Here is a 450392-nt window from a genome sequence, read left to right as displayed (position 1 = left end):
AGGCTACCTGTGCACTCTTGGGGTAAAAGCAGTCTCTAAATTCACACTTTGTGTTTCATACAGTAGTTTGAATGCATGAGACTGGGGATGCTGGCCACATGAATAAAGATACTGATCCAAGGCTGTTGTGACTTGCATAACTTCACTGAAGCCAGAAGTGCCACAGGAATTTATACCAGCTGGGAATATGGTCCGTTCTAACAAATTTAAGAGCTGTCTTGCTTAACAGAGCTGATGAACAAGCAGAAGCTTGATACATCCTTTCACATGCAAGCTCTGCGCAGCTCAAGTACTTCCACGCATGTTTCAGGATGAACAATGCACACTCTCTCTCTGTCTCTCTTACCCTGCAAGATTGCTCCAGTCCTTTGAAATGTTCAAATTCCCGAGGAAATGTGCTTCTCAGGCAATTTAAAAAAGAATAGTCCATGGAGGCAAGGAATTAATGCAGGATAGGTAACAAGACATTTCCCTGCAGCAGTCATAAGCAATGTAGATAGTTTCTCCTACTCTGAAACACCTTATGTCTTTTAGATTGATCCTGATTTACATTACAAATTAGTGGAAGACCAGTGGAAGACCTCCTGCAGTTATTCCGTGTCCCTCAGCTCAGTCTGTATCATGCGCTGGCTGGATACCTTCACGTGAAATAAAAGACAGCACATACAGGTTACTTGAAATTTATTCTGGTGACTCCCTACTCATGCCACAGAGGGCTTCAAGTATTAATATGCCTAGTTAAGTATTGTAACTCACACGCTGAGATTTTACGCATCTTAAAATGCATTGTTTGCTGCCAGCCATTTTACGTTCAGTTCGTGCTGCTGCTGAAGCCTAGCGACACCCCTGCTAGAGACACTGCGTCTCTTCTTTTTCTAATTTTGTTTTCTTCGGATGAAAATCATCATCATTGGCGTGTTCAGTGGCTCTTTGGGTATCATCTTCAGCAGCACTCTTCATCAGTAGAATCTGACGATTGCCTAAGTCCTGGTGTGGTGATTTGTAGTTGCAGTTTTGCCAGAGTAATGAGTGCCTCTGGTGGGCATTTGTACGAGACCGGTAGCTAACTCCCCAGCCGCAGGGTACACCATTCCAGATACCACATACTGGCTCCGTTCACCTCCAGAGCATCCTAGAGCAATGATTTTACACAGATGAGATGAATACACTTGATGATTGAATTTCTATCAAATTCGCCAAAGCACATCATATAGAGTTTATAGATTCTACGCTTTCTGCAGCAGGACAGCTTACGCCTCATCTGGCATAACATCTATCAAAAAAAAAAACCAACTTTCCCTCTCTCTGCCCCCAAAATTTAATAAGCTGAATCTGTACTGAATCAGCTCCGTTGTAGCTGGTGGCCACAGTGGTTTTGATCTGGTAGTAGCCAGCCTAAAACTGTCACATCGAATCCTGGCCCCAGGTGTATGCTTTGTGGTCAAGAGCACAGTACTGAAAACTGGGCTTCCTGCCTGGCTAGCTGAAGGCTAGGACACAAACACTGCTTCTGTCCGGAACGCCAGCTTCTAGGACAGTCAGAACCACAGCCAAGGAAAAGAAATACAGAGTGATCTGGAGTCATGTGTTGCCACTGTTTTGATTTTTTATTATTTTTATTTTATATATATATTTTTGTTGTTGTTGTTGTTCAACAGTTGCACCAGGCATTCCCAATAGGAAGAGTGGCTGCATACACAGAGGAGTGAGTATTTCCTTTTTAACTTTATAAGCCCCCTCGGAGGAGATTGAGAAACCCATTCTACAAGGGTTAGAAGTCGTGTAAGCGGTTCTGGCCTGCTACGTGGTACTGGAAAGGAGCGTGCCGCTTGTCCCTCTTGCAGGTGAAAAGGAATAAGAAGCTGTCTGAAGAGCCACTGATTGCTAGTGTCATCATTGCTGTGTTCGGAGGTGACCAAAAATCTTGTACAAGACTATGGATCTCTAAAAGTACTGCTATGGGCTGCTGTGGTGATGCATCGTGCAGCTGCAGCGTCCAAACTCATCCTCTCCCTACCCCTTGCAGGGTTGCTGAGACAGAGCCTGCCATGCAAGTTACACTGGGGTCTTGAGCACCGTGATCCTGAAGTTCTGAACCAAAAGGTACAAGCAGAGGTCTCAGATGCCCAGACACCATTACTTACAACATTTGCTGTAGAATTCAAGGACGTCAGCAGGAATTAACCAATAAAAGGGTTCTTCAGAAGGACTGCCTTCTTTTTTGCTGTTCCCTTTATCCTCACTGCAGAGCTGAATTAAATGTATGCCAAAAAGCCTACTGAAAAGGGAAGGAGGGACCAGTGGAAGACAATATCAAATTCAAGTACTTCTAAAAAAAGAGCTCTCAACTCTGATATGTGGCAGATCCCAAATGCTTTCTTTCAGAGTGGATTAATCTAAAGTGGAACGAGGCAGACTGATTCCAGAAAAGGTTTTCACACACGAGTTACTCTGCAATAGTTATTGCAATGTACGTGTACTCTGTCCTGGTCAGAATTAACTTTCAAGTGCAGACAAGCCTTTCCATTAGACTTGAAGGAATTGCGAAAACATTTAATAAAGGTAATTAGTTATAAAATCTGTTGTGGCATTCGTAGTTCATTTTGGTTTTGCTTTTCACAAACATTTTGTGAGCTGGCACTAAAGCCCCTGTATTTTCTGAGCAATAGGGAACCTTGTCAATTCTTCTGTGACAGCATCTACCCAAGTATTTATACCAGAACCTTTGATGTGCCTGATCCAAAAATTGTTCAGGAATCAGCAACTCAGGGAGCACTTGAAACTTAAATAATGAAATCTCTGTGAGCAGTACTCATAGTATTACAGATGTAAATTATTCCTGAGCAGCCTACTGGGTCAAACGAATGTTCACGACTTTCATAAAGGGAACATAACGAGCACTGGCAGACGCATAAGCCTACACATCCCCCTCTGCCCGGACTGTGGCCATCACTAGCTTCGTTACCACGGATTCATCCTGCAGGGCACGTTAGTGCTGATATCTAAAGCAACAGGAGAATGAAGTTCCCTGTGCATTTTGCGTCAAGTTTCAAATCAATGTTGAGCTTGTCATTGACATTTCAATGACGAGCACACCTCCCTATCAAAAGGATGAATTTTGTCACCGTCTCCTTTAGTTAATCCTTTTAAAAGTGCTTAAACATCAATGGTAGTATTTGGCTCTGCATGCATGATTTCTGGGCAACTACTCAAAACTTACTAAGCAATAATCTTTTTGTTTAATCATTCACTGCAAACATGTTACATAAAATGGACTGATAGAGTCACGAGACTTTTTTTCCACTGTTGGTGTACAAATGGTGAACCTTGAAAAATTTTTGAAAGCTAGGCAGTGCAAAATTAAATTTGCTGCTGCTGTGAGAAAAAAGAACTCTTTTCAAACCAGTGGTTACATCTCCTTAAGTCACTAGTGTGTCTCTCTGCCCACGTGAAGTAGATGATCTTTTGGAAAACCCAGGTACTGAAGGATTGGTGCATGTCGTTTGGTGCAGTAACAGGTGGGGCGAGGCAGATGCGATGCACCATTGGAAGCTGCGTAGGCTTTTATGGAGCCCAACCAAGAGGAAACGCTTGTCTACTGCCAAAAAACTTTGATCACTTCAAGAAAGCCGTCATTGTATACCCACTGGGAGAGACTCCTGGGTCTGATGTGAGGCAATGCTGCTGCTCTGAGGCCCTCTGCAAGTACATGCTATGGGCTGGATTGTAATACCTTCTACATGGGCATTAGCAGGAGAGACTTATGGAAATACACTGGCACTGCTACGTGCTCTCTCGGCTGGCAGAGATTTCTCCCATCTGCCCTTGTGTTGCGCATTTAAAAGGTGCTTAAAGTCATATGATTCTTCTGCTTCCTTGTTTTTATTTCCCGTTTGCCTCTTGCTTAAGACAGCCTGGTGCCCACGGGCTGGGATGTGTCACCAGCTTCTCCCTACGCAGTCTGCTCTTTGTGCCTATGGTTTGGTTGCCACGAGCCACCCCGCTCCAGCAGCCTGCTGCAAGCCGTGTTCAGCAGGAGCCAAAAGCAATGTTTGCTTTGCAAGGAGGTGTTGCAAATGAAGCGGTATTCATTTAGAGAGGGCAAAAAAATACAACAATAGAAAATGCAGGTGTGACTGGCCAACCACTCTGCAAGATATGAAGGCTGTATTTGGGCAAGCCTTTGGGTTGTTTATTGTGTAAGTATAAAGCACTTAATTGAATAGAAACCAGTCTGGAAAAACAGGAAAGAAAGAACAGACTGTCGTGAGGTAATTCATTCAGCAAGCGCAGGGGGCTCTTACCGGACATGCCAGACCTGCCACCTTTGGTTTTCGGCCCCTCAGCAATCGGCCCAGGAGCCTGCCTTGAAACAAGGCGGGAGGGCAGTCTACAAATTGACCGAGAGAAAGGGGATGAGGGAAGCCAGTTGTGCCCCTTTCTCCCCAGCTACTTTTTGGGGTTGTATGAGAGGAAAAGTGAGCAGAGAGATGGTTTTCTTCTAGGCAATTTTGGAGATACCATGTCTGTTGGTCAGTATTCCTGTAGGCACTGTAGTGTTCCTTCTAAATGCTGAAAAGGAGAGGTTTTGTTTTCAGAAAGCTGGGTAATTTGTGTGTATCACTGGTTTCGGACATCTGAGCAGCAGGATTTTGGGTGCCTGAACTCTGTGCAACCCCGAGCGTCAGTGCAGGTGGAGAGACTTACAGCCCCGGACCAGAGCAGCTCCACCTCAGGAAAGCTCAAGATCATGAACCTGGCTATTTTTGTTTACAGGCATTCTCTAGGCATTTAACGTTTCGAGGGTCTCTATGGCATTTTTGGTTGCAAGATTTTCCACAAGAGCTCATTTCTGATAGTATTAAACCTATAGGTAAACTGGGTTAATCCATTTAACATTTTTTGTGCAAAGATTTACTCAATTTGAAGAACAGCATGCAATGAAGACCTGGGCTCATAAGTGAGATTTTTAAATTTTTTTTTAGTTGATATAGTCCAGTTCTTAGAATCATAGAATCATAGAATGGTTTAGGTTGGAAGGGACCTTAAAGATCACCTAGTTCCAACCCCCCTGCCATGGGCAGGGACACCTTCCACTAGACCAGGCTGCTCAAAGCCCCATCCAGTCTGACCCTGAACACTTCCAGGGATGGGGCATCCGCAGCTTCTCTGGGCCTGTTCTGGTGCCTCACCACCTACGGAATGCCAAATTTCTTCCTGATATCTAATGTAAGTTCACCCTCTTCCAGTTTGAAGCCATCACTCCTCGTCCTGTCGCTACATGCCCTTCTAAAAAGTCCCTCTCCAGCTTTCTTACAGGCCTCCTTTAAGTCCTGAAAGGCCTCTATAAGGTCTCCTTATAACCTATAGGAACCTTTTCTTCAGGCTGAACAGCCTCAACTCTCTCAGCCTGTTGTCATAGGAGAGGTGCTCCAGCCCTCTTATCATCATCGTGGCCCTCCTCTGGACCTGTTCCAACAGGTCCACGTCCTTCTTGTGCTGAGGACTCCAGAGCTGGATGCAGTACTCCAGGCAGGGTCTCACCAGAGCAGAGCAGAGGGGCAGAATCACCTCCCTTGGCCTGCTGGCCACGCTTCTTTTGATGCAGCCCAGGATACGGTTGGCTTTCTGGGCTGCAAGCGCATGTTGCCAGCTCATGTTGAGCTTCTCATTCACTGACACACCCAGGTCCTTCTCCTCAGGGCTGTTCTCAAGCCATTCTCTGCCCAGCCTGGATTTGTGCTTGGGGTTGCCATGACTCAGGTGCTGGACCTTGAACTTGACCTGGTTGAACTTCCTGAGACTGGCACGGGACCACTTCTCAGGCCTGTCCAGGTGCTTCTGCACGGCATCTCTTTCCTCCAGCATGTTGACCGCACCACACAGCATGGTGGTGTCGACAAACTTGCTGAGGGTGCACTCAATTCATCAACAACACTTTTAAAGCTCTGCAGTTTTCAGGATTTGTACTTAGATGGTATTTCCTTTCTTTTCCAGCAGTGGCCTGCAGATAGCTTACTGCCTTTCCCTTTTCCTTGCTGCCTGTGGAAATACCTTTGCCCTTGGGAGCAGTATGCTGAAGTATTCTTAGACAGTTCATCTGCAATTACTAAATAAAATTTATTTTGTTCATCTCAAAAATATGTCAAGTAGGGATTCCTTCTGTTTCGCGTTACATTTATTGAACGTAAAGAGATTGCCTCACAGGTAAATTGCTTTGAAATGCGTCCGTATACATGCGTCTATATGTGTGCATATACAAAAAGATACCTACAGAGATATATATACACGCACCTCCATATGCATAACGTACGCGCACACAAAGTTTATACAGAGGGCAGTATTGTCAGCAGCTGGCAAACCTTTGAGGGACAAGGAGGAAGATGATGTTTAGTAACTTTACGAATGCTGGAAGACAAAATAAAGTGAACGGAAAATATATCTGGAGATGGGTACCCAGGGAGGTACCCATGGGAGGAGGGAATGCTTGCAATATGGAGTGCTCTCTTAGCACGCTTTCCAGGGTGCCCCATCCCCCTGCTCTCAAATCCAAAGATTTACAGTGTACGTTAGGTGTAGTAAAAAGAGAACAGGACCCTCGTGGGGATGCAGGGAGTTAGTAAACAGGGGCATGAAGGAAAAGTCTTCTGAACTTCATATGAAGCCACGTGCATTTGTAGGCAAATATCTTCACACTCTGCTCGCAGGTAACTCTGCAACATCTCCTGTGAAGCAGGAAGTAGCTTAACACACTTTAGACAAAAGAGTAAAGATACAGTCCTTAATTGTAGGTATTTGTCATATTTATACATCTATGCCAGAAAAAAAAAACTTTCTTAAAGCTAGCTTACACTGGAACTAATTTTTTAACAGTTTCACCACTTGCAACAGTGTCCTCATTCAGCTGTGAGTTAAGAAAGCAGCATTAAATGCCGTGATTATTTTTGTGTAGATGCAGAAGTTGGAAGGGAATCTGGCCCTGCCCCACAGAGACTTGTAGGTCTCATCTGCACTATAGTGCCCTTCTTCAAAGGTGAATGTGCGAAATATAGTCTGCTTTTAAAGTCTAATTTATTTATGATTTGTATGACCTGTGTCTTGCCTAATAGAGAGTAGAATAAAGCTAACTTCATTGGGAGCTGATTATAAGTACTGTGAACAGAAATCTTTGTTCTCAAGAGCAAGCCACTGGAGCGTGTGAGCAGCGCATTTTCCAGATGAACTCCTTTCCTGCCTTGTTTTGTGGCTAGAATGAAGAAACTAAGGAATGGCCAGCAAAAGCTTTCTTTTTGCTTAAAAGAAGTGCCCTGTGCCAGCTGAACATGTATTTGCAGATCTTTAAGCTCGCTGGGAGATGCTAGCCAGGCTGCTTGCTTCCCCGCTGCTCTCTGGTTGTGTCTCTTCATTGCTTCATGGTATTTCGCGTAATCGGTCAGTGACTTTGAACTTCACATTGTAGGGCTGTATATCCTGACAAAACCACACGCAAGTAGGGAATAAAATGAGGTAACTGCAAATAAGTAAATTGAGCTAGCTGTATTTCGTGACTTGCGGTCCTACATAATCGGGATTGTGCCTGATAAGGTGATTAACTTTTACAAACCATGACAAAGGTTATTACAGCTGCTTTTATACATGGAAGTAAATAGAGACATAAAGATGTTAAATCACTTGCTGAGCTGTGTAATGAATCAATAGCTAAGCTGAAGCCAGGAATCCTTTTCCAGGCTTTCACGCGACCACAAGCCTTTCTGCCTTGTTGATTAGGAAAGACTTTTAGCAACATTCAGTGCTGCACCAAAACACATTTCTTCATGTTCTTCCCCTTCCGCTTCCTTTTTTTTTTTTATTCCATATTGTTGTAAATGTATGTTATTGTGATGTTGGAGCTGTGTTTACCCTAACACACGCGAATGGCTGTGAGCAGAGGTGGGAGAAACTGGAGATTGTTTTGCTTAGTGCAGGTTGGTCTTCAGCTGTGAAGCTCAGTGAAGGCTTTAAACTTTTGGTGCTTTGCATCTAGGGTCTTCATTTAAGCCCAAATGTGTTTCCTTATGAAACATCAACATGAAGAGTCCTCCTGTGTAGACTACTGTGTAGACTACTCTCTCATGGCCTTTGTAAGATACCCACGTCTCTGGAAGTTGAAGCCTGCAGAGACGACACGACACCGTGCAGTCACACCAGCAGTCAGTGGGAAACGCAAAAACATAACTTGTCTTTTCCAATTCAGCTTTTCTGCTGAACCACAGGCACCAACGAAATCAAATATTCCAGGTGGGAAGATACAAATGCGTATGGGTAGCAGAGATAGGGAAATCCCGTCACAGCCATTTGGCCTTGTCTTCCCTTGCATAATCCTTCTGCCGGAGCAGGGCTGGCAGCGGCTCAGGCCAGGCCCAGGTTGAAAGGGGACACTACTAGAACACCTGCTCAAGCCACCGCTGAGAAACTCGGAAAATTAAACTCGCCTTTCTGCTGCTATAAGCTAATTTGCTCTGCTTGCAAGCATTACTCACTTGGGGTTTTTTTCTAAATTATTATATTAAAAAAAAACAACAAGGTAGATCAAACATGCGTATTTACAGTATGCTTATATGCATATACACAGTACATAACTGTACGGTATAATGAATAATCTTTCATTGACATCCCAGTTCCTTACTTTGTCTTCTCTAGTATATTACCGAATGCAACTTCTTTAACACTTTCTGGTTTTTTCAGCTCCTGGCTTAGAGTATCTGCAGCACTGGGAACTTAATGATCCAAGAGATACCCGTACAAATACTTGTGTCCCATTTTGCAAAAGACATTTAAAGACGTCTCCAAAATATTTTTCTGATGGGTGCTCTTGACTTCTTTTTCTGAGCTCTATTTTTGGCATGTTGGTGCTGAAAGCTGTGGTTTTAGACGAAGGTGTCCCAGACCCAGTCAGACATTTGACCCAGACTTTTGCCACATTAAATATGAAATTTTTATCTCTGCTTTATCATGTTTGGGTTTGGGTTTTTTTGAGCACAAATGTCTTGCAGATTGCAACAACATTTGTAAATTAAATGTTTCAGGCTTGTCCCTTGGTCCCCTTCTTTCAGCTCCCTTTTTTTACCAGGTGTTATCAGAGCTTGCTTCTTCTGGGTGCGTGTGTGGGAAACTTTTCCCCTCTGGACTTTGGTGTGTTGGGGCTGCCAGTTAGTTCGCAGCCACTGAGCTTAACAGCTGTGAAGATTATGACTGTATTAACTGATAAAACTGTGTTGTATGTCTAAGAAACGATATATCTAAAAAGCAAGAGACAAAATATAATACTCCCACATCATTCTTCTACTCAGTGTATTCCCGTGGCAATGTTTAATGGAGCTACGGCTGAAGCTTTTTTCCCCAGATGTGGACATGCGGCATGCTCCCTGGCAGTTTGGTGGTGCTGTGTTGACGTGGCAACTTTTGATCCCGATTCTTCTCCCCGGAACAGTGCTGGCTAAGGCGCAGCCTTCTGACTCTACACAAGTTCAGTCCTGCTTGCTTTTATGTAGGGGAATTAACTGGCCGTGAGTTCAGCCTGCTGCAGTGTCACTCTTCCATCAGTCTTTGCAGCAAGCACCGTCCTTTCTTTTTCCCTTGTTCTAACCAGTCTGTTTGCTTAAACACGCAATATAAAAGTGACTGAACCAGTGGTAAACTATGAGCATGCGATAAAATTACCCTCATTCAGCTTCCAGTAGGACGATGAGCTAGAGTGAAGCTAAAAGTAACTGACTCCAGCGTGTGATGCCCACTTGGGCTGGAGTCCTGCCTTTCCCTCACCCCACTGTCTCTTCCTCCTGCTGCATGTCCTGTGCAGGCTCAGGCCTCCTCCATGAGCCTGTTAATTAGCCTTGCAGAAAACTGATGGGGAAAAAAGCGTGGTCTCATTTTTTTCTGCAAGGCTAGTGAGTTGAGTTGGCTTACGGAGGTGTCTGATGAATGTCAGGGCTAGGGCAGAGGTTGAACCATATGGCTAAAAACCAGGAATTGCACAGCCAGGACAGGAGAGGTAGGAAGAAGAAAAAGGGAGACAGAGAGTTGGAAAGGGGGAAAAAGCCTCGCCTATTCAGTGGAGGGAATATATTTGATCAGTTCAGCTGACTGGAACTGCTCTCTCTGTGTTTAGCCTCAATTATTTCTGCTTCCACTCTCCCATCCTTTAGTCAGTCTCTTCTCATTAGTAAGCCCTTCACAGTAGGGACTGCGCATAGTCTTGAGGGTGGACGCTGAGATACTGCGGGAACATTAAGACTGATGTTGCAATAGTAATTCTAGTAGGTGCAGTTCATCTCCAGGTAACTCTTGGGTTGGTTCCTCCATTTAAATGATAGTGGGGGGTTTTTCAGTATGTATCATAGAAGTGGTAGCCTCTCTTTTTTAAAGAAAATAGAAGACTCAGTTGTTCTAGGTAACTCGCAGAACCAATAGGTAGAGAGCTGCCTGACTTGTGAAGAAGAAACTGGGTGAAAAACACTAGTAAATTGGAGAGATGGTTGTTCCACGTATTTCAAGCACGTGCAGAAGCAAGACACAGGTAGGGTAAAGGTAGAGGCACGGGCCCCTTGTGTTTATGAAGTTGTAATATTCACCTCCCCCGAGATTTAGGATAATTGGATTTTTTTCTTCCAGTTCTTTGACATGCATTTGAAAATTAAACATTAATGACCTGCCACAACAGTCGGTGCCATAGCATAGACTGGAGGGGCTGCGTGTGGTTGAGCTTAACCCTTCCAATAAATCATAGAATCATAGAATCACAGAATTGCTGAGGTTGGAAGGGACCTTTAAGATCATCGAGTCCAACCTTTAACCTACCCTGACAAAAACCACTTCTAAACCATGTCCCTAAGTGCCCCATCTACCCTTTTTTTAAACACCTCCAGGGATGGTGAATCCACCACCTCCCTGGGCAGCCTATTCCAATGTTTAATAACCCTTTCAGTGAAAAAATGTTTCCTAATATCCAATCTAAACCTCCCCTGACATAACTTGAACCCATTTCCTCTTGTCCTATCACTTGTCACCAGGGAGAAGAGGTCAGCCCCCATCTCTCTACAACCTCCTTTCAGGTAGTTGTAGAGGGTGATAAGGTCTCCTCTCAGCCTCCTTTTCTCCAGGCTAAACAACCCCAGCTCCCTCAGTCGTTCCTCATAAGGTTTGTCCTCCAGACCCCTCACCAGCTTTGTAGCCCTTCTCTGGACTCGCTCCAACACCTCAATGTCCCTCTTGTAGTGAGGGGCCCAAAACTGAATGCAGTACTCGAGGTGGGGCCTCACCAGTGCCGAGTACAGGGGGATGATCACTTCCCTCGTCCGGCTCACCACACTATTCCTGATCATGCATTTGCTTGCTGGGAAGCACACGCCGCTGCTGCTGCAGCACATGATGGATGAGGTACAATGTTAAGTAGCCCCACTCCATACAGAAATAACCCAAACCGTGCCTTTGGACACACACCAGACTGGGTCGACTTAGGCCTTTGTGTAGTTTCATGTTGGAAAAGCCTTGTGGCGTCCTTCCTGGTGCAGGGTCAGCAGAGGCTGAATTGTGGCAGCTGAGGTTACATCTGGTTCTGAAGCGTAAGAGCTGCCGACAGCTGAGGGCCATGTAGGGCCTCGGGGAACCACAGGCTAGCCAGTTCTGCTTCGGCATGGAGACAACCCCCAGCCAAAACTGAAGTTACTGCCCTCATCAAATAGGTGTTACTGAAGAATAAGATTAAAACAAAAAAAAACCCCAACTCTTTGTGGAGGACATCATAATTACAAATGAGAGATTTATTTTTATGGAAGAATTATTCAAAGATCATGAAACAGAAAATAAGCCAGCTTGAGGATGTTGGAAGATGTTACACCATCAATATTAATATAGCAAATTGTGGAAAACACAAAATTAGATAAGGTGCTCAATTTTCAGTCATATCAGTAGGATCATTAGCAGCAATCACAAAACAGCAGGACTTAGGGTATTAAAATTGAAGAGGAAATAAATTTTGGCTTTTTTTCTGAAGTACAAACCATTTGTAAAGCCCTCGGTGTCTTCCATAGCATAGAGTTGTGCATGTATTAAAAAAGGGACGCAGGGCTTGCGTGCTCTTGTTGAAATTTAACACTGAGAAGGAGGCAAGCCAGTCTCAAGTATGTGCAGCACAGATAGGCAGTGGCTGCAAAGTGGCCGCACATATGTTTTATGCAGCGGTCCTCTCATTTTAGTAATCACCTATCGAATGTTAGCACAGCCATCTATGTGTCAGGATCCCATGCAACTGGCACGCGACTCTTCACCACCACGGACAAAAAGTAACAGCACTGCTACAACAGGATCAGGCAGTAATTCCCACGGCTGCCAAAACAGCTAAAATCCATGGGAATGCAAGCTGGGCTGTCCCTGGGAACCTCATTTTGAGAGACCCTCAGGTTAAATTCCATCAGTGTGTCTGAAATGATATATACTCTACTTGCAAAATCATAAAATCTTACTCTCTCTATATAAATAGTTATCTACAAAAGCTGCTTTATCCATAGAAAATTAGGATCCAGATTCTTCATTTTCTTTGCACATGAAGTGAGAATGCCCTGCAGAAGCACTGAGTCGCTACACACACAGTGGTAGACTCTTGGTAGAGCATCGTTGACGTTAACAAAGCTACACCAATTTACATCAGCTGGGAATATGGTCCATAGGACCTAAGTTACACCGGAAGACAATAATGATTTCTCTCTCAAGCATTGTTTTGTGAATTCAGCCATTAAAACATGGGAAGTAATTAACATCTCAATATTACATATTGAAATTTAAAATATTGTAAAAATAGCATATTAAGCATATAATTTCAAACTTAAAAGGATTGGCATTTGCTTGTATGGTGGTTAAGCAATTCAGATTCTGTGTAATGTGGGTAAATCCACAGATTTCGCTGAGTTTGTGTACCTATGTCAAGCCTGCCATCAGCGCCCAGGTATTCGTGTATCACTTGTCCGTTCTGCCACATCTAGATTTCAAGCCACGCGGTGCAGTTCTCATGTATCTGAAAAGGTATTTTAAACTCCTACTGAAGCTAACAGGAATTCAGCCAGCGTATGGAAGGTAGGACTAGGCTTCAAACAGCTCCTAGGACCCGGACTATTGCACTCTTCACCTCAAAAGCAAGCCGGACACAAATTCAAACTGAATGAGGAAACTTTCCCTCTTCATGTTCTTATTCTTTTACTTGGCACTGAGCGTTTTTTAGAATAAAGCCCATTTTCTTGTCTGCAGGCAGCTCCATTCATATTGCCGATGCTTTCATTTGCACCTTCTGGCTGAGGACTCCCTTCAGTCGTCTGAAACAGAAATGAAGTGTCAGCGAAGGCACGAGCGTGTCTTCCAACAGGCAGCCACTGGACTTGCTTCCCATTAGGTAGCTCTGCCTGACTCTCCTCTTTTAGTGGCACAGCTTCTTAGCTTTGAAAGAAATTGAACTGAATGCATACAAATGTCTGTGAGAGGAGGCATGCACCCTAAATCTAGTATCACCTAGTCAGCCAATAATCCACGGGGTCTCTGCCTTAATTACTACAGCCCCAGACAGCTGAGATATCGCCTTCCCACCATTCGCAGCATCACTGGAAAACTCACCAAGAGACAGCTCGGTCAGCTTTCCTATAACACAGGGGTGACGTGTTTTTAAGGGTGTGAGAAATTATATATGATTTATCCAAAGCTGGGGCTGCAACCTAAGAAGTCCTAATTTGGATGCATGTCAGCCATTCATACTCAAAGAGCTACAGTGGAAACGAAATCCTGGGAACTCTCCGAAACCTTGGACACCTTCCAGGCTGAAGGCTTGCTTAGAAAGCCAAATATCCATCAGTAGCACACAATACCTAGAACTAGTAAAATTGTTGACTGCCAAGCACACAATTTTGAGCAGCCCAAAGTCTGGTCGGTCTTGTCTGCACAGGAGGCAAACAAAGTGAGGGGCTTGTCTATAATATGTTTCTCGCCGTAGGTCTGTATTACTCATCTCTTTTTAGATTTGCCCCAGTAACACAATCCTCTCAGGTTTCTAGTGGCGGGTTACGTTCTGAGCTCGGTTTCAAGGCACAGAACCACTCACACAACAAAAAATGAAGGCGTGCTCTACCAAAGTAACATATACTTGCTTTGCCAAACACCCATCTGAGTAAGAGTCCAAGAAAAATTCAAAACCTACTTTTCTTTTACACTGTGCATTTGTAGATGCATTATTTTCTGTCTTCATTCCAGTTGCCTCTTCCATTTCTAAAAAAAAGTAATAAAATAATTAAAAAGAACCAGGGGTAAGTGAGCACACAGTCAATTTAACAGCTGGCTGAAGTAAAAAATACCTAATCAGCTATTCCTCTGGGCATTTATCACACAGAAGAATAACTGAGGAATGATGAATACTTCCTAAAACATTTTTCTGAGGCAACGTGATTAATGTATCAGGACTGCGTGGCCTGGGGGTGTTTGGTGAAATTAACAGCCTGACTGTAGCACGGGGGTTCAGACAGACTTTTCAGAGCTGAATTCTGCCTTTTTCCAGCAGGTTTGTGCTAGTCCAACTCCAGTTGTTAGAATCTCAGGAGATGGGAGCGTTCAGCGTAGAATGGGCTTACAATAACAGTATACCTCACGTTGTTTTCCCCTGGACTGGTCCCCAGTTAGAAGATAAATAGAGCCTGGAAATCTTCAGGCTGAATTTGAGTGAGACAATCAAGTTCCAGTATGACAGTTAAAAAAAAAGAAAAGGAAAAAAAAAAAAAGAAGGTAGAGCACATTATGGAAAGTTTGACCACTGTTTCAGCAGTGTCTTTCAGGCCTGTGCTCAATTAACATGTTCGCTCCTTAACATATAGCATATGTGACCAGAAATGAGTAGCAACATTGAGTCTGTGAGAGAACGGATCAAGAGCAGGATTTTGCCTAAAAGTCTGGATGAAGTACACATGGGGCTTTTTACTTATTTATAATAATTGACATTAAGAACAGCAGTTTGGACAAGTGGTAAGAAATGTAACCGATTACTTTCCTTTGCATTTAATGGCCTAGATTATGGCGGATGGTGTTTCTAATGGGTCACCCGGAAAATGAATGAAGAAGAGTATTCCTTTGAGAATACATACCTGTGAGAAGTGCATCAATTGTCTCCACTACGTGTTTTGCATCTTCCATTGTGAAACACATTGGTGGTTTAAATTTCAGTATATTTCTGTGGGGTCCATCTGCACTAAGAAGGATATGATGCTCTTTCAGCCTGTGGAAAGAGGAAACATCTGCGCTAGAGGCAGGTATAGAACTATATTGTGTCCTGTCAGATCCTTCAGGCCGAGTTAGATTTTAAAACTTTGCTTTTCCCAGTATTATGTTATTGAAAGCTACACAAATTTAAACTGAAATTAAGGACTAACTGCTGGGGAACATTAGGAGGGTCTGATCACTGCACATAGTCTTTAAAAACCATTTACTTGTAAATAAGGTGAAGGGCTTCAGCTGTGGCTGGTGTTCGCTTTTGTTGATCTTTCACCAGATCCACTCCAACAAACAATCCAACACCCCTGGAACAGAGGAAAAAAAATACAGAGAAGTGAAATCCAGTGTCAACAACCCAAGCCTTCTCCTGCAAATGCAAAACCTGTTTCTAACAACTGCAATTCCCTTCCCTAGGGTGCAAGCAGGGAAGGAGCAGCAGGAAAGAGACGAGACTTTCTCTTTGGTCATATTTTGGCACTGGCTACTTCAGACAATCAAGTGGGATAACAGGTATTTCTAGATAAATAAATTTAGCTGGCTCATAAAGGCTACCTGGCCACTTAAGAGCGATAGAATAATTTTCTTTCTCTCTTATCTGGCAAACATCAAGCCAAGGAGCTGTGGAAGACAAACAACCAAAAACAAGAACTAAAAAAACCCCCTACAACCCAGCCCACCCCCAAAAACCCCTGAAGGCAGTTATCATGGCAGTAGCATAAGGAAAATCCACACGAACATCTCCAAATGAAATGGACCAGAGATTTGAACAAGGTCGCTATCATCCCAACAGTGTGCTGACAACTGGGCTATTGCACGCGGATGGCTCTTTCTACCACTCTCTCCCAGAAGTTTTCTAGTGGCTAGGCTTATACCTAACTAAGCAGTGGATGGACAACTTTTTTGAAAGATTTATTGCCTTACAATATCAGTTTTGGGTAGTCCATTTTAAAAAAGAGGTGTAGCACAGTCATGACATAATGTTTCTGAGTTCCCCTTACCCTAACTTGTTGATTTTTCTAGCACAGTTCTTTTTCTTCTCTGACATTGCTGTAAGGCACCCACCTTATATCTCCCACTAAGGGATGTTTCTCCTTTTGCTCAGCCAGCAGCTCCAGGAGATAATTTCCTACGCGTGTAGCATTTCCTTGGAGATCTTCTTTTTCTATCACCTCCAGCACGGCCAAACCAATAGCACAAGACACCGGATTGCCTCCAAACTGATAGTAAAGACAAATAGGAAAACCAAACTCATCAGAAAAAGTCATCTGTGTCTATCCATGTAGTTTTCACTTGCCCTCTCCTGCTTGGCATGCCACAAGGAAAGCTTGAAGAGGTGGGATTTTGTGGAGCACTGTCCCCCACACTTTGGGCCCTGTAAGAGGCCCAAGGGCGGGGCTCCCTCTTCCTCTGCTTCGGGTTTCAGTAATTTGAAGATTTCACAGCTGAAGTGTTCAAGATGCTCTCATGGTTTGCTGATTGCACGTGCAGGCAAAATGCTCCTGTGAAGAAGAGTGGGTGATAGATCTGGTATTCCTTGAGCCGGAGGGTATAAACTCCATTGAAAGCAGGGGAATCGTGGTAGCTGGGAAGAAGGCTCAGTCACAGGAGCAGAAAGAGGACTCAGTAAACAAGCTGCTTCTCTGTGGCACGCATGCAGCTCAAATGTTTCCTGGTGAAAAGGTCACTGTTTTGTTAGGTGACAACTGCAGAGCAAGGTCTGCCAGGGCACGAGCCCCACCAGCAGAGAGCCTATCCTACAGAATGAAAGTTTACATGATCAACATTTCAGAGGGGGCGGAGAGCGCGAGCAGTAAGGAAGAATTTATCTGTATGGATGTGAGCTGAGATGCATGACTTGCCAGAGAGCTGTGCTGGTCCCTATTAAGATATACCACTTGGTACAGAGCATATTTCAAAGCCTCTCCACTTGCTTTTAGATACTAGACTGTGGTTGACTCAAACTCTTAGTGATGTGTTACAGTGATGAACACAGACGTTAGCTGAATCACCTGAACAACTTCTAACCGCTAAATGCAGACTGAAAGACAAAAAGGCAAACCTTCACCTATGAACTTACTGTATTGAAATACTCCAGTCCAGAGGCACCAAAACCTTCAGCGATTTCCCTTGTTGTGACCACACAAGACATAGGGTGGCCATTGCCAATGGGCTTTCCCATGGTAACGATGTCAGGCACAAAATCTTCGCCTTGCAGCTGGAATGCCCAAAAATGCTTCCCCACTCTGCCAAAGCCAACCTGGACCTCATCAGCTATGAACACTCCACCTGCCGCACGCACGTACCTGAGAACAAACAGAGTATCTTGAATGACTAATGCTGCAGTACACGTCTCGGTTAGGCAATCTGGCACAAGGGAGTTCGTGTTACAAAAATTCTCCACTGTGAGACCAGGTTAGGGAAAAAAAGAAAGAACGTGGCTGCTGAGACACAGCTACAGCTATTTCAATTGATAAATTCTTTAGTTTGCTAAAGTTTTTGATGCAAAATAGGGTACTGCAGGGTATGCATACTGTAATGGTACTGCAGGGTTATGTCTATGATGGTTCAGCTTCATCTTCCATCAACATTATGGCCCGAGGATTAAAGACAGAAAAGGAAACACAATTATCCAGCTAAAAAAAATCAGTCAGCTCATGTTCCATTAAAAAAAAAAAAGAAGTGGAATCATACTCTTCAAAAAATAGAAAGGAAGCACACATAGACAAGAACAAGAGAGGGTGATAGCTGAATTGACTGGATAAGCCTATAGTGAAAACCCAGTTTCTTTGGTTAATTTTCAGTTATACCCTTTTGAAGTGATGTACGTACTCTGCCACTTTCTGGAAATAGCCCGCAGGTGGAATTACTTGGCCTCCACAGCTCTGCATGGATTCAGCTATGAAGGCAGCAATCTACAAAAAACAAACTCAGGTGAGAGCTGTGTTCACCTACTTGGCCTTTACACAAACATCTAACAGTCTAGAAACAAACGTTTAAAAGAGTGCCTTAATTTAATCACACAATGGGTTGGACAACCGAGGGCTCTTGAGAACAGCTATGGCTAAAGAATTTATTCATTTTGTAATCTGGGGTGCCCAAATTTGCAGTAGCCAGGGCCACCTTTGCAACCTGATGGGAATACAAGGACCTCCTTTAAGCCCCAGTCCTACAGCTGTTGAAGCGGAAAACACTGGTGTCAGCGGATGGTGGATCAGGCTCCTGGGAGCTCTGTAAATTTATTGACAAATTTCAATTTACAGGAGACACACAACGGTGTTGGCCATTTTCCCCAAGAGGTTAATAAAACTTGCTTAATGCCAAGGTTCTCCAGAAATGGGTATATGTGGTGATCAGCTTTTTTCTTCAGTCCTGAACACCAGGTAGAGGTGGGTAGAAGCTGAACTGTAAGATGACCTGAGGCTACGCTTTGGGCACCCCTGTCTAATGCAAAAAACTACACAAGTAAAATGTCAGCATGAGGCACTTGACAAAAGAGGAGAAAAATTCTACAGGTGAAATAATTCCAGTTGCTAGGAATGAAAAAGGAAGTTATTTCAAGTCAGGAAGGGTAAGAGCAGCGGATCAGATACACTGGAACATCAAAATTCGTTTCTTGTCAACAGCAGAGGTCTATGCAGCAGATATACGATATTACCCCAAAGTCTCAGCATAAGTCTGCTATTTAAGGGATTGCATCCCCACACCACTTGTGAACCCCTCCCTGAGCATCAAGAGGTCTCTCTGGGCTGGTGCGGTCTTCCTGGAAACAAGGCCGAGCAGTAACGTGTAAAGAACCTATATTTGAAGGTTCTATACTTGAACATTATATTTGAAGAGGCATGAAGAGGCATGCTACGGCCCAAGAGTACGAAGCTTCCCATAGCATGTGAGGCTTAGCCTTTAGCACAACTTGTCCTGCCACAGGTCTATGTCACCAAAACCTAAGAAATATGCAAAAGAAAGGAAACAAGGGAAGAAAAAAACAAAACTATCCGTTAGTAGAGAATAAAAAAAGAGTTGATGAAGAAACTAAAAGAAGAGTGATGTAAGTCCATTGGACTAGAAGGGAACGTGTTGTTCCAATCTCCACTGAAGTCCTCTGAGACTTCAGTGGGCTTTGGATCAAGCCCTACATGTCTTAAAACACTAATGTCATTATACAAAACATTACACACGTTTTAAGCAAACCTGTTCAGAAATTGACTGTTTTTATCAAGGTCACATTGTGTATGACTGAAAGGTTCACCTTCCTAGAGGACTCCAAAGTTATCTTGAGGTACTAGACTCATAAATGTAGTATCAAGATTTTATCTAGCATATTTTCTCCATGTCCTGCAGACTTTTACATATCCTTGCTAGAATTTGTGATGTATTTTCTCAGCTGACCTCAAAGCTTGCCCTGAGATATTTACAATCAGTAGATTCAATGCATAAAATAGGAAATTAAATGGCTTTTGTTGTATCTGCTTATTTACAACTGTATTATTGAGCCTTTCATTAATGCCTAGAAAAATTATGATCAGAGCATCAGGTAGAAAAATGGACCATTTCGAACACAGAACCCACCATCAAAAAATGAAGGGCAGGGGGAAGCAAGGGAAACTGAGTAAAGAAACATGTCCTTAGTTGCCTGTTTCATGCCCCCATGCCACACTTAACAGATGAAGCCTCAGCATTTCTAGAGCGCAAAACACACACCTTGCGTCCATTCTTCTGTGCTTCTTCAATAATCTTTTTCACCTCTTCAGCATAGGCACTTGCTGGATCTGGGTGGTCTTCCCTGTATTTCCCTCTGTAGATATCTGGAGAAGGAGCCTGAAAAAAAACATTTTTTTTTTTTTTTAAAGCCCATCCTTCTATGAAACATTTACTTTCTTTTCTATTGCTCTGCATTTTTGTCTTTCCATATTATCTATAATAGGAGTTAGTACTGCCTGAATTTCTGCATGGAATTGCAAAAATGCTTACAGGAGCTTAAACTCAATCCAGCCCCGTGATGTGTTCAACACTACTGGACACAACTGCTGAGCCATCATCTACCTCATCCACCTTTCAAGACCGTCCCTCCTCTCCCCAAAACACAATACTGAGTCCTCGTCCATCATCTTATTTCTGATTCTTGCAGAAAGATCCATTTCTGCAACTGGAGACTGGGGTTTTCCAGTGTGCCGCTTCCCTTCCCGCGTCCTAGTCGCGGTACAAATCTGTATGACCTTCAAGCCTCTACAAATGGTGCTGGGAGAGGTTCAGTAAATAAGAGGAAGGAAGCGGTATAAAAAGGTGGATACTACTTTGGCAGTGTGGTTAGCACAAAGAGGCCCAGATAGGAAAGACCTGCTTGGTGTACATCTCTGGGCTGAGAATGACTTTTGCCTTTGTAAGATATACAAGTTCAGGCTGAAAATCAGACCGTATCCCACTCAGTCGGACACCCATGAGCTCTGTACCCAGATCTGTGTGAACCTGCAGAGTCTGCCTTTCCAGTTTTTGGAAGTAGTCTCAAAAGTCCTGCGTATCTTTAGCCAAACCAACACAACAGCTATCGGCAAATTTCTTCAAACTGTGTAACTACACAGTGCAGTGTCCCAGCAGCACTACGAAGGAAATCAGCCTCACAGCTGAATACCCTCTTAGAGAACCAAAAGCAAATAATTCTGCCGTCTTTAATCCACTGACAAAGAGCAAAGTGTACGTACTTTAGCATCAGCATAACAGAATGAAAGTATATTCACACCAGAAGTGGGTAATTCAATATGCTGCATAACAGGCATCAAAATAACAAAAAGCAAAAAAACCACACTTACCACATGCACAAACTCCTTCTTGCTGTCCTTTCCCAGCTGATTAAATTTATAGGGACTGATGTCAATCAGAGATGTAACATGGCCATGGTAAGCACTGCATGAGTGTTAAATATTGAAGTCACTTTTCACCAAATTTACAGAAGACCTAAATTTACAACCTTGCCCATAAATAATCCAGAATAAGCAACTGTATCTGCAACACAGCAGCACTGTTTGTGAGGGGATATTGATTTAGTTTACTCATTCTTTCTCTCAAAGACAATATGAAATTGCTGTTGACTTTAATTCTCTAGCGAGACTGAAACCAGGTTGTTTTTTTTTCCTGCATGAAATCAACTGCCAGCACGGGGACAGACCCAGATGATATCCCCTGGACCGCACCGCCTCTAAGTTGGCTGCCCCGGCAGCCCAAGGTGGGTCCAGCTCCCTCATTTCCAACCTGTGGGCCCCACTCTGGCCAACCCAAGCTTTGCAAGCTAGACCCCGACACCACTGCAAAGACTCTCAAGAGCGTGCATTGCATCAGAAGGGGGGGACCTTCTGCAGCAGCAGCAGCAGCAGCACACCGCTACCTGCCCTGAAGGCCCTACAGGCTAGACTGTTTGGCAGAAGCCACTTTCAGGATAAGGTTGACTATTGTTTGAATATAAAAGCTTTATAATACAGAATATGCTCAAGATGGTTACCACCGAGGCCAATTTGATTTAGAAATGAGAAACACAGCCTTCTGAACCTAAAGCATGTAGCAGCTTCACTCAGGGAACAAACACTTTTGTTGAGCCATAAACCTGAAGCAAAGTGAACCTCAAAGCAAATCAAAGACCTGTTCATAATCTCATCATCGCACACACATAGGGTAGAGAGGATGTTTTTGCACTCCTTTGTCTTCTTTAAACCTTTCTACTAGCCAGTCAACAAAATCTGCCAATGGACACAGAGAAATGACAGAAAGCCCACCCTGACTGGGATGGCAGCTATGGCAAAAGCCTACAGAGCCTTGAGGTCTGGGCAAAGAAACATCCTGTGGTGTTCAGGAACAGAAGATGTTGCAGTGAAACAGTGGCAGAGCCTGCTCCGTCCTCAGCCTCTCCTGACGGAAGCTACTCTCAGTGGCTCCAAATCTTGGCCACATGAGTCAAGGAGGGCTAACAGGAATCGGAGCACAGCCAAGTCAAACAAGCTTTATGCCATTCAGACAGACACATGCTCTTGCAGTTGCTCTGGCTGGACTTTCTAATCACAGCCTGAGAAGAAGACCCAGCCCCACAGCAGCATAACCAGCCCTACAGCTGCGTCTAGGATAGGGAAACCCAGAGACGTGGCTGGACGCCTTCCCCACGGCTGGCGGCCTCTCAGTGCCTCCTGATTTTGGAGCTGCTTGGTTTTGTGTGTGTACTTGAGTTCACTGGAAGAGAGCGGAGCATCAGTGCAGCACCGCTGCAGAGCTACAGGATCTTTCCTCTTGACCACTGATTATTTATTTGTACAAAAAGAAACGTGTCTATCAGGGCATGACAAAAAGAAACCCCTTTTCCAGAGCAGCCCGGTGGCCAGACCACTCATTGGTGTTTCAACCCAATGTTCAAGTCTCTGGCTGGAATTGCTTGGGGAGTCTCTGTGGGAAATGCCCTGTAACAGGTGATTGACCTTCTGGGGTGACTGACAACCTTATTTTTCAGAGATCTTCAAAACTTGTGCTTATCCAAATGTGGAAAAGGGATTTCCTGACCTGTTCTAGTATGAAAGCAACAAAGCTTTTCTTTCAGGAGGCAGTGGAGTACAAACAGCGGGGGGTTGCTGCAAAGCCGCTTCTGAAGCAATGGCAGGAGGTGCTGGCTGCATTCACAGAAGCTACTCTATGGACTTACTTTTCAAGGGTGATCACATCTTGGTGCCCATGGTACTGCCGAGCCAGTCGTAAGGCAAGATCATTTGCTTCAGACCTGCACAATAACAGATACAGCCGCAAAATAGTGAGGAAGCGCTTCCAATTACAATGGTATTCTGACAGAGAAAAGCAGGCAAGGGACTGATGGATATAATAAATCAACACAGCAGGGTCTGTTGCTATACGGATTACAATGCTAATGTTGAGATTGGAAATGCCACGTAAGAGGGCACAGAAAAAAACCAGCTCTTTGTATAAACAGCAAACAAAGAGATGCCTTCTTTCCCTCCCCCAGTTTGCTTGTAGATATTTACATCCTCTTGGCACAAATGAGACTGCTTCGCAGCCGAGAGCGCAACGCAGCCGCACACCCTCGAAAAGCAACAGGGTGCCAGCCCCATCTCCCACCCTCCGCCACGGCTCCGTCCTCCCCAGCGCTTGCACCATCGGGCGGCAGAGAACCCAAATCTGCTCCCTGGGTGAAGCCTCAAACCCCCAGCCTGACCCGCAGCAGCCCCTCTGCTCCCAAGTGGTCTCTTCTGGCAATGTAAGTGATCACAGGCTAAAAGAAGCCTAAGAAGACCACTTGTTTCCAAGGCCATGTGTCTGTTTACAGCTAGCGTTCCCCAATCTGTACGTAACGTTCACCAATTTGCAGTCTGATTTGCTTTTCTTGCTTTTTTCCCCTCTCTTTTTGCATAGCGTTCAGCAGACTGGTCTGCTGTTTTGGCTCTCTTGCCCTGAGCCATCACGCTCAATGTGACAGCTGCAAATAGGAAGCATCCTTCCATCAGTACCGGAAATATTTTTGTTGCTTATTACTAAGTCCTACTTCTTAAGATTTGGACCAAACTCTTCTGAGCGTCCATCCCAAACAGGACCGAAATGGTCGTAATGGAAAAAAAAAAATAACTACTCAGACGTACCCAGAGTTAACAAAATAGCAAACAGAGAGTTTCTCGGGCAGGGTGGCTGTAAGACGCTGTGCGTACTGAACCAGGTTGTCATGCAGGAACCGGGAATTTGTATTGAGCAGCTCCATCTGTTTTGTTGCAGCCTTTATCACGTACGGATGACTGTGGCCAACTAAAGAAGAAAATAATTAGTTATTACTAGCAAGCAGTCAGTTACTGAACCACAGAAGGACATTCAGAGAAGCACTTTGAATATCACCACTTGGAAGAAGCGTCTGCGATCCCCATTAGGCATGAAGGAACAGAAGCAGTCTTACAAGCTGAACCTCTTACCATGTGCAACGTTGTTGATGCAGTCTAAGTATTTTTCTCCTTTCTCATCAAACATATATTGGCCCTGAGCACGCACTATCTTCAGAGGGTCCTTGGCAAAGAAAACTTTGCAGGAAGGCCTAAAAAAAATAAATTACAAAATAAGACCATTTTAGTTTTCTCAGTTGTTCCCCCTGCTTTGAGTGCTGAGGGGGCTGATGTTTTGCAGCTCTGGAGACAACTGCCTCCCTCTGCAAAGAGCCGGTGAGTGGTTCAGGCGGCAGAAAAAGCCGGGCTCTTGCTGAAAATAAAAACAGCCCCCGCACACCTCCCCAGGCACGGTGGGAATAGCATTAGGTCTTTAATAAGGGCGTTTTCGAAGCACGACCCTGTCTGCAAGTGGTTTCACAGGAGCATAGTGACTGCAAGTCGTTCCAGGTCCTTATATGTCCTGCTGCGTTTCTAGGCTGTCGCTCTGTTTATTTACATGCCTTATGAACATGTATGGCCAATTAACTCGCTGGGAATAAAACTAAGTTGTTGAGCACTGTTTTATACTACAGCCAAAAATTCATTACGCAATGGATGACTGTACCGTATAGAGGTCACATTCAAGAACAAAACACTAATGCCTTGCAGGCTTTATTTTCAGAGGTGCTGAACGGGTCCTAAAAATCTCAGTATCTCATCCTGACTGCTTTGGATAAAATCTTTAAAAGCAGCTTTTTATAAGCACCTAAATCACACTGGCTTCCAGCAAAACTCAGGCTCCTTGTAAAATTATCCAAAGTATTCTCTAAACGCGCTTCTTTTTTTTGTGTTCCCCCTCGCCGAGAACGTGCCACCAATATAATTATGTTGAATGATATCACTGAGCAGAAGGAAAGTCTTCTGAACTTTTCAAAATGTTTATATGGCCTCAGATAAACACAGTCGTTTCCAGGTAACTCAGACAGCACTGCTAATGCATCTCTACTGTCACGTATATTAAGAGGATGAACTCGTGAAGCCCAAATGTGACTCCTACGAAGTGAAGTTGTTCACGTTCTCATAGCTTCTAGCCCCATTGCATAGATCTTTTCTGACATCTTCAGCTATTCCTCTGGTACACTTTAAAATCAGTGCACATCATCATTGTCATTGGCCATTGCCTGACTACAGTTTTTTCTTCTGTTGTCAGTCCTTTCTGTGAAAGTTTCTTTTTGTTCACGTAACACAGCCCAACGCTATAATCCTTGCACTGGCAAGAGTCCCTTAACATTAAGCTGGCTCCTAAGGAGAAGTTTTTGTGCACGCTTTATGAAACCATAACTTTTACGACTCTTTAGTGAGCTTTTCATACATTCCACACATTTAGGATGTGATCAGCAAATAGCCAGTGCTGGTTCTAAACAAGCTGGACTTATTTTTCACTTGGCGACACCTCCTGAAGAAGGTGGAAATAATATAATATTGCAATACAGTGGGATCAGATATGTGCCCAGCCAGGACACAGCTCAGGTCTCGGCAGCAGGCAGCCTTCCTGAATTTCCCCCAGTTAGACTCGGCTTAAGAAACCTCCTCAGCTTCATTTGACAGAGGCGTCTGTTTCTCAGGAGCCTGCAGTTTGTTCACAGAAGCAGCCTGCACAGCAGCATTTTAGAAGTACGCCCGGGTACCACATTCTGGCTGCTGCCTTCCTTTGATCTCTTAAAAAAAGAGCCAAGTAGCGTCCGATGTGCTGTTGCTTTCATGAAGTGGCCCGAAGACGTGGCAAGCTGAAGGGCTGGCAGCTCCTCTCCTTCCCCCGCCGCCCCCGGCCGGGGGCACCTCTCGCCTGCCGGGGCTGTGTCGCCCCCCAACCCCGCTGCTCGCCCCCGGCCGGGCGCTGTCACCGCCGGGGCGGGGGCGGTGAAGCCACCGGAGACCTTCCTCATGGAACCATAGAATGGTTCGGGTTGAAAGGGACCTTAACGATCATCCAGTTCCAACCCCGCTGCCATGGGCAGGGACACCTCCCACCAGACCAGGCTGCTCAAAGCCCCATCCAGCCTGGCCTTGAACACTTCCAGGGATGGGGCATCATCCTTCTCCTCCTGCTCCTCATCCCCCTCCTCCTCCTCCTCCTCCCCGCACCGCTCCCGGCCCCGCCGCCGCCCCTACCCGATGTGCTTCCTCCGCAGGGCGATGGTCTCCGCCTTGCTGTACCGCTCCTCCATCCTCACGGCACGGCTCGCCACGGCTCGGCACGGCCGGGGTTCCCCCCCCTCCTCTTATGCCGGCGCCGGCCCCCGCCAAACCCCTCCTCCCTGCCGGCCTCCCGCCCCCCCGCCTTCCCCGGCGGGACGGCCCGGCCGTCATCTCCGCACCCCCACCCGGGGTTTTCTTTCGGGAGGCTCGTGTTTACTGTTTAGCTAAGGCTCAGACGCTACAGACATCCTCGGGGGGAAGGGGGGGGGCGGGGAGGGGCAAGCGGTCGATTTAATCAAAATTAGGGTCGTAACTGAAGGACCTTCACAGATCCTGATCTCCCAGAACCTGTCTGTAAATGTAGGTTGAGATGTATACGCCCATCAAAACCAGTATCCATAGTTCTTATACAGCAGCACAAATTAGTAAGAGCTATGGTTTTCTATGTTTTTATACACGTTAAGTAGAAAAGGGCTCCAGCCCTGGTGCTCAGATGCATTGGTACACCCTTTTTCAGTATAAACTGAAAGTATAACTGGTCCTATGATACCTTTCTGACCACAGCGCCCATATAGGAGCGATATGCTCGAATGTGGCATTCCTTCATGGCTACCCTTGATAACCATCTCACTGGACATCAAAGCCCATAAGAAAAAGAGTGGACAATTTCATGGGGAAGAAGGGCAGCATTCATGTCAAGAGGCATCGCGTTTCAACACAGCGAAGCTGCTGGAGGAGCACCTCAGCTTTACCTTCTCCCTGCCACGGATGCACCCTCTCCTCGCCTGGAGGCTGCTCCTGCGCAGGGGCAGCCAGCAGCAAAACCTGCGCCCACGTCCTGCTGCCCCATCTGTAGCTCGTCTGTGCCACCTGCAGCGCTGTGCTTGGAAGAGTTTTCACAGAGCATATGTAAAGCCACGCAATTTCCTGTGCTGATGATACTTGCCTTCCCTAGATCGGTATCCAGTAAGTCATCCCAAATTTTGCAGATGGAGGAAGCACACCTCCTGATTTTTACATCTCTGCCAGTAAGCCACCTTTCTGCTTCTCTAGTCAAGCATTTCTTTTCCTACAGGCGTTTTTCCTGAGCTGCTTCAGACAGCCTTAATTTTGAAGCTCCACAGCTTTGGCATTCCTGCTCCATCGGAAACTTTGCCTCACCAACCAACGGAACAGCCGTCAGCAGAAGTGGTAGGAGGCACCAGCAGCTACACCTCCATATCCCAGCAGAGATGGCAGCTGCCTGTCTTCAGTGCCTTGTCCAGGCAGAGGAAGGCATGGACTTAAAAGACATGAGGGATTTTTTCAGAGCTGTCGGCTAGGGCAAGCATTGTGCGGGCAGCGGTGAGATTCATTGATGGGTCTCAAGAAGAGAACAGGCGTTTAGATCTCCTGCCATCCAAGTTGAGCCTAGGCTAGAGCCTGCCAGGAATGCTGTCTGCAATGCTTTTCCATTTTGCCCGCACCTCTGAAAGCTGGGGAATGATACTTAGCACGGGGTAGATGTAATTCAAGGTGTACACATCATATACCGGACCTAATTGCAAGCCTTTTGTAACAGTAATGTAAAGGAAGGCTGGGGGCTGGGCAGTGAATGGCAACATGTGAGTCTGAGAGTCCGAAGGCATTTCAGGAGCGATGATTTTCCTGCATCCAGCTGGTGCCTGCCCTCTGCCGGTGCCGAGCACAGCCTTGTCCCTCCTCTGGAGCTGCTGGGAACGCTGACACGGGAAAATTTCAGCTGTTTATGCTGACCTGCCCGGTCTTGCTCACGCAGAAACCCTGGACCGCAGACAGATTTAAGGGATATGCAAGCTGCTCTGCTTCTACTCCTTTACAAGCATGTGTCAGCAGCCAGCCCTGCCTGTATCAGGCAGGGCATTTTGCTCCAGGTTTAGCAAAAGAAAGTTTGTTCACAGCTGGATCAGTAATTGCTTGAAGGAACACTAAACTTCATCAGGAAAGCTCAGAGTGGTAGGTGAAGCAGCTTGTTAGAGGGCGGGTTGCTTCTCTGTTCCTTCACAGCCATGGAAAGAGGCTTGGCCATCAAGAAAATATCCCTCCCTCTTGGCTCAGAGGTCTTGCACTCTTTTTTGATGTTATCAATCAGCAGGAGCAAGCCTGCCAAGTCTCATACGTGGAGCAGAGGAGGTCTTTCCCCATGATTAGCAAAGAGAGACCCTGCCCGAGACACAGTGCTTTCTAGCACCTTGTCACTTGGCTTTTTTAGACCTCTCCTGTTCCTTCTACTTGCCCTTATAATGCTGTGAAGTAAGTACTAGCAGCTGTTTCTCTGTGATTTAGAGAATTATTAAAACAGGGGTTTTTTCCAAATTTTGGTGTTTTGTGTTTTGTTTTTTTTTTTTTAAAAAAACCCTATACTGTTTTCTCCATCCTGCTCTGTTTGCTTCCTGAACATGTCAATTGATTTTTTTTTTTTTTCCCCTGCACTTATTTAAGGGCTTTGGCCTGGCAGGGTACCAGCCACTGGCAGCCTGGCTCCTTGTATGAATGATGAAAAGGAGTAAATATTTCTCAGAGCTATTCAAAATATCCAAGGAAGGTGGGTGCCTTCCTCTCCTTATTTAACTCTTAAAGGAGTCACTGGACCTCTGAAAAAAAGGACGTCTTGCTAGTACACCCTGAGAAGTGAACCCATTACAGATGGTCAGTGGAAAATGAGCTGCACTTAAGATCTGTTTCAGTACAGAAAGGTAAAGATGGAGAAACTGCGTACCCACCTGCACCTTCTCCGGGATAACCAGCTGCTTGGTATCGACTCTGGGAGGGGAATGGCCTTGCCCAGGAGTTGATGCAGTGATGGGTCCAGCAGGCCCCTGAGGCGGTTGAGGGCAGGGGGTGTTAATTGGGTACAAATAGGCCAAGGGGAAGGCAGGAAAGAGCAAGATTATGTTACTGGCTGAGCTTCATGGCAGCATCACTTTTCACAGCCATTTGCATGCTTGCTGGGGCCTGAATAATTTTTTGTCGAGAATCATTTCAGTGCTGAATGTACCAGTAGTGGTTGCAGTTCTGGACTTTTAAGTGGCAAATTTATTCTATACACATCTTTCTGACACAAGCTAATTGATAACTGAGAGATGACATTTTATATATATATTTTTATCCATTTGTTTTTATCAGTTTTAACTCAAGCAGAATCAATTACTTCACAACAATCTTAATATGCCCAAGAGAAGAGAGCTCCTAAAAGCTTGCGAAAAAGTTTCCAGGTAGTCGTTAGCTCCAGGAGGGAGCAGCCAGACAAAGGTGATGCCAGTGAGAGCTTGCGGCTGCACAGTTTAGGTGTTGGCACTTGGAAAACTCAGTCAAGCTGTAACCTGCATGGACAAAAATAATCAGGATATTTATTAGTTCTTGAGCATTCTGTCTTGGTATAAGCACATGCAAAAACCTGCATCTTGGTTGGTGTGACAGGAGCTGTGTCCATCTTTGATCTCACAGAAAAACTAAAGCAGCTTGAGCACAACCATACCAGCAGACTGACCTCTCCGAGGAGGTTTGTGTACAGTATTTTCCTGAATGCTACGGTTCGTGTGTGTGTGTGTATATATATTTGTATGCATGCATATATATATATATGTATCTATGCATGTATTTATATGTACGTGCATACAGACACATATTTACAAGCATATATATGGAGCATCCAAGCTCCAAGTTTTGAGCAAGAATCCAAACCCACTGCATTTTTCCACTGCAGCCAGGAGAGGAGAATGCCCTATGAGTACTCCGTCTGGAAATTAGCAGAAGACAAGAGAAGAGACGATAATTAGTAACCAAGGGAAGACAGAAAGACTCCGCTTGCAGGAACACGACTTAAATGTTTTGGCATTCCCTTGTTTTCTTTTAATACTTATTTGGGTGCAGCTGTTACTACTTGCTGGAACATGAATGCTCTGCCAGCCCCTCATTTTGTTTAGTTCTTTTTGTTTCTACACAATTGTATGTTGTTATTATAAATGAACCACTCAGTGAAGCTGTGTGGGATGACGATATAAAAAGCGACTTCTGTTGCATTTTTTTGACTTTTGTAGAATCTTTGTCACTAATGGGTAGGGATTAGCAAGTTTAGTAGGTCCGCAAAGCAGAGTTTGATGTCAGTAATGGCCTTTAAGTGTTTAATTAAAAGCGCAATTTAAAAAAAAAAAAATAGAGAGGGAGAAGCAGCAGGCATTTCACACACAACCCTGCGTGTGCTTTGGCATGTCGCAAAGTGATGAGGGAGGTATTGGGATAGGGGGGGAACGCCAGAGGAAAGTCGTGTCCCGTGAGTGCAGCAGGATGCGAAGGCTGTAGGACACTGGCTACCTGAGGGGTGGCTTTAGAGGGACCGCGGTACTGAAAAATACCTGAAAAATAGCAGGGAGGCAGTAAACGGACTGCATGGGAAAGGCACGGACAAGTAGCTGCAGCAGCAGCCGGAGCGCAGCGGCTGTCACCGTGCCGGCAAGGACACTACCCCAGACAGGCGCACCGCAGGCAGAGCGCTTGCGGCGGCTTGGCTAACACTGGAGTACCACCGAGGGGGGGGAACAAGCGGGAATTGTCCAGAACATACTTTGCGCTTGTTTCTCAGCGGGACAGCTGCAGCAGAACCACCTTCCCTCCCCTACCTAGAGGGGAAGAAAGGAGAGATCTGGAAGGAACGCAAGGCCAAGAGCGACCGCAGCAGCCCGGGGCCGGGCGTGCGGCCTGGCACAGCGGACGCTGGGCACCATAAACTGCAAGCACCTCATCTGGGAAAGGGAGCAAAGCTATTTTTACCCCCCCAAGAGCCTAAACCAGAGCTAGATAAGATTACCGGGCATTTGCGGAGATTACCAAGAGTTAAGAGTAGAGGTCAAAGCCCCGCGGTGCTCATTCTCATTCTCTCTCTGAGCCTGGAGCGGCTGCATTTTTGAGGTGAAGGAAGGGGAAAGGGGAAACAATGGGGAGTGTTTTGTTTCTCTGAAATATTTGGGGATTTAGAAAACCCAAACATTAAAATAATGCTTTGAAGAGATTACAGCCACTGCCCAATGTTTTATTTTTCAAAAAAGGCCCTTGGTTCAAGGAGCGTCCTGCAAAAATGTGTCGTCTTAGACCAGGGTGCTTGAAAACATACCATTTTGCAATAATTATTATGCTCCATCTTTTCTGAACAAACTGGACTTATGGTAAAAGGGACCTTCACATTTTCTAGCTTGTGCTGTTCCTCGTGACGCTGCCTGCACACATCTTTGTTTCTCAGCAGTTCAGGTTATTTTTCACCTTCGGTATTACAGAAAGGGGAGAACTGGTGGTTTTCAGCGTTATTTCTTTGGATCCTAGGGTGCCTGTGGACTTGCCTAAGAAATAGTTTCAACTTCTGGCTAATACATAGATCCCTGCAGCTTTTCCCGAGCGAGGAAAGGCGCCGAGGTTTGCAGCAAAGCTTCTTCCTTCCTTCCTTTTGTGGACGCCCGTAGCCCGTGCTGCCTGTCCAGAAAAGATGACTGAATGGACTTGACTTTGGAGGGAAAAGACATATTAAGAATAGGAAGAGCAAGGTGTTGGGTTTTTTTTTGTTTGTTTGTTTTTTTTATTGCACTCTGTAAGAAAACGGAACATGTGGCAAAGGCCCTGATTTTTGCGTGAATGTGAATACTGACCGACACAACCTGCGCTAGATTGCAAACTACAGATTGGCACAACGCAGCGCACGCCTTCTCCAACCCGCACACACTAGAACAATTTTTTTTTTTTTTTTGCACCAACACTAAGAACTTTATAACTATGCAAAATCAGCACCAATGGTTGGATTAATATTTTAATAATTACACACTTTTTACATTATGAAAATAAATCATAAATAGTGTAAAAATAATTCTGAAGATCAACTTCTCACAAGCAAGAAACAAAACCCGAAGTACAAAACTGAAAGAAAACAAAACAGTATTCAACTGAAAAACAAGGAGAAATTTTAATAATAAAAACAAAAGCATGCTGTTTGATTGGGTTCAATTAAGTCAGGACCAGAAGCCACAAGAAAGTGGTAATTAATAACAAATTAAAATGAGTGATTAAAACCTTGCCATTCTTTACACTACTCATCAAAAGAGGTCTCGTGACATATTTACAGTGCTAAGACACTCAAAATATTTCTAGTATTGATAATATGATACTGACCCATGTGTTTCCCCCCCCCCAAGCATTGTAATCCTTGCCAAATTACTTTCGTTGTATTTTTATCTCTTCTACTGCATTTATGAGACCATTTGCAATACAAAAATAACGGCACATATAGATGAACTTAAAAAAGTAAAAAATACAAATAAAAATATATAATATTTTCCAAAGGAAAAAAGTCAGATACATACATCTTAGTAACATTTTTAAAGTTGTGTGATATTTTCCCAAACATGTACAATAATATAAGAATATCCACATATATGTTAACAATATGTAAAACATTCTTCCACCAACCCAACTCTTCATAATACTTCAGAGAAGTGTGCAAGTACCAATGGTATCTGGGAAATTCATACAATTTCTTTTTTAAATAGAAACAAGTAAAACACTAACGGTCCCAGGTTAAGTTAAGGCCCCCTGTTTTCCAAAGAAAATTCAATTTCCAAGCAGCATTGATAATTGGATGCATTTAAAAACAAATGAAACAAAAACCACACTCCAAATCCTTTTTTTAAAATAGAAACTCTGCTTGTTTTGCGGAGTATCTTTTTCAAATTCTGTCAGAAATGATGGTGGCAGGCACTTGTTTCTAACAGCATTTAATGAATCCAACCACCATATAAAGTATTTCAATAACAGAGGGTGCAAGAAAATCTTCATTTGTACATTACAGCAACATTCAGATCTATAATAGCAAGTTGCAGAAAGGAAAAAAAAAAAAAAATCAATAGCAGGTGTTAGTTTTAATTCTGGTCACTGAACTTGACTAATTTTTTTGCAATGATTAAAAATTAGACTTACTTTTGACCACTGTCTTTGCAGATATTAGTGTTTTGTGTGACTCTCTAGTGTGAGAATTTAGGTCTCTCATTAGGTAAAATACAGAGACTTAAAAATGTAATTTAAGACGGTCAAGCAGCAGAGATCAGGAAATTTGAAAGGAAACGTCAACTTCTGCGTGCCTTGAACATCTTCCTCCCATTCAATAGAGTGGGAGTGTCTCTGCAGTTTGTACTCACCGAAGTGGTCCTGATTTAGGCAAAACCCCACCGTTGAGGCTGATAATATTCCCCGTGTCGCTAAGCACGGGCCCTGGGTCCTTCCTTCCACGTGTCGCAAAGCGCTTTGCGAGGGAAGGATGCGTCCCTCTCCCCGTTTCCCTTCATTGCTGGAGAAAGGGAGGCACAGCCCAGTGAAGAGCCTTCCATGGCTGAGCCCAGGTTTACAACCCCGGTTCTGCGGCGGTCAGTGGGACAACTCTCTCTCTAAACCCTGACGGGATCCAGGCTGCGAACCACATCTCCTGACGCGGCCCCCAGCCTCACGCAGCACCACCTTCCCACAAGGACCAGAGGTCTGCTCCTCTCATTTGGGGTTGCATCGTCTCTTCTGCTGGCGTAACTGAGTAACCGATGCTCACCTGTGCTCTTCCTCGAGCCTAACGCTCAGCGGGGCCAATGCTAACTTTCCGCACTGTACATCAATCTTAAGAATTATCCCTTTTTAAACTCTATACTTTACACATTTGTAGGTATGTGGATTTGACCATTCTGAAACTCATTCATACTACTTACACAGTAGACTAAAAGAATAGTTTTAAACAGCTTTAAATAGTTTTTTAAACAGCTGGATGAAGAGTGTCATTCTGCCTTGCTACACTATCAGAACGTGACATCAAAATCAGCAATAAATAAAAATATAAATCAAAAAAATACATTGTATCATTTTTCCATGAATTAACGTTTCATGCTTTACCTCAGGAAAAAATAAAAAGGTGTCCAAAGCATCCTGAAAGAAAGATTCCCCATAGCTAATCTATGAATATGAAGACAAGGACCACGTATGTCAGACATATTCCATACAGTGCTTAAAAGACTTGCTGCTTCTGTAGCAGGACTTCTGCACGACGCGGTTATAATACACTGGAGTAACAGATGATTACAAAACTTGGTATGAAACAATACTGAAAACTCTCAAAGAAACAAGAATAAATCATACCTGGAAAAGTCAGGAATATAGAAACTGCATAGACTAATACCACTACACATTTCCAACAACTGAAAAGACTGGTAGAGGAACTACTTTTCCTGTCACAAACTAAACAAAACAGATCATACCTATTTGGAGGAATGCTACTGAAAGATACAACACCACGCAGGTGGTTCAAACTGTAGCTTTGCCATCAAAAGAAAAAAGATATACTAGCACCAAAAATAGTTGGTTTTTTAAACAAAAGAAACATGTTGCAAGTCTTCACAGGGTGCTTTTCTTGATGAAATATTAAACCCAATTCTTTTCTTTCTTGTACTGAACATGCAACTTTTCTAGATACTGCTAGATTTTATTTCAAGTCAATCCTTGAGAAGCAAATATTAATGTCAAATCCATGTATGTAGTTTCGCCTCTCAAATTAAAACTGTTTATCTGCTGTTCACCCACGGTCATTGAAAAGGAACGAAGCTTTAATGCTATCAAACAATACAGAAGCTTTAAAAAGTTGTTAAATTATTTGGAAAAAAAAAAAATCCTACCTGCCGGGAGTTAAATAAAGAAATTACAAGACAGAAAAGAACGTGAATAAAGGTGCTTAAGTGTTTCCTCAGCAGGGTCTCAGTGTCAGGGAGTTAAGGGAAAACTGAGTTTTGACTAACGCATAACAGTAGTGCCTACAATTATGTCCTGAATGAAGACATCATGAACAAAGGTTCTGCCACCTTTGTAAATGCATATAGAAATGGATGCTATGAGGACATTTTAAAAGCATAGATATACGAGTTTTAAAAACATGAAAGAGCTAATGACAGCATGCGTTTAATAGCTCTTTATCTTGTTGCTATTGCTTAAATGAGTTGTGTTTGTGGACACTCTCGATATGGATTTGCTAAAACATCTAGCCAGATAATAAACATCCTAATTTATTTTGCATTTGAACACTCCGAGGGACATTTAAGAAATATTTCATCTTACTGCATGATTGCCAGTATTTGATATTTTATAAAAACAGTCAACTTCTAGTCTTCACATCTCTAATATACCTAGCCAAATGTGCCAAGTCAGGACATAGGCATAAAAGACGCTTTTCTGTTAGGTGGGCAGGTTGCTCCTCAGCCTGTTGGTTTTTGAGATAGTGCTTCTTAAACAAGCAGACTAAAACTGGCAAGTCGGAGGGCTTACATGGTGCTCCTCTTGTCCCCTTTTCTGGAAAGTCCCTCATTCACATTACTGCACTCTGATTATGAACACTTTATATTCAGTCTATGCCATGTGAAGGCTTTTACTATTGTAATCATGATTACTCAAATAGATCGATACTCGCATCTCTGAAAATTTAAGCAAAGAAAAACATTTTTCCTCAGATCTGTGAACACTTGTTTATTTCTTACTATTGGAAAGACGGAATTGAGTAGTAAATATATATATATATTCAGTATATATCTCTATATAGTGTTGGAATTGTGTTTTTATTAGTAAGGTACTACTAGGTGGAGGCCACTAAATTGATTTTTAGTCTTAAAAATCTATGGAAAATTTTCCCTCATGAAAAGCTTTTTTTGTCTCTGATATGCCAAAATGACAGTAAAGATTTAGCAAAGTGAAAGATGGCATTACAGTGGCATTTCCATCGATCTAGGATTGTGAAGCAATACGAAAAGTGCAACCACAGCAGGTCCCCACCTTCACACGATTTAGAACTGATGGAGCAAGGAAAAATGTGCATTCCAGGAAGGGCAAGGTGCCCGCATATGGATGGAGACAGGCTGTCTTCCTCAACTTTAGTTTTGGTCTACGTATGAAAGACAACTCTCAGAAAAGTAACTAAAAAAGTTTGTGATCATCCTGCTATACACCAGGAACGGAAGTGATATAAAAAGAATTTCCATCTGCCAAATATGGCACCATTTCTCATAAACTAGTCTCTCAAACTAACTACAGTGCACCATATGAAGACTCAAAACTGGAAAAAAAAAACCTCGTGGCAAAAACTACAAATGTGCACAAATTTAAGTATTTCTAGCAATAAAAAAAGTGGAGAAGCAAAACTTTGCCATTGTTTCTCTAGAAAGCTACTCATCTGAACAGAAATGGAGGAATATTGACACCTTTAACAGTGTAATGCGATGGCAAGTGTGCAGTGGTAATCACACAGACTTGTTTCTCTCCAATGTTTTTTGAGTAATAACGTCCACTAAGTTCACTGTAACAGCAGAAAAAGAGCAAGATGAATAAATCAGCCTGTGAAACACAAAAATAAAATTTTCTTTTTTAGACTTAAAGGCTTAAAGACTCTGAAATAGAAACTGTTAATACTGAAACAAGCTGAACGCATGGCTTGAAGTATTTTCTTCAATGCCATCATCACAAATGTTGAGTATATTATTGAAATGCATCCTTTATGGCAACAGTTATGGGAAAAGGAAACAAAATTAACCACAGCTTCCAAAATTCTGCACAGAAGTTCAGCTAGTTTTGTGTAATTTAAACTGAATCACATGAAAACCACACCATGGTACAGACGTCCCTGGTCAGTTCCATTATCCTCCTCCTCTGGAGGATGTTCCGATTCATCCCTGCCTCAAGAATGCTTTTTCCTCCAGCAGTCCCAACATACAACATGCAGAGCACATACTCTGTCCATCCTTGAGTAAGGTTGAGAAGCTTCTGGTCTCAGGCGGTGTCTGCCATCAAATGATCTCTGCAGCACCTCTGTAACCTTTTCAAACAACCCACAGAGAAGTCTGGTTTCTTCTTCAAACTTCTTTCCTTCTCGATTAAGGACTCGACAGGGCCTATCGTGAATGTCTTCACGACCGTGAGCAGTGCAAGGCAAACCGGTGCTGATTAACAGGCGGGACCCTCTTTGATCAAAGGGGCCAGGCGACTCGCAAGACTGGAAGCCATCCACCTGCAGCTGGAACGCTATCCCCCAAAAATTCAAGGCCTCTTTCTATCCTCCTCTGGTTTATCTCTTTTTAGCAATAAGCCATGGTGTGACTCCCTTGAGATGACAAAAGGAAACGATTCAGAAGCTGGAATCAAAGGTCACCGTGAGCAGCCATTTAGCACGTGACGTGATCACACAACAAGCAGGTTTGGCACACAAACTCATGCTTTTAGTCCATACAAGCAGATACGGTGGCATGAAACAGTGAAGTGTTTAAGATGGACATGGAAGCCAAGTCAGTAAACTCCAACGACAGCTGGTACAGTACATTTCATAGCATTTTGCTCTTATTTGGTCACAATTTGTTGTAAACTAGTTCATGGCACTCATTGTCCATGCAGGTCCACAAGCCAAAATATAAGAATTTACAGAAATAATCAGATTTCTATTATTGATCGTTGTATCAAGATCTCTCTCATTTGAGAGAGAATCTTTGCAGGTTTACCCTGCAGTTATATATCATCTAACTGCAGATGTAAGTGAAAAAAGGATGTACACATGGACTATTGCAAACAAGTAGAAGCAGCTACATGTAAACATATCTCAGACTTGTAAAATAAATTTTTCAGTTTTCAACTATAAATACAAAAAGTGGAGCACTATATACACAACTTCATGCTTGTAAGGTTAGATTCATCACTGCAGAGACAAAAAGAGGTACAGATTAATCAAATTAGTAAATCAATATTTCAGATTTCTATTCCAAATACATAGATACGGCAGAGTTGCAAATACAGACAGTTATTTCCCCAGCACCAGCTATTCTTCAGAGATAAATGCATCCAGGAGGTCACTTATGCTTTATGTTTTCTAATGTATTATACGCCAGTATCCCTCCACCTACATTATTCTGAATACTATGCTTTTAAATCTAGCACTGTCTAGGTTAAGTCTTCACTAAAATAATGTTGCCGGTTAAAATTAGCATACAACATAATAACCGGGAGAATGTATTGAAGAATAGAAAGGTAAGGGAAAGACAAGGGCAGGATGCACTGGTCTTCTAGATATCCCAGAAAAATAATATCATGATAGATCAGTATAAATACTTGATAAAAATGCCACATCCGTGAGCTTTTATAAAGAATGGGAAGCAGTGATCATGTGCAGAAACCAAAGGATGTATGACTTTTCATATGAAAGAGAAAAGTCTTGGACTTTCCAGAAATCTAACGCCAACTGTTACTACGACACTGCTTCAATGAGTTATTACTTCTACATATATTACAGCCTCGTCACACCAGCTACTGTCATGGAGAGGTCTTATTTTGTGTCGCTGCATATATCTGCCTAACAGGCTCTGAAGTATATCCCGATACTGTCCAGTATAGCTGTGACAGGCTTCTCTGTGTGCCAAGGACATACTGCCCCTGGAAAGAAAAAGCTCTGCCCATCTTACCTTTTGCCAACAGCCAGGCATTGGTAATCCATCGGGACCCTGTTTCAATGGGGAAGCGGAGGGGAAAGACATAGTTAAGTTTGACAGGATAGATATTCCATCAATATCTGTTAGAACAGCTGAAGCAGCTCTGACTTTTTATCTAATAAGTAGCAATCAGTGCCTAACTTATCTCCTCTCTCGGCCTCAGGGTTAAGGAAAAGCCAAAGGAGAGGTTTACAACGTGTGCTTTTCTGCCATAAAGATCTGTTTTTTCCTAAATCATTAGAACACCTTCATCAGTTTCTTACTGCCATTAAAGCTCAGGCTGCATATTATTTAAAATATAATCTGTTATTCACAACAATCTGTAGCTGAACGTACAAGATCAATGAGCAAAAAAATATTATCACTTTTATCTGGAGGGTATTGTGTTTTATGGGGCCCTAGTATAAAGTTAACCCAACGATAAGATGGCAACACTCAAATTTGAGTAGGATCTTTTCGGTTCACTTTCATTTTTAGCTTTTGAATGAAGCAGCAAAAGCTTAAGGCCTGAACATACCTCAAGTAGCACAGTGGAAGAAAACATCAGTGGTGGGAGCAGGGCAGTACAGCAGCACTGACTATATCATCACTTGGATAATACAGCTATCTAATTTCTTACATTAGTGGGAGTCACTCCGTTTCTTTTCTGTCACCACCCTACTTTCACGTATTTCCAGGCATCCAGTAAGATCACAGACAACTTTTCACCAGTCATAATGGTTTTCATGGAACTAATTCCAATTTACGTGGCTATACAGGGCTTAGCCAAAGAGTTATATGCTCACAATTAGGAGCACATATCATGTTACTAGACTATATATGAGAAGAAAAAAAGATCAGGCCTTGGCATTTTTTAGAATATAGAATAACGATGCTTATTATGTGAATTTACATGTGAAGATAGCGGTTAATGAGAATTTTTGAATGTAATCTGATGGGAATGGCTTGCTGCCTCAAGCTACAAACAGTGCTGTTTGCTTAGCAGCTTATTCTAGTAATGACCTACGAACAGAATATTTTTTCATCCATCAGTGATTGTTAGTGAATCTCCAGATATAAATGATAATACAGAGAAACATTTTTAAATTACAAAGGCATGCTTGATTATCCCCAACAAAATATGAGATATGGTTACCATTAATTGGAAGCAAACAAAATGGACTATGGAATAATCTTAATGGGCTACGTATTTAAGATTAAAATCCATTGAATTCAAATTAGAAGTGCTATAGTTGAAATAAAATCTACTTAATTTAACATTCATCTTAGAGAACCGTGCTTAACCACCAAACAATATCAGAACATGCAGATCAAATTTTACTGCGAACAATTAAAAAGAAAATCTTCCTTCTATCTTTAGGAAATGTGTTATGTACTGTTCCTTTTCTTTTTTTTTTAATTTATTTTTTAAATGGAGAAAAATTTAAACTTACTTTGCCATTAAGTAAAAATCACTGTTGCCAGATTGGTACAAGGGAGAGGGTCAACAAGTAGCATTTTAGTATAGGTGGGAACTTGAATTCATGCTAACATAGGGTGGGGAGTGTCGTGTGTATTCCAGGAAGGTAAGTTCCAAGGGTAAGACCATTAAATTGAAGACGTTAAATAACAAAGACAGTGAGGGTTTGGGCTGCAGACCGTTATCTTCTTACAAACCTCAGGTAAGCTTTTCATTTCCAGATCTGTTTGAATACCATTTGATGAACAGACCAGACACCCAAAATATTACTTGTTTAAGGTCTGGGAGATCGGGCTCCAGCTTGGCTTACTGGAAACCTATGACTTTATTTTTAGAAATAATATTTACATCATTCTGTACGTGACTCATTTTGGCCAAATCCTGAAAACATGCACCCAATACTGCATGGATTGTCCAGGGTGCAGATTAGCTCTGGGACAGGCTAGCGTGAAGAACTGAGCCAGTGCAGACAGAAGGCATCAGACTTGATTAGAAGTGGACATTGTGCTGGATTTCTACAAAGACTTGCGTTCAGGGTGAGTAAGGCAATAGGTATTTTTGTGAGGAAAATAACAAACAAACGATTCTCAGGGAAAATGTAGGAAGGACACAAACTTATAAATTGCCATGTGATGTGGGAGCAAACTGCTGAGAGTTAGGTTTGAGGTGTCAACAAAAACGTGTGTTCTCTCATTGCGGTTATGATCACTGAAGCAGCTGGTTTGTTCATGCACATGCACGTGTTACGTGAATAATGTAAAGTCAGCTCAAAACCCCATTACTTTACATTGAGAATGGCTGACTACAAACAAAGGAACCGCATGCAGGGTTGGTAGGAAAGAGAAATACTGTACCAATTGGCAAGGGGCATCCAGCCCATCCAGGCCAGGCTGGCCTGGCTCCCCTTTTTCCCCCTTAATTCCACGGAATCCCTGTTTGTAAAGATTAACTTGCAATGTTACTGTCAAGGAAATGCCTTCAGTATTGACTTAGCTGGAGTGAACAAATAACAGTGGAGAGGCAAGAGGAAGAAGCTGACCGCCATGGTGTGATTTCAACCTGTGGGGCACTGACTTTGGCACATCTCGAATTCAGTTCCTTTCAACATGCTCGGCAGAAAATAATGAAAAAAAAGGCCAACAAACGCCACAAATTTAGCTTGAAGGTCTTAAGTCTGGTGCTTTAAACCAAATTAGGAGGTTGACAAACAAAGTCTGCTCCAGAATTTGCCAGAACTTGAGATAAGGCTGCATTAACAAAGGGCAAAGGTGACACAGTAGCTGGTGCTTGTTCCTTTCCTCTCATTTCTTATTCCATCAGTCTACAGCAGGATGATCAATAGTCCAATACACAAGTGAGACGTACCAATGGGCAAGGTGCATCTAATCCAGGAGCACCCTGTTCTCCTTTCTCCCCTTTAGGCCCCTTTTTGCCTTTCTTTCCCTTTTCCCCCTGTGGATACAATGGTTTGGATAAAACAAGTTTCATTCTTTTGGAAAAAAAAATGAAGAAAGATTGGTTTAAAAGTTTGGGTTTTTCTTTTTTAAGCCAATGGAGAGCTGAAAGGACACTTACCACTGTGTTCTGGTTTGGATGGTGCATTATGTGGAAAAATAAATTATATGATCACAAGCAAGAACTGCAATCATTCAGTATTAGTTTGTGTTGGTATTTCATATCAGTATTATGGATATTTTGAATCCTAGAACAGGGCTTGAAATCACTGATTTCTTGAGACAGAGGCAAATCTGCAAATCCCCCCAATCCTCAGTCCAAAATACGAGGTCTCCTACTGTTCTAAGGGACAGTACTGAAGTGCACACACTCCCTAAGCTGAATTTGTCAGCTTGCCTAGAAGATTTGTCACTAGTCAGGTGTAACTTTGCGAGAGCAGAGTACACCAGCATAGTCTCTCTAAAAAAAGACCTGTGGCACAGATGCTTCACAGGGATGGCTGGTCTCTGGCTGAATTCTATCAACTTGCATGGTGTCATGTCAAGGGTGAACTTGGCCTGGTACGTCCTTTGCTGAACTGACCCTTTGCACTCTGGTAAGAGACTGGGACAAAGCCCATTCTCAGTGATGTCCACAGAAACCCACAGACATCACTGAGGGTGCACTCTGTTTCAAACCCTGTTACAGGAATCAAAACATCCAAACTGCTTGATGGAGAGGTGCTTTCAATGGTTTCATAATGTCTTGGTATCGTAAAGTAATCAGAAGTGATAGTTAGATTCTTTGTTTAAATATTACAACACTTAAATGTTCTCTCTACTGCAGGCAATGTTTCACCTACTTATTTTACCAAAATTCAGTCCTTTGATGTCACACTGAGTTTTCTTTTTAAATGTAAAACTCCCAATGCTTTAGTTACTCATGGAAATGAGTTGACTCCCCTCAACAAAGCGACCTGCAAAGATGACCTCACCTTCAAGCAGTGTAAGATGTTTAGGGAATTCATTTTATAATTGGTTTCACACCAGTTGATCACAATGGTAAATGAGTTTCAGGTTTGCTCTCAATTTCACAAAAATCAAAAAAGGTTCTGTTAAAAAAAATGAAACAAATTGGACTAGGATTGTAAAAAATGGGATAGGAAGGATGAGTAAATCAGGAATATCACAAAGAAATGGGAAAAATAGTCATAGGAAAATTAGTATGACATTGGAGAACCAGCAAGCGAGGTTGTGGCTATTGGGAGGATTTAATTTGTGAGGAAAAGGGTAAAAAAGACAGAGGAATTGCAAGGAATGAAGGTAGAAGGAGAAGGAAGGAATGCCCCTTTGGAAAGACAGACGGATTTTGCTGAAGCATAGTAAATAGACATTCAACTAGTTCCACACCAGTACAGAAAGACTTGATCCATTAACAAGAGAGAAAAAGCATTTTTACACAACTAAAAAATAATCAGCTACATCATATTTAAAAAAGGAAGGAAAGCACATTATTCATTTAATATCATAGCATACTTGACACATTCGAATGAAAAAAATCTTTTCCACGAACAAAACACTGCATTCATGACACGGTAGGAGCAAAAGTTTCTTGTCTATCTTTTCTGTGTGCCAAAAAGACTCAGGATAATATTACGGAAAACATCAACCCAACATTACCCTTTACCAAATTATAAGACTGTGATGTAAAAAAATCCCCACAGGTCCGGATATGTAAGTTGATTAAGTTTTCATCTTAAACCTACAAACCTGACAGCACAGCACAGAAGACCAACAGTTTCCGGGGTCAAATCTCATGTTATTTGTGCTCAATGTAACACCCATTTATTTGCTGTGAGTGTATGCAAGCAGAGAGCATGGACATACTCCAAAATTTTCTGTTACGAGTCAGCAGATAATTATTTAAACTTCCAGTTTTGCAGGGCAAACCTATGAGCTTATTCAAACCATTGCAGCAGTCATCTGTAGAGAATAGTCTGGATTTTACTACTTTTTCCGTGGACTGAGTTCTTGTCTCTTAATCTTTACTTCCTTACACTGAACTAGGGAGATCCACAGGAGATATGGAGAATCTACATCTGATGAAAATTTTTTTTTAAAAAAATCCTTCCTGCCCTTCCTAAGCGCCTAGAAAAATACAAATTTGGGGCACTTCTGTAACACCATTATGATTGGAACAATCTCCAGTCCTCACATGCACAGATTTTCATCAATGCAGAGTGTAGCGGGAAACGGATGATGGCTTTCCAGCCACTGTTGTGACACATCATACTCCTCTGTCAATATTTATAACAAGAGACACAACTGCACATTTGCGATCAGGGCCCTCCTTCCTTCCCTCTCCCCACAACACAGTATCTACCTTTTGTAAAAGGTTATTCCTTTTTAAAAGGATTTTTTTCCATTCATACAACTTGAAAATACAAAATAAATTGTACAAACCTTTTTTGTGCTGCATGCTCCTGGACTATAATTCTATGTAAGTAATTACAGCTAGAACACCTTTGAAAAGTATTTTTTTACAGCCAAGTTAAGCAGACATTCTAATGCAAACACTGACTTGCTTTCACTGTAGCAGAACTACTGACAGGCTAAAATAAAAATCATCAGTCTAGGACTCATTTCAAATTGAAGAAGCAAAGATTTATTCCTTGCCTATCATAGCAATTCTGTGAAAAAAACAAGTGTCACTGGTTCTCCACAGATTGTTAGTAATGATATATATTTTTGCAATACAATTTGAATTAAGTTTCTTAACTAGAAACTCACTAATCTCAGCTTGGGCGATGTGAGTCTAACAGCCAATACTGTAAGGAATATTTAAAAACCAAGAAATCAGAAGCTGTACCCTCAGCCTGTAAGCTGGTTTCTCTCTATTGAAATGGGTGCTGTTACACCAATTTGGTCATAGACAATTAGTAACTTACATAAGGAAAAACATCAGAACTGAGAAAATTTTTTATAATTAAAGCTTCTATTAATTGCATTTCTTTGTGTCTTTTGAGAGTCAGCCTTCCATTTGGAAAAGGAATTATTGATGCAACCAGGGTGGTTTTAGTGAAACCAGTTTATTTGCAAGATTTAAGTGTTCCCTCATTTCTGGAAAAAATGTGTCAGAACTGTGCAACACAAGTCCCTTTTCATAGAGGTCTCAACTGTATCTTCCCTGATTTTTCACTGAGAAAGACCTTCCTTTGCCTTCCAATTTCCTTTGAGCATTCTGAGAAATTTTAAGGCAGAGATTCCATCTCCATTTTCACTCTACAGACTTCCCGGCAATCCTCTTAGTCTGAAAGCCCATAAGACAACGTGGTTTCTGAAATATCTATCAGACTTGCTAAGTACTTTATCCCATGAATTCTCCTCCGGAAACAGATCTTGCCTTTTTCTGAATTTTTAGGGGGATGGAGGGCTAGAATTCCTAGGAGATGTGTCCTGTAGCCCAAGAGAACAAGGCTACGTGGGCAGCCTGAATTGCAACTGAACTCCAAAAAGGGCCTAACTGTGCCTTGTGGCCACACACAATTCCCACACACAACTTTCTTGCCCTCTTGCAACTGGAGGTCCTGTGTTTGAGCTATTTAGTCAGTCTCTGGGAATAATGAACTAATAGCCAAAAGCAGAATGCTGGACTCTAGGGCGTTAAGATAGTTTTACATCCTGAGTGCAAGAATCTCAGCTGTTCCATTTTCACATGATATCATATCTATATATAAGCCTGTCTTCCAGAGATCTTCTGGGTCTCTGGTGGCTGTATTTTGTCTGCCCATTTCTAGCTGTACATGGAAACACAAATTCAGAAGGTCTGGTTGGAAGGGACTTCTGGAGCTCACCTAGTCTAACCTTCCATCCTGAGCAGAATGATTACTGACCCTAGATCAGGTCAGGCAAGACCAGGTTGACTCACCTCTCTGGGAATACTGTCACAGTGACATGCTGCCCTCCTAGCGAACAAGGTTTTCCTAATGGCCCCTCTGAACCTCCCAGGAGCAGCTTGTGGTCTTGTGGTGTTTTCCCATTTGCCACTATGCAGAATAGTTTTGCTCCATCATCTTTGCATCTCCCCTTCAAGTAGTTTGGCCTCCTCTTTGTCAGACTAAGTTAAGTCCACCTTCAACCTATTCTATCAGGCCCTAGGCCCCTGCCAGCTTGGTAGCCCTCTGCTTCTCCAATTTCTCAAGATTCTCTTGAACTGGGAGGCTCCAAATACTATCTGCAGCATTCAAGCGGCCTCACCAGGACTGATTAGAGAGGGAAAAATCTTCTGGACACAACCCTTCTAATGTAACCCAGTATGAGAACATACTGTTAAGCTCATTCGATTTGGCACCTACTGTAACTCCCACTTAGCACAGGCTGGCCACTTTGCCAGTCACCTATCAGAGCTGGCAGTTATCAGTTACGCCTTTCCACTGATAACTGTTCTCAAAAAGAAAAGCTGTTTGCTTGTGACAGACAGATCTGAGGTCTTTGACAGCAAGCAAGAGCTCACCATTCATTGTGATTACTCTGCCAGGTCAGACACTGCCTTTATAATATTCATAGAGCACCTGCTTAAGCAACAGTTGTTCTGCAAACTCAGCACCTTACTGCTGATCTCTGAGCTCAAAAGGAGCAATATAACAAGGGACAGGAGGGAAGAATACATTTCGTAGTACCCTTATCAGAGCATTCTTGGGAAGTGTTTTGCCTGACAGAAAAGGAGATGAACTCATGTCGACATTTTAACCCTGCTTCTTGTTTAAGATACAGTGATGGGAAGTGGACCCTGTACACATCAGCTAGGCAAAAATAGTTGTCTTAACTAAAAAAATCACCTGCTCTGTGTATGAACTTTTATATTATGTGTCTTGGTGTGGTGCTAATTCAGCAGTTTTAGGAACCGGGCTCTGTGTTGGTTAGAAATAGGGACGGTTTGCTCATGAGCTTTCTCTGCACGCATTTAGTCCTAAATTGCTTTTTACTAAACATATTTCCAAGTCACTGTGTCTGGACAGTGAAAATGAAGTTAGGCTGTTTCTGTTAACTTCACTGTCTAGTTGGTTTACTAGAACGGTAGAGTATATGATTTAATTTCAATCCCCAAGTATCAAAGTACTTAATTGTAAGTAAGACATTGCCAAACATAAAAATTTTAACATTTCCTGTCCTTATGCATTTGGTGTGGGACAGGTAGTATGTACAGGCATGGTTCAACAGTTATGCTGCAAATACTGCCAAGGAACTGAGGTCTTCAGTATAAAATTATTACCACAATGACACATTTCAGTGGTCTGCATTAAAAATTCCAGGTTGGCAAGGATTTTCAACAAATGTTAAGATGGATTGGAGAAAAAGCCTAAAACCAACGTGTGCTTTAGGACATACTGATATTACTAGTTCTGTGCGTAAATTTTAGTGGGTTTTCATTATTTTGCCTATTATCTGTGACCTGCCTTTTGGCACACAGTAAAAACAAAGCTGTTATAACGGGACAATTTATAGCACAAAGACAGCAGAACTGACTAGGCTGAGGAATCAAGCAACAGTTAATAACACTGTGGTCACCTTTTCTCCCTTTTCTCCTATATCACCCTTTTCTCCTCGAGGACCAGGGAAACCCTATAAAAACAAAATGGACAAAGACAGGTCGACTTTTATTCACGTGCAGGTTAAGCTTTCAAATACTCTTGGAAAACATCAAAAAAGATGATTTCACTACATGCTTTGCATGTATATGTGTGTTAGGTGTGCACACATGCATGCACGGAAGAGCATGTGAGACAAGTAAGTCACAATGTTTGGTAGAGTCATTTTGCCAGCAATGGAAATTAATATCACTAAAAATGGCAATAGTTCATGCTATGTAGCATATGTATGTTCTGGAAAAGACTCCTCCAAGTTAGGGATTTCAATGTAGGGCTAGAGGAAAAGGCTTTCAGTAAGTCTTTTTAGCATGCCAAAGAAAGAGTCTGTATTTTGAAATGTATCACTTACAGGTTATGGGATTATTCTCTTTAATTAGGATAAATTTACTTAACCAAATGTTAGTGACTCATCGTTCTTCTACGACTGAGACAAGTCTATTTTCTTACCAAGTGCAATTTTTCAGCCTATTGACTTCCAAAGGCCCAACTACTTGTATTACTAAGCACTATCTGCGGTGGGGTCTGTCGATAAGGGGCTGTATATTGCATAGTCTTTGTCCTCTTTATCACAGAGAAAGAGCAAATGCAACATTTAGCACACTCTCTGTATGTACTGCATGCACACTACATGGAAACAAAGGTGTTACACGCAGTAAGCTACTTCTTGAAAGACGCTTACCTACCATTAAGAGTGCATTGGTCATACATATTACTTACATCAAGGCCAGGCTCGCCATCTTTGCCCTGCCAAAGAACCATATAAACTACATTAGCGTCCCTAAGCTGTGATGCCAACGGCTACCTTGATGCCCGACTTCTGTGCTGCCTTTATACAGCGGTACCCCACGCTGCTAAGGCTGTACACACAGCGTTGCCGTTAGTGAAGGGCATTTCTGTCAGTGTTTAACATTTCCAGGAACTGATAACTTGACTGTAAAATCTTGCTTGACTGTAAAATTTTGTTTGTACGCAGATTCCAGGAGCAAGCTAAAAATACATAAAAGCCTATCCTTTTTCACTTTTAGTTCACAGGAAGGGGAAACAGAAATTGGATTTTTTAAATTTAACTCACAGAAGTGACCCTCAGATAAACATGCACTGCAAGCAAAGTTAACACTCTGCGGAGTCTGAAAACTGTCTCTAGTCATTGACTCCTGATCCAAGTAAATGGATCCAATTAAACCATGAGTCTGCATTTCAGCTTAAATTAATTAATCAAATAGATTAGACTGGAGAGGGTATGGAAACACTGCAAGTCTCTTGCAGAGGCTGGTTGTGCCTGGCCAAGCACATTTACACGGCTTTTCTTGTGTCGAAGTACAGAACAGACATGTGTATATGTGCACACCTGACCCAGTCATCAGCAAAGTAAACAGAGTAAGTCAACTGATTTTATTGGGGCCATCCTCGTTAGGCCAAAGGAAATTCTAACTCATATTTTAGAGATGGATAATATAATTTAAATGGTTGATTTAAACCATACCATCTCCACCTATGAATGAACAATAATGAACTTCTCAAATGGCTTCTGAGCACCCGGCACAGAAATGAAAACAAAACTGGTCTCTGAAGTGTCAAACAAAACAAAAATATAATGGTGAATGCACGGAAATCCAAGCAACTTACTGACATTAAGAAAATCACAGCTTTCCACAGTTCATCCTGAACTCCTGCCACTCTCGCATGGTCCCCAGACAGCTGATGGCCACAGCTTGCAGAAACAAGAGCACTCACATTCTGGATTTCCCCTCTCTTGCTGGTTCATGTCAGGTCTGTTTCATTACTTTTGCATGACCGCATGCATGGGTAGGAATCTAAGTCTACGATACAGACCAGTGACCTTGCACTATCAGGGATTATTATCTTTCTTTGCCTTTTCTAACTAATTGTATTGCTAGGTGAAAAGCAGTCATAAAGCACACAAAGTTTAATCAAGGAGTGATGAAAAGCGCAATGTGTACAAACTGTGTAACTTACAGGCAAGCCGTATGGTCCTCTGGGTCCAGGTTCACCTACAGTTCCCTTTTCACCCTAAGAAAACATTACAGAACAGGCAAACAAAAACATTGTCTATCTTAGAAGTGATCTCTACCAAATGCTTTAGGTTAAAGTTTATGCGTTCCTAAATCTTTTGAGTGAAAAATATTTATTTTTATTAAATGATTAAGGGGGCAAAGAGAAGATGTGTATTACTTTCTAAGCAAAATGACTTTTCAAGCATGTGATATTACATTTGTTTTTAAATCCATTAGTAACTGAAAATATTTTTCAAGCTGAACTTGCACCGATTTCAATTTTAAGCTTGTAACAGCTGCAACATCATACAGCAAAAAAACGATGTTGTAATGAAAACGGCGGATATACCGCATCAAGCTCCATCACAGCAGCTGAGATGCGGCTCAGCAACAAGCAAAAATAATGTGTCAGTCAAAGCTTGTATTTAAGCAGGCAATGCTATTAACAGTGACATTGTGAAGATTATCCCATGCACTGTACTGTGTTGCTAACTGCTCTACTGGATTCTAGATTAGTGATGTAAATACCCTGGTTTATTAAATCAAATCTGTATTAATGTGCAAGACAAACAATATCATAGAATCATAGAATACCAGCTTGGAAGGGACCTCAAGGATCATCTGGTCCAACCTTTTTTGGCAAAAGCAGGGTCTAGACAAGATGGCCCAGCACCCTGTCCAGCTGAATATTAAAAGTGTGCAATGTTGGGGAATCCACCACTTCCCTGGGGACATTACTCCAATGGCTGATTGTTCTCCTTGTGAAAAATTTTCCTCTTGTGTTCAATTGGAACTTGTACCCATTATGCTTTGTCTTTTCCATGTGACTCCTTGTAAAAAGGGAGCCTCCACCTTCTTTGTAGCCACCCTTTAAATACTGGAACGTGGTGATAAGGTCTCCCCTAAGTCTTCTTTTCTCAAGGCTGAACAAACCCATTTCTCTCAGCTTTTCCCCGTATGGCAGGCTTCCCAGTCCTGCGACCATCTTTGTGGCCCTCCTCTGGACCCTCTCCAGCCTGTCCAAGATTAGTACAGAGATTACTCCAGAAGTTTGATCTCATTCTGCACTAAAATCCACAGAAAAATTATCAGTTTCCAGAGGGATGCTACCAAAATCATTTTGCAAGCTTAATATAGAGCAAACTTCCCCAAATGAAATGAAATTTTAAGACGACAAATTTCAGTAGTAATCATCTTTGCTCTCCAATTGTTCTTCATCAAGACTGATACGGAGTTAAACTTCCTGAGGCAGGCAATGTTAGCCCACGTAACTTCAAGCACAGCCTCTGTGAGCTTGTTATGGAGGCAGGGCTGGTCAGGAGTTGCAGGCAGCAGTCTTGTTTCAGACTGTGGTGCTCTTTCTTCTGAATGAAATCCAGCAGAAAAGCCATACGCTCTTGAGAGAGCTAAACTGCTCAAAGTGTTGATGAGATTAAAAAAAATGTCCCGACCACCTCCAGTTTTCAAAGCTCCTACTCTGGATTTGTTACGTAGGGTTATTTGGATCCTTTCTTCACCTCCTTTCCTTTAACATAATCTAATGCAAGGCTTTATGCAAGGCTCCTGGCATACAGAAGTGCTGTGTTTCATCCTAGCAATTGCTGCACTTAAGGCTTTTGAGATAATTCTGTGTACAAGATCCTCTAAAAATCTGGGTTATTTACTACTCACTATTAATTCATTAGTCTATTATTAAAAGCGCAAGACAGAGATGCATATGCGTGCCTAATTAATAGGCCAAGTCCCTTAGCAACACCTCTGAAAATGGGCTGCTAAGTCTCAATTTTATTGACTGGTTAATACAAAAAGCAGGCATCAGAATAAACCGAGTCCGAACGTGTTGTTGAATAATCACAGCAGTAAAGCGGTCTGTCAGAGTAACTGACATTTCATCAATTTTAGATACTTATATTTTTACATAAGTGGACGCTGTCTATGCTCACTTTAGTCTTGGGATGATTAGATGTGTAATGTGTGATCTTTCTGGATTCTACAAATCTCCAGCCATTTCTGAGCAGTGCTCAGGCTGCATGCCCTTGCAGAACAATAGGAGCTATTGGGAAGTAACAGCTGATTTTCAAAACAGTAAATCCTTGCAGTTTTAAAACTTTCTGCTGAGAAGAAACTAATGCACTAACCTATGTATATAACAGATACAAAACTGTTTGATCAATACTTGAAATAGGTCAAGACTAGTTAAGTATCTTTTTTTAAAACCTTCAACAGCAAAGATGACTGTACAAAGTCCTCTCAAGATAGGCCTATAACGTTGCTAAACATATGGTAGACATAGAGATACTGAATGTATCAGTCTAGGATATAATCTCATCTCTTATGTAAGAATATATTTAGAGAAATGTATCTCACAATTTTTTGCCTCCAATACAAAGCACATGCTAAAATGTGTTTGGAATATCAGATGAGGTCCTGAATGTTTATGGATTATGTAAGATTGATGGACTGTCAGGGGCATACTGCCCTCAGCCATCATGATAAAGCATTTCCTGCAGGGAAACAGACATTTGAAAACTTTAGGAAAGTTTTTAATATCTTTTGTAAGACAATTCATCAGTGCCCAAAGAAGAGAAACCACAGCCTTTGTTTTTGCCTCCTATTTCACTTCAGTCTCCTGAATATGAACTACCATTTGCACAAATGAAGCTGCATAATTGGTGTCTCCATTAAGATTGAAATGGAGATTTCACAACATTGCCATGGTGACAAACATTTTAACCAAAATTAAAGAGAATGCACTTTCCCTCCCAGTGCAGAAATTGCGTAGTGATGACAGTGTTGCGCAGGCTACACATCTGAGAGCCAAAACCAAGTTCAAAACCAGGTCTTTGCCATCAAGGCAAGAGTTTCAGAAAATTAGCATTTCATTAATTTTGTCTTTCAGGTTCTTTTAGGTGGACAAGAAAAGTTGGATACACATTTTGTCTATCATTACCCATCCGGCTTACATGTCCCCTTTCACTAGTAGTAGTTGAAGATGTTTATCTGTTTACCAATGTTCTCCATTTTCTCTCAAGACAATACATGAGATTAATAGGTACACAGCCAGATTCAGAGGCCTATCATGATCAACTCCTCCATTTAGTGAAGATGGTTTCAGTAAAAGCTCTCTAAGCATCTAGAAAAATGGTATTTTCAATAGCCAAAGAAATTATTAAGGACTGTAAGACACCTAATAAATTATATTAATTCATACTATTTATTACCATTTCTGTTTCTACCAAAAGAAATGCCCAAAACCACAGTATTGGAATGTTCACCAGTACCATACTTCAGGAAGTGTTAAATCCTGCGTTAGCTTTTAATAATCAATGAATAGCTTGAAGTTTAGAGAGAAAATTACATGGTTAAGCTCACACAGTGAGTTAATAGCGCATTTGTTTTCTGGTGATATGCACTATTTTCCTAGTCTACTTTCTCACCATCTAAATAAGTTTTGTATAAAGACTGTCAAATGTTTTCTACTTTAACTAAATCGCTAAATTGGAAACCAACCTACCCTAATTTGCACACCAGTCTGTTCTACCTAAGCAGAGTAATTCAGCATTGCATCAAATGCAGCCTATGCAAAAATGAATCCATGATTTCTATAAGAAGAAATCACTTCAGTTTGATTATATTTGCTTTCCTTAACTTTTAAGGACACATAAATATATAGTGACCAACATTTTACATGTATACTCTCAAAGTGAGATTGTCTTTCCAAATTTTAAATAATGTTGATTTAAGAACATGGTTTTGTTTCATGTTAGGAATCCCTGGTGCCCTTCTAGGTTAATATTGGCCCAAAGTTTTTCTTATCAGTATGGAAAAATGTGATCCTCTCCAGTGATAGCGAGCAGTGGCACTATGCAGCACTTTTAATTAAAAGCCAATGGCTGAAAACGGCGGGCAAAAATGTTTTCCTCCTACTTTCACATAAACAAGTTCAGCAGTTGAAAATGCAAGTTGCAAAACTGCATTAAAAACACATGATTTGCTATTTAGATAACGAGACATCAATGCCAGGTGTATGTTAGATAACTGTGCTACAAACGACTTCTCCTCCCAAAAAGTATTGAATAATTAAATGAACAATTACAGCAATAATCTTGCTGGTTGATTGAGTGGAGAAAAACCCCTTCTGTCTTTCTTGTGAACTTCCTCCAATTCATTTAGCTACACAGAAAATGGTGGGTGTGCAGGAATTTCTTGCACACCTTAGTTTCTCTATTTTTGCAAATCTGTCCCTCTGTGCTTATGCGATTATTGAACCGATTCACATCACAGCAGTTCCTGTCCCCTTTGTAACTACTGCTTGTCAACAGCCATGGTGGGGTTGATTCTAGACCCAGCTGTATGACTTCTTATGACCTTTTTTCATAAGAACAAAAAATTACAGTTACCTTCCATACATTAGAAGAGTAGTTTATATTATAGCACATTGGTTTTGGAAGAAATTTCAACCGATACTACAAACACATATCCTTCAAGATAAAAGCTCATAATGCAAGAACAAAATGTACGGTGTTTATATATGCATACATGTATATCTCATCTAAATTATTTTCTGAACTTCAGAAGATGATGTTCAACTATCTTTTCACAGAATTGATAGAAAAAAATGTTATGTCCTGGTTGAAAAAAAAAGACTTGAATCTGTAATCCCCTGGAAGAAAAAGACAAATATCCAAGTCCTTCAAACAGTTATCTAGCCTGAGTGGTAAGTACAGTCTACTGTTCCTATTTTGGACTATGCTGCATGTCTTGTATTTATTTCTCAATGCACAGCTCTGTAGAAATGAATCATCAAGTCATGCATACCTTTCTCAGATGTACTACTGTTAAAGCTAACTGGACCTGTGCCATACGGCTGCATCCTTAATACAGCAAGTCTGAAGCCATTTTAGCACAGCTGTTTTGTTATAGTGAGAAGTTCAGAAAGACAAAATTCTGGGCTGGCAGCTCCTTGGAGGCTTTAGTTAGCGTACAGTATCATCTTTTGTTTTGTTGTACAAGTTGATGGTTGTATTGTTGAAGATGACAGGCTCACAGGTAAAGATTAAGGTCCCTATCCTGCTTCGGTTGGGAAAAATGTACTGTGAATATTTCAAATCAAATAGGAGGGGTCCTATCTTCTAAGCTTAAATTAAAAAAAAAAAAAAGGAAGAAAAGCTTAAATTTTGTAGAGGTTAGGGATTTTTTTCAAGGTAAAAACATTTAAGTGCAAAGAGGTGAGAAATACTCATTTTTTTTGCCATTGCATACGTATATAATCAGATCACACTATCTTCTTTTTTCCCAGACTGTTCCCTCAATCCACTTACACAAAATAATGAAACCAACCAAAACTTTGCTTTGTGCAGCACCATGAACTTGAAAGTCCTGTAAGTTTCTTACTGTTTAGTCATTACAAAATACCAGCTCCTCTGAAGTTAATGAGTTACAAAATCAACTCTTAAACAGATAAACGTGTGTGTAACTAGAACATGTATACAGTTCTGGGCTGATTCTTAAACAGATGAGATACTGTTCTGTTTAGTAACATCCAGGCACACTCTAGGTAGCCATATGACGTTTTGCCATTGTGGCAGTCGCCTTGCAAAGAAAAGTACACGGAACTTATACTTACTCTGTCTCCTTTAGGACCTGCAGGGCCATGGGGACCAACTGGGCCATCTACACCCTACGAAAGGAAACCAAGAGGGTAAGAAAGAGGTCTTGTTCTTTACAAGTCTTTAGGTTTAATAGCTGTTTTCTAGCCAAGAGCTAACATGGAATCAGCCTTCACCAGCTGAGAATTCAGACTTAATTGTGATGGGACCTGGCCAAACAAATCCATTTGGCTTTCAAAACTCCCCCTATAAGCTCTCATGTTATGAGGTAACCCATCTTTCTTCTAGTTGGATTTTACTTTATTCATGGAAGTCATCAGATTTACAAAGATTTTAAATTTATGGAAAGAATAAGGGTCAAAGATATTTTTTTTTTTAAATTTTTATTTTTAAAATTGAAATGTCCACCTGGAAAGTGGACATACCTGTTGCAGTGATCAATGGGAGGCTTATAGAAGCCTTCGAATACATAACTCCACTCTTCTTTCACTTTATCAATTTCTTTATCATTATAAAAAGCAAAGAATTTAACATTTATGTTAAATTCAAGAACACAGGCAGTAGAAACCCAGCATGTCTGCTTCTGTTTCACTGATTCCATATTAGCATTAAACAAGGATGTTTTCCTCTGTAAACCAAATCCCTAACCTTACTCAGGAAAATAAGCACCCCAACTAAGGCAGTCATCCAACCAAAAAAATCAAAACCAAACTGCTTTTTTAAGATTCAGGGCTCCTTCTACAGAGAAGTACGTTCTCCTTCCCCGACACATTGCCCTAAGAATCTGCTGGAAGCATTTGGCCTTCCTTCCTCCCTCCATGCCATGTGTGAGTGCGGCTGGCAGAGCCGCTGGAGAAGACACAGACTCGGTAACGAAGAGCGACACAGAAAGACGAGGGACTCACCCGGGGTCCTGGCTTTCCGTCTAAGCCAGATGCTCCCTGTGTGGTTAGGTGGAAGCATGGATGACGGGTACAACACGAATGACAAGAACGTGAGATTAGTAAGTGATGCTGATGAATAAACATAATTCAAACGTACAGTACAAGTTGTGACTGGGTTCTGGAATGGGTGTCACATTACTACAGCATGTTAGTTAAAAATTCACATAAAACATCAAGAGCCTGACTCTGTTCTCACATTAGTCTAACTTCACTGACCCACCCCTGCCTTCACGTCACAGTATATCAGACCAGAATAATGTCAGGCCATAGGAGTGCTACAAACACCAGATGTTAAGGTGTTTTTGAGCCTTAATACACAAATATTTACTTTGTAATTTACTTGCATGCTTTCTAATTTGTAAATAATGACTATACTGAATACTGTATTACACAAAGAAAGAAAAAATGTATGCTAACCGTGATAGGAAGTATTTAAGTGCAAGAATACTGCATTATGCAGGCAACAAAATCTGGATCCTGACTATAATGGCCTCATTCATGTCCAAGAGCCCGGGAGACAATCACATTTCCTGTTTTCCCAATATACTCCCGGTTCAGAGCACAGTCACGGGCTGGAAGTGGGCAGCAGCCGGCATTGCGGGCTATTTGCTTCAGCATCCTTAGGGACAGGATGACCTCTGGTGGATTTTATGCGAATAACAGAGCAGCAGCAAAATATCTGCTCGACTGTCAGCACTGCTGGGGGGTAATGCTGGGGCTAGGGGGACCAAAACTATTTGGGACATAGGGAATAATGTGGGCCAAAAAAAAAAAACCATCCCAAAACAACCAACCACATAAAAACAAATAAAGAAAAAAAAACAAACAACCAAACCCCCTCAATTAATAGTGAAAATGAGCCATTTTTGGAAAGTCAAACACTTGGACTTTGCTCCTTAAAATGACATTTAGAAAAAGTAGTCAGCAGGAGTAAGAGAAGATCTATAAAAATTTTAAAAATTAATGGGATATTTTGCTCTGGGTTAGAACAAACATTTCTGGCAGAACTGAAACTTTCTTCTGCCTTTTAGCCATTTTAAGGGGGTTGTCTCAGATCTCCAAAGCTGCCTCTACATAGCTGTAACTGTCAACTTGAAAATGATCATTTTTTCAAAACATATTAAAACTCTCAGTGATGCTGGCCTTGTCCAGAGGCCCTGCACATCATTCTTGAACATATTAATCAGAGGGGTTTGTGTTCCTTTGGGTCAACTAAGTCTTTTTCCTCCATTTTACTATTAACAATGTAATCACATGGAGTTAATCTCATGTTAAAAAAACAAACAAACAAAAAACCAACAACAAAAAAAACCCCTCTTCTTGTGAGGAAAAAAATAAAATTAACTTTTCAGAGTGCTTTCAAACACGCGAAGTAAGCACACAAAGTATTTTCTCTTTTGCAACCTGAATTTTAAGAACCGTGATGTTCCACATGAAGATTTATTTTATAGGTCCTTCATTTCTTTCTAAAACAAAATTAAGGCCAAATATTCAGAACGGAAATTTTCTGAAGAACAAGGCAAAAGTTACAATCCACCACCCTTAATGAATGAGAGAAAAAATAATAAAATTCCCTAAACCGATTTTTAACTTTTCTCAGTTAGACCTCTCCAGTTTAGCTGCAGAAGTGCAGAGGAAGAATAACTGAAAAGATGGGGAGGGAAAGGAAGTTTCCTTTTTTAACGCAAACACCATACAACGCTTAAATAACAATATGACTAATGTAATGGGGGTGATGGAATCCTTGTCACACTGAACACTTTCAACTGACACATAACAAAAAAGCCCCTGACAGCACTGGGTGTTACAGGACACTACTTTAGATGATAGCACAGATTTGGGGTAAAACAAAACAAGACTGATGCTCTGCTCTAACATGGTATATTCTCTGTATGCTGGTGAGTAAACAGGAGTTGTTCATCAGGAGTAGAAAGAGAAGTCTGCGATTTGCACTGAGATTGAATAGTTGGGGTTATTTTACTTACTGGAAGACCAAGGGGCCCTCTGTCACCCTTTTGACCTGGTTCACCCTTCAATCCTTTAAGACCATTTAACCCTGGTTCACCCTAAACGTAAAAGTATAAATGCCAAATTTTTGGTGCTGTAATGGGTGTTTAAGCTGGGACAGAAGAAGCCAGTCTCAGAAATAGCTGCAAATTCCAGTTTGAAACAAGGCCACAAATTCAATCTTCTCGGCCTGCTGGCAATTTACATAATGGGCACTGGGCAAAAGCACTTGGGAGGTGTCTGCTGGAGATTTAAAATCTGTGCGAAAAAACCTACAGGAAACTTATGAGTCACAGATTCTTTTGAATCTTTTCCTAATAATTATTACTATAGTTAGATGGTTTGAGTTAAGTGTGAGTTTCAGGGGTTTTTGGAATTGCCTCAAATCCCATTAACTACCCTAGATAGATAATTCAAACTGAAAGAAAACTTTCAGAAAAATAAACCTCAAAACTGAAGGTTTCTCCAGTGGGATCTCCTGGAGAAAAGTACGTTTTGTAAGGAAGCAATATTTTTTTCTTATGGCAAACTGGAATTTGCAGCAAAACCTTGCATAAAGATATTTTAAACCTTTAAGCATACATAATTAAACAGTAACAAATTAAAAGAAGCAGTGTAGGTAATACAATGCCAAGCTATTTGGGAGGTCCATAGTTTCTGTGTTCATACAGAGAAGTTTAACCAACGTAAGAAATGGCACTTTTCTTCTTGTGATTGTTTAATTATGGATCATCTATTACATTAATCATTACTAAGCGGATAATGGTGGGCTTGGAACTGCCAATGAATCATTCTTGCATTGTGAAAAACTGCCTCAGCATAAGGCTTGCCCACTGAAAATGCATACTGACCATGCCCGCCTCTTTTGGGAAACAGAAATACATGGGTATTTCATCCAGGCTGCTCCCCATGGCCTTGTTCTGAGGTTTCCCTTTGATGTATTATGTTACCTTATATCATATTCGTATTTTTTTAAAAAAAAATCTGAATAGAATCTAGTCTGCTGCTTTAAGTAACTCCAGACCTCATCTGCCTGCTTTGCACCCTGCCCAAGTAGCCACTTCTTCATTCTTCTTCCATTTGACTCAATGTGACTTTCAGAGCGGTAGCACTGAAAACGCTGAAGTTTTGGAAACAGACCTGAGAAATCTCACAAAAGCCTGAGTCTCAGGCCAAAAGCCTGAGGTAAGGCAGGGCTGGTGCTAAGATTGAACAGACTTGACTTCAAAAAATGATTTATGACTCGGGCTTCTTGCGCCAAGGTATCACAAACAGCCTCATAATGATTCAAACCTGTGATTTTCTGCCTCACACCTTCAAAAAGCAAAACCAAACCCAAACCCCAAACTCTTCCTCTTACTTATTTTTTGAGAAAGGTGCAAGTAATTAGAGAGCCATAGTGATTAAAATGATCATGCCTGACAACACCACTGGCCCTAATGAATGTCACGCTATAGTGTCACGCTGAGTTTTAGTTTACTGGTGATTACTGACCTAAAGCACAAATTAAAATATCCCAACTCTGTCAAAACCTGCTTCCCCCCTCCTGAGCTGTTTTCATGGGCTTAGAGAGTCCCCACAGTGTATCTTCATGTAGTATGCTGTGGAAAATGGTCAAATACTATCGAAGACCTGCCTGATCAGGGAGTCCAGGTTGGGAAACATGAAAATACACACATCAGCTTATGATGGGGAACTTGCATAATGTGTGAAGGAAATGGCCAGCAAAGTACATGGCACCTAAGAAGGTGAAAGGCCATTCATACTAAACAAGTAGGAGATGCAAGAGAGCATAAATGAACAAGAGTTTATTTGACTCCATTTCTTGAGCGTATAACACACGTCTACGTGCAAAACTAATTCCAGTTGCAAGTGCAATGGTGAGTAGCTTGGCCGTAAACAAAAAACTAAATGACTTAGTGCCACATCACAAATATTAATAAAAAGATGGATTCAGCCAATGCTCAGGAGAAATACTACTCGGAAACAATCACAGAAAATTTAAAAAGCTTTTAAGCTATCTGTTAATATTAAAATCTGCTTTAAGGTTTAGGAATATCAGAAACATCTATTAAATGAGACATAAGACAAAACATAGCCGCATGCATTAAAGAACAAAACATGACACTGCACAGACATCAAGAACATGACCATTCAAGACAGCTATTAATTTACCTTTGGGCCAGGCAGTCCATGAGGTCCCTGAAAATAAAGATACCATTTTTCATAATGAAAATATGCCACAAATTTTTAAGAGTTTGTTGCTTTATAGGGGTGCAAGTTGCATCTGTATTTTTGTCTTCACAAATGAAATGCAGCTGCCGATACAGCAACTGTAAACACCCAGTGTTTATGAACCAGAGAATGAACCAGACTTAGGCACATGCGATTTTTTTCTCTACTTCCTATGATTTTTAAGACATGCAGAAAAGGTCCTAAACTACATCCCTCTCTAATGGTCACACACTCTCATAGCACTTCAATTAAGCAGGCATTAAAATGACAAGAGAGCTTAAGCCCTTTGTAGCCCCTCTCTTCCTCCCAAGCTTACCATAGGGCCTGGAGGACCATGTGGCCCTGGTGGTCCAGGTGGTCCTATCATCTACAGATAAAAAACAATGGCATTAAATCATGCAAAGAACTCCCTCACAAATACCAAAAGTCAGACAGACCCTTCTTCTCTTGGCAAGCACTTACAAACATAGCAATGCAATGGTGCGCATTGACAGCGTATCTAGAAAGGCTTTTAGGAATGGGAATTATTTTGATTCAAAAGACAGGGTACCTGAAGCGTAGATATGCCTGTGCCATATGGCAGCGTGCCTGTCTCCTGATTCTTACTCCTAGGGTCTAAGATACACTTTAAGACACTATAGGCAAAAGAATCTCTCTAGAACAAAATAGTATTGAGCAGCGATGCTTAAACTTCTAATATTTTATGGTATGTGCTTCTTAGTTGTCTCTATGCTACAGAATCTACAGAAACAGGAGAAGATGATGGGTGATTTTATTCCTCCCCAATACTGACGAATGGAAAAAGATACTAAATTCAAGCTAGTGTTTGGCATATTTTTGAAATTGCCCTTTGTCTCTCCTTTAATTTCACGTAGCCCACTTGTACGAAGAATTCCCTAAAGTCACTAAAAATTAGGCTGCTTAGTATCCAGCGCGTGCATATTCTGTGTTGGTTTTCTGTGTTCCTAACAAATCCATTGAAGAGAATTTAATGATGATATTTACAGTTTGATCATCTCTCTCTTCCTGGGTTTAATCCTAAAGGGCTATTATTGTAAGCTGCAAGCTGGCAGCAGGTCAGGAATTCCTAAATCAGGTCTCCACACTTATGGTCAACCCCTCTGCTACACTAGCTGTTGGCGATGGCAATAGCAGAACCAAATCAGTTTTGAAACGTAAGACACATCTGAAAACTGAAAGCCTTTTTTCAAGTGAAAAGAAGCAGAACAAGATGAATGAGTTGACGCCTCAGAGCTATGGCTCCAAATACCCAGGGCATGTCACCCCTGACAAGGTAGTTGTAGTTAACTTCTGCTCTGAGGTTTCCTAACTTACTGTGCTCTGATAATGTTAACACCCATAATCATAAAGGTACACTGTGTGGGGAGGGTGTTTTTGTTTGGTTTGGGGTGTGTTTTTTGTGTTTGGTTTTGTGGGGTTTTTTTACGCCTTGATAATGCTTTGACAAATCAGGAGACAAATCTGGTCCCATAAAACTAGTCTCTATCCTGGGTTACATGTCATTCATTATTCCTGACATCGCTGAAGTCAGTCTAGTCTGGTTCTTGCCAGACTTTCTGAGATCCCCAGAATACAAGGTGTTGAGAGAGATTTGGGTGGTTTCTTTCCATCAGTTTTATCTCTCTGTTTTATCTTGCAAAGCATTTATCTTTTGATACATTACAGAGCCAGAAGGCTTTCACTGAAGTGAGCAGGGCTGTTGTTCATAGTGAGAGAACAGAACTGAACAGAACAGGATTATATCTTTAGAATTTCTTAAAACAGTATTTAGGTCTACGACCAGAAGTCTGTTCATTCTCAAAAGGGCAAATAATTATTCAAAGAAGAAAAATATATTGAAAGTTCAACTGTAGGAACCATCAAGGATGTCAGGAAAGATCAGTCATGAATATGAAATATTGTTCAGAATTGAAAGCTGGAGAACCATTGCGGGACTACTACATTCACTGCAACACCACGATGAGACTTACTGAAGGACCTTGGGCACCAGGCAAACCAACGTCTCCTTTTTCGCCTTTCATACCATTGGCTCCCTACAAAATCATTACAAAACAGCACTTATAAAACAGCTTTAATCTTATTAGCAAACAATCTAGAAGTGATAATATTTCTTTGCAAGTAATTATAATTTTTTGAAAAGAATAATGCAGCAGATACATAATGGAATTCTTTTTTTAAAAAATTTTTTGGTATTCCTTTATTAATAACTGTTAACAAATGTAAAGGTATGCTTTTATTTGTCAGCTATCAATTGTAGCATGATATTTATGACAAGCTGGCACTCCTTTCATGATATATTGTACTTTGGATGTATTTCTGGAATTGTTTCTATTTCTACTGAGAAATTTCATTTGTACGTACATATGTATATAGGAATAGGGTGAATGCATCCCTCTCCCTGCTCAGTCTAAGTCATCTGAAATTCCTGATAAGTGTTCAAAACATAGCTCTTTTCTCCTACAAGCAACACTTGCCCAAACTGTGCCATACATTACAAGAGAGGTACAAATCTGATCAGCACGCCAATTAATGTCTTCCCAGAGCAATATTATGTTTGACCATAGCGGAATGAAAAGTTCTGACAATCTAACGCCTCCTCCTAGATTAGTTGCAGAACAATCTCAGAATTTTTCTCCCCAGTGCTTTCTGTCCCATTTGCAATTTATCAGCACTGTTGGAAATTCTTGATAGTGGAAGAGAGAAAAAATACAAGTATTTTAGCTAAGATGAATTCATTTTTCATACTCACTGGCAGGCCAGGCAGTCCAATTCCTCCCTTTTCCCCAGGCATTCCAGGATCACCTGTATCTCCTTTTGAGCCTTTAGGACCCTAAAACATGTACTTATTTAGGAAATCATGTAAAAAAAATAATAATAGAGACACCAACAGGATTCTGGCTTTGATCCTAATAAGCAGAATAAGTCATTCTCTATATTGACCTTGTTGTTGATATGTAGAAATGCAGCCATTACCAGACCACAGAGTACACAGCAACACAATAATGAGCTTTATTAATTATTATCATTGTATTATTATTTAGATTATGAAACCTAAGATACAACTTGAGATTACAGAAATAATCTCCTGAAATAACCTATGGTTGCTCACAAGACCCGCACTACATGATTTACACATAATGTACCTGCTCCCCGTCAACTCCTGGAGTTCCTGGGGATCCTGATTCACCCTGGAAAAGGTAAGATGGAATTGGATTATCCCAATTGTCCCAGACATCAGAGGAAAGAGGCAGTGCTAAATAAACTAAACTGATTAGTAATGTCTGAGATTGGTAAATTGACATAATTAACAACAACAAAACCAGAGAATATTCCATCACAAAGAACAGCATATATTACAATACCTTTATGCAACACGTTGAAGTAATAGCCCTGCTGATTAGGCCAGTACACAAACTTTGGGTTGTATAAAGGCCCGACAAGTGCGTAAGAAGAAAGAAAGAAGAAACCCCAAAAGCCTGGTGAAAAGACCCCAATCCAATGGAAACTTTGTCAGTTACTGTAATAAATACGGAACTGTGGCTCTTCAATATATGTAGAGTAGACAGGGAGTTAATTTTTTCTTTCCCTGACTAATATAAACCACCCAGTGAAGGAATTCACATTCACAACACTGCCCTGTGCACCAGTTCCTGAACAGCATTCTCCAAGGGAACAAGTTACATTGATGGGTATAGACTATGATATTAGAAACAAACTTCTGTAAGGTTGAATTCTGCTTTACGTCATTAAGTTTGGATGGGAATGCTCACCCACATGAAAGAACACAACCTCTTCTACTCTCCAACTCCTCTGTGTTTTACAACATACTCCGGGCTGCAGAAATGCTGGGTAGATCATAATGCAGAAGGCCATTTCTGCACATTTAACTGTGTATTCCATTATCAGTTTTCACATAGAAGAATGAATCTGGTTTCTCACAATTTATCAAAACAATGAACATGTATAATGTGATGTACTTCCATATGATACCTTGGATAAAGCCTAAAACTGAAATGTCTAGTATTGTTATTGAAGAAACATGTATTTTCTCTTGGAAAAGCTTAGAGTGACTGCTAGAAGGTACAATATATCCAGTATTTAAGAAATAGGAGAATTATCTCCAGTCATTTAAAACCAATTAAGGAGGGTCCACTAACTGCAACCCTTTTTTTTTTTTAAAGTTTAGGCAAATTTATTATTTAAATTTTATAGAACAGCGCAGCATATGGTATTCATTGTCTCTGTGTGGGCTGCTCACTAAGAGTTCTGGTACCATGCATAGCGCCAGCCAGGTGGGATTAGCAAACTTGGGTTTGCAGCCAGGCTCCTGCCCACATGTGCATGTGTTAATTTTTACTGACATTAGAAAATACTCTGTTTATTTGGGTGGGCACCACTGTAATATAAAGCTGCATTCACATGCACTCGTACTGTGGCCAGTGGTGCCTTGCACATATTTTTGTCTACCTCATTCCCACCCATCCAGAAGTGACGCACAGGAGCCACTCTCTGGTTGTGCAGCTACTTCGCAAAGTCCTAGGGAACAGCCTCAGGGCAGATCCACGGACAAGACGCTTCTGCCCTGTTTCAGTACCAATTAATTTTTCTGGTTCTCAGATGAGCATCTGTGTGTGGCAACCAAACAAAGCACCTATTCTGGAAAGCTACATTTCAAAAGGCTGGGACGCAAAGTTTGAAACATGCCATATTTGGTAAAATTACAGTTAAATATGCTGTACAGGAGAGCTCCGTATGCATGTGTGCACACATCAATTAAAAAAGCAGAAAATGCCTCCACCCTTAAGATAGAACGATGAAATAAGGAAGATCACCTTTGGCCCTTGCAGCCCTTGGGGTCCTGGTGGTCCTGGTGGCCCCTAAACAGAAACATACAAACCTCTCAGCTTTTAAATAAATTCCTACAGGACTTGCCATGTAAACACAGGCTGAACGTTAATATAGGTACCGTAACAAAATGGGTTAAATTTTTAACACAAGGGGAGCCAAGACTAGTTATGGACAAGTTGTTAATCTACGAAGACTCCCAACAAACAGAAGGGTACCACAAAAAAAAATTTTAAAATAACAGTGCAGTTAATTTTTTTTTAATAAAGTCCTGCTGCTCCCATTGATAAAATGGCAAAGCTCCTCTTAATGGCAGAGAGACCAAAACTCACCTCAGCCACCTTTGCCAGCGCTCACATCCTGATCCCAAACAATCCAAGGTCAGGAGAAACCTCCAACGGATTGCAAAAAGGATTCTGCTAAAAGATGTTAAGTGCATTTGGGGATACCCAGTGCTTTGTGAAATTGCCACGGAATAAGTTGTAATTATTTCTTTCGTTTCTACCTCAGATTGTGGACATAGTGTCACATATCAAACGTTGGTCTGGATGGTGCACAGTGGGGATGCTTTAAAAAATAATAATTTAAAAATCCCCTCCATTAATACAGAGAGACCATTTGTACAGACGGGAAAATAGGACTAACAGCAATCTCGCAGAGAAGAACTTGAAACAAAAAGAAGAATAAACTTATTTGCTTATATCAAGTCTGCAACTTTAGGGGAAGGCTGAACCTGCAGGACTATAAGCATCTCCTAGCCGGTGTCAGTATTCTCAGAAATTGTGTTTGGCCTGATGTGGCTAAACCTCCCACAGAAATTGGCTGGAGTAAGAGCACTGGAGCATTCAGTCATCCGCACATTCTGGGGACAGGGGCTGGGAAATTTATCTTTATTTCTGAGAGGTATAAGATGGTACAAAAGAATTCGTCATACTTGGGCTTTCTACTTAGCTTTACTTATTTATAGTTAACTGAGACAGGCCTTTGTCAGAAAATAATTTGCATCTGGTCTGGAAACTCTCAAATGATTCTTCACAAGCCAATTTGAAAGAACTGAATTTTGGCCCTGAAAATAAGATTGATCATAGAAAATTGTTTGGCACTCAAATCCTGCTTCGTGTTTTCTCTTGTCTCCCAGGTAGACACACACAGGTGGGAACATACACCAAAAAGTCCAAAGCAGCTATCTGCCTAGATGTGTACCTATAAAAGTACCAAGTTCTGTGTTTCCCCGATCTCTTACTTAAGTGAACTGAAGTTTTGCCATTAATTCAGCAGGAGCAGAACCGGTTCCGTTCTTGAATGGTTTGCAACAATGGGTTCTCTGTTACGGGAATGACGAGCAAATAAACAAACACATGCGATGATGACCAGGGTCGACATCCAAAGAAGACATGTCCTGAACTGGCAGAATTATGAATATGCTACGACACAAAGGACAAGTTCTACAACACACAGTAAGTCATGCGATAAGAATTACCGTGACAGTCAGGGTGGCAATCCTCTGTTGGCAAAATGTATTAACAAGAAACACCATTACCGGAATTGAACAAGGATATAAATTATTCTGCTTGCTATAATTATCATCTCCACAAAACCTATGCTGCATCTGGGAGAGATCATGCCTCCAAAAAATAAGAGTAACAACTATGTTATTTTTAACTCTCAGCGTTCCACTAGCCGCTTGGCTTCTATGCGTACTAGGATTTTACATAAGTGAAGACTGCAGGTTCTCATACAATTTAAGAGATCAAATGAATGATAAATAAATAGCAAAATCATAGCAAAAGTCTTCCAAAAGTTTTTTTAAACATTTTAAGAAAACACGATGAGTTGGTGTCTTAAGTTGAATAAAGAGCTTGCCGTAAGTTTTGCAATCTCTGCAGGTTTTGCACCAATGTTTAATTAACGAATACGATTCCTAGAGTGGAGATATAACATTGATTTTCATATAGAAATGCAGATGCACAGAATGGTTAAGTTCTAAATCCAAAACTGCTGGTCCACAAACTCAGTACTGTTATTGTATTGTATTGTATACTATAATTCTGCTCTAAATGTTTGGAAAGACAAAAGACATTTTTATCATGGAAGGAGGCAAAATATCTTGCTACTAATGCTACTATTATTTTGCCAAAGAAGAATCTAAAAGCAAGTGAAAAAGTGTTTAAAAGTCATTAAAATGCTTGCCTATATTTTTAAACAGAGTAAACCCCCCAAATACTGCTCCTTGCACACGCTTTGCTCTTGACTGTGAAGAACCTACTGGCCTACGTGGAACAAGAAATATTTAGCTTTTCTAGTTTTCCTATGTGCAAACAAATATTTTCAAATTTTCTGTTTTAAGCTTTAAAAGAATCTTCATTTGCCAGTGAAACAATATATACTGTTGTCAAGAATCTGGAACCTGCTTAATACAAAGTACTTGAAAAGAAAATGTTTTCTAACACATGGCTTTAACGTATTGATGTCTTTTGCATTTTAACATATTTGTAGAAATGTATCAAGAACTTTAAAAATACTGAAAAATTCGTTTGATCTAGACACAAAAACCTACAATAACCATTGCAATTTAATGTTTGCACATTCACACTAATGGGTTCCTTTTCAGCAGCATATTCAGATTTTAATATCTAATCCCGTAGTTCCTACAAAGGTTAAACTTTTGCAGCTACTGCCTTTTGCCTTAGGGAATTCTGCAGAACGGGTCTGAAGAGCAATTTCAATAGAGACAGGAATTTTGTATCTGGTCCTCCAAGCGAAAGCCACATGCAGTCAGCAGGGGTGTTGCTCGAACTAAGATGATAATTTTAAGATTGCAATTTTCAGTGCTGATGGACTAAGAGGTCTTATTCTCCACCAACACATGAGATTGAGTAGGAGGTACAAGGCAAAGTAACTAAATTGTTTGAAGCTTCTAGGCTGCTTGATGATTTATTACTAAATTCTAAAAAAGCTAACAGGCTTGCAGACTCTTGTCGACTTCTTAAATCAGCAGGCCAAATTCTGTGCAAGTTCACAGCTCAGTGCTGAGCACTGAAAGTTCTCATGTGGGAAAGCTGCACATCTCAGAGCCCCTAAGAATTTGGCACCAGGAGACTTAGGAATGGGTGCTTGCCATCTGAAAGGACTGGGACAGATTTGGCAAGGGTATTTTCGACTGATCCTGTATTATCTTACTTACACCATCCTTGCACAACCATTCCCATTAATATCAATTATTTGTTGCCCTGGATCAGAAGGTGATGACATATGAAATGATTTACAATGGGATAAGGGCCTCCTAATCTGTTTCAACCACTGCAATAGGCTTTAGTCCCTTCTTAAGACTTCTTTATGTGCTGCAGCTTTTCCGAGGAAGCTTAAAAGTAACATCGATGCCACAGTTAAGATACAAAGACAGAATACAAGAGATACAGAGGCTAAAGCCCTTGGTAAATCTGCGTCTGGTAATATGCTACATTAATTTCAGGGTACTTAGGCATCTAACTCAGAGAGTGATATAAAAGACTGGAAGTTGCGAGTTTGAATTCCCTTAAAAGTAAACCAAATAAGACAGATATAATGCAGAGCCTCACAACATGCCTATGCAGACTTCTCCATAGATACCACTCACAAGGAAAGAGTAGACTTAGCCTAAACGACATTCAGGCTTTTAGACTTTAGTAAAGGCAGTGAGATTTTTTTTTTTATTATTTTTCAAAAGAGTCTTGAAAACCAAATGACTGGCCAGACATCTGTCCACTCCCACTGAGTAAACGCAAGAAAAAAAGTTCAGCCGCTTCAGTGAGAAAACGATCAGACGCACAATGAGCCAAATTCAGTCTTGAGTTGCACATAAGCAAATCATTCACTTTGGTGGAGTTATACTGCACAGAATTTGCATCTGAGTATACTGCAATGTAAATCACCTTGACTGCAATGACATATGTCACCTTGGCACTTTGCTTTTATGCAAACGCTCATTCATTCTTTTTGTAACCCGACTTTAATCCTCCACACTTCTCTGCACACCAGTCAAAATAAGTTTTCTGGAAATGAATAAGCGGGAAGACTGGTGCTTGGTCTATTTAACATACTCAAGTTGCTGATTGAATCCACAGCTTGCTAATGGAACCACGTTACATGGTTTCCAAATCTCAAATATTCTGCTCTTTGCATTTTACAGGAAGAGGAGGAGGAAAAGGAGGAAAAAAAGAAATGTCAATATTATACTACATGAACTGAAAAGCAGACACTTCTGTTGAACCTATGTATGTGGTTTATTACATGAATTCAGCACTAAGCACCAGAGCCAGCAATGAATCAGCTTTATCCTCATTAGATGATGTCAATAGTCTCCAGGGGAAATGAAAGTAATTCACTCAGCTAAACTGTATCAAGGAAACAGTTTGTCTAACACCAATCAGCAAACCTGGTTTCCAAATATAGAAAGAGATTCCTGATTAATAAGCTCAGCAAATCTTCGCACACAAAATGTTTTCAAGGCCTACACAATAGCACAAAAGAGAAATACAATGATGTCAAACCGCTTTTCCTCAGACCAGATTAAGCCATTCCAGCCCTGTTATGTTTGCATACCTGCAGAGCTTCACGGATATTGCCATTATAATCAATTATCTCTGTTGCACCTTGATCACCTTTCTGTCCAGGTGGTCCCTGTAATATAATTTCCGTAAAAATTTTGAGACACCTGCCAAAGACTACTCTAGACACTTAACTACTGACACACGCTTTAACTTGATTATGTTGTGTTGGGATCTTGTTGTACTTACAATATGTTACGACAAACCACAGAAATTAACATTAAACTGAAGTTTGTTTCTAAAGCTATCATGGTTTAAAACCCAGCTGGCAACTAGGTCCATGCAGCTGTTCACTCGCTCCCCCCGCCCCCCAGCAGGGAAGGGAGAAGAGTGAGAAAAGGAGGGGGAAGAAAAAAAACCATGGGTTGAAATAAAGACAGTTTAATAGAACAGTAATGGAAGAGGAAGATAATAATAATAATGGTAAAAGAATATACAAAATAAAGTGATACAACACAAGTCGCTCTCACCACCCCATGATCGATTGCCCAACCCGTCTCAAGTACCAACTACAGATTCCTGCCCCTGGCCAACCCCCATTTATGTACTGAGCATGACATCTATGGTATGGAATATCCCCCTGGTCAGTTTGTCCTGTCTATGCCCCCTCTCAGCTTCTACGGGACGCTGAAAAAGTCCTTGACTAATATAAACATTACCTAGCAACAACTAAACCAATATGTGTTGTCAACATTCCTCAACATTATTTTCATACCAAATCCAAATCACAGCAGCTACTAGAAAGAAAATTAACTCCATCCCAGCTGAAACCAGGACAAAAGGAAAACAATTTTTTAAGAAAGATGAATATATACAAGCAAGTCAGTACACAGTGACTTGTGCTGCAGTGGGAAATATATGAAAGCTCTGTGGCTAAACATTTAAGCAGTCCCTATACTGTAGTTCCGTATTGGCTGTGAACAATGTCAGAACATCTGGCGTGTAACATCCTGCCCATGCACTGTTAACAGAAGACTGCTTCAAATAGTAGCAAGGGCTGTTATTCATATTAAAGACCAGTTAAGCAGCACACGTTCCACCAGAGTCAAGTGCCCAATTTCACCGGTTTAACTGGAGTTGCTGCTACAATTTCAACTCATAGTGTTGAATCAGCTGAATCTAAGTACAAAACAAAGAGCTGAAACATGAAGTAGACTTACCCGTGGACCTGCAGATCCTGTGTCACCTCGGTCACCTGTATCGCCCTATGTAAAAATGATATTTGAAAACAGGCATGCCATTTGACAATATATCATCTACTTCTTCCCTTTTAAATAGGTTTACCTTAAATAAACCAGTTTCAAAGGCTTCTCATCTAAAACAGAATGTGTATCTTAATTAATTAAAGGAAAAAATCCTTCAAAATCTGTGTATGGTAAAAGGGTTGTCAGAGTTGTAACATCCTTGCTGTGTATGGTAAAATTGTCAGGGTTGACAATGATGCACTTGGTTCTATGTGAATTGTTAAAAGTACTGTATTGGGTTGGAATAAGAAATCCCAAAGAACCAATAAAAGACAAATTACCAGTTAAGGAGTTTGTGTAACTTCCCTATTCTTAATAGCACTATTCTCAAAAGCTTTAAGAGAAAGCTAGAGAAATGAAATCACTCAGTCTGAAAACACTCAACAACTTCTTCAAAGGTGTGTTTCACAAGTGTATAAACTTTTCTTTCTGCAATCACGACTCCACTTTCTGAACTTCCCTGTTCTGAATTGTTGCCTCCCCTACAAACACAGCATTACTGTCAGCATGAGAGTTCCTTTACTCCCTTACTGCAACAGGCTTAAGATCTTTACCATCTTGCACACAGCTTTTTCTTCCTGGCTATTAGTCATATGTTTCAAGCGATGGAGGGAATTTCAAACGTGTATGCATTCATAACCCAACATCCAGTGACTATGATTCATTTCATTTCACGGTCACTTTCATAGCAAGCTTTTACATTTTTATATTACGTGAAATTGATTTGGGTAAGAACTGCAACTTTTGCTCCTGTTGAAATCTATAAAACTTTGGGACAAAAGTCAGGGAAGAGTGATTAATTCACCAGTGGTAACAGAAAACACAGAAAACAGCAAACTTCCACGGGGCTAATGAAGCAATATGGGGAGCAGGCTGCTGGCAGGACATAATCAAGGTTGTGCCATCTGCCTTTCCTTTCAGTGTTGCCTTGGCAGCAGCTAGTGAACGTGTCATTGGAGTTGCTCAAAAATGAATTTCCCAACCACTAAATTGTCTTTTGTGGGACAGATTTGCAAGACAGGTATGCAGGTAAAATGAAAACTGTATATCCTTTCTTGATAAAAAGGGAATTAAAGGGCATACCTTTATCTTTTTGGTACATTTGGGAGGTGCCCTGGTACTTTAGGCAAATGAGAGGCTGCTTTACTCTTCTACTCTCACCCTGATGCTTTAATCCCCTCATCAGCTCCCTCACTCTCCAATGTTTCTTTCTGGCAAGAATGAAAGAGGTTGTGGCATTTATTTAATCATAACCTTAAGCACTGCGAATGGGCAGCTCTTCGAGGACCTTACAAGTACTGCAAACAGTATCCGATCAGCCTACATTTTCTTATCATCTTTATTCTGACAGTAGACACTCAATAACCACCTAAACAAATATATTTTCATTTTTCTTTGACTCCATAATATAAGATGAAGGAGTCCAGTGAGCACAGTATTTGCACAGCAGATGAAGTAACAGAAAAGCATATATTTTATCTCTCTCTCTACATCTATGTGAACCGACTATATCTATACAGACATGGATTTATATATGTACAGATAGATAGATATAATCACAGTAGCTTTTTAAAGTAGGCAAAACAGTAATATAACCTAGAAGTCTTGCCTTTGTAGGACTACTGGCCATCATATCTCAGCCTGCAGAGTCCATCCGATACCGTTGGTTCCTAACTCACCAAGGTGTGGGTCCACAAAATTTTTCCTAAACCAATAGATCTCCACAGGCATAGTCAGGTGTTGGTTCCTGGGATGTGTGAGGACTAACCCACAGCACTTACACAGAGAGAAACCAAGTTGCATGAGGAAAACCAGAGCAGAGTGGAATAGATGTTATAACAGAAAAAGAACTAGAATCACAGTGTTTAAAACACACAGGCTTCAACTCTAATATCTAAAGCTGCAAGTCAGAAGAAGGTTTCACTTTCAAAGAACTTTTTAAAGAATTAGTGAAGTTTCTGTGAAATGTTACAAATAATTTATCCTAAAAATCATTGTGTTAATTACTCCACTAGAGACAGTTTCTTTACTACTAACCTTTGACCCTTTGGGGCCTCTAGATCCAGGTTCACCTGTTTTCCCCTGTTTGAAGGAAGATAGACAGGAGAAATATGACAGAGAAATGGGAGTGCAGAGAAAATGAAATTAGTAATGACTAACTATAGTATGGAACAGCAGAAACACTTCATTTCATATGAACAAGATAATGAATATGTAAAGACACTAAATTTATAGCACCCAGAGTGATATATTCTTTCACAGCAGCATGCAAAGGCCACGGATTCCTTCCTTCCAAAGGGAAAGTATGATTGGCATTAGTAAAGAGTAGTCATCATTAACAGCGGTTTGCAGGAATGACCTACGTCATTCCACAGCTCCTGAAAAAATGATAGCTAAAACATAGAGAAGGTAGTTAAAAATCCTAAAATAAGGATATTAAAATAAAGCGTTACCACAACGTTTTTTCCCAGTGGCTCAGGTGAATATAAACTAACTGGCCATGGAGCACAGAATCTGCCTTACTGTTTTCAGGACGTATTAGGAAAGGAAAACTTGATGGTATTGACACAGTGGAAAATATTAAGACAATGCTAAAATGTAGTTAGAATGATCTCTTTCTTAGAGAGTTAGAAAGCAGCATGCAAAATGGATTTTCTCTGCATTCAGTAGCTACAGTGGTTCAAACTTTGATGCTGATTGTTAGGGACCTGGAGGTCAGGACTTTAGCTGGAATGAATTAGGCCAACTCCATGACAGTGTATGTAGGTAGTGTCTTTACTTTGTAGACCGAATAAGAGTCTGTTCAGACTGCAATTCCACAGCTGTGGACACAAAACTGCCATTGTCTTGTGGACTGAAATGGATTATTTGACAGCATTTTCATTTAAAAGTTCACTCACCAAGTTTTTGTTCTATTTTTCAGCAGGAAAAGCTGTGTTCATAGATGTAAAACTAACAAAATACTTCCAATGCAAAAATCAGACTGACCTTTGGTCCGGGAACTCCAGGTTCACCTCGCTCGCCCTTCCCAATAGGGCCTGCCTCTCCTCTGTCACCCTATTGCAACAGAGACACGTACATCACAAAAAACTGGGCAGCCTCCAGCACACCACCAAAGAAACCAAACCATCAGAATAAAACATTTTTAAGTTCATCTATGACTTGTAATGTGTTGGGGAACTATCCTCTGAGTAAATAGTCTTCTCAAAGGCAAGAGAAGAGGACTTCAAAACGGAAATGTGATTTGTAAGGTATTTTTTTCCCCTATTCTGAAAGGACTGGAATAAAGATCCCCAGACTGTGAGGCTGTTCGTAGGATTCATAATATTCTAACTTTGCCATACAGTGTCTAAAAAGAAACCCATAAGAAGAAAGAAAAAAAATAATACACATTTAGTGGACTGTATTTTCAGTCCGATGTGTAGTATCAAAGTTCTAATACCTGCACACACTTTCAAGCTTTTTTTTTTTTTTTTTTAAAAAAAGAAATTATAGTCTCTTCATTCATGCATATTCTGCCTCTTGAACACATAACTTTTGGGATGCTAACGTGAACAAAGGCAATGGAAGAACTTAAGTTAAGAATGGATATAACACCTGCCTTCACATTGTTTGAGGGCATCAGTACAAAGACATATATATCATAGCACTGGTCCACGAACTATGACCTTCCACATTTCCAAGCACTGCATATACTGTATTTTAACCAGCACTTTAAAATTCCTGGCCATTTGCAAAAACAGATTCTGACTAAGCGTTTTACGTTTCTGGATAAAAGACTCTTACGTGGTTAGTACAGTCTCAGTCTCTGCTACGTGCTGAGGAAGTTGAATTTGACATTGGCTCTAAGGGCTTTGCACCAGAGTGTTGGCCAGTTACCCTTACCTTAGTTCCTGGCAGCCCTGGCAAGCCAGGTTCTCCTTGTGGACCAATGAAACCTGGTTCACCCTTTAAAAATACAATATAAGAGGAATGTTACATTATTTATCTAGCAGTATGTAATTACAGTAACACAAGTTTCTTTTGGGCAGTATTTTCCCTGTATTGCTTACAGCTCTCCAGCTGTGATGCTACAGTTAAACAGACAGACTTTTCATCATGGGTAACTTTCATCAGCACAAATTCTTGTAGCAAGCCATCACACCGCCTGTGAAGTGCAAATGAAGCAGAAGGTGTCAAACGTAGTTTTTTACGAGGTTAAGGACTGTTAATATGCAACCTGGACTATAACATAATATACCAAACCAATATTAAAGCGAGTCTGAAAGCAGGAGGGGAGCTCTGGGTGATTCCTAAATTTAAAAAGGGACAGTTAATTTCAGTCATGTGTTATGAGGTAGTTTTCTATTGCAGCATGTGAATGGATGGGCAAACAGGGTGAGGGTATGACAAATGGAGAGGCCAGATGGTACCGTTGTAATGTGTTTTCCAGGGAGGTACTTAGCTGCATCATCTCCAAAAAGGAGACCATAGAATCATTTAGGTTGGAAAAGACCTTTAAGATCATTGAGTCCAATCACTGAGTTGGATCAAAAGCAATCTCCTTTCAAGTCAGAGACTCCCAGCACTATGGTACTCTCCCTTCTCATTCTGACAGTAAAATACTTCAGTTCTCTGCACCCAGACAACTTCTCTGGCTGTGAACAGCTGGGAAAGAGCCACAGCTCTCCTCATTCCCTCTCTGTTCTGCCCACTTGCCCATTCATTTGTACAAACATAACAGACAAATAGCAGGGATCAAGCTGAGTTACAGCACAAGCAGTATTAAGCAGAGGAGTAAGGACATATTTTATTACCTATCTCCATGCCTGAAGGGGGATAAGGGAAGATTAATAAACCATATGTTTTCCTTCACAGACTCTCCTGAACAAGGTTTCCTGCTATTTAATCTTGCATTTTTTCACATAAATTTGAATCAAGAAGACATACCCACAAGCTACTGTAAATTTTAAAATCAGTAGTGTAATCAAATTAATAAAGATCTATTTCTTAGCCTTTTAACAATATCCCTGAACTTAATAACTAAAAATTACCCATCAAATGCCTCTTTAAATAGCTAAAAGACAGATGTGCCATAATCCTGTCTTGATATAATTACTGACAACATATAGAGACAATGAATATAAGCAGTTGGATAACATTTCTCTTCACCTCCACAGAAACACAGGTGTGCTGCATGGGGCAAGCAAATTAGGAAGCATTCTTGCACATTCATCCGCACTCTCATCAACAATCCATCATTAACAGTTCAAAGCAAAGAAGGTCTCTAGCAAACCTATAACCAGAGAAATTTTTCTGGTGGCTGTATTGAGGGCCATAGCAATTTCTCAGTGACCTCCATTTATATTATCAAAAAATACAATGAAATAATGAGTTTTCTCACACAAAGTTCTAGCTGGCCACGGTTCAAAATATGATAACAAAGGAATAAACTAAGACAAAGATGTCATAGAGAAGCACGGTATTTTTATGTCATAGGAAAAGAACCCTACAGCTTATGTAAGTCTTTGTATCAGTGCACACCATCAAGAGTAACATAAAGTGGTCATTGCAGATGGAAGCACTTTATGGTCAGTAAATGCAGCTTCCATCCCTTTGTTTTAGAATAAGAAGGTACTTGATAGCCCCGAATTATTTTAATACTGACTTTACCAGGGCTAATTTCTTGGCCAGCTAATTATGACTTCAAGGCAGAAGAAACACGCAGTGACTACATGATTCAATCTTTTCAGTGGTAAAGCTTAGAAGTGTCATTCAGAGGTTGATGCACAGCTTTTCAGTCAAATTCTCACACTTTGCTCAGGACTATACCAGTTGCCAAAGTCCAAAAAGAAGTCCCACCTTCCCACAAAATCTCTAAAGAGACAAGAAAAAGGTGCTTTGCAATAGCTAGTGGAATTGATAATGGAAGAAGCCAATGGCTTAATAAGCATAAGTAGAATACAGATCTTATATGACACAGCTTTAAAACATTATCAGATGTGGAGTGTAAGTGGTGTGTCAGTTGAGACTAGGAACTGACTGGCTGTGCAGCAGCTCTGCTGAGAAAGATGTGGTGGTTATGGTGGATGCCAAGCTGAACGTGATCCAACAGCGCACACTTATTGCACATGACACAAACTACAGCAGTTAAGACCTGGCTACATTTAGAAAAACATGCAACTCTCCCTCACTGCTAGTGAGGCGAAGTAGATTAAAAGACAGATCTGTTTTGCCATCTGAACTAAGCTTCTAAGTAAAATGACAACATATTTTGATGATTTGAAACTAAGCCGTGTCCTCTCTAATATTTCAAATCTCTTGAGTGTAACCACAGCATAAGGCATCAACTGAAATGCTTATTGGGTATACTTCTGCACCATTCAAATTGGAGGTAACAACTGGATCAGGTTTGTCTTAGAATTAGAATCTATCAAAATTAGCACTGTCAATGATGTGTGAAATGTAAAGAAAACAGTTTCTCTCAGCAAGGCATGCTGATATCCCTGTTATGCAAAGGCCATTCTGATTAGTCCATCACACAAACACAATGCCGGAGCCACAGAGGAATGTGGTTAGGAAATCAAGGACTAAGTGGTTTAGTTTTTTGTTTTAAATATGTGATACATCTGTGATTTAGCTGGCACATAGCTGCAGGAAAGCAAGAGTAAAGGATTGCTCCAGACTGCACTTTGATTTGACAACATTGCACCTCTGGGATTCACTGAAGCATCTCTCGATCTTTAGTCTCTTACTTAAATCAGATCAGAATTTGTTCCAAACTACCGCGAAAAGTGGTGTACAAGAAATCAGAGCAACCAAGATTTGGTTTTCTGAACTTTTCTAAACATCTCACTACAACTTCTTACAAAAAAACCAAAGTTTTGTCTAGTAAGAATCTACCACAAGCTTCTTTTCCTGCAAAAACAGGAACAGGGAACACAAAATCTGCAAAGAAAAGTTAAACAGGTAGGTTTTGAAAGAAAAGTTAAACAGGTAGGTTTTGAGAGAAAAGTAAGGAACTCCCCCATTTGAAATACTGTTTGGCAGCTGTGTAGAAAGCCACCAGCAAGTGATGACTCTTTGGGCATTTTAATTTAACCCTTTGGCATGGTTATGCCAAGTGCTTAGAAACCACCACATTGCACAGGAAGCCAACGAGATGAATTCCAGCATTCAAACTTCACCTACTGTTAGGGCTTGGAGTAACCACACAGGCAACTTGGTATTAAAAAAAATAAAAATCAACAAGCTTGTGAATTGCTTCCATTTTACAGGAGTGATTTGTTATCTTTTTAAGAATAATTTTTAATAGCTTGATATGTTAATGTTTTAAGAGACTAGGAGACTATCTCTATGCATACTCATTTTCACCCTCAAATGTCTCTGAACTGTAGGAATACTAGTGGGTCAGACAGCAAATGATATGCTACTTCTCACAAACCTCGTTAACGGTCATTTTCACCTCTTATCATAAAACATCTGAAACAGAAAAGGGGCCTATAATGGCATGCTGTACGCCTAGCATAATGTGAGCTCCATCACAATTTAATAGTAAAAAAGCTACCTTGTAATTTACTTCGGAGGATTGTCAAATTTTTATGAGGGTTATTATCTAGACATATTCATAACTGGTTTCCATGACGATCAAAGCTTTTATGGGCTGAAGCAGAGGCTGGCTGTGATATTAGAGGTTAACCATACGACACTCTGTTCGCTGTTGCCGTCTTCTTTTAACTTTTATAGAACCTGTAATTGGCTAAAACTTAGACTTTCACTTAAAAAAGGTGCAACAGTTGAAATCCTATTTGCAATGCTAATTGCTGTTTTAAACACCACCAATTTGGCAAACGTTTACTAACAAGGTAGTCAGTTAGAATTAGCGCTCACTGCAGAGCTGAGATACGCAGCAACACCATTATTTGAAACTTTGTTCTCACAGATGGGCCTCATCGAATTCCAGTGCCTGAAATACACAGCTCTATGCTGCCACAAGCAATCAATAGAGAACAGCAGTTGCTGGATACACTGTTTTCCCACAGAAGGATCTTCCTCTATATTATTCTTCTAATGAATGTAGCACAGATTTTCTCATCCAGATCAATGCTTGCCGAAAAAGAAAACATGTGCTGCAGAAAAGCGCCCAAACCAGCAACTTTTCTGTAACAATGAAATAAATTTGCTTCCATTTCTGAAATTACAGAAGCTATCCTACTTTGGTAAATAAAAATATCTGAAGTCACTGATAAAATACTTTATTGTTGCTAAAGCCATAAAACACACAGCCCAGTTATTCCCTTTATGGATATAACTGTGCTCTTAAATATTTTTTTAAGTCTCGTGGCCACCTTACTATTTTCCTTCTACATCAGCTTACTGCATTACTTTCTCTGTGCTGTAAAAATGAGGCCAAACCAACCTTTAGACCATGAATTTGCAAGGAACAATGTAATTTCAATCCTTATCTAGTGCTATGCACTAGAACTAGCCAGAGAAGTGTAAATGTCAAACTCCCACCTTTATTACACAGTTCATTGGTCCTGAGATATTTTATTCAGTGCCTGCCCCAGTGCTGGGGCCATGGCAGTCCTGTGCCTCCAGGGCCGACTGGCAGGTCTGCCACGGAGCCAGGACACAAGCACCTTTCCCTGGTGTCGACTTGCAAGACTGAACGTGCCAAGACCAGGACTCCTGCCTGCACACCTCTGGGCTGGAAAACCATGCCAAAGCATCCAGAATTTCTGTGGAGGATTCTGGTAATGTGGGTCCACCCCACAGTTTTCCTACACGGAAAAACCTAGCTGTGTGGGTCTGAGGAGAACCCTGACATGCTCCAACACACAACCTGGGGGCAGGCTCAGAGCTCACAAACTCCTGCCTGTAGGTCTAGCGGTTCTCCAAAAATTTCTGTGTCTGGCATGGGGCAGCCTGCAAACTTCTCAAGAGTCACAGACTTCGGGAGAGCCCAAAGTGTCCTTTCTGACAAGCACTGGCATGGAAGGGTCCTCATCAAGAGGCCAAGGTATGCTTGTCATAAATGTTACCCTGACTCACTCACAGGCATATTTAAAACAAAACCAGTATGATGGATGCCCTTGCCTTGCCTAACACTACTGAAAGAATCATGCAAAAGTGTAGATACGTAGAACAAGAGCTAGCAAAAACCCCCCAAACCCAGATGCAAGGTAATCTGTAAAAGAGCTATGAAGTGATAATAAATTGGATTTGGTTCACTGGTGCCTGTGCTGGTTTTCCAGAAATTGTCATCTGCTGCCCTCAGACTTTGTTTCCGAGACTGCCATCTAACCAAAATACTGCAACCTTTCTACTCTGGAGAGGAGTAAGGGCCAAATTCTAAGGAGTCTAGAACAGAGCAATCCAGAGCTTGCTCATGCCCTGCCTCCGTCTGCAGCTCTTAGTTCCAGTAAAGCGATTTCTCAGAAACTCAGCCGGCCTTAGACTACAGCAGTCAGAGAGAACGGCACCTTATACTTTCTCACTGTGAAGGGCATTAATGCAACTTTATATATAGCCTGATGTCCATGGGAATTTTGCTCTTGGGAGGACTACAGTATTCAGCTCATAAGAAGGAAATGAGCAAGGTAAAAGGAAATCTGATAAAAAAACCTAACCCCATTTTATAAGGTCTTTGTTAAGGCTTTTCATACCCTTTCAGAATTGGCTCCAGAAACGGCTAGTTAAAACAGGTTGTCTGGCTCACTCATCGCATTTGAAACAATATCTTCACTCCCTAATCAGTCTCTAAACTTAGAAAAACAATTCTGGTTTAGAATTTCCAAACGTATGTTTGGCCATTTAGAGAAGGAAAACCTTACAACCTGGACAACCTGGCTAAAACCCTGAAGGTTCACAACGAGCCCTACTTTGTACGACATTTATTGCTTTTTAGTGAGCCTAATTTTCTCATTACTTTTAAGTTCTGCCTGTTTAGAGGATATGCTGCTTTGGAAGGCTGCTAACAGAACCAGTAATAATTCTGATTAATTCTGCATGCATTGGTCATATCAAGGACTTCTTACTTAAAGGCTAATTATAATTCAAGTCAGCACGGTACCTACTTTTGAGGATTAGAATAAAAACACTTGTTGTAATGAGTGCCTCGGTTTTAATTCTTTGCAATGACTGAACTGCTAAATTATGAAGATTCTGGCCCCAAATTGTCTCCTTTAGAAAACAGATGACAAACCTAAGGAATTTTTGTCGCTACTCTGAAAGGTAAAGAACTTTATTGTGTGCACTGCTTTCTGACCATCTAAAATTGTGTATTTGAGGCACAGAGATACTTTCAGATTACTGATGTCAAGTCTTCTTTGTGGATGACAAAATACTCAATTTCTGAACACAGCAGAATATTGGACTCTCAGATTATTCAGCTGTTTTCAAAATTTTGGAATTGGATTGGTTTATTTATTTTTTAACAAAGAAAAAATAAACTATGCTATAAAACAGATGCTGTGAAATAGATCCTTATAAGCTCGGTCTTCCAACTAGTAATAGCTTTAGAGGAAACAACATCCTGTGTTTTAGTTACTTAAGTTTTAGCCTTTTCCAGGAAATAAAATGAGAGCTTTCAAGCTCTGGAGGATATAGTTTCTGATGGATTAATAAGAACTGCATATATCTTGAAGAACGCCCCAGTAAACACTCCTGACACGTGCATACCATCCAACGTTAATGATGATTTCATTTTCTGGCCTTGATTCTCAAAATTATTTCTGGGAAATTACACGTCTATCCTATGCAAGTGATTACTGCCATAACATATGGAAACCAGACAGCTAGGAATGAATGAACAAAGCTAGATATGTAACTAAATACATACAGCTATATGTTTGTATATATATTTCCACTCTGGAAACAGAATACTGAAAATTAATTGCACAGTTGTGTAATATTTTTTTTTTTATTTTATATTTTACCTGTCCATGCATAGAGCTACTTCTGAAAACTAGCCCTCCAAACTCAGGTACTAAAGTCCTGTTTCTTTAGATCAGTTCCCATTATCACCCAGAACATGCATCTTTATACTCTACTTTTCAGTATTTCACCTATACTACACTGCACGTTTTCCTCTGCTCAGACAGCTGACCCACTCTTCAGAACACTGTATGTGAGTGATGAAAGATTGGAAATTAGTTCAGACTTGAATATTTGACAATATAGATCAGCTAAGGCAAGTGCATACAGGGAGAAACCTCAGTTTGTATGAATCAGGGTTTGAAGCTGAATTCCCACAATTTCAATTGCTGCAATTAACATGTTCAGCACATCTCTGTATCCAGGATTTGGAGATGCTTGTCACAAAGTCAGCTGGCCCCTTCCAGCTCCCGAGTTCAGCCTAAAAAGAGTATGTGTATGGTGACCTATAGGATAAAGGTGAACTGAAGCCTGGGCAAGAGTATCTGAGTCCTGGTAAAAATGGAAAGAGAGAGATATAGGCCCTTCAGGTTTCTTGGTAACAGTCACTAACAAGGAAGAAAAACAGGAAGAAGAACGGAAATATGGAAAAGGAAAAATGCATTAGGAAAAGGTACTCAGCCTTCCTAAGAACTCCTGGGGGAAAAGGGGAGTTTGAAGAACTTTCCTATAGGTGGAGAATTGCATTGACTCCAAAATGAAATGCTTGGAACTACCATTTACTTCAGATTTCCTTTCATTTTGCTACCAGATGACAAGAGCAACACCTAAACGCATGAGCTTCAACAGCAGTCACTCTCTTTTAGAGAAGAGTTTAAATAGGAGACTAACTTCTACGCATCCAGCTTGAAAATTCTGCCTCTCATTTTCTCTGAAAGTTTTCTTTTGTAACAGAACTCACTGGATGTATCAACTGTATACTGTATACAGTGTAACTGTATACTGGAAGAGTATCAACTCTTCCAGAGCTAAAAAAAATAAGTTCTGTGGAGCAGTGAGTTTTTCAGTTTTTACATGGAATTAGGAAAGTCACAGGATAAGATCTTTGAGTATGAACAAAGAAATTTAAGTACAGAACAGATGAGAATTAGAACTACTTTTGCTTTCGTAAAAAGAAAAGGAAAATATCATGATTCAAATTCCCATATCCTTGTCCAGGTTTTTCTGAAACCTTACTCAGGCACGGTGCCAGGGAAGTCAATCCAAAGTAATTGTATAGAAAGATACAAGATGCTGCATACTGGCAAGTCTATTGAATCAGCCAGTTCCACTGGATTTGAAAACACAGAAAACTTTCTCTAGCTCCCAAAAGCAGAAGGGCTAAGCAGCCTTTCTTTTCTCATGCCAAATCATTCAACAGCAGTTTTCTTGAACACGATAGAATAAAAGCTTAGTTGCACTCACAAGCTTTGTTTCAGTATTTGTTTTAAAAGCAGAGGGAGGGAGAAATGCCAGAAATGGTAAAGAAAAGCCAGATCCTGCGTAAAGTGCTGCTACTGAGAAAAGGCCTGTGTTCTGTGAAGGCTTCCCACTGCAGCGATGAAGTTAAGGACTGTACTGCACAAATGCCAGAAAATGCAACACAATGGATTTGACAGATGTCTGACATTACAATGAATAAGGGTATGCATGATTTCCATTACAGTAAGCGCGTGCGGCTTTGTACGTATCATCCCACGAAAGTTATGAGATAAAACAGATATACAAAGTTTGTGTTTCATAGAAAATACTCTGGGTCTGCTTGGCATCAGATATCAGAGCGATGAGTTAATATTCTGTGTTTAGGTGCCTTACTCAATTCCTGAGTGACACAGGGGAACACATTCAGGGTCTCATTAAGTTTCCAGCCATTCCTAAACAGCAACAGGTGCTTGAGAAACGTTTCCCCAGCATGTCACAGACAGCTTCATCACTGTCTTGGAAATAACTGACTGCACTTGTGTTTCCTCCATGGCACCAACTGACAATGAGGAGAGAACGAAAAAGAACAGGAAGAACTCCCAAAACATCCGCATGTGCATAGTGAATGGGTCTAGAAAAGTAAGTAATAAAAGACCCTGCTGCATGCTCTGAATTCAGACACGATACTTGCATGTCTGTCCAATCTGTCCAATGTTGCTGTTCACTTAGACTCCAGTATCCTGTTCAACGAAGCTCTAACAGGTTCCAGGGAACATTGATTAATTAATTGGAATGGCATTAAAAGAAGCTGAAACTTTCTCAGCGATTAGTATTTATTAATCCTTTAAGTAGTTTGGCTACATGTCCAAGCATACTGGAGTGGATGCCTTGGGAAGCTTCTTCAACCTTGAGAAGAAAGATGAGATGTAGCTGCAAAGACATGGTCCACTGTCTGGCATGGCATTTATGTTTTCGTGGAGTGGTTTAGCATTTGTAAAGAGTGCTACGTATGCACACAGTTACCTAAAACATTTCATAATACAGCCTGCCACTGTGGAGAGAGTCATTCACAAGAAAGCAAATTCATCATTCAACTAACAGATTTAAAGAAAAGGAGACTTCAATTCCTTACACAATAGTCAAAGGGTAAATATTTAAGACCAGAAGAACTACATCCAAGAGTTTTCTATGTGTAGAACATCCCTGTATCTTGACCTTCTTTTCTTTATATGGAAATACTAGAAGATATAAAAGGAAATTCTTTTAAAATTAGGCAACATGGAGTCTTCTCTTGCCTCTTTCTTCTCATTTGCTTGAAGATGCCTGTATGTATCAGTCCATCAACATCCAACAATTCTAAAGCTGTTCAGAACATAAAAGCCCTGTAAACATGATCCTCAGACAACTAGTTTGTTCATCTAAAATCTCCTGCGTGATTTGAATTACTGTACATCAAATGTATATGAACTTTTGCTATTTACTTACCTAATTTCCAGAAAATACGTTCCTTGACTACTTGGCCAGTTGAACACAGGTTTAAGCTACCTCCATTCATCTACAGGAATTAACGCATTTCAGATGCACTTGCCTCCTAGAGCTAACCTTTCAAACCTGCTTGGGAAATGTGTTTTACCAATAACTCAGGGCAAAAGCCAGAAAACAAATACAATGTGTTGACTTCTAGAACATCATAGGAAGACACAAACTTGGAGAAAATTCTGTAATTCCAATTATATAAGAATGAAGAAAGATCAAAAAGTGTGGTGAGAACCCTAAAGCTTTTTAGCTACAAGGGACCTCAACAGAAATTTGTCTTCTTGTAGCAGACTTTTGAGTTCAAATGTGCGTGCCTGCGTAATGTAACAGAAACTGAAGAGAACAATACTACAGAAAACAAGAATAGTATCAAACCAAAACCAGCAATACAAGAATATATAGCTTTTCTTACTGGGAAAGAGATTAAATGGCCAGTGCCTTGTATCGAACCCTGTTACTCCTATGTGCCCCTGTTCGCGCTTTGCTTGAGTTGCCAGATGTCCATCTCTCAAAGTTTGCGAATAGCCTGCAAAATCTCTGCTGACAGCTACTGTGCTGGCACGCAAATGCACGAGAACTCTGTAATCCATTTAAGCATTAGGAAAAACTTCCCTTATGGAAATTTCTTACATGTTGTAAAAAGTTCCTAGATGTTGTAATGATATTGTGTGAGGTTTGTACTACGCCTGTTGCTTTATGACACCACCGCATATCACTATTAAGATAGAATAGCAAAGACATATCTTGGAGAGTTTTATAAGGTCCTGATGGGAACAGACCCCAGAAGCCCTGAAAAAAATGTAACAAACAACAAGGAACAATCAGAAAAGGAAAAAAAAAAAAAGTCATTGCTCCAAATAAGATTCCTTTCAATTTTGTGCAGTAACACCATGACAGCACCAACAGATTGCAAGTCCAGAAAACTGGGTTTTCTCCATGCTCAAGTTTCTCATCCCATCACTGTTATTTCAGAAGTAGCTTTCAATCAACATCAGTTCACTGGAAATTTGCTTCTCCATAAGGTATCACTGAGGTTGTTCTTGGAAATTGATGAGATGATTTTACCATGGTGGTCCATACATCTTTGCTAAAACAGAAGGGGAGAAAAGGGGCTAAACTGCTGCTTTTTCTTGGCTGATGAGTGCCCATATTCCTAACTCCAGCCATTCTCTGGTTTCTGCTACCACTTCTCATGCCACAGACATAGTCCCTGCGGCAGAAAAATCTATGCTTTTTTCTATAGACTCCTTAACTAAAAAGAGTTTACAAATGCCTTGAATCAAACAGCACCCATCCTGCAAGTCTGATGTGACCAGAGCTGCTGTGCGCTCTCCTATGCACGTTCTGCTAGCTTGCTTGTCACCACCTAGGGTGCGTCTAGCCACCTCAAGGCAGAATTGCACTAGACAGAATTTCTTCACTGAACCACCACTAGTTTCCCTCTGGCCTAGATTTTTAATAGAAGCTAGCATTCTCCTAAGGGATTAATATTTGAACAAATTATTCCATTTTATTCTGCAGGCAACAGTACTGTTTTTCCACTGTATCCACTGAAATCTGAAACAAATTTTCACTGGGCAAAACTCCCACACTTCGTCCATTTTTCTCTTCACATCTTGCCTTTCAGGTGAATCTGAAAGCTGCCCTTCTAAGCCATTCCAACCACCAACAAAGCAAGCTTAACAGCAATAATTTTCCCAGAGCAGGGACTCAAATTTTGACTTTTTTTATTTACTTGCTGATAATACGCACGGACATGCATGATCTGTGTGAACATGGAATCCCCAAACACCAGCTGTAACTCCAGCTGGTTTTGGCAAGTGCTCCCAGGATGCCGGCACTGACCTCCAACTGAGCTACCTCTGCTCACCATTAAAGTAAACAGAACAGGGACTTCTGTCAAAGGTCTGTATAAAAATAGAGTTTCATCACACAAAGGACTCTGCTCCTACATGATCGTCGCTAGTCAATATAGGGCTCATTCTCACAGAAAATTAACAACCTCCCTGGGAACTACATTTTCAGTTATTACAACATACAAACTTTAACATGCACATTCAATTCTTCCCATAATTCACTAGTAACATAGAAGGGACGTTATGCTTTGATGCTGCGGCAATTCACAGGTCCCTTGATAAAACCACTGCAAACGTTACATTCCATGAGATAAATCCTGGATCCTACCAAAATGGACAAGAGTTTGGCCTCTGGCTTATCCCCCTTGTTATTGGAGAAATAATATAAACTATCTCCTGAGGTATGCACAGGCCCACGCTGGAATGCAAAGAGTTTCAAAGAGGTTTTGTTTTCTGGAAGAACAGTCTTTGCCATGAAGGAGAAGCAACCACTCTAGTCTGCACTCACTCAGGATGTGTGAATCCAGTCGCTTTGTGCAGCGTTACACAGTCACAGCTCAAACTGCACGAGTGCCTGCAACTCCCAATGCAACCACTTATGCTAGAACTAAACCCACCACATGTCTTTTCTATCAACTTACCTAAAGATCCCAGACAAACTGGAAGCCAGGGACTAAACCAGGTATTAGGTCAGGGACTGTAGCTAATACTGAACAGAATCTTATTAAAACGTTTTGACTCGTCAGTGGAAATCACTGCTGTGTAATGGAGCACGGAGTATTTTTGTCGACAGAGCCAGTTCTCTACAGCCTGTGTGTAATTAATGCAGTTCTCTGACTGGAGGCTTGGTAAATTCAGTAGACTATTGCTACTGGAAAGCACCTATTGAAGTGGAAACCAAGTAAAACTTTGACGACAAGCCTCTTCCATTAAATAAAAATATTAAAAACTACTATACGAGATTATTTTTTTAAAGCACTAGAATGCAATGTTATACTTCACATTTTAATGTAAGATACACTGCTTCCTTACTCATACACACTTAACCAACTTTCCATGCGAATCCCTGGTTTCCAGAGTCTCAGAGACTCAGAAGAAGCTATAGCACAAGCACAGTAAGTCCATTTTAGCCACATTCTTGCATTCCCCCCTTTTTTTGTGGTGTCCCCCCAGTACAACAGAGACCACAGTTTATTTACCTTTATCCCAGGGAGTCCAGGAAGCCCAGGAAGACCTGGTTCACCCTATACAGGAAAATTACATAATATTACAGACATTATTCAGTTATGGTCACTGTCCAGTGAACACCCCTGTATATTCTGCAGTAAGATAAAAGAGCATAGATGGCTGCTATTCAGTTCAAGCAGAACTGATATTTTCAAAACGAGTGACTTAACATGACTCTTACTAATTGTACATTTAAGAACTTGAGTATCTTCTGGGAACCTTGGATATGAAGATGACACCCAGGCTCAAAATCTATGTCAGGAAAGCCAAAAATTAATTCACTTTAGCCTTCACCAAAAAGAGAAGAAAACAAGCAGCACTGGTTCATTTTGCACGCTGCCATTTCAGTTCTATACTTATGACAGATGTTTAATTCTGTTCCATTTTCAACATTCAGCTAGATATTGTGCTGTGTAACTGTCTGATTTAGCTACAAAGCAATTCAGAAAAGCTTGGTTTAAATTGTGCAATTCAAGCAGAACTGCCTAATTATAACTGGGCCATCATTTTTATCGAGCTATCCATAGCATCATTTCAGTGCTAGCTATTTATCTGCAAATATACATGGCGTCATGAAGGACAGTAGGAATGTAACCTTCTATTGCTTTACCCAGAAATGCCTTGCTTATTTAAAACTGAAATGAAAAGACTTATAGCACTGCATTTCCAAGGGTAATTTTGTAACAGGAATTGAAAACTGAATGTATTAATTTTGAAATGAAGTTGATATTAGTCTAAGATGAGAATGACAACATTCACACAAATGGTCATTTTGAGATATCAGCTAAATGGAAAGATGTTGTCTAGGGAAATATAGATGTTGAACAGGAAAAAAAAAGAAAGAGCAATAACATGTGAAGAAAACATTATTTTAAAGGCTGGAGATTTTATTTTAATACAGAGATGGATTCTAACCAGCACCTTGGATCTGAATATTCCCTGAACTTTCTGGAAGCTCAGGTCTGAACTCTGAAGCCAACTTTTACCTTCATAATGAGTTGAACTATGTTCCAGATTTTGTACACTCCTGAGCTTTATAGAAATCCAGATTTCAACTCTGTGGTTTGGGCTGATTCATACAGATTGTGCTATTAAAATTTTTTATGTGTTTGTGTACACACACACTTACATACATTCATACACTCACATATACATACACAAACATAAACACATGTATACACAATACAGATGTTCGTCAGACTACAGTACCCAAAGACACTTCTTTGAGGCAGTAATATTAAACAGACTTGAAGTGCTAATAAAAAAATTACATTCTGCCACAAACTGAAAAACACAATAGCGGGTTTGCAAATCGCTTTACCAAATGGAATGATTTCTAAGTGTTATAGAAGGATGTGATAATAGCTTCTTTGTCCATTTCAGTCACTCCAAAATTCTAACTATTCACATTGTCTAAAAGCACAGGAAAGATTCCAGTCTCAAAATATTAATATTAATGACAATAGAGGCTAGGATATAATTTTCAATAGACCCTACTATTTCTTGGTATGTCGCCTAACACTTCCTAAAGCGAAAAACGGGTTGTCACTCTTGCAAAAGAATAATCCTTTAAAAGACCTCCATTGCACTAATTCCTGACAAAATGCTAGCTCCAAAACTCTACTACTCTCTCTTTCACTTTCTTTACTTGAGGAGCCGTGCATACCGCATTAGTACTGTGACCGTGTCTCACCTGATTGTGGAAGCACTAAACTTCACTTCTAAGCACAGCATTGGAATAATTATAACTGATAATCTATTAGTATTGCTGCAGTAGGTCACTGTTTAGTCTTGGGACAGAGCTAACTTCCATAGACCCACATGTAACAAGCAGAAAGGATCCAGTAAAGCCAGTTCAGAGTCACAGTCATCTAAAACAATTAAAATGCCCCTCAAGGATACATTAAACAATGTGAAACACAATGAAATCACTAATGTTTCATTAGCATTAGTATTGTAGATAAATGCATAATATTTTATTTTCTGGACCTTTCCTGATGGAAAAGATCTGAGCATGCTTTATGAGAAGAATGATTTTTGAAGAATATATATATAATATATTCTATATTAACTCCATCTCATATACTATACTAACTCTATCTCATAATGCTCAGGTTGGCGGGGCAGGTCGTTCTCTCACCTCTGCAATACATCTGGCACACAACAGCCTTGTCAGGCCATTGAAATGCCATCACATTTCACTTCATGTAAATAATATTTAGGTGGGCGGCTCAATATTTAACTGTCCTTAGAAGATGGATAAGGGATAACTGGAAGAAGAGGAAGTAGTAAAATATAAGGAAGGAGGAAGATACAGGAAGGAAACAGGAATGGGACACAGCAGGGCAAAAAGTACCGAGATGATGTAGAGGGCAGACATGCCTCCAGTTGAAAAAAGGGCCCCCCCCAACCTCTGGTGGGGTGAACGAGTCCCTGTTAAGCAGGGAGTAGAACAGCAGACACAGAGTACCTGGCTAGAGCAAGGCACTCTGAGTGCGCACATTATGGGAGCTACTGGTTCAGGCTGGAGACACGAATGTGGCATACTGGAAGCTTGTGATGTGAAGTGGAAAGAACACATTAAGTCCCCTTTGGTGTGAACAACAAGCCGAAACTGTAGAAAGTCTGAACCGCGTACCTCTCGCTTATCTGGGTTACTTAAACAAGATGAAACCTAAGTGCCTGGGGACCAAGATCCACCCTGCTGATAAATCACTGCTAGTTTTGCCTCCATGGCAGCCAGCTAATGAGAGTATGAATCTCAATAGGCTCTTAAGTGCATTTTCTAGTTTATTACCCAAGCAGAGCATACACTGCAGAATGCGCACACTGAATGATTCTGTGGATTAGATAGCTTTAAACTACTTTGATTACCTCTCCTAATTAAAACTGCATTTTATTGAACTGTGTTTGCAACCATAATAGTCTTTGTTTAGTCTGTTATAATTGGTGACAGTTATAATTTCTCAAAAAAAAAAAAGCTTAACTTCTTATTTTATTTTATATTTACACAACTTTTGGGGGGTTGCTTAGTCACCAAATGACCTTGAGTATTATAAAATGGTTGTACTGCTATTCACTATATAGAATATTAGCTCTTGGCTGCCTGTCTGGAATACCTACTAACTCAAGTGGCACCTGGACTCTGCTCCACTCTGGCAGCAGTGGGTAATTTTCAATGTTACAAGCAGCAACAAGGGTGCTGAAGGCTCCTGAGGGAAACCAAGTACTGCACAGCGAAAATCTGTTTCCCTCCTCATCTCTTCTCTTTGCCCTTTCACCAGCTCTCCCAGCAGGACCTGCCTCCTATTCTCATGAAAGGCAGCTGAAGGCACAGCATTCACTGTGTTTGATGGATTCAAGGGGGCAATTCCCCAGCTTCAGAATACCCCATGCAGCACAGTCATTACAGTTCCTGCTGGACCTTCACTAGCAAAAGCAGCCTCAGCTCACAGCACCCAGGGGAATTTCTTCCCCCGGAAGGAAGAACAGGGCAGCATTAGCTGCTCTACATCCTTCCAAATGTGCCGCATGCCTCTGACAGTTTAATTCCCCTTAAAGGTATATGTGAAAGGGTTTCCAGTCAATATTTATTTTCTTCCTAATGAGATGTAATAAGGTACCATAGTCTGAAGGTTAATATTCAGTCAAACATGCAGGGTTAACTTGTGATCACTCAAGGAGCAGAGCCGTTCTTTGTCAGTCTCACCAGCTGCGATCGGGTAAGCTTTCAATGCAAGAAGTGCGCTGGGGCTAGAAGAGGAGGTGGGTTATTCTAATGTTGCTTCTCATGCTAATTAGTATCATCATTCCTGTGCTTTTTTAAAATACAAAATGATCATAACCAAATATGTGAGGCCTTGGGCTGTTAAATTGGGATCATCCTAGTATAGGTAAGTACCACTGGTAACATCTGCGTAACATCGTTTACCACAAATCCAACAGAGAGGACACGGAAAACTCAACATTTCCAACTCATACCTTTTGTCCAGGCCGTCCAGATTCACCGGGTTCACCCTAAAAGAAAAGAGATGAAAGACATGAGGTCTGAAAAAACGAATTAAAATGGAGCCAGGGAAAACCATTACATTAACAGTACTCAAAACGTCCATGACACTACAAAGTAACACAGACCAACCACCCCTCTTCTCCCTGTACAACTGCTTTAAAACTAAATTACCTTAATTCCTGCAGCAGAAGAACCAGGGTCACCCTGATACAAAATCCACAAGAAATAATCACATGTTACATATACAGTTTTTCAGGGAACAAACTTAACAAAACATGCAAGAGTATAGCAAGATTATATAGCAAAATAGCTATATAGCAAGATTACCTGTCCTCTGTGCTGCTACGTAGGAATTTACCCAATGAATAAGTCAGTGTGATGCAGAAAAGGAACAGTGTTGTTTTCAAGAACATGCAGAGAGATTTAATTTTGCTCATCCAAACAGCATAATAGTTAGCATCAAATTTCACAAATGAAAATGATTGCCGCGGAGACCAGCTTCAGGGCAGGTAAGACTGCGCTGGGGAAGGTATCTGCAGCGAAAAGGGCCTACAAAAAGCTCTTTTGGGGGCTTTTGGAAGCCGGCAAAAGCCCTTGGCCTGTGCTGAGGGCTGTCAGCTGGTGGGCGGGCTGCTGAGGGAGCCTGGGGGCAGAGACAGCACCTCCCCGGTGGATCAAGCCACCAGGTTATAAGAAGCCTCCGGGAGCAACCACAGAGCAACCAGTGCTCACCCCAACTGACTGTCGAGTCACAAGGTCTCGCTTGTGTGTAGAGATCCAGCCATGGTTGCTACCTGGTCGAAGGCTGCTGTTAAAAAAAACTGTGGGCACCCAGACAGAGACCCCACGCGAACATATGGGCGTCCAGGCCTCTGGCTGCAAAGAGTGCAAAATTATTCGTTGAAAGTAACAGGTTGCCACACAGTAGCAACTCCAAGCTCCCCAACAGCCTGCAAGTGATTTACATAGGTATCATAGGAGTACTGTAACCCACTTTGAAGATGTTTAAGGAGAGTATAGACATTTCATATTCTTTGCATTAAAATACAAACAGGGGATATCCATTCCTGATGGTCTGGCAAAGCTGCAGGAAGTTCTGTGAACGCCATAGTTTTAAAGTTGGTTTGGGTATGGGGTCTGTTGGGTAATAGTCTCATAAAATTAAATGCTACCAGATAACATGCTCACTGCTCTTTGAAGAACAGCAATAGATTTTCTCCACACAGTTACTGCAGCTCGCTCTTGTGTAAAGAAAAAATAAAAATCAGTTTTATGAAGGGTTGATTCATGTCTAGAAACCTGAGCTGCCTCATTTTGATAGACATGCATGAGTGATACTGCCCATATCCCTTACAAGCATGTACAACTGCAAAGCCTCAAGGACTTTTTATAGCTATAAAGTGGCAAAGCAACTGGTAAGAGACATTCACCAGTTAAACGTTTTAAAGGATAATGATGGATGTGGGGAAGATAAGACACAAAGTATTTATAATCCACCTTCATGCAAGAATGAAAATTAATATGGGATTAAAGAAAAAATTATGGTACAGCGTGTTCTCGGTTCTCTGGTGAGTCAGACAGTTTGAAAATGAAGAAACTTTAGCAGGAGAGCATGCACACAGCAGGAGGATACTTGGTAGTTCCTAGGGACCAAGGCTACAGTAGAAGAGTAGAAGCAAGAACTCAAGTCTGGCATTGATACTATCTTCAAAGGAGGACAATTAAACAAAGACCTTTTTTTCTTCTGTCACAGGTCAAAAAGTGGGCACCCAACTTCATATTTCTGAGAGCCACTAGGTACAGCAGTTCAGAAAACAAAGCTACATTAATTGCACAAACAGGAACTCGTTCCTAAACCAAGTCTGAAACTCTTGTCACCTGATCTCTCTCACCGTATAAATGAAAATTTAGTATTTATCTCACAGAAAGATTATTTAAGCATTTAAAGATATGTTTTTAAGTTTTGTGAACTATGAATTAAATCTCTTAAGCATATGTGTAGCATTATTACCTGGTGCAACGGTCTCTGCATTTATTTAGATAAAATTTACAGCTTGTTTACTGAGCAGGAAGGGTTTGTACATGCATGTGGTTGAACACGTGAGAACTGAATGGATAGTAGTCTTATCTCATCTCTGAACAATACATCCAGCAGCTCTCTTAAAAACAGTCTTTAAAAAACTGAGCCTTAATAAGTCTTACACTCACCCCCACAAGTGTTCAGCTGGCAAAAACTTTCAGAGCTCATCTGGTAGTGAAGTTCCATAATATAACACATGCCCCAAACTTTTCAGAGCTACCCAAATACAAGGAACAGACTGTGTCGTAGGGAAAAACTATAACAGACGATATCTATAAGCATAATGCATCAATAAGGCTGGCTGTTAGATTTGCTGGAACTCAATTTTGTCTGCTTCGTTTAAGACAACAGACATAGTTTTTTATGTTAATCTCCTACCCAAGAGAAAGCACCCAGTGGAAAACACAGAAGGAATGCTATGGAGCTACTCTGAAACCTTGCATTATAGCAGCGTTTATAGTCAAAGTAAGTTTAACTGCCTCCTCAAGATGATCATGACACCAGTAGAGAAAGTGCAGACACAATACACAAAAAAATATAAGTGAAAAAATATAGAAAAAAAGTCAAAGCTACTCTGTGAACATGTTAATTAGATGCGTCTGTAATAGTCATTCTGATTTCCTTTAACACTTATATGATTAGCGATTGCTGGGCAAATTCGTGCTGGAATTCTACATAATGATCATACAGTAACAACTTCCCCCTATGCTGAAGAGCAGGAAAGAATACAATCCTTGTTAAGTAGTACAAATGTAATGTAATTACACCAAGTTTAATGGTTGCTCCTAAATTATCTGTCAAAACACACCTTCCTAAGCTCCCTACAAAGTGCTGCTTGGGAGAGCTCTTTACCAGGAACTTCAAGCTGCAGCTGCCCTGTAAGATCTAGATCTTTCTTTCTGGGTGGCAGATTGTCTTGCAGGCAGGGAAAACGGAAGAAAAATAATGAAAGTCAACTAAGTCACAGTTCTGCTTACTCTGTTGTAAAAATTCATGCAGTGGATTCTAGCCTGTTTCAGTTAAAGCAAGGCACTCTACACAAACAGCATACATTCCCATGTCACCACCCCACCTCTGAAACTTAGTTGAAACCTGGAAGAGATGGGAGACTTCTGTATCAGGAAGTTCCACCAGTTTATTAAAATTTCTTCAGATACAGTGGTATAAGAAGTCTCCTGATGACTTATACTTTCCACAAGTTGATCCCAACTAGACTGCCAAACTGTTGAAAGCTCACACAGAAATGTTTAAAACGTTATACTTGTGGAGAAAGGATTTCCCACTGAAAGAGGGAGAGAACTTTTTCATTCCTTAAACAAGATCCCAAGCAGGACAATGTGCTCACTGAAGACCACAGTGCAGGATGGGCATTCTAGTGGGATGGAAGCTCCCTCTCACAGTTGACAAAGTAGAAAAGCAACAAGTGAAGCTGCACTAGGCTTCCCAGAGAGATCATTAACTTCCCATTTACTTGTTGCACAACTATCTCTCTGAAAAACAATCTCATACTTGCTATGAGATTATATTGTTGAATCACATAAAAGTGGATCAAGATGATGTTACCAGCATACATTGTGTAACTAACTAAATAAGGTTCTTAAGACTTTCATCTGGGTTGATAAGCCTGATTGCAGATGAAGTATTATTTAAATGAACTCTGGGAATCAAATAACTTGACTATTCTTAAACCTAATATCTACTTTTAATTGCTAATTTTAGAATATGCCCCATAAAATCCTTGTGCTCTTGAAAGCACAGCTTTACTTTATCCAAATTATAGGACCTGAGAGATTTGCATGCATTCCTTACCAGCTTGAGAAATCCATCATAAATTTCTCCTTACGCTAAACTGATGTGAGTTGGTTAAGCAATTACACATATAGGGGTACAAGAAGAAATTTTTATGCTTCTGCCCAAGTGTAGTCACTAAAATTAATATTTTTAGAAGCATAGGAGTTCCAAAATGACAGCCAGAAGAGACCATTATGACTGACTCTTCTTCCAGTGCAACACAGGCTTTGCTCTGACTGCTAAAGACTATGACTTGTGAAAGTAAAGCACATTTAAAAACTCAAACTCAATTTTTTTTCTTTTTTCTTCAGTGATACAGCATGAGTCCCACATAAAATAAATCAAAACCAAGTAAAATAAAATTTTGACAATGTCTTCTTTTTAGTGACTTCTACTACACGTTGGTACTTTGCAACAATGAACTAAAAAGGTATTAAGTGGGGTTATTGCTGATGTCACCTGGCAAAAAAATTTAAACCACAGTTTTTATCTTCAACTCTCAATTGTCCAGCTGGCAATCTGGAGGGAAGTTACCTATTACGATACCATATTTTTTGACCCATATTGGCTTGGTCCCGCTCTTTGAGGGGAACAGAGAAGGGGAAGCGTAAAAGGATATGTCAGAAATGACTATAACTCAGCAGACCTAGTTCCAACAGTCTGGCAGGTTGCGACCAAAGTTTCTATATGATGCAAATTTCAGCAGAGGAGTGCTAATTAGAGACATGCTGATGTATCCTGTACTAAAGCTGCTGCTATATATAAAGTCAGGAATTTTATGCTTAATTGGACAGAACCATGACTTTTTTCCTGCTGTTCATAAAAATTAACTCAGTCAAATCACTCAGCATCATTTAAAAAAAAAGTTTAAAATGCATTTTTTTTTTTTTTGATCAAATTACTATTTTCATTAGCTGGTTATACTGTAAGCATGCCTAAAACACGCATTTTCTTCTCTAGTGGTAAGTAGTGTACCTTTTCTCCTGTGTCACCCTTCGGTCCATTTTCTCCAGTATCCCCCTATAATTAAAATACATATTATATTTTAATGGTTTTATGTAAGCACACAGCATGCAGAGAATAGCCAGCAACCCATCATGATTAGCAAGCTAATTTTGTTAATCAGGTAGTCAATCTGTCTATGACATGGTCAGGAAGCACGGTTTATATAGCTGCTGTGTCTGTTGATTGATTATGTCTGTGAACATTACGGTCTTCACTATTACTATAATCCGTTTCACAGATCCTCAAAAAAACCCACAAACTATCAAATAACTATTTTCCTGTAGGTATAGTCTACAGACTTCCCCAAGCCACTGTGGTTTAGCAATGAAGGAATGATTTCATGATGATTCAGCATTTTAAATTGCCAGTATGTATGCATCTAATCAAATTCAGGTGACAGTTACACAATTCCAATACTTTTTATTAGGATTCTCAAGTAATTTATGGTATATGCTCTCTGAGTCTGAAGTCCTTTATGAATGATTCACAAACTAGGAAAAATTCACTGAATGCCACCCCTCCAAGGAGCCACCTTGGAGGCTGTTATCTCGGCATAAATACTACACATTGTTTATTGTCAAAAAAGTGATGTCCACATAACTTTTTCATGGCTGGGTAGACATTTTATGTTTTAAAAATAGCTTTGTAAAGAAACATTTTGCAAGATTTATCCATAAAAATATCCCATTTCCATGTATACTAATATAGCCATATAATAAGTCCAGACTACACCACACCATATAGCCTTCATTACAGATGAGACTGTTGGCCAAAAAGGTCTGTGGGACTTGAGGTTCATGTAAAGTGTGAGAAATATTTGAAATGCCAAAAATATTAACAAATGTTGAGTCTAAGTAAGCTAAAAAACTTTCTAGTAGGTCTTAGTCAGATAGCCATAGTAGTAATCAAATAACAATACTCAGTATGTGTCACATTGCTTTGAAAACCTTCAGGTAAAATTCCATTCAAAGGACTTAGAAGAGAGATAATTTTATATACCACTGACACAATGGGAACTAGCTAACAATCTAGCAGCACTTTCACTAAAAGCTTGGTGAAACATGGGAACATGAAACAGTAACTGTTAGGAATGTCGTTTGACATGATAAAGCATATTGAGGGCATTTATAATTACATTTTTTAGGAAAAGACAAAGGTTGATTATGGAAAAATATAATGATTTTAAGTAATGGAAATTCAGTATATGTTAACATCTTTAGTTATTCTTTTTGTGTCTGAAAACAAACAAATGATTACTGAAGTTCTCCAACGAATAAAATTTTAACTGAAGTAATGATTTAATAAAAAGAGATTCCCAACTACATACTTCTACAAGCGGGATATATGCTTTCAAGATTCCCCTGGATTATTTTTATGATATGCTTTTGAAAATGTGAAATAAATTGCCTTTGCAAAGCATGCTTGCAGCTGCTATTACATGGATTTACACAGATTTAGGAGTGAAATTCAATTGCAACTGCAAAGACATGGGCAGACATTCCTCAAGAGCAAATTGCACTTGAATTAAGCAACTTACTTTTAAAAAAATTTATCTCAGTGTGTTCACAGAAGATGAGTCTATGAACAGATTCCTACTCAAAATGAGGCTTACAGCATTTCTCAAACTTGCCTTGTACAGGTGTAGAAGCTTGACTCTCACTCAGTGTGTACTCTCACGTGGATGCTCCTACTGCCCACTCACCCTAGGAGAGCGGAATTACACCCACGTTTTGCTGTGTGGCGCTCATTCTGACCCTCGTCTTGTCTTGGCGTGACTGTGGGTGTCAGAGAAGTAACTCCTCACTAACTTACCGCCGATCTGGGCACCGTTAGTGTACCGTTTGTGCTGCCGGCACCTCTCCCAACAGTCTATAGTCTAAGATCATTGAGGCAAATTCTCTTGCTCTCACTTAAACTGCCTCAAGCAAGAACACAGGACTACACTTTTAGTACGTGGAGAATGGTTACCCATATATCATTTAGAGTCGATGTATTTATCACTCCGTTAACCTAATTGTTTTACTCCAGACAGGTGACAGAGCACTGAAACCAAGTTAGAAATGCGTGGATCTTTCCCTTATTCAGACGGGGTCATCTTCTCCTGAGAGCAATCATAGTTATTAATTGCACAGATGCTCAACTGTGCAGCCTTTAACACACGACCGCTGCTCTGTGTGACTAATTCCACTGCACTAATTGCAGATCAGTAATTTCCATTAGTAGGTATTATTTGACACTAGTAAAAGCTGCACAATGCTGCTCAAGTTCTAGGTAGTAGCTGCATTTATTTCTTTTTTAACTCTGAATCTGCGCACTGGCATTTCTCCAAGCAATTCTCAAAAACAAAACCACCACAAAGGAAGTGAAACATGTCTCACCTTTTCTCCTCTTTCTCCAGGGTCACCCTGATGAAAATAATTGTAGCAAAGAAGTTGTAAATTACTAACGCAAGCAAAAATCAAAGTGTTAGAATTACTATCATTAGTATGTCAATTACTAACAACTGTGTCGCTACTGATGACATTGCCTCAGATGATCCAACAAAAAAATCTTCAATAAACAATAAATTATGTAAATTTAATAGAATTCACACAGTAAGTACACCTTCAACATAATTTTAAAAGCCTAACGATTTGCATGTAAAGACTTTTTTCCCCCATTTTGTCTTAGATTAAACCCTGACAAACAGGCACACGCCTTTGTGAAGTGGCCTGCCAGCACCTAGGTGACTCCTACGTTTGGCTCTCCTTATTTTGGGAATGAATGAAATAAAAATCCAAAGGCTGAAAGTGAGGGGAACCATTCTGTTAATGGCTTAGAAGGTTCCTCAGAAGAGACAAAAAGCCTTAAGTGTCTTGAACTAATCCATAATTGATTCAGAGTAAAGAGCCCTTGGTGCTCTTTACATTCTCTGTAGCGAAAAGATGGCTTATAGACATTATTTTTAAAAATTATTACTTGCTTGAGAAACTGGCTCAATGGCTAATGCACTTTTGCACACCAGCCTGACCCTGACAACTCATCTCTGAACTTCTGGCTCAGAACTGCACTCTGCCTCATCTTTGCCCCTTCTGATGGCTGGCGGTCACTAGGCAACTCAAAGACTACAGCTGTGAATACGAATTAAGCATCAACTGCCATAATTTGGCTGCTTCTGTATACAAAGTAAGAAAAGGTCATGCTCCCAAATGGTTTGTTTTCATTCCTGATGGACAAGCAGCCAGTCAGTAAATGTAAAAAGCCTGCCCCGTGTGTCTGTCAGCAGCAGCGTGATGCACAGAATCAGCTGAGGAGCACATGTGCACCAAAGAAGCACGCTTGCAGCTGATGGGATTAGAATTTAGCATTACCCTTTCCAAGAGGCCCACAGCTCCTATCATCTCGAACGTGTCCAGCTTTCTTTTAAATGAAGTTATCATAAGCTTTCTGTTCTATTTCACTTGCTCAATATTAAAACAGCAGAAAAAAAATTATTTAACAATAAAATAAGTGCAAAGAGACATTCTAGTGTACCAAATACAGGCTGAGAGATGCTCCTAATGAGGCTTGTTGCTAACTTCCACAATAGCAAGATCAGCCCTCAAGACTTAACCCTGACATTCGTCAAAGAATTGACCACAGTAGTTCTTGAAAAGAAGCCTGAAACACATTGTAAGGAGCATAAACAAAGCCTTTCTAAAAAAGGTCCCCAAATTCCCAAACACTTGCAGGCATATTGCATTTACTTGGCAGCGGGTGCATGTGCGTCAGTGCCACTGACTGGAATTATACATGCACAGCAGAAGAATATGCTTCTTTACAGTGAAACGTGTAAAGCCTCTTACAGCGCTGATCGCTGGAGGGAGCAGATCATTAAAAGCCAGTCACAATATAAACCCAAGTTGGAAAGCATGACTGTCATCTATACACGCACTCACGTACTGTGTGCTTCTCTTTTTAATCTGTTTTCAATACCAACCTTAAGCCCTGCTGCTCCCTTCTCTCCCGCTATGCCAGGCAAACCAGGCTCCCCCTAAAGGCAAAGAAAACAAAAGATGTGGTTAAGAAAGACAAAATGAAATATATTAAGAGCATTTCATCTACTGTCTCATATTGTGTAAGTAATGATAAACAAAATTTTAAAAGACTCTGTGAATATGTACTCCACAGGTGGGCACTAAAATACCTTATTTCATCAGTTAGGGTGGATTAACTCTAACTCCTGTATAGATAAGAAATAATTCTACCGAAGGCACTGGAAATACACAGGTGTCAAACCAAACAGAAAACAGAACTGCGAGACTGATTCTGAAAAGCTGGCCAATTAACCTTGAGAGCATAGTCTTCCCAGCAAGACTGCCAATGCTTTCCTCTTCTCTACAACTTAGAAATACTGCAAGAAAGGTTTAACTTAAATTATTTTGACATTTGTGCTTCTGGTCTCATACGGAAGGCAGATAATGAAGAAAAATGAGAAGGGCCCATTCCAGAAATGGAAGAGTTTGGAGGAAAAGGCAGCTTTTCATTTTTTAAGTATACCTTACTCGTCCATCGTTCATATTCTTATACCACTGTCTGAAAAGTAGATTTAAAAGATTTAAAAATTTTTATCAGTGATCCAAATTTTGGGTATGTTTAATGGATAGCGTATATATTTTTCCACAGTTCAAGAAGTCATAACTAATTTTCATAAGTCAATCAACAAATAACAATTATTTACAAACTTCTTTTCTTCCTTCAAATTTAAAAACAAAAAACCCAATCAAACAAAAAAAATTCAAATCCCAAACAAACCCTTAAAGACATTTCCTAGTGTTTATTGCCCAGATTTATGGAAAAACCACAGATAATATTTATTTTAGGTAAAATAATAAAGTAATGGTTAGACTTTATTGTAAAACAACTAGGGGTGATGGCTAATTATGTAAAACCTTCTGCAGAAGTATGCCTCAGTTTCACAATACCTATCATCTTTCGTTACCCTCATGTGCACAACTGCACTGCACTTCTAGGGTGGCAAGGCATGATAAAAAAGATTTGAAAAAGCCTGCAACTAGGTTCTTCTAGGAGCCCTTTGCTATGTAAATGTATAAAAATGTGTAAAAGGTAAATACAATAACTAACATAGTAATCAAACTAGAAACAGCAATTCATATCAGAAACTCAGAGGAGAATTTTCATACAGTAATCAAACTAAGACATGACAAACCAACACGCTATTCAAAAGTTACAGAGAAGTTAAGACACAGGCTTGTTTCAAATGCAACAATATGTATGTTCCAATACTCCATAAAAGCCTTCCTTAAGAAAGGACTTTTCTCTTTCTTACTTCCACAGTCATATTTTAATCACAGACATATAAACTCCAGTTCTCCGTGAAAGAAGGCTCCATGCTATTTCTAAATTAGGTAACAGAATCATCAATTACATTTTAGTCTCATCAAGAGTTGGACTATTTCAAAATATAAACCAAAACCAACAAGGTTCTAGTGAAACTCTACTGAGGTATTTTCCAAGCCAGAGAAAAAGTGTTATGTACCATTAAACTCACAGGGAATTAAATAGCCCTTTGAGTCAGCCCCGTTTCAAGGCTCCTTTGTGCTACAGAAGCTCTAGGGCTGATACAGTAGCACAGGCATTTGATACATGAGTGGTCAGGATTTGAAGCTGTTGGAGATTAGGCTAAGTGTCCTAAAGGACTGACCTAACAGGCACTTGAAGAAAACTGCCAGTTGACAAAATGAAGCAGAAGGAACCAATGAATATGCACTTGTTTCTCCTCATCCCTACATCCCAAACAAGTTTGCTTCTGTCCCCTTCACTTTAAAACAGCTGCTGTCGGCTGACACTTTCAGGGGCTTAAATCTCTAATGAAAGGTTTGAAGTCCCAAGCTCGCACTTCCCTCCCAGGTTTACGTATCAGTGCCATGAATGCAGAGAGCTACTACTGTGACAAAAAGGTGACTGAAAAAATGGTACAAAAGAATTATCTTATTTTCTTTGGAAAAAAAGTGAAAACCTCAGGCTGTCACCTAGTCATAGCAAATCTCTATGCGTACCAACAGTCTAATTTCTGACCTATATGCGACTTTCCTATGCCCAACACTACACTTCTGGCACTGCAAGTACCAGGCAGAGGCATTAACACAGCAGAAATTAGCTCTGGGAGTGGGAAAGATTGAAGGCAAACCTAGAAGGACAGCACAGAAATGACATTGTGGCTTTATGCTCTTGAAGTGATTATCCTTCTGTTTCTAATGTGCAGAAGAACAGGGGCTAAAATAATTTTCTGTCATACCTATAATATTCCTTTCCCTATTTTAGAACCCTATTTTCTTGTCCATACAAGGAATCAGGGAGTTATAAGACAAAATAAAAACACACAGCACATAAGCTACTCTATATCCTGCCCCCGGTGAACTTTCCCAGTGCACAGCAAAACAAGCTTTGCGCCAGGAAGCCTCCCTTTTTCACACTGCGTGTCTTGTAGTCTGGCTTTAAGTATAGATATTTTAACAATTCCATTAAAGCCTAACATAAAAAACCCAACCAAACAACAACAACAAAAAAACCCGAACCACAAAAAAACCAATACCCCACCCCAAAGCAAACCCAAAAAAAGAGCAAAGCCTTGACAGACCCCCCATCAGTTAGGAAATTCCAAAAGCAGTCATGAAGCAAAATGGCAGCTAACATTTTGAAGGCGAACACATTGATAGCTCTTCCCTTGCTATACACTGAAATACCATGTTATTTTAGGAACATTGGTCCCAAAAGACCATTTGGATTCTTGGCATGAAAATAATTCAAACTACTACTGTTAGGAAGTATACTTAATTACTTTCCTTTCATGTAGATACTTTATTTATTTATTTATCAAAGCATTTGTTAAAACTGGAGTGCAAAACGCTGTATGAGTATGCTTCATCTCCACGGGTTAGTGTTTTGGAGGTTAACAAAAAGTATAGCTGCCCTTTAGAAGGCTGAAGACAGTTACACTTCTGTTCAAGGAGTGATGCATGCAAAGGAAACTAGACATTCAGCGATGTCATCTGATGCAATAATTTCAATCAGACTGCCTTTCAACTTGGTAAAATGAAAGAAGCTATAAAACTAGATCCTTAATCTCACATATTTTTTACATTCACCAGGCTGTGGCTAATGTCTTTCCTGACTCATTGCAGTCTCTCTTTAATAGCACTGACAGCAAAGGTATTGGGCTGCAGAAACAATTGTCTTCTGCACATCATCCAGCTTTCACATCAAGACAGCATGTTTGTTTGTTTTTTGGGTTTTTTTTTTTCCACAGACTGGTTGAGGTTGGAAGGCACCTCTGGAAATCATCTGGTCCAACTCTCCCTGCTCAAGCAGGGCCACCTAGAGCTGCATGCCCAGGACCATCTCTGGATGGCTTTTAAATATTGCTAAGGATATCTACAAGGATAACTCCAAGGATATCTACAGCCTCCCTGGGTAACCTGTGCCAGTGCTCAGTCACTGTCACAGTAAAAACAATGTTTCCTGCTGTTTCGGTTTGTGCCCATTGCCTCTGGTCCTGTCACTGGGCACCACTGAAAAGCGCTTGGCCCATCATCTCTGCACCTTCCCTTCAGGTGTTTGACCACATTGATGAGATTTCCCCCGAGCCTTCTCTAGACTAAACAGCCTCAGCTCTCTCAGCCTTTCCTCATAGGAGAGATGTTCCAGTCCTTACTCATCTTTGAGAAGCTTCGTTGGACTCTCTCCCGTATGTCCATGTCTCTCTTGTACTGAGGAGCCCACAGCCAGACACAGTACTCTACGAGTGGCCTCACTAGTGTTTTTTTCTCATTTAAAGAGTAAATTTGTCTATAGTACATCTGATTTTAGGTCACAGCTTGCCTTTCTGCAGTGATGAACTCCTGAGAAATCACCACTCAGGGACAGAGGGATTGGAATCACTAAACCACAACATGTTCTGAAATCTTCTAGTGCCTATGTAAAACACAACCCTTGATCCCAATTAAAATTATAATCAGGGCCACACACTGCCCCCTCACAGAAGAAAAAAATGCAAGGCCCAGAGAAACTGTGTGAAGCCACCCTAAAAGCATCCCTTTGGAACTTTTCCCTGAAAGGGACAGACTGTAGGGAAGATGCTGGAGGGAGGTGTGAAATGTCTCAGAACTCAGTTTAAAGGAATTGTCACTAGCCCTTTCTGCCCTTCTCCTGCATTCTTATTCCCAGCTTGACCACACCACAGAAGCTGCGCTGTGCAATGAACATCACGTGGGACAACCATGATATACCATAATAAAACCAAATTCTCCCTCCTGGCATTGAGATGGGCTATGATTTCCACATACTGCCTCAGCAGCGTGGGGCTTAACTGACACCGTGACTGACAGAGAAACAGTCTAGTGGGATGCTGTGGTACCAGCACCATCTTATTTGAATATACTGTCTACCAAGGTTTTGCTGCGTTCGTAAAAGCAGTAACAAAACTACCAGACGCACAAATGTCATGGCCCAAACTGGCAAACCTGCAAATATTGCATCAGAAATACTATTTAGGTAGCCTTTAACTTCTGTTTCATATAAAGTTATTTCCTCTTGCCTTTGGGTACCTGGGCCAACCCCCAAAGAAGGATTCTGTTTTCATGACAAGACCCACTACACAAATAGACTATAAATTTTAGAAAATGCTAGAAAAGCTGCGTTTGCCCAGATTTCCTGTAAAAACTATGTAGTACTAGAAAGTAATTCTCTAGCCTCTTGTCTGCTGCAGAAAAGGACACTGACACTAGAAGCTTTTTAAGTGCTTAAGTCCTCATTCATTCACCACCAGCATCCAAATTTATTTAGATCCAGTTTGCTGAATTCATAAACGGTCTCAAAATTGTGGAAATAAAAATTTCCAGCAAATGCGCTATTGTTCTTTCACTTACCCAAAATCAAGCAGCTTAACTCAGTGGGAGTGTAAATGTTCCAGTAAATTATTTGATGACCACTTACACAAAAGAATGCTGCAGACAGAGTGGGATTTTTTTGCTGTCATTTATATGCTATAGAGAAAATGCAGGGTCCACGTCAGTGGAATGATGACGGTGCATTTTCAAACAGATGCGTTGCAATGCTGTGTTTGCTGTCAGTAACAGGCAAGTCTTTAAAGTGTTACAGGAAGCCAACCTGGGAATGAGGAGCTGCCACTAACACTAACTGAGTTCCCCAAATGTTAACCCCAAATGCCCTAATGGGAGGGCAGGCACTTTGGTTCCTCAAAAGTAGCATCACTCTAACGAACTAAGTTGCTGCCACTACTGCAATGAACTAGAAAGATGACTGTTCCGTCAGCAAACTACAATGTCAAGGCATGACTGAGCAAGTTATGTAGAAGATCAGCTATTCAAAACCTTCTGATAATTTCACAGAATCACAATAATTTCCAGAACTGGTTTCAACAAAATGCTCCGAGACTCAGAAATGTTTGGATTTTTCTTCCAATTAATATCAATTACCAGGGCAAACATAGTGCTAACATGCCAAGAATACACCCAACCCAGAAACTCAATTCAGGAGCGTCAGGTAATTCAAAGACTAACCAGCAGGATGTTCCTTGAGACAGTACATCAGAACAGAACACCTTGGTTCAAGTCCTGTCACTCTCAAGCATATATCAACTGTATAACTGTATTAACATTGAGAGACTGTCTCTGTCTTTCCCATATTTGGGAAAAGAACAACTTTCAGCGCCCTGCCCAATAAATAGGTGTAGTAATTTCTTCAGATACACTCATTGTAGGGGTAGTCTTAATGCTTACAATGAAGTATAAGGGTAGCTACAAAGAAGATGGAGACTCCCTTTTTACAAGGAGTCACAAGGAAAAGAGGAGAGGCAATGGGTACAAGTCATTCCTGGGGAGATTCCGATTGGACAAAAGAGGAAAATTTTTCACAATGAGAACAATCAGCCATTGAAATAATGTCCCCAGGGAAGTGGTGGATTCCCCAACATTGGACATTTTTAAGATTCAGCTGGACAGGATGCTGGGCTATCTATCTTGTCTAAACCGTGCTTTTGCCAAGAAAGGTTGGACCAAGGATGATCCTTGAGGTCCCTTCCAACCTTGTATTCTATGATTCTATGAAGTGAATCTAAATTTGACTAGATTCAAAATGTGTAGAGCACTGCTTGGGCTCTGCTGCTAATACAAGAAAAATCTGTCAGTAGGAACTCATCAAATCTACTTCAGAACAGGTCTGAAAATGTATCACCTAGTAGAGTTCATATCAAAGGACTCAAGGCAGTTAAAAGCATGTTTCTCCTTACTGGAGTGCTCTGTGCCCTGGAGGCATATACCTTCATATCCAGAATTAATCAGCTAAAAATAACATGGCTGGAGGCCCCAGCTTTTCTTGTTTGCAACAGAAAAACAGCCTGGAGGCTGCTGTTCTGAAATAGGTTTGCTTTTGGTGAGATGCATAACTCTGTCTACACCAGCTGCTTGATGTCCACCTCGCCCTGAGAAGAAAGGCTGTCAGTATTGCTATATTTTTCAGTCACTAGAATGTAATCAATTTTAAGGATAAGGAAACACAAGAGGCCCCCAAACATAATCCAGTCTAATTTTACTCTAAAATACATAAACGAGGACAGAAGGGAAAAAAGTGGTTTCTCAGATATGTTACTGTGATTTCTATTTCAAACCAGGGTTGAATTACCTCCTTTCAACTTGCTTTTCACCCTCCTCAAAAGTAACTTAAAATTGTTTGTTTAAGGACTGGAAATCTCTCCTGGCCCACTCAGCAGCTGAAATAAAGTGGAAAGACTCTTCAACAAGACTCAGCTGGCCTGCAAACCTGTCTGAGAATTTGTGAACTACATTTAATGATGTTTCCTTCCTCTAAATTTCTTTCTTTGAAAAAATATTAGTACACACATATCCTTTCTCATTTCTCTAAACAAATGTGATAATACTACTTTCAAAATGTGTCCCTTACATAGTAAAATACTCGCTGATGGGGAAATAGATGTAAATTAGAGTAATAAGAAGCATGAAGAAAGCAATAAGAAATATGCACACCCAGACTCTAAGTCTACTGATAAGAAAGGGAATTCTTCTGAGGTTAATCAAATTGCCATTGTCAAACTACTGAAACAATTTGAAATGAAGTGATCTATCCTCACCACACACTCTATTCTCAATACACTCTTACCAAAAAAACCCCAGGTACTACATAAGAAAAAGCGTTCCACGGAAGGATAGAGTGAGGGATTTATGTACTCCAGACAAACTCCTATTCTAAACAAAGAAACTTAGCTGCACAGACTCCAGAAACTATGTTCCTTCAAGCCAAATGCAATCCTTACTTAGGGAACCTCCCATTTTTCTCCTTGTGTTGTTGCTGCACTCACTGGGAGTCCTTATCAAATCAGTACCACTTAACAAATACCAGAATATGTATTCTATACTTGCACAGTTGAAGTTCCCAAGAACCCCTCTGTGGCCATTTCAACATGATTACTGTAGGGATCTGGTATCCCTAGATGACTACAACCTCATATCTCCATGCAGGTATAATCCTTTTTCATACTATTCGAGGGTCTGAGGACCTCTTACCAGGGATCGAGAAAGGGAAGGTTATCTCCCATGGAGGCTTGCTAGGAAGCAACCTGCTATAGGTGGATTGCACAACAGTCTGCAAAGGAAACAGAGTACTCTGAAAGACCCTTCTTGCTATCTCAGAAGCTTTCTGTCTATCCCAGGGACAACACTCTCTCTAGCTGCAGGTATTACTAGACAGCTCCTTTCCAGTTACTGTTCTCAACTAGATAAAGCAGAGTGTGGCTACGGTTTGCCAAACGCAGGAAAAAAGAAAGAATATAAACGCCCTTGCAAGACTACCTGTAACGTTTCATTGGATTTAGCCTAAAAGAAAAAAATGTGTTAAGTTTTTATGGCAATGATTTTGCTACTGCTCTTAATACAAGAAAAATCTACCAGTTAACAGTCCTGCAAAAACACGTGGGCTGTGTAAAATTACACTTACTTTAATATCTAGAGATTGTCTAAGAGAAGTGGTTCATATGTTAAGGGATTAGAAGATCATTCAAAGTGCACTCAGAATTTATGATCTCATTCCCAGACCTATTGGTCAGACTTGTCAATCGTCTCCCAAAATCCACTATTTCAATTAAAGAAGAGGTGAAGGGAAAGGAAAAGGAAAATTACAGAGACACCAGAAGATTGAGATGACCTAACTCTGTATTACTCAACAGCTTAAGGAAAGAGCAAAGCTAATTCACTGCTGACATTCATCGGCTGAAAAATATTTCATTGTCCAGATGAGGAAAGCATTCACACACACACTTAATTTTAAGCATGTGCTTAACACTCACTGCCTTTTAAACTAAGAAAAAATATTAACTTGGAACTTAGAGTGAACTCACTGATTAAAAGGCTACCAAGACAGTAAGGCTTTTGTAAAGCCTTTTAACTACGTAACTTCTAAATAGGGGATGACTTGCATCACACATTCAAGTCGAGTTCAACTATTCTGCAAATCAACATGAATCTGTATGAGTAAAGCCAGGGATACCAGCACTCAGCTCATAGTAGAGCCCAACTCTTAAAATTACTACTCTGGTCTTCATTCAACAATATCTTCTGTGTCACACTGTACTGAGAATCTGTTTTTTCATGGAGTTTGGAAGAATGGACCTTTTGGTAGCAAAATTTTAGCATAGGAGTCCTAGACTGCACTATACTTTCTAACTTTAGATAAATACTGCTTCAGTTTTACTTTATTTCTACCACTACTTCCAAGCTAGCAGAATTTGTTATTTATTAAAAGAGATATGAACACTCAACTTTCATCTGTTTAGTGTTATATGAAAATAATACATTTTCTGCACATAAGGAATTGCTTCCTAGTCAATATCAATCAACAACTGTGAAAGAAAACAAAAGAATGTGACCACATTTCATTTTTATCTGTGTGGGTTTAGTCCTGGCATTTAAGATTTTAGTTTAGTAATTAATTTTTTTTTCTTGAAGGGCAGAAGTAAAATAGTCCAGCTACACTAAAAATATGTTGATAACTTTATTAAAGTGGTAATAACTTAAGAATGTCTTCAAAGGTTTAGATGCCATAAATATTGAAATAAATCAAATAAACAGAAAACCGTAAATATTGAAAATACTAGGAGCTGTTTTTAAAGCACAATTTGAAGTTGATAAGCAGCATTTAAAAATGTATTTGCATTTTCCCTCCATCAAAGGCAATTGCATATTTATTTTCTTCCCCATAAAACATGACTGCAGGTATGTCTCCTAAAAATAGACATACAACAACCTTGCCAATACCGTTTAAAAAAAATTTCCACATTTCCCAAAATGGCACTTTAATAATCAGGTAAGTTTCCCACATTTGACTTATTTCATCAACATTCATTTTTTTGTGCTCGTCTGAGTGAAGATTTCTGGCTAGAGTTTGTGTGATGATGCTATTGAAAGCTCAGCTCTTGGGTAAAGTATGAAATATCAGTTCTATTCTATTGAATATGATTTGCAACTTCACCCTGACCAGCCTTCTTGCATCTTCCTGCATATCCAAAGAAAATCATGCGACAAAGTGTGTCTTCACTGGCTTTTCACTCATACTTTGGTCACAAAAATTACTTGAATTACGTACAGCAACAGCACCTGTGTTGGCAAGTACCGCCTACCGTTCATGTTGCAATTGAATGCAGCTATAAAATACAAAGGAAAAAACCCCAGGTCTTAATGCAAATTTATTTCATAAGATTTTCTTATAATTCCCTGTGTGCTATATATAGCTAATTCTAAATAGTTTTTTCTTCTGTTGTTCCACAGTAGTCATAATACTCCGAATATTTTAAAAATAGATTCCTGGCATTATCGGTATTACTAAACTGAAATAACTGATTATTACATCATTTCTTACAACCACTGTCAAAACACAGGTCTAGTACTGTATGTTATTCTATGAGAAACAATACATCATTTTGTTAGGAAAGAGGAACTAAAATTAAATTGTTTCAAATATCTCACGGCTTTTATTCCTAGGACTTTTGGAGAGGGAGGCAGAAGAAGGGATTGTGTCATAGGATCCCCATACACTACCATCTATTGTTGCTTAAATGTGGTGAACAACTTCTGTCATACATTTTCCTTTTGGTATTTCCTGCAAGTGCTTTTGAAGTTCACTAGGAATATTAGTGCTTGCGAGAACAACAGATGGATAATACTGTTTACAGTCAGGGAGGAATATTATTTCAATGTCGCCACCCAGATTTGCCAACAAACCTTAGCAATGCTGTGAAAGAGCCCTGCTGCTTTACCACGACCCCTCCTTATGGAGGCCTGTTCTGAACTGAGTTAACTTGGTGATGGCACTGAAAGATGACACTGAGTTGTCTGAATTAGCATTTCCTCCTGGTTGTGTTCAAGAATATTTCTGTTTGATTTATTTCTCTGCATTTTCATCCCCAACTTCAATTTCACATTACTTTCCACCTGTGTTTCCAGTTGCTTTTTCTTCTCTATTTATAGGCTGTATTAACAATGTATACCCAGTATCAACAAAAGTGTTTGTATCATGGGACTGAGTTAACAAAAAGTAAAAAATAATCTCCATTTCTCTGAAACCTATCAGTCATCATCAAACCTGAACATCAGACTTTCAGCTTTATTAATTACATTTGCTGGCTGTTCAAGTAAAACTAGAAAAAATTACTTCGGAGCACAAACCAGATTCTATAGTCTTTTCCATGAAGCCAATTTGAAACCAGTCTCTGGCTGTAAGGTTGTATATTGCTCACATGAACAAGCCCTAAGTAGTTTTAATCAACTACATAAATAATGGCAGTGCTGACAAAGTCGGTGAACTCACCACTTGTCCGTCTCTCCCTGGAACACCAGGCACTCCAACAGAACCCTGGTGGGAAACAGACGCCGGTGTTTAGCAAATTAAACAGGTCATGAAACCTTTCATCTCTTAATACAGTACTTAGAAACGATGGTGAATGTTTGCTTATTGTAACAGCAATAAATTTTTCAAAAACTAATTTTTATCCAAGCTCTTTTCAGTTAACATTTTATACTAATTAGACATGTTCTCATGTTGTACGTTTTAATGACTCACTGTATTTCCTTTTCCAGAAACAAGCTCTAAGCTGATGGTTGCTTTGTAATATTGTGGATGCTTCGCAAGAAATGTAGGAATTAAAATACAATTCCATTTAATGCTCTCCACAAATTTGAGAACTGATCTACACAATTGAACATAGCACCTGAACAGAACCATTAATGCTTCAAGCTCAATAACTGGTTGTGCCGATCTGTTTTAAGGCTTTTAAGAGATAATCTGCAACAACTCAGCCTGAAAGTGCAAATTACAGATAAATCGCATCGGTATTACTGCAATCAAAATTTAAAAGCTAACACAGGCCAAACAGAAGGAGCAGACAAAAAGGAAAGCAAAATATTAGGATTGACTTGTGATATTGGAGAGATCTTTTTACAAAGCTCTCACACTATAAGTTTCTGTATGATGGACAAGTTTTTTTGAAGGAAGCTGAATAACTGTTGGTACAGATGTTCAATGAAAACCTGAAGTATGAGGAACGCAGGAAAACTGCATGGACTTATACAGCATTCTCCTCTTTTTATATAATAATGGTGCGCTCATCAAGGAAACTGAAAGCATTATTTTTATTTTTCATTTATAAGCACCTTAACAGCGTACAAAAATGTGATAGCTATTTGAAAGGCGGGCACTCTAAAAAGAGGCCGTGGGACTGGGAAAGGCAGAGGCTTTGTCAACACTAAAATGTGCAGTTTCCCAGAACCCTTAAAACAAACAAGCACCCTGTGAATCCCTTCATACCCTGCTTTCTCTCGGCATCCCAAGAATCAGTGCGTGACATTCCCCCCTCTATTCATATTGGTTAGAGGTTTCACTAGAAATGGTTTAGTCAAAGGGCACCAACACCCCAAGGGAATGCATCCAAAATGGATGCACATGTTTGTCAATTAATAGAGTTGAGAAATCCTGTGAAACAAGAAAAGGAAGCAACGCATGAAGGCCTCAAAAAACCTTGAACATTTGAATGCCCAGGAGGCTCCAGCTCATAGCAGAGCTGCAAATCAGTAAGAAATAATACACTGGCATCCCAGTGTATCTCCAAGACCCAGAATGCTCTCCACTTATGCCCAAAAGCTTCCACTCCAGCATTCTTGTTGCCTCTTCCTGCTGGATGCGTGGTCATGACTGCTAGCAACTGCAAAGGGGCTCCAGTGAACATTTTCGCTTCTTTGCATAATTTTTCCAAAAAACTAGAAGACAAAGCTCAGGAGGGCATTAAGCCATCAGTTTCAATAAACTATCCTATTCACAACAGTTTCTGCTCTCAGTGACAGTCTTCTATAGCTGCTGATTTTCCTTATGAGACATAGGACGTTAGGAAGTGTAAATAAAGATGATTATACCATACCAAGTAAAAGTTTATCAGATATGCCAAAGTTCATAAGCACATGGGTTTTGCTGATGCTGTACATGTAAAATACCCTCCTTCTCGAATCTTAGGGTATAATTTTAGAATGGCACCTTGGATATCGGTATAGCTTTACAATGTCGCATTCCTGCATTGCCAAATATGAAGGGTAGGTAGTTCTCTCCTTCAGCCTGCAAACTCTGTACAGCTCACAGCTGATAAAATTCCACCAATTTATATGCTTTGGGATTACATTTTTACAAATCAGCAGGTTTTTCTTTTGTTCAAAAAGTCCCATTTGAACAGATGCAAGCAAACTTTCCCCTTAAAGAATATTAGATGAGGAGAAAAAACATAGAGGTGGCATCCTTCTCACATATGTTACTACTCTTTATTCCTTTCCTCTTTCTTTTTTTCTTTATACAAATTAAGGTTGTTTTATTAAATATCGTCCATAGAACTGTTTGATTTTTTGAAATCAACTAGAAAATTACTTGCCTTGGTGGTGTGTGGGTGAGATGCTGGGAAAGTGCCACTTACTAGCTGTTATTGCTGATATATCTAGGACTGTTTTAATGGTATAATTCCATAAATCCTAAACTCACTCCATCAAACTGAGGCAGTCAGCTTTAATGAGCGTAAATAATGCTGAAAGCATTCCGAGGAAGTCAGGTCTCGGGTTACCGAAGGAACAGGAAGACACCAGCAGACCACCTGAACACCGCCAACCAAGCACCATTTATCAGCAACACCTATGTCCTTTGTTTCTACTGCTCAATTTTTTTAGTCATATGGCACTGATCTACTTGAGTAAGGACATGCATTTAATCAGAAACTCTATCTCCCCACCTTTCACAATGTTTTAACTTTGGTTTCCTAGTTGTACTACTGCACGAATAAGAAAATTATAGTGACCTTTTCACCTGAAAGTTAAGCAGACAGATTGAAAACAGTCTGCTCTGCGTTGCTTGAACTTCCTATGATGGGGGAAATGAGAAATCTGATGTCTCACATTATGTGGCTGTATTTCGCAAAAACAAAACTTAGAGCCTAAACTAACTGATTCAATGCGGTGTACAGTAGCTAATTCCATTCACCTTCTCTGATCGCAATTTGGCACCAGCAGGAATAATCGCTTTCGCAGTATTGTTGTTTATACTATACCTTTTGTCCTGGCGGCCCCTGAGGTCCCTGCAAAGGGAAAACAATTCAATTAACATCATAACTCTAGCCAATTTAAACTGAAATGACCAATTAAAACGGCCTTATTGTGTAAGCATTCTGACACTGGACTGAAACCAGCTGATGTTTTATACATCAAGGAAAAGTAAAACTTTATGCTCAAACTGCACAATGGATCATTTCTCTTCTCTTTTGGAACTGATCTAACTACTAACTGGAAGACTCAAATTTTCCCCCCTTCTAATCTTTTCTCTTCCAACCCATCTGTTTCTTCTAATACTGATAAATCTGTCAGTATTAAGATGACCGTTTCCTCTTTCTGATACCAGGTAACAGCCAGTTGTGCGTTCTCAGTAATATATCTGCTCAGCAGCATAAAAACAAGGTTTATGCAAACAAGTATTTTTAAGATAAGCCTCAAAATCTTCTCACCTTCTAGGTACCAGCATACGTGACTACATTTTACCCAACATGTGATCTGTGCCATAATTTGAAAGCTAAGAGAAAAATCATTAAGAATTAACTTCAGAAATTATTAAGAATGCTCCTGGGAAGTAAAGAATCACCATTTTTGTCCCCATGACCTGAGAAGGCAGGAAGAGATATCTCAGTTCAAGAAAGCTCAACTGCTTAAATTTAACAAGAGTCAAAGTCTCATTGACATTATCAGGACCCATTTCTCATCTGGCGTCTCTGAAATACCCAGTTGGTTTATGGCCACAGTGGAGAGGGGAGGCAGCAGGGAAATAGATCATCCAACCATGTCTTCGACGTTTTGGCAGTCTGTTTTGGTAAGAGCTAGACCATGTCCACCACAGTTCTTATGCATTCTTTCCTCTTGTTCCTACTATGGGTGCTGGTGCTATATCAAGCAAGGTGAATTCTGAGTCCATGAGGGTATAAAACAAAAAGCCCAAACTGGAGAATTCAAATGCTTCTGATGCGTGAAAGGAAATAGGATTTGATTGATATCAGAACTGCAATTATTCAGACATTCATCTTGAACAAAAGGATTGCTGCTTCGAAATGCAGGGCCAATTTTATTTTTAAGATAGTGTGAAGTTAGGCAGAATCCTCCACTGTTGGTCGATGCAGGGCTTGTTGGAATATTGCTCTGATGTAACTTTAAACTGTTAACACGGAAAAGCTCCAGTGGTGGTAATTCTGGTCCTGGATGCACTGATGTCGATTAAAACCTTGCCGTTTACATGTGTATTCGTTCATCTAATGTTGGGCATCAAACCTTGCAAAAGGTTTGCAAAGATCAGTGTTGCTTCTTGAAACTTTTGCCTGATTGTCTCAGCGGAACTAGGGTCTCACAAGCATCTCCTTTTGACTGTAGGGAAAGATTTTGTTTGTGGGAAGCCACCTGTGAAGTGCAGGCTGACAAATTTGTTTCCTTGTCTTCAAAAGGAAGCAAAAGTACCAAAGCACTCAGCACTTGTGATGATCAGAGCAGCAAGCAGAGCATTCATCTGCTTTTCCAGACTGGAGAAAAATCCTCCCACTGCATTTCAAAAAACCTACTGTTTAAGTCAGGCCCTTTTCATTAAGTGCCTGAATTCTAACCCTAATATTTGCTAGAGGCTGAGGACACCAGTAATACTGAATGTGGCAACTGAAGAACAGAGTATTTCTTAAGCATTGCTTGGAAACAGCCTCCAAAAAAACAAAAGATGGAGAAAAAAACTAGATAAAACAAATCAAGAGGATGTGGTAGGTGAGTGTGTCCTGCTGGGTAAGGAACATATTCCACAAACAATTTTTTTCCCTTTCTCCCAGAGAAGGAAGTAAGTTTCTTCCAGAGCATCCTCCTCTTCTGTGAGAAAGATGCAAATTTGGCTAACATGCTAAAAAATCCAAGAAATGAATGCTCAAACTAGAGCTTTTCTACATCAGTGTTCCCAAAATAGGCTCCAAATGTCTGCCCTGTGCATCAGTTATCTATTGACCTTTCGTATATTAACCAGTTGCATTTTGGGGATATTTCAGGTCTTGAGAAAAATCCCTCCATCAGTAGGCCAGACTGAATGACGGACAACTGAAGACTACCCTTCATATCTCATTCCTGTTACTTTCACGTCCATATTGCCTCTTCCATTTCTAACTACTTAACAAGCTAATAAAATCTTCTAAAGACATTCAGCTGTATCAAACCCTCAATACAAAGTTCCTATTTGAAGGTAAAATGACCATTCACTTTATTAATAACTATCCCCCAAAGTAAACTGTTAAATGTGCTGCTTTGTTGATCACTTTTTGCCTGGTGCTTTCAGTTGTCAGCCTGTAAGATGGATATAATTAAAGACATTGCAGATGTCTGCAGGAAAAGATCTTTCACTAGAATCTCCCCCTCGCTGTTGCCATCATTCCAGCTCTTCCAGAGGAGTTATTGGATAAGAAAATATTTACATAGCAGCATAGCGTTGCTCTTATTTTGCCTTGAAAATGAATCATTTGGAGAAAAGATGCAGCGGATATTTATCAATAAATATTTTATGCAATTAGCAGTTTTCCATTTCTGGTACTTAAGCCTTTACTCAGCCTGGAAATGGCTCTGGTGCCTCATGCCCATTGAGCTACCATGCCACTTGACGACAAGAACTGTCCTCAACACTACAGCTACCTTCCGCACTATGATTAGAAAACCAATTGCAATTAAAAGCTTACCTAAAGTGATACATTTCACAATTTACACATGATAACAAGTGCTTTTTATCCTTTTAATGTTCAGACTGTAAAACATAGCTGAATAGAAACAATTTTTCTTTAAAGCACTGCTCCCTAGCATTGGGAAAGAAAATCAAAGCCACTGGAAACTTAGCAGCTCGTCCATTGTCACCTCCCATCCCTCCCTACATAAGCCTGCCAGCAGCCACCTAAATAGAAAACCTGAAATTAAATTACTAACAGAAAATGACTTCAAAAAACTGCAAAATACTCTGGAATTGCTGTGAAGCACCTGTTTTCTGTGAGTTACCTGCATTCTCTGAGCAAGGCACAGAATTACACTGAAGAGACAGAAATAAGCAAGTAAATACAATCTGGGAGAAAGGGGGTAACCTGAAGGGATAAAATAAAAGCAAAACAAAACAAAACAAAAAAACACAACAAGACTTAAGTTCATGTTCAGATGTATAATTGATCGCTTCTAGAAGAATTTAGACAGGAAATTCAATATGGCTGTGTAGATTTTCTCCCCCTGATTATTCTACTGAAGTGGGAAGAGTGCTGTGTTGCCCACTTGAACAGACAGTAAGACCAGCAATCAAAACCTCTACGTAGGTCTTGAGACAGAAGCAGAAGGCAAGAAATACGTGTTTTGCAACCAACTCCTTAGGTTGTTTTGTTTTTTCTTTCTTTTTCTTCAACTGTTCTGTGTTCTGTAACAGCCTCAGTGGTATACGAGCCCTGCTGGTTGCTCCAGTACAAAGGGATGCTTTGCAAATACAGACTCAGCTAAACTTCACTTTTGGTGGCTCTTCTGCCATCAGGTCCAGGCAGCCCAGTGCAGACAGCTGCTACCACTGCTCCTCACCTAAATTCCCCTCAAGCCCAAAGCCTCTGCTCTGCAGTGACCAGACATATATGGAACACACAGTAGTCTTCACTAGTTGGAGGCTTGATCTACTACCACAGGTAATAAATATGTTGTCACTCGTTCTCTGACACTATCATCCCTGGGAACATGAAGGAGGTAAAACAAAAGTCTTTAAGACAAGGGCTACAGAATTCTTTCACTTCCTGGCTGTATATATATGATATCTATAACGATCAACAAATCACTCTATAATAGTCTAGGCAGATGATGTTGATAATAACTATTTGTCTTTTGCCTGTATCATTGGAAGCTGCCAGAGCTTCCATGTAGGGATGCTATGGTATGAGTCACCATACCACTGGTAACTAATATTAGAAAGCTCGTTTTCTAAAGAGCATCTAGGCTTCATAAACTCCAATGAACGTTCATGAAAGCTGTTTGGATGAGGTGACTGCTTAGCATTTTTGAAAATTACACTACTTTTCTTTAAATTGACACATCACTGAGAAACTTCAACTGAGAGGGCTGAAAAGTTGATTGTAAGAGTTGCCCAGAAGACAAAGATAACTAAATATAATAAAAATTAAAAATAGTTCTTACTGTTTCAGATGTCATGAATACTTCAGAAGAATTCTTTGCCATCATGTGGAATTGAGTAAACTAGCTAGGCAGCTATGACAAGCTATTGCAGGGCTTCACTGAATTAGGTTCTCATTCAAATAGCTCCTCAATAGGTGGATGGAAAAAGAAGATGCATTGCGCTGAAGAAATTCAACTGCTATCTGTGTTTCTCTGGAGATGGAGAATTATTTGATAGCTACCTAAGCACTTGGAAAACTGGGTAACCAAGGATAAATGAATGTTTATAAAAGTCTTCTATACAACTGCGTTTTTAAAAGATGAAATATTTCCACTATGAATGCCACTCTTCAATCACTGTTTTCCAAGATCAACAGACCTCCAGAGCTTGTATCATACCAAACCTTGGCATAATTTAAAGGATTGAATGAAGTTGGACACTTCAGTTAGGCCTTGACAAATAACTATCTGGAATAAATGAAAAAAAAAAAAAAATGAAAAGACTGTAGTAAATGTAAATGCAGTTAGAACAAATGTTCTGAGATGAGAATTCTTGCTAGAATTCCCTTCTAATGTTACGATCGTATTTTCCTTTTAAGCTTACTCTGTTCCTTGTGCTTTAGCAAGCTGCAAAGAAATAATTCTGTCCTGTATAGGTTAAAGTTGCAGTTTCAAAGCACAGGAATTCAGAGTGTGATACATTAGCAACAGCCTCTCAGGGTGTTTTTGTATTCAACTTCTAGTGACTCCATTGCTTAACATTTAAAGAAATATATCTGAACTAGAAAGTTTGGGCATTTTCAATTTGCCAGTCTGGGGCAGCAGTAATGATTTGTTTTACAAGGTATCAGAGTTCATGGAGAGTGAGAACAAACACCAAATGAAAATGCCTAACAAAAATATAATGAAATAGTGAATGCTTTTGTATACTGAAAAAGTTATACAGCAAAATACCTCACAATGGTGCAATGCACTGTCATACAATAAAATCTCTTATTCCAAAGCTCTGCAAATAAAAAATCAAAAATATTGGTTTTTTAAGCTTCCAAACTTCCTGTGTAAAGTGAAAGTTCTTTGTATCTAGAAGGTCTTTAGGAGGTACTGTGTCTATATGGGACAACAGAAGTTAGACTGTCCCTGAGAACAGATATTTCCCCTTTGGTGCCTGTAAGAATGATTAAAGACTTAGCATAGAATCATAGAATAATTTAGGTTGGAAAAGACCTTTAAGATCATCGACCCCAACTGTTGATCTAACACTGCCAAATCCACCACTAAACCGTGACTCTAAACACTGCATCTACGTGTCTTTTAAACACCTCCAGGGATGGTGACTCAATCGCTTCCCTGGGCAGCCTGTTCCAATGCTTGATAACCCTTTCAGTGAAGAAATTTTTCCAATCTAAACCTCCCCTGGCGTAACTTGAAGCCATTTCCTCTTGTCCTATCACTTGTTACTTGGGAGAAGAGACTGACTCCCACCTCTCTACAGCCTCCTTTCAGGTAGTTGTAGAGAACGATAAGGTCTCCCCTCAGCCTCCTGTTCTCCAGCATAAACAACCTCAGCTCCCTCAGCCGCTCCTCGTAAGACTTGTGCTCCAGACCCTTTACAAGTTTTGCTGCCCTTCTCTGGACCTGCTCCAGCACCTCAATGTCTTTCTTGTAGTGAGGGGCCCAAAACTGAACACAGTATTCGAGGTGGGGCCTCACCAGAGCTAAGCACGGGGGGACAATCACTTCCTTACTCCCACTAATCAATTTCTTAATGAGTCTGATGGCATAAAGAACTTGAAAAGGAAACCTGAACTAGCAGATGTACGTGAAGAGGAAAGCACGGGTTTTGTACAAAGTAGTCATCTGCATTTCAGTGGAGCCTGTGTTCTACCCACTGATAGTATTTTCTGTGCGTAATGGGCACACGATGTAATTCTGAAAACGTGTTCCTGCATGGTTGAGGAGTGTTTCATAAAGATTGCAATTTCTAGAGTACTAGTATTGAAATGTGCAATACTTTAGTATTGATCAATCACCTAGATAAAAGGACAACCAGCTAAGAAAACAGATTACGTATGATGGGAAACCTAATATAACTTTGGATTAAGCAGTGCTCCCCTCCAATGCTATCTACCTTAATTGACAAAAAGAGCAGCAATATCTATTAATTAGTGCTCAGGCAGAGCTTCTTATAATCATTCTCTTAGTCATTGTTGTGGCAGCCATTACTGAAGTAAAGAAGTTACAAAATGCCAAAGTCTATTTTTCCTGAGATTTCCTTCAAGTTAAGGCCAATGCAATTGTATTGGGGAAAAAAAGAATAGTTGCTGTGAGAGGCACAGGTAGAGATTTTCCATCTCATCTGGTAGTTCTTAATAAACTTTTGCAGCTAAACAGCTTAAGAACAACACCTTATAAAATTTATTATGAACATGCTACCAGAATGAAAAAAAAAAAGGCTGCTGCAGAACTCTGGCCATTGAAAACAAAATCACAATTAGTAGTTTCCCGGAGGAGCTATGAAGGTTCACACCAACTGAGGATCTGGCCTTGGCTGAATTGAAGCCAGCAGCACTTCCCAGTCAGTTCTGCCTGGTCCCTGTGAGTTCATTTTAACCTAAGATGAAAAATTAATATTAATTCATTTTAAAGATGTCACATTTTGCAGACTTAGCTGCAAGGTTACACTTTTCCACTGTCTTTCACAGAAATGGCAATATCCTTTGGAATAACATCCTCCTTATTCTGAATAACTAGTAAAAGCAGTAACGTTAGGCCTTATTTTCTTGAACAGATGCCCAGCAAGGCTGTATAAGCACAAAACTACTAGTTTGGAAAACAATATATCTTAAAGCAGAGGGATTTTGCATTTGGGTTAATCATTATAGTATACATTACTTTTGCAAAGAGACACCTTTACCTGAATTCTCTGGTTATTCTGGACTGTTCTGTTCATGCAAAACATCTGTAAAATCACTTATCTGTCTTTAAAGCCAATTTTGGGGGATAAAATAATATACAGGTTTTTTTCAGTGACAAGAAGTGGTTGATTCATACACTGAGCACGTTTAAATTTAATTCTTTTCCAAGGAGCTGAAAACATTGCAAATTTTGATCTTCCAAATGTTTAATACTATGCAGTAGTTTAAAACACTTTAAGCATAAATGCACCAAAAACTCTCCCACATGGAAATTAGAAACAAAACCACCCCATGTACACCTTCTGCCCTATTGCAGTTTATGAACCTGAAAATGTTGATCTATTAGTGTCATCCTTTGAGATTTCCCATCACTGACTCACTTTAAGTTCTCATGAATAGTCTGAAACCAGCAATCCTAGCTCTTGGGTACAAAAGAATCACAAATTCATTTATGATTCATTCTGAAAATGAGAAGATAAAACAGAAAAACTCTTGTATGGCATTTAAGAGTCATCACCAGGAAGAGCACACAAATGTCATGGGAAGAAGGATGAATTATGAGAGGCAGGACACAACTTTAACTGAAAATGTTGAAAAGCTAAGGAAACTACTGGCCTTCCCTCTTGCATAGTTCCACATAACACTTCCATTTTGCTAGTTCCACATAATATTTCAAAACTTAATCCCTTTGGTCGCCCCACTGCTTGGCCTCCCTCTGAATTCTCTTGATCCTTTCTACATAGAGGAATGAAACCTTCAACTCCCGTAGAAAGTAGATCTTCAGGGCTTTCGAGCGCCATGGAAACCAGGCACAAATTGCAACTATCTAGTCATTCTTACATGCCCTTCTAACATTAAAGATGCATACAGCCACACCTTTCTAACTTAAAACCTAAGCCTTCATCTCACCTAAAAAGAACTTGAGCTCTCTTCGTTCAAAGAGAAAACGTATTCTTCCTGACACAGCAACATACAGAGCCAAAAAAACCCTTGGAAACAGCTCTCCCCAACGTCTCAACTGCAAGGCTAGAAGAGCAATAGAAGCACACTGGCACTCCCATAATCTAGAAAGATTTTCAACAGGAAATGAGAGACCACTGTAAGGAACAACTAGCTTTCCTAAACCTCTCCTCTCCCCACCCTGGCCCAACCCACCCATTTACATTGGAAATGGGGAAAAAAAGCAGCCATTCCCTAGCTTCAGGGAAAATTTACCTTGTGCACCTAAGATAGGCTGAGCTCTCTTGTGTCAAAGAAGAACTCATGCCAGAGAACTCAAACTTTGTCATTCTCTGTATGTAGTCCAAGTAAATCTCCCCTGCCTGAGAGGGAGAAAAATTATTTTATGGGACCCATCAACTTCACAGTTTCAATTTCATCAGGGAAAAAAACCCAAACACACAGGAACCTGACTCCAACTTCAGACTTTTGGTGTGAAACAAAGGAAAGTCCTTCCAAAAGAATTCCTGCAGAATTAACCTAGAAGCTCCTCTGGGCAGAGATCTCTGTTTTCATTTACTTTGAAAATATAATACATGGAAAATGCAGAAAAAGAATCTCAGGTAGGCAAAGGCGCGTGTTCTCTCTCAGGCAGGCAAAGGCACGTGTTCTCCACAGCAAACTATACCTATTTTCTCTGACAACACAATTTTACAGCATACTTGTTGAGAAATCAGCCATTTCTGCAGTAGTTTCTCAATTTCCAACATGGAAATAGAGAGGTATGTGAGTGCAGTAATGCACTGATGGAAGATGTCAGAAGCAACTAGACAGCACCTGAATAATGGTAAGACTTTCCACAGGGAAGAGAGTTTGGAAATCTGTACTGGCATAAAGAGTATGTCAGAAGCACCAAGAAGAATAAAAAGAAATTAATTACCTTTCCCTGATACTCTGATGCTCTTTACTTGATCTATACACAACCTAATATTTAAGCCAGCAGACTGACTTTTAGAGCAGGCATTTGGAGCTGGAAATTTATGTAACATGGGATCTTTCTCTAAGTCAAGCTTGCTGTTTTCATTTTTAAAACACCTTTTCTCCCTATTTAAACACACCTGCATTTAGAAAAACAGATCAGTAGGAGTTCTTTAGTTCTTACACACAGATGGTTACTTTAAAGCAGTGGGAATCTTCTGAACATGGACACTAAAAGGTGACGGACTATGTTTTGCTTTAAAAGCCCTCAGGGTTTCTGTGACCCTGAAGATCTGGTCTTGAGTAGAAGGAAGACTTTGTTGCAGAATCTGAGTTTTGTCCAGAGGTCAAATAGGAGAATATTACAAATAAAAGAAAACAAAAAAAAACCCCTTTCCTTCCCACCTATTGCACCTATTATTACCAGGCCCTCAGAAACCAAAAGGACAGAACAAAAAAGAGCCCGGAAACATGCTAAAACACTAGGTGGTACCTTTGGGAGGCTTTGATTTTGGTTTTGTTAAACCATTATCTCAAAATGAAAAAGTACAGGACTTTAACTGGCTGATCACAGCAGGTCTTTCTGAGTTTCAGTATCTTATTTTTTTCTTCCAAAAGATATTGGATTTTGTCAATTCAAAACATTTTGCAATTTGTCAAGGTAAAATATCATCACACCTGTTTAAAACTTTATAAATTCAAACAGATAGCAATCATATCTCACTGACTGCTGAGCATATAATCTTCCTTCTCAGAAGCATTCAGGAATCAAAACCACACGCCACAGGCTACAATTCTGTCATCTCTCATAAAAATAAGAATGACCATGAGTGTTTAGGGAGATCTTAAGGGAAAAAAAAACCACCGCATGTTTCACAGTTCTGGGAATATGTGACAGGCAGAAACTTCTGATGCCTTACCCTGTGGCTGAAGCTGATTTACAACCAGTGGAACTTCAATTTGCTTCCAAATGAATAGGGTTAATTAGTTCCTGATGCAACAGAAAACATCTACTCCCATATCTGATTATTTGTAAAAAATGCATTCATTTGGCTGTTACATTCTCACACACACACAAGAAAAAACCAAACCCTCAGGAGAGGAAAATATTCTGAGAGTTTCAGTATGCTGTGCCATGTCTTCACTGTTCCATCAGGCAAAGGGCCAGAGCTATTGCCACAGAGACAGCTGGAATTTTGGCCCTTAAAACATGTAGATGGTTCTTGTGCTACTCAATGGTCTCAAGGTGGAAACAGCTTAATTTCAGAGACAGTGATAAGTGGACGCCAGCAACTGGGAACACCTGGCTTGGTTCTTTTTTGCTTTGCTGTGCACTTAGCTGTTTTATTTCCCTCTACTTCTGCAAGCTTAAAGAAGTTGGCCTTATATGACAGGCAGCTGTATGTAAAAAGAGGATGTTGTCTTTCTCATGTTTTCTTCACAAATGAGGCTTCAAATAGTCTGTGACAAAGGAAGGTTAGGAAATACACAGCTATAAAGCTTTCTGGAATTTCACATTTTAAAATGTGTATATGTCATGTATCTGTTACAGTTTCTTAGCAAACTAGAAGAACGGAGTACTTACTGACAATCCTTGTTCTCCTGGTTTTCCTGGCTCACCCTTAAAATAAAAAAATAAAAAGGAGTGAATAATTTCAGTAACACATCTTGAATTCATTTTTCTACCTAATAATAAAGTATCTTAAAAATTCCATTCTTAAACAGGTATGGCAGCTGACTGCACATTAAATATATTACTTCTTTGCTTTTTAAACTAGTAGGCCAAATCTCAGACATTTTAAGAGGCAAAGTACTGTTTCACAATCATGTAATGGTATAGTTCTCAAAGCAACAATTAAGTATTGGTGCCTTGACTCTGTCCCTTGATTCCGAACATAATCCATTCCAGTCAGTGGTGCTAAAGGACACAGAGAAAGGTTATTTTCACATATGTGCTGAATCCCACTGCTTACGTATTCCAAAACTACTGCTCTGTGTCATCACCTCAGACAGCAAGCATAACTTACCATTGCAAGTTGTCATGTTCCATAAAACCCATGAATATTGGTATTTTGAAGCCATGCAATAATTACTCAGCTGTTAAATACCTGGATTAGCTTTCAAAATGGTAACTCATCATTTTTGCAATGTATTCTCTTTCTGCAGGCACAGCTCTACATAAAATCAGAATCTATCTTCTCCCCTTTCTTCCCATATGAACACATACCACTGTCTGTAGAGACAGTAGAACATATCAATTGTACAATATGGGCTAAAAATACCCATCCAAAAACCAGAGTTCCTATCATTTCAGTGATCTGGTTTATAGATCGCTCCCCTGTAAACCCAACAGAGCACAGGGCAGTCCATGTTCTGTTGTATCAGCACAGGTGCGGGATCTTCTTTAGCAGCTTTGTCATAAAGAAAACCTGTCAAAAAACTGATGAGAACTGTTCTGACGTTCTTCTTGGCAACTAAAAAGAATTAGAACTGCTTCTTTGGGTATGTGCACATTGCATTCAGAACCAAACACGTAGCATCTGCAAACACACCTAGATACCCAGGAGACAGAAACCACGTAGACAGGTTTCTGACAGCTGATTTCCCAAGCTTGTTGGACTTTTCAGCTCACTCCGAAGCCTTGCTAACTTACGCATACAGCAATCACACAGCCTGAAGTTAGCGTCAAGATATCCTCATAAGTGCTTGGAAACGATGGTGAAATAATTTCAAGAGTTTGTATCATATTCTATTGTCTTATTACCAGCAATTAAAAAAAAAAAAAATCATTTGTCTTTTACCTCTTTTTGGAGGTGTTAAAGTTTCAAAGTCTTTGTGCTTGTGTCTGTGTGATGCAAAGGGAAGGCGCCTATTCTAGGTATCACTCTGTAGGAAGGCAAGTATGCTCTGAGAAACGAACACATTCGCATCTCTAGAAGCTTTAAGTATCTGTAACGGGACACACACTTCTAGGATGCAACAGGTGATGACACAGATGGAGACGTGGGGACAGATGGAGACGTGTGGGCAAACAGGCTGCTCCTCAACCCTGCTATACTGTGGAACAGAAGTAATGGAGGTTACTGCACATTAAATATATTACTTCTTTGCTTTTTAAACTAGTAGGCCAAATCTCAGACAGAGAGCTGCTGGAGTTGCTCCCTGTGCCATGCTTCCTTGGCTGCCTGACCTCAGGATACACAGCAAGTGTATGGGCATGGGGGAAAGCAAGGGCCAGAACATCATCTTATAGCTCTGGTGATTGTAAGGCCCCTTGTTTGAGAAGGACAGGCTGGAAGAGAAGCCCCTGTTTTGCCTAGTACCGCAAAAGAGGAAATGACTGCATTCTAATGGTGGTTGGCCGCTGTAAGGACCCTCCTATAGCTGTGTGATGCTGCATCGTCCTTACTCATAACACAGTGCGGCTATTGTTTTGTTGTTCAGCTCTGTAGCTCATAAGGCCACGCAAGCCTTTTAAAAATACAAAGCTGTCACTGCCTCTTGGCTAAGTTTTCCCTTTACATCTCTCCTGCTTGACTGTATATCACATAGCCATGGAGAAAACAAGCCTTTCGAGGATCAGCAACATTAACCTGAGGGTACAGACAGTAGGAAGGAGCAGGATGGTAATGACAGCCAACAGTCCGAATGGTTTCTCTCGGAGTGCTTGTTTGTATCTGATTCTAAAGCAGTATTATGAACTGATTTTCCATATTGCTATAGGGCTTAAGATAGCCACAGCTTAAAAAACTATAAAAAGAAACTCTCTCTTGCCATCTAAAGTCAAAATCACTACAGAACTATTATGAAATGGAATGATCTCATTGCATAAAATGCATTACTCTCCTCTTATGACAAACACTAATGTTCCCTTTGCTAAGAAGCACAAAAACCCAAGCGACACACAGTCACATTGTAATCAGCAACACCAGTTGATTCTCCTAGCCTCTTCTACGGGAATTATAAAAGTGGTATCGCTGCAGTCAGAAATGGGTGCTGGTTTCAGTCTCACCCTCACTACATCAAACCAGAAGCAACTCTGCTGACCGCAGTAAATTCTACCACATTAAAAGAACAGAAGGGAGGCCCAGATGACGCCCCGAAGCCTGATCCAGCCTTGAGCTAGAACTTATAAGGGCAATGGTGGCAAAAAAACTCTAAAACTACAAACAACAACAACAACAACAGCAACCCTAGAGTACTACAGGCCTTAATTGCCAGGCCTTGCTGGATTTTCACAGGAAATTTTAGCAGAGCGTTATTATTGTCATCATATTATGTTATATTTGTACAGTTAATACAATTTCAGATGAGGCAACCTGAATAGGGCCAGAACAGGAGCATAGATATTTTCTTTCTTGGTTTTATCTGAAAAGGCCCTGCAGGGAAGCCTTACGCCTTCCTGCCCTGGCCCCATATAATGGGCTACACTTTTCATTCAAAAAACCTGTTTCTGTATCCAGTGCTGGTCCTCACCTTGCTAGTTCCCTATGTGTCCTCTTGGCTGCGACCTTTACTTATCAAGGGTGGTGGTGGGGGGGTGCATCTGTACATGTGGCATGTCAGTTGTCACATCTCCTTCCTGCCTGTGATACCATTTCCAAACCGATAACACTGTGGCATTCATGATGAAAAGAGAGGTACTTCTTTCAAAAGAATGCAAATTAAGGAGGCTACAAAATATAAAACCAAAACCATACCCATATTTTGCTAAATAATGAAAAAAAAAAAAAGTACTGTGTTTATGCATCTGTTTAAAAAGTGTTTAATCATCGTGTCACGAAGCGCCAAAGGCAGTGGGTCTGATTCAGTGCCTAAAACAAACAAGAGGCAATATACTGGATTCTGCTGGTTGTTCTAACGAAATATGGGGGACGAGCCAAAGAAAATGGTACTGTTGTACTTGTGTAAAGATGGCAGAATCTGATTCCCAACTTCATCATACTTTGGGCAGCATTTAGCAGTTTCTGACTTTAATTCCATGATTTCTGAGGATAAATAAGAAGTGAGAAGTCAAGCCCAGCCATGCTACAACATCTCAAATTCAGCTTTATTCTCAAAGTCTGAGTAGAAACATTTGCCACTTGTGGAATGGGACAGACACTCCTCATGTAGCTATTAAACATGTGAGCAACTGAGAAACCTTAGAATGTGTGGGGAAACCATCAGGGGTGGGAGGCAAAGAACCTAGGTGTTACTCTTGGCCCTGCTAAGAATTTGCTCTGTGTGTGGGGGACTTCAGGTACACCATGAAATCTGCCTGTGGTTCTGCTTCCACACGTCTTACTTGCCAATCTTACCTCAGAAAACATCTCTGAAACTGAGCTGGCACACACTTGAGAGGAATTTGGACACTGTGACAGCAAGAGGCTAACTTACCGGAATGCCAGGCATCCCACGAGGACCATCTTTGCCAGTATCTCCTGGGGGACCTCTGGGTCCTGGTGGCCCTGGAGGCCCAGGGGGGCCAGCTTGTCCTTGGTCCCCCTATATTAATGAAAAAACTCATCAGAAGTTTGCTTTATAGGCATCAACCACACAAAAAGACATTGATTTACCCAGAAAGAGTGTAAGGCAGGCTGGAAGAAGCGGCCATGAGCTGGACACTGGCTTCTTCACCACTTATGGCAGAGACTGCACTTTGCCTTGAAGAGCAGTGGGTTGTGTCTATCCAGTGCAATCAGCCACAGAGCAGAAGGCTCAAATTCTAAACTGCTCGTCCTATTCACAGGACATAAGCCAAAATTTGGGGTAGCCTTGCAATATTTTACTCATCCAGATTTCCAAAGCAAGTAACTGTTTGCAACAAGCAGCTGTTTGCTTGACAATTGGCATAACCACAACAAAGCTGAGGTAAAAAAGAAAAGTCACATGTGAGAATATACAGTTTGCAGGACAATTTTCCAAGCCCATCAATGATGCATGGACAGATTTCAAAAATGAAGATGGAAAATAACTGCTTTTCCACAAAGTTGTACATAATTTTTCATCTGTTTCGGGGGGTTGTTTTATAGTGACAATTAGCTAACTCCCATAATGATTTAAACCTGTGAATTTGTAAAAGCCAATTTTCAAGAGAGCTGCCAAAACATATTACCTTCCCCTTTAAAAAAAAAGACACAAAAAAAAAGGTGCTGAAGTTATTTAATTTCCAGTACACCACTGCAAACCACTGGAAAAAAATGACTGCAGTTTAAACCTGGATCATTTAGCAAAGCTACCCATAGCCTTTTAATTGTTAATATCATTAACACCCGCTTCATTCCAAAACATTTTCAAATGAACAACCTGCTATAAGAAGGCATCTGATAAAAAGGTACAGCAAAGAGTAAACTGAATGTAAAGAAGAACCGGACTCCAGTGAGATGAAGCACTACCTTAATGAGGCGGCGTTTAATGAGCTGCTGATCAGCAGAGAGAAACCCATGATTGATTTTAGGGAACACCATCTGATCAGGCAGGTGAGGTCAAAGGTTGAAGATCAGAGATGAGAGAATTGAAGAATAGACATCAGAAGGCCCGAGAAAGAAATAAAGACATAGTCATTAGATTTGTAATAGCTAAAATAATATAAACCGGTGCTTCTGCCTGACAGAAACTGTGCGTTTTGAAGAAATTGACCTCTAATGTACAGGACATACCGCTTCAGGAATTAATCATATACAATGAATTAACTGCGTAACTTTTTTCTCCTCAGATTTCCTGTGAGAATTCTTCATTTGTATTAATTTTTTCATTACCCAGGCTCTAAAAATCAGTATTTTTATACACTGTTCTTTCAGCAAAGCTTCTAGAGACAAAGCACCAGTTCAATTTTCAGTCAGATTTTCTAACCAGCATATTGTGCCATGAAGAATGGTGTCATTTTAATGAGGACTGGAGTTCCAGCTTGACCAGATTGCTTCAATCCTTCCTGCTTAATTTGCAAATGCGCTTTGAAAAAATCTGTATGTACAGATTAAACCTCTGATATCTAACACAAATAGCTGACTCTATATGTAACCGGTATAGAGTTCACTGACATTTTCCACACTCCTCAGGGAGGCAGAGCTACAGACAAATCTAATCTGAAAATAAAATACTGACCAAGATCACACGGAATGTGGGTGCTGCTGGGGGTAACACCGTACACGGTTGTAGATTTGATCCCATGTTCTGTATCAGGAGTACGTATAGCAATGTAAAGGCAGTGAGGGTTGAATTAGGTCCACCACAAGGATTCACTGGCATCCCATGGCAAAAACAATTTTTCATGTGCACTTTTATGCTGATACAGAGAGACCTGACTGAACAGGTACGTGTCAGCCACAAACCTTGACGGTGAGGATCTGATTACTGTGCAGAGCAGCGACTGTGGGGAAGCCTGGCAGACCCTAGGGACACAGCATAACATGGTACCAAAACAGCACAACACAAACATCACAGAGACAATTTACTAACAGACAAACAGAACGAACACTATGTTTAGTGTACCCCACATGGCCTACTGACAGGAAACAGCCTCTCTGTCATATGGGAAACAGAGTTAGGTTTGCACTACGCTGCAGATGCAGGCTGTTATTTTACAAGAACATCAGGAGATTTTAGACGAAGAGGTCCCATAGAGGTGACTTTCCTTAAAATTACAATAAATTGTTATGATCATTTGACAGTCGTTAGACTATCAGCCAACGGATGACTGAGCCATTTTCAATTAAAATGTGCTACAGCACTTCAAGAGAGCTACGTAGAAAGCTTTGACTCCGGATTGCTGCAGAACTTGACAGCAGTGACAGTGCATTTTGAAGTGTTTTGTATAATTGTATACATAATCTGTATAATCCTGCTCCTCACGTTCTGTTTAACATATGACATTCAGCACATAAACTGGTAGTACATACACAGTTATAAACACTGAACAACAATCTACTGCTAGATCTTGGGTAGTCCAGAATGGCCAAGGTCAATGTTTTCAAGACATATAGCAGCATTTTCATATCCAGGGCAAAATTTTTCCCCTCAAGCGCTGTGTGCTGCATATGGTTTCTCATCTTCTACTCTATCAACATGTGCAGAACTTGTACTGTACTGGTAAAAATAAGAAGTGTGGCAATTGTGGCCTGCTGTGACAATACAAGGGGTGAATTTTGCTCTCAGTTCAACACCTTTCTAGTGCTGCCTTGTAGGGTGCGAATTAGACCTTCTGATAAAGCTGAAACCTTATACAGTTGAGCAATGAACTCCTAAAGAAGGAAATCCCCAAGTCCTCTCCTTGCCTTTAGCATAGCACCCTGTCTGAAGCAGAGGCTTGTTCAACGGCCAAGAGACATCAGGCTGAGGAACACAGAATAGAATACAGTCTGGTAGCTCTGAGCTCCCTATGTGCATGCATGCATACATGTCACCTCTGTGAGGTGGAGCTGGTGGCACAGGCCCTCTGTGAGGCCTAGAGTCTATGGCTGCAGGGTTGCAGCTTGGCACCTCCAAACGTGAAGGCACCTGGCTTTGGCTGCCGGACAAGGTGGCTTCCAAGATATCCTGCACGAAGGCTCTCCTGGGGCAACGCACATTGCCATGGTTCACGAGCCCGTTTCAGCCCAGCTGGCCTGGTGGAAAGCACCACCAGGCAACAGCAGCCTGCCAAGGTCTCTCAGCTGCAGCAGATTCTTTTAACATGGCAAATATTTGCTCTATTCATCTCCACATGCAATCACATCAGAGATCCACTGGATCACAAAGACCACTTTGGTCTTTACAAAAAATGGCAGAGTAACTTTCTGATGCATACATGTCCTTCACTAGCACCTTTGAGTTGCATGCAGCAGCTTTATTCCTGATATACACCCATGAGACAAGGAAGCGGAAACCCTATAAGTGGATCCCATAAAACCAGTGGCAGTTTTGCCAGCCTTCCCACTTCATTCTGATGAACCATGGTGTGGCTAACTGCATTGCTCGGTGACCCAAAATCTCCTCTTTAGAGACAAATAAAAAGAAAACAAAACCAAAAAAGGCTAAAACTCCAAACATTTAAAGACAGTCACTCCTGAGACACTGCTAAGACTGGAATGATACATAGTTTAGAAAACATATGTATCAAATTTGCATTTATCTTATTATGGAATATAAGCTAAAGTAAGTTATTAGATGGTAATGTGCCAGAATCTTTACATCTGTGACTCATTAGCCCTGCTGTGCACATGGTCCATTCCTCTTCTAGATAAAACTACAATACCCATGTAATGGCAATGAGTACAAATAAGAAACCTACAAAAGAACTAAAATCTGAGTAGCAAGCAATAAACTTTAAATCTCATTTATTAAAAAAAGGGATAAACAGAAAATCTTTTAACAACTTCATTTTTACTCATCAGCCTTTAAGATTACAGCACAGTAATTTTCAGTTGCCTCTAAATGTAGCATATTTGCAATTTGACATTTTACAAAATAGAAACTCAAAACTCATATTGGGTTTGATTTCATCTTGAACACAGAGAGCTGAGAATTAATTAAGAAAGGAGTTTAGTCAGAAAATGTACTGGTTTGCCATGAAAGACTTTTTTTTTTTCTTGAGAAGAAATGAAAGAATTTTGGAATTTTTGTGTAGCTCTACACAAAAACATTTACATAGAGCACTTCAAAGTCCAGCCCCAGCATTCTCAATGCTTCCCAACCCCACACAGCCAAGTTCAAGAGTAATTTATCAGTACTGCAGTTTTCTGCCTATATATACAACACACGAGAAAAGGGAACAACTCCATTCTTCCATCAGCAGCTTAGTAACTTCTTTCAGCTTGTTCCCAAGTAGGACAAAGCTTTCTTTCCTTTGCCCAAAGCAGGCGTAATCTCAGACCTAATGGTCAGAGACATGCAATGCCAGCTTGGACCTTGATCATCTCCCTGTAAGTAACACACATATTTGGAGAGAGCCAGAAACATGGGAATATTAAATGGAACCCAGCAAAGAAGCTATAATGGGTGCATAGTTTTTGTACGCGTGGGAGGCTTTAGAAGGCATCGCATCTTCTGGCATCCATGAAAGATAATGTTGGCACACAATGAGCTTCTAAAAAGGCATAAAAAGAGCTATCCTTCCCACAAAATGAGTTCTCTTCCTTTCCTGTCACTCTGCTATAAATATAGCCACAAATATCCCCTAGATCTGTTTTATTTTTTCTCTATCTAAAGCTGTTCTCAACGATGGATTCAAAGTTACTCAATTTTCTCTTTATTTGGTTTGATTCTTGAACCGCACATAGGAAGGGCTCTTCTTCTGCACCCTGGGAGGCCCTCACAGAATACAAAACAGTGATCAACAGCGACCACTGGCCCACTCAATTCCTCCGCTGACAGCAACTCAAGCTCACCCTGAACTGCTAGCTGGTTACAATTTCTAAATTAGCACATTTGTTGCATGCCTCACTGCAATTTTTGCCCAAATGCCAAGCAAAACATGATGCTTGGTGGGGGCTAACAAGCATGGGACCACATAATGCAGCATCCTGCTTACCTATCTGGAAATGTAGATAAAGCCTACTTGTCCCCATACAATGACTACTGAGAAACCAAAGGATGCCAGAACATCCTATCATACCCTCTGTCTGATTTTTCACTTAGATTAAATAGTTCTCCTGTTACATCCATCACAGCCTTCAAAGATGTAATTCCCACTAGCAGTCCTAGAGTTTTTCACAGTATATTCAGTGTATTCACAGTGCATTGGTCTACATGAGGTCAGTATTATAAGGTCATCATAACCTTGTCGTAAGGCAAGTATAATAACATTAAGTAACAGCATTACTGGTTTTACGCTATGCTACGTACACTCCATTTTGACTATTGCATTTGCTCAGTATAGTAAATGTCACAGTCCTCCTTAGGATTTTCCTTCTGACCTGCCAATAAATCCAAGCCGCGCAAGCTTACATGTTCCTGTGAAGACATGGTAAATGAGACAGGAATTACCACCTGCTGTTCACTTGCACTTCCTAAGGTTACAGCCAGCTGCTGCTATTTCACATCAAATCACACAGGCTTCAGGCCAGAGTGATCCTGACAGTCTTTATGGCTGCTTTACCTTCCCCCAACACCACCTCCAATTCTAATTAATCCCTCAGACTGAGTGCCAGTCCTGCAGCTAATTATTGTACCTGCCCTGGGGAATACAGTGTTCGGTATCACCCTGTACAGTGCCATGGACTCTCAGCAGGAGCTCTTTTATATAATCCCTTTTATCATAACTGCTGCTTTCTCCATCAGCAAATCTGCTAACTAAAACAGTGCACCACAACAAGACAAGGATCCAAGAATTTCTTTTCACTTAGGCAATCGTTCTGCAAAGAGTTTTAATTTGAATACACTATGTAATGATTCAGACTTTGTTTTAAACTAATAAAAGTGTAATGTTTAAGAACTAACACAAACAGGTAATTACAGAAGTGTTATTTTCTATAATGACCTCTGTATTTTCACAGTAAACTCTACCTGACACTGCACTCAATATGAACAAACCTGGAAAATGCCAGCACTTCTCTATTTTGGCCCTAGTATTAGATGAATTTTCAGTGAGGCCAATATCTTTTCCACACAACTCAGATACAATTTCTGATGAGTGATCACCACCTGACTTACACAAAATATCCTTCCTGAAGGCAAACCTATTACTCTCACTGAAACTGATTGTGGGCATCCAGTTAACTTCCAGATAGGTTGGTCGTCCCCAAAATCAAGATGGTTTCCACAACAAAAATGTTCCGTCCTGGTTTATGTTTCTCTTAAAATTTTATACCCAAAGTAAGTGGTTCAAGCCACTTCTACGACACTTATTAGGACTGGATGAAATATTTTTAAAGTGCTGTTTTCGATCAAATTGGTCCAACTCCAGTGTTCAATATTGTAGCACTTTTGTGGGACATCTGTGGTTTGAGATAAAACAGCTACACAATGTTTTCTCAGTCACAGGACAGGGCTGTAGAAAAAGGAACAGGATGTACAGAGACTTCCTTCCTCACCATTCCTCTGGCACTACTAAAAAGGGGCAAGATGCGAGCCAACTGGTGGTGAGTGAAGACACGCACTGCCTAGCTCTTAAGACAGGAATGACAACATCCTCGTCTTGGGAGCAGGTATGTGGCACTCTCTCCGGAGTGTCACAGCTGTTCTGCATTCCCCAGGGGAACCTCAGGAGCCGAACATCAAAGGCATAGCTTGGCCCTGGAGAGTCACCCAAAGCCAAAAGGACGCTCCTGTGAACTCTGAAAGGAGGTACATCTCAAGTCTGAGCGTCCCAACGCTTCAGCCAAAGTTGGCAGCCAGTACAATCCGAGTTCTTTCCTAACCTCTTCTAGTTACAGAACTCCCAGTTACCTTGCTCCAATTTCTTACCCTACTTTCAACTTAATGGAGCAAAACCGGGGAGCCACAACAGCCTAATACAAGTGAAGCAGAACAGATAATTAGTCTCAGGAATGGAGTAGGTAAATACCCCTGTTGCCTTTTGGCAGATAAGGAAACAAAATCTCAGAAGCTAAATTAACTGCTCACAGACTAATTGGCATTAAACCAGACATCCGGCAGTTTTCTCAATGATGCTGCTTTGGTGAAAGTTAATAGAAGGAATCATGAAAGTTTTTTTAGCCTTCTCATTGTGGCACACTAAGAGTACAGTTTGAAACATTGGTTAGATATAGTTTATAACTTGAACCATCATTTGCTTTACACAGGAGAATTAATAACAGAATAAACAACTATGTGGGTAGTCATACTGGTAAAGCATGAATTTAAAGCAGTACTGTGTGTGTACTGTATGTTTGAAGTAACACATAGTAAACCAGAAAATATGCACCTGTACACACATAAGAATATCACTTAAGATATCACCACCTCTGCTGCAGCTTTTGACAGCATATTCATATAAATGAAACCAATGAGTATTTGATCAGAAAAGAAAAAGCCGGACACAAGGCCAATTTATGCTACGGAAAGCTACACAGTCCTTCTATTAAAGGCAGATAAAATTCATGAGCAGTATTTATAGAAGAAATTAATAGAAACTTTAGTAAGATATAATCAAACATCAAGGACAGTCCTGGAAGAAATCCACAGAATGTGTTTAAATTATGTAAAATCATATTTAACATAATACCCCAACTATAATACCACACATTTTTGCTTGACAAGGGGTTGAATGAGGATAACAATTAGCAGCATGCACTGTTTGGGAACAAAGCTTCCTGTTACGTCACTGATTTACCTACATTTGCTACAGTTTGCAATGGCTCCAAAAAACGGAGTCTTCCTTTTGGTGAAGGCAAGAACCCAGATTAATTTATATACTAGTATCTATTTTGTGAAGCAAATCCGTTCCTTTCTCAAAAAAAAAAAAGTGCCAACCTTCGAATAAAACATAACACAAAATAAGATGGCTTTAAAAGAGGGTGAAAAGTTAATGATTGTGGCTTAATCATCACTCAGTACCTAGCATTTTCTGATTTATGAATGAGGTACTGACTCTAATGACTTGAATATAGGTTTTCGATTTATTGCCAGTAGGAGCAGGAAAAGGCCCAAAATATTTATTACATATTCCTTAGAAACATTTTAACTAATAACACACACATATTCAAACCAGGCTTTTAAAAATTTTCTTAAAAAACCATCAGGTCTAAATGTTTTGCTTGGATATGTTTAATTTCCCTTTGATATGGGACAGTTTATAAAAGTTGTGTCTATAATGTAACAAGTGAAGCAATACTTCAGTTCTAAACAGATAAGTTATATGTGTATATACATACATATTTGTATTTAGTTATTTCACTAAATAGACTGCTTCCAGGACCATTTCTGTCAATATTAGTTAATTTTAAAATAGTTTTCCAGCACAGAAGAGTAGAATCTGCAAAATTTCTATCGTAAAACAATGATTTCTCTCTAACTGGCATCAAATAAGTTGCAAATGTAGTAAAAGTAAGCAGGGAAGAGGAAAGGGTTAAATAGAAAAGAACTTTATATCACTACCCAAACCTAGCTCTTTTAACAGTACACATGGAATCTTTTTAATCTTCAAGTCAATAAAGGTTAACACAATAAAATAAACTTCTGAGTACCTTTCTTTTCTAGAACTTAATCTCTCCTGCTGAAGATGTTTTAGAGATGTTATCAGTTCTGTGCAGACCCAGCTCCTGGCAAAATTTACTCAAATGTACTGAAAGGAGAAAATAATTTTATGGAAATACTTAAGTATGGCTTCTGGGTGGTTTCTTATTGTACCTAGACCAAAACCAATTTAAAGGCAGCTGCTGGCTGGTGATTTCTAGACCTGATAAGCAGGGAATCTCTCATGTATCTGAACTAAAGGACAGAAGATATTTATTATGTCATTTACAGAAGGATGAGAACAGACTGATTAAGACACTCGGTACTAGCTGTTCCATTCACAAACATTCACCTCTGAAGATCTATTTCCATTAATCAGGGTACAATCTCTACTTGGACAATATATCCTTTGCAATCCTACTATTACGAAACCTTCAAAGGCTTTTTTTAAATTGGGGTAGAGCTGAGCAACTGGAACTGAGCAGTGGACTGACATCAGCATTTATTCTAATAGTCCACAGGCTAAACCCCATCATTTTTAATTTTGTCATGGCTCAGTACAGTAATGCGAATCTCCGTGGACATGTCATGAAGCCATGTCCTCTGCAAGAATAAAAGCATCCAAAAGATTTACTAGCATTACTGTTTCTTACGGTGGTACTGAGGAAAGCTAGTTCTGCATTTGACCTAAATGCTTAGTCTACCAGAACTTCGGACTAACAAGCAGAGATCTGATATAAGATATATAAAGAGATCAAAAAAGCATGTCTTCAAATAAGATCAGGACTTTCTCAAATGCATCCAGCACTGCCTTATCTGCAGTCCCATGTGACCAAAAGCTATATTAACCTGCTGCTCAAACTCAGGGCATGAATTTCGACATCATTCACACTACTGGAATGTTGTTTTGGCTCACATTTTCTACAGGCAGTATGGGCACAAGTAGATTAAGCCACATGGCATTATGAACTACAGCCCTTATGCCATCTCTGTATAATGAAGGAGACTGATCAACAGATTGCTTCTGAATATTTAAGGAAAAACCCACAGATTCTTTAAAGAAGAAGACCAAAAAAAATCAGACCAATTATTCTAAAAACAAGTGCCTGGCCCCTGGGCTGTATTTGCAGGTTTGGGTTCCTACTAAGGTATTGATCTATTAAAGATATCTTCAAAAAAACTGAACTTCAAAGTAGTTTAGGATATATTTAGCACGTCCAGTGAGTGTGAATAAGTTTCAAGATAACTGATTACTGGTTTTAGAGTTTTGAAATGATTTCAGAAAGAAGGATCTCTCAAAAGTCTCAAGGCCCAAGGTGAAAACTTGGGTGGGGACAGAAAGCAACAATATCTTGTTTTACAGGTATTTTTCTTTTAATTTTAGCAGGATTTTAAAAGTTTCAGGTCTCATCTTGATCTGGGCAGTCTTTACATTTTATTTTGGTTTCTTTTACTAATGAAAATGCCCAGAGGAGAGAAAGCAGATTTGTAAGGAAAAGGGTAATTTTGAAATTTCAGTGTTAAAAATGACTTGGAACAATAAAAATCTTCGCTAAGCTAAATGTTAGTTTCAAACCAGTATGTAAAAATATAAAAACAAAGAAACTTCAGGCTCCTTATCTATAAAAGATGAATTAGCTTTAAAACATCCATCACTTTTAGATAATATACCCAGACAGTCTGCAAACTTGCCAAAGCCAGTCACTTTCAGGTGAAAATCCAGTCACTTTCAGGTACAATATCCTTCTAAAATAATATGGTATGGTGGCATCTCCAAAAGCATTTATTTTATATAGGCAGTGTTGGAAAACTATGTGCAAAGGTAACCAACCAGGTTTAAATGGGTTTAGTTTCCTTTGGTGCATGACTGGCTTACATATATAATTTCCATTAATTATTTTGTAAATCCTCTGGCACAGCAAGTTGAGCAGATTCACCCTGACGACAGCAGAAGAGAGAACTGCTGTACCATGAAAAATAAAATGGTCAGAGGCATCGTAATACTTATTATTTGTGAAATACAAAGGGCAAAAAAGGAGAAGCTGCTATAGAACACATTCAAACACACTTCAAAATAGATAAAGGGAAAACCAACAAGACTGGGCAAATTATCTAAGTTATACTCATATATTTAAAAAAACCCCAAAAAACAGGTACTTTACTACAATACACATTGACTAAACAATCAGTGAAGGTTCAGCTAGTCCACAAGTCCTCTCTGCTGCTGACCTTATTCAATTTCTTTTCTATATTCAGATATAGAATTCAGCCTCAACTGCCAGCTGCTGCTGCAGAGATGACTTTGTGACATCCTTAAATGTGAATTCCTTAGCTTGGATATTTTTTGCTTTTTAGCTGCACTTGATTTACCAAAACCACAAAGTAGCCATAGCCATGATTTTTATGGTCCAGTAAGGACTCTACTGCCCTCCAGTAAAGGGAGCACGTCTTGGCAAACTGGGACACGACAGTCTCTCTGTAGCAGATACTCCACTGCAGCCCTTGTGGGTGTGCCGCCAACAAGGTAACACTGAACAAACTTGCACCTTCTTATTGGGTATTGCCAACGGTTCCAGTCCAGGGACTGAAAGCCACACACGCTTAACCATTTCTAGTTCTTACAACTCTCCAAAATTTTGCCAAGACTTCTGGACCACTGGAAGCTCTGGCACCTTTGCTTTCTCTCCAGAACTGTCCGCTGCTCTCCCATTTTATGCTGCCATGAGAATAACCAGTGCCATCACTCCCTTGTTTTGATACCACTTCATTTGTTTTTCTGTGTTCAGGCATCTGCGTGTTTCCCTGGAAACTTCTCCCAACACTCGTAATTCCAGATTTTTATCTTCAGCTATGTAATACTCTTCACAACATTGCTTTTCCCTCACTGATACCTCCATCAAATCTGCTCTCCTGGTCTGAACCGAACACAAGTTCTTCTGAATGTAAGGTGACATCGCAAGCACCTACGTGCCGAGCTCTGACTTAACGATTTCTGAACGGAGCATCCTCTCCTAAGCCACGGGCACTGCTCCACTCTCCTCCTCCGCCCTCCCCCCTTGTGTTCCCCATGGGGTTCTGTAGCACAGAACCAGCCAATACATACAGCCCAGCACAGCTTCTGAGATACTACATTTGCTTAAAAGTTAAAAGGAAATTTTTACATTATTCAGAACTTTCAGTCCATGTATTAGCTAACCTAGATAAAACATAACCTCACTTTGTTACTCTCTGCTTCCATTGTGTATCTTTAAACAGTCTTCCAATTCTTCTTTTTGAGTTTCAACTGAAATAATATTTTAGGCTGTTCACTAATAGATCTCTGTCTTTACAATGTGCACTCACATCACCAAGCATAACAGGACACCTAACTGAACCCTGTAGGAAATACAACACCAGTAGCACCAACACCAAATTCAACTATAAAAGCATGTTGTGACTTCAGATAATCTTACTGACTGCAAAAAATAAATAAAATAAAATAAAAAAATAGTAGAATAAAATAATAGAATAAAATACAATTGCAAATTCAAAATATTTAATATAGTTTTCAGAAAAAAAATACATCCATGGAACACGCTGTTATGGAAAAATTTATAAATGTGTAACCGAAGAGAGTCACTATATCATCAAAACAATGTAACCAAACGCTTTCTAATGAAGCACAGATGTAAAGAAGAATGAACTGGCACAGCCAATCTATCTGAACTTTCACTCTTGTATTCCTCTATTTCTCTGTTAAAATAAACACGGTACTTAAAAATTTAAAAGAACCTTTATATTTCCACAACTAAACCATGTTCTGTCTAATTGCGTGGATGTACTTACGAGGTGATAATATTGTTATTATTAAAAATATTAAATACACACGTGTCAGGAAAAAACGCTAATACGTGCATACACGATATTTGTTTACAATTCACTAAATACTAGATACACTTTACATGAAATCTAGAAGTACATTTATTAGAAACCCACCGGCCCTGTGCATTGTGGGAGCCCATGCAAGGCGTGAAAACATTGCTGGGGAGACTGAAAGGTTTGGTTAGGAAAGCCAGCTTTTACAGAGCAGAGCAAAATCACTGTGAAACCTGCTTCCACCCATAATGGAAACTGTATATTTTAACGCATTACTTACTATTGTTACTCAAGTCTTCCCAGACACTCTCTGGTCATGTTCAGTATTACTGTCCTGCAGACATTTACTTCAACATGCAGGGTAAATGCAGCTAATAAGCATAATTAGCTCAGACAGTGTATTTAATTTAGTTTTGCGCTAAGGACTAATTGCCTACTCAGCGAAGGGGAAGTGTAACATTTTTTTTAAGATGCTTACCCGAGGGCCCTGATCACCTTGATCTCCCTGCAAAGTGGAAAGATGAGATGATAGGTTTAACACAGCATCTGTGTGCTACCCAGCTCTCTTACATATTCTAACATTACACTGTGTCAATACAAACGGTCTCTTTAGTCCATGCTGGGAGGGCTTTCCATTCACCTTGCGAGTGTCACCCGAACATCAACTTACCTTCTCGCCTTTTGGACCAGGAGGGCCCTGAAAGAAACAGAAGCAAAGATGAATTACGATACTGCTGAAGTCCCGGCGCACGGCAAGAGAGAGGCCTGCGCCAACCTGCCACTTCTTCCTAACAAGGGATTTCCTTATCGTTTCTCATTCCAAATGCCAGGGCTACTCCAGAGACGACTTCTTCGCTGCAGTAATAATAGGCACTGTGCGGTTATTTCTTGAATAGTTTGCTCACCCCGTGTGTTGAATCCCACCACTTAGACAAGCAAAACTATGCCTGAAATGGCAAAATTTCTGTTGATTTCAGCAAGGGACAATAGTTTAGCTCCTATCAGATAATAAATGTTTTCTAAGACTGTAAAACTTCTTTGCAAGTGCAGCTAATAAATTCACAGGCATATAAATCTGCCATGTGTTTTGGCACCCTCCTTGGCTTAGATTGCCAAAGAAAAATGGATCGGGGAATCTAAAAGTAGTGTTTTCATTCCTATCTTTGGCAATGCTGAAGCTGATGTTTAGTCTCAAGCACACTGGTTTAGGCAAAATAAGCTCTTCGCATAACATGATTTTGCAGAAGTAATATTGTTACTTTGCACCAGACAAACAGTAAGGTGACAGAATCACAAAACAGCGAGGTCTTTTCCTATTCCATTTTTATTGACCACCTTCCAGAAAGCTACCAGCAGGTTTCTAAAACACTAGTTTTCAGGTTAGTGTCTTCTGAATAAAAAATGCTGGCCGTCTGCAGAGAACTGTCTGCTTACACAGTGCAGACTCTACCTCCAGCTTTCTGAAAGATACGCAGGTGTTTCATTACAAAGAAGGAGCTGAGGTACATATGAAAGCAGCTGGAAACAGAGGAGGAGCCATCCAAGCTAGCAAGGTCCACTGCTATAAGAGAAAGAGAATGCGTGTGTGTGTGTATGTGTGCACATGCGGCACAAGAAAAGGTTGCCACCAGCAACATAATTAGAAATAAAGCAGTGCAACAAAGTTGAGCTGAGCATGTCTGAACCATTTCAGAATTTACACCAATAAAAATTCATGTGGTTCACACAAATGCAAACGGAAGGAAGGTCAGTCTGCTGTCTATTAAAGATGTGATCAACCACATGCAAGTCTTTGAGAATCCCTATTGTAGCCAATTTTCTGCTTATTTTTAAGGGCTCCTGATGCATGCCAGAGAAGAGCATCTGCTGCTAAATCTTTCAAGGAGTTAAAGCATATGCCTCTCCTTCCATAGCCTGCCATCTCGTCCGTCTGCTGCAGAGGACATAGAAGCAAGTCTGCTACCCGACATCCCCGCATCTCCTTTGGAAAGGACAGTGCTCACTGCAAGCTGAGGGGAAACTCTCTGCTCAATTAACTATGACCCTTTCTCCACTTACCCTGCAAGAACCTGTCCTCTTTAAAAACAAATTAAACAAAATGACTTAATAAATGGATACAACCTTGCCGCGCTTTTAAGACTTCTCCAACTTTTTTTTTTAACCCTTTACCCCTTATTATCCCTTTCCAATGCACTGGAAACTACATGCAGCAATGTCTACTGTTAGCTACAGACTCCACATGTACTTACTTTGATGTGACATTACAGTAGAGCACGTTTTCAGCAGGCCCGTTTTAAAACCCGCATACATGCCATGAGCTTGTGAATTCCCAAACTCATACCGTCGGTAACACAGCAACTGCTGAACAGGAAGAACTAAAACCGCTCAATGCTGGCTGTTACTGCCTTCTTCCCAGTGAACACCGAGCACAAGCAAAGGGCTGTGCTCCTGTGTTCAGTCTCCTTGAATTATCAAGCCGTTACTGGCTCTGAACATCTTACTGGCTGCAAACCGCAAATAATATGACCCCTATCTGCTACAGTCAGAATCCTGTTTCTTGGGTCGTAGGGGTGAAATTACAGATAAACATGACATGACCAAGACTGCAGACAGATGTTGGCTTTTAGATCATGCCGCGATTGTGGGAGTTGTTCCTGCCTTCATCCAGATGCTCAACACTGTTCGTACGCCCGAGGGTAGCCCTGCTTCTGATGAGGTTTGGCTCACAACTTTTCCGAGGCGTGCCTGCCACAGCTCTGCCAGGTGGTACAAACTAAGATGGCAGAGACCGCACCAGCTGCCTGAGCGAAGCGCGCTCGCTGGAACAGAAACAAGCTAGAGCATGCTGACATGAGAGGTTCAGCCAGCAGGTCTGCGGGGCTATTAGAACATGTCCCTGGTACAACTGCTGGCAACATGCTCAGCTGTCTCCATTGGCAGAAGCGGCCCCCTGCCTCTCCCCTGCGTGTTTTCCTCCGTTAAGAGTTCTCTGAGAGCACAATCCATACCCAAACATGTTTTTTAAACAAGGCTGAAGGGCATATCTCAATTAAATCTTGTTCTCCTTTTCCTGGGCAGGGTTTTCTGAAAATTACCTGTCCACATCATATTCAGAAATCCAGAGGTTTTTTCATCGCTCTCTCTTGGGCAAAGCCAGCAATTATGACTGCTTGGTGTTTGCTCTCCCCGAGTGCCACACACCATTGTTTCTATTAAGTCATCCTTCCAGCATACAAATTTTTCATACAAAGCCTTCATCAATACCTGACAACTTGATTGTACCAGAAGTTAAAAACAGCTTTTCAAAAGGCCACAAGAGCATTTCTGGTGTGAACATTCTCACAGGTCTCTGCGCTTGTATTTGCAATGCTTTTGCTTTCCACCAAGAGTCTTGAAAAACAAACAAACAATTGCAAACAAAAATAGCTTTTTTGGATACTAGTGAAGAGAACCAGCAGGGTTTCATCAAAACGAAATTAATGCAATTCTTTCATGGCTTGTTCACCCATCTCCGGCTCTTCCCCCATTGTTTCAATTGTTCTCTATTGTTTTTGCAACTTTAGAAAGAAAATTCCTATCCTCAGCCTTTGACATCTTCTTTCCATTTGGGATGAGAAATTCTCCCAAGGTTTTTACTGCAGAATTTGTTAGTGTGTGTACACTGAGTGGAGGCAGGGAGGAAGAAAAATCTGAGGGAAAGTTGGCTTTGCGGGGGCGGGGTGTGATTAGGAGACAGATTTGTTTAAAGGAGGGCAAGGTTTCTTCTGTTTAAGGGTATAGACACAAAGAACAGAGTGAGTAAAATAACACTAGCTTTGTAGGCCACAGCATAGACATCCTGCTTTTTTCCCAGGGAGACTTCTGTGCTTTCGTTTATGAGATGGCAGAGATCAAGCCGCTAGCTGCTGCACAAATGTGAAAGCATTTTGTGTAAGTTATATGAAACGTCTGAGGTCAGAGCATTTCTGAAATAACTTTACAGTGTTTTCACTGGAAACAGAGGCTCTTTTCTCAAAGCGTAATTATCTACTCCAGACTACTATACATTTCCAAGGAGAGTTTATAGCCTGTTTCACATAAGCAAGGCCTTGTAAATCACAAACACATGCAAAATCTACATTCATAATTAGGCGACAAATACTACTGTTTTTAAAACAAGGTCTTCTAAAGCAGACTGAAAGGCCTCCAGGCACCTGCCAGCCAAGAACAAAGCTGAAATTAGGGTCAAATCCATTCAACAGCCATGTTCAGGATTACTGGCAGGTGACCTTTTTTTTTTTTCTTCCTTGGCTGAATATGATCTGTGTGATTTTTCACACAGCTGGCATTTTATAATTAATTCCCTGAAAGATGCTAATTTTGTATGCCACCCTTGCGGCCATTGCCACCTTTATAGTTTTGCAACAGTAACGTTCAGAGGACCTCTTACAAAGCCAGTATTTGATTTATATTTGTTTTAAAAACATTCTAAATTATCTGAACTCTCTTATAGATATATTGTCTCCATACTCCTATTGCTATAGACCCGCCTTTAACCGTAACACAGGCAGTTCTACCACGACCTCACCAAAAAGGTGAAGCATTGAGGGGAAAGTAGAACTGAAAATAGTAAGGGATTCTCAGGAAGGGGTTCCAAGAACCAGCAATGTTTCTAGGTTCTGTAGAAAGCTCCAAAATCAGGGCAGAGGAATCCAGATTTTTAGCGACTGTTAGATAACGCATATGATGCCACTGCAAAAAGGGCCTGCCGGTGCCCAGCGCCAGGTGGCAACAACCAGCCAAGCAGAATCAGTTGGACTGTGACAATCCCCGTGGGATCATTCACCTCCAAGGCTCCTAAGGAACCTGAGATGTCAAACTGAGCAGCTCCCACCAGACAGAGCCACCACAGATGACACGAGTAATAATAACCCTTTAGATACAGGCACTGCTTTCCTACATTGCAACCCCAACAGCCATAGGCTAAGGCAACGTTGCAGCAAGAGGACTGAATGTAGCTTGCAAGATTCAGCCTTCATTTTCATTTGGGACAAAAGAGCATAAAACACATTCACCCCTACCAGCAGTGTAAGGGAATAGCGGTCTTGTGGAGACAAACAGAAAAGCGAACCAGACAGTCCAATGTCGGGTAGACAAATTCAAAAAGGAAACCAATTTGCCAAATTAGTTTAATCATGTTTTCACAACTAAATGATGTGCCATACATTGCCTAAGTTAATTCAATTCCCGCAGTTTGAGAGCAAAAGGTGGTTCCAGCACATAACAACGAAGTATTAAATTACAAAAGTAAAAGTTTTTCTTTCTTCGAAATTTGTAATTTGTGGAAGTCATGAGCCAAGTTTCTGACTGGAAGAACGTTCCCCAGTCTAACCTACAGCTGCTGCAAAATATTAGGATCAGATATGCTGAATCATAAGATAAGAAGTTACACAGAATATTATGAAATACAATATTGTTTCAAAGTTCCTACGCTCCTTTTAGTCTTGCGTTCACTATGCGAGCCCTGAACTACTGAGCAATGTGGTTTTGGCATTTGCTAAACTTGGCCATGTTTGCAGCCAGTGTTTACATACACTAATTTACAATGCCAACATCTCACCTTGCATCAATTTTACAAGAATTTCCAGTGAATCTGAACAGCTTCTACCACCAAAATTATATTCCCTTTTCTTTTAAATATTTTATTCTCCCCCTGGGATATGTCTGACTTATGGTGAAAACTTTAAAGAAAAAAACCAACCCAGCACCAAAAGACTCTTACCAATCTTTCCTTTGCTCCCCTTATATCCTGAAGTTTTTGTTACAATATTCCAGAGCAGAGAAAAGGAAACCGGAATATTTGACAGAATAACCGTGCCTGACTTAATAAACATTATGTAAATGGATGTAACCTGAGAAACATAAAACTGATATATATATAACAATCTAGATAAACATCTCAGTTAACATTCACATCAACAAGTAAATTTTAAGTGAATCCTGCCATAAATTCATACAATTGCATTCAGAAGTCAGTGATTTATGCCAATACATAAATCAGACAAGTTCATAAACTGCAGGCAGAACACGATCTACCCAAAATGCATCACTAAACATTTAGACTGTAATTTAGACATAGATTCCCATTTCTCATGCAATGCTCTTGCTGGGATCAGGAGGGGGTGCTTTTTTGAACTTCATAATGTTGCTCAGGAAAATCACCAGATTGCATCACAAGCTGCAAAGGGGTCACTGCTGACTAATTCAGTTCCCAGGAAGAAGCATAACACTCGGTGTCCCAAGCAAGAACCTGCTACAGGAGGTCTCCCTTCCTTTCTCTGGCATACTTGCTTTCTTTCATTAATCAATAAGGCTGTCCTCTCCCCTTCTACAAACACTCACGATATTTTTCTTTGAAGATCTGCAAACCTCAACACAAATAGTCCTATAAAAATTAGTCCTATAGTCCTATACGGAAAGCATACGACTACGTACCCAGTGCCTGAGCATGAAAAAAATCAAGGATCGGCTTTACTATTGCCATAAATGAATTTAAGCAAACATTATAGTCTGAATGAACAGTTAAATTTCCTGTGAATTGAGTAGCTGCCGTACATGCCAGTAAGACCAAAGATACAGTGTCAGAAAAACTTGCCATATTATTAAAGATAAGAAAATGGCTTCTGATAAAGCCAAAGGCCTCCTGACTACAACTTACTGCTCAATGCGCTAATACCTGTATTTCCTGAACGTAAGCCCTCATTGCCTTGTCTACAGTGCACCTTCCCGTCCTCCTACTTGCTAGATAAACAGAAGTTCACTGATGATATTAGAGTTTTGATGCAATACTGTAAAAAAAAAAAAAAAACACCACAAAGGAAATCCCACTCTATTAAACTTGTAAAACAGCACGTAAAAACACAGATGAGAAAATCTAATATTGCTAAGTCTCTCGTTTTATAAGAAAACACCCAGAGTTTCTGTTTTCAATAACGCCATAGGTGCAAGGAAGTTACAAACGTATAATCTTGGTTACATCAAAAGGACAGAAACACACGAATTTTTGGCTGGCGCTCAGAACTGCAGGAAGATATTTGAAAACACAGCCTATGTGTGCCCTATTGAATCAAAATTCCTAAAACAGATTGAAGAGTGAGCTTTTTCTATTATTACTGTTACATTTGCTGTTTCCGAACCAGTCTCAGGATTTATTTTTTCACTTCAATCCATTATTTTAAAAATATTTTTAATGACAGTAAAACAAAAATACCAGTTTCAGTGTTCAATACTTGGTTTCTAAAACTTTCCAAAAATGAGACATGCTTTTGATACAGACCGGTTCAAGCTTCCTACTCTTCCACCAATCCTCCAGCAGATCCCTGTCTCATTACATGTCCGCCTGGGACTTGAAAAAGCATCACATGCTATCTTCTTATAGTATGAATGAGATTAACTACTCATTCTCCAATATCTACTCAATAGGAAGAAATTTTTTACTGTGAGGGTGGTGAGGCACTGGAATAGGTTGCCCAGGAAAGTTGTGGTTGCTCCATCCCTGGAAGTGTTCAAGGCCAGGCTGGATGGGGCTTTGAGCAGCCTGGTCTAGTGGGAGGTGTCCCTGCCCATGGCAGGGGGGTTGGAACTAGGTGGTCTTTAAGGTCCCTTCCAACCTGAACCGTTCTATGATTCTATGATCTCCAGCAGTCTGTTCTGCACTCCTTTACCTTCAGAGAGGCTCCCTTCTTCCTCCTCCTTTTCCTTTTGCTGCATTAAGAGACATGTGGAGTCCCACTCCATCCTATACTAGACTACTACGCAGCAGGTTATTTTGGTATCTCTGTTTTATCCTCTCCAATAGGAATATACGTTTGTGTGTGTGTCTTCAGGTGTATGTCTGCATGTGTGACCATGCTGGTGGTGGAATTTGAAAACAAGACTGCATTTCTATATCAGCATTCACTCAATAGTTGAGTGCTTACGTCACAAGTGACAGAAAAATTAATATATAGCATGGTAGATATGGAATAGGCAAAAAGGAGTCTGCTATCAATAGATGAAAATATTTATTATAAGTAATGGGCTTCTTGATAAGATTCGATAGTTTATAAGATTCAACAACAAGAGAAAGTACAGTTGACTGGAGCCTCGTACTTCATTAATAAATATTCACTGCAGTCAACAGAAATGATGGCACAGAATTCAAGGAGCAATGAATTAAACTATAAAAAAGCATATTGGTGGGACCGGAAGACAAAAGAAGGAGGAAAGGCTGCTTTCAAATTTTCAATAAAAAGAACTAGAGTGCAAGGAGTTTTCAAGGTAGATTGCTTCACCTTTTCCTCAGAAGAACTGCATTTATTGTCGTGTCAAACTAATGAAGCAAGAAAGAAGTTACAGCTCTTAACAGTTTTTATTGCCACAGACTTTTATTTCGCATTGAACATTAAAAGGGATATGAAACAAAGGAGAAAAAATAACTAGTAGTGCTTAACCTCTCAATTATCCCCATTTATTAGAATAACAATGGAATAGTACCATTCCAGAGGAGTTTTCTGCACTCGCCAGCGCAGTCTGTACCAGTAAGCAGCAAATAAGCGGACTGTACAAATAAAGAGCTATTTTGCTCAAAAAGCCTGACATCCTTCTGGCCCCCTGGTCTAAGCAGATGCATTAGGTATTGATGCCTTGAACCCAATCAAAACATTCTACTTTATGGAGGCAAATAATACGCTCTGAAACCAATAGAGAATTTAGGAAAACAATAATTAAAAAAAAAAAGCCTTAAAGGGAAGACCAATATAGTACAGTGGAATTTAAGGCTTATAAAACTGCAGGGATCGTGGAGGTACATTCTGGCTTTCTTTCCCAACACAACAGAAATTGAAAAGAAAGAGTTACACCTCCTGCCAATCAAACTCATTAAATGCTTTTTCCAGATCTTTGAGATAAAAAATACACCATTAAATATTTTTTATACTTCCTTTGGTAGATTTTTATCCAGAGGCCAGCTCTCTCATTTATTCCTAGAAGCTTAGTAAGAGAGCAGCTCCTCACAGGGAGTTAACAACTTCCTGTTATTTTCAGAAACAGTAGTTAACATTCTAATGTTTCAATCATTTTTTACCTAAAACTTGAACAGCAGCTTCTAAAATTCAAAGACCTCTGGGGCTTCCCTGATTGCTTAATGGCCTGAGAGATAATGCAGCTGAAATGACAGTGTCCTTTGGTCATTTGGTCTTTTTGTTTGACTTAAAAGAACCTTTTTGATGAGGATGACAGGCTGAACTTCAAGCATTTTGAAGAAAACAACGGAAGAAAGCAAGGGAAGGTGAGATTTTAGAGCAATGGAGATTCGCCACATTACCTGTAAGAGAAGTACCTGTGGTCATTGAAATATGTCTTCTAAGCACCCTGGCCTTCTGCATCTTTCAACTTTACTGCCTGTGTTACTACTGTGTAGAGAAATAGCATACAAATAATATCTACCAGGCAGGTCCTCCTTTGACTGGCAATTGGGTCAAGGAGACTAATGTACTTCATTAACAGATGCTGCACAGGGTACTGCTTGACAAGAAAAAAATCATAACCACAGAGAAACAAATGATTGAAATACCTGAAAAACTCTGTTACTCTCTGTTCATCTACTTGAAATAAGTACTACCTTAAAAACAGTGAAATGAAAGTAAGCTGATTCAAGGAAAAAAAAAAATCAACTTGATTGTTGTGACCTATACCCATTTCTTTCTGTTTTCATAGATTTTCCCACTTTCCTATCTCTCTCTTTGGAAGAAATTAAAAACAACCCCAAATTCCTTATTGAAAGCACTGAGATTAACTTCAAAGAATCTGCTACTAAAAGCCTGCCATCCTTTTTGAAGCATTTTGGCCCATACCTGTATATTTGCATTAAAGTAATAGAGGCTGAACTTGTGTAAATGAGCAAAACTGGATACCTCACATAGAAAAAGGTTTTTGCAATGTACATTTGCTGTATTTCAACACTAAACTTAATTTCAGCAAATGGATTTTAATACAGACTTTTAAACAGGGGAGATCAATTCCATTTTCCATTTACTGTGGTGAATCCAGACTTGTTTCAGCAGCGATGCCCTGAGTTTCATTCAGTATTTTGAAGGTATGTCATCCAGTACATAACTGGTTTTTCTTTTCCAAACTTTACTACTCAGTACAGGATGCATTTGCTCATTCAAGGTACTAGAATGACAAAGAAAGATTTAGATATTCTTTTAGCGTTGTCTACAAATGCTACTATAAAATGCTATTGTAAAAGAAGCGGCGTGTTAGATTACTTAAATCATGAATGGTTAAAAGAAAACACCAGTAAATTATTAGTATAAAACCACAGCCATGTAAAATATAGCCTAAGGGATAGAAAGGCTTCTGAGACTGCAGTATAACCTCCACAGCTTAAGAGCAATTAAATTATTTCACAACCTAGGTAACTTTTTTAACTTGAGGATATGTTAATGCTTGGGAGAAACATATTTTAATGAAACATCAACATATACTTCACTGAGGATCTTACCCTTCTTCCTTTCCTATGGCCCCCTTGCATATCCTGTAGTGCCTTAAATAGTTTCTGTGCATGCCAGGCTCCATCGGTACCCAAACAAGCCTTTTTACAAGAACTGTCTGACAAATGTAATGATAAAACCTACACCGCACAAATCCATCTGAGGCAACCTGTAAGCACTAGGTTACTGCAAATGTCTCCAAACCATCCCAGCTACAAGACATTTCTAAAAGAGGCAAAGGCTTGACACTAAGTCATAACTCCAGTCTTGATGGGGATGTGTCAACCCTTATTCACAGATTAATTTATTTGAAGACAATGAGTATACAGAAATAAAAGTGCATAAAAATAGTATATAAAATAATATATGTTTTACAACAAGACAAACAATAGAAGAACTCTTTCCCTTATCTTCCTCAATTTCCTCATCTACAACAGGGGAAAACTACAATGACATACTTCATACAGTTATTTTGAGAACTGTTCAGATTTGTAAAGTTTGAGTTGAAACACTGAATAAATGCAAAGGAATTTTTATATCAACTGCAAACATACATATACTTTTATCGATAGGCTTATATAAAAGTGAGACGGCTGAAGATATTTTTGTAACCTTTAAGGCTGGCAACATCTTTCTTTATACAGGAAGCAATTTAAGACAACATAAAGTTTATTAAAAACAAAACAGTTTTCTCCTCAAGACTAATAGTTTGGTCTACAAAATTCAGAACATCTTCAGGGGAAATTACACACATATGTATACGTATACTTAAATGGATATTCATTCTTTTTGGCAAATGATCACTAACAGACATACTGTGCAATATAACTGGATTGTATTTCTGAAAATACGTGATTCTCTTCTTATATGTTTCTCAGCAGCTCACAACTCTTGAACGTTACTGATGGATCTCAGCAAAAAAGATTATTAGGAACTCCTATGCTATTGCAGGGACAGCCAAAGCATTTTCCAAAAGTAGAATTCTGGATTAAAGCTCACAAACAGAATAGACCCTTCCATGCCATACTCATTAATAACATTATTGGCAGTACACAAAACACTCCAATGAAAGGAATTGCTGCATTTTCTATTTTTTCTCCTTCTTTCTGTCTCCCAAACTTGACTCGTACTTACAGGAAAGAATAGCACATCATCGGAGCTCTTCATGCCAGCACCAACTCAATATAAACAACCTGAAGTATTTCTGCTAACAAGTAAGGTTGCTCAAAGTCAAATTTCAATTGACAAAAGTGTCACTTTATAATGAAAAATACAGATTTTGAAGCTTCCATCTGGCAGCCTGAGATCCAAAGTTCCTAGGTCTACTCCAGTTTGCAGGACTTCCGAGCTTCTGGCACAGAAAGTCACCAGGGCTCTGGACCGATAATGAGTGATCAAGGAAATTCTGTTATTTTGAAAACCTTGTGAAAGAGCAAGGTCTTAGATATCCCAGCGTTACTTTAAGTCACCGTAAGCTCAATGTAATACACATTTTTATAACTCTTCATTTAATTTTTTATTTTTTTTTTAAAGCTAGTGAAACTACTGGGATCTGCAACAAATTGAACTGGAATTCAAAGCTGAAATATAGCATTAGGATCAGTAAAAACAATAAGCCAGTAGGAGTTTAATATTGAATTAAAAACATGTGCAGCAGGATAGTAAAATACTATATAATATTCTTGAACACAGTGCAATACTTTGCTTTGACATAAGTCCTAATAAAACACAGAACACATTAGTGTATTTCTGCCATCTGTAGAATAGGATGAAGAAAATACAAAGGTCATTTGATAACAAAATGATTTAGGAACACAAGAAACATTTCAGAGTTCTTAATTATATTTTGACAACTCTTTGTACATCTCATAATGGAGCCACAGTACTAGGCCTGCAACTGCTTTTTTCTGTACTCATATGTACTCTGTTAAACTAAACCAAGTTAAGGATTACAAGCAATTTTTGCTTCACATTTCTTCACTTGCTATTAGAAGATCTAGTCTGCCCTGGTGACAGCTGCAGCTTCTAGATGAATAGATGGAATGCTAACGTGTGATTCCCCACAACATTTATGCTAGCATACGTAATGCATGAATCAGGCTTTCATGTTTGTTTTATTAAAACAAAACAAATTATTTTCAGAAATCAATGATGCCACCATAGAGAAAAGTTGGTAGCATCCTACAACTAGAAAGCTCTCCTCCAAGTTTTCTTTCAGAGTTATATATATTAATTTTGTAATTTTCCTTTTATTCTAGGACTTGGTTTTTAACAGTACCAGGAACAGTCACTACGTGAACCACGAAATGAAGGGATCGACTTCTAAAAATTTTGGGACCAACAAGTTAAACTGTTCCAAGAATCTATCTTCCAAGCTTTCTTCATCTATTTCATGCAGCGACTCTGGAGGGAGATCTTCAGGTTTAGTAAAAGAAACTGCTTCATAACAACAGACCATATTTTTGAGGGCATCCAGAGCTGGCATTACTTTGCATGAAGAGCCCTTTACGCAGAATTCTGTGCAAGAAATACTCTTATTTTTATGTCTGTAGAAAATCAAAAGCTAGTTTGAAGGCATAATTGTTAAATTAACAGACTTCAATTCTGATATTTTTCTGAATAAACAAAACAGGTAAACAAATCAGAAATAATTACCAGTTCCTGGAAATGCTGTGGAACATTTGAACATCTTGCTATTGCAGCACAAGATTTCCAGATACAGTTACTGAAATTTTAACTCAAAAGCATGCCTATCAGAGTAGGTAAAAGAAGACAGTAGCACAGCTGGGGCCATCTGACATAGGATGAGCAGAACTCTAACAAGTCTGATTATCCCCAATTAAGTTCACTTAGCAGGGTATGGTAGGGAAGTCATTAATCTGCCATTAGAGGCTCCTTTGCAAATCCTCGCAAAAGGGTGGAAAAAGTCAAGTAAAAAAAACATGTTGGAAGCAGAGCAGTTTTCAATGCTACAAGAATTTTCCTTGTTGATGCCTGGAACTCACTCCTCTAGGCCTTTTTAAATTACATGTCGTGCTTCCTTCATCTTGGGACAACTGATAGTCCAGCATGATTTGCCTCTAAATCTCCAATTCTCTGCTCTCTTCACAAAGCAAAGAATCCTCTTATTTGCACTAATGCCATCTGCTTAGCTGAAGAGGCATTTAATGTTCACAGCTATCCTGGTTTACACACGTACATAAGCCTACCAGGAAAAACTGAAGAGGTTTATATTTTAAAAGTGCTTGCTGTTTTTGTCGATTCCTTTTAACAAAATTAACTTCTGCTTTATTACATACAAAGCTGAGAAACCAACACGCTTTAAAACAATTATATACATTAACTCATTCTGGGAAGATCTATTTCTTGCATTTTTTTCCTATCATAAACATCAGACAGTAAACAAAGTTCTGCGCAGGATTTCTCCTCCTCCATTCTCTGATGTGGTTCAAAATGACTGAGCTATATGGTTATAAACCTGATGGGAGACAAGAGCTAGATCCCTGCTTCTTATTTGGCAACTAACATAAAATGAAAAGCCATTATGATGGCATTTGATTCTTCAGGTTCACCAGTCAACATGGCCTGAGTGTTTCCTAAAAAGATCGCACAGTTTCAACAGTGTTCAGGAATTCTACTGCAGCTTTAGAAAGGAAGGAAAATGGTAAACAAGTGGTAAAGCTCTGCCTGCTAAATACACATGTGACTTAGTACAAGCTGCTTTATTTATTTGTGCTCTCGGTTAAGATTAATTTCTGATCTCAATATTGATAGCAAAATATTATTAGCAGCAATGGGATCAAGCATTTGGCCTTGTTATTGGTACAGATGCAAGTAAGAAACAGACTTATACGTACTGTGTTTGGCTGTCTTCCTGTGTCTACCTGGCCATTAGACGAGACTAATTTTTTAGAAGACACTACAATGACCTATTTCTGCTGCTGTATATAAGCCCAAGCTCTCAGGCTAAGCCTAAGCTTATTTTCATTTACACAGGTATAACTAATGAGCTTGGACTTGATGACAGTACTTGGGATGAAATGCGTGTATAAAAGCTTAAAAACTACAAATGTTTTAAACTCACTTAGTAAGAATTTCTTCAAAAGACAAATAAACCTGTTATTTATTCTCCTTCAGTACTTGTTCTTCTTTACCAAAGCCTAACAAACTCTTCATTCCCCTTTGAAAATGCATCTCCTCCTTGTCTCACAGTACCTGCCGTGACACGATGTGATGCTGAGGTTCTATTTTGCTGTATTCAACACCCACTGACATCAGTAACACCTAGCGCAGGACATGGGCAATGCAGTAGCTCTTCACACTGGTTACATGCTGGTGAAGACACTTCAGAAGAAACAAAAAACGGAACCCAAATCTTTAGATGCCAAATGGTATTTGGCTCCCTTTAAATGAAAGATCACACTAATAGGGTGCATCCCCCCGTGAGTTTACACCAACGTCTAACTCATATTCTGATTTCTATGTAAGTAATCACAGTTTTACATAAGGAATTAAGAAGAAACTAAGACACAAAGTTTATTGAAGGAATTTCATAACCTACAATGAAATAAGGGCCTGACATCTGAGAAAGTGTGTACACACACACATAAATATATAAAACAAGGATAACATCACTCCATATTTGCCTAGAAAACAAAAAAAACCTGAGCGACTGCACCTGTTCTTTTTTAACAAACTAATTGTTAAAGTTTGATAGCAAAATCTGACCTGCAACTCGTAACTCAGCCACCCCAGAACTGAACGGCATGTGCTAACTGAGGGAAATATCGCATAAATCTTGGAGTGCAGATGGCTATCCAAACTACCAAAACTGAAACTCGGCAGGACTTAAAATATTTTCTTTACACAACCCCCTTCCCATCCTTCCTGCTGCCAGATACTCAACCGTTCCTAAGGTCTAGGATTCTTCCTACCATCACAGTGTTCTCTAAGAAGTGACAGCCAAATCTCTCACATACGCTGCTGCCATCCGAAACAGCTCAAAACTATGGCCTATGTCCTGCTGGTTATTTTTCTCAGGCCTTGACAAAAACCAGAAAACAAAAAGTTAAAATGGTTCCAACTAGCTCCGTTGACAGCACAAGCCAGTAATAGCCTGTCTAACCATGAATCAGAATCTCTGCCATCAGAAATTAAAAATACTCCAGTCACATACCCTAAAGCTTGACGGTGAGAAAGACACATGCATACATTTGTCACCAGAATTGCTATGGTAACCCTTTATCATGCACACAACACTGGAAAATTTCAGACTGAAATAACATCACTTCCATAGACATTTCACATACAGGAAAACAAGAATCTCATGAAAACAAGTATCAATCATGAGTATTTTGTCCATTTCTAATGCAGATTTGAACGGCTGCCAAAGAGAAGGCAGAAGCATCTGTGGGACTGCTGTATCTCAAAGTCCCACGGAGGGAGTGATCATGGATGCTGACATGAGAGAGAAAGTATGCTGCACTAGAGACGGTCTAGGGAGAGGATATTGCCACGAGGAAGAAAACAGTTGGCTGCCTGAGACAAAGTCACACCGAAACACCACCCTGCCCTGCATTTATAGACGTTAACAGTTTTACTTCAGCAGGATCTTGTAAAGGATCACTTTGTCTTCCTTCACCACAATACTAAATGCACTGTTTTCTGATATTTATACGAACTTTACTTCTAAACAACAAAAAAAGTCTAAACAAGCCTTCTCTCTTTACCCAGTTAGTACATTCCTTATAGAATTAACTTTAGGCTAGAAGCTAAACTCTGTTTCTTTGACAAACATGAATACTTCCATTATGTTAAATAGGAGATGTACGTGCAGAATTTGGTTGTATAGATTTATTGGGAAAATAAACCTTTCTGGTACAAGCTAATCTACATACATATTTACATTCTAAAGAAGAAAAAGCAGGTATTCTTTGGGGTCACACAAAAGCCAGAATTTAAGTTTCAGCAAAAATATTAAAAATAATATTATTTGCTCTTCTACAAAGAAGCTCAGTTTACATGGTATTTGAAAAAGCTTCTTTTTTATTTTTTTTTAACAGGAATCCAAAATCATAAGAAGGTATTTTATTTTTTAGAGGTTATGCTACAAATTGTTTGGCTATTGACCATGGTCTCTGCCTTTCAGCGCTACAACAACACCATGAGCTTTTTCTGAAAAAACGCTTGTGGGTTGTAATAAAGCTTCTTTTCACTTAAAACAGAAAAACACAAAAAATATTATCATTTGTGGTGCATTTTTCAAGAAAAGCAGCAGTAAAAATTCAAAGATAAAAAGATAGGAGGTGTTACTGATCTGTTATGAATTTATATTTGTACCCAGTAATTATGTACGTGTTGGGTGAATTTACTGTGTACTTTTTGAAAATCACAGGAAAAAAGAATAGGTGTTAATAAAACACTGAGTGTAAAAAGGATTAGAATTTATCTTTGATCCTAGTGTAGACTTACATGGCTATGACATCAAAAATTTTCTAAGTGCTTCTTTTGTCAGCATAGCAATTCTGATCTTTGAAGCCACGAAGCCTTTACTTACTAACCAAACCAACCAATACCTTTCATTTCAGATTTCTCATGGACACGGTTCAGACTGGGGAAATTACTGACAATCACGGGTGGCTGAAATTTTTGCAAACTTTTTTTTTTTTTTTATGAGAAACTGAGTGGTTTTGACTTATTTTGTCTGCATGTGACCAGGTTCTGTTTTCTATTGATACTTTAATAACCATTTTTAAAAGTCTTGAGATTTTCAACCACAGCTTTCTACATTTTTAAAACGCTGCCTCATGAAATTACCTGGATCTGGGTTTCAGTTTAAGAGGAAAGACATCTATAAGGCAACTACATGTAGGCTGTACAAAGACACATAGATGTCAACATGGGCTAGACAGCAATTCAGCAGAATGGTTATTAGGTTCAGTAGCTGCCTGTAATCAGAATCTATAATTAAGAGGCATGAATGTACGCAACTAGTGTCATGTGAGAGGTTTTCCTAGGTACCCAAGACAGCTGCCCATCGCTGACAGATACGACAATGGTCCTACACAGACTCCAGTCCTTGTAGATACGACAGCCAGCGGCTAGGCTGGGGACCTTGGATCACCAACAAACACCTGTGTGCAAGGAATGTAACGGAGCCCTAGGAGTTTACAATGAGCTGAAGAGGTCTCTAGGTGCACTGAGTATTGACTCGACCTTCACTGACTACAAGGAGCATTTACACACTTCACATGTCAGCACCTACACACAAGGTTTAGGTGTCTTGATCTAGAGCTGAATCCTGCTCTGAACGCATTATGCCGTTATGACTTCCTCACCGGTGCCCTTGCAAGAATTACCCCTGGACTCAATCAACCAGTCAAAATGGCTGAGTATATACATATCCTCCTGCTACAATACGAGCACCTCGAGCTGAAAAGGAGGAAAGGGCAGTATACAGGAACAACAAGTAAGTGTTGCTCAGAGCAATGGCAACGGCACAGAGATGAGCATTTCCACTGGGAGGAACTACTGAAGTTAGGACGTAAGAATTCTCATCCTAAGTCTCGTGGGTCCTCGTACCTTGTACCTGTTTTCTATATAATCATTCAGGGCACAGAAAAGTTGATCAAATTGGGGGGCGGAAAGGAGGGTGAGATTTTTAGAGTGTTTTTCCAATGGTTTGCCCCTCACTTCTCTTGCGATTGTGACAAGATTTCTCTGCCTTTCTGCCCTTGAATCAGAGCTGAATGCTGCCTTCTCCATTGTGGTTCTTTGCCTACAGGGCATTTCATGTGGAGACGCAAGCTCCAAAGACTGAGAAGCTGTTTACAAGCATTAAGCAAGAGAGGCTTTCCAAGCAACTGAAATGTGGGAGGTAGGTGTTCAAACCCAGAGGGAAAAGACATGGGTGGCAGCACAAGTCAACATCAACTAGATGTTGATGAGGATACTCATTCAAATTGAGTGGGATGAGGGCTTGTAACACAAGCTGTCTTTCAGCAGAAAAGGATGATTAGAAACAAACAAACAAAAAATAATCTGAGGAAAATGCTTGCTTCTTGTAAAGAAAATCTTAACTTAAAAAAATTATTGGTCAATAAGGCTGTAACGTGCTAACTTTCAATTATGATTCTGAAATATAAACAGCCCCCACAGAAATTCTGGTTCAGGCAACTCACTTCTACTAAGATGGTCCTGCAGACCAGAGTTTACTTCCCATAACGCATCTCGAGTATGCAAAAAGGTAGAGGTTTTTCAACTGATTTCACTAAGTTTGGCTTTGGTATTGGCTTTTTTTCCCCCCTTATTTCCTTGCTCTCCCACATTTCTATACTGCTCCAACTCAAATAATTTACATTTAGTTTTTCCTGTACTTAATGTTTCCTTCTGCTGGTTGATTTCTACCTTAGGACTAAAGCTAGATCGCTAGAATTCCACATCTTCAATTACAGCTCACAAGACAAAGTTCTACTATTCTTAAATAAAGCAGAACTAATTCAAAGCAGTGTATATAATTAATCAAAATAGCTAGCAGTGCAATATTTAAAATAACTGAGGGCTGCCTGGATTATAGCAACATTATTAGCATGTGATTAATAAGCAGTTGAAGTCCTGCATTTGCTACCCATTTGCTGAGTTATTTTATCTTACTTTAAAGCTAGGCGGCAAAGTTTCAAGCCATAGTTAGGAGATTTGCTTTATTCAGTATTACGTTGTTAACCCCACCATCTGGTCAAACAGCTGAGGGAACTCAGACAACCATATGGGGGGGCCCATGTTTCTCTCTTGGGAAATATTTGCCTTACTGAATTATGCAATGGCTACCAGTTTCTAGCTTATTACAGTAGGATCAAAAAAACAAACAAAACACTTTGTAGATAACCTGAGTTTGGCGGGCCCTGTATTTAGCCTTAACTTACGTAGGAAAATAAGATAGCACTTACTTGAGGACCAGGCTGACCCTGAAAAACAAGAAAAAGATAAGGTTATTGAAAGTTATGACAGAGATTAACTCCTTAAATAGTAGCAAAGAGTTACAGTACTCTAATAAGGAGATAACAAAAAAGCCAGTAACTGTATTGAAGTCAGATGCCGGACTCTTAAGTCTATGTTGAATTTGAATGTTTTAATTCAAACTGATGAACTTTCTTGCAATTAGTTGATTCCAGAAATAGATTACAATAACATGTCATTGAATCTACATTTGAGAAACTTCATACTTTGGATAGTCAGAACAATACAATTTAGAAATTACAGAAAGACCTAATTTAATTGTTCTCAAAGGAGAAAGAATCCACAGAAGCTGAGCTGACTTAGCAATAGCTATTGGGTGCTTTTTCTCGATTATGGCTCATGCCCATGTTTCAAGGAGGTGCTAATTACTGCCTCTTGAATGAACAAAGTCTAAAAGCTGAAGGAACACATTGCTGGGCAAACAACAGTCTTTTTGCCATTGCTGCAAGCACCACAGTTTTAAGCAAGTATAAACCAATATTTAAACCAGCAAGCCAGCAGTAGATGAACCCTTTTCAGTCAGCCCAAGAGGCAGCTGGTACATTTCCTCTCCCTTATCTATCAACATCACCTTGGCACCACCCCTGGCCAAATGGAGAGGCACCCTCTGCACACTGAGGTGGTGCATGTATCTCTTGTTGCTTACGGAGCAGACTTCCCATCACTAAGCTCCCTAGCCTAGGAAAGCCAGTGAACGTCATCAGTTACTCTAGTCCGCTCGTTAAAAATCATTTGCATGAAGCAGAATTATAGTACAAAACAGTACAGTAGCTGTGACTATGAACTACAACCCCCCCAGACAATCAGCTCACACTGTAAAGCAGAGACAAATATTTATATATTTCTGCCTATAAAGAGAGAATTTCTTAAACTCCTAGGGCTAGCTTAGCTTCTAGTGTTTCACAACACTTTAATAATATTTCAGTTGAATTGAAACTACGTTTCCTTTTGCTGAAAGAAATTAAGTATGAAGACTTCTTTTAAGTCTTATAAAAACTCTTCACTTTATCTAGAAGAAACTGCTACACAGAGTTGAAACTTTTCCATCTGAATATGAGGAAACCCTCTTTTACTGCGAGGGTAACCAAGCACTGGCAAAGGTTGCTCAGGGAGATTGTGGCGTCTCCATCCTTGGAGATATTCAAAAGCCATCTGGACATGGTCCTGGGCAGCCTGGTCTAGATGGCCCTGCTTGAGCAGAGAGGTTAGACCAGACGACCTCCAGAGAGCTCTTCCAACTTCAACCATTCTGTGATTCCTTGTGATTTTAAAGGGTGCGGGGGCGTGGGGGGTGAGGGGGAGCATTTCAACTGGGAACTATTATTTACAAGAAAAGAAGCTGTAGAAAAATGCTTTTTTTAGTAACTAATAAGATTTTTTTCTGCTAAATTAAAACCAGGAAAACATATTTTATTTCACATGCAAGTTTTTAAAGTGGTTTTTTTTGTTTCTTTGGTTTTTTGTTTTGTTTTGTTTTTTTAAAGATAAGAAATATTAGAAATAACATTACAAGGGAATCGTGGTAAAACACAGAATTATTGTGGCTATCTAATCCTTACAATGAAGGCAGCCTAAAGCATTCCTTGTTATAGAGGCTGCAGTTTTGTATTAGTTCCTTACAACAACACTGCACTACAGAGGCTTTCAGACTAAAAAAGCACTGGCTCAGGTTTGCCAGTTCTAATATGAAGTAAAATTTTCTGAATTGGTCAGTTCTATGAAGTTACACGTCACACTGGGCTAATGAATACAACTGGTACTCCTCAGCACTCAGCCTTTGCCTCAATCTTCCCATCACAGCAGATTTTAAGATATTATATGCTATACCTGATCCTAAAATAATCAGGAACTGCTTACTGATGCAGCCTGTACAATAAATTTGTATAAATTAACTAAACTGAGACCTTTGCATGCAAACTTTTATCTACAAACTCACAATACATTTGTCTCACAAGTACATCTAACATTGCAATACACTTTGACCAAATCATTAAAGACTGTGTCCAAGATATATTTAAGAAAAACTTAAATGAAAGTCTGAAATTACCAAAATGCTTCAACAAAATGTTGATTTAAAACAGTAGAAAGCAAATAAACAGAATTTTTATTTTTTTTTAAACAAAAATATTTGAAAACTGACACTTTTTTTCTTCAATTTAACTTAGACATACAGGGTACTAAATGTCCCCATGGTACATGCTGTATGTATGATATAAGGGACATACACACATAACACAAACATACCCTGAACTGAACGTCAGGGATAGAATGATGCTCCCATGAAAGTGCTTTCTACTCTCAATATCACCAGCTTTATCAGTTTGCCTTTTTGTTATTGCACATTTATAATTACTCTTTTATTGTATCTGCAATACAGAGAGTGGAAAGTTGGAAACTGAATTTTTGTAGGATAACTGTTTTTCGTGGTGACATGGAACACCATGAGATAATGGAGAATGTAATAGTTGCATTAGTTCTAGTTTATATACGCTGTTAATATTGCAACTACGCTGCATTTAACTGTAAATGCAGATGCTGAATACAAAAGTATTCATAGCAGTATTTTTTTATCCTGTTGGCTATGAGCTCCTTGAACATGGAAGGAAATTTGCATTAGTGAAGGTAATTATTTTCTGTTTTTTTCAGTTGATCCCAATCCTTCAGTATTTTTGTATACTCTTAGGTAACAGCTAGTGCCATTACAGTATAATTTCCTCTTCTCACTAATGATGCAGTAAGTGACACTAACCAGAGGCTGCAGCAAGCATTATATTATGGAACTCATCAGCTGTGCTTACAAAGGTACAGGTAGAAAAAGACATCATAATACTGATCTTTTTGGATGTAAAGGTTCGTTGTCGCACAAGAACAATTCAAAAAGTCATAGACAAAAAAGGGGTTGTTCATTTTGCCTTCTCTCACTTTGGTATGTTGTGAAAGGGTCGGGGTCAGTAACTCTGTGAGTTACTTTTGTGTTCATTAAAAACCCCTCTAACATGAACACAATATAATACTGTAACTCATTTGAGCAAGCTCAATCTCAATTGATGTGCTTGTGTTTCCAAAACAGCTCCAAGATTGCTGAAATCAGTCTGGCTCACTGCTGAGTAAATTGGTCTCAATGCGTGTTACTTGTGGATTAAAATGTTTTTTAGCTGGAAGTATTTCTCTAAATTTTAGATAAAAAACAGGGTAAAAATATTCTTTGAGACTGAAAAGTCAGCATTACTCTTATTTTTTTCTAATGGGCATCTCTTTATACAAATGTGTTACTCTCAAATTGATTTTTGTAGCTACCAACTGACTGCTTTTCTTTGCATGCATATACAGATCAGTTCCACCACCAATAACTAATCAGGTGTGTTTTAGTGGCTGCTGCTTTGAACCTCTGGATCATCACTCATTCACTTGATTATCCAATACTGACTGCTGCTTTTTATTTATTTATTTATTTATTCTGTATGACTACAGTGGGTATGGCTCCATAATATTTTATGATTTCAGTAAAATCTTCAGAACAATTTTCCCTTCCATGTTCCTATTTACTGACTTAATACATTATTTTGCAGGAAAGGAAGGGGTGAGGTTTGGCAAACTATTCTAATTACCAGGATGGAAGGTCTTCTATGGTTGATAGTTAATCCCTTCCTAGCAATTTAACCTAATATTAGTGGCTGGTACGTGATACTATAAGAAAAAGAAAATATATGTGGTGTAGCCAGATCTAGCTGAGGTCAACAGGTAAGCTATCAATCTCCTAAAAGAGGAGATTAAAGAAAAAGCCTATTGACTAGAGGCTGCAAACATCGCAGAAAGGTTACTTAGCAGTACAAGGAGACATCAAGGAGCACAGGAAGAAGCCTTAAGAGAAGAAAACGGAAGCTGGTACTGCAAGTTATCAAGTTGAGCTTGCAGAGGAATCTGGGCTTGTAGCGAAAGAAAGGACAGAGAAGAAAAGATGTATTCAGGGTATCAAAGAAAAGGGCTGTCCTGGAAAAGGAGAAAGAGAGAGGGAACAAAAACAATAGCACGAGAAAGTGAAGAAACCGGATTTTCACAGCTTTCGCATGATTTTAATCTTTAAAGACCTGGGAACATAAACTTCTAGGCTCATACATCCAAATATACGGATATACAAATATATGCACAAATAAAAATATATTTAGAAATGCATTGTATAAAATTAAATGTTATTTCTAATTTAATTCAAGTAGCATCTCCCTGAAGATTATCTGGGATAGTATACATATGCATTTGAAATGAGACATGGGGCTGTTCAGATATAATCAGCCAACAAAATACAGGCAGAGAAATTAAAACACAGGAACGAAGAACCTATGGAAAAAGGAAACCAGCAAGAGCCACAGATACGTGGTCAGAAATAACATCCTGCTGTTTGAAAGGCACCACCAAACTACCCTTGTGAAGCATTCTCTGGACAGAGCACCCAAGCAGGAACATCCGTCTTCTAATCTAATTCAGATAGACAATGCTAAGGAAACAGGAGTAGCACGGCTGACCTCCATTTCCTTGGAGAGACACAAAAGACTGAAGTGGCTTTTCAGCACTCTGTTAAAATCTATGCTATTGAGGTTGAAATAAGTTATGCCGAACGAAGCTGATATGTGATTACTATACATTTCAGCATGAGCAATTAAAAAAGCAAAGAGGGAATATGTGCAAGACCTAAATTACACTGGTTTTGAACAAATCACCTACCAGCTTTCCATCCATACCAATCGGACCCTGGGATAATCAAAAGTCAAAACAAAATGGAACAGTTAAATCAAAGGAACACAGAAGATGAGGAAAAAACATACAGACTTGGGGAATACTGCAGGCTTTCGAAGATGAATAACTAACTATGTCAGCAGTCCAATGCAATAACTTAAAGATATTTTGAGAATGAAGGTACAGAAAAGAAACAAGAAAAGAAGCAGACCTAAGACAGAAGTAATGAAAACAGTATGGTGGAAAGTAGCCAGGCAATAGGTGATGTTTAACAAAGGAGAGGTTCAATATGCAATGAAGGAATTGTTAGTTTGGCAAATCACAGTGGCACAACATAACCAAACATATGAAATAATGCATCTGGATTGTGTATTTTTCTTTAAGTAACTGAGAAAACAGAATAGGTAGCCTATTTACTGAATGCTCTTATCACATGGTTGCAAGATGGAAAGAGCTAACACTTCAAATCTCATAACTAGTCTGTATTTAAATTAACATTATAATAATGGTGGTTAATAAGAAACTTCAACTCACACAGTTCACTGAAGTACTAAAAATTTCAGCCTATACTTTGGCCAATAAGTCCTCCTTGCTTTTTTTTTTCTCCCCTTGGGAAACATGGAATTAGCCCTGCTGATACTTTACAAGTTACTTATTTCCTCAGAGTCCAGAGGTTGATTCCAGTTATACGCATACAAACTCTAGAAAGGATGTGGATGTACGCTGTTGTACCTCAGAAGGTGGTTCTAAACTGCATGTTTAGGCGATCAGAGGAGAAAGAAGAGGGCTAAAGAAAGTTGGATTAACTTTAAATTTGATGCTTAATTGCTATGTCTTCTGACAAATGAACAGTCAAGTTACCTTTCACTGAGAATGGAATAAGAGGAGGCAGAAGTTGTTTCTGCCATTAAATTCCTCTGCTAGGCTGAAACGGTGAGCTTTCAGGTTTTTGTCCCATGTGAAAGGGATGCTAGTTTACATCTGCTGGAAAGAAATTTTCTCTTAAATGCTGGCACTCCAGCCAGACTTTCCCCTTGGAGCTGCACAGGCACTCCTAAGTATACGGACCCTTGGGGCTGATTGCTCACACACTGCTTGATTTGGATCACTGTTGCCGAGAAGACAGCACATTAACATATTTGCTGGGTTTATGTTGACCCATTTTATCCTTGCTGCCTTTTTTCCCCTTTCTGAGCACTACTTCACCTTGTGAGCAAAACTTGAAGTGTAATAGTTTAGTCTAAATCAGGTTTGCAGTGGTTCTGCTGACCCCTTCACCCAGGAGTACGTAATTCCTACCTTCTGCACTACTACTAATAGGCACTACAGTCACATGGAATGAGGCACTTCAACCAGCTATCAAGAAAGTAGCACTACTTAGAATGAAAGAGGACATCAGTTGAATGTACGCATTGTGAAACTCATGATTTTGGGCAAATTATTGGCTTTCTAAGAACCTTGTGCACTAACCTACTTGTCAGATCCAATAACAAGTTACTGTGTCTGGGCAGCCTTGCAGGAACAAAACCCCTCTTACCTCTCCTTCCCTCCAGCTCTTACTGTGGTTTGCTGTCACATCACGAGTAGATGACATGCTGACAGTGTACAGCAGGTCACCAGCATCTTGGTTATCTGCATGACTGCTACCTTTTTTATGTGCTGATGTCCTGGGAAAGTCTGGGACTGTTGGGATGACCTACCGTATGTTTCAAACGTTATCTCTGAGGCAGTTCTTCCCTGGTACCCAATAAAGAAAGCAATGCTTTCCAGTGCATTAACAGGACAGCTTTTATTATTGTGCTTCCTCAGTGCCTTTTGATCCCACATGTGCAGCGCACATACGGCACTTATTCATTTTCTCAGGGTTATTTAGCAAATTTCTAAATATGGTACTGTACACCCCAAAACCCAAGCCAAGTCTGCAAATTACTAGCTTTCCCAGATTTTTCTAGCACTGTACTACAGGATATTTATCTAGTAATATTTACATACGCAGCATGTTGCAGGTGCAAAAACGAAGGCTGAGCTGAACCTTGCCTATGAATACATTTACTTCTAGAAAGCAAACTACAGATATTACCAGTTAAAACACTCAACAGTAAGGTCATGGTAAGTATATAAAGTTCCCCAGAGGGCTGTGTGGGCCAGCAGCTAAAATTAACTGTTTGGTCTGCTGCAAGCTCAGCCCAAAAGATTTAATTATTCTTATGATGAATGAATAACAAAAAGAACTATACAAGTATTTGTAAAGAAGGAAAATTCATTGCAGGGTCAAACTGCTGGTTTAGAGGGACCAGACAACAGCCCTTGCAGTTGTAGAAGTGCTTGTATTTTGCATATAAACACTGTTTTCAGGGAATGTTTCTTTATCATAGAAAAAATAAATTCTATTTGTGCTCCCTTATAATGATAGGTATTTTAACTACTGTTAACTTTTTGGCTGCTCTTTATCCATGCTACACAGGTCTTGCACTTGAATTAAAGGACTATACGTAGCATCTTGAAGAGTCTCAGTAAAGAAGAATCAGAAATTCACAGTAGGCTGAAGAGAAGCACCTGCTCACAACTGAAAATAATAGGAATTTCCCTCATTATTCCCTTTTGCATCAGGACTGCTTGGTCTGAAGTCTGGGAAAGTCTTCTGGGATTTGCTTTATAGGACAGGAGAAGAAAAAGAAATTTGCTTGAGATATACTGCCCTACAGAGAAAAAAAAAACTGTCTCTGAAGATAAGAGGCCATTATTGTGAAAATGGATAATATTCTTTCATTATAAAAATACTAAACCTTTAACAGCAAAACATGGTAATTTCCTTCTTTCCTCAATTACTTATTTCTAGTGTTGGAAAGAGAGAGAAAACATGTTTCAAAAATGGAGTCAATCAGAATCTCCGCAACTGATACAGGCTGGGTGAGAAAGATGGCCTGAAATAGTACAAAAGGCTACTTCAGAATGCACTGAGAAAAATCCAGTGTATGACAATATTTATAGAAATTCACTACATGATTGCACTGGAAGTCTCAAAACCATTTTCATTTGTTTTGAAAGAAAGACTTCAAACTACAGTACATCTTCGACTTAAACTTGATTGTCTCCAGAGCTGCACACTATATCGTTCAAACTACTCTCTGCTTTGGTCTCTAAATAACTGCTTCTACAGATTAACACGTGATTTTTGACAAGAAGTACCAAAAACATGGTCTTCTATAACACAATCCCCATAAAACATTTTAGAAAACTAGGCAAGACAATGCATCACGAAAGAGAAGGGGATGAGCAGGTTTATACAACAGACACGTATGCTAACTGTTTGTTCACTTACTGTAGATACAACAGATGGTATTGAAAATTTTTCCTCTGGAAGGACTCTGTATTTCCTTTCTAGGTTTTCACACTTTAAAGTGCATGGTATTATTGGATATTTAGTTACGGTATTATGTAGACTTTTTTCCAAGATCCCCAATAGTAAAGATCTTTGTTCAGTAGATTTTTTTTTTTCCAAATACTACCCAACTATTTACTTAGCACTACCTACCTATCGAATAACCCCAATATGGACAGAGACAATACATGGGAGGAAGGGGAATATGAGTGCCATTTCGGTCTGGTTTTGTGAAAAGTAGCTTCCACTCCTCAAGAATACTGTAAATATAATATTTCTCAAAGAAAGATATTTTCAGTCAAATTTTGAATGCTACATAAAATCCGTTGTTTTCCGTTTAAGCAGTATCTTTTTACACATGGGTTACTCTGGAGCTAAATATTTTAAGGATTTGGGGGGTTATTGATAGAAACTGAATACATAAGCAAATGCATCAGAAACCTTTAGAGTGTTCCTATCAAAAAGATAGCCAGCAGTATTACTTTAGGCAGCTTTACTGCGATATTCGTTTCTTCGGAAAATTCTGAGGGAAAAGTGAAGATAAGAAACGATATCACATGTTGAAATCTACTATGTGATAAAAGAATCTTCCGAGGGAAGGAAAAGAGGAAGATTTGGATTATCTTCTTAACTTCTTCACTCATCCTTCAGTGATCTTTTTCATTTAAGGAATACTCTTCAGAAGACTGAGTTGTGAACCAGGAGATACATAATAAATAGAAACCAGACACCATTTCTTCTTTATAAAATGCAGACCACCCTCTATCTAAAGGAAGTTTTGGGTTCAGGTTGGTAACACTGCATAACTTTGGTAGGTTTATATTAATTTGAAGTATGCAGAGAAATATATTTGTTGCAAACACATTCTTTTGACATTGCAAATTACTCCAATTCTAGGTTCGTGTATTAAATTACAAACAGGCCAATTATTATGTCCAAAAGCATAATGATTTCCCAAACTTTGATGGCTCATTGTTTTTCCTGACTATTCGGTGTGAAATCAAGTGTTTTGGAAAAAATTCTCTCTCCCAATGCAGACCGTAGGTGTCTAAAATGCCCTTTACACACAAAGTTAATACAGAAACGTCTGCATGAATACAGAGCCATGAAAACAGGAAACTGACCAGAGCCCCAGTAACACCATGCTAGATTGCGTTTCAATTTACTGGAACTTCATGGCACAAATAAGTGGCCAAGGTTATTTCAACATTTCTGATGGCCAGTGTTGGCCCAACAAATAAAGCTAGTGAGACATAACAATGCCATAGCTGAAGTTGGCCAGCATACAAGTATTTTCTGGGCTCAGTTTGTAGTACACTGAATTAAAAGCGAGTTTTCACACTGACTTTAATAAGAGTGTGATTTGGCACTCAGTTGTCACCCAGAAAAAGAAAAAATGAAGAAAACAAAAATCTCATTTTAAGGTATCCCCCAGTCATTTTTTTAAAAAATCTTTTAGATCACACATTTGACAGTTTTAAGATATAGCCATTTAGAGTTTCACGGCAGCATTTCAGAATTCAGAAACTCTTATCTGATTAAAACATGTGAGTAAATTATTCCACATTTCTAAGCAGTCTACAGTAAACTTGTTTGTTGAACTGTTACTTGCAGCTGCCTGAAATCTCTTGTGTCGATAGATATACAAGAGGAGATTCAGAAGAAAGCAGCAATCTAATTTGACAGCAGCTGTATGAGCTGCATGCCAGGTACCATGTCAGACTGAGTTTAAAAATACCTATGCGGGGGGGGGGGGGCGGGGAAGAGAACCTGTCTCAACATCCCCACTAAGTTCAGGTGAGGTGAAAGATGACACATTACCTTTTCAAATCACCTATTTTAGTTCAAGATCGATAGAAGTTAAAAACCCCAAAACTGTCAGGTTTCCTCATCATGATACTGTTGGAATGATGGATCTCCATGCCTGCCTTTCTCTCTCCTTTGGTTAATTACAGGTTTATGAAGGCTGACTTTAATTAGATGTAATATAGTATTCCTAGCAAGAATATATAATTCTTAGCAAGTCTGATGAGATTTCTTTTCAGAGAAGTTTTGGTTTAGAGCTTATGTAGGTAATGCGTATAGTAAGTTCATCGGCTAGCTAAATTTCTCCTCCTGATGAAACATTATTGGTTCTTTTTCTGGAACTGACTGGAAGCGATTGCTGTTAAGAGCAATGTGAGAGAACAGCCCAGATACAGAAGTCACTTGTTCCAAGCCTGGGAAAAAAAAAAAGTGCACTAAATCAACCTGCAGCAAGTCTCTCTGGCCAGCAATTGGGACATTATTGAAAAAAAGCAAATAATCCAAATCATTTCCAGATCATTTGGGCAAGAGAAAACTTTACTGTGAAAAGAATGAATTACAAGAGTACAGGAAAGATGAGCCTGCTGTCTAAAACCCCATTACCCCAAAAAGCAAAATTACTGAGAAAGACAAATGAAGTACTACAATGCTCTTTTCAAAGAAGTCCATTTCAGAATTTCCTGAATTCTTCCCTCAAGCAGTTCGTATTAGCTACTACCTGAGGCATAAAACTCAGCTAGATGGATCATCACCTGGAGACTGGAAAATAAGTATCAATGTACTCCAAGGTAGGGATTTAGAGTTTTAAACGAAGGGGGTTTTACATAACAATTCACAGAATTCACAGAAACAGAATTCACAACACAGTTAGGCTGCTTGATCTTCACCCCTCCTCAATACAGCCCACTGTTTTTATTTCAATGTCAAAACTACATTCACTGAAGAAAACAAAAGAAAAAAAAAGAAAAAATTGCATTCTTCATTCCTCAATAGCCTCATCCTGTGATTCCAGGAATCTCTCATTTGGTTGCAAACCACGTATTAACTCTCCCATCAAAAACTCTTACAAAATTGCCTTTATCAAGCCAACAAGGATCTCAAAGCATACCCTGGAAGCACAGGAGAGACTCAGAAGCAAGGTCCTGATAAAACTTGGAGAATGAAAAATAGCAGCACCATGATTAATGCTCCAGACTACAGGTCCATCAGCCAGAAAAGCTGCACCATGCCTAGACTAGGCTCTCGGCACTGAGACTTCAGCTCATGAGCATAACGGTAATCAGAAGTTATTCTAATTTATATTTTAAACCACCTGTCAAGCGTAATGCCTCCAGTACAGAGCAACATGCAGCCAATGCTAATAGTAGGCTGCCAAGCAGAACTGGCAGGAATCTTACACGTATTTCGCTGTTCTTGTTACAGAAAAAAAATATTTGCATTTTTTCATACTTTTTAGTTTCTTTGAAGAAAGAAAAGGACACGCAACCTGAAGTTATGAATTTCATGAAGTGGCTCTAGTGTCCAGATTAGCCTAAATTAGATGATGGAAATCATCCACAATGGAACAAGATGGAAGATGCGGGACAGTTTCAAAGATTCCAAAATAAACCAGAAATGCCAGGTACAATCTTCAAAACTTTTCCTTGGAGCAACATCACTCTAGATTACAAGATTCCTAGCCGGGAGCCCTACATGCAGTCTGCATACTCTAATAGCTTCTTTGCAATTATAAGAGGCACTGGTTATGTCTAGAAGTAAGAAAAATTGTTCAGAGTTTGGCTAGTCAGAGAGTGGCTGAACTACAAAAAAAGCGCCGCATATGGTAACAATAAGGGAGTACAAAGAGTTCTATGCAAGAAAAATTATAGTCACAGCTTTTCAAAAGTATATTTCACAGCTGAAAAATAATTGCCAAGATACTTTTTATTTTTATAGTTTATGCAGGAAATCTGACAGGCAGTTTGTTGTGGTGCGCATGCATTTTTGAGTATCTGAGCACTACGACTGCTCTTCCTGCTGAAATGTATATGTAAAAAACCATGAGAAAGTACTGTACAGATCTAAGTCGGAATGAACTCTTCTAAAGGACCGTAGGTAGACATTCTTCTATTTATCATGGCCAACGCTGCACACATCACAAATACATAGGAAAAATGGGTCAAGTATGACTGTGAAACCCAAACTGTGAAGCACCTTTGTTGTCTTCATACATCACGCTAGCAAGAAGATTATTTCCAGGCAGACACTGTTTTTCTCCTTGTAGCCTATACATCTCCATCAACATCTGCAACATTTGTCCAGTCATATCTGTATGACAAATTACTGCAAAGGGAAACTACTGTTGACCCCAGAAAGAGTAAGAGCAACATAGTTCAAGCTATAGTAAAGAATGGAGTCACGCAGACTCTGTTTTTTGTTTTCGTTCATTTCAGACGGATTGTTTACCATTGACTAACATTCTTTATGCAGACTAAAACTCCAAGTATGAAATATACCTAACTGATACTCAGATACTTCTTCAGGAGAAATAAACAAACAAAAAAAGATAACGACTGGGGGATGAAGTGAGAGCAGCCCTGTGGAGAACTGGGGGATACCGGTAGGTGAAAAGTCAGGTTGGATGGGGCTTTGAGGAACCTAACCTAGTGAAAGATATTCCTGCCCATGGCAGAGGGATTGGACTAGATGATCTTTAAAGGTCCTTTCTAACCCAAACCATTCTATGATTCTATGAAAACTGTAAAATGAACCTGCCTAAGCTTGGCAAATCATACATGGTGCGGTGAGCTGAGAAACAGCACATTGTAACTGCCTGCTGTAAAAAATGAACTGTATTAAAATTGTGATCTTAAAGTGCTTACCCCCATATGCTTCACCCATCCATAAAAATAGTGTTGTGAAGGGTTGCAGAACTACATGTTTCCATAAAAATACTTCGTTACGCTACTGAATTCCAGCATAGCTTAACAAGTACTCAAACACGGGGAACATACACACAGACCTGAGAGAAAACTCCTACATTCTACCTAAAAGTTCTTGTTTCTCCTGAAGAAACTGAAACTCCTGTACCCGTAAATAGAAAGCACATGGCTAATTCATCAACGCCAACATCACTGTGTGAATATATTTGATGCGGTTGGTGCCATGTTGATGAGAAAACAATAAACTGTGAAAAATGTCACTTCTCAAAAATTAGCTGGCTAGCATTCAGCAGGAGATAGATTGTTGTAACAGCTGTGGCATGATGACTTTGATGAATTAGATTTTTGTTCTCCTGGAATAATTTTGAAGAATCTGTCTCCTCATGCTACCGTGGAAGTGAATCCATTTGCTCACTGAAGCCCTACTAAAGAACAATCATTCTTGTTATCTGTTTTTTGATGGCTTTACAGAATATGAAAGAAATCCATTTCACTTCTTTCAGTCAACCTCTTTTTTGGTTTCTACAAATCTTCTCTTTTCAGGGGGAATGACGTCTATTAAGGAAAAATAAAAATACAGTCTTTTGGTAAACAACACAATATCACAGAGAACTAACCTTCAGAGGCCAATTTTTGACCTTCCCTCAGTGGAACCTTCAGCTTCGGAAGATTAGCAAAACTCAAGAGCAGGTACATACATCATTTTTTTGCTCTGTTAGGGTAGAAGAATCTGACCATCGTGCTCCTTTTATTCTCCTATAGAGGCACATATTTTGAATGGGGCGCTCGGGGAATTAAGGAAAAGGTACGGCTGCATAGAGATACTTCCCTTTTGACTTACAAAAAAAGAAGATCAATCAGAATGGATACATAAAAGAGGAGAAGAGAACAGTTACAAATGGTTTAAAAGAGAACAAAACAAAAAAGCCAAGTTACTGAAGTGCTTATAACTAAACACATAGATAAAACTCCCAATTCTCTTTCAACTATCATGTGGTCAAAGAAAGCTTTGTTTGAACAATTCCAGGATAACCAAAATGCCAATGTTTGTACCTAGTCCTAGTCCATAAATGCAGTATTTCCATCTGGGATATAACATATGAAGAAAAAAAATAATGTGCAGATGCACCACGTTAAAACTTCAACATCAAAGCAGGTGCTTTCAGCTATGCACTGCCATATGTGCTCAAATACTGGAATATAAAATTCTGCACATGCAAGCCCATTCAGATACTCCTGTCATGTACCCACCAGATTTAAAAGGCACAAATATACATGCAGCTAGTTTAAAGACACTACCGTTGTCTTAAATACAGTATAACCTAAATCATCCGTTAAAAGTTGATGGTGCTGCATACAACTCTGTTCCCTCCAAAATGACTCAGAAACAGTAAATTCTCAAAAAACATAAGTCATTATGGAAAACTTACATGAAGCACACTTAAAAAGATTATTTCATGCCAGGAAATAAAGCAGTATTCAGGGATGCACTACAACTTTCTTCACTCTTTCTTCCTGAAATGTCTCCCCATACAGTTTTTAATGATGCACCACCTGTTCTATTTACCCAAATTAACACAAAAAAAGGGCTGTAACAATGAACGAATTTGTATTTTAAGAAAGGATTCTTTCCAGTCCTTGAAGAAAAATTTTCACATAAATCTTGCCATGATCAGTACCAAAATATGGTTTCCAGGAGACACGTCTATTACTGTGACTATGAAAACAAAACCATTAAGCATGTAATAACTAAGATTATAAAGAGCATAAAGTGCTCAGACAGGCATATGCCATCTTTATTTGCAAGTCTGTGCTTTTACTAGTTACATTATTCAACCTGGGGATGTGAATGCTACCTCATTTACTGTCTTAATGTCCTGTCCCACTGACCTCAGACCTCAGTCCTAACGGCCTTTCAAGCAAAACACTGGACACTGCAATTTCAACCAGAATTGTAACATTTGGAAGTTCACGACAAGGTTGAAAGTAGCAAGGCTGATCCATTCACAAGAGTGTGGCAGATGAGGGAGAGGAGCAAGAGGCAAAACTACATATTCTTTGTTGTAAGCCCAGGTGTAACTCTTGCTTGGAAGATGACAATGAATAGCATCTGAATAGGAGATAATGTTTGAGATGGGATAACCTTTCTATTGGTACCAGTAGTTTCATAAGAGATTATTGGGAAAACATAAGAACTTTCTGTTTCTCAGTATTTCACTCAAGAGCAAACATCAAAGGCGTTAAAGAGCGGGAAAATTCTGAGGCTTACATTAAAAAAAAAAAAAAAGTGTTATCAGAAGGAAGCAGATGCTTGAGAGTGTAAATGCAACACCATATTGGCTGCCAAAAAATTTGAGGGACCTAGAAACTATACTGCTGGGTAAGGAAATGGAGCAAAAGGCAGCAGAGGAAGAAAAGAAACTCAGTCAAGAATGAGTCGATACAATAAAGCAGCCTTGAAGGGGAAAGCCTGGAGCCATATGTTCACCAGCTAGATGGAATGTCTAAAGGGAATTTTGGTTTGCTTGTAACTGGCTCAACAGAGGCCACTGAGAGGATGCTGGAAGAATCTTGTCATTTAAATTCAGAGCCTCAGCAGCAATGCTGCTTGAAGTTACTTCTGCAGTTCTTTCTTTTTTTTATATAGGTGAAAGGATATACAGGCATGCCTTCCAAACAACTTCTGCCAATTCCTTTTCTTTTATGGCAAATTTCATTTATGCATTTTTGAAATTTATGTGAAAAGAAGCAGATATTTTGCTGTTTGGTTTTTTTTGGTTTTAGGGGGTTTTTACATTGCAGAACAAAAACCTCATCTCTACAAAATCTTCCTATTGATTGGTGCCTCAAGTTGTCTAGGAAAAGCTACTAAGTTTCTCCATACTCATACATCTGCTTTTTGAAGCTTGTCTATCTAGAAACAAATTCTGAGATTTTTCTACTTCGATTCTGAAATCCCCTTTTAACTCCACGTAGAGCCAGTGTCTCATTGCACAGTCAGAAAGAAGTCTTTCCTTCTTCCTTGACAACTGCTGCACAAACAGATACAAGCAAACTCAACCCACAAAACATTACTGAAATCAGATCAATTTACAGCATAGAGCATGGGCTACCCCCTAGCCGAGAAAACCTGCAAATCTGAGTATTTCATACCTGTGCCTTTCTGAGCCATAGTCCAGAAATTCATACACTCCTCGCACTTGTTTTCTAATTTCAGTCAAATTACGCAAGTTGAACTGAATTTCACCAGAGCTGAAGAAGTGAATCCAAAACTAGAATACAGTTCAGTGAAACAGCTTTTAAAATCCTAAATCATTTACCAATCTCTTTAGTACATTTAATCTCAAAATCTCTAGACTATTCTTTTAAGTTTTGTGGATCCACAAATGAATACATCCAAATAAAACATTTTCATGACTTCTTTTTTGACATAACTGGTTTTCAAGATTGTAAAAGGATTTTTGTAGAAGCTGGTGACAGCACAAAGAACAAAAATGTGCTTCTTTGCATTTCCATCTAGGGAGAAACAATTTGCATGTGATGGCAATACCAGATTACACTTTACATACCCTAAGGGCAGAGACCTAAGATGCGAGATCTCCTATCGTATGCTGAGTGGATTAAGAAAAATCATGATAATTGATCCACACAGCTGGAAGTGGAAACGTTGAGGTCATTTTCTCTTCAGAGTCTGGCTAATCAGTCAGACCACCTGAAGGAAAACCACAAGCCTCACTCAGGAGGAGTACTCCTCTTAAAAAAGGGGACCTGGACTTGCACTTCCACAATGACTAGGAATGCAAATACTACGTTGTGCATGACAAAAGTTACTGAACCGCTGTATGTAACTCTTGGTGCTTTTGCAGCACTTTCAGCGTTCACTCTCGCTTACGGAAAATGGCACCATTGTTAACATCACTTTCTGAGACTAACTGCAAGGGGCAAACTAAGATAATTCCAACTGCTGGAAGCCAAAAACTCAGTACACATGTCTAATACTACTGAACTAAAATATGAATTTGAATGGAAGCCTTAAACTCCAGTATAGCGATACAACTTTTTCCCCGAATATCTGAGTACTGAGAAATACAGAGCTTCCTTACCACCCACAATTTTTCTCCAAATTTCTTCTCCACATAGGTCCCAAATCCATTTTGCCCTCTCACAGTAAGTAGTACTTATTTTGGGAATTGCTTCTCTGAGTTCAGCATGAACAAAAGTAGAAGAATCTACCCTTACCTTTGCTAATCTTAGTTGCAATTGATCCAGTAAAACGAGAAATCTTTACAAGAAAGAATAGCGTGACTCTCTATAATTTCCACACTTTTCCTGGTTTTACTTCACTTGCTAAGAATTCCAGCCTTCCAAGCAGGAGTAAACAGCACTTTATTTTCATAAGGATATCATGTAGCAGCAAGAAACCAACTTCTACATTAAAAACTTATTATTCTTTTTAACTGATGAGTGCTCATGTGCATGGTTGCTTTTCATCATGCTCCTTTTGTGAGACAAACGGTTAAATTCTTCTCATTTATACTAGGAAAAGATACCATGAACGTGTATGAAATAATCCAAAAAAGAATTCTTAACTCAATGGTCCTCTGTCAGATTATCAGTACTATGCAGATCTCAATATTAGCAAAAATAATAAATGTTAATTGCTTTACCTTAAGCCAAAAAGGGAAAAAAACCCCACACTTTGTGAGGGTGATTTATGATCTGTATCCTACACAGCCACAGAAAATAATCTCCAACTGACATTCCACACTGCTTGTATAAATCCTTCCTACAAGACAAGTATGTTTGCTTTCAGAAACTGCTTTAACTAATCTTGATTTTGATATGCACACATGTAGCTGAGGAAACAAAAACAACGGTAGCCCAAACAACTATTTTCCTTGTGATGCAAGAGGCAAGACACACATTTAATGTACACATCCTAAAGATCCCCAGGAGTGGAGAAAAAGTACTTTAAGGCTTTGTTCTACCAACTAACTTCTGGCATTAAAGAAGAAACCCAAAAACATAGAGCTGAGAACCTTGATACAAGCCAGCCAAATCATTTCTGGTGCAATTACTGGATGGTGCAAAGCAGTGTGGGGCCCACGAAAGAACTTTTTGATTCCCCGTAGGGAAAAAGTTCCTCAATCAGCTTTATAAGAAGAATCGGTTCAGGTGCCTGCCTGCTCCAGATGTTCCCCTCCTCATATCACTGGTCTCATAAACGGGAACTGAACGCTGGCTGCAGGGTGAAGCAGGCATCCAAACAGCCTTCGAGAAAACACTTCCACCCTGCACCTTCTGGAAATCACAGAACCCAACCACCTAGACAACCCATTTAGGAACAAGTTTCTTCAGTGAAATTTTACACCCCTGAACCTCATCAAGGATTAACAATGCACTTAAACTCCCACATAGGAATATTCATCTGGGAGCTGTATGGGCAGCAATGTTTTACATATCTTTCAGCTATATCCTTAGTCCAAATGAAAAATCCAGTGTGAAAGAAAATGACCCATCATGTTTGCAATCCTCTCTTACGACAAGGGAATCAATGACTTAAGAATTCTTACAGGGTGGTTTGGGATTTCCCTTCCCATTTGTGACAGATATAAATAGTAATTAAACATGGGATTTCTACTGTAAGTGATTTAACATTTTCTTTGAATCTCAAAACTTCTTGTGAGGAAGTGACAGTTCAGGCGAATTGTAAGAGGCATTTTTAACTATCACTGGTTACTCGATCTACATCCACGTGCAAATGTCAAACACAAATTGAGAAATGACACCTAGAATCTATGCGTATACTGGGAAAACATTTGGAACACAACATTTTTCCCCAAAGTAGCTATTTCTGTTACACTGGAGAGTTACATCATGCATTGTGAGGAAATGACTGGGAAATTTCAAGTGGCGTGCCCTAAGAAAGGCAAGCATGGATGACCTTCAGCACAGTTCAAGCATTAATTATGTCTGCCAAAGCATAAATGTGAAAATCGTAACTGTAGCTTTCTGCGTGCCACCTGCTTAACCTGCCAAGCTGAACTCAGTGGAGTAGCCTAGAGAGACCAGAAATTTACGTGTACTGTCAAATAAATGACAAACAAGCTTAATTCCTTTCTCTACCTATACATGCTTTATTATGAAAGAGGGTAATTTTTAAATCTGCAGAGGAAAATACTGAAAAAATACAATTAATTTTTAAACGACGCCTACTCTATCTACCATCAGCTATAATCCTGTATTTATCTGACAGATATGTGGCATTGTATGATTTTTGAACTGACGTCAGCTGTGAGTCTAATCTACACTGATTCACGCCAGGCCACAGCACCCTCGCATATGCTAGCACTGTGTGCTCAGTTCTCATCACGCACCGACATCTACAAAACGCCTTGCAGAGATGTGGATTTTGCAATACAGGAGTTCTCTGTCCATGCATCTGAAATTGCTCGTTTAAACAGAGTCTGGCATATGGTAACAAAAGCATGTATTACTGATGATACATCGAGGTTATTTATTACAATTTTGTTTTATTATTCTACTAGTAGTTTTTTACATCCTTATTTCTAATGCTATGTAGAAACTGAACTAAAATAATTCAGAAGGTTTAGTGAGTTTGAACCAGAACATACTATATAGGCAGGCATTTATTGCAGCAAAAGTAAATTTCTTAAGCCACCTTGTGAAGTTTCTACTTTAGCTTATCTGTGGCAATTTCTTTTTATAATTGCAACTGAGGAAAAGGGTAGAAATATCTTCTTATGCTGCCTTTTGAGATGAGGCAGTTGTTACTTCACTATCACAGTCACAGATATGGAATAGCTTGGGGCACTCCGAGCATCCTCCAGGGAGCTGCAGGAATAAACACTGCCTTCTCTTATTTATGCACTCAGCATTACACGAATGTAACAGATGAAAGCATTCAGCCCATGGTTCATTCAAAATGAAAACTGGCTTATAAGAAGCTAATAAACATGTTCTGATGTGTGGCTGCAATTATCATCTGTGACAAATTAATAGAGCAACTGTAAGCTTAAGAGGTCTCAAACTTTTCTGTTCAAGACAACTTTTGTGATTACCTTCAATCACTGTAAAAAAATCAGCATAGAAAGAAATTAAACTGATGAATTGTATTATATATTATATATAGATCTGAAGGTAAAAAAGACCATTATGGTATTAATGTGTCTGACATCGTTACACAGGCCACAGCTATTACTCAGACAGCTATGTGAATTTAAGAGACTTTCCCACAATTTGTAAGAAAAACTGGAATTTTATTTGCTGATTATTAGTAGTATGTCCTCACCTCCAGTATTTTCCTAAAAAATTATGGCCTTCTTAGAGCCTTCCTCTGGTTCTCATGGCACAGAAATACTTAGTTAACCTGCTTACCGCCAAGTGTGTGGTAAGCCTGTTTAAACAGATACCAAGCGTGTGTTAAGCCTGTTGAAACTAAAGCATGTATTTGGGAACCGTGTAACTGTTGTGGATTCTGGTATTGTATTATTGATAAATTCCGATTCACTGTGTTGTGACTGTTAGGAAGATTTTTGAGGTGCCATTGGAGTTTTCTGGGAACAAACAATTCAACACGACTTGCCACTATAGGCCTATTAACCAGTTCTACAGGATGGCAACAACTGCAAGCAATAAAGGTGTAACTCACTGTTTTACAGAGTGGACTTTATCTCTTACATATCCAAATATTCACTGCCAGAATGTACTTCTTGATACTGCAGTTTAAAATCGCAATTAGGACCATGTCTGTGGTTTGATATCAAGGCAAAGTTCATACTTAAGCAAGTGACCCGCCTCTGGTTGACCTTTGTTCAAGGCTCAGATGACATAACACGGGTATGGCTTGAAGAAGGTCATACTGGTACCCATCACTTAGAGTGATCAATTCCAGCGGCTATAGCTACCATTGAGTGCTGGACTTGATGGATGTATCCATGGAAAAGACCGAAAGCATCCTTTGCCTACAGCTGTAGAAAGCTGGCTTAGCTTCACGTGCAAGAGTGGAACTAAATGCCGTTATCTCCCCAGCTCTTACTCCTGCCGTTGCTGGCCTGACTATCATAGAGAAGCCCGGCTCTTGTTGTAAGTTCTGTGCCAGCACTGTAGCACTCGTGTGCAGCACACAACGAAGTCTAGGGACTGGCTGTGACGGACTAGTATTACACTTCATGTGAGCTGAAGCATGTTCTTGGAAGACTAATAACTGGCTTGTATGCAGAGTTTTGGTGAACCATGGTAAGACTATTTGGAGTTCCCATTTGCTGTGGTGAATGTATTAATGGAAAGTGGTTATGTGAAGTAAGAAAAAAAGGATCTAAGATCTTAATTTAAGGATGATGACTCATCCTAACTAGTCAACTCATTTTCTGCTGAATCTAAAGCACTGGCATCAGCTGTCAACTTTATGGAACAATGGGCAAGGAGTACATGGTTATGAATAAAGAAATCTTTAAATCCAGTAATCTTTTGAGATGGACAGCTGACCAACTGTATCTCTTTGAGGAAAGCAGAGGATTCCCTCTGCTCCCTGAGAACAAGCAAGAAGTTTGAGGCATATGGATCAACTGAAAACCTCATGTCTTCCAAGCCAATCACCTCTGCCAGGACTAAAAATAAGGATAAAGTATATAGAACTGAGAAAACACATACTAAGATCACAGTACAAAGAAGCTTTTGAGATTCCAGATGTTTTGAATTTTCTATGTATTTAAAAATAATAATAATAAAAAAAAGTTAAAATCTGAAATAGTTATCAATGCTTCACTACCAAGCCTGAAATTTATTGCGAGTTTTGCTGGTATATGTTTAAGATGTTATGTTGGTCAAATGCCAAAAATAAAAGGTGGTCTGTGAAGACACCTGTTGAGAGAAATAAATGCTGTAGAATAGGAAACTTCTACAGGCTCACCAAGCCAAATCTTCAGGGTAAGGTCAGGAACTGACATAACCGCTCTTTGAGCTTAGACGTTTATATTTTACTACAACCTGCGAAAAAGAGGAGACCTGACCAGCTACTGGAAATACCACAGCTGTTGCAGAAGTGCTTAATACTGCCACAGGCTGTGCTTAATCACAGATGAAATGCTCTCAATCTTTGGTCATTTCTTCTCTTCCAATCATTCCAATTATCTTTGTTTTACAGCAACTGAGCTGCCATAGTATCTGAAGCTGAAAAGCTTGCAATTGGCTGGGGTTAATTTTACATACTATATGTATTATTTACACTAAAAAATAACAACAGAATAAAGACTGCTAGATACATCTGAACTGACACAAAAAGCCCAGCCGACACCTACCCCTTCTTTTGGTAGACTTTCACATCAGATCTGTTAAATGGGAGAAAATAAGTCTTGCCAAGCAATTCTTTTATTATTTTTTTTAGCAACACTGACAGAGAAGACATAAACTGGAAAAGCAGACATCCCACAGGCCACCCTAATGAGAAAACTTTATGCCTCAATTGTATTTCCTTTCTTCCGTTAAAAATTAATTTATGTCACTTAGTTTTAAAGAATATATAAAATACCTCCAAAATCAAACTGGTACTCCCCTAACTCTGTAGATGGCCTAGAATCTCCTAAGAAAACTCTCCCAGAAACAAGGTCAGTTCCAAAACTCAGTCATAGCCAAATTACTGAAACGTCATACACACAGCTCATACTTCCAGTCCTTGGCAGCTCTCGTGAAATATTGGTCCTCATGCATGGATGAGAAACATCCTCTGAGACTTGTGCTCTCCAGTGATGTGCACAGAACCGGAGGCAGAGACAAGAGGAAGAAAACCTCCAGGGTAATCTTCTCATGCAGCTAAGCCTCCTGCTGCTGACTCCCAGTGGCAATGGGTTTTCTCATTTTTAAACAGACAACACATACGTGATATACCTAAGAATATACAGTACCTTGTGAGAAGTTATTGCTGATACTGAATGCTTGCCCCAAGTACCCACAAGAGTATTTCTGTTTGGTTTTGCAAGTGCTTCATGCTTCTTAAAAACAAACAGGTGGAAGAAGAGCCAGATTTCATGGTTGCTTAATGGAGGCAAATCCAAAAGAGCCCTTAAACACAGCCTTGCCTTGTTGCTGCGCAGAACAAAGCTCAATGCTTTGCCCTACACAAAGATGCTCTTTCCAAACTGCACAGGAAATTTACCCCATATAATTACACCTGAGTTTCATGATACGAAAGGAAGGAGGGAGGAAGGAAGAGGGAGGGGTCCGTGCTACACTGCTTCTTAATACACGTTTGCCTACACAGCCCCAATCTCTAACTGGAGACCCAGCAAAGAATGAAATACGAAGCATTGTCAAAGACAAAGCAACACAGTAGGACAACAAAATGCCTATTTTTAATTTCTCACAACAGTAGTTTTCATATTGTTCCAAACCAGGCCTATTTCTTCAAACTCAAACTGCTCACAGCCCTGCTCTGTTCTACCTGGAATTCTCTTTGCCTTTAGTAACACAGGAACAGAAAGGGGGGTGAGGGGGAATCAGAGCCTTCTAACAGCAACCTGAAATTCTTTACAAATCTGGATATCAGCTTGTCTTATGGTATACCGGGGACACATTTTTACGGATGCAAAAATCAAAAGTGTGATGATAAAGACATTTTCTAAGATAGAAGGAATTAAAACAGACTAAAGAATAATTTAAATTCTCCTCCTGTAGTCCTAAGCTTTGTCAGTTTGTTATCTTCACCATTTCTCTTTCAAGAGTTAGAAAAATTCTAAATGAAATAACAGGTATGCAAAAGTGAAAATGCAAAGATCTACATTTCAGTTTTGAGCAAGTGATGATATTTTACAGTTGCAATAGAACAATCTCCAATTTAGACACACCCTTTTCTGCAAGAGAGGAATCCGTCTACATTGCTTGAAGATGAAACAAGGATGTTAGGAGAAATGGGATTTCATACCAGGCACGTCATCCTTCGGCGCAGCCATAACCCTCCACAGCCCTCAAGATCTTGTAAACACACCAGGTGGTCTGCAGAATGACATCATGGAAAGATGTAGGAGAAATTTCCCCAATACCCTCTTTTATGAAACATACTATATGGGCTTCTTCATATTCTGACACTTTATGCTGAAGATAGCGCAGCTTTACCACCATAGATGAAATAACTTCAAGCATATTGAGATTGATCTGTACCCCAACTTGGGAGAAGGAGTGGGAGAAATTTTTTCAGTCTGATTCAGTTTTTCAACGGAAAACAGTAAGTAAATTCTATCCATTCAACCAGCTTATAAGATTCTTTTTCCCCTGCAGAGCATCACATAGTTTGGCCCCTTCACTGCATTCACAAGCTGCTGGGTTGATTTTTTTGAGGGTTTTTTGTTGATTTTTTTTCCAAGTTCTAGCATTATTTCTCAAATGACGGTGTCATACAAATGCCTGTGCCTGCAACAACTGCCTATGTTCTCATTCTCCAAGGTTTGTGCACTCTGTTCTCATCTATTTAAGAAGACGTGATAGCCTATTTCAATTGTAAACTGAAGTTGGAAGAGTTACAACTCTGAATTTGGTCACTCTCTGTTATACAAAGCTCTTAATGAGGATAAAAGAGTTGTACCATTGTACATTTTTATAGTATTCATAGCGCCTTACATAATAACCAATTAATCATGGTCTTATAAACCCCTTAATAACTGTGTTACTTATTAGCAGTAATTCCAGCTTATTTTCTTGACTTTTGATACCATATCTTCCCAGGAACTTAGGTTTCTCACTGTAATTCCTTTTAATGTTATTATTCTTTCTTTAGGTACCTTTAAAATTAGAATGAACACAGACCATGAAAAATTAAGTCTTGGAGGAAACAGCCACTAGCTTTTGTGAGATCTCAATGCTGCGTTTTGGCGTACTGAGCAGCCAGCTTTTTTAGGTTATATGTGGCAGATATACCTCACTATCCTCACAGAATATCTTATAAAATCGAATAAAGATTAAAGCAATAACGTTTCTACAGGAGTTAAATAGGACTCTAGAGAAATAAATTTAAACACTAATAGCCTTTTCATAGAGCTCTACAGGGCTGTATAAGTACTTTTAATGGGCATTGCACTTGCTGTTACATATTTCCCATTCAAAGCAGGAGGATATGGCTGAAATTGAAGAGGTCAAAACAGCCAGCCAAGTGACAACTTTCAAGAACCAAAGCCAAATTCTATTCCCAGTCAAACAGGAAGAAGTGTTCAATCAGTGCTAAGCACTACTGAAGGCACACATTTGCCTGCGCATGCAAAGAAATGCATTCAGACTAAATTCTGCCCATAATAATGCCACTATTAGACCCAGCAATTTCAACCGCATGGCTTCCAAGAACCTTTATTGTCTTCAGATCCCATAACAAATCTCTTCAAGAAAATTGCTCTAAAGAAAATTGTATTTTTAAACTGTCCCTGTGGAGCCTTCAAAATATGCATGAGTCCATCACTAATACATTCACTCATTTTTCTCAACTTACATGTTAGGCCAAGAAGTTAAATCTGTGAGGCTTTTGCGCTTTGCACAACATAAGCTTTACCTTGTGCGTTAAGGTCATTAACTAGAATGAGGAATACCAAAGATACTTAATTTCCATGGAATTCGTGACTTAAGAGCCTAAAGGCTGGTTTGTTGTCACTGTGGGTCTCTCTTCTCCTAAATCCCAATCTTCGTATACAGACCTCACAGCTGGGTGATGACCAAAAAAGGGTTTTTAGCAAGCTTTTCACTCCGTCTTCTCTTCTGCACACTTGTGCACTCACCTACACAGATTAAGCACTATAAGTGAAATGGGAGTGTGTACTCTGAAACCTGAGAATGGTTTCAGTATATCCAAGCAGGTTTCTTGATACCGACGATTTATTCCTCACCAGCTGACTTTCAACTATTCATAATAGTAAAGACAGGCATTGGATGATGTTTCATTGGTAACGTTTCTCAGTAAACTCTGCAACTACAGAAGATGCCCAGAAAAAAATACTGAAATGGGCTGCATCAAAAGAAGCATGGAAGGTGATTCTGCCCCTCTACTCTGCTCTCATGAGACCCCACCTGGAGTACTGTGTCCAGCTCTGGGGCCCACAGCACAAGACGGAACCTGCTATAGCATGTCCAGAGGAGGGCCACAGAAACGATCAGAGGGCTGGAGCACCTCTCCTGCGAAGGCAGGCTGAGAGAGTTGGGGCTATTCTGCCTGGAGAAGAGAAGGCTCTGGGAAGACCTTATTGCGGCTTTACAATATATAAAGGGTGCTTATAAGAAAAACGGAGATTTTTTTTTTTTTCTTTTTACCAAGGCCTGTAGCGACAGGACAAGGGCAATGATTTTAAACTAAAAGAGGATAGGTTTAGATTGGACATAAGGAAGAAATTTTTTATTCTGAGGGTGATGAAGCACTGGAACAAGTTGCCCAGAGAAGTTTTGGCTGCCCCATCCCTGGAAGTGTTCAAGGCCAGGCTGGATGAGGCTTTGAGCAGCCTGGTCTAGTAGAAGGTGTCCATGCCCATGGCAGCGGGGTGGGAACTAGATGATCTATAAAGGTCCTTTCCAACACAAACCATTCTGAGATTCTGTGATTCTGTGAAATTGTTCTCTACCTGCAGGTGCAATTTGTATCTAGTAAGAGAAACATTTTTAAAATTCACTGAAAAATTAGGCATCTTTATATGAAATACATAGGCAAATCAGTATGGGAGGGCCCTCCATGCTATGCTATCAAGTGCTCAAAGTAAGATCATTATCATCCTTTAACAGTCACTATGTTCTGCACATGTACCATCTCTGAAATGCATCCACTAACACATTTTGTCACTTGGTTCCTAATCCACACATGACACTAGGCATGTACTTCTTTCCTTGAATGGAACACTGCAGTCAGCTTGCCTGACTACTTGAAAGAAATACATTCTTAATGGATTTTAGAAAGATGCATTATTTCATATATTATTTTTTTCAAGCAATAAATCCTAAAGATAGGAATTAAACTGACAGAAAAAAAAATATATTATCAGAAAATCACTCCATGATAGATAATGCAGCCAACTGCTAGAACCTCTGTAAGAGCATTTTACTTGGTTCAAAATGCATTGGATGGAGCAGTCAAGAGAAACAGGACACAGTTAAAAGAAAGGACTTAGAGATTCCATATGGCAACTGTACAGCTTTCTAATATGGAAAATTGAGATGCAGTATCCCACTAGAGAATTTTTTTAAATTAGAGTAAAAAAAAAAAAATCATTCTTTATGTAAGAATGAAGAAGCTCAACACAAAATATGTACGATGTCAAACAATAAGTGCATTGCATTTACGCATTGTAAACATTCAAGTTCTTTTAAAAACTTCCAGTGTTTTTTTGTCTTTTTTTTTTTTTAAAGTCCTACATTTTTTAGGCAGCTGAGAAACAGAAAAAAAGATCTTTTTGACAGTAATAAAGCAAAACCAAAATACAGCAACATGATTTTAGAGTAATATAAGCTATCATAAACATATGATGAGTTACCGGATAGCCATTTCGCCCTGGTAGACCCTGGTTGAATGAGATGAAATGGTATGACACACATTAACAACACAGTCATGACATATGACATAACAAACATGCAGAGTACATTACTGGCAAATTATAATTTGCTTATTTATTATTTTTGTATATGTGATGATATTACAAACCAACAAATATGAAATAGGTACTACACAATGAAGAAACGAGGCTTTGGCGATGGAACTTTTATGTTTTAACTTAAATAAACATTCTAATTAAAAGGCTACTGGCTACTTCGTATGCTTACTGGAATTCCTTTTGTTATGAAGAGCACTACACACGTAGACTGAGGGGCAATATGTGGTTAAATGAAAAAAAGTTTTGGAGCCTAGGCAGCAAAGTATCAGATATGTAGGCTACTGCTAGAACGTAGGTGCCAAAGAAGAAATTTGAGAATGTCGTAACAGATCATAAAAAAAAAAAAAATTGAAAGCCCCAGCCTTTGACTGTTATCACATGTGACACTCAGTAGTCATGTACAAGGAAAATAAACAGAGCACTGCAGTAGCCTTTGAAACCACAACATACACCTAATTCCATGCAGTGCTATGTGGGATACAGAAATATTTGCTATTTTAAATAAAACTGATTACCACAGTCTCCCAGGTGAAAATACTAATTGAGTTCACAATAGTTGCCCCTAGCCAGACTGTCTATGGAAACAAAAAAGTGAATTAAGAAGAGAAATTACATTTTTTTAATGCCTTGTAGCAACTTAAACCCTTACTGCCTGCCAGCAAGATGAAATCTTGTAAGTTTTGAATATGAAACTTGGAATGTTATGTCCGATAGTTCTCAAAAATATTCAGTCTTGGGAGCTATTTAAGATTTGTGTTAATATTGCCACAATCTAGACTTGACTTTTTTTTTTCTTTTGCCTTCAATGGACCTATACTAAAACAGTAGGGAGCTGAACTCAAAGACATTCATAATGAGGTACATAGTGAACTCTTGCCATGTTGTCTTGCTCCAGGAAAATCACTTGTATCATGATTTATGGTTGTGCTTTGTGTTTCATGGGAAGACTGCAAAAGAAATTGGGGAAGCCAGGGTTCCTTTCAAATAAACAGCACCATTATGCATTAAGCCTGGCTTTTCATTGATGGCTTGTTAAATGAATTTGCCGCTATGAACTGCTGAGCACATGGTCCGAACCTTTCAAGGATAAATAGTATCACTGCTCAGTATATATGGTTTACAGCAAAATCATTACATCACAGCAGAAATTCAACGTGTTAATTCACTATTCTCAAATATGCATGTAGCATACAATAGACAGATAATCTGGTCCTGAAAATATTGTGGAAATACTGTATCTATCAAAGAAAAAAAAATAGTTACAAGTCTGCAAACACTGTAAGAGAAATACTGTTTTAATGGTCACACTTTTACACCATATGGTGCACATGGATGGCATGACAAACACAGATGTTTGAGATATATGTGTTTAGTCCCGTTCTTTTGACCTACCCCAGGAATATACAACAAAGGAAAAAAAAAACCCAACCACCAAACAAGCAAAAAACCACAACCAAAACCCAAAATAAACATAAAACCCCAGAAGAGAAAAACTGTTTTATTACAAACAGGATTAGCATAAGATTCAACCCATTTACTAAACTGAATAGTATTATTTAATATTCATTTTACACGAGCACTTACTGGCTTCAGTACCAGTTACACTGCAATGAGCTGGACAGCCTGTACACCTCCAAAGAACAAGGAGCCTGTACCCCAAGAGTTTGTGATAACTTCAGGGGAAGTTATTACCCAGATAAAGGCAGTGACCGAGTCTGGACTTAAGCTAGCATACGCACACATTTTTACAGTGCAGTACAGTATCTGTTATCAAGTCTTAAGGAAAACAAACATAACATACTTACGTGGAATTGTGATCCAAACTGCTATCTGGAGTGCCGAGTATAAAGCTTTATTGTTTTAGAGGCTTTTTTCTTAAGGAACTTTCTGATTAAGTTATTCAGCTCCAAGACAATCAGTGAGTGTTTATACTGTAAAAGCATAAATACCAAAACTCCCTCTTGATGATACATGATCATTTTATCATGGTGATAATTTAACAGGATTTAACAGATTTCTCCCTGATTCTGGAAGAACCAACAATGTATCATTGTACTTACAGGAGGTCCTGTGGGGCGGGGGAGAGGGAAAGAGGGTAAAAAAAAAAAAAGAGAGAAAGAAAAAAAGAATATATAAGCTTATGAAGTTATTAAAGAAAGACACATATGTACGAAGCCACACGCGAGGCCTCAGGATTGTAAGTGAGCAACACTGCTAATTCACTGTACAGATTTTCCCATTCAAGTACTTTTTAGCTTTGGTTGTGCTTTGCATCTTTTAAATATGACTAATGGCTAAACGCATGCAAGTGCACCTTACCAATTCTCCAATTACACTCATGCAATCTTATTTATGCGAGTTGCTTCTCCATCCATTTCCATGCAATTTCACGCCAGTCCAAACATACCCACCATGGGCTACACTTCATTTTCTCAGACTCCACATAAAGCGTATGTAACCACATTACCAGTTTCAGCCAGCCACGCAGTTGGCATTTGACCACAGCTTGGCTGCAAGATTGCACAAAGTACCCTTGGCATTTAACCTTGGCGTCTCGTCAAGACATACGTGCACTGGCATCTTCCAGCCTTCCAACTTTGCCTGTGAGGGGAGGTTTCAGTGGCCACCTGACAGCGCTGAACTTTCTTTTCATCACCTTCCTTTCTCAAGGCACACATATAAAATGCTCCCTATTAAAATGTCACACTTCGTGAAGTGATATTTGCACATTTTTTCAATTATTTAGACTCAAAGACTTTTGTATAGCAGATCTTGGAAACATTATCAAAGGGCCACAAATCAAATCTACTATTTCAGTCTTATTAAGTTGAGCAGCTGCAGCTCCCAAATCAATGGCATTTCATTAAGCTTTTATGCCTCTCTCTAATTTCTGAATAAAGTGAAGTGCAAAAGGAGTATAAAACAGCAGCAGCTGTACTTTGAGATTGCTTTTAATATTGACAGCCTTTTGGTTTTTAACAATGAAATTTTATTGTCCAGTAACTAAGGCAATTTCTTTATCCTGGTAAACATTCTTAAACAGCATTTTAAGGTGCAGGTCTGTTTTTAAATGAGAGAGATCAATTTCCTTTGTTAATAGTTTAATATGTGTTTATTTGAGATGTAAAAGGAATCGACAGGTGTCCTGCAAAGTAATTTCCAGGATCATTTGTAAGACAATCTTCAACTACAGAATTTCCTTGTGTACCATAGCATTTTTCGCTGAAGTATATACTAATCCAGCACCGAATGGAAACACCAAGGTGATTTATATTAACCGTTGGCAGGGCTCAGCTTCAGTTTTGTGATGGAGGAAAACATGGAAATAATTTTTAAGAGCCAGATAAATGATCGTTTACAGAGATAGGAGAGGCTACATAAGATTTACAGAGGTCAAGTCGATTGGAAGATTTTCCTGACTGGCAGATGAGACGAGACAGCCAAGGCAACTAGAAATGCTCATTTTCTCTCGCATCGCCTCCAGAAAGTTCACCTTTATGAAAGGCTCAGTCCCACAAGGTAATCAACAGCTCCAGTTCCCGCGAATGTCAGCAGGAAGAGGTGCTCAGCATCTCATAACATTGTCTCAAATGAAATTTCAAGCTCCACACCAACAGCGGGATTCTCTCAACAGCAACCTCCCTGGTACAGGGTAACGAACCAACAAATGTTTTTCTTATTTCTGTAAGAACTTAATTGCTACTCATTTCTCGTAAACAACAATTTCTCCCACACAGAGTAATCTACTTATCACATTATTGCCCTGAGTACCGACATTCTTAACGCAAGTAATTTTATTTCCTTCTTTATTTCCTTATAAAATTGTTTGTCTCAAACCAAGGGTGCCTGACGCAACACTGACTTATAGTACTCCAACTACTGACTTACATGGAGTTACTCTAACTTGCGCATGTGTGAGAAGACACCAAAACGGTTTGGCAATTACCAATGGTACCATGTCAAGCATTATGAAGTGTGCCTACAAATTAATGATGACCAAGACTAGGAAACTATCTGGAAGGCCACCAGGCATATGCCAAGGGTCACACATTTTTACTAGAGAAGTTTCGGAAGTCTCTCCCAGAGCACACAAGCAATAAAACTAAAAATGAAGGCATGCTGGGTACGCATCCTCAGAAAAACACAGACATCAAATAATAATGGATCTTACGAAATAGAAAACTTACCAGTCTCTCCTCTTCTGCCCCGCTTACCTCTTTTCCCTGGAGGACCTAAAAAGAAGATGGTGGGTTGTAACTTTTTTCTTGAAATTATAAGTAGAATATCATTTGTGTTTGGATGTGAAGGCATTAAACAGATGCATTAAATGGAGTCCAGAGACTTTGGCTGAGCAGGGATAAAAGATAACCAGAATAAGATTCAAGAAGTTGAAGATAAAATTGACAGCTCCAAGCTCTCAGAGAAAAGGCTGGGAGAAACTTAAGAGGTCATCCAGTTCATCCCACTTTCTCAAGAGAAAAAAGACATCTAGATTATTACTGCAACTTCCACAGACATTTTTTCCCCAGTATTTCACAGTTCTGACAGGTGAAACATTTTTCTTTATGTGCACTTTGCGGCATTGAAGCCCATCAATTCTTGGGCTTCCGTGAACCATGAAACCCCAGAGAAGAAATTGTTTGTTTCCTTCCCTCAAAAAAAAGTCTTTGTATTTCTCAGTATTGCTACACCATTCCTTCAATCTTCTTAAACAAAACTTATCACGGGGGATTAAATTTCATTCAGTTATTCCTGTATTAAGCCCAAAGACTGCCTTTTATTTATAACAGCAAATCCTCCGGAAAAAGCATCCAGCCTCCATCTAAAAACATCCCAGAGATGAAGAAACCATCACCTGGCCATCCCCCAAACACTAACAATAGTATGTGTTGTTAGACACTGTCTAAGGTGCTCAGTCCCTGGGTGCTTTTTGCTAAGAAAGCCTTTACGACCCATTATCTTTTCTCCACAAATATTTACATACTATAGTCACTGTCTTCTACCACCTCTAAAGAAAAAACAAAATCATTTTTGTCCCTCATTTCTGCACTCCAGCCTTCAATGTCCTTTCTAAACTGCAGACATCAGAACAACATTCTTCCTCTCTTCTTGGTGACCTTGACATACTGCTCCTGAAAATGCAAGGAAAGCAGGCTTGCACTTCTTGTGTAGCTGGGAGGAGAGGCAGCAGCTGTGGTGGTGACACAGAGTGCTGAGCTGCTGCTGCTCTGAAGGGAGAAGCCCAGGTGGGACTCTCAAAGCTGCTGGAGAAAGGCAAGCGCACGGGTGGAATTTCCAAAAGCGGCGATGCATGCAGGAGCGCAAGTACCTCCGCTGTGGCTGTATCTCAGTGTTTGTAATAGATATTAGGCACAGAGGTGGTTTTGTGCCAATAGTTAAGCAACTGTCTGCTACTTTAAATGGCTACAAGATTTTACAAATCATCTGAACTATCATCCCACACCTTTAAATGCATATGAATGCCAGATCTTACTTTGCATTATTTATTTGCGGCAATCCGGCTTAAAAGACTAAGATGCTGAAAAGAAACATTAGTGATACAATTTCAAGCTCTTGCCTTGAAGGTAGACAGGTTTATTTCTACTAGAACATTATAAATCTCACTAAAATCCTTCTTTCTTGTTCTAATAATTACAGTAGTAGCATAATGCAACACAAGTTTAAGACAACAATATTATACAAAGCAAGAAAGGCATAGGATATTCATTATCAACAGCATACTTAACAAGACAAGAATATTTTGTTATTATATGCTGAAAAATAGCAAGAGTGTCACATCAGTGTACAGAACCTTGCAACTTTCTCCTGAAACACTCCAGCTTCTGCAAGAGGTATCTGTGGGAACTTCTTACACAGGTAACGGCGTGTTACAACACATAAGTTTCTATACACACATGCTTCCCCCCCCAAACTAACACTGAAGCTTATTAGAGTCCCTATGCTTGCACATACCTCTGCAGTAGTCCTCAGTGGAGATTTCCTGGGCTACCCCCAAGCTTACAACACAGCTCTGCAGCAACCTGGGTTGCTCACAAACATGGTGTGCAGGAGAAGATTGTAAGGTTCTTCACCAGGTAATGACCTGTCTTTCAGCATATAGTAAAAAAAAATATTCCCATCCTGTTTTGCAGAATATTATTTTATTAAACTTTAACTGTGTTATATGTGTGCACACACACGCACACAAACATGTCTACCACCAAGCTTCCTCTTGAGAAAACAACAGGACTTTGAAAGTAAAAAAACTTCAGCCACAGACCACTAGCAAAAGGCATTAAAGCCACTAACAGAAAACCCTGAAGGTAACTTCAAGCTACGAATTTTAGGAAGGAATGAATTTTGTCCAGCAAACCATATTTCCATAGAGCATTAAACCACCAGTTTAGCAGCTGTGTACAGTGATGGCAAAGAAGGGGCTCCAGTTCAGTTCTTTCCTCTGACATCAAGCACCGATCCCTTCTAAGTCCTTGTTCTGAGATTACTAGATTCAGATATATGTGTCCGTCACCAGAAAAATGCTTATTATTGTAATATTTCCAAAGTAACCACACCACCAAAGTTACTATAGGCAAATTACTCTGAATTTACACCAGCATTAATGAAATCATACCACCGCCCCGACCTTTGGCTCGTCAGGCCGGCAGTATTTAAGGGCCACTGAGTGACGTGAATCACTTCCCCCTCTCATTAAAAGCTTTTTCGGCACTACTCAGGCCTCTGTCAACATGGTAGCATTTGCAAACCTCTTAGAAATTGTAAGATGAGAGGTGAATCTTGCAAACTTCTGGGTTTTGTGGACTAATACAAAACAATTCATTTTAAACAGGTAATCACAGATGGTGCCAGTTCACAGAAATGCTAACTCTCACATTTAAGGTCATCACTAGATGACCTACTGCTTCAGAAACTACACAAGCTTTCACGTTTCCCTGAACAGGCTGCTTTCTCTAAATCTTAACTGCTAACATCATCTGTTGCTCCAAGAGTTTCTAGTTACCAAAACCCTGGGCATTTTGCTATAAATATTAATTTTCCATCTGTTTATAGTTCTACAACTTTGCACTGACTGCAGGATTTCGTGGGGACTCATTGCAGCAGAAGGCGCAGTGAATAAAGTTACACTAGGCACGTTGTCATCTTACGACAAGTCCACAGATCTGCACACAAGCTACTCAACGTATGACAACTATTCTGAACTTTCTTGCCCGGGGTGAAAAATCTCTCTAGAATAGTATCAGAAATGTCCACACTGAACTGAATTTAACCCAGAGTATTTAAGAAGTAGTTTGTTTTGAACATTAAAAATGTAAAACTGAGAAAGAAAAACAAAAGTTTGAATCTCAGTGGAGCGAGCTGGGTTAATAAAGATTAATGATACTGAGCAATAAGCAAAAGCTAGTTTATAGCACACAGTTTGCCAATACATTGTTTTCCTAAACTCACTAGATTCACTTACAGGTAGGGAGTATGAGTAAAGTGACAGAAGATAAGCTGGTTTTCATTTTTAACTTAGTTTAGCTTAAAAACATTTGAAACTATTTTATTCTTCCAAAAACATTTATGAATCTATTTTTTCATGAAGATAAAGTTTAGAAAGGGTTGGTTTTTCTTCATTGAAATGTCAAAAAAATTAATGCCATTGCTATTCCATAGCCACCAAGGGAATTTTGAAAAGCAAAGAAATTGCGGCAGGAGGGAATGTTATATTTCCAAAAACTGAGTCAATTACTTAACTGAATTTATCTTCACAAGCACTCGATGTCAGCTGTTCAAAAAGTTTCACCTTTCTTACCTACCCATGAGGAAATGGCAAACAAACAAAATAAATCCACAGACAAACAAAACCACCCCACTCCCCCCACACAACCAATGTCAACCAGATAACAGTTTTAGACTTTGACATTTGATATTTTAAAAGAAAATATCAAATATAAATATAATAATATAATATCAAATGTAAAAAAGAAAAATTCAATAATAAGGCTGTAACAATTTCTCCCCTCTCCTCCAAATTCCTCCAATAAACCTCAACATTCTTCTCAATCTCCAGTAGAAGTAGCTGTTGAAATAACTACCAATGAAGCACCACTGTAGAGACCATGTAGGAATAAGAATGTAACTACTAACAGGTTTTCCAAGACATTTTAAAAAATATTAAGCACCACTTCGGTGACATTCGCCTTCTAGTAATGGGTATTCTAATCTTTGCAATCAGAAATCTCAGATTATAATGATCCAAATCAGAAATAATTAGTACAGGTAGACTACAGTCAGATCATTGCTGTGGTCCTGGAGAGGTTGCCTCAATGCGCCTTATTTCTTTTTAATACTTTAATTATTTGTCCTCTATGTGCACAGCAGTGACAGAGGTCTGTGGCAGATTTACTATTTTTATACTGCTATATGGGAGACAGTTTTTACTGGAGGAAAGCAGATTAAAATTGTATGTACCCCACTATATGCCTTGCTATATATCAAAAACGGCCACATAAATCAGCCACGCACCTTAAGGGGTGGGAGCCAACATGCCATCTTCACACTACAGAAAGACTCAGCTATGCATTTAAGCTTTAACAGACAAGAGAATCTATCTTAATCTGGTTCTTAAGAACACCATAAATCTTAATTGTAGATCTATGCATATTTTTAAACCAGATACAAGAGATGAAAAACACGCTTTCTTAAAATTTATTTATTATTGTATTTTTCTAGTGCTTAGGTTTGAATCATGAGTTAAACTATGACATCATTAATTTATTGAAGACCCTAAAATGTAAAGATGATGTATATTTTTCACACATTAGACAGCAAAATTAGGATTTTCCTCAGTTCAGTTCTCCATCTACTTCCTAAAAAAGAACATTCCAAAAGCATGAACAGGTTCTCCTTGCTCCAAGGAAAAAAGGAGTGACCTATCAAAAGCCTAAAACAAGAATAATGTTTTCCTTCTCAGAGATACATTTTTAGCTATAGAAGAAAAAATAAACACTGTAATAACGCACATTTATGAGGCAGTGGAAAAACTGTTCTCAGGTTTTTAATTGGTATGAATCGGTGATGATGAGCAAGTTAACATTGCTTCACACCAGCTAAGAACTTTCAAAACAGAGGGACAGACAATGTACAATTTGCCTAAATCAAGCTTTGCCTCCGTAATTTTCTCGTAGTCTTCTAAAGACTAATCCTATGCTGTTAAGGAGACGGAGTTAATAATTAAGTGGCCCAAATTCTGAGAGGAAGTTATGCCATAACAGTCAGGTCTTTCAAAAAAAATCCACATCTTCACCTTTAGAAGGGTGGTTCTAGCATATTGTTACACTGGCGCCACCTGTATTCTTTCATTTATTGATATATTTACAGCAAACCAATTCTACTTTTCAAAGCAGCAGACTGGAGGAGAAAAAAAAAAAGAAAAAAAAAAAAAACACATTTGGTGGATGAGACCTAGAGTCCCTCTATCAGCACCTGCCAGGCACATCAAAATGCTTCCCCATTTGGTCATCAGCTGATCTAGAAAGTCAAGTTTTTCCTAATTTTGGGGAAAAGTACAGTGGCATTATCAAGTCAAAGGAAAAGGTTTCACCCACCTCCGGTTATACCAAACTCCAACAAATACTCACTGTCCCTCTAAGGAAGAGGTCCTACACCAAACCAGCACCAACCTAATGATAACAGAAGAGTTCAGAATCCTGTTCCCTGTTTTAATGATGCGCAGGATCTTGCTCGCATGTCACTTGACAGACACACGTAGCTGCTGTTAAATGTAATGAGTATTCCATATGTACATGAAAAGAAGAATATTTTCCTGGCCATTTCGAAGGACATCCATTTCACACGTAGTTTACAGCAACATAAGATTTTCCCTGTCAAGTCAGAAAAATGAATTGACCCAATTACATTTTCAGAGTAAACCCTGAGCAACTTTGCTGAAGTTAGTAGAGTTACTTCAGTATCACTAGGCATAAAACTGCCAACCTTGCTGAAATCATGTGATTAAAATATCTAGAAGTCAGCTGAACCAAACCAATCAAGCCACCCAAACTATCCTTTCCGATTCCTCTGTAACACTGGCAAAATAACTCCTGTTGCATTTCACAGAATCACAGAATGGTAGGGGTTGGAAGGGACCTCTGGAGATCATCTAGTCCAACCCCCCTGCCAGAGCAGGGTCACCCAGAGCAGGTTGCACAGGGACGCGTCCAGGTGGGTTTTGAATGTCTCCAGAGATGGAGACTCCACCACCTCTCTGGGCAGCCTGTTCCAGTGCTCTGACACCCTCAAAGTAAAGAAGCTCCTCCTCATGTTTAGGTGGAACTTCCTATGCTCAAGTTTGTGCCTATTACCTCTTGTCCTGTTGCCGGGCACCACTGAGAAGAGCCTGGGCCCATCCTTCTGACACCCACCCTTTAAGTATTTATAAGCATTGATAAGATCCCCCCTCAGTCGACTTTTTTCCAGACTGAAGAGACCCAAATCCCTCAGCCTTTCTTCATAAGGCAGGTGTTCCAGTCCCCCAGTCATCCTAATTTGACAATGGATTCAACTCTCTCCTTTCCATTTCCAGAGTACAACCCAGCTGCCATCATTTAAACCCGTTCCACATTTCTCCTTGTCAATCAAACTCAGGAAGGACTTGCAGTACTGCGCTGAACAGAGCCAACCCCTCGCTGCTCGGAGGGAAAGGACCACTTCCCCAGCAAACTGACACCTCGGTGTTTTTACAGCCATAGGACCACCAAGTGACAGTAGAGACCTGTGACGCAGGTAGGCAGCAGAGCGGCAGCCACTGAGCCTTTCACACCTCTTTATGGTGTGAAATACGCACATCACGAGCAGCACGGTGACTCTGGTTAATGCTGCCTGATTAACTGCCCCATCCTGCCACCCTCCTCCTCCTGGAATGGTCAGACTTCAGCGAACGGTACTGAGACGTCCCAACAGGCTGAGCTCTCACCCAGCAGATGTCTGGGCAACGTGAGAGTCAACATACGCATCCACGGTCCTTTCCCATAATACTGCCATCAGTTCCATCCCAAATGGGAAGATTTCTATCTCCAAAGCTGAGCATGTTCTTACAAACGCTGCATGGATCTATTCCAGCCTACTTCATCAGCCTTTTTGCTCTTCCCTCTTTTCTCAGCTTTTTTAGCTCACATAACACTTGGACTCTTCTTTCCTCCCACTCTGCATAATCATCCCACCTGGCGTGCCGATCTTCTGCTTTGTACCTCGGTCTGTCTGGGGCAGCCTGCCTGAACTTCCTGCCTCATAAAATTATCTACCTCATTTTGAGCCTCAGCTGGATAAATAACATTCATTGTTTTGCACACAGTACATCATCTTTTTGGCTCACCATGAAACATCATTGCATTGCAGGGCTTGGATACATGTCAGAGGCTATTATGCAACTTGGCTGAGAAAATGCCGAAATCAGTCTATCTGATCCACGGCAAAAGTCCTCGCTAAGTCAGATTATTTGTGCCACTTCTGTGCGTGCTAAATACCATCTGAGTAGAGGCATCTAGCCTAGCATTCACTAGTACCAGATACGACTGAGGGAGCTCAGAGAATCCCATGATCATCACTTGTAAGATAGGCAGAACTGTGAATACACCTACATATTCTCTCTCTTTCTTCTTTGGTACTTAAATATGCTTGAAGCATGAAAGGTTATATCCCTTCCAAAAATTTAAAATCATTCAGTATTATCATTCTAAATTAATTCTATAACTATACCAATGTCTACTCCTTTTTTCCCCTTAACCTTGTAAAATTGTTGGCCTAAGAAACCATGTGTGACAATAAGCCTCACAGTGTAAAAAATACCTCAATAAATATTTGTTTCTTTTTGTCAACAGTAAGTTTACTGTCTCATAAAATCACAGATGTCTCTTTCTACATTGTTATGAGACTGAGAAATTTACATTCCTTACCCAGCTTCTTGATACCACTGTGCTAAATAGCACACACATTTTTAAGATGTTTTCTTGCTTGCTTCCTTTGTAAGGTGAATACACCCTGTTTTTTCAATCTCTCCATCTGAATTTTCTCCATATCATAAATCACAAATATTACTACCTTTTCCTAAACTTTCTCTGATTCTGCAGTGAGTCTTTTAGCATGATAAGGCCAAAACATCTCATGCTTCGTCCACAGTCCTGAGCTCTCTCTCCCACGTGACTCTTAGAGGAGCAGCACTAATGCATGTCCAGCAGAGCTGCTCTATTCCAGGAGTCAGCAGCTGGCGAGGAACAGCCTGACACAGCCTTTCCTGCAGAGCCTGGCAAGAAGCATCTCTTGGCCCTTGGGTTCTCAAGCACTTTCCCAAGAGTAGGTCCTCCCTTCCAAGCACCGTCTGTACTCCAAACTTATTTTCATAATTTCTTTAAAGACAGATCGCTTCAAATCTGCAAGTTTCACTCTACTTCATCTTTCCCCCTAACAATACACTGGCTCAAAATGAAATCAAAGGCAGAAACTTCTTAAGCAAGACTTAACGTCTTCAACTATAAAGCAGAAGATAAGCCTTGACAAGCAAAATGTACATAAAATTCAATTCTTGGCTATGAGTAACCACTGGACACCCTTTCGTGTCTTCCATCTAACCTAGAAATCCCAAAATTCTTTCCTTCTGTAACAGCTGCAGTAGACAGTTCACAGCAACCCTGGGTTTTGAGTATTCCCTGAACACTGCGTAACTTCCACTTCGCTCTCCCTCCACCTACACTACTCACAAATACAGTTTTTTGGCATGAATGTACTTCACCTGTTTGGTCCTATTCAGACCAGGCACTGGGAGTGTTTGAAGTTGGGTTTTTCCTGCCCTGCCCAAGGATATTTCCTTGGGTTGAAGCTGCCTGAGAGCTTTGCACATGCTGCTGGTGCTGCTCCTGAGGCCAGATGCTTGAGCACTTAAAGGATAGTCCCCTTTTAAATTGTGCTGCTGGCTACCAGCTCCCAGCCCAATCTGAAAACTGGGTTCATTAAACACTACATAAAACATCAGGTTCAAGTATCTTCTCTTAATGACATGATATAAGGTGGGTTATCTACTTTCTACAGATACCACACACAACCTTATTAACACAGATAATAGGTGTGAGAGCAAGTTGTTCTGTCTACAAATCCTCCTCCCACCAGTTTGCATCTTTTTCTCTGTGTTTCTTTCATTATTGTTGTTCTCACGTTCTACGTGAGTGACCAGTGTTCTAGCAAAAATGGCAGCACTAGTTTACCTTACAGACCTACAGCATATTTTGCATTATTTTTCATCCTTATGTATGCTAACAATCTGGACATGCCCTTTGCCACAGGTGTAGCTTTAGGAGGGCCTTAACTGACCTATTCATACATATATCACAAACCTCTGCCAAATTACAGGAGACTTGTGATGCACTACAGTCCCAAAGTTTAATCATATTGACATTTTCTCTCTCTTTTCAGTAGGAGGAGGACTGGGGTAGGAAACACTGCTGCTTACGTGACCTCCTTTTAGGAAGACAATGCAGAACAAATAGGTTCTTGAACTTTGCATTTTTCACAGGTTACTGTATCACCAAAGTGCTGTGGCAGAACGTGTGTAACTGATGATATTTAAAATACTGTCAGAGGTGAAGTTTCGCATTTATAAGGCAATCAACAAAATTATTCACCTCAGATCACAGCTTTTGTTTCCAGCTACAAGCTAGAATTACAATCTATCTTGCTAAAGCAGTCTGAAATAGATACCAGTAGCCTGGGCTGGAACAGTCTGCTGGTTCTTACAGACTAAGTTTTAGTGGTGAGGCTGCTAAACTATTTTAATGAACATATAACACTCCAAGCACACATGGTCATCTTTGCAAACACAGAAATAGCTGCTATCACCTGGCTGACAAATCTTACTGAGGGACAGCTGAAGTATGTAGGGATAGCTATTCTACACTAGCAAGGCATGAAAGTCTTCTCATCATTTCAATTTTTCATTCCATTGTATTATTATCATGCCATATCAATAGTTGGCCCTATGATGCAGAAAGCATATGTCATATTGAGAAAAACTATTTAAGCTTCATTTAACTTTTTCAGATACTAACGTAGATGAAATAGGAAATAAGGTATCAGAATTAAATTCTTCTTCAGCCTCAACAGAATTTAAACTACCTTTAGGAACAGATTTAGACAGTTTTTGAGGACGTGCAGCCATACCAGATGGTTAAGTAGCTCTACAGTATGACTCCAGTTGTATAAAAGCAAAAGCTTCAGAATTAAAAGTTCTTAAAACCTAATCGTGCATCCACCTTTAGGATATCACGTTATATCTCAGTATCAAAGTCCTGCCACCAGGAAAAGGAAAAAGGACAACAACATAACAACAGTGGAAAGCACCTCATCTTTCTCAAGTGCAGTGCTTTGGACACACTAACTCTCAAGTGGAGGGTCTGTCGCGAGTCAACTTTCTCTAGTACCTACACAATAACGCAGGCTATAGCTCAGGACAGAGCATTTCAGGTAGTGCTGTTGAGAAACAGGGATTTTTTCCATCTCAGTCGATGCAGTCCCCCACCCCAGAAAATTGCAGGTACCTTTCCATGCACTAAGCAGACATCTGTCCTGGCTGTGGCATTCAACTTACTTGTGTTGAGTTACATTCTATCTAAGCAGTTTTTCACTGAAGCGCATGGTCTTGCATGTGCATAGGAGACTTTGGTCATTACTTTCTCTGACGGTTCCCTCTGACCTACAGAAACCTGTGACCTCAAAGCTTCCTCAAGCAAACAAAGGCGCCCACCTCTTCTCTCCTGAGGAAAAGAGGACACCTCTCCCATGTCACAGTGGGATGAACACAGGCTTAGATGTATGGGCTGAAACCCCTGCAGCATGTTAGAATCAAAATGGCCCTTTCTATTTACTGCCAAGTCCTACATCAATTTATTCCTTCTGCTATAACTTCCCACCAAGTTCCTCATGTTCTTTTCCCTTTGCATTTCATCAATCGGATATTTCTTTTTCTGTTTTTGGGTTGGTTTTTTTTGGTTCGTTGGTTTTGGTTTTTTGTTTGTTTGTTTTTAAAATGCATCCTTTCTCCTTGCTGGTCATATGGATCTCAGCTGCTAGGCCCAGTACAACAGCAACTAGGTGCAACAGCTGGAGAAAAGTCCTGCTCAAGCACCCATGTGTCAATTAGACACCCCCTCAGTACTCCTGGGAGATGTTACACAGGCCAGTGGTTTTGCTTTGGACCGCTTGGGATAGCTCACCTCAGTGCAAACATGAGCTGTGTTAAGCACATGAAAATGTTCAAGGCTTATAACTTTGTGAAACTGGAGTGTCATCTTCTCCCCCAACATGACAATAGCAGAAGGTCATATAAACCTGATAAAAATACCAGTCAAGGTTAAATCTCAATCTTTCACTCCAAATTATGGCTAAGTGAGGTTTTATTAAAAAAGAATAGGCAAAGCCAGAATATTTTTCCTTTAACAGCTGGCCCTGTTTAAAAAGAAACACCAACAGACTGCGGTTAATTTTTGGCAAAAACATAAGCCGCTGAAAACTGAGTCTCACAATAGCAAGGGAGAGGCAATGCTAATAATATGTCAGCTACTCACAAACCTTATCGCAGTCGGTCATGTTATTTTCACTGGCAGTAGTGAAAGTAAAAGTACCTAAGGATCAGTGATTCAGATTTCTCTGGATGCTCGTCATAGGTTGGGAGTTTTGCTCCCAAGTATTTTGCTTCAACAAGTATCAATTTCAATTAATACAAGTGCTTTTTAAAACCTCACCTAAAGTGCTTTCAAATAGATATTTCACTTTAAACACCACAAAACACTCTGAAGATAAAGTATGACACTCCAGCTTCACTTGTCACGCTGTTCTATTGCGGCACCTACAGAACTAGTCATTTCTTGAAAAGAGTACCACCTTTAAAAATAGATTTAACCCAACTTTTTTAATCTGACAATGCTTGTAATATTGCCTTAGACTTTATTGAGAGGGTATAAATGTACCATTTTGTATACTATGGATAGATACTGAGGTAGCTGCTATATGACCGAAGAGCAAAATATTTTTTAATCTGCATTTGAAATGAGCCTGTAAAAGCAAATGGCTTACCAATGGTTTACAAGCTGTAGCTGAACCGAATACACGCGTAAGTGATTGCAGTCTCTTGCAGTTTTAGTGCGTCTTGTAAACCTGCAGTGATCTACCTTAAGCTATTCATAAGCTACTCAACTTTTCCACATTTTCTGGTTTTTCTTCTCAGCTCAAGAGCAAGTGTAAAATCAAAAGTATTGACGCAAACAAGTAAAATTTCCATCAGTAATTTGCCACATCACTTTCATTTTATTCTAAAATTTTTCTTCTGCGAAGTCACTGAATAGCCTTTCTAGATTTTTAAAGATGTGGAACAACAACATCAATACCATATTCAGTTAAAACTGTACAACGCAAATGAAACAAATATTTAATATCCTAGACTATCTCCACTTACATTGTGGAGTCCAGGTGTCTCCTCTTACTACAGATTTGATCCGCATGCTTAACTTTTAAGCCATGATTGACAAGACTTTCGTGATTATGATGACAGATTAAAGTGTTCATTGAATTTAGAGGGTTTTTATTTCAGTTGTGACAGTAGTGTACTGGGAGACAATGAAATACAATACCACAGGATTAAAGGCAGCACATAACTAGTCATGCCCTGGTAGTGCAATCATCTTGGTCTAACCCACACGTGCTGATCACCCATTTAAACATAAAACCCTACCCTGAGCAGAGCATATTCCTTTCAAAGTCTTACTCACGTGCCTCCTCTCATTTCTAACATAATAAATATATCATCTGACGAGGAGCTTAGTGACAGCTGCACAAGGTAGTTCTAATTACAAAAAATAATATCTGGCTTTAAAAGGTTCAATAAGTCTCTATTGCATAACAGCACCAAAGCAGTACAATCACCGCTTACAAGTAAAAGTAAATAAAGAGTGTGCCAGGACTGTCTTGCTCCCAAACTCCAAATATCAGTTTCTTTTGGATAATCTATACAAGCATCCCCTCTGCTGATACACCTACAGAAAGGAAAAACAACAAACTGGACTCAAACACTTCAAAATATTTTTTCTAAATTATCACAGGAGGTACGCAACTGCAAAAGACCAGAAATAACAAAAAAGCAAGTGACTTGTTCGCTTTGGTTTACATCTTACAGCTGCCTGTGAACATTTGCAGTGATACTGGCTCTGGTGCCTAAGGAAACATATATTCAACCTGACAGTCAGCAGTAAAATATTTTTATTATCCTGGGCTACATCTTGCTCCTTAGTCTCAATTATTTCAAACAGCATACTTGCATCAAAAAACAGTCTTCAAATAAAGTACAATCTCCCATGCTTTAAACACTCTCGTGAGACTATGCTCGTGAAATATAGCAGTATGTCTTTGATCCACTGGACATCACTTCAGGTTGAGATGCGAGTGTACTGGATAAAAACAATAAAAGGAGACTTCAGCAGATGCCAAAGCAACCAGGACTTGGACCGTTCTTGCTATACAAGCCTCTTTCTTAATTTAAGACAACAACCAATGAAAGTTGTATTGGGTCAAGCTCAGAGTAAGATTAAAGAATTAATAGACGAAAGTTTGTTGTACTACTATAGTGACTTGTTTCACTATATGTTTTCAATTATTTTCAAAGTGTCAAAAAAATGTCTAATATAAATGTAAAGCTTTGTACATGTCCCACACATAGAGAGCTTGCAGAAAGCAGCACAAGAGAATAGATGCTCTCAGCTGCTTCTCTGTGACCAGCTGTATCTTCGGTAGCTTGGAAACCATCCAATGCTGTAACTTTGTCAGCCAGCTGTAACCCCATGATGAACTTCAAGAACTTAATCCACTCTATTATTGCCTTTTCACAGGTGGAACCTGTGCCCTTTTCTTTTATCAAGGTCTTTCTCGTGACATAATAGAGACTCCAAAAATCTAATGACTGTTCATATGAATTTATATAGATCATCCCTTACCCATACAAAGAAAATGGACTAGCAGTACAAACGAGTAAAAAGAAAAAAAGGCATCTTGAGAGATTTGGTTCAGTCTCAACGAAAAAAACAAAGCAATGGATATACTTCATAATATATTACAGTTACAAAAGTAACACACCTCACTCTCAACAGGGCAACCTACTTCGGCCTTCCATCTGCAAAACACAACTGTAGCTTTCCACAATCGGACAGCAGCAACAACATTCGGAGTGAAATTACAATAACAACAAACAAGCTTGCAAAACAGCAAGGTCTTGGCTTTTTACCCTACAAGTCAAGCTACAAAGAGCCTGGCATGTTCTGTGTGAAGAGCTTTTGAAAATGTGGCTCTGGGCATCACAATATAACCTTCAGGGAACTGACCATAGTGGAAGGCTATTCCTCGTACAGACGTTTGAGCAAGAGTTACATTATTAACCTGCCCAGATGTGACATATTCAAGGTGCCACAAATGGAATAAACCACTTTTTACAAACATCTTTCTTAGTGAAACCGGACAGTATGACTTAACACTGCCTCAAAAGAATGGGATGCTGAAAAGCACTAGGCTCTGCGTTACACCTGAAATGCTGTCCAGAGTTAATAAATTTATATGGTGCTGTACTTAAATATCCTGAAAGCAGAGTTTACAGGAAGTTAAACGTTAACACTTTGCTATGACTAAGTGTTGTGTTTTACTAGAGGCAGGGAAAAGCTATATTCATAATATAACGGGAAGTTATATTCATAACCCCCACTGAGGTTAAGCATTAATAAAAGAATCTTCTTTTAAAGTTTAATCTAGAATTCAAGGACTGTCCGAGTCAGGAAGTGAGACATCCTCCTACTCCCTTACAGTTACAACACTATCCTAGCAAGGGCCACAGACCTGCCGAAAGCGTCCAGCATTCTTCTTGTGAAAACAACACGCGTGCAGAGCTCTCGGGGCAGGGGGCGGGGAAGTCTACAGCTTTACTTAGATCCCAAAATCAGTGATATGAACTCATATGTTCCTGAAAAAAATAATAACTTGGCAACAACGTTTGGAACAAGCTATAGTTTGCACATAAACCTACTTGGCAAGCCAGACCACATGTTACTGGAATAATTTCTCTTGGATAAAGGCATAGACTAACTCCTTGGTGTCAGCCATGAACAGGCAACGCTGAGGTCTGGCAATATTTCTCAGATGTTAATATAGGGTCATGATCATCTGCTGAGTATAAAACCCCAACCACTTCTGAATTAAGACTACAATATCAACCCTAATAAAAGAGATACCAAGTGCAATCAGCAAAAGGCTATCCAAAAGATGCTGCAAAACCACCTGTTTACTGCTGCCCTGTCAAATACAGCCATAAACCCGACAGTGCTAGAAGTGCACAGGCATGCATGTTTGCATACATGTTTGTCTGTATGCAATACATACAAACACACGCAGAGAAGGAAGCAGGCTTTAGCAGACCTAAGAGAGGCAGCCCCTTTCTACGGGCCACACAATGCAAAATCTGAAAGTCTGCTGGGTCCTCAGATATGTCAAATGCAAATAAAAAACCACAAAGCAAATATTAACCATATTATTACAAAGTTCAACGATTTCACTATAACACAGTAAAAATTTCAGAGAAGAAAAGGAATTTTATTGTTATTTGCAACTCTTCTCTTATGTACAACCTGTTGGTGAGAGCAAACAATTCAAGTTGCCCAAGTTAACACTTAGAAGTTAATCAGGGAAAAACCCCACAAATTTCGTTAATAGTGAATGAGTCTCTACCAGAGACAAGCAGCCCGAACAAGTTTCATAAAATTAGATGACAGACAAATCGAGGTCATGTCATGAGACAACAAGTATATGAACAACTTAACATCAAGACAACATTCACATATTAAATAAAGGCAGACCTTTAACTATTAATCTATCTTTTTGAAAGACTGTATTAATTCTGGTGCAAAAGAAAATCTACTCAGATACTGGTGCGATGTCAGACGTACCATTAAAATCAATTTATAGCAGAATCAGAGACAAAGGAAGAACATCTAAAGAACTTAAGGGTATGTCAAAATCAATGGTGTTGAGAGCAGTACTAGGATTAAGCACTTTTGGATGAGGATAGATGGAAAGACAAAAATCTGCAACAGGGTCACTCAGATGCTCAAATGGAGTTCAATAGGGGCGTCCCATTCACTTGTATGCTCTTGAAACTGTTGCTCCATTCACCATGGAGAGAGCACTTTGACAGCCAGATACTGAGTCATGTAGCTATTACCTATTAAAAGAACCATTTGGAGGAGAATGGGAGGAGGGAGAAAAGCTTTCTGCCGTTTAGGTCTTGACTGCCTGCAGAAATGTCATCACCACCAGAAAATGTCCAGATTTCAGCTGTTCCCTTTTCATGGTACGTGATGTCATTACTGTTAATACGCTCAGCAGATTTCCATCTTCTCATTATCACAATAGTCAAAGAAAAAGATTGTTCCTTCACTTATGGAACAATCAGTAAATGCAACTAACACCCTATGATTGAACCCTGATTTTGGTTACTCATACATTCACAAAGATGCCACTGTTTTCCCCTCTTCTAACATATAAGAAGATATAACTAATGTTTTCTCTGAAAATAAAAAAAAAAAAAAAACAAAGACAAAAATCAGAAAACAAAGGTGTTGCTGGTTGGTTCAGAAGGTCTCTGAACCAAACATCTTTCTGATTCATACGCCCGGTACTCTCCTTGGCCTTTCCTAAAGCCTGTCTAAAATGACCTACAGGCAAGACATGCTCTCCATTGAGCCTCAGCTCCCCCAGTTTTGAAATATGGATAAGGTAACGAACATATGGGGTTGGTTAGGACTTGTTATGTCACATCTACTACCAGTTTATTCGTCAAAGGCTTTTTTTCAGTGAGATTCACAAAGTATAAGCCCCCCTTCCCAAGTCACAAACTTTCTAGCATCACACTACAAATATTTTACATTTAGTTTGCAGGCTATGATAATCTCCTCTGTAAAGCACTTGAGATCTACAGAAGAAAATGCCTAAGTAAGAGCCAGTTACTGTTAGTAGCACCATTACTATCAGTGCCACTGGTACGCTGTCCATCTTAATACTGAGTTAATCTTCCAGGGTACAATAATGTACCTTTCACCATTCAACACATAACAAAGTCTTGTAAGGTGAAAATACATACCTTGGATATACACAAGAAATACTGTCACCATAAATTCATAATAAGTAGTTGCCTCAGACTGTCATGCATAGCAAAAACTTCTGAATTCCTCTGCAGAGTTTGACTATAGATGTTATGGCTATTAAGTCACTGATTTCTGCTTCATAAGCTTAATCAGGAAGCGTGGATCCAAAAGTTTTACGTTAAAGTATGCAAGTGTATGCAATGTATGTCAATATTTGAGGAAAGACAGTTCAGAGTGGTGAAGCTATTTGAAATCAGGTTATTACTTCTGCATGAAAAAGCAGACTGAATACGGAAAACGGTTTGCTAGCACTAGTAAAATTGCAGGTGCTTTCTACCATGGAGCTTTTGGAAATCTTCATGTATTTATAATCTCTAGTTAATACAGATTTTTCACAGCAAGACCAGCAGGGGATTAATGAAATTACCTTCCAAAGTCTTCTTAATTGCACAAAGAATTCTAAGATTTTGTTCAATGCTGTCTTGGAGTTCTCTCAAACAATGACTCTATCATACGTAAAATAAAGTACCGAATTATCAACGGTGCCCAAGTCATTTGCCCAGCATGCAATGTAAAATCTTGACTGTTGAGTTTCTCATACGTCTTGGAGAACTGAAAATGACAGTCATGACTACAAAAGAGTCTTTTCCCCACTAAGAAATTTTGCACCACATGGACAGAACAGGGTAGAAAATACTAGACTGGAGTCGAAAGGGCTCATTCATTACAGTAAAGGTGGAAGCGCTTTTTCTGTTTCTGCCTCTTCCTGCAATCTAAACGGTCCTCCCAGCCTCCTGCATCCAGCACCAACCCCTGGTACTCAGGATCAGCCTCAATTTTCTGAATTACCTCATTCTTGCTTGCTACCCAGTGTAGAAGCATCTTCCAGCTATTTCTTTGCTTTCCATGAGACCTAAAGGTATTTGCATATATCTAGACATATAATACTAGTAGTTTTCAGAGCACGCATTCACAAAGAACAAAAATGCTAGCTGACCTTCCAAAGTATCTCAATACTTTTTCCTTGTAATGAGATTCTCAACACCTTACATAGCAGTGAAGCGCATAGGCATCACTATTTTTTTCATAATTAACTTTCCACATTCAGGATGCTGTCACATATAAAAATGACCAAAAAATCAGATTGAGAGTTGCAATCTTCTTAACCTGTGTTCACATTCTGTAGAACATCACAAGTAACCATCAATTTGCCTTATTAATTGCCATACCATATGTTGAAAACTTCCATCAATTAATACCTGCCTGAAGAACAGGAATTTTTGATGATAGGACATGATGCGTGCTGTTGGGAATTAGCAGTTCTTATTAATTTTTTTAATAAAATAATGAAAATCCAACAATCACACAACTATTATTTTTTTATCTTTGCATCAACACAAGGAATCGTTCTCAGGACTATACAAAACTCTTAAAGGAGTTTAAACTGCTTTCTCAGACAACACACAAACTAAGTTTCAAAGCCTAAATAGAATATGAATAAAAACGGTACTTAACTCAGAATCCTACTGTATGTGTGAATATTCTGAGGCTTCTCAGTATTTCTAATATCTTTGCACTGATTTGCTATATTCCTCCTATCAGGAGTGACTCGCTTTGATTTCTCTTGAGAACTCAGGCTCCCAGGAGCACATCATCACCGTATGAACTATAAAAATACAGAAACGAAAAACTAAAACTTGAATCACTCAGTATTTACAGTTGGTATACTTTGCACATGAACATAGTTTATTTACTGTCAATTCTTACAGTAACCATCCACAGTAAAGTCTTTGTCAAGTAACATTAAAAGGATCTAACCCACTTCCTATTTTTCAGTGCAGATTGACTCTACTCCCTCTAATATCAAAACTGTTACACGAGGGAAGAGAATAAACGTTCTGTATTCACAAATCACAATAGGCTGACTCTGAAATGTTTACTTACTAGGATTATTATGTATGAGAATAATATTACATTACTATGCTTATTACTGTTTCTGGGAGGCAAGATCAACACGTATGCATCTATAACGTTCACATGATTAATGTGCTACTCTAGGTTTCAAACCTGCAAATACTTATCTCCTCCTGGTATTGAGCGCGCCTCTACAAATTAAAATGTACGTTTTCTACCCTATCACAGCAGCCAATACAGCAGTGTCTAGTAAGGGTTTGAAGTCCAACTTCGCAATGATGGGATTAAGAAATATACTTGTATACTGATATTCAATGGATCTAAACAAACCCCTCAAAGTTAACAAAACAAAAAAGCAGTTTGTGCAGGATCATTGGTTTTCTTTCTTCAAAATTACAATCTCTTTAAAGACATTTCTCAATTATTTCAAGGTGAAGACTTACTTCTCAAAACTCACTACTGCTAACAAATCTAATCATTTACCAAGCAGGGCAAGATCTTTAAAAGGCCACATATAAACATCACATACGCCAGAGCAATAGTTTGTATCAGCCCAGATAGCTAGGGCATGTTTTCACATCAGCGACTTAACATTATCGCTACAGGAGGCCTAAATGTTTTCTTAATAGTAAGCTATCTTCTTCAGGAGTTCATGCCAACTCTGCAATAGCCACGTGCAAACTTGCAGACCGGGATTTTATTCCCGTCTAAAGCAATGAACTCTGAAGACATCTGCAGTCGGGCATAATGCCCATGCTGGTACAATTACAATGCTATCTCAGCTTCTCATTGTTTAAGGTGATGGATTTCAGATCTGGGCACGTTATCGTGCTGGAGTCAGTGGTATTTTTTTCTTGGAAGCAAGCTGGAACGGCACAGGACTGTGCCAATTTCAAAGCACTGTAATGTGTTTCTACAGCCTTTTTCATAGGTAACATTATATAGTGATTTCTGTTGTGTACCCTGCCAGCGCTTTATCCTGAACAGGTGCTCAACAAATTTTCAGACTATTACAGTGCAATGTATTTGAGAAAATCAAGATATGAACAGCCAACCCTCTCGACACAACAGTACCAGTAGCACGCAAGTAGACTGGCACATTAAGTTTAACAGCCCCCTCAACAGGATCCCACACCATTTATTAGATCCAGGATCACATGTTACATTGACAAGGGCAGAAAAGCTTTAAACTTTGAAACAACAGACAAAATTCGTTCTCAGCAATAGCTTCCAGTTGTATTCACAACTGAAGAGAAGCCTTTTTGGCTTCTGAATATCTTCTTGTTACTCAGCCACCACAGAACGCAGTGCGATCCAAGATATTTTCCCAAGGCTTACTCTTGTTAATTCAACACTAATAAAATACAATACCTTTGGTATCATGAATAAAATAAAACTGCCCATTTACATATTTGAACTTACGGTCTTTGAATAAAGGTTTGTAGTATTCTGTGCAACAGAAAAAAAAGACTGTGGATATTAAGTATCTGGTTGAAATGTATAGCATCTTGTCTGGTTCACGAAAACGGGAAAAAAACAGTACAGAGTGCTCCAGAATCCATGCTGGATAAAGAGCAAAAATTAATCCACCCTGTGCCTCCCACCCACCCCAACCAAAAACCTACTGCTTAAATATGATTCACTATGGGACACTTCATAAAGATTGAGACCATACCAGATGTACATTAGAGAGAAAAAATAGGTGCAGTCATTTAAAAAAAAACACACCAAACCAAAATTGCTTTATATAAATAACTTTTTTAGAAACGAAGATACAGCTTTTCACAAATACAACAAACTACAAGTATTTTTGAAACAGTTATTCCAAAAGTAAGCACATAAGAAGCTGCCAATATTTTGAAAAGCCATAAAGGGATAACTTCCCACTGCAGCCTCTCCCCACAGGGATGCACTGACAAGCATTAATATCACCTGAAAGGGTTCACAATGAGACAAGAGGCAGCTTGCTCTGCCTTTGCAAAGGCCTGCAGGGTGAAGCACCAACAAACCCTAAAAATTGGTAAGCGGAGTACCTTCACAAAGTCTTCACTGCAGATCATCTGTGAAATGTGCGCTTTTAGCATACACTGAGGCCAGAATATCCTGGAAGGAGACATTTCCAGATTCATAATTCATGTGTGCTATGTGATTTCTGGGCAGGTCGTAAAACCTCTCTGGGTCTCAGCGTTTCTCTGAATGAGACAAGTACAACCGCCCCAAACCCTGGATGATGCTGATAAATGCAATCTGTGCAAAGCAGCTTGCGATCACTGATCAACGTACTGTAAAAGAGCAAACTATTACTAGTTCTTCATCACCTGCGGCTCCATGCTTGGGAATCCAGTTTTAGCAAAACCAGATCACAGAGAAAATCACAGTACCTTCATGTACCTCTTAAGGAGCTAGTTAACAGTCCCACCAGAATTTCTCAGGCACCTACAGAGCATTATCCGAGTGCCACAAACAGATTCAATAACAGGTCCAGTGGCACAGTAAGTCGCATTGTGCTGGGCAGCAGGAGTCGAGGTAAGAAAAGGGTTATCAGACAGTGAGTAATGGAACACCTGCTGTCACCTATAGTCCGCTTTGAATCCATGCTATACAGTTTCATCACTGACAGCATCAGAGTGTGAGTAATGCTGCAGGCCAAACATGGACCTGTCTGTCAACCTCCCGGCGTTCGGACAAAATGTCCCGAGAAGCTGATGTAGTAGCGACATTCAAGAAATGCAGGAATCGTGGCTGGATCCCAGCCACCCAGCAACAGCATTAGTGATTCACGCTGTGGGCATTATCCCTAAATTCTATGAAATCTTTCGTTGTATGAGAGTCACATACATGGAGTCAATATGGCCCCTCAGGACTACTCAAAACCTCCCTCCCTTTTAAAGCTTTTCAGCACTGGAAAGAATTTGAACTGATATCTCTCCAAACTGAAGCGTGAGGGCAGACGAAAGTGCTGCCGAAGCATCCAGACGTGCTGCCTCGGTAATGCCGGCCTGATCCGCCGCCACGCGCTGACCCAGCGCTCCGCTCCCCATCCACCTCCCGGGATATCGTTTGCACAGGTGCAGGACGGGGACTCCAGACTTAAATGGAAACAACATAAGGGCTGCTCATTTGTCAGGCACAGGATATGTGGTTAAAGGCCTAGAGGCCCTCTTCTGTACTTTGCCTCCTCAACATCTCAAAGGGAAACATTTACACAGGCCTACAGAGAAGGATTACAGGAGCTGGATCCCACTAAAGTTAACAGGGTTGAATTTTCTCTCTTCCCGTACTACATCCCTGTACAGAAGGAAAAAAAAAAAAAAAATAGCCGTGACTCAGAGTTTCCCTCTGAATCTGAGTCAGCAATCCTGGCTCTTTCTAAAGTAGTCTTTATTCTAGGAAAGCTTCCACCAATTTTAAAGATACGTTTTCTTGCATACGACCTGCAGGATTGCTGGTACTTACTGCAGCGGTACATGCTGCAAAAAGGTCAAACAACTCTACACCTGTTCTCCAAATCATCATAGGTGTCAAAAACCTGAGAATCCGTAGAAATATATACAAACACTTCTTTATCATAGAATCATATAGTTACATATGTATACTGGGATTATAAATTACATTTATATTGGGTTAGGAAAAGGATATGCATACTGTGGTGTTCAGACCATTATTATACACTTAGAATTAAAGAAAGTCTCTGCCTATGAGCAAGAAGTTTCCTGAGATACTGACTTTATAAGTTGGCAGTACAGTGCTAGTCAGCTCCGAAAGACGGTCTTTTGCTTTCTAGAAAGGATTTCAGACAAGCGGTACTGAATCAATAACTACTGCTCTTCTCTGATGTTCTGTAGGTTCTTCAGCCAATTTAGAGTTGTTGCCTACCTACAAAGAACAACTTAAAATCATTTTTAAAACCTCCAAATTTATCCAAGTCACTGCAAAACACAAAACCAGCTTTTGGTGTTAGCCTCAAAGTAAAAGAATATCTTTTTAGGCACTCTTTCACCTTGCCAGAACTCAATCACTGGGGAAGTACTATATTTCAGGCAAAGACATTTGAGAAGAAAAAGCTTCTATAAATTGCCTTGGAAAATCCAATTTCTAATCACTCAATTACTTGAGCTCTGTGGCTCCCTTCCACATGAGGACAGAGAGGTTGGTGTGGAGGGGATGCAGAGATGAGAACCACATATGGGCAGTGCAGAGTACTCCTTTTATTACCGTAACTACAGGGCTCCTGTATCACCAAATATGTGGTTGCAAACAACACCTTACCGTGGGGCTGCCGTTAGCCTGTCGAGTTAAGGTTCTGCCCAGAATTCTCATTTTCGTAACACACAGCACGAGGTATAACCTACTCAAGGCACTGCTGAGATAAATGAGACTTGACTAAATCTGCCCAGCTCAAACTGACTAGATTAATCCAGCATGTGCCGGATAACAAAGGTAACATTTCTTATAACACATACAGGCAGGAGGCCAGAGGGTGACACAAACCACAGCAGCAGCAACCACTAATTACCCGCAGGGAAGGAGGGAGTCAGAGAGATTGGCCTGGGGCTATATAACTATGCCAATGATCTAATGTAGAGAGCAATAAATAGTTAAGACAATAGTCCCAGGGCAGGCAGAGGGGCTGGGGGGAGAAACGCAATACACGGATGTCGGATACCTTGTAGGAGCTGCAGCCTGATGAGAACAACTGCTACACATAGAAGGCAAGCTGTCATCCACACACCTTGCATGTCACCTGGTTGAATGCCATTCCCCCAGCACTGGACGGGTCTGAACTGTACGACTGAGCTCCGATTTGTGTGTGATACGCATGTGTGTGTAGAACAGGTATCTCTATTGACCCAGTCTTGCCCAATAAATACATTTTAGATCATACGTCAATATGGGGTGTGGTTCTCTTCCAGTGGCCACCTCACTCCATCTCCCATGACTACTTCTAAGTGTTCGTAGCAACTCAGAGCATTACTACAGTAATATGAAGACTCATAACTGTTTCAGAACAGTTTTTAGAAGAATTAAGATACCAGGAGGGAAAAAAAAAAATAGTATTTCAATGACCACATAAAAAAACCCAAGCAGACGAAGTTTGCAATGTAACACACATGTCACATTCTCTTTTGGAAAGGTTAATAAAAAAAAGTCTTAAAAGAAAATCCAAAGCCTCGTGCCTCACATCTGCAAACATGCCAGGTGTTTGCTCTTACAAACAAAAATTACCTTTAAATGACAGAAATCACTTGTGGAGAAAGTCAGAATGTTTTTAAACTAAATGATTTCTCTTGAACAAGGAAGTCTTTTTGCATTTATATAAAGCAAGTATTCTAGACAGACAAGGAAAGAGACACAGGAGTGTTGTCAAGCTTTTTCCAAGGTTTAGCCATTTGATAAAGCCTTTGATAATTTATTCATGAATGTTTAATCTGGGGCTTTAATCTTCAAACACCTTCCTAACTAACAGATTTGCTTTATTTCCCTTCCATATCCTGCCCCCACATAGTTATTTTTTAGTTTCACAAGTGATTTTCTGTATCGATTAGCCCAGCAAGGAACACGTCCATCATCCAAACTTAACTATGCTTATCACAAATTAGCAAAAACTAGCGGGGAAAAAACCCACTCATGTTGTTTACTCAGACTACATTAAAAGGTACATTTCTGGCATATGAGGCAACCACAAAAACATAGGCCTTTCCAGTACTGAAATGTAAATGAACACTTTCCTTCATCTCTAGTTTACTGCGTTACTGTAATGGTAATTTATTCCTAAGCATTACGAAGAAATACTTTCCACGTCACTTTCATTTCAAATACTAACACTTCAGTTTGAACGTCCAGAAGAATATACTAGATTGAAATTACACTTGAAAGTTTATTTTCTCAACCAGCATCATCGGATCTTATAAAAATAACAGCACTATGATGAGCGAAGTTACTTTGGGTTGAGTATGAGATACTGAGTGATGAAGGCAGAAGGCCACAGTCAGAGAACAGGACTTCCCGAGCTCATGAAAGACAATGCTTATGGCACTGTTTCTTGAAGAGTCGTTTATAAGGACAAAAAAAAACACATTAGCAAAAAAAAAAGAGTATAAATGCCTTCTATAACTGCGCGTGTAGACTCATTTTTTAATATTGTGAAAAAGGAAAAAAAAATATCTGTCAATAGCAGTGTACATTTATAATAGGCTTAGAAAGACATGAACAGCTTTCAAAAGCAGCTTCTGTCACTTCTGAGGTCAACAAATTATTTTAGGGTCAACTATGTCAACTTTTCACAGCCCAAGTATAATGTGTAGCAGAGCACTCCATTCACCTTTTGTAATAAATGATAATTCTGTAGCTAACACAGTCATTTAACCAATTTCTTTCTTTAGAAAAAGATGCAGTTGAAATCGTTCCAATCTGAAACAAGCTGATGCATTTCAATACTTATCTTGAATAGCCTGCTGCTGGGCTTGCATGTGCAAGCGAAGTAAAAGATTTTCCAAGGACAACACTCTGCTGTTGAATAGCTTAAGATCAGAAATGAGCCCCAAACCTGAACACTTGCTAACAGATTCACTGAAAGCTCATGAACCCCCAATAGTACTGAAAGCCATGGTATTTATTTAGGTGCCCAAAAAAGACTGAAGAACCTAATGTCTCAGATTATTACTGGCTAAAATACATCCCCTCGCCTGGATGTCAACAGCATATAAAAAGGAAATTTGGATATCAGTTACATTCCTGTACTTCAAAAACACCTCATTTGTCAATCTCTGTAAAAATCAAGAGTTAAATGTGAAGAAGAGATTAGGCACACGTTTGGAGAATTACAGAAACAAAAGTATATTTGGCAAACCAGTTGATAAGAAGGTGGTTCAGTTTAGGATAAAACCACAAAAACCAAAACTGCCATACCTAGAATATTTTTTTTTAATATAGAACAAAGTACCACATTTTATGAAAACAGATTTTTTTTCATTTTTATGATGCAAATGTCCTCTTACATATTACCATATCCTGAGTTCTAAGGAAATTTTTTTTTTTATTGATAAGACAATCCAGCTACCCAAATTGTTTTAGAGATTTTCATGTTATGAGTATTCAGTGTAGACTCCCATAGCCTGGACCTCAATTTTTTTCCCATTCCCGACAAAATGCAAAGATGATTGAAAGCTCTTAATACTAATGTTATCTATATATTCTGATTTTCCCTGGGTGTAAGGGGTCCAAAGCATTTGCTGGAATGAAAGGATTTGATAACTGCACAAAATAAAATGAATTCTATACCATTATAGTTCAACACAAACACCTATTCAGAGGTGAATTTAGTTATCTAGGAGAACTAGGTAAATTTCTAAAACCAGGATTGCACCTTCCCAATTTAGGTGGTAAACTGTCATTGAATTCCCTTCACCGTATGATCACATCTTACTGTTTGTCTTACTACTTAAAAAAACCTATTTTGATGTCAACCCATCACTTGACTAATTTCTTCTTTCACTACATCATTACAGAAAACTTTTTAGAGACACAGCTGGCATATCTCACAGAAACTAATCATATAAAATATGCAAAAAGCAGCAGACAGCTCAATAAACAAAAGAAAACCCACAAAATACTGAGGTACTAGCGCAAAACAGTCACCACATGAAGCACAAGAAAATAGCATGTGGTGGATTTATGATAAAACACTACCCATTCACATGGGAGAGAGATCCTCGATGACAACTGCCATGTTATTCACTTGCTGTATCACGGCTGAAGCAGGGTCTGCAAACCCTAGATGGAATTTTTTGGGCTTTGACAACCGTAACTGTATGAGTCTTTCTATATCTGCAGCCAATGCCAGTCACTATCACATGTACAACCTGGACAGAGGCCACTGCACAGAAGGTACGGCTGTTGCAAACGTGAATGTGTAGGGACCTCATAAAAGGCCTAATCTTCTCCTTCTTTGCTTTGGGGCAATTGAACAGCTTATTCCACCACCTTTGCAGCCTCCTCACTTTGAAAGGTTTCCCTTTCAATGCTTTGCTACAGCTGGCAGTCAGTCCCCAGAAGGAGAGAAGCTTTCAGAAATGGTTCCATGGTCAGCAAGGGATCCACCAAACTGCAGGTCCCTGGCGATACAGGCTATGGCCTCCTGAGAAACAACTTCCACACTCTTTGCAGACTTTTCTATTTATTACAAACATTCCTTTATTACTAACAAGATCTCCCCATCTGATTAAAAAAAAAAAAAAAAAAGCTGACAAAGTGCACCGCTACCAGAACAGGGAACCATTAATTCAGACAAAAGGTGCTTAGAATAGGCAATTTTACTCTTTCCCGAGTGCACTGTAGTCATTACAGAGATAAACTGTATTAAAAAACAGTCAATCTCTGAAGACGCGTCAGAGATGACTAGTACTGAAAAATGCAAAATAATTTAAATCAGCATTATATTACAGTCTAATTCAAAAAAACTGCATAATACACAACTTCCCATTTGTTACTCAGAAGTATCTCCTCAAAACTATGACCAAGGCCAGATTAGCCTTTTTCTTTTTTTTTTTCCTCAAGTAAAACCTAAGTGCCACCCAGCTCTTTGCTGGTTAGTGACATCCATCCTTCCTGATGTTCAAACAGTCCCCCAGATCACTGCTAATCACCCCGACTAGCAAATGTGATCTTCTTTTTATACAACTTGAAGATGACTCAGCAGACAGGCTACCTACAGCCTCCCAGCCAAAGAGCCAAACCAAAGCTTCGATGAGCTGCAGTGAAGCATCTGTGCAAGAGCATATTAACAAGTCTCGCCAGCACAGAGTGGGCAGAAACCCTGAGCTGGCATTATTGGGAAAAAGATAGTAGTCCAAGTTGTGGAAAGTGATGGCTCAGTCTGTATTCATACGGGCTTGTCCTTTACGCATAATACGTGATTTTTTTTTATGAAAAGGAAGTTATTTCCACTAAATCCTGCAAACAAATTACAGAATCACAGATATTCACTGCCAATAAAAAGTGTTTTTAATGGATGTGGAGACAGAGCAGATCGCACTTACACAGAATGTCCTGTGAGGGCTAAGAAAGCCTGGGAAGTTATTCTTCGAAAGTGTTTCTACATGGAAATAACCTGGCACCTAGCCTACAAAACAGATATCTTACAGTCTCACTAGTAGAGCTATTTTGGGAACTACAATGAGTTCTAGAAGCTTCACAATGACAGAAGAAATTTCTCCAGAGATGCTACTTTACATTGCATTTAACAGGGACTGTTTCTGACCTCAGCCAACACCCTTTCTCTCGCCTCTTCCTCTGTAAGGAATCATCTACTTACAGTGATTCAGCAGCAGAGGCTAAATTAAAGAAAAGTCACAAAAAACACTTGGGAAGAAGGCATGCACGCGAAGAAACAAAACGCACTCTGCATTTCAGGTCACTGGACAGGTCCAAGGACAACATACCTTCCTAGCCGTTCTGTGACAGCATCCACTTGTAGCCATGCATATGTTCTTAACTTGGAGACTTTCTAAGGCATCAGACACATTTCTCCATGAAACCCAATTTAACTTCAGCGTTCTATATGTCAGATTCTGCAAGGTGCCAATTTTGATGTTGGAAATGGATCCACCATTTCTTGGAAGCATCATTACAGAGAAACACTGAGTAATTAAAAATAATTTAAAAATTCAAATATTTGCATTTTAATATTCAATTCTTAGAATTTCTGTAACAGGCTTGTTGACCCACTAGCTAAAGAGGAGTTTCAAAAAAGGCTAAGGAGCATATATATATTTTATGCTTTGAAATATCTGTACCACTATTCTGATAGAACAAAGCTGCATGGTCAAAAAGGTTTGTAGAACCTAAATTTTATCCTACAGCATAAGAATATATTACAGATAAATCTTAAAAAAAAAAAAAAATAAAAATCTTTTCTTGCATTTGCTCATCATCTGTTTATCTTTTAAACACTCCGAGATATAAATATCCTTCAGTCAAGGAAAATGGGAGAAAAGATAAGTTATTTTTTCACCTTAAAGAAAAATTCATATAGCTTTGGATATAGCCTGACTTGTATCTGAGTGATTCTGGCAAGTTCCTTTTTGAACTTGCATTTATCCCTTTTTTTAAAACGTATTTATTTCATAGACTATTTATGTTTGCAGCTTAATTTCCTCCGTAATGGCATTTTAGGCATTCATAAAAAACCCATAAGAACGGATGGAAGCAAGTACTCATCTCTCCAAGTAGTTTTAGGAGGAAAAACTCTCAGGGTAGCTCTGCAGGCTGGGTGTCCCACTGTTTTCTAATCCTCTTGCTATTACTTGAGTCCATTTTCTAGAAGACTGTGCCCTTTATTTATTTTGTGTCAACACTGTGATTGCTATTACTTTTCTCCTTTATCAACTGCAGGCTTCTAGTTATCAGCTAGCATAGCTGAAGTTGGGTATTGAGCTGAAAACATTATTAGGTTGCACTGCTGGAAGAAAAGAAGGCACGACAGCATGTCTAGAGTCAAAGCACTGTAGCTAGAGAAAGAAAAAGTTTCAGAACAGATTACAGCTCTGAGTAAAGGCAGTCTGCAGCATACTTCAATAAAGGATAGATGCTTGTGACTTTAGACTTCACTGGGTAATATGAATTAAAAGCTTTTCTGGTTTTGCAAGCAATTATCCAAAGGTTATAAAAACTCCAGCTCCAATTCTCCTTTTATTTATACTTCATAGCGGGATTCATGTATCATGTTCTCAGATTTTATTACCTTACCTGTCAAGAAGTAAAGAAACAGCTATTTCAAACAAACTGTTCAGTTAACAAGCTCGAGTCTGTATGTTCAGCAACTGTTTGTTCAATGCATGAAAACTGTAGCTTGCCATACGCAGAGGCACCCCATAAGTTATATTCACATTTTTTTTCTGAATAGTTCATTGTAGTTACTGCAGGTTTGGTTATGTAACAAGCTAACACAGCTATCCCCCCCTTACAGGAATATATTCTTATTGTACTGATAACTGTTTAATACATAAATATAAACCAATCAGATTACGTAAGTGACAGACAATACCATACCTCATTTAAAGATATTTAGAAAAAAAGAGGTCCATATTGAGATCGCGCCAACTTCATAGAATTATAGAATCATTTAGGCTGGAGAAGACCTTTAAGATCATCGACTCCAACTGTTAACCTAGCAGTGCCAGTCCACCACTAAACCATGTCCCTGAGGGCCACATCTACACGTCTTTTAAACACTTCCAGGGATGGTGACTCAACCACTTCCCTGGGAAGCCTGATCCAATGCTTGATAATCCTTTTGATGAAGAAATTTTTCCTAACAGCCAGTCTAAACCTCCCCAAGCACAACTTGAGGCCATTTCCTCTCATCCTATCTACTTGTTACTTGGGAGAAGAGACTGACTCCCACCTCACCTCTCTACAACCTCCTTTCAGGCAGTTGTAGAGAGCAATAAGGTCTCCCCTCAGCCTCCTTTTCTCCAGACTTAACAGCCCCAGCTCCCTCAGCCGCTCCTCATAAGACTTGTGCTCCAGACCCCTCATCAGCTTTGTTGCCCTTCTTTGGACACCCTCCAGCACCTCAATGTCTTTCTTGTAGTGAGGGGCCCAAAACTGAATACAGTATTTGAGGTGTGGCCTCACCAGTGCTGAGTACAACGGGCACAATCACTTCCCCAGTCCTGCTGGATACACTATTTATGATACAAGCCAGGATGCTGTTGGCCTTCTTGGCCACCTGGGCACACTGCCAGCTTATGTTCAGCCATCATCCACTAAGCCATCAACCACTGCCTCCAGGTCATTTTCTGCCAGGCAGCTTACCAGCCCCTCTTCTCCAAACCAGTAGCGCTGCATGGGGTTGTTGTGACCCAAGTGCAGGACCCAGCACATGGCCTTGCTGAACCTCACACCACTGGCCTCAGCCCATCGATCCAGCCTGTCCAGATCCCTCTGTAGAGCCTTCCTACCCTCAAGCAGATCAACATTCCCACCCAACTTGGTGTCCTCTGCAAACTTACTGAGGGTGCACCTTCATCCAGATCATTAATAGAGATATAAAAGACAAAAGGCCCCACTAGCAAGCCCTGGGGAACACCACTTGTGACCAGCTGCCAACTGGATTTAACTCCATTCACCACAACTCTTTGGGCCCGGTCATCCAACCAGGTTTTTACCCAGCAAAGTGTATGTGTATCCAAGCCATGAGCAGCCAGTTTCTCCGGGAGAATGCAGTGGGAAGCAGTGTCAAAGGCTTTAGTAAAGTCCATGTAAACAACATTCACAACCTTTTCCTCATCCACTAAGCAGGCCATCTGAGGCTGGACCACTTATGTTCAGTATACTGCATTTCCATTATCTGTACATAGTACGGTAATACCAATCAATTGCCTGGTTTCTAAACTATTTTAACAGTATGTTTTTACAATTTTCCTTTACATGTATGGGAATCTTTTTTTATTTCTTACTGCTTACAAGAGAGTTTATCTTAATCCATATATGTACCTAGTGCATGATGTAAGGTTCACAGTTTGGTTCGCAGGTTGTCAGAGTTCAATTAAATAATTTACATCACACAGCTTTGGCAATACATCTCATGCCATCTGTTTGAAAAGTTTCGAGAGCTCAGAGATTAGTCAGACAGAAATATTAATTCTTACTCGGAATGCATATTGTGATACTTCATTTGCCAGGAAGCCGCAAGGGAAAGCAACCTTTGAAGTACTAATTCACTTCACAAAAAATTAAACTATTTGGTGGATCATCTATAGAGACAGGTGAACAAACTAGACAAAACCCAGAACTAACTTAAAACTATCAAGAGACCTTTTACAATTCAAGCCGTTTGGAGGAAGGGATAATAAATAAATGCTATTCAGCTTGGGTATTGTTGGCCATATGTAGAGGAGAGAACTTCAGAAGCAATTTTATTTTAGGTAAAGGCTCATGAGAAAACCCAGGTTGCATCAGCTATACAAAAACACCAAAGCTACTACCACAAAATAATCTCTAGGAAGAAAAATAAAGTCTTGTAAGTATTACTTTCTTTAAGGTTAATAATACTAAAATACTTCGACCTGGTTAAGAACAAAGCCTGGGCTCAAGCTAAACAGAGGGTTCTGAGCATGACAAAGCACTGAGCAGACCAAGGTGGAAATACGGGACTCAGCACCGTTCACACAGATAAAGCTTAAAAAAGGACATCCAGGACCCTAATGGTGGATGATTCTCTGCTGAAGGAAGCCAAAGTATTGCCTAAGAAGAGGAAATCAACTCATGCCTGATAAGAGCTCAACACCTACAAGGAAAATACAAAAAAAAAATGTCAGACTTTGATGACAAAAACGTTACAGTGGCTGATGAGTAAGTGTGATGGGCATAGGGGTTATTGTGTGGTAAGGGAAGAGACCATGGTACAGACAAGGTTTACATTTCTTTTCAGAAGTCTCTCAGCTAGTTTGTTTCCCGAGGGCAAGCACTTATTTTCAAGATCCAATGACTTCAATCAGAAATTCTCTCATTTTACTTCAAACAATACGTAGGGAAAATAATTTATTGATGAGTTATGATGTCACCTCCTTTCTAGGTATTCTTAGGCTTTATATAAGATATTCATTACTATTCATATTATTGCCAGTTCTGCACAGGAATTCACCGCAACAGCAGCAATATTTCACAGCATGGGGCTATTTCTTATCACACGGCTGCGGCTGGCAGCCCTAACAGTTGGAACTTCCTAAATCAATATTGTGTTATCCCAAGTAAATAAGAAATGCCATTCTTAAAGCAGTAAATGAAGTTCACTTGAAACAATGAGGAAACAACATCCGCAGAGGGACAGCTGGTCTATTGATTTTCCAAAGATCTCCTCTACGCAGTCCTACAACATCACTCTACAGAAGAGTGTATGCAAAGGCCTTCATTGCTTTGGACAGTAATTTATGGTCCTTCATCAAAATCACGTGCTTCCTGAAAATCTTCCTGGACTTACAGCATGCTGCTTTTATTTAAGCAGACCCACTGCTGCTACACTGCTTAAAGCTGACACTTGCTTTGCAAGACAAAAGCAATCGAGTATGTCTGTCTGCTCACAGAGAAAGGGGTCCTTGGTAGCTGAAGTGGAATGTGATGGTTTAACCCAGAGGAAGACTGTAGGAAATAAAAGGGGCGTTTGGATGCCCACAATTTTAAGAGACCTAGCTGCTAAAATGTATTCGCTTTTGCCAGCACTGTTCTCTCAAAACATCATATATATTGTAAGAGCCCACATATCCAAAGGTAATAACTTAGAAGACATGGGTAACCACCAGCTGTGCTCTAAGCTAGTGAAATGTTTTTTGATGTGCAAGCAAGTATGCTTGAATCTAATTTAATTACCTTAGGCATGCCAGAAGAGGTATCCTTTTCCATTTCTCTTTCTTTCAGAATAATAATTAAGCATTTTTTATCATAAGACTAGCTTTGATCCCAAATTTACACCAGCCGTCATCACCATCATTTGAAAGCACCCGTCGCTTCCACTTCTTTGTTTAACAAACTTGGAACACAGGCTAATCTCACTCAGATCGCTTCACCTGTTTGTAAGAAATTTAATACGTAGAGGGAGGGAGAGACAGAGACAGAGTGACACGATGCATCAAGCTACGTGTGCCAACAAGTTTTTTTTTCATGGAAACCACTATTTGGCAAAGGAACAAGCCAGATTGCTGAACAATGTGCCGCCCCCAGTATTTTGTCTACAGGGTATTATGTAACAGCTGCCCCACTGATAATACTTTCCCTTTCTGGGGGAACGTAGGCAGGCAGTAGAAAGCAGTTTCACTTTTAGCTCAAACAGTCTTATTCCCTGGCTGGGAAAGGTAAACCTAACAGGAGATTACCAGCTTATTGGATAGACAATGTTGACCTCATTCTAGAACTTCGGTGTTAGCATCAAGTGTTCAAATCCAATATTTTGATGTCTAGACAGAGGGATGCAATATTTTAGTGCTGTATATAGAGCCTTAAATAATGGAACAAGAGCAAGCTTTTCTTGCTTACAATAATTTCATAAAGGCAGTCATGCTAGTCTTCAGTAAGGATAATACTCCAGCTACATTTCTATACCACGCTTATGTATTACATCATATGTATAGTGAGAGAGAAATTCAGGAAGTTCCATACGAAACTGACAAAAATATGAAGTACAGCAGGAGCCGTTTTGAAGCAAAACCAGTGCTCAACTAATTCCATTCATCTCCGTGAAGGAGAAATATATAATTTTCCCCTCAATTCAAAGTAAGCTGTGTTTTATTCCACAACTTAACAGAGGCCTTAAGAAAACACACCGCTCCATTGATCCACTTGGCTTGCCTGTCACAGGCTACTCAGACTCATATGTCACAAAAGGCATATTGTTTAATGATCAAAGCCAAAGGACTGGGAATCAAGCCACCTGGCCTATCTTACAGAAAAAATACTACTAATAAAATGGATTAATTGATTAAGGATAAGTTGGGACTGTTACTTGCTCAGGTACTTACCAGAATAGGAGCTTAGATGGCCTTTGCACTTCTGCAGCAACACTAATAACTAGGCAGGATCTCAGCCTCCGCCTTCTCCCAATGCCAAGCCTATCTATGGCTAACACTTTGTAGTTAAACTATTACAAAGGTAACAGGGAGGATGAGGAAAGAAGTTCTCCTGGAGGGTGGCTAACTTGCCCTTAGCTTTGAGAGAAACAGAAATGCTAACAGAGACCTATCTTTGGAGTGACACTTACCTGCCTGCCATCAGCTGGATGGTCTCCAGTACACACAACTCCACAGCACGCTTGTGTCTAGACCTTTGCCTCCTGAAGGCCTGATTTTACATTTTCAGCCTTCACAAAATGCTCTAAATTCCTCGCACATTAGTCTTATGACTAGGAATAAGAAGCATATAGTGTAGGTTTAGATGAAGACACAGGTGCAGACCCTCCAAAAAAACACGTCACTAGTCAGACATAAGGCTTCTACAGCAGAGACAAGAGCTAGAGACTGTTCAGATGTGTCCTGTGGTAAAATCTGACACATTCCATGAATTCTGATTCATTAACATGGGAAATAAAACAACCTAAATAAAACCGCTTGTTTTTTGTTCACTACCTGTGAACAAATCAGATACCGAAAAACCACAATTGCTTCTAGAAATCTCATTAGAACAGAACACAAATTTCTAGAATTTGCCACCTTTGATCTCATTTGCCATGTTGCATGATAAAAGTCTGCAGTGATAATCTGGTGTTTGTTCATCCACGGAAATGTGTGAATCTGTACAGTGCTGCCGCTGAGATTCACAAGGTCTTCACATTTTGGAGACACTGCAGTTGACCAGCATCCAATCTTTCTGTTGGGCAGAACCACGCGGGACTTGCCCACTGGCGGGGGCTGCGATGCCTGTGCTCGCCTCACCAGGTGCCTCGTGTGCACACACTCCAGCACCGCAGTGTCAGAGCTGCAGAGCCCAGCCCCACTCGCCGAACTGGCATGGCAGCCATGGGTTGGTCTTGCCTCCACCCGCTGGCTCCTACAGGCTCCTTCGACTCCTTCCCACAGGCCCCTCTGGCACTCACTGCAGTGGGTTGAGAAGGGAACCAACGGGACCTTTGGCAACGTTCTCCCAGATGCCACCTCCTCCGGGGAAAGAGAGGGAATCTGGCCCTCCTACTGCCCATTACCAGATCGTGTGCCTTTCAGCGTCCCCATAAATGATAAATGCTATAAATAAATAAATGATCTCAGCAGGCATCAGGCAGTCTGTAAGCACCTACGGTAAATGAAACGATCAGCAGGAGGTTTGGAGTGCCTTATCAATGATGAAAAGGTAATAATGGCTTAAAATGCTGATACATTCAGATCCAGCATAAACAGCGTCCAATTAACAAAGCTTTTCTGAATTCCTTTTCTGAGCAGCTAGATAATTAGTCTCTCCTCCTAGGGATATTTTTTAGCCCAAATCTTCTTTACTTTTGTCAGCCAACACCAAAGACTATTCCCAATTCTCCTATCATTGTGTGAGACTACATCTTTTACTGCCGCCTTAGCACCAACAAAAGAAATATTAAACACATTCTGATACCTAACTTACTTTCTCCCTCCAGTTACAACTAGATGCTTCAGCTCACAAAGCAGCGAGATGCTGGCTTTTTTCCACTACCACCAAGCTCCATTTTCAGATCTCGCGCAATCACTCTTGAATTGTAGGAAGTTATTTCTATCTCTCATTCTTGATCTAAAACAGATGGAAGTGGAATTCCAGATTTTGACTCGTGTAAGTGAAGAATAATTTAAAATAATAAAGCTCAAGGGCCAGATTACATGCAAGGAAAGCGACTGTGGGAAGCCCTTGGAGGGCCTGAGATAGAAGGAAGGAACATACAAGAGAAGAGGCCAGATTACAGCAGTCTACATGAACATAAAGTTTTCTTCACTCTGTTTCCAAATAATTATACAGCGAGATCTTTTAGTATAAGCTTATACCTAAGCACAAAGAATTTGTACTAAGGCTTTTATTTCACACTTTTCATTGTGAAAGCACCGTCAGACAAGGATATGATCACCGTCTATGAGGCGACTTCATCTGTGAGCAAAGGCTCTGACTGCTAGTACTGCAATTCAAGAGGAGCTTCTGGTAGAAAACAAAATAAAACTGGAGATATCTGAATAATAACAAACTGTTCAGATTTTAATTAACCTTGTGCTAGTTCAAAAGAGCATTGTTTTTCTACAATAGTTATCTGAGAACAACAGTACAAGATGTTTAAATTTCAGCTGCTGCACAGTTCTAACACTTGATGCGAAGAAGCTTTTTCTCTAAGCTACTATTAAATCAATTCTTTGTTTCTGCAGTGAGCACAGGACTGTGAGGGCCTGACTCCAAACTAAGTACCCTACAATTTTATTGTAAGTTAAGGCAGGAAACATACAGCACCATGGAAAGATAGTCCCTAAGCAGGAAAGGAGAATATTTCATTTTGTCCCACTTGTACCACATCACAAGAACGTACAATTAGGGCATAAGACTTGGAAGATATCAGGCAGGAGTACATACTTTTATAGAACAATTTATTTTTATTTATATTCAACAGAGTAGGGACAGACCAAAATAGCTTTGTACACAAAGATGTCAAAGTAATATATGGAATATGTAAATGGGTAACCTTAGAAATGGACCAAAATAACACAGAGTCCAGAAGTACAGCTTTTTAAAATGTTCCCCTACTGTCTCCTTGAGTAATAAATGAATCACCATATTTAGCATTCTTGGTAGCTGTCCATATAGCACAATCTTCCCCGTACCACTCAGGCTAGTGGAAAGGTACTCTCTTTGCGAAGGGCAATTCCTTTCAGTCCTGAAGGACAATAACCTCGGTCTCAATTAACTTGACAGTTTTGAAACTCATATTTGAACTGGGAATCAGCCTAATATCACAGCTCATGACATCCCAAGAGACCTCAAAAACATCAACCAGTAGTGAAATGTTCTCTACTCTATTGTCCACGGCAATACAGTTGTTACCAAAACAACACCACCACAATGCCCATATTTTAACTTAATTCCTTTAGCACCAGGCTGGAGATGGATATTTCAGAACACAAATATTCAACAAAAAAGTGAAAACCACAACAATATCAGGAATAAAAGGCCACCTGGCCCTGAATATCTCCTTACTTTAGGATGGTGTTAATGCAGCCATCCTGTTTTCTCACAATATCCCACAATACTGCCTTTCTCTAGAAAGAAATCTAGGTGTCTCTTGAATTCTTTTATGCTTTTAGCTTCAAAATAGCTTCCCCATGATTTGTTCCGTATGTTTATCATCCTCTCATGAAACACCCCATAGCCTGAACAGAAATGGACAAAAGTTTCCCCACCAAGCTGACATCTGGCTGTCTCTGCTCCTCCTGGGCCTTCCCTGTGTACACACTAAGCTGACAGAGCTACTGATGGAGTTTTCTTTTCTCTCCCCAGTGAGAAATTCATAACCAGCAGCCCTCTGTGTCTCACCTTATTAAAAAAAACTCTGCTGAAATCACAAGACTTTTTTTTAAAAGGAATGACTTGAAACCTATCCCTTTTATACTATTAAAATATGTATTATTTCCTTCAACAATTAAATGCTATAGAAGCGCTGTTATCCAAGACCAATAAAGACCAATAATACAATCTCAGAAGCTCAAGTCTCACATACATTGAAGAAGAGCGTAAACAGGGCACATCCTGGCCCTTATAATTAAGTTTGCCAGACATACAGTTTCACATGACTCTTCTTTATACACCAGTACGAGGAAATTAATTCAAAATAATCCATTTAATGTTAATAGCATTAAGCTGTCCCAAGAAAAATGAGTTCAGTCTTGAATTTATCCCAGTACTTTGTCATTCAGAAGAATCATAGAAGTTGTACGATAATCTTTTGCCCACTCTACTTGCAAGGTGTCCTGTGAGGGTCAATGTTCTCTTCCACTCAGAGAAATGCTAGAGCTGGATCAACAAAGAAAATCCACAATATCTCAAAGTGCTATTCCTTCACTGCATTTTCTGATATAAACTAATTTGGCTACCTTATTTTCACTGAAACCTCAAAAGAAGTCTAGATAACATTAATAGCAGAAAACAGACGGAGAACAGTAGAATCCCCTGTTGGAACTTGGCTGCCAATTTTGTGATAACGCAGAACATTGCCCTTCCATGGCAGAGCCATCAGGGTGTGCAGATTCATGAAGAGCAAGTGCTACCATCTATGAACAGCTATTACATCAAGAGTATCTGGCCACTAAGAACAGATGTAATATAAATTCCTTATATTTGCAGCACATACATCCATGCAGGAGTTCTTATGACTGCAAGGAAACAGAAATCCTAAATTAAACCAGAACTTGACTTCTTTATTTTGCACATATACTTCAGAGCAGAAACAGAAGGAACCCACAGTATTATTTAATCACTGTCACACCGTCTCATAGTGTAGTTAACTCCATAGTAGAAGTTAACCTTCCACTTGACCCAAGTGTCACAGATTAAATTAACACTGGACAAATGAAGAGAACGTGGACATAAGAAATGATTTAATCTTAGACTTTGGAAAAAAAAAAGAAAAAGAAAAAGAAAAGAAAAAGATCAATTGGGTATATCTGCTTAAAGGAGAACTGCATCACCAGTGATTTCATTGAGGCAGAAGGCATGAATTATTTCTGTAGCTGATGACTGAGAAATAATTTCCCTTCTATTTTGCCACAATACATGACATTTTCTTTAAACACATCCCATTAAATATTGTTCTGAAAAATCCTTCAGTTACTGAAAGGGTTTCTAAGGAGCTCAGAGCACTGGAATTTCAAACCCCATAGGAGAATTTGGTTAGAAAGACAGATGTGGTCATATTCATGAAAGCTTGTTTTCCATATTCTTAATCACCTCCAGACATCGTAGAAGTCATATTGTGAAGGAAAGGTATAGTAACATATGCTTTGTTTGCTGCCTACAGTGTGTGTTACATTCCAAGTAAGGATTAAGTATCTGTTTGGGAATCAAACACAAACCTCATGCTTTATCAATAGCTGGAGAGTCACAAGATTGATAACATGACTAAATGTACTTGAGAATTAATTATTTTTCTTTTGCAGAGTGAAGAAGTTAATTATGTAATTTATAAACCACAAATTCTATTCTACAGACTTTTGACTACATTACCCATTTACCCATTTGGCAGTCTGGTGAAGTTCCCGCTGATTGGAAAAGGGGAAACATAACCCCCATTTTCAAAAAGGGAAAAAAAGATGACCCAGGGAACTACAGGGTGGTCAGTCTCACCGCTGTGTCTGGCAAGATCATAGAGCAGATCCTCCTGGAAACTCTGCTAAGACACATGAAAAATAAGGAGGTGATTTGTGACAGCCAACATGGCTTCACCAAAGGCAAATCGTGCCTGACAAACTGGTGGCCTTCTATGATGTTGCCACAGCATTGGTAGATAAGGGGAGAGCAACTGACGTCATCTACCTGGACTTATGGAAAGCGTTCGACACTGTCCCACACGACATCGTGGTCTCTAAATTGGAAAAGCATGGATTTGATCCATGGACCACTCGGTGGATAAGGAACTGGCTAGATGGCTGCACGCAAAGGGTTGCAGCCAATGTCTCAATGTCCACATGGAAACCGGTGACGAGTGGCATTCCTCAGGGGCCAGTACTGGGACCAGTGCTGTTTAACATCTTTGTTGGTGACATGGACAGTGAGATCGAGTGCACCCTCATCAAGTTTGATGATGACACCAAGCTGTATGGCATGGTAAACACGCTGGAGGGGAGGGATACCATCCAGAGGGACCTTGACAGGCTTGAGAGGTGGGCCTGTGCGAACCTCATGAAGTTCAACCAGGGCAAGTGCAAGGTCCTGCACCTGGGTCATGGCAATCCCAGGCACAAATGCAGGTTGGGTGGAGAATGGCTTGAGAGCAGCCCTGAGGAGAAGTACTTGGGGATGCTGGTGCACAAGAAGCTCAACATGAGCAGGCAATGCGCGCTTGCAGCCCAGAAAGCCAACCGCATCCTGGGCTGCATCAAAAGAAGCATGACCAGCAGATTGAGGGAGGTGATTCTGCCCCTCTACTCTGCTCTCATGAGACCTCACCTGGAGTACTGCATCCAGCTCTGGAGTCCTCAACACGAGAAGGACATGGAGCAGTTGGAGCGGGTCCAGTGGAGGGCCACAAAGATGATCCGAGGGCTGGAGCACTTATGCTATGAGGACAGGCTGAGAGAGTTGGGGTTGTTCAGCCTGGAGAAGAGAAGGCTCTGAGGAGACCTTATAGCAGCCTTCCAGTACCTAAAGGGGGCCTACAGGAAGGATGGGGAGGGACTCTTCATGATAGGACATGGGGTAACAGCCTCAAGTTGAGAGAGGGTAGATTTAGATTGGATATTAGGAAAAAATTCTTTACTGTGAGGGTAGTGAGGCACTGGAACAGGTTGCCCAGGGAAGTTGTGGATGCCCCATCCCTGGAAGTGTTCAAGGCCAGGCTGGATGAGGCTTGGAGCAGCCTGGTCTAGTGGGAGGCGTCCCTGCCCATGGCCCATGATGATCTTTAAGGTCCCTTCCAACCCGAACCACTCTGTGATTCTGTGAAAAGAAGATAGTCTGAATCTAGGATCAATATCAACAGAAGTCCACCTCAAAGGCAAAACAAAGTCAGGAATTAATTCCTGTTACAATGTACGTGAAGCACACAAAAAAGCGTCTCTTTCTGATGCTCAAACTGCATTAGTGAAAAGCTTAAAAACGAAAAAAATAAGCAAAGCCTTCTACCAAGCAGTTTTCCTGAAAAACTTTGTTAGCACATAGCATAAATAATACTTAATTCTTTCCTTTCTCTGATATTTTGAGACAATTGTTACCAACTGAATGGACACATCGATAAAGCTTGCTGTCAAAAAACAAATGAAGTCTGAGACTTACGGATGTTTTTATGGGGAAAGAATGATTAGCAGGTGAAGTTAAGTAGATACTGCCTCATTAAGCTGTCACATTACATTTCGTTATTGTCTTTCAGTTTCTAAGGAGATGAGAACACTAAATGTTTACTAAATTACCACTAAAAAAAAAAAAATTGCTCAAAATTATTCTATTAGCCAATGAAAATTCACTCCCATGACACAGAGCAAGAAAAGCAAAACCGATCTGCACATCTTTCCTTGCCTATTTTTTGAAGAACATAAATAAAGAATAATCACAATTGTTGGCACAAATGGTACAATTGTTGACAACTTAAGTCAACAAAAAGAAACAGCAAATGTTGATTATATCAACAAGTTGATTCCCTACAAAATAAAGACAACCATCAAAGTAATACTGCTATATTTCTAAAAACAAATTGCCAATTGGAAGTACGTTGTTAACAATTTTCACAAAAATAGCCACTACTCAGACTTTGTAATTGGAATGCTAGTCAAGTCTTTTTCTGCAAAATTCTAAGCCAGCACCTTTCAGCACCCACATATATTTCTAAGGAGAAGGCATGATAAATACACTGTTACTGCTTCACGAGGCAGTATCTTTAATGAAAAGAGATTTTCAACTTGTGTTCATAATCCTCTTCCTTTCTTACGTCATTTCATTAACCAAGAAGTGATAGCTCAGTCACCGAAACTGCAAGCAAAAGTAGGCTGAAGCAAACATTCAAGTTTTTGCAACTTTCTGATACTTAACTCTTGATTTGTTTTCCCATAGTATTGTTCCATAAACCCTTTCTTTCATTTTAACACCTCATAATGAATCCAGATAGCTTTTCTGTTATGGGTTGTTTGGTTTGGTTGTGGTGGAAAATTCTGTGTAGCTTTGATTTATACTGCATTCCACAGACAAATTTGAGGGAACAGGTCGTTCCAGATGCCGCACGTGACAGTTTTCTGCTCTTTTCCAGATGGGCATTATCTTTAAGATTTCAGTTTATTTTTATATTTTCCTGTATTTTACAGTGACTAGACACTGAAAGGTTTATGTGTGCAGTTAAAGACTAACTGGAAAATCAAATTATAGCTTGAGAGTCATTTAAAAATAGTATTTTAAAGAGGCTAAATTAAGACAGATTAAGCAAATGCAATTTTAAAAGATGCATAGAACATTTCTCTGGCAAGAAGAGATCTCTCAAACCACAGATATTTTATTCAAGTCCTTACTTACATTCATACCTGATCATTGAGGACTGTCATTCAACACCATTCTTTTGTCAAATGCGGTATTTCATCACCTGAAGTTGTCACAGCACTTGGTATGACTGCTAACTGTACCTCCAAGGTCAGCATAAGGAACAAACTGCAGGTTCCCAATTATTTTCCACCAACTTTATCACAAACTAAATTGCAGCACCTTGACACTCACTGCCTTTTACCCACACCAAAAAGCCCTGAAAGGCATGCATTAACAGAACTTTGTTCCACATTTCTTGGTCTTAATCTCCCATTGCTTTTTACTTCCCTGTGCTTTTCCCAAATAGAATTCCTCTAAGCCTTCTCTTCACAGACAATGGGTGGTTTAGCAATTATTGCAATCTCTTTTTGTACTGTTTATCCATTGCAAAGTGAATGTAGTGAAAAAGAGTCCACAGCTGGGATCATGCGTCTTCTGGGTTCTGGAAGTAATCAACCTGTTGCCTCAAAAGCTAGAAGTTACATTATACAAATTATTTGATGGTGTGCAAGTCTGAATGATTGCAGGAAAGCATAGACCTTCAGACACATTTGCCACTGAGCAGTAATGTGCTGAAAATGTTTTTCTTTAAACAAGGTGTTAATTTCACAGAAGTCTTCCATGGTCAGGATAAAGAGAAGCGACTCAGCTAGAGAGTAGATCCCCATGAGGCTCCACTTGCTGGTCTAAAGATCTAAGGATCTCCACGAGACACTTGCTGGTCTAAGGACTTCATCAGAGGAGATCGTTTCCCAAGTTAACACTTGAAAGGACTGGGGGGAAAGGAAAAAAGGCAGACTAAGAAGCTCCTTCTCGTTACAGCTCACTAAACTCTGGACTGGGTCTAGACAGCTTGGCAAGCAGAGGGCAAAAAGAGAGAAGCAAGAAAAATGAGACTCATCTTCAGCAAACCATGGATTGTACTGCCTCCTCTTCCTCTTGTGGACAGCAAGAACTACCAGCACAGGGTAAGGACTTCAAAGACAACCTCTCCTACCACCTGCAAAGGTAGCCCCAGGAGGGAGGGCTCTGCTGCCACTGTCACTGCCACACTAGCGGGCAGCCGGTGGAAAGGCGGGCATCCTGCCCACTCCCAGCAGACCTGGCCAGCTGAGGAGAGCTCAGCTGAACGCCATGGGACAGCCCGGGAAGCTTTCCCTGTGACTCTTTCAGCACTCGAGCCACGCCGTTCATCAGTATCCCATCTCTTTCCCAGGGAAAGACTAAGTGTTATAGAGAGAGCTACTGAGGTTTGGCTTTTTTTCTGGTGGTTGTTGGTTTGGGTTTGCTTTTTTTTTTCTGGGGAGAAGCATCACTGTTGCCTTGCATCAGTAAAACCCTATTCAAGCTATCAAAACAAGGAAAGTTAACTTGAATCCGCTTACCAGAGGCCAGTTCAGTCAGTGCAAGAACCAAAACAAAGAAGAATGAAGAATTATGTATGCTCTCAAATCAGCCTTCACTTCAAGCTTTTAATTCAGTTATTTTTCCCGTTGCTGTATAGCTGCATGTTTAATATTTCTAACTAAAAATAAAAAGGCGGTGAAATTCAATCTTATCTATTAAAATTCAAAAAGTAAGTATATTAGAATTAAATATACCTAAGTTCACTTCAGGTCTTATGAAAAGAAAAAGACAGTAACAAAAATTCTTATAATCTTTTAGGAGTTATTAATGATGATTATAAAATCTCTCCTAAGATATGAGTGCTCATTTTCTCAATTCCATCAAAGGCTAGGCGTACAGAAAGCTGTATAGCCCTCATGGTAACAGCTACGTAACAAAAACATTTTTCTAAAATAAAATTCCTTCATAGCTCTATGTGAGCAAGTCCGACAGCTGATGGCCCCATTCAGCTATCAATATCCACTCTCACTGCTTTCCCACACCCCTTGCATCAATTGGTTCTAATATCAAACTAAACCCAGCACTTTTTAAAAAAAATTTAAAAAAAATACTTGAAACTATTTGGCTTATTTATCAGCTCATTAAAACACCGTGATCACTTTCTCTAACTTATTAGATAGGTATAATTGATCTTGAATCTTATCTTCCTGTAAGAAATTACTCCTGAGAGTCTGTAGCCCTATAAATGAAGAAAATAAAAAAAAGGAAACTCTTTCAATTATTTTTTTTTTTAAAATGGAAACGGCAACCAGTGTAGTAAAAGACATCTAATCATTTAAATTACTAAAAGTTTCTTCTCCTAAAGTCCTGCAATGATATCAACTGCCAAACAGTGTTGCGGAGAATAGTCTTCTCTATGGTGAATTATTGCATCTGAATTACTGGGGCTGAAAGCGTATTCAAAATGCCAGAGGCTCTCCATTAAGATAACCACACTTCTAAAATGACTCGAAACTCTGGAGGCTACAGCACTTAGTCAAGACACACATGACAAGAAGTTTGTGTCTAAGTTGATGATTACATTAATCTACTAAATTCCCCGTTTCTTTCAGTCAAATGATTTCACAAGTTTACCTATTAATAAAAAACTACTCCTCGAGACAGGACAAATGAATGAGTTGACAAGATGACATCTGAAGTTCCATATTTTCTTAACGCTGGATGAACAGAGTAAAGAGAAAGACAGTGTTTTAAAAAGTAAATGTAATGGCAGTATTGGACAACTGTGAATAATCTCTTTCCTATGATGTATTTCCCTGAACAACTAAGGGTGGATAAAAGTTACCTTAACAGACCAGGAAGACAACTGCTCCTTTAACCCCCTGATGGCAGAAGTGAATTGTTTTGTAGCTATGGGGAGATATTTGCCAGGAATGGGCAGAACAGATCTCTCCCCCTTGATATGTACAGAGCTACAGCACCGCAGTTTCAGTGATCACAATTTTGATTCTCCTTGGCATGCTCCTTGGTGATATGAAGGTTTTTTACTTTATAAAAAGTATCTAATTATTGAATTGTCCTTTTCTGTTGGAAAAAAAAAACCCTACCCAACCTCTAAATGTTATGCATCTGTTTTTAAATTTAATTCCTTAGCCATATTAAAAAAAAAAAACCCTACTTTAAAAAAAAACGTGTTCTGATGTTAGACAAACTCCTTTTGAAACCATCAATATTACACAATGAAGATTATTTATTTTATATCTGTTACTATTTTCTCAAGTCTGTTTCCAAATTTCTACTTCTCAAAAGCACGTTCAGTAAAATCAACTCAACTGAGTGATTTCCTACTCAACACTAGGAATAAAGAACCTATAATCTGGTTTTAAATTATTGAAGTCTAAAAAGCATTTACAGTTGTAGCAGTTACAGCTACAATTAGGTTTTTACTACCGCGCATACATAAGCTTTATCATCACACACCCCCACCTCATCACATCTTACGTTTACTTACATTATGTATTTATTATGCCTGTGTTCTGTATGTATCCGTATAGGCTTTTTTTGGTTTGGGTTCTTATTTCCCCTTCAGCATGCATGTTTCAAGACAGGAGAGGAAGAATTAGAACAACTTTAGTATTCACAAGAATGCCAGAGACAGCTGAAAGCCCTGAAAGCTGCACTTATCCAAGTGACCAGCAAAGCACAGAAAGCTGAAAGATACAAGTCCCTCATATTTTTTGCTCTGGCTATGGCCTTTCTCTTGACATAACTAAAAGAAAGATGCTGTTTATGACAGCAAACTCCATCACAGACATCTTTGTCCAGTAGATACTGGCTTTAATCAGCTGATTGCTTCACACAGACATATGAAAGTATCAACGTATCAGTCACATTCTTCTGTGATTTGAGACATGTTAGTACTCAAAACCAAAATATGTAATGGAAAATTGGAAACACAGGAAATCTATTCCTTCATGGAAAGTTTATAGTGGAAATTATTATTTTGGCTTTGTCCATATCTTTAACTTTCTTTCTTCACCCACCTGGATAGATGAGACTGTCTAAGTATCCATATTTGTGGTACCTCAGGTATTTTTCCTCAGGAAAAATAAAACATGCTTCTTACAATATTAATGATTATTTCATCTTTAAGTAACAAGCTGAGGATATCTTAAAAAGTCTCTGATGAATCTGTCTTCAGATGCATTGTAATAATATTTTTCATTACCATACAAAGCAGCGTTTTTGACTGATTTGTTTTGCCAGAAGCTGTGCATCAAAGACAATGAGTCTGAGCACAGTTGTGTCTTCAGGCCCTTCAACTCTTGAATATGGTGTTCCACACAGGCTGGAATTCATCCTGATGCACAGGGCTGGAAAAAGGATTTATTTTAGTCCGAACAGGAATAATTTGAGTAATTTTTTTACATTTTTTTTTTGTTCTTTCCTCTTGCATGTGTTCATTGGGCACCATGGTATTTTAATTACGGTGATTTGTATGTGATGTAGTAACACCTCAGTTCGTTCTGAAACGTGAATGATAATTGCCACCTCTTACAGGTCCGAAAATTAAGAAATTTGGCAAAAAAACTATGACAGACAAGTGAGCATAATAAAAATCCAGTGTGTGAATCTTGTCTTTCCCCTGAAAGAGCATCAAACTGAGATGATTTTTGTGGTGGTGGCCAAGTAGGATATGCATCTACATGATGCAGGGGGGGCAGGGTAGAAAATTGTCATCATTGATAAAGAAGAAAGAGTGTCTAGGTCACCAGTAAAAGTGCTAATATCTGTATGTGCCTAAAAAAATACCTTGACACCTACAAGACCACCATGTGTGGAATAAGTCTGCTGAGACTAAACAATAAAGCAATTTACAAGACTGAAGGGCAGAGAGCTTTTCTTCGCCTTTTCACAGGCAAAATTAGAGCTTGAACAAGTGTCATTGGAATGGTGTTACGGAATGGGGAATATAACCTCCTACGTTAAACAAACATGGTAAGAGAAGAACATACTTCAGAAATAATCGCTTAACTATTTCATTACTAATTTACTTCCTCCATCCTCCCTCCGATAATCTGATAAAATAGATTATTACACCGCAGCAAGGACAGGAAGAAGCTACATGCCAAGGAACCTCCATTCTAAAGAGCGCTCTATATTAATTATGAATATGCCTTCCTTGGCATTGTACAGGGTATACAGACAGAAAGAAAGGAAACTATGACTCACATTTTCCACTGAATTTATACAAAGGCTTCCATTAACATACCAACAAGCAAATGCCTGCAGCAAGGAGAGCATAACCTCTTCACCAGTAAATGTAAACTATATGTCCACATGCACACACATCAAGAGGGTCTGATTACACCCAGTGTAATTAGAAACTCAAGTAGTTTGCGATATCTAAACCCAAGATGGATGCATAGTCTTCGGACCATATTCTATCCTTGGAAGGATCCTCACGGGTTGGATGGATTTCCACGTTTCATTGAAGCACTGCAGTAAAACAGATTCTGATAGTGGGTTTCATATTTCAGTAGCATTTGGCTCTAGCACATTGTAATGAAAATATAAGTTAGATTAAGCCTCATTGCGGAGCCCCAGATATTGACAAAATCAAATTCGAACACACCCTCTTCTATGCCTGCTCATAGAGGGGTCATCTAACTGCTGATCTGATTAATAAACAAATGGATGATTATCAACCCATTGCTGCTGATTCCTGACGTGATGCTTTATCTGTCTTTCAGGAAGCAATGATTTCTCAGCATTTCTCAACTTGCCCTACATTGTAAAAGCACCTCTTTCACAAACGCTACTGCGTATCTGGGAAGGTGTTGTTCACTGCCCTTCCCACTGTACATCTACAGACAGCAAAGAGTATGAAAATCTAACTCTTGATTCTAACAAGGATATGCTGGCATATCACCGAACAAAACTAGTGGTACTTCGCTCCTCAGCTTCAGTGTCAGACTCACCTAGAATAATCAAAACTACCTCATAAGAAAATATAGGGGAGAAGGGGAAAGCGATGAGACAAGACCACAGCCGTAAACTCAAGGTGGTATCTAATGGTCCTGACTTGGCTATTTGCAGCCTGAGGAGCAAGTAGATGAGCATGATGTGGCCCCACCTGCCCTGCAGCCAGTCAGACAGTGGCAGCACTGTGGCTCCTTGTTGCCCTTCGGTGATAGGAGCAGTATAGCATTTGTGGTTTGGATAAGGGATTAATCCTGTGTCAGGACACTACCTAACTCCCCGATTTCTTGGAGAGGGCATGTGGAAAAGCCGTAAGTAATTCTACAGAGAATACAGTTCTGCAGTAAGATCCATATGATAGTACACTACGTGCTCTCATGTCCCTTGAAGTGATGCGAAGCATTTTATATTTGTTAAGAACACGAGAACAACTTTCATACTGAAGCATGCAGGCTTTGCCTTGTGACAATTACCAATTAAAATCTGAATAAAATTTTCCAAATATTCTTACTCCATGCTACTACATTTATTTGGCTCTACAGATCTTATTATTCAAAAATAACAATGAAAACAATATTCAAGAACAGGGTGTTAAAAGTTGGCAGAAACACAACAAAGCACAAAGGAAAAGAGATGGTTCACTATTTCTTCCCTGTATTGCTGAAGTATCAAACCTTTAGAAGTAAACATTATCACTTAAACTACTACTATTTTGGCATGTAGTAGTCCAAGGACATCAGCCTTGGGTTACACATTAACAACAAAGAATAGCCATTTTATCCATAGAGTAAAAAGCCATCAATATGACGGGCGTGACTGCCAAAAGGGAAAGGTTCTTAGCAGAAAACCCTCCATCATCCAACCACCCTTACCAAAAGCTAGCAGAGTTAGTGAATTATTCTTATACTTCCCCCATTTTCCATTTCAAAATGCCCCTTTTCTTCTAGAAAAGGTATTTATGTAAGGGATTATTGTTTACCATTTACACTTGCACAATAGGTAATTTTTCAAGTGTTTCATATATACTTGTTTACCATTGAGCAGAGAAAGAAAATAATTTTACATGAAATAGCAGTAGTTTTCAAGATTCAGTGCAAATCCAGAGAATCAGGTGGCTCATAAAGAACTCCTATAAAAGCTTACATTTCAAGTGCGGTTCATGTAGCAAATCATCAGAACTATAGAAAAAGAGTAAGAAATCCTTGTGCAAATCAGATGTATTATTCTCTCCACTACTACTGCTCAGAACAAATAGTTCAATGATTACAGTTCAGACTATATTTAGGATAAAGTAAGCAAAAGACATCCTGTTGAGAACAAGAAAGAACGGGGGAAAAAAAAAGATGACCATACTTTCCGAGAAAAGCTTAAGTACAGTTGTTGATGGAAAGAGTTTTTCTTTTCCGTAAGGCATATCCAAGGGGTTTGTAAATTTAAGTTTTCCTTGCTTGCTCCTAGGCGGCGAGAAGGAAGAAAAACCAGATGACTATCCATTAGGAGAAAGACTTTGATGTGTCTGCCTGACTAATGAGCACACTGATAAAAATCCATCCCTGTAAACTTTATAATCTGTTTCACACGTACCTTATCCTCAGTGGACGGGAGCACAGTCCTTCAGGATGTAACCTCTGTCAGAAGAAATGTGGTACATAGCTGAGGATCAGAAAAAAGCGTTCATACCCAGTACGTGTTTTTCTGAACTTATACAGATGCTGCCACATAAAACTCAGTATTTCTGGGGAAACATGGTTTGCAGGACTTTTACAATTATTTTGAAAGCATGCTTTACTCAGACATATTACTCAGAAGCTGTTCACTGACTATATGCAGTTTCATTGTAAGTTAGCTTAGTTTGCCAAGTAGAAGCATTTTATTTTTTTATTTTCCTGTTTCTACAAATTTAGCTGTGTTTGAAAGGTAGTATTGTATCTCTTGCTCACCTACAACCTACCTGGAGGGGGGAAGTGGCAGGTGGAGGATGGGGAATGAGAGTCTTTGGCCATCCTTCTCTTTTACTCCAAAAAGACTAAGCCAGCACACCTCAGAAGTGCAAGATGCCAAATCTTCTTGAGGAAAGACCCAATTCACCAGCCAAAACTCAAATTAAAGCGCAAATAAAGCCAAGCCAACAGCTTCAGCCACTACGCACATCTCTGAACTCCCCAGCAGTTCTCCCCTCACCAGTATCACTTCAGGGGAACAGGCCTCAAACGATAGAAGCCAGTATTGTAATAAAGAATAACTATACTCTTCTACCAAGCCAGATTCGTTTTCTCCAGATGCAAGACACATATTTTAATATCCAAATCTTTCCTGGTCTAGCAAAATTAACACCAAATTTATTATAGCTCCAAAAATGCATAAGAAACATGCACATGCTCTTTCAAACACTGTAGGAAATACTACTTTCAGATTCATCTAGCCCTTCTCTACGCACATGCAGGTTGGTCTGGTCCAAAACATGTTTCTAAAAGCAACCATCCCCCACTACTACCTAAAGCCAGGAGGAAGGTCCCAGTCTGGTCCCAGGCGTAGGGATGGACCCCAGCTCCTCACTATACTGCTTACAGCTGGTCCTCTGACACCCCCAGCAGCACCTGGGCGTCTCAACCTCTTCATAATGGGCCACTCACAGCACCTGTGGCACCCATTTCCCCAGCTCACTCTGAAGGAAGGAAAATGCAGAACCCAATGCACAATCACTTACAACTCTTTTTAGGGTTAAACAGTGTAAATCAGTAAAATCCTATGCTTTCAGCTAATCAACACAGAAAACACTTCTGCTTCACCAAAATGTCAGTGTTTCACTTAGCCACATCTCGCTTGAGTCCCTGAGAGAGGATTCAAGTTTTCAGTAAAGAGACACTAGAAAAGGCAGTCATCTTCTAGTTCAGAGACTCAGTTTTGCACACAGGAGGTTTAGTACACTCACAAATAACAACAAAAAAAAAATTTGAAAAAATCATGGCTTCCATGCAAATTAAGGCGATGCATAGATCACTGCATCTATATCCAAAATTTGTTGATACTCTTGATGTTGGTGTTTCCCTGCCATTAGTTACATATTCTTCACTCCAGTTGTTCAGAGAAAAACAGGGAAATTCCATGACAACACAAACAAATCCCACAATAAAGATGAGGAGACAAACTCTGCTGGCTCTGGTTTTGGCCCTATAAATGGGGAGACAGACTTCCATACCTCAATCCTGCACAATGATTAAATTTGAACAAATAAATAAGTTTAGCTTTACCTTTTTCAGTTTCACTTTCCAACGGCTTCATGTTGGATGCTACTGCAACCAACAAATTAAAAGCACACAAATATTTCACGTAGATATTCCAATTTTGATCTACGTATATGTTTTGCTCACATGTATGTCCTTTTAAAGCCAGGCCACAGCATGTTAGTACCAGCAAGAATGTAAATCTTCAAACAATAAGGTATGCTGATACATAACATTTAATGCACAGCTGAATAAACACAGTAAGTGTTTGCTTCAATGTCATTACCACCTCTGCCCACACCGAGAATATCAAATACTGTGTAATCACAGTGCTATGACAATAACAGTTCCACAGAAGGCTGCCTGTGGGACCTACTAGTATCATAATGGCTCCGCAAAAACCTACTATGCTACCGGCTATAAAAAATAGCAGGTTTTGCAGAGTTATCCTCTGTGTGCATGCGTGTATTTGCACATGTGAATGTTTGCATATGTACATGTGTACAGGTGTGTACCTGCCCACTCTGCATCAATATTAAGCATTCAAAGAGATAAATTTTTAATAATCATAGAACATTTTAAAATAGATTTTAAAGGACTTAACATTGCATAAATGCCAGGAGAAACTTCTTATTCTCAAATTACAGCACAGGTTAGATCTTCAAAAGAGCCTAAGGGTCTAACGTACATGGTGGAGATACAGGAGCTAACTCCACGTGAACCCATAGCAGGTGTAGGACTCAATATCGCCCTGTTGGCATGGAGCTCTGTGCTTCTCAGCAGAGTAAATTATCACGCATAGACCTCCACATGGAAGCTGCTGAACTGCTTTTGCCATTGACTACAACAAGCTTCTCTAGAGCTGAGCACAAGCTCAGTGCGAAGAGAACCAGATCAATGCCAAAGCTTCTGAATATCCAGTATCAGGCATCTGGAAACTTCTTTTGCTGTTGCTGAACTTCATGCAGAACTGTTACCTGACAACTACAAAATCCTTTCAATTAGGAATGAGAATTTATCATTCTGGGGATTAGCCTTGTATTTCAGTTTGCATTAAATACAATAAAGGCTTCGGCTATCTCCCAAGCCTGATCGTTAGCAGGATTCCTCTTGCACCCTACTTGCTTAGATCACCCTCTTTCCAGCACTCCGGAGCGAGCTGAATCACTTTGTTAGCATTACTCAGCAGGGAGAGAGTACCTCAACTGTTATGACGTGGTTTCAGCTCTCAGCTACTGAGAACAAAGGGACTGAATCAACAACTGCATACCAGTTGGACCACTGCCAAATGCAAAGTCATGTCTTCAAGAACAAAGCCCAGGGACAGTGTTATGTGGGGGGGAACCTTATCATAGACAGCTATGAGTTCGAAGGGGCCTCCACAGTTGTGGCTGCTAACCAAGCAAAGAGGAGCATCTGCAGATGCTGCAGTTGAAGCAATACCAGCTTACGTATATAGTGAGGTAATGCTTGTACTTCATATAACATTAGTTAGATCATTACTGAAATTAGGTGGTCAGTACTAGTATCAATTTTAAAATGTGAATCTGACAACTTGGAAACGGTTCAGAGAACAACTAAATAGTATTATTCAGGGCTTGAAAATCGGCCTTAGAGTGAAAAGCTTAAGCACTTAATCTATTTATTTTATCAAAGAGAAGGTTAAGATGTGACCTGATTATGGTTTATAAGTAGCTACACATGAACAGACTCCTCAGATTAGACAGGCATTTGTTCTAGCAGAGAAATGCACAGCTAGACCCAGAGCTGGGAACCAGGTGAAGGTGTAGATTTTTAAGTGAGATGAATTAATTATGATGACCTATTAAAGGGTAAGATGGGTGGATTTTTTTTTCTTTTTTGGTGGTACATTTAGTCATAAAGCATTGTCTCAATAGGTGTTTACCAGATGAAATTATACGGCCTGTTATCCAAAGAAAAGAACTGTCCTTGCCACCGAAGGATGTACACAGCCTTCACATTACGGTGGCATTTTCACTTAAGGCTGTAAATCAATCAACACAACTACTGGGCAATTACACGCCAGTAAGGAGCTGTCAAAGAAAGAAGGCAACTACATTAGCTCATCTATATTCTGCCTAAAATCAATTCCACTTTGAAGCACTGACGCACAGATGTGGATATGCAAACTTGACTGTACATGCACACACACACACGCACAATAAGACACCTCAACAAAATGACAAGTTTTGTTTCCAGTCTTGAAATATTTTTACAATTAACTTTGCTCACTATGAAACTCACTGGTCTAAAGAACAATGTAACAGAGATATAAAAAGTGAACAGCAAGATCCTCAACATTTAAAGGCCCTGGCACCTTTTCTTTCCTTTCGGCAATATCAATTTAACACAACGATCATGGGGTAACCCAAAGCAGCATGACATTTCAGGATGCTGCACATTACAGTTCCTCTGTATGCCTTCATTAGAGTAGCAGCAAGAAAAACTATTTCACTCCTGAACTCTACTGCATCACTAAGATCTGCTTTGACTAAATAGCTCCATTGAATTCCCATTCCCCACTCAAAACAACTGCCTAAGAGGATATCAGAACATTAATAGCATAACACATTAAAAAAATAAAGACAATGGAATTGCTTTTGATCTGACTCTCATGCTAAAAATACACTGAGGAGTCTAAAGAAACACTGTAAACATTCTGAAACGTGAGATCCTGCTTGGCCCTATTTGTCTCCTTAGGATTCATACTTTTTTCTTATTTATGCAGGACACTATAAAAATGATGGTGAGATTTTACTGCATACAATTAATATTCTTAATCGTGTTTGGTAAAATATCATTTTTATATCTCTGTACAGCATTCAGCATTTCCTTCAGTTTTTTTCAATTGCAAACCAGTGAAAATTCAAGAGAGCGTTAGATTGTGACTGAAAATTTAAAATTGAGTGGTGTTGAGAAGTTGGTGTAAAACATGGAATTGAGGAAGAGAATCAACTGGCAGACTTAAGCGGCAGCAAAATGATGGAATTAAAATGCTGTGTTCTTCAAGGATACAATAATTCAATCCAGGAAATAACTACGACACAATGTACATCTCTTCAAGAGTAAGAAATTTTAAAAGATAGTAGGAAAGCATAAGAGAACTAACATTGTGTCTTTAGGCTTATAGATATACAGACAACACAGAACTAAGTTGGGACCTTCAGGACAGAGAACAATCAAATGACTATCATAGTGTATGGCATTTACTCCTTAGCTATTTATGGCTCATGAGAAAAATACAATGAGCAGGAGGAATTTGATGTTCATGAGGCACCAGGCAATGTCAGTGACACAGAGGTCAGCAGAAACTGATGAGAACTTACTTGGTGAAAACACAGGGAGGCATTCTATATCTATAACAACTTTTTGTCTACAAAGGTGGAATGTGCCCGAAATCAAACCCTTCTGTGGGCTATACCATGTCGGTTTTGGTTTGTGTTTTGTTCTTGGCTCTTGCATTTCCTGCCAGTATAGTTCTGCTTCAGCTTCAGGACTGTTCTCATCTACCACGTGCCTGTGTGAAATACGAATAAGCCAGTGACAGTACATTCCCAATATGATTTATGGTTCTTGCAGAAGTTCACTCTGCTGGTCTCCTCCTCTGTTACACAGACATATAATAATCTCCCCAAAAGGTACAGAGGAGGTGGTTCCATGGAATTTTCCTGTTTTGCAAGATGAAAATATTCCTTTTCATCCTTCCATCCACCAAGATATCTGACCAAGCCACAAAACCTTTTTAGGACTTATGGTAGGAAACTCAGGTATTTTTTTAAATTTTATTCCTGGTATTGATTTTTTGGAATGTGGTTAGTATATCTTTCCGTATAATAAATATACTTAGTGTGTAACAACATAGGTAGAAAGGCAGACTAAACTTGAGCCACTTCATTACCAAAAAAACTGATGTTTCCATAACGTATGGCTGTATTCAGGTGTTATTTTCCAGACGTATAAACTCAATGAAGAGGTACGACAAAAAGAAAGAGGAATTTACTCTCAGCAGCACAGCAAATCGAAAAAAAATTAAGAAAATATAAAAATAAAATACAAAAAAAATTAATAAAAGCAAATAAATAAAATAACACCATAAAAATCACAATAAAATAATTACATAATGATATAATATGCATAACAATAATAAATACAAAAAATACGAAAAACAAAAAAATAACAACTCAACATGAAGTAATGATAGGGATATAATCTTTGCACAAACCCCTCTACATCAGCGGTTTAAGGCCGATGACTGAGTAGCATCAGTAGACTCGTACACTCTCCTGTTGCTGATCCCATGGTGGGAACACTAACCTCCAGAGAGCGGAGAAATTAGGCAGCTCAAAATGGTAGTTGTAATTAATGTCTCTATATATGCCAGAGACATCCCTTGTTATCGTCCAAGGGAGCATCATCCCTATGAAAGCCCAAGTCAGAGTTTCATCGTCAGTTTAAATAAGACATAGCATTAACTTCACAACAATAATTGAACGTGGGTCTAAAATCCCTCAAATGCCTGTTATCTTACTTTCAGATGTGCAAGATTAAAAAAAAAAAAAGGAAGGATTAATATTAGAGTGGTCAGTAAGTACTTCTGAAGTCCAATTCTTGCTGCAGCAACAAAGTTCACGGCATATGTTTGCCCCTCTGACTTCATTCACCCTAAAGAAGAAACTGTTTCCCTGCATTCACTCTATTATACGGTTTCAGTTCCCCTGCTGTTCTCATCTAGCTGTTTACCAGCTTGTGACTACACGTACACTACTCAGAACAGGAGCCACAAAAAGTGCATGGCTCTGTCACGCTCCTCCCTTGGCACTTTCTCTGCCTGCCGGAAGGTGACGTAGCATGTTGCAGTTCAGATGGCAGGATTTTATGGAGGATGATACAGCATCATTAAAGGTGTGTTAAAAAAAATAGCCTCTTGGCTCCAAAATTGTGGTGTGCCTCACTCAATAAATCACAAGTGACAGGTCTTTCACTTGACTAACAGGCCTGTTGTGTTGCTTCACCGCCCCTGTGAAATTCAGTTTTACTTTAGAATGTTTGTGTTGTGGCTGCTTTTGGAGTTGCAGTAGGATTACGGGTAGCAGGATTAACCATGTTCATTTATAACAAGTCACAGGAGAAAGATATATAAATTAATGATGCCTACTAACTTTTTTATGAACCTCCAAAAGATAGCATCACAATGACAGGTGATGATTTGCTTACTGCATTTTGCATTCAGACCTCAAATTTATGCAAGAGACAGGAAATCTTCTATCAGGATGACAATGAGGTAACTGCTTCACCTTTGTTTCAGCAGAGACATGAAACATTCCATCTTCCTCATGCATTAGTTCTGAACAGAAACTGAGAACTGAAGTTACACGTGATATAAGTGACTATTAAATAGAGGATTAAAAATCCCAATTTCCTATCCTTTCTTACTTTTGGTTTTACTGCATAGAGATACTGCAATTGTGTCTTGGGTTGAAAGGAAGCTATGATGGAAGACAAACAGCAAAATTATTAATAGAACAATTACACATAGTGTGTTTCTAGAGTGTTAAAGCTATAGACTTACTTCCTATAACTCATCTTTGGATAAGTCCCTTTGCATAATCTACTTCTACACTGGGCGACATGTTCCACTACAACACGTTTTCCTGACATGCATCCAGTCATAGAAATATGACACTTGAAATAGAGATGTACTAATTCTCTTAAAAGTGTTAAGCTCCAATGTTTAATCATATTTTTTTATGCTTTATTTTTAGTTTTCTGTGATTTTAATTGTCATTGGCTCGTGTTCTTCCTTTCATGTCTACTAAAAAACCACCCAGTACACAACGTATTTTCTTCAAAGAAGACTTAGAATTATTAAGTTATAGACTTACCTTTTTTTGGCAAGTTAAAACATTTTCCTTTAGCAAAAGGCACAAGAATGTGTGAGAACAAAGGAAAGATGTTTCAATGTGTTTACTGATTGCTTGGTGTTCCATACAGCATCCAACTAAGATGGCTAAAACAGTTATGCTTAGAAAGGATGGTAAAGCATCACTCAAAACCACACACACGTACTCCTGTTACCTAGGCTGCCTCCCATTGTATCAGAAACTCATGTACCAATATAATAAAAAATATTTAGAAATGCTGTATCACTGTGAAGTTGATCCGATAACATCTCAGATGGAAGAACTGAGCAGTACTTCCATGTTCTGTCCTTAAATAGTGTCATTCAAGTTAATCACGATGCACTCCACTAGCAGAGCATACTCGTACCCAAGACTGCACTAAGATTTGGTGGGGAGAACTGCCGAGATAAACTGAATTGTCAAGTACCCACACACTGTCTATCTACATTTCTTAAGAATGTTAAAGCAAGGTCTGCTTAAACTCATCTTTACTTTTATCTGCATACATCTTGAACTTCGTAAGATCTTACCAGGAATATTCTAAGAAAGATACAATATCTGAGATATTTCTATCCTCTACTTCCTGGAAGAAAAAAAATAAATAAACCAACAATGGTCTATTTGTGAAGGGCGCTACTGCAGGGACACTATTGCCCTTTTTAGCTTTGATACTTGATGATCTATGACACCCCCTGCTTATCTCTGTCTAGCAAGGGCCAAAAGGGGAGAATAAGATTGCCTGTATTGACCTCCAAATGCTCATAACACTTCGCAGCACCCAGCGTGACTGAATCTCATGCTTCGGGGCTTCAGCCAGATGTTGGAGAGGTCAGGAACAAACGCTATTCTGCGACTGACTGTATTCGGGCAGGCCTTCCCATGGACCTTCAGAGACTAGCCACGGGTTCAAAGCAGATATGAGATGAAGCAACCCACTGTTCACAAATTGTAATCAGAATCTGTCTTTGAGATACCTGACTGGTATGTGACCGGTTCACATGGCCAAGGCATTACCCATCAGCAGACCACTCCAATATGAAGACTTTCCCTGTGTTAGATGAGCAAGGGCCTTTGCTTTCGTTCCTTATTCCCTCCTCCAGTAGAGAACACAGGCTTTCCCTGGGGCCACTGGGATTTATTTTATACAGCCTGGACAACACAGAGGGCTCAGATATTTACCAATACATTTGTCTCTTGCTTACTGCTTATGGCATGCTGTCTTCTGAGGAATAAAATATTTTCATTATGGTCTCTGGATAAAATTAATTGCCTGTGATAGACAGGAGGAGGTCAGCATAGGTTATCTAGAGGTCCTTTCCTGGCCTTACTATGAAACTTTGACATCAACTACCATATTTTTTTTTAAGGGGGTTAATTCCAGAGAATATTTTTGGCTACAATTGCAGAAAATGAAGTACCTTACTACTATAAACTGCTGATGTTTCCTTTATTAGCACCATATATGTGTACACCAATGTGTACATACACATGGATCTGTATATACATTGATATACAGTTGTATGCTCACATGCACTAATATATAAATGTAACTAAGCAGCATACACAACAACCTTCCCCCCCACCCCCCCCTTTTTTTTTTTTAAATGAATTGGTTTTCTTGTTCCTGGACCAGCTTAACCCAAAGGAAAAACATGAAGTAAATTGCCTGTGGGTTTGCTCTCAAACAGCTCTCTGTGCTGGACAGGAGGGTGAGACTATGAATCATCCCCTGGTCATCCACTCATCCCCAAACAATGATAGACAGCCTGAGAGCAGCGCCCGGCATCGCTGCTAGAGTTCAGGAACTGTGTGCCTATTAGGTGCCTCCGTTTTAAGGGGTTTAAGAAAATGGCATTAAGTGCACTTGCTTTAGGCCAAATTTGTGGTTGAAAGGAACCAATTCAGAAGGAAACATACTGAACAAATTAGCTCTCTTCCAGTATTCTACTTAACCATTTTAATTATTGTGAATGTTGGTAAGTGAAAAGTCAGCTAGTCGGGATTGTTTATTCTGAGCTTGGAACTTAACTGGAAGGGTCAATTACAGAACCATAAGCAAGAAAATATGTGCATGTGTGAAATGGTTCTTAATAGCTTAAAACTATTTTTTTAAGTGGTCCAATTCAAAGCATCATCACTGAATACTGTTTGCCTTTTACATTTTGAATGAAACTCGGTAACTGATTTCTCTATACCATTTCCTTGCTCAGGAGGTAAAAATCTCTAGGTTTTTACCAAGCTTGTGTGCAGCCTGCTCTAACAGAATGAGAAGTAGACAAGGTCGTTAAGACAGATCTTTCAAAGACAAAGGAATGAGTCATTTGCATTAAGAAAGCACAAAAGAGAGAGAATGAAAACAGGTGACAGAATACAATCCCCGTCCATTTTCCGTGGAACCATAAACTTATTTTCTCTGTTTGCACTTCAAATATCCACAAACCAGTTACTAGGACCATGTTTAAAAAATGAAGAATTCACACTGTATTCCCCTCAGAAGACTGGGTTTTTACATCTCCTATTTGTTATTTTCAGACTCCTTTTCCTTGTACTTATGAATATACACAACACAAAGCAGTTCAAGTTTCAGACCTTGATCTGCACAATAACATTCACAAGTTAACAGCACTTTTTACATATTTATTTCCAGGATCAGATCCTTCTCAATGATCTTGCCTTCAGTCAACAAGAACACTTGTTGTTAAGAGATTGTAAAAACAATACACAATAAAATTCATGAAAGTTACATATAAAATGTATATCTTCACCTTGACAGTTACTGAGATTAATGTTAATGTGAAGTCCTCATATCATTGCATACAATACTGTATTCTTTATTACATCTTGAGAAATATATTTAAAGTCACTTTGCTAAATATTACATAACAAGAAAATCCTTTTAGCCCTTGTTTGCAATCTACACTTCACTTAGACATCTTAAAATCACAAAAGCCATCTACAGAGAGAGATTTAAAAATCATTACCTTCAAATACTTGTTTAATAGAAAGTGATGGCTTAAATGCTACAATATGTTCCTTGAATATCTTCACATTAAATGGTAATTGAACAAAAAGCTGCCTGACCCTCTTCAAGGGCAAGTCCCACAAAGCTCCTCATTATCGTAATTTCCAATTTGGAAGCCAAACTAAATAACAAGAAGTAATTTGCCAATTAGAACTTCCTGCTCTTTTTCCCTTTATTCCTTAAACACCATTCAGGGGCTGAACCAGTCAAACACTTTTAGCTTCAAAACTGCAACTGAAAGAATTTAATTTGTGTCTCTCCACGGTGAACCTGTCAAGAGGCAGCAGTGATGCATACCATGTCCCGACACAACAGTTGCCCTTAAATACACAGAGAGTTCTCCACGTGCTTGCTCTGCCTAGCCTTTCTTTTTCTCATTTCCTTCATTTTCCCTTCCCGTAAAATGTACAAACACACTTTCCCAAGCTTAAAGGCTTCTCGTCAATGATTTCTGACATATGGAAATGTCCCACAGACAAAATTTGTCTTCTGTGTTTGAGAAGCGTTTAGAAAGTAAGAGGCACATAATGATAAAACCAACACAAAAGAGTGCTCAGAAGAAACAAGGTTCCATTCAGCCAGTGAAAGCCACAGAGCCCAGACCATTCCAGGGAGATTTACAGCTTCAAAAACAAGACCATGTATGAATTCTGCTACACGCTGTCCTGGGAATTCAAATCCTGACCAAAAATAATGAAATCAGTTTACTTTTCAGAAGCTCACATGAAGTGCTTCTTGCAAGGCCCAGTACAGGTGTACGGATGAATAGTACAGTGTAGCAGTGATGCTCAGATCTAAGGACTAGGACTTAGAGTACACTAGTGCCCTGTCACATAGGGCTTTGGCATTCCTGAAAGCCTTTCAAATTGGAATTTTTTTGTTGCTGTTTTTTTTTCCTGACCAAAGTGGTCAATGAGCTCATATGCTTTAATTTCAAAGGAGGCAGAAGACGCCTGGCAGAAATGGAAAATGCTTTAACAAACTTAAGCTATAAACTCTACCACTCGTAATGCCATGGCAGGTGTGGGGGGGAACTAATTAGTTAAGCACCGTGCTAATATAACTGCAGTCCTTTCAGTAGGTAAGCAAGGTCTTTGATAGTACGCTGCCATGCCTTTGTGCTATACTGCTCTGTGCCATGCCAAAAAACTCTCAACCTTGAGAAACATTCAGCAGCCACAATTACTTTTGAGGTCAATACGTATATTAGGCTGGAGATGCTTTATAATTGAGAAATTTGGAAAGTTCTGTTTTAATCCCTGTCTCTCACAATTTCAATTTCCAGTAACTAGCAGGAAATCAAAGGTTGGCCAAAAGTTTGAGGTAGGATAAAGAAAATTTATGTAACATGACATTCACCACTTAAACGTACCCAGGGTCATGACAGACAGCATATCACCAATGACACGAAAAATCCAACTGAGTTTTTTCCTAAAGGAAGAACCAGTTTGGGGAATTCCACAGACCTGTTTATAAACCAGTTCATACTAGCAGGTCATAATGAACCACCATAACTTAAGTCTATGCTTTTCAATGCACTGAAATTTCATTCAAATTAAAGCGAGCACAAATTCATGGACTGCTTGTAAAGCAATTTGAGACAATCAAAAAAAGGCATTTTCTTAGGTAACTGAAAATATTATATTGCTATGAAAGTCTGCCATGTATTTGCAAATATACTTTTTAAGAAGATATAGAAGCAGTAAAAAAGAACAGTTGATCTAGAGCAAGGATGTCTCTGCAGTTTTTATATGCTTATAGTTATACAAATGCTAGATACTAAAAAAAAAAAATAAAAATGTTTTTTAGAATACTTTTTCCCCTATACATATGCCCTCTTAATAAAAATCAGTGTGATTATTTACTTACAAGGAGGTATTTAGCTTTTTATTTATTTACAGACGGTTTTCCATTCACCTTTCAGATCAGCAGCTTGATCTAAAGAGAGTCTGCTATTTCCTGCAAGTCTTCTGTGTGAGAAGAATGAAAAGAAGGATCTCATAGCGCACAGATTAAACTGACGTTTAAGGAATCAGGGCTCTGGGGTCAGAATATCACGTTGCCACAACAGAGCCCATGGGGAAAAAAAGAAGTAGTATGTTATTTTGAAAGCAATAAAAAATTTAGAACTTCGTAAATTTGTGATTTTTAACATTTTTAATGTTCTTCTGCAATTGCCATGCCCAAAACATGGACTATTTAAACATATTTTTCTTTTGCTCAACTGTTTCTGGCTAAACTCTCCCTTTTTAAGGGGAAAAATTTCAAAATTTAAAAGCACAAGGATATGCTTACCTCATGCATACTGTGTGAATAACATGGGCTAGATTGTTCAGAAAAAGGCTCTTTTTGGCTTTTGTTATCCTGCCTGTGCAGCTATTTTGTGGCATAAGTGGAAGGCAAGATTTGAGGAAGGCTGAAACAGACAGAAATCAATCAAACCTAATCTAACTTATAAGACCCAGCTTGAGTAGCTGAACTGCGTTTGAGAGAGAGAGTAACAGATAGTATTTCTTGTTATAGATGATGCAGGAAAAAAGGTAGTAAGACACACATGTAGGTGGTATGTTTCCCGGTTAAAAAGGTCTACAAGGGATAACAACAAAAATGCAAACCTAAAGGGACCCATGCAACTCTGAGTACCCAGCAGTGACTGTGACTTATATTGATTTATCTAAGGCAGGTTTAAATCAGACAGCACAGAAGTACTTGTCACTCAGCCTGGGCAAAATGCCTCCATGGGAAGTTTGCACCTGATTGCCTTTGAGTCAAAGACTTTAAATTTGACTCAGGTATGCACCTGAGCAAAATACATCCTTCTTATGCTGAAGTACCAGCAGAATGCTATTTGAGAAGCTTTCCTCGTCCGTCCAAATTGCAAAAGACAAGGGGAAGACACGAGAGATAATAAACACCTCCATATACTGTTAAACTGAACATCACTAAGCTAGGGTGGACTTAAAAGCAAAGGTGCCTTAATAGCCCTAGGCCTTGATCATTTCACCATTAAAGTCCTCTCCAGCGTGAGACACTACTGTTTTCTAGGTACATGCCGCTTGCCTGACCAAACAGATTTTTTGGGTTTTTTTAACACTGAGCATGAAGTTCAGAATTTTTGCTGCACAGTCCAGTCAAAACATTCCTTCCCTCATTAACTCTTACAAAGTATAGCAGGCACGCGGATAACAAACTACTGCCTCGCAATCATACCTAATGCAAAAGTCTTTGCTATATATAATGAAATCTAAAATAGAGATACTGTAAGCCACTAGATAAAAGCTTTGTAATAAAGCACTACAACACTTTCAGAAAATTGCACCTCTCAGTCAAATTCTACATTCAGTCTGCTGGCAAGAGGCAAAACCAGAAAAGGAAGACAAAGAAAAAAAAAAGCAAAGCATGAACAAGAGCATTTAACTGGTCTATAAGATGATAAATATCATTAAATCACATCCTTTTAATGATATTCTATATATATCAGAATATAAATTGCAATTTCATTTATATATGAATTCTAGTGGGAAAGATGAAATATCTGGTCACCTCAAACTACAGCCTAATACAAAAAGCTGTGAAAAACAAAGGTTCATTCATAGACCATCAAGATAATATAACTATAGACTTCAAGATCAATCTTGCTGTGGATACTCTGAAAATTGGCTAACCCCAGTACAGTTCTAAAAATAAAAAAAAAATTGATAGGCATCTTGAATTTCAAAAGTCTTTGGCAGTTCTCCTCAACTCACTTAATCAAGTAATACCTCCTAAGGGTTCTTCTGAGACAACTGAAAATCCCATTTTCATAGTACTCAAGGAATTACGACCCAGTCTTTATGCGTGGGGTAAGACCCAGGAGTGAATCTATGAAACAGTATTTTGTTTAGCAAAAAGATAAATGTAGGTACTTGAAAAAACATCTTTGCAACTTTCTAATTTATTTTAACAGCATGCACCACAAATAATTTAATTCAAAAAGAAAATGAGCAAGGGAAATGGAATTAAATGTGAAAAAAAGAAAGAACTTTTGTAAGTCTACAGTAAACCTCCAAGGAACGACCTTCACAGTATGCAGAAGTCATAAACAAATATATAAATACTTATATTAATATTCATTAGAAACAACACACCATTATGCAGTATACATTACACCCAGAGATCTCAAAGCACGTTATCAACCATGGAGATAGCCCAGTTCCATGTGACATAGGCATTACTACACCAATTTTCGGGGTAGGTAAAATGAAGACAACACTGATTTTCTATTTCCTTCCTAAAGAAAAGTAATTCACTATGGCCTCACGTTTGGAAAAAAAAAAAAAAAAAAAAAAAAGTGTTTGCCGAGTGGCATATGGAGGACAGTAGTGGGCAAAGTCCCTTGAACAAGATTACTAGATTTGTAAACATGAAAGAACGAACTCAGTAATGGCTATTTTCCAGGCCACGTGCTGTTCAACTTCTTAACGGGTATCATTACTCTCACTTTTACATGACTTCACTCTCACGTAATTCAACATCATTCAAAATACTTTGTCATCTTCCTATCAGACAGCTATAGATTAATGAGACAGCACCAAAAGCTGTTCATAGCAATTTAGTCATCAACTAATTTAGTTTTTGAATGGAATTCTGCCAGGCTGTGAAATCCTTCTTACCTACAGAAACACGGGGAAGTTTTTTAAAAAAGCAAACACATTTTAATCTTCCACTCCTGCAACATACTTCATGTGGTCAACCATGACTTAGGCGCAAACGGCACAGCTATCTGAAGCCCACATCAGGACTCCTTCAAGGTCCCTCTACCATACCACAAGCGTGACAAGAATCCTCAAGGCACTATTTTTCTGACCCATGCCTGCAGTTCATTTGGCTGGTGTAAATTCAGAGTAATAATCTGGGTCCACAAGAGGGCTGTGAGACCAATTAAGAACACATTCAAAATACTGCAGCAATGAAGTTATAAAATTAAACAAACATTAGAGCACCATGCTATCAGATGTGAACGGGTTTATAGCACCAAGGGGCAAGGCCATGTGTTCTCAAATTCTGTCCTAAACCACAAGCCAGGCCATCCCTCATCCCATGCTTGGACAAAATGGAAGAATCTGAGGAAGAACGTGGCCACCAATGCACTGCCTCCCTTTGCTGAAACCTCACAGAAACATCTCTTTGGGTGGCCTGTATGCACCGGTCTTCATTTCTGGGAACGGTACGCACCAGGAAAACTCATGAGAGGAAACGGGAAGAAATAGGTTGCTACAAAATGGCTTTTCATAAGTATTGTGCATTCCTGGTATCAAAGCTACTTCTGCGGTGTGTTGAATGGGGAAAATTGCTCACAAACAGGAAGACTCTGTCACCCCAGTTCAGCCTTTTAGTTTTTACGCAGAATATATAGCCAACTCTAACAGTTTATTGTATCAATTAAAAACATTCTCTGGAAAACTCATAATACGGTGTATAAACACTAAAAATATATAGCCATACATTTACACATACAGCAATCAATACTTTGCTGTCCCTTACTGTGTCAAGTGATTTGGTGGTCCAATTCCTCAAGAACACCTGTTAGCCTCACAAAAACCATCATCGTAATTGGCAGTTTATTGGCAGCCTGAGCAGGGAGGCCGATGACCGGCATGAGGAATGAATTGCCCTGAGTCCTGGAAAGCGTCGTTCTCTGCAACGTGGCTGAGGCAGATTGGCAGGAGCTGCCTGCATTAAACCTGTGCTGCCAATAAACATTCCTATTTAGCAAAGGCCATTAAGCAAATACATAAATACAGCTCTGCTCAAGGAATCACGCAAGCACAAGGTAACCGGCTGTTGACTTCGGTAAACTTCAGCACACATGTCCAGGTCCTGTCATACCTCTTTTTTCTTCAATTTCAGTAAAGCCAAAGACATACTAGATGAAGAGACAGAGGGAGATGTTCTCAGAGGGCACCCACCTTAGTTATATTCACAGCTGCTCAGAAAATCCTCAGCCTGTAAAGCCCCACCGTCCGTTGCTGTTTTGCACGGCACAACTAGAACTGCCACTGGCTCCTGATGCTGCATGCAGCACCCACAGCTTCATCGATTCACTTTGTTTAATCCAAACACAGTGACAAGCTGATGAGATGGGATCTTCAGCATATTTACTTTAGGAGCCACAGAAAGTAGAAGTAGTTTTGCTGTTACTGCAGGCATTTTAATAAAAATATTGCCAGGTAGAGTATTGGAGCATCTATGACTCGAGACCAGATTCTGCTGGTGGTTGACACTGTTTTTGGAGGATGGTCTTAACTTTGTACTAAGTCATATTCAGGCCACGTTTTTAAAGCAATTTGGTTATTCAGCATTTAATCAGGAAATGTTTTACAAGGTAAGCTATTTTCTTCCACATACGATGCTTCTCTCCATTTAGCATTTAAAGATAATGGTCCATCCTTTCAAGCATGTTTGTTTTATAATATATAAAATGTTCACTATAAAGCATAATTACCATATACGTAATTAAGAAATAATTTTAATAATGAATTTAGGGGAAAATTCATTAGCCTCACAGTTTATTTTGGTAATATCCTAGAGATGATGTTCCACTGGGATAAAAGTTAAATTAGTTGTGACTCCATGAACTCCACAGACTTCACATTATACACTTAAGAGCAGAACAAAGAATCCCACTAGCTTCAGCAATACATGAATTAATAATGTAGGAGAACAGATCAAATACCATTTTGTAATAATTGATATCCCACTAATGTTACTATTAAAATATTGAAGCAACTAGTTTTAAACTCTGTAATTTAGTAAATCATTTAATTCTCCAATAAAGTGTTTCCGTCTCCAGCTGTACTTCCCAGTATTGGTATTTTAAGTAACACAGTCGTTAGAATTGGAAATACTTATTCATGATAAAGAAACTAAACTACACGACTGCTTCAAAACTCAACACAAATAAAACTGAGTCATTTGCAACAGCTAATTCACCTGAAATATTGGGTTTAATGTCCTAACATGTACAAATATATTTATCTAGGTATTTATCAACGGCTTCTCACTGCAGAACCTATGCATCAAGAATGACAGTGCCTCACTATTTATGCCCATTTGGCCTACAAAAAATGAAAGGTCACCCAGAAAAATGCAGCGTCCATCAAGAATTTTTTTTGAAGCAGAAATGTTTGCATTTGAAGGAATATTCAATATGCCTCATTAGGGTCTGAAAACTGACTTTGCCACTGCTGCTAGAGCAAGCTGAGAACAGGCTTGAAATAATCCTTCAGCAGTTTGGTGATGGTACCAATGGATGTGATAGTCTGCAACGTACAGACCTCCGCTTCCACGAGCACGTAGCCTGCCCCAGCTACCCGATAACTAGATCCACCACGGAAGGGCAGGATGCAGGGCTGGCTACCCATCCTCCACCGCAGGCTGATGCAGTTGTCCACAAGGAACTGCTCTAGTTGCCTGCCTCATCTGTGACTCTTATCTAAACACCTATCATTAAGGACTGAATCCAGAAGGACTACTTGGATACAGCTAAACAAGGAAAAAGCCACAGAATGCACTTTCATTACCAATGAAAATGGAAAAAGTCTAGCACTGGCACAATTTCTACAAGATTGGACAACACGTACTTAGAGAACCATCCTGCCTGAGAAAGACAGCACACAGGACAAACTTCTGAGGCTTTTCTGGTCTTTCATTCCTACAATCCCTAAACAGAAACTAACATACTATGATGACATTTAATAAAAACCTAAGACCACAGTTTGCAGTTTTGGTGATGCTATCGGAGGCAAAAGGCTGGGCAATTTACAATAGAAGTCCGTAATACCTGTAAAATTAAAATTTTTCCTGAAAAGTTCAGTAGCAAAAATTTTTACAAATTAAAAATTTGTACAAATAAAAATTGAAACAAAATGAAACAAACTAATCACAAATTTACACTAGAAAAAGATAACAGACCCTTGAAGCAATTTCTTAAGATGTTCTGAGACAACTGGCCTGTTTGCTTTTTGTTTTGTTTCAAACTAGAAGCACCGAGGCATTCTAAAGAAAAGGCAAGGTTGCCTGTACAGCATGTCTGACCTCCGCATCTAACCCTTAGCCTCCTGGGAAAAAGCAGCGCATTCCAAACCCCCATTTATCGCTTATCTTAACTGTCATAAATTACTTTCAGCACCATAAAACAACGGGTTATAATCTAGTAAAATATTAGGACTCCAGAAAGTTTATTCAGGCTTAGGTATCAATTTTAAACACCCCAGCACCCCACCAAATTTGCTTATTATAAGAGCTGCCTTCAACAGCTGTAATTCATAAGTGAGGTGACCTTGCTGCAGAGAAAAGCAAAGCAGCACTTGGTAGCAAAGTTTGATCCTACACGAACAATATTGTAAAGACTAACAGAATACATCTAAACAAAGCATTCCATTGACCCTGCCTGCTCTTCTGGACCCACCTATTTCATGCTGTTATTCTAGTTTTGTTAACATATTTTCAAGCATATGCTGAAGTACAAAAAGACCGTATGTATAAATTCCAGATTTAAATTCCACTCTTAGCTCTCCCTTTCCACACCCAGAGTAACTCCACTGGATTTGCATTAAAGCGATCCTGAAACTGCATAATAATTAGAGTGATGATTCTAGATCTCTTCAGCTAAGAGACATTAGTCTGATGTTTCACAGCCTACTATTAGTTTTGTTCACAAAATGCACTCATAATGCATTCTAAGCAATTCTGTTTAGGATGGCAGTATAATAGTAATGTAGGTAAAATAGGAAAAACGTGCAAGTATTCTTCTTCCTTATGAGTCCAAATGAAAGCATTTATAAGTTTCAGGGAACTATCCACTTGCCACCCCTTCCATTCTCTGTTTCTTTCTCTCTCACACACACACTCACCCATGGTCACCCCCCCAAATTTTATTAAAAAACCAAACATATTTTATATGGTCTCATCAAATGGACAAAAAAACCATTATATTTAAGGTAAGAAAACAGCCCATGGGCAAGTAAACACAAACACGTCTAGGGGATGCTTTGTCAGAGTAAGAAATTTTACAGGGATTACATTTCCAACCACCTGCCTGAAGAGGCAGGACTGAGCTGGTCCTGTCAACTGCCACTGCCACAGCTCAGAGTGTGCAAACTCCAATTTGACCCTTCTGGAAAAAAAATGCAATTAGAAACACATAAAAGGAAGCATTCAGACATTCTGTTTAGCACACTGACTAACCTAGTGTGTAGGTGTCAAGTGAAACAAAAAGATAAAGAAACTTTCTAAAGGGGTTTGTGTGTTGAAGATAAAAGCAGCGACCTTTAAAGACTCAGCTTTTGAAGTGGGCTTCCCAGGACTAAAACATGGAGAAGAGTAAAGCATATCTTCATTTCCACTGACTCTTCACCTCCCACCCCACTCCTTCCGCCCCCTTTCCTCCAAGGGAACACCAAAAACTCTAGAAAATAGAAACATGACCTGTAAGTACTGAAATCAACTGAAGCAACAAAAAATTGAAATCAACTGAAGAACAACCCAGTAAGGCATCTTCATGCATCTCTGATCCATCCCCAAGTGCACCTTGAAGCTGTACTTTATCACATTCATATTCTAACATGAAGTACCACAGCTTCACAAATAGCTTTAGACATATGCATGATAGAATCATAGAATGGTTAGAGTTGGAAGGGACCTTGAAGAGCATCTAGTTCCAACCCCCCTGCCATGGGCAGGGACACCTCCCACTAGACCAGGCTGCTCAAAACTCCATCCAACCTGGCCTTGAACACTTCCAGGGATTGGTTCAATTCGGTTTTCTGAAACAGCATCTTTGCCAGCAATGCCACACCAGTAACCAAATCATACAGATGCGTGAAGTTGGCCTACAAAAGACAAGACAGAATTTTGCACAGTATCCGTGTAACTGTAGACTGCATATTGTAACCAAGTAAAAGACCAAAAGAAAAAGAGCGTATAAAATTTCAGTTATACATCCTTTTAATCTGAGTCCTGACAGACAAGGGAAAACTGTTGCAATGAGAGAAGTTTGATATGACATTACCAGAATAGAGTATGGGCACAGCTCCTGAAGCAAGAGCTGACACATATTACACTGCAGACACGCAGTAGAAGCGTCGTTAAGGAGTTAGTATGATCTTTCCTAGCCCTAATTATTTTTTTTCAAAGTATTTTCAGTTCACCTTTTTGAATTATTTCCAATAATATTCTTACTACTATTAACATGACTACCAAGTGAAAGCACTGGACAGATGACGTCTTTCAAAAACCTACACAGATTACTTGATACAGTTCAGCAGTCAAAAACCATCTTCTTGACCTTCCAGTCAAATCCCCACTTGAAGAATTCGTTCATGTTTGCCACAGGGATTTAAGCACAGCTTTGTTTACAAAATCCTCTTTTTTAAAGGCTAACACTGATAAATCTAACATTAAAACTTCCTAGCTTTTCAGATACGAGCAAGACCGAGAACTCTGTGAAAATTATATAGTCACACAGCCTGAAAATTTTAGTAGCTAGGCCACCAATATCACAAAATAAATTACATTTCATTGGCCTCCTGGGGTGAAGTCTCCCGTAGCAACCCACTCAGGTTGTCCCCATTCTCAATGAATCCTTAAACACATGGATCTGTAGACAAGGCCGTAAAAGTCAAATCAATCAGATGCTAGGAGTTGTGATGACAACCATCTTCTGTTCTGTCCCTCCACACTGTAATTTTTCACCCACGTAATATTCAATACATGGTAGTGTGTATTAACCAATTGCACAAGCAATTGCAAGTCATTGTTTTCGCTCAGGTACAGAAAAGAGCTGTCATTTCCCTAGTGTTTTCTTTACCTTTGAAATAACATTAAATGATACAGTTCAAGAATGAATCTTCTAAGAATATTAAATAGCTAAGAATAATTAAATAGCTAAATTAACACAGTGATCTTTAAAGACGACAGAAGTTTACATTAAAAAAATACAAAATTCACATTTTAAAGACCATTTAAGAATACTAAAATTAAAAATTCTTACTAGTATCCTTTTCCGATAAATTGATTATGGCAAGAAGATACAATTTTACTTCAACAGTTGTATAGGATGTACTTGCTTCCAGTGATTATACATTAAACACTTTCTACAGTAGTTTTATGCCAATGTAATCCACTAGTGATCCCAACTGAGAACAGTTTATGTGATTAATGTAGTTTCAGGCATGGTATTAAGTAAGACAGTCTATATGAAATACCAAATACGTTATTTTCACAGAAAAGGTGAAGATATGCCCAATACTATTTGGGAGTTTTTCCAGTTTTAATTTTTGAGGTATGGATACCAAACCCAACATATAAAATAGACAAATAAGAGCAAACTCCCTCTCCCACCTTCACTAAGAAGATGCATAAAATTAAAGGACTGCTGGAGGTGGGGGGGAGTTAAACGGCACGCGTACATATTCGATGTTACGGTCTTTTTAACCATTATGGAAGTGTTACACAGGTCCTCCTCAATATCTGTTGAGCAGAGAACCAGCGCAAATACAGAGTTACTTCTTAGCTTGCTGTTTATTATTCTGCTATGGTGAAGTAAGAATCAAGCTCTTTCGTGATAATCCTTGGTACATCAGATTTGATGCATAAAGGGAGCCACTTTTGACTGAATAAAAGGCATTGTCAACTACTCTGAGCACACTGAGCCATTATTTCAGAAGGCATCTTCAGAAATCTATCATGAGACAAACAGCTCCTACAGGTTTTTCTAAAGATGAGGTAGGTAATTCTCTGCATCATTAGCCATTATTTAGGAACACTTCAAGCAAACAATAAAGCCCTGCCCATATCTTTTCTTGTCTTTACAACAAAAACATATAAACTGTCAGAAAAATATACAAAATGCCTCCTTTAAGGCATATATGCCTTTTTAGGTGATCAAATTAAGTGCTCTTAAACAGTTGCTGCGAAAAGGCTAGCTCTGAAAACAAGCCTCCTATTATATAACAATCTTCGGCAACCATTGAATTTCTGATGAACTCTGATGAATCTTACGGACTGCAGGTTTTTCCTTTTTCAACCCTTCCCCGATTGCTGTAATAATAGTAAATAATTTCCTATAGGAGTGGTACACACTGCAGTAGTATTCAAAGAAGTAAACCTGCTCCCAATTCCCAGATAAATCATGAATCTCTAATCCTCAATCTGTTCCTAGGTGTTGGCCAGCATCTATTTCTCCAGAAGCTGCTGTACCAGGATCTCAGAAATTCAGGGGTTTTTATTCCAAAGTTCACAGCTCTTCACTATGGTGGATTTTTGCTTTCACTAAAGCTGAAGCAGCCTTCAAATATTATACCTCTGGCTAGCACAAGATGAACATCCGGGCACAATTTAATCTCACAATCTCTTTTATAGAGTAAAGTATTGGTTTGATCAATCAGCAAACAAACTACAATAGATCATACATTCCACACTCTTAACTGAACTGCTGGTATTTCTCTAACCTTTTATTCTTACATCATCTTCTCTAACCTTTTATTCTTACATCATCAGTAATTCCATCTATCACAATCGTATCTATTCCACTCAAAGGGCTGCTATTATATGCACCAAATTACGAAGTTATGATTCTGCTCCTGTGACACCCAAGTTAGTCAACCGACATATTGTTTAACCTCTTATCATTGATTTCTGCTGACTTAAACGGTACAGAATCCCATGGCCGTGGTGGGAAAGGGTAGCCCTAGACTGCTGACGAAAAACCAGTCCAACAGGCATAGCAACGAGCAATACCACTCACTGCAAACACCAGGCAAGGTATCCAACACCCCCACATGAAAGGAAATGGGTTACCTAGAACTTAGCGCCACCCTCCCATCTGGCGTAAGGGTCAACATGAGTATCTGTCATTTAGCCTGTGTGTCTCAGTTCTCCTGCTCAGCAGTTCTGGCTCTTGTCTTTGGGCACTCGGGCCACTCTGCACAGCAGGAAGAAAATATCTGCTGTCAGGGGTGCACCTTCGGCATCCTCCTCCTCACCCTGCTGAGCAGCTGCATAACAAAGAGGTGAAGATGAGAGCACTGAGCACTGCTCCACCGCACAGGATTAAAGTGCTCATTTATCTTCCCCTTTGGTGTTCCTGCTCCTTAATAGGGTGCTTTAAACAGACAGGAAGAAACATAGTGTTGTTTCTGGTGTCTTAATCAGTGGGGATGATTGACTTCTCTGACTGCATTCGTGTACCCTCACACTGCTCTTTTTCCTGCGTCTGTTCTGCTTTTAGTATATCCAAAGAAAGCCCATTCTTTTCCTCCTCTATGAAACCCCAGACTTGATAACAAGTAGGTGTTTGGGGTTTATTCCATTTCAAAGCGGTGGTGTTTCTCATGCCACATCCCTGTTCTTAGGGCTGCAAGCAACGCTAGGGAAGATCTAAACAATTGTTATTTCTTTTTCTTACAGCTGACAAGGCATCAAAAGAAGCAGCTGCAAGTGAAAAGGGGAGACGCAACTACAAAGTTCGCAGTAGACCACCAGCAACCCACTAAGCAAAATTTGAGAGACAATGAAATAAAGATTATGTGTTAGAATTGATTACCTACTATTTCAATGACTATAAATTAACAATCTGATGTTATTACAGGTAGATGTTACTATAGAAGGTTATCTCCTCTACAGCGTGATTTTAAGGGTACAAGATCCATGCAAGACCTCTTAGAGAGCAGACAAAAAATTAAGGGAAATTAATGTCATTAGGGGAACTTCACCTGAACAAGGCAATTCCCATTGCAGATTTAAATGAAAATTATCAGCCTAAAACAAGCAAGTAACTACTTTTGCCATAGAAATCTTGACAAGTAATTGTCAGAGCTTGTTTCTCTTCCATTTTCAGCTATTGGTGGAAATCAGAAATGAACATGATTTTATTTCAGGTTGATGGGTAGGGAGTGTAATGAATATAAATCTCAGCTTCTTCTTCATAGGAGAGGCACAGCAGCATCGTTTGTATCAAGTGCCTCTGACATCAACAGCAAAAAACTCTGTTCAGCTTAAAGGAAGCAACATCAGGCCCATTGCTAACCAATTCCTTTTACGGAGACGTAAGCAGACTTTAAACACATCAAGGACCCTTGGTGTTATCATAGGAATGAAAAAGCAGCAGAAGTAAAAGTACGTATCTGTGATCGTGCTCTTCCTTCACGTGTACTGATATAAATCACGAAACTCAGTAGAGCTACTCAATCTAAATGAGATGAGAGAGAAACCATCTGTTAGAAGAAAAACTAAAAACCGATAGTATTCTTTATGAATTTGAAGAAATCTTAAGGATTTCAAGTTAGTTGCTTTGTTTTCATCCAGGGGCTTGAAATACTTCTTAAGTCACTCTTCAAATCAAAAAAGCGTCCTTTTTACTTCCTAAAGGTTGCAGAGAATGTAATACAGCTCCTCTTGAGAGACAACAAAAATAGAACACACATGCATATAATCTGCATGGACCAGAACCATGAACAAAGGTGACACTTTAAACCATGCACGATTAATCTCTCTACTTATTAAACTCTCATGTTCAGCTGACAGAACGTCATGCATTACCAAGAGGCTTTTTTACTGTGATGTTTGTAACACAGCGTTCATCCATATTATCAACAAATCTGCGAAACCCAAGCTTTACTACTCCAGCTGCCTTCTACATGCACAGCATGAGCAGTCATTGACACAAGAACGTATTGAGCTGGCACCAGGCACACAACCATGTAGCCAACACTGACATACACCGCGTTTAAATAGTGCCATACCATTCCCAACACTGTAGCGCCAGTATCAAAGGCATGGACATAATTGAAATGCCATAGTCTATGTCTCTAAAGCTTCTGAATACCTCTATATAAAATTACAGTTATGTTGACAAGCCACCTGTTAGGCTGAAGAAAAACTGCGTAACATTGTGCCCTTGTGAGGCCACCTTTTACTGCATGTCCTCATGACATTTTTCCTTTTCCCCAGCACACCAGCCCTGGTGTGTGAACCACCACGGCTGTGCGTTGGGGGCAGGGCAGAGCCGGGCGATGCCTGCTGGAACCCAGCAATGGTCCTGGCTGGAGAGGCACCTTGCCTTGCTTAGCTGGGCCATGGTCCCTGGGAACGCACGGGTCCTGCCATCCCTTCGAGCAGCACCGCGCGCTCTGCCACGAGCGCCGAATCTCACATTTGTTGCGATGGGACAAAATGATAGGGGGCAGGAAGAGAAGAGGTTCCTTACTGTAATGGGAGCTCTATGGGAAAAGAAGCTTCTCAAAAAATTCACAGGCCATATCTCACATTACTGAGTTGGAGAGGGGGGGCTGAGACAAAACTATTTCATTATCCATCTCTGAGACTAAGGATTTTAATTTTTAATTTTTCAGATTCTCATCTGTCAAAGACTCTCTCACCTATAGGCCGGGTCTGTATCTACTGAAAATATCCGTTTTTAATGTTCTGTACTTGCTTTTCAGTATGCTCAAATACCACTATAGCATTGCTCTCGTGGAAGGCTGGGATTGTGAAAAGTGATCTGGGAGACAATACTGGAGAACTACCACACAGGAGACAATTTCAAGGGACTTCCTTGATTATATTTTTTTAATTCATTGGCTTTTGAAAGTTTTAATAGCAATGTTGTAGAGCATCAAAGATCCATACATTGACAATGGGTGCTTTCTGATCTTTAGATACTTGGATTAGGCTGTCTTCTCACTGTTTCCTTTTTACAAAGGTAATTTAGAGATTCTGACACAGCCATCTTGGACACCATATTAAACGTTCTATCTCTCCTTACTTGCAGTTTAAGAAGAGAATGTAAGGACTGCAAACCTTATCATCTTGCCCACCAATAAACTTCAGTGCCAGTTTGGTGAAATCCTTTTCAAGTGCTGCAGGGCAGTTAAATCCTACAGCACCCCAGATTTTTGCTCGCACAGAAAGACTGCCAGCTAAGCTAACAATTGTAGTAGTAGCTTTTTTGCTGTGTGGACACCTGTTCACTACAAACTGAAGTAAGACAGGCTACTCGTTTCACATAAACCACCAGCTGTTAGATGGTACCAGGATTCAGTGACTACTGACCTGGGATAGATTTGAACTGGTGACCCAGGAGTGGAAGACCGTATATCCAATTACAAATCCACACTTAAAAAAAACTGAACTTGCACTTTTTAATTGCATTCTAATCGCAAAGATCTCCATTTTAACAAGCGGCCCTCATTTCAATGAAACGCAGGCATATCTAGGAACTTTGTTCTTTTCAATTTGTGGATTTAATCGCACACACACTTGACAGCATTATATTGTAAGAGTGTACTGGTAAATAGCTATAGTCTTGACTTCCTTGCTGTCTCTTGTACAAGTCTGGAAAAGACTGTGCCTAAAGCAGAATGGGGTTTACAATTTCTTTGCAGCATGAGTTACACTACAGAAGAAGGTATTTAAGCACAATTGAGGTGCACTCAGCAGTCCCAAGCAGCGGGAGGACATGGGATCTGATAATAAATATTAGCAGATGATTACCATTAAATACGCAGAACCAAAAAAAGACTACTACTCTTAAGAGCCAGGAACAAGTTGACCTGAAGAGCAGAGAGACATAACAGAGACTGGAAGAGATGGTAACATTCAAGAAGTCCTGGAGGGGCGTTCCTGTTCTCACTGTTTCTGCAGTAAAAGAAACACGGCAGCTGCACCGGGGAGGATGCCTGCTTATGGAAAAGGAGGGAGAAGAGGAAAACGAGAAGAGAATAGAGGGACGAGAAGGAAACGCAGACAGCTTTGCACTAGCAGTGAAGAACTAAAAATCGAGGGTATATTTATTTATTTATAACTGAAGCAGCACAGAGGCCCAGCATAGATCCCTTTACTCAGCTTGCTAGATTTTAAACTAGTTTGGCCATCTTTTGTGCAGCCCAGATATTACCTAAGCTTTATGTAAAATGTCGTGATTGCACTCTAACTTGGGTAGTTCCACTGGCAGAACAAAGGCAAAGACAGGAGACTTCAAGTCTGATTTTGAGTTCATAAGAATGTAGAAGTGAAAACACTCCTGTAAACACAGAACCCGTTCAGGAGTAAGAAAACTACAGACAGAATCTTAGACTGTAGAATTACAGGTTTACTGAACTTAGGGTCTTTGCAAGCAAAATATTTCTAAATAGGTGCAAATGTTACAAGTGGGAAACTTCTGAACAGACATTGCAGTACTACAGAAGCTGACTGGCAGTGAATGTGGTCAGGCAGGCCTGAGAACAATCTACAGGAAAAACAGCAGCATGAGAGAAGCTATAAGCAGCAGACTGTTAGAGTCAAAGCTATTTAACTAAAGATCTCAAAATAAAGCCCAAAGGAAAAAAAAAAAAGGCAAAATATATTATGCACAGGTAAAAGTAGTAGTCATTGGATTTCGATATTTTGGGGATGCAAAAAGTACTACCAGAAATATTTCATGACTTCTTGTAGAAAACACCAAAATTGCAGCAACTCAGGTCTAAGTAGATTTGGAATTTTGACTGATACACACCTGCAAAAGGAAGTTACGGGATTTCTCAGAGGGAAATGTTTCAGTTAGCCATTAACCACAAAGAAATCAGTCTGTGAAAAAACTTAAGGCACATTCCCCTTGATACTTTAAACACCCTTTATATTTACAGCATCCCGTGAATGCTAATGAGTGCCCTAAATCACAAGATTGATACTTGGCTTGAAAAAAAAAATCCCAGTATTGATCTGTATTCTGTCCTATTTGAACATAACTCCAAAGCCTGCTCTCTATCTTGAGTCAGATTATTGCCTCCTTAGGATAAACCCCAGCCTCTCCAGAATTTATTTCTTCTGTAGTGGGAGAAACGTGTTTTCCAATGTGCAGAAGCATTAGCTTTTTGGTAAAGCACGGATTAAGAATTCCCAGATAAGAGCCTGGGTCTAACCTATCTGCATAAAATTTGCATCACAAGACTACGCACAAATCGCTTCCACACACTCATTACACTCTCCTCCTGACTTGTGCTGGTTTCACTGGAGTAAAAATAGTACTAATTTGTTCTTGTCAGAGCCACAAACAGATGTGAAGTGAAAGCCAGTGAGGCCAGCTAGTAAACTCACTGAATTATGCGAGTATCTTTAAATGGTGTTATCAGAAGGAAGAGATAGATTATAATTCAAAAAGTAAGCTTGCAAGGTTGTTAAAAGATGAAAATACGCTGACTGATTCAAAAGCACATAAACGTATATAGATACTCAAATATACATACGCATACATACATCTTGGCAAATCTATTTTTCTGCGTCAAAGCACCCAATACCCCACATTGTCTGCAGCCTATTTTCCTGCTAGATGTATTTCCACCTTGCAGGGGCTGGCAAAGTAGACTACAGAAAAAAAGGCTTTAGAAGTTTCTCAAGGTAATGAAAGAAAGCTTAATCCACGCAGCTCCTTTCTGATAGGAAAATTCACATTTGAAATGACAACTTGCATCACACTGAGGCAATTTACAGGTGACAAGATACTGTATTAGCTCCCTGACGAGTATGATAAGTTAAACTGCAATTCAGTCTTAACCACCAGCCAGCTGCTGTAGAGGGAATAAAAGGAGAAGCCAAGTAAAAACAGCCCTGCACGCAACAGAGGAGTTGCGGGATCGGGATCAGCAGCACACGGTGCACCAGCGCTGGGAGCACGTGGCCAGCTCGAACTTCAGGTCTGAAGCGAGTCGTGTGTGGGACTGACCCTGTGACTGGGGGACCGTCAATCAATCGGTGGCAGAATTTGTGCTGCCCACCCACACATTGACAGCCCTTCTACTTAGACTCCCTCCTCCTCTACACGGCCACCACAGCACACTTCGCACAAGGCAGTAAGACGCAGTTTAGAATGCATTTCTAACACTGCCGTTTCAGGCTCCTACACGGCTTTGCTCAGGATTTGACCCTAGAAACTATGAATATTTGTTGGAAAGCTGCGTTCCTAGAACAAGATGATAGGCACGCATATGATTCAGGGAATTAGGGATCATCTAATCAACCCTGGGAAGATGACTCAAAATCTTGAGCTTCTTTTTCCTCCCACCATATGTTTCTATCAGTCAGAAGCTTATACAAAACCAACATGAAGTCATGCATCTCAAATACAAGTTCATAAACAACAGTATCTAGATTTCTTAGTATATTATTTACTCTTTGCTTATGCATCAATACTGTATGACTAATATCCTCTTTTAAGGTCTATTTCTGATACGAAGCACTGCTATAAAGATATCATGATGAATCATTTGATCATATAGATAGCACACATGTATATGTAAAACTAAGTATAGTTAATGCTGTGATTTAGCAAAGTTTTTAAGTGATTATACTTAAACCTCCAAGGGGTCAGAGTCTCAAAACAAACTAAAAAAAACCCCAACTATATGCAATCTAAATTGTTATGGGAGATTTTCTCTCTGTACCATGTTTATACCAAAGATGACGGGACTGACAAACAATGTGTCGTTCAGAGAACTCCAGGTTCATTCAGGTGAGAGTGAAACTCATTTAGCTCACATTGTTCTTTCAGCTTTTAACCACAGGCCCAGCCACCTCCTATACGTTCCTTTAAGTGTGAACCTTGTCCATCCGTACAAGCTTGCCACATTTCCTATAATTAGGAGAAGAGTGGCTGTTTGTTAACCCAATGTCAACTGACACACTGGGCCAGTAGTCAAGCAAGAGGAGACACGTGACCTTTCTGTTGACCTGAACGACTAGGTGATGACCTCTCTGGTCCAGCCTGTAAAGGAAAGGGAGCATTTTAAAATGGTCATTATGATTAATGGTTTTCCCAGGCTAGGCCAAATGAGTAATTGCTCAACAAAAAAACCCAAGCCCCAAATAGTTAGCTTTATTACCTGAAGATATCTTTTCAATTTCTAATCCTCTTTGCTGTAAATGGGAATTACATGGAACCATTTTTGATTTGTACTGTAGGAATTCAAATTAAGCTTCTCGGAATAAAAGTGTACATAATTAAAATACATTCCACCTGCAAAGCAAAGATGTCTTTCACAACTCCCAGCTAGTGAGCTCTGCTTGTAGCATCCCAGTATCACTTGCAAAAACTTGATTTCCAAGGAAGATGTTTCAGAAGAAGAGATAATTAACAAGATGAAATTGTTAGAAAATTAAGCATGTTTTTTCGAGTTCTTCTTGAGTGAGACAATTGTCTCTTATTGTTCTGAGCGCATTAGCAATCTGCTCTGTCAGCCCCAAAACATTTGCCATGCCAAAAACTGAACAATTCAGCATTATGAGTTACCAGCCTCTATTCTGACACAACACAGACGAAGTTACATATATTGTTGCTCACAAGTTCACAACACGAGAGAGCTGTCAGTAACTTCGTGACAGGGTATTGCCAATGTTTACCGTTAAGTGAAATGTTGTTGGCAAGACCACCCTATTCGCTTTCATAACCTCTCTAATCTGCAAAGGAATGGTAAATTTAAGAGATAAAGCCCTGAATATTCTACTAAAGCAGTGACTTTTCCTAGCCACCAAAAGTTAACTTATAAATTAAGGATTAAGGGACAGGCAAATATGAGGGACACTGTTGTGGGTGTTTATTACAGGCCACCTGATCAGGATTGGGAAGCTGATGAGGCCTTCTACAGACAACTGAAGGTAGCCTCGCAGTCGCAGGCCCTGGTTCTCATGGGGGACTTCAATCACCCCGATATCTGCTGGGAAGATCACACAGCCAGGCATGCACAGTCCAGGAGGCTCCTCCAGTGCATTGATGACAACTTTTTGACACAGGTGGTACAGGAGCCAACAAGGAGAGGAGCACTTCTAGACCTGGTACTGACAAACACAGAGGGACCGATGGAGGACATTAAGGTTGGGGGCACCCTAGGTTGTAGTGATCATGAAATGATAGAGTTCAGGATCATGGGTACTATGCACAAAACAACAAGAAGTAAAATTACAACCTTGGATTTCAGGAGGGCTAACTTTGACCTCTTCAAGAAACTGCCTGGAGAGATCCCGTGGGCTAGGGCTCTGGAAGGCAAAGGGGCTCAAGAAAGCTGGTTGATATTCAAAGACCATTTGCTCCAAGCTCAGGATCGGTGCATCCCTAAGAGAAAGAAATCAGCCAAGGGATGCAGGAGACCTGCATGGTTGAGCAGGGAGCTTCAGAAAAAGCTCAAGTGGAAGAAGGAAGTTTATAATAAGTGGAAGAAGGGACTGACCCCTTGGGAGGATTACAAGAATGCCACCAGAGCGTGCAGGGATGAAACAAGGAAAGCCAAGGCCGCCTTGGAATTAGACCTGGCTAGGGACATCAAGCACAACAAAAAGAGCTTCTACAAGTATATTGGAAGCAAAAGGAAGACCAGAGAAGTTGTAGGCCCACTGCTGAATGAGGCAGGAGTCATGGTGACGGAGGATGTGGAGAAGGCAGAGTTACTGAATGCCTTCTTTGCTTCCGTCTTTTCTGCTCGGCCCAGCCCTCAGGAGTCCCAGGCATTGAATAAAGTAACAGGGAAAGAAGAAGACTTCCCTTGGGTTGAGGAGGAGCGAGTGAGGGACCAATTAGATCATCTAGATATTCACAGGTCCATGGGCCCTGATGGGATGCACCCGAGAGTGCTGAGGGAGCTGGCAGAAGTCATTGCTGGGCCGCTCTCCATCATCTTTGAAAAGTCCTGGAGAACAGGCGAGGTGCCTGGGGACTGGAGGAAAGCCAATGTCACTCCAGTCTTCAAGAAAGGCAAAAAGGAAGAGCCGGGGAACTACAGGCCGGTCAGCCTCACCTCCATCCCTGGAAAGATGATGGAACAGCTCGTTCTGGGCATCATCTCAAGGCACGTGGAGGAAAGGAAAGCTATCAGAAGTACTCAACACGGATTCACCAAGGGGAAATCATGTCTGACTAATCTGATAGCCTTCTATGATGGCATGACTGGATGGATAGAGGAGGGGAGGGCAGCAGATGTGGTCTACCTTGACTTCAGCAAGGCGTTCGACACGGTCTCCCACAGCATCCTCATAGGGAAGCTTAGGAAGAGTGGGTTAGATGAATGGACAGTGGGGTGGATAGAAAACTGGTTGAAAGATAGAGCTCAGAGGGTTGTGATTAGGGGCACAGAGTCTAGTTGGGGGTCAGTGACGAGTGGTGCTCCCCAGGGGTCAGTACTGGGTCCAGTCCTCTTCAATATATTCATCAATGACCTGGATGAAGGGATAGAGTGCACCCTCAGCAAGTTTGCTGATGACACAAACCTGGGGGGAGTGGCTGACACACCGGAAGGCTGTGCCACCATACAGAGAGACCTGGACAGGTTGGAGATTTGGGCAGAGAGAAACCTTATGAAGTTCAACAAGGGCAAGTGTAGGGTGCTGCCCCTGGGGAGGAATAACCCCATGCACCAGTACAGGTTGGGGGCTGACCTGCTGGAGAGCAGCTCTGTGGAAAGAGACCAGGGAGTCCTGGTGGACAACAGGATGACCATGAGCCAGCAATGTGCCCTTGTGGCCAAGAAGGCCAATGGCATCCTGGGGTGCATCAAGAAGAGTGTGGCCAGCAGGTCGAGGGAGGTCATCTTCCCCCCTCTACTCTGCCTTGGTAAGGCCGCACCTGGAGTACTGTGTCCAGTTCTGGGCTCCCCGGTTCAAGAGGGACAGGGAACTGCTGGAAAGGGTGCAGCAGAGAGCTACAAAGATGATTAGGGGACTGGAACACCTCTCTTATGAGGAAAGGCTGAGGGATTTGGGTCTCTTCAGTCTGGAAAAAAGACATCTGAGGGGTGACCTTATCAACACTTACAAATACTTAAAGGGTGGGTGTCAGGAGGATGGGGCCAGGCTCTTTTCAGTGGTGCCCGGGGACAGGACAAGAGGTAACAGGCACAAACTTGAACATAGGAAGTTCCACCTAAACATGAGGAGGAACTTCTGTACTTTGAGGGTGGCAGAGCACTGGCACAGGCTGCCCAGAGAGGTGGTGGAGTCTCCAACTCTGCAGACATTCAAAACCCACCTGGACGTGTTCCTGTGTAACCTGCTCTATGTGACCCTGCTCTGGCAGGGGGGTTGGACTAGATGATCTCCAGAGGTCCCTTCCAACCCTATGATTCTATGATTCTATGAAATGACAGATACTTGTGCAATTAACTGCAGAATTCGTCTTGCGTGTTGGTGAACAGGAAGACACTCAGTTCTGAGATCTGAAATCCCTGGGCACTAACTTTGCAGGGGGGGGCCGTTCTTCACATCTGCTGGATGTCAGCGCAACTGCCTTCAGAATCAGGCCTGAAAAATTTTTGTTCCAAATTATTTCTTAAGCATCTCTTTCAGTATAGAGGGTGAGCAGAGCACCTGTTAGACTTAGGGGAGCTCCAGGTCACAGGATGATTGCACACTAAAAGGTTTCATGGCCTAGGACAAGGTCAGGGTCTCTGCCATTTATAAAACACAATAACTATTGTCAGAAAGCATAACCTATAACAAAAGTCCCAAAGACAACGTAACAACCATATGCAGATGCCTCCAAAATACCTTTCCATTGTTAGCAGTTCATCAGAAGGAATATATCCCTGAAGAACCAAAAAAAAAAAAAAAGTGTAAAAATCTGTTAGAACTCCAGAAGTACAGGACAGAAAATCTCTGGAACTGATGGAGAAATTACTGACTGGGCACCTGCTATTTGCTTGCCTAACACCACAAATATTTCATTTTATTTTACTTTAATTATTTTTTTTTAAAGTCAGAGAGGCCACCAGTAATACCCTTCTGCCTATTTCCATGGAGATGACAGCTCTGAGTTTGGAATTCCACAACTTACGATTAATTTAAAAAAGGTTACCTGTAGACTTTAATGGAGAATCCATACACTGCAATAGTGAGAACATGGAATCATGAAATACTGCAGTCAGTCCAAGAGTTCAGTATTTCATTTCCTATGAGGTCAGTGATTAAGTTCTCACAGAAAAATGCTAAGCAGTCGACAAAAGTAAAGGTTAACTGACCACTGAGACCTGGTTGGAACAAAGGTTGACAATGATATAGACTACATATTGTAGTTTATCTATTTCCTTTTTTATTTTTATTTAATCTTGAACAGTACGTACAGGTAATGTAAGGAGATATATCTTACAGTCTTCTAACTAAAAGCAGTAAATAACAGAAGTCGTCCTTGTATGTATTTCCTTGCTTTGGAAAGGAAAATGACATTTGGAAATCCGAACCCTTGAAATGCTAATGCAATTGTACTGTCTTTATGCATAATTACTCAAACTGAACATAAAAATATTAAAGTGCAAGTGTTTACTTGCTCTTACATGCAGGTAAAAATAGTCATTTCTTTCTTCTGAGAGAGATTTATTCATTATATGACTTTTTTTTTTTCCTTAAAATCAGCTTTTTATCTCTGGACTATCTTTGGGAAATCTTTGCTTAAAAGGTTGCCTTTCAAGATTGCTGCCCTTATCAACTGCTCTCTCTTCTTTGTCTTGTCAACCTTTATAAAAGTTTAAACTCCTGACATTTTCTGCTTCTTTTCTGCATCTGTAGTTCCTAACTTGTCTATGAGAATTGGCTCATCTACTGGATTAAAACTGCTCTATAAAAACTGGCTTCAGAGTGAAAAAGAATGTCAGAATTGGTTTCAACTGCTATGAGTCATTACTCAGTACTATCCTTTCAATTACCCGATTTCCTATTTTTGGTGGATTGAGCACCTACTCCCTGTTCCAAAGTGCTGAAAGCTTCTAAAATTCTCTCCTCTACAAAAAGGGCACAGCAGAAGGACTGGGAGGTCGCAGAAAACACATCTTCCTCTGCTTTCCCTAACATCGTAAACTAGTCTTCGTTTTTCTTAAAACATTGAATTATATGATGTTTTATTCCTCTTTCCCCTCTAACTTTTCCAGGTGAAGCATCTATTGTTGATTTTGTGAATTGGCTCAGCTGTAACCACATGGCAGCAGATACATTTAACTATTACCATGAAGGATGAATGCTGGCAGAATATGGCTATAAATCTGTACTTCCCTGTATCACATCTTTCCACCCCATCCCCCACCAAGTTTTACGGATAAAGCGTTCAAAGAACTGCTGACATGCAGACACTAGTAAGAGCTTGCAACCATCTAACCTGGCATCTGGCTGAAAGCACTCTCCCACCCTTTACGTTTTTACTTTTAGAGTAATAGAAATAACATCTCAAATGGAACTTCTCCAAGTTCTTATATCCTTCTGTCCTCCCAAGAGTGTTCTCAGTCACGTCCACCCAAATTCTTACAGCTCTGTAAGTTCATATAAACCTTAAGAAAGAAACATTTGTTTAATCACACTAGTGGCACTCACCATCGTTCTCTGTATCCCCTCCAATAACTGAGATCTCATTTTTAGTTTTGTATGTAATTGTTTCAAACTCACTTCCATTAGACAGCTCGAATAATGCTGAATGTGTTAGGCCTGCAGCGTTCCCATGATCTGGAGCCAACACAACATCCAGTTCTATGTTCACACAGTCATTTGACATGTCCTTTTGTTTAAAAAAAACGGTATTACCTTATATTTTGTTGCTAAGTAAATTCCAGAAAAAAATGAGATCATTTTTATTATTATAGAAATCCCGAGCCTATGTGCTCCTTTCACAGACATAAATGAGCAATCCAAAGCCCTAATCAGAAAATAAGCCCCTTCAAAGTAAAAATAAAGCCTAAGTAATATAAAGCTTTATTGCAGACTAGGCTCAGTTATACCTCTTGAAAGGTTTCAATCTACCTATTACTGATTTGTTTGGGCATAAGACCCATTCATATTCCTAAGGGATTTGTTTGAGAAAATACGTTGGTACCATTTTAATAGCCTTCAGTAGACAGATATTGTTGACAGCACTCCACATGAAACTTTACTTGCCGGATGATAGAGATGTGCAGCACTTAATCATGAGCTTTATCGATCCATTCAAATTCAACATATGTTTACCAACAGACAGAATTCACAGCTGCTTGGGCACATAGAATCCAACCGTGGAATAAGATTTTAAAAGCTTCTAAAACTACCATAATCATTGCTATTGTTTTGGTCCTGATTTTTACATTTTCACTAGAAATACCAGATGTAAACTACACGTCTCATAGCACTTTAAAAATTCAATCTATTATTAAAGAGCTGAAGTCAGATTTAAGTTATTTTACTACTTCCATTTGGTATATATTTTGTCTATGAAAAGAATAAGCAAATAGTATAGAAGAAAAAAAGACTTTCTCTTCCTTCCTGTCTCCTATTCCTCCCTCTCCAAAGCCCTGGAGACTGAGCATGTTCCTTAATTGGTTTCAGCCTGCTATATCCATCTTTGCAAATCACAGTGCACCAACCAGGAGTTAAATTCAAATTTAGGTGCAACAGTGATGAAATACAAGATCTGACAGCACTAGATTATTTACTCTCTTTAATCCTGTTCTGACTGGGGGAGCTGGAGGGGGGAGAAGACTTCTGCAAAATATAACAAAAAGATGTCTCTCTGTTGAAAAAGCAAAGCCTAACAAAAAGAACACAACAGAGTTGAAGCTTATATTGTGAGCTCTCTAGGACAACTACCACCTTCTTGAGCCATGTTCACATCATGCCCGACAGAGTGCTGCTAGCCTATGAACAGAGTTTCCAGGCACTTCTACAGTACAAAAAAAACTTATTATTGATAATCCACAAGTGGTGACTTTTTAACACTTTGAGAGAGAGCTTATGTGTCTGAATGCTCAATGAATATCTAATGCATATCCCTGAATCCAGTGCCTCCTCAGCCTGGATGCAGGAGTTATTAAATTTGACCATAATTCTTTATTAAAACATAATATGGGAATACGTGTGTATGCACAAATTGATGCAGAAGGGAGAAAAAAAAAGAATCAAAGAGAGTGAAATTGTTTCTTGGGAATGACTGTTGGCATAATTTTAAAATATACTTTATTTATATTAAGTTCCAAGCTGTGCTAAAGGGTTTCAGTAGCATATATTTTATTCCCTGTTGGTAACTAACGTGTTTCACTTGGCACCACTGCTATATCAATTGCTACAGCCTCCATCCATCCATCACTAGGTAATTTTCAAGACCTGAAAGATTTTCTTTTAAATACAGCTGTAACTCATTAGCTTCTTTTTGACAATCTAGTTGCAATGCACTTCTTCAGTTCCTTCCCCCCTCCGTGTCTCACTGAATGATAGCATCATTTTCATGCCTTGGTTTTGACTCTAAAAAATCAGTAAAATTAGAGTGTCACAAGTATGGTCAAATTAACTCTGTTATCCTTTCTGTTTCTGGCTCTCAGTTAAATTATTAAGCTCTATTTTACCAATATTTTTGTCTTCTTGAATTTATTTGGGTTGTGTGTACCACAGCAGGGACGGAAGTGGCTATCTAATCAGAGCAGAAATTGCAGGGGAAAGGGGAGGGGAAATGGGTACGGTCATCTCTCCCATCCAGTAATTCCTTCTCAACGTACATCTGACAACAGACCACACAGATTTATTATCAGCTCACCCCTTGGCTCTTAGCGCTACCAACCCTATGTTGACTAAGGGGTACATACCGTGTACCATCTACTGGGAAGCCCATCTAGGCAGAGACAAACATCAAAGACTCAGTTTACTGAACCTGTTCTACCTCTGTGGGAAAAACCTCAAACCAGGACAAGGTCTAAATGAAGCCTGAAAACAGGGAGCGTAAAGGCCCAGCCGCACATAGATACTCTCCTGGTAGGACACTGCCCTCAGCTACATTCACATTTCACAGACAGTCCACAGTAATTGCTTCGGCAGGGTTACAAAAAGCAGCAATGTTTTCTCTGCCTGACAAATCTACCACCACAGCAGAAGAGGGGGATGGTTACAAACTGTAGCTTCTTGAGGTGTGGACCACTGCTCACAGACCATAAACTATTCAAAATTTTAATCTATTGAAAGCGCAAGACTCTTGAGACCTGAGGAATCTTTAGTCCAGAGAAGTCAGTCTAGACTTCTTTGCCCTTTTCTTGAATTCATTTAGAAGTCATAGCCAGACACAAGAAATAGTCCCATTGCAATGTTTACAGTCTCCACAAAACATTCATGAAACACTGGAAGCTTTTGTAACATCTATGACGTACACAGAATGCCATGATATCATATAAAGGCTTAACGGACACTTGTCTAGAACTACAAACATGATTCACCCATTGTTCATGAAACCACAACAAGGTACATACAGTTAAATAATCTCTGAAACTCTTGTTAATAAAGCTTTTTGTATCTCTACCTCATGTGATTCTTCTCAATCTCTTTTTTCCCCATGGAGAGATATAGAACTGTACAGATGTAGACAGAGAACATGCAGGTCTATAGTGTGATGTGACTCAGGAGAGTTGCCTAAGATCATACTCTGTTGTAACCTTTTAGTTTATTGACACAACGAAAAGCAAGAATGAGTAGTAGAAAATTCACTGCTCTGCCTGCCAATGTTCCTACCTGGCAGGTTCCTGGTCTATAAAGGCTGTTCACCCTACTGGAGTAAGAGGAGATCAGAAGAATAAACACTTTCTTTATCTTCCAAAACCAGACCAGCTACGTGTTGCCCTTTGCTCAGTATCTACAGGAAAGCAAAAAGGAAGTCCATAAACCAGAGCTTTTTCAGAAACACACTGCCGCCTGAGCAATCATTCTCCACTGCAGACTTGTCTACAAAGTGCAGCTTAAATGGAAGGTGAGTGATTCTCAGAATGACGTTAATATTTCTTAAAGTTTTGTGCAGAGCATCTGGAGTGTTAGAAACGGCCTTGAGGAAATACCACCAAAAAAACCCAAGCAGAACAAAACGGTGAGCGTCTGCATGTCATTGTTTTCAGTCTTGTCAGTTCACACATGAGGGACTGTAAGACCACATAACTTGCTTAAGGTGAAACACTTCTCTTGAGTTATGAATCCTTCTGTCATTTGTAAAACAGAAAAGCGAAGAGTAATACAATGCCAAAACCATTTACTCTATCATACATCTACAGTAACAAAAACTCTCTCCACTCTGACACAAAACATTCTTCCTTCCCCTTCTATGACTTATCCACAAAATGAGTGTACACTAACAATAACAAAAAAAAGTACTGAAGACAAACAGCTTTATTCCCTACTGCATATTTCCTTCCAGTTTTTCAGAAGATAAGTGTAAGTGAATTACATAGAATTACGTGCTGATGCCCAGGGGGCTGGCAATGGGAGGATGCAGGGGTGGCCTCTGTGAGAAGAGGCCAAGGGCTGCCCCATGCCAGACACAGCCAGGTCTGGTGAACACCAACGGACCCACAACAGGGCACAGCTGAACTCCCCAGCCAAGCTGGTGGCACTTCTGAGAAAGGGCAAAAAATGCCACGCAGATAGAGGAGGATTAAAAAATAAAAAATAGTGAAAAGCAGCAAGGGCAACACCACAGACAATGTAAAAAGAGGAAGAGGTGCTCCAGGCATCAGAGCAGACATTTACACTGCAACCTGTGGAGGATCCCATGCCAGAATTTGTGGACGTTTCCTGAAGGAATGGTGGCACATGGAGAGGACCTGTGCTGGAGCAGGGGAAAAGCGTGAGGGAAGGAGCAGGACACAGGAACTGCTGTGTACTGACTATACCCCTCACAAATCCCACCTGGGGCAGGTAGAGGACTGTGGAGGAAAGGAGTGAAGTTGAATCGGGGGACAGGAAGGGAAGGTTAACATTTATTTGTTTCTTAGTGGCCAAACCAATTTTAATTGGCAGCAAGTTAATTTTCCCCAAGTCATGTTTTGCCCGCAACAGTAATTTATAAGCAACCTCCTGCCTTTATCTCAACCCACAAGTTTTCTCATTTCTGTTTTTTTCCTATTTTTCCCCTGTCCCACTGAAGAGCGAGGGAGAGAGAGTGGCTAGGTAAGCATTTCACCGCTATCTAAGGCTAAGCCACCACAATTAGTAACACAACTTCTACGGTTTTCCTTGAGATTATTCAATCACTTGATGCATTTGACAGAATATTAATTGCTCATCCTACATTTTCCATTTTCTTGTGTCATTCTTAGTCATATGCTCTGTTGGATATCTTCCACTTGTCCGTTAAGCAGCTGTTAGTCTTCTCTACATCGTATATTTGCCAACTAAGCGACCATGTTGAACACGTCATGTTTACAAGATATTCGTTTTACTTCAGAGTAAAACTTTCTCTCAGCATCTGAATTGTTCTTCTTGCACTTCTTCTCATTTACTAGCTATGACCAGAAGTTGCCCAGTGTACATCTGCAACACGTTTAGTGAACAGGCATTTTGCCTTCCCTGCTGATTGCCTGGCAGTGCAAGAGCCACCCTCCAAGAGGGTGTTTTGGGAGGAGAGGTGGGGTGGCTCATCTTAATTGTTGCCACTCTTGATGGACCACACAATATCAAGACTTCACAGCACATTTGCTTCTCATCATCGCTAGCTATTTTTAGTACTTTTCTGCATGTCTCTTCCAAAAGTATCTCCTCTTCCAGATTTCCCGCCTGTCATGGTTTAACCCCAGCCAGCAACTAGAAATCACTCAGCCGCTCACTCACTCCCCCCCTTTTAAAGGCTGAAACAGGGACACCTGCCTCAACTCTCTGCACAGCCTGAAACTCCAGTGTTTTAGGATTCTCCCCTTTCATTTAAATATATCTTTATTTTAGAATTCTCTCAATTGCCCCAAGTCAAGATGGATGAGCTTGTATTCTCTCAGATTGCTCTCTGATTCTTTCAAATATATTCCTATACAAGAACAGAAACTTTGTGCTAGAACACAGAATCATCACTTCATTTCACTTACCGTTACTTAGTATTAGTTTATCTTGTTCATATTAATGTGTTAAATATAAAATGCATATACAGACACACACATTTATCTAAATCTATAAATACTTAACACATAAGACTAAGCGGTAGCTGACTCCACTCATTGAATAGTGAAAGATACAAATTTGATTACCTCATTTAACACCAACTTAATTTGTTTTATCCTGAAGTAAAAACAAACACGTTCATATTTTAAAGTCATGACCAAGCAAAATATGTTTCGTAGGACTGAGACAACAGTTCATAATTTTCCAGAGAAAGAATACAGGAAATTAAACAAGCATTCTTGCATATATTTCCTGATGTTATTTTCATTATGGAGAAGTAAAATTACGTTTACTCCCTTGACAGCAAAGGTCATACGATCTGATAAAATGTAGTTAATGCACTGAGAATGATTGATGCTTAAATGAAAAAGTCATGTTATTTTATGTAGCAGAAAGTGTTCTCTCTTCTTTATTCTCTCCATATCTCTAATATAGTTATGCTTAATATAACAAAATGGTCTACAACCAAACTAGGGGTCAGAGGAGCCTTATGAATTATGTACTCACATATCCAATAAGGATTTAGCCATCCATGATGTTTTCATAATGATACCATACCTCCTTTGCTAAGTATTTATAGTTCAATCGCAATATTGGGTTTTAGCTTAATCCTTATCCTGTATGAGTACTCACAAACCTATTTTATAAATTTCATGTTTCTCTGAAAGAAGCAGCACTAGATGTTACCAGTAACCATATGTACAATAAGACAAATGCATCCATTCAACTCATAACATCTTACAGGATTTGATTTAAAACCCCTTGAAATAAATCCTGAACGTGTCTTTTTAGCCCCAAAGTACCGGTCACTCATTATTATAGGTAAGTGCATGCTGTCAGGTCTCTTCAAAATCCATACGTGTAAAAGAAAAAAAAAAAAAAAGTCTTCCATAGAGCATACAATTCATGTTGTGTTCAAGTAGAGTTACACTCTTCTGCTATAGAAGCATTTTACAGAGTTGCAGAACAGCTATCGGTGTTTATTGCGCATGAAGTTACCGCGATGTTCTAGAAAAACATTAAAAAATACTCCCCCGAAACACATCAAGAACACTACTCACTCCCCCCACTTGCTGAACAGTTGTTCGCTGCCTTGACCTAGTGATTCTCCTCCTAGACCTTAGAAGTAGGACAAAAAGCAGGATGATAAAAAATCCCCAAGGCCATACGATATTTTTTTCTGAAGTTGTTTGCTTGTTCATCTGGCAGCATTAATTTAATTTCATGGCAGCGGAGCTGTCATAGGTGATCAGTTGCTCAGGGGTTCCGTATAAAAATCACAAGGAGACAGACAGACCACATAAGCCAGACATTTAACAGTGCCATGTAACACAAATCTATGGCTTTAAATACATGCACCATTATATTAAGCTGGACTGACTGCACCAATATCCATGCAATCCTGTTTATGAGTGTTGTCTTTCAGGATAGCAATAGTTTACTACTTTCAAACCCAGTTATGATCAGCAATACCACATTTTCTGCTGTGGACACCTGATACAAGCTTTGCGCTGATATTTTGCTTTGAATTTTTCTCTTCCTATTGAAGTCCCACTTTGGTTTGGCAGCTCAGGTTTGAGGTTACCTCACACTGCCAAATCACCATTATGGAATTTTATTTTTTTCTCAGCTCAGGAAGATTGCCATTTGAAATAGTCTCTAGCAACCACTTGCAGTGTCTGAGAAGTGATGACTGTTCTCTACTCCAGGTACAGCAAAAGAAACATCTGAGGTATTACTGATCAGCAAAATATGAATACCGATTTTATTTTATTTTTTTTTTAGTATTACTATGTATACAGTTGCTCATTGGCACAAGAAACTAGACACAGCCTAGAATATTGTTGGGCTATACTGAATGTAAAGAGAAGTATGTGATTACCAAGTTGGCGTTTTCTTTGGTACCATTTTGTTTATTTACAGTATGATAATCAACAAAATGTTAAGCGACAGAAGCAAGCTTCGTGGGTGAGAAATTCAAGCCTAGTTTCCATCCTTTGCAAATGGCAAAGCCAGCCCCTTCCATGGATACACAGCCAGGCTGCTGGCTTGCTTTAGTCCTTTTCATTTTGCCTTCTGTGGTCTTTCTATCACCTTTGAATCAGTGACCTGCCTCCTACCTATTTAGGCCACCTCTGAAAAATATCTTGGCTTATTTGACACAGCTTCCACATTCTGCTGTGATTCTGATCAGGGTCCTGAAAAATATTTCTACAGCTTCTGATACTGCTATAGAAAAAAAGCATTTAATTGCTCCCTGTGTAACTTCAAATAAAGCTTAAGCAAAGTCCAGACAACAGACCAAAGATTCATTTGTGGGCAGCTGCCACAACTCTGCAACACAGAAATATTATTCGCTGAAGGAAAACAATGATTAAATTTCATGCTTGAATTCGCTGATAAAACATCAAGCTCTGTCAGAGTCAGCCATCAAACTTACATTAAGTCTCAGAGCTATTTGCAGGTGTAGCTTTACTAAATGGAATCTGAGTCAGGAAAAAAAAAAAAGGATGCGGTATTAAAAAAAATAAAATCTGGTCTTCACCATTTCTTTCAAAGCAGACCAAAATACCATGCAAAAGCAAAATTCTATTCTATAGTATTACACATCTTACACATAGACCATTCACTCGTTGCCCTTAAGACTCATTTTAGTTGAAAATCCTGGAGGTCTTGGGGACAGTAAACTCTGGGATGAAATCCTGATTTTCCCCCCTGCCCTTAAATTATTGTCAAAACCCTCTTGACTTCAAGATGACCAAAATTTCACCCTAGGTACTAAATGTATCAATATCCCTATGCAATCTTGCTGTTTGTTTCGTAGTTGAGATGCCTCTAATTTTCATGCAAATTAAAGTTAGACTTGGCTACTGAGCTCTTATTTCCTTGCCAAAAACAAACAAGAAAATGCTTGCTTTAGATAGAAGTTACAAAAATTAAAGGGATTTCTTTCAAATGTAAGCAATAAAAACACTAAGCAATCTCCTCCTAAGAAGGTTTAAATATCCTCTTCAATTCCAGAAAGTTATTTTAAGGAGGAATGAGGCACACGAAGCACAATTGACTTTTCTCCCCTGTAGTGCCGTATTCAGTCAATCAGCGACAGGTGCCTACATCTGTAAAGTTTGGACTGTTATTGCTCAGCAGTACATGGCAGCAAGTTCTCCTTTCTATTGCTTCGTATTCAAATGAGTAACGAAACCACCTTCTAACCACGTCCTTGCTCTTCAGCCTAACCCATCAATATGGAGCCGAGTTCCTTCAGGGCTAATGGAGTGGGTACCATCTGCTATCGATACTGTCCACACGCTCCCCAGTCGAGACTTGTTTCAGGCCAAGTTTCTCTTCTGAGTTAACAGGAGGTGACAAGCCTGGCAGTTCGCAAATTTTCCCTGCGTGACTGATTCAGCCCGGCTGACCAGATCCATGCTAATGAGAATGTGCCAGCTCACAACAAAACCATTTTTGAATAATTTAAAAGTTCAGAGCTTGGTGTGCCAGATAATACAATTCATTGTTTAATTATGGTGCCAGCAGAATCTACATACATCTACTACAAACGCTGTTGACTGCAAAATCGTCATTGGACATAACTTTACAAATAAGGCAAAGGGAAAAAAGCAGCAAGACTCCATAAAGACAACTTAAACTTAGTCAGCAGTACCTTTTACCTTTGAAAGAAAACCAAGTATTCACAGAAATACATGAAGCCTCAAAATGAAGAATATATGACACGTACTTAAAACATTATAGCTAGTGTCATCAGTCCTGCTGACACAGATGAAAACAAAGTTTTATGCCCTGAAATTTTTCAAAGACAATACTTAACCTTTTCTTGTTTTTGACTTGCTTGTGGAAGTGTATCACCGACACCATCCACCCACGAAGGCAGAAGTGAATCAAAGAGGTGCTTCAAAACAAGCAAAGAATAAAGATACCTAGGACACTGGCTTTTGTGATGGGTCACATCAAGCCACACTATGCCATTACTGCAAGCCCTTCAAACTATAGTTAGACTAGTCTAATTTGGAAGACCCCGCCATTAGCTGCCTTCCTATACAGGAGTACTTTTGACAAACCCATCCTTAACGGCAGGAGTTAAAGTCTGGTGACCCCAAATGCTGTTGAAAATCCAGTCATGAAATCGCATTTGTTTCAGTTTAAAACAACTGTTTAACCCAAGGGTGAGTTTGAGGTTGTTTTGTTTCATTTTTAAATATTTAATATACTGAACTTTTAGCAATTTTTAATTAAGGAATCCTTGCCAGACTTGAACAAAACCAGCCTGATTCTTCAGAACAGTTGGCACCAACAGAAGAACTGCTAAATTCAAAACCGGGGTAAACACTCAGCAGCTCTGAAGAAATGTTATTTAGATGCTTTGGAGTTGATGTAAATCCGTGATCCAACATAAATTGGGGATGTAGGCAAACTCTGAGCATCTCAATACTACCTGTTAAAATAGAATCAGTTTGACATATTTCCATGAATTAGTGCAAGCTTTGCAGTTTTTAATAGACACGGACAGGCAACTGTTAGAAGTTTTGTAACTACTCCAATCTTTCCACATGCCACAGAAGATTGGCACAGTGCTAGAGTAGGTAGTGTAATAAAAGCCCAGTTGGAGTAGCAAGAATCATCGTTGAATTAACATTCTATTAAAAGAAAAACACATGCACACACACCCCTAAAGGTCTGGGGTTGTCGATTGTTTTGGGGTTTTTTGTTGGTTTGGGTTTTTTTATTTTTATTTCTCTCTTCCACTATATGTTATGCTTTGAGAACTGACAGTGTGTTCAGAACTCCACAAGCTGTGAACTGGCCTTTGTTCTAGGAATCCTTCTGTCTTAATTTTGACAAGCCTTTGGACTTTTTTTTTTTTAATATGTTGCAGCATGATTAACTTCTTGCTTCCTTTAAAGATTTAGTTCATTTACATGAGAAAATTTTGTGTTTGACAACCCAAGGACGTGTTCTGCCACTCTCATACGAGCATGTTCTTGTCATTTCCTCATGCCTTGTTAGCACTTTCCGTTCATCGCAAGTTAGCATTCGCTACGCTGTGACCACCAAAGGCGACAGTCACCAGCTGTACCCTAGCAGCTTCATGGGCTGGGCAGCTGATCTTGGAATTCCTCCAAACTGGCAAAAACACATCGTCCACCACGTCACAGACTGCTTTCCATGCAACCTGCCGTGACTGGCCCCAGCTGCACCTGACACAACAACTGCTTGGACACCTCCAGCCAGTGCTGCTGATTTCAAAGCCCTGTACGGTTAAACTATGCATGCTGGTCTCATCCTGGTTACACCATGGTCATCCGAGACCTCTGATATGTTGTCACGATCCCAAACATTTGCTACATCTCCTTTGGACTTCAGAAACTAAATCCTGATTCAAACTTTCATATAACACCTTCCTGCTAGAACTTTTTCCCACACTTTCATATCACACTCTGATACTCTATTATGTAAGACTTGAGCTGCGAGGTGTCACATCTGCTGAAAACTGAAAAATAATTAAAAAAAATAAATCCTAAGGATTCGATACATTTCCCTTCTTATTCTTCCATCTCTTGCATCTCCTTAGCTAAGGTGCAAGAACAGCTGTGGGTAGGGCGGTGGGTTTAGACAAAACATTGGATTGTTGCTGTTACTGGTACTTCAAGAATTCAGAATCTTATCCTCTGAGTTAGGTGCTAGCCTCTGCTCCATCCACCATCTTTGGGGAGCCTACCAGCAGCTCTGAGCTAATTACGAAGGCTGTGCCCCTCCTTGCCCTTTCTATGCTCACATGGGGTTGGCCATCTTCTATATTAAAAGCATAACCCTTTTATGAAAGAAATGCAAAAGTAGGCTCCACTTCATTTTCTGACTCAATTTGTGTGTCTGGCTATTTCAGCATGAGAGTTCTACTGCAGAGATTAGGAAAAGCATGAGCTATTTAAAAGCAAATAAAAAAGCTGTCAGACTTTCTGGCTAATTAGTGAGTGCTCACAAATTAAGCAGTTTAGGCTAAATGCCGAGACAGTTTTTGTTGTACTAAGGGACAACAGATGAAGACTGCTGATAACAAGATGCCAAGAAAGCCCAACACCGCCATTCTTGCATTCCTGTCGGGCAAGGAATTTGTGGGCCCTGGCCCTGAGTTCTCATTTCCCAACTTATCAGTGAGGCCGGATTTTCCTGTGTCTCCATTTTCTTCCTTGTATCCCATTCCCACTTGAGCATTCACCTGCCTAGTGACCTCATCTCTAACAGATATGTGGGAGGCCCTATACAAGACCTCTATTTTCTCAGCTGCCAACCTTGCTGTGCCCTCACCATTATCCCATCAGAGGAACAAGAAGAGAGAGAAATTAAGGGTTTGACCCTAACAAACTCTGCGTCAACTTCATTGTACTGTGCTGAGTTTTCTGCCTGGATTTTGCTCCAATGACAATACCTTCCTTTAAAACAATGCAGGGTACAAACTACACGTGGGACAGTTGTTCCACATGCCTTTTTCACCAAGCGAAGATGCTGCTGAAACTGGTTCTTCAGGTCTTTATGGGTATAAGAAATTAGCTTTCTAAGACTAAAGGTGGCAAAATAATCGAACTGTTCTAAAAGGTGACCTTCAATGACCCCTTCCAGGCAGACCACAGCCAAGCCATGGCAAAACTGGAAGGATTAAGCTACCTCATCTCTGCAGCAGCCAGGATACAGTTGTTTTCACTGTCCCTCCCCTTTCAAACCCACCCCAGAAAGGGCAGGCTTTCTTGGCTTTTGGGGTCCTGTGACCAAGCAATTGGCTCTGTTCCAGATGTAAGACTTCAAGAAATATTGCTTGTAGGATCATTGTGAACTAACTATTAAGCAGATAATGCATTTTATTAGTTTAGGAATGTTGGTTTTATTTGGAAATTGCACTAACAGGTCCAGAATGCCTGTTGACATACTTCCTCTGTGCAAGTCAGGTGGTGCTTCCAGAAGTTTCTCAATACGACAGCCTAGGTTTTTTTCACTTAATTTTTGGCACTGGAATAAAATGGATGTACTGGCTTGTGGCCTGAGGACCACATCCCCATTCTAATGAGGTGTTACAAGGCTGAGCAGAAAATAATTCTCCTGCACAGGCCCTGGGTGTCTAGTACACAAGTGTAATACTGGTATTTTTATAACCAGAACCAGCCATGACTACTTAAAGCACAGACTGAACAGGCTTCAATGTTGTAGCTTTGGGAAAAAAAAATAAAGTTACTTGGAAAGCTTGATAGGATCAGGATATAGCAACTTCAGGGCCATACTCAGTAAAAGATGACTTCCCAAAGCAATGAGAAAAGAGAACAGGGATACTTCTGGGTATGATTTCTGGGTAGAGAGACCTCTTTCACCACAGGGTCCAACTAGGCACATGCTTACACTGTCATCTCCAAGTACGAGACACTGATTTCTACATTGTCTGGTCCTTTTACAAGCAAGCATCTGTTAAAGACATTGAGCTATATGAAGAGTAGCCAAACTGCACGAAGTCGAAGTCAAAGTCAGCGCTGAACATGGCCTTCTCTTCGCCCCCCTCCCTTTTTTTTTTTTTTTAAACCAGAATGAGATGTTAGTCAGCCCCAAGCTAAAAGGCAAGTTTGTGCCTTCCTATGATACTGAAATCTGTATACTCTTGGGAGCAAGTACTTTGAGAGCCTGAGGTTGACTGCCTTGTGTAAGTAGCAATAGGGGGAGCGCAATAGCAGTTTAGGGCTCTGAACTTTTGGAAGGGCTCTGTTCTGTCAGCTCCCCCAGGATACTAAAGCCAGAGCTAAGGTAGGACAGCAAGCTGCTACAAACCTTCAACAGGCCCAACACATGCCACTGCTGTAATGGCTTGCCCCACTGTGTTACTCCTACTTTGAAGGTACGTGGAGGAGGGAAACTGCAACCTGTGCACACACAACAGAGCTCCCTTGCAAATCCAATGGGTATAACTGCCCCTTCTGGGATAAAGTTTGGGTCTCGCTGCAGCTGCAAAAACAGCCGAAAGGTGCCAGAATGCCAACTCACATGTCAGAGTGTGGCTAGTGCCCCTAACCATACTCTGCCTGCGCCAAAAACAAGTCATAGCACATTTCATTTGTTTAGCAGCCAGGTAAGCAGATTCATTACAGGAAACACTACAGTACTATAAGGGGGGGGAACAAAAAAAACCCACAAACAAAACTTCCTCCTTCATAATATTGATCTTGTCCTCGTTATCTAGTGCCTTTACAAAATTCTCCATGCCAAAACAGTAATGTTGCAGTCTGAAGAGGCAATACTTGATCTCTGAAAAACATATCCAGAAGTACAAGAGCTTCATAACTAAAAATAATCCATGGTAACATTCACAAGTGGTAAAAACCCCAGTAATAGCAGTGGGATTTTTCATGGGCTTAGGTTTAGAAGTGTGATTAAGCACCCATTCCAATTGGGGCAAGCTGCTGAATTAGGCACCAAAGCGGGTAACTAATGACGTTTGATAACACAGGATTATATCAGCGCCAGTCTCTTTAAGACAGGCTCCTTGCCGAACAAAAAGCTGGTAGCAAATTCAAGAAAAATTAGATAAATGCTCATGTAAGTTAAAAAAATAAGGCACGCTTTATTGCTTTTAAATTTTGAAATTACCTTTTTTCTAGATTTCTACAGTGTATATTATTCATGTCTTCTCCAAAACATAAGCTTCTGAAAAAAATAACTGATTTTTGCTGACCAAACTCAAACTTATTGCTTGAAAGAGATTTTACAAACTTATCTAAACACAAGCCTGACTTCTGCTTTTTCCCATAGTTTAAACGCCTGTAAAAACATAGTGCCATTACACAGGAAAACCACAAGGGGCCATAACTCAAGCTCTACTCTAATATTTGCAGACCTTTTGAACCTATCCTCTCCACATAAATTTCCAGCTATTGTCAACAGAGCTCTACCCACTAGACCTACTGGACTTAATGATACGGAGAAATGCCACACTTTGCAATCTGGAAAGAACGTACTCCATACAGCTTCCAGCTCAAAGCCAGAATGAGCATAGTGGCCAGATACACCCTTGGTACAAATCACTGTCATCCCACTCCACCACTGGGACTTTTCCAACTAATGCCAGCTGAGGAGCCATTAAAATGTAGTGACATCTTTGCATCACAATAATTTACAAGTGGTAACAGCAGATAAGCTGTTATAGCAGGATAGATAATTAAATCTAGAAGGCGTTACAGGATTGCAGACCCTTTGCTTTATAGGGTTTTTGTAAAGCCCTTCTTCAGTATGCTGTCGTAAAACCTGTGAAGCTAGGCAATGAAGAATGCAGGTTGTGTCCATGCGGGTGCGTAGGAGAAGGTGACAACGTTGAGGGCAGGTGGACTCCTTGTGGTACACAACGCCAGAACCACTGTCACTTGTACCAAGGAACAAGAAGGACCTGTGTCATTGCTCTACCATCTACGATTATAATCAGCCAGTCAAACCATTCTGTCTACAACGTGCAGCTGCAAATTTGTGGTACTGGGCTTATTTAACTATCTGCAGCCATCACACAGGAAACCAAACCAACTTCCTTGCATGTATTCTGTAGTGGTGTAACAACTCCTGGCAATGAAAACTGGAGAAGTGTTGAAGAGCTCAGCCTCTCTGTAGGTCAACAGACTTATCAGGCTGAACAGAAATCACTTTTCAGGTTACTATTCACATGACCAGAGCAGATTTAGACCAAAGTTCACTGCAATACCCAATTATACATATGACCTTGTAGGCTGGCAGGAAGAACACCCTGTGGGAAACTCAGAAGAGAATCCTAGTTATCTGATTTGGGTGATGAACTTCAACAGCTGAGGCTATGAACCCCTATGTCTCTTCATTCTCACTCTGCCTCTCTCCCCCAGAGAGATTTTACTCATCACCCACAAGAAACAGAAAGAAGTGAACTTAAGCAGCTGTTCTGAAGAGGCCAAGTACTCACAACCTAGCAAGCAGACTCTGATGTTTCTCCAGTGCCCAAACTCTGAATCTGTTTTTTCCCTTTATAACCAACATAAAAACACTGTCCCAGACATAAAACAGTCTATCAGGACGAGCTCGGCAAAATACCTTACTCAAAGTTCCAGGAATTACAGCAATAGAGAGACGCAACTGGCACACCGCTGCCTTCCCCTGTAATATCAAGCTCCTATCTATTTGAAATGTTGGGAAATCCTTTACGCCCCAGAACAGGCAATTGCATTTCAGCAGAAGTAGTGACTTCCAGCCATCAGTTAAGGACATGGACTTGCAAACCGGCTTTCACTTGTGACCTTAGTCGGTTTTGCACTGAGGTCCACATAGGTAGATGGGAAAATCTGTGCTTTAATCTGACCTGATTAGACCACAAAATAGTCATCTTTGATTAGGATCAAATGCATCACATGAGAGGCTGATGGACCAACATTTTCACCCTACTTAAAAGTAAGTACTTATTTTGCTAAATAGAACGCCACTAAATAGAAAAGCGACATAGAATTCCCCCACAAACTGTCCTTTGTCCAAATAAAATTTGGGAAAAGTCAATATATATTTCAGAAACTAGAAAGCCAGAGCTCCCCTCTCTCTAGCAATTTTTGTCATCTCTCCGATCTTAGTCTATCTTTTTAAGACCTTGCCTTACAAAAAATTCCCCATAGATGCCATGCCTTGCACAATCACGGTCCTAAAGAGCAGCGCTCTGCGCTGGTGGAGTCTCTGGAGACATTCAAAACCCGCCTGGACACGTTCCTGCGCAACCTGCTCTGGGTGACCCTGCTCTGGCAGGGGGGTTGGACTAGATAATCTCCAGAGGTCCCTTCCAACCCTACCATTCTGTGATTCTGTGGGTAGGGTACAGTTTTGGTTCCATGGTAGCTAGTACAACAGGAGCACAGGCGCTTACAATTGCAGCTGTTCTTAAAATACCAATATTAAGCAACTAGGTGTTTGAATCTTCAGTGTATCTTTTAAGATTTAAAGTCCCAGTATTTCAGGTGGAGGGGGGTTGGGGGTTTTGTTTTGTTTTGGGGGGTTTTTTTGTTTGTTTTGTTATGTTCCTTATGAAAAGCTCACCTTCCAGGCTCTTAAAAAAAAATTATTTTTTTTTTTTCTGAACCATGCATCTTAGCTAGATCAGGTAGGGGAACCCTATCTTCACCCTCCCCAGCCCTGCTTTTTCAAGAACAAGACTGAAGGAAAAACAAATCGTCATATGGCTCATTTCAGCGCACAGCTCCTTAAATGGTCACAGAACAATGAGAGCACAGAGATGCCCATCTACTTATCTCCATCTTTCCAACCTGCCTGGCAAACTCTGAGGACAATATGGAAATATAGCAGAATCCTGGCCGCAGCAGCGTTACTGGAGTGTGATTTGCTGCTGCAGTATATAATTCTGTGAAGAACCGCAGGCAGGCAGAGTGAAAGGACAGTGAGACACAGCTGCAAACCCAAACAAAACTATTAAGTCCAATATTAGAGCCAGCAGCTTTGTCAGCATACCTTTAATGTAAACAAAACACAGGCTGCACAGTACACCCTCAGGAGCACAGCTGAACAACAGCCTTCCTCCTACTGCCAGACTTCCTCTGCAACAAGACGACAGGGCTCAGGATTCATACTTGAGATCGAACTAAAATTTACAGTTTTCCAGACCCTATCATCTTGAACACATCATGACACACAGAAGCCAAGGAAAACAAATGAAATTCATGTTTTACTGGGTCCCACATGCTGCGATATTTCCAAGCCGACTAGCATCCACCAAGAAACATGCAGAACGCTCAATTCTGAAAACAAATCCATTACCGGGACAGAGCACAGAACAAAAAAATCAACTCAACAAGCTACTCCATGTGGTTTTCATTTAACCGTATTCTGCAGAGGAAGTGAATTTGGTACATAATATACTTGGCTTCTGTCCATATTCTTTTTATTATTAAGCTTGGGGGGCAGGAGGGCTAGTGCCCATCTTTGCAGCCCTGATTCCGCTTCCTCGTTGGTGTATATTCACTCCCACTCTAAGCAGATGGCACACAACAGTCACCTAATCAAAGCTGGATGAGGGCGCTATGGCAGGGAGGTACCCGCAGGGAGATACATTCGTGTGTACCGTAAACAGAACACATGTTGTACATACATTGTAGAAATATTAAGCTGGATCAACAAGAGGAAGCTGGACTTAGAGACCCTGGTATGCACACACGGTAGTAGAGGAAAACTGACAGCAAGCAGAGCCAGGCAGGTTTCCCTTTCCCCTTAATGAGGTTAAAAAGGCAACGTAAAGATGACCGTACGGCTTGGCTGTCACCCAGAAGTTTACTCTGAAGAAAGAAATTTGATTTACCCAAAATTATGTGCTGGATAGGTACCATATGTACAGTAAGTACGTATCTTCTGGAAGGATATACACACTCCCACATTTACACATTATATGCAACTGACTGAAGTGCCGTCTAGGAAAATGCAACAGATAACTTCAGCAAGTGAAGCTGCTCCCTCAGTACGTTACAGGGGACCCTTTTATACAACTGTTCTTACTCATTACCCCAGAGCATTCTGCTTCCACAAAAGCGGAAGTCGCTGCATATACCTTGTTTCGTAAAGCGGCTGTATAAAAGAGCAGTATCAGACAGCTGTCCCACACAAAGCACAGAGACAGGTTAAAGAACAAAGAGGAGAACCTACAGGTGAAGTGATCTATTCTGTACAGTACATTCCTTCTACTGAACTGTGTATCTAAGCATACTCAAAATAACAGTATAAACGCTAAAGATTAGTAAAACTGTGACTTTTTTTACTTTTAGTATTAAACCAAGGACAGGTTAGGCACAAATCAGATTGATCTACATCGCCTTTCAAAGCCTACGCTTTATTGCCAAAGTTTTAAGACAGATTTTGATACTAGATTTGATTTTTTTGTCCAGTATATGAGCTGCTACTCAAAATATCAACAAGTTACTAAGACATGAAAATTGCCACGCTATTTCTGTGTTGTTAGCAAGATAAATCATTCATCTAATTCTTCACTAAATACCACCTGATTATTCACACCCCTATCCATTTGTGCTACAAATCTAATAGCTGACGATCACTACCATGCAATTATTACTTAACACATTGATATTCATTATTCACATACAATTTAGAGATTAAGTGTATTAACTGTTATGAGTCTAGAAGCAGACTAAATGAGTATGTCAATACAACTGTGTATGTGTCTGCACATGTAAGTTACCTGTAGAAACTATTTCGAATGCAGCTTAAAAAAAATATAAATAAATCATAATTTGTGCAGGAACAGATCCATGTTTGAAAATAGATAGCTGCAGACACATGCAACTCGATATCTACTGAAAACATGTTTCTGGACAATATTCCAGGACGCAATTTCAAGACAGCAAAATCAACTAAGAAGACCCAAACGATCTTGTGATGAAATTTTGGGAAAACACTGTTTCTACCCAAATCATATGAAATAGAAGGTGCCCAAAGAGCCACTTTACCTCCAGGGAACTAACAAGCCTGTACAGCTACAATGCAGATACATGGTCCTTGGCAAAGGAAACGTCTACTGCTTCCCATCTCTGGATCTGAGAAACTGTAAAGCACTACCGTCAGACTTCTTCCCTGAATGTTTAAAATCCTCCAGGGAACAGCGTATTTATTACTGCTATACATGTCGCTATATTCAGTAATATGTAGTTATTATCTCCAATAACATTTTGTTTCCATATGAGATTAATGCAAGAACATTCCGCTACTTGGAAGTAACCAGGCTTCTCAAAAGAATATTCTATATTTTTATATGTTGAGTTCTACTTCCTTTCTAAGTTTGCTTGCAGTTATTTTATTCCGGCTGTGAAGGTATGCACAATCTCCTTGTCACTTACAAACCACCCAGCAGGGGTCTTAAGTAAACAAGCCAGTCTAGCTTCTCACACCTCAGAAACACAATTAGATCTTGGGAAATAGAATTACTCCATCCATTCCAGTTAACAGTTTACTTTAATAACTAGGTCAAGTTGTGCTTTCAGCTACAACAGGATACATTTAGGAACACAAGAACATGAGAGCCCTCCTGGGTCATCAAGTTCAGCACCGTACTGTTATCATACGGTACCTAACAAACTCCATTCCAAAATACTTTGGGATTTTTGACCCAATTTGACTCTAATTATAAGACTGTTCCAGACCTCTGATTTAGTGATGAGGGTTTTTTTCCCTAATTTGCAGCCAGAACTTATTCATGTCCAGTTAAAGCTGATTTGGAAGCAACTCAAGCTATTTTAGATATGTATAACCCTATATGAAAGCAAAACTCAGATTGTAACCAAATAAACTTGAACCTAGAAAAGAAGCGAAAAAATATGACTTAATTTTAACTTCTTTTCCAAGTGAATTGCAATTCTGAAGAGACCTTTCCTTCTGCAAGAAAATAGGTTTTAAGAACTTCAAGCCTACCTGATTACATGCCAATCTACTGAAAAGCACAGCCTGGCAAAAGAGATTCCTGTGAGATTCGTCAGAATTTGAAGGAAATGCAAGCTATAATAGTGTTCCAAGATGGTTGCACCACAGAGAGAAGATATAAAATCACTAGCTTTTTTTCCCCTGCCAGCAGGCCCAACCATTTTAATCAGCACAAGAAGCACCCAAAACCAAACCCACTCCTTTCAAAAAGGATTTATTTCATTCAATCCTTCACTTATCTGTCATTTTACAGCAAAACAGACTAGTGTCCCATCCAGATCTGCTTGATCAAAACTTCCAGTAAAGGCAGAAGCAACTTCTGTAAGGTCTAAGAGGGATTTTGAAAAGCAAGAATTATAAAATTGTCACCTAAAGCTGAAATTAAGGTGGCCACAGAGCTGACACTGTATTTTTGGGAAGTTGCCTGCTTACTGCAAAAGGATCTGGCCAAACATTTGCAAGCGACACTGTGTAAGTGCACTCTTCCATCAAGCACATCTTTTCAATCCACAGGTCAGAGTGCCTAGAGTCAAAATGTTATGACAGCAGTAAAGAAGTTGCTCACATAACCACATTATTACATGAACACTGCCACAGAAGGGTTAAAAAAATGCAGATGAAAGACAGCTTGGTTACTTTTCCACTGTTCCGCCGATATTCTTGTCCTAGAAACTCAATTCTTTTTTTGCCAATTCTTAAAAATACGCTCTAAAGGTTTTAAATCTATACTTAAATACAGAAACAGTTTAAAAGCAAATGCAGAATTTATGCAGGCTGGAATTAACAGACATCTCCTTTGTTCTGACAGAGGGGAAACTGCTAAAGGTCAGAGTGTTTTCAGTGTACACTACAAAAGCTATCAGTCACAAGAGAGCTGCAATACAAAAGCTCTGTACAGAAGTTGATGGCCACAAGGATGCAGTCTGAACTCCACTGTCACTGTGTTACAGCAAAAGGCACACCGAGGAGACGCTTCCATTGCCACAGCAAAACGTGTACCCGCATTGCCCCAGCCAAGCAACACATTTTGTGTGGCTTTTATCAATAGTGAGAGCGCTGAGATATCAGAGAAACTTCTCTAAAAATAAGGTCGAAGCTTGGGGGTGGGGAAGACTAGACAGTCTTGACCTCTTATGTCACCAGCCTAATCCTCACTATCATACAATGAACGATATGGAGATGAAAACAGTAATAGCATAACTGGTTAGATGCAGGCAAAGCCACTAAGAAAGAACACAAAGACTTTACAAAGTCTCACACAATGACAGACGTTTTTCAAGGCACAGACGTCCACAAATCTTTAGTTATAATCATGTCAGCAGGTACATCTATTTCAAGTCATATATTCTCTTTCTACTCTCCTCTTACAGTTGACAGAAGTAAGAACTTCCAAACAAGCTAAACGCTGCTTTTGAGAGCTTATAGAGTAATGGAACCATTACCGTAACAGCAGCTGTCATCAGTATAGTATCTTCTCTTTCACAGAACGCGGCTCAGTTCATGCTATCACCTTTAGGAACACAGCTTGGCAACACACAAAACACACCAAACAGCAGTGCAGAAGAGAAAATAAAGATTGATCATTTTAGGAAATGTGACTATTTCATCAACACCAGCTTATTACATTAGTTACTATATGCCTCAGGGCTGCAAATGCAAGGCTTGAGGAGATCCTATATCATGGACTGTAACTAGAAGAACAGATTAGACAAACAGAAGAAACAGGTTACCTTATTGACTGTACTGAAAACAGGCAAAAAAGAGACTAAGTGCCCCAAAACTAAAATCTTGTTTTATTATGTATATCGGCAGGCAGCGAGATTTAGAATATCATCAAAACATAGCAGAAGGTAAGACGGTTAAGACGTTATTGTGGGTTTTTTTTAAAGTCAAAGGCAAAAAGAGAGTCAAAAGTAGCAGCATTTTTTCTTTTTTTTCTTTTTATTTTTTTCTCTGCTTTTGTGGAGGAAAGTACTTTTAATAGAGGACCAACTACAGAGGGAGATCATCAATGATTAAGACAGATAAATATAATTATTTGGGTAAGTGAGAATCAAGCAAAGGGTTCAGAACTTAATAAGACCAAATGCCAAGAAATACGCAGTGAGAAAAATGAGGTACATGTCAATTTCTCTTTAAACAAAAGTCTGTTGGATGTCTCTAGGTTTTTCTGAAAGTCATATTTTTCAGTTACTACTGAAAATCGTCCAAACCATTAGAGCTTTAGGAAGTGGTGTAGGTGAGCCAGTGTTTTCAGGAAGCTCTAAAGGCAGCTTAACTGCAAACTCTCCTTCCAGTGAAGTTACATTCAATCAAGACCCTGTGGCTAAGGGGAACGTCAGATAAACAGGGCTGGCTCCTTTACAGACCACCAACCTGAAGATTTAGGTGCACCATGGGTTGAATACTGTGGCACCAACCATGGTAGCCTGGACAGCATACAAAATACTATCAAGGAGTAACACACAACTACGATTCAGCTCTATCCAAATCCATCTGGAACAATTTAATGGAAACCATTGAGTTATTACAAGATTAACATTTATAGAAGAGGAAGCAGATTATGTCCCACTCTACTGGGTCCTTTCCTGATCTAACTCCAGTGTTAAGGTGATTTTACTCCAAATACTTCTGTGAAGTAAAATTCACAGCATGGAAACACCACAGCGAGAGGAATTCAGGGAGATCAAACAACACTTTCCAAAACAGAAGTTAGCTAAGGCCACAGGAGAAATTGCAACCTCCTCATCCCTGAGGAAAAACAGGTTTCAGGGCAAGACCTAGAGTGAAGAGTGCCACCTACTGAAGTGCCAGTATACCCTACCAAAAAATAGTTTTTTCCTGGAAACATCCCAGCTGAATAATGACCAACTTGGCTTTGCAAGATCACAAAATCACAGCCTAAAGAGATCTGGTTGCAGACACTGTACAAAGGCCAGAGCCGAAGAAAGTGTTTGACATTGGAAACAGATGGAAACCTAAGATGTCTTTGTTTGTTTGCTTTGTTTATCAGAGATTATCCTAGACACAGAAGGACCGGGATTTGTCTGTTTAGATTTATCACAGAAATCAAGCGGTGCTCAATCACAGAGACTGGAATTTTCACAGTAAAAATATGGGACCCAAAAGAACTCCTCTGGCTCAGGTATGCCTTTTTGACAAAGGCCCAAGGCTCCAAGAAACCTTGTCATAAGCTGATCTAAGTACTTAGTCCAGCAAATCTATTTTTCCTATTCCTATTCCTACTGAAGGAACATGCAGAAACTCATACTTTCAACAGACAGATTCCTGGTTTCCTGCTTTGTTTCTATTTGTAGAGAGTGTACATCTCTTTGTTCCTGTGCCAACATTATCCCTGGGTTTAAATATCTTTTTCTTCCCTGATGATTAACCCTGTTCAATTCATTTATAAGCAGGAAGCATTCTTCTTCACCTTCACTTTGCAAGGCCAAAGAAGCCAGCTTCTTTAGCCTTTCGTAAGACAGGCTCTTTTCCCTGCAGTGGTTTGTATGCCCCTGCTCCACATGAGCTCACCTTTTTGAACACGGTGATGCAGTTCTCCGGATAAGGCTTTAAAAATACCCCATACAGTAGCATTAGTATTCTCTCCTGTTATTTGTTTTAATTTCTTTGGAGGGGAGAGTGTTGTTTGTTTGTTTTGTTTTAAATGCAGATATGCCACATTGAAGGCTCAGTCCTTCAACTGATGGACTAAAACCCAAGTCTTTCTCCTTTTCCAGGGATTTTACCTGCTGGCTCCCCATATTACAGTGGAAATAATGATGACTGTTTACTCCCCAAGTGCATGACTTTTCTCTTAGAACTAGACTGTTTTATCTCTATTTCATTATTCTTGTTCTCCAGGTCATTCAATCCTTCTATACACGGTTTTCTGATTGTCTTCGTATTGATGAGCATTTCTTCTTTTTCCCTCCTTATAGGTAGTATTCTGCATTTCTGTGCTAAGGTTATTCATGAAAATATCAAATAAAATTGTGTTGAGGACAGAATTGTAGAATCCTGTTTACACTATACATCCTTGTAAAATTTTGTTGTCTCCCTGGGTGCTTAGTTACATACGCTTCCAGAACTAACCCCATCTTCTACAGCTAAATTAACACATCAGGTCCTTACCAAATGCTTAGGAGTCCACATTAGACCAATTACACCCTCTGTCTTCAAGAAGACAATTACATTACAGAGCAGTTTTCAGCATCATCTCTCCCCCGTACTTTATTAATCACTTTATTAATACTGGTAAATACTGCATTAGTTGGTAAACCCCTATTCTGTTCTGTGCCATTATGTGCATCCATACATTTCATAATTATTTCTCAGAATTTAGCCTCATACTGTCATTTCACGTAAAATAAATTTGGCAAGGGTCTGCAGAAGCAAAAGTTGAGAAACACAAGTTAGGCAAGAATGCTGTAGCCACATGTGTACTACCAGGGAAACTGTTTATCATCTCCTCGATCTGTCAAGTGGAAGAAGAAATTAGCTTTAATATAAAGAAATACTTCAATTACTATCCGTATAGGACTATAAAACAATAATTTATAACTTAATTGCAAAGGAAATATATACATGGATTATTAATAACGTAAAAAAAATAACGGAAAGATAAAAAAGGAACTTTTAGTTCAGTCCATAAATTAATGTGCGTTTTATCCTTAATCTGATATCTGACACCAAAGCAACCCTGGCTAATATCCTGTTTACCCTCACAGTGGGTTAAGTGAAAGACTTCATTACTTTTGGGTGAAGTGCCAAGTGTTTCAGTATGCCCCGTGCTGATTTCGGAAGCTGCCAAACATTGAAATTAGAAATGAGCGTGCCAGCTGCCCCTGTACCTCATTCTGTGTATATATGATACTGCCAAGTCAAAGCAGCCCACATCAGATAATCAATTAGCTGGAGGAGGGAGACTTAAAAATCTTGGCACGGCCCTAAAGTATGGTTATAGAGATGTAAATAATATCAGTGCCTGCATGAATAGCAAAAGGGACATTCAAGGTCTTACTATTAAACAGTCACCACTCCCTTTCTTACACATGCTCATGTTTGAGCTCTACCATAGCATCTGTAAAAAGCTTCTAAAAGGCTCTACCAACCAGAAGTACAGTCTCCCAATTGGACTGCATATCCTTCCATTGCTTCCCATTTTAACATAAAATTACCATATGCCTCCTTTCAAAGAGGGAGATGTTACCAATGAATACGTCTTAAAAATTCATTTCTGAATTCTGATTCTGCTTCCCTTCACAGGGAAAGAAAAATGTGAAAGAGAAATGAGCCCAAATAACAAATGAGCTCAAGTTTATTTCCTTCCCATAAAAAAAAAAAAATAAAAATCAGCCTTCTAAAACGAGGGCATCACTATAACTACAAGCCAAACTTTAACCTTCAGGGTATTCTAATTGGAATTGTTGCACCATTATTCTTGTGCCCTTTTCCATGGTTAGTCACCATTATAATTATTGCTTCTGATTGCTGAATGCTTAGGAAAACGTGAGGAAAAGTTCCAAAGGGAAAAAAAAATTGGAAAAGCAGCATGTTGGCATAACTTCGGTGAAGGTATACACAGAAACTTTTATTCAGGAATTTACCTAGGTTCAGTCTTGTACGCACAGGCTCTACAGTAGTCTCATGTTTCTGCTGGGGTTTTCTAGTTAATGAAGGTCTTACAAAGTATATCATGGGGTAAATTCCTATATTTAGTATGTTCTCCTCAAGAGGAGGCCTGCGGGTTTGATTTTACTATTCTCCATATGAAGCTGATGCCGAATACAGGAAACTGATCATCAAGTGTTCACTTTGCATTTCCCTGATCTCAGTGCTGGACCTGGAATCATACAGCTTTCAGCACTATGAAGGGAAGTAATCAAGGGCTCTTCAACCTACCAGAATCCTACCCGCCCCTCTCATTTCACAGCTGCTACAGTTTGAAAATAGTTAATGAAGGAAAGAGCAGACGTTTCCGTATAGCTTCCCCTGCAATACTCTGCAGCCATACAGGGAATAGGCAAAAGCTAGGCTTCACGAAGCTTGAGATTCTCACGATCTGGCCCTATCCTAAACTTGGAATTGTCCATGCTGTGCTGCTTAAGTAAACACAATACTGCTTACAACTATTTAAAACTACATCCATAAGCATTTTCCTCCAATAGACTGAACACATCAACACATTTACTGGGTGGGAACTCTCAATACATACGCTGATGTCCACACACCGTCGCTTCTACTGGTGAGTCTAAGCTGTACTTGCCAGAATTTCCATTTTAAAAGTGATAGACACACACACCAATGACTGAGCTCCATAATAACCTAAGCAATGTCGGTATGCTGCTTCTACAACAGCGTTTTATCTGAGCTAGTAAAGGCTATGGACATAAGCTAATCTTGAGAAGACAGTTTCTACGTCCACCTACACCTTGTACTTTTTATCTTCCCCTACAGATGAGGAGAGACTGGCTGTCTGACATGATTACGAGGTAAAAACCAGACCAAGTTTAGCAATTTGGGCACAGCCAGGAATGCAACAGAAAAGCAACAATGTACAGCATGTATATTCACAGCAAAAGACTCGCACCTTCCAAGAAGGAGCGACCTCTCTCTTGCTGGATAGGACTTAGTGGTTACTACAGAATCTCAATCCTGATTGATGCATTTAAAAACAAAACCACAAATTCTCTGCATCGACCAAAGCAGAAGCTAGTCCTTGAAATTTATTATTATATTACTCATCAAGAAGCTAAAAAGACTGAATTTATTAACTTTATTATTATTAAAGCAGTCCTAAACAAGTCTCCTAAGTTGATTAAACATCCCGATATACCCTTCTCCTCCTCCCTAGATTCTCTCCCCTGCCCCCTCAGACCATGATCAGCATAGCTAGCTGGAAGACATACCTAAGCATGGTGGAACTAAGAGTAAAATACTGCTTAAATGCTTTAATTACCCTTTGGGCTTTGGTAAGCTTCACAGTTGGTGTTGGCGACTTGAGCTTTCCCTTCAGGTTTGCTACAGGAATACCAAACTGATAGGTCATCTGTTTGTTTGGGTTTTTTTCTCCACAGCATTTTGATTTACTATGAGAAATCACTGAAAACAACACTTTCCAATTTCCCATATGCAAAGCCCTTTGTAATGAAAGTCGTATTTCCCTAAATGCACCTTCTCTTCAACACCAAGCACAATGTCAAACCAGCATTAAAATCCTCATTTCTAGAGAAGCAAGACAATTCTGAAGACAGGGTCCCACTGAACGTTCTTTTCCTGTCTCCTGAAGACTCTGTACTTTCTGACTGGGGTTCTATTATACCCAAAAATCTTACATGTTAATTGCTGTCGTGGCTATTAATTACTTAAGTCAGGAAAAAAGTTTATAAGGCTCTAAAAGTAAAAAAAAAAAAAAAAAAAAACAAACAAAAACACACCACACAAAAAAAACCCCACACCTAAAGATACAAAGTCTGACCCATGTCATAAAGAGATTGTAACAAAATGGATTGCTAAACAATAGCTATCAATGTTAATTCAGTTCTAAATATATTAATACCGTTACAACATTTAGGGCAGATAGTGAAACTATTTTCCAGATAGCTCTATGAAGTGTAACTCATCACCTGCTGTAAGACTTTATTTTGCACTCCCTAGACACAGAGTTAATCATTACCACCACAATGATGCAGCATCAGCCTAAGTAACCAGCATAAAAATCACATTTCACTTATAACGATGATGGAAGTTAAATGACAGGCTACATCACGATAAATCACCACAAAGCTAATGTAAAAGCTGATCAGAGTCTTGACTATCTATAGCGCTACAGTTAACAGGATGGTCCTCTATATAAATTAAGGTGATCTGTAGCCACATGAGTTCTCTTCAGGCACACAGGCTCTTGAACCCGGGGTTCTCCCAGCCTGACGTACAATTCTGTGCAGCAGAACTTCTTCAGCCGCTGTTTGAAAACCAGCCATTGTGAGTGCAAACACTAACACCCAGTTTGGGAAACGCAGAGAAAACAGCTAGACAAACAGGTGAGGGTTTTATACCTTAACACAGCTGTTGCCTTTTTTTTTTTCCCTTTTTTTTTTTTTTAAATATTCAGGCTACTGGGAAAGAAACGCTCCAACATATTTTCCTTCCTACAGCCTTTTCAGAACGTTTTCTCTTCAAAGGGTGCAATCCAGCCTACAAAAAAAAAATAACAGGGAGCACATGGATAGAAAATTAACTCACCACCATTTGAGGGAATAGGGTACTTCTGCAAAAATGGCAGCCAATTGTCATCTCTGCCTTCCAAGAAAAAGAGCAGGTAAAAGCCTCACAAGTGATTCTGGTATCTGAGAGGAGGCTGTGCTAGAAGGGAATGTCTGGGACCTCTCTCTCTAAGCTGGCTGTCAACATAAACACTAAGAATGTCAGAGATCAAGCATTCAGTCATGTTTTAAACATCAGACAGTCACAGTTTTTTCATCCTGCACATCATATCACCATAAACAAGCACCAAATGTGTCAAATGCATTGCTTACTGTGATAAACAAGCTCAGTAACATCAGCTCTTCGGCTTCCACTCTTTTCTCACCTCTTTCTATGCTGACATTTTGTGTAGAAGGCAAAAGGGTGCCTGACAGACCTCACAGAAAAATGAAAGACCTTCTTGCCTATTGGACTTCTGAAGTATTTCAGTATCTAGGAATGCAAATAGATCTCCCTAAAATCACAAACAGGAATGAAGTGCCTAAGCATTATTTTTTAATCCCAAGAAATTTCTATGCGTACCTTTAAGTACCCAAATACCTTTGAGAATTTAGCCTCTGGAGCACTCAAGTCAATTGAAATCTTTGTGTCTACAGAAAAAAAAAATGCATCAAACACATTATAAAGCACAGTGTTGTCTGGGAGATATTATAGGATGATGTCAGCTATGTGAACTGTGGTTTCTTTATTTGGCTCATTACATTTTGTCTTAACCATTAACTGATTTGCTCTTCAGTAGACCCTTGTTTGAACCTTAAGGCTCCTTGAGATTGAACAGACCTCCAGATCACTCTAGGTACTTGTATTAGCAGTTTAACTCACACTGAAGAGACATTCAGAAATGACCATACAGAAGACATCTATGAAAAACAAAAGCAGTTCAGTAGGGACAAACAGATTGTCTACAAAGGCCATTCACGAAGCACGCATTGGCTTTTTTGGCTGTGGAATGCAGGGGGGGAAAAAGTTGACCACAGAATTTTAATTATGTTAAACAAGACTCAGCTAACTCTGCTAGTGCATCAAATTTGAGTTTAATAGCCCTCAATCAGGTACACAAAGTGCTGAGCGTGGCAAAAGGGGCTGTATTGTATACACTTAGGCTGAAATACATTGCTCAGTCAAATGAAACCTTTTCCCGAGGAAGGAAGACAAGACAGGCCTGAAGCTCTCTCCAATTTATTTCTAAATCCATATAATAAAATCAAAAGTATTTACCAAGCAGTTCTTTCAAAAGCATGGTTTACATTTCAGAAAATGAGGTCTAAATCAACATTTAATTTGAGCAGATGGAACCAATTTTCCCTTTTGTAGGCAAGCACACAGCATTCTTTAACCCTGAGTTGTTTCAACACTTTATTGGCCTGATTACATCAAGTTTCAGTATGTCCAGTTATAACACAGCAGCAGCAGCAGCAAAACAGTACAGTCCAGCAAGCTACATGTAATGAAATGATGGTACCTTCAAGGTAAAATTATACACCTACAATTCAGTTCCGTGTCGTCTGAGCTTCCCCAGCTAACACAGCAAGTTGCTACATGTTTCCAAATAATTTTTTTTTTTAGCTGTAGGTCAGCTGAAATGCCAAACCGTTTATGTGGCCCATTACTGCTAGACAAGATGCGCGTGTGCCCATCAATACACAATGTTAATACACGCGGTCTCATTCAGGTGCCCTAGCATACTCGGGTTCAATTAAGTGACCCATTCCTAAGTCCAGGCACCATTCTAAAGACAGAAACCCTAAATTGGCCATAACAGCTTACTTAAGAGCAGACCTGTGCTGTAATAGGAGACCTGACTATCAACTAAAATGTGACAGAGAAGTAGAGGTATGTCACACAGCTCTCCTTCAGGACTCATTTAGTTTACACTAATTTTTCCATTATGTTTTATGTTATGAAAAGAAATCACCAAGTACAAGTTCAAATCATACATCAACTGTGCAGCTGGTGTTGATAGCGAAGCAGGTTCCCAAAACTCCCCTATGCCTCACAGCACCTGTTCACCTATTTAAGTAAACCAACTCTATTTTCAAGATCTCCCCCCCCCATTCACCTTCTGTACGTGGGACACAAGAAGCCTCAGTTTGTTATCAAACCAAAGTTGAACACTTCTGAAAATATGATCCAAAAATATACTGAAAAAAATATTCAAAAGATACAGATCATTTCAAGAGTTTCATTAGTTGGAATTATTTCTCTTTTCAATAATAAAAAAAAAATGAGTTTATAGCTATTACAAGAGACAATAGCAATGAATGGCTTACTGGGCTTAATAATTCCATTGAATCCTTTGTGCACAGTTAACCGAAATAAATTCTTTTACTTCACACTCATATTTATGTGAATGGCACTCATCTTTTGACCTCCTGCCTAACCCCACACTGGAAATGGATTTATGCAGCACAATTCACACTTTGTTAGGTCTTCTTCCAGAAAGCAAATCCTTATTCAGGCTGTAATGGGGGCATCAGTTCTGTCCCAGAACTACATTTCTATGGCTGTTACGATGGTTTATTGTCTATTCTATGAACTTTTTAAAGAAATCTGACTGAACTGGCTGACAAACAACCCAGTAATTTCAACAAATTCAGATATTGAAACCTGGAAGAGAGCATTATGATTATCCATCTCATTGGACCTCTTGAATTTCACCAACTGATGCTTTCAACGGCCCCATAATTTCTATTGGACATAGAGCATCTCTTTTAGAAAGTAATTTGATCTTGATTGAAGTGCTTCAAGTGCTGAAAAATCCACTGAATCAAAAGATAAGTTCCAGTGTTTAATTATTATTATTTTCTTTTAAATCTTTCATTCAACAGGAGAAAACCCAACAATTTAGGAACATTTAGAAATGAAGACAAACAAAAATTCTCAAAGCATAGTGCAGTTTCTAAGGGAGAAAATAATCAAAGTGATAGAACAGCTCAAATTGGGCTCAAATCTAACCAAGATTTTAAAATCCATTAAGCTTTGTAAGAGGGTGGGAAGAAAGCCAAATTATTTTGCTCAATGACATTCTGATGGTAGTAACCAGCAGAAACATTTATGCACCATGTAGTTTTCAAATTTGACACCTAACATATCTAAATTAAAGATTACTAATTTGAGAGTCATGCAGCTCCTCAACTGTACATGTTGCTATGCAGGAATAAGAGAAACATTTGTTGATTTACTGCTTTCTGGCTTTTGATGATCGATAATTCTTATTTCATTTAAAAAAATCCTATCTCATTTTACATTGTGTTTTAAGGCCTCAAAGATCAACATTTTTCAAAAGATTTTGGAGATCCCTAAGGACAGACTTGCCTTTGATTTATGAAAAAATACTATTATTGTTTAAATTAACTGGGGAGTAACTAGCTAGTAGCGTCATTTGCAAAATCCTAGAAGTGCAGGAAAGGTTAGGGGAAGCTGGGGCGTTTTGTGTTTGGTTTTTTTTAGGTTCCCTCCCCAAACATAGAAAAAGAAATACTGTTGCAATATAAAAGCAGTACTCCTGAAGAAAAATGTAAAATAATAAAATAATTCTTTGCCTTTTAGGGCATCTAATAGATATTTCCATAAAAAAAATCACTTAATTTTTATTCCCTAGACCTCTGGTTCCGTACATTGCAAATAGCATTATTTAAAAAAGAAAAAAAAGTCTCTCTCTTTGTACAGCCCTGTAAGACATTGCTTCTGAAAGCACAATTCGAATATTTGATTTGTGCCCAGAGAGAGAACAAACACTGAGTTTTATAGTGTGCGCTCTAACCCTCTAGTCTAGAGAGCTAACCCAGCACCTTGAATTGGTTAAAGCAGAATTGCCCAGTACTGAAGTTTTAATCTTGTAATTGTTGCAGCTCCCTAAGCACCAAAAACATTTATATTCAGAAAATAGAAGACCACTACACTGAATTTAATTTATGGAGATCAATTCGTATGCTCAGAGTTGGAACCATTATAAGTGTTTAGACAAACTTTCTGCTTAACACAGGTTCACACAATTTCCAAGATTAAGTCCAAATGTGAAGCTTGCAAATCCAACAGTTCTCTAATTCATCACAGATTCAAGGCCATGACTGCTGTCAAGACACTAATCTCCAGATATACAAAATTATTCAGATATGCAACTCTTATGCAGATGATTGACTACATTTAAAGTCTAAAAAAGGCACCTACATAGTTTCTCTGCATGGGAGAGAAATAGGACTCCTGTCCTACTCTTCACTGTCAATCACTTTTGTAAATAAGGAATTAGAAGCATAAATAGGAACGATGCTTTTTTTTTCCTTCAACAGTTCGTATCACTAATGCATTGTTTCTGACCAAATCAGCCCCTAGCAGAGAAAGACACCTACACAGCTAAAACTTAATGATATTTTCTCAGAAAATTGTCCCAGCAACGCTGCAGCTCAGGCATTTTGTGAAGCAAGAGTTTATACCTAACAGATATAAACATTTTTTTTCATAAATTCAGAAAGGTCCTTTCTGAAGCCATGTACACCATTGGGACCCATCTTCTGTGGCAAGGACTTCCACGGGTTAATCGTGCATTGCACAAAAGTCATTTAACTCTGCATACTGTAAGCGAGCCAGTTTTGTGTGATGGTCACTTGACCTTGCACAAAAGAGACAAGAAGATTGTCATTATCTACTCACCTTCTCCGGATCAACTGAGATTTTACACAGTGACAAAGGCACCTCTTTCAGTGTGAAGCATCTTAGTGATTCCTTAGAACAAGCTCCATCGCTTCAGTCAGCCTTTCACACCTTTCTATGATTTTTCTAGTTCTACCACGTCCTTTCTGAGACAGAGGACCACCCTACACATGCAGCAAGGAATTACGCCCTGATACTATGCCGTTCTTTTCTCTGTTTTCCACACAATTCTTCAATGTTACAACATCAGCGTGGAAGCTGATAAGTACAGGGTTGGTTTTTTTTCAGCATGGAAAGTAACGGGCTATTAATGAAAGGTTCGTTTATATCATCTGTGGACACAACACTGTCCCCCCATATAAGGTGGGGGCGGCGGGGGACAGACAGACAGACTGGGCCTGCAGAATTAAAATTTGTATCTTTTCTTGAGCATCCTAGAATGTAAGCCCAATTATTTTTTTTTTTGTGCTAAGACGTAGTATGGACATTTTTATTTAAAAAAAAAAAAAAAAGAGAGAAGAGTGCTGCGTGTTATTAGCCAGAATTAGAGAGAGTGACAGAAGCCACCCGGTACTTCACAGAACAAGTACAGCAGAGGCGACATTAATAAAATATTTACCTTGCCTAACAGCTATGCTTACTGAGCTTTAAAAAAAAAAAAAAATAAAAATAATGAGGCTGATTCTTTATAAACACAGCTTTCCCTAAAGGAAAAAAAAAACCACATTTATCCCCTTCAAACAATGCATCAACGCATTTATCTTTTTTATTCTTATTATCACTATTTATCCATTGGGCACTTTTCAAATAATGTAGCTGATACTTAGATCTGCCAAGAGCAATGACTTGGAGAGTGAAATGATCCAATTCCACATAAAAGGTTGGTCCATGGGTTGGTTGGTTTTTTTCCTGAACTTGGATCTTAACTGATGTCATCCATATTAAGCTACGAAGATCCACCACCCTGGTAGCTTGGGATCCTCTTCCTTCAACCATTAGACTAACGTGCACTGCTGTAAGGACGGTAATCAGATCTCATTGATATCTAAGCCCAGTTAAATTTATAGCAGCTCCTTTTTCTACATATGAAATAGTCCAGCGTCATTCTAAGCTCTACTACTCCATAGGAATATTTCCACATAGCTAATGGGAATTGGACTGACTGACTCCATTTTTCTGCAACTCTGGCTGTTATTTCCACAGATCGGTAGAATGAACCGGATCCAACCTTTACCTGGCACCTATCAGTGCATTATTATGCTAAAATGTCATTGCACTTTACGCAATTTTGCATTAGCATTAGGGAGTGTTGTTGCACCACAAAAAAAAAAAAAAAAACACACACACAACTTATTTTCACACCTCCTATGTCAAAACAACATTCTCGCATTGTAATTCACTTTAAAAGGATTTGTTTGAGGTAATACTACAAAAATTAGACATGACACTCACAAATACACTTTCATCTTTTGTTGATTTAACATTCAGTTATTTTTGGTGCATGATAAAATTAATCAGATATCTTTTCATGTCTTTCAACATTATCAGCATCCAGAACAGCCTACTGAAGACACCGCTAGCTAGTTTTCTCATCACCACCCTCACCCAGAGCGTTTGTAATGTCTTTGCCCCGCTTCTCATGAAAAATTAAGTTTTATATTATTTCTATATCAGCTTCTCATTATCAAAGTTTTGTTCCTCAAACATCAAAAGCACTTCTGCAGTACAAGTGCCCACAGTACAATTTTCAGCTCTAAAAACTAAGTAATCCCAGTCTTAAGCACCTCAAGTTAGAAGCCTGCAGCTGATCACGTTGCTAGTATCTTGAGCTAGTTTTTGTTAAATGCAAACCTGATTTTAAAATCCAAGTTATTAAAAAAAAGAAGCTATCCTTAATTAAAAAAAAACAGGTCAGTTTTATTTAAAATGTTAGAATGAAACTGGCAAGTTTAACTGGGAGAAAAATAAAGTTTTAGTAAGTCTGATGTTTGTAATACAACATGTATAGGTAGCATATCACGTACCGTAAGCCAAGGTGGCAGGCACCCAATTAAAGAGACCATCAAGAAATGCTAGGTGGACAAACAAAGTCAGAGCTGGGAGAATTGCATCCCTCATGAAAACACCATATGAGAGATCATCTTAATCGCTCACATTTAGAATGGTTTTAGATGCAAGAGTTAATAGCCACAAAATATGAAGTATTGTAACATATTATATTTGACAGAGTATTTAGTTACCCTGTTGGGTAATGACTACTGAATGGCCATCCTTAAAACTTCTGCCCCTTACAGAAGAACAAAGCACTTTTTTTAGCCACTTATTCTACTGCTGGTTAGACTTAAAATAACCTTGATGTCTTGGTTTCAGTGTGCATTCATTTTTAAAAAACCATCAAGAGAAAAAGTATTAACCATGCACAGCCAAAGAAGCAGCTGGCACCACCACTATGTGAAAAGAATGTTCCCCAAAAGTTCAAGCATCTACATTACTATCCATCATGGTTCCCCCTTCTAATATTTCAAAGTCATAAAAAAAGTGCTAATTGCAGTCTTAAGTGAGAAAGAGGAAGTAATAGACTGCTGGAATGAGAGAGGATATGGGGCCATCCAAATGCAGACAGATAAGCATTCTGCTTCCCGGACACTGCCAATGTCGCAGAGCTGCTAACGGTTAGCAGAGGTCCAGAGAGAGAGAATGAACCCGAAAGCTCACAGCTCTTTACAGGCTTTACTAGAACCTCCAGATGCAGGGCTAGCATTCAGTCCTGCGGCCTCCTGAGACACAATTCCCTACTCTCAGCTCTCTTGGGGGTTCTCCAGAATACCTGTTTGGATTTAAAAGCTCAGAACAAGGATAAAATGGGGGGAAATTGGATACATAACAGGGAGATGTTGAAGTCTTTGGGTTTATACTTCTACCTTCATGGAACTAACCAAGATGTGCTGAAGCAAGGGGCAGTTGTTTCAGTCTCTCCAAACAACAGCTTTTTCTTCTCTCAGCACACCCTTGCTTCTTTTTCAGCTCTTTACAAATCTGCAATAGCCTTTGAGAACTGGTTTCTCAGGGCTTAACATACTGCTTTTACCCCACAGGAGAGCAGGAAGGTATCTAACACGCATTATGCCCGGAACTGGGCGAAGTCCGAATGGAATACATGCATATATCGGGTACTTGTGTCCAGCTCCGGAGCCCTCAGTGCAGGAGGGACATGGACCTGTTGGAGCAGGTCCAGAGGAGGGCCACACGAATGATCAGAGGGCTGGAGCACTTCTCCTATGAGGACAGGCTGAGAGAGTTGGGGTTGTTCAGCCTGGAGAAGAGAAGGCTCCAGGGAGACCTTATTGCAGCTTTTTGGTACTTACAGGTAGATGCCCCATCCCTGGAAACATTCCAGATCAGGTTGGATCGGGCTCTGAGCAACCTGATCTAGCTGAAGATGCCCCTGCTCATTGCAGGGAGGTTGGACTAGATGACTTTTAAGGGTCCCTTCCAACCCAAACCAATTTATGATTCTCTGTACAGTAGACTGTTCAGCAATGTAGAAAGCAAGTTTTGGGATTGTTGGGGGTTTTTTTGTTTTGGTTTGGTTTTTTGGGGTTTTTTTGTGGGGTTTTTTTTTTTTACACTCATTAAAAATACGAAGTTTATGATTTCTCATAAAATACAAAAAGAGTTACTAATGTAAACTCTTCAGTACACATTATCTGTCAGCCTGGGTAATAAATGCCTCTCAAGTCGAACCTTACATTCTTCACAACTCTGGACACTCACTTAACTCTGCAGCAGTCATATGACAACTAATGACTCAAGAGTAACTCCACTCTCACAATACAGCTATGGCACACGTAGATAACCTGTTTTGAAACTGGCTAGACTGATAATGTAAGAAACCACAGCCACCAGTAGCAAAATCTTCCCAGGGGACACAGAAATCACCTAGCATCGCTCCCCACTTTACTGTTATCTCCCAGATAGCCAGGGTATTTCACACAACCGCAATCAAAGTACATCGTAGATCCGTCCTTCACAGAGATAGCGGGCTTGAGCCTATGCACTCACTACATAAGCACAGCCTAAAACATTGGGCTCGTTCAGGAGATACGGGACCTCATACACAATATATACCAGAACCTAGACAATATATACCAGAACCTGAATTAGCCTTGTGTGTAGTAACCTGTTAGAAAGTATGGCTTATTCCTGCTATGAAGCCAACCTGGTCTTCTGGCTATTCTGTCAAAGCAGAATATTGCTTCGCCCCTTCTTTCTGTGCCTTGCCAACCTTCCCGAATTACCCGAACACCAGGATTTTTTGTAGATTTTTGTAGCAGATCTTGCTGATGCAAAATAATGTGTGTGGGGGTGCGTGTCTACATGGAGAAAGAGTGTACAGCTTTGCGTAGCTGCAGCACAGGCACCCACGTCAAGCTGAACTTCTAGATGTGCTCTGCACCTTTTTAAGACGTGACTCAGAGCAGCAGTGGCACCAAAGACAGATTATGCCTCTGGGATGTCATTGTGTCTCCGGAGGTCGCTCTGTGCATGGCCCTCTCAACCCAGACACACAGAAAAAACACATTCTAGCCCACAGACGGAGTTTTAAGTCTAAATAAAAAGTCAAGGTATTCCGTTTGACACAAGTAAGTAAAACTACCAACCTGGTATTTTTCAGTCATCTAAAAGCTATTACTCTACTCTCCATTTAAGTTCTTGAACAGTTTACATTTCAAAAGAAAGGGTGTCATTGTGGAATAATACGTTAAAAATTGCCTGTAACTGCTTTGAATGCACACTCAAAATGGGATTAGTCTTTTCAAAGAATCCAAACTTTTGGCACAGCACCCACTTTTCATCTTGTCAGAGTGCTACTTGATGCCTATATATAACCAGCTATGTTTTTTGTTGTTGACAAAAAATGGTTTAGTGCAATGCTTGAATAAATTGCATAAGAGACATCTAAAACCAGTTTCCTTTCAAAAAGAGATCTGTAGTCCCCTGACTGCAAAAAAAAAATGAGGCTGTCAGGGCACTTTCAACTGAGATTTAAAACTCCCAATACAGCCGTAACTTCCTGGATATTTTTAAAAGCCTCTACCAACAATCATCCCTGACCATTGGGCCTGTACATTTCATAAATTCAGAAAGTTAAAGGATACTAATAAGTTGTCACATCCTATGAAAATCTTCACCAAATAAATCAGTTTGCATCAAAACTTGACTATGGAAAGCCTCTGTTAGTTCTACACAATCACAGTTTTCTTGACAATGGAAAGATTATTCAAAATAAGTTACTGCTCATGAGAATTGGTTGATTGTCAAATAGAAATTCCCCTTTCTGATGTTTGCATATCAAAAATTATAAGAACCAGAAGCGATGCACTGGAGGAACTGGTGCCCTTACGCAGTGTTCTGAGGCTGTGGAAACACATTCAGCAGGTGTAAGTCAGCGCTTTGACTTCAGTGACATTACTCCAATTTGTGCTAAGTGATAATCTGACTCACGACATTTAATATCCTTCCTGTTTAATATCCTCAGCCCCAGGAAAGAATGAAAGACACTTAGTTTGTTTCTGTCATTTCAGTTGATCTGTCAGACAGCAATGAAATGAATGAATGCTAAGACCGTTGCATGCCCTTATAGTTACGCATTTTCACTAGCCAGAAGAGTAACTTGACGTTGTTTCAGATCCTTGTAAACTGAGGTCCAGATAAATGAAACTCTGTAAAGTGCTACCATATGACCTACCCTTGTCATTCTGGAAAACACGTCTGCCTTAACAAACTTGAATCAGTATGATCCAAACCAGGCATGAAAAGAGAACAACTTACATTGTGTTCCGTTTTACTTACGACTCTTATCACAGTCCTGGGAGTATGATAACAATACCTCTGTTTCTTGAATTGGTAACCAGATAGTTGCACATAAAAATATTTTAAATGTGATATATTTCTTAGGGAGAATAAGTACTCTGGTTTCCTGGAGGTGACTATTCATATGAACATCACTACAGCAAAAAAAACCGGAGGGACACATTGTCAAAAATTCTTTCTGAATTAAGGATGAACAGTAGATCGAATCACTTGTGACAGTACATTATGAAAACAAGCTGTTGAAAATTTTTTTTCTTGTGTTCTTTACTGCAAGGTTTCAGGTAATCCCTTGATTATTATAGTCCATTACCTTAGAATGAAAGTGCATCTTCTTAACAGTGTAAGACTGAAAAAAGTCTTTCCTTACATGAAAGAGGTAAGCTGTAGATTGAGATGCTATGATTTCCTCAGACCTCACAAACAGTTCCTCTAGGTTATTACTTCTTCAGAGTATTCAGAGACCTACAAGGGCTAACACTGATGATTCACAGTTCATACTAAAGCCATTGTGCAGCATGGCCTGCAGGCAGACTGTGCAGATGGTAAGGTTGCCATTTGTCAGGTAGGAATTTAGCTGCAATTTAAACTCTGCACAGCTACAGATTTGAAAACTTTTTTTTTTTCCTTTAAAGATCCAAGGTTATTTTCTTTCATTATTTTTTTCCCCCCACAGAAAATATCAGAGCTGACTTATGGCAGGAGCACAGCAAGATAGCCTGAATAGGAATAGCCTGAAGAGGCAGCGCTCTCCCTCCTCTGCCTGTGCTTGAGGGGACAAAGGTTGGCTGTCATACCCTACCTACTGACAGGCTACTAGGAAAAAAGCAATGTGCAAGCGGACAAAAAAAAAGCTGCAGGAGTAACCGTCTTCCTTACTCTCCTCACAGCAATCCCAGGAACAGAAAACCCCCTCTCTGGCCACAGGACTTACTGGCTCCTGGCCTCAGACCCTCCCTTTCCACCTGATGCCCTCCTGTTCTGTGAAAGGGGAAGTCAGCTATGGCTCTAGCCTCTTCTCCTCCCATCCCTTTTCCTCTCCAGCAGCCCAAGAGGTGCAACAGGGTGAAGGCAGGCCAGCGCTGACAAGCAGAGCAGAAAACTGGGCTTTCAGAACCCAGAAAGCCAACCATATCCTGGGCTGCATCAAATGCAGCATGGACAGCAGGTCAAGGGAGGTGATTCTGCCCCTCTACTCTGCTCTCTTGAGACCCCACCTGGAGTACTGCATCCAACTCTGAGGCCCCAAACATAAGAAGGATGTGGACCTGTTGGAGTGAGTCCAGAGGAGGGCCAAAAAGATGATCAGAGGGCTGGAGCACCTCTCCTATGAAGGCAGGCTGAGAGAGTTGGGGTTGTTCAGCCTGGAGAAGAGAAGGCTCCAGGGAGACTTCCCAGTAAGGTCAAAAGAGGTGATTATCCCGCTGTATTCAGTGATGGTGTGGCCTCACCTTGAGTACTGTGAGCAGTTCTGGGCTCCACAATTTAAAAAGGATGTGAAGGTCCTTGAATGTGTCCAAAGGAGAGCAACAAAGCTGGTGAAAGGGTTGGAAGGAATGTCCTGTGAGGAGCAGCTGAAGACTTCGGGCTTTTTCTCGTCTGGAGAAAAGGAGGCTGAGGGGCAACCTCATTGCTCTCTACAGCTTCCTGAGGAGGGGACGTGGAGAGGGAGGTGCTGATCTCTTCTCCCTGGTATCCAGCAACAGGACATGTGGGAATGGCTCAAAGCTGCACCAGGGGAGGTTCAGGCTGGACATTAGGAAGCATTTCTTTACTGAGAGGGTGGTCAAACACTGGAACAGACTTCCCAGAGAGGTGGCCGATGCCCCAAGCCTGTCTATGTTTAAGAGGCATTTGGACAACGCTCTTAATAACGTGCTTTAACTTCTGGTCAGCCCTGAAGTTAGTCAGGCAGTTGGACTAGATGGTCATTGTAGGTCCCTTCCAACTGAACTGTTCTATTCAATATCAAAATCTTTTATACATTCAGTATAACAGACAAGAAAAGCTGCAGTAACAATGTACTGCCATATCAAACAGGACTGCAAAACAAAAGGACCTTTCAGCCATCATTCTCCATACATGCCTCAGTTTCTGTAAACCTCAGCTACAGCAGTGGAACCAATTTATTAAATTTAAATCAGGCTACCTTCCGGAGCATGCATCATACAAGCATTTGCAGCACTGGGTCAAATGGAATTCACTGCAACAGAATTTACTGCACAAGTGTTACACAGTCAAATGAAATAAAGTAAAGGGAAAGAAGAAAAAGATCACCTTGAGTTACATCCAGTGGCAGACAGAAAAAGCGTGAGAAAGATTATCTAAGTTATTTGTGAGGAAAAAGCAGTCCCTGCATCTTAATTTCCCCCCCAAATCACCTCTTTTAGGGCAGTTCAGCCAAACTTTATTAAACTTGTCAGCATTGCATTCCTTTACGTATGGATAGACTGCTCCTGAAAAAGGTCAACATAAAAAGCACAAGCAAGTTTTCAACATCAAGAATGCACGCCTTCTCTTCTGACTCCTTCCCCAAAAAAGAACTTTCTGAAAACCTCGTGTCATCATAAAAGATTACACTGCTAGTAAAAGAATCTGGAGCTTTATCTTTCCACACTTAACTACTCTGACTACTGTCTCGCATCTATTTAAGCAGGTTCCAGAAGGTAGGACCTTTGTTCCTACATATATAAAAATATATGCTATAGATGTCAATGACAATGTAGTTCTTTAAAAAACTTTGGATGCCAAATGCTAGGCATCTAAGCATACATCAAAAGATGCATTTTCCCCTTTGAAGTCAAGAGGAACACTTTGAAATCAACAGCTGACGTAAGTGTCCAAACACAGAGTGGCAGGCCTCATGTTAGGTACTCAAGGTGAAGAGTTTATCTACATCCTTACTGTTGTAATGGAACCTGCACACACTGCTCCTGGCAGAAGTGCTTTGTGACAAGGCGTAAACAGTACAGAACGTTCCACCTAGAAATACAGCCAGGCACTGCCACTAGAGCAAAGCTATTCTGCTCCTGCTGAAAGGCAGTGGGAATTCTGTCTTCTGCCTAGCGAGTGACAGTTATGGAATTTTTTTGGTGCTCCACCTTTCTCTTCCTCTAGGATTCTCTTGAAAATTGCAATATCTGTGCCTGCCCCCATTCTTAGAGGAGGTGATGGTATACTGCAGTTCCAGAGAAAAACAGTTCATTAAGATTTGTCCTCTGCTCCTAGCTGTGCCACAGACTTCCGTGGAGTTAGCTTGGACTCTCATTGATCTAGCAGAGGAAAATATGCACTGGAGTACATATAAAAGGCTTTGAAAGTCCATAAATTAATTTCAGATGAAGGGAGAAGAACAGAAATACATATGATCTTGACAGCGCTAGAAGGAACAAGGCATTACATCATGAATGTGTCTGGTTATATGATGTAATGAGGAGGTCAGCCTCTACCTCCCCCCCCCCCGCCACCGAAGGACTCGTATTTTCTATATGACTCCAGGGACACAGACATACGTGCTGCACACATTCATAAAAACCATACATCTGCACATCATTTCTTGTAACCTTGTACCTACCCACTGAACTGACACATGGAAACACCCAGGTGCACCTGCAAATTTTGTGGCAGCATTAATCAAAAGATAAGTTTAGACTACATATTAGGGGAACATAAGCTAAATAGCCAGTGATTTAAGAGGCAAAAGTTCAGCTGATTCAAGTCAGTATAGCATCATTAAACTTGGGTGAACCTCAGTTCCTCTTAGCTGAGAGTCTGATCCTAGCATACAATTGTACATAAAAAAGGGAAATAATCTTTAAGTCACACATATGTGCACATGTGCACACAGGGACAGCCCTGCAGAATACAACTGCAAACTCGATGTCTTATTAGTATCCACTTTAAAAACAAAATAAATTCTCCAGTATTAAACTAACATGAAACAGAGCAACACTATCACCCTTCATATCCACAGGATTTCAAATACTTCCTGTTCTACTTATCAAGGCTCAAGTTTCTGTGTGAAGTTATCAGCTGTAGCAGGATAAGCAAACTACTGAACCCAAATGAAGAAAATTATCTCTCAACAGTACAGCGCTTTCAACATTACATACACTATGTGCTACACTAGAGAATTTACATGAGAAATCTGAATAAAAGGCTGTTCAATCCAATTTCCTCTCCTAACAGGATGGCAGTAGTGCTGGACCTGATCTTACGAAGCTGTGACTGTTTCATAGAGCTATTCTCTCTTCTTCGCCATTGGCAATCAAGACAACGGCATTTGGCTCAGGCAGGCAGGGTTTCCTTCAGTAAACCTGTGGTTTCAGCCAACTTGAAAGGCTTCATGAATCCAGGTCAAATTCACTGACTAATTTCACCTGGGGAAAAAACAGACTAAAGAGCTAGTGTTGTAAAACCTTCCTCAGAGGCTGGAATTGTTTCCTCTTTACCCAATAGCTCAGTCAGAGCACTGTGGATATGTGGGAAATCTGGGCTGCACCTAGCACACCCAGGGCAGAAGATAGGGCAGTAGCTAGCACGCAACTCGAGCTGTCAGATGAAAGGAGTCGCCTTCTCGGCAGTTTAAAATTCCCTTTTTATCCGCAGCTCCACAGAGTGTCCGAAATTGTGTGTCTCTAGCCACACAAACCATTTCATGTTAAATGAAGCATCGCTTTTACCTTGCCATCCTGAAACGCACAAAAATGAAACGCTATCTCTGGTTCAATCTGAACAAGCTTCATTTTGTGATTTTATGCTTTTTGAAGTGCAGTTGTTGAAAATACCTACAAGCCTTTTGCACTGTCCTGTAGACTCTATTTAGTACTGCTTAGGATGAAATCTAAATTTCAGTTACTCACGATCTAAAGGGAATATGCATATATATGCAATATTTTCCCCAAGTACAGTCAAATTGCCTGTTCATCTTTTCTAATACTATACAACATTAAAAAAAAATAGTGACTGCAAAATAACATTTAATGATTTCATTCTATTCAGCATGCTGCTTTGTAGAGAAAAGTTCTTTCCTTGAAAACAAGGAACTACAAATACTGCCTGCGCCTCGATGTTCTCCCCGATCTTCAGTTCCCTTTGAGCTCCCAGATGGTCTTAATTAAAATAGAGTAGTTTCTAATTTACAGCACCGGAGACATTTCAGAACTGTTGCTGAAGCAGTGTTAGTGAAACCCCGATAACCCAAATCTCACCCCCAGACAGATACATCAATATCTTTAATTTATCTAAAGTTCCTGTTGAGCTCATAAGTTTTCTTTACTGTAACAACTGTACTGTGCTTCCATAGTACCTTGACCCTCCAAAAATAAATAAGAAGTTTCACGTAAAATATGTGTCATCATGAAAAGTATTTATTCCTTTCCATTCTTGCAACCCCCTCCTTTGAGCTGTTTCAGCTCTGCAAATAGGCACTAACGCACAGAGACAACAGACACTGTCTGGAGCATTACCTGCACTCTTGCTTTTTCCCTGAAGCACTTCACATTTTGTAAAAGCGATGTCACTACTCCAAAGTACCTAAGTGGGATACCATACCTCTTTGCAACACACTTCCCATGCACCCCGTCAGTCTGCTTCCCTTGTAAGCGAGCAGCCAGAGTGCCCTGCCTGCATACAGCTCGGTAACTCAAAGCACAACCAACCAATAACCCCCTAGGACCGAATGCAGATTTTCTGGTCTCATTGCTAGCCAGGTTTTTACAACAGGTAGTGCTTTACTTTTACATGAACACAAGTGCATTGAGAGCCTGTATCACCCAGTATCATTCAGTCCCACTGGATTTCACTTACCGCATGTGTGATAATTCCCCCTTACACCAAAGTTATACATACTTACCTAGAAGAACACCAGAACAACAGTATTATTAACATGCTACATAAACATACACAAATTATATTGCATGGCAAGAAGGATAAATTGGTTGTTTACCATACCAGAAAGTTTGGAAAAGCTCAATATATGTTTTCTTGACTGGAGAATTTTCTCCAATAAACAATTTTTTTCTCCTTGCAGAATTAATTCTAAATCCTTGGCAATGAACATATATTACCCCTACTTTATTTTTAAATTTCATGAAATAGAAATTTTAGTTTCAAGTTAAATTGACTAGCACTAACAGTTCAGCCATACCTCAACCTCCAGGTATTGCTCTTTCAGAGAATCACATCAAGCAAAAGTAGGTTTCAGAAGAGTAAATTCCCTTATCTGTGCACTGTTTCAGTGATAAAACCGTAAACATGAGCTAATTTAACCCAATGCAGTTTAACCAATGGTGCACATCCTCATTTCAGCTTCTCAGTAAAGTGTGTGATTTCCCAAATTGACTGAGCACAAACTGTTCCCAATGGCTTCTCACAATTAAGGATTGCATAGGAAAAGTTATGTGTAAAACTACCATTAACATATGTATGTGTATTAATCTTCCTCCCCCCCCGCTGTTTATTATCGTTCCTCCTCCTCAGCCAGTCTCTTCAAAGTGTCCTCTCTTTGCCACCCTTTTGCCTTTCTTCTTCCCACGTTTCTACTCCTAGGCTTCCTACATTTTCCCATTCCCAAATGCCTATCAGTGTCTCTTACTGCTATTTGCTCTCATTTGCTCAGCCCCCAGCAACTTTCCCTTCATACCCTTTCGTTTGAGGTATTTTTCTACGATAGCAAGGTAATATGATGCCCCCCCAAGGATCACTCTTTTACATGTTTCAGTGGTCCCAATTCCCACCCCATTTTCTGTTTACAGCCTTTACTTAGGACATAGTTCTTTAAAAAAAGGACTATGTCTTCTTTTGGGTTTACAAAACATCTAATACGATAGAATACAGGCCCCAGCTAATGTTTTTGAGTGATTTGCAATGCATTATAGCACAAATCCTGAAGCTAACAGTAGTGGAGGTTTCTCTCAATGCCTGTACGCAGATTGCTCTAATTAACATTATGCTGACATACACTAATATGAAGTGCAGTTTTGCATACGTCCCCAGGGAAATCCTCCCATACCTGCTGAAGATGGCCACAGGTTTGCTCATCGGTTGCCAGAAAGACTATTCAGTGGTGTCAAGAGACCCAACGATCTAGCTCCCTTTTGAAAATGCTTTCCATAATACACTCTCAAAGGAGACATGGCAGATGTCTGGATATATGTACCAAAAGAAACCAGCTTGATTGGTTTAATAAACTATCCTAAATACCAACAGTAGAACAGCTGGTTTGCCTGGATCCTTGCAAAGCACAGAAGAAAAGCTCCATCAAAAAAGTCTTGAAAGGAAAATACCATGTTTACACACATCACACACTCACTTAAACTCTCTTCCCCTGACTTGTTTCCCTGCTGTGTAATTCTACCTTAGCCAAAAAAGGAAGGTCCATCAGCCAGTCTGAAACTGAACTCTGTTTTATCAGTATTTTATTTTAGCATCACTAAGAAAAAAAAAGTACATGAAGTAATATGCCTCTGTAGCAACTGTTTCTACAACTCCACTATATAAAACCAAGGGTGCAAGCAGAAGATTAGAAAGCAAAAAAGTGAAAGGGAAAAAGCTGAAGAGAAGCGAAAGCAAGGTGAGAGGCTATTATGAGAACACATATGTGTACAGTGAAGAAAAATCTCAGATTCCTTCCTGCTACAGAAGTCAGAAAAAGACTACACACAACCACATTAAGCATACAGAAAATTTATGGCACTTCTGGAGCATGGAAATAAACACTCATAACTTGCAAACATACCCAGTACCCTGGGAGTTCTTCAGCCTCTTCACCCCAACAACACTCTTGAAGTGCTCAGCAACAATCTGCTTCCCCACATGCGTTTGCGTGGAAAATATTACTTAGTTTTCAGTCCATCTTTTCTTAAGTGAGTATTCAAGCTTTTTCTGATATTCTGGTAAGCAATTACCCCCACTAAAAATTTCCAAGTAAACAGACAAGATAAACGGTTTCTCCTCCTTTACTCTACCAACTTATTGGGTTTTTGGATGCTTTTACTGATTGAAAGTGAAGACATGACCTCAAATATTAACATGCCTCATAATTCAGCATTATTTCTCAAATGATAGCCTGGAGAATGATTATCCTGCTTAATTATTTTCTCCTCGATCCTCCTTTCTATGAAAAAAGTTACAGTCCAGTGCTCTTAACTGATGTCAGAATAAATATGATTTAGCGGTGTCTAGTCTTCTCTGACCACTGCACTTTTAACTGACGCAAATGAATTTATTCATAATAAAACATATTTGAGCTTCTCCAACCACCAAATATACACAACGCACATAATACGATTTTTTCATGGAAATAACATCATGACCTTCTAGTAAAGGAATTCAGTGCAATCCTTGATGCCTAACTACAGCATAAACTTTAATATATGTACTTTTTTTCCCCCCTCTCCTTTCTTAAGGAGAGGCAACTTTCCCACTTGAGACCCTGAACAGTGGCACCTGAAATTCAGACTCTCACAACTCCCAAGATCCAAAGAATGACTTTGTTTTGCTGGTGATTTAGAGACTGTCTTTAAGTACCCTTTGATAGCTTGAACACTTTCATTCCTTCATGGTTCAGACTGCGATTTCCTTTCAAGAGTTGAAGCCTCTGTTTTTCTCTCTAGTAGATTTTTCTATAAGGACAAGGAACTTACTGGGAAAATTCTTTTTCATTAAAAGGTTATGCAACGAGCTACAGAAGTAACTCTTCTTTCCAAACTCCCACAAAACAAGAGACAGTTAAGAACACACACTTAAAATGTTAAAAACTAAGCTCGTGTTTCTTAGTTACTGTATTAGGTGTCTTTTTGCAGATGGATATTCTTTTTGCTATCAGGGTTGTAATTTTACAATTACAAAGTCACAGTGAAGGACCTGACCACACCAACATAAAACTCAATATCCTTTAACCACATCCCTAACGCTATTTCCTACAAAACCTTACATGACAGAACTCCAGCAGTTTCTTAAGAGTGTTCTCACTGGCCTTTGGCAGGTCACAAACCGCTCGCAGCTTGATGAACTTGCCTCCCGCTTGGGCAAAACACCAGGAGAGTAATTCACCACTGCCAGTTTAGTACCGCGGCAGCGGAACGAAGGTCCTACCTGCCCTGCTGGCTCCCTTGCCAACGGGAGTGCCAGCCACAGCCTTCTCCTGAATCACAAGCACCGCATTTCACATGCCCTCTATTCAGACAGGAGATATTTTTGCGCACACTTTCAGAGAGAAGACTCCTGCATCTCAAAATCTATGGTAATGCATGCCTTCATCGAAAACATATTAAAGCGACTGCTTGGGAGTACCCAAAGCATTTAAATATAATAACCAACCCATGATATTAAGAGATCTTTTTACTTCTATTTTTGTCTCCCCTATCCTCCGCACCCCATGCCACCTCTTACAACAAGGAGCTCCATTTCTCCTCTCCAGAGAGAACACTGACAATCAATTAGCTTTCTGAAACAGTCTGGGGACTCCAATCACTTTTGAAGTGTAAAACCAACAAGCATAAAGGAAATTCCCTGGAGTCACATTAGTCAATACAGTGACATTCATGCTCAACACACAGAATGCTAATGAAGACAAACCACAGTTATTTTACTGTATGCTACATTATTTTAAAATAAGTATTAAACCCCTTATTTCCAAAGATTGAGTTTTAAGAGTGCACAGACCACCTGAGATACTCAGAGTAACAATCCCTGTTTGAAGTGATGAAAGCATTACCTCCTACAGGCCCCTCTTTTTGTCAAAGTGAGGAAACTGATCTGAAAGACACCCTATATCCAGCTCCTTCATTTGCTAGGATAAAGTATTTTGAAAGTCTGTTTGATCATTGAAACATCTCAGGACACAGACATTCCAAGAAAAAAGCATCCCATTTACAGGCAAATCATTTTCTAACAAGCAACGTTTGCAGTCTTATACCCTTTTCTATCATTTTTTTTTCATAGCGTCACTTGTTTTTTTGCACTATCCTCTTTAAATTCAATATGAAGAGTTGTGTAACCTAAGCCAGCCTCATTTGCCTAAATAATGATAGAGTCCCGTAGTCTGTCATTTCAAAAGTGACCCCCGTTGTGCTTTTTTAAAGCTTAACTTGAAAGCTGTCTCACAGTTGAATTCAAAGACAAACTTTTGCCCTCTGTCTGAAATGCAATTAAAAAGTAAGTCAGCTAACCGTTAAGAACACTTTCAAGTTCGTTTTTAGCAATTTAAAGCTATTAACATGCACTGCACTGCAGTTATACAAAGCAGTAAGACACTTTCTCCCCCTCCCCCAATCAATAATATGAAACATTAATCCATGATATAAAACACACATGCAGTGGCTAACTGGATTATACAATTATGGCTTCACATGAATAAACAAGCTGAGGAGTTCATACAAGATACTTCGTGTAACTACATCTATTACTAAAACTTAACCCAAAACCTAAATAGATCTATCTTCAAAGACTACAGAAGGAAGCACATGGTTCTCAGGGATCATAAGATTAAAAAAGATGTTTTTTCCCAGCTCTCCACATGCTTGATGGGATTCTGTAACTGCTTCTACAATTCAGTTTAGCTTTTCTTCAGTGAAATGTACATTTAAATTTGATTAATGCTGAGCCTGACTTGTGTGGAAACTGATGGGTTTGTCTTGTTTCACCAGCAGGCCCAGGTTAATCTAAATATTTAAACTACTGATCAGCAGTGTTCCCGAAGTGTGTATATTTGGCTCAATTCTAGTCTCTGGTAAAATAACAGACTAATCCTGTCAACACACATGGCAATATTCCAAAATTACAGATGTAGAAATGACAACAGAAGTGGTTGCGCCTCTGTGTGCATCAGGGACGATTAGCAGTTATCTACAATCAGCTAAGAATTAAGATAATCATCTCTGTATTAGATTAGATACAGGGGGGTTATTTTCAATCTACTTATAGTATAGAGGAATATCTGTCCTTCAGAAATAAGCATAAAAGCAAGAAAATAAACCGAGTATCAACCTACCATCAGTACAATAGCCTGAGCAGTTTGTTCCACCAGTACGACCAACACGTTATGTTTTGAGGCTGCTGCTCTGAAGATGACCTCCAGTCAGCAAGTACCCCTGGGAATTTGAGGCTGCTCTACGTAAGAGGGCTGTTTCGTCTTCTTGGCAGTTTTTGATTGTTGGGTGTTGTAGGGTGCTTTTATTTTGGGGGGTGGGGGGGTTGATTTGTTTTTAGCTTGAGGACCTAGCTTTCACTGTCTTTGAATACAATACAATAAGCTTGTAACATCATATTCTCAAAAAAGAGCACACACATTTAAACAGTTTAGGAGGATGTATTCAGCATCTGATACAAGGAAATGAAGGCATCTTTGAAATTACTTGGAAGTTTAAATTCATTAGTGACAGGCCAAAAGATGGGCTGATTCTACCAACCTCTAGTGAACTTAAAGACATCTCCAACAAACATCCAAGATCAAAGCCTTTGGATACAAACAGGTGGCACATCCAGAGAACTCCAGTTTCACAAAGAGAACTGGTGGTGGAGGGAAGGAGAATAACTGTCATCAGCTTTCTCCGTGTTTTCACAGTTCAAGGATCCTTTATGGTGCATTTTCAGCTACAACACAATGATTTCTGACCTACAGTCTATCTCTTCCTTTTTATACATGAAAGCAAGTTGCTTTTACGGGCAAACTAGTCTAGTAGTACTCATATGGTCCATACAGAGCATCCAGAATTAGCTTTTTTTAACTCAATATTCCTTGAGGGATCTAACCAGATAACTGCATTTCCATTAAATACCATACCCACTTCCATAAAGTTTCTTTGCAAAGTTACAGCAATTGTCTATGATATGGAAATCCAGAAGGTTTTCATTATATTTTTCCCTCCTTCCACTCCATATTGTATTTTACACATCTGGAACCAGTAGAGAAGTTATAGTATTAGTATGGGCAATAAGAATCACAGCAAATCCACTTACAGTACAGACATGGTGTTCTGAAAAAATACTGCCAGTAATGGACTTTTTTTCCCCCCCTTCCAAAGTTCACATAATTTCGAAGGAACAATGGAACTATTCTTCATTAACAGGCAATACAGAAGCATGCATACACAGACAGAAGGGTACAACACCTCTTGATTATTGGGCATTTCTGCAAAATCACATCACTTAGTGACCTTCTGCAATCACATCAATCAGTAGCAGCACCATGGCCAATGCTCAGGAGCAGTTATGCAGAAGGGGGAAAAAAAAAATATTTAAGGCTTTTTATTTTCTTTTTACTTCTGAGCACTACTGTGATTGTATCCTCCCCCCTTGAGAGTCCCCATTTCACACCCAATCATACCCACAGTTATAGACAAGGTTCAATTTTAACTATTTTTCCTTTCCAGCCAGAGACTACTATGAATAAACTTTGCTGAACAGATGCATGCTTACCTGTCTTTTATCATCTCTCAGGAAAACAGCCCTGAGACTTGAAATAGCAATATATTCCTGTAAATTCCATGCACCTGAGTAATTACTGTAATTAATATTCTAAGAGGTACAAACTAGTGCATCTGGTAATGATGACACCAGATTAAGTGTGCAGAACACCTGCATGTTGATACGTTTTACAACCTGTGAAATTTATGTGGAATTGCAGCCCGTAATACAAGTTTTCCTTTTTATCTTCACAAGTAGCACTTTTATCTATAAACAATCTCAAATTTAGCAACCGTATCAGACAGACATGCACGGGGACTTATCTTTAATACATCCTACTTTTGAAAAAGATTATATGGTTCCACAACTGGGATTAATGAAATAGTCCTGCACAGAACACGTCTGGTTCACTGCAGCAATATTCCAAGTGCATCCTTCTGTTTTAAGGTAACTATCAGCTGAGGGAGGTTTTGTTTGCTTGCAGGCAGGTACTTTTACAGCACCTTTCATCACTTTCCTGAGCGCAAAATAAGAAGGCAAACAGTTTGCCTGCAATACGTTTAGCTGCTTTCAAGCAAACCCACAAGTTTCACCAAGAAGTTGGCCGTTCCCAGACCACAAGCCAAGAAGTCATTGTCGCAATCGTTCCCCTTTAGCTTCTCTTCATTTGTTAGACTGATTTCACAACAGTTTCTCCTACTACCCCTACTGCTAACATCTCACAGGATGAAAATAACTCAGAGACATTTTGCTTAGGCAGATGGAAGTACTCTGGCAAAGGAACTTCAGAAAAATTCTCCCAACATAGTATCAGAACCTACCACACACTTTAGGTGTAATGAAATGCTAATAGCACTCCCTACAAATTCCGTGTTGGTTTGGGTGGGGGTTTTTTTTGTTTGTTTGTTTTTGGTGTTTTGTGGTTTTTTTTCATGTCTGTTTCTTAAAATTGTGCCGATTTGTTTCACATGGGGGTGAGTTAATTTGCCAGGGTATCCCAGAGTTTGGATTCAAATTTCAGCTTCAACAACAACAACAAAATCTCATCTGCAACTACCACGTTGTGCTGAAAATATACGTTTGCTCAGATTCTTACAAAACTCACCTCAGAAGTCAAATGACATTCTTTATCAAAAAAGGTCTGTTAGATTGAGAGTGAGGAGTCTGTCAGACTGTTTCCTAGCTGGGAAGAAACCGACACGCATGTTCACAAAAGGACCTATAGCAACTTCATCTTCCTACAAAAAGTGCTTTTCAGAGGCTTTTAATACTGCTTGCAATAAATGCAGGATCCGAGGACTGCAGGGGGTGGATAACTCTTTATAGTTGTCTCAAATCCTCTTATTCCACCCACTCTGAGAACTCTACAGCCCAAGTTTAATGAGTAAATGTACCACAGTTCTACTGCAAAGCTCAGCTAGGTTTGCACGCAAAAAAAAAAAAACCCAACCCCAAATCTTTCTTATTCTGCAACTGCTCTACAGAACCAGGCCTTGAAATACTAGTTTGAGGTCATGTGCCTATACATCACTGTGTCTCAGCCTCTGAAATGCATTCTATCTTCAAATAATAAATGTCTTTTATTGTTTCAGGGCAAATCACATTGTCTGTGTTGCATGAAGGATGTGTAAATATTCAGCAAACAAACTGATGATTCGTTATGGTCTTGAACAGCAATAGGACTTCATCATAATTCCAAGCAGATCTGATCATTTGTAAAATCATTTCTTAAGAAATATAATTAAAGTTTTGTGTTCATGCATCATGCTCAGATGGTGACATTTCTGACATTTTCAATTTGAGCAATGTCACTAAGATGGAGAAGTCTGAGATTTACTCATTTCAGCAGAGCCCTGTTTTGTGCCAGTACCCACTTTAAAAAAATCAGAATTTTTAAGGCCTAACCATGGTCTATCTGTGCAGCTATTTTTTGTTTGTCTTCACAGACCATTGACCAATTCTAATGTTTTGAAAGTAAGAGAGTCCAAAGTGCTCAGAGTCTAGACTACACGCTCCCGGCTTGATGATTCTATCGTTAAGTCTGGTACAACTGGGCTGCACTACAGGCACACTATCATTGCCAAAGGAACAGCCATTTTCAGTCATGCATGAGACTGCTGAGGGTAACTGTGAGCGTATTCTTCATATATTTGGTGAAAAAAATAGACACTTGGCTCTTGCTGTATTACAGCTTGGCCCTGGTTTAACAAAACCTTTGTCTGTGTATGTGTTCGTAAGGTGTGTAACACACATCATCATAGTAAGGACTTGTACTTACAGTGATTTCAGCGCCTAGTGCCATTTTTAATTAAGTGGGTGAGAAGCAGGTTCCAGAACAGCTTCAGAAATCAACCCTCTCTTACTATGTAAAATTCTAGGTCTCCTACTTGCATTAAAATTATTGGCCATATAACACTTCAGAAGAATTAGGAACTATACAGAAAGTAGTAACTTTATCATAACCAGTTAAAATACATGAGTATTATGAAAACGTAAAACTTGTACAAAGTACAGCTCCCATCTGTCACAGGCAGACAAAGAACTAGGCAGAGAAAGAACAAGGTTCAACTCAAAGGGTGCTGAAATATTTGTATCACCTTAAGCCTGGCTGACTGAGGGAGCCTGTGTTCTGTTTCTTTGGTCCTTACTATTTCTGCCTCCGTGCATCTTCGAGGTAGACGCCAGCTTTTCTAGTTCAATAGTATGACCAAGATGGAGAAGTCCATAATGAAGTCACTTCAGTCCAGTGATATAGCCTAGCATCTGCCTAGCTATCTATTATTTCTCAACTCAACACTGAGTTACTCTAATATTTCCAACATAAAAACAGACATCCTGATCCTTCCATCACCAGACTTCTCTCCCTGTCTCCCAACTCAAGAGCAGTGAATAAATTCCTGGTCAGTCAGGAGCATAGTCTGCACATCATCATGGATTCAAGCCAAGTGTGAGGACCTGTATGGAAGTCTATGCCTAAGTCTCTCTCCATCTGTCTGTTGGCACTCCTTTTTCTAATGGATCAATGCTCACCTTCAAGTACTTTCACATTCCAAATAATCTCATCTCCAAAACATCAGTCTTGACACCTAAACAGCAAATAACAGTGTCTGCCCCTTCTGGTTTCTTTAGTTTTCAAAGCAGTACCTTTCAAAATAGCTTTCCCCATCCTGCCCTTCTCATTTTGTAGGATATCTTCAAAGATCTGCAAAGCTTCCTTGTTATCTTCTTTAAAGTCCAACTTAAAGAGACAAGCATTTTTTGACAGAAATGAGAAAACTTTCCAGTCAACAACTGCCGACTGCTACACGATATTACGTTAACATTTTTAGGGTTCTTTTACCAATGTAGAATTGTCCAGGTCTCGGGAAATGGTAAAGATGTTATTTAAAGTAACCAAGATTTCCTAACACAAAAAGTTACTGATGACATGTGAAAGTTTCCTTGGCAGTGCAAAGGTACAATGTGGGAAACCACTTCACTTTTAAGTGATCAAATAGCTGCTGCATTCTTTAAAATTCATTAAATATCATCAGCATTCTGCTCTGTATTAAAAAAAGAAACAACAAAAACCAAACAAACAAAAAACCACATACACAACCAACCCCAAAACCAACCCCAAACTGCCGACAGTTACAAAACCCTCTTGAACTAATTTCATGAAAATCTTTACTTACCTTTTCGATACTGTTACAACATGATTAAGAACATTTGTTATTTCAGATTCACATTTCTACGGTCATATAAAAATGTGCTGTTCTAAGATATGCCTTTATATCACCCATTTAAATAGTTAAATTGCTTAAATCTTAACGATAGACTATAATCCACTGGTTACAAGAAACAGCCCCCTAACTGACATATTCACACAATTTTTATGCGTCTTTGCACTTTCATAAAAGAGAAATAGCCATCACCCCTATTTGAATGAGTCTAGATCACAAAGACATTTCCTCTCTTCCCCCTTCAAACCCTAACAAATCCCCCAAAGACTACAGACAAGTTTCCCACCGCCACAGGGGTGCAAAGGCCAAAAAGCAAACTTAATGAGGCCAAACGGAGGCCTTCTCTTGCAGAAGTGTTAATCTTGCTCTAAGAGAAACAGAGAGGTAAAGAGAACCCCATAAAGTCTGTAGGTGAACAAAATAACCTAATAAAAATGCTTACAGCATTTCTTTTGTCCAAGGTTATCATGAAGGGCTTTAATTCAGGGGAACTAGTGGGAATACAGTTCCTCTTATTAAAATATATTAATTAGTGTAATATATACAGTTGTCTCCTTTGAAAAGCAAACCAAGCCCAGGAGATGAACAGCAGGGTCCTGAAAGGACCCGCCCACCATCTTGGATTTACTCCTCTGAGGATGGAGTCCCAGAAGCTGCCTCTGAAGCTTCAGTTCTTTTCATGTTGAAAACCTTCATTTGCAGGCATAAATAACAATGACATAATCATTAGCAGCAACAAAGCTCAAACTTCATCAAGAACTTGCTGTCATTCTGGTAACAACTCTCAAAATAGAAAGGCTAATCTACAAATTGGCACCTAGCTTTCGAATCGCAGATTGTCAATGAAATCGCTAAATATATTTCCCAGGTCTGAAACGTGACTGTCTTTAAGACACTGGTCTTAGTGCTTTATTTTACGTGTGCATGTTAACAGTGCTTATTTGGTTTACAGGGCTATTCTGATCCCTAGAGTTTGCAGCAGCAATGCAAGTACAATTATCTCATGTGCTGGATGATTAATAAATAGCGAGTTTTAGTGGTCAGCAACTGCCTCTGAACAGCTTATTTAAGGTGAAAGTAATTTTAAAGCATGATTTTGGATACCAGTTTAGATGGTAAGCTGTAAATGCCCACCAAAAGAGACATCATCTCTACCTGAACACCACTCCAAGAAGCAAGTTACTGGAGGTTGCAGGTGTGTTTTGGAGAACAAGTACTGTGTGTTCACAGCTGACAGTGATCTTCTCAGTTTTATGTTTCAGATTCACCTATAGATATATTTGTATCCAGTGTATGTTTTTCTGCAGATCTGCTGCTGGCCAAAAGATACAGCAGTAAAGGTATAGATGCTCTTAAGAAAGAAAAGAAAAAAAGAAGTCAGTCTACAACCTATTTAAAAAGAAAACCCACACCACCAGACAGGATCATTATTTTCATGCACACTATTGCCACAAAGCTCGTGTAAGTCAAAACATATCAGTCATTTCACTGGCAAAGACCTCTGCAACATGAGCTTATGAGGGTTAGCGCGGGTGAGAATGATTAGCTTGGTAACTCATGCAACAATTCTGATGATGCCTAAGGAGAAATATAGTAGCCAGCTTACCCTGCTGTTGACAGGACTAGGAATAATCATATTTTTTTGTCACTTAAGTCAATTACACTGTGCCTTCATACACATACGGAGCAGACAGTCAGTGAAGGTGTTAATTTTACAAGTCAGTTTTTAGAATTCAGCCACGCTTTAAAGTCATGTTTGTTTAATCACTGCTGCCACCTCGTATATGCAGAAACGATGCCAACAGTACTATGGTTTTGACTGTAACATTTTTTCATAAAAGGCACAGAAAGCACCCAGCTTGATCAAACCGTGACTCAAACCAAATAGGAGCTCCCCTTATTGCGAGGCCCTCGGTTTTTCTGAACCTAAGGACTATTCATCCACCGTTCCAGCATTCAGCTCGCCATGCCAACTTCTTAAAGGTTTAAGGAAGACATGGGGAGAAGTGAGAAAGAACATATCAGACTCAGATTTTGTTAAATCTTGACGGAGGTTTCCCACTAAAGTAAACTCATTTCTGAAGAATAAAACATGTAAAGAAGGTTTGTGGGGAAAGAGGAATAAAGAAGTACAGCAAGCAGACCCATTCCAGGTCCTATACGTACATAAAAAAAAAAAAGACAGCTTTTTTACATGTTCCCCTAACAGATTTCCTAACAATTTTAGAAGTACGGAGGATTTAGAGAGGTATGTTCTATCCTAACTCCTATTAATACATTTTACCGTTTATTTTAGAAACAGAAGCGCATCTATCATATCAGTGGTCACAATTTCAGTATACACCATGCCAAAAAAAGAAAAAAAGACTAACTTCACAGTTTCTCCAAACACTACTGTAACCTACTCAGTCAGCAACAGCACAGAAGAAAAAGCACTGTGAAACTTAACTCACTCTCTCATCTCCTGTGGCATGTTTACTTTTTTTACTTGACAGTCTACCAACCAAGTATTTACTAGAATCATACTTGCTTGAATTGTGTATAAAAATATCACCAAAGATACACACAGCCTCACTGAAACCAAAGTAAAAATTCTTACCAAAGAAATCCCACATACATGCCAAACCGAAATAAACCAAACACTGGCAAGCAGGTCTATAAAAATTTAGTCACTATGCTACTAAAGCAAATATACGTCCAAAAAGCACTACCCTCTCCTCCAAATCGCATTAGCGGCAGAGTTTATTTCTTAGGTTTTATCTTGGCAATTTAGAAAGTTACTCTTCATCTTTAAAAGCTATGAATTTGTTGAAATAAAATCATCTGGCTGCAATATTTCAGTACTACCATTCTAGGCAACAACAGAAAACTGGAAAAGGGAGTACTGCCAATCTCCTACCTCCTCGGAACCTTTCTCTCCTACACAAGCAGTACTTCTTAGCCCTGGCATTCAAGCTATGTCTTCTCCTTTCTGAACTTGGGAGGTGAAAAAACCCCAATATACATTTCTGATATCAATGTTATACCTATACCTACAGGCGGTCTATCTTTCAAATTGAATTCAAGTATAAAGACAACAGCGAACAAATCCTGGTGCTCTAAAATGAAGTATCTATGAAAAGAACTGATGAAGCAATGATATCTGCCCCAAGCAATGAATCAATATTTAACTTGCAGGACATTTAACATTTGAGCAACTGAGAAGCAACACTGGAAAGAATTTCCAGAGATCATCATCTAGACTACTTCCATAAAGAAAGGGCAAAAGTTATCAATCTCGCTCCTGACAGGTATTTACAAGTCTGTTCTTAAAAACATCTTGTGATGGAGATGCTATAACCATCAAACAGAATCTGTTCTACTGCTTACATTGTCTTCTGCAGAGAAGACAATTTTTTGCAGTTGACTTTTAGGTATTTGAAAAGTTTCTTCTCCCCTCAGTTGTATCTGCTCTAAGGTAAACCACTCCAGTTCTCAATATACAGACTTTCTTCTGATAGCTGTTGTAGCTGTGCTCTGGACGCTCCTCATTTGAGCCATGTTTGCTTTGAAATGCTTCCCAGAACTGGACAAAAGTTCTGCAAGTGATACCTTAGCAATTCCAAGTGGAAGAGCTATTTCACACAGACAGCCTGTTTCGATATACCTGCACAGTGTTTATCATTTCTCATAAGAGCATAACATTTATGTTCAGCTTGTGATTGACTATAAACCCCAGAAATTTCTTCAGATTACCCACTTTATCAATGTCTGCACAGCAAGCTTAATTACATCCAAAGTATTTTGTACTCAGCCTTACTCAACTGTATCCTATTTTTTTTTTTTTCCAGATTATTTCTCCACTTCAAGATTCTTGTAAACCTTTCAGTTGTGAGACATCTGAATTCTAGGTCTGGTCTCTAAGATACTTGCAGATCCTCCCAGGTTGTTGTTCCAGAAACTAAGACACACAGAAAGCAACAGTGGAAGGAAGAGCAAAAGACAAAATGCCTTTCAATTTCAATCCTTAAGTGTGTAATTGAAACAATTCTCACTAGCTCACCCATTAAAGCAACAATCAAAGCAGTGCCAGAGCACTAAAAAGAATGTGTAGATGACTTAAAATATACACATCATGGCATAAATTATTCTGGTGAGAATATGGTACATAATGGGGAGAAAAAAAACCACACAAAGAAGTTTGCTATAAGAACAGGGTGTGCTCTTTTATTTTTGGTACTATAGTATGGGCAGATGACAATTAATGAAAACAAGCCACGTGTGGGAAAAATGTAGTTTTAAGTACTATTGACTTTAAAAGAACAAATTTTATCCTCAAGTAACTTTTTATTAACTTCTAAGTAACCGTAAATACCTAAAATATTACCATAAAAGAGTTATTCACTTGCCATCACTTGCTTGTAAGAACCCATCAGACCTCCTGAAAAAGTACATTAGAAACTTTGATACAGCATAAAGTTACAAGCCTAGATATTTGGAAGATGTTAAGAAATCCACCGGGACAATAAAGGATCACACAAACCCAACCTGCCAAATTTTGATTTACTTAAGTGGAAAAAGGAAAAAGCCAACTTTGATAGACATCATCAATAAATGAGATATGATCCAGGCTACTTCTATTACATGGCTAAGATGTTTGGGGATGGGGTGGTGGTGGGGTGTGTTTAAATGCTTCAAGACTAATGGAAGGCAGGGGAAATCCGTAAATTTGGATGTGACAAATCAGAGATTTAAGTGCTAATCAAAATTCTTAAATCCAAAAATTCAGAAAAAAAGAAGAGATATATAACATACCTACCCTATTAACACATCCAGCCAACATCAATATACATCTGTTTGGGGAACTTCCACCTCCATTCTAGAAAATGCAGTCCAATCGTTATTTTAATGGGCAAGAAGAAAGTAACTCAGAAATGTCTCACCTTATTAACCAGGGCTCTTTCCAGCCTACATACCCTTACATCTCAACAGCCATCTCTACATGCAAAGAAGAATCTCCCTAGAAACCAAATAAACAACCGAAGTGCAAATGGCATGTTCTGCCTCCCGATTCATCAGAAGCACTACCTCAAAAGCTTTATTATTGACAGTGATTCCTGGTGAGAGGCAGGGAGAGGGGAACTTTACACTGAATACAGCTTTTGTTTTTCACTTATTAGCATTAGTTGCAATGCTGCCAAATAGAAAGAAAAAAAACCTTCTCATCTGCAAACAAAACACATGTATATAGATATAGAATTCACTGTTTCAAAGTCACTTTTTTCATATATCTTCACTATAATTGGCTAACACAAATGCAATTTCTAATTCAAAATCAAGGTCGGTCTAACAAGCGTAGTCGTGGTAGAATACCACAGGTCCATCAGGAAGAACATACTGAGCTATTCTAAGCTGTTTAGTGTAGTAGTATAAGGGGTTTAGAATAAGTGCAATGCACTGGAAATCCAGCCCAGTAACAATCCAGACCTTGTATACTGTACAAAACAGATTTGTAACCCCTGAAAATTAATTATGTATGTATGAATCAAATATGGAAGACCTTAAGGCTGGGTTCATCAGCTAGATAATTCCTATATATCAGGTTGGTGTCCATCCAACAACAAAAAACAAATGACACCAATGAATAAGGCCAGTATTTTTCGATAACTGTGGTGTATTTCAAGAGTCGGTTAAGTGTTCATCATATGAAGTACTGCAACTTTATCTAGTTCTCATTCAAGTCAAATGAAAATATTTCTATCAAATCAAGTAATACAAGATAAAGTTTCCAGAGGGAAAAAAAAAAAAATCACTTCTGATTCTGTATTAATGGAAATAAGGTAAAGTTTCACAAAGTTAGCTGCAAGGAGCTGTTTTTCCTGTCACCTTAAGGGGACACACTTGGATAAAATGGGCAATGACTTTGGTAAAAAGGCTAGAAGAAAACACTAATAAAACTCTGAGAATTCTGTTCCTCCTCTCCCTTGACATCCTGTAAGGCCACAACCATCTAAGAATGCTGTACAGCACTGAGGGATACTTCTTTGCCTATAGCCAATCTCCTGTTTCGCTCAGTCATTTATCAAACTTTTAATGAAAAACTTTAATGTAAAAACAGGAGCTTGTTTTGGTTTATGTGGGCTTTTTAAAGAAGTTTCACTTCAGAAAAAAAAAAAAAATCAAAAGAGGTACTTGTTTGCAGACAAAGTTTCTGTGGTTTTCCAACAACTTTCTTAGCAAATAAGGCTCCAAGATTTTTCAAGTTCCAAATTTTTTTATAATAATACTATAACTTCCAAAGGTAGATGATTTTTGCTAGTTATCCTTTTGTTTAACAAAATTTCCACTGATAGTCTGTTGAGTGATTTGGGTTTTTTGTTTGTTTGTTTTGTTTTTAATCAAAACATTTGATTTATCTGTAATATGCAACCATATATCCTAGTTCAAATTCCAAGTTTTTGAACAGTAATCACTGAAAAATACACTAAATGCGAGAACAGGTTAGAAAGAGAAGTTATTGCTAACAACACAGCTAAGAACACTTTGACCCTACAGTTCATCTTTTGAGGCAAAATTTTTGAACCATTGTTTCCATTAAATACATTCAGCTGTTGGCAACCAAATAAACCAGCAACATTTGTATTTACTCTTACTCCCAATGCATGCAGTGAATGGGCAAATAAAAGTGATATTAACATATTATCACTAAAAGATATTGCCATTGACCACAATAAGAGATGTTCCACTCAGGAAAAATAAAAAAAAAATAAATAAAATCACACTAACTTTAAGTATGTCATGTAGGGATAAAAAGACTCCCCACTTCCATCTCATTATTTTTAGCTGACAGCAGAACAAGAAATCAATTCTTTCTCCCCGTAGTTAAACTAAGAGGCATTTTTAGACTCTAAAAAGGCCAGTGCCATATTTTGTACACAACCGAAAAAGAAAATAAATTGAATGGTAAAATGCAGCATATTTAATGCATGCAAATTAACATGAGCCACCTGCTGCTGGTCAATACATCAGTAGTTATACTATTTGCAGCATGTTTAGGGAAACTAATTTGCTAAGTATCTTCTTTGCTAATCAAAGAACATGTAATTAACTTTCGCTATGGAAAAAACTGTCATTTTATTCAGTTCAATCATTTGACAGCACAATTAAAAAAAAATAATTGTATTTTACCAAAACACAAACAACAGGGATTTGGAACTACTGCTTCTAGCCTTCCTTCTGATTGCATTTCAGAAAGAAAATGGGGGCCAGTTATATAGAAGGTACATCTGTATATAATGACATCCTTTATGAAGCTGTTGTTTTACTAAGAACCCTACTTCACTTGACAAAAGGGCAGTCTTATTCTCTCAACAAAGCAGCTGAAAAGAAAGTAGCAAGAAGTAAATGTCCCCCTGCTGTGTCTATGAAAAGCGTATGCTCCCCTCACAAGCAGCCATGCAGTCTCACTTGGTGGGGATGCAAGTGCTGGTGCCACTGTATATTCTGCGTGATCTCAAGTGGAGAAAACCATCTGTCCATTTGCCATGAAAAGGACGCCCATGAACCTCTGCTCACAGATGACTACCATTTCCTCCCCAGACTATAAACTGATGGCTATCTGTCACAAAAAGTCCTCCTCGAGCCACTTCTACTCAGCTGCTTCATAGGGTTTAGAGGGAGGTGACCACTCATGGCCTAACAAAAAGATTAGTGTGTCTGAACACAATGCAATACAGAGATGTGAGTAACCCTCTTCGCCGTCTCCAGCAACACGGTTTAAAGAACACTGAACGCAGTCAAAGAAAGAGAATACTTGTGCATCTGAAAGACAGATGACAATCTGAGGAGACATCTGTCTTCATTTGAAAACAAGTGTTATTTAGAACCTGCAGAAATTTACCCAAAGAGTCTGAAAAATTTTGTCTGCCTTAGTCCCTATCCAAGCGCTATTATTAGTTACTAAGTTAAACAATTACAGTTCATCTCAAAGTATGATTAATGGCAACATAATAATATTGTGCCCCACCAACCTTTTTCTGTAAAGTCCCACACTTTACAAGACAAACACACGTGTGATGGGGATATGTGGTCACTAGGCTACTAAGCCAAACATACAACCAACGTGCCTCAGGGAAAAAAGAAATCTGGGACCAAAACTGAAGCCCATTTCTAGCAAAATACCAGTCCACAGGAGGGATGGGAGTGCAGCCCCTAGCTGTTGTCCTTCCCGCTCTACACAAAGCAGGAAATCAAAGAGAGAGAAAGGGCTGACAGAACACAATCAAGCAAGGAGGGAAGATAGCAGCTTTTGGAATAAATCAAGTCCATCCCTGTGCCTTTACGACTTCAACATCAACTTCTACCACAGACCATTGGTCTTGACACTTTAATATGCTTCAATAGAGATAAATAACAGGCAGAGCGTGATAGCTCCTATGGGCTTTGAGGAACACTGCTACAGCACAGGGGAAGCCAGCAAGCACACTATTTTCACACTTCTTCAGACCAGAAGAGAGCAATGTAGAATTGGAAGGAGTCATGATCACTCCCTTGCTTAGGGAATAACTTACTACTAGTTCACACTAGCCTCCATCTTCCTATAAATTCCTTCCTTGTCAGCTCCACGCAGCAGGATGACACTCTCCGTCAGGAGGGCAGCATTCAGGCTATGCACTCTCCCTCCCCACCATTTTGCAGGAGAAGCTGAGGGTGTGCAATGACTACTTGCCTATACACACTATCTAGGAGACAGCCCAAAAATATAGGGGGTGCTTATCCCACCTGGTGCCGCTGTTCAAGTCCCCAGCCAACCTGTCCCATAAGATATTAAATCACAACATCTGAGTACACAATGTCTACAAAGTGTGCTTCAGTAGAAGACATCCCCCAGACACGTCACCTTTTTTTCCTTTTGACATACTGCATTTGCCAAGCTTTTAAAAGCCCTTCTAATAGTTTATACTTCAACACACCCGGCTGCCATCCACTGCTCAGACTGAGTCATCAGAAGCACTACCTGAGATAATCTCTAGAATACCAAAATCCAACCTGAGCTAGCCTTTCCCAGATGCTACAGAGAAAAGCTGCATGGAAAAATGTTAAAAGACCATTTTACTATTTTTCCTCTTAAGACTGTGTCAATCCTTAATTCTTCCTCATTAGGCTATCTTGGGAGACTCTTTATGAACAAACCAGGCACCTTGTCTCTACTATGGTGTGTTCCTCCTTACTCACCTCAGTCTTTGACAACTGGATTTTCTTCTGAGCATGTACGTGTCTTTTAACAAGACAGACTGAGGTATTCTCCCCTCTGCTAGCACACTCCTGAAGCATGTTGAAGACAGTCTCTTGGTGCAGGGACTAAGGGAGCCAACTAGGAAAGGTGCCTTCAGAGTTTTGTTATTTGTAAACAGAGGGGAAGTTGCGGGCAAAGTGGTGATTGGTGGCTGTTGTGGTCACAGTGACCACAAAGTAGTTGAGTTTCTAGTTGATAGCTAGCCAGTCAAGGGAGGTGACTGTCTACACTGCACTGGTGGGGCCCCACCTTAAGCACTGTGTGCAATTTCGGGTACCTCAACATAAGAAGGACATCAAACTATTAGAGTGCATCCATAGGAGGGCCACCAAGATGGTGAAAGGTCTTGAAGGCAAGACTTAAGAGGAGCAGCTGAGGTCACTTGGTTTGTTCAGCTTGGAGAAGAGAAAGCTGAGGGGTGACCTCATGGCAGTCTACAACTTCCTCAAGGAGGGCAGCAGAGGGTGAGGAGATGATCTCCTCTTGCTGGTGACCAGCAATAAGACACAAGGAAATGGAATGAGGCTGCATTGGATGAGTTCAGATTGGACATTAGGAAAAATTTCTTCACTGAGAGGGTGGTCAGTCCCAACAACAAGCCTGTCAGAGTTCAAGTAGGACTATGCTCTTTGTCCTGTGGTTTAGTTTTAGATAGTCCTGTAAGGAGTAGGGATTTGGGCTCAGTAATCCTTATGGGTCCCTTTCAACTTGCAATACTCTATTATTCTATCATTATTCCAGATTTTGACAGCCCAAACAGGGATCTTCAACCTTTTCATGCCACTGCACGCAAAGAAATTTACAAAATCCTAATTAATGCTTCCATAAAGAAAGGAGAGGAACATTTGGGCACAGTGGGGAATGGGAGAGCTAGTTCACAGAGTTAAAACAATAGTCCGAGTTGAATAGAAGGATCACCTCTTGTGCAAGTATGAAAAATCTATTTGAGTAGAAGAAAAAAAACCACATGCATGTGCAGAATTCAGTCATGTTGGTAAGGAAATTAAGATGAAGGTCCAGCTGTATATATGGGTCTCTCTTTTTCTATCCCTCAGAACTGATGTTTGGAACACTTCTGTAAAGTTTTTAGTAGCTTTATCTAATCACTTCTAAACAATCAACAATCCTCAGAACAATACTCACTGAGTCTGTGAACTATGAATTGAGATGTGAGAACATGCAACTTTCACATAAAGATAAATACATTTAATAATTCCTACTGTTCAGACTGTCCCCAAGTGCAGCCAGAACTCCTACAAAATTACAAAAATAATTCTGTATTCCTAGAAGTAGATACAGACGTAACGTTCTTGCCCAGAGATCAGAAAGAATAAATGATAAACTGAACAGTAAATTAATAAAAAAAAATAGTATTTGTATGATGGAAAAGAACTATATATCAAAGCTAAAGTAGATGATAGTGGTTGCACATATAAACAGGATCGAAGGGGGGGGAACAAACCACTAAACTAAAAAAAAAAAAAAAACACAAAAAAACCCACCAACAGCCACACATAGATTCCAGAGTAACTAGTGATTTCAGTTAAAATCTCTGGGACTATTAATGGCCTAAAGTAGTGTATTTGCACATATTATTGGTCTGATAGTACATATGGTCTGATTCTTGTCAGCCAGAATTCCAGTTAAAGGCTACTTTCACCTACCTTCAATTAAAAGTAAAATAATGTTTGGATATCAGAAAATGTGGTAGCACAAGAAGCTACTTCTGTCCCTGAATAAGTGATCTGAGCTGGCATTGCCCACCTGCTCAATTAAGAAGATTCTTCAGGTTTGGCTTGGTTTTAAAACAAAAATGTCCTCCAATAAAGTTCCTAAAAGGTTATTTCAGTTGCAAATTGATATATTTGCAGCTACCTTCACACGTAATGATTCAGTAACTTAAGGGAAGAAGAAAGAGCACTATACAAGATCCCATTTCAATATCCTCAGAAAATGAACATGCAACTGCCAGCAATGACACTTCAACAGATTCCATCCAATTCCGTCCTGCACTGATGATCAAAATGGAGCACAGAGAGGTGATTACCAAAATTAAAAAGGAGATAAGAGGAATGCATTGGAGAGAAATAAACTTCTGCTCCTCAAGACAGTAAATTTATACAAAATTATGCATACTTTGTACTTGTAAGTCTTCAGCACGCTTTGGTTAGTATATTTATATCAGTTCTATTTTACAGATGAACAACTCAAACATGAGGACACTCTACCCCACCTTTACAATCCTGTAGAGGAATACAGTCACAATATGGAGCTCTTACTTAATGAATTATCGCAAGGACAACTAAGCACAATGTTTCCTCTATTGTGTATTCCTTCAAAGTTGCCGTGAGAGCTGTTTTCCAGACTGTTTCCAGAATGTTCCAGTTATTATCATACACATTGAAAACAGATTAATTTCTCCCTATTATCCTAAAATGGACTGGTATTGTTTAGAATACATCAAAAGACCATGTTGTAGCAGCAAATTTTAAGAGAGAGGGAAAAAAAAAAGTGAGGCTTTCAATCTTGCCAAATTTCTCCCTCATCGCTGGTGGTTCAGTTTTCAAGGCTCATGCTTCTTTTTAACTGGCCACTCTAATGGCTTATGTGCCGCTTCTTAATTGAATGTGCTAAACGGAAGTCCTCCTACCGCACATCAGGATGTGGCTCAGCCCGGAATTCAAAGTAAGGAATTATGCAAAGCTGTCCTAACGCAAAATCCACAACTGTCAGGCTTAAATACTAATCTCTCTTCACTAAGATTAGTTTCCCTACACTGAAGACACACAGTGCACTTACATGCTTGCTGCATTGGAAAAGCACTTCATCTTCACATCCAGAAACATTTCCAGCCTTCTGCAAACATGGCTGTCATCGTTACACAAAAGATACCAACTCTAAGTAAGTATTGACAATGGCTGTCTAAGCACTGGTTCATTTTAAACTGATGCCATGCCACCATGTCTTTTAGCTTCTCTGGTTCATCAGTATTCTGTGTGCCTACTGCCAGGCACCACTTGGGAACCACATGCAAGATGATCCTTACTGAACTGTGACCTCTTCATAAACACACATAGCAAACACCACGATCCATTTCTGTGATACCACTGCTCTCATTTGTAAGTGCCAACTAAAGCTATTCCCGAAGCTGCATATTATTCACCGACACAAATGAATGTCGACCATCCACCAGGACAGAGAACAAAGAAGAGTTCAAGCTCAGCACTGCCATAAGGACCACCTTAACAACGACCCCACTTAGAATGTCTGCACAGAGCACATCTTCTGGTACAAGGACCAAATTATGAGGTCGGAAGTATTTTTACTGAAGTTTGAGACAGCTATCCTGTCCGAGACGTGAAGGGTGTGAAATCAATAGTACATTAATCACTTGTATGTCAAGCTGAAGTGACAGTTCTCAGCATTTGTCATCCTTCACCTGGCAGTAACCAGTAGTACAGCAGTGGAAGTGGAAACATTAAGGGAACATTTGATAAAAAGCAGCAGAACAGTTGACAGTACGGAGACTCTCCATCCAACACTTAACAGTATTTTTCATAGTGATGCCATTGGACATTATATAGATGTAAACTCTGTGACTGGAGGAGAGAACATTAATACACAGACTATGGAGTTTAACCTTTTAATCCCCTATGCTCAGGTATCAAGGCTCCCCCTTAGAACATCAAGGGAACCAGAGCAGGAGCTGACTCAGAGGGTATGGGCACAGGGCAGGGAGGAAGAGGAGGGGTGCCTTCCAGCAGCTGGTTCTCATATTCTTAAGAGATTATTAGAGGTGCCAGCTAAAGGAAATACCTTCTCAACTTAAGGTGCGTACAGTTTGACTTTCAGCACTGCAGTCCTCCACGAAAACCCTACCATCATCCAGCTGAAGCACCGCTACAAAAGAAACCTCACGTCATTTCCTCGCAACACAACTGGTACTACCAGCACGAGCTAGGCCTCAGGCTGCAGCCAGACACGCTCCTGCTCTTACAGATCGTACGGGATTTTAATCACAGGTATATCTTTGTAAAGACTTTATTTAGTGTTCTTCAAATTACGGGGTGCTGTTCTGCTTTCAGATACACATACACAAATCTGTTACTGCAGTGGCAGCCACACCTCTGCTAAAAGATTTTGGTCTCCAAATTTCAATACGTTTTCCTGGTTTCAAAACTCCTTCTGTGTTCCTCAGCCCCCATCCCTAATTTTAGAAAAGATCTTTTAAATAGCAGCTTTTCAGCATAATCTTAAGCACAGTCCACTAAGAATGAGTTTATATTTATGAGAAGAACCCCATTGATAAACTAAACCTTTAGTGTATACTTGTGGTATGATTTTTTTTTTTCTGTGCTATTATATTCAGAGAAGGGATATTGAAAATAGTCAAGCGGAGGGTAAAATACATGGATTTTTCTTAAACCAGCATAAACTGCAAATGGCAGAACAGCAAAGGCCTTAATACTACTTATTTTCTACAGTCTTCCTCTCATGATATTTACAGCTCTTACACTACAGCCCCTTACTAAAACTCTTCAAAAGTGGGGGGAAGAGCCAAGCTGATGAGATAATTAGTTCAGCTTCTTGTTTTTTAAGAAAGAAGAGGAAATAAAACACTTCCACAAATCTTTGGCTCCTCAGAGGAAGCACCTCCCAGGTACCCGCAGACTGAAGTAGTACCAGGAAATGGCAGGAGGCAGCTATTCCAGTCAGCGGAAAACAGTGGATCAGCCACCTGGCTTTACGCGGGTTTTCCCCTGCCGTAGCGAGCTATATTCTACGCTACATCCCTGTGGCTCGGCAGGCAGCCTACTGCGTGCCCAAGTTATGGCAGTGCATAAAAGACTACCAAAAACATCACACTGCTCCCTTACACAGCACAGTGTACTGCATTACCAAGAGGATCAAAGATCAAAAAGAAAGATCATTTGATACCCTTCTTCCTCTCCTCAGCACTTCTTCAGCTAAGCTTCTAGAAGAGCCACAGAAGGGTAGGGGAAGCTACTTAGAGTGACTTGTGTCCATCGTTATTCCCTGTACAACCTTCTTTTCAACCTCCCTGGGTATCTGTGAACTTGTGATCCACTCTCCGTTGTGAGCCCAAACAAGACATACTGGCAAAGGTAAACATTTATGAAATAAATCTGTAAGTCATGTTCACGCAACCCCAAATTTAAATTCCTAAGCACTTAAAAAAAATAGACAAATTATTAAAGAAGCTTTCTAATATACTCACACAACACAACATAATTGCAAGATGAGTTTCACGCACAACCAAAACCAAGATGATAGTTCTAATGCCTAACGTAGACTGAACTAGAAGCACTGATTTTCACAGACCTTCATCTATTTCCTCACGTAACTCATCTGTGCACATTTTAAGGAAAACTATAGCTTCTTTATAGTCAACAACTTCGTGCTCAATTTAAGACAGTGTAGGACAAAATGTCATTGCTTTAAGAGCTACATTGCTTCTTAGTGTCTAAGCAGAAGTCTCTGAAATCATTGTATTAATTTTCAGAACATTCTAAAAGAAAAAGTAACATCTCAGTTTTATCACCTCTGTTATTACACTCTCATCATTTCATTTATTGTTTCTTTGCCCTACAAAGGGCTGTCATCATATCTGTGATAATTATAAGAACATATATTTCTAGTAAAAATATTTACATGAGTGTATAACAACTTCATCAAAACCTTGCCAGGCATCTTCAACTGTTTCAAAGCACAAGAAGAAATAATTCTCCCCAAACATGCATGCAATATTTACAACTGCATGTAAACGCCTGTTCCTATAAACATACATCTGCGTGTATAAACAAGAATAAATTTTAGTATAATCCCATGCCTCTCGCACTCCCAAAAAAACAGACAAGACAGAAGAGCAGGGGAGGAGAATGAAGGATAAGAAGTTTTATAGTGTGCATCAGAGACAAGACTGTCTTCCGCCATGCTTAAAAAGTTGTTATAAGGAGAGCACAATGATCAGGTTATCTTCGTGAACACGAAGGATGGGGCAAGAGGTATACTTCACAAATAAGGAAATTTTAGCTTGCCTGCTAAGAGCTAGGCAACCTATGGAAATATTTAAACAGTAGATTATTTTAGCTTAGGCACATCTATGCATCTGCAATTTCTTGCACTACACTTTTACCTATTTACAGAGCTGCACATTTTTAACTGAAGAGACTGTTTACATGAGGCTGCTGCACTTAATCACAAAATTAAGGCAGATCCAACAACTTGTTGAGCCGTGACTGACTAGATGTGAACTGCAGTTGTGAACCACATGGAAGGAAATACCTGACAACAATGGCCTAGATAACATTTGCTCTAGAGAACAGAAGCATGAATAAGATGCTCTCCTGGGGTATCAACCCGACCTGTCTTTCTAAAGTTGTTCAGGTCTACACAGAGGAAAAATAGCTGTATTTGCATGAAAGGTACATATGCATCTTACACTTTCAAATTTGGCTCTCAATTCTGAAAATCTGTCCTGACATTTACTTTTATTACTTTTTTCTTTTATTTCTTTTATTACTTTTTCTGCTTAATCACATGAAAAGACCCAAGCAGATGAACGTAAGCAGGCACTGCTCTACTCTAACCAGTAAAAACGTGACAGTCCACAAGCTTCCCAAAAGCAAGCCTGCAGCATCGTGCTCGGTATTGCGTGCATTATCTGACTGCAAGCTGCAGCTTTAATCCTATAGGGCGAAAGCTGCTTCTTCCAGCCTGTATTACTCTATGCCTTCTTACATCTTCCCAATAGTTCTAAGCAAGCAGTCAGATTTCCTTTCTGTGGCTGATTTAGGAAATCATCTGAAACAATGAAGAGAAAAAGCGTTCTGCGTAGATGAGTCTTCCTGAAGGGGCTGTAGTTAGCAACGGGACTCAAGTTCTGTGTGCATTAAAGGTGTGGATGGTTTCACAAGGTTGGTAACTTGAACGTATTAATTATATGGCTCTATCTGGTGACCTAAGAGGCCCTATAACAGACAGCTTCTGTCAGCCATGCTGTTTTCAAAGCCAGCTGATTTTTACTGTGATAAATATACAAAAAAATAGACAGGTAGGCTGCAGACAATAAATTTTGAAGGGAGTGCGAAGGAGGATGTGTGCTATAATGCAGGTGCAGCAGCGCTGTTCTTCTGGCAACACATTCCCAAAAACCCACTGACCTTTAAGGAAAGGGGCAGGGGGGTGAGTTTTGCTGAACAGAACTGTTATCCAAGCTTGAGAGACTCTTTAAGGAAAAAAATGCATATATTTAACAATTTAAGAAAGAGAAGGAAAAAAAAAAAAACACACACCCCAAAACACTCAAAAACCCACAGAGTAAAAGCATTGCTGCAGAAGTAGGCTTAACAGCCACTTCTCACACTGCAAGAGGTTAAGGCTCCTCTTAAGAGATTTAGATATTAGGAAGAAATTCTTTACTATGAGGGTGGTGAGACACTGGAACAGGTTGCCCAGGGAAGTTGGGGATGCCCCATCCCTGGAAGTGTTCAAGGCCAGGCTGGATGGGGCTTTGAGCAACCTGGTCTAGTGGGAGGTGTCCCTGCCCAGGGCAGGGGTGTTGGGACTAGATGATCTTCAAGGTCCCTTCCAGCCCAAACCATTCTATGAGTCTATGACTCTGTAGTTGAACTGCTTTGACACTTCACCAGTTGGAGATTGAGAGCTGCCACATGGAAGGAATCATAAGAATATAAAATACATGTTCTTTTATTAATATTAATCTCATATAAGAACAGTCAATGCATGCAATCAAACCTTCCTTTTAACACACCTTGTTTTACAAAACCATGGAAGTTCAATAAATTTTAATTCAAGTCATAGAAAAAAAAAAAACTTTTGTTAATAATACTTTCGTGGTCAAATCAACCTTTGTTACACCACCACTGCCATCAGTAATATTACAAAAGACAGAAATCTGGTGCAGTCTGCTGTCAATCAGTTCTCCTTTGAGCCACAGTATGTTACATTCATCATGCTGCACACCCTCTCTCCTTACCCAGAGGGAAGGGAATTAAAAGGTCACATCTTAGCCAATAAAATATATTTAGCTATTCTGTGGGGAGAAAACAGTATCTCTAATCAGTCATCCAAACAAGACAACAGACTACCCAGAAGGTTGCATGCTGCTGCACATCAATAAACATCTTTATCTAGGAACTGAAATGAAAAATATCAAACCAGTGAAGGTATGAAAGGGGAACTCAAAGCCCTGTCAGAAAAATTACAAAATTAGAGCTGAGCACTGCATTCAGCAAATAGATGATACCAACATGGCAGAAATAAGTAGTGCTGGGAGCTAGGTTCAGATAGCATACTCTGGAATTTTAAGTAACAGGGAAAAACATACTATATATATATGGATACTTTCTATATATATCTCTATCTTATTTTCTTCTGTCTCTCTCTACTGGTAAACACTTAAGTCAGCTCCTTTTTTCTTTACCTCTTCAGCCTTTACAGAACTGAATCATAATTTTTTTTAAAAAAGTAATACCCTCTGATACCTATTTCAGGATTCTTTTAATCCCCAAAATTGATTTCTCCTCCGTTCTTTCAGCCTCACTAATCAAAATGCCGCAGGAAACAGTACTTATGGAAAACACGGAAATAAGAAAGAATGCCCAAACTGTACTTCCACTACATGGCAAAATAAACATTAGATGCTTAGGAAGACAAAAACGGCACTGGGATGCTAAAACATGTTGATTTTTGCCATTCATGCTGCTACCAACTAACATAGAGCAAACTCATCACCTTACTGAAGGACTGTAGCTGTAGAACACAGTTTTCCCATGAAAATTACTATAACCAGAATAAGACCAACTGGTATTCTCTATCCCCCAGAAAACATCTTGGCTTATGGCATTTCATCTCCTGAACAAACAGGTTTGTATACACACTACACTGAAACAAGCTTTATAACCTGATCACAGCAAATTGCATAGTGAAATAAGAGACATTTCAAATGCCAAACCATAAAGCTCTTTAAGATTGGAACAGAGAATCAAGATGACATGATTACAAAAACAGCACAAAATAGCTGGCTAAGAAAGGATGATGACAGCGTCTGTGCCTGGAAAGGGTTTGAAGCCACAGGTATCTGAACACAATAGGAAGAAAAATGCAGGTTTCTTGATAGGAAAGATAGAAGAGAAAGAGCAAAGGAACAAACTGCCTATGGCACAAAAGAAAAACATAACTAAACTTGTTTGGTCAACTTCACCAGGTACCCCGTGAAATTTAGCTAGTGTTCTGTGGAGAAAGAAAAAAAAAATGAAAAAGTGAAACTCAACCAAAGAAAAACTGCAAAACCTGCAAACCCCATCATTTTACATGCAAGCTACAGCGAGCATACATACACAGTGTGTCATGGCAGTTAGAGATAAAAAAAACATCTCTTGTCTTATGCAACCTATCCTTTGGCGATGCAGAGTTAAAAAAGTGTATGGCATATAGGCACATTCCTATTTATATCATACTGTTGGCTTTTTGGGGGTTTTTTTTGGTTTTGGTTTCGTTTTTGTTTTTTTTTTTTTTGTTTTTTTTTTTTTTAAAAGGAATAAATTCATTATAAAGGTCTTCCTGAAAAGAGAAGAAAAAAAATACATTGCTTCCCAGAACTGGCCTAAAGGGACATGCAAAACCATACACGATCACCTGCTAACCTTCCTAGTCAATAGACTTGACTCCTACTTCTGCCAACATCATCTGACCGCCGGAGCAGGCTCTGAGGACCACTTCCAGAACAAGACATCATGGCACATGAGCCTTAAAGTGGATTCATCCATAAAGGATGAATTCACTAAAACATGCAGGCATGTGTTCATTTCTGTTGAAGTCCACAGGTCCTAGGTACACATGTGAAGCCTTTCTGGGAGAGAAGAGTGTGAAGAATCTACAAAAGCCTAAGAATTTCTTAAAACTCCATTGAATTGGGAGTATCCCTGTGCTTTCTGCACGTGTTACTCTTTCCACACGTGTTACTCTTTCCACAACAGTATAATTCTTGGCACTTGGTAAGAAGTATCCAGCACTGTGCTTGACTGTTCCTCATAAAAGCTGATTATGCTCCCGCAGCCATTTAAAGAAAGATTCAAACATATGAAATAATTACATACACATCTACTTTTTTTGTTGTTGTCCACCTTTTACAGTAGGGAAACATTAATTTACACTAAATAAATAGATCTGGCAAAGGAAAAAAATCAATTGGTTACACTTAAAATAATTTTAGGCACTCCATTTGCCCCCCAGTCCTATGTGCAGAAGGCTCACTGCTGGCAGTGACTGCAGCGCTAGTTGCAAGCATGGGATTTAAGCTGGCACTCCTGTTAGAGCTGAGGTAATTTAAGAGGAATGTCAGCATGCATTTACTTTTCAAACTTTATTACTCTGCTTTAAGAGGAGAAAGAATGCCTGCTATTGTCATTTTAAAAATATTTACAAAAATCTTTGGTATCTGGTTTTAGTCCTGCAGAATTAAAATCAAAACTCTAATGTCTCCTCATGTTGTGCTTCTTTTATAAATCAGAAAATAATAATTAGAAAAAGCACATTTAGTGAAAACAAAGTTTTTAAGGAGAAACATGACCACTCTTCACTCTAGACAAAGTTCAAGGCTACTGTTGAATTAAAAGGAGCTACATGTGGAGAGCTCTGCAAGCTCTGAGCAGTTGGGAATCTGGCTGCCTTTGGTATCTGAGCCATTCAAGCCCAGTTTCCTTTGAACGTGCAAGTTCCTGCCATGGAGAGCCACAAGGGGATGAACATCTCAAGCTAATGAGATCTACACCAGTTGCATAACTTCAATCCCAAATCAGAGGCCACATTCCCACCCTCCTGTCTGCAGATTGAATTTCCCTCTCTTCTTTTGGTAGAGAACAATGTCACCTTTTTTTTTTTTTTAAATAATCTTTATTTCTCTTTAAAGAGCAGGATGACGGAAACTGTCTTGGTGGCCATTTGGCAGCTGCCTTTTCTCACAGGGATGTTACAGGCACATAGAGAGGTTTCAAAGAATCACCTCTGTACCATGAAGGCTTTCCAAAGTCATCTCTAACAGACATGTATTTTATTATTACAGAAAGCCAGGGAAGAAATACAGAAGCCAAGCAGAGTAAAGCAGCAAAATGGAATCATGTGGGGAAGAAAAGAGGCAGTTTACTCTTTGGCTTCACTAATAGCAGGCAACAGAAAAACCACTGCACTTCCATGATACTTTTCCTGTTAAACCAAATGCCTTTCCGAACACCGTGGTCCAAATTTGTAATGGCAGCATTAAGGATGAAAATAAAAGTCCATCCTGCCCAGTGGAAAAGGAATTGTAACAGAGTGAACCAAACGAAGAAACAGCAATTTTTTCACTCTGTCCTCTCCTGCCTAATGCCTGCTGTTAGGAAGGCACTGCTCAGGTGGTGCTGCTCAGCCCTTCTCTCAGCCGAGGCTCCCAAGACAATGCCATTTTGAGGTAGACACCTGTCCGCTGGCGACAAGCATGAGAGCATCAACTCATTTTAAGCCGTCCGAAATGAGGCTATCACATGGCAACATCCTTCAGTCACTACAAAACTTGCTTCCAAACTGAAATAGCTACCCAGAGGTGAAAAGCTCCGTATCACATTTCTAATCCCCATACCAGCTAGTCCTTTCTGCAATTTATTTTTTTTTCTTTTATTATAATTCATGTGAATTTGCCCGATGAGCTTTGCTCCCTCGAAAACGTTTCCCAGATCACTTTATTTTGACTTTCATCTAGTGAGGATTTCTACAATGCATGTGAGGAATATTCTGCTGCTCATTATCTATTTGATAAAGCATACTTCTTAAGAAAAAAGTCAGGTAAAAATTGGTATGATGTGGAGCTCTAGTGGTAGTGTGGAAGTAAAGCAGCACATAACACCAACTGTGAAACAGTAGATACTGACCTTCAGTATGAAAATAGTAAGCAAAAACATTATAACAGATGAATTTAAGCAAGGAGAAGGAAGAGGGTAAGAGCTTGGCATCAAAATCAACCATGTTTCAGGCTTACAGAATACATCTTTGCATACAACATGACAAGCAACCCTCATTCTTAGTGCGCAAACTTGAATCTTGTAATTTATTGCAGTTAAGCAACAGAAAAAATAAGATCAACACTGTATGCTCACGTTAGCCTAAAAGGAAAAAGTTATATATAGTACAGCAGGAAACCAATGTTCCTTACCAAAACTAACTGGGAGTCGATTAATTCTGTGCGCTCTTTTAAAACAGTCCTAGTCAGATATATCGTCCTTTTCACACTAGCCATGATAACTCCTATACCAGCCAGTAAATCCCCAGCTCTCAGTTGTATCATCAGCAAAATACTCTACCAATCATTGCAGTCAGTTTAAAGACTGAGATTCAGTAGTCCTTTCAGACTGATGAGGCAGGAATTAAAACCTAAACCAGAGGAGCTCCTTCCTTATATACACACCACTATCACACATCCCATTGGCAAACATCATCGGCTTAAGTCTTGCTGACAGTCGATATTCCACCTGTAAAGGAGATGTTTTTTCAAACAGAGCGGCAGGATACATAAAGCAAACTGTGTGTCTAATGTGCTTCATCATGCAGAGGATGCTGGAGTTCCTACAGCACCCTGTGAAACACTGGCATTATTTTCTTGATTTTTAAGGTGCCATTTGAACTCAGGTACATATTGCAGGAGTGTATAAAGCTAAAACAATATTGCCAGTTATCAGACTGTCAAAAAGCAGCACAAAAAAGCACAGGAAACATTGCGGCATGTGTGTACAAACAACTCATCCCAGTACTAGGAGGCCCCATTTCCAAAGTCTAGCAACATCACTGGTTGCATAAACAGACGCAGTTTTGAACCCTCAGTATGAAACCTGCAATCCCATCCTAGGGGAACTGCTTTCATCTACAACTACAGAAAAACAAGACTGAAAAGCTCTTGTGTTTATTACTGGTAACTTGCAACGGACTCTCCACCTTTGCAATACATGTTAGAAACCACTCAATATTTTTGCTTGGAACTTTTATTCTACTTCCCAAGGTAAGCACACAATCCCTTGATTCAGTACTACCCTATTTGAAACAGAATATATTTTTTTTTCTTGCCAGAGTAGATCATTAATAAGTGTTATTGTTTGGAATTGCCCAGCCTAACATGGCGGGGGGGGGGGTGTTAACTAGCATTACTTCCAATCCAGTGCCACAGTGGAAACAGCTGATTCTGGGCTTTACACCTTTTCCACCCAAGGTAAAGCCGTTGATGGAAGAGGCAGCCCCTGGATCCGACTTATGTGTGTTTGAAAAAACACGGGATACCAACCCCCCCCCGCGTTACGAGCCTCAGAGAGGAGATTGCCAAGCTGTGTGTGTTACCTGGTGGGCAGTTGCACTCTGGAGGCGCTTCTCTCGCAACTCGTATTTTTGCCAAGTGCTCGTAGGATTTCTGTGGGGGCGAGAGAAGCGGCGTGAGGGCACCGGGGGAGCTCACCCCGCGCGGCCGCGGACTGGGATTTACCGCTATTCCATAGGGTGCGCGGCCAGCGATCGCTTCCTCGCCTGGACTCGACCCAAGGTGTCTCACCGACTTCTCCGCCCCCCCACAACAACAAAAACAAGCCCGACGCCACCGGCTCTCTCCCACCTCCGCCGCAAAGCCCCCGCTCTCCCCCCCCCCCCCGCCCCCGCTTTTTATTTATCTTTTCCCCGAGATGGGGAAACGTCGGGACTGATGCTCGGCGGCAAGTCACGGATTGGGACCCCACGCCGGAGGGGTCCCATTGGGGTCCCCTGCCAGTCCCCCGCTCCCCAGACCGCTTCCTCCTCCCCCGGCCCCGCCGCCCCCCCGGGGATGCGGACTCGCTTTCCCCGCTTCTCTCCCGCCCGAGGAGCTGCTCCGGCCGCCCCCCGCCCCCATCGCCTCAGCCGGCCTCCCGTGCCGCCGCACACTCATCCCCCATCCCCGGCACACGCACAAGGCTGAGAGCGGACACCCCCGTCCCGCACACCTGGGCGAGAAGTCGCTCCACTTTCTCCTGCATCATCGCGTTCAGCTGCTCCAGGGAAAAGCCGGGCAGCGGCGGCAGCGGGGCGGCGGCAGAGAAACCCCCTCGGGCGCCCTCGATGGCCGCGACCCTGGCCTGGAGGTCGCTGGTCCGCACCCCCAGGTAGACGCAGGAGGCGGCGGCGAGCGCTGAGAGGAGGGCGGCCAGCGCCGAGCCGCACCGCTCCCCGCCGCCGCAGCCGGGCTTCCCGCTGCCGGGCTTCCCGCTGCCATCCCGTCCTGCGGCTCCCCGGCTCTTCCCCGGCGCGCTTTTACACCCTTCAGCTGCGGCACCTTTGATTTCCTTTCCTCCGCCCCCCATGGAGGCAATTAGTTCGCAAACAGCGGCAACAAAAGAGGTAATAGCAATAAAGTACGAGAAAATCAACGACAAAAAAGCGAAATAATAATTTAAAAAAAAAAAAAAATAAAATTTAAAACGCGGTAAGTAGAAGAAAAGCCCGCAACCGGCTCCCACACTTTCCAGGGGAAGCGGCGGCGCCCGCCGGCCGGCAGCGGGTCGCGACTCAGCCCCGCAGCGGGGGGCGGCGAGGAGGGGGGTTGCGGGGGGGCAGCCAAAAGGCGGCAGCAAGGCTGGGTGCGGGGCGAGCCCCCCGCGGCTTCCACCCGCCCTTCGGAAGGAGCAGCGTGCTCTGCTACGGGTTTGCCACTTGTCAGAGAGGTTTTCAGGCGCGGGGCGGGAAGCACCCCCCCCTCTCCCAAACCCCCCCCTCCTCCGCCTCCCGCTCTCCTCCCCGCCGCCGGACTTGTTGCTCTCCCCCCCTCCTCCCCCGCACCTGCCCGCCGGCGCCCAGCAGCCGGGGAAGCCCGCAGGCGGCAGGAACCCCCCGCGCCGGCCGGGCGGCAGGCAGCAGGCAGGGCGCAGGCAGGAGGCGGCAAGAGGCAGGCAGCCCCCGCGCTGCCCCGCTGTCAGCCGCGCCGCCGGGCCCGCCCGCCGGCCCACCTCCCCGCCCTCATCAGCATAATGTATTCACCTAGGCGGTGGGACAATTAGACTAACAAATGGCGGTGGGGGAAGCAGCGCCCCGGGGGTTTTGAGGCGGGGGGAGCCAGCAGCCGCGGCCGGGAAGGGGCTGCGAGGGGTGTCCGGCCCCGCCGGGGGAAGTTGTGGAGAACCGCGGTAATTTACGGCGGTTTGCGAGCGGGCTGTGGTGCCCACGGCGGGGCATAAAACACGGGGAGAGCTCTGCCGTGCCCGTCTTATTTTTAGAGCGCGGAGGAGAAACGCGTATAACTCCGCGTCCGGCTCCCCGGAGCGGTGCGAGGGCTCGCTTCCAAAGGAGCGGCGCGCACTGACTCCCTGTTGCATGCAGTCGGTTTGATTTTACCTGATTTACTTTCTGTTTGTTTATTTGCCAAGTTGCTTCTTCGCTGTGGCATGCACACCAATCCGTTTTCCTTGCTCCCGGTTTGTAAGACTGGAAAAGAAGCATCAACATCCAAAAAACTGCAGGCGTGGCCTGCTGGAAAGCGTGTTTGTTCCTTTCCCCTCTGCCTCTTATCTTCCAAATGCTGCATTTACCTGTTGTAGTTTGGTTCTCATCTTGCCATTACCACAACGCATCTCCTATGTAGCACTTGGCGTGGCATTTCTTGTGAACCAGAGAAGCTTCTCAGAGCAGAACCAGCCTCTGAAGGAACACGTAGTTCACCCTGGTTGGCATTTACTCACATGAATCACAGAATGGTTTGGGTTGGAAGGGACCTTAAAGATCACTTACTCCAACCCCCCTGCCATGGGCAGGGACACCTCCCACTAGACCAGGCTGCCCAAAGCCCCATCCAGCTTGGCCTTGAACACTTCCAGGGATGGGGCATCCACAACTTCTCTGGGCAACCTGTTCCAGTGTCTCACCACCCTCATAGTGAAACATTTCTTCCTGATATCTAAATCTACCTTCTTCCAGTTTGAAGCCATTACCCCTCGTCCTATCACTGCATGCCTTTGTAAAATGTCCCTCTCCAGCTTTCCTGTAGGCCCCCTTCAGATACTAGAAGGCTGTTATAACACGTCCCTGGAGCCTTCTCTTCTCCAGGCTGAACAACCCCAACTCTCTCAGCCTGTCCTCATAGGAGAGGTGCTCCAGCCCTCTGATCATCTTTGTGGCCCTCCTCTGAACTTGCTCCAACAGGTCCATGTCCTTCTTGTGCTGAGTACTCCAAAGCTGGACACAATACTGACAAGATATAAAGACTCGTGGGATGAAAAAAAGACTTGTCCAACTATGGTGCTTCTCAGATAAGACTGAGAGCGTTGGCTTACGAATAGGAATCAAGTTTCCTTACGGAGTCGTATTTGTGCAGTTTTATTACCTATTGTTTCCCAAGTATTCAAGCAATCACAACTGCCATGAAGACACGGATCCAAAAAGCTTTGTGGGTTTCAGTGTAATTACTTAGATTTTGAATAAAGTGTACCAGAAGTTCATAGCTAGTAATTTATTCTTTGTAACTTGTCTTTCACTTTTCTAAAACAAAGTTTGGTGAATTCTAGTCAGGGAGAAGAAATCACGATGATATAGCCCTAGGTGATAGTTTCTTCACGATAAACAGTTAATAGTTGCAATGAACAAAAGTTTGCAAACAAATTGCCCCAAGCGGCACGTACCTCATGATCAGGACTTGTGAATAACAACCGCTCTTTTCAAAATAAGGACTTGCTCACAGACTATCTCTTGGCAATAAGAAGACGAAATGGTATTTGGAATTAATAATCTGACAGAAGAAAACAAATAATACCCACATGCTCTTATTTGGTGCATGGCATGGGCTCCCTGAGCCTGGTATGAGCAGTACCCAGGCTGCTTCGGAGCAGCTGCTGGGCCAGCAAGGCGCTGGGAGCCATCGGCGCCAGCTCCAGCGCTTAGCATTACCCCCTGCTGTTAGTAGCCAGTGCCATCACTCACCCCTGCTCGTGGTGACATCCAGCAAAGCAAAGCTGCAAACCCTCAGGATATGATTATCCTCTCCGGTTTATGCCAGGGGTTACTGAGGCACCGCCTGTGGCAGGATGGCTGCCCACACCCCGCTGCTGCCAGTCCCATACTCGAGCGGGTGCTGCCTCCTCTAGGCTAGGGTGAAATTTCACCCGAGATCAGCTCTTTTTATTTCACTGCAGATATGGACCTCCCCTGGCTGCCTCAGTACCCCATAGAGGGCACAGACGACCGTGTACCCATATAACAATGTGACCTGGCTCCATGTTTTGCTTGGCCGAAAGATGCAATCTCTCTGTCCAAGCATCTTTCCTTCCCAGCATCATGCTCTCCACTTGTTTTGGACAAGGCGTATTCAAAATCAGAAATGAAATAGCCTGAGACGGGAAGTCCCTTGTTGCATTAGATTTATTGTAAAATTCACCAAATGAGCCAGATCACCATATTTCTGTGGGACACAATGCAAAGCTGCTTTCCTACTGGATAGCAAATCTCCTGCTAGATGTTTCTTATTCCAAAGAAGTGTAACAAGAAACCTTTATTTTTCTGTCTGGCACAAACAGAAAACTCTGCCGTACTAGAATCAAAGCCCAAACCTGGCAAGAACAACTTTAAAATGTCCAAGAAATTGTTTTCAGGCTTTTTTTTTGCCCCCCCCCCCCTTTTTTTTTTTTTTGCAATGGGTATCTATACCTCTACACACCCGGGAGAACTGTTAGCTCTGTCTGGTCTCACCTCTGAAAATAGACCAGGCTCACCCATTCCTTGTGCGTCTATCTCCTCACATGTATCCTCAGACAAAGGATGAAGATGATGAAGACATGATGAAGAAGCGTGAGAGGAGAAAGACCAGTACCAAGCCTTCCTGCTCGCTCCAGCTTAAAGCTACCTTTTTCTTTTTGCCACAGCTTGGTTCTGGTAAAGATGTCATCTAGAAGTTTGTTAAAATGCTTAGAAATGACAGAATTTTATAATAAATCATCTCAGATAGCTTTATTTTAATGTGTTTTCACACAGAAATAGACACCAGAGGGGCTCTGAAGATGCAAATTAGCTCTGTCTTCTTCTTACAGAAAAACCATGGCGATTTTCCTGATGGAGGCATATTAATCCACCTCACAGCAAGGCTGGTCCAGAATAGACTAGGCTGGACTACGGAATCTGAGCAGCAAGCTAAATTAAACACAAATCTGGTTAAATCTAGCGCAGGAGTTGCTAGTGTAGGTGAAGAACATAACGCAGCTGGTTTCCCCGTTATGAAATTATCTGGTCGCATCTGCCCGAATAGAGAGCGTTAAGCAGCTGTACCTCCCGTGTTCAGTTACTTGATACCATCAAGTGGACAACCGGCAGCTTTGCAGTATGCTTACCCCATCTAAACACAATAAACTGGAGAAAAAAAAAAACACGTAGGACTCAGCTTTGCTGCTTTTGCTGGCTTTCTGCAAGCGGGAGGCAGAGCGAATCCAGCCCGGTGCCAGTGAGCCTGCTTCTTATTTTGCAGACATGATGATGCCAGAGTCAAGAAGGCATCTACTTAGGATCATAGCTAAGATTGAAACCAGATTGCTGTAGCACTTTTGAGAATGCTGTCCATGCAATGAAAAAACCTCATTTTCTTTCTTTTTTTCCCCTCTCTCTTTTTTAGACACTATTTTTTACATTTTTTTTACTGGTGAAGATTTATAGGTTTTGAATTAGAGCGAGTAACTTGGTCTAAGGAGTCAAACTCCTACAACAGGAGTAAAACAGATGGCTGTTCACATGGGCGAACAGTAATTTAACTACTTGCAGGCAAGAACTGTATCTCAGATGTTGCTGGTCACACTTAAGGTGATATACCACGCAAGTTCAGGTTACAAAACACTTAAAATGCTTAAAATGCCTGTTTTGTGTCTGGTAGCTAGAATAAAGCAGCTTGAAATTAGAACTGTACCCCAGATATAATCGAGCTGGCCATTAACACATGCAGGTGGAGTATAAGAGACAGCAAATCTGCAGCGATTCAACTCGAACAGTAGCAAAAGACGAGGAGAATTTTAAATAGGGTCCACTGAAGTGCTCGTGCACGCAGACCGGAGGCAGCCACGCTTCCCACCAGGAGGGGAGTGCTCTCACTTTGAAGATTCGAATCTCTTAAACGCCACGTTTCAGCAGACCTCGTGCAGGACCAGGCCAAAGGTATTGACACAAGATGCTACTGTTTGCATTTCATGGGTCTGTGTTTGAAGATGTGGATGGTGTTTGCAGATAACAATTTTCCACCAGACAGGACTAATGTCTGGAGTTCTTTCCATATTTTTATGTCTACAGTCGTATTCTGGCTGACCAATACACAATCCACTACTGGATTTCTTTACCAGATACAACATAAACTTGCGATTAGAATGACACAAAAACAGGTCAGCGAAAAATAAGTACTCATCTGCTGAGACGACGAGCCGCATTCAGTTTGTAAAATATTTTGCATACATGGTCAAGAAAGGCAGAGAATAAATACAAGTAGAAACTGGAGTGTGGGACTCTGTGTTGGAACTGAGGTGACACACACAAGGATAAAAGCTTGAATGGTTAACAATGGCCATGTGTGCTCCAAGACAGAGTTAAAACCTTCTCTTCCAAATGTTCCTGCTTTCAAATGGAGCTTATCTATTATTCATTATACATAGACTTGAATTCTGTGTGCATTCTACTGCTTCCTCCATTCCTCTTGCTTCTGCTCAGTTCAGCCTTTGAATTAGAGCGCATCTTGCACCCTAAATGAGATTTTACTCAACTTTTGTATGCTTACGGGGATAAAACGGAAGGTAGAACCAGAGTCCAGCACTCCTGTGACTTACCTCCCTTCTCAGGTCTGTGGCAGGCTGGGTAGTATGGTATGTCTCATTGAGCTGCTCATAATATCTGCCAAGATAGCACAGAATCACCAAAAAAAAAAAACAACCCAGAAAACAACTTACTTCACTGTTTGGGGACAAAAACCTGGAAAAGCCTTTCATTTTCAAATATCCAAATTGATTGCCTTCTGTCACTTTAAATTTCATATAAGCACATTAAAGTACAGTATACATGATGCAGTACATTAATATACTTAGCAGATGGATAACACTTGCTTGTGATTTAATACTTAGATATACTCGTTTCACATCTACTGTACAAACACTTCATATATTTGAATCTTTAAGTCAGACTTATCTGCAGACTAGAGGCAATTGAGTCACATGAGCATAGGATTTAGTTTATTAGTTCCATAACCTTACTGGTATTTTGGCAAACCTGATAATAAAAAAAAAAAATATATATAAAAAACCCCTTGCATCTGGATTTTAATATATTTCACAGGATTTCCTTTTTCAACATGATGAAACCAGCTCTCCTAGACCTACAAACTGACTGATTCAAGACAAAATTCAGACCTTGCATGTTATTCTTTACTAAAATTCACAAGCGTTTTTCATGTGAATGTATTACAAAACACTTCATAACAGATAAACCAACTATCCTACATTTGTCATAGCTTCAAATACTTGCTTTAAGATGCAGTCGCCGCTTGGGAAGACCTGGCAAGAATTTTCCAGAATGAAGAACCATAATCAGAAATGGGACGAGGAGACCAGGTTTCAGAACCTCAGACTGAAAAAAAGGCGTCCTTGCCCTGGCTCCAGGCCAACAAATAACCCTTGGTTCCCTTGGTTTGTTTATTTGTATATGGATGAACACCACTGGAATTCATGGGTCCTGGCAAAAGGCTGGGAGGACAAGGTTCAGATGAAGAGTTTCTGAGCCTGCAAAGTCCTGCATTAACACGTAACTTCGCTCACGTGAGTAGTCCAAATCAATAGGATTAGTCATGGAAGTAAACTTTCACATGTGCTGGAGTATTTGGGGGATGTAAAAATGACAAGATGAGGGTCAAGATGTAGGATCCAGCACAAAAAGCTAATTATACATCAGGGAGATTTCCTACATCTTTTCAATTCCAAATTTCTGGTTGCTTTTTTCCTACCTTTTTCACGTGAGGTCATTACGAAGTAATTTCTGCATGCAGAAACAGTTACTTTTAAGAAGTGATTTTCCCTGCTTACTGCAGGGGGGTTGGACTAGATGACCTTTAAAGGTCCCCTCCGACCCGACACATTCTGTGATTCTATGGTTCTATTTTATGTTTCAAGAAATTATTACAATAAAGAGTATACTCCTGAGAGATCACACTGCAAACCACCTCTGAAAAAGGCAACAGTAACTCTGCGGATATTTTTATGCCCTAACACAAAGACAACGTTACCAGAAATGTAAAGGTGGAGAGCACAGGACAGTGACAGCCACAGAATCATAGAATCATTATAATGCAGATAAACTAACATTTCTAAAAGTGCTGTCAATTATTTATATCCTTAAAGTGGGCTGAACCTTCTGAAACCTACAGATGTTGTGGGTCAAAGACAAAAAAGATTATCATGGGACAAACAATTAGGAATCAGAAGAGGCAGCAGACGGAAGGAAGATGATTTCATTACCAAATTAAAAGGAAGGAGCCAGGAAGCAAGCACAAGAAAAATCGCTGTATGGGTTTTAAGAGGGTGAGAGAGTTAGTTGCCGCAGGAATTCTTCCCTTGGTTCAGTGGACGGTGTCCTCCAACTGACTTAAAGATAGATAAAGTCTGGTGATTTTTTTTTTTTTTTCCTAATTTGGAATGAGTATATTCCAAGCAATTCTTCTGGAATAAAATATATTCTTACAATCACTGCGTATTTGAGTATCAGTGCTTTGTTATAAACTGGCCTCCACAGCTCTGTTCAGGGCCACGTTCCTCTCTCTGTTTAACTAAATTACTATGATGATATCAAGTGAATATCTTTATCAGGATCTCCAGTACCCGCGGTTATCTTCAGTTTCCCTTCTTGATGTTATTAGTGGTTCCTCTTGAGGTTTCTATTTTATGTCGCTAGGTCTGAAGAAGGCAGCGGTGGGCTCTGAAGATTTGTCTTTTCCAATCAGTCGTTGAATCTCTCATTACTACAGCGAGGTCTGGGCACGGGTGTCTATGGGCTCACTACCACCTCCCCAGTCAGTCACATCGCAGGGAAAATGTGTCACATCGTTCAGCAGGTTGTGAAAAAAGTCAGTAGTCTGAGCACGAGTGCCCTGTCATAACTCTCAAAGCTGTTGTATCTTGAAAGGAAAACCTGAGAACTAATTCAATTTCAGATTTGGTTTCTTACGTTCTAGAATTCAATGATGTTGATATAAATCAAATGTATTTCTTTTTTTTAGTAGTGGATGATAGATCTCAAACAAATTTATCTTACTCTTCTGAAGACAATCAGAATTCATCCAGATTCAGAATAAAATACAAAAATTTGAGATCAAGCCTGGATTCAACAGAAATTCCAATTTTATTATTTCTTGCCTTTTTTTCTATGCTAGTTCCTAATTTGACTCTCTCTATCAATGATGGTCCCTTCCCCAGTTATTCAAGTACAGTTTCAAAATGCTGTGCCATTAGCAGCTGGAGACTTTAATCCACTTTTGAAGGACATGAACAAATTTTTCTGGGAAGTTGTTGCTTGTTCATACAAATTTTCCCAAGAAAAATCTCTCCTTCCCAATCATGCTCAGATCAGGTATGTATAGGAATTCCTTTACCGGCAAGACAAAAATGCCCAACTACATCACACCCCAGCCAGGAAAAAAAAAAGGTGAGGGGGGCGGGAACGGACCAACCATCAAACCCTACTCTAAAAGGCCTATCTGCATCTGCAAAATAACCAGTTCATTTCTCTGGATCAGAACAAAGTAAATTTTAAGCTGCCTGTAAGTCCATGACAAGACCTACCAAACAGAGTTACTATCAGGTGCAAAAAGAAGTTTGTACTACAGATTTAACATCTTTCTCTGATGTTTTGAGACGACACCTTGGTTGTCTCAGACCTTTTATCCCCACCAAACTGCCAGCTGTCAGATCACCCACTCCCTTTCTCCTGGCAATGGCCTTGGATCTGTCGTGTGCTGCAGGGAGAAGCACGTGAAGATGGCCGGCAGGCTTTCCAGAGCTCCTGCCTTTGTGACTCTCTAGGCTTCTCTTTCTCTCTCTACAGAGGTAAAAAGACCAATTCCTTGAAGGCTGCACAATTGTAAAAGCTTTGAAAGGCCGCTTTATAGGGCATGGGATGGCAAGCCATTGAGGCTGATTCCATAAAACCCAAAAAATAGACGTTAAATGTCTCTTTCAGATGTCTCTCCATCTATGAAGAGCGCTGTAACCTCTTCCATGTGAAATTCTCAGGGAAGGAGAATGAGATAAGATACCTGTGATATCTGGGCAAAAATTAAGTTGTTATCATTAAAACGATGGAACTAAGGTGTTACTGAGCACAGCCTCTGGAGAGTCCTAGAGCTGAAAAAGTAAGCTGGCAGTCAGAAAAGCATCTGAAACCCAATCATAAACATTTAGGACATTTTTTCCTTGCCACCAGTAAGGAGATAAAGGACTCCAGCCCAGAGATATTATCATCTAAAGAATCCATAGATCTCCTGTAGATTTCACAAGTATTCACGTGAATAAGCATAATAAAATAGCCCGGCTGCTTGGGATTACAGGTCCCAGCCCTGTGTCTGCATCATCTCAACTCTGTCAGGCCTCCAGCTGCCAGAGACTTTACTGCATCTTTCAGGGGCACAGATTCTTCAAATTACTGTCATAGACTTCTTGTAGCTGTCATATTCTTTACACTACTTGTATTATTTTTGCACCAAAGGTAAAGTCAAGCTGTTTTCTTTTCCCTATTTGCCATGCCTGTAAGAAAATTTAAGTCTTTGATGGTGATGCTGGCTATGGAGGTCTAACCCAGTGAGTACTGACTTATGGGAGAAAGGGACCACGAGGTAACTTCTTAATTTCTCATCCTCCATATCAGCCACGAGCCGTAGTCCTGGATCTCTTCTGCAGGGCTTTCATTTTCCATAGCCCTGCTATGCTGCTTCTTCACCTGGAGCTCTCCACATGTATGCTTCCCAGAAAATTGCACTATATCTGCTCAGAAATCAACACAGCCTTTTCTGTTCCTTTATCTTTCCAAGATTGCACTGTCAAAAACAGCCAGCTGACGGTTACATGTGTTAAATGCTCTCTCTGCCTGCGTCCCTCAGGGAGTTGGCAGAGATGCTGTCTTTATAGGTGAGCGGGAATATATCAGCAAGCGGTCATACAGGATCACCAGCAAGCGTCAGTAACGCTGTGAGCTGACAGAGGAGGAATCTGGGGCAGAAGGGTAGCCCTGTGTTAACATTGCAGAAAGCAGTAACGTTTGGAGGGAAACATGAAGAAAGGGAATCTATCGTGGCCTTTTATCGTTGAGAGCGATGCTCTTAAAGGCTCTTTCCTGATGGAGCAGGAGTAGGACTGAGAGAAGGGAACGGACAGGATTTGATGGTGGGGGATAATAGCACTGTGGATGAAAAAGCAGAAGGGCAGAAAAGACCTATCAAGGTGACAGAAAACACTTTGTATTTATATATACAGGGACTGGGAGGAGATACAGGAACTTCCAAGCTTGTGTTTTGCCAGCTAGCTGGGGACAGGATGAAGCCCATCTTATATGGGCTTGACAGATCTCAAGATCAAGAAGGTGGCTTCTTCATGTGGCAAGGCTGCCCTGTGCACAGTGCTGGGAATGCCTTGTAGCAAGAAAGCGCACGATGGATTTAAGGAAGACTGTTTTTCCAGCTGAGAGTTTTGTTCTGGGTTAGTTAAAACCTCTAAAAACGTATCTTTCTGATGTTTCTGGTTAAGGACAGCTCGGGTCTAAAATTAAAACAGTCCCCGTGTTAGAGGGACAGAAACAGACCCCAGCGGGCTTTGGGAACAGCATTCCCCTGGTGGGGCAGGAAAGGGAATATGTTTGATCGCTGCAGCTGAAGTATTTTCTGCTTGATGTGGAAGGCCAGGTGGGTCAGCAGAGATGCGGAGTTTGCTCTCCTGGATGAAACAAAGAGAGGAAAAAAGGCTTGGGGAGAAGTCCTCTCCCATGGTACGTACTCATAAGTCTGCCTTCTGACACATACCTACCCAACATCAGCGCTCCAGTCTTTTTTGCCTGACATCATATTTAGATAAACTATCCTCCTGAAACAGCAGGATGATTTGTGTATAGCTCTTCGCTGTTACTGAATGTGGACTTCTACCCATTTAAGAAACCCTGTGCTCTTAATTTTCTCTTTCGTCTTGCCCTGGAAGATAATTTGGTTCTACTGTGTTTTTCTGTACTTTTCTGTCCTCTGCGATTGTAAGTGTTTGAGACTTATTAAATATAAAAGCTCTTTGATATCAGCTGGAGCACAGCTGAGGATTAAGCCTGCCCCTCAACGCTCTGCCTGCTGCTGTCGTGTGTAAATCCTACATAGGAATCACTCCCTTCCACAGACATCAGCCGTAGCCTGCATGAAACATAGCAGATGCTCCACAAAACAGATCCGAAAGGAAGTGAAGATGATACCTTTTCCAATGAACTTCGAGATGAATATAAAGACTGGCATTGGAGCAGCTCCCCTCAGGAAGCCAGCAAATAGGCATCTATAACTCACTCACCTATAAAATGCCTCCTGGAATCTGTAATGGGTGTGAGCAAGCGCCTGTCAGCTTTTTGCCACATGGGAAAAGATGGTACGGGCAGCGCGCTCAGAGGCGGTGCTGCCAGGCTGGCGTGCTGCGCTGCTCGGCGGTGGCTCATCGCAGCCAGCCGGGAAATGCCCCATCCGGGCACCGAGCTCGGCCGACCCCGGCTCGACCAAAGAAATCTCACAGCGTCACAGTCCTAGGCGTTATGACTGCAGGCAACAATACATTAATCTCTAGACTGTAAGGAATACTTTAAAGTTACCAAGACCAAAGCAAACTGGTGGTATTGGTCATCAAAAGGGTAATGAAATTTGGCGGTAAGGTGGAAATCTACTTTTTTTCTGGCAACGCTTAAATATTTTGCTGCCAAGGCTTCATCAGCTGTACATTACGTTTTAGTTATTTGAGTCTCCATTAACATGTCTGTTCTGGAACTAATTTTTAGGTGGTTTACCCACAGGAACACCAGCCCATATGCTTAAAATAAAATGGGGGAGAGCATATATATATATACACACACACACACATACATATACACACATACACGTAGAAAGATGGAATATAATATTTTTTTTTTGCGAGTGATAGCATGCCTGTATATGATTACAATGTGTAAAAAATACTCCAAAGCCCTGTCCTCAATCCCTGTTTATAGGAAAAGTCTCATACACTTACAAAAGAGTGAAGAGTTCTGAAACCAATACCATAAATCTGCTGTAAAACTTCATGAACTCCAGCCATGATGTAAAGCTTCCCGGACCGATGGGAGAGCCTGAGGGTCTTTGCAGCCTCCTGGTTAGGTAGGTGCGCTGCAGGCCAGCCGCTCCTCAGCACTCGCCATGACCAAACTCCTGCTCTGTTTCTCAGGGGAGCTGCACGCTGCCTTCGCGATTTCATCTGGTGGCTGGTTTGTTTGGGCTTTGTTTTTTTCCGCTAGATGCTGCTTTGAAAAGAGAGATTGACAAAGAAATGCAGATAAGCCGTGGGCAGGTTTACTGCTGTAGCTCTCCCGCTGCTGCCACTTGTACCCTTGCGAATCAGTGCGCGCTGGAGCAATCAGCTTTTCAGAGGCGTCTGCCAGAGCATCGCTTCTTCCAGATTTGAGGCTAATGTGCATTGATTTGTTGCAGTCAGGAGATGGCACCCATCAAAATAAATCACCCTCTGTGTTTACAGCCCACCTTTGTTGTTTCTTCCTGTGGCTCCTGTGATCCACCACCACCACCACCACCATGCCTGCCCAGTTAAAGCCTGTCTCATCGTCCCCTTAGTTCAGAGACAGCATGCTTCTCTCCAGCAGAGCTTGTCCCCTTTCCGACTGCCACCCCATCCTGGCTCTGCAGGTTTCTTCAGAGCTCTACTGCCAAATATCCATTAAAGACTGACCTGCTACATCTTCCTAAACGCTTCCAGCAGAATGATAGCTCAGTACCAATGTTTGCAATGCTGTCTCTTGAGGTACTTTGTTTGTGGCTTTATGAAAAAGGATGCAAGGAGGTGTATTTCATCATAGGATTTATCACATGGCATAGCAGAAAGAGGAAGGAACGCTCATTACGGTAATGAGCTGCTGAAAATACATATATCTTTGCAGTCATCTGCTGGCTGAAGCGAGCAGTAGCTCTTTATTATGGGCTACGTAGCTTATGCCATTACAACAGGTCAGTGAGATCTACTAGAGATAAGGAAGCTACCTGAGTTTAGGGTATGGCTCCCACATCAGCTATCTCTTCATTTTCTCTGGTTTTTTGGTCTTATTTTGTTTTCCCAATGGCTCATTCTGTGCATCTGTACTCTGCATTTTTTTCAGAACTTACGTAACTTGTTTTGGCTACCTCTTGTGCTGCTCTGAATTTTGTAGGATCCTATTTAAGCCCACAAAGGTCACTGTTCTTTCCCCATGAGCTGTGTATTCAAGTCCCATTAATATTAAATAGGATTTCAGGGAATACATTGAGGGAGAATAAGCCTCTTAAACACCTCTTTTACCATACCTATTTTATTTCTTTGGCATTTCTCACCTCTTGAAGCTATTTTCTTATTTCCCTGTCTATACAAGTGTAGACCACATCTTGCCCGTCTAACAAGACTCCCTCCCTTCCCCTGTTGAGGACTCTCAAGGAAGCCAGGCACGCGTCTCTCTGCACCGTTTTCCTTTTCGCTTCCATTTAAGAGACACAGTTTGCTTCCTCTCTAAACCCATTTCCATTCAGAGACCAAAACGACTTCTCTGTTTTGCCCTGAAAAGGAGCATGTACTTGCCTGAAGCCATACGATGTTCTAAGACTAACATAAAGACTCATAAAGACTCGTCCTTTGAGCTCTAAAAATACAAACCTTTTTTTACAGTATCTTTCATCCTTAAGTACTTCACAAGTTACGACTGTAGCACTGACCGAGGAGTGCTGCGGGTTGTAGGGTCGGGCAGCCCTGCTGCAGCAGGTGGATTCATGCGGGTCCATTTTGGTTAAAGGAAGGGCTTTCACATGAAGTTCAGTCTCAGTCCACAGGCAGCGCCGCTGACTTGTGGCAACCATTGTGGTGGACAGAATTAGGAGTTAATACCCAGCTTCGTGTGCTATTTCCCTCGTGAAATGATGGCCTGAGAAAGCAAGTGCCATTTCTACACGTCTCCAAAATAATAAACAGCATTTCTGTACTCAGATGAACCATTTAGCTACAGTCTTTGATCCAACTGTTTTTCCATCATCCAACAATGAATTGTTAAATGAGTTGAAAATCTGTTCTGAGCTAAAGATGTCTTTTCTGTAGTACTAATTGCTAACAAAGTGAAACAGAATATCAAAACGGAGGAGAATAGAAGGTCACTTGCATGCAATTTAGTTAAAAAAAAATCCGGGGATATATTAGCCACATCTTAGAAATCTTAAAATGAAGGCATTTAACACTTGAGATTTTGAAGGTGTTGCAATTTATCATATATGACTTCTGCTTTAATTGCCTGTAAATAGCTTCCAAAGATGACTGTATGACTTCATAGTTGATGGTTACCTGGTTAGTATACTGGTCACAATTTTTAGCTTTGGGTGATGATTTCAAGGTGTCTCTGGCTTAGTCATTACCATTTTTGCAATGATTGTTAGTTAATCTTGCCTATCTTGAGTGCCTGTGATATGAATCTGTAATTGTACGGGGCCAATTAACCTTTATTTGCCAGGTGAGGGAGGTAGCTGATAGTGTAATGAAGGAGCACTTAAAGAGAGTATCGTTCCATCTGGAAAACTTACAGCAGGAGAGGGGGAGAGAGAACAAGGGCCCTATCATGCAAGGTAGCTCTTAAAAGGTGCGCATAATAAAGGGGCTGTGTGAGCCGTACACAGGCACTCCAGTAACAGCTCCTGTGTTAAGGGGAAAGTTACCATATTACTGTTTGCTTTTTACTCTCCCCCCCCGCTTCGCCATCCCTGTTAACAGTGGCCTTGTGAGCAGCACAAAGAGCGAGCTTTGGCTTGCATTCGCTTTGAAACCGCCACAGCTGGTTGCTGCAGGGCTGCCCCCGGCTGTTTGTGCTGCTAGAGGCGGCTCCCATGCAGCAAATGGGGAACAGCAGCACCCGTGCACCTCAGCTGCTCGCATGTGCAGAAAACTGAAGGTAGAAGTAGCTTTCTGAGCCATCACCATGATGCCAACACGCTGGCTTGTTCCCTGGCCTCTGCTATTCTTCCTGAAGTCAAAGATAACCTACTCATCGATGCCACAGTCTTCCTCTCCAGGCTTTGTTCATGTCTACTTTCTTTCTGGGTCACCAGTGTTTCCTTTAGCTGTTGAGCAGGGATGTGCAGCCAGCGATCTGGGGATGTCTCAGAATGAAACATGTTCCCCCAGTCCTTCTCTGCAAGACAGCGCCAGGGGTGGCAGCTCCTGCGGAGGGGAAGGTGCCTGAGGTGGGGTGGCAGGGGGGGTCTGCTCCTTTGCAGCCCAGTGCCCAGGGTCAGGATGGCACAAGAACCTGTTTAAACAGAGAAAAGAAAGAGAGCGAGATAAGTTCTTGCCCTCCAGATCTCAGAAGAGTTTGAAAATGTGAATGCTAAAGGCTCAGACCATAAGTCAACTTGAAAACAAACTGGGTTTGTGTACTTTGAAGATTCACAGCCAGTCTCATGACTTTTTTATGAAGGCCTGTCAGATTCATGCTTTTTGAGTCCTTCCTGTTGGTGGAACGGGTGATTTACTTTTTGGTTCGTTCTCACTGCTGCCGATACCTCAAATGCATTTACTAACAACAGCAGACGCCTCTTGCCCTTCAGGAGGCAGAACAGTTGGGTTTGTCTGAAAGTTATGCAGAGCCATGTCACGCTGGCCTGTTGGCCGGTGTGAGGAGCTCAGCGTGGGGAGGAGACTCCCCCCTGGACCAGCAGGCGCAGGGCCCCTCGCAGCAGCACTGTGGGGGGTAGGGGCTGGGGTGGGGGGAGCACACGGACCATCTCCTCTGTGCATCTGCACAGGCAGCGGTACTCCCAGGGGAGCAGCGCTGGGAGGAAACAAGATGACTCCTCCTCATTAACCAGGCTGGACTATGGGGGGATTATCTCCAGCATCCAGGAGAGCCTTTAGTCAGCGCACTATTAAATAAAATGGCGTAATTGTCAAAAATAGCACAGAGCATTTCTGCGCTGCCTGCTGTGCTTCATAAGCACGCACGGAGCTTCACTAACACGCCGTCAGTATGTACGGTGGCTCTGAGAGCACGGCATACGGAGGGAAGGCGTGAATAAATTAAGGTTTTTCTGTGTTAGCAGATCGCCAACAGAGAGGCAGAAAGGGAGAGGGGCACCGGCGGGCAATGCCCCTGCCTACAGCAACAATAAGAGGTGTTCAGCAGCTGCTGCCGCATCAGGCTGGGCATACATTAACGCGCTAGCTCAGACCAGGAGTGTGCTTTTCAAGTGAATTGCCTGATTACCCCCCATTACCACGTTCAGGTTGGCGGACTAGGCGCAGGAGGCTGGATGCCTCCCTGCTGGAACAAAACGGGATGATGTGGTTGGGGAGGAGGCGGCTGAAGCCTGTGCAGCGTCGGTGCTGGGTCAGGGGCACCCGTGGTTCTGCTCTGTAGCTTCGGTCCTCTTATTCCACCCTGCTTGCCAGAAGGCCACGGCCCCTGTGCACCTCTTGGTAAGCCTGAAATGCGACAATGTGTATTTATGCAAGGGGAAAATGACAAGGTGGGGATCACGGCAAGGAACAGGTATTAAATGGGTTGGAGGTCCCAGAAACTAAGGGAGTTCTTGATGGCTCCATGTGCTGTAGTGCGCTTAATGTAGTGAAACCATTATGTTATTTTTAGGTCCAGTTTTCACATGTGAGGTGCGAACACAGGATTCGTTTTGTTTTTAAAGGTGTGACTGTTCCTCCACAAGCTGTTCTGAATATGTGCCTCCATGTTTAATGTGCCAAAATAAATGTTCTGCTACGTTCTGATTCTGGTTTGGATTTTGCTTCTGAGTTTTAAGCCAGTAATGTGCACAATGACAAATCTGATATCAGTGTTCAACACCATCAGATACATGATATTTTGTGGCTATGTTGCTTTGGTCATCTTTCTTCCTCCCTTCCTAAAGTTATCGGCTCATTCATTGCTAAGGAAAATACAGAGAAAGGAACATCTTAGAAAGAAAAATTCGTTTAATTCCCTGATATGAACCCAAACCTGTGGCCAAATTGATATACATATATTAATTTTTTTTTAGGGAAAAGCCTGTATTCCAGTTAGGTTTTAAAAAAAGCCTGATTTTTTTTTTCTTTTCAACAAGACTTCTGATCATGCTGGTAAAAGTTGAGCAAGCATTACTGACTTTATTTGAAGCCTCAGCTGCTCAGGTAGACACCAAATATAGCTGAGCTCTTACACGAACAGCTCACAGGATTCTAGTATTGTTTAATTTGAATACAAACCCTAGTCTAGGGTTTCATACCACAACTAGATTTAACGTAAGTGAGATTCTGATCCAGAGCCAAGCTCCACATCTGACCCAGCTCCAAATATGTCAGAATCCCAAAATATATTTTAAGTATACCACATGACAGAGTCCCAGAACATCATGAAAAGTTATATGATAAATATATCCAAATAGGAATGCTTTCATAAATAAATGAGTTCTTGTGCCATTGAGTCCTTTTGCCACAGTGTTGAGGATGCAGGGCCAGGTCCTTGTCCGTTTGTGCAGAACAGGTTTGCATCGTGCTTATGGACTTGGAGTGCTCCAAAGCCACATGTGAAGAGCACAACATCAACTGCAGAGATGAGGAAAAGAGCCGAACTTCTCAAACGCTACAACCAGACGGCCCAGCACCTAATGCCGCGGCTGCTGCGCAGGAGGGGTCCACGTTGATCCTCAGGCCAACTGCGAGGCACCCATCTGTCTGAGAGATGCGACGCCGTGGGCTCCAGCGCCTGGCTCTTCGGTGCTCTCGGCAGGTGGTTACCAAGCAACATTGCAGCTTCAGACCCGTGTCGTCCTCCCTGCCACTGGATGGATGCGTCAGTCACAGCTGCTGCTATCGGCAGAGAGAGAATATGATTTTGGGGGAGGGTGGGAGGAAGGTGGCTGTAAAGGAAGGAGATTTATATACCCCCCGCCCTCTAGATTGCTGCAGATCAGCGGGCTGGTACTTAGAGATAGTCTTCGAGGAAAATTCAGGGATCCAAATTCATTCATTTCACAGCAAATGAGATTACCGTAAAAGAGGAAAGATCCCAGATGCTTGCTCTCCTTGCAAAAGACCAAATGCTCTTGCATGATTTTTTAGAGTAGGTAATTGTAGCACCTGCCTTTGCTGAGTTGTGTAATGATGCAGCTCACCCTTACAGTGACCTTCAAAGAAAAAAAAAAAGAGGAAATAGCTCTTATGCAGAAATACCTATAACACATCTTGCAAGGAAAGACTCTGAAGAGCGCTTGCCTGCTGGCTATGCCGTATGTGAGGGGGTGGGGGCTGGGACCTCACCCTGGATTCTCACACCATTCCTCTTTTACAACCAAAGAAGGTGACTGGTTTCTGCTTTTTCTTAGCTGTTTTTCCTATGGCTGGGTTTGTAGCCTGAACAGTTAGGACAGGAATTTGGTGCAGCACTTCATCTCGCTCACTGCTATAGCACTGCAAATATGCAGAAGAGAAGGAAGAGCGTCTGCCGAGGTGAAAGCTGGTGGAAGTGCAGTGCAGGGAGCTCTCGCTACGCCTGCTCTGGCGGTGTAGCCAGCGTATATGCTCAGCCTGCTGATCCCTACTTCACGCTTCTACAGAAATGCCTAGTCCTGGCCAGCGGTGCCACCTTCTCCCCTTGAGCTATGAAGAAACATTTCTGCAGACCATGAAGGATGCGACACAAGGGGAAAGAGAGAGAGTGGGGAGGATGTGGTCTCCTCCCTAACATATCCATGTTGGACAAAGCGTAATTTAGCCCTTTGCTTCGTATCTAGTTGCCCTGAGCTGCAATGCAGCCAAAAGAAGCCTAGTCTTTATTTGCTTTTCAGATTTCTCTGTTATGTTATTCCTCAAAATATTCCTCTATTCCTCAAAAGAGCTTCCTAAAATAGGCGCACAAAGGGTGTTGGCATCTAGCAGCGCTCACTTAATGCAGTTACCTTGCTCGCAGGCTGAATGAGCTTCAGAAGGACCCTTTTAAAACTCTATCCTGCAAAAACTGGTGCAATTTATTCCCATTAAAATTTATGTTTAAGCAAGCAAGGGAACTTGATGAGCTATGTCTAGTTTCCACCCAATTTCAAAACTGGAAAATTTTTCTGTTTGCAAAAAGCGACCTGAATTCAGCAAGCCCTATCCTTTCCATATTCTCAGCTGTGAGATCTGCTCACTGCCGGAAAGCGCTCAGCATCTCTCAGGGTGAGGACCTCAGGACCACATTCAGGGTCAGTAAGGGTGGCTGAGGCTGCGTCCAAGGGAGGCCTCACCTGATGAGCCGGAGCGGCAGCCGTGCCTGCGTGGCAATGCGGCTGCGTGGCGGGGCGAGGGACGCAGCACATTCTTCTCCCTGCCACAGGCATTCCCGCAGAGGCAGGGAGGCTCGGGGGCTGCCAGCTGCTCGGCCCTTTGCTGCTGGAAGAATGCAGCTGAATGTGAAAACTTGTCACCAGGCTGAAGCCCCGATACACCTGTCCCTCCTGTCAGTCTCCTGCCGCTAAGTCTCACAGGGACTTAAAAACTCCAGCCATAAAAGTGGGATTTAACTAGCCTTATTCTAGAATGCAATATGTAACACCCATGCTCCATATGTCCCATGATGGGAATGTCCATTTAAACCGTGCTATGTAAACAAGACAACAGCTGTGGAATGGCATGAGCCGTCCCGCAGTAATTCAGAGAAGAGTTAGGCAAAACTTTAGAGGAACATTCCTTTTTGTTAAATACCTATGCCCAGAGAAATGGGAAGAATGTGTGATGGGAATCGGCGTCACCTCCTTTTTTATTAAGTGGCGAAGCTGTGAGAAATCTGTTAGAAGGAGGAAAATGGCTCCTCCAGCAGTGAGAACAAGGGAAACTATTTCCCTTTTTCATGTTGTTAACAGTCTTGCGTCTAGCCTGGAAAGATAACACTTGGGGAAGCTCCCAGCGCTCACCTTTTATAGGTCGGCAGTGTGGGAGCCCTGGGGGAATGTACTCTGGTAAATGTATGGAAACGGCTGGCTGCAGCTGAATCAGTTGTTTCCTCCCTGGAGATAAATGTTTGTCTGTCTCTTTTTCCCCCATTTTCTTAAAATCTAAATTAGACTGCCATAATGCAGAGAAATTTCCTGATACGTGTAGTGAAAGCACATATAACTAATGCAATAACAAGCACTGCCCTAAGCACGGCTTTTTCTGCGTGTTGGCTGAAGTGAGAGGAAAAAGATGGTGGTTTTCTGTTTGTTCCTTCAGTGGGCTTTTCTTCCACATGAAAACAAATATATTAATATCTGGTTAAGCAAAATGTTTAACTATAAATCAAACATCTTGGCTGTTTCTCCCCCCACACTTTCCTTTATTAAACTTGGATAAATTAAAACTAAGCATCTCCAAATTGCGGGTCAAGATGCTTGACCACTCTTAAAAAAGCAGCCTAGTGGATTGATTAATTTGACTTTAACCTGAAAATAATTAGTTCTACCAAACTTCCATTATTGGTTAATAAAACTCCTAGCATTTTCTTCTGTTCGAGGTACAATATACACACTGACTTTTGTAACAGACACTAAGATTTAATATCCTCCTAGGCAAATATTGACCAAGACAAGAGGTCAATATTAACCTGTCAAATCAATAAATCCAGGTATTCACATTGGCAGTAGTTAATCTGCTTATACTTATTTCAAAAAAAACCCCAAAAGCCAAGATTATCAAAGAAGTTAAAGTTGCTGAAGCTCAGAGACATACTTATTTATCACAACCTTTACAAAACTAGTAACAAGTGTTTACTTGGAACATGGAAATTAAAAGTTAAGACGGTCATAAATCTTACCTGCTTTGACCTAACGAGAAGCTAGGAATCATCATCACACACACACTTCTCACGTGGATGTTTAAAAGCTGCATTTGACTCAGGCAGCTTGTCGCTTTAGTGCCTGAGTGCAGGTCTGCAGGGTGAAAAGTGAGAATTAGGTGCACTCTCTTCCAAATGCCTGCTCTGCTCAACACCCTGGCTACACTCACTTGCACTGAGAAACTGGTAGCTCTGGGGGGAAAAAAAAACTTGGGTAAGGGAGGAGAAATTTTTTTAGAGCAATTTCTTCAAAGCTCTGGGTAAGAAGCCAAAATCTGCATTTGCAAAGGTTTTCAGCAAGGAAATCAGTACAAGGTGTCCATCCTAAAGAGCTTTCCATCTGGGGTTATGGAGCAGTACGACTTCCTATCAATGGTTCCAACTTCCCCTAAAATCCGTTATTTATGATGGCCTTGTGATAAAAGTTAGTATCCTGCCTGAGTTACAGGGAAGTGGGCATACACCTCATCAAGCTTTCAGAGTGGATTTTGAAAAGAATTTCCCACTTACTGGATTCGTAACACTGTGTTTGAAAGAGGTACAGTGCAGAAGCTGAGAGCGGAGGGGGAACGGACTTCTTTCTCCTCTGCAAAGCACATCCTTTAATAGAATATTTAAAATCTCTGGACCCTTTCTGTTTATTCACTTACTGGATTCGTAACACTGTGTTTGAAAGAGGTACAGTGCAGAAGCTGAGAGCAGAGGGGGAATGGACTTCTTTCTCCTCTGCAAAGCACATCCTTTAATAGAATATTTAAAATCTCTGGACCCTTTCTGTTTATTTCTAGAACTCAAACAACATCCTGGCTATGGATGATCTGTGAGCTGGAAGTGCAAATCGCCATGCAAATGAGTACACCGAGGACCCTTATTAACAGAAAGGCAACAAAGACTCTTCAGGAAAAGAGAGGGGTAGCAGGCAAGGATAAAAGGTTCCCGTGGGTCAGCTGTGGGGTTAGCAGAGGGAATTCAAGGCTTGGAGCTGAACCATCAACAACCTCTCTCCATTCTCACAATGGGGCATTGTTCAAGGATCTCAGCGATGTCCTCTATTAATAATGGTGTATTCTCTTTGAGTAGCCTGCCCTAGAAACCGTATGGATTAGACATCAAGTCCCACATACTTCAGCAAGGGGGAAAGAGAGAAAGCATAGAAAAGCTAGGCTTGCTCTTGCATTCCTTCACTGTTGAGGGCAAAGGAATAACACAAAGCATGCAGGAAAATATTCTTAATAAGGTGTGTAATCTGGTCGTGAAAAGAGGAGGGAAAATACAACCGTAACACTACGAGTTTGATCCTAGCTTTCAACGTTGGGATCACGGCTGTATTCTCTGCCCTTCATGTTAATGCAGCTAAAGTGGAAGAGGTTTGCAGAGCAGCATTTATTTCAGTTGTCAGCTGTAATCATGATCACCATCACTTGTACTGCGGCTGTGCCCCGTGTAACAGGATAGGGGGTCCCCCATTCTCCTAGACCTTGATGAAGTATAAAAGCCATCGATCCTCTCCCAAACAGTTTACTATCCAACCAACAGGCAACAAGCCTGAGCAACGTAAAAGCAAGCAGCGAGGCGGAGGAGGTGCTAAAGGGAAGTTTATAGCATTTCTGGGTTACAGTGGATAGCTTTATACCCAGACGAAGGTGTCCAAACAATTTAGAAGTGTTGAGCTTATTGTAAAAGGAGTCATTACATGATAACAGCTCTGCTCAGGCCCGGTTCCACATGGTCCCCTGAGCATGCTGCTCTCTGAGTATGGGGTAAGTCAGTGAGTTCATGCTTAGGTTGCATTACAACTTTGTTTTTCTCACACAACTCTAATCCAAGCCAGCTACAAAGAGCTGCAGAGGAGGCAGGGGAAGATGAAGTCGGTTGTGGAGGACAGAGGAGGATGGCCATAGAGGGAATACCAGCAGCAGACGGAAATATGGCAGTGGGTGTAGGCTGAGCTATCGGCCCTTGCATCCACGTTTTCCAGCAGCCAGACCTAGTACTGAGAGCTCAGAGGCCATTGGTACCACATGTGAGAGCAGCTGCAGGAACTAAAGGTTTGCCTGGCTGGTAGTATGTAACGAATGACTCTCAAAGGCAAAAATGAAGATGCATCTGCGAGCATACTCAGAAATTAGGCATCTGAGGAAAAGCAAAATTACAAGCCACGCAAGCTGAGTAGGTGGATAGACGGTGGGCTTGTCTACAGGGGAAATTTAGTGCCGAGTAAGCTAAGGTGTGAATTTATACAGCCCTGGCTACTCTGCACTAGCTTCCTGTGTGGATAGCCTTAATCTGTACTAAGAATGCTTTTGTGAGCACAATGACACATTTACTACAGGAGTTAATGTGGAGCAGCTTATGTGCTGCAAATTCACACCCTGGCGAACGCCGTCCTGCCTGCCCCCGCTGATCACACAGGAGTGCATTTTCGGCAAGGGGCACTTCAAGCCAACTACCGTCAGGGAAAGCATTTCCAAATGCTGATGCCGTACTGGGGCAGGGCTGCCTGGGCAGAAGTCGTTAACAAGGATTAAACAGGGGTGCTTATGGAACAAATAGGTCTGGGCTTTTTGATAAGGTCGGGAGGGTATCCTCGAGGAACAGCTTTTTTTCTGAGGTGTCCCAGAAATATTTGATATTACTAAATAACGCTTTGAATATACGCATGTTGATATGCTTTATGTGTCCTATAGGCACGATTCCCTTTCACCAGATACAAAATTTTTTTTACCTCTTTGTTAGAAATGGTGAAATTGAAATACAAGTGAAATGACGTACCTGAGATCACATCTGGAAAGGGACCCCTAAACCCCTGATACTTTTAGGGAGTCTGGCTGTCATAAACCACAATTTTTTGTCTCTGTGAAGGCAAGAAAGAGTGGAGACTTTGGCCCAGCTATGAATCTGGATCCAGATTTTGTAGCTGAGGCACTGCAGTATATGATGAACCTAGTAAAAACCGTGCTTGCTGGAATGCATCAAAAATAACACTTAAAAGAAAGAGGCTTTTAACAAATCCCAGTCACTTCTGAAAAAATGTTCGCTTTAATCCTACTGACATTGCTGAGACCCTTAATCCTGGAATTGTCTCGCTTACTTGAGTACACGTGGGGGGAGGACAATCTGGTTCTATAGAAACAAACATACTCTTTTTATAAGTGATAGGTTAAGCACGCAAACTCTGTCATTACCATAATGACAAGAGCGATGCTCTATGAAGAATACTAATGCATCCATACTCATTCCATCACGGAGGACGTGTCACTTTTATTATTGAAAGCTGCTGATGTGAATAACACAGAAAGGTTTCTCAACATTTCCTGTTTTACTGAATAGTACGTCACATTGTCACATCACACTGTTATGTGATCTGGTAATGAAACACCATAATGCACTTGCGCATGGATACAGACTTAAGGATATGGAGAGTACATTAGCCCTCAATTATCTGGCCTGGGATGGCCTAAATCTCAACCTTCTGGATGCTTTCATGTCTTGTATAAATGCAAAAAGTAGCATTCAGAACTGACAACCAGCACTGGCTGCAGGAATGTAACAGCATCTTCTGTGAAGGCAGATGAAAAAAGTACGCTACTGTACATGGAACTATTGGTTACTTAACAGACATCCCACCTGCTCTTAACTCTGTCTGATTTTACCTTTAATGTTTTACAAACAAACAAGCTGCCATAAAGACTCAGCGATGATGTGTTATGCTGCAGTTATATAAAGAAGCTGCAGTGTGCCGCTTTGTGGGGATGAAGCTGTTTTATAAGTGGACACTCCAATAGGAAACATCTGTCCCTTATTTATGGGCATGCTTTAAGCCACTGAAGTGCTGATTCTTTACTGTTTCCTCCCCCCGCTCTCTTAGTGGCCTGTTCTACAGTTTGCCAACTATTTACAGTCTATTCCAAATGTCCTTCTCTTATTTCCAGGCCTGAAATTAGCCATGATACTACTCAATATGCTGACATTTCTGATGCTTAGCATCTAAGGAGATGTCTGCTTCCCTTCCAGCTCAGAGAAGATGGGTACAGAGCGGGTGAATTCCTCAGAAAACTCCGAGGCAGACAGTTCACTCAGGCAGGGAATGGCTCTGTGTTACCATAACCCATCTGCAATGCTATCGTTACATGGTTGAATTGCAGTTTCCATTATAAGCCTCATTTTCCGGGGTTTGTAGCTCATCCGTAACTGGCCATTAAGGTTGTCAGCCCAGCAATGAATATTATTCTAAGACTTTGTTAGAAAATTGGCTTAGCTTGCTTTTTTTTTTTTTCCCCTTTAAGAGCTGAAGTCTAAAAATAGATTTTAGATGTGGGCTGTGAAAATCTCGACAGATCACAATGCCCTCACCAAAATATCATGGGTACTTTGACACACACTTTCAGCAAGCAGAGCAGCACAGACTGAAACATGGAACTTGAATTAAGGTTAATTGAATATCTTTCTGCATCTCATGTGCCATGCTGCTCCATTCCTGGCCTTCCAACTCTTATTAGAGACACTGTCTATATTTAGCCTTCCCACACTAACCCCATTCGGTCTGCATGTTGGACCTGATCTCGCAGACTCCTCGTTTAGTTTAGTTTTGCTCAATTTCAAAAGCAGAAAAGAACACTGCTAAAAGCTCTGTACCCCTCCAAGGAATGCAAAAGAAATTCCACGCTTAGATGGTGGTTCAGAGCATTATGATTATTTACAGTTGTGAGTTTCACCCTCCCTCTGCTATCTAACTATATTTGCTTGTCCATCTATCTCTCCACTGGGCGGAAGTGGAGACTCACTCTCATGGGAAGGATTGCAAGCAGGAGGTACTTTCTGTCCTAGTTACTGAGGCTGAAGGAAGAACGGTGCTCATTCTCTTGCGGAAGAACACCTTCAGCTTCCAGGATCCCTAATTCTTTGTGAAACTTGGGTAAAAGGAACGCAAGCCATATTTTTGGACGTCTTTTGTTTCTGCCCTAGCTCCAGGGCCCTGTCTTTTTCCTGCAGCTCTCAGACAACTTGTCTTCAGATGGACTTCTCAAAATGCTTAAGCCATCGCTGAACATCTGTAGTGTGGAAGGGTCAATTCATTCCTTCCTGAGCTTGCCTGAGCTCCTCTGTGGCCTCAGAATTTCTCTTTCAGATAATGTGGTTGTGGCAAGTTGTCTACCATGCTATTGAAAAAGACTTGCCATCCCTGTGTCGTGGTCTGACTGTGGGATTACAGACCCTTCAGAGCTAGGACCTGCTTTTGTTTTCCTTGCAAAATGCTGCGAACACTTTTGATGAAGTCTGGCAAATGGCAAATAGTGTGATAAATCAGTAGCCTTGTCAGTTGCCTTTGGAAACCAAAATTCAAGTGGAATTCCACTATACGATTGCGACCTGTTAAACTACAGTTCAAAGCTGATGAAGACAGCAGGGAATCTAGTGAAAACGTAAAGCTGCTGTAATGTTCTAATACAGCACTAACAGGGAGTTTGTACAATTACAATCGTTCTCTCCCCACCAGTTTACATTTTCCCAGTTTAGTACTATGGTACACAATTCCCAGCAGGTATAGCAATACCATCCAAAGAGTTTGCTGCCCCTCAAATCGCCTCTGTCCCTTTGTCAGAAGTTGCTGCCCCGATGGCAGAGACAGCATAGCAGGCAACATGTCAACTCCACTGATGCCACTGTGCACAACCCAATATATCAACTTAGAGCACCGCTGATTTTAGTTTATGTTAAAGTACTGAGCAGCGCACTGCTGCTGAGGAGCAGCATAGATACCTCTCCCGCTCCATCACTTCTGCTACAGAAGCAGTACCCTTAAAAAAGGGGCAGGACAGCCATCCAGGGCAGCTAGGATTTAGCTGCCCCTGCCAAATCTGACAGGGATCACAAAACAGAGCCCTCAATTTCACCTATGTTATTCACTCACGCTGTATTAACTCATTCCTATCAGCTTTTACTGCTTTGGCTAACATACGTGGATATCATATTGCCTATTGCTTAGCCAAGCTTGCTTCAGATCGCAACTGGAGGGAATTCAGAGAGAAGCAACACAATGAGTTTGCCACTAACGCGTCCAGCAATGACATACCCAGGAACTGGGCACAATTAGTCCAGGATCCTGCAGACAGAAGTACTGCTGCCTTCCCGCTCCACACGTGAAGGAAAATACATTTCCTTAAGTAAACTCAAATGCACGGTAGAGAACTGAAGCTTTCCCCCTAGTCTCCCTTTTGCTTGTTCAGTTTCTGAACTCTTAAGTTTTATTTCTTTTTGGAATGCCACTGCTAATGTAAAGGAAATTAAATATCAACATTTCTTTCAGCGCTTTTTAATCATATGCTTTGTGGCTAGAAGTTATGCTGTTAGTAAATGCACGTTAAACCTTGAGAAGATTACAGTGCAGCCCTGGGATTTCAAGAAACTTCAGGGAAATAACCAGTCATTGTCCCACTATTGTGTGACAGCTACCTACAGTGTTAGGAAACAGAAAATTAATACTGATGAATGCATTTCTGTGGGTTACTTTCCATGCAAGAATGAGCTAACAAATTGAAACCTGAATTAATTTTGATAGGAATTAAATTTATTCCATTCAAGTTCATATCTAAAGATGGTAAAAGTCATCTCTAGAAAGAAATGAAGCAAAACACAGTATTTCTAAACCCACCTCTTTCCTAGCTTCACAAAACAAACACAGGCCTGCCCTAAGTGAGCCCAGCTCCCGGAAAATAAGAAATAGGTAACTCCTTCTAACAGGTCTACACTTTCAATGTATTTTGCTCTTACTTAAATTTAAAATTGTGCAGAGAGGAACCCTTCTTCAAGGGGGAATTGTGGTCCTAGAGGTAACATGAACAGAAATGCCCGGAAGAGAACAACTAATTATACCAGAAAATGAAGTAATAACCTACTAATAACATGCCCGTGAACCCAACAATGACCAGTACTCTGAATACTTCTGCTCCCCATTTTATTCAGGAGCCTTTTGGTATTTTCAGTCTTTGGAGCAAGGCTCTCCAATAAGCTGTAGCCAACTATGAATTTAAAATACTGCCTCAGCCCAACGTGACTGCTGTCTTGACATGGGCTTGTGCCTTGATAGTTCACCCTGCTGCTTGCGCCGCTCTTCATCATGAGCCAATCCAGCTTCCTCTTATTCTCTCATAACCTCTGGAATGATGAGTTTGCGTTCTGCTCGAACACCAGCTAACAAAGTGTGAGATCACCACTGACTTACCAAGCCAGCAAAAACCATCGCGCAGCAGAATGCCTTCCCTTCCTCTTAACACTGCTGTCTTATGGCCGTATGCACCTGAGTCACATTAGCGGACATGTTTTATACTGGGATATGCACTCCTGCAAAGATTGGTGTCTGTTTTCTGCATGTGAAGCAGCAAGAGTGGTGGGAACCTGCAATGTGCAGCACAATAACTGAACAGAAATAAACGGTGATAAAAATGGGCTTGCTACTTATACCTAAGGTGTAAATCAGTAGAAAAACAAAGATGCAAATGGTGAAGTAAATTCAGATTTGATCCATTGTGGATGCAAAAGACATCAACATGTATTCTTACTTAATATGAGGCTAGAAGAAAGGTAAAAAGCAACTAACAAAAAAGTAGTACATGGGTCTGGAAGACTAATTTATTTGAAGGCAGTATCTTACGTGATTTTCTTGTTAAACAGCTATCCTTACGGCACAAAGTTATTATTTTTTCACATGCATTACTGTAAAAATATTTAGTGCAAATAACACTACTTTCCCACATACATCTACTTTTCAAGCATTTTGCACCTGAGGTGCAATTTTTATCGGTACTGAAACTAATTCCACACATCCTACTAGTGAATTTTTTTCTGGCTGTGAGTGGTTATGTCAGCACTAGAGCCTCATGGAGTATAATGTATGAAAATGCACCATACCAGTGCTAAACTCCATTATCACGGGACTTATTATAGGTTTCTTTGTATACCTGCTTGTTCTCATTAGTTATGACTTCAGTGTCAGCACCAAATGCCAGTCGTCTGACTCTCAACCTTTCCATCACAGGATCCCTTTAATACAGACTTCCCATCCGGCAATAAAGGAAAGGCCGCGTAATCCCCCCCAGCAGTTAATACTAATGCCTTTGCATGATACTCAACAAAAAGCAAATAGTCTGCTGCTGTTTTAAACCTGGTGGAAGGCAGAGTTTACATTTGTGTTTCAGGATATAATCTACAAAAACTAGCACCATTTAACAAAATGGTAAAACTCTTCATAGCCCCTGGGAAACTACTATTGGTACATTCCTAATGCTGACCCACAAGAAGAGTCCCAAAAACAGAGGATCTCAACGCCAGCTGGTTAGTTTTACTGAGGTTTGGTTCCTGGAAAAGTAGCACACGTCACCTCCACAGCTGGGGACCGAGGCAGTGAACTGCAGCTGCCCCCTGGGAAACCTGTAGGATATGGCAATAAATACAGATTTCCCACATGTCAGTCTGAGACCTCGGTGAGGTCTGGGCAAACCGTGCTTAAAATCCTCACCCATGCCAGAGTGCCCCATTTGAATACCCCTGCTCTAAAGCGTCAGAAACATCTGTACTAAAAGCCATCCTGCGGGTCTGCTGGGTGAATTCAGTGCTCCTCTCTCTTCCGTAAAAGAAGGTGAGCAGCTCCCGGCTGTAACACAGAAGTCTAAATATCCTCTAAAAGCATATTTTTCTTTCCACTGCAACTGAGACACGCTGCCTTCCCACTTCTCTGTGCAGGGCCAAAATATATGTTATTGATTCATTATGAATAGCTTTGCCTAGCAGAGCTTTGCCTATTCTGCAGGATAAAGAATCCAAGAAGTAAGGCTCAAAGATGGTGGAAGATACTTACTTTAAAGAAAAAGGTTATAAACAAGCTGTATGCTATCTGTAACACCTTATTTCCTCATTTGCAGTTGAATCCTTCCTCATGAGAAAATTGAGAGGGGACTTTGCTACCACATTTGTGCTGAAGCCACAATAAATCCAACAGGATATTCCACTCGAGGGAGAGATCCAGGGGGGAATGGTATAAATTGCCAGCAAAAGCAGAACTATTTCAGGGTGGTCTACTTAAAACTAACTTCTCTGCTTGTTGATTATATTGTTGACAGTTGGCCAAGATTTTTTTCAGAAGTACCTAAAGTTAGCTTAAAAGGTCATACTTGGGAACGCAAATAAATGGCCCAAATTACATACATTCCGTGCTCCAGCAGCTCAATCACCAGTTTAATTATGAAGGAACCATGTTACTTACTCACGTCCCGAAACGTCTTGAAAATTTTGATCTTTGATTTTCAACCGACTGCAATGCAGTCTCTGTCTAATCAACAGTTCTTAATCTACTCCACCAAGAAAAGAAGTAAAACTCTGTACACGTGGGACTGTAAAAGGCATAAAAATGAGGAACGAGACGAAGCCAGTTTCTCCAGAATGGCCAATCCAAGAGCAAGCTGCCAACATTCCCACTTTTTAGATGCCGGCCTGCCAAGATAGGAGAGTCTCTTTGAACCCTTCCTAAAAAACCCTAGCGTGGAGGATGTTAGCTTCACTCTGTGGTATCGTGTTGTTGAGGGACCTCGCCAGGAAGCAAGTGCATGGAATTAGATAGCGAAGGAGAGACCGAGAGATCTGAAACACAAGCAGTGGGATCACAGTGGGGTAGCACTAAAGAAGCTGGCGCAGACCCAGGGAGCTGTTTGCAGTAATAGAGGAGAGAATTACTACAAACCTTCATCCTCATTCCACGAGAGCAGTTGGTAGTTGTTAACTACATGCAGACTATAAAAGGCGAATGAGAACCGTCCACCTTCAGCCAGAAGAAGAATGAATAAAATGCATTAGGTCTCCTACATATGAAGAATCAAAAACCTATACAAATAAACTATTTCTGCAACAAGGCACGGTGCCAGCAGCAACAGTCTGAACCACTAGTCTGCTCTGACAGCAATGAGAAATGGCAGCTACTCAGAAGACATCACCTTAAAATAAGAACAGCGAAAAGCGCCCCAAATCTGCATGTGGAGCTCACTGTCTGGCTTTTTTAGGAACAGAAATACTTTGGCCATAGATAGATTAGTTTCTGGGTTTGGCTTTTGAGTAATTGAAGGAATCAGGCAGTGATTTAAGAGGAGTAGATCACCCAAAGCCCATACACGGCTTGGCTGTCTTAGCAGAACTTACTGCTCTTATCTCATCTCGTTTGGTTTTAAAAAGACTAATTGTCAACACAGCAGGGTACATGCAGAAAACCAAAAGGTCCAATTCCGCAGTTCTTCTGTTTGCATAAGCCTGCAGTAACTCACTTGGGTGAGTGGTCAGTAGAAAACTGATAGGAGACAGGGATGTGACCCCTGTCTGGAGAGTCTCAAGGCAATTAAAGGATAGAGAAGCAAGGCTTCCGTTAATGTTAAAAACATTCGTAAGACTAGATTCCCTGTTTTCCTGTGAAAATGTCTTTAGATACATCTGTGTAATAAAAATTGAGAAGAAGCCCCCTATAAATTCATACACACTTTGTGGTGGGATGCAGTTACAGTAAGCAGTGGAGAACAGCAGAGCCAGGAAGAATGGATTTGACCAGAACCTCCGGTTAACTGTTCTAATTCCTTCCTTCCTCTTACATTTTTCTTCATTCCTTCAATCAGACCATGTATTTTTCTTCTGCAAATTAATCACTAGGGAAAGATGCACTTTTTAGAAAGATTAAAGTAGTGCTGGCGTTCTCCTACCAGACAAAGGAAAAGTGTCCAAACTTAGCTCCAAGCAGCTCCCAATTGCTCTGATGAGCACCGAAAACACCATCATTTGCACATTAAAGGGGTTTCCATTTCCCCAGTGCTAGCTTTTAAATTAATTTCACACAAAAAGCTTCATATAATAGCAAGTCTGTTTGCAAGAAGAGCAGCGTTGGCATCAACCACTGCCTTTAGTTTCTTTCTTGCCCCCTGTGACTGCAGACTGGCTAATCAAGATTCTTGTCCAGCTGAGTATGTCTCCCATTTTGAGACTCCTAGGAGCACTGTTAATCCTCCTCCCAAAGAAGGACACATATTTAAGATTAACTTTTATAAGAATTCACTGTGAAATGCTCACAAGCAGCCAAGGGACTTTTCAGGCTTGACACTTGCAGATTAAATATCTTATGACTTGCTTGGTGAGACTGTTCTGAATGTTGTCCTGTCATTTACAGATCATGTCTGAACATTTCATCATAACCTCTCACGTGCAAAGCTCCCGCCACTTCCTCCTTCAAATCCCTCCTTAAATGCATTTCCTTTGAAAGGTTTCCAATGTTCCTCTGCTCACCAGTAACATCTGCACCCACTTTATGGTAAAGTAATATCAGTGGCTTGTGCCTAAAGTAGACTTTGTGCTGCCTGTAGCAGGGCCCAGTTTTCCATCTGTTTACAAAGCGTATATGTATCTTAAGATCATCCTCTTCCTTCCCCCCAAAAAGTAACCAGAAACTGATCTAACCCAGGATCAAGTTTTGATGGCAGACCCTCCGGCTGGGTACTGCCAGTGAAACGGCTGAAGAAAACAGCACAATCTTCCAACTGGTTTCTTAGAGAAAGAAAAAAGGGTAATATTTCTATTGTGCAGAGGAATGTCTGGAAGCCTCACGAGTATACTTCTTACACAAGGAATATTTGCAAGCCTTACAGAACAGAAATAGCAAAAATTAAACTATTTCTCCTTATGCTCCCTGTTCTTTTCCTGGAAGCTTAGGGCTTATCGGCATAGTCTTTCTGATCAGGAACAAGTTTTTCAGCTTACCCAATTAAATTAAAAAAGCTACTCTATCCTTTCCGAGTATATTTATCTCCCTGTCTTCACCCCGCAAAGCCCCACAGAATTACAGTTGGCTTATTATTGAGGCTGACCTGGAATTGTGCCGTAACACCTGATTACTGCTGACCCACGCAAAAATATCAAATATATCACGCAGCGCGTGTGTCCCATTCACCACATCGATTTCCATCTGCCTTGGGAGCTCAGACCCCCACTCCCCACATCCCACTCCTACCTCTGGCGCTGCTGGTTTTGCCGTGGACTGATGCTTTGCTTCCCACTGCTGCAGCCGCCAGACGGTGGCTGCCATGCCGGCCCTCAGCAGCAGCAACAAGTGGCAGCAGCAGCGATGGAAGCTGCGTGGAGGCATTGGCTGAGGAGCATGTTCTCCCTAAAATGGCACCTTAAAGAATACACATTTGCTTTAGGTACACAACATAGTATATGCATAAGGGGGAGGCCATAAATGCACAGAGCGCTGAGTCTGACTGGGAATCTAACTACTTATTTATACACTATTCTGGACTTTTAATTCTGTACATTTAGATACCCAAATAAATGGCCTCTTTTTCTGCAAGGCTGAGAATGCATTTACTAAATATGGAAATAGGGTATCTAAAAATAAGCACACAAATATGAAGACGTTAGCCTTATTCTATAAAATGGGGGCAAGGGAACTGCAGCAATTTATATGTCCAAAATACTTCTAAAAAGTGTCCCTTCTCCCACCCACCCCTCAAAGAACCCTGAGCAAAACAAATCAAAACAAAAAAGCCTTCACAAAGATTCCCAGAGCTGAGCAAACTTGTCAAGAAAGGCACAGAGAAAAGATCGCTAGTGATAAGTGGGCTCCCTGGGGATGAATAGCTATTTATGTTGCCAAAGGACAATACAAATTTGACATTGTTTTACTAATTTTTACATTCTTCGTTTTATGACAGCAATCATAATAAGCCAGCAGAAGACAATACTATCTAACGGCAAATGAACAATGAGAGCTCTCACGGCATCCCCAGCCACTGCGGAGGGTGATAAAGCTACACAGCAGCTGGACTTCGCTACAGCGACAAGCACCTATAAACACATAAATGGAGTTGTCAGTTAATCTTCATATTTTTGGAAGCCCTTCAACACAGCTACAGCAAAAGCTTTTCCAACACCTTCGTTTCGAACTGGAATCACCATTAAACCTATCAGATTTCTGGCCAGACATAGAAAATCCCCTTACTTGAAATCCCAGGTGTATTTCTAATTTCTCTGTTTAATTACATCCCTGAATTTTAATTTCATTTCATCCTGGAAGTTTTTTTCAATATATGTTTAAGTCATATCATCGAGCGGGCGAAACCCTTCCACATATAGAAACACAGATCTTTTTGTTACCCAAATCCCAGCCGTCAATATTCTAGATTAGAGAAGTAAATTCCTGGGTGAGTAATTTATATCAAACTAAAAGGCAATGCCTTGCTTCAAGCGCTGAAGTGGCCTTCCCAAATTACTGCAAACTGTGAGTTACTGTTTCACTCAGCACAACAGTGTTGTACATATTTCTGTCTCGAATTTCCCCTCTAAATGCCTACACACACACACAAAAAAAACCCAAACAAACCGTGCCATGGCTCAGCCTGGTTTGAAGTATTTCTTCCTTCCTTTTTGCCCTTTCCCAGCACGCAGCGTATTCCGCGTACAGCAGCATCTCCTAGCGGCCGCACCGCCCCTGCTCAGTGGGAAAGGCAGCGAAGGGGGGAATTTTTGTTTCCCACCGTTTCACTCCATTTCGGTGGGCTTGTGCAACAAAGGGAATCAGCTAGGATCAGGCATCGCCACCAATGCTGCCCAGCTGTATTTACCTTTGTGGAAGTGAGAGCTGCCCCCCGAGTTACAGAAGGATCTGGCAATGTGAGGGGCATAATTCTTCCCACCGGTTGCTGAGAGGCAGGGTGAGCTTTGCCCAACAGCCCTGTCCATGGGTCCTTTGTGGAAAGAGCTTCTCCAAGGCTCGAATCAGATTTCAGCTCTACCTTTGTGCTAATTTATACCAGTCTAACACTACTGAATTCATTGCTTTTATCAGTTTAAATGAAAAAGGTGTTTACTTACTTTCTAAGCATAGCAAGAATAAGCATAAAAGAATAATAATGAAGAATTTACTCTCTGCTTTATCTGGAAAAAGAAAAGTGCTTGCATGAAGTTCTAGAAGTACTGTGGATAGTTTCCAGATAGGCAACAATTTACAAAGAATTGGGGGAATACTTCAGTACTTTCTGTAGCAAGGTTAGAGAGATGCATAGGATTTCAGTACGCTGAATGCAGCAGAGAGATTACAGACGCTGTCAACATTTCGGCCGTAATCTGTAGCTAGCAGGCTGGAGGCGGGTTCATCAGTGTGTGCAGAACCAAGTACAGTGTCTTCAACACTCACAGGACAGGCGTAATCGTCTGAGCTGCTGGTCACCCACTGCATTCCCTTTGGCCATTGCCACTGCTGGGCACAGCACAAAAAGCCCGCATTCGAGAGATGGTCGCTATTCAGGGCAGCTTAAGCACCCGCTTAGCTCCCTCTGAAGGCAAGACTAAATGTCAGGCACATGTTTCGGGACTTTCCCAAATCAACTCAAGTCCATTATTTGGAAGGGAACTTGCCTACTGAATTCATTCCTAATCCTGGTCATTATATCCATGCTTGCGTTAGCCCAATCCACAACTGCTTGGAGCTTCAGTATTGTTTTCTCTGAAGCCTGCTGAAGAACGTTAAAACAGACCAAGTATTCAATCTCCATCGGTAAAAACAGAAGCAATGAAGTAACATCTAACTTGTGCGGGAGTGTGCACTCACAGTTTCCTGTCCTCTGCACAGATAAATCAGAGCACTTCTTTTTTTTGTTTCATATGGGTTCTGGTCTCTGCTCCCCTATTTCTCTGGCAAGGGAAACATCATACAGCAGTAACAAAACCAGCATTATTTATTTATTGAGCACTCTCTGTGTGATTGACATTTACAATACCCAGAGGGAGACACAGGCCCTGTCTCAAGGGTCTTGCAGCCTGGAAAAACAACACAGTTTAGACTCATTGGCCAGGCAATCAGAGGCAAATATGTGAACCTCAAACAATTCGCCATTTACATTTAAATGCTGCTTTTTTTGCTGGATTAAGATAGAAAGGCTTAGCAGATGAACAATATTTGGGGGGGAAATGTAAATTGTTTCCGCTGCAAAGTAGAAGAGGCAGAGAAAATGGTATTTTCATTTCACCCGGAAAGACCACATACACTTGAAGAACCAGGGGATCAAACCTTCAAGAGGACTGGATGCTGGTACTCCTTAATAGGTAGAATTCAAAAAAATCCTGAAAACAACTGTGTATCTCTTCAGTTTGAAGTAAGAATTAGAAATGTGTTAAGCACTGATGTGATCTTGAAGCCCAGGACCCGCAGCACTCTCCTCTTCATCCTCTCTACCTCTCTCCCTGCCAAAACTCTTCTATTAAACTGTATTTTATTCTCCCAGGTAGGAAAATCCCATCTAAATCTAAACTGATTCTCTTCTTTTTCCTCAAAGCCCAAAGAAGGTACTGCAGCATAAAGGGAGAGGGATTATCTCCGGGAGTTTTATGAAGTGGGAGGAAGCTGCTGCAGAGGTTGTAGAGCAATCAGTTTTCTCTAAACTATTGTGCAACCAGTCAAACTAGGCAAGTAGAAGTCGCTATATACTACTAGTAACCAGCATCACCAACAATGTTGCTTCAATTCAAATATTATTTTAAATATGGGACATCCTACTGATTCTCCTGTTATTTGATTGCCAGTAATGCTGCCATATTGTACACTGCTTCTGACATGCGATATGCTAATGGAAATAGAAAAAGAACTCAGTAAATTCTGCATTATTTTTTAAAATTCTGAAAACAAATGACCAAGTTTAAAAAATTAATGTTTTTTTTTTAAATAGTATTATTCCCTGCCATTTGTTGAAAATCAGTGCTTTTTCTAACTGAAATCCTTAAGAATGAATCACCTCAGCACATTAAATGTGAATCCTGGGGATAGATGCACATCCAAAGCTAGCAGAACGCTTCTTGGTTACGGCTCCTGCAGCTGGGAAATGTGAATGCCTGTGGCTATTCTCAGGGGGCAATTTATTTATGGTCCCCCCTGTACTTGACCAGCTCTCTTCATGAATTCGTTTGCATGGGCAATAGCAACGTAAAATTTTTGAGCACAGGCTTCTCAGCAGCTCACAGGTCTCCAAGGAGATGAGAAAAGGGGTCTCTCGTTTCTCTGCTTTCTCCACGCCACGAGTACATAAAGGTTTTGGTCCTGTGGCACAACCCTGGTGTATAAAAAGCAAACACTGCACAACAAGAGCAACAGAAGTCGTCACAGCTATAGGAAGTTAACAGCGTGAAATTTTGAACAGGAAGGCTAAGTTTAACCCCAATTGCCCTGTTCCAGTCTAGCCTAGAGCCAGAAAGAAAATAGCTGGAAAGAAAAAACACTGTTGCATGATGGCGTTCGCTGCTTCCTGAACAGCTCCAGACTCTCACAGTTTCAGACACCTCAGATCACATCGGGTTAATTTACCTCCTCGAAACGTAATCTCCACTCTAAGGAAGAAGCAAACCGGGGGAACGGGGCCTGTCCAGTTGATTTTTCTGGCTGTATTTTGCCCTTGGAAACTACACAGGAACACACTCAGGCATATACTTAACTTCCTTAATCTAGATGGCATTTAAACACATGATTAATTTTGGGCATATGTTTTAGAAGCAGAAGACTTGTTTAAATCATAGAATGGTTTAGGTTGGAATTAAAGATCGTCTAGTTCCAACTCCCCTGCCATGGGCAGGGACACCTCCCACTAGACCAGGCTGCTCAAAGCCCTGAGGAATAAAAGGAATACAAGAAAATGGCTGGTTTGATCTTCTGGCCAAAAAGAAAATAAATAAACAGATCTTTTGGATCAGCCTGATATGAAAACAAAAGGCTTTTTGACATCAAGGAGAAAAAGAAGGGTGATGGGAGCTGAACCCAGTATGAATCATTTAGTTGCATTTCAGGGGCTTCCAGTCCTTTCATCACCTTTCCTTATTTTGTATTCTGCAGCGGTGAAAAGTGCTAAAGAAAGTACTTTTGAAACTGAAAATATTCAATCACATTTCCAAACAGTGTCAGGCCAGAGCTGCTTTCTTTGCAGATAGTAAATAATTTGTCAGTAAATGTTCATCTACTTCTAGAACTGACCCCAACCTGGGATCTCAGTAACGACGAAAGCAATTAGGTAGAGGTCAAAGGAGGAGAGAAACCAGAGATGCCTCTCACTATAGGCTAAGAAGCAGCCCCAAGTCATAGCAAGCATCTACAGAAAAATAGTTCGCCTCATAAAATAATGCCACAGATCGTGCTACTCGTTCTTTTGTAAATAAAATGCTTCCCCTTTGTCCTTGCAGGTGTAATCTGCATCTGCACTATTTCCAGTACAATGTGAAACCACACAGCACAAGCTGCTCTTAAAAGATAAGATGGCAGAGACCTATTTTCACTTCTTTTTAAAGCAAAAGCATCACACCAAAAGTAAGTTGATTTTTGAGTATGAATACCTACATTCTGTGTTAGAAAAATATTTAGATGTAGGCACTTTATTAATGAAAGGAAGTCATTGAATTTTATTGTGATTTTTATAATTTTATGTTGTGGGATAGTAAATGTTGCAGTCTTAGGAAAAGAGGCGCTACACAGAGGTGCTCACGCCACTGCTTCCTGTTTAGGTGAATTTGAAATTGTAGTGCTGCCGCTTATTTCAACAGATGTCTGCAGTGTAAAAATAAAAGGTAAATTTCACCCACTGTGAAGAATGAAATTGAATTAGGAGGCAACTGCCGGGAACAAGCTACAGATAGGTAAAAAGCCACAGTTAAAAAAGTTCAAAGTAAGATTGGGACTGCTAAGGCTGTCAGAAAAACTGTAAGCACAAAAGGATTTTTTAGATGGGCGGTTTTCATGCCTGAAAAGATTTTCAATAAACATGTCTTTCTCCATGAAAGCTGCTTGAACTTGGAAGTTAAACTGAGCATTGCTGTTTAATTCTTTTAATGCATATATTGTTATATGAATCAATCTGTAAGCTTTTTATTAATTAGATTTATTTATTCTTCTGTACAGTGAAAAGCACGCTCCGGGTTCCCTCAGCTGAAAACAATGCACTGCTACTCATGAAAAAATCTGACCTTAAATAAGTAGTACTTGATGAGGTACTCCGACTATATGGCTGTAAAGGGAAAATATGTCACTTTATATGATGCCTTGAGTAATGTTTTTCCTACCAGCATGGAGCTTCACGTGCCTCCTCCAGAGTTAGTCACACTGAAGAGGACAAGGCAGTCGGCACAGAATCTGGCCCTGGTCAGCCAGAGTCCACAATATTTAACTGGCATGACAAGCTTCCCAAATATTGCCAAAACATCTTGTGAGAGGAATTTTTCAATTAGTTTCAGAGGGCAGCAGTCTCTTCAGATAAGGACAGAGGCAATTTCAGCTTCTTATGTTGTTTCAAATGTACACAGAAAACCAGAGTTACTACAGTGTTACTGCAAAGTCCTTGAGGTTTACAGCCTTAAGCTGCTAATCCACAGCATGGTACTTTTAAGTTTTAATTGTGCTTCAGTGGATTAATTATCTTCTGTTTTAGTTTTAGATGGTTTGATCTACAGTCCACATGAGCCTATCTCATTGCCATCGTTCACATGAGAAATCCTTTGAAGCCAAGGGTATTACCATGTGACCGAGCTCCTCAGGACCCATGGTGTACACAAATAGCGGAGCCTGCACGGTCATATAATGTGGGGGAGGAGCTGTGCCTTTCGGTTTGGGTCTGTGGGTTTCCTACCGCCCATATGAAGATACAGTGGGGACCAGCGATGTAGACATCCAGAAAAATTGAGAAACTATTTTTGGACACAACTTCCCATGTTTGCAGCACGTTTGTCTTTTAGAAGTAACAGCAAGCTTTGCTTTGAGGGCACATCTGGAGCCACAGGAGGAAGAAGGGAGCTCCAGTGGTTCAGATGAGTCATTGTTCCATCTTAATGGAAAACCTATAAAATATCAAACTGCCAGAGAGTAATAGATCTTTCAGGGGTTTATTAGTTTTACAGGTCTTATAAAAATTACTGGGAAAACATAAAACTTTAAGAGCTGAAAACTGAAAAGGTTTCACGAGCTTAAGCTCAGCCTGTTTGGATCACGGCATGGCTACGGTTCTACAGCTGGGATGTGGCAGACCAGCTGCAAGAATTCCCCAGACTCTCTTGCTTTTGTTTAGCTGTCCTCCAAGGTCACACGAAAGCTTGTGGCTAGAGTTTCCCTTTGAACACAATTTCATGAAAATATTTAGAGGTCTGGATATAGATGAGGTTCTTTCTTAGTCATAACTTGCCTGCTGATTTCTAAGTACTAATGCTGCTGAAGTTTGCAGCTGATGAAACCACCCAGGAGTATTACAAGTCTAGGGACAGATATCTGTGTTTATCTACACTGCATACTCAAGGGGCCTACCAGGCATAATTGCCAATCAGGAATATCAATTTAAGTAAGAATTTATGTCATATTTTCAGATTTGAAGAGGTATCACAGAAATTATAGACTAGACTGTGAGCAGGGACAAGACACATCCTTAGGGGTTACAGAATGGAACAACTACTCTGACTTTCAGTCTCAGACACAAAGACCATAATGATGAGCTACATCCAGCAACTATCAGCTGTAGCAGTTTGCAGAGCTCATCGCCTTGGTCCAGAGAAGAGCTAAATCATTCTCTAACATCACTTACAGCCATCCTAGGATGATGACAATTAGACTGTTGTTGATGTTGATGCCAAGGTAGCCAAAGGTGGCTGGATCACCATTAGGTTGGTAGTGGTGGTGACAGTCCCCTTTATCCTATAATCTGCATAGGGACTGGTAAAGATAATGTCCGTATAGAATGTGCACACATAAGGTTAGAGCTGGTGAAACCACAGTGAGGCAGATTCTGCTGCTTTTTCAGCTTTTTTCATTACAGGTATAAATATCCCAGAAAAAAAAAAAAAAAAAAGGAAAGGGAAAGAAAAACCAACCCACAAAAATTAAGCACAGTTCAGTCTTATGTACCCAACCTGAATACATGCCAAGTGCTTCAGGCAGACAAACAGAAGCCCTGCTCATCGCTGAGACAAAGAACTCCTCTGGAGTTACCTGGATAACAAAGAAAATAAAATACACGGAAAGTAAACCTGTACACGTGTAAGAAAGCTGAGCTGCATCACAACTGATTTCTCTTTCTCTGGTAAGTTTTAGATCTTTGAAGGTTTTTATTTAAAGTGGAGCAAAACTACCCTGGGGCCTCTTCTACTAATTAGCCAGCTACAAATGAAGTATAGCACAGATCTCACCCAGCGGATGCAGGGATTTATCCTTCAGTCAGATGCAGAGGTCACCCAAGCAGAGGCAAACTTTATAGTAACATCAAAAGTCTTGATTTGTCTTTCTCATTCTGGAAAGCAACTACAGGCAACGTACCTAAATACCATGATTTTAACACAATCTGGGACTTCTGATTGTGAAAACGTGAAGCTTTATTACTTTGCCCTGAAGTGGCCCACTTCCTGTAAGAAAAGCAGGAGAATAATTAGAAATTTATTAGTGAGCTAGGGTGACCCACAGCTATATTTTGTTGATGGGGATTACAAAAGCACCTAATTTTGACATTCTCCTTCTGAAATGTATGGCAAAGTGGAAGAGACTTGGCTTAGTTATGTTAAAGCTCAAACTTATTTCTAACTCAGTTTATAATGATTTTGTTCCCAGATGTTCCTCATTGCAAAAACAACTTTTGCTCTCTAGGTTTGGACATTTAATGCCCCTTTTATCATCAGATTACAGGTAATGAGATACACTTCCATGTTTTGCTCCCCCAAACCCAAATGACAGAGGGACCATTTTGTGTCATTGCAAAACTTCCTGCACCAAAGGTCAAAATAAATCTATTAATAATTAAGCCTCACCGACTGGCCAAAGAATTTGTTACTCCTGTAAGCTTGTTACTAGACTAAGTGGAAGCAAAGGCCTAGGTAAGACAGCTCATGTGTTGTTTGTTGCATGGCAGCATAAACAGCAGATATTAACACTCATTTCTTGCCAGTGCATTCAGATTCATTATAAATGAGGAAAAGAAAATTAATGGGTTTGAATTTACAGTGGATTTCCATTAGGGGCTTCTGTTCTAGCTGCCAACACATCTGGATTTCCTAGGAATTAATGGGTTTAACCACAGTGCAATTGTTGTTTGTAGAAAATAATTAATTAAGCCACGTAAAAGGTTTTGTAAAAGCATTGAAAACAATGGGAAAATTCCCAGTTGCCTCTTCTTGCTTTTAGCACAATGATATACATCCCCTTGTGCTTGATCATAAATTGATGTGTAATTTTCACAGATTGTGATATAGGACACATTTATGGTCTCACAGAACAAGGAGTTAGAGAAACAAGACTTTGGAAAGGGAAATTCTTTGTCAAAACACAGATTCAGTCTTTTGCATCATGAGACAAAATATAGTTGTAGTACAAGAAAGAAGGTACACACCTTCTAAAATGGCACTGAGAATGAAAAGACAAACCAACTGGTTGTCCACATTCTGAATTATTTTGCTGTCATGAATCCATTTCACACAAGTACTTTGTGTGGGATGGAGGATGGGTTGCAAAGAGGGAACAACAGCTTTAACAGCGGGTTTTGTTAACCCTACCACAACAATATAGCCCTGGGAGGGACTTCAAGAGGTCACTTGCACCAAAGCTGGATGGCAATCTGACTCTCGACATGTTTGTGTAACCCCTGTTAAGGGTCCTTCAATTATGGCAACGTCACACCAGTCCCATGTCACCTAGTCCTTTAGTATCTTAAGGTAATCTTTTTTTCTTAATAGCTCACCTGCACTTTGCTGCATTTTGTGTCCATTATTTCTTGCCCTAGCTTATTAGGACATGGAGAAGAAAATATTTCTTTCAGATATGGATCTATAGTCTACCAAAGGACGCATGGAGGCCTGTGCAAGACACCTCTACATAGTTTTATAGGGTGTGAAGGCTGAGAAACTTTAAAAAACAGTCAGTTCCTCCAATATTTAAAGATGTCCTGCATGCTTCATAATAACAGTAACAGTCAGAGCTGGACCATATGCTTAGCATACAGGCAAAGTAATTAAAAAAGTATTAAAGTATTTAAAGACATGCATAATAACCAGTAGGAAAAACAGCAGGGAACCAACTTGTCAAATCTATGTAACAAGTAAAGGTGAATAATTTTTGTGGGCTTGGTCTTGACAATACGATCACCAGTCTATGTTTTTGTGTTTCGGCTTCTGTACATAATTAATAAAAGAACCTGAGCAATTAATTCAGTCTTGAATAGCGTATGAGTGAATGACAGATGGTAGATAGGTTGCAGAGAGAGACACAAAACCAGTCAAAATTAATATGATTTAGTGCGTGATTGGCTATGGAAAGTGCTTGACTGAATGGAGATCCTTTGCCAATAGTAGCCAAGGGAGGCTCAGCAACATTCTCCTTTCTGTTTAGAGAATATATAGTATATATTCTGTACAAAGACAGAAAAGCCTTGCCTTTTCTCGCTTCACTCTTCCTTGTCAAGGCCTTTCTGTCTATGTAGATAGTCCATACACATTATATAGAGATGTTATGGTTTAAGAAACTCACAGCAATTCATTGTTATTTAGACAATTATTCTATCACCCGATGACCGCTTCCCACAGGGGAAAGGGAACTGGGGAAAAACAAGGAAACACAAAGGTTGAACTATAAATAGATTTAATAGGATAAGACTAAAAAATTAACATCGATAATACTAAAGAACCAGTATTGATCCAGATACTGATGTAAAATATACAAAGATGATACTCAGCCAATTCTGTCAGCAGGAAGCTGTGCACTCCCAGCAGTGGACAGCAAATGTCAGACACTGCGAGCGCTACGACTTCGGGAGGAAGGGAAGGGCTCAGGGGCCCGGCACTGGGGCAAAGAGTTCTCTGGACCACTGCCATCAAGGGAGAGAGAGCACTATGCAGCAAAGTTTCAAATTTATATTGAATGTGACATTCACAACATTAAATAATCCTGTTGGCCAGCCTGGGTCCAGTGCCCAGGCCTCGCTTCTCCTCATCCCTGCACCTGGTGAGCTCGAGAACACTGAGACCTTGAAAACCATATAGCCTAGCTGGCTATAAAGTAAATATTTTCACAAATTCAGACACTAGAGTCTCCTAAAAGTGCACTTTCCCCAAACATTAGGAGATAAATTAGTCCTGCGTCGCTCAACCCAGGAGAAGAGAGAATACACAGTGTGCACTACTCATACAGAAAGAAAAGCCTTGCCTCAGCTCACCCTACCTCATGGAGACTCTTCTGTGTGTATATAGAGCAGTCAAAGCGGGAAAATGCCACTTCCTCACCTCACCTCACCTTGTGAGGCCTTTTCCCCCCCACGCAGAGCACACGCGTTACCTCTACGTGTTCCAGGGTGCACACATTCCTAAGATATGGGTAGCATATATTCGCTATACAGACAGAAAAGCCTCAACAAGGCAAAACGATGGGAGCTGTATGTATAGTATACGTACATGCCCGTGCTCTGAAGCAGGGACGGAGAAGTCTCACGCTCCCCGCGGCCTGGCCGCCCGCACCCACAGGGTTACAGACGGGGCATGCGGACCCTGCCATTTGCCAGGCCGGGCCCCGCCGCGCCGCTTCCCCCTGCCGTACAGGCCGTTCCCCGCACGGATCGGGTCGGGTTAGGCGCTCCCCCAGGCTCCGCGGGGCTCAGCCGGGCCGCGGCTGCCGCCCCGGGCGGGAAGGGCGGCGCGGGCAGTCCGCGGCAGGCGGGGCGCCCGTCCTCCCTCCCGCCGGGCGGGGCCGCTAGAGGGCGCTGTGGGCAGCGGCGGGAGCGGCGCTCGGGCCCGCCTGCGCGCTCCTGCCCTCCCCGCTCCCGTGGGGCGGCCGCGGCCTCGGCCTCCCCCCGCCCCTGGTTGGCGACCCTCGACGCCCGGTCTGCGGTCGGGTCGGAGAAGAAGGAGGAAGAGAAGCGGGCCGGAGTGAGGAAGCGCTGCCAGGAGCCATGTCCGCGCCCGCCGGGCTGCCACCGCGGCCCGCCGGTGCCGCCACCGCCGCCGTTTACCCGGGCGGGCCCGGCGCCTCCCGGGAGGCCGCGGCCCCTCAGAGCGGCGCGCCTCGCTACCAGAACGGTGAGGGGCTGGCGGCCCGCGCGGGGCCTAGCGCTGGCGGCTGCGGCGGCGGGGAGAGGCCGCCCGCGGGGGCCCCGGGGCGAGCTGCGCTGCTGCCTCGCCAGGGGCCGGGGAGGAGGGGGGCGCTGGGTTTTCCCCCCTCACAGGGTGGCGGGAGGTGCGGGGCGCCGAGGCGGGCGCGGGGCCAGCGGAGGGCCCGGTGGGCCGCGGCGGAACCGGTGTGTAAGGAAGCCCTTTCGCTGAAAGGCGGCGGGGGCCGCCGGGGAAGGGCGCGTCCGGCCCCCGCCGCGGCGTGCGGAGTTAACTTTAAAGAAGGGGCAGGATCTCCCAGCCTCGCTGAAGGAGAGAGGGAGGGAAGGAAGGGGGGGATCTCTGCTTCCATTCCCCCCCTCGCCAGCTGGGATGCGCTGGGTGCCGTGGCGCCTGCTTTGTGGCGTGCCGGGAATGCTCCGGAGGCCAAGGCACTGCCAGGCCTCGGCTCCGACTGTCGGGCGTGAGTGTGGGCAGAGAACCTCGTAGCGTGGATGAGAGCACTTATTTACTTACTCACTTCATGGCTGTTTGTGAACGTAAAAGTAATAGGTGTGTAGGTGTTCACATAACTTTATTTTGGGCTTTGAGTTGAAGAAACGAGATTGGGCCAGTAAAATGCGAGTCTCTCAAAAACAAAGGCGAAATAGTTCAAAGTCACACAGCACTGGCTTGTTTTTCGGCTGGAGAGGTGTTGAGACTAACTGCGCTATCAATTAAGATAATTAGCGTGCAGCTCCTCATTTTTAAATTGGTGCGCTACGAAACCAGTGCTTTATTAATACACCCCATTAACTTTTCAGGGTGCCTGTGTGATCTTCGTCCCCACCTAATGGTTGTTTGGTATCTAATTTGGGCCTTTTGCTTGGATAGAGTTTTAGCTCCTACTGTTAAAGTCTTTATTTTGTCGTCAGGCTGTTCTGTGCCCAGGTTTTTTTTTTTCTGCACAGATTGCTGTGCAGGGTAATGACCTACAAAATTTTTTACTCGTGAATATTCCTCATGTCTAAACTGGTTAGGCAATAAGAACTCACATGTCTCTAAAGTAGGTTTTGAGTCAGTTTGCAGATAATGCAGAAGTCACTGAAGTGAATTAAAAGGAAGGTAATTAATGGTAGATTTTAGGGAGATGCTAATGCCTGAGATGTGCCCCAACTTTAGTATTATAATGTTGAGTTTTGTCAAAATTACTCAGAAAATGCCAACTTGTGTGGCTTTTAATAAAAAAGAAAAGTCATTCTCAGGACACAGCTGCAGCAGCATCAATAACCTGTAAGTGTTTCACAGAAGTAAGTAGAAACTGACATCATACTTTCTCCTTGTGTTTTTAACTGAATTTAAAGAGCCATCATTACTCTTTGATATTTAATTAATTAACTCCATGTTGCTGCTAATATTCTTAAAACAGCTTGTTTACAACCTTGTAGTAGATAATTTCTTTTCTGTGAAATGCTTTTTCTTTAATTCTAAGAAATGTATATACTGTTCCGTAATAGCCTTGAGTTTTTATTTTATAACTTGCCAACTACTAAACTTAACTTTGTCTTCTGTGTTCCTTAAGGTATCTTACAGTGATGTGTATTTGATGATTTGTAGGCAACAGCTCTGAATTTGTAATTTGGTGTCATTTAGCAATAGCATACCAGAATTTTTAGATTAGTGTATCTGTCATCTTTAACTACTAATCTTCTGAAGTTATAACACAGGGTTTCTTTTTGAAATTGTATTAGGAGGGGGAGTAGAGGGGAATAGTAGCAGAAAAAGACTGTACTGGAAAAATCCATTCTAGCATGTCTGCTAGAAACTAGATTTTTACAAAGATTGTCGTTGCTTTTGAAATTTGATTTTACATCAGTATAATAGAGTTTAAATGTAAGATACTTAAGTGAATACAGCTATTTCTGTATTGTCTGAAAGAAAACACTAGTGCATCCTTTCAGATGTTTAGAGTGCTCTGTGTTTTAATTTCATAAAATGTGGATTTTTCAGGTAAAACTGAAGTTACTGGGATCTGATGAAAGAGGGGCTGTTTTTTGGAGAAAGCAAGCAACCTGTTGCACATACAGTGATATTAAAAAGGATGTTCAGCTTTGTTTTAAATAAGTTTTGCCTGGTCCAATGACCAAGTCCATTTGAGAACCCTGGAGATTTTAGTTTTAGTGTAACTTAATGTTTTTAAAATAATAAAAAAATAAACTTCTTATTTCTATTTTATTTTTTCTTCTCTCTTGCAATGCTCTCAGTGTGATCCTATACTGAAAAAAGAAGCCCTTGTTTGGGGTGTTGTTCCTAACTCTGGGGCTTTAAAATACAGTTCTTCTGACTAAAGTCTTGCAAGTTCAAGGCGCTTTTATTGCAGTAGTCTTACAGGTGGCTTTGTATCTAAGTGGAAAATTACCTGTTTTCTAATTTCAGCATAATAAAATGTTGCTCGTTTAGTCAGTACTAAAAGATGATGTCTTTTTCCAGTAGTGATGGAGGACTTCAGTGCTAGCAATTTAATGTATTGAAATATAACACTGAGAGGATGATTGTATTGAATCCCAATGTTTCTCTGGAAGATGTTTGTCTGGTGTTGTCTACAGCTGGCTTGTAAGATTACTGCTGGTATCTTTACTACCATTTTGGGGCCATAATTTTCATTATGATGTTTAGTCTTGTTTTCCATCAATCCTCAGACTTTGGATTTTTTTGGATAGTTTCATTAAATTTGATAAACAGGAGAGAGGCTTGAAAAATACAAAATCCCTGAATATTTTATGAAAATGGGAAGCTGGGTGAATGAAGTAGCTAGACATTAATTCCGTGATTGAGCTGTTGTGAGAGCTCAGCAGTGGCTTGATTTGCTGGCTTGTTTTCTGACAATTAAGGGTATGCAGAGCTTAACGAGGCACAGTAGTGCTGCCCCCCTCATCCATCCTGTAAGGGATACGTGACGGAGCTGTGCTGGTTAAAGTGATGTTAAAAGTTACAGAAAACTAATAGGTGTTCTTGGCTAGAAGGAAAGATGGTGGTGTAGGATACATAGACTACATGTACATAGGGCAGATGGCTAAATTATTCAGGTGAGAGAATGCATGTACATAAAAATCCAAACAAATGTGACCCTAGCAAGCAAAGCTTTACTAATTCACATAGTGGTATAGCCATAGTGGTGCTTATTTTTCTTTTTTTTGTAGTGGCTTTCCCCCACCCCTTAAAAAGTTATAAGGCTTTTTTGGGTTCACCTGTTAATATCTGTGTAGTTATACATTATAACATTATAAAGTATTAATTTGTCTGTAGAAGGAGAGGTTCACAGCTTTCATTATAGAGATGGTGTTTTAGCAATATAGCTTCTGTGTGCCGCTGAGGTTTTCAACTCCTCCTGGAGCTTTTTGAATTAGATTTGTCAGGTTTTTTGGAAGGAAGGTAGGGTACTTGAGACATCAGGACAGATCATGCAATTAACTAGGTTTCAAAATGACACTGAAGGTATACCCAGATTTCCAGTATTGAAAACTGTCCAATTATCTAGTCATTAGGAGCTTCAGCTACTAATTGCAGTACAAAAACTACTTCATGTTCTTTATAATCAAATGGACAAAAAGCTCACTTCAGATAATGGGATTAATCTTTCATCTGTTATTGTAAATATTCTTTTAAAGGACCAGGAGTTTGAAATCAAAAATATACTGTCTTTATTTATGATGTGTGTTTTTAAATCAGAGCTACATACTGCAAGACTTTGCAGTAGATGGTTTGATATGCATCCTTTTATTAAAGTCAGGTGCTCCTAAAGCAGTTTCTAAATTATACCTGTTCAGTTAGTTTATTCTGCAAATTTTAGTAGAACAAATACACAGGCTCTTCAGAGAAAACCTATTTTCTTGCCATCTTAAGTGATATAACTGCTTAAAGTAATAAGGCTTGAGAGACGTAAGTTATTGGTGTATTTTTGAATTTGCTCTTTCAGACTTTAAAAAAGCAGGTCGAAAGTCTGCCAAAGTTCATGTAGCTGTTAATGACTTGCTAACTCAAAATAGTTTTCCTTTAAAGGAGAATAAACTGCATAACTTTATGAAGCAGCTCTCACTTTTTCAGGAAAATAGTGAATCAGAAGCATAGTTATATATTCCCCTCAAAACTCAGGATGCAATTTTTATTTTTTTTTTTAAGCTTCTTATGATTTGTCCCAAAGCACCTTTCTGTCTTTTGACCCAGCAGTCCAAGTTACTGTTGTTCACTTTTTAGCTTTTTTCTGTTCTGCTCAGCTTTCTGGGTTGTCAATTATGAAAAGGCATTTTTAATTTTATCAGAAAGCAATTTTGGACAGCGTGTTCCTTGCTTACAAGATTGCCTTGCAGGTTAATCCTAGAACATCTGGATGTTACTTTGAGAACAGCGATTTTTCAAAATTTCAAGATGAGAAATAATTCTTATATTTTGTAATCATTTTAAGTATAAGGGAGGAAATCAACAATTTATTATTATCACAGCGGCTATTTAAATTTCCAGGTGGCTCAATGCTGTGCTTGTGCTTCTGTTCACCGAGGACTGGGAAATAACACCATAGTCATTCAGCATGATGTAAGCAGTAGGGTGTGGTAATTTTAAGAGAGGAAGTTATCCAGGGAAATGCATTTGTGGTTCACTAGAAAATAAAAATAGGCTTCAGGAAAAGAACTTGAGGAAGAACTTTCAGATTTACAGTTGATCAGTTGGCATTGAAAAAAATAGTTTGGACATAGTTAACATTTGGTCTCTAGCAAGCAAGTACTTGTTTGACCCTTGCTGTACCGGTATGCAATTAACCTCTAATGTTGGAAAGCCAGTCCCATTGACAGCAGAGGTCAATGTCTCTGATATCAACATATCCTATACCTGATGTAAGTATCAGGCAGTAAACAGAAATGAAGTGCCTTGTAAGATACTCTGTAGTTTCATAAAAATGTCAGCTTTCATAAAAACATAATACAAAAGAACACAGAAAAAAAGTAACTGCCCTGCAGCACTTCTTCTTGGTCACTGTATTCAGGATTTGTAAAGAAGAGTACATTTTTATTTATTGACATTCTGGTTTGACTACAGCTTTTTATTTTCTCTGTTCTGTCAGTTTCTTTAAGGCATACTGTTGTATTCAGATATTTTGAAACATCAGTTTGGTGCTTACTGTTACTCACCATTTGTTTAAATATTAACCTCCTAAAAATATTAAAAGTACAAATGTGAGGCATACAGTCTTGGCATGGAAACCTCTTTCGATAATGGAAGCAGTCCATTTTTTCTGTTACTTCCTTGGTTTGTTCCCGTTCTGCTGTTGGAAATTGACCTCAAAAATAGTGACAGAAAACAAGAAGAAACTGTTAGTTAGAGTAAGTACAGAGTCCATTGGCAGAAGCACCTTTAATACATGTGACATTTTCTCTTTTTTTCAGGTCCTGTGCAAAATCAGATGCAGTTCCCCTCTGGCTATGGCACACATCCTCCAAACTATCATGTGCCCTCAGGACACTATTCCCAAGTGCCCAATAAAGCTGCTGCTTCACATTTGGATAATCAGTATAGAGCCAGTTACTACCCTACTTACTATTCAACACCAGCACAAAATGTTATGACACCTTCTGTGGGTACCAATGTGTTGAATACACAGGAATCACAGCAGTTGTACAATAAAACTCCTCCCCATGCAGTGGGGTCAGCTGAAGGACCTATTCAAGGAGCAATATCATCTGCATCCTACTTGCATACGAGTGCTCAGCAGTCATATTCAGCATTTGGTAATCACTACAGCACTTCTGTCAGCTCTTCAGTTGCATCTCAGGGATTTCCCCTTAATTCTGATCACTACACCATGCCCGTGGTTTCTAGTGCCATGTATCCTAATGTTTCCTATCCTGCGGCTGCTGGCAGTGTGTATGGGCAGGCATTTACCTCTCAGAGCCTACCTGCTGTTGGACAATTCAAAGAGACAAATACGTTTTCTAGCCAGAGTACATCAGTACCTCATTCACTTCAACAGCATGTTCCCGTGGGATATAATTCAACACTATCAACTATTTCATCTGTTCAGTCTGTTCAAGACAACTTCAGCAGGAATCTCACTGGATCAGTTGCTAAAGTAAACAACCAAATAAAGACAGGTATGGTATTATTTGAAGGTTAGTCAACTTCCCCATGTGCCTGGGAAGCATCAGAAATCAGGTGCTCATGTTGATTTGTAGTTATGCACTATGTGAAACTATGTATCGTAATTTTGACTTCTGTCCTTATTCGTTCTTGAAGCCTTTCTCATTTGGTTACCACAGTCCTTGCAATCGCAGCTAATCATATCACTGACATGTTTCTGTTAAGAAATACAGAAAAAGACACTATTTGGAGGATGGTTTTAGTTTATTGGGGGCTTTTTCATGTAAGTGGCCTTGGAAGGGAAATTCTTTTGTGCAGTTTTGAAGGAATGTGTAATTTCTGATATATGTCTATTAATCACAAAGGTACTTTTTTCCTTTTCTGGCTAGAGAATTTTTTTAAGTTATGATCTATATTGATTCTTTAAATTTTACCAAAGTGAACATGCATGCATTCTTTTCTTCAGAAAGTTCAGAAAAAGTAGAGCCTATGTGGGTTTGGAGGAAATTGGGGTGTAATTAATTAATGATTTTTGGTAAGCATTTGAATGAGAGTGCAATTTTGGTGGTTTTAGCTGATCTTTGTAAGCAACAACTTGATGTTTTTAGTATGGATGTCGCCATAGAAAATGAAGTTGTGAAGGTGCCGGTTGAGGGTGAGTACACTCAGTCCTTGCTAGTAGCTGCAGCTTCTGCTCCATGTGAAAACTGAGAACAAGTTCAAAGGGTAGGCAGGACTTGGACATGGTAGGGAAAATGGAAGAGATTAGAGATGTGGGAATGCCTCCACACTGAAACATCTTACCCTCTGAGAGAGCAATATCGTGTGCAGGAAGATTGTGGTTTTCTTTCTGTACCGGTAATTTTCTGACTTACTGTGGTTTTGTCTTGTAAGCTGTGCAAGACTAATGGTTTTCTTTTTCTGATGAGACAGATACTAGAGAACTGTAGAATGTTTCCTTTTTTTATGCCAGATAGTTCAGATTATAGTTTAACATTGAAATTGTTTTAGGAGTCCTTGTAGCAGAGGTTTCCTAAGACCAAGGACTTAGGAAAGAACAATGTTTTGATGATGGTAAAGCTTTACCTGGGAAAAGCAGTTAAGCTTATATCAAGCTCCTCCAATCCATACCAAGGTTGAATTTAGTTTTACTATTGCTTTTTTCCCCCCCCCAAGACTAGGATGTAGAGTGTCATCCTTCAGCTCAGTTTTAGTAGTTTGAATATTAGTAGATTAGAATTCTTTATCTATGAGGTGCTTTTCTTTAATATTTCAAAAACATGAAACAGAACACTGTTTAAAAAACAAAAATAGATAGCTCCTTAAAAAGCTTCTGAAGTTAATGGCATTTCAAGGCTGAGCGTAAAAATGAATTCTTTCAAGGACTAAAGGCTTAAAACTCTGGCCAAAAAAATTGATTCTGAGCACAGAATCTACAGCTGGTCTTGACAGAATGCAAGTATCATTCCAGAATAGTAAGATTTGCAGTAGTCACATGAAAACAACTTATTGTTTGTTCAGACTGTTAGTGTTTTATTTACAGAAGTTTTTAGTTTAAATGCTTGTTCATTTTATTTCCTTTGAGGATGTCTTGAAATATAGGGGGTTTTGTTCATAACAATATTTTTTATAAGGAACAGGTGTTTTAAAGATGAAACAGTGGAGCTGACCAGACCAAATGATAGTCTTATTTCTGAACCATTCAGTGTCCTCCTTAAGGGAGTCATCGAGTTAATGCATGGCCTCAAGAAAAAGTAGTAACATTATGCTTGAATTTCAAAGAGCTGATGATAGAACTGGTTGTGGTAGTGGTGTGTAATAGGTACACGCTTTACAGTTACAGAAATAAACACTGATCCACTTGTTTCTGTTACACTTCAGTAATGTTGCAGTACTTGGTTTGTTTGCCAGACTGTAGGCATAATTACTTAAACCACATTCAGACTCTTTCTGATCTTGTAGAGCTGCCTTGCACAGTGGACTGGCTTGTGGAACTGATTCATCTGGAGAGTAACTTTTTTCTTTTCCCTCTGAATCCTGGTTCAACCTCAGCATAGAAGTGATTCTGTATTTATTTACTGACTGTTAAAGAGCAAATAAAGGTAGCAATCAGTAGCTAGGCTGAAGGAAGAGCCAGACTGTTTTATTATGAAATTCTGAAGACTTAAACCATTTTTAAAGCCTGGGGCTAAACAGACTGCTTCCAATAATATCTGACTTTTTGTTTAGTCTAGATTTCAACATCTTTGACTAAAATATATTAAAAATTGAATTGCTACAACACCTAGTTAATAAAAGATGACAAGTAATTGTTCGGTCCTGGCATAATTGATTTACTTTTTGTCATGATGTTATGCTTTCTAAATTTCCCGGTGCAGTCTTATTGTTCTCAGGTGGAATCATTTTATTCCATCAAATTGTCCTCAGACCAGGACAATACTATTTTAATTGTTTGCAGCCTTTAAAAAGAGGAGCTGGATCTTGAAATTTTTTTTGCCATTTCTTGTATGTCCTTGGAAAGTGTCTGAGTGCAACACACAAGGAATTTAAGGAAAGGAATGATTCGTAAGAAGGAATTTTTCTGAATATTTCATCCTCCCTGCTGTTCTCCAGGAAGCAAATAATGATGGAAAACAGTTGCAGTCTGTTCTGTTTATAGTTTTTAGCAAAATTGCTTGAAAAAATATTAAGATATACTGAAATTCATAAGTGTGCTCGCTGTGACTGGTCATGTAAAGAAATTTTGATACAGTATCCTACTATTAGAGTGCCAGTAAGACAGTTTGCTGTCATTGCTGCTGTGCTGTGAAAGACGACCCCTCCTTAAATTATAAATAAGCCAATCTTAGGAAGACTGTCATGCAGTGTACTACTGTCTTAATGTATTTTTCAGTAACAGTTTTGTGTGGTCATTGAACACTGAGAGCTCTCTGTGATGAAAATGAAACATTATTCATATAGAAGAATACCAAGTTTTTAATAAAATGTGTGTGCTTAAACAGGACTTACTCAGGAAACTTAGGCTGGCATAAGCTTTTCAGAAGGCTGGTGATTTCTGAATTGTTTTCTACTTGAATCAGAAAAGTTCTAAGCATTGGACTTACAATTGGATTTTTAAATAAACCAATATGTGTAGGGCCTTGGAAGGCCCTCAGAATGCTGAATCTGTTAAGATCAAATGCCTGAGCTGTTGTGTGTCACATACTGAGGACACAGAACTGCAACAAAATCTTTTTCTAAAACTTTGGCAGCCACTTTCTGAAATCATTGAAGTATTTTCAGTGAACCTTGCTGAAGTTTCACTAGAAGAAAAGTAGAAATTTTTTTAACAGGCGTCTTTTGCAGGAAGTTGACCTGTTTTGATGAATAGCAGCCAGTGAGAATAATTTTCTTTGCTTTAGGAAGTATAAATAAAGTCGAATACAAATACTTAATGAGATTTTTCTGCTTGCTCGTTTAAACTAGTTTCATCTAACAAAAATACCCTTCTAGTTTTAAATTCTGTATTTCAGCAGAAGAATGTTGATATAAATCTGCCCAGAAACGGTGTTATGCTATGTAAATAACACAATCCATATTACTTAGGCTTTTTGTCTTTCTAGGTCAGTAGCTTTCCTTAATATTTTTCCAGCTTATTTGATCTGAAATCTGTGCACTCTTATTTTTCTTGGTGCTTTCCAGTCAGTGTGGATCCAGTAAGATTCTACTGGACTCCCGTCTGCCTCCCTGAGGAGGGCGAGATAGAGAACTCCTTCTGTGGGTATATGGTACGGGTTTCTTTGCTTCCTGCATCTTGTCTGCTGTCCTGTAATTGTAGGCAGTCTGCTTGAGCAGGAGACAATTTAATTTCTTTATCTCATGCACGTACTTCCCCTTATGTCAGATCAGGCTCTAAAGTCCTTGCTGCCCCAGTTCCATAGGAATGTAGGCTATAATCCTGTAAATCTGCTAATATAGGTGTGGTTGGAAAAAGGGGAAGGACTGCAGCTGAGATACAGAAAGTCAGGGGGATAGAATGCTGTTGAAAATCAAGCTGCAGGGAGGTGGGAAATCAGTCAGTAGAAATTGCATGTTATGTTGAGGCAGGGGGAGAAGAAAATCAAGATCACAGCTGTAGCAAGTCATTGTCACAGAGAGCACACAGGAATTTCAGTATATCTTAAATTTTTTTTCAAGCAACTTTGCTAAAAACTGTGCACAGACAAATACTCGTTGTACACTAAACTGGTGTTCAGTCCAGGTTTGTCCTAAGCTAAAATACACCATCCTAAATTGATCAGTACTTGTATGACAGAGTGCAGTCTTGTTACTGGCCAGAGGAAAAAAAAATTGATAGCCTAATACCATAACCATAGAATGCCTCATGTGGCGATCGTTACTAAAGATGTATTTTTAAAGATTAACTTTGTCCAAGTGTTTCCTTCAGTCTTAGTTACTTATAGCTTTTGAAAACTTTCCATAGTCACCAAATAAGGTGTAACGTGTAATTTAGCAGGTTGGATTTTTGTACAAAGGAAAAAATTATGTTATTTTTTTGCTCAGAGTTTAAAGATGTTTTCTTACAATACATGGAAAGGATCCACATAGTTTTGAAGGATATTTTGGATAACTTTTGTTCGAGAGTAGATAATAGTACTTGGCAGGAAGGTATTATGTCTTTAGCTAATCCGGGTGTAAATTGGTTTTGGCTTTGAACATGTGACGCTGTGACATTATAGCATTTAGCATGCTCTACAGCAGTTCTTGATCCTGCAAGCGTTGCTATATTGACTTGAAGCGTGGAAAATACCATAACCCCATAAACAATTCTCTCTGCTACAAAACCTGGGTGAGCACACTAATGTCACAAATAACTTCCCTTGTCATCTTGAATATCTTGCTTGAGGAAGCTGTGTAGCTACTGTAACAAGAACATTTCTGCTGACAGGCGCTGATGCTTCCGTGGGGAGCCTACAAGACATAATGTGTAGAAGCAGAGGTTATAGCACGTACATTTCAGTAGAAAATGCTGTGTGTATGTACCTTGGAGAAATACATATTTTGATAATGCTTGCCAAAAAGCTGTATGTATGCTCAACATTATATTTGAAAACTGCATGATAAATAAAAGTTCCATTAAGATGGTGAAAATATATGCTGTTAATTTTGACACTAAATTAGATAAACAGAAGGATCATTTTAAGCTGCTGTTTTTCTTCTTCCCCTTCTAAAGGAAGCCTCAACTTTCCCATAGTCTTTTGAGATATCAGCTCTGTTATTTAACGAAGAGCCAAGGCTATATGTGCAGAGGAAGTAAAGTTGATACTAAATGCTCATCCTCTAAGGAATTCTGTAACTTAAATAACTGCTCTACAAACACAAAGAGTGAATTTCATTCTTGCCTAATTTCTGTGTTTATTGAGTAGCACTGGTCAAACAATTTCCTGTCTATTCTTATTTTTAATGGTTTGGGCTGTCAGGTTTTTTTAGAAAGATTTATAGTTCAATAATTTTTTTCAATTTATAAACAAAGACTGACCCTCTTAAAAGCTAACTTAATTGAACTTATATTGTCCTTATCTGATAGGAATTTCAACTGGACTGTGTAAATCTCTCAAAGCACTAATCTGACTTTTTTAAGCAGATTATATATAGTCCAGATGCTTAAAACACATCAGAAGTTCTGCAGAATACTCAGGGTTGATTGAAACAGATTGCTTGGAATATGGGTCTCATAATTGAGTACTAAAATTGCAAAGTGCCACTACACAGCTGACTTGGGTTTCCTGCCTGTGGGATGAATATCGAGAGGGAGCTATTCCACATGGACTGCATTCTTCTTATCTGCGAAGAGGAGCCTGTTGAAAGTGTGGAATTGTGGGGATGGATCGAAAGTGGATCTGTTTAGCTTCTGCTTAATTTTGATTTTACTACATCATGCTTTCATTTTTGCTGTTAAGTTGCCAGAGCAATTTGTTCATTTTAATGGAGTTTTAACATTGTAGATATTTAATTTAAAAAAAACAACCAACCTTTCCATATATACCTGTTTGAAGGCATCTCTCTTTGAGGTACTGTATTGGTTTTGTTGGTATTGTGAAATGAACTGTGATTGCTTGCATTGTGTCAATTGTCCGTGCAAACACAAACGAAGCATTCCTGCTTTCTACTGTTGTTTTCAGGTGGCATTGATTCTTCACAGCCTGTGCATTCTGTGAGCCAGAGCATTCCGTTTACCAAGCCTGGGGCGGGAACATCTGCTTCCTCTGCTGTGATCTCCTCAGTAAGGACACCTGCTCCAAGCCTTTCTTCACAGCCACGATCTTCACCTTCTGTTACACAGTCACCAGAGTCGACCCTTCAGGAAGGTACTAAATGGGAATGGGAAGTTACAGTACAGACTACTGCCCTGTTCCACACATGGACATGAATGCTAGAAGCTTTATTGCTGCTCTTCTGCATTTGTCTGACTGGAGTACACCTCTTGCATCTCATCAGGCTCCTTTAGTGTTCTTGTTTTGTACCACCTTGGTTCTAGCTTCTCTTAGCTCTTCTGTTTGATTTCTTTGGGCCATATGTCATCTTTGGCTTGTCTGTCTTGTTGGCGGTCTTACATGTCTCTTCCTCAAAAAGCCCTTTAGTTTCCTTATTCTTCTAAAAAGCTGCTCCCTATTTTAACTTCTTGGAAGAAGGTCTTAGAAGTAGCTTTTGTAATCAGTCTGTATTGAAAAATAAGGTGTAAACTAGCAATTTGCTAGCGCTAGCACTGGGAAACAGAGTGAGTTTGAGTATTAAATTCAAACTGATAGAATTGTTTTCTTATTCCCTAGCTGTAAGCTTCCGTGGAAAGCTGCTGCAGGAGTTCTGGTATAAGCTGCTTCCTATTCTGATGTTGGTAGCCTTTTGACAAAGAATCAGTTGGGTCTTGAGCCTTCTTCAGCCATGCTAATTGTGCCCTGATGTTTTGACTTGCCTCTTGACTGTTACATGTTTCTGTATCTAGTTTACCACACTGATTTTTTTGTTTATTTATTTTTATTTTTTGGACTTTGTTTTCTCTTTGTATTTTCAGGATTTTAAATTCTTATGCAAAAAGAACTTGGTGTGTAAGGTGGAAGTAGGCATTAGTTTTGTCCAGGACAATGTGATATGTCTAGTGTTCAAAAAAATTCTCAAAAGTATGATGTGTGACTGTCACAGTATGTTTTTATTCTTAAATTTCAAAGTCTTCTGACATAAGTGTCAAAATTTTCCCTTTACCTCCATTTCTTCCTTTTTCTGGTAGACTGGAGAATGTGAAGAAATAACTTGTCTGTGAATCGGCTCTATATATCTTACAGGCAAAAAGATAATTCTTCACTGCTATGAAGTCATATGTACAGTGTATCATTTTAAGGAAAATGATAAATCAATTTTTGGAAGTGTGCTTGGTTCTTGCACTATTTTATAGCTGATTTTGGTACTGGGTAGAATTTGTAAGGTAGATGTGCTTGCTAGAAAAAACAGTTGCTTCATCTTCCAAAGAAATCACGTAATCCTGTTTCTAATGAGAAAAAGGATGTTAGCTGTTTAACTGGGCTTGCCTTGATGTGTGATATATATATTCTTGCAGTGATTCCTGTATAATGCATGAACACTTGGTACATTAAATACAAATCACTGCGGTCGCTTCTGAACTCTTCACTAAATTCAAAACTTCCATACAAGTGAAGGTTAATGCAATATGTAGCTGAATGAGCACACTTTAACAATATACTTATGTCAGGAATATAAAGATAAATCATCAGGAGTTTGCATTGGTCTAGTTGTATTTACATTAATATAATCAGAAATAAATCCATGTACATGTCATCACACGCATATGTTTCTGTGTCTAGATGGTATTTTTATGAGCATTAGGAGACTTCAAACTCTCTTCATTTAGTTTTGTTTGAGTCTGAAATACACAATGTATTCTTGCAATACCTTTTTATCAACAATTAAGTGTCATAGCTTTATATGTAGAAATTATCCTACTGAAAAAATATTCAGTAAACGTGTTCTATTTGTCTTGGTTGTTAGAACTCCAAGTACGTTTCTCATGCAGAGATTAAATGGACTGATTTCTTTCTTATTATAGAGTAGTGTTGTTTACATGAAGGCGTTCTGGAAAACCAGTTTGAATTAATTTTTAAGGTGTATTTCATTGTTTTAAGCTCCTATGTGGGTATTGCTATACAGAATTAAAATATTCTAATTGTTTACTTGGCTAAGTTCTAACAGGACAAAAAACTTAATGTGTTAAAGCCTGTTTAATCTTACATAAATATCCATACAAATTTAACGTGGACAAAATAATTTACCTGAAAATGGCATCCTAGAGAGAGACTTTGAGAATGTATGTCCTGTCTGGATGTTGTTTGTAGACTTCCTTAGGTTTTATCTTGATGAGAGGTGCTCATGAGTAAATGAAAATAATTTAAAGCAGAGAATTTAAGAATGGTGAAGAGGAGGGTTCATTTTGTAACAACTGCCATTTGTAATAGTAAGATCTTAATGCCGTAGTAAATTCATTGAAAACATGAGGGCTATGGGTACAGAGCCAGTTAAAGAACTTCAGAATACAGTTTATTTTTGCATATGGGTATTTCATTTTCATTTTTGGTGGGGCCTCCGTTATGAAACTTAAGCCACATTAAATGTGTGCTTTACGTTTTGAAGTCTTTCGTGGTATGGGTGATCGTACATCAAATACCTAAATAGTTGGTTTATTTCATAGGCAAATGAGTTCTTACCCAGTTTATCCTTTGTGTCCTCCCACCTGCATTTCTAGGTGTCTGTAAAATACAGTGGGATGAAGCCTTAGAGTGCAGTACTCTTCTATTACACGTACATTGGTAGCAGCGTTTAGAAATTTCCAGTCCAAGAAATTTGTGACAATTTAAATTATGTGGATGCATTTTAAGCCCAACCTATGAAGTAATCTCACTCAAAATAAATAATGATTTCAAAATGAGCTTTTGCAGTGTTAAGACATTTTAACATTATTAGCAGCTCTGGAAAAAATACTAAGCAGAACTGAGTTGTCTCAACAGAAATACTGATTAGGCACACGTTGGCCCTCGGAACTGCTGTCTTCAGCTGCCCATTTCCGCCCATAAGTTGCTGTCTCCCCTGTGCTGGTCTACTGGTGGCATTGCTGGGCAGTGAACCGGAATTGGAGACTTCTCCACCTGAGAATGACTTTTAAAACTGTGTTATTTTTCAGCAAGATCAGTTCTCAGATTGGTTTTGTGGCTGGACAGTTGTGCTGGCACAGCGCAGGAGTAGCCTAAAGGCAGAAATTTGTAGTACTGCAGTCAATGAAAATAAAAAATTATGCAGACTCATAAGGCTGGTACGAGTCAAACCAGCCCTGGTTCCAGAGCATTCATAGTTGATGATTCCTAAACTTCCATGTCACTAGCATGTTTTTTTAATCCTTTTTTTATATTCTTTCTGAACACATGCATCCTTTATGTATATGACCAGTGACTTGAAAAGGGGTGTTTTGTTTCCCAAAAAAACATTCCGAGGACTCCAAAGTAGAGTTAGTAGAATGACTAATTCAGTCTTTTTCTCCCATCTGCCCGTGGTTGGAATTTTTGCATTGGCATACCCTTTCCAGGTAGATTTACTTACTTTCTTCTCCTGTCTGTGTACATGGTATTTGTTAGAGGTCTGTCCTCTCACACTATGCCCATCTTCTTTTACTTCAGCTGTCTGTCTGTGTTACGGTGCATCCCTTCTTGCCATCCTGACTTTCCCCCCCTGCCTTTTACTTGCATGTTAATTATTTTAAGTTGTTTTTTCTCCTTCACAATAATGCAGTTGCTCTGTCTTATTCCTCGGTAGCTCTCTCAGGCCTGAGAAAAGAGACAATCTCCTTGGCTGTGGTCTGGTTTTGTGCAGAGAATGTTTTTCATGTGTCCTCCTTACCAAGTGCATCCAGGAGCCTTCATAAAAGATGGGACTATGAATGACTTGAGTTAGTCCTGTGTTTTAGCAGTATAGAGAAGCTGAAGCATTGTACCTTCTTTGTTGCACTTGGGTTGATTTTGCCTTCATCATTGTGTCTACTTGTATTGTGGGGAAATTGATTGGAATTGTAGGAGTATTAATGTGCTAGATAAAGTGAAAAAATCTCAGCCTCTTCTTGCATTAATCTCTGGATGAAAGTTCAGCTTCTCAAGAATGTTGTGATAAAGTTTTGCTCTGTTTTCTTTTTACTTCCACTGTTTGAATAGATACTCTTCACCTTGATTCTGTTGTTTTGTCTTAAGTGAAACTGAAGTGGTCCTCTTGGGTTCACTTGCTAACCCTTTTTAAAAAAGCCATGAAACTAGCCCCTAGCTTAAATAAAATAAAGGTTGATATAGTTGCTTTAAATTGTGGATGGGGGGATTATTAAGTACCATGGTGATTTCAGATTATGCATAACATAGAACGCTTCTGTAGCACTCTATAGTGTTAAAATAAGGAACACTAATGGTGACACAGTGCTTCTACAGGGAGAAAAAAAATCCCAAACTCTCAAAGAGTCTGAAAAATTTTGTAGAGTTTTGATGAATTAGGATCTTTTCTTGCTATAGCAATCCATTGGATTGCTAAGAGAGAAACAGTGGTCACTTGCATTTATTTAGGATGTCTCAGCCTGACTACAAGCATGTTTAAAATCCTTGCTAATGCTGCCCTGTGACAAGAGAAACTTAATTTTTCCTGGAGGTGCTGAAATTGAATGAGGAATGAGTAATGTAGGAAATGATTGATAAGTCATTGCTGCCTGCTTTACTCTGTTTTAAAATAGTATATGTGTGTGTTGCTTTTGTGTATTGTTCACATATGTTTACAGTAGATATTGTAAACAAACAAACAAAAAACGTAATACCAAAAAAAAACCACTACCAAAAAACCTTACAGATTATGGTTTGGAGGTGACAGTGGTAACAGTTGTTGCATTGTCACCAGATCTTAAATGTGGGTAGTGTATTTACTTGCTTAGATGGATCTATGAGCCTGCATTTCAGCAGTGATTTAAAAATAACACTAACCAAGTTTTCGGGTTTAGATAGCTTAAATTTCACTGACTGTGTTGCTGTGGTATATGTTTGTACTCTCACATGTTGCAGCAGCAGCAGTATATTTCATTAATTTCTGACAGCGTTCAGAATTTCAGCATGAATTATTCCTGTCTTAAAAGTGGCACGTGTGCCAAGCAAATGTTTAATATTGGAGTTTTAATTACACAATTTGAATTTATCTGGGAAGGACCTTGTTTATTTCTATATATTAACTTAGGAAAGTATTCTAGTGGACAAACTGATATTAAATACATAAATAGAAAGTCTGTGTGTGTGTTTAACTTCCTGATATACATGCCCATGCACACTCACATATATATAAAATTTTCTGCGAACTTCCATGTGCTAATAATGCTTTGCTAAACTAGCCCACTAAAACCTGCTTCTGATGTACTGCTCATATAGTTCATATATGAACTATAGTTCTGTAAGTAGGGTTGTAGATTTAACTTTTTGCATGTTGGGATTTTCTCTAGGGCGGCTAATTTCTCTCGCATTTAATGCAATGATTTGTGACTTTCGTTTCTCATCTTTCCTGTCTGTCTGACTCTTATGTTTGTGCTTTCCACTTCACAGGCATGCAGTATGGTGGATATGTTAATAATCAAGCTAGCTCTGCACCAGCTCCCTTGTCATCAAGTTCAGATGATGAGGAAGAGGATGAGGAGGATGAGGAAGCAGGTTGGCTTTAGCTTTACACCAGTATCTTGTTCTCTTCCTACTCAAGTTTTGTTCCGTATTTCCATCCCTTGAAACTTTTTTTTTTCCTTTAAGACAAAATGTCACTCCGACTCATCACATATCATCGTGTAGTTAACTAGAGATTCCCAGCTGTTTCTAGTATAGTAAACAAAAAGGAGTTCAGTAGTCGTCAACAAATGGGCTTTTTTTTTTGGTCATATTAGTATCAGATGTTTTATGTATCTAACAAAGTAATATTCACAACTTGCAAGAGTCCCATATTTTTAATACTTTGATTTGTGCTAGGTTTTAAACTCTTAACTGAAGATAACTAGCTCTAGAACTTAGACTGGTACTTAAGCAACTAGATGCCATTTGTATTGTTATATTAAACAGCATTTACCTTGTTTCTCATTTTACATGTAGAGAACTCTTACAATTAAGGTAGTGAAGTAAATATTGAAAGGTAATAAGTGTGTTTTTTAAGACAGTAAATTAATATGTACTGGTTTTTTTTTTCCGTCTAAGGTATGTCTCTATAGTCAGGCACATAGGCTCAGTATTAACCTGCTTGTTTTGTAGGGAACTTTAAAAAGTTTCACTTTTTTTTTTTTTTTAAGAAGCAGTTTGTCCTGATTGATGGAAAAGTTACATTCTTGGTTGCAAGGATTCTGCCTGTATTTTGTCAGAATGGCCTGGTTTTGTGAGTTTGATGTGTCTCCTCACCTTAGTTACCTTAGTTTCTTGGATGGTAACTTTTTTTTTTCTTCTAAGGTAAAGAAAAGTCTTTACAATGTATGTATGAGTGGTAACAGTGTAAAAAGCTTTTTGAGATTAGACATAGACTTCTGCGCTTGTTGATGGAAGCAATAGCACATACCTTGTGCTGATATGCTACTCCTGTTTGTTTGTGCTGATTTTTTAGTATTAATTTGGGATATCAGACTTCTGTAACTTTTCCTTTAAGCTTATAACTCAGATTGTAACTAGACAGAAAAAAAATCAGCGCCATATAATTCTGAGTTTTATCAAAATAATTAAATCATAAAAACTGGGTTACTGTGAAAACAGCTTACTGCACTCCTAATGATATCATGAAGAATGGAGCAAAACAATGATGACATCCAGGTCTTAATTAAGAACAATATGATAGGTTCATGTTATCATTTTGAATACTATTGACTGAACTTTTATGTTGAATTATTAGTAGAACGTAAGAAGAAGATAGTTGCTGTTGTTATTTTTCCAAGGATGAAGGCATTTTCAGCTGGAGACACTTGTCATTGTTCCAGCCAGAGAAGGACCATATTTGGAGGATGCAATAATATCAACATAAGTGATATTATGCATCGTAACTCCCGAATAACTCTTCTTTTTAAATCTAAGGATTCTTCCTAATTTTAGATAGCAGGGTTTTTTAATGCTATGAGTCTAGTTGTTCTTTATCATCTAGAAAACAATTCCACTTTGGGATATAAAGTTTGCTTTAGCTGTTATGATGCAGCTGCTGTTTGAACTCAGGTTTCTAAAGAGTAGGCTAAAAGCCAATAGAGCATTTGGGGTCTTTTTTATTGCAGGGCTACCTACTGAATTTTCTGCAGATAATTATTTTTGCCTAATCCCATGTCAAGGCCATATCAAAGGATATGCCAGATATTATTTTTTTTTTAATCAACCACAGCCTTTGTCTTCTTACTTTGTTCCCTAAACCTACCAGAGACAAAGGTTTCTTACTCCTTACCATCTGTCTCTCTCAAGTTCTGTACTTCACTAAAGCCTGTAGCCTTTGAGCTATCATTGTATTTAAATTTATCTTATGCAAAAGAGTGAAAGGGCACTCAGGTTCAGTACATAGGTACCTGATTAATAAGCATCCTGCTTTATGCCCTGTCATCAGGAGTTAATGTAAATCCTAAGCAAATTCTGTAGACAGGTTTCTAATTCAGGCTGTGCCAGTGGTTATATGAAAAACTGGTGTTGGACATCAGGTTGCTTATGCTTGTATAGCTTCTCAATTTTTTGGTCACTCTTACCAGTGAGATCTTTAACTATGTTGCCAAAGGGTTCTTGAAAACTCTGAAAGCAAAAGTTGTACTGGTAAAATAATTTCTTAACTCTAAAAGCATGTTAAAGTATTACTTTTGTCTAAGCAGTGTTTTCTAATTATTTATTTTCTTTATAAAACATTTTTTCCCGTGTTTCTGGTATGTTCTCTGGTCTGGTGCGTATTATGCTAAAGTAAACTTTGACAGCTGTTGTAGCTTAATTTAAGCATAGAAAACTGTTGTTTAATTTTGTGGATGTTCTTGAGTTTTTAATTGGTGGAGAATCTGTGAGATTTCCATGACACATGTGACCACCTTAGAGTCTGAAGCTACTTTTGGTCTGCAGGAAACTGTACAGCTTGCTGGGTTTGAGTCAAGTATTTGTTTTCCAGTGGAAAGTAGAACAGGGCACATAGTAATTCCTGTAGGCATTGGGATTCTGGCAGTTGTCAAGAATGTGTTACAAAATTTGAAAGTTCTTGAGAAGTGAAGCAAAGACCTTAAGTGAAAGGTTCTGTACTTATGTACAGTAAGTATATGGGATACTCAGTAATAGGATTCACTTTCTTATTTTAAATTTAGGCAGACCTTGTTTGTGTTTCAAAATATCTGAAGTTATAATTTCTGACTAGAACTTTTCTATATGTCAGAAATGATGCATAGATTTTTTGTAATAGTAGAACTACGACTAAGTTGCATTATTTTTAATTACAGCATGCTTTTAAAACATATTCTTTCACATATTTGTCAAATTGGTTTCTCTTAACTTTTCCAGCAGAGTTTGTGAAGTATATAGTATTTCTTCCTTTCAAGTCACTGGATCATTAGTATCTTCCTAGTGAAAACAGGAAACTCATTTTATATGGAATTACATAACAGATAGAATTTTATTAATACAATTTACTGTGGGAGAAACTCTGTAAAGAGTGACATAGTGGTTTAATCAGAAAGCTTGAATCTAGTGTCTTACATGTTCACAACTGTGCTTATATCCTCTTGGTATTTTTTTGAAATGCAGAACTAACTTCTGGTTAGACAAGAAAAACTTCTTGAAAATTCCTAAATCTCGATCTTGAACTAATGAAAGTACATTTTGGCTTTTCTGTAGTAGGACTTGCCAAACCTTTAAAAACTGTGTTCTTGCCCAGGGAACAAAATAATGAATCCTGTTTCGTTCGGTTTCTAAAATAGAAAGATAAAATTTGGTAGGAAAAGAAATCTTGCGGTTATGTTCTTGTATAAACTTTGAAGGGGGGGGGGAAGGAAATTTACAGTGAAAAACCATCTGAAAACTAACAGTGTAGTGAAACTCATGCAGTTCATTTAATTTCACAGTTAATATATTATTTAAAATCTATTATTAGTGTTGTGGGGTTTTTTTGTAATAGTTTTTCTATTTCTTAGCTGAATGCTTTGAAAGCAAAATGCTCAAAAATAATCTATATGGTCGTGATGTTACCATGGCATTAATGTCTCCCAAATGTCAGTGATGTTTCCATATGCAGGAGTCTCTTTACTTGGAAATATCAGTTGAAGGGGGATCAAATCTCAAATGTTCCATCATTGAAGTTCTCCTTTGAAATACTTTCAGCTTCACGATGGGATGTGTGGTCACATTGATCCTTCTGAGTAGAACAGTATCAGTGAATCTCTTTTGTGTCTGTTCTGCTGCTAAAAGTTATATATATATAATCGTCTTTTTTTAATCTTTCAATATACTCATTCTTTTCTGCCACACTTCATGGCTTGGAGTGTTTTAAGGAGCAGATGCCTTTAATCTCCTTGGCCCTTTTTCTTTGGGAATGTATGTGAAATGGCACTGGGAGAAATGTTTTGAAATATATTTTTGTTTGCAATGCTTTACAGTAAGATATTCAAGATATATACATAGAGTGAACTAAAACTGAAAAATTAGGAGTCTCTTCAGTACTAACAACTATGTATGTGCCCATGTGGTTTTTTACTTTTGGCTAGCTAACTTTTGTTACTTACTTTTACATAGTGACTTTTGGCTGTACTAAAAGTAACTGTTTATTCTGACTGAAGCTGAGACCTCTTGACAATGTTCAGTGGAAAACAGAAGCTTTACATTGAAAACAAAACATGCTCTGAATTGCAACAGGACAGAAAGGAGCAAAGAATTAAATACTTGTCAGTTTTGCTGGAAGGTGGGGATGGTGCATAATCACTCTGAAGACAATGAGAATCTTCTGTTTGCAGTTGTGAAGGAAGTCATGATAAAGACTATTTTAAAAATGTTGTACATACCTCCAGTTGATATAATCTAGAAAGAACTTCTAGTTTAATAGAACAAATTTTTTTTTTAGTTGAAGAAACAACTTTTTTCATTGTTTTTCTCCTTTTGCCATTGATCTCTCTCTTGCTATTTGGGCATGTGCTTGTTTGTTTGTTTTAATATCATGTTGTTTGTTAATCTCTTGCTCTCCCACCTCTTTGCAGTGGTAATAGCTTTCAAATCTTAGGGCTGAAGTGGTGTTTTATTCACAGGACCTTTCTCAACAGTTTCTTACCAAAGTTTTTTAGGAAAATTTCTCAGTCTCTTATTTCTCAAAAATTTGCTGTTTTCTGAAGCACCTAACTTTAAATTATTTTCCTCCCTCAGCAATTGATAGTTCCTCTACTACAAGCAGTGCCTCTCCTGTTCTGAACAATTATGATGCTCTGGAAGGAGGTGGCTATCCAGGTACGCAGTTTATTGCCTGTTAATTCTAAATTGTTTAAAAACTTAAATGTTTACTGTTTATAACTTTTTTCCCCTATTTCTGGTGTTGTTTAATGTTAATGAACAAGTAGGTGAAAGGAAATGCCTATGAAAGGATTGGGGGCAATCATCAGAGAGAACATACCTCACCTTTTTAATCGCTTTTCACAGTTTTAACACTGAAGTTGGAATAACCATTTAATAAAACTTCCCTGTATCATAAGTCATACTTTCCATTGTAATATTGAGGGTAGTGCTGAAAGTATGCACTGTGTGAAAGCAGGCATCTTTCTCTAGGTTATGCTGTGTGCCTGATTGTTGGCAGTAGTAGCTGCTAATAGTTGACATGTCACTGAGGTTTTGAGAGACCAAAAATATCAGCTTGCAGAGAGGTTATTTTCTTCTATTTTTCTTCATTTAAAGAAAATGGCTGCTATTTTGCCTGTTTTTATCTGTAAAAATGTCGGGAGTGTCAGGTTTGTTCTAAATGAACCTATTAGCAGAATACCTCGGTCTCAAAATCTGTAGAGCTGTTGTATTGAGAACACGTGGCAAAAATGCTGTTCGGTGTAAGTATGTTAGCCAATACTTTAAATAATAATTGGATTAATTCGGGGGCCTCCCCTTCTGGCTTTTTTGCTTTGCTTTAGCCTCTGAGAATGTTGCAGTAGTTTGCTTAGTTTGATGGGTTCCTGTGTAAAGTGAAATCTCTGTCAAGTAAAAAGCCGATGCCGCTATCCACATCTAGCTCATGCAGTAAGGGTAGCAGAGGCATCACTGCAGCGTTATGAATTCTAATTTCTCAGCTAATAACCAACCATTTTGGTTCTGCAGAAGGCATATTCTAAAAATAACTTGTTCCTTCTGTCTTCCTTAAAGAATAATAGGATCAACTTTGAATTTCTTTGATCTGTCAATTTATTATTGTTTTTTCTCCTGGAGTGCTCGTGCCAAAAGTAGTTTCTTGGTGGTTGGTTTCTTGAGTAGTTGGTTGCTTCACCTGCCACTTTTCCTGATGGATTTTACCAAGCTTAAATTCTTCTGAAACTTAGCTCACGTTTGTAGACATTTATAAATGAGTAGCTTAATCTCTTTACAACTGTTAAGTTTTCCATGAATTTAGGTCTATGAGTTACTTCCAGTTTGGCCTTTAAAAATAGTGGGACTAAACTGTGCTGCAGGGATGTATAAGAGGGATTTGCATTACTTCAGGAAAAGCTCTGTCTCTATATTTAAAGAATACTTCTGTTGCCTTAGTGTTATGATTTAACAGTATTCATAAGTGGTACAGGAGAGACTAAGCATGAGTGCTCTCTTTTGCAGTTTATAGTAAGTGCAAATCTTGGAATAAAGTGTGGTTCTAAGGGGGTTTGATTTCTTTTTTTTTTTTTTATTCTGTTGAAATACTCATTTTTTTAATTTGCTTGCTTTTCTTAAAGAAAAAAATAGCATTTTGTTAGTAGTTACACAAGTCTATGGTCATCTTCCCATGTATAGCCCCATTATCAGCATAATTGCAGTAATCTTCCATGCTAATTTGTTTGGTCAATGCAGATAAAAACTTGATGGACAATGCAAAAACTTATAAATGGAGGTATTGTTTGTTCAGCATTTAGGAATTTACATTTAAATTAAGAAAGAAATAGTAAGTATATTCAATACCTGTGGGATTTCTTTTATCCTTCCAGAGACACGTTCTGTCACCAGCAGCCCAGTTCCTGCTCCATCAGTCCCCCAGACATCAAAAGCTTCTAAGCCCTTTGGTTATGGATATCCAGCACTGCAGCCCGGCTACCAAAATGCAGCACCGCCTACTCCTGTGCAGCCCAGTAATCCAGGACATCATCCTGGGTTTCAGCACTATCCACAGGTTTGTATTTTTAATTTAAAACTTTTTCATGAAGTAACTTTACGGGAAGAGTCTTTTCTGCAGGATATATTTCTTTTTTTACGTATTTTCATATCTTATTTTTATAAAGTATAATATTGATGTCATAACTTATCTTCACTTTTTATTAGGTCTTACAGGATCTTAACTTATTAGAAGGCTTTTGAATTAAAATCTAAGTGTATCTCCAAATGGGCTTAATAAGTTTGCTTCACCAGTTATTAGCAGCACCCATAGTTTTAAGGTTTGGCGTTTCAAAGACCTGTACTTTATTGATAGGAAACCATGAAGAGACATAACGAAATACTTGATCAGCAAGTATATATTTGATCAGAGCACTACTATGGGCTATGATCTCAAGCATTAAATCACCTTACAAGCAAGGCATGGCAGAGGATCCAGATGAATGAGCTTTGTAGAGCCTGTGTTGGGTGTGTGGTGGCGCAGGCTGCCTGCATCTGCTCTGTTCCTGGTAAAGAGAGCACCAAAAACCCAAGAAGGTGTGTACAATCACCTGGCTCCCATTGCGCATGTGAGTCACCCAAGAGCAGTGAAATCTGAAGAAGAGGCAGATGCTGAGGCAAAATAGAAGTGCTAAAGCAGTGTGCAGAAGTGTATATGTGAAGGGGTGTAGAAAACAAAATGTACTGCTTTACAAATGCCACTCTGAAATAAGGCCCAGCTGGCAAACGTATCGAAGCTGCTGTTATAGGTGATCAAAATTCCTTACTGATCTCAGTGTAGTACCTACCATAAGTTAGCATATAATATCCAGGACTGCTTTCACTGCTATGGAAAATGTAAAATGTGACCTAGGGGAAATGTTTAATTTATTTTAACTTTTTCTTTTAAGTTGAAAGACTTAGCTTCATCTTCACTATAATGCGAAATAGAGTTAGGCTCTCTTCAGGAGTACATAGGAAAAGAACAAAAAACAACCTATAAAAGTTGCAGCAAGTGAAATTCCGGTTTGACATATAGGGAGAAGATTCTTCAGAATGGGAGTGGGGAAGCATTAGAACAGAATGTGCTGTGAAATCTTCAATCCTTAGGTATTTTCCAACTCGGCTGGACAAGGCTATGAGCAACCTGATCTAACTGTGAAGTCAGCCTTGCTTGAGCAGGGGGTTGACTATCAGACCTCAAAGGTGCCTTCCAACCTAACCTTTTCTTCTTTTTCTATGTTGTTTTGTTTTCATGTAAAAATAAATATATAAAAACCGTTTGTGTAACTTGGAAAAGTTACACTGTAACATCTTTGAAGAGGGAAATAATTTGTCAGCCTTTCTAGTAACTTGTTTTCTTATGCCTGGAAAACTTGAAGGATTATTTGTTACTTCCAGTGTTGATTTGTATCATGAATTTGAATTTTGTCCAATGATACATATTTGGAAGCTATGTCGCATTTGTCTTAGCATTTTTAAATTTCTACCATGCAACTCTTCTCTTATTTGGTTGGGTTTGTTACTACTGCTGTATCATTTTTTAATATGTGTCTGGAAGAATTTGGATTACAAAAAGATTTAAGGTTATTGATTGTGTGTTTACTATTACTTTTTTCAGCAATATCCAGGTGTGAACCAGCTGTCCTCTTCCTTAGGAGGGTTAAATCTACAGCATTCTCAGCAGCCAGAAAGCTTGAGACCCATAAACCTTACACAAGATAGAAATATTTTGCCTGTATCTTCAGTTCCAGCACCTGTGCCTAACTTGAATTCTGATCTTAGGAAATTAAACTGCAGTCCAGAGTAAGTGTACTGTGTCTAGAACAGCATGTTACGTTTGTCAATGACTAATAATTATTTAAAGTGTCAAAAAATGTCTAAACTGATTCCTGATTTTAAATGTTTGCGGTGAGCTAATATAACCCCTTTCACGTGAAAATAAGTTTATTCTCTGCATCCTTACACAAATGTTGAAACTGTATTGCCATCAGAATACGTTATATGCAGTGTGAGTGCAGCTCACTTATTAAAACATTAAGAAACCTGCTTAATCTTTGCCTTGTTTTATCCATCTAAAAAACCCCAACCTATTAATAGACACCATAATGTTATTCAGTACATTTCATAGAATATTTTTGTAATATTGCATAGGATTTTTTCCAGAAAATTGTGATGATCATGCCTAAATAGACTGAATAAACTGTGAGTATATTTTACTGTGGTAATCCTGCAATCATGATGTATCCTTTCACCTCTAATTAACGTTCAGTAGTAGTATCTGCTGTCCCAAATCCAGTGCAGCTAGGTACAATGGAAATTGCTCTCCCCCAGAGATCTTAATTCTAATTCCAAAAGAAATTTTATTGATTGTGCCAGAGTAACTCAGCTTACTGCCCTAATGACAATGTATGGTCCCACCAGAAAACACAAATTGGGAAACTGGGGGTCTCAAAATCATTCTTGGGTCTTGAACGGTTTGGACAGCACTGCTGGTGCATTGGGGGTTTTTAGTGCCCTTTATTTAGCTTTAAGTCCATCCTCCACTTTACATAGACAAAAGAAAAGATTGTGACTGTCAGTGTTTGAGATCCTTTTCTACTGTTTTCTTATATAAATATTACTTTCTGAGAACTAGAAAATACAGTATTCCTTTTTTAGTTCCATCACCCAAAAAATCTTTATAACGAATAAAAATTACATCATTTTACATTGAGTGTTGTACCTAAAGCAGGTTTATCTCTTTATTGCAAGCTTGCTTTGGTATACTTGCATTGCTGATCTACTAAGTTAGGGAGTGGGGGAGTATTTTTTTGTTTGTTTTTTTTAAGAGGCTTTTAAAATCTCTTCGATGTATTAATTTTGTTTATAAAATCAGCTTTGTAAAACAGGATTTAAATTTCAAAATCCTTTAAAATCAAGTGTTAACACAGTGTTTTTAACATCTTTTAAAATTTCATTTTCAACATAATGTTTTTATTTCCTTTCAGCTCATTTCGATGTACATTGACAAATATTCCACAGACACAGGCTTTGTTAAACAAAGCTAAGCTTCCTTTGGGTTTGTTGCTGCATCCCTTCAGAGACCTAACGGTAAAGTAGCTTACTTGTTTTTTAATATATGTTTTTAGTATATGCGTTTGTCCTATTTTCATTCAAACAATAAAATATAATGAATTATAAGTCCTAAATTTAACAGAAGTAGCAAAAAATTGTTTGGAACTTAGAGAGGAGGAGAGGGAAAAAGCCTTGAAATTGCTGGTTCATTGAAACTGAAAAGGGAAAGTCTTTGGACAAGTCCATTAAATTACTTTTTGTTGTTGTTGGAAATCTTTGCTTGCCTGTAGTTCTCTAAAGCTCTGAATTGTTACTCTGTTGGGCTTAGAACTGTCAGGTACCTATTGAAAAGGTGTTTATCCTCTTGGAGAGGTGCTCATATTGAATGTATTAGTGGCATGATAAATGCTGTCAATAGAAGGTAAGCACAATGTAAGACTGAAGCCGTGTTCATAACTCCTATCCATCTGATTTATTTATATTTATGTAAAAAGGTGGATAACTGTCTGGTATGACTTCTTTTCATATAGTGTGTGTTCTTTGTGTAAGGTTTGCTGTCTGTCACATTTAGTCACCTAGAGTTGTCCTGTCTTTCATAATTCCTCTTGCCATTATTGTTGTGGCAATTTTAACTGTGTAATTTAAAGTAGTGGCATTAAAAATCTTACTACATCTTTGATTTGTGAGATTGCATTAAGACAATAATTAAATGTTATTTCTTCTGATTTTAAAGGGGAGGATATTTTTAATAGGCATCATAATTACTCTGTATGAAAAGGAGCTAAAAAGATAAAAGGAAAGGTGATAGAATATCTAGTCTTGTGAAGCTTTTATGCACTGTACTGCACAGTAATGTTTTCCATAAAATGTATTACGTACCTTTGTTACAGCTTTCCATTGTTTCTTTTTAGCAATTACCAGTAATAACATCAAGCACAATAGTGAGATGCAGATCCTGCAGGACATATATCAACCCTTTTGTTTCTTTCATTGATCAAAGGAGGTGGAAATGCAACCTCTGCTATAGAGTTAATGATGGTAAGTTTTTGTAGCAACAGATCCTTGCATTTATAGACTCTCTAAAGTATTTGCATCATACCAGTCCATGGGATACTCTAGATTAAAATGATAGTGTTCTTAAGATGTGTTTTAAAATCTCTGGATCATAAGTGAGGTGTACTGTGCATTTTCTGAAGCAAAAGTATGTTTTGCAATTTTCTGGGAGACAAAATAAATGTAACCATATTATCCTGATTACTTGTATAATGAAATCAACTTATTCCATTGACTGCTGTTGCAATACGCAAATGGCAGCATGATGACAGCTAATACTGTCTGCAATCCAGGCCAGAGGTTATGAGAAACAATACAGGTCAAAGCTTGTTGTTGTGAAATGCTTTATTTGCATTGGTGTTTTAAAGTTGGGGATATATTGCTGCTTAAAGTAAACCTTTTGTTTCCTGTTATTTAACTTTGATGTTGCTTGGGATACTTAAAATGTTCCTCCATTTTATGTATCCTTAATGTGATTTTTTTTTTTCCTGTTGTTGGTGATAATTGAAATATGTCTGCGTTAGTTTGCCTGTAGCTGCCATAATGGTTTTTATTTGTCAGCAAATATATACAGTTTTTTGTGGGAATTTTTTTTTTTATAGTTCCTGAAGAGTTTATGTATAATCCTCTGACACGATCTTATGGAGAGCCTCACAAACGGCCAGAGGTCCAAAATTCTACAGTGGAGTTCATTGCTTCCTCGGACTATATGGTAAAAAATTTTTCATGGTAACTTCAACAGCGATTGCATGTTACTATAAATGGGCTTGAAATTAATGTTGCATATTGCTCCAGTGGTGTGTATTAATTTTCCTGTGAAGGTCCTTTTAACACCGAAGAATAGTTAAAATTAATATTTATTTTGAGTTTTGGCAAATGAAGATATTCAGAGGCTTGTCAGTTAAAGGCAATTGCAATGTGTGTAGTTGTCCAGTCTATTTTAATGTGGCATAGTCTGGTTTGAGTCTGTTGCAATGTGGTTTCTGGGTTTCTCCCTCATTTTGAAGAGGTTTTGAAAGACCAGTGATGGGATAACAAGACAATTAAGTTGCATTCAAATTTTTAGTTAGTAATTGTGACAGAAAAGATTCTAAGTATGAGTCAACCTACAATTGCTGTGATAGTAGTCTTTTCTCCAAGAAAGATAAACAAGGCCTGGGAAAAGGCCCTGTTCATAATGACATTATTAAGAAGAGATAAAATAAATTGTTCTCTTGTCTTTGAATCGAATCACTGTGGCCAAGACATTTGGCAGTGAATAAATACAGCTTGTTATATGGTTGGGAAAAGCATGTAGGTAGAATGTTTTAACCCCATTTAATGGATCACATTGTCCACACAGTGGAAGACCAGTGGTGTTTTGAAGAGTGAATGCCATATCTGGCATCAGAGAGTCATGTTTGAGTTGACTGTTGGAAGGAGAGACTAAAATATCCAATTTCTGTTCTGAAGCATAACGTTGTGTGTTTACTACAAACAGGAGTTATTAACCACTGGGAATCATGGTTTAGTCTGTCTGCATGACTCTTAGTAAATCAGTTTTATTGCATAATGTGTATACCTTGCATTTTTCTACATGTTCCCTTTTCCCGCTTCCCTTTCTACTGACTAATCATTTTTAACATTTCTTTAAATATGATTTTTGAACATTTTTTATTTTTATTTTTTTACTTTGTAGCTTCGTCCTCCTCAGCCTGCGGTATATTTATTTGTTTTAGATGTGTCTCATAATGCAGTGGAGGCTGGATATTTGGCAATAGTCTGCCAGTCATTGCTGGAAAACCTAGACAAGTAAGAATATAAATAACCTTTTCAAATTAGCTAACATTTTATTATGAATAATACTAACCTACAGTTCTGCAGAAAGCTTGCATAAAGTGGTTAAACATTCTGTCCCTAAAGGACAGAAGCTCTGTTGCCTGAGATTCTGAAGTGCAACTTAGATGTCTGAAAAACAAGCAAAAAAAAAAACCAAAACACCAACCAAGCAAAAAAATCAGCCCTGCCAAAAAAACAGCTGTTGAAGCAATTTCCATGATGAGAGCTATCTTCCCTGCATGTGATTAAAGATGGATCTGCAAATAATTTACTTATTTATCTGCAAAAAATATTTACCTGTAACTTCTAGCAACACGTTGATTGTATAAACATCTATGATGTGTACTGTTTCCCCCTGCCAAGGCCAACAAAAATAATTAAATTACAGAGATTAAATTGGCTGGTTCTTGCACTGAAACAGCTCAGGTGCTGTGTACTGGAATGTTGTAAATGCTAGTGGGAGGTTTTGTGAGTGAATTTCGTTGTCAGTTTGGTTTTTTTAGATCACACTTAGATCTACCTGTGCCGCTTTCTATCTGTTCTCATTTTTGCATTGTAACAGCGTGTATGGGATTGTTGGTGCTTTTTGAGCAAGGATTAATAAACTTCACTATATTCATGTGTTTTGCAAACAAATTTGCATCCTGTGGAGGCCTCACTCTGGAAATTGTTTTCTGCAGGTTTTGTTTAAGAAACTTGATTTTAATTTCTGATAAAGACACCAACATCTACAGTAAAATTCTTCACTTGTATTTATTGGTTTAGTCTTTCTTTGTTCAGACCTTTACAGGTATTTTGTCAACAGATTCTCAGAAACATGCTAAATTATTTGGGGAACACTCATAAGATCCCATGCGAAGTCTATAGGAAAATCAGTACATCCTGTTAGTTTATATACCCAGATGGGAAAAAAATATTTGCCTCTTGGTTTTGTTCACTGTCATGGTTTTCAGCATTTGCTGATATCTTATGTTCTATTTGAGAAATCCCGTTTAGTTTTTCTTTTTGTATTTTTAATGCCATACATAGGAATATGGTCCACATGAGAAATAAGTATGTTGCATTGTAGAGACATTGGATTTTGGTTTGGAGCTGTAAGTACGCTGTAACTATATTAGTGAATGGGGTTTTTGAATTCTGAAAGAGCAGGATGCACTATTTTCTATTTAAGAACTGAGAAGGCTACCTTCTTTCATTTGTCAGTGTAATGTTAAATGAACCTGCTAAGTTCTCTCTTGCAACAAAACATCAAATATATTAGTGTTTATTTGTAACACTTATCTTGTGATAGTGTATCTTGTAAACTATCGTTATTCCAGCTCTTCAGAAGATACTGGAGAAATATTACTTGTATTCATGTTTCAGGTCTCCTTTCTTTTGTTCTCCCTTCACCCCTGTATACATGAGCTGAGTTTCTGCTAACATCAGCAGGAGCTGTGTGTATGTATGTGTCTTGAGAAAGAAATTTAGGGCTTAATAGTTTATTTTTTAATGCTTCAGGCTGCCTGGAGACTCGAGAACAAGAATAGGGTTCATAACGTTTGACAGCACTGTTCAGTTTTACAACTTGCAAGAAGGTTTATCTCAGCCTCAGATGCTGATTGTCTCGGATATCGATGGTAAGTAAAAAGAAAATGTGAAACTAAATTTTTGAGAAGCTACTTTTTTCCCTGAAGAAAGATTAGAATCTCAAATATTCTGGTATTAGGTCAATTTTATTGGATGTATAGGGGATATATTTTTTAAAAATAATCTTACACTAGCTACAGAGCAGGTAGTGTTTAAAAGGTGAAATTCAAATGTTAATTTTGATTTGAATAAAACAAGCTTTGTATAGGCTGTATTATTCTCTCTAATATATGTATCAGAAAAGTAGACTTCTATCTCATGGCATGTATAACAGTGGGCTGTGAAATGTTTTGTTCTATTTTAATGTAATTTTTTTTCTCTAATAAAATGCTTTTTTGCGTTCTCCCTACAGATATTTTCCTACCTACACCAGATAGTTTACTCGTAAATCTCCATGAAAGCAAAGAGGTATGATTGCTCAAAATATATCATTAAACTTGAAGAGTTAAATATTCAAAATAGAGGTTCCTTTTAAACTTTGAATTTAAGCCTGTCTTCATAATATGTAAATCCAATGCTACTTTTTAATTATAGAAATATTACATGTTGTTTGTTTGATGCATCATGGTTTTTTAAATTATGACTTTGTTTTCCTTAGTGTGTTGAAACTAAGCTGAAATATTTGGTTACAGATTGTTCCACTTCAGTTATGGCAATGCAGCTTTTTAGAAATTGCAGAAAATCTCAAGCTCGCAAAACCTCATAAACACCTTTCAATCTGTTCTGCAGCTGATAAAAGATCTGTTGAATGCATTACCAAATATGTTCACCAATACAAGAGAAACACATAGTGCATTGGGCCCTGCTCTTCAGGCTGCATTTAAACTGATGTCTCCAACGGGTGGCCGGATATCTGTGTTTCAAACTCAGTTACCATCTTTGGGAGCAGGGCTTTTGCATTCCAGAGAAGATCCCAATCAAAGGTCAAGCACAAAGGTACAAAAACTTCCTTTAATATTCATCTCATGAGACTAGGGACTGGCTATGTCTTTCTGACTTGCGTGGTTCTGCAGATCAACTCTTGGTTTTTTGTTTATAGCAATTCACTAAACTTTAATTATTCAAAGTCTCTATGTGCATTTAATATCGCTGGTTTATACGTGTGTGTGGTACTACTTGTTTCAAAGTGCATGAGCTGTCTTTTGGGTGTCTGGTCCATAGGTTTTCTTGGCAAGGAAAAGAAGCTGCAAATATCGCTAATTCAGTTAATATCAACTTTGGTTTTGAACCAAAGCATGGATATATTAAATTGTAGACCTAATACACGTTTTCTTATTATTTTTATGGCCTTGTAATTTACAGCACCCAGTAAGTGTTGCACAGTTACATGAGTGTTTATTTGTGTGATCCTACTTTGAAGGAAGCTTATGTTCTCATAACTGCTTCTAAATACAAACTAAAAGAATAAGGAGCATGAGACAAATAATTTCTGCAGGTAGAAACGCCTATAAATTATTGCTTAAAGGAGACTTCCTTTTCAGATACTTTGCTACTGAATAGTATGTCTCTTGTTCTATGAAGTCTTAAGAGAGCACAATCGTTGTCCTAACTCTTTCCTCTATAATTTATTCACCAAAGGTGGTCCAGCATCTTGGTCCAGCAACTGATTTTTATAAGAAGTTGGCACTGGACTGCTCAGGCCAGCAGACTGCTGTGGATTTATTTCTGCTGAGTTCACAATATTCTGATCTAGCTTCCCTTGGTAAGGAGTACCTAATGTGTGCGTTCACTCTTTCCACACTGTTGTCTGTCTTTGGAAGCATGGGCTACTTCAGGGATTCTTAAATCATGCAAATCTTTTTACACTTTTGTAAACGCAGCTAATGCTGCAAAGGAATTGACTTTGAAGTTGATCACAGTAAAGAACAGGAATACTGGATTGGTGGTATCAAACAATTTATTCTGGGACTTCACAGTTTTAAACGAGAAGATATTCTGCTGCTCAAGAATAGGAAACAGTCAGGTGGCAAGGAATTAATAAAGGTTAGTTATAGGGGTAGAACAGAACTTTCATCTTTCAGTATTAAACCAAGATTTGTCTCTCTGCACACACTTAATTTTGCCTTTACACCATTAAATATTTCATCATGCGCTCCTGTCTTAGCTGTCAAAGGTAGCATGCTTATTGAAGTAAGCATATAATTAGATAATTGTGTATTGGGGTGACTCATCACTGTCTTCAGTGGCCTGAGTCTGGGCCAGTTCTCATTGTCTTACAGATGTGGATCATATCAAGAAGAAGATGAACGTAGATGTGACTTGTGGAAGGTTGGACACAATTTTTGTGTCCTAACTTCATGTTATGGTTTTACCTCTTAAGCATATGTTTTCCTCCTTCACAGCTTGCATGTCCAAGTATTCTGCTGGATGCATCTATTACTATCCATCTTTCCATTGTACCCATAATCCTGCTCAGGCTGAAAAGTTGCAAAAAGACCTTAAAAGATACCTTACAAGAAAGATTGGGTTTGAAGCAGTTATGCGCATAAGATGTACAAAAGGTATGTTTTAAATACTGATTCATATGGGAAAGTTGGTGTAAGCATGTTAACTATAATTTTGAATAAGCTTAGTCTTTAGCAACATTAGATTTCGGGTCATTCCTCTTTCACTGAAGAGTAAGACAGCTGCCTTCTTTATGTAAGTTCCATTAGCTTTTGCCATTTTGTTTTGTTGTTTGGTTTTTTTGGGTTTTTTTTGTTTTTGTTTTTTACTTAAGATGGTACCATCTCACTTACACTACATGTCAACTTAGTTGAAAGGGTGCCATTTAGTTTGGAGTGTTCAGAATTGAACATGAACACTACAGGATCGTTCTGAAATGTCTAATGATTCACTTAATTGATTCTGCGTGATAGTTAGAATAAGTATTTTACTGTTTTCTAAACATAGCTTGAGGACTGTGTGTTTTAATTATTGATAGCAGTTTTTCATGCTATTTTAACCTCACTCTGAATTATTTAATGTCCTTCTAGGTCTTTCAATACACACTTTTCATGGGAACTTTTTTGTACGATCCACTGATTTATTGTCCCTTGCCAATGTCAATCCTGATGCTGGATTTGCAGTACAAATGTCCATTGAGGAAAGTTTGACTGACACATCTTTGGTTTGTTTTCAAACAGCTCTTTTGTATACTTCCAGCAAAGGTAAATAAATTCAAATGAATTGGCCACAGGGCTTTTTGTTTCTTTTTCTAACCTAGTGTTTGTATAGTTAGTTCCACAGTCTTTTGTTTTTCTCTGTACCCTAAGAGAATCTTGTCAAGGCTAGTGAGCCTGCTTGACAGTTAATCACATAATGTCAATCTTTATAAACTCTGTTTTGATGGGGAAATGTAATTTATTTCCATCTTACATGGAGTTGATTCAGCAAGATTCCTTTACTTAAAAGGCATACCATTGTTATAAGCAATAACATGTTTGGTGTGTACTTTGTCCAAAATCACAGACCCGTGATGGATTGGAGCAAGTTGCTCGTGCACTGAGTGGGCATAAAGAATAGCAGCAGCTACTTTCTATTCTTGAAAAGGCCACAAAATTTTGGGATGGAAATCAGTGTGCTTCATCTGTAGGATCGAGACATTTGTGGATATTATAAGCTAGTTTGTTGTGAACTTGTGATGATTCATAAGTTGAATGCTTTAGAGCGTTGCAGAATTTGAACAGGTTAAGAGAAAGGAACAGGAGATAGTGTTACAGCAATTTCCTGACTGGTGTGTTTTTACAAAATGAATGCATCTTAGAGGATAGAAGATATGCTGAAATGACTGAGTTTATATACCTGCACCAGGAGCTATTGCATAATGATTTCTACTTACTTTTATTAGGTGAACGTAGAATTCGAGTACACACGCTTTGCTTGCCTGTAGTAAGTTCACTGGCTGATGTATATGCAGGAGCAGATGTCCAAGCCGTTGTATGCCTCTTAGCAAACATGGGTGAGTACAGACCAGGAAGATTCAAATATCTTTTTGTATGTACTTAATTTTACCAGCCGTTTAAATGAAGTAGTCAATGAAACCTGGGTACTGCAGAAAAAGGTTGGAGTGGTGTTGCATTTAGTGAATGGATAAATTTGGTAAGAGCTGAATCCCCTTGCGTTGTAGCTGATCCTCAGAGATGAGAGGGGCTAGGGGTGGCTGGATTTATTGCTTAATAATACACCAATATTGCCATGACTATAGGCCTGACACCAGATGCACAAACAGCCTATCTGCTGTAGGTCTGGCTGCATTCAAAAGTCAGGTCCACGAATAGTACAGTTTATTCTTATGCAACATTTACAAATTCTTGAAGATTGCTGCTGATAAATGCACTAAACTGCAGGATAGCTATATAGCTTTAAACATATTTCCCGGGTAAGCACTCAGAATGGCTGAGGTCGCAACTCTTACGAAAAGGTATCCCTTTTGGGGAGGCTGAGAAGGACAAACCCGTTGATCTGTCCCTGCAATTTGGTGTCAGATTCTTGTCCCCAACTTTAGGCATGAAATTGGAGTAATACTTACACTCCTTTTTTGGGCAAAGTGAGTGGGTGGGACTGTGGTCAAGCTGTTGTTCTTTATGGTTGCACTGTCAGCATTTGTATATCTCTTAAGAGCAGTGGTAACCTTTCTTGTGGGAGCTGGGAGAATGGGACCGCACGGTCTTCACCTTGCTTCTCGTCCTCTCCGCCCCCACGGAGCCCATGGGAACACAAATCACCTGACCTTCATTCAGTCTGTGTGTCTGTTCCGGGCATCAGGTGTTCATAAGTGATATCGAGCTATTGTTTTATGCGTACAACAGAGTGGAGCGCACTGTAGCCTGAGAATACAAAAGATGACAAAATCAAAGTTACACAAAAACTGTTAACTGAAATATTCCTTAGTCGGAATACTCAGTTGACTTGAGTCTTTTAAAAGGAGCCTTCTTACATTGTTCTCTAGAGTTTATTAAAGGGCAAAGAATCATAACACACTTGGATCAAAACTCTTATTTTTGTATCATCATCATACTAGTTATCTCAAACTTTAGCATTCTAGTATTACTTAGAGTGATTCAGTTTAGTGAGCTGCTGGAGACTGACAGGGAACTTCTGACAACAGTGTGTCTGAGATATGCATTACTTTTCTGTGCTTCTATTCTGCTGTTGCTGGTTTGAGGATTCTTACTTATCCCCTACGTGTGGGTCATAAGTAGCTGTTTGACAGACTGATCTCTGCTATCAAATGTGTATGGCGCTGTGCAGCTTTGTAGTATATGCTATGTTGTATGTTTATAGTCAAATAAATTAGAAGAAAAAAATAGTTCTTCTGTATCTTGCCTTAAATGCGCATTCAGCCCAGCAGGGGGCTTTCTCAAACTAAAGAATTTGCAGCCCGCCCTTAGCAGAGAAGATTACATTAAGCATAATTATGCCACTGTAATAATGGAAGAAATTTCTTGTGGGGGAAAAAAAAAATCAAAAATAATTGTTGCAAATCTTACCCTAGAGGTTGTACAGCAGAGAGTTTCAGCAATAGCTAAGTTATTTGTATCAGGGTTTAAAACAGGATTTATATTTAGTCTTGAGTGTATACTACAGCTTTAAACAATTTTTTTTTTTAATTCTCCAAGAGTAGGAACCAGGGAGTGGAGATCAGCCACACTGTATTTCTTAAGCATCATGAAAGTGAGTTAGTGAGTTTCTGTGTGGACAATGGTCTTATTTACTCCTAAAAAAGTTAAGAACACAGGTGTGTCTTAGGGTTTTTTTTAAATCTTAAAAAAAAAAAACACTGAAAAGCACTAATATTTTCAAAATTCAAGAGAATGAATGAGGCCAACTCTAGTAACTTCTTGTGTCCTTCTAACCCGACAGCTGTGGATCGCTCAGTTTCATCTAGTCTTTCGGATGCAAGAGATGCCTTAGTTAATGCTGTGGTAGACTCCTTGGCAGCGTACATGTCAACTGCCTCAAATCTGCAGCAGTCCATGCTGATAGCACCAAATTCCCTCAAGCTGTTTCCACTGTATATTTTGGCCCTTCTCAAACAGGTATGTATCATCTAGTGGATTAATATTTGATATTTAATTCATTGTTCCGTTTGAGGGACTCTCCAGCTCTATGTCAAGCAATGTCTGCACTTTTCTATGATGAAAACTTCAAGCTTACAGGACTTTCACATAAATGATGACTGTGTTAGCTTATTTTAAATTAGTGCCTGAACAGTTTAATGGTTTACTTGATTTCGAGTTTGTTATATTTTGTCTTATATTGTTTTATAATGGAAATAAAAATATATAAGTTCTAACAGTTGTCATTTCTCAGATTTTGGTGGCTAATTAGTGTTGCCCGTATTGTTGGACGCTGCTGATTAGTACTTCAATTTTATTTTATGAAGAAAAAAACAAGTCAGATATTTTTCAATGCATATTCTTTGTACTTTAAAGTACCAAGAAGGAAAATGAGTTTCCATGGAGATACAACGAAATCTATTGCAGAAACTAAAGTGATATAGTTTACAATTCACACAGTAGTTACTACTTTTTGATATTTTATTTTTTAAATATCTTTGTATTACCAAACATACTTAAAAAGAGAACCTGCTGCAGGAGTTTGTTATTAATAAATCTCATAGCTTAAAGATTTTAATGTCTGACAGTTCTTTGTATTCTTATTGTGGATAAACCTTTTATGTAAGTTTAGTAAGAAATCCAATCATAATAACTTATTTTCTTGGTGATTACTTTAGTCTCTAATATACTGATTAGGGCTTCTTTGGTCCTTATATAAGTAATACAGTTAATGGTAGGGAAAAAACAGACCATTTATTATCAAGAGTATCTGTGTAAAAGACAGAAGTAAGAATCTCATGAGAAAATAAGTTGTTTAGGTTTGGGTTTTTATTATTTTTGCTAATAATAAAAAAGCCTGGGATATAGAGAAACCAAAACGTTTGTGGCAGCCAAGGAGAAGAGGACTGATGTACTTAGCTTTGTAGAAGTATCTTTTGAAGACTGCTAGGCTCATATCTTCCTGTAATACCTTGCATTGGTGAGTTTCACAGGCCAGTAACATTTGTCAAGAATAAAAATGAGAAATGCTGGCCCAATCACATACAAATTTACACAAAGTGGGGGGGAAACTTTTTTTATTCTCCTTCACCAATAAGGAGGAAGACTGGATTAAGTTTTAAAAGTTACTGTATTCAGGTTGTATTTGATTGAGATTCTAATGCCCCTCGGTAAGATGCATTTCTTTACAAAAGCTTTGCCATCTTGGCTTGACACTTTCAAAAAACCTGAAATGCACTGTTTAGATGTGACACAAAATACAGGATTTATTTGAGTAACAGCACTTTTCTCTTACAGAAAGCATTTAGGACAGGCATGAGTACACGCTTGGACGATCGTGTATATGCGATGTGCCAGATGAAGAGCCAGCCTCTTGTTCATTTGATGAAAATGATACATCCCAACTTGTACAGAATAGACAAGCTGATTGATGAGGTAACATATGAAGCACGTTTTATAACATTTTCTAGTTTTAATGGTTTGTTAAAACTGATGTTGTGCTGCAATAACTTGTTATTCTAATGTGAACTGAGTATTTTTCCATAAGTTATAAAAAATAAAAACATTTATTTTCAAGTTTTGAGTTGCAAGTACAGTAGTGTGTTATGAGCAGAACTGTAGTTTTAATTCACCTTGTTTCAGTGACCACAATAATTCCATGTTTTTCTATTATACAAAGAAAGCAGAGAAGATTGTGTGCATTGGAAACATCTCCAGTGTGGTTTTGTGTTTTAGAACTGTCTAGGGGAAACGGATGAAGTAGATTTGGTGGAGGATTCTAGGTTTTTGTATACTGAAACCAGATAAAGTTGCCTGCAATAACAAACTTCCAGTGGTTTCTCAGACTGATTTGTACTTCTAGATGGTCATGATCAGACTGAGGAAGTACTTCATGTACTTCATAAAAAGCACGTTTTATTAGTTTGCCTTTTACAGAGGTACCCTGGGAAATAGATGCATTTCTTAATCGTAAGAAGTAAGATGGGATTTTATATAAGGTCAAAGCTAGTTGTAACTGCAAAAATAATTTGGTTTTTTAAGTAAGCTTTCATGATCTTGTTAGTCACTAGCTTTGGAAAAGTATATGTAGGAGTTTGTTTTTAAGTGTCATACAAGATTATATGGTAACTTGAGTAGTTTGTCGTGACAGTTGGTATTGTTCAGCACAACCTGTAAGCTATTTATAGTCTCAAAGTTTCTTTTAAGGTATTTCATAAATACGCATATGCAAGTCTAAACTCAGTGTTCTTCAGTGGAATTGGTTAGTTAGTCTTTTTATACTCTCCCCAAAACTCCTTCCAGTATTTGAGAAGCCAGCTCCTTCAACTAACCTTGTTAAGTTTGTTGTGGCACTTATGCTGAAAGGCTATATTCAATGTGTGAGTGCTGTAAAGAGCCAGCAGTGCATTTGGTAGGTCTGGTTTTATTAGCAAAGGTTTTCAGATCAGTTATTTCTAGTAGAATAATACAGAAAGCAGGGCTTACTTGACCTGCTGAACTTAATTGACAAACCACATTTTAAATCAGATAACAGTGCTAATCTGCTATTTAGTACTACTTCAGTTTAAAGTATTTGTGACAGAGGCTGTTCTTAAATTTCTTGTTTCTGTAGAAAATTCTATGATAGATATATATGTATTATAGATTTATTTTTTAAAAAAAAATGTTTTTGCTGGTTTTCTTTTCTCTTAACACTTGATTCTTGACAGCATTGAGTAAGGCCTGGAACTTTCCCAAGTGGAATTCAGTAGCTTGATTTTCATCCCTATGTATAAATCCCCAAAAGCTTCTATCTATTGCATTATAATATGGAATTTTTAATATAGTGATATTTTAATAATCTTTTACCATGTGGAGATATACTTAATCTCCAGACTGTTTTTTCCTTACCTTATTTGCAGAATGCTTCACAGATTCTTAATTGATACTCAGCCTATTTTTGTATCGGAAGGGAGAGTAACTTTAATCTGAAAATACTGGGCGTTTGGAGTTTTTTATTGTTTTGGGTTTTTTACTGCTGGAGAGGAAGGGGCTGTATTTTTAATAATGTCATTGCTAACAGCCAGATTGTTTAATCGGATCAGTCATAGTGGACAAACCACGTATTGCTTCAGGCAGGATGTTAAATCAACGAACTTTGTTACTTGAATGCAGTAAAATAGTGAATCCTTACAGGGAGTAGAATGTAATGTTTTTCTTCTTGCGACGTTACTAGTGAAGTTGAATGCAATGAAAAAATCTGTGGAGGTTGGTTGTAAAAAAAAAAAAAAAAATATATATCTAAGTGTAAACACAGGAATTCTTTTGAAATCTCGGCATCTATAGCATGAGAAGTTACGTACACAATTTAAATGAACTTGCATTATTCTTTTTTAGGTAATAAAGTGGCCTTTAGGTTAAGTAACATTCTAGAGTTGTTTGATGTACTTAATCATTTTAAGCTTAGTATGGCCCTCTGTTACATGAGAATCCTCAAAATTTTGCTAAAGATTAGCAGTGTGTTTTCCTGTTTTATTTTACCTGGTTAAGATAAAAAGTAGGATTTATTTATATTCTACTGTTACTGAGTTTTGGGTTTTGTTACAGAGTACAATACATGTAAATGACAAAGTTGTTCCTCAGCCACCTCTTCAGAAGTTATCTGCAGAGAAGTTGACAAGAGAAGGAGCTTTTCTTATGGATTGTGGTTCAGTAAGTTACCAGTTTCACACATTCCTCTTTTTTTTTTTTTTTTTAATTTAAAAAAAAAAGCAATGTCTGAATTATTAAAAGCAGTCAACTCTCAACGATGAGAGTGTAGTGAATCAGCATTACAGGTAATCTGGCAGTAATCTGTGTTCTAGTGAAAGGCTTTCATCTTTTGATCACAGGAGTATCTTTGCGATGGTGTAGTAAGGCTCAGAAGTTAATTTTTTTCATGTGCTAGACTGATCAGAATATACCAAGAGTTCACATCAAGTTGGGTTTTTTTTCTGGAAACAATGCATTTCCGTTTTCGAAAACTTCTCTTAATGGTTGTTAAATTGTATGTACTACAATCTTTCTAACAAAGCACTTCTCACCGATGCAGGAACCTTCTCAGTTCCACACAAATATAAGTGATTTTATGATTTGTGGCTTGTGCGATGTAAGAGTTGCAAGAGTGAAGGAGTTGTGGGGAGTGAACAAAATCTGTAGATACAGTTTAAGGTATTCATAGAAATTGTACTAAAACACACTTAATTGGAAAAAGCATTATGCTACTTGAATAAGGTGATAAAACATTATGCTACTCTAGTGGTAATCTAGAAAGCGCTTTAAATCTTGTATGAGTTCAGGGGCTGAGTGTGAATGTCAAACTAGCTTCTGTCTCCAGATGTCTGAAATAATTAATATAGTGTGTTTTCATAATTGATGCTTTTATGACTTGCTTAGATTGGTAAATCAGTGTGCAGTAACTGAGACAGTATGACTTCATAAAATTTTAGGTTTTTCGTTTTAGGAGGTAACACGGGAAGTTAGCACGTTAACTGTTCCAGTATAGATGTGTCCTACATGCTCGTTCTTTCAGTATTTACACTCTACCTATAATTTTTCTTAACATTTACTGATCTTATTCCAAATGCTACCAATGTATTAATAAGTAAATGTACAAATAATTAATATAATATATATGAATTGCAGCTGGAGCTCTCAAGTGATTCGTTTGCATTATTCCAATTATGTCACCATTTGTCTCTCTAAAACGTATGCACAGCCTTTACTAAAACTGATTCTGACATTTTACAGATTTTTTACATTTGGATTGGAAAAAACTGTGATAACAACTTCATAAAAGATGTTCTTGGATGCCCAAACTATGCATCAGTACCACAGAAAATGGTAGGCATTTTAATGAGCTATCCTGTATACTGTTTAGATTAAATACAGATTCCAAATGTATTTTTTCTGCATTTCAGTTTTTAATTATATAACTATGAATTGGGGGGGGTTATTGGGTACCTTCTAAACTCTTGCCAACTTCACAGGAGACAGATAGGAGTTGTCAAATATTTTCATGGAAAGAATGTAAACATGTAAATTTCGGCATGGAATGCCAAAAAATTGTTTACTGTTTTTATTATTTTTTTGGAAATACACGTGGGCTCACAAGAATAGGATGAAATTTCATAGAATGAATACAAAAAATATCTATTCACACATATTAATTGTTAAGATTAGAGTTACATTATTGATATCATGGTGTTGAGAAGCCTTGTGTTCGTTGAACTTGGTGTAAGACACCAAGTCTATGCTATGACACGATAGGCCCCTAAGTAAAGGGTAAGAGTTAAGTTTTGCTTATCTTCCAAGCCTTGATTCAGTTTAAAAAAAAAAAAAATACACTTTTAGCTATTAGAACATCAGAGACCCTTGGATATATGCTTTGGTAGAGGGGTTTTTATGTTATAACTTGTACCTATAGTCTTGTGCCTCAAGCAGAGCAGCAATAACACCTGGAAGTGTTCCAGGGCAGGCCGGATGGGGCTTTGAGCAACCTGCTCTAGTGGAAGGTTTCCCTGCCCATGGTAGGGGGGTTGGAACAACATGATCTTGAAAAAGGTCCCTTCCAACCTAAATCGTTCTATGATTAAAAAGATGACCCCTCTTCTGTGGATAGTGATTCCAAAATGTCAACAAGTGGTGGGGTGGGTAAGGATGGAGACTTTTAAGACACTCTAGAATAAAGTTCAGAATCAAGTAGTTGTATTCAGATAGTACCAAAAATGTGTTAGTCACTGTAGAAATACATAGGAAGATATTTCCTGTTGTAAAACTTGCATAGTATGAAGGGGAAAAGTAAGCGATAAGTGTTAATTGTAACAACAGGTTAAGAGTGGTGAGCTTTAAGACTACTATAAAATTGGACCGCTTGTTCAGAGTTTAGTGTTTTGCTTGTATTAGCAATTTAAAACTGTCCTTTCTGATCAGCTGGTGGTAAGTATTAGTTGAGGGAGTTTTCAGGAAGAACTTAGATAAAGGAAGGATGGTAGGGTTTTTTTCTCTCATTTTCATTATAATAAATGCTACATAACCATCGAAAAAAGTTAATATAAAAGTTATCTTTGCTTTTAAATTATGTCTTCCATTCATTTATTACAAAGGTAGTAATGCAACTACTTTTAAATCTGTAATCAATTGTTATGTTGTATCAATTGTCTTAAAAGGTTATATCGGCCTAAGAGTTGGTATATCTGTCTCTGTGAATATCTCAAGTTTTTTTAATTCTGTTTTTTTCAGCACATTCCCAAACCAAATGGTCCCGTATAATCCTTGCGTTGAAATTTGCTTACAATTCAGATTTCACTTCTTCACATTTTGTTCATCTTTTCAGTGATGCAAAGTGCAACATGTAGGAACTTGATTGACAGGGGAAGATAAAGGCAAGAAAACTGCGAAAGCAGCATTTTGAAAAGATGACTTTTTAAATTAGCTTGCTTTCTAAAATCTTTTGCACTTCGAAGGCAGTTTAACTTAAAGTTCATACCTCTTCCTACAGAAGAGATATTACTAAATTTTTGTACTTTAAGATGAAGAAAAAATGTGTATGTAATCTATGATTGTTAATTTCTTAATAGAAATTGTGCCTTGGGTCATGTTACATCTATCAGGATCTATTTTTTAAAATAATTTTGATAGTAAAAAGTGATGATTGCTTTCAATTCCCTTCAACCAGACACAGCTTCCTGAGGTAGATGCACTTTCTTCAGAAAGGACACGATCTTTTATATCTTGGCTTAGAGACAGCAGACCTTTAAGTCCAGTTCTTCAAGTAATAAAGTAAGTGTTTCTGTAAGATATTGGGTGATTATTGGCATCTTGTATTTACAATTTCTAATTGACACTGATCAAAAGTGGGAATATCTGACCCCAAAGAAACTGAATAACATCCTCTTTCCAGTTGCTATCATGCTGTTTATCCAAAACCCCTTAGCAGCAAAGGTCATCTTTGAAACTAGTGCCAATTCAGTTACTAATAGTTTTATTGGTAGGAATTAGTCGCATATTTTTATATTGATAAGAATGTACTAAAGCAGCGGGTATCCTTATGATCAATGAGTTTAACTAGGTTAATTTCTGGTATAGCTTTTATAATTTCAATACCTATGTATGAAAAAAATTCAAGTAAGGTTAATAATCTGTAGATGGTTTAACAATTGTATTTGCTACTGAGCTCCATAGGACTGCAGCTGATTTATTACATATGAGGCAAGTTCTGAAGCCTTTTCAAGCCATGACCTTTTCAAGCCAAACTTCAAGATGTTTAAATTCCATAAAATGTTTATACTTGAGTTTACATTTGTCTTCTCTAGAGTACTCGGTTTGCTGAGCCGGATGGAGATCACATTTTAGAGAGTATGATGACTTTCTCACTCAGCTAAAGAATGTTTAAATATAAGACTGAACCTCTTCAAGTACTGGCAGTTTGGCTGCCGCTTGAATTGCAAGTAGTGCTGAGAGACCATAGTAAATAGTACAGCTTGCGGTAAAGCTCTGCTGTACCAGTACAGAGGACTGTGCCCCAGCAAATATTTGCTGTGTCCTAGCAAATTTTTAGTGGGGCGATAATTTTGGATACTATGTCTTTGACATGTTTACCTTCTCTGTTCTGTTGCTGAGAAAAACTGGGGAGGGCATTGAGATTACGTGTTACCAGAGATGTAAATTTTCCGTTTTTTTAATCTTTATCAGGATTTAATTTAACCCTTTCAGAATTCATTGCCACCAGCATATTTGTTAGCTTCTAAACCAAAATCATGTTTATGCTTCCTTTTTTGTGTTTCTGCAAGATATTTTAAATGCTATTTCACACACTTTTCTACCATTTTATACTTATTAAGAAGATGCTGTTGTTTGATAATGTATTACGAACTTCGGGGTTTTTTTACTAAACTTTGAATCATTTGTAATTGTAGTATCTTTGGACTGAATTTAGACTCGAAAGGACAGTAAGCAATTCATTAGAACTTATGCCTCTGCATGAATTTACAGTGATTTTTTTTTGCTCAATGTTTGGACTAAAATATCTTCCCCTCTTCTTTCAGAGATGAAAACCCTGCCAAAACAGAATTTTTTCAGCATTTAATTGAGGATCGGACAGAAGCAGCTTTCTCATATTATGAATTCTTACTTAATATTCAACAGCAGATTTGTAAGTGAAAAAGGAATAAATAGAAGAAAAGTCCTGACTCCAGATAGAAGCACGGCCCAAGAGAAGCATATGGGAAGTTACAAAAGTGGATACTTGTTCTTCACAATATACAGTGACCTGCATGGTCTTGGAAGCTTTACAGCTGAAGAAGTATACATTTCCAAAAGAATTTTGCAGATTTACTTCAGTCTAAAAGTGCTAGGAGTGATGAAGCTGTTTCACTAGTAAACTTCAAATTGGTTTATACACGTTTCCAGTTGTGCAGCGGTATGGTGCTCTGTTTATTGCAAGCTGGTGAATTTATGTAGCTGTGTGGGATGATATTTCTTAACAAAATGTACAATTAGGTAAAGCCTTTTTTTTACATTTATTATAGTAGCCCTTCCAGATCCAAATTCTTAACAGAGATGTCAAAGGGCAGTGCTGTATGTTGGTTGTTTATATGAATTTCTTTTTAAAAGGAATGATTCATATTTACTAAAGACTTCAGCAAATTCCCTGCGAAAGTTGTAGAGTTTCAGTAAAGTACATCAATTGTAGAAATAAAATATATAATGTACATAAGTATTACATTTGTAAAGAAAATGTAAAAAATGTAACTAAAAAAAGACTTAGCTCAGTGTGCAGAATTGTTGAGTGCTCAATGATGAATTGTTTTGTCCCAGGCTAGACAATGAAGTTGACTATTAAAACATGCTAAAAAAAGTATCCATGTAGAAAGAACGTAGCTGCTTCTTCTGTTAATTCTAGGTGAATTTATTTATGATTGGCTTACTAATTAAAATATTTTGCTTTATCATGTGTTTTTATATTTATGCAGGTATAATCTTTTTGCAACTAAACTCTTACTGAACTGAATATTGAAGAGAACATGTTTATCACTTTATTTCACAGACCTCTAGAAGGGAGGAGAAAACACTGCATAGTCTGAAATGAGCTATTGATACGTAGTTCCTAAACCCCTTCTTATGTATTATCCTAAAGAAGGCATATCTGTTAACCTTGCTTTACGTTTTGTAAACAACTGTAGTCTTGGTCCAGGTTTCTGTAACTTGTGTTGTCTGCCATTTAGAGTAAGCATGGGTAATCATTTACTCACACTTGATGATTTGATTTCTGCTGTGATCTAAAGGGAAAGAAGGGGGGGGTGTGTAAAAATTAATTACCTTACATCGATGAAAGTAAAGGCTTTAAAATGTCAAAATTCAAAATGTAATCACACTTAACATCTTTCTGAAACCTTGTTCTTGCTAATATTTTGGTAACTCAATGGTTTGGGCTTTTGGATAGATTTATCCTAGATTTTTAAATTTGGTTGTTAAGTTGGGATGGTTTTGGTTTGGTTTTTTTAGAGGCACATTAGAAATAATTCATAAAGCACAATCACTCATACTTACTATTCTGAACTTTGATTATTTGTTTGGTTTAATGAAATGTGACTACAATGAAATAATTCAGTACAAAAAAGTAAATTATAATTAGTATGATTACATTTTATTTTAAAATAGCCTTGAAAATGCTAACATTGCATTTTAACTGCCATATCCCCTGAATCAAATAGTCAAGAAAAAAAGTACCAGCTATGGATGGCAAACGCTTTAAAAGCTGCATTAATTACATTCTGCAAGCGGTGTTAATTCTGCATGTTAGCACAAACTCATTGATTGGAGAAGATACCTTATAAGTTAAATTTGTGTGTTGTCCTTAACTAAATGTGTTTAAGTTACCGAAAGATTACTCAAGAGAAGCTTTCCATTTAGTAAATTAATTTATCATGTAGGAAATGTCTGAAGCAATGCTGAATGTTGTCCGTAAATCAGACCTCCAGGATTTTAGTACTTGTTTGTAGATTAATTTGCATTGGGTGAAAGCTAAGGGCTGGTGAAGAGTTGGGGAATCTTAATCATCGTTTGTAATTGCAAAGATGGGAAGAGCATGTTACAATTTTAAATGCCCCGTGGTAGATGCTTCTGACTTGTGAGCTTGGTATCGAATAACTGGGAACATACTATGCCATGATTAATTGCAACGTATTCTGTAAAACCATTACTTAAAGCTTTATTCTTCTATGGTTTTTGTATATAAAAATTATGAAAAGTACATCTTGAGAGCTATTTGTTCAGTAAAGTTATTACACGGCACAGAGAATCTAGTTATTTTTTACTAATTGTAGAGCACATCT

General features: G+C 39.8%; 3 protein-coding genes and 1 long non-coding RNA gene across 5 annotated transcripts; 1 reads left to right on the top strand and 3 right to left on the bottom strand.

Annotated features, from left to right (window-relative positions):
- Positions 1-11780: 11780 nt before the first annotated feature.
- ETNPPL (ethanolamine-phosphate phospho-lyase) lies at positions 11781-26435 on the bottom strand. The gene is made up of 13 exons (XM_074589389.1): positions 26337-26435; positions 24216-24334; positions 23895-24054; positions 22949-23023; positions 21081-21174; positions 19975-20091; positions 18106-18188; positions 17354-17579; positions 16339-16493; positions 15492-15581; positions 15150-15280; positions 14216-14283; positions 11781-13343 (listed from the first exon to the last, which is right to left on the bottom strand). Exons 1-13 carry the CDS (start codon positions 26390-26392, stop codon positions 13212-13214), a joined length of 1506 nt encoding a protein of 501 aa, XP_074445490.1. The 5' UTR covers positions 26393-26435; the 3' UTR covers positions 11781-13211.
- A 12124-nt stretch (positions 26436-38559) lies between these two features.
- Positions 38560-357258, bottom strand: COL25A1 (collagen type XXV alpha 1 chain). Its single transcript, XM_074589386.1, has 36 exons — positions 356753-357258; positions 356121-356190; positions 192496-192540; positions 190369-190376; positions 160772-160789; positions 141983-142009; positions 141791-141817; positions 129762-129833; positions 128764-128871; positions 124970-125005; positions 114415-114441; positions 111648-111692; positions 100732-100785; positions 99152-99178; positions 96744-96788; positions 92069-92101; positions 91870-91905; positions 87861-87905; positions 74837-74899; positions 73940-74008; positions 72989-73033; positions 70868-70912; positions 69703-69780; positions 66602-66625; positions 65109-65153; positions 63420-63464; positions 63026-63106; positions 62247-62309; positions 60572-60622; positions 60196-60222; positions 55087-55140; positions 49423-49476; positions 48163-48189; positions 47366-47419; positions 41219-41296; positions 38560-38917 (listed from the first exon to the last, which is right to left on the bottom strand). Exons 1-36 carry the CDS (start codon positions 357107-357109, stop codon positions 38678-38680), a joined length of 2223 nt encoding a protein of 740 aa, XP_074445487.1. The 5' UTR covers positions 357110-357258; the 3' UTR covers positions 38560-38677.
- Positions 357259-368917: 11659 nt separating this feature from the next.
- LOC141744089 (uncharacterized) lies at positions 368918-371215 on the bottom strand. The gene is made up of 2 exons (XR_012587332.1): positions 370700-371215; positions 368918-369302 (listed from the first exon to the last, which is right to left on the bottom strand). It is a non-coding gene; the product is annotated as an uncharacterized LOC141744089 (long non-coding RNA).
- Positions 371216-401630: 30415 nt separating this feature from the next.
- Positions 401631-449994, top strand: SEC24B (SEC24 homolog B, COPII coat complex component). 2 transcript variants are annotated; one of them, XM_074589381.1, is made up of 24 exons: positions 401632-401948; positions 407396-408100; positions 414248-414433; positions 419741-419845; positions 424514-424594; positions 426301-426482; positions 428064-428248; positions 429433-429535; positions 430411-430537; positions 431155-431264; positions 432231-432343; positions 433871-433989; positions 434352-434407; positions 434729-434935; positions 435578-435701; positions 436342-436500; positions 436975-437148; positions 437829-437939; positions 439844-440019; positions 441337-441474; positions 443626-443730; positions 444808-444900; positions 446735-446838; positions 448104-449994. In XM_074589381.1, the coding sequence occupies exons 1-24, from the start codon at positions 401822-401824 to the stop codon at positions 448216-448218; spliced, it is 3705 nt and encodes a 1234-aa protein (XP_074445482.1). In that variant the 5' UTR covers positions 401632-401821; the 3' UTR covers positions 448219-449994. The 2 variants fall into 2 exon arrangements, with proteins under 2 accessions (XP_074445483.1, XP_074445482.1); XM_074589382.1 differs by lacking the exon at positions 419741-419845 and having other exon boundaries at positions 401631-401948.
- Positions 449995-450392: the final 398 nt, after the last annotated feature.

The sequence above is a fragment of the Larus michahellis genome, chromosome 5 (genome assembly GCF_964199755.1).
Source record: "Larus michahellis chromosome 5, bLarMic1.1, whole genome shotgun sequence".
Lineage (NCBI taxonomy): Eukaryota > Metazoa > Chordata > Aves > Charadriiformes > Laridae > Larus > Larus michahellis.
The sequence above is the reverse complement of the archived record's forward strand: the minus strand, read 5'-3'. Positions and strand labels throughout refer to the sequence as shown.

Bases quoted from the DNA above. Each gene is read 5' to 3' on its own strand.
- ETNPPL (XM_074589389.1), bottom strand. From the start codon at position 26,392: ATGGAGGAGCGGTACAGCAAGGCGGAGACCATCGCCCTGCGGAGGAAG. The intron at 14,284-15,149 runs GTATGTATTCTC...ACTTTTTTTTAG, and splicing joins AATTGATGCACTTCTCACAG to AAATGGAAGAGGCAACTGGA. The intron at 13,344-14,215 runs GTAGGTTTTGAA...TTTCTGTTTCAG, and splicing joins ATGCACAGTGTAAAAGAAAA to ACGACTGAAGGGAGTCCTCA.
- COL25A1 (XM_074589386.1), bottom strand. From the start codon at position 357,109: ATGGGGGGCGGAGGAAAGGAAATCAAAGGTGCCGCAGCTGAAGGGTGT. The intron at 96,789-99,151 runs GTGAGACATGTT...TTTTAATTATAG, and splicing joins CTGGAGAAAGAGGAGAAAAG to GGGGATACTGGAGAAAATGG. The intron at 60,223-60,571 runs GTAAGCTTGGGA...CTTTATTTTCAG, and splicing joins ATGGTCCTCCAGGCCCTATG to GGACCTCATGGACTGCCTGG.
- SEC24B (XM_074589381.1), top strand. From the start codon at position 401,822: ATGTCCGCGCCCGCCGGGCTGCCACCGCGGCCCGCCGGTGCCGCCACC. The intron at 429,536-430,410 runs GTAAAGTAGCTT...GTTTCTTTTTAG, and splicing joins ATCCCTTCAGAGACCTAACG to CAATTACCAGTAATAACATC. The intron at 432,344-433,870 runs GTAAGAATATAA...TTAATGCTTCAG, and splicing joins TTGCTGGAAAACCTAGACAA to GCTGCCTGGAGACTCGAGAA.